Here is a 477005-nt window from a genome sequence, read left to right as displayed (position 1 = left end):
CGAGTGCAAGTTACAAATAAAAGAAATGGGAAATCGCCGCGCAGGTTTGGGTCATTCTAGACAATCATTGGCCTTTTCGAGGTAGGCCGCAGGACCTGCCATCAGTCAGTTCAGTTAGGCAGGGCCAGGTACTTAGGTACCTACCTAAGGTACAGTACATGTAGCCTGACGAATCAACGAACTAATGTAGTGTATAATATTAAACGTTATTAGTCCATGTAGGTACCCTATGGTTCGATGGCCTAGTTTTTGTCCTAAGAGCAAACTGCAACCTGACAGGACAGTTATCTTGGATACATCGTGTTGAATCCAATTATTCGGATTCGGACGGGATGATCTAATTTGAACTTCTTAGCTCAACGTCCCCATCACATTTATCATATTCGCGATAGCTTCACGGGAAAAAGAGAAAAAAAGAGAATAGGGCAGAATCAACTAATACCAAATACGAAATATATTTGTCAAAGAAAAACCCGTTGGTTGAGGCTTCGCACGCTCATCTTTCTTGTTGAGGGATGCTGGTGCATACAGACACACCTAGTCCCTCTCAACCTGCCAGGGTAGGTATTGAGCTGCTGTAAATATCTACCTACATACTGATGGGTAATATATTCATAGAAACAATTCCTCTAAGCTATGCTACGTATAGTTTTGAAGCAAATGGGACCATTTCTCATCAGGTAGCTATCTGCAGCCAGATTCTCAAATCATCATATACCACCTACCTACCTACCTAACCATTAGGCATTGGCCGGTTCCTTTCGATTTGCTAGTCGTATGAAAGAGGCAAATACGTTACTACGTAGAATGGATTCAATTATACGTCCCCCCCTTGCTCCCACTCCCCTGGGCGCGTGAGCGTGCAGCTAGCTAGCTTCTCTTTTCGAAGAGCTTGCTTTATCGTCAAGTCTAGACCCAACATCTAGCAAATGACGAATTAAAGAGAAAAGAAAAATTTAAGGTTCCTTCGCAACGTCCTATACGCACCAAAAGCTTGGGGGAGATGCTTATTTTTTTTTCCTTCGCTGGGGAAAAGTACACCCCTACAATTTATCTAGGGAGCTCCAGATATTGGTACCTACATAACTACATACGTACATGCATAGGTACCAAACTGAACATCATTCATCCATCCCATCCTTGGCAGACTTACACCAGAGCGTGTATGTATGCAAAGCCAGGGGTCATAAAATTGGGGCTTGCTCATGTGGTCTGTTCAGACTGAAAGACGGACAACTAGGGCGCTAAATAAGACTCGGCAACCAAAGTCAAGTCAAAGGGAAAGGGGGAAAAAAAGATGGGAAAAACAGAATATCGAATCTGCAAGGTCGAAGATGGGGACCGACCCCTTGAACCAGCTTCTCTCAACCAGCCAGCTGCTTCTTATTAATCATGGATAGGCCTTGAAATGAACACTGTACTGTACGAGGTACCGAATGTAGGCGCCGCGCCCCGAAAACACGGGCTATTGAGAGAGGGTCCGGCGATCTGGATATCCAGCGGTATTGTATTGTCACATGGTCTGCTTATGTACCTTGTGTACGTAGTACGATAGAAGTAATAATATCGGAGGCCCACCATGACTACCTAGGTATGTAGGTAAGTAAGTAGGTAAGTACATATATCCCTATCGAGAATGACGATGCATACGAACCACGACTTGAGTACATAACCTACTGCATGGCTTCTTCATAACCATACATTTCTTGCTCTTCGACGCCCGTGGATGGATTCGTGCGATGTATAGATTGTCAAGCTAACAGTCATACTGATCATTAAACAACCGCCGACGTAGCACATGATCCATCCATTGTGTAACTCGGGCGTAGAGCTTTTTTCTTTCTTTCTCTCTTCTTCTCTCATCATGTTAGACAAGATAGCTTCATAAGTCAGAGTCGGAAATATACTTGACCAAGCATTTCGACTTCTCCCGAATGTACGAAAGCAAGGTATAATATTGTTACCTTACCTACCAACAGTCAGGTATAGTCAGGTATACCGTATACATATACCTAAGGTGTTATATATATGTAGGTAGGCAATAGGCAGTAGACAGGTAGGTAGTAGTAGGTAAGGAGGGTAACGTGGGCTTTTTTTACTTTTCCAAAGAGATCCTCTCCTTCCCCCCCCCCCGCCTCACGTACCCCCGTCCCCTTTTTTTCCCTGGATCTCTCCCACAGATTCCTTGGTTTCCCAGCTTTTTGTATTTCCTAATGCCCCGCACTTGAACCATCTTGGGGTTGGCTCCCACGTAAAACCCCGTGCCCTACCCATCTTTTTTAGAATACACCCTGGAAGGATAGAAAATCCAAGTCGGGAAACATACACATAACTACATACATATTCTTCAATTCAATCCTTTCAAGAATACGTATGGCATTTGTCTGCCAATTCATATTTCTAGTTCCCTTCGGCTAGATTTCTATTTCAAATGAAAATCGAATTGACCTCGCTTGAACATGATGAAGCCCACGCTATCCTTGTCCTGTCTCGATTGTCTTGTATTATTTTGTCTTGCCTCGTCTTTGCCCTGCCATGCCCTGCCCTGCCCTGCAAGCAGTATCGACTTACATAGGTATTATCAAGCCCCCCCGTTGGACGAACAGGCGAATCCCTGCGCATAGCCCAATACATCATGAGACTCTTTGCTGCGAGACAACGTCAGAACCCAGAAGCTCTTTTCTGTTTTCATTAGTGCCGGCCAATTGATCCGTCCGCTCCACATGCATCGTTCCAACTGTTGGCATCCACGGACCATCGTTCACCATTAAAGCTTACCTACATACTTAGCCTGCTGGAGCCGGACTGTGCCGCGATCCAAGCTCCTCTTCCTGTCTCTCGCGCCGAATACAAAATGGTTGGTCACGATGCGATGAACAACTGGTCATAGCAGACGATAGGTTAATAGATGTGCGAGTCGGGTGAGCTGTATTTTTTCTTTTCTTTTCCTTTATCGAATTGAAGACCCCTTTTTTTTTTCCTTCGATGCCACCAGTTGATGGACGCCGCCAGGAACAAGACCAACCAAGTTCTTGAACTGGTCGAACGGGTCTGCAACGCACATGTCGCACTTACGAAGAAGCAGTAGTATGTGTACGTATTTATTTACATACATACAGTACATACGACTACTACCTACATACATTTCCCTACGTTCTATCTTAATGTCTTGGGTGGGGAAGGGGAAATATGAATAAAAGTAGACATGCAAGAAGACACACGACAAGAAGCGGATTCGATGAACTAGGGTGGAACTCTTGCTCTGGTTACCCTTGGATACCCTTACAAGAAGAAGGTCATGAGACCTTCAATTTACACACGCTAGCCCACAAACTTTTGAAAGTTGAATTGTGCGGAAGACGACTCCGTTTTCCTGGAGGTAGCCGACGAGTCAATTAACCACCGGCGTCATAGGGGGGGGTACCCTATTCTAACCTTAGCCACCTTAGACCCCGTCTAGTCTCCCCCTTGTCTTCTTGATCAATACATAAAATATGTACGTGTTTAAATTCAAATTCATCAATACATTATTCTTATTTTTATTCTTCCTCTTACTTACATACCACGCCTGATGCCTACGTACTTACGTACCTAGACACCTACACAACATCAATCGAATACCTAGTACATACCTATACATACATCCTACATGCTGCATAGTACATACGTAACATGGAAAGAGATTGAGATTCTCCAACATGTCTTATACGGATGTACATTTAAGGGTAGTACCCAATGTATGTAGTATGTATGTGCCTTGTCACACACCCCGTACCCAGCTGCAAATCACCCAGTTGTGTCCTTTTTTTTTTTTTCCTTCATGGCAAAAGAATTGCATTGTCTGCATGGGAAATTGTTCAGCAGGATTCCCCGATCAGTTCACGATTATTCGGTACAATTCTTACTACATACGAAGATGCTTAATGAACACTGCTAAGAGGTTATATCGTTTTTTCTTATATGGTTTCTAGTTTGTTTCTTTCAGTCGCAAGCCCCCCCAATACTGGTGTCAATTCGAGGCGAATTGGGCCGTGATAATCGGTGCCATCCAACCTCTGGCCCGAAGGCCAGACTCGTCTACCGGCGACATCGTCATAATGATGAGCTTAGCTCTAAAAGTGACGGTACTTATCCACTCGCGCTGCAGGTAGGAGCACTTGAGGTAGGCAGAGAGAGAATTTGTTACTCGAAAATTAACTACTTATATGTACCTACCTACCTAATCCATACGAACCCTCAAAAAGCAACTTGGTAAACCCCTAAGATCCATGTCTTCAAGTCCGCAGTCCGCAGAATGCGATGGGACCAGATTGAATAGGTACCCACCCTTGTACCGGCGGCTTCTACGCCACTGCTACCGCTATTTATAATTGATCACGGACATCTTGCAGAAATCCAATAGGAGTAAAAGGCTTCGAGCCTCCATCATAGGAAAATTTCGCCTATACATAAATAACATACCACGTGAACAAACTCACCGTCGTAAAGAAGCGGTGCCAAGGCCGAACACAACTCCCTTAGTATCTATTTTAGGACGATCTACCTCGTAGGAACTTGTAAGTTGGCGATGTCCGTAGGGAAACTTCAGCCTGAGTGGACACATGGCTTTGTATCCGGGTCGTCTCCCCTTGCCGCCGCATCGAGGCTCATTAAGAAGATCATGCAATTATTACCTACCTAGGTACCGTTTCGGTCTTGGGATCCGCTCTCTAAAGCGATCTAAGCCAACATGTGACCGACGGGTTAACTAACTACTTGTCCAAGCCTCCAAGGACCCTCCGAAGAACGGCACCGGAGCATGCGTCGTGTCTCGTGACACAAGAGACATAGTAATCCCACCGACATAATTCGGAACATATGACGCCCTGAGAAAGAGGAGAGCAATCAAAACTTTTCCGCCATTTCTAACTCCGTCATGCAATGCGATCCGCATACCTTGCCATCTTCAAGAGTCGTTTGGTTTCAAAGCTAGAAACGACACCACCCGATTAATTCACGATAAATGAAATAGGGATGTTGACAATCTTTTCCATGTGCTTTTCTTTCGGCGGGTGTGTTGCTAGCCGCCCGATCCATATCGATTACGCTGGACATCTCTTTAGGCGACCAGAGGTTGAGTTGAAACTCCCTGCCGCCGAGCATAGTTGGACAGGTTAGAGGTCGGTTTCTCGCGGGTGGCTGCAGCTATCGAGCCTCAAACTTGTGCCCTTGGCCGCTAAAGACCATTTGTACATTGACCGGCCGGTCTCCTTCTGGATTTCTCCGATAAGATATTCAGACAATGGAATTATCCTAAGCTATGGGGAATTCTACGGCACGGAAATATTTATTATCATAAGGGGGTATAACAGTGTAAGTCGAAGTTTCGAGAATAAAAATAAATCTCGCTCCTTATCGAACGAACGCCTCTGTTTCACACAAGGACGCTACGATTATCTATATCTTCCGGACAAGCCAAGCTAGGAGCTTAACGAATACCCGGTATGCTTGGAAGAACTATCGAATCGGAAGAGACTATTCCATCAAATTCGGGTATGACATCTCCGCTATCCAGGCTGGTAGGACGGAATTGTTGAGGCGGCAGTGCACACAGTGGTACGACACCCATATATTCGGGAGCAGCGCACGACTCTGTCTGAAATCTGCTTCGAGACAAGCCATGCCGTCCGAGCGTCTGGACCCTCGACAATGACACAATGTGGCCCCATGCCTGGGACTTTATCTACTAGAACGAGCACGGGTCATACCGATGAATCCAGATCAAGCGGCTACACCTAGATAACCTAATTGTTAGTTGTGAACGTTGCGATGTGATGGTGGTGGTGTGTGTAGTCTCTCTCTTGGCCCGACAAGCAAGTCGCATCCTGCATATTCCCTGAACATCCCACCGCCATAGCACCACTAATAGTGGCAAATAGGATTCTCCCAATTTCAGCCAACTACATACACATGCAGTACTATTCCAGCTCGTTTTTCTCCGTGCCCGGTGTTATTCATAGGCCACATACGATAAGTGGCGCATTTTTTTAAACGCCAGATACCTTTAAACGATCCGACTCCCAAGGGAAACCCATATTATGGCTTCAAGGAAATATACGATTGATCCTATCACGAATGAAATACCATTTTCTCAAACCAAGAAGATGAATGAGCATAACATTCCTGCAGCTAACCTACTCGGCTTTTTGGCGCATCCTAGGTATTAATTCGTTCCGCTCGTTTCGCACGGCTCGATTATCTTGTCCAGTTCGAAACGTAATGCATGTCTTAGGCACAGAATTCGCGAGATTTTGGTGGAAGGTTGCCTCGCATACGATACCTCACCCCCTACGTCGACGTATATGCGCGCTCTCAATCACGCCATGACAGAAGTCGTCGCAGGACAAGGAATTACGGGTCTACCGTATGTGTAATTATGATAATGTTAAAGATGCTACGGTTTCCAGGATAATCGTTTCATTAGGGTCATTTTTATTTCATTCCGTTCAGCTTCTCATCTGGTGTTGGATCCCCGACACCGGCCTTTGTCTCACGAGTGGACCAAAATGACCTTATACTTGCGTGTAGGAGACATATAATGATACTATTACTCACGGTGGGACGGAAATATATGGTCTTTCCGTCCTAGACAGCGTATGAGACACCAGTATCCCTTGCGGGAGCTGCCTCGAGCGGCTACAAGGAACTATCATGAATCGGAGGCGCACTTTGCAAAGACCGATGGGGAGCCAAGCATAACCTCGAATTCTTGGCTCACCCGATTATTTACAGACATCCCCGGAAGGACGGAGCCGACGATGCGCCCGCCGAAAAACAACATCGGCGCCGCAATGTAAGCCCCTAACCGGTCGTTCAAGAAATCCTTCAATGAGGTAAGCTATCGGCATAGCCAAGCATAACTATTTAGTATGTGTGCCCACTCGGGCTCAATGCGCAATGGCTTTCTACCAAACCCTTCGTTGCTTATGTGTGTAACTCAGACGGAAACGGAAGCGTACATCAATCTCCAATATTACTCTTTTCTATATTGTCGAGAAATCATGCCAAGCCATCATGTCCCTGTGAAATCTTGGCAGCCAGAATATTTCGTCAGCCTTGGGTCACAGAGGAATTCGTTTTCCATATTCACTCCCGGAGTTACTCGAGCTAACACGACTCATGTCATGGGTGGATCGGTCATCGAAATTTGAAATAGAATCTAGGCCCTGCGGATGTTGAAGATCGGATAAATCCGGTGAGGTGCATAACGAACTCTCCGATGTCAAAATTTAGAGCCTAGTCGGTGCCAACTATCTATCCGGACTGGCCGGATTGGCTTTGATCCCTGGGGGGAAAAAGCCCGTCACACCTTTAAACTAATGAAAACCTCTGGTGTCGACGTAGACAGAGCTATAGGACGTTACAAAAAGCCAAGCCTTCATCTATCCCAGCAACCCAGTAAAGCTGTTCTTGGGGAGTCGATGATATCCGGCTTAATGCCGCGCAACCCATAAAAAACGACTCGATGCTAAGAGAGCCAATCATCAATCCTGGGGAGTTGACGATCGCCAACCCGAGAGGTCTCTTGCTAACCGGAACACATTCGATAACATCTCAACAGACCAGCTGAGAAGCCTGGATCAGCCGCAAGACGGCTCGTCGAGGGTGTCGTATCCTACATATTGTTCTCTTTTAATACTCTCTGGTTCCGCATCCCCGTTTCGGGAATATTTCACTTTAGCCCACCCTGACTACGTGTGAAGACTAAAACATTAAGGTAAATAATTCATAATAATGCCCGAGGCGGGGTAGTTTTGACACCGACACACGGAAGACGGAGAACAGAGAGAGGACAGAATAAGAATGCAGCATTGACATACTATTCTGTCACAAATGACGATGATACCACCTCTTCGGAGCATGCAGGAAGCATCGTCATCTGACGGGAAGAAAAGGAAGACCAAATAAAGAAAAAAAAAAAAAAAGGAAAAATAATAATAATGGCAACAATAATAACAATTGATGAAAACAAGCCGGGACTCGCTACACCCTGCATGCAAGCTGCGATGAATTCATCTTGCTCACCTTTCGATGCGGCAAGATAACATGCTAACCCTGCTTCCTATGCTTTATCTGATGTTCTCGGCCGCGCCACATCATAGATACGTCGGCAATCCATGTCCCAGAGCGCAATTTATAGATGGCCCGCTACCGAGAGGAAAAGCCCTCGGGGGTGTGGTGAGCTGCTGGCTAACAGAACATGCAGGCTGCACTGCTTCCTGTCATGGGACCCGGCTCCAGGTTTTACGAGCTTCGATTCTTAGACAAGATCTGTCGTCACCCTAGCACGACGGGAGCGCCGATCTTAAATTACGTAGAGAGCTTGTATAGTATAGAAGTCAATGGACAATTCATCTGGTCGTGTTGTGCGAAGGGGAAGAAGCCGTAGACAAGTAGAGAGGGCGAAAGAGCCAGGGCCTTACTTCCGGATCGAGCGACATGCATCCTCCAACACAGTCTTATGGCTGCAAGCAGGTGGGCGAACCCGACAAGCCGACATCTTAATAATAACTAGGAGACAGGCCTGCTGGTCAATTACCAGGGTATACAGGTTCTTCCCACCAAGCATTTGGTTCCTGACAAGAGGGCTGCCAGAACAGAACGTCAGCGCTAGGAACAACGGAACGTTCCTCTTTGCTGCAACTACAGCCGGCCGAGACCCTACTACGCATACATATTGCTCATGAACTGCACGCGTTAGCCGACTAACTAGACTTAGCTGCAGATAGGTGAGCTTTGATACGCTTCTGGGCAACGTCACCACCCAATATGAGAGGCTGTTATCCACAACTACTTCTCCAGTGCCGTTACTGCACATGTGGTATACTTAGCGGTTGATCCTGCTCGTTCTGGTCTCATACATGCAATCTGAGGGCACAACAGGTGGACCGTCTCAGTTCCACAACGTCTACCACAGTGTATGGTCATGACATGCAGATGGGCTAGGGATTGCCGATTTTCTTTGGTTCCATTCATCTCCCTATCACCAACGTTAAGTGTTCTATGTGTTCTAGAGGAAGGGGATAAAAGGGAAGCCAATGTGTTGCTCCGATGGAGTACCTAGATCGCTCGAAGAACCTTCTATTTCCGTATTTTTTTAATTGGTAGTAGTCTCCAAGCGACCTTGGGGTCTCATTAAAACAGCTGCAGACAAACTTGCCTACCTGCCTGCCCGCCTACATACACGGGAAACAACAGCCCCACGGCGCCTCGTCCGGCCGCCATGCACTGCGGTTGTATCAACACCGGACCGATATGAACCACAGAGTTACGGCATCGTAGTCACGTTTGGCAGCTGTTTAGAATCGCGGACTCCGGCCGAATTTCGCCCTCGGAAGAATTGGCACGGATATTCCAACTATATAGTTCGACTTACGTATAGAAGTTGCGCGGCTCCTAGCAGCCGAATACTATACTACATTAAAGTGGTGTTATTCTTTACAGTTGAACTCCACTATACTCAATTTTCTGCGGCAGGTCGTTGCGATGCGACTTCGGGTCACTTTCCGGGTGTATTACTACGGCATGACTTGTATTTGTCATGGTCGGTATTAAAATAGACGGCCATGGATGCTACTAATATTACCAATGTTGACCAACTGAGCCGTCGAAGGATGATTCTCCAGGTAGCAATATTTTTCAATGCCGTTCGAGGGTTCGTTTCTGTCGAGGGACGTCACAAAGCAGATATGCAGCATCTAGCTAAACACCGTCCACCTAGGAGCAAGCTCCATGGTAGGCAGACGCCTGTGCGACGGTGAATGCATAATATTCCTGAAGGATTCACTAAGCTGTGTGAGGCTCTTTGACTAAACCCAGACCCATCAGAATGGAACATTTCAGTTTGTCCCGTTGGCACCACGTAGGGGGTAGTACAGAGATACACAATACTAAGCCCAACAAGGGTTCCAGGGGCCAATAGCGGACACGAGAAATATCTACAGGCGATGCTGCAAGATTATCACCACTTTCCGAGACATTATCGTTTGAAAACAGTTTGAAAAGGATTTAAGCCGCTATTCGATGATCGAATAAGAACATAGGTAGAAAGAAAGGCGCAGAAACACCCAGACCTCTGATCGGAGCCACAACATAAGGCCGTCACATTGTTTAGAGGGGAATCAAAAAGCCTTAGGTGTCTACCATGATATTCTATTGCGACCAATTAATTTACTAGATGCGCGTCTCACTAAGCGAGTGGTCTGGCAATCAGATCATCTGTAATCAATCTCCCGGGTCAGGCGAGTCGTACAGTACCAAGCTTCGATCCATATACGTATTATAGTAGATGTGCACACACACATCAAGGTTCTGACTCTCTCACGTAATAATTAAGAGCATGCATTTGGTGCTTAGCGTAGCCGCATATGGGACGGAATTGTCCTTACTACGTAGTAAAGACAAGGATGAAATGGTAGGTGAGATAATAGTTCGGAAATAGACATCAATATATGTAATTTAAGAATGCTTCTTGGAGTAAAAAGCTTCATTTACCCACCCTCCCGGTCGTCACCTAGGTGGAAAGCTTTCTTACGTGGTTCTCTTACCCCCCTTTTTTTTTTTCTTACTTACCCAACCCTATGATGATGTAGCAGCTTGTATGTAGAAATCGACCACGGTCCGAACGGCAATGCGTGGCGTTAAGAGGCCTCACCAGTACGCAGCAGTGTCCATTATTCGCCCTGGCAGACGCCCTTTTTTGACGCTCTCTAGTGGCGCCGAGGAACTAAACCCTGACGCCACGGGGATTTTTGGAGGCGGATCGATCGACTCGATAGCCGGTACCGGGACTGACTGACGCCCCAGTGCGCCCCTATGACACCCTAGAGCCTTTTGCAATTACGAGAAAAAGAGAGGGAAAAAAAGAAATGAAGAAGTGACGCTCGTGTGGACGCCGTCAGTGGATCCTCATCAGCGCCCAAGCTGATCAGGTGCCTGGGCGTAGCGCACGTGTTTCGGTCGGGCATACATATGTATGCTTGCTGCTCTGCACGACGGTAACGAAGGAGGTCAGGGTTAAGGGCGGCTATTCTGGATATTGAAAAGCTGGTAAGGAGGGCAGGGGTCCTCCGCCCTGGCGTCGTATCGTCATGAGGAGATAGTTTATGGGCTTGTGAAAGTAATTTTAGACTTATTAGGGGCTGCGAGTATAATACGTCAACCTGGGATTCAGATTGGACGTGTTACCTATATCAATTGATTACCCTTATATGACTGTTCTTGGAAATGAGATCTCATTTGTCTTCCTTTTCACCCTTACTTATATGGATGCCATTGAATACAAGACATACATAAATCTAATTTTAGAAAACCAACTCTGCTATCCATTTTGATATATAGAGTATAATATTCAACATGTGTAAGGTATTACCTAGTCACCTATGGTATGATCAGGAGCCTATTGTTGAAGAGCCTTATATCAACCAGATCCATCATATGATGAAGCCGGATAATTACAACGATAGGTATATATTATGAGGAAATGTGATAGGGGAACTAAGGGGTGTGAAGTGACATAGGAAAGATTACATATAGGTGTATTGGGTTAGGTTAGGTTAATGGAATAAATAAATGAATGGAATAAAATAAAACAGTGAGTGATGTGACGAGTCGCTCTAGGGGGTACATCATACATCCCTCCTTATGTAAGAACTCTATGGAGTACGTGTACCTAGGAAGGTACAACCTATAAAGTATCCACTTAAAATTCAACTGGCAAAAAAGTTAGTTGGCAGCTGCTATAGACTTCTCAATTCATTTTTTTTTTAGTTCCCATCCAATCACAACCCCGTCTTTTTTTTTTTTAAAAAAAGTTACATCCTAACTTGTACAATCCTTACCCACGAAATTACAACCACCCTCAACCCGACATGGATACCTACCAGGTTGGCGTAGAATATCTATCCGCAGGTGCAAATAGGCACACTGCCGTAGCGGACTGGAATGAGGATGGGATAGTAGCTTTCGGCGCTGACTCACATGTTGCTCTTTGGCGTCCACATGTAGGTGCGATTGACTAACTAAACTGCATAATATTATGCTAACGATGAATGGTCTCTACTAGAGCTCATCGCCAAGGGGTATAACAAACCTCCTTTCAGGACATGGAGATGTCGTCAAAGCTGTTCGATTCCTCCGTAAAGTTGAGGGTGAATCGAAGACATATTTAGTCACTAGTGCTGATGACCAGTGCTTAAAAATATGGGAGTTTTCAGCTGATTCTCCTGATGCTACCGCTGGTGCTTCATGTATCCAAACTGTCCAAGCCCATACGGCTGCGGTCAACTGCATCGCAATTCTTCATGAAAGAGCATCACCGAGCGTAACATCAAGGATATTTGCTACGGGCGCGGCAGATGCCTCAATAAAGGTCTGGATATTAGAAAGGAGTGAAATTCGCTTACTACAGACGGTCAAAACTACGCCTAAATTCTTCCCGCTTTCGATAGCCCTAAGCACGCTCGGCCAGGATGATGAGGCCTTGGTTCTAGCCGTGGCGGGGACGAGAGATATTGTCCAAATTTTTGTCGCGGATTCCAATGCCAATCCTGAATTTAGGCTTCAGGCCACCTTGTCGGGCCACGAAGGGTGGATTCGATCACTGGATTTCACATGGGAGGGAAATAGCCCCGATAGTGATTTGCTATTGGCATCCGCGAGCCAGGATAAGTATATCCGCCTATGGCGATTCCATCAAGGAAAGGAATTGCCCGCCGCAACTGTAAATGGGGCTGATCCATCTATGGGTGCTTTTATGCCTGGTAAATCGCCCTCGAATAAGGCTCATCGACTGAAGGCCACAGAGAATGACTTTTCCATAACATTTGAAGCACTGCTTCTGGGGCATGACGACTGGATATATAGCGCTAAATGGTATCCCGATTCTTCTACTGGGAAACTCCAACTCCTTTCGACTTCGGCGGACAATACACTAGCCATTTGGGAGGCGGACCCTTCCTCAGGTATCTGGGTCACGACTGTCCGACTCGGAGAGATAAGCAGAGAGAAGGGCGCCACGACAGCAACGGGGAGCACAGGAGGTTTCTGGACGGGACTATGGTCACCAAATGGGCATTCGGTGGTATGTCTAGGGAGGACTGGCAGTTGGAGGACGTGGGATTACAACACGGAGAGAGATCAGTGGATCCCTCACGTTGGTATCAGTGGCCATACTAGGGCCGTCACCGGCATAACATGGTCAACAAATGGCGACTACTTGCTTTCCACAAGCGCAGACCAGACAACACGGTTGCACGCGAGCTGGAATAGAGGGTCTGGTCAGAAGACGTGGCATGAGATGGCTCGGCCGCAGATCCACGGCTATGACCTCAACTGCATCGACTCGCTTGGGAATTCTAGGTTTGTGTCCGGCGCCGACGAAAAGTTGATGCGTGTATTTGATGAGCCGAAGGCGGTGGCAAAGTTACTGAGTAGGTTGTGTGACATCGGCAATGAGGATGTTGAGACTATGCCGGACGCTGCCAACATGCCGGTGCTCGGCCTTTCAAACAAGGCAATCGAAGCTGTTGACGATGATCTCGACATTCAAGTAGCCAATCCCGAGGCGGACCGAGACGCCCTGGACCCGGGTTCGACGGTCCGCAAATCCGCTCTGGAAATCGACCACCCGCCATTCGAGGACAGTCTGTCCCGGCACACCCTCTGGCCCGAAATGGAAAAGCTTTATGGGCACGGCTACGAAATTTCATGCCTAGCCGTAAGTCATGATGGAACCCTTATTGCTAGTGCTTGTAAGGCGAGCTCAATCAACCATGCCGTCATCCGCTTATTTGAGACGGAGAAGTGGACTGAAGTGAAGCCGCCACTAACAGCACATTCCTTAACCACGACACGGTTAAGATTTTCGCCTGACGACAGGTATTTGCTTAGTGTTGGACGAGACCGACAGTGGGTAGTATTCGAAAGAGATAACGAAAATAAGCAGAGCTACAAGCTCATGCAGTCCAACCCCAAGGGACATTCAAGAATGATCCTAGACGCGTCATGGGCACCATTGACTGGTTCAGTAGTATTCGCTACGGCTGGCCGAGATAAGCAAGTTAAGATATGGCGACAAGCGTCGACAGACCCTGCAGATTCTGACATCACTTGCGTTACTACGATACCGGAAACCCACCCAGTTACAGCCATCGACTTTTTACAGTGTAACACTGAGAGTGGCACTTTACTTCTGGCGGTTGGTACTGAGACTGGCAATATCTCGATATATTCGATCGACGCGATGTCCCTTGGTATTTCCTCAACACTAACCCTAAAGCCAGAGTATGTTTTGTTTTCTAATCCAGTTTCGAAGATGTCGCTGATGAATTTTTAGGCTATGTCTCGCAAAAGCCGTTCTACAACTCGCGTGGAGACCGCTGGCAACTGCGAATGAATTGGCGATAGCCGGAGAGGACGGCTCGCTCAGAGTATATTCATTTTCAAAAGGAAATCCATGAGGGATTTCCCCATCTATGGTACTGCCTAGTTAGACACGCCACCTGTCCAAATACGACTTTTCTCGTAGGCGCCTGCGTGACTTCGTTGCAAGCCCATCGACACGCAAGTCTATTGATCCGAACGCCAAACCGTATCTCGAGCATATTGACGCCAAATGTCACCTCCTCTTTGATTAGGTCGATACTAGACACGACCTCCCCTGATTAAATATTACGTTGTTCGCCACTTGCTTCGTAGGGCAGAATGGTATCATTGGGGCTTGGGCTCATGAGCGTTACAATTCTCGACTTATCGATTCGGCCGTTTCTGAGACAGCGGCTGCCATCGTTTTCGTCGCGTATGATGTTGCTAGTGATAAAGCATCCTTGTTTCCCGCGACAACGTTGGAAGCCACACCACTCTCGCCGCCATTAACGTAAAACCACGCGCGGTGAATGATGAAAAGAAGGTGTTGTGGAAGGTAGAGGACGGTAGCGATGTTCAATAAGCTGCATAGGAGGAACACGACGGACCCTGATACGTATTAGAATTGCAATTAGTACAGTCCTCTTATCTCAACTCAGCACCAACATATGACATATCCCGATTGTGATGTCGACAAGTTTCTACATCAATGGCAACCTCACTGGGAATTGACTTACAAAATAGAAACTTTTCAGTTGGCGTAAACATGTAGACTCCGAAAGTGACCTCGATCTGGTACTGCTTCAACCGAAGCCAGCGGCCAAACCGCTGGAAAGCGGAGAGGTTCTCGGGCTGTTTCGTCAGGTACTCCATTCTTTCTGTATTTTCTAATATTCTTTTCAATTCTATTTTCTTTCCTCGTCGTGACCAAAATCCTATAATATTTTCGTTTCGTTCGTCTAGATTGATGTAGTCGATTAGGGGTGAGGGGACAGGAGGCCTCCTAAGTTGCAATTGGTTCTGTTGAAAGTTGATAAAAAGTTGTGGAAACGGAAAGTTATGCTTGACCTAAGCAAATAGGTGAATAGGATTAGAGTTCTGGATCTGAAGGTCTTATCTTAATGAAGGAGGAGAAGAAAAGTTATGATAAGACGACGGGGATGTTTGAATTAATGATGGTCGAGACCCTTTTTCGAGCAAGCTGGGCGCCGAAGAAAACGGGACACGCAATTGGAGAATTCGTGAATTCTGGTTGGATTGAGACCCCTGTAAACTTTTGATGGTCAAGCTGCATTGTCAATTCGGGAACATAGAGAAAAATAAGATTGAGCCAATCACGTCGAATCTAATGAGCTAGGGGGATTCCCCTTTTATTCAAGTACACATGTACTGTCGCCGTAAAATCCTGATTGGATTAATTGAATTGAATTGCCTGCCGCGCTAATGAATTATGTAGCCTAAGGATTTAAACAGAAGAATTATGAAAGAAGAAAAAAAAGCAAGACACCAAGACAGTGACGTCGGTCGGCGGAAGCTTGCTTGCCAGCTGCCCACCAACATAATTGCAATCAGATCCTATCTTCTTCGTATTGCTTACGAGAAAAATAGATATTTCGCACTCGCTTTCCCTCACGGATAGCTCGGCGAGCTAGATACATTTCGAAAGCTTGCCTTGCTTACAAGGGACGTACGAATAATTGTCCCGAGTACGATGGCTTGATTACCAACTTAGGAAATCCATTGGACATCATTTTGAGTTGGTGATCCCCGCGTTTGGGCGGCGGTGATGACGACGATGATATTGCCGTCGCTACTGGTGCGGCCCTTTCGTATTCCCCTTGCATCTATTGGCCAACGGGTATCTTCCGCCCTTCCGTCGAGGCCGTTCATTTCCGTGTCCGCGCCCCTCCTTAAAAACACTAACATGCCGCCGCGGCCCAAACCCCCTCCCGATGAAGAAATCGAAGAGTCTTTCCTTAAGGGTAGCGGCCCAGGCGGGCAGAAGATTGTGCGCATTTACTCCCTCCCCACTGTTAAAAAGGAACATAATTAACAAGCAACCCTCACAGAACAAAACGAACTCGGCAGTCCAGCTGAAGCACCTCCCTACGGGTATCGTTGTTAAATCGCAAGCCACTCGTTCGCGAAGCCAGAACCGGACCATAGCTAGGCAGCTATTAGCCGACCGCCTTGACCAAATCGCACGAGGCGACCAGAGCCGCTCTGCCATTGTTGGTGAGTTTAAACGAAAAAAGAAAGCAAGCTCGGCCAAGAAGAGCCGAAGAAAGTACCGCAAGCTTGAAGAAGAGAAACAAGTAAAAGTTGTCCAGGGTGATGTCATAGACGAGGTGGAGGACGAAGGGCCTGAAGAACGTTTCATAGAGCAAGACAAAATAGAGAATCAAAAATAAAGATACGTCCTGTATCACTCTAGATATAAATATGCATCCCAGAAGTTTGCTCGAGTTGGAAACACTGCCAGATGTTTTACCTACCTAGGTATGTAGAATAGAAATCACATGTTATGCATCCTATGCTGTTATAAACAGATTTCGAATCTCTAGGAAGATTAGCAATTTGCTAAATTAGTATTTTAGTATGTTTCTACAAACTTATTGTGATTTACGAAAGTTCACGCCACACATGTTGGTATAACGAAGAAACAAAGTAGTATATGATCAACCTCGGCTGGAATTGTCTAATCCACCCTGTGCTTGAACAGCCTCCTAAAAGTAAAGCACATCTTGTAATCTTTTCTCCTGGAGTAATACAGCCGCAATCTCTCGACCACTATCAGAACCTTTTGTAGATACGAGTCTCGACTAGAATATCCTCGCAACGGTAAGAGCTCCGCGTAAGCAGTGCTCTGGTTGGGAACATCGCGGGCTCGTGGAAAGTCGTTGGGCATGTGGTGTGTAAGGAGCTAATTCACCGTCAGTTACCAAATCAACTTTACGTTTCGAAGGAATATATACCTTAGAAGCACTTGCGGTGCACGATCGAAGGACCACTCTCATCGTACTCCTGCTTCGAGATCCACATTTGCTGGAAGGTAGACAGAGAAGCCAAGATAGAACCACCGATCCAGACGGAGTACTTTCGCTCAGGGGGAGCAATGATCTTGACCTTCATCGAGGACGGGGCCAAGGCAGTAATCTCCTTCTGCATACGGTCGGAGAGACCAGGGTACATAGTAGTACCACCAGACTATAGATCTCAAATTAGTACTCAATCCACGTAAAATCTAGAGCATGATCGAAAACGTACCATGACGATGTTACCGTAGAGGTCCTTTCGGACATCGACATCACACTTCATGATGGAGTTGAAAGTGGTAACGTGGATACCACCGCTTTCAAGACCCAACACAGAAGGCTGGAACAGAGCCTCAGGAGCACGGAATCGTTCATTGCCAATAGTAATGACCTGACCGTCGGGAAGCTCGTAGGATTTCTCCAAGCTGGAGCTCTGGGCAGCAGTCTGGATCTCCTGCTCGAAGTCAAGAGCGACGTAGCACAGCTTCTCCTTGATGTCTCGGACGATTTCTCGCTCGGCGGTGGTGGAGAAGGTGTAACCACGCTCAGCCAAAATCTTCATGAGGTAGTCGGTCAAGTCACGACCAGCCATATCAACACGAGCAATGGCGTGAGGAAGGGCGAAACCTTCGTAGATAGGAACAACGTGGGTAACACCATCACCAGAGTCGAGCACGATACCGGTGGTACGACCAGAGGCGTACAGGGACAGAACGGCCTGGATAGAGACGTAGAAGGCGGGAGCGTTGAATGTCTCGAAGACGATTTGAGTCATCTTCTCACGGTTGGACTTGGGGTTGATGGGGGCCTCGGTGAGCAGGACGGGGTGCTCCTCGGGGGCCACACGCAACTCGTTGTAGAAGGTGTGGTGCCAAATCTTCTCCATGTCGTCCCAGTTGGTGACGACACCGTGCTCGATGGGGTATCGCAGGGTTAGGATACCACGCTTCGACTGTGCCTCATCACCGACATACGAGTCCTTCTGGCCCATACCAATCATGATACTATTATAGAATTAGATTTCGTTGCTCGCGCATTTTATTTGGCGATAAGATTAACTACTCACCCATGGTGACGGGGACGACCGACAATGGACGCTATATTTACATGTTAGAAGATATTTTAGGATTGAAGCCCGCTATCGAGAGGCTAAAGCGGGGATAGTAGTTGGGCGAGGATAGTACTTACGGAAAACAGCTCGGGGAGCATCATCACCGGCGAAACCGGCCTTGCACATACCCGAACTAGGCACGAGTCAGCTCAAATATCCTCAGATTATGCAGCTCGATATTGGAATCGGGGGATTTAGATGGTATTCGGTTCCGTATCCCCCAGGAACGGGGTGCGCTACAGGATGCGGTGAGACGAAATTTAGATCTTACCCATTGTCGATAACGAGGGCAGCGACCTCCTCTGCGAGTACAAAACATGTTAGCTATTGTATTCATCAAAGCATTGAATGAACAAGCTTGAGTTGAAAATATAGGATGGCGGGAAATGACATACCTTCCATTGTGATGGATTAATGTAGGTTACGTTAATAGGAATTAAAAGATAACGGAGAGGAATTTGCTAGCCCACGCGATACCCAGATTGTGAGAGCAAAGACGATGGTGTTCTGGTCGAGGTCTGCTAGTAAACAGAGGACGACGGAGGAAAGGAGGTGTTGGACGAGTGGAAGTTGATTTTAAGGTCGGAGAAGTTAGACAAGTTAATTGCTTTCTCTGGGGCGAGAGTGTGGGAGAAAAGGGAGGAACGAAGTTGGTTTGATGCACCGATCCCACAGGCGATGGGAAGAACTTGTGGGCCGAACAAAAAAGAGGCGGGGCACGGTCAAGTACAAAATACGCACGCCTATCAGCGAGCAGGGGACAAGGGACTAGGTACTCAAGTACCTTCCACTTTCTTACCTCTTCTTTTACAATGTGACAAAGTTACAAAGTTACAGGGGGATTATAGGAAGGAATTACCTTTACACATAATGGATCCATCTCAATTTGTACCTACATCCATCCATACCTAGGTACACGTGCAAACCCTCTAATGTGTACATGTATTAAAGAAAGGTAGGTACCTAAAACAAAATTAGCAACGGACAAGCCAGAAGACACACCTCACCGCCCTCGGAAAGCGGTAATATAAGATGAACACCAAGACCTCTTTCGTTGCGTAACTTGAATTAGGCAGTCGAATTCAAACTTCATTTATTCCTAGGTAACAAAATTATTAGGTGGCATCTGACGAAGCATCCCTAAAATTCACTAGTTCAGCATACCATCCATTCCAATCCATCCTATCTCGAATTCGAGGTGCTTAGAAGCACCCTAGTCGACATTTTGCCAAGACTACCGAATAACTCCTCTAATCCACCTCGCTGTACCATATGTTAAGCATCTTAGGTAGGTTATTCGGTATATTGGTATTTACGAACAAACATAGATAGGGAGTTAGGGGCCGCTCAAAATAAGAGTCCGATTCAGTGGGATTGTCTTTTTTCATCGTCTGTTAAAAGACCCCGAGAACCCGATGGATCTAGTTTTTCCAGATGCAATAATCCATGATGTATGTTTGTGTGGCTTAGCATAACAGAAAAAAATAGGTCGGGAACACAATTACGTAGGTTGGCAACTCCTTATTCCCTTCCGAGGCTTGGGATTTATTATTCAGTAACCCTCTTTATCTTCAAACTCTCCTCATCATTAGAAGAAAGCTCAACGCCAAGCAGGCATCGCCTATCCGGGTCAGACATGTCAATCTCATGGGGCAAGTGGGTTACGCATGCAGGGGCGAAGTAAACTCGTTGTATTGAATTTACCACTACAGCCTCGTCTCACTCAACAATTACAGTAAGATACTTGGGGTATCCGTTATTGATTCTATGTTGATAATGATACGAGTCTGGTACGACGTGTCGCAAAGGCAACGTCGCGGACTCGATTTAGAGGTAGACAATCACATACTTTTGAAATGAATAATTAATATTTTATAATAGGACGATAGTAACTGATCTATCCTGAGTATGGCATCATTTGTTTTGATATCGTGAAATTGTAGCTTCAACAATTTTTTTTTATTACTTACCATTTTTTATTGCCAGGGTTTGGGCGGTCAAGAAGCGAAGGCGGGGTGAGGGGCATTCATAGCGGGGCAGCTTCAGGCATGATTGGAAGTACCTAATACTTATATTGATATGTTCTCAGATATATTCTTCAGTGATTCAGCCATACATCTTCGGTAAGGTATCAATTGTTCTACCTAACAAACTCTAATCTTCTAATCCGAATTGATGTTATACCTGTAGGTATAGTCCAATTATGTAAACACAATCCGATTGAATAAGATTATTAGTTAAAAAGATCTTTTCTACTGGTAGCTTAATTTGATTGGTGACTATGTTCCTTCTATCCCCACTTTTCAGCTTATCAGCCCTGAAGCTTCGCGAATCTAAAAGATCTCTGGAGAAGATTGTACGACTAGGCTACTAAGCCGAAATTTAGGCATTTGGAATGAACAAAACCAGAAAGACGATCAGATGCGATCGCATATTCACTTGAAAGTATTTTCTAGCTAACTTATCGAAATATCTCAAATATCTTCTTCCGTACTAGATATCTCGCTATAATTTTATAAGGAAAATTGCTTGCTCGGTACTTGATACCCTGTCCCGAACGACGTAAAACGACGTAATCGACCAAATTTCAACATCTACCTTGCATATTCCCAACTTTAAACGATTTAGAAAAATCAACTACAAGAAACGCTACCTTCGTCGCAAATTAAAAAGACGAAAATGGCATCAGACAAGAACCTAAACGAGCTCCTAAAATGGAGCATCGAGAATTCAACACCGTCAGACCCCTCAGCGCCGGGGCCCCAAACGACATTGACCGCAGAAGCCCTAGCTGCGATTATGGGTGCGCCGTCGGACGCAGAGCTGATGCAAGCCTCAATGGCCAATATCACATCAACAGACCCGGAAATCACCCTCGAGTCTAAATTGACAGCCTTTGACAACCTGGAGCAATTAGTCGAGTCGCTCGACAATGCCAACCTACTTTCCAAGCTCGGGCTCTGGACACCCTTGCTCGAACTGCTGGGACATGAAGAGGCGCGACTACGTCTAATGGCAGCGTGGTGTGTCGGTACCGCCGTTCAGAACAATGCCCCTAGTCAAGAGCGTCTCGTCGCACTCGGTGGTGTCGAAAAGCTCGTCGGAATGGCCCTAGGCGAACGCATCGGAATGGAGAAGCGCGCCGGCACCGAGAATCTTACAACCGAGGAGGGTGTTACCGCCGACAAGGAGACAAAAGCCGTGCGCCGGAAAGCGGTCTATGCACTTAGTTCCGCCGTAAGAAACTACCAGCCGGCGTTAGATGTTGCTGCCAAAGAACTACGGAAAAGAGGTGAAGAAGTTCAAGAAGGTATTGATGCGACCGACATGGATGCGGTTGACGAAGTGATCAACGGCTTGAAGCAAAGGGCTATAAACGCATAAAAGCGTAGTTGTGATGGCGATGGGACATGAACGGACATCATTACGGCATTACCTCGGCGTTGGTGGGGTACATTTGGGTCTAAAAAAGAGTTCTACGTAGCCACGATATGTTCGGCACATGGCATGGTTTCATAAATGATCGAATAAAAATGACGCCTCATGATCGATTTAACTCTTATTTCATTTTATTTTGTATTGTACAACTGCGTTGATAGCAGCCTATGGCATCTTGACGTGATATGATGATATATGTACAAATGGTAGATTGATAGGTTCGGTATAATACCCTAATCTACTAACTTGCCGTAAAATGGGATTCCTAGACTCATGCAGAGAAGCCTAGCATGTCTATCTGATTTTGCTGTGGTTTCGAGGGTGACGCGGCAACCAGTGATCATCTTGGAAGGATACAACTAAAAGTGTGTGAGCAAATGATTAATTCCGTTGCCTGGAGGTATTACGTCAACTTACCGAATAGTTTGCTTCAACTTCCGGGAAATATAGCATATCCTGGGCTTCAAAACCCCAACTTATATTACCAGTGCTGTCACCGCTAGTGCCTAGAAATTCATCAATGCTGAGTTTTCTTCTAGGGGTGACCAGGTTACGAACCTTTGATACCCCTCCAATCCTTGATTTTTGGAAATACTAGGTGGATGACTTTGTCCATGAACTCGTATGCCTGATCACCATATATCGAGCATTTCACACCTGACCTATCACCCTTGACAATGCCCCACTGAGCAACGCTGGTCTTCGTGTTGGTGACTGTGGTACGGACACCTGTGATAGTTTGTAGTACTGCGCGACCAACAGTAATATGATCAGGATTCTTTTTCGCTTTGGGCATGTACATAGCTAAATGTACTGCCTTAATCTCGGGAATATTGCGCCATGTAATATCCTTCTCGAGCGGGAAAAGCACATCGTGACCTCGCGGTCCTCGCTTAGGTCGGTTCTTCATATAGGGTGACGAATCGTCCCATTCTCGCAATCTTATCCTTTCGGGTTTATCAGCCGTACCTGGTGGTGTGTGTTGGTACAATAGGGTCAAAAGATCGGAAGTGACTGCAGAGTGGTAGGTCTGCTTCAATCGTGGAAGATTAAAAGGTCCAGGGGAGAAGTCTCGAGCGATCGGGTCTGATGATGGAGGCGGTTGGACTGGATGTAAAGGTCCTCGATAGTACTTTGGAGCACGGAATCGATATCTAGACGCCAGAGGTTTTTAGCAACTCTTCCTATTTTGAAGATCCTGTCGCAGTTTAAGCTCACCTTTCATGCGGAAGCTCATAATTTCTACGACTCGCTCTTCTCCGCGGATCTGTGACTTTTATGTCCCCTCTCTTGACAATTGGAACTGCTAAACCAGAGTCTTGTTCGATATCGGGGATATTCGGCGCAGACGCAGTGGCTTCGGTAGATGCACATCTTTGAAGGCTCACAGGACTAGACTTCAAATGCGATGCGGTACTGAGAAGCTGACGGCCGACCCGAGGCATTTCTCTGAGGGCGGCCATTATTTTCAGAGGTGCCTACACCAAGTGTTAGGCTCAATGGCTTGTTACCGACACCTATCGAACCCTGTATGTATGGCCTCGGAGGTTTAGATGTATTGATGGTGGAAATTTCATATCTGGGAAACTTTCTCGGTAAAACTAATCACCGACCCCTGCTTTACAGTACCACGAGAAGATAACCCTTGTTGATTACGTAATTTGGCAAATTGATTTAGCCAATTGCTTACCCCATATTCGGCTTACACATCCAGATACCTTCCTAGGTTCGCATCGACACGCCCAATATTGAAATCCAGTGCATTGATGTTTGCACATACAACATTTATTATGACCCAGAAATATAGAGACAACAGATAAGAGAAGCAGTAGGTACTCGCATTAATAATTATACGTCGACTGACTCTAGGGGATCATCATGCCACGCGTTTCTAGGTGAATAATCCAGCAAAGCGAACCCTGTTAAGTGTTGTGACGATTTTGGTGTTTTATCCCCTCCAAATTTGCGTAATTGTACTAGATAGATCGGGTGTAATCTATGTCACTGACGTTCAGCAGGTCTCGATGTAAGATATCCAGATATATCGCCAAGGGGGTATACATCATACATATCGTCACCGAATACCAGCTACGTTTACGTAGTCAACGTAGGAACTGAGGGGATTCGGGGCACTAGTAATCCCCGGCGGCGATGGTGGTATGCCGATCATCTGATAAACCCTCCACCATAGGTGCCATGACTACGGATACTAGTTTGCCTGATCTTGGTAATCCATCACGATGAATCTGTTCGTACTGGTACGACTCCTCGCAGCACGAGACCACCTAGAATAGTTAGGTCTTCCGGGCTGCGAAATGTACCTATTACGTCGCATATGAATGTAGCACGAGGCACAAAGCTGACAACGGTGAGGCTGAAAATGTATTGTTGTTGCCTATGATGCACAATCACCTGCAGACTTCAACAATTTTCTAGTTTTCGCATTCCATCATGAAGGTCAAAGCCGTGTGAGTGTTCATTCAGCTGGCATCCGCGATATTCAACAATTCGTTTCTTTGCGTAGGTAGTCATTTGCTATTTCGCGTATATGCAATTGTATCTGTATCTCGCATCGATCGCTTTTTAGCATCATGCACAATGCGCAATTAACCAGATGGATTGTCGGCCGAAGAGTGCAAACTTGGTTAGTTAAAAAGTGAAGTCTCATTCGATCGCCCGCAGCTAGGTGATCGGTAGGGGATAAAGGTTCCAGGCATTCGCGCCCGCAGCGCCCAAGTTCTACCAATGGCATCAACGAACGGCCCTTCTAGACTTCTAGCTAGGGAAAGTAGGTTCTATGTTGTCGAGGTACGGAATAGATTAGCTTTCTTAGTTTCGCTCGTCCCGAGAAACTTGCTGGGTTGCTACTTAAAATTCAATACGATGCGATACGCACTTCCCTAAGAAACACGCTTTTAAAGTTACGAGTTGTCCTATGTACCTGGTTAAAGTTGCGCCAACCCTCCAAGGGTGCATCAATCGTACACATTTGATACAAGTAGGTAACCTCAGCAGGCGCGTTGGAGGTAGACAAGAAATAAATTAAGTCTGACCGACCAACCTTTTAGACTTTACACGCCGTATACCAGACCGTATCGTACCTACCCTATCTACCTTAGGTAGGTACCTATATGTAGGTACTTGAAGAAAGAGGGCTGTTCTCATTTCATCTTTTTTTTCTTTGGGTTTCCTGTTGTCTCGTCTTCTCGACTTACGACAATTACAACCTACCAAAAACTCCTAACTTTTTTAGTGCCTTGCCTATCAACCCGGACTAGATTTCCAGATTCGAGAAGCATCTTCCAACGAATGTTTGACCATAACTCGTGGTTGAAATCACTTTAGTTTGCATCACGCGAATCAGATTATATAATATAATCAAAAGAATCCACAAGAGGAACAAAAGCGACTTGGTACCCATCGTCGATCGCCCAGTGTTCCTGTTTTTGGAACCCCCCCTTGACGCGAAACAGCTCCCTCGCACGCCCTGTACCTGTACACTACGTACCTACGCTACAGCGCACAGCACCAGCACCAACGCAGTGCAGCGCAACATAGCGCCAGCCGTGCTGTCCTAGCTACCTCATAATATTATAAGCTATTTCAACTCTCTAGATCCTTGGCTACTGCAAGCTTCCGCTGCTGCCTCTCAACGTTTCTTGTCCCCATTCAACTGAATAGGTGTTCATATCGAGAAATAAATTAATCACTACCGTCGAACCATGCGAGATTTCCTTCTCTACCACCATCATCTCCAGCCTTAGCATATAGGACTCCAGGCCTTTCGACCCTTGGCGTCTCCGTTCTTTCGCGGTTGCAGATCAAAAGTGTCGAACTCTGGACTTGGGAAAAGAAGAAGAAAGGGGAATTAGGAAGCGAATACATCCATTCAGCCTTAAACACATCATCGTGGAATTTGAAAAATGAACGAAGGTTGGTTGTTTCCTTACGAATCGTAAAACATCGACGGGTTGCCGCCTACTATTATAATTATTCCACCCCTCGAACGTAGCCCCTCGGGCAATTTTCTAAGATGCGAGAGCGGGACCCCACCATGAAGACCACCAGCCTTCCTAGAAAGTTCCTCAGTCGCCGCGAGAAGAATGGTCACCGCCGTGGAAGGTCGTCTGATCCCGCCCATAAGGTAAGGTGACATCCGATCTGTCAACTCTGCATCTTAATACCATCCATACTAACTGCTACATTTCTTCCTCAGCACCGCCCTTTATCATCCGAAGCCTTTTTTTCTTTATTCAAACCAGAATCCGCCCGACAATCTACCAGCGCCGATTCGGAGCAAGAAAAAGAAGCGATTCAGGTGCGTTGGCTATAGCACGGTCGTGTTTTTTTTTTTTTTTTCAAGTATCCTAATTGTTAACTCGAACAGATTGACGACGTCCGACGACGCATTGCCGACAGAGACTTCCCTGCCCTAAGCGACGACCAAATCCGATATGTACTTAGTTCCAAATACTCATCTGGCGATGTTGGTAAAGCTATCGAGTTGCTGGTGCTGCAGCAAAAGTCACTCGCCGGCAAGATACTCAGCTACAACCCAGGTGTTCGCATGCTCGGCGCCGAAAATCGGGGAAACGTAACATGTTATCTTGATGCATTACTCTTCGCCATGTTTGCTAAGCTTGAGTCTTTCGAATGCATGCTTACGAACGACTCGATGGAAGAACCGCAAAGAAAGTTAGCAGCACTTTTACGACTATGGGTGAACATGCTGAGAAGTGGCAAATTAATCGAGACAGATATGGTAGGCACTCTTTTCCAGAGGTAACACTGCAGTCCGACTAACCTAGGCCAGACTGAGCACATCCAAGACGCATTAGCCGCATGTGGTTGGAGGGACGCGCAATTATTGGAACAGCAGGATACTTCTGAAGCATTTGCCTTTATTACGGAAACCCTTCAACTTCCTCTCCTTACCCTGCAAGTTGACTTGTTCCACCAAGGCCAAAACGACGATGCGGACCACAAAGTAGTCTATGAAAGGCTTCTGAATCTTGCTGTACCGCCGGATAATGACGGCAAAGGAATCCGATTGGAAGACTGCCTGGAAGAGTATTTTAACTCCCAAGTCGATGTTCTACGAGATAGTCTTGACGAGAAGAAAACAGCAGAAAGGTCTGATTCAGCAACAGCTACTCAGTCCCCCAACCCTTCGAACGAATTCAAAAGCACTATTCGGGTCGTTACCGAAGAAGATCAACAAGAATGTTCCACGCCCGAAACTGAGAGTGGTCCATCTTTGGAACGAAGATGGACGGTGGTCCCTGACTTCCGTTCTCCCGATCCACAAATAGATTCCGACGCAGAAGCTTCAGGGTCTCAGTCAATATTACGACCTCATCGAAGTCGAACAGAAAGTATAATTCAGCGAGTTGTTCTTGATGAACAAGGTAATCCGTCAGAGTCCGATGCGGCCAGTCTCTTCCAGAGAGCTAAGAAGACAGCGTCTGTCGTTAGAGCTGTGACCATACCTGCTTGGCAGTTTTTTAGATTAATACGTACGATCTCCTACTACTATTCCCTGAGCACTTTGAGGCTAACTTAGATGATAGCTTGGCATTCGCCAGCAAATAAGGAGCCCGAGAGTGATTTGGAGGTTGCTCGACATTTCAACCAACGGCCAGTTGTTGGTATATGCCTTAAACGATACATGATGGACGAAAAGGGCAACATGAAGCGGCAGAATACATACATTGACATTCCTGATAGTTTACGATTGCCTCACTTTATCGTTGACGAAAGGCACGTGGAAGAGAGTGGGCTTGCTTCTGATTACAAGCTTGTGCTCCAGTCTGTAGTCTGCCACAGAGGTGACTCTCTACATTCTGGGCATTATGTTTCGTTCTGTCGCGTGGCACCAAAACTTCTCACTGATAACCGCAGACACGACAATGATCCGCCTCCAGATTACGAGGAGGCACAATGGGTCAAATTCGATGATCTTGCTGTCGGGGATCGTGTAACTCTTGTTGACGATATTAAGCAATCTCTAAAAGAAGAGATGCCCTATCTCCTATTCTACCAGATTGTCCCCATAGTTGAAGTGGCTAGCTCGGCTGAGGATACAGACGTGGAACCTCCTGCGTATGACGACACAGCGCTTAATTTAACAAGCTCAGAGACGTCAGCAGCACATAGTCAAGACAGACTATCAGTTTCTCGCCAACCCAGTAGCTATTTCGATAGCCTAAGTGTTCAGCCGTCCGTCAATGGCAGTACAATCCGCTTCTCAGCCGAGCTAGAGCGACCGCGGCGCAGTTTTGCGGACGAGGATGGATTTCTCAGCGTGTCTCGTCGAGGTAGTATCTACAACGATTCAAGCGTCCCCAGCCCAGCAATAACTCCAGAAGCACCTTCGCCAGCCGTTACGCCCGGAGAAGAAACCACGGCGCAGAGGCTCAGTCGAGCCGCTGCACGGTTTAGAGGTGGTAATAAGAGCAGGTCCCAAAGCCAAGCTGGTGAAAATCGCAAAAGCCTGACAGTCACAAGATTTGGGGGGTTCATGAAATCAAGCAAGGAGCCGTTACGAGATACGACATCAACGGAAACCGAGGAAGATTATGAATTCATTGAGGATGTCAACAAAAACGGAGCGAAGGGGAACGATCAAGATGCAACCCCTACGCAAAAGCGGGGAAAGTCGAAAATACCATTCGACAAAGGCAAGGTGAAGGATAAAAAAATAAATATGCCAGACAGGGAATGCATTGGTGAGTATATCTCAGTATTACATTTCCCTAGTCTATCCTTCATTACGTCTCGGAACCTAAAGAAATTTACGGGATTGTTTTACCTCAGAAATTTTCTCAAATAGTATACACTAACTCGGGCGTTAATAGTGCAGTAATGGTACTATTTCATGTGGTTGGGCTGGTCTAATTGATTTTAAAAACAAGATACCCGGCAGGCGTTGGCGATACAGAACATTTGCCGCAAGGAACTTAAAAGAAGGCTGTCCGGTTGATAGGCATGCATATGCACATTATGAGTAAAATGAACGCTGTTAGAGTCTAACGCATCAATGTGGAACATTAGAAGGGATAGATAGGTAATTACCTAGGTACACTGGACAGCATTCAAACGGTGTTTTTGAAACTTGAATAAATGTACTTACGGTTCAAGGAGGTATCATCCTACCTAGGGTTGTGAAAGCATTAATCTCTAAAACTTAATAGCAAAAAGTCTTGCATTCCATGGACTATGGGCCGATGGCTGTAGGGGGTTGCTTCTACGTTTATTCTACGTTCACATTTAGCCGGGTTCAAGTTGTCGCGCCTTACACACCCCATAGCCAACCCAAAATATAGCAAAAAAATAACAAAATTTGTCCTGGTAGGTAAAAAATTTTCTATTGTCGAAGAAGAGCTGAAAGATCATTCAAAGAATTAAGAACACAAGAGATGATGGTGATAAGAAAGTCGGAAATGAAACGAAAGTTAAGAGAAGAGGTTAGAGGTTTCCTCCCGCCGTGGAAGGCGAGGCGGGGACGGAGCGACCCGGCGCAAGAACGGATTACTGAATGGCTCTTTCCCTTTTCACAGTCGGCGCGCGCCTTCCTTCGGCCGATACCCCGACGACGAGTCCGGAGTAGTTACGGAAATCCGGCGCCGGTCGGTCGCAGGCGGAGAGGACCGGAGGGATCCGCTGCGTTAGCGGAACGGGAGCGGATGAAGTTAAGAATTGCCGGGAGGGTGTTGGTTCGAGCGGGTTCGCATGTGTTGATGGTACGTGTGTCGTTTGTGGATATGGGGACTACATGATCGGGCTGTGTATCCACAGCGGTGTTGCCAGGCCGCCGACGGCGGAAATGTGTTTAATGATGTGAAGCGAAATGATTATTATCATGATAGGATGTGTGCGAAAGACCTAGGTGTATTGGGCTTAGTATGAACTATGCATCCAACTAGATTAAATACCCAAGGCCAAAATGGATGGGGAAAGGAACTGGATTGGTCTGATTAATATAAAATCTCCTAACAACTACCTAATTTACTTCAACATTCTTTCAGACCAAGGGCCAAGCATAAACTCATGTAGTGGATTCTAGTATCAGTTTAGAAGTGACAGCGAAGATTGAAAATATTTGGCTTGTAACCGAGTCTAAACATATCACGGCGTAGCAACTTGTGGAAAATCGGGAATGACTATGCCTCATCCAAAATCCGGTTTAAAATTTTAATATTTACGGCAGCTTACGGGTGCAATCTAGCCCCATAACTAGCGGGTGTAGTCAATACGTTGATACGTCGGGGTTTTTGTTTTATGGTGGTAATGTTAATGCATGATTACTAGAATATCTAGGTGCCAATGTAGGTTCATAAATCACTTGATCTGCTGCTAGATCAGAAGTGCTCTTATTGCCTAATGACGATGTATTCATAAGGTGGCCTATCCTAGCTCTAATCAGACCGTGTCTTCGTAGCATGGGGTGCTAATATGACGCTTTCCATGTTTATAAGCCACCGCATAAGACACGGACAAGATTTAATCTTCATCTGTAATCTTGTCTCTTACAGCTTCAGCTGCCGTATTAACTACCTTCTCAGGTGGCTTCTCAATAACGATGGGTGGTACTGCAGGTGCAGAAAGACCACCACCTGGGAGGGGTGTTGGGGTGTCGGAGGCACTGTCCGGAACGGGGATACGAATGTCCTCGGGAGATCCCGGAACCGTTCTGGGGTCGAGACCTGGAATATGGATACGCTTGGCCTCATTTTGATATGCACCTGGGATAACCTCGATAATCTCGTTCCGTGGAAACTTGAGATTCGGGATATCCATTGTGCTACAGTGCATAAGATATGCATAGAGCACACGTAACACACTCTCGTGGGCAATGATTAGCAGGTCATTCTGCTCACGCTCGAGTTCTAAGATGATTGGCTCAAGTCGTACAGCGAGATCGTGGTATGACTCAGCACGGGGGTAACGGTGATGATATGGGTCGAGTTCGTGCTTCGTGACTTCCTCAGTATATAAACGGCGAATAGCGCGCTCGCTCAATCTTTCGCATACCCCTGGATTGATTTCGGCCATCTGGCTGCGTTGGCGCACCTTGTATCCGAGCTCTTTAAAGACGTCTGCTGTTTGTAGAGTACGCATACGCGTTGAACACCATACTGCGAGCGGCCGTAGCGGTGCTGTTGGCCCACCATCTTTTGTCCGTGATGCTCGCTCCCGTTCGCGGTGTTCGATCACCGTCTCAGTCATTACCCTAGCATACTTGAGTCCTTCCCCAGATAATGGCGCATCTGCCTTATAACTATCCTCTTCAGTCGCAGCGCCAGGTCGGACGAAAAATGTGGCCCGAGATTTGACGTGAGTGTTGGTCAGATAGAAGACAATACGGTGCGAGAGGTAGTTGAAAGATACGTTGTTGTAGAAGAATTTCTGGCCAGCATTAATCATTTTAATATAATTAAGTTCCTTTTCGTCCATAGTCTCAAAAGTGGGAATCTTGGTTTCCATGCGTTCCAAGTAAAGCTTTGCGGCCTCATCAGGATCCATATTGGCAAACTACTGACGTCAGTTATCTACCATTTTATCAGGAAATATTCGAGGGCCATACATCAGGGGAACCAATCTTAACATTGCGGGCATTCTCCCGGAGGAGATTTTCGTCATCAACATAGGACTCGAGGAACAATGTCTGAAGAGTCGTTAGTAAAGATTTCGTCACTTCGGAAATTGACAGTGTAGCTCACCTGGACATCGTGCTTGGCAAATTCCTTAGCTAACGATCGACGACCACTCGCGGTCGGGTTCACCGCATCGTATATTGCGACTTGTCCATTTTCATGGTTAAGCCAACCATAGATGTCCTCGCGACACTTTTTAAGGATCTTCTGGCGTAAAACGACGGAGGCCGGGGAGGCGTTAGGATAGAAATAATCTTCAGGAACGTGTCCACCTTGACCAACAGTAGCTCGACGGTAATCTCCAAGGTGGAAAATTCGCGTTTTCACCCCTAACCTAGAGCAAATGAGACAATACTCAAATCAGCAGGGGAGTCATTCGCCTACCATCCCAAGTATCGTGCTAACGAAACGGCAATATGGCTGCAAATGAGTTAAGGCTGTTGAACATATAATAGGTGGCATGTCCAAGCTTACGTCTTGCCTCGCGCTGGAAGTCCCACCATAACAATTGCAATACGACCAGAATGGAAGAGTCTTCCTGACATGGTGCTATATAACTGGGCCGGGGCTCTATCGCCATCGTCGGGGACATCATGAATTCCATCGATGAAGGTGCTGCTTTTGCGCCGGTATCTTGGAGCATTTGCGGCGATATCCGCGGTGCTGGTAGAGTTAGTATCAGACTCTCCTTCGCAGCAAATATCGCCAAGATGAACCTGGCGCATGTTCGTCGAAAGGGGAAACGAAACTAAGTAGAGGTAGCAGTCGTAAGACAACGAATTGAGATGAATTACGAAGATGATAGTAGTTGAATTCTGTTCAACCAAAGGAAGTCTATGCCACAAGTGGTTATAACGGACCTAGAAGACCCAGATATAAACCAAACCAAGGATAGCAACGAACTAACCATTGGGATGCACCGGTTCTAAGATCGAGGAGATTGATGCGCTGCAGGTGCGCCCAGATAACAAGACAAGCATCAAGCAAGGATGTTGCACTTACAGTAGTGTATCCATGGTGGTAACGACCTGCCTTAGCAGCCCTTGTACATGGGATTATCTGGGTCGTCAAAGCAGTAGCAACAACCGGGCTAGCTCATAGATCCGGACGTAGCTAGGGTAAATAGGTGTACGTATATGACTATAGTTCACTTGCAATGAGTTGACTCAGAGGAGAGCCTCCGGGGTTCTTATAAGAATCGAGGCTTAATTGTGGCTGCTCTGAGCACTAATGTCTAGATTGAAGTTAGGAGTGCATGTTTTCTTTATAAAATATAGGATCATGGCCACGAAAGATGATGAACAGATAGAAGCGATAGGGCCCAAGATCTAGCCGCCGTAAAACCATTAATAGGTAGAGCTAAAGAGACGAAGATGATCACCTTTGACATAAGCATAGAATATCGAATCTCAAACGGAATATCGCAGTTAGGGATCTCAGCGAAGGCTCAGAGATGTGGTAATCGCGGTAGCTGAATTGTCCGTGTAAAATTTAGATGCTCGGTTAATGCGAAATAAATGCGTGGAATATATTTCCCGTGAGGTAAGACAGAAAGATCTAGGGTTCATTCGTTAAGAGGAAAGGAGAGAAAACATATATTTCGTTTGAGTGTAGTCCGTAAATGAATGCTGAAGTGGGCTACCAATCAAAATAAATGTAAATAATTGAGGGAGAGAAAAAGATGTAACTTTGTAGGTTACCGATCTTATGAGCGTTGAAGGTAAAGGCTAGAAAGTTAAAAAGAGGTACCTACGCACAGTTTCTACATGTGACATCAGTGGAGGTTTAAGTTTGATGTTCGCGGGAACTGACCAGGGATTATTAGAGCTAAGCAGCTAGGTATACGCTAGGGACGCGGCACAAGGATTATTCCGATATAGTAAAAGTGGAGCAAGCTCGCTAGGACAAGGATGTTGATCTCACTGACGCCTTGCCCCAAAAAGAAATCATTTTTTTCTCGACACTTCTGCAAGCTAATCAAAAAAAACGACGACACCTTGACCCAATTGTCGGGAGCTCGCAGGCTTGGGAAGCTAGGAAACATTTCGCCTTTACGTCTTGTTCATTAGGGTCCTATATTTTACTCTTCTAAGGCGAGAATAAATATTCAATTTCTTCCTTTGTAAATCCTCGCGTTGCGCCGAGTTTTTCTGTCGTCATTCCTTATCAAAGACGTCACTCCGATTGCTTGACAATAACCCCCCTCCGATCATGGCCTCCAACCTCGGGTCGCTGTCGGCCGGGTCCTCACCCTTGGGCTTCCTAACGACAAATCCTATAGCAAATGCAGTTTCCGATGCATATAAGTCCTTTTCCGAACGACGAGCCAAGCTTGGCTTGTCGAATCCCGGCTCCATTGAGACACTCGCGAAAGAAGTTCAGCGCGATGTTTCCCTTACCAATTATATGCACTCCGGAATAAGAGCAGACCTTACAAAGGCTATTAGCTTATCGCCTCTCTTCCAAGTGTCGCATCAATTTGCTATGGGCGAGCACCAGAATCCTTATGCATTTGCGGGACTCTTTGGTACCAATGATGTGGGTTTATTCATATCAAATGCCTCTATTTTCGTCACATAGATCTTAGGTTAACAAATATTCCCACTCATAACAGGTTTTCCTCCAAGGCAGCATGGATAACAGCGGCTTGTTGTCAACGCGATTCAACTATCGATGGACCTCTGCGCTCACCGCCAAGATGCAATTCCAAATAGGAGCTCAGGATATGGCCTCTATTGAGCACGAGTATGTCGGCAAGGACTTCACTTCTTCCTTAAAGATGTTGAACCCTTCCTATCTTGAAGGCGGGTTAACTGGTATCTATATCCTCAATCACTTGCAATCCGTTACTCGTAAGCTTGCTCTCGGTATCGAAGCGGTCTGGCAACGAGCCGCATTAAACCAACCGCCCGAGTCCGTCCTATCTTACTGCGCAAGATATAAGTCCGATGATTGGATCGCAACGGCGCAATTACATGCTCAAGGTGCTTTAAACGCGACATATTGGCGGAAGATCTCCGACAAGGTGCAAGCTGGCGTCGACATGACCCTCCAGGCCGCCCCCAGTCCTAATCTGATGGGAGGTGGTCTGCAGAAAGAGGGTCACACATCATTCGGTGTTAAATACGATTTCCGTATGTCAACGTTCCGCGCGCAGGTCGACACAAAGGGAAAACTGGGTTGCATATTAGAGAAGCGTGTTGCGCCACCTGTCATGATGTCGTTCTGCGCTGATGTTGACCACTTCAATGTAAGTTTATCTCGAGACTGCAAGTATGAAGTTCCAATTCTAACTCTATGGTTTACAGCAATCCGCCAAGGTTGGCCTTGGAATCAGCATCGAGTCTGGTGGTGAAGAATTGCAGGAGCAACAAGAAGCTCTCGGCGCTCAAGCTTCGCCCAATATCCCATTCTAAGCCACCGTCTCTGTCATATTTGGATGACTTCCTTCTCCGCAAAAAAATAGAACATCCCCTCTCCCACCATCGCACGCCTAATACACAATTTTAGCAATCCACCGCCAGGACCCCCATCATAGTCACGGGGCTGACTGGCGCGCTGGAGACCTCGTGCAGCATCAACCATTTTTTTTTTCAGCCCCTGGTCCTATCAAGCCTACTTTATGCCTTTAATGTGGTACACATGTCGCTGAGTTGGTTGGATTCTGCATCAAAAATTTACGACTATAGACTTTCTTTTCGCATCGGCTACGACTTGTTCATCGGAGTTCCAGTGTTGGGCTCATGAGGACAAGGTCGAGCTCTGCCCGCTTTGATTACTGGGTGGGGAACCGCGAAAACGTGTACAATTAGGATTATGTGACCACTAGGAAGGCACCAGGGCGGCGTGGTGATTTTTACGCGCGATGGAACGATGAGGGCCGTGGCATGGTCGTCGATGATATTTGAGGATTTACCTCGAAGAGACGCTTGTAATTTTACCGGAGTGCTATACATAGTCACCCAATCTGTGTATAAATCCACGACAATTTACAAAGGACCCTTCCTGCATCTACCTAGCGTTGAACACTCGCTAGAAAAATGGGGATAGGTCTAGTCCAACCCCTACAAAAGAGACTGAAACTTTATAGGAGGTATGTGATCATTGTTAATAGAAAATGACTAAACATAACATGAAATAATTAAGGAAAGTGGCTTTGGTGATGGATCATAATGAAGCATCGCATTGAACCACATATAATACATGTAGAAGGTTAAGTATACGCGATGCGACAGGTTATGACTATAACGGAAGTTAAGTTCCAAGTTAGGTATTTAAGGATTTCGTCAGGTTTCTTCCGAGTAGAAAACTTTTAATGTACGTTTGGTGTCCTGACTTTAGGTGTGACACAAGAGATCGTGGGTGCGGAGCCTTAATTCACGGCTTGATCATCGCCATCCACGAGGGTAACACTACCAGGCCTGCTGATTATTTATCCACTCGTAATCCATACACCGCTCTTATCTATCTAGTTAAGTCCATCCGTCCAGTGCCGCCGCTATAGACCCTATCTCTAATCGGGGCCAACCCAGGCTCTATGGACGACCGATCGGGAATAATGAACCATCGCAACCTACCTTGAGTCCATCTCGATGGCTTCACCACAGCCAATTCTGCCTTAGCCAGGCGCACAAAGAATCGGTGGTAGCGGTTACTGAATCGAGCCTCTCAACAGTTTTCCATCAATCATAACCCATCGCGAAGATCTAATAATCACCCGCTCCAGGAACAGCCAAACCCGTGGGATCATTCTAAGATGCTAGAGTTAAGTAGGGTGATGAATGGCGCTTAAATAAATACAAGTAATATAGTGATATTTAGAGGTTCTTGATGATTCCCTCTGAACAAGTATACCTAGGCAAATAATCGAGATTCACTCAAGTTTTATGATATATACTGTCAGTAGTCTGGCTGTACGGAGCAGTACATCATGAGAAGTATCGGGAAATCCCCTTATCGCCGTAAGAGACCCCTATTGCCGAACATAAAGACGAATGACCTCTCCGACTACTTGTTTATATATATAGTAGTTCCTGTAGCAGTTATTTGCGACCTTTTTGCGCCACAACAGAGTTGTTTACTCCTTTATATAGTTAGCTTTATAGCATATACCTCTTGAAGCCTCCTGTATCTCTGAAAGAGCCTGCCTCTTATTCCTAAGGCATTAAAATTCAGTGGAGCAATAAAATATCCATCATTATATCTCTCTTCTGGCTTCTGTGCCCATATCCTCTCTCCATTGCAGTCGATGAAGAGATCCTAACAGTCTGTTTGACTTTCTATAGGTCTTTCGATAGACACTGTCCAATATAAGTAAAGGCCTGCTTAAATTAGTACCTACCTGGTACGATGGCATTTCACGTAAAGAGGGGGGTTACCGTTTCCGACTTTGCTGGCTTTCTTGATGGCAATCTGAGCTTAAGGCAGTTGGGATACTAACACCCGGTTTTCTACTGCTAAACACCACATTCCATTCGCTACCATCCAGTTAAAGGGCCTCATAATGCATTTTAGGCTCGTATGCACGGTGGAAAGGGGAAAGGGGAAAAAGGAGATACTATCCCGAGATTGAATTATTGCCATTGAGACTGCGAAAGGACCCTTTACAAGAATTGCGCAAATACACATAGAAAGTACCCAGACCCTTTATGCCTCGTCTAGTATGCCTAAACCATGCGGTGTGGCTTAGTGTACCCAGTCGAGCTTCGATAGGACGATGCTAAATTTTCGATTTGCTTTTGCAAATGTGACTCCCAATGGTCTCCTATGCAAGTACAACAAAAACGCTTAAGATCCGCCTAGGCCCCATTATCCCTACGGCGTCACCGTTATAACTTCCAGTATTCTAAAGTTATACCCCTTTAAACTACCATCTCATCATCAGCTTTATAACATCTTCAGTTCCCAACAAGAGGATATATCGGCCTGATTGATATCGTATATATCCAATAGAACACAATGCCCAAGGCTGCTGGGCCGCAAGAGCTTCGTAATTCACGGCTAGAGGAAAATGTTATTATGTTTAGTCTGTTGAACCTATTTCGGCTTGCACATATTGTCACTAACTTAAGCCTTAAGATGGTTGGGGTGTTAGAGGCTATAGCGAGGGTATGGCTGGGAGAGAAAAAGGTATCCCAAAGCTAACCCACATAGGCAGCGGTATTTTATTTAGTTAGTCTTGGGATTGGTGGCTTTTGTTTCATCGTACGTATACGCCTCGCCTCTTCATTTTTATACCCCTCATCATCGTTCCAATTGTGTGGCGTGTGTATCTACAGAGGAGATGAACTGAAAGAAAAGGAAATTTACAGATTTTGAAGATTGTTTGAGGCCAAAGCAGAATCCCCTAGATGTACTACTCATTCATTACAATACGTGCTCTACCGGCTTACTCCGGTTGAGTCTTGGCTTAGTCAATTTTGGCGGAGTATCTAACAAGTCCGAGACATTATGGCAAGGCGTATACCCGGAGTTCTCTAGCCAAATCGAAGTTCATAGGACTCTAATAGTGAGGTATCGGGATTCCTATTTGAGGTTTGTAAACACGCGTCCCGTTCTCGGACGGCCCGTATAACGCAATGATCACCCCCAAGCCCCGGTATATCCGGTGGATTAGGATTTATCCCTCGATGATCTTCACTTTAACACTGCATTTTTCGGCGTTTCAACAAGCCCCCTCGGTCATTTCACATTTGGACTTGACTTTTGACTTGTTGAGTTAGGTAAGCCGAATTTTAAGTAATGTAGCACTCGACGCTCGTATGATAGTAATGAATACAATTGCATAGACGCTCTGAAAGCCCGATTCTGGATACTCGTTAGAATTCGTTGTCATTTAAGAACATCGGTCTGTCTGTAAGGTGGCTTAAAAAAGACCTACTATCTCCGAGTTCATATCGTTGGCCTGAATATTGCTTTTATCTACTCTTCAGCCCAAGAATCCCGGCTATAACGGCACGCTTGCCCCTGTATATAATCTCTTGTCAAGCAGAAAATGTGCTGCTTAAGTTAGATTTCCCTACGTAATGAAGTATCATGCCAATTCTCCATCATCCTAGTACTATTTATCCGTGGTGATCGTCGCTGCGCAAAATATCATTTTCAAAACTCATTGATCAGCATTACTCCTTGGCTCCGTTGTCTTCATCTGGGGAGACCTTATGTAGGACAAGGGTCATCGGTTAGGAGGTAACGGGTGGCTTTTTGGGACTATGTCTGCACACGATAAATAATGACTTCGATTGCTTTTTTGCATATAATTCCCTATCCCCGTAGCGTGGCGTTCGTACTTGGCCATGCTGTCATGGAGGTGTAGAAATTTGGTGTCACCTCTTGCTTCTTAGCTTTTGTGAGACACCTGAAAATTTTCAGAAGCGACTGCTATTACTCGACGCCACTTCTGATAGCCTGCATATCCCTGCCGTATCACCGATGACAGATTGAGAACATCCAGCAGTATGGTCCATAAAGCCCTATTAGCAACTGTCCTTCTAGCATCAGGGGTTCAGAGTGTGGTGCTTCCAGATGGCGGACTCCAATTAGCTCCATTAGATGCTCACGCTTCAGAATATGTAAGCGCTGATATCTGGCCTCCTAAATCAAGACACAAACATATCTAACAGTTAGTTAATAGGGACCGGATCTTGCCAGCGCTTACCGTCGTGATGAGCCCAAGCCTAAGCCCGAGCTCAAATCTGTAGAATCACTGGTAGCTGAGCACCAAGCTCGAGGTCGGGAGTAAGCGCACTCCGCGAAGATGATATTATTAGGTGGCGCACGACATATGCACCTTGCCGTCTCATTTTCAGTCCGAATCTTGGAGATGGATCCGATGGGGTACGACTAGTGATGGTAAAAGTAAAGATTAAAATGGAGATTATCTTATAGGGGTGCCAATAGGTGCTGCCAGGAGAATGTAATTATTTAGGGGAACGATAAAGAAAAATTCAAAATATCAACTTCTGCTTCTCAGTATTTCACTTAATAGAAATTAATGTGTAGAGACGGAAAAGGGGTAGATGGAGATAGAGGCAAGAATTGAACCCCGCACCTAAATTAACAGAAAAAGGGGTTGCCAAGAGGTGACACAAAGCTAGCTTTCTTGATAAGAAACCGATAAGGAATTATCGATAAGAGGATCCTCATAGAGCTTCAATACGTGGACGTGGCCTCACATATTACTTATCTCCTACACATTCACAACGTCGACATCGAATTTGGCGATTGGACTAATAAACAACAAAACATTAGTCCATGTATATGCGGGGGACCTATATCTGAAGAGAATTACCCAAATTCCTTCCAAGCCCCCTAAATTCTGGGCATTCGAACTAGTTAGCCCGCCATGTACAACTCCCTGACTCGAATACAAAATGTATTCGGCTTCTTCACTACCGTCGCATTCGTCGTCGCCGCCCTAATCGCCGCCTCCGACTTTACCACACCCCGAACCCCTAGCGCGACAATAAAAACGACAAATGTCCAAGTGTAAGAATTGGTCCTCGAATTTGGCAGGTAAATGAACAATTTAGCTAATACTAGGACTATGAATTAGAGTAAAGGGTCGGCCACATTATTACAGCACCAAGAAAGAGGAATATGCCATCATTAAGTTTTCGCTTGATGCCGACTTCTCGTCTTTATTCACCTGGAACACGAAACAACTCTTCGTATACGTAACAGCCGAATGGCCCGTCGCCCCCGCCGGCGCCAATAGCATGAACCAAACCAACAAAGCCGTAATTTGGGACACCATCATCACGAGCCCAAGCTCCGACCACCTGAGCAACATTGGCCCCGCAGCATTGAAGAAGTTACGCAAGAGCGCCGCCGGCAAGACTATAGATCCTAGCCGGTATGATTACCACCTCTTTTCTCACTCCCAGCATGGATGATTGGACTAACGAGGATCACAGAGGCAAACTCACCCTCAAGAACCAAAAGCCCAAATACCAAATCACGCACCCAACGGGCCGTATCGCCGAGACCGACGACGTCAAGCTACACGTCAACTACAACGTGCAGCCGTGGGTCGGTATTCTGACCTGGAACCAGAACTTCGATCTCGGGTTATGGAAGCGGATGAGCGACGGTATTAGCAAAGCCTTCGAGTTACCTGCGTTAAAAAAGAAGGATGGCGAGGATAAGAAGAGCACTAAGAAGCCGAGGTAGTATGCTAGATGGTTCGATGTAGAAGTGTCTTTGATTTGGGCGTTAGGGAATTATCTAGCGTATGTTAGGAAAATCGTAGCCTGTTCTTCGCAACACCGTTTTTTCATGATGTGACTTTGAGGTGATGCTAGGCCGCCTTGCATTCTGTGTATGTGTACCCGTGGAATGAGACACGGCGTATTATGATACGTTATGAAATTACCCTCACTATCAGTCACCGACGTGTAGAAGAAGCTAGAATCGAGGTACTTAGCCAGTCACAAAACCACTGCGCTCTAGGAAGTTGATCCCCAAGGCTTGGGGATCAATATCTCTACACACAATAAAGCACTTAGCTTGAGTTATAGTGCACGAATCTTACAAGTCTGAATCGAATACGTTTTTCGTAATTCACCGACTTATGTAACAACCGGCGAAAGAACCAGCCAGCTTTCTGCTAGGGTATATGAGCAATGCAACCTTTAAATACAACCGAACCGACCGTCTACGCCATTCCATGCTGATATGTACGAGGTGAAGATGATACCTCTCTCAATACATCCAAAGCGGGCCTCTCTCTTCTCTACTTTCTCAGCTTCGAATCTCGTAAATATGCGTGACTACGATATACTACGTAGATTTAGTCTGAAAGATCGACGACTTCGTGCGATTGATTCAGCTCATCGTGAAGTGTAGCCGAAGCCATTCGGTCGCCGCGCATTCGGCCATCAAAATAACGACTCGTTATCGGCGACTGTTCTTCATCTTGGACCTCAATCCTCGCTGGGCTGTATTTCTTGTAAGATTGCGGGGTATCTTCTACCTCCACCGGTGTGTTGCCTCTTTTGACATCGGCACGGCTCGGGGTAGACATGCGCTTTCGTTCCTGAGAGGGTTCCGAGTCGTCGACGACCACGGGGGTAGATGCCGAAGAGCCACAAGCGGATTCGGGGAGCGGTGAAACGAACTTATAGGCCTCCACTTGCTTCGCACTCTCATTATTACTAGCGATAGACCTCTCCCTTGCATTTCTGCCGTCTGCGGTAGGGGATTGAGGATACGAACCTGGCATATGATGGCCGTCTTCTGAATCAAATGTAGTTTTAGTATTTAAATCAATAAGCCTGGGGGTAGGTGACCTCGATTTTGTTGCGGCTGCAATTTCGCGCTCCTTGGGGCCCTTTCCCTCATCTAAGGGTTCAGGCACATATTGATCGACGAAGTCATTCTTTGCAGGCGGAGCACTTTGTTGGTATGCTTGCTGCTCATCCGCTGCCTTCCTTCTTCTTAAGAGGACAGCTTTGTTGCGCTTCTCTTCTCTATGGTCATCTTCTTGACTTTGCTGCTCCATTTGAAGTTTGAAAATCAAGCGCCTAATTTCATTTCGAAGTTGTGACGGGTCAAGGTCCCAAGAAATTTCACGATCGTCCAGAAGGAGGCTACGGACAAATCTGTCGGGGTCTTTTAGGAATTCCTGTATGTATCCCAGCAAAAATAATCCACAGTCGCAATGATTTGTCTGTTCGGGGACACCTCTCGCCTTCATGCCCAGCGCTCCAGGGTTTCCTATCTCGATACCTTTCTTGTCCTTAAGCTCTGCAACCAAATATTGCTTGAGGCTGCCACAAGCTGGAGAATGTTGTATTCCTAATGAATCAAGCGTGATAATCCTTGGCTGATCTGGATTATACTTTCGAGCACTCGGGAAATTCTTCTTCCCAGGCTTCTTTCGTTGGTAATTCTCGTTTAGTGGGGGGAGCTGTTCCACATCTGTTTTAGAGCTGTCCTGCTCTTGATCGACCACCTGCACGTCTGTTTCCTGCTTGTTCGAATCTGTGGCTATTCTCTGCTTAGTTTCGTTATCTGGGGAACCAGAACTATTGATTGACATACGACTCAGATGATTTGCCACGTCGTTTTGTGCTGTGGCGACTACGGCCTCTGCGTTTATGGACTCACCAGGTTTTCCACAATGGGGAGAAGCACTAGAAGCTCTCCTAGAGTCGCTAGCATCTTCCTCGACGGTGGTTGTGTCTCTGGACCGCGTGTTGGAAGCACCACCGTTGCCTGGGGACGGGAGAAGCTTCGGTGCGTTGTAGATGATGGCAACATACCAATGGGAAAGTTCATTGATTGGGACAATAATGTAGTCTTTCGTGAAGAGATCGACTTTGGAAGTCCATGCCTTGACACTATTGTAGTTGATAGCCTGGCCCGCCTTAGTAGACTTGAGTTTTTCGTAGAAAAAGGTATTCTGGAAATAAATCCTCTGGGCTAGATCTGGTCTCTCCTCTTCCAACGAACGTTGAAGGAATCGTAGATAGAAAATTATTAAATTATCATTCAAGAACTGGCCCTCGTCCAACCGAGGAATGTCTTCTTTGTCAACCGTAGCCCGGTTCTTTCCGTGAGGAGGAAAAACAAGAGAGTTACGCCAGGTCTTCTCCCAGCCAGGGTTTTTGATTGTCCACGCTTCGGGGTCAGGCAATTCCGGGGAATCAGATTCTGTAGAGGAATGTCTGAGTGCAAACGTAGAACGGGTCATCCGCGACGATCGTCGTACATCATGGCGCTGCAGATCATCGGATGTAATTGTTACTTTAGTGTTTGAAGGCATAGAGACGGGCGCTTTCATTAGATCCTTCGCCTTTCCCTGGCTAGGTGGAAATTGCAGCTGGTTCATGGACTTCGCTTGCCTTGCTGCGTTGTGCTCTATGAGTTTGATGTCATCTCCTTTCGACATATCATCTGTGATAACGGTATTTCTCTTTGCCTTTTCCATCATGGAGTCGAATGTCTTGTCCAGCTTGTCCCTATAAACCATATTAATGTTAAATCGCAGGAGAGAGTATTAAGGGACTTACTGGTCTATCGGGAGTTTGATAATTTTAGGTGGCCGTACGTCTTGTCTACGCAATTCTGCCCATTTTATGAAACGACGGAGGTCGTCGGGATATCCGAAGTTAATGACCAATTTTTGGTTGCCACTAATTGTAGCATCGATAGAACGATCAATCAAGGCTAGGTTGGAATTCAGCCCAAAAGAATACTCGATAACCTTGACCTTCGATAAGTTGACTGTGAGGTACGAGTATCGCTTCATGTGAACTCCATCTATATCTTCCGGTCGAAGAATGAAGCTAATGTCTCCCAACTTAAGGAAGCATTCGTCCCCAGAGCTCGCCTTCCGTGCATCGTATTTAAACTGTCCTGAAACAGCCTGTGCAATGCGAAGCCTTTCGTCAATGATACCCTTAGCGCACACCCAATCTGGGTTGTTATTTTGCACACTGGCACTCTGCGATCTGATAGGAGACGACCCCGAAAATATCGTTGACGGAATATTACCTCTATCAGATAAACTCCGAGAGTGAGTCGTAGACCGTTTCGCTGGTAACTTTGCTTTCATGTCTTGTGCTTCTGGTGCTAGTTCATCCGAGCTAGATTCCACGTTCCCTGGCATCTTTCTCTTCCTTCGATATCCTATGCTCTCTGTATCGTCGACAATGTTATCAACCACTATGGCGCCGCGTGTCTTTTTATTCTTTTGATACTGCGGGGCGAAGTCTCCAATAGGCCGCTCGTCAGTTTTCCTTGGTTGTTTTGGGAATTTCGTCGCAGTTCCGGCCCCCCCGACAAATTGAACCTCGCCGTCACTATCGTCTAGGTTCGTATCGGCTGTGTTGGCTCGGCGGCGCCTCTTTGATAGATGTACTTTGACGTTACGTTCCGAGCTTCGATATTCGGAGACATTCATCGGGACTGAATTGGTACTTTTTGGATTGGGCGACTGCGATTTTAATGTCTGTCCAGAGTCGTTATCGTCGATAGAGCGTTTGCGCTGGTTCCGCTGGTTCGGGGGACTATCATCCCTCAATTTGGGGACGAAGCAAAGCTGCGTGTGTGTATTATCCTCTTTCGTCTTATTATCCTCGGTTTTTTGACGCTTCGCAGGCGGTGGGCTTGAAAGGGGACGGGGAGGTGAGGATCGTGCAAGGCGCGAAGGGGTTTGGTCGGTGTTACCAAGTTTGTTTATAGGTCTAAACGGATTTAGAGAGCTAAGCTGCTGCAGGAGTTAGATACAAGTCAAGACTACGTATTGGTTATAGAACGTACAAAACCACTACCTGCCATGTTGCAAGAACCTCCCAAATAGTATTGACTGGCTAGTTCGATTAAAGGCGAATGGTCGCGGGTCCGACTGCTCGAACCTCCCCGGCGATCTCGGAAAGGATGTCAGGTGAGGTTGGTTGTATGAGGGATGTATCTCTTTAGTTTAAAAGTTAGTCGCCATCGTCGGTGGATAGAATTAGCCTCATAGAACCCACCAGTCGACATGCTTGTCCTAGGCCCTCGTTTTCAAAGCATGCAAGTCTGTTAAGAAGGTCCAGCCTATGCGAATAGGCATCTCTTTGTAGAGTGGGTATTATTGACAAAGGAACGTGCAGAGGTTTGCTGCATGGAGTCAGCAAAAAATAGATAGGTATGTAAACGTTGGTCTAGATCAGAAGCCTGCCTACACCCGGCAACTTACTCAACAACCGAAATTCGGCAAGGAAAAAAACAGGTGACTACCTATAAGCAGTCAGAGAAATTGTCTAAAGGTGCGATATCAATATCATTTGTAGACTTAAAGAAAAAAGAAAAGTAAAATGGTGGGGGTTTTATTTAGTACGTACTTCGCACGATCCGGAATCCAACTTCCCTACGTTTTTTTTATGAAGGAGGCATGTACCTAAAGATCCATTACCCAGATGGAGTTTTTGACGGAATCCACGGTTGGATGTCTGCAAGAGTCGCGGCTGCCACCCAACCTTTAGCACAATGTACGTACCTAGGTATCCACTAGATACCCGGGTACATACAGCCTCGCAGCTAATTTACGCGGGTGACGCGCTACAGCAACACCCTTGCCTAAGTAGACCCTCTACCGCTAAATTTAAGGGTCCTTCTAACCAGTACCCACCCTTCCAGGTGAAGTTAAGTCGCAGGTTTTGCCAACAGTAGGTAATGTTACAATGCGATTGTACTCTATTCATTCAAGGAAATCACGGATAAAGAAATACATCTCATTAAAGTATTCGCTCTACCAATATCGAAAATAAATTGACTAACATTTTCCACATTTATGTGATCGTTTGACTCCCAAGAGCCATTTGCGCGACATCGTCTATACCAAGTGTCTCCATCAACCCATCTCATTCTATATACCCAAGTATATACCATATAATCATATGAACAAAAAAAAAAAAGTATGGTCATAAACACATGATAGGTCAAAATTGCCTAGATCTATCTATTCGGGCTCGGCATGGGAGTTGCAAGAGGCGCCGAAGAGATAGTCACTAATTGATACAGATCAAGTCTGTTCGCAGCTCCACAGTACTCATATCGATTCCCGCCACAGACCATCGTCTGGCAATCAGCATCCGGAGTCAGCGTGCTGCGACTATCCAGTGTATTGCCGCAGTAACATTCGCGGCCGTATTCTGCCGCGAAATACGTGAAACCCTTACAGTCAGACGCGCACATCTCCAACGTCATAGCGTCATCTGCGTACGCCGCCCCAGTCAAAGCCCGACCTCCCGGGAGCTCGCTGTAGCATCCTACGCGGGTGTATGGTGATACTGTTGGTTTGGGGGCAAGTGTGGCAGTTGGGGCGGTTTGGCTAGCCGTAGTACTGTATAGCTCTAGTCTATTACTATCACCACAGTATTCTGTCGAATCTCCGCCACAGACCATGTTGCAGTCGGTCAGGTTTGCGCTTTCGCTTGTTGAGTCGAGTGAATTGCCACAAAAGCCTACGTAGGTTGTTAGCAGCATGCTTTACTCACGCTTTCTTGGGTTTTAGAACTCACATTCCCGGCCATATTCTGTCCCCCAATATACATAGTCAGTACAATTCTTCATACAGCTCTCCAACGTCATGTTATCATAAGCAAACGAGGCACCGCTGAGAGCCCGGATCCCAACCACAGTTGACTCTTTCTGGCATCCCACGAGCAAGTATTCACCAAGGTCCTGCCTATGATGCAAGGTCTCAACTGGTGGTGTGGGAGAAGTGCTGGTGCTAGTTGCCGTGGTAGGCGTAGAAGTAGATGATGAAGTTGTGGTAATCAACGTTGTCGAAGTAATTGTGCTTATAGATGTGCTTGTTGACGATACCGGGGGCGTTGATACCGTTCCGGTGGTGCACGTAGACGGCGGGTTTTGAAATGACTGACAAGTTGCCCCCAATTCACTTGCGGCGTTGAAATCATCGGTCAGAACTTCAGAGTCGCTTCCGCTAATGACATCGATCATAGACGCATACGCAAGCTCCCCAAGGTTAGTATGGTTGGCCGTATAGAAAGTATACGAGCCTACACACGCCCCTTTGGTCATGGCAACTGTGGCATTTTTCAATGTGGGTACCGGAAGGTTGGGATCTCCTGTAGGGGTTTTATATGAGAGGAACATGTCCACAGGGAGGGATGTGCGGTCGTTACGGACCTAGAGAAGGAGGTTAACAGTTGGTCCATAGCCAGTGGCATAGAGGGTTATTCACAGCCGCGGTCACGGTGAGAGTTCCAGAGAAGAGACAGCTCTGAGGCTTTTGGATTAATATCGCGTCTTGCATAGGATATGAATTCCCATTGTTATCGAACATTTGAGTCGTTCCGCTAGCCATACTCAGGGCAACTGTAAAAGAAGAAATGCCAGCAGAAGTCGAGACTTCGGCGTCGATAGGGAACCACTAGACCATATCAGTTTTTTTGACCAATAAACATAAACATGTGTTATTCAATGAACTCACCACGAATTGATCATCAAAGCCCTGTGTAGCTCCTAGGAGAGTCGCCGTGTAGTTACAACTTGTTCTGCCGCAATTGACGCCACCGCTCCGATCCTTATAATTCAACGTCAGACTAGATACAGAATCATCTCCCATATCGGTCGTCCGGACACGTATAAAGCCAGTCAACTGCATCGTATATCCTCCAGAGTTTAATGCCAATTGCATATTTACTGGTTTGATGGAGTACGGCTGTATAGGATCCGACAGTGTTACGCCATCAGGCACTGTGTCAATTAGTTTTTTAAGCACTATAGCGCAGATGCTATTGAAGTCATTGACGCCTGCTATAGCTTGGACTGTGACGTTCCCATCATAGTTAAAAACCTTGAAGTCGGCGTTCCTGGTAGCCTTAATCGAAGGACCAACTACCATGGGGTTGGTCGTATTGCCAGCGATGTACTCGGTGACGATCTTGTTATCGAAAGCTGCGACGGTGGAATCTAGAGGAGCCTCTCCGTTCGATGTAGATCCGACAGGCACGATCTCAGGGAATTCGTCTTCATGCACACCACCAATAGAATGACCGCAAGCGGTAACCTGGATCATCTCAGTCTTGTTAAATCCCATTCGTATAAATTGTTGCTCAAAAGTGAAAGCAGTGTTTTGCGGCAGTGGGACACCTATTGGGCCACCCTCTGTTGCGTCAACTCTGCCGCCGGAGATAGATACCACTGGGCCGCCACAAGATCTAACAGCGTAGTACACGCCAAGAGCAATTAGATCGGCCACGCCCGATCTGCTTGTGTAATAGTCAGCCATGAACTTTAGCGTTGTGTTGAAGCCCGGGCCGAGATTGTCTGAACTTTTCAACTCGTACTGCAAGGAGCCATCAAGCCCACCCGCTCGCACGCCGCTCAAGTCCGTTGTTGTGGCCATGTCGTGGAAAGCTGCCCGCAGCCACTCGGCCGCGTTTTGCCGTCCGGGCCCAGACGCCTCATTAGAACAAGGAATAACGGTTCCACCAAAATCTCTGGCTCTATAGCCCTTAACCTGATACATGATCTCCTCAAGCTCGTCGTAAGGGGAAGGCCATGTTGGATCCGTTTTTGCAAAACCACTAAAAGACAGTATGGTTGCGTAACATATGATTCTCCAATTCGTCATGGCGCAAGGAATTATTTGCAGACCGATATAAATTATTCAGACATGAACAACCCAAGCAACAGAACAAAATCACGGCTGCTCTAGCCGCAAGGGAGACTTTGAGATAGCGAAAGAAGGGGGATACATCACTTGACACAGGAAATGGGAGCCCGGGAAGCCATACTCAAAGCTTAGCGACGGGAGACAATAGAAGATATCTATGAACCTACATCGTGAGTCTACTACGATACCTAGGTACTTGAACATGTACCTTGTGCCTGACAATCTTTGGACAATTTCTGCGAGATAGGAAAGAGAAGAAAACGCCCAAGCTTGGTAGCTGAAAGCCCCTTGCAAAGATAAATACGAGACCTTGCAGCAATGCAATGCTACCTAGCGTAGCGCTTGGGATGGCATTGGTCAGTTGTTCGCCTCTTGCACGAACCTCAGCCCGCAGAGTTAGCAGATACAACGAAAGAGGGTTACCCATAAGCCCTAAGCACTTAACTGATGAGCTTATCTATTGGCATGTCTGTTCACGATGCGTCTCGGCCCCCCAAAACGAAGAATTTTCGCCGGTAATACTAGAAACGTCAGATGATAATGTATAGTTGATACCAGCTATGAGCCAACGGCGTCAAAGCTCCGATAAATGATGAAGCCTTTGGTATGTGCTTGCAAGTTATTGTTCTGGCCAGCTTGCATAGCAGCAGGTGATAGGTAAGGTCACCATTGTGTGTATTAGGTGGGCGGTGAGTGGTAGGTTAGTTTGACGCCGCGTTGGTCATGTAATCAAAAGCTGGACTTCGAGATAGCCACTCATATTATGGGCTTTTCGAATTGGTATGGTATGGGTAGCGACTTGTATGCGGCTGATGGGCTGACTCAAAAATGTTGTGTTTTTAGTTTTATATTGTTCCGCTCGATATTAGCACAAAACGAACAAAACTATATTCGAGGAATGACGGGACCATATTTATATTGGTGTTGCGTATCCTAGCGCCTTAAACCGTTGAAGGCAATAACGTGTCGATTTGTATTGTCTAAATTGTCGGGTGAACAGTTGTAGCTTCAACGTTGGTCTAACGGTCTTAACGGTTTGAGAGGAGTTGAACGTTATTCAAATTAAGATAAAGGTGTGGGGACATAAAACGACGAGATTTAAATTCTCATGGGGTTAGTTCCCGTGTGCACGGCCGAAAGCGTTGAACACTATCGAGTACCTACCTAAGGTACATTTTCCCCTTTTCTTTTTTAAGCTTGCTTTTCTTTTTATCGTTACATGTAACTTTCTTTTTTTCGTGTCCAATATAAGCTTCCGCATATAAAATTTAGGGTTCTAAGGTTATCTTCACACACTCTTTTAGCGGGCATGTTATGTGAATCTTATGTACCTAGGTAGGTATCTAGGTACTTAATGATTGACGAGGAGCAGGGGGTATTACGGAAGCCAAGCCTTCAGATTCTAGGGTTCTCTATCTAGATGCGTAAGTACAGTACATGTCCAGGGTACCATGTTGGAGATCTAGAATCTTACTAACAGCAAGCAGTTTGTGGTGAGCCTCCAATTCGGTGCGATTTAAACCTTTTAAGGTTACAGCTCCAGTTTTGTCTTAGTCTCTTAGTATTATTGCCTTCCTAACGACGTGGACAATTCAAGCGAACAAATACCATCGCAACTTTTACAAACCCCCAATATTCCACATACATACACGAAGATGCTGCTGTGACACCTAGGTATACGACGCAACTATTGTATTCCCCCCCTTCCTTATTCAATTCGATTCAATCGATAGTCTAAATATAAATTCATGATATCTTCGCCCACCGAAATTGCGCAGGCTTGATTTTTTTTATTAATAGGGGGATATTCTTATGTAACCTATTAAAAGTAGCACAGCATCTTGAAGTTGATTTCTTGATTTGCAATTAAAACTTACGGGGCTTCTTTGTTGGATCGCACCCCTACAACTAGTGAGCTATTCCAAGCCCGAGATTTTACCGAGACGATCGATGAAGCAGGCTTGGTGCTAAAGTTATATAGGAAACGGTTTGCTGATTCCTCAGCACAACACATATCCGAATTGGTGTAGTGGCTAACATTTGACGCTCTCATGATCTAAACAATCAAAGGAACCGTCAAGCCCGGGGTTCGATTCCCCGATTCGGAGACATTACCTTTTGCTATCTTGATAGTGGGGGTTGCTTTATTTACCCTTCACTCAGGTTTGTTTCTTCCTAGAAATTCGCACATCTAATGATTGGCATAATTTTTTTCTGTTGTAAATTATGCTGTGCATTCTTTGGATTGGCGACAACTTGTATAATAAATCTAGAACTAAAAACATATCGTAGTTTAAACTGATGTACCAAAGTTGTCATGATGTATAGGTGCATAAATACTCCGTTTGTGCATGTGGGAGGTACCAAATCAAAAAGTGGACCCCACTCCGAAAATTCGCTTAGCCCTCGCGCAAACCCACAAGAAAAATAATTTGGTGGTAGACTTTTCTATTTTTCAAAGTTCAACATCATTAATTCTATCCTTCGAGACCAACTAACCACCAGCAGCGAGGTACGTACGCGCAGATGCACATTGATACATTGACTCATATTATTGAACCTGTCAATCTTCAATTGTGCTTCCATACTTTATTTATTCTGTTAATTAATTAATTGACTGACTGACTGACTTCCCTCCCACTTTAGATCAACGACCTTCGCGATGGCCTCGAGACCGACTGTCACCATCATCGGCAAGGATGGTTCTCCCTCGGGAGCTACCCATACCATTCCTACCGTATTCGCCTCCCCCATCCGACCTGACATCGTCCAACAAGTCCACACTGGAATGGCCAAGAACAAGCGACAACCCTATGCCGTGAGCGAGAAGGCTGGTCACCAGACTTCTGCCGAATCTTGGGGAACTGGTCAGTAATTTCAATACTCTGCATTGGCGCGAGTAAGCTGGATTAGAAAGAAGAAATACAATCTGCTATATATGGCTGGAAATATTACTCGGTTGATCAAGGTTTTGCGATGGTTATAAATACTAACATTCACGTAGGTCGTGCTGTTGCCCGTATCCCCCGTGTCTCTGGTGGTGGTACCCACCGTGCCGGTCAGGCTGCCTTCGGTAACATGTGCCGTTCCGGTCGCATGTTCGCCCCTACCAAGATCTGGCGCAAGTGGCACATTAAGATCAACCAGGGCCAGAAGTAAGTTGGACAAAGTCTTCTTCGGTATCCAAACTAGCAAACTGACACTTTTAAAAAGGCGATTCGCTACTGCTTCTGCTCTTGCCGCTTCCGCTGTTCCTCCCCTACTACTCGCCCGTGGTCACCAGATCTCCTCCGTCCCTGAGGTTCCCCTCGTTGTCGACTCGGCCGTTTTCGAAGGTGGTGCCGCTGCTAAGACTGCCAGCGCTCTCGCTATTCTGAAGTCCGTCGGCGCCGCTGCCGATATCGAGAAGGCTAAGAACTCCAAGAAGCTCCGCGCCGGTAAGGGTAAGCTAAGAGGCCGCCGCCACCGCCAACGACGTGGACCTCTAGTCATCTACAACCCTGAGGTTGACGGCAAGGACCTTGTTACCGGAACTCGCAACCTTCCCGGTGTCGAGACCTGCTCCGTCTACGCTCTCAACCTCCTTCAGCTCGCCCCTGGTGGTCACCTTGGTCGTTTCATCGTCTGGACCTCGGCAGCTTTCAAGGCCCTTGACAGCATCTACGGCACCACCACGAAGCCTTCTGAGTTGAAGAAGGACTTCCTCCTACCTTCCAACTTGGTTTCCCAGGCCGACCTCAGCCGTCTAATCAACAGCTCCGAAATCCAGAGCGTCCTCAACGCTCCTGAGGGTGGTCCTCTAACCAAGCGTGCTGCTGTTCAAAAGAACCCTCTCCGCAACAAGCAAGTCATGCTACGCTTCAACCCGTACCACTCCACATTCGTCAAGAACAAGCTTGGCCAACAGAGTGCGTCGGAAGGCAAGCCGCCTAAGCCTCCTAAGGCTTTCCTAGAGATCTTGCGCGAGGATTAGACTAGCTTGGTGAGCAGCTTAGCCTGAAACGGTGGGAAAAGGGTGCATCAGTTAATTAAGTCATGGCGTAAAGGATCATAGGGTCTTATGAATCAATGGACATTTACATTCTGACCGCCACCCCGTTTAAGTGGTAATAACCTAAATCCTACTGTTGTTCCTTGTGAAAAGCTCAGCAGCATAAATTATAAATGAATCGTAAATAACCATATGTTGTCGTGACATGAATTTCGTAGATTAAGAGCAAGATGCCGATTAGAACAGTAATCGCATCAAACATCGTCTATTATGATGATGATAACTTCGTTCGTCTCAACGTCCTCTGTGAGTAACAGAAATTTGATCCATATTGAGTTTCCAACGGCCACTAGTGGACAAGTTATAATGTTTGTTGGATGTCCAATTATTTTTGGCTCGCGAAGCCTTTCCTGCCATTAACGCTAGATATCAGATTTGGATATATGTTCGACTCATCAAACCCAAATCAATGTTCTGCCTTTTCCCTCATCTTTTCCCGGCATATCTCACGAATTTCGACTTGCTTTCCATCAACAGAATTCAGCATCTAGTCATAAGATATCAGAGCTGACTAAATTTCGACGTTACTCATTTGATTCTAGATCGAGACTAACCCCGGGAAAAATACACAAAAAGTTGTCATGAATCTGGCACCCGCAAGCGCCAGCATATCTAAGTCTCACCAAGACTGGTCAACGTACACAGGGTGTGATAGTCTGACGTGTTCCAAATGTCAAAAAGACCTCATATACCCGATATCACCGTGACCTCTAACAACCCATCCAACTTCCCAGATTCACCACATTCGTTGTCATGGCTGTATGCAAAGTATTCGCTTCATCTAAGATCGACTCCAACTCTTTCACGTTCTTAATGCGCCAGAACTTCTGAATACCTTGCCCTAGCCTTTGGGAAGCGGAATCGATATTTTCTTCCGACTCAGCGGCGAAACATAATCGGAAGTAGGCCCATCCTCTCTCCTCACGGATTTGTGGTGTGGCGCTGAACATCATACCTGGGCTTATTAGCACAAGGTACGGCTTGTGGGTTAGGAAGATCATCATTGCTGTGGACAATGCGGTCCCGTTTATGATGTTTCCTGTGGATCCAACGGCTTTCCACAACGGATGTGTCTCAAAGCGCATGTGGAGCCAGAGAAACATACCACCTCTCGGCCACTGGAAATCGTACAACTGAGTCTTGGTGATGACACCCCACTCGGCCTCTGATTCACGCACTGGAGTTGACTGTTTCAGTTGGAATGCACTATCCTCGAGGATTGTACACATCCGGTTCATGCGACGCTCGTATTGACCACGCAACCCAGAAAGCCATCGTACCCAGCCGTCCATCTTCCATCCATTGAAGGATACTTGGTCCTTCGCAGATCGAGCTTTGAATGCCGCCGATTCTTCAGTCTGTGGTCCCATGATCGTCTCAGCGATGAAAACTTGGGCGAAACCTGAAGGCTGCTGGGTACCAGATTCATTGACACGGAGAATACGCTCGATAATTTCCGGCGTTGAAGTTACCCATCCCATTCGGCACCCAGGAGCCACGGTCTTGGAGAAAGTGTCCAATCTCACAACCCGACCATCCACATCGACACTCAGGAATGATGGCACAAGCGAATCTAAGTATTCATATCCTGACTTTTGTTCGAGGGTATTCGCCGGCTTCAGTTCAGGGGTGGGCAAATTCCTCGCTTTCGCCTCTCCGATCTCTGCAGAAGGATATTGAAGATACCAATATGGGTCGTCCTCGATTATAATCACGTCGTATTCGCTGCAGATGGCGTATAACTCCTTCCTCCTCTCCACCGACAAAACAACACTTGTTGGATTGTGGCCCATTCTAATTACCAATATTAGCAGGGCAGTCATAGGGGATATTCAAGCAAGGGGTAAACTCACGTGACGGTATACATCAAATGCGGTCGTTTTCCCTTATTATAATCCCAATTCGCAAGCACATCCTCCAAGCTTCCGGGACCATAGGGCTTCATACCGTCCTTATCCATCTCAATGGGTACAACTTGTACACCACGGGGTAGCGCCTGGCTGAGGATATTGCTATACATAAATATTTCAGTCAATAAGCCAGGCCGCTCCCGTATGTCATTCTTCCCTTCCACCCAGATGTTGGTGAAGACCTCTAAAGATTTGGACATGCCATCCGTGGAACCAACTGTCATAACAACTTCAGGTCCTCCACAATATGGTACATTTGGGTGTAAGCACTCGCGTGTGAATTGACGAATGAAAGAGAGCAATGGCGGATATCCGTCAGCCTGGCCATATTGTAAAGCGGAGGCAAGATCTATCTTCTTCTGTGGGTCTGGTGTGGGTGCATCGTGAGGTACTACGACATGCGACGCTGTAGCTTTTCCTCTTGATAAGGATGTCGCAGCTAGCTTAGAGGATAACTCGCGATCGTCGTCCGGATAGTTCGGCGACGGTGTCCATCGATCTGGTCTCGCGGTCTGGGCTTCTAAGGTATCGAAGGGAAAGAGTTGAGCATTGGGCAAACCTGAGGCTCGGAATTAGCTTTTCGGGTTCGGAGATATATCACTCTGTGGGATGCGAGGTATGCGACAGCTGATAAGAACTTAGATATTCCTACCTCCTGCGAATTGGGCAATATTGGGGATTTGAAAGAACTTATAGAATTCTTTCATTCGACTTGGTGCCCTCGCTTTGGTAACATCTGAGAAATGGTGCGACATATCTTTCGGTAAAGGTCTCACCGCGTTGGCGGCGATATCATTGGACGCCCCCATGATTGATTGATTCACCGATCCCGCCGTTCCCGATTGTGATACCTACTGCAGGATCTCGATGTTACAAAGGTCTAGGAGTACAAATAGAAGTACAAGCGCAATGGTCTAAAATATATAATAAATCAAGGGGAACATGGATGAAGTAATTATGTTTGATTTAGTGTTTGCCTACATGTGAGATATACATTTGTAATATATAATAACGGAGTAAGTTGCTCTCTTTATCATAGCCCTGTCCCTTCCGTACATGTATAACACATGAATCATATGTAGGACCCTAGTTGGTCTAGATTAGGTGAATTGGCAGCTAGATTACAAATTCGATAGGGATTGGAAGATACGTGGCTACGTATATGTAGGTATATGTAGATTTCTTATATTCTTACTACGTAGGTGTACATGCTAGGCAGTTAAAGTATGACGGAGTCTAGCGGAATTGGGTACAGTTCCGATAAACGGTCCAGGGGTCTAAAATCGAGCCAAACGGGATTGTGGATATCGCAAAAGTCTATCTAACTACCTAATCTACCCTAACTGCATTCTACCTTCCTATCTCTGCGTACCTGTGTTACTATGCTACTATATTAGGTAAGAAGAGTCCTTAAGGGTCGGGGGTTTGCTATACATCCATGTCCGTACCATGTACCTAGGTACCGTAAGGTGATGCGGGGTTGTATGCAGGTACCCCACATCGATGTCAGACCTTCATCGGCGACTTTTCCATTAAAATTTCCGCAAAGAATCTGAATCTCTTTTTTTTTTACTAGCCGTAGAGTCGAAGATTGCTTTACATAACGAGGGCAATCCGTTCTAAACAATCCATTGATTAGGTCTAACCCATAATATCTTCGGACGTAGATAGTATCGGCTTCGACTAATAATTCTATTAGACCTCCACCCCTTGTCATTCCCACCAGTCGGTTATCGTCACGCCGATCCTGCTGCTACCAATCATCCCGCCTTCGCCAAGGGGCGCGTGACAGCTACCTTTGGGGTTCGGGAGAATAAGAAGGAGGGCCACTGACTTATTAGACACGTTCATCTCTAACCTGGTGTGATTTTCTTCTCAAATACACTGAAACGTACTCGGGAGACTCTTCATCATGGAGAAGATCACCGACAAGATCGCCGCTTTGCCGGCCGATTCGAATTATTTCTCTCTCGAATTCTTCCCTCCCAAGACCGCAATGGGTTTTTCGAACCTACGCGACCGACTCGACCGAATGGCACGAGCCTTGCGGCCCTTATTCGTGAATGTAACATGGGGTGCCGGTGGATCTACCGCTACAAAATCACTCGAACTCGCCGAAATATGTCAAAGGGAACTGAACCTGACAACATGCCTACACTTAACGTGTACGAACATGAGCCGGAAAATGATTGATAGGGCATTAGAAGACGCGAAGGCGCTGGGTATTAGGAATATCCTGGCCCTAAGGGGTGATCCCCCGAGAGCTGCAGAATATCAAGATCCGAACGAGAACCCCGAAGATGCTATAGATGAGAATTTTACATGGGCGATTGATTTGGTGCGATATATCAAGAAGACACACGGAGATTACTTCTGCATTGGTGTTGCAACATACCCCGAAGGTCATGCAGATGAGAGCCACCCCTTAGGTCAAAGTCTAGAACATGACCTCCCTTACCTAGTCGAGAAGACACTTGCAGGGGCTGATTTCCTCATGACTCAGCTGTTCTTTGACACTGAAGCTTATGACAATTTCGAAAGGACTTTGAGAAACCACCCCAGTGGTGCTTTCAAGACAATCCCAATAATCCCAGGATTGATGCCCATCCAGAGTTACCAAATGATCAAGAGGACGACGAAGTTGAGTCATGCTAGGATACCCGATGCAGTTATGTCCCGACTAGATGCGGTGAAGATGGATGATGAGAAGGTGAAAAGCGTCGGTGTAGACATTTTATGTGAGATTGTCGAAAGTGTTAAGGAGATATCTGGTAGAACACCTGGCCCCAGGGGCTTCCACTTCTACACTTTGAACCTCGAAAAGGCCGTGTCGTTCATCGTCGAAAGGACAAACCTTATACGCCCTAGCACCCCCATAGAGGAAGAAGCTGTTGTGGAAGAGATTACATCTAAGATACCGACACTTCAAGTTAATGGATCAGAAGATCACGAAGTGCTGCTCCCCCAATCCAGAGAGCAGTCTCGAAGTCGAAGGCAGTCGAACGTTGGCTCAGAACCCCGTAATCGGGTTATTATTTCCGGGCGATCAGTATCGTATCCAGAATATGAAGCTACGTCGGCAGAAGCCAGTATACCGGCAGAGCCAATCAACAGCCGGGCGAATACCTTGGCGATATCGGAAGGGGAGGGTGTACTTGGTCGAGAAGCTACGTGGGACGACTTCCCCAACGGTAGATGGGGTGACGCTAGATCGCCAGCTTACGGTGAGATTGATGGGTACGGGCCTAGTCTGCACGTCTCCCACGCTCAAGCCGTCAGTCTCTGGGGTTATCCTACTAAGTTAGAGGATGTCAACGAATTATTTGTGCGACATCTTAAGGGGGAACTGTCGGCGATCCCATGGAGCGAGGAGGAATTTAATGAGGAGACGAGGATCATCACAGAAAAGCTCATACGACTCAACTCGAAGGGCTGGTGGACGGTAGCATCGCAGCCTACTGTGAACGGACTGCGTTCTTCGGATCCTATTTTTGGATGGGGACCGCAGCAAGGATTTGTGTTCCAAAAGGCGTTCGTCGAATTCTTTATCCCTTCATCAGCGTGGAAGATTCTCCTCGAGAAACTCCAGAGCTCAGAGGTACAGAATACAGTGTGCTTCTACGCAGCGAATGCTGCCGGGGATTTCCTCTCCTCGGATCTGACCGGTGGACTAGCCGGCGAAGCAGTGAAGGAATCAAGCACGAACGCAGTGACATGGGGTGTATTTCCAGGAAAGGAAATCATCACACCTACAATCATAGAGGAAGTGAGCTTCAGGGCTTGGAGCGAGGAGGCGTTTGGCATTTTTGCGGAGTGGGCACAGGTTTACGGAAAAGGCTCGGAAAGCGAAAAATTGCTGGAAAAGGCACGGGCGGACTCGTGGTTGGTTAATATCATTCATCATGATTATGTGGAGAAGGATGCACTGTGGGACTTGCTTCTAGAATGAAAAGGACTAGAAAAGAAAACGCGTGGTATTCATATTGAGATGAGGTAGACTATTGACCTAGAGAAATCAAGTATGGACTCCGTCAGATAGGTGGCCGAACTTGCTGTTGTCCATCTTCCTGGTTCATATCTGAGAGTTGAAATCCATCGTGAATAAGAAATAAATCATCGCGGGATATGTCCGCAAATGTCCGAAGTATGGAGATAGACGTAGATGTGTCTAACATAGCCATCAATTTTTTCTCCTTTTCCATCACCAATATATCCATCCGAACTCCCTTCATATTCGACGCCTCCTAGTTTTGTCCTATTGAAAAAGAACCGCCACCCCCCGATCTCATAAATTCGGCATCATTCAACACCTTTTTTCGTTATTTTTTTACTCTGGATAGGAAGTAGACAATAGCGTAATAAACGAAAAAGCATTCGCATCGTGGGGTGTTGTGTCGCCGTCGTGTAACCGTTGAGTCATCCGTCGCCACATTACGAAAACGCCGTAAAAAACAAGGGAGAGAAATCAGATGAGCAATAACCGGGGAAGTTCCGCGCAACATGCCATAAACCGTGGCATATCCTGTCCAGATCCGCAACGAGACCCTTGCTAAAATCCAGACATCGCCGACCCCCCACTTAGACCTCACCATCGTCGAGCCAATCGTCGTCATCGAACACACTAGCATGGCTGACGCGAATCTCATCCTCTGGCTCCGGCTCCTTCTTAACACGAGCCGGGCGACCAGGGCCCCTACGAGCGGGCGTCGGGGGTGGGATATCCTTGCTCATATCCAGGACCTTGATATCGTCATCCTCAGAATCATCGAGATTCGTGGTGTGAATGTCGTTGCCGAAGAGTGAGCGGGCGACCCTGTCGCCGTTAGCCTTCGGCTTGGCGTCAGAAGCGGCAGCACCACGTTTCTTGGTTTCGGCGGATGTGGTGGGTGAAGTAGCGGCTTTGCCTTTACCATTAGGCTGGGCCTTCGCAGGAAGACCGCGGCGCTTGGGGGTCGGAGTCGGGAGTTGTGATGCGTCGTCGTCGGAGTGGGCGTCTTTGGCGTCGTAGTCGGATTTGAAGCCCGTGTCGTTGGTGTCCTCCTCGGACATGGCGGCTTTCTTCTTCTTGTTGGCGCCGCCGGCAGGGGCAGCGGCGGCGCCACGCTTACGCTTGCCGTTGCCGTTGCCGGTGCTAGCGGGAGTGCCTGCAGCAGGTGCTTTGCCGCGAGCTGCGGGTGTGGCGGTAAGCGCGGCAGGGTCTTCACCTTGTTCTATTGCGGCTTCCTGGGCACGGCTAAGCGCTTTGATGCCGCGGAAATGATACTCTAGACCAGCTACCGTGGACTCGCCGTAGAATTTCTGGATTTCTGTGGTAGTTTGTTAGTTTGGTTGTCCAATTCCTACCCTCTAATACCAAAGTAGATTGTAGAGAATAGATACTATGTAAAGAATGGAAGAAAGAGAGAAGATGATGTGTATGTACCTCCTCGCTCAACAGGCAACTCGCCAGGATCCTTGCCATCCTCGCGCCACTGAGCTTGCAACTCAGCTAAGTGCTTGAGGGGACGCAGACGATGGTCCACGGCAGAAGCTGTGGTACCTCCACCCATCAAAGATGCAAGCTCTACTATTACATCAGCCGGGGAATTGTGTTTGTGGATGATGTATATGTGTGGGCATCGAGATAGGGATATGGTGCAATTGTTAAAATTTCCGATCTCGGATATATCCTTGTGGATATGGTCCTTAATGAAATCCCTGGGGATTCAAAACACGATGTAAGGTAGACAAGAGAGAGCGCAAACGGCGGGATCCACGTACCATGGAAGTCAAGTCGAGCCTTGCCTTTGATGGATCCTATAACGGCAGCTAAGAGTCGTGTGCTGGCATCGTAAGTCTTGAAATTGGTTTTATTCTGACTGGGCGGCATCTTTGCGGTTCTCGGGAGTTAGACTCTGGAAGTTATTAGTTAAAACTAAGAAAAGGCGAAGTATCACCTTAGATTTGTGGATGTAACACAAGTGGATATGAAATTTGGAGGATAGTAGTGTCTTGGGGATGGAGGAGTTGTGTTGATGTCGAAGATGATTTAGAAGTGCAATTGGTCAGTTTCCTAGAGGAGGTATAAATGCACGAAAGAACCTGTGCAATGGCAAGCTATGTTATGAGTAAGGAGGAAGGTGCTAGATGTTGAAGGAGAGGATTAGGGGAGGGGCGAATGATAGAAGTGGTGCTTCGGGTACAGTAGGGAGGATCGATTCATCCAAAGAAGGTAATCACAAGTCCACGCTTCCGTATCATCAATAGGAAAGCCATATTAGGGAACTCTATAGTTAGAAGGAACGAATATATCTTACCGTATTCGTGCTGAGAATTCTAGTTTGAGATCTTGGGATTGTCAAGGCTGATTGATGTCAAGTATGGTGAAATTGAGGACACGGACGTGCTAACTGATCAATCTTAGGAACGATATCTTACTTTGTAGGAAAGGTACAATAGTGGGGAGTAGGTAACAGTTTGCTACGCTGTAGGTATAGATAATGAAAGTGTTGATACGGGGTGGGTGCTGCGATGGATTTAGAATAGGGAAGGAAGCTACTTACCAGTATCGTGATAATCAATAGCTTGAATCGCAATTGCTTAGAAACGGCCTCAACTGTTAGGTATCCTAGCACAGACCATAAATATACTCCAAAGCAGAGCTTTTGAGAGGTACCTAGGTAGATACTCTATCTCCAGCTTCCTCTGGTGTGAATATCTTGGAGGTGATATCAATCCTCAACTCGTCCACCTAGTCTAGGTCGAACTGGTATTCAAGGGAGGCGTGGTACTTCTATACACAAATTAGTTTATTACGAGCTGATCTTAATTGTTATCTAGGGAAGGGTGACGATGAGTAATGAGTATATGTATGCTTGATTGTTTCTGTAGAGCATGTGTGTACCTCATTGGATTAACAAAATCTAGAAAACACGACCTCATATGAAGCAATACAGCGATAGACTGGCTGCCAAGATATAATATTATGTAGATATACTCACCCAGTTGGATTAAACTCCAGTTTGAGTCCCAGTAAGTTCAAGGCCGAATTTATTGGACGGCTTGGTTGCAAACTTGATTAAAACTTGATCTGAGTGTATAGTTAGTTTCATAATTTTACTGGAGTTGATGAATACAGGCGGCAACATACATGCTTAGGGTGCTCCTTCAGTTCCGAGGTGATCTCGAAGGCAATTAGTGACTTAGGCAGGCGAACAGGCGTACGAAATTAGCGATACCAACCAAGTGCGGATTATGGAGGAACTGCTATGCATATATTAGCAACTTCGTCGAATTTTCAAATGGAAGTCTTATCTCACGAGCCACTGAATATATAACAAGAGATTTGCTAATATTTAAATTTAAAAAAAATAGGTGTGAAATTGGAAGTTGGGATGGGGGGAAGAAATAGTAGGTACCTAGGTATGTAGGCAGGTCTTGCTCGTGGATTCAAGTGAACGGGCGTGTGTTCCAGTTAGTAGATGACTTCGCGGATCGAGTTTCAAGGCTTCTAATCAGCACAACTTTCCATAGAAATTGGCAAATTAAATTTGCAAAAGACTATTTACATATTTCTGATAATCCATTCAATTTTTTTTAGAAATAGGTAATTGTTTCTGCGACTAATTAGTAAGGGTATAAAATAAATACAGTAAGTACTCACTATCACTAATTCACATTCAACGCACCACCCCACGAGCGAATCGGCGCATGTGTCACACCAGCCACATACTTTTTATTTACATGGGTGCCTGGGATGTGACGACCTCACCGCAGGACACCTACATTTTTTTCTGCATTTTCTAGACGACATATCAGAAACTACTTTTTACGAGTCCTATGGGGGTTGAGTTCTTATACCTACATATTTAGATGTTGATAATGTCGTCATTATTCGTAACTGCAGCCAGCATTGCTCAGATGGAGTTTTGTGCATCTTCGTCTTTCTTGAAACTATTACTAAGTAAGGCAAACGTTCATATATGAGCAATTAAGTATTATCCAGACTGATCAGGTTTGCATAATTATTATTATTAGCATTACTCATTCAAATTGTCTTTTCTCCTAATGGTGTCCTTCTTCCAGTTGGTGTTTGCCGTCCAGAATTGTACTGTGGACTCAGATGCGGCTTAACGCCTGAATATGTCCACCCCTGTTGCGTTTTTATAACAGGTTGTTGGCTGCCATACATCCAGTATTGGATTCCAATAATCGAGTCGCAAACGGCCTGAAAGATACCACATAGCTTAAACGCCCATGGGATTTCGGTAGTACTCGTGAAAAACCAAAACATCTTCATAGCATCACCCACTAACCAACTTGCTATTACGGAGAAGCGAAATCCTTTGCAGGATCGTGAGCGCGCATTAGCGAGGAGCTGTGGAAGAGGCAAAGTTGCTTCGACTGATAGCCCAACATAACCTATTAGAGCTGAATACCTTGGGTAGATTGAATTGAAGGGCGCAAGTAACAGCTCAAGCATAGTCAAACCAATGAATAATGTCAACAAAAATTGCCAATACCTGACGCATGTAATTAGTATACTTCACTGAGATCCAATAAAAGGAACGTACGGCTTTGGTGAGCGCCACTGCCAGAAATTATACGGTCGTTGGAAACCTCCGAGTCCATCTTGTGCGCCCGCAAAAGGAATAGCAGCATCCCCTCCTTTCGATGATGGGGGCGGTCGGTGATCGAGGGCAATCTTTAGGAGAATGAGTTGGATAAAAATGTTGCAGAATGATTGAATCAGCAATGCCGTATCAAATCTCGCGCCGGGGTAGTAGAAGACCCTAATAATAGATTATTGTTAGTATTACAGCCAAGCCTCTGGGTGTTGGGTTAGGATGGTCGCTAACCTCATTATCGACGCGACAAGCATAATTAGAGGGATGTCAAGCGAAAAGCCGGCGCTGGACTTGGCCCTATGCATAGAAATTGCTTGGTCTGCGTATGACAAGATCGGAGACAATATTAAGAATATGGGCGCCGCATAGGCGGCCAAGGTGGTGAGGAAGTGCATCCTTGATAGTATAGTCGGTTGGGTTACGTACGGTCGGACAAGGCGGAAGACGGCGTAGATTGGTTATGTTAGTCCTATATGAGATTTTTGGCGCAAGGACACATCAATGGATATTGAGGCAGCATGGCAGAGAGAATTGAAGCATTAAACAGCACTTTAGGTAGTATGTTGAGTATAAAGAATTCAAATTTTCATATGTACAAAGTTATGTTCAGGAACGAAGCTAATGTACACGGGTAGTTAGGGGGAAATCGCGATTTTTTAGTGGATCTTCAAATTGTAACAGCTGGTCACAAATAGGACACTAACAAATTTCAGATATACAATTGCACCCAGGGGGGTTCATCCAATGATAGTTTCCAAGCTTTACCTAATATGACCTAGCACAATTTCTCATACTCGGCACGGCTAAATACCCAACCGATGACGCTGATTACCTTATCACGCATTGGGCAATGCAGAATTAGGTAAACGAACGGCCTATGATTGGTCAATTTATTGACCGCAAATGCAGGGTCTCACCTTTGACCCCTCCAAAAGAAAACTCGATCGGCCATTCACCCCACTTCGCCGTAAACATTTTCCTTCTTGCAGTGAGAGGCACGATAACACTTCAAGTACTCGACGGACGCGTTCCGGTTCGTTAGAGTCTCTAAACACGAGCTTTTTCCGTCATTTCTGTCATTACCTGACGAGATGGAATACATAACCCTCACCGGAGAGTCTTGTTTCACGCCCTCTGAGGCCAACAAATTAAAAGATCGTGTTAACCAGACGACTTCTACTAAAGTCGCCAATATCTTAGGCTCATGGATTTATTACGCGCATATCAAAGGAGACAAGAAGGCTGTTGAGCCCAAACTCCAGCAATTGCTCCCATTACCTAGTAGTAATCAACCACCACCTTTAACGCATATCGGTTATACTCGCACTTTTTACGTTATACCTAGGAACATTTCCCCATGGAGTTCCAAAGCTACCAAGGTCTGCGAAGTTTGCGGGCTCAAGACTCAGGTACACCGGGTGGAACGAGCTCGATCCGTCACCATTGAATTCGAACAACCCTTTAACGACGGCGAAATCTCATTCAAAGACTTACTGTTTGACCGGATGACTGAGATAATATCACCCAATCCACCAGATCTTGACTCTATGTTTGTAGAACGAGAGCCCTTACCACTAGAAGTCGTCAATATCTTCTCCGGCGAGCAAAGCCCGATTGACATGCTAAAGGCATATAACCTTGAGCATGGCCTAGCATTAGACGAGTCCGAAATGGAATACTTGGTTCAAGAATTCACTCAACTTGGACGACCACCAAACGACATTGAGCTTTTTATGTTTGCTCAGGTTAATTCTGAGCATTGTCGTCACAAGTAAGTCATAACATACCCCGAATGGACACTGTCTCTTTTATGAACACGATTCGGTTCAATTCTGTTCATTAAGTGTACTTGCAGTCGGTTCACTTGATATATTACCCTCATACGTTGGGGAATTCAAATTTGCAATCTCCTGCTTTTCTCTGAAACAAACTAACAAGATATGGTAGACAATTCAATGCGAGCTGGACTATAGACGGCATAACCAAGGATATGAGTCTATTTGACATGATCCGGAACACGCATAAAAAGACGCCCGACTATACTGTCTCTGCATATAGTGATAATGCTGCAGTGATGCAGGGTGAGATTGGACACTACTGGGCCCCTGACTATACGACTGGGTCCTGGAGACTCAACAAAGAGGTCGTGCACGTGCTAGCCAAAGTTGAGACTCATAATCATCCTACTGCTATTTCTCGTAGGTATCCAATGGGTGTGATATGATGATATAACGGTGCTAACTTATGGTCAGCTTTCCCTGGAGCCGCTACTGGATCAGGTGGTGAGATCCGTAAGTCAACTCCAACTCTCGCTTTAAGTTTTTTCAAGGTCAATTCATTGGAACTGCTTATTAATATTCACTGCCGTAGGTGATGAGGCTGCTGTTGGAAGAGGATCTGCCACCAAGGCCGGCCTATCTGGATTTTGGGTCTCCGATCTCCTCATCCCTGGTCATCAAGACTGGGAGGTTGACATTGGCCGCCCCGCCCACTATGCCAGCAGTTTGGACATCATGCTCGAAGCCCCCATTGGTTCCGCCCGCTTCAACAACGAATTTGGACGTCCTGCTCTTGCCGGATGTTTCCGTACACTCTTAACAAACGGTACTAACAAGAGTGATCCGAGCTCAACAACCGCAGCAGATTGGCGAGGGTACCACAAGCCTATCATGATTGCTGGTGGACTTGGTAGAGTCAGACCAGGACACGCAATCAAAGACCCCTCAGATGTGCACGAGGGCGCACATGTCATTGTACTCGGTGGCCCCGCGATGCTCATCGGCCTTGGAGGTGGTGCTGCTTCTAGTAATGCTTCAGGAGAAGGTACCGCAGATCTAGATTTCAATAGTGTGCAGAGAGGTAACCCCGAAATGCAACGTCGAGCCCAGATGGTTATCGACGCATGCGTCAGTCTAGGAGACACAAACCCTATTGTAGGTGTTTTATGTTTTAAATAATTTGCTCAATGTTTACTGACAAAAACTTAGGCAATGATACATGACGTCGGCGCTGGTGGTTTGTCCAATGCACTCCCAGAATTGGTCAAGGACGCCGGGTTTGGTGGTAAATTTGAACTTCGCCAAGTCGAAAGCACCGATGGTAGCATGAGTCCTCTTCAGATTTGTAAGTGGTCACTAGTTTTGGTTCTCGTCCTCTTGTACTAACTTCTTCGTTTCAAGGGTGCAATGAAGCTCAGGAGCGTTACGTCATATTGGTCAATAGTGAGGGAATGAATCGATTTGTGAGCATCTGCAGTAAGTTCCATTCGCACTTCATGGCATTATTCAAAATTAATTGGCGAACCTAGGACGTGAACGTTGCGGCTTCTCGGATGTTGGCACTGTCGTATCGAGAACTGAGACTGATTCCCCCAAACTCATCTTAACGGATAGAAATTCGAAGGATAAGACGTTTTCACGACCGATTGATCTTCCTATGTCGACCCTGTTCCCTCCAGGCCGACGGCTACAGCGTATAGTCACATCCCGTAAGCCAGCTTTGCCGAAGTTTGATCCGATTTCCAGCTTGAAAGCTACATATGGAGAAAAGCTGCCTGATGCCGAATTATTGAAGAAGGCTCTTCAACGAGTATTCCATATGCCAGCCGTAGGGTCTAAGTCTTTTCTAATCACAATCGGAGACCGATCGGTCGGTGGTCTGACCGCACGAGACCAAATGGTAGGACCGTGGCAAACACCAGTCGCAGATGTTGCCGTTACAGCTGCATCGTTTAACCTGGGTGTGAAAACCAGACATGGTGAAGCAATGGCAATGGGAGAGAAGCCGACGATTGCTTTGATATCCCCTGCCGCCTCCGCCCGCATGGCGGTTGCCGAGAGTTTAATGAACATAGGCGCTGCTGACATTTTGGGTGATCTCCGACGTATTAAGTTGTCTGCCAATTGGATGGCGGCCGTAAATCATCCCGGCGAAGGGGCTGCTCTCTACGAAGCGGTCGAGGCAATTGGACTTGATATGTGCCCTCGGTATGTATTAAACTGTTACTTTTAACATGCGGGAGTTACTAACGTAATTGTAGACTGGGAATCAGTATTCCGGTTGGCAAAGACTCGACTTCTATGAAGGCAGCCTGGAAGGACCGCGAGACCGAGAAAACCAAGAGCGTAACCGCGCCCGTCTCGGTTGTAATTTCTGCATTTACAGTTGTGGATGATATCAGGAAAACATGGACCCCCCAACTTCGACGATACGAAGAAGTAGGAGAGACAATCCTTATGTTCGTAGACCTGTCGAACGGCAGCAAAGCTCTGGGAGGTTCTGCTCTTGCTCAATCATTCGGCTGCGTGGGTCAAGATGCGCCAGATGTTCGAGATGTTGAATTGATAACAGACTACTTTGATGCATTGGCCCAGTTGCATCAGAGTGGTGTTGTCCTTGCTTACCACGACAGGTCTGATGGAGGACTGATCACAACAGTGGCCGAAATGATGTTCGCAGGAAGATGTGGAGTTGACCTAATGATGGACGGAATAGCTGACTCGAGCTCTATTAAAGATATGGTGAATGCACTGTTCAACGAGGAACTTGGTGCTGTATTCCAGGTACGAGCATCGGATGAAATAAATCTCAAGAGATGTTTCGCAACTTGTGGTCCGCCTCCCGGCTTGATAAGGAGGTTTGGTAGTGTCCAGTCTAAGTCCAAGCAAAGCTTGACGATTCGCTACGGCACAACACCTTTCGTCAGTCTGGACAGAAGAGAGATACAGCAATGGTGGGCGAAGACTTCATTCGAGATGCAGAAGCTTAGGGATAACCCATCCTGCGCCGAGTCCGAATACTCAACTATCTTAGACCAAAGCGATCCGGGTCTATCTTATAGACTTACATTCGATCCTTCGGACACCATTCTACCTCTCACAGCATCCATAACTGGTCTATTCGGCAAGAATCCTCGAGTTGCTATCCTAAGAGAACAAGGTGTCAACGGACATACTGAGATGGCCTTTGCATTCAAAGCGGCGGGATTTGACCCGATTGATGTGATGATGACAGACATTATCTCCGGCCGCTCATTAGCAGATTTCGTAGGTTTGGCCGCTTGTGGTGGCTTTTCCTATGGCGACGTGCTTGGGGCCGGACAAGGCTGGGCTAAGTCTATTCTAATGCACGAGAATGCTCGGAAGGAATTCGAGGTGTTCTTCAGGAGACCAGACACATTTACTCTTGGTGTCTGCAATGGGTGCCAGATGTTATCACGATTGAAGGAACTCATCCCTGGTGCAGAACATTGGCCGACATTCGTAGAAAACACTAGCCAACAGTTTGAGGCGCGTTTTAGTATGGTCAAGATCGAAGATAACAAAGCGAAGCCTTCGGTCTTCCTTCACGGCATGCACGGCTCGGCTTTGCCAATCGTTGTCTCACATGGAGAAGGACGGGCAGCGTTTTCTTCACCGAATTCGTTACACGCTCTAGAAGGAGCGGGTATGATTCCGATTCGTTACGTCGACAACTATCTCAACGTAACGGATAAGTATCCGCTCAACCCCAATGGTAGCCCTGGCGGGATTGCTGGTGTAACTAGCGAGGATGGCCGTGTATTGGCTATGATGCCTCATCCTGAACGGACAGTGGTGGCAGACACTGCATCATATGCGCCACCGGCCCTTCTCGAGCAATGGGGAGAGTTTGGGCCCTGGATTAGAATGTTCAGAAGCGCACGAAGATGGGTCGGCTAGAGACTATAGAATGGGATAATGCTCATCTACCGATATCCCATGACGCACCTGGCGCATTTTGCGCATACCGACCTACCCGACATATAAGGCTTCATTATGCCCAAATGAGGCCTGGTGCTAGGCCCTTAAGGTAGTGTAACTGTAACTGCCCGACTCTTCATGAGTGACGCGCATCTAATCAAAATAACATATCAATCCATCAGAAGCTACCTATTCTTCTAACTTCATCTCATTTAGAATATGCAGCAGGGCGACAACTTGAGATGAAATTTACCGATACCGAGGGTACAAAATAAGACTGCTACTGTTTCGCATTGATTTAGGCGGCTTCCCAATTGATGGGCAATTTAGTTGAGAAGATTTTCAGACCGCCACCAAACGTGATTCTATGAAAACGCCCCTATCAATGCCTACGATTGGCGATACACGGAACATCAATACCTATTATGAACGCCAGAAGCAAGCCAATTCGCTGCTAGCAACGGCTGCCTACATAAGGTGGAAATTTGTGCAGTAAATTGCGATCATAATTCGCATTGCACGAATACTGGAATAATTTGATCCTTCATTCCAGAACGAATCCATTCCCCAATTATCGAAGGCCTCCCACCAGAAATCCAGCTGGCCTGCCTCCACATAGATTCTAGCTTTAGCATATTATTAGAATATGATCGTCTTACTCTCTCCAGATCGCCTGGTCCCTAAGAATAGTACAGGAATTTTGCCATGTGGCCCTCGGTACTCGTTTGCGTGAGCGAGATTATGGACATGGAGATTGAGTGATGGGGAAGATTCCTAACCATACATCCAGAGACAGTAGGATGATGGGTTACTAACCTGACCCATAGCTAGGTAAATGAAATTGGTCGGCCTGAACGAACGAACGACAGGGCTACTGCCTACTTTGGTATACCTACCTAGGTAGGTAGACCAAGCAAGAAGTTTGGTTTGCTCCGGACCTCTCTCCTTGCTGAAGGATAATGTTGGTCATCCCCGTAGCTTGGTGCCTGTCAATATGCTCGCCTGGTCGAAGGTGGATGAAGGATGCTGATCAAATGCCGGGATTTCCGGGCTCCATGCAAGCCACGAGGGAAAGTGTGACGGAACGCTACAGCATGTAATGATCCTTCATCTTCATCGTTCATCATTCAAACTTATCATCGCTACCGCGGCATCGAACCTCTCCGGGCTGAGACCGCGCCGTAGACTGACCACTACGCTGATGGTGTTGGGGAGTTAGTTGAGCCAAGGGGACTTTAGTTTGGAATGATGTCGTCCTCGGGTAACTGGCTCGCCCACTAACGACGGATCTAGTGTAAGACGAAAAGAGGCTGAGAAGATAGAGATGGAGTTTAAAGATGCTCCGATTTCCGTGTTCCGTGTTCCCAATGCTCTGTATACGCTAATATAATCCAGACTCCATTCGGTTTACGGCGGTGATCTAGTTTGAGTTGCTGCCGTGCTGTGTCGTATGAGAAATATCCATTTCTCTACTAGTCTGCCCGTTAAGAGGCAGCTAAAGGGCAACTTGACACTAGACGAGAGAGCACGGAGCTTCGTCCCTCGGCAATGTTACCATGGACTTTTGTTACCCTGGTTTTTTTGCGGCACATAACGAAGCCAAGAACCCATTTCTATGCTTTGACCTGCAGCCGGGTATCTCGTCTCGTTTCTCCGAATGGCGCAACCACAAAGTCGCGCGATTCGGTTCAGATTTTAATTTTCAAGTGTTTTTTTTTTTCTTTCTTTCTTCGGTCCCTAGCGACAGTTTTTGTTAATTCTTTTTAGGTATATCCTTCGCGAAGGCTTCTAAGGAATTTCCGCTTGTAATTGCACATATACAAGGTATACCATGCGCAGTACTACACGGATAAGGCAGGGGATTCGCAGGTACATACACATGTGCCAAGGTACCCATACGCGTATAAATTAGGTGCAATGTACATTCCCCCATTCCCCATTCCGTCCTCCCATGGGTTGTTTATATTGGATGATAGGGCGGGGGGTGTTATAGCTGTCAGTCTAAATCGTTCAATATCCCCAATCCCCAATCCCGAGTCCAGACCCTACGTACCTAAGCTAGGCCCTTTATTTTTATACATAGTTAAGGTACATTTACCTACCGAACTTGGAAATGATTTCGCCCGTTCGTTAAAGACCTCGCTAAGATCTATCCAGATCGCTTACGGGTTTATTGGCGTGCGGCGCGAACATGCGAATGTCGCCTTTGACTCTTTTCGGTGTATACCTATGTAAGTAGACCAGTTCGGTAGTAGTAAGTAAAATAAGATACAATATACAATATGGATCAATGAATGTCCCTGGTCCTCCACTACAAACAACGTGTCAGACCGAGTGCCGTTCCCGCGCCTACGATCGACCGGGGCAACGTTCTTTTTTTTGACCTTCCTAGCAGGTACATTTGACGTGTTGATCAGGACTGTCTGATGACGCCACAGCTGTAACAGTAAAAGGTGAGGCGACAGGCGTCGAAGGGGGGGTGAGGGGGATATGGGGGTAGGTCTCATACTATGTAGGTACGTATGTACTAGGTAGGTTGTAAGGGTGTAGAGTAAAGCTGAAAAAGCGCATACGACAGACCGACGAATGATGTCTCAGGTGATCCTTCCTTGTGGCTTGCCTATGGGAGACAGAGCCGTTGGGCGAGATCGTCGCACGTGCTGATCGTCCCAACCTGGGTCTTATTAGCTGTCTATTATGCCGGGCCCTTCTTTTTGCAACTTGTCTCAGGTAATACTTCTCCTTCTGCATGGTTCGAGTCCCGAAACCCGGCAGTACTTTGTTGGTGACCAACCCCCGGGTGATTCAGACTTAATCACACACTACTGCTACCTATCACTGCTACTACTTGCACACGCTACGTACGTATACGTACGCCTCTAGGTACCTGTCTATCTCAGGCTTGTTACGAATACGACACAACTTTTGATATTTATTACCATACCTATTATTTCACTATTATTTAATGAATGCCGGACTGGTGACTAATGCCCCTATAGATCGCGCGGGAGATTCATCCAGGAGTCCCTGGTCCTTTCTTACATGGTATTTTTTCTTTTCTGTTCGTCATGCGAGGTTCTTTGAAAATCGTGGGGCACCCCTTGGAAACCCCAAAGTTCTCGGCCACCCGTTCTGGACTCGGCTGCAAGATGAAATTACGTCGGTATTGCTCCTGCAGCTCTACCTACTCTTGGGGGGGGGTGGTGTCTCACGAAAGTGGTGGTGAACCCCCTTTACTTTTTTCTCTTTGTTACAGGCGCTTACTCTTTATTGAAAACACGGTAGTTGTTCTTCAAGGATGAAGGGAGGCGTTTAATACATTGTGAGGCGTAGAATATGTAAAGATCAATATCGTGTAGACCTACCGGCAGTGAAGTACCGAACCTAACGAAACAAAAGTTCCAGGTAGGTAGTCAGGTAGTTTAGGAGGTTCCACGGTACCTTATCTGAAAAGCGTTCCCTCGACCGAGTTGAGTTACCTCGTCCTCTCCACTGTGGCTTATGTGTGGTGCGGAATAGGATAACAGCCTATTTGCCGCCAAATATTACCGGCGTCCAAGAGACCAAAAGAAGAACCGACCGAATATGAAAGGGGGAGTGCAGAACAAGCGGATTTTCTCCAGTTTCTGGTTATCTATGGGACCGGGCGAGGCCTCTTACATGCGTGGCCGGGGCGTCGGATAGTAATCATCATTTTATTACGTGCTTTGAGGAGGTCGGCATTCCACAAAGTGAACGCAACCCCCCTTGAAATTAAGAGCCCACCACAGTTACCACAGTTGTGTACCTAATATATGTAGGTTACTAACAATAACGGGGGCTTCAATATCTTTGATGCTAAATATGTATATGCGATTTCTAATCTTCTCCAACTGCCATTCGATATTGGAGAGTCTAGATCTGATATATTATTTTATTTTATTGTTATTTTTGTCGTTTCTCGTCTCTCTTTAGCTATCGTGTTAGTAGGTAACACCGGGGTTATGTAAAAAAGACGCAACACGAGGTGGAAAAACTTGTTAGTTCATAAGATTTGTTACCTAGCTGTTCGTATATATATGCACAACATTCTAGGTTAGTCAGTCCAGCATGTAGATCCAAGGGGGCCGGGCCGAAGATGCAGAAAATGGTTCTTGCGCCGCACCATTGCCCCATCCTCTTACTCCTGAAAGTAGATGAAGAAAAAAAAGCGGTGTCGGATTAATTTTTGTTTTTTTTTCTATCTTTCCTCTTTTGTCAACGAATCTTTTGGAGGGGTCCTGAAATCCGTGACACATGATCCTATACGGCTGCGCGACACGCGAAGATCTCGTGAGGCTCGATGGTCGTGTGAACCCTTTGCTGACGGCTGCGGATATATTTAATGTACCACGACATCTACTTAGCCCTGTAATGTTGGATGTAATACTGCCGGTATAAGAAGTAATATGCGTAGCCTACCGCCATATTACTCCTTACCAATTTATTTCGTATATTATCGTCATTACCGTTAATACATTGACACTCATTGGAAAGTGTTCCAAAATAAAAACAATAAAAATAAAACAGAATGAAAGATAAACGTCTGACTTAATCGGTAAGATGATGGTGATGGTGATGATGCTGTCTGTGTCTACCCGGTTTGGGGTTGCGGGCGAAAGACGAAAGCCGTTGCCATTCATCATAATACCCGTCTTATTATGTTACATACATACCACAATATGTATTATGTATGAGGTGTAAGGTATGGGTATGATAAGTATGAGGAGGTACTCAACTCACCTGGGCGACTTACACGATACTAAAAATAGATGTGAACCACCGCTGAACAACACCCCCCCGCCGCCTGGTCTCCCGCCTCCCACTTACACCATAGACACATGCAGAGCGGAAATGACCTGTTTTGCAATATCGCGGAATCCATCGCTATTTGGATGAATGCGACAACCGCCCAATACCACGCATCCTGAAGGCGCCACAAGAGCCCCGTGACCGGCACGAAAGGAACCTTAGGATTGTATTTCGATTGTGTTTCGTTAGGGGTTTTGTTCAATGTTGTTTTTCTGTAACGGATGTATTGGTACGGCGTAGCGCAGGTCGCCGTTCATTTAATGATGTTGCTGCTACATGTACATAGCATAGTAGACAGTCGCAGTGGTAATCGCTGTTGGTTGGGTAGTTGTCAGCGGGTACTTACAGATAAAAACGACTGCCGAGGCGGATCGTCAGCAGCAGCTAAGCAACCAGGCAACTAAGCAAATAGGTCCAAATATTTTGTAGGAAATAGATACGATATGCCATGTCATAATGGAACATGTTTTTCCTCCTCTTGTCGCTGGCCTCGGCTTCCGACGGATCATACAATAAACCTGGGGAGACACTTGAAAAATAACAACACAAGCAGTAGAAAGCGTAGAAAGCCAAAGCAAGCAAATCCGACTGATACGTTGCAGCGGCTCCTAACAACAACAACAATGAATATGTAAGGATGTGTAAGCAGGGAGGATTTTTTGGGTTTGGGACCCTGTTGATCCGGTTTATTGGGAAGGCTATTGGTAGAGTATCGGGGTTGGGTCCAGAACAGGCAAGTGAGAAAGGAACAAGGGTATATCCCTGTCTGCTTTCTCGGGTTCGGGTCTCCGGGGCTGCTCCGGTCCGTCGAACACTTCTAAGCTTCTAGAAGTTGACGAATCAAGCTTCTATTGGTCCGAGCTCTCCCTTTTCCCTTTTTTCTTCTTTCTCTTCTTTTTGCTGATTACCGATCTCACCCACTCTTATCTGATTACTTACAGTACTTTGTACAACGTTGGAGTCAAGGTACCCACTGCGTTGTATTGAAGATGGATTTTGTAGCTAGCCTCGCTTATTGCCGTGGTAAAAAAGCTACATCTACATCTTGTTCCTGCTGAGTTTTTTTCTTCGTATTTGTACGAAGCTCTTCGGATATTGCTCACATGCTCGGTGAATTCAAGTTTTCAACTATTGACTAAAGCAATCGATAGTAAGCACCTTGGGCTAAGCGCTTATTTTTTTTTTTTCTTTCTTTTACGTATGACTTTGTATCAGTAGTTACCGATTAAAAGGACATCGGAACGGAACACGGATGATTGACGTTACTTCGGAACCGAGTACCCTACTGCCGAGGTATTTGTCGATTTACTTCCGTAATAGTCGATTTCAGGTACCTGGTTATTTGCCCACTTATTTGTTTGTTTTAATAATATATGACGAAGCACCTGGACGTCTTTTCGTACGTACCCTTTGCTATCAGCTTAAATCGGTCATACCCGTGGGAATCTTGCAATCCATGTAGAAGGTTGTGTTTCCATGTCAATACATTCCCGTACCTACAAGATGTGATAAGAGGTACAGAATAGGTAGTGCCGAATCTAGTATCGGATACTTTGCAGATACCTGACATGCACGGGGCAGTATTGGTAACAAGCAAGGTGCCGCTCGGCAAGCGTCTGCAGCCGCGAAGGATGCTGGAGCTGAGTACGACCCAGCCACATGGCCCTGTCCAACAGCCGATCCTCAATTTTTAACAGGTGGGTTTTATTGCGAACGTCAGAAGATGGCGTCCGTGCAACAGATCCAGGGCACGGATCATAGGTAGGGGGTGGGGGGGAAACGTCTGTCGTAAATGCCGACGAGCGAGCCTTTACCAAGAACGTGCCCCTTTCGACGATTTGCAGTACGTAGCCCTAGCCTAGCCTGCTTTTCTCTTTCTACGCCAATGCGCGCCATTTTTCAGCCCGGCTTTGGGTACATCTCGCCTTTCGCTTACTTTACGTACATAACGTGCTAGCTAGGTACTGTACCTACTTAGGTATGCACCTGCGAGACCCTGTGGAAAGTGGAAGGATTGCCCAGCTGCTTCATCACTTTTTCTCCCGAATGACACTGGCCATTAGCCCCTGAAGGATCCCCAAGGGATACAAGATGTACTGTATCTGTTTGTTGGGAGACGAGAAGAAAGAGAGAAGGACCTCGTTCGGCACTATTTACACCGGACACACAATGGCGATCACAAGATCCGTGTTTGCTTCGGGTACACAAGGCTTGAGCCGCAATTACTGTACCATTGTGTTGTGAAAACACCCGATGGGAATACATGATACGTAACGGCGCCACGCGCTTTTCCCCGTGTAATGTTGGCGTCTATGAGAGGTAACAAATACTAGTTCGGGCTTGCTCAAGGGGTAAGTGGCTTTTCCTTGACAGTTCCGCGGCGGAACCTTGTCTTCACGAGTAGGAAGCAGTGGCCCTTACGTCCGGGGGCGTCGATCGTAGCGTTGTGTGCATTAGAGAAGTTCAAGGCTAGCGAATTCGGCATTGCGGATTACATACCTAGATGCCTAGGCACGCACTGAGCCACGAAACATCATTTCGCTAATCTGTAGGTGCCTTGTTCCACAGGGATGACGCAGTAAAGGAGCTGCACGGGATGATAAGACGTGGCTTGTTGATCTTCGACACTACGTAGATCATTAAGATGGCACTTAGTGCCCACGAAGAGTTTAGACCGTCTTGATCGAGCTGGCCGATTTGAAGAGTCGACGCTAGATGGATTCGTGGTTTGTCCGGTTTCTCAATCACAATGCTAACTTAGATTTGACCACATATCGGGGAAGGATAGTGTCCTGCGAGTATCCATTATCGGGCCATCAAAGGGAAGATCATTCGATTCCTCTCTCGCTTTGCATCCTCCAGTTTACCGAGCGCACGCAAATTGTTGGCATTGCGATAGGTCATATCACGAAATTTTCCCCGTGGGTCGGATTTATCACATGGTCATTGTCGCCGGAGAAGTAGGGCCGAGATGTTGATTGCTTCGACCATGCCGTCGGATCAAGTCGTGAGGATCGTCAGCCTGTAATCCGGCGGATATCTATGTAGGGAGAGGGCGGCATTAATTGTAATAGAACAACAAGCGGCTGTCTCGAGATTGTAAGAAATTGGTGTGCCAGTCAGTTCAGCTTGTGCCCCAGTCTTGCTCAGCCGAGAGCGCCCGTTGGTGGCGATCATGAAGGAAGTGGTCTGTTGACTATTTTACTCCGGCGTAGGCTCATGGGATGGGATCAAGCGAGGCGAAATTCCTAAATTGTTTATGGGGTTTTGATTTATGAGGCTCTCGGCGGGCTATGTGTAAGTACCTGTAGTGCAGCGCTTGCAAATGCGAATACGCCGTACCATAGGCTGACAGCACTGTCAACCCCATGTGCTCGACTGCCATAAAACTCTTAGGTCCAGTACGTAAGTCAGGTAGATAGTCAGATAGTATGGGTTCGGTGGATAGATACCCTTGCATGATAATTTTAGTTTGCGAGTTAGCTGCCGGTGATAGAAAACAATTGCCGGTCGCAGTTGGGTAGGCTCTTGTTCGAGGATACCTAGCCAAGCCTCTGTTATCCTTTTGTTATTGGAGGGGTACTGTCTCTCCACAAGTCATCGGCTTTTGTTTTCCTCCCTGACTGCCTGGCTGGTGGTCCCCGGACAACTTCGGCCGGACTCGCTACCGGCATGTTCAACGATCTGCTAATACCGCCGAACTAATACCCAGAGAAGAGCGAACCCCTTTCGTGCCGCGTCGTTGGGGAGTTTGATATCCGGATGATACGTTTGCAATACCGTTAGCAACCCCCAAGCGGTAGTGGTGTAAAGTAGTGACGCTATGAACCGGTGGCCAACGCCAAAGCAAGGGAAAAAAGCCACCCGTCCTTTCTACAGCGATCATTACATGTGTGGCGGGGCTGGAGTAAAAAAGTACAGCTTCTTTCCCTTTCTAGCTTCAGGCCATTCCCTAGAAGGTTAATATTAGCGAGTTGCGGGTTCGGGGGGTGTTGAAGGGTCAATGGTCGGAATGATGCGAAGGGTTTGAAGAGACGAAGTGGGATACTTTTGCCCAGAGGCCTGGGTCCTTGGGTTTTGGCTTTAGTCCCCTATGAGTAATAAGTCACTACCTAGGTAATATTTTCAAAGCCCGGGGGAAGGGGGAGGGGGGAAGAAGATTCGGACTAGTGCTAGGTGCTAGGTAGTTGTCGTTAAATTGTAGGTACCTTTGACTTTTGGTATGCTTTAGTCTTAGTTATACTTTAGGTATGCATAATAATATGCACGCCTCATAGTACATGGGCGGCTCCTCCCTCTCGGCCGGTAAGATTATTTTTAACACTAAAATAATCGTCGGGTCGCTCCTCCTCTCTTTCCTTCTCCGTCTCCTCTTCCACCCATCTCCACCGTCTCCTCCCTTCTCCTCCCCCTACTCTAAACGAAAGTGCAGCGCGGAAAGATTCGATGATGATGATGTGGAAACCAGTGGGGAATCCGCGCTAGGACGTATTATATCGCCTACTACGAGTTTCCAAAGATGGTCTAGTCGTTCAACTATCCAAGGTTTTTCTCGGTTGTTGATCGTATGAGTCTATCCAACTAACTGGGTAGATGCGAGCTAACATTTAGTCTCCAAGACCTTCAGAGATTCTCTTGGGATATGGGATAACTAGTGTTAATAAGAGCGAGTCTCGACTCTAGTCGTTAATAACGTATACATTAGGCTCTTTTGAGCTTTAGTGCGCGGCTGTAGGCGTCCCGCCTGCAAAAGGTCCATGCAGTCGCGAGGTTTAGCGATGATAGTTTATTCTATTTGCGGTAGATGAAGCCGATACCAGGCCTGCTGGGCACACTAAGTATAACCAAGCGGGCAGTACGGGAGGCTAAATCAGTGTTACTGGGTAGCAATTTAGTGCACCCAGAGCATTGGAATCATACTAAAGTGCTACGTGCCGGCGCATAAGTTTCCTTTCTGTCTTGTTACCAATTAGCCGACCTGGATAGTTAAGTCCAGAGTAGTATAGGGGTAGGCATACCTTAGATACCTTAGATACCCGGGTAGATAGATGTGTAGTATACTATGTTAAGAAGCCGCGTATGTATGTGGTTCCGGAAATTGCCCAGTCCCCTACTATGTAAGTAATGTATCAGCCGTATGTGCATACGCGGTCTGGAACCCGTTCTCCTCGACGTTTAATACCAGCGACTTACTATACGGGATCTTGGCTACTCTATCTTACTGCCGTACATACATTATGCACTCAGGGTATACTTTATTCAATGTAGACGAGATTCAACAATAGCCGATCCCTCCTGTTCTCCTCGCTCGGTATTGCCTAGGGGTTGAAAGAAGTTGTTGTAGGATTCAATTGTCTATCGATATAATTTATTTCTTTGTAACACAAGACAGGAAAGAAGATTTCTCTTGTTGTCCAAAGTACATGTGTACATACCAAATAGAGGTAAAATACATACGTAGACCAAGTAACAGGTAAAACCATAGGTTTACGAATGACGGTTCATTCTTTTGGGATTCCCATTTCAGTACCACTTCACCCCTCGCTTATGCTTCCTAATTACCCCATATACATATAGCACGTTTCACAAGCATGCAGCTTCTGATCATAGGTTGACAAACGCACACTTCGGTAAATCTAGCTAGGTACGAGGGTACATTACCACGGGTAACGGGTACGTACCTCCCTTCTACTTTTATGCTACAAGGGCGTCCCATGGATCTAAGGTACAACACGGCAGGTACCGCTTACACGGGCTACGCCACGGGGATAAGTACCTCCTACCCAGCTACCTTGTCTGCATTTGTCGATCAGCTCCGTCGACTAAAATGTGTACCGGCCCACATGGAATCGACATGGAATCGACATCATGTCTCTTCCCACGGCCAATCCACACAAAAATCCAAATCCAATCCACCACAACCCACGAACTACCAGACGCTACCCCTACATACACGTACATCGTACATACATACAGACGGACGGACATACCAGCATACCTGGCAGCCGTTACAAAACTAGCCTAGCTAGGCCTCCCGGTCTTTTTCTTTGTGCGTGTTACCTAGGTATTAGGTACCCTTTTCCGAATCCATTGCCATACTTGCATGGAATCTACAGGGCCTCGCCTTATGATCTATGATCTCCAAGCAATCCCCCCCTCCTAGGCTCTAGCTCTATCGGCGCAACCCCGTAATGACTTGGAAGTAGTCCCTGACCTCACTTCTTTCCCTTGCCGAGTACATGCTACATACTACTCCGTACATACTACGTAGTATGATGATGTATATGGTGTATGTACCTTCAATGTTGGATGCCTTGGGTACTCTACCCGAGCCGCCTTCCCTAAAGTGTACTCGTCTCTATACTACGATTAAGATTCGGAAGATGTATACTCGGCCTTTTCGCCCGTTGATGAGGTGTACGGGGTTTGACTGGGTTGACTAGGTTGGCTGGGTTAACTGGGTAAGGCACAAGGCACTTAGCATTTGGCACTTGCTGAGTAGTAGCACATAGCACATGGCACTTACCTACTTTACATAGTACTTACCTAGTCTAGGGACGTGCTTTCCGCGAACGCGAGCAAGAATAGGAAACCAACACTATGCCGTTACCATGCTATCATGCCGTTAGAGCCGATACATACCTGCCAATACCTGCCGTCAGGAGTGGGAAAGCATGGCTCTTTCTTGAAATTGTGACCAGGGTAACAAGTTACCGGTTATTCGTACTTGCAGTATGTACTTGCAACTTGCAACTTTCTTGTATTGGGCCATGAGGGTCTAGTCACTTCTTAACTTAATTATTATTATCATTTCATTATTCTTTCCATTATTGTTCTAACTTATTATTCTTTATTATTCCTACATGTACTACAAGTTGTTCCGGCGAGCTTGACCCCGGACTTTTGACCTGTTCAACTCAACTTACCACTTAGTAACAAGCCCACCCTATCTACATCTGCATCTACTTACATACCTATACCTATACCTATACCTATACCTATACCTACATAACCCACCTGCAGTGATCATCTCAAGTTACAAATTACAATACACTTCTTATCGTTTCCCTTCGATATTCCTTCTGGAGTGTCTTGCCTTACCTGACATTGTCTCGTCTCGTCTGTCCTTCTCGAATCATATTGCCCCATCGACACGTTCAATATTACTTACTGTACCTGTCTGTACATCCACTACACCCCATTACCTCACTTAAGCTGAGGTACTTATTTCGAGACGCCGCTCAAACTTACGGGAAACTCATCCATCGTACATTGGCTAAACTCGACCGTCACACGAACAGTGACCCTCTTTCTACCTCTTCGCCTGTCAGCGCTTAGATCTGACAATATTTTGCCTCTGTGGACTGGCTGTCAACACGTAGACTGCTTTTTTAACATTCTCCAGTAACTTAATAATCGGCTGGAAACCCAGCTGCATTGGACAGCAGCACGCGGAATCACAACAGCCAATTATCCGGTGATCTAGCCACTCGCACGATTCGGCTCGACGACTTACAGCTTGGAGGGTGTATGTGTGTGCGTACTTAGTTATTCGCTGCGCCGCCGAAGGACCTTTATCCGGCAGATACCCAAACCACAACAACTACTAACTCAACGCATATTCTTCTTGCCAACGCTGGTTCCCCTTCTGCATTGCACAGATCTTTCTTGAAAATCCCCAACTAGTTGCTCTGCACTAGATTGATATGTTATAAGGAATTTTTCGATCTTGCATTCAATCTCAATGGGGATACAAGCTAGATTAGAACTTCAACTTCCATCAGCTGTTTCTGATACGCCTCCTGGCCTGATGAGTCCGAGCTCGTCAACTCATACGCCCAGGATTTCCGAGGAACGAACCTGGGCTCCTGCTGTTGTGCCTATATCACCTCCTATGTCTAGTTATGACCCGAGTACTAGATCCGATATGTCAGCTACGAGGGACTTGGAAGACGGCCCAACACGAAGGGAAAATCTTAACGGTGCACCTCGACAGCAACTTCCGCCGTTGAGCAGTTTGTTTGGGCCGCCTCAGCATGTCCGTCCAGTACTGTCTCCTCTCCCAGATCGACCAAGTCCTCTCCATAGTGCGCACTCTCCGCTGGATAGACCGCACTCGAGAAGTTCATCCTACTTCCCGAATGTCTCTCCGCCGTTAAGTCAACCACGTAGTGTATACGAGCCGAGGGTAGAGCCTGAAAGGCCAATACTTCCCTCGGTTTCTTCCCGGTTTCCCGGACCACTTAGGTCTCCAACACACGAATTCGAACACGCACATCACGCAACGAGAGTCGAGACTACCCAGACTGGAAGGTGGCCTAGCCATCAGGACTCAAGGCGGGAGTATGTATTTGAGTCCCGACCACCAACTCCCCCTTTTAGGTCAGTCCCCGAGCGTGTCCCGCTACCTCCCTTAAACCAACGGCTGGGCTTTGAACCCAGCCCGACATTTAAGAGAGAAGCTCGGGTGCCGTCAAGCCACTCGCCAACTCTAACAAGCGCTGTTGCACCGGAAGGCGCACCAGTAAAAGACGGGTTAGGACCTAAGATTTGGACAGGAACGCACTTTTTGCCTCGCTTTGTAAAACAAGCAGAGGTTCCTGGAGAGGGGTTGTGTTATTTCTACGATGATGGAACTCATTGCAAGACGGTCATTGATGGAGAACCAGTTAATGCTCATTGGGGAGTTACAAAGGCGGGAAAACCGAGAAAGCGACTTGCGATAGCTTGTCTCACGTGCCGGGAGAAGAAAATTAAGTGTGACCCCGACTACCCTCGATGTGTTCAGTGCGAGAAATTTGGTAGGGTCTGCAAGTTTAAGAACGCGTAAGTGTCGCTGGTTAATGCCGTCAGAGGCGTTGTATTTATTCTATGCTAACCCCAAATCTAGTCCCCGTGGCGGCCACAATACTTCTCCAGTGGCTTCACCCGCCGAACACGAAATGTCCAGGCAACTGGGGCCACACCCTAGCGCAGTGGATTTTGGAAGACCAAGGAGTGCCTCGAGCACATCCGTGTCGCCACGAACAACTAAGATTAGTCATCCTTCCCCTGAACTGCTCCCAGGTCTGTCCTCCAAGCGAATGAAGCATTCATACGACGACTATCCAAGGCACGCGCCGCCGACAAGCCGCCCTGCTCAAATGATACCTATCCCCGAGTTCAAAAATGCGCCAAATAGTATGCCAGCCTGGCCGCGACATGACTTGCCTCGTGATATTTTATGTCGGCCTTGGCAAGCAGACCCTTATGTTTCTAATCCCTAAAGAATCGTCGACATCCAACCTATGGAGTATTACTACAAAATTGAATTCATACGGTTTGCGCTTTACCATGGTTGTTGTGGTCAGGTTGAAGGCCTCTATTTTACCGGGCGATCGGAGAGCTGGCTTGGGGGGTGTCTAAAATTCGGGTTAGGAGTTAATGGTGTTGACATTATACTTGTCAACTTTGGGGGGTGTTGAGAGATTTCGCAGCCGATTCTACCGTGCGAGTGATGCCGGAAGATCAAGACACTGGTCTTTTATGAATCGATTTACGATAACGGATTATGCGACCGACCGACTGTCACCGCCACCACGAAAAAAAAAAAGAAAACTTCTACAAGCATTACGGGCATTAACCGAATAATGAATTTTCTCGACCAAGTAGTTCACCCATATTTACATTTCGCTGGAATTTGGGCAGCATCTTGGCCGGCGTCTGGGTTTGCACATTGCATTATTTTATAAGCGGCTTCGAAGCATTTGCAAGGCGGAAAAGGGGGGTGGATTTTAGATATCCTGATTTTGCATTGGGTGGCTTATGTGTCTTTGATTTTTCGGCATTTTATACCTCTTCTTTTGCTTTCGGCTCGCGATCGGTTGCCAGTTTCATGTCTACTGTTTGTAAAATACCCTGTACTATACCCTCTATTCACCGCACTTTGAAACACATGTATCTATCCTAGCATTATCTACGGAGATGGACGAGAAAAAGCAAAGCGAAGCATCCTAAGCTAGGATATTTGGCGAAAAAGACAAATACAAGCATCAATTCAACTAAGAGAATATAACTACAGTAAAGGGCCCCCTAAACTAGCACTCATCGTTCTTTGCGCTATTTCGAGCCAACAAATTCAACAAAAATTTGTTCTCCTGCAGCATACATAGGCGGATACTATACATTGAAGTTCGTAGAATCCTTCGAACCTATTTGATCTGACGGCAGGCGGATTGTGTCATTCGCTATCGGAGAGCCAACGAGAACTCGTTGAGCCGAAGCCTAAAGTCCCTGTTGTGCTATTGCATGGTCCAATAGTGTCGGCAAGCGTAGCGGCATGTCTCCTTTGTACGACGGTTGGATGAAAAGGCCATGGGCAGGCTAGGACTATTGATTAGATCGCCGCCATCAGATCATAGCTCAGTATCTCTTGACCTCCGATGCCACGCGGGAAAGCCACGCCGAGGCCATTGTTCCCTGCCTTCCATTTTCCTTCTTTCGGGAGAGACAGCTGCGTGTGACCGTTATTATTTTTTATTCCATTCCGTCATTCCTTCCATTCCCCATTGTGATATTGATAAGCCTGCGGCAGAGAGTTCCCAAAGCAGACTCTTCCTCCGGATGTCTCGTTCCTCCCTCTCCGTGGTGGTGGTGGTGGTGGTGGTGGTGGCCCCCCGAGGGTAAACCATAGTAGGCAATAAGCAATAGAGGATAGGGGATAGACCGAAATGGGAAGCATATCCCACTCGGAGATACGAATGTTCCAGGACGGCCAGAACCTTGGGTACACCCTAGGGATTACGGCTGCGGAGCAATCTAGCCACCGACGAAATGGCTAGTTTCCAAGGCAGGCCGGGCCAGTCAATCCCCTGGGCCTGGGGGTCCTTGTTTCTTTTCGCCCTCTTTTTCCCACGTTCACCGTCATGTAAGGACGGGGTTCATGTACATAATATGTAGGCTGACCGCAGCTCGAAAACCACGTTGCACGATGCTGTCAGCTACTACGGGATATGTCTCGGAGGCCATGCATGGGCCTGTCACGACATCCTACGCTACGGTAGATGAGAGCGAAAGCGTAAGCAAGGTATGTTTTTTTCTCGTCTCTTTTTTTTCTTTCCCTTTAGCTACGCCTCCGCGGCACTTTATTCCGCTCCTTCGCTCACCTGTAGTATCACCTACAAATGAATGGTTGTCATTCGTTGCGTAAGGTGGATTAGATAGGACAGATAGGTAAGGTAGGCCCATCCGCCACCTTACGGAATCGTAGAATAAAATAAGACATGGCACGCATATGCCCGTACGTACATACATACATAAGAAAATAATATAAGTCTTGGGAATGTTCAACGCCGAAGAAATTCCACCGACTGGTGAACAGGGCAAGTCACGAGTTACAAGATGCTGCCATCCACCACGCACAAATACGGCCTTTGAAGGATACACACCATCTGGAATGCCTTAGCTCCGTACCCTGCTGGATCTTGGTTTCTCACCCGTTCCCAATCGCAGGGGTCCAGGTCGCGTGTGGGTGGGTTAATGATACCTAGTTACCTATCCCAGGTAGGGGTAGGTACTTGGATACTAAAGCAATGAATTGAATCCCTTCAATGCTAGGTACATAGCTAGAGGTAGTCAAAGGTCGTATTTAGTTATTAGCAACAACGACGAAAATCAAGAAATGCGTCAACAAACTTGGAAAAAGAACCGCCCCAAGCAAACAACAAATCCATCATTCAATATTCCTACCAAATGGCTTACGTAGATACGCCGTGGTTGGTGGAAACAAGAAATGTAAAGTAGAGCAAAAAAAGTAAGGCCGTCAACGTCGTATCTCGCCGAAAGAACCACATCAACTCATACATTATGACAAAATATGATATGTATTTTCGTAGACAGGTCCCCTTTTTTTCTCTCGACTTTTCCCCTCTCCCCCTCTTCGGATTTCCATCCTGCCACCCCACACACACCTATTGATATATACTAAACGAACCAACCTTTGGGGGAAAAGAATCCACTATAAATCCACTATACCCGTCCCCAGAATTAAAGAAGAAAAAAAGAAAAAAAGAGAAAAAAAATTAATAAACCGACCGGACAAATAATACGCTATAGAAATCAATAAAAAAGCAATAATCGCGCCGAATAAACAGAGGGGTGCGTGCGTATGTGTGTATGTCTTTGCATATGTACCTAGGCCTAGGTCTGGTAGTGTAATGTAGGTAGGTGAAGGTATACTGTAGGGTTGCACTGCGGAGACCCAGGGAACTGGTCGGGGCGTAGCTGGACTAAAGTTCGTTATTCGTGTAGTTGTTCGTGTAAGTGTTGTACCGTACTGTGGTGTAGTGTATTAGGTGGTGTAATAGTCGCACCCGTACTTAGTGATTACATCTTGATTACCTGAGATTACTTGATCCTAAGCGGGACTTCGAGCCGGCGGAGCGGGTGGGTTGCGTATATGTAGGTCGGTAGGTATGTAAGTATCTACGTGTCTAAGTAGCCATGTATGTACGTATGTATGTATGTATGTAGGTAGGTATCCGTATGTGTTAGTGAGTTGTTGAAGTATGGAATCAAAATATGGAGGTGGATGTGACGACGGCAAGGGTATGTATGTGTGTGTGCTCGTCGCGTGGGATAATGAAAATAAAAAAGAAAGGGTCCATCTATCTCCTTCCTACTACTACCTCTATACAACCCATACAGCAACTACTAACTACCGCTATCTACTTACAACTATCGTGTACCTTTTTAGCGCCCCTTGTCAGCCATCACAAAAAGTACCGAGTACTTAAACGTCTACATGTGGTATTCTCTGCGCCGTCGTCGTCATCACTCACAATCATCGTCATCCGCTAGCGTGCACCCATTCCCTAAGTATCCTAAGTATCTAAGTACAGGCACTTACTATAGAGAGTATATGCTCGCATTCTCTTTTACCTGGCCGCTCGGCATTTGATACTCAGCTCAGCATAGCATAACATAGTAGTATATTCCCTAAACACCTAGGTATGCATAACTTCGAACCACGGGGCTGGAACAACGAAACGGATCGTGAATAAGTTTTCTACATAATCTACTCGGATGGACAATGGCCGGTTCCGCCCGCAACGGAAAAATAATAATAAATTATTATGTGTGAGGCAAATAAAAATATTACATTTTATTATTTTTGTCTTAGATGTCAACTCACTAATTTTTCTTCATTTACTTCTTTTTTCCTTTTTTTCTCCGGCTGACGTTCCCGAAAATTCGTTTCTCGTGTCTCACCTTAATATCGTCCCCCCTCCCTACATCACATACATTACTTACTATTCCCTAAACACCGCCATGTAACATCAACGACGCCGGGCGTCTGGTTAGACTAAGATCCTATCCGGGCCTAGCTAAGCATCGCTAAGGCTAGGTAGCCACATGCCACAGCAAAAAATATGTACCTAAATAATAAGGATCGCAGCAGCTGAAGCTAACCGGACTCGTTCTCGTTTCCAATTCTTACACCAGATAGAGCAGCAGGCAGGTAACTAAACAAAAACCATCCTTAATAGGAAAAGCTTGCGAGTTTGTATAGTAATTCCTGTGGTTGTATATGCCCTCAAAACAGATCGTCAACCTCAACTTGGGGTCGATCATTCAGTTCAACTGTCTTGGAAGAAAAATCCCCAACGAATGAACGCCTATCACAATAAAGGGTACTTTCATGTAGGTAACAAGAGGCGGAACATGCAGGTGTCGAAATAAGCAGCTGTACAACCCGGATCTAATTCATTTCAAACCCGAAACAAAACAAAACATGAGATGCCGATTATGCCAGCGAGGCGAATACAAGGTGAGTAACAGAGCTGCGGCAACAGGTCCCGATTGAAATGCCGGAGATTTTGGAGCATCGATCCGTCGGAATAGACTCCAACGGTAGCGAGCGGCTCTTTTTCTCTAATGTCGAGTAACGTTAACCTGGTCACACCTTGTCCTGGTTCACTGCTTCTCCGTACGGACCGTGGAGTAAGATCATGCAAAAGCAATGCCGGATGTATCAACGTGTATGTGTATCTGTACGTGTGTACGTGTATGTTTTGATATGTGTATGCGTAATGCGTGTCGTTGGTTGATTTTTCAAATAAAAGGGGGTTGGGTTTGTCTCGCGACCTATCAATGATAAGAGGGTATAATTGTTGAACCGTCCGAGCCGGCCAACGAGAATCACGATCGCTCCCATTGTGACCTGACAAACGCCTACATCATCCCGTCCGCCCAGCCATACGATCCTACTATGCAATGCCATGGTATTATACATAACGCCCTACCCTCGCGACAGACCCGGATTTACTGTCACTTCGTTGTCACCACCATTTCAGACAGCACCTTCACTCCTCATCATCTCGACTGCTTGGTTTGCGTATTGCGTCGCATCTCCCCATGCTTTCTGTGCATCTAGAGCTTGACCTTGAACGTCGTAACTTTGTGCAAGCATCCCGTCCGCAACACTCATCCAGAGAGTATTGCCACTTCTCTTCGCTTGGTTTGAAGCTGCCTTTGCGCTCTTCAGTGCTTGATCACCAACGATACTTTGGAAGAGCTTGGCTCGCATGACATTGAGTGCAATAGATAGCGTTTGCACATTTCCAAGGGACTGCGCACTGTTCAATGCCGTCGAGATGTGCATCTTGACCGCCGTCATCGGAATTGGTGGGTTTGTCTGTACCGCCGCTAGAACCAAATTGTACGCTGTGCGAATCTCCAGATTAGGGTGATCGTGACAGTACGGGCGAAGCTGTTCTAGGAGATCTAGTGTCAATCGATCATCTCTGTAATCAGGATGCTGCATAATCCAGATTCGGTTGAAAGTCGCTAATAGTGACACGTCGATTTCCGTCGTTTTTCGATTTCCATTTCTTCCGTCATCCTCAAGGCTGAAGATTCTGTTGCAGAAAATTGAGCTAGCGGTATTCAAATCGCCGGTTCCCTGATGATATACTCCTGCAAGATATGTAGAGTATAGTACGACGATGCCTTCAAGTGGAGGCTTGACTAGGTCCTCCAATTGTGCTACACAATTCTTGACTTCGGACCACCGAGTGTAAGTTGCAAAATGTAAACCCTGAAGTATATAGAGATAGCAAATCCATTCCTTCTGCCAATCCGTCCTCTTAATAGCATCTGCCAGTGAGTTCGGCAGGCCTTGTAGTCTGATACCGGCTATATAAAAATGTCAGAAATAATTCAACTGTATCATATCGGATTGGCGTACCCTTTTGCAGTTGGGAAAGAGCCTCTTCCCAAAGCTTGAATATCCTCTTATCATTGCGAGGCGTTTGGTATAAAAGCGCGAGACCACTATACGTATATCTAAAATTGTTGTTAATGAAGGGTATAAACGAGGAAGAGGCATAAGGTCTCTTACGTTACGGCGAAAGCCTCGAGTTTGCTCCAGAACGACATGGCGAGATAGTCGTAAGCATCATCCTGTCCTCCAGGCCTCAGAACGGCCGACGTATCCTGGCTAATTACGTGCGTATTGCTTTTTCGGATAGGGAGTAGTAATTCCATCTCGGCATGATGCCATGATTTATCATTCATACATGAGTCCACATGATCCTGGAGATTCTTCAACTTCTGCATGATAACGTGAACCGCTTTCTGCTGTAAGCTGCAGGCAAGGTCGATCATAAGAGCTAAGGTGTCGAGTTGAGGGATGCGGACCGAATCCTCGAATTGGTACTTTAACGCTTGAGCAATACAGGCCTGTATGCGAACTATAGCATCGTCTTTCATAGTCCTAAGGAGACTTAGGGCTTCGAGTAGAGAGGCCGTCACAAAAACAGCACGATCGTTCTGTTGACTAGCGAGGGTGGCTATGGCTTTCAGGTTATCGAGCGCATGTGTATCCGACGGATTGGCGGACTGAAGATATATAGAAGTCTTCAAGAATCGAAAGGCGTACACCCAAGAATAGTGCTTCATTCTACTCTAGTGTTAGAACATATAGAGGCCGTAGGCTGCAATCAAGCACTTACACTTCAGCATCTCGTATCCGACCATCTACTGAGATCAATGCTGCCTTTACTTTCTGTTGCGAAAATAGTAATTTGATCTGAAGGAAATGCATGGCGTATTTTAGATCCGTAAATCGATTCTGAATCTAGTCAGCACATAGACGAACACACGAAGAACTCTTGAGAGTGGTATTACTCTTTCACACAGTGTGATGCCCTTGGTTAGGGCAGTCTCAGCTTCCATAATATTATTCGTTTCCTCACATAATATACTAGCATACCGAAACCGCGTCTTAGCTTCTAACCGTGGAGCTAGTTTTGGATTGTCTAGGACGGCCTCGAGACACCCCAATCCTGTAGCGACAAGCTTTTGATACTCGTATAGAGTCTGGGAATCCATATTATCTACTACAGCTACGGTCTCTTTCCGCGCCTTATCAAGGAGGTCTTCGGCGGCGCAGATCAAGATAGAAATGCTATCGACATGGGGTGGTAAAAGCCCTGGAGTAGGAGCAGGCGATCGTGCGGAACTGACGCTTGGGCTTCTCGTGATGGCATGAGTAGTTAATCGGGGACTCGCGGAGACGGAGTTGGCGTGATCCATTCGTGCACCTGCGCTAGTATGTCTATTATTGGGGGTCTGGACGAACTGGGTTGGCAACTGAGGCGACTGGACCATGGGTGAATTAGTATGCTGAGTAAAGGATCGTTGTTGCTGTTGCGGTGGTTGTTGTTGATATGGGTGTTGGTATTGGTGCTGTTGCTGGTACTGGTATTGCGCTTGCTGTTGAGGTAAAGCCTGAGGCATGGTTTGCGGCGTTACGGGTGGTGTGCTATGCGGCGCTTGGTAGGAGGGCGAAGGCATCGGCATCGGTGGGGGCATATGTTGCCAATCTGGTTGCTGAACATATTGATGATGCTGAGGTGCATGCAAAACATTTTGCTGCATAGGGTGCATCATATGGGTTGGCGTATTTACCCCGGTATGCGGCGATGGTTGAAGAGGCCGTTGATCGAAGGAGGGGTCGTAGGATTGGAATTGGTGGAAGTTCGCATCTTGCTGTGATGGGTGAATTTGCTGTTGTTGATGAACATTGTGGGATTGCGAGGGTTGCTGGGGGTATAGGGCTCGAGTGAATACGACGTTCTGATTTTGGTATTGTTGCTGCTGTGGTTGCTGTTGAAATTGCGGATTACCCCAGGCATCGTAACCATTCACGGCGTTGTTCTGGGGATAATGTGTTTGTTGGCCATTGAACCCCGACCCGTGGCCTTGGGGCATCGAGCCGCGATATGTCATAATTTCATTTCACTAAGCGCAGATTATATCATTCCCATCGATCATCATACAATTCCCTACGTTAGTATTGGGGTTGGTTGTTGATTTCGCACAGCTAATGTCTTAAGTGTTGTATGGAAAGTAAGGTCGGCTGCAGAGATCGGCCAAGGCGCGTGCCGCGACGTCGTAGCCTACAAAAGCACATCACGTGATGGTGCTAAGGGACAAGGAAAGCGCCGTGGTCCTTGCCCATGTGGATACCTGGAATCTGACTTCAAAGGACCCAACTTAGAAGGGATCGTACATACATATGTACATAAAAACGTAAGTGTATGATAAAATACCCCAATCCAATGAAATCAACACGTTCATGTCTTATCCAATATGCAGAATATATTCATCATGCAAAGATAAGGCGAGTTTTGCTTTTCATTGTAACACTGAACGGACTTTATGATCACTAGACATAGATATCCTATATCATTGTATGATTGGTTAAATTTGTATGGGTTGACATAGAGGAAATACAAAGACTTAATAGTCTAAACAGCCTTGAATAAGTTGTTAGTTGATTGAATTGCTAGTTACATATCAAAGTGGGATGTGCTTGCGGCTTAAAAGCTTAAAAGTTTCAAGGTTGCTCAATAGCACGAGATTGCCCGATCTTAAGATTGTCAGAGATGAAACTTCCTATCCTAATATACCATTTTAGCGACATATAGAATCATTCCCCACTTCCTTAGCCCCCTCTAGGACTCGCTGCTTCGATAGAATTTCCCCCCACCTTTTACTAAGTGCATATGTCGATACCGTCGTACCTGCCTAGGTAGGACCCTTTCAACTCCGGCACGCACCGAGGTACGAGTGGACCTACTAGGATTTGGCAAATTGTCCCCTGAAGACGAAGATGGGGCCCTAAATACTTCATTTCTGTTAACCGGAACTCAATCGCTTCAATTTTAAAACTAAACATTCAAACATACTAAAGTTTATTTCACTTAATTTAAACAATATTTCCAATATATTCTTTTAATTATAAAGACCTATATTCAGAGCTCGATCTTATTTTAGAACGAACCAATTTGATAGAAAACAACAGCAGCCAATATGGAATGGGTTGGAGAGTGGTTTGGAAGGGCGAGGATCAATTATCTTCACCCGCAAAAGTCGCTGAACATAAAAGAGAAAGACGGCAAATCAAGAACTTTGGCCGAGATATGTAAATCAACTGTTCCGCCATGCTATCTTAACCCATTATTATTCAATGGACACGCGCAGACAATGTGGACGGCTGCTAAAGCCCACGGGCCACCTCTTCACTACAAACGAAGGATTTTCGAAGCAGACCACGAGGAGTTTAATGGCAGCTATGTTGTGGACTTCGCTGTGACGGATCCCGTCTTGATTAAGGAACACGAAGCGGACGAAACTTTACCCCCACGGACAGCGTACTTCTCCGAGAAAGAGCTCGATAACATGGGTTCTGACGACGAACGACCTATGCTCGTTATCCTCCATGGACTTTCTGGTGGCTCTCATGAGATATACCTCCGGTACGCCCTCGCTCCGCTTATTGAGAGTGGGAAATGGGAGGCATGCGTGGTCATTTCAAGAGGCTGCGCCAACAGCAAGATCACCACGGGCCTGCTTTATAATGCCCGTGCTACATGGGATGTCAGACAGGTAAACCATTACTCCGATTCCATCTCGATGCCGTGGCTTTATTACTTACAGGGATGAATCAATAGACTGTGAAGTGGCTTAAGAAGACATACCCCAATCGGCCGCTATTCGGCCTAGGTTTCTCGCTGGGTGGCTGCATACTCACTAATGTAAGCATCCCCATTAGTCGGAAGAAAAAGAAAAACTCCCTAGGATGATGCGTTAACCCGCCACTCAGTATCTTGGTGAAGAAGGCTCCGCGACCCCACTGAAAGCGGCAGTCGTGGTTGGGAATCCCTGGGCCCTGAACATATCGGCCAAAATGTTGCAGAAGACATTCATTGGACATCACATTTACCTAAAGGTCCTTGGTGGTAAGTACAAAGGAAATCCAGGCGATTAAATCGTTGGCTAAATATGTGATTTTTGTGTCTAGATGCTATGAAAGCCTTGGCGTCGCGGCATAAGGATGAACTCGACAAGTACACAAATATAGATACAGATAACCTTCTAAATCTGAAGTACCTGTATGAATTCGACAGGGCCTACCAGTGCGCCACTTGGGGGTACCCCACCGAAGAAGCTTACTATAGAGACGCATCTAGTTCGGATTCGCTGTTAGCCGTGCGAATTCCGTTTCTCGCAATCAACGCTCTAGACGACCCCATCGCCTCTTCGATGGCTCTTCCTGAAGCTGAGGCGAGGCATAACCCTTGGGTTGTGCTTTGCACCACGTCTCTTGGCGGTCATCTGGGCTGGTTTGAGCCTAATGGGGGACGATGGCACGGAAAACCCGTAAGATCTTCCGCTTTACATACTTGACTTTTAAACATACCTAAATTACTAATAATTAGGCAGATTTCCAACTTTCTAAATCATATGGCGTTTGAGGTAGACCTCGATAGCATCGACAATGGCGTCAACGTAAAACGAACGTCAGGAGTTCCTGAGTCTGGAACCAACTTTGACCCTATGCGACGCAAGATGCATGTGAATCTAAATAAATGAATCGCATCTAGAACAAGTACATTTTTAGATATAATAAGCTAACCATATGTCGCATATAATCGATATGCATTATATACATAGAACTTATGGTAGGGTATCAATAGGAAGGAGCCCTGGTTTTGGATAGGGATTAGACATGCAGTATCTTGGTAATTCAACTCAGCGATTATTCGGGTTGGCTTTTCAAACCCAGTTTTATACGCCAATTGATGAACTCGTCAGTGAGAATCATGCCGTGACCAGCTTCTTCAACTTGGAATACTTCAATGGTCTGTGAATTAGGTCGCCGTCTTATTCTCCAGACACCCTCATCGCTGATGTTATTTCTTAACCCTATAATCAAATCAGTATACGAAAATGAGCATAGGGGTTAACATGCATACATTCTAGAAAGGCACTGGCGAAATTAATGCACATGTCGGCATTCCAACTCCTAACCCCACGTTTGGCGGCCGTTTCGGGGATCTTAGCTGTCTGGATTTCTTCGATCTTGGTGAGAATGCCCTGTTGCGAGCGAAAGCCGACGATGATCTTTGGTACACCAAGTAAAAAGGATTGGATCCAGAATTTCATGAGCTTGCGTTCAAAATTCTGCATGCTTCTATCATTTTGAATCTCGACGCTGGTTTTCAACTCAATCCAATTGATTGGTGCCCCTTTTTGCTCTGGTTTTGAATCCCAGACTAGTTGCCTAGATTAGTGTGCGGCCCCATGGGAGTAGTTGACAATTAGAGACTTACTCGCATCGACCTCCCCTCCTAGACATAACGTCGTTTTGCCGATTCCAGTACGGACAACAGAGCAATACTGTGCTTTATTGCTAACGATTTCCTTGTCTCTATTCTCAATGAAGTCTCTGCTGACCTCTCCCCAAGGACGTGGTAGGCAGCATAAAGTCTCGAACTTATAACCTAGGAATGGGTAAGTAACCGTAATCAATCGATTGGTCTTCTCATCCTCACCCCAATACGTCATGACGTCTGGAGGCATCTGGCCCCGCCGCTGTTGCTGTCGCTGACGTTGTTCTTGCTCTGCTTTCGCCGCCCGCGAATACTCAAAGTTCTCTTCGATGAAGCTAAGTCGTAGTTAGATAAGTAGATCAACAAATGACTCAGAGCTCAAAAGCATACACGCAGTCCTTTTTATAATCAGCCACATTCCCATCACGAAAGGGAGTTTGAATTGCGCACTTGGTATAGAGTAGCATTCATCTCAAAGCTAATAATCATAACGTTAGAACCTCATAAATCGCGTATATGAGCGGTATACGTCACATACCCATCTCGATCCTCGAACGGAGCCGACATAATCTATGTGAATTTAGTACATGTTTTAAGAATACCTAGCCGATTAAAATCATCTCTACCTTGGTCATCATACCGCGCCAAGTAACTACCTGGGCGTCGATCTTCTTCCCTTCTTCTTCCTCATGAGCCATGATTGTCTTGAGCAGACTATCAATATGCTCATCTTTGGAATTGTCATGTTTATCAAATTGGTCGAAACCTTTGGATAGATCGGCGCCAATCTCGGGAGGATAATACCACTGAAGTGATCGGTCGTCAAGATGGAATTCATGATTTTGGTCATATGAGAAATAGGCTATTTCCTATATGTAGATGTGTTAGTTTTGGATTTTCCAATCCAATATTATAATGATAATATTTGCACCTACCTTAGGTCTTTTCACAGGCTCACTCTCGCCGCCAAAACGTGCGACAGGTTGGATGTTGAAAGTGCTCCCCATGGTTTGAGTCTAGCACCAATACTTAATTTTAAAATCCGATTTTACGAATCGATAGTAGAAAAATGGTCTTAACATGAAAAGTTAATTCTTTACCAATATGAATCGAGGTATTCCGATGAATATAGCAGACCAAAAGTTGAATCTAATGAAGTTTAAGGTGAAAGACCCATGTCACACATACAGGGTTACCCCACACAATAAAAAAGAGAAGCAGCGTTCCCCAATGAGCTTCATCCCTGCGCCTTAGTTTACTATCCGATGTATCATTTCTCCAAACAAAAACATCAACTTTGAGAAATAACTAATCATTTCTTTGATTTTTCTACGGGAACATCACCTAACTAAATAAACATTTCGCCAATATTATTACGAAAGGACCTCCAATCTCAAAAAGATCAATCACCTATCACTCCACCAACTAACACAAACAACATGGCCGACCGTCCGCCCCCTCACGCCCGTCCAGGACCCAGCAAAACCACCCGCACAAACACAGCCGGAGTGCGGCGCAACCTATTCCAGAGCCAGCTAACCCGGCGTCCGACGCCGACAGCGTCTTCATCCAATAACTCGGTTGAGACGTTGCGGCTTGGAGATGTTGAGGTGCTGTCTGATACGTCCGAGATTGTGATTCGCGATAAGAATGGCGAATTCGACATGGGCGATCCACCGACGCCCACTTTAGACGAGCCGGATGACGGTGGCGTGTTAGATGAAGCGCAAGAGAGTGAGCGTATGCACATCACGGCTGTTAAATACGGCGCAAGTCCGTTGATTTTAACTATTCTATAGGGGAGAGGCAAAGATTAGCAGAGGCGGTTAAGCACCACCAAATCAACCACAACCGCACGCCTGCGCAACCCGAAGGTACGATTTATTTACTCAATTACTGCTTGATTTCTTGTATTAATGCCCTCGAAAGAAGTATTGGAGACGGTCCGAGCTAGTATGAGAGCACAAGTAGCGGCACTCTCCGAAGATAATTGGATGTACGAGCCGGAGGAACCACGACTTCATCATGAATAGTCATACCTAATTATTAATGTCATCAAGACATGCTCACGTGATGCTACTTCAAGAACAGGGCTTTTAGATGACCTAATCCAATCCCTCAGCAGCCGGCATCGACGCAGGAGCCTGAACGGCCGGTCTTCTTGCACCACTTCCCGGCGCACCACCACTACCAGTGTTACCGAAGAAGCCGCTCATCATGTCCATAAGCGGGTTGCTTTGCCGCGGCTTCTGGATACCGAAGTACATCTCTGCAATCATTTCTAGAGACTCATGCCACGCATCAACTTCTCCCAGTAGACTGGCATATTTGTTATGCAGTTGCTTGTATAGGTCCGCATTGGCTCGTTGGACGGCGAGTAGGAGAAGGCCTAGGAAATTGAGCAGCGGTATGCTGGGATAGATTCGTATGTCGACGCTATTGCTGCTGACATCTTGAATGCCGAGTTGGCTCGACTTGTCTTGGTTGAGGGAACTTGTGAAAAGGCGGTAACACGTATTGGCAGCGCGGATGTTACCCGTCAGAAGGTACGGCAGGATTCCTCGGGCGGCGTATAAGGCGGCTGTATGTGCATCATCCTCTTTAAACCACTCGTATTCGAGACGAGCCAAAACCTCGGCTGAGTCCTTCGTGCCTAGAAGCAAGTGCTTCTCCGCATCGTACGGCTCGTGCTCTTCCGCGTATAGGGAACCTGCGACGTGATGGAGTTCGGGATCGCCCGCGGGGTATTCGCCGAATTTAGAGGACCATCTAGGTAGACACAATAGTTAGCAGATAGTTCTATTCTACGCAGACCTAGCAGGCTAGTATAATATATGACATACGCTATCATCTCCCCAATGTATTTCTTGCGAGTCGGTTCCTCACTATCGAATAATCGTAGACAAGTAAGGAGCTTGCCCTTGGTAGCCGAGTCGGGCTTCAGCTCGGCCTGCTTGTAGGTGTCGACCAGCAGCACACAAAGATCCCCACCGCTACCACCTTGACCGGCTTTTAAAAGTGACTGCGCAACATTGTATAGGATATCGATAGCGGCACTCCAGTTCGACGCTTTTATATACCGCGCAGCGACAACTCGGGTTTGTTGCTGGGCTTCGTAGAACTGCCCCTCAGCAATCCGCTGCTGCAGTCGGGCTATGATCTTTTCGATCTTGTCGCCTTTGGCGCTCATTTTGCGGGATAGCAGATGTATCGGTGGTAGGTATTATATTCGTAAAGTAGTAGTTAGAGAGGTAAGGGAGGTGTGTAGAGGAAGGATTGAGAGACTACGTGCTGGTAGAATTCATTATGACGCTTGGGAATTTCAGTTGCCAAAATTAAATGTTTGAGTGACGACGCCTGGCGAAGCGCCCAGAGGCCTAAGCTCTTCAGATCTACCCCGCGGAAAAGTGGGGTGCTTAATTGTATTGGCTCTTCCTCCACCGTAGGAAGACAAATACGCTTCCAGCACTGAACCTCGTATTAACATTATAGACGTGAAGGTTTTCGACGCAAAATCGAGACTAACTACTCAGATATTTCAAACGCAGTCCCAAATACTTTTAAATATACTATACTATAATGAAATATGCTGAGAATAGAACGCTATACTTTAAGGATAAGTAGCAAAAAATGGCAAAATTGAAGTTTGCTTCAATGGGTTCTTAGCATGCACTAACCGTGAATCGAACACGGGGCCAGAGTAGTATCCTGATGGGAAACTCCGAGGTTACCACTACCCCATTAGTGCCTTGGTGAAAATTCCGAAGGTTATCTCGTCTTATATATTGCTCAACTCCGTCTCTTTCAACTAGGTATAGTGGGGGTTTCCCGCATGTTTGGGGGGTACATATGTACCTAATGCGTTAAAATGTCGAAACGCAAAGCTTAAGAGTCTTAATAAAATCAAGTTGACACTCTGATCGAGCAAGCGGAAATGGAATTTATTATAGTCCAATGCTACAATCGACTTAGATTTAATGGCGTTGGGTCTGATTCATGAACATTTTATATCGGGCAGGTTAGGAATATGTAATGAGCGAAATGGGGCTGTCGCATCGATGGATCGCAAATACGCCGTATTCGAGGTGCCAAGACTCACATTCTCAGTGTGTGAAGACTCATTGCGATGACTCTATCGTTGAGAATTTACTTTATATACTTCGTTTTCCTCTTTGTTTTCGATTAAATGGGTTATATTCTGTAGTTAAACCATTTAAATTCATTTGTATACATATTTTAATTCCGCTGTCATAATGTTAGCTACTCGTTTAGCGACGACGGTTCGCACCAGCGCTGGCGCTATCAGTCGGACCCGAGTCACCCCTCCATGCGTCAACTCGCCTATACCAAAACCATCAACTATTGCCACTTCTAAATTCTCAACTTCTCGTCACACACATTCAACCAAAAAGCCTAGCAATGGCCCTTCGAAGCCATCTGAAGAGGAAATCCAACCTACGCCGATTAGTTTCAAGGACCTTGGTATGACTAGGACCACCAAGATCGTAGTCCTCGTGCTCTTAAGTATATATGGCACGTTCGAAACCATTTTTTACATCAACTGGTTTATGCGATGGTGGTCGGGCTCTGAGGGCGACGAGTCTGAAACTAAAGCCTAAGCCTAGACTAGCTCGCCTAGTTGGCTCCCGGAGGTCAGCCTGATGAGGCTTTGCTTCTAAGAATGCAAGGGAGCGTCAACCTTAGTTTGCGAAGTACATTGTATAAATCGAAATCTCATATCTTGGAGGAAAATCGCCGCTCAATTCGACAGAGCTTAGGCTCACGACGCCATTTACCGGATGATAAATATCTTGAAATTGGAGGATTCAAATACCGGCCGATATCATGGCGCTCAACTAATTGAACTGGCTGTAAAATGCTTAGCTAGCATCAGTCAGTCTGACAACGCCGCATCGTTTCGGAACGGCTATCAGCATTTAGCTGCGTTGGTGGTAATAGAATAATGTTCAATCACAATACTATTGATATTCCCGTCAAAAGTGCGAATGGAGCGAAAGAAGTACGCAACCCAAAGATCTAATAACAGATCTTAGTAAATTACTATTGTTTGCCCGGTCAAATTTAGCTCAGCCGCGAAGTTGTTGTCAAGTTCAGCTGTTGCACCAATGTTCGCGCCATCTGGAGCCCTATTCAAGCCTTGGGCCTTAATAGGCCTACGAAATTGGTTATGGGGAAGCTTGAGATACTAGTGTGCTGCCTGACGACGAGGGTAATAATTATCCTTGCGAGGTGCTTGAATAACATTAGACCTGTATACCTAGTATTGATGGTAACCCGCGTATTAAAACAGGCCGCGAAATAGAAAAACCGGAAAATGATGGCAATATTGAATCCTTAAAAAGCAGAGTATTTCTTATTCCGATCGAGGCAAGCCATGTCTGTCTCCCGAAAAGAAGATCATTTCCGCTTCCCCACGAGGTATACGTGTGCACCGCCACTTGTTCCCCGAGGGTCTCGATCCTGGCATCCCGGTCAATCTGGATTCGGGGTCGACTTCGATCTCAATTGGTTGGTTGCTGGCATCATCCCTGTTGTTTCTGCCCTGTTTTCGGGCGTGCTACGATAGGTTTTAGCCACATGAGGTCAAGCCACCCAGGTCCCTTAAAACATAGTATAATTAAACAAGTCCTCCTCTCGGGCGGGACGGCGCTGCATGAAGATAATGCAAAAGAGGTAATTTTGTTTTTTCCGGTCTGTGACTTGTTTATGCGTCTCTCGCTACCTGTTATTTTTCGTTTTCTCGTTACCTTACTTGATGTTGTGTTGCCTCTTTTTGCTGTGATACCTACTCGTTTGTGCTGAATGGGAATTTGTTATACTTGAGAAATGGCTGCTGAGGGTGAAGAGGCGGTTCCCGCTGGTGGTCCTGATGAAATCAGGCCTTATAAAATCCATGTAAGCCACCTACTAAATTTCATACACAGCCAAGGATGTGGCTGACGCGATGCTTCTACCCGACAGGTTTCATCGAAATACCTGGACCTCACAAAGCAGAAACTTGAAGTAACCAGGTTACCTCATGAGCTCTCAGAACCGAAATCGAAAGACTGGTGGGAACCGAAGCCTCGGGTTGAGCCATTGATTGATTTCTGGTAAGTTTGCGAATCTTCAGGCCTTTTGATGTCGATCTTATACGGCATCTTTCGCCCTATAAGCAGCATCAGCAGAACTAAGCGTTAAATAGGCTTGAACAATACTCATGGCGAACACAACAGGATCAATTGAATGCCGAATTACCCCAATATCGCACTGGCTTTTCAATTCCTTCTTCCGAGTCAATTGTTAGAATTCACTTCATTCACGCTCGTTCATCTCATTCAAATGCGATACCCCTTCTTTTGATACCCCCTTTCCCTTTCTCAAATCTTTCTTTTGGGCATCTCATTAAGCTATTTGCGGAGCCTGAAGATGCCGCCAATACCCAGCCTTTTCACTTGATCATACCATCTCTTCCGGGTGTTGGATTTAGTGATGCACTTCCGAATAATACACCTGTTATCTCATCAACCGCAGATATTTTGAATTCGTTAATGGGCCGGCTTTCGTATCCATGCTACCTGGTGACGAACGCGGGCTCTGGTGCCGCTTCACCTGCGGAGATTGATTTTAAGCTCGCCAATTATTTGGCAACTAATTATTCAAGCTCTTGCTTAGGCGCCCACTTTATTTCACCTCCATTGGCGCAACCGAAGCTGCGGGAAGCACCTGTTGAATGGGTAAAATGGTCCATCGCGAGCTTATTCCACGCCCCTATCCTTGGATATCTCAAGGATGATTTCTCTGCTCTTGAACGGAGCGGTTATGTTCGCCCGTCGAAGAAGGCACCCACACCCGCTCAGTTTGGATTAAATCAATTGGGCCTTCGAGAACCCAACAGTTTGGCCTACGCACTTTGTGATTCCCCAACAGGTCTGTTGGTTTTTGTGTTGAAGAGTCTTCGCTTGCTTGGTCCTAAACAAGAGTTCACGCCGACGGAGGTGATCAATTTCACTCAACTCGCCTGGTTGCCTGGGCCAGAGTCAGCCATGAGGTTCTGGGCACATTGTGTGCGACACCCGGAAGAGGTGGAGAAGAAGGGGTCCTCAAGGCCGAGAATTGGCCTCACGGTGTTCCTCGGTGATGAGCCAAGTACGGGCAGCGGGACGGTTCCAGAGGCGGAGGCGGAGGCGGAAGCAGGAGCGGAAGCGAACGACCTGGGGCAAGAGGAGGCCAAGGATCGTTATACATGTCCCAGTTGGGCTAACGTTAGGTATAATGTGGTCTATACCAACCGAGTCACGGGAAAATCAGGACTTTTAGCTTGGGAGAGGCCCGACGTTGTCGCTGCGGGTATAAGAGGGGTTGTCACTTCAATCTTGAAATGGGATTCTCGACTTCGTTCGACACCGGAGCCGGCAACAGCACCCCTCGAGCAGGTGGTAGTCCAAAGCGAGTCTGCAGCTAGTGAGCAACCAGCACCTACACCAGCAGAGCCAGCCCCGGCACTTCTAGTGCCTCCAAGTACAGACGAGCCGGGCCATCCTCACCCTCATCGAGAAGTCAGCGATGAGACTGCAGTTGGGAGCAATGAAAATGTCGCTGGGAAATCGCCCTCCCCGTTACCAAAGACGCCAAGCCCAGCTCATCTCGCGCCGCCGACAGATGAACGAGCACATCCACGTCGAGAAGCAAGTGATGATACGGCTGTGGAAACAGCCGCATAACGAAAGAGCATAGAGACCCGGGTGTCTATGCTCTAGGATATGATTTCATGTTTTATTTTTGCATGTCGGGATGCATGTTATATGCTATATAAATTGGATATTGGGTGGATGGAGGGGATTTGATGGTTTATACTTTATATACCTCTTTGCTTCAGCTTCTTTTGTTTTGATGATACCTTGTCAATGGAAATGGTGAATGTTGGGGAGACATCTCGACCAATACGGGTCCGCTAGATGTAAATAGTTAGGGAAGGCGTCACGATAACACCAACTTAACTTCAGTCATGTATATGATAACTGACTTGTGAGATGAGAAAGAACACTCATATCAATATGTGTTTGTTTGGAAAGTGACACGAACTCTGAGTGGGGTGATTTCACTGATGAAATCTGTGGCTCGCGATCAGACCATGGATTGGTTGAAACAAATCAATACCTAGGTATGCCCCCTTGTTAAACTTAGCAGGCTTAGCGGCTTAGTAAGGGATTCCTCTATGAAAGTGGGACCTTCCTTACCAGTATAGGTATAAGATGTACGTACATAATGTCGATAAGAGGTAACCGATAAGCGACTTGACGGACAGGGCCAAGAATGGAAAGTACCTACGTAGCATGTTTGAAGTTAACAGAAATGCAAAGCAACCGCAACTCACTTTCTGCCCGCGCTGCGCTGATCCATAACGAGAGATTCTAGAACTTGAATCCAAGCGCAACTAGTACAAGCAGTACAACCAATACAACTAATACAACTAATACAACTAATTTGGTAGCACCACCGCAACTTGAATTTCTCGGCTATTTCCAAACATACTAAATTACATACCTTACCTCCTCTAATCCCACTCCCAAATACGAAATATCCATTCGACTGACTGCAACAATAATCGTCTCCTCGATTCGGTTCCATTTACCTCGCTTGCTCGATGTAGGCGTAGGCATAGCATGACTTCATCGCGATGGGTGCCAGCGACTCCAAGCTAGTCTTCAAGAAGGGCATCTTTAGACTATCAGAAGAACGTCACATTCCTGCTGACGACTCTTATTGGACCTCTGTTAGTAGTACTAGATCCCCTATTAGACCCTTTTATAGTCTAATTTGTCTATACCTAGTTTTGGGAGCTACCCGAATCCTCAGAGGACATATTCAGCCTCTTCGCGCCCGCCGATATTCGTCGAACCCGTGATAGAGCATTAGAAAACCTAGAAACCCTTGTACTCGCCGTAACATCTCGTCTCTTTATATTGCGACATCATCCCTCCTTTCCCGACCCCGAATTTGCGCCCGAGCGTGATGCGCTAAATTGCATTCGTATCCTTACCCGTGTCCTACCCTATCTATATGAAGTAGATCGTTTGCAAAGTTGGGAGAACAAGTTCTTCTGGGGATCTAGAAGGAAGCGAACAAGACGATCTGCCATTGCGAACGAAGTACTCTTCGATGAAGCACAGGAAGATGCAAAGCCACCTATTGACGAATTTGAGGAAGCCAAACCGTTGGCAGAGGAGCTTATAGACACTTTGATCGACTTGCTATTCTTCTCCGACCTTACCGTCCCGAAGCAGCCTCATGGCAAACCAAAGGTTACCTACGCCATCTGGCAGAGTGGTGTGGGTTGCAACACTGCCGTGCCTACAACGAAGGAGTATGAAAGTAATCGATGCGAGATACTACGCTTACTCTTGACCCTAACAAGTCAGGGCATGTATATGTCTCCAAACATGCTCCCGACTAAGGGGACCAAGGCTTTAACTTATATATGTACATGTCCGGATAAACAAGTTGTCTTGTCCATGCTGTGCTCTTTGCTAAATACTGTAAGTCCACTCGCAATCGAACAGTTTCGAAGTGCTTACCCTTCTAGACTCTCAAATACAACCCGGCCAGCTGGCGTGTGCCATACAACACCCTCGTGTTCAAGGACCCGAAAGAGATACTCGTCACCTATACCCTGCAGTTTCTGCTAGTCGTTCTTCTTTACCCAATACCCGAGCCTGCGACCGGTTCTGCGCCGAAGAACTACTATCGGCATTTCCTTGGGAGGTTACATCGTCCCCAGGATTTTCAATTCATCGTTGATGGCATGACACGGATACTAAACCAACCCATCCAAGCCAATATCTCTTATATTCCTGGAACCCAAACTAATACTAGATTCTCTCCTGAGATCATCATGCTCTTCTGGGAAATTACCCAATGCAACAAGCGATTTAGATCCTTCATGATTGACACACAACGAGCACATGATTTCGTGATTCTCATTCTCTTCTACGCTACCGAATATAAGGCAGATGCTTCGAAGCAAGGTGTCGTGCGGATGTGTGCTTTCTTGTTACAGACACTGAGTGTTGAGAAGAACTTTGGTGTCAATCTCAACAAGAACTTCGAAGGACAGGACACATTACCGGCTGTTATTAGGATCCCTGGATTTAAAGGGACCTATGCCGATTTCTTATTGCAGGTAAGTGTCTACGTAATTTATGTTCTGCTTGGGGGTTCCACGACTAACAGCTACAAAGTCGATATACAATCTCATCACAAGAAGCCAGGGCAAGCTCTCCGCTATCTACCCGGCATTACTTGCTGTCATCAACAATATTGCTGCCTACTTAGAGGGTATCAATGGAACTACAAGCTCAAAACTACTGCAGTTGTTCAATTCCATGTCCTCTCCTTCGTTCCTTCTCGCCAATGATAGCAACCATGATCTTCTCAGGTCGCTCCTAGAATCTATGAACGCCATCATTGAGCATCAGTATAAGAGTGAGTAATAAGTTAGCCCATGATCTTAGGGCATTCTAACAACGAAGCAGAGAACGCCCACTTCGTCTATCTAGTATTGAAGAATAAGAAACGATTTGAGGCCCTGCGAACGTTCACACTCGAGAGTGGCCAAGAGGAACTTGAACGAAGGAACCGTCAAAGAAAGGAAGCCGGACAATCATTAGACCCATTCGATGCAGGCTCTAGACGAAGTTCTCTTGATAGTCTGCGCAGCCCCATAACGACACAGCCAATGACACCAACGCTCAGTAACGTACCGGAGGAGGATACGACATTTGCTATAGGGGATGAAGATGAAAGTGATGACGATGACGAGCAGCCAACGCCGGCACAATCGAGTCCAAGCGAAAATCCTTCCAGAGCGTCTTCTGTTGCTGACGTAGAAGATGCGGTACCAACACAGTTACGAGGAATGTCGGAGAAGGCCAGAGGAAAAATGCCAGCTGGAGTACCTACATTCTCTAGACAAAATAGCACTACGAGTCTCGGTAGCTATTCTGCGGCAGGCCAATCTATTCCCGGTGCTTTCGAGCCTTCGGCGGATTGGATTGAGAGTTGGCTTCCCGAACTGCCACTACACACGATACTTACAGTCATCCAGCAATTGACAGCATTGATTCATCGCCAGGGGTTAACTGCGGACGTGCCTTCATCAGCAACCATTAAATCAATTCAAGAGGCTGATTTAATTGCTATTGAACCATCCCCCGTCCGAGTTCATTCTTTCGAATGGTCGCCATTGGCCCTAGGCTGGTACGAATCATTGATTTGGAGTTTCGTATTCGCGAGCGAAATGCAAGTTTCGAAGGGCACCGTGGGAGTTTGGAACGGAACAGCGATTAAGCTATTCAAGGTACAGGAAACAGCAGCCCAAGGTCCTACCCTGACGTCACCCCGAGGCGCAGTGGATGCCGTCGGCAGTAATATCGTGTCAAGGATTGGGTCTATTAACTTACGGGGCGCAAGTGCGGGCACGCCTACATCACCATCTTCCCCCGGACTACCGCCCCAACGTAGCACATCCAATAGTACTACTTTGTAAGGATAATAGGAATTGAGATAGCTTGGTAATGTACCTTCTACAAAACACATATTATATTAATCTATCGCGGCGATGTGAATTTAGGGGTTGGCTTCGGTCTTCGGTTCGTGTTACTTCTGGAAAGATATTCGATGTATAGCGTTTTTAGTCCCAAGTTGTCTAGAATTGACTATTAATTACTTTATATGACGACTGTTTTAGTCCGGCTAAGACAATAGCATCTCAATTGGGTTGAGGCGCCTAAGTGCCTGATGTTGTAATGATACCTACACAATTCTTCGCGGGAGCAAGTGTTTTTACTCGTTACGCTGCGGCACCTTCGGAACTAGCCCCCAACTAATCCCACCAGCAACGAAAAGCGCCAGCACAATAGGCTGCAAGACGGCCACACCCGCCTTCGCGGCTATGATACCAGTGATAGAAGGGAAGATGGCACCCCCTGCTTGTGCTATCACGAAGATAAAACCTAGTGTTTTTTTATTAGCCCTAATTCCAGAAATGCTTGGAGCATGTTGTCCTTACCTAGGGCTGCGGGCTGGGATTCTCGGGGGAATAATTTCGACGCGACGGACATGCCCTGCGTAGAGATATATCGGTTAGCAGACTATTCTCTTGATGGTGCAAGGTAACATCACCACCAAGAAATACTGACCGTAGCAAAAAAAGGGCCAGAGAAAAAACCAATAAAGCTCAGCGCAACTGCACTCCCCACGAGACTAGGTTGTAACCAGAACACGAGCTGCAACGCAGCACATAACGCGCTATACACCAATATCATACGGCGCTCACCTAGCCGAAACGTAGGCTCGGCCAGTAATAAACGGCCCGCGAGCATACCGCCGTAGAAACCCGTCGGTACGTATCCAGCCGACGCAAGCGACCCACCGCGCACCGTGGTCAGGAACTCGACGACCCAGCCACCGGCTGTGAAAGCCGCGCCTAGGACGAAGAAGTAGAAAGCGCTTAGGAGCCAGAGGGTTTTACTTGCTAGGACGCGGAACATAGTGTTTCGAGTGCTCTTTTTCTGCTGGTTATTGTTATCAGCGTTATTATCCCGTGCTTTAAAACCCGCGAAGAGCGTATCCCGGAACGCAACGGCCACGCCGACGACGTTGACCACGCATATCCCGATGAGTACCAAATACACCCTTTTCCACCCATCTATGGCCATGCTATTAGGACTTGTCGCGATGGCTGTGGCGATGAGTGGACCGATGAAACATCCTAGTGCGTAGCACGCGTGGATGAAGCTTAACCAGCGATGCGGTACGTTGCGTAGACCGCTGACGAATGTGTTTGAGTGTGAGTCTTGGTACGCCATTCCTAAAGATTGTAGGAAGAAGGTTATGCAGAATAGGGGTAGGGGACTCCACGGACGTAGACAGTGCGCTAGGAGTTGCAGGATGGCGCCAATGAAGAGGAGGTGGCCTAGGGTTAGGTGTGTGGTCATGGGCGGGTTGGTTAGGGCTGCGAGGAGCCAGCCGGCGAAGGTTGTGCCATAACTACGTTGTCTTAATATGTATTTGATTGTGAAGGGCGAGGGAACTGGGCTTACATGATGGCGATCTCGCCAGTGCCGACGCCGAAGCTGGAAATTATATACGGAATTAGAGGACCCAAGGTGCCGTCATTGACACCGGCGCAGAAGAACGAGTATCCCGCGACGACTAGCTTCGCTACGGGGGTATCGGTGGGTTCACTCCGGATTACATCCGTATCGGCCGGGGGCGCCTCTTCATCCGCTTCTACGGGTGAGGCTTCTGCATCTTTGGAGACGGGCCGGCGGAGTTCGGTCATGGGATAGGACTGAGTCTCCGTGAGGGTAGTTTGAGTTGTCGACATCGTGATTGCTTTAGAGGGTATATCCGCTTAATTCATTCATAGTTATTCATCTACGTCACTAAGTTATGTCTATATTCATAGTATTCTGAGTAGATAGAGCCGAGGTTTATATCGCCCAACCTCCTCATATTCTCAACAGGCGTCGGTAGAAGATCGGAGTCGTTCGAGTGTAACCAGTTGGAGATGATCCCGCCATCATTGTTCCTTCGGGCCGTGTTTCCGAGCAAAACATTCCTTTTTGCAATCTTCCGACAGACAAATAAGGAAGGCTTGTATGCAGTGCATAGGTGAATTTATAAGACTCGGAATACACAATTGTGTATAGAAATGGAGGGAAGTTTGTTAGGAGAGCCTAAGCCGCTAAGAGCACTATGCGCCCGAGATAACCAAGACAGCTGATTGGCGGCTGGCAGACCCACCTAGTCTCTTCGTTAAATTGCTTGAAAATTCTCTGTCCATTTCATTCCTTTCTTTCTACCACAACGTCTAATTCAGCAGAATCAATCACTAGTTCACCACGATGGCATCTGTCGGGACAGCAATTTTGGCATCGTCGCAAACAAGATAAGCTTATTGTGATTTGCCATACGTCCCTGGAAGAGTTATTTAAATGGTGCTCATACTAGGCAGGTAGGTGAAGAAGGAGAGGATCCGGTCAATTGTGACGAAACCCCAATAGCTTCAAATTATGCTAGAGCTTGCCGTCTCGATACACAGACAGCGCGCAAGTGTGGACAGTGAAGCAATATGAACAATTTGCGTCGGTCCTATTTAGGGACGGCGTTCCGTGGGTGCTCAACTATGGCGTCCAGTCCGTTCTTGTTTCAAGATGGGCTGGAGGCTTGGTGCTTGCTGGAGAAATTTCAATTTCATAGATCACATCTATATATTAATTTCTTGAATTCATGTCCTATATAGGTGATGACTAGATGAGCATGTACGATGGTAACAAACAGTTCTCTCGACTCATCCGATATACCATAGCTAGATCTTACTCTCACTAGGTGGTCTGCGAGTCGTTAGCATCAGACAGGTTTTGGATTTGACCCAGCAATTGCATCTACTTACTCACTTGAAGTTGTTCTTCATAGTTCGTAGCTGAGCCATGACTTCTACGGGGTCCGTCTTGCCCGTGGCTTTCCGGACCTCGGGATCCTACGAGTATTAAGTCAGCTCGAATTCTCTACTCCTAATATCAAGAACTCCGCTCCACGTACCTCTACTCTCATGAACACATTGTGCAGCTGCGTCGAATTTATTAGCATTGATATTTCAATAGTCGTCACAGCTGCTCCCTTACCTTCTCGTCGCCAATAGTGAACTTTCCTTGGGTTTCCTTGTTGTTCTCCGCAAAAGCTTCAAGCTTCTTAATAGCCTCGTTTTGCAGAACCGAGACGCCAAACTTGACATTGGACTTGGTGTATTCGTGACCGGGCTATTCGGGATTAGTCTAAGCTCGTAAGCTATTGCAGACAGCTGAACTTGTCCTTACATAAACCTTGGTGTCATCCGGGAGAGCAGCCAGTGTCTTGTTCAAAGCAGTGTGCATCTCCTCAGCAGTACCCTCGAAGAACCTTCCGCAACCTAGAATTCATCAGATTTTCACGTACCATACGCTGTAAAATAGCCAATACGCACCAGCATGGAATAGAGTGTCTCCGGTGAAAACAGCCTTATCATCGCCATCCTGAGCAAACCAGCAAATACTGTCTTGCGTGTGGCACGGCGTGTACAAGCTCTTCACCGTAATGCTACCAAGCTTAAACACATCCCCATTCGGAGGCGTTCGTGTAACGCTCTGGCAGTCCTTACCACCGACGATGGGCAGATCCGGAGTCCCCAAGTCGCTCCGCTATATCGACAGCCACATTAGAAACACGCATGCATAAGATTGCTTACGGCAAAACTCACAATTTGGTCATTTCCACCTGCATGGTCGTAGTGGCTGTGACGGCGATCAATATTAAGTAGATTGATGATGGCTTAGAAGCCACTTACTGGTGCGTGTTGACAATGGCTGTGAGATTGATCTTGCCGTTTTGGATAGCCTGCTTCAAGACTGGTGTAACCCTATATCTCGAGTTAGATAACTGCGAGGGAAATTGTGATGTCTCAGGTTACGTACTCTTCGGGATGAGCGGGATCGACGATGACGGCATCCTTGGATTTGTCGTCGACAACTAGGTAGGCGTAGTTGTCATGACTACCCGTCCCTGAATAACCTTAGTTTAGCAACCTATTTCCACGATATTAATTACGAATAAAGAGAATATGTCTTACCCATGGGAATCGATTGGATATGCATGGCGCGGGTGAGGGCAAGCTATGGCGGAGTTAGTAGCCGTTTGGAGAGTACCTTGATGGCAAACAATTGATTCAACCAAACGGGAACTTACAGCCGCTGTGAAAGTACCAATTCTGCGGGTAGCTAATAAAGGTCTTGCTCTTGCAAGGAAATTCATAAGGTAGGCAAGCGATGAGGTTTGTGATTCAAATCAATTCAGTTCAACCAAATCCTTTCATATCCCCTCGGCTTACAAACCTCTTTTGGCATTATCATCTCCAATTCGGTCGGAGTTTCTATGACGTTATTTTCGCATGCGGCCCGACAAACTCATGTACAGCTGGCAAGCATCGTCAAGCTCTCACGACGCAGCCTATCACATTGCTCGAATTTGTCATGATAGCATGAATTACAACGGAAGATGCAAAGAGCCAGATTCATTAGGTTTGATTGAATGGTCTATACGACACCAATGGGCTTTGGTTTCCAAGGTCCTTCATACCTCGCCCAACCTTTCACCTGACCATGACTCAACGATATCCAAGCCGACTCGACAACAGCTTCCCGCTTGGGAACGACGATTTCTATCGCCTCAAGCTCGTCCGTTGACGTTCTTACCTCACCTCTAATAGCATCCAATCTCTTAGACACAGACTCACCGTCTGCATTCCTCTTCGTAGGTACCAACGAAGCCGATACCTCCCCATCGAGTATCACCTGCGACAACTTAGCCGACCGAGCAATAACTGTAGGATCACCAGCCTCATCCACGATCTCCGCCAATGTCCTTAATAAAGTCACCTCGTCCCACTGTTTCAGCAGCTTCCGTAGTGTCTTTCCCTGCGCCTTCTCTTCTTCCTTCAAGCATCGCAACAACGCATTGCGACAAGCGCCTTCCTTCTCATCCCCCTCACCTTCACCATCAGGCGCCAGACCTTTCCAATAAAACTCCCAAATCCAATCCAACGCCTTCCGTGCCGCAGTGCGGAGCTTAGATAAAGACGGCAACTGCTCATGCGTCGATTGATGGCGGAGCTCGACAAAAGTCGCCGGTAACCCGATAGTCTTAGCGATCGAGTACATACTCATCTTGCGCTGTTTGTCCTGCTGACTATCTAGGAGACCCGTTACGAACCTAGAATCGTAATCATAATTAGACATGCATATTTGAAATTGCGCTTGTGAACTGCCGCTCATAGTCTGGTGGTCTAGCCTTTGGTGGGTATGTTGGTTTGACATAACTGTTGGGTTGGTCCCATCACCACGTTTCGCGGAGACCTAGTCGGCGACCACGAGGCCTACCAGCTAAGCCACCAACCCGTAGACACTACCAAAACCAGCATGAACCCAGCTCGCAACCACCATAGACTCCCGGCACTGCCGAACAAGCAGGTAGGTAGGTACCCGAAGTGCACCCCACCAACTCACAACGAGGCTGAAGGAGATAGCTCGGCATCAAGAACCAATAGTCTCCCAACCCCACCACAAATAATAATAATGAAAACAAGGCGCTATACATACCGACTAAAAGCAGCCGAATAAGCGGCTCGTATGGCGTACGACGACTTAACCGACCGATCCCTAGTCTCGCGGACATCGCTCAATATAGCGGCCATAAGAAGGGCCGTCGACTCGACCAAGTGGGGACAGCCGCCGCGCTGCATCCACATGGAGACGCGCGCCACGGCATGTTGTTTCTCTGCCTCTTCTTTATCCCTTGCTTCATTTTCGTCGTAGTTGGTCAATCCGTCATCATCAGCTACGCCGTTGTCTGAAGATGGTGAAGGATAAAACTGCTGCCGGACTTTCAGTAGCTCTGTGCGGTCCCGCCAGGGGGTATGCAGGTACTGAACCATGACTAACGATTTGAGAAGTATTGGTTTGGTAAGACCAGAGTAAATGTTCAGGGGACCTGCGGCGAGGTGGTAGGGCAATCCAGTTATAATTTAACATGGAATAGGTTAGGTAATGTAATGTAATTAATAGCGATGGATCGTCTGATGCTCTGAGTCGTGTATGAAGAATGAAAAGTGCAAGGCTTCGTTATGTAAATGCCCCACTGGAAAATATGTTATTTCTCCACCTCGATAACTGAAAATTACTAGTAGTCGCAAACGTTAGTACTAACGCTTCTCTAAATACCTTCATAAAATTACGTAGGATATTTATAGGTAATCCTTATGAATTTTTATTTGATTCATGGATATCTAACCCCTTTTGCGTCCATGTGAAGCCTTATTTTTCTCTACCTTTTAAAAGCATCGTAAATCATAGCCCTCCCTATGGGGCACCGAAATCCCCTTTTCGCCTTGCACTACCTAACCATAATCACCGTAAATTGGTTAGAAGACGTACGGTGGTCGACCAACCGTTTACAATATGGTCTTCTCCTTAAGGTAAATTCCGTATTTCTCCTTCAGCTCCTTCATCAAGGGGTCGTTGATCTTCGAGTTCATCGGAGCAAGGATACCTCTCTCCGAGATCGTACCATCAAGGACTTGCTTGACTGCCACACCGCACGGGACACCAACTAGCTTGGCCATAGCGGAGTAACCTTTGGGATCGCCGTACTCGACCAGGGTCGACGTCTTAACTTCCCGGCTGCCATCCTTATGCTCAATCTCGAACTTGTGTTGGAGCATAACCAAGTCTCGCTCACCCTCCTCATACTGCATCTTCCTCTCCAATGTGGCACAGAGGGTATCCAACGGGTTGCCTCGAGGGGTGATCTTCTCATCCGAGAAGAGGCCGATCCATCGTAAACCACTTAAAATTCGCGTCTTGTCCTCGGGGGACTCGAATGTGGTCTTAGACGTGATTGCGGACTCAAGATCGCTTTGGCTGGTTGAGGATGCACCAAGGACCTTCTGTGTCGCTTCCTTCCAAGAAACGGATTGCTTGAAGATGTCATGCTCAGCATCCTCCAAGAATCCGATGTCAACCAACACTCGGATGAATTGAGGGAAGCCTTGGTATCGGAGAGTACCGCGGACGATTGTCTGAGCTTCCGGGATGTTGTAACGCTCCTTGTAAGGAGTCGAGTCACGGTTCGGGTAAGCAACGAAGGCGTATCCGGGATAAATGAAGTACGGCTTTGCGGTACCCATGAGGTCCTTGGATGCAACGTCAACTACCTTACCGTCCCTCCAATACTTGGCCGCATTTCGCAAGGCCAAGAGGACTCCACGAGACGACCAGGAGAACTTGTAACCTAGAGGGTTGTCCGAGTCCTCCGGAGACGGCAAGCCACCGCAGTAGGATAAGAAAGTTAGAATCTTGCCTCCGGCCTTGTGAACTTCCTCGATCGTCTTGACGGCATATAGATGGTCGATACCCTGGAATATGGAGTTAGTTCATTACTCTTTTGGTAAGCCCACCAGCTTCGTATATCATTCTTAAACCCATAGCTCGAGCTATTCCATATATATGATTATAGTTTCGGAAAAGTGATAGAGTTGGAAATAGAGGTTCTAAAATACGTACAGGGTCTGTTCAAGCAACATGTTAGTTATATCTCCAAAAAAGGATAGAACTAGAGCAATACTAACCTAGACCGATTTCGTTCATGACCGTGATACCAGCATCCTTAGCCTGTTGATCCAACTCCAGCATAGCTGGCGAGACGTAGCTCGTGGTGACGACATGCCTCTTCTGGCGAATTGCAGACTTGATGACGGTAGCGTGGAAGGTGTAGGGGATCAAGCTAATGACCAAATCATGCTTGCCAACTTCGGCATCGAGAGCCTTGTCGTCGTTCACGTCGAGGGAAACGGGGTTGGAGTGCTTGACACCCTTGGCGAGGGATTGAGCCGATGCGAGGGTTCTGCAAGCTTGGAAATTGTCAATTGGGTGTATATAATCATTACAATTACGTTATTGCCATACCAACAGTGACCGCGATGCCAGCTTCGCTGAGGATGTGGAGAGTAGGGAGCGTGACGAAGCCAGCTCCGAGCATCAAAACCTTCCTACAAAGCTAGTTAGGAGATTTATATATAACAATGGTCACCTATGTTGCTTACTTGGACGCCATTTTGAATTGATATTGTAGATGGTACGAGTGTTGAAGAAGAGTTGAATGCGTTAAAGTCTAAGGCAAACCTTCGTCGTTTATTGAAGTTTAAAAATCACGAAGGTCGTGATACTTGATACTTAGAGCATAGAGGGGCACGCGGGGTTCCGATTACGGAATACAATACTATCGATAAACACCAAAAACATTAAACATTCTCAAGTGCATCTACGCCGTCGTGACTCACTCACCGATCTCAAAAGAAAAAAGAAGCAGGTGCAGTTGCATTGAATCTTATTAAGTTGCTATGGCTATGAAGTCGCATCTTGTTTATTTCTTGCATCGTTACTAACCTGACAGGAAGTCGTGATTTCCTTCTTGTAGGAAGCTTTAAAGTACAAAGTTTGCATTAGAGATTCAGGAACTACCAAATTCTCTAGTCGGCTTTTTCAACTACGCCCACAAGCTTCAACAATTTGTTCAGCAAAGCAAACTAATCATCGTGGCATAGAGAAGGATCAATTGGCAATAACTGTGTAACCTTGTACCCTTATTGTTGAGAATTTGCGATGGGGCTTTGGGTTTGACGGAACGGATGTGTTTTATTTCTTATTTCTTATACGTTATAACATGGTCAGTTGTATTACTATAATGCGGAGTGTCGAATAAACGAATGGCAGGGGTTCAGCTTTATTATTGTAATTAAGGCCTGTAAGAAGTCTAGAAAAAAAAAGGTGATATTAAATTTTACAATCCACTTAGGATGTTCTCGGTCATATCTCGTGATGAGCAAATTGAAGCGATGTATATACGTAGAGATTACTTGGTTCGTATACCTCTATGAGGTTAGTGTATTAGATGCTTTATAGCTAAATCCATGGATAAACGTGAGTGGCTACTTTGATCCAGCCCAATAGAAGAAAGAAAGAGGAAGAGGAAAAAAAAAAAAAAAAAGTCCACAGATACCAACGTGCATGGAAACTCCCTAAAGTGACATGTGACGCAAGCGTAGCTGCATGGTGCCAGATCCACAGCTTCTGCCCAGGGGACCCACATGGATCTCCTAACTTGGGGATCTCTATGGAAAGAGTGGGGTAAGCCCACATGGGACGTCTCGGGCCAAGGGTGTAGGTATGCGCTAGTAAAAATGCTAGCAAAGCGACCTACATGTATCCTCGTACCATTTGTATTTCGGTGTATTTTGATAGCGAGACCTAGGTACGTAGCTACGTATCCTGCATGCGCTCACGTCGGTTTTGACGCAGAGCCCCAAATAGAACGTTGGAGATCCCTGTTTAGCCTGCTGGTCCGAGCATAGTCCCCTGCATATCGACAAACGTATAAATTGGTCTAGCCTATCACAGCGAGCCCGACCACCTAGATCCTTTAAAGAAGGTACTTTGGTACAACACCTTTTTCAACATCGTGATTTGAACCCTGGGTAATTGGTGTAAGTTAGTTGAGTCAAGATGGATCAAACATGCAACTTTGGCGATAGCTGTTTTAGAGTTCACTCCGCCTAATTAAAGAAATCGTCATATGTGACATCTTACGATTTATTCACCACTTATGCTTGTCAAGGGACTTAAACATTATTTTCCGAAATGGTAAATTTTCTTGATTTTTTTTGAGGCGGATCGAGACTCAAGTACTTCATATGAAGTTAATATCTATCTACTTTTAATCCAATTATCAAGACTTTTTTTCTTTCTCTTCGTAATAGCTGCTTAGACAAAAGCATGCATATCCTCTTCCTAAGACTTAGATAGTACTCATGGGCCCCAAATGTCCTTCCCTATGCACTGTCTAGCAGAGTAATGGGTAATGTTTCCTGGAAGACATCACTGGATTTATATCCAATTCTCTTCGGCCGTGGTTGACTCGGATTTCTTATCCTTCTCTGCCTTCTCTTCCGTCTGGTCTTCTTCCTCTTCCTCGTCGTCTCCTTCGCCATCTTCTTCGTCATCTGATGCTGGTGGTTCCCAAGCTTCCTCTAATTTCCATCCTTGACCTCTTCCCCTGTAGGTCGTGTCTAAGAATTGCGAAGTAGTTGTTCGGTAGTTGTCCAGTTCCGGATCCGTATCCGTCTTGCTTGGTGGGTCATATAGACCCATGCCAACTAATATTTCTCCTTCCTCCTCTGGCTCTTCAAGCGGTTGATACGGTATCGACTCCTCAGGAGGAACCGCTGGTTCCTGTTGCTGGACGGGCTGGAATTCGTCCGGCGTCGGGGGTGCCGTGCAAACATTAAATCCATGAGCAGCCAAGCAATCCCAGTTGAGTGATGTTTGATCCGTAAATGCTGGGAAAGGCTCTGACTCCCCAGGGCTCCCATTTACCGCGTAAGATTCGGGGACGTACTGCTGCGTAGGGATCCACGTCTCCTGCGGTTGTGATATGTATGCTGGCGTAGGTTGATGTTGAGTAGTTGTTGAATATGGTAGGCACAATGGCGATACGGTGGCCATGGGTGAAGTCTGTCCAGAGTAAACTGCGGGAGTTGGAGGTAGGTTTTGATATCCAGAGTAAATATCTCCTTGGTTATATGGCATTGGTGCAGGTATGACATATTGTGAGAAGTCTGGCTGAGGCATAGGTATGTGCATATGTGGTTGTTGAAGATGTGAGGTCGGATGCCAGCTAACCGGACGGTTACTTCTTTTAACTGGATCTTCTGGAGTCGAATAAGATACTGGCTCTTGCATCTGTTGCAGAACGGCTTGGTCAAAAGCCTGTTGACGTCGTCGAGCAAGAGTGTTGTCGTTCATCATAGTCCTCCGGCGTGCCATCATAGCTTGTGGGCTGTTGTTGGCACTGGTGGGCTTCATAATACGCATACTCCCCGGCGTTCGTTGTGTGGTAGAACTGCGAGATATCCTTCGCATCGAATCGGACATAGCAAGTTGTTGTGAAAGCTCAGCAAAAGTAGGCTCTGATGGGAAAAGTTGAGGAAAAGCCTGGGGCATATTTGCCCCCATGAGTGTTGGCATCATGCTGAAAGATGTGTAGTAAGGCGTGTGTAGTGTATGTATGTTGACAGATTCAAGAAGGGTTGAGGGGCCAAGTCGAAGAGACAACTTGGAAAGGTGGGAGGACGGTTAGATAAAATATGAGTAGTATTGAAAGATCAACTTAGGCTACTCAGTCTAAGAATGTATTATGATGAGAAAGCCAAGGGTTCATTAAAAAGGGTAAATCAACTAAAAGCGTGGGGAGAGTTGCTATGTGAGATGGCATATGGAAGATTATATTGGGGCGATAGGGCCGAGAAAATAATACCTACTCAGAGATATGGTCTAGTTTGGCATGTGTATGTATGTATGTGTGGATGTATGCATGTATGCATGTAAGTGCGTGTCTGCGCGTGTCTGCTTCACTTGTATGACGGTTCCCGCCTAGCTGTTTTATTTTTTTCTTCCTGCGTCATATGGTTCTGGCAGGGATCTGATCGGTCTAAAAAAGAGATCCTTCATTGTGTTGATAACTGGGGATGGGCGGATGGTGATGGCAGCAGCGTTGGCGTAGTGGACTAGACTAGGTTGCAGTTCTTTGAATGTCCTATTGCTTGCTGCAAGGTATATTCCAAGTAGGTGGGCGGTCAAAGGAGCGGGTTTCGACCGTGAACGACATCTAAAAAGGACAAAGGGCACCAAGCGCCTGAAGCAGTAATCCTTGGCCCCCATCGCCTTGCCTTTTCCGTACCGTCCTCTGCGGCGTAAACGAAGGTGGAGTTGGGGCGATGGGAAAAGGGGGTGTGCTGATTTGTAGAACGTGAGCAAAAATTGACGGGTGTGTGCGTTGGGATGGGGAAAGGATGTGTGCTTATCCTAGCGCCGGTAACAGAGCCTTGCTTGATGATTGTTGTCGATAGGGTAATGACATTACATGGTTGTTCTAGGGAGGGGGAGTGGATGTTAGAAGGCAAAAGGGGGCGTGTCAATTCATTAATCGCTTTTACTACGAGGCGACTGACCTTACCAGGGATTGAAAGAGCCATGCCATGTAGTCCATATAGTACGTACATACGTACCTATAACAAGAACGAGTTAACTGTTCCGGTAAGATCCAGCAGATGCTTCTTCGAATCCAAAGCGGTTCCATCGGTAAGGTAACCCTGGGCAGCGAGAACATGACTGGTTCGATAATGGCATTACATACAAGTACTGTACTAGAGTACATGTAAACCCCTGTTGCCGACGGAGGGCACGAAAGACCAGCCAGCCCGCCGGGCCAATAGCGTGTTAGTCGAACCCGAGGGGGTCTTTAAATTGTCGCTACTACATGCTCCATAGCCGCTTTACTATGTACCATTAGGGTGCTATTAGCCTGCCCGGTAGGTACAAACCATGCAGATGGACCATGTGCATGGGCCGCGAAGCAGCCCAGGCTCCTCTCCAGGCCGCAAAATTGGCTACCGCGCCAAGACATGAAACGCTTTCCCTAGGAGGGTATGGGAGTAGAAAAGGGGTGAGATTTGGCGGAATGTGTGGGGAGTACGTGGAGGCGAACTCATGTTTGCACGTTGGTATGCTTGTTAACCACACACTCCAGTGTACACCAATTAATAAAGCTAGATCTTTTTTTTCTCTTTCTTTTCTTACCAACCTTACATCGTGTAAAGTTTTAAGGCATCATGGGGTTGAACCAAACAATGATTAATGTTGTCAAATTAGTCCATTTCCTCGTTCACAACCTGCCGGAGCATAAACGATCATAACCCGAAAGATACCTTGCTTCTCTTAGTGTGTTCCTTGCGATCTGTTGGCCGAAAACCGTCGTGGCCAATAAGTATACGTTGTATACGTTATGTAGGTAATATTGTATAGCACAAGGGTCCCTTTCGGTATGTAAGAGGAACGCGTACGTCTCGAAGAAATACATAGTATATGTTCCTAAGCTTCAAACAAGGGCTCTTTTCGGTTCTCGACGGTAGCATGCGCACATAGTGTACAGGGAACAAAAGAAGGGAATCCTTGTACCTAGGTAGTTCCGCAGCAGAAGTACCATCGTACTTCGTACTACTCTTATACTAAGGTAGGCGAAGCCATCATGCTATTGACTTGGCCGAGATCGTACCTGTGATGGTTGGATTAAGAACCCCATCTAAGCAAAGAAATCTTCGGAGAGGTTGATTGGATCAGAGCTTAAGCTGTCTTTCTTAGAGCCGGGGTCTATAATGTAGCAGCGTATGTATGTACTTTGTAATATCAGACGTAAGACCCGCCGCCCGCGCAGTAGGGCACTTTTCCGGTGACTTAACCATGCGTGTGTTCCTTTGCCTTCCCTAAGTAGCTCGCACCCCTAAAACCCCCCTGAGAAAAGAGGAAGATTACATGTAGGTACAGTAGGTATGGATTGAACCTAACTGTGGAATGAAGAGACAACCAGTTAGGTACTCCGGGCTGCCTCTTCCATTTCAAGAAGACCATTTGTTGCACCTTATTCTAATATTGCGCTTCCTACGAATACATAATACACATAATATCCGGGATATTTGTATCATATAGCCACTCGCTAAAGAAGGAGACTTTACGCCGCCTCGAGCATTGAAACTCCACCTCGACCACTTGTCAAGCAACTCTGTACTTATTAGGTATAACGTACTATGTATATGCGTTCCGCTTACGAACGCACGGGCACTACATAACGCCTTACATAGTACGTAGCAGCAGTGCGTAGTAGATTATTTTTAAGTTTGTTAAAAAATCGATATATCAAATGATGTGGATATGCCGTGTCGTCGAGTCCCTCTTTAAGGTAGCAGTCAATAGTAAAAACAGTAAAAATTGTGATAGCTTCGATGACGGCCTTTTCCTAGCGGCACCTAAAAGTTGCATATACTACCTGATATACATAGTACTTACGTAGATACGTACCTAGTATTGTATGCATAGAGCTTGAAATTCGACCATTCAGGGCGGGTTTTCCTATTTCCCTATTCTACATAATACTATTTCCAGTCAAGTGGCTAGAATCTTTGAGCGCCTAGGACTAAGACAAACTACATGCTTAGCATACCTAGCTTCCTTGTGTTATTATTAATGTGTTCGGTTACATCCAGTTTCATGGATCTTAGCTGTTTATCCATCCTTCCATCCCTCCACATTGTGGATATAGCATGGGCTAATAGGTGGCATTTTTCTATCTCAAACAACGACAACTCAGTGCACATAATCCGCTCACTCCGCACATGCTTTTCCACGGGGAATAATACATAGTCGTAGTAGTAAAATGCAGATCACAGGGCTCCCAGGACTTAAACATTCCACTCACTCGATAAGGTATCAATATCCATACCCTTCTTACACACTAATACACTACACTAATATACGCATACACATTTCGGTCATACGTACGGTCATACTCATACCCGACACAACAGCCGTGGCTGGCTGGAGCTGTTTTTGTTCCTACGCAGGTAGGGGAGGGGTGGAGGGGAAAGGAGAAGGAGAACGGGGAAGAGACCGACCTTCTCGCCGCCCGGTACAGATTTGGTCAATCCGAAGCATCGTAACAAATGCAGCTGTGTCAATCAAGGTCGTAATCAAAAAGTACAACCGTTGTTTTAGCTACCAAGTAGGTACTAAGTAGTATCTCGCACTCAGCCACCGATCATCACCATCCTCCTCCACGGCCCTATTAGCCTCTTGTCCGAAGTGTATATTTACGTACATGCGTACTACGATGTGTACTATGCGTAGTAGTGTGTATGTATGTATGTGTCTGCGCAAGTGCGTACATAGTGTGCAGAATGAAACCCTCCATGCTTGGTGCCGCTAACTCCAAAGCCCCAAGGCCCCAGGCAGGTGGAAGAATCCCGGTCTAGAAGAAACAAGCTGCCCAATTCAAAGGCCAATTTCCTTCATCAACGGAGCCGTCTGCCGGCTTGCTATGAGTTACAACGCGACACCCGTCCCGACCAACCAGATTTCTTTCAGGGGGTTCAATCCGGGATTGCTGATGCTGGGTCTTACCCTACGATTCACGACCACTGATCAACCAACATCTAGCCTACATAGCGTAGCACACCCACCCGGGATTGTCGAGGTATCGTCCAATATAGTAGTTGGATGTCGCACCGCCTATGGTAAGCGGCTTGTCGAGCAGACGATTCCTTAGCCCTGTCTGCCTAGATATTCATGGATATGGATATGGGTATGGGTATGGATATTCAAAGACAGTGGGACTCCGATAATATATCTCACATACATACACATATGTACATGTAAAGGTATGCATACATTATTATGCCTCGGTCAGCAACGCTATTTTTTCGACTGTATTGAAAAAGGGTCTCCTTGTCCAACTTTGCCGGGGATGGATGACGCTGATCCAAGACTGATGCAAGCATTCTGCGAGTCAGAGATCGTGATTTTACCATTCTTGCAGTCCCACACCAATAACTTAACATCAGTCAATCAATCGCCTTCTCCGACACAAAGCTAGCTAGCTAAGCTACCCATACAACCCATACATATATCCATAGCTTACCTGCATACGACTGTTTCGTTGCGGGATCGAAAAAAAAAGGCTTTGCATTTTAGGTCGCAAGTCACATTTGAGCAGAAACCCACCACAGGGTTAAAAATGAGCCTCGGTGAAACAAGACTCATATGTGGCCTTATGCATGTCGAACCGGGAAACCTTTTTATTATTATTTTTCTTTAAATTAAAATACACTAATACTTGCAAAAAGTACTGACACCCTTTTAAAGGCCGAAACGAGGTACCTATTTGAACGATCCCTGTGAACCCCGAATTGAGTGTTGAAAAAGTCACCATGTCAGCAAGCCCTGAGCAGTAGTGTCATATAGTGGTAGTAGGATTTGTGTGTTGAGCATCGTATTTGATGTGGCCAGCCAACTTTTTACAAGTGATGGGTCATGGCACGCCGTTAGGCCTTCAGGGTCTCGATAGGGATTCCACTTCATCGAACGTGGTTACGTTGCTAACTGAAGCGGTCCAAACCACCTAAGGTAAGCCCGGAGACGATCTGTGCGGCCGAATTACAGGCTCAAGCCTCGAACCGCCTAGTTTACTAGGTATCTAGGTACTGTAAGGTAATAACTAATACCACTAATACCACCTACCCATACACTACCTACATACGTAAGTCGTCAGCTGTGGATTCGACCAGGGCTGGCGCTAATCCAGTCTTTTTATTTTTTTCTTCCTCTCTTCATAACATGAAATTTAACTAAAATGTGTGGCGTTGCGATCAGGGGCCAAGAGGCGTCACTTACGATGTCGAAGTTATGCAGTACTTACATATGTAATGTACAAATGCAGTGTTTTATTTCCCTTTTACAGGTCCAAACTCCACTATCGTCATCGTCACGATTCAATAAAATGGTCGATATCAATGCTTAGAGCGCCCATCCCACCCGTCCCAGCACATACTATATGTACATACACAGCAAATACAATACCTACATGCTGATCCCTCGTGCCACGCCGTCCATACTGCCATGTAGGTCAGATGATTACATTGGCTCGTAGCCGTGGTATTATGTATTATTTGCAACCAGCAGGCAATGTCTGCAATGTCTGTCTGCGGCAAGTCGCGTTGCCGATGCCACAATATTGTATGGTGGCATTGGCATTTTACATAAAGTGTAAATACTCATCAGCCACGAGTGTGTACGTATGAATGGATGGAGGGGTGGATGCGTACACATAATACACGGCAACTTAGATCTTCATCAAGTGACGCGATGGGATTTTGGGGAGGGATTCCGGATTTCTTGTCAAAAACTACCAACCCAGCAGAATTCTCTGGAAGATTTCGATTTCTTTTTACAGTAAAGCTCTATCCGAGACCCCCTGGCTGGCTGGAAAGTTAGGAGACCACTTGATTTAGATCTTACAAGGTTTATCAGTCGATCCCTGCTGTGACCTGTCCGTCTCCCTGTGGGGGTTCGAGCAACAGGGCGCGGTAGAGAGATCGTCTGTGATTGCTAACGACTTTCCATCCACTAACAGGACACACATAGAGGGTTACATCCCTACCTACGGAGGCCATCCTTAGAGGGTACCCTGCAGGCTACAGCGTTATACTAGGTACCTAGCTACCTACTTTGAAAGGCCTCGGGTACAGCCATATTCCGATGTGATGATGAGGTTCCGATCCTAGATGCTACTAGGTAAATAAAGTACCTACATAAGAAATACATTAGTACATTGTATTCGACTTCCTTTCCTGCTCTAATTTCAGCCTGCCTTGCGCTCAGGAAGCGCAGCTCCGTTTCCACACCTTGTATGTAAGGTTTAGTTAATTAAGCGCATCCACCATCCACGGAGGCCTTAGATCCTATTGTATGGCCAATATGTATGGTTATGTGTGGTTACGGCATACATCCGGTGAGTGGATCCGACGACTTCGCCCATGCTGTCCACCGTAGATGGGTCCCCCGACCATGGCTGCCATGCCACCTACAGACAGGCTTTTTATTTTTCTCGTTGACGAAGTTTCCATACTTTAGCATCTTGGCACCCTTCATTAAAAGGAGGCTGACGAACCTCCGAGGTGAACTATTAGCTTGAAGCTAACCGGTCGTCACCCTTGGATCAAATGACCATCGGCAATGATTAGCAGCAGCATTTTTTGGTGACTCGGGTTCGCATTTAACCTCTCTTAAGATACCTTGTATTCGGTAGTATGCGATGTAATACCCACGTACCTAGCTCTCGACCACCCGAGCCACAGCTGAGCTTTCGGCGTAACACCCTTTAAGGGCTAAAAGGCACTTTTCTCCGCTAGACTCTTCATACCTAGGTAGCAACTAAACCGCCAATATGTTCTAGGCTTATCCCCCATACTTAGTGTTTTGAGTATCTTATGCGTCAGACCCGAATAAGGCACGATTACCGTTAATCCCAGAGGCGACTAAACAACTCATCGTCGACTAAATACCAAGCTCATATATCTTAGGCATGTCGACTTATTAGACAACGTTGCGCCAGGGAGGGATCGGGCACGAAGTCCGGATGCCTAGTAGTCTGCTACGGAAGCAAAACTTCGTTTCCAGGGCCAGCAATCAATAACAATCAAACAGGTTCCAATGCGTCCGTTCCTCCACAAGCCTGCCCAGCGCATCGCCCGTCAGCATATGCGAAGTACTTGTCTACGTAGGGGGTAATCTACATAAACCAATATTAGAACCTAAGTGGGTGAAGGAATCTAAAACTTCCCACCGACATATCATTCTTGTCGCATCCAACTCGAAACGGATATACACAAACGAGATGGTTTAATACCTACCTGACTAGGTAGCCATGCTGTTACACTCTCGCGTCCTTCGTGCACGTTTAATTGACGAGTGATGGGGAAAACAAAAAGGAAAGAAAAGTAAATTGTGGTTTTCGTGATCCAATCTAATAATACCTAAAAAGGAGGGTTTCTCCTTTCTCCCTCGCAGGAAGTTATTGTCGACACTAGCCGAGACGCCCCAAGCCTTTCAACAAACCTGAACCTGTCGCCCGGAAGAGTTCCTCTAAAGGTGATTGATCATCATTTCAACGGCATATCATTGAGCGCGCGTAGGATCACTTACCATTCGATATACCAGACATACATACATGTAGTCGTCGTACGTGCTGACATGGAACCCATCGAATGACTTGTGACCCCGGATATTATACTATACTTGTATACAGCAATATCAAACTACACTAGACAAAGTGGTTGCGTCATGACTATCGTTGTCCAAGGAGGCTAGCCAATACCCATGGCGGCTGCCTATCCTCCGGAGCACTCCCTACCTCTACCTCCATGCCTCCATGTAGGGTCCAGTGCTGCTTGTAGCTCGCTGTACATTGCAATATCATAGTTACGTATTAGGTAGGTAGTGTGGAAACAGGAGTGCAACCCATCCCACATTCATCCATCCAACTCATCGAAGAACTTCACATGGAGACGCCGGTTTTAGATGAGGCACGTAGATTTTAGGGAGGAATCTTCGGTACTAAACATGATAGGCTACTCAAACCCAACCGGGACAGCAACTGTTCGACTGACCACTCATTGCCCTAGCCTACCTTACATATGTACCTGTGCAATTTGTATCGATGCGGCTTCTCAACATCCGCAAGGAAATGCGCAATATGCAACTCTAGAAAAACAGCCACTGGCGGGCAGAGCCTATTCTAGCTTGATTTTCCATTAGGGGGTTGTTCATCAAGAAGGAAAGGATCTTGGTCGTGGACTTAGTGGCCCGTGAGCCGGTTATGAATGAGTTTGTTCGTGTCAGTGTCAGCTCTGCAACAAGCCAATCCCACGTCGGAAATTCGCTCGATACGACTCATCGTGCCATCATATTTGCCCAATTCATGAACGATTTACGGCGGTCCAGACTTTGGGAGTACGGGAAAGCGGCTCCGGCGTCCACAAGGGCATATTTTTCCTTCGCGCGCATGGATGCCGAAGAAGGGGTGAGGGTGGATGCGACAGATCTAACACTTATATGTATAACGCACAAACCTGAATAATCGTAATCGTGTGTGTAGGTGTGGGTACCTTTAGGTAGGTAGGAATACGTAAATGGATGTGCTACCGATATAGTAGCAAGGCGTTACAGTGGAAAAGGACCAATAATCGTCCCTGTCCCGTCTAATGTTACTATTATTTACACAGAACCCGCTCAACGGACTTAGACTGTTACTCGTTGCCAGGACCATCCTTTCCCCATTCTCCCCTTTTTTTTATTCCCCTACACTACCTGTTACCAATACCAGAGGAAGAAAAAACACAACCCCATCCAGCCCATCTCACACACCATTGATCCACAGTTTCACCGCTCATTGCACCTTATTACTTACTAGCATTTAATTCGAGGATTCCTTTGCAGAACGATCGTCTCCCCCAGTCTCGGCCGGTCTTTTCACCTTCCCTTCTCCACGTCTAAGCCGAACCGGACAGGAGGACAGGATAGGATAGTACAGGACATACATCGGCCTTCCTTTAACAATATAATATACAGTACGTACTATGGTAATGTAATAATAATAACGCCGCTCTTGTTCAATCCAAGGGATGGGGTCCCTTCCCACCATCTCCACCCCCCGGATATGGGATAATGGTCCATTACGAGTCATCGACCCATGCAAGCCCTTTAATGGATTGGTTTCTTGCTTTGCGTCCGAACTATGCAAACTTGCACACTTAAATGTTTCTAAAACCTATCGTGTTCGGTAGACCCATTCCCAGGATAGGACGCCCGAGGGTAATAAATCTCGTGTGTCTAAGTTGGCACAAGGCGAGTCCGGGGAGAAGGAATTAAAATAATATTTTATTAAAAAAAGGAAAATAAGAAAGAAAAAATAAAAAAATAGTACCTTGTCACACGACCACGGCTCGCTCCTCTCGCTCGTTTCTCTTCTCGCTAGTCACATCTCATAACCGATCATCCCGTCCGAGTTTCATCAAGACGCCGCCACTCCTAAGCGCTACGCTTTCAACACCTGGGTCCCAACACCGTCGAATCCATCCCGTTGCACCTTGCACGTAGCAAGCTGCACAGCAAACTGGACTTTTTCCTCGGTATTCCAATCGTCGCGGTGGCACAACAGCCCGAATAGAATCCCGGCGATGAAGGTGTCTACATTATCGAAGACATGTTTGTTAACCATCTAACACTATTATTCATAATTTCCAAGGTTCGCGCGAAGAAAAAAAAAAATGAAAAATTTACTTCATATTCGGAGTGAAATTGAAGATCATCGAAAAACTAGGGAGTAGAAATGAAAATATGACACGTACCACCTGCTCCCACGGTGCTAACCACAGGGATATATTTTCGTTAGCCTAACGAGTTCCTTGATTACTTACGTTCCAATAACATCAAGGAGGAAATCAATCGAAACTAGCGATGATGATACTTAGACAAAAGAAACCCGGTTCAGAGCTGCTGGTACTACTGCAGGAGACGACAGCAAAGTAGTATAGTAACAACGGCTCGGCCAGCGGTCTAACATACTCCACTACGGAAATGGTTTGTCCAGGCAAGGTAGCCGGGCAAGACACGGCCTTCTGGCTGGGAAGTGATAGACACGATGCACCGTCCGCACCCCACGTACACAAGAGGAGAGACCTGCAAGAGAGAAACATAAGAAAGATTATATCAGCGCACCGCTTTCCCTTTTGTGCTGCAGCAACTTATTTTTTTTTCTCGTTTAGCGACTCGACTGGGGGGGATCCAATGCAACTCACGCTTGCCGGGCCACGCCCGATTGGGCACTCAAGCATTTTCGAGCGTCCTCGTACCGCTTACTCTGGGGATCCGGGTTGTTAATCGTCAACTCATTTTACTCTCAAGAAAAAAAAACTTCCCAGGAAAACGAAACTAAGGTATGTACGTATGTGCACTCTACAGCCGGCCTCGCATGAGCAAGGGGGAGAAAGGGAAAGGAATAATAAAAAATGATTTGACTCACTTCAGCCCAGCTCCGCGAATAGAAAACAACGTCCGCTTCAGCCGCCAGATCTTCTAATCCCTCTCGGCCCGGTTTTTCGACCTCGACGCTGACTTTGGTGCTGGGGAAAGTTTGCCTCAGATACCGAATGCACTGCAACGTCGTCTCAGGAATCCGTCCCTGTGCATGTCATGTCTTGGGGTAAGTTAAAGTCTAGATCGGTGCATCTTCCTATAGTAGTAGTTCACGATGCCCCAAAATGGGGTGACTGGATAGATGGATGGATGGATGGGAGGGGTTGGTTGGATAGTAGACAAAGAAAGCTTGCGTACCTCAAAGTGGAACCACGCTTCGTCGCCGACCTCGTTGGCAGCGGCGATGAATTCGTCGATCGTCATCTCAGGTAGGGCGTTGTAGTTGACGAGGGTGCGACTCCCGGTGGCTTCGCTGCGTAGGATATAGCTACTCGCGGGATCCCTGTGATCCGCGCGGAAGATGCATCTTGCGAAGTCGACGAGGCTACCCGACCCAAACGAATCTATTATGGTTCTCGTCGCGGGTGCGTCGGCACTAGGTAAACAAGATATCAAGTAGGGTTTGACATCATGACCGTCCTGCTCCCTCAGGAGCTGCTGGAGCACCTCGAGTGTGTTAGGACAATTGCCACCACGACGAACTTGTAGATTGGTTGCACGTAATTTCGAATCCTCGCCCGGGTAGTGAGGTATACTACATACGGATGTTCGTGCGTGAGATGGGGATCTGAGTCAGGTCATGCTTATTATGCAACGAGGGGAAGACTCACTCGAGGATGGTATCAAGATAGCAAGCTCCGACACAAACGAGTTTCTTCATGTTCGTTGATGGTGATGCTGTGCCACGTTATCCAGGGCGCAATTCCAACACATACGATACGATATTGATTCAACACAATCATACAATACAAGCTCGATTAGGTGAAGTATCCGAAGATGGAATTTACCACCTACATACGGCACATACATGTAGCTTACCACCCACACTAATGCCGTCACCGCGGGCTTTAGAGACAAACTCAGAGCTCTATCATGCATGTATCTATCTACTTTTTATCTATAGGATGAGATAATAGATACTTCTAAGTAATACATGCCTGTTAGATGAGCCACAAAGAGGAAAAAAATCAACGCCACTTTCCACTCCTCCATCATCTCCTCTTCTTCCACCAGAACCACTCATTGTCATCTGATTATACTTGAGTGAAACCAATTTCCTTTTCCGCAAGGTCAGATCATCAATGAAATGCACCACCATAAGATGAAATAAAATAATAAAATAAAATAGCTCGGGGTATCGTTTGACCGCTACTTAACCACCTACCTCATGTACAACAAATAAACGAAACTTTGGTTCAATTCCTTCCACAAATCCCTCCAAGTTCCACGAAAGAAAAAATCTACCTCATCGCTTACGGCACAAATTGGGAATGCGACCTGTCTGTCTTCCCAAGGTCAGGCCAGGTCAGGTCAGGTCAACTTGAACCGGCGGTGACTCGGCCAGTGGCGTCCGCGTCTGCGTACTGGTTACAAGGTATCGTTACAGCCTCCGTCATATCATAAGCCGACCCAAAAACAAGGCCCGAACGTGGTCGCATTGAACTGGCATTATTCTTGCGTTTTATTCTACCTGCTCTGGTCCTTTAATGGAATCGTAAACGAACCTCTCTGGTCGCAGGATGAGAAACCCAGGAGACACATAAGGAGTACAGAAGATCAAGTCTTCGGTTTCTTTTTGACGAGAAATTATAACGCATAGCCAATGTACCTTTGCGATTGATCAACCGTCAGCATTGTCTTAATCCATATTTTGCAGCCGATATTACTAAAACGGTCAAACTCTTGTCAACGAGGTCATCTCCGAAGTTCGATACTCCGTAACGCCAGCCTTCGGATGGTTTTCTTTCACAAGAGGCCAGTGTGAATACGGCTTAGAAAAAATGCCGCATAGGTAACACCAACGCCAATGGATCTGATTCGAACGTTCACGTACGGGTTACGCTTATACCTATGGACCTCGTTTCTTAATGGCACGAATCAATTCAACTACTCTGGCTATATTCGCAGTATGAGCCTAGAGATATCAGCAGCACGTCAGTAATAGGAACCGGGAAGCCCGATTTGGCTCACCTGCACGAAATCAGTACGACCATATTCTATATTGGAACTCCCCAAATGATAACCAAGATTAGCAAATTTGGTCTCTTGTATTGGGCTTTGCAATCGCCTACTATACGAGCCCATGGTTCTATTGTCTGGAGTGTCTTCCTCCCTAGGCCGCGAAAGATACCATAATACGCACGCATTGGTAATACTACTCGGGTGGCTTCGTACGGTTAGTTCTATCTCAAGTTGACTGTTTAGCATGAAATGGTGAGAGCGCTGTTAAAGGTAGGAGCAACATGGGCCACATAGGAGGTAGACTCAAATCCAAGTTTTAGTTGAATTGTAAAGAGGCGGTAGGTCTGCTCGTGAGGTAAGATCAAACGGCCGGTTCGGTCAATGTATGCAAGAACGACGAAGACGAAGGAAGGACAGTCCCAGAGTCAAGAAAACCTATCTTCTTTCCAACTCCTCTTAAATCATTACGCCATGTATAATACACGAACAGCCTTAATTCACATAACATTCTCATCAAATTCCCTCTACTGCTAGTTGCCTAGGTACACATCATAATCTATCCGGTTTCCCCCACTGTCCTATAACAATATACCAAGCACTATCGGTAAATTAGATTCTTCACTTACTGGCTCCTGTCTACTCTCGTATATATCGATACATAATCTCGGGCTGGAAAGAGAAGAACGCAGCGATGGCAAACACAAACTTAGCACCCCATACTCACCAAAACGCACACCCACCAAACCAGGCATCGGAACATGAAACATGTCCTATCTGCTACCTTGAATTCCCTTCTTCGGAGATGGTAACTCTTCCTTGCAACCATAAGTTCAGCCAGGCGTGCATCATCAAATGGACCCAACGCTAGAAACCTTGGTGCGCCGGAGAAAAACACATGCAATGCCCCATGTGCCGTGGTTCGCTTCTGTATCTATGCGGCGACGTCATTTCAAAATATCACTTACAGCCCGGCGTCCGGATTCTACCGCAAGAGCTCACTCAGAAATGCCCGCGGTATCATATCAGTCAACGTGAACATTCCGTCGACTCTTTTAGTCGACCACTCCATCCGGCTGCCGTGGAGAGCATACGCGTACATAACCTGCCAAGGGTCATGGACAGTCTCCTAAGAGGCGAATTTTGGGATAACGCCTCGGATACTTCAGAAATCCGCGGTGCATACGACAATGGCACCCTCGACGACGTGGTTCACTTCGTTTCGACCATCATACAGTCTCAAGAGCCCATCCCAGGAGATAATCCCGATGGAGAGGACCACAATGATGATACTACACATGATCCCGAAGAAACGGACGTTGCTGCAGATACAGGCGAAGAAGTTGTCGACTCGGATGACGACGAGTCGTGGTTCGTCGAGCGTCCGAAGCATCATAACTTCACCTTCCTACAATCATACTTCCGGATCGATCCCGATTCTATGCCCCAGATAAACCCTTATCTGGACCCGAAACTTGCCTTGGCTATACTTCTCGACCAACGACGTTGGGATGATGTACTATACGAACTACAGAGTTTCGAGAGACATATTCGGAGGTTTTGCGCATCAAACCCCAATACCCAAATTGCGATCAATGATGATTATTGGGGTCAAACATATTATAGAGCGAAGGCACTAATAAGACGGCACAAGAGATTCTTACGCCAGAATGAAGGCTTCATCGAGCTCAGTCATACGGCTATCGCGCGCCAGAATGGATGGCCGGCAAAGTTAGGCAGGTCGCTGGAAGAATATTGGAGAGCTCTCAATCATGGTGCCGTGGAATTAGTCCATGCGGAATTTCGAGCACAGGTGGAAGGTTAAGGATTACAGTTCTGTGGAATGTTATACGGAAGAGGGTATTCTTAAAGATTCGATGCTGTTGGTGCTGTTGTTGAAATAGAACGCATCATTCCTCGAAGAGATGCTTCAAACGAGCATACATAGCGAAATAATCGCGTTGTACTTCACGTACTTCGCTATTAGCGTATATACTTTGCTTCTTTGGTAGTTAGGATAATATACTACCTTACAGAAGTGAGATATTCTCATGTATATGCCGAGTGTGTTGTCCATCAAGGTTGAAAGACAAGACATCACCCTCCCCTCCTCTCTTATCCACGTGCTCTTATGGTACCTTCATGTGAAGACAATTATTCAACCAAGTACACATATGTATCTATGGTAAGCGCTTTAGGATTTCGTACCTAGAATGGGTGCTCTGCATACACTCACATTGACCCTGGGTTTTTGTATGAGAATGTCACCTAACCTAATATTGTATGCATAGGGGTGTATACTCCCTATGAACAGGTGGACTATAAACTTAGATTCGCTGCCCTTGAAATATCCTTCCTCTAGTACTTCACCGTTGCCCATCGTTTACAACAACAAACCTTCGACGTTAAAGTATCAATGTATGCTCACTTCATACCCTAAGCTCCCTGTTAGATATAAGAGAAATGCCGTATTTATATTTCTCCCCTCGTTTTGAAGTATTTAGTAAAGATATGTACAGTGTCTTCACCCCTTAAAGATATATACAAAAAGGGACCAAAATGTATACGTGGCGCCGGTTCTCCTCCCTCCCCCGATCTTGTCTCGTCTAAGTTTTGTTTTCGTCTTTGCCCGCCAACATGAATCTAGCAGACGCCAACACCAAACACCGCCGATGATATGATCCAGACCGACCGTAATGTACACACCCTCAATAAAAAAGCGCCGTTCATTAAAATCTGTTCGTCGTGCCCATCTGCAGACTAACTTCCCACCGCAAACTCCCTCCTTTTCCATACCCCTCGCCAAGACGATTCTGCACAAGATTCTGTATACGTGCACGCAGTCGACATAACGTCGCATCGTCACAACCTCTAGCTACCGAGAGCTTGAGATTAGCCATGCAGAGGCCATAATGCACTTGCCAGAACTGTGCCTCCTCGACCCTCTCCACACTTGGTTCAGCCTCGATCTCGCGTACCACATCCGCGACTCCGATATCCTTATTCTTGCCCGGACTACCTGAGCCGGAACGACCGCCATAGCTCATGAGTAGCATGAGACCTTGGGCTATAGCCAGTCGGAGACCAAGCGCGAACATAGCAATAGCGACGAGTCCGCAGACCGCGCTGTCGAGGAGACCGTCGACCGGGATCGCGAGGAGCGGGAGGAGTACCATGAGCGCGGAGGTAGATAATGTGAGGAAGTGGAACGGGTTCGACAGGACACTGGGTAGACTAGCAAGATAACTGACGCGCATGACCTTACTAATCCTCGCATGATTCCTCAACCCATACGCACTCACCAACGTCGCCACAATAGCCGCCAGACTCGCCATATCCAGGCCTCCAGGCGACACTCTCGGACCCTCCTCCTCATGTGGATCGGGGTGATGCGGAGCATGTCCACCTTTACCCTCAAGCACATGTTTCAAGTTATGACTGACGAGGTCGAAACCGCCGAAGATTAAGAAAATGCTAAGCGCGAAACCGGCGAGGACTTCGGCGCGTTCGAGGCCGAAGGGATGGCGGATGCTGCTTCGTTTCCATACTTCGAAGTTCCCGAATACGTCGACGGCTACGCAGATTAGTGCGGACCCGACGTCGAAGAATACTAGGTGGGAGAGGGCTGTCATGGCTAGGGACCCGTGGGCGGAGAGGAATACGGATATGGCGATGAAGAGGTGGCATGTACACCAGTATAACCGTCGTCGTTGGTCTTTTGACATTGACTTCCATGCTTCCCTTACTGTGGGTATGGGCAGATCGCGAGGTAAGGCGAGGGGTGGTCGTGGAGGTGGTTCTTGGAATATCTGGTGCTGGGCGCTGATGCTCGAGTGTTTGTACTTGTGACCGCGACGTTGACCGACGTTGGGTTTGACGGGGGAGGTAGATATTATCTGAGTCTGGAAATTGAAGGGATTCGGGGCGGCGCCGCCATTGGACGAGCCAGGGATATCGATTGGTGATGCATTCTCGTTGAGACCGCCTGAGCTAGAGGCCATGTTGGGACTTAGAAAGAAGTCGTTGTTCTGGAAAGTTGGAGCTACAGGGGACAAGCGATTGGGATCGTAGAAAGCGTCGCGATTGGGTGTGAGTAGGCTATTACCCTCGTAGGATGAATAATTAGTATCGCTCCGACCGTCTTCGTCACCGTCGAAGTCGTAATCGTGATCGTCGGGTGTTTGGATAGTAGGAGCGACGATAGATATTGGAGGTGGTGGACGGCTGCTAGGAGCCATCCCCGACCAATTCGACGCTTATCCCGATTTAGAAGGATAAATAAAATAGAACGGGGACCAAATGCTTTGTTACTTTGTTACTTTGTTACCCACGTCGGCAATGTATTCCCGTATAATAATTGGACACGCTGGAGTGTCGACCTCATCTCGGTTCCATATGTAGGTACAGATTAGATAGATAGAGATGGGTCTGGGTCTGGAATTGTTTCGTTTCGTTTCTCCTGTCTCAAAAAGATCGGAGCTGATGTGTGTGTGTGTGTGTGTGCTTCTTCCCGTTTCGGGAGTCGTATGCAGTTAGTGGTTTAATATCCAAAATGGAAATCGGGAATGTGGAGGATAAATTGAGTTGGTTCAGTTGGTTCAATCGCTGTTGACGTCGCATGAATTGACTTTGCCTAGCGGATAAGATGCGCTAAAGTTTCTTAGCTATATACATTTACTCTACTTCCTTTACCCCTACGTATGCCCCAGACTATAGGTAGTTTCACGTACCGAAGAAAGTGCACAAACCACATCGCTATTTCATTGGCGTGTTTTGGAGTTGGCCAGCAAGCTTAATTCTCTGCGGAAGGCACCGAGGGGCTTGTCGGATACGCCAAAAAGAGCCGCTACACACGCTATCCTTCCATTGACAACTTCCAGGTACATTACCTACACCAAAATATCGAGAATCCACGACTTTCACTTTACGATTTTCCACCACCTTCGTTCAATTCCCAGCATATTACAAATCCGGAGGGAAACTTAACACATTGAAAGCGGGGGTTTCCCCTTCTTTTGCCTTTTAGCGAAGAAGACGTCAATTCGCATGTGTAATGAAAATCAACGGTCGCTTAATTTCAATGGATCTTCTTACTCGATAAGACACGATGGGAAACGTAACGACACTCCCCCGATTTGAAGGACAGCGAAGCCCGAAATCCGATAAACAATGGAGAACGTACCTCCAATCCAAACACAAAGCCAAGCAGCTAATACGCCATCACCGGATATAACGGCAGGGGGCCGCAAAAGAAGTGGTTCTGGAGGTAGCATATTGTCTAAGTTTCCTTTCTTGCGCACTTCCGATAGCAAAGCGAGCCTAAACGAATCGCGACATGCAGATGCAAATCAAGATCCTTCGAGTCGACCGCCTCGAGCACTCGCCGCTATTTCCCAACAACAGAAGACTAGGAAGCGAAAGGGGTCGTTGCGGAAAGTTGCCCTCCTGGGCCGGGGCGCGGCACGAGAGAGGCGGGAGATGAAGCCTCTAGCTATTGATACGTCCGTAGCTTTACAACCTGCCGTCGATCCGGTAACGACTCCTAAGCCGCAACCGATGGCGGCCGACGAGGGCTATGGCCTGGGGATCTCGGACGTAACCCCCCGACCCTCTATGGATGGTTATGCTAGGAGAGATGCTGCCCCGGTTTCGTCATTGCAGGCCTTCGAGAGCGAGTCGCAAATGACGAGTCCGACGATCTCATATACATCTACAACGGACGAGGAGGATGCTCTTTCATTACCTATCCGAGCTCCCTCTCCCCTTCGTCCCGAGCTCTCTTCATTATCCTCCGGCTCGGATTCTTACTTCCCGAATCGTGGATCAAATGGCTCTATACAGCGGCGACGTTCGGTCAAACATGCCAAGTCGCCGCTATCACTCCAGGGCTTGACAGCTAGCCCACTTCCCGCGGCGCACGAGGATCACGACTACAGCGAGACTGAGTGGTGGGGATGGGTTGTTCTAACAGTAACGTGGTTCGTGTTCGTAATAGGAATGGGATCCTGTCTAAATGTCTGGAGCTGGGCCTGGGATGTAGGAACGACGCCGTATGCACCCCCGGAGCTCGAGGATGACCCGACATTACCGATAATCGGGTATTACCCAGCATTGATTATATTGACCTGTATTATGGCCTGGGTCTGGGTTGTTGTGGCCTGGGTCGGTATGAAGTACTTTAAGCATGCGAAAATTAGCAGCGATTGAGCGACATAGCCGGGGTTTAGAAACCCTTTTGGCCTTTTGGTTAATAATATGAAGTGAATAACCAAATAAATAAACTGAGGACAGCTTCGGGCGTCCAGTATTACTTAAGCTTAGCATTGTTATGAGGAATGATAATCTAGCTTATGCCCTCGGTTTGATATTAATTATTAGCATCACCGGACTAATACAGCAAAGAGCGCTAATAATCTCAATGTAGTTAAAGCAACCAAGCTCTAGAGATTAGGGTTTCTACTATTCTTGGATGATTCCACTCTCGATCTACTCATGCCATAGAACACGCCTCTGCCTCAACGCACCAGTACTAAACTGAGTATGAAGAGAAGAAATGCAGTGGGTATGATATATCACAACATAATTTCAACTATACGCATGAGTATTTTGATACTGGGATATCAGGTGGGTTACTTTGCAATTACTGATCTATATGCAAACTGAGCCCGACATATGTCTCCTTGTTCAAAAGTTCTGCCCTAGGTACACTTAAGACATGACTTACCAATATCTGAGTTGCTATCTTCCCAACACGAAGCTGATAGTTTATCTATAAGATACTCAATATAACCTAGTTTAGAAGACGTCATGCTTTGATTAATCAACTGAAAGGCGCCAGCATGAAGACTTCAGCTAACTAATATCACAATCTCTTATGCGCCTCGTGGTCATCACTAGGGATGACGAAGGGCAGCCCTGCAACGGGATTACTACTAGGTGCAGTAGTCTACCTAGGTAGTTAAGGGGGGCTACTAGGTATTGAGCAACGCATTTATGTGTTACCATATTGAGACTATTGACTAGGAATATAGATGGTCGTCATCTTTCTATCATATTCCTAGACTTGGACTAGATACCGGAAATGGATGTTATTGCTTGATTCAAGCTTACGAGTGGAACCAGGGTGTTAACAGTATACCCTGGTCCTATTAAATAGTTTCGTCTGAACTGGATCTCGCTGCATAGCGAACATGAGTATAATGCAGAGTATTAACGATAAGGCTCCTGATCTGCTTGGTTAATGCGTAATAGCGACAAACAAGCCAGCCTGAGTCGTGATAATTCGTATGAGAAAGTTCATCTCATTGCTAGCATGACGAATACCGATCAGATGATCGAAAATCATCACACATTATGCCGAATATTTGGCATATCAGGACAGTAAAATTGCCTGTTTTAAATGCTCAAAGAGGACTGTAAGAGACGGTAGCTGAATTACGTGCGTTAGCTATAAATCTCTGGAGTCTTACTACTGCCGTCTCGAGCCCTCTGGAGGTTTATAATTCGATTTTAGGACCGACCAGGAAATTCTTTCTACTCTCATTCGTGCTATAGCTTCACAGACTTGGGTACCTAGATAGATCAATTTGCCCTTGTAATGCAAGAATGCCTAGGTACTTAATCGGAATTGGGTGCCGAGATGTCGGGACTCTGCTTGAAGTCGTTGCATTTCCCATGTAAGTAATAATCTCATCGAGACAAGCGACGTTTCATCCAACTCGCAGTAACCTAGGGCGCATAAAGCTTCAATAATCAGAGACAAGTCATTTAACCAGCGGTGAGTATTATGAGGCTAAATCAGGCGTGAGATCCCTTAATCAGGGGTGGTGTACGTTCGACCCTCAAACTCCGGATGGCGCAATTGGGGAAAAGGTTCAGATCCTATTAAGTTATTCATGATGGGGTTTTTGTAGATGTTGGATGGGCGCCTTTTTTGGTGGCGGATAAGAGGCTTGCTGAATGCGACCCTAGATCTAAGTACCTACGCCATTGCAACTTGAAACATCAACTCGCGAGGTCTTGGCTTCTTGTTACCCGGTCTAAGCCAACCCTGTTCTTCTTCGTGCTGGACCATCTCCAAAGAAAAAGACCCGTTAGGCCCGCGAAGCCGTCACTTTGGTACCGTGGCTGTCCACTACATTAGATCCAAACGCACAGAGCGCATGAAGATCCTCCTCGTAGGATCCATTGGTACGCGTTTAACCCAGCCTCGCGCACATGAAGAACTCCACCGACGTCAACGGTTGGAGCGTGGTGAGACAAAAGGAATTTGTTGTCTCGGATGGCTGGTGAAAATGTGATCATTCGTTACCTAGGTAGGTACCTAGCCAAGGCGCGGCTGATTCGGCCAGCATCGGGGCCATTTAGAACAGATGGATTGGTCTGCTTAAGCGCTGCTAAGGGGGCGGAAAGAGGCGCAAAGTCGTAAAGGATGATGCTTGTCAGAGCCAATCGTTTCATAGAACGGGAGGATCAAGCTAATCTGCAAGTCCGTGATGCAAATCTAACATATATGTGAGCTATCTTGTTAGCTAACTGGATGAGCGTTAAATGAGCCATTAGGAGAATTTTTAAGAAAATGTTGAATTGACTTCTTCCAACGCGCTACGCAGGTTGTAATTTGGCCGTTCGGTTATTTCCAAGGACACAGACATAGCAATTTAGCCGCGCGTACTAATGGCCAGCCTGCTTGACGGTCTCGTTATTCTATAGGTCACGGTCTTAGACCTACGATGGAGACCGGGTCATCAATGTAATGTTAGGCTCACTCGGAATATTGTTGGAACTGCGTCGTATGTCCGAGCAAGGTAGGCTTCGTGATAAGGCCGTGTATTGGTCTTAGTAAGAGACTTCTTGCTGAATTGATTATGATTACGATCGAAGGATCCAGAACGACGTGTGTTTTTACCTAAGAAAAGGAAGAGTTCGGGTTCCCGAGCGAGACCCGGTACGCCTTACGGGTACTCCGTCATATATACGAGAAATAATACATGTATATATCCATTTCTACCTATACACCTTACCCACAAGTCCTAGACTACCTTTCAGCATGCAGGTACCGAATTTAATATGAAGATGCATACATCGGACTTTTTTTTGCCATTGACGAGGCGTTCCTTGAATCATGAAGGTAAAAGAGAAACTAGCAAAGACAAGGACTTACATACACTAATCAAGGAGTAATGAAATGTGCGGCTCGCTATCCTTTAGTCTCCCAACGGAAACTCCGTTTCTTTTTGATCAATGGGCAAAATGGCTGGAACCGAACCACTATTCTGAAGTCCGTGCCAAGGGTCAATTCGTGACGCGATTCAACGTGCATACAGTAGTAGGTGTTGATAATGTAACCCTAGAGTGCTCTGGGATGGCTCTAGACTATCCTTTCTTCATCTTCCCAACTCGAAGATGCCGGGTCAGCCTCTGAGCTTTCTCTTATGTATGCAAGCAGTTGGTTGTGTCTCCGACCCCATCTCCGCTGTCTCAACTAGGGTGGTCGGTGACGATTGGCTTGACCTAGAGTGCATTAGTGCCCCCGATAGAGACAGCTAACTGCATGCCAACCCATCGTTCACTTCCAAGGCAATGGTACTTCGGTGGATGTGAGGTGTAGTATAACGCGAGAGATATGGGGGGAGACAAAAAGCGTTAGAAAGTTGAGATCTCAGTTCCTTGGTGCCATCTCTCATTACCCCATTAAGTTATAAGCATAATCGGTGATCATACAATAATTCTCCATGGGTTCGGGAGTGGTAAATCTTTCTGTTTGATGAGCAAGATGGGGGATGGGATTGGGGGGCGAGCGCCAAGACATGAGAGAGAGAGACCTTGGCCGGGAAATTCAAGCATGTCAGCCCAACGATACTAATAAGAAACTCCTAGCACGTTATATTTACACACGGACCGCGAGTTGTTCGAGGATCATTGATGGAAAAAAGCATGGTAAACCCGCTGGCACGGACACGGGATATATGGCGGAAGACACACAGACATTCCAGAATTTAGGAAAAAACCATACTATCGAGGAATTATTACTACCTAATATTAAACATGGGCGAGCTACGATGTGAAAAGATGTGAAGCCCAATGGAGAAATTACCAACCTCCTTTTTCGGCGGCATCTAATCCCCGGTCCTGGATCGTGAAAGGGATCGTCCGAAGCGGGGACGGCTCGGCGAGTCTTTCTATATCTACCTACGTGTGTAAGTACATACATACGTTATGTATGTAGCTATACAATTTGATGTATGCTTAACCTTGATTTCAGGTACCAATGAAATATTTAAGAAATTATACATGTATTCTTGACGTATGTATGTTTAAAGAGAGAATCGTCATCATACTTAATCTCTTAGCCAACATACATACATTTGTAACAACTTCCAAGTTAATAGTTTCGGTCAATCGAATGGAATACATAAATACGTAATTAGCAATTATAAATTCTGTAAGGGGCGAACAGGTACCTTAGCCAAGTCGCACAACGTGACATGTCGGGTGGTCTTAAAAATATCTGCACGTGTAAGATTTCGGAAGCCATCGCAACTAAAGAGATTTGAAAGTCTTGCCACCATAACATGTTGAAGGGAAGAAAAAAAAGAGACTTATGTATATGTCGCTTACTGCGGTATTTGAAAACTTTCTTTGCCTGTAAAGTTTAAAATAAACGTGCAATTATAAGCTATAGCTTACATGTATGGGCAGATGAGCTCATGTAGTGTAGTATAGCATTTTTCCTGATCGCAATGGCCACCCGCCAAAATATTTCCAGTACCTTGTACCCACCAATGAGAAATACTGATAAATTGAAAAATAATTTGCAGCCTTACGTGCTGTATTAAGACATGATGATCTAATTAGTTGAATATTTCTTCAGTTTGATCAATCATTCCTTTTTTACTTTTTACCTTCTAGAATTAATCAACCAATTAATTAATTTCTATATAAGTTCAAGCAAATACGTATTACACGTACGTAAATAGAACATTGGAAATTTCAATGGGTAACAAGTACCTTGTAGGCATACGAGTAGAGTTATTAGCGCTCCCGCTTCAGTGGACCTGGTAAGGGACATCAGGGTCTGACAGTGGCCTGGAAGAATTTCCATTATCGCAGAAAATTTATCCCCTACCTATACACGTATATCTAACGCAATGCGATACAAATTCAACAATGAAAACAAAAACCATCAATAACCGAAGGAATATACAAATTCTCGAATAGAAAAAAACCAAGGAATTAGAAAAAGAGCTTATTAAGTGCATAGAAATTTCCAAGGATGTTTCTACCCATAGCGGATACCTATTCTGATGTCATGTCGGATTCGCCGCAACTTCTTACTCGAGTCTCGACCCAGCTCGCCGGAAAAGATAGGTGGCTCCCACTGTAAAAAAGAGTGTGCGATTGTGGCAGGTCATACCTTCTGGAGCATGTATGTTAGGTACATACCTCCTCTCTGGAGTTATTACCAACCTTATGTAGAAGAATGCAAGTGCTAATATGTATGCTGATGTACTAATCTTAGCGGCTAGCCCAGCCCGGATCAGTGGACACCAGTGGAACAACCCACCTACAAGGTGACCAAGCAGGTTACTCTAATAGAACTTAAAGGCATTAGCGTGCCTGCAATTGCATTATTCCCAGCATTATGTCGACCCAAGAAGCAGAGAGTTCAAAGTAACAACAGTTAACTAAAGTAGGAAGAAGCACTTGACAATCCTGGCAGGTGTCCCCCCCAATATACCCCTTAGCCTAGGCCAAGCACAGTCGCCAGTCGCCTTTCGCCTCTTTTTTGCAACACAGACATGTACCCGGAAGGGAACCACTTTCCTTTCCTTACCACTCCTACCACTCTGAAATTCTCCCCCTAGTTCAGGTAGCGTAGTTCATCTTTTTCCTCCGATACACCAACCATCTCACCAACCCCGAAACGTATCTCTGCCTTCCTCATCCTCTCCTCACCATCCACACCCCTAGCAGTCCGAGTTTCGTCCTTCATCATCATCATCCTCTTCCGTCTCTACTCCTATCTTTCGATCTGGATGGGGACCTTCATCTTCGAATAGAGTCCGTCGCGCTGGAGATTCGGGCCTCCATATCTCGTTTTTCCAACCATCCATCGAACTAAGCCAAGACACCCTAGAGTAGAACGGGGGGCGGTCTGAGGCATTTGGGCAAATTCACCAGTCGAGTCACGATCGAACATTCGGATTTAGAAAACTCAATTAATCCTATTCTAATCAACCGTCGTCCTAAAACCGCTGCCGGGTATCACAGAGTCATCGACCGACATCCTACTCTATCGTTCAGAATCAATACGTCGCGAGTTTCTATAGGAGTGTAAAACTTGCGAGGTTGCAATTGCACTGAGAAGAGACTCGGTTTTCTTATTACGCATTCTTCAAAGGCATCAGTTTCCGACCACTGCTGCAATCGTACAATTCTTATCATACCTTTCGTACTCTACATCCAACTTCTGTATTAAGTTAAACGCGTTCAACTCATTACAAAATTTCGAGGAGTTGGCCTGCGTTTAGACAATAGGCAAGCTACGACCGCTAGAGCGAAACCGTTGTTCGGGGCTGTCATTACCACTCACAGACGCTTTTGTACCATCGAGCCACACCTAACAACCACGCCCAATTCTACAATCATCATCGGTGCTTTTTCGACTTTTCTTTATTGCGCAAGATGAGGGAAGTCAATTTCAGTATCCCCAACGTCAATAAGGCGTCGGTGGGCATCACCACTGCCCTGTATGATCGTCGAGCTCTTGACTGCACTTCGACACTGCCTCTCATTAACTCACTCAACCATCTTGCCTACCTGACTACTTCATCAGCACGCATTCGCGACATTCTAACGGTCGATGGAGGCATCGAGAGATTAGTATGTATTCTAAAGCAGGGGCGGAGCAAAGACATGATGGACATGTGGAAATGGAATCTCGCTTTCCAGTGTGTGGTTAACATAGGAGTTCGCGGAACTGAGAACGTAAGGACTCGGGTTGTCGAGGCTGACATGGTCCCCGTCATCGCGACTATACTTGACAACTACATCAAAGTCATCGAGAAGTGTCGCGAGAAGGCCGAAGAAGCCAAACAAAAGCAGATCGCCGATCATCACCAGCGCCACCGAAGTCATAGTCATCGGGACCCTCCATTTAAGTCAACTTTTACAAATCGAGCCACACGTATAGATATTGAGCAAAGAGCATTCCGTCGACAGGCTCCTCCGCCGTCTATCGACGTCACAGCCGCTTCCTTTGCAAGCACATCGGCTGCTGCCGCCGCCGCCGCCGCAGGTCAAGGAAGTACTGATGTTATACCAGCTATTCCATCGTTTCCTGTTACATCCCCTCCGGATCGGCCGAATCTCCCCAACCACCGTCATCATCATCATCACCACCACCATCACCACCATCATCACCATCACAGACATGAAAGCCGTCAGAACATTGCGTCTCCGTCGAGGCAGGTGATTCAGCCTTTAGCTAGTGCGGTTCCGACAATGGAGGCAGTTGATGGTTTTATTCGTCCCGTCCGAGACATCGACCGACTTCCGTCTATGGTGCCTGTTTTCCATCCGGGTTTACCATCACAGCCTACATCCCCAACCACTCCTTTACCTCCGCCACAAATCCATTCCCCAACCGTTCGTCCAACTTCAGCTTTAGCACCAAATTCACGACCCCGAAGGCGCCCTTCTATACGTCACCAAAATTCAACTACGGATACAGATGATTTAAATGCGACCGACAGTGTTCAATCGGACGAATCACAGGATGCAGAGATGTCGGGTACCGCCGATATCCCAGCCGCGGTTGGCTTCCAGGATATTGCCATGGAGGAAGGGGATAGTACTTTGGCTGGTGCGGCTCTTGACCTAGCGACACCAACCGTCTCCGAAATTCCCGATGCTGGGACGTTCAATATAACACACAGAGGTCCTATGGATGGTAGTCTTCCAAACAACCCACCGGCGCCTGGACCGACTATGGGTCTTTCTCCTAACCGCCCTCTTATGCCGACTCCCCAGCCTTCTCTTCCGAACCATGCAAGTGTACCTCGTTACCTTTTAGACCGACCAACACCACCAAACCCACAGATGTTAGCAGCAATGCCAAGAGACGAAGACGTATTGATGTCCCTTCAACTACTCGCCTATGTTTCGAAATATTGCAATTTAAGGTCATACTTTCAAAAGAGCCACTTAGTCCCAAGACTCCAAATAGGCAAGGAGTTACAATTACTTGATGGGGATAACGTGACAGTGGAGTCCTCGGGTCAACAGGAGTACGAGGAAGAATATCTATTGCCCAATGACTTCAACATATTTCCCCTGGTCGAGAAGTTTACGGTGCGATATCACAGCACTGACATGCAATACTGGGCGGGGGTTGTTATGCGGAATCTCTGCCGCAAGGACGATACTCGAGGCGGCATTCGACAGTGTGCCTATTACCAATGTGGTAAATGGGAAGAATTCACGCGACAATTTGCTAAGTGCCGTCGTTGCCGCCGAACCAAGTACTGCAGCAAAGAGTGCCAGAAGAGTGCTTGGGCTTTCCATCGTCATTGGTGTGTTGCCGCGTCGCAATGACCATGCCCTCCGGTATAACTTTTCACGTCATTTTTCATTTCGCATGGCGTTCTTAGCATAATGTCTACTTGGTCGACTTGATTCATGAGTTGAATTGCATCGCGAAAGCAAGCATAGCACGAACATTGGCGTCCTGCGCTCTGATACCACTGATTTTGCTCAGCATTACGGCTCTCTTTTGTTCCTTGTTACCGTTGAATGGATTGTTATGAGAAATGGCTATTGCCCTCCAAAATTTTATCGTATTTACATCCGGTCGAATACAGATCATGCCCATCAGGCTTGAACCAGCACGAACGATTTCGCCATACATCATGGCGATCGTGGGCGATCCAGACCAAGTTTATCCCATTTGGTCTGCTCTCGGCGGACCTAGATCTAACACCCGTTCACTTACCCATACCCTCGAGTACCATTCAACGATTTTGGATTGCTCGTACATTTCGTTTCTTTAGTTTTTGGGATTCCATCAGGGTTCATTAGGAAGGAAGGAAATGCCGCTCTAGGAGGTTGATGTTTAATCACCGGGATCGTTATTGATCTCGTCGGGGTTTTCGGTTCCATTGATTCTATATAAAGCAGCATTCGGTGGCCAGTGGAGGCGAGATGGAGGAGACGATTATTAGCCATTCTCTACGAATCCAAGGCATTCGGCAAGAGACTCGGTCGAGATGAGAAGAGTCATAACTATAGCCCACTCATAAAGAGCCGGCTGGAGGAGCAGACATACCCTGATAGGTGTCAACGAATAGTTGCCGTATAGCACGTCACTTTACCGAACCCCCGAACTTCTACGATTTGTATCTTTTATCATAACTACAAAAAAAGAACAATGAAACCCAATTCAAAAAAAAAAAAGTTTCAAATCTCGTGTGGTGAATAGAAGGCCTGCTATGTTGGTACCTTGTAGCGTTGTTCCCAGAACACCTTTGTATACATACCTATCGGACGTCGATGCCAAAGCTCGGCGTTCTCGCTATTTTGGTCGGTCTGGAATATGCTACTCCAGATGAGGTCAGCTTCATGCACATGGCCGAGTCATACACGGGCGGTTTCTCACGAAGCTGACGAAGATGAGACGGTTGGAAGCCGTGGCGGCGGATGTGACGTACATATATCATAAGAAAGCAGATCATGCTCTGCTTATAGCGGATACCACAGAACACGGCAATAACTATTAGAAAGTGTAATTATTAGTATCATCAATACAGCGTATACCATTGGTTCAAGGTTGATTGTTTTTTTTTTTTTTTTGTGGGTAGTGATGTAGAGGATGGGTTTGATCGTGATCGAGTTTATGTGTTTTCGTGTTTTTGCTGGTTGGCGCATGTCTTGAAGTGAAGTTTAGGATAGAACTCTTGACTTACCGTATGCCACGGCTTGTGAAGAGAAACGGGAACGAAAACGATAAAGTGCGTATAAGCCTAACCCCAGACCAAGAGACTATGTTCCTGCTGAAGTGCACATATGGTTCAAAAGATATGTGCTAATTCTAGTGATTGTGTAAGCTACCTCAAAGGATATGCTAGGCCTTTGAGCAAAACGATAATCCCATAGTTCTACGTATTTATATTGTCCGTTGACAATTATGTATTCTTCCTTTCACACGTTAGAAGAGACAGAACAAGTACCTAGGCATGTGATGATAGCTTATTCAACTGACCAAGAGGTACTTGGTAGGCACATATTTTGTTTTCCGATCGTACGATCGTATTTTGTAGACTTAGATCTTCATGATTTGGCTATCTGCATCGTACCTATCTCGTTGGAAGTCCTATATAAAAATAAGGGGCTGGGCAATACGAGGATAGTAAGCGTCTTGGATATCAGGGGTAAAGGATTGCATTGGCGGTATGAGATTTTGACTTTGGATTATCAGATCAATCGGAATCGATTGCAAAAGTGCAGATGGGACGAATTTGTGTAAAATATGGCTGCTGCATCTCGAATTGACTTTCTGGCGTGCTTTAGGGGTGTTCTATTTAATAGCTACCCGTGATGTCTAAGGCGCGAAGTGCGGCTGAGTCCCGCTGGAGAATAGGCCTAAATCTTTAGCTTTAGTACCTGTTAGCGATCTAATTCAGCTGTTGTCTTAACTGAAAGTCGCTACCTCTCTGGAACTTAAAATGGTCAAATAGCCTTCTGTATTGTACGAATTAAGATTCAATTGGCGTACTGTTGGTGCACTATTAGGTGGTACAGCATCTTCTAAGAATTAAAAGTGTTAGTAGAATTAGGCGTATTTACATTCTCATTCGTCCGCTAATAAGTTCCCCTATTTGATGTACCTAACATCACTGACAAGTGAGGTCAGACAGCGTGTTAGCGATCACACACATAGCGGTTCGTGAAACCCAGCCGTGCCTGTTTCAGAAGTACTTAGCAACCCCCCTGAATTATATTAGGTACCGTACATACTACAGCACCATATTATAGTACCCAGGTAGGTACCTATAGCGGCATCGATTTAATGATCTCCAGTGGGCGATCCAGTATAATTCTCAAGCTTGAGCTTCTTTCTTAAAGTATCACCTTCATCTTTCCTATTTTTCTTTTTACTTTTCTTGTCCTCATCCCTTATTTTTAACGGTCTTGGATTGTTCTGGGAGACAACGCATTGTCTTTGTCTTTTTTCTCTATCTCGATCTTACCTTTGCGACTTATGATAAGTGACCAGTCTCGCATTGTAAGCATTGTAAGCCTTTAGCCCCCTTTCCCCTGAGACTGGCAGGATGGGAACTACAAATACCCAACTAGACCTACAGGTTTTAGCACTTTTTAGCAACCAACGAGCTGTTACGTGCTGCTGTCAGGAACCAGAAAGTCTTGGCAATATTGAACCCCACCATCCCATCCTGTCCTGTCCTGTCTCATCAACCAACGTCCAACCCCTCCTTAGAGTACAATTAACTATAAGGGACGTTCACAGTTTAACTTGGTTCTGTAAGGCTAATAGAAAGTCAAACTGACAGTAAAAATGGCTGCACGACCGACGCTTTTCACGAGGGGGCTTTCGTCGCTTTCCCAGAGCACCGATGCCAACTCCCCGAATGTCAGCTCGCCCGCCGAACAACGAGACGATGCGAAGCGCAACTTATTCAAGACTATGCGCCCGCTGCCAACCCAACACTATTGGAATGTCTACTTTGACAGGTATTTTATACGAGAATACTCCATGCTACGAACATTTTCCTCTGATGCATTACTACTATACAGACAAGCAAAGGAGCAGAAGAAGGAAGACGAGAGCAATTACCAGGCGTCATTAGAACAGTTGGGAACACAGATCGAATCCGTCCAAGACTTCTGGCGATACAACAACAATACCCCGGTCGACCAGATCAAGATGCGCGAATCTATCTACCTATTCAAGAGCGGGTTCCGACCTATCTGGGAAGACCGTCGTAATGTATTGGGTGGTAGTTGGACATTCCGCGTACCCAAGAGCTCAGGGCCGGACTTTTGGACTCGAATCCAATTGATGGCGATCGGTGAGAAGCTACAAGAGGCGTTGGAAGAAGGCGACCAAATTTGTGGTGTCGGCCTATCTGTGCGATTCAACTCCCACCTCATCTCGATCTGGCACCGCGACGCGTCGAAGCAGAAGTCTATTGATGGCATGCTACAAGCTGTTCTCGATGACTTACCTCCCGAGCTAACCCCAAAGTCCGATAATTACTTTTACAAGAAGCACTCAGACCACCCAGGCTTTAACCCGCCACCTGAGCTACAGGCTGTCCTCGACTCTCGGAAGAGAGCTGAGGAAGCTGCTGCTGCTAACAAGAATGCTAACGTTACCGTTACGCCGGCTGAGTAGATGTGCTTATTCAAAATGGAAAATGAAATATTACGACGTATGGAAGCAGAAAGAATTGGATTATCAGCAAATAGCGGAACTATTCGGTTTATGACCACCTTTTAACGATTCGCAGAGTGTATTTACGCATACGCATTGGTTGTATGGATTTGCTGCTTCCACAGCGGAAGCCCTCTTCTATTTACTATGCGAGGCAAGGCTGCATTTTTACGGCGTTCATAATGGATAATGACCGCCTACCTACCTAGGTACCTAAGAACTCCTTGAAAAGAGATAGATGTCAAATATAAGAGAATTGAAGTCTTCTGGGTCAAAATAATAACTGGTAATGAAATTTCTTGGATTGTAGTATGTGATCTCATGTATATTTAAAAGATATTCAGCCCAAATGTATAATCGATTGTTTTCAGGTCGAATCATGGCCAACTACTGGCTCCTGGCCTCGACCGCGTCATAAGCCCCTAAGTTACTATATTGTAGCAAGCGTAGAGTTGATATGACTTAAATCTAAACGCGCCACTTGATTATCATCCTGCAACAACCCCAGTATCTCTGCTTTACAACGATTGATCATTCATTTGGTGACTGTTGTTAGTGAGAAACTGGGTTACAAGCTTAAAACCGCCTTTAGTCTCATTATGATAAGGTTATGACTCCAAGGGAGAAACCCTATTCGCCCCCTAAAAGACCGTTAGACAGATTCTTAGTATAAACTCCTCAATTACCTAAAGGATTAACTTACATAAACCGGTCTAATGGCAAGCCGATGAGTAGTGATATCCGTCTCATTCTTTGCCGCGTGAAGTGACGAATACGTACGTCCGGCTACCAAGACATAAGTACTCAGTTAAGCACCAGCCCGTAAACGCGTTTTATAAGATGAGAAGTCCACGAGGAAACAGCGTTCTACCCACTTCACTCTCATTTCCAAGCTCCAGCCCGCCTCATAACACCCTCAAACTCCGCCCTCGAGACACCCTTCCCGATCCCCGCGCCTCCATTTGCCTCAAGTATCATATCTTTCAGCAATTGCTCATCAACATCCTGTTTCAACGTCATAGCCACGCGCTTGAGATGCGCCAGCGTCAGAGTTCCCTGTCCACCTGTACTCCCCGTGAATAACCTAAACGCTTCATCTACTTCGTCGGACCCCGGGCCACCGCTATCGTCTTTGGCATGTAGTTTCAAAGCGCAGATAGCTACAAACGGCTCGTAGGACGTGTACCCCTCGTCGTCGGGGTCGAGAATCTCGAGGAATTCTGTGAGTTCGGGTTTCGTCGGAGGTATACCCAAGGCGCTATCAACCCCCCAAGTCAGCGTCCACTACTAGGAATTGGAACAGCGTGGGTAGGACAGGTATCTCACATCATGGCGCGTCGCACATCCTTAGTCGGTATAACACCATCTTTCTCGCCCTCCATAGGCTCCGCGAACAACGCGAACGCTTCCTTGATCTCGCGTTCTTCGCGCGCCGATATGTTGTGCTCTTTCGCTAGTTTGGATTGTTTCTCTTTCGGCGCGGAAGAGGATGCGGCGGCTTTGCGTTTGGGTGGCTACGTCATTTGGGGATTTGTTAGTTTTGTTTGGGGTTCTAGAAAGGTAGATCTAGTCTATTGTCATGGCATTGGTGACTTACCATATTTCGGTAATGTGAATGAGGCGAGCTGGGTGCGAAGTAAGGGAAGAGGAATAAAGTGGTGTAGTGAAGGAAGGTATTGTGAATGATTAAAGCCGATCTATCTAGAGCTGCAGCTGGAAACTCGGAAGTCGCTGTTTAAAATGCCGATATCAGATAACCCCACAATATCCGTGCGACCCACCCGTTCCCGTCCCATCGGATCGGGTACATCTAAGCTAGTAGTCTCTCAACTCTATTCTTCCTTTAGGCTTGTATATATTTTCCTTTTCTTCTTCCCCAATTTGATCCCTTGCAGCGACCAAGCTGCATTAGTACGCATTGTTAATCGAGTCATTATTCAAAGTACACAGTGTTGGTAAGCATTCGACAGGTCTCTTAGCATAACGGCGGCAATCCGACGAACACATAGCCAGGATTAGTAACTGATTTAACACGCCGGTGAGAGGTGCAAAGTGGAATCCCTATTTAGATAGCAATGCTCAATAATCATTGGGTGTAATAAGACAAGACCTGTTTTGAAGTAGTGTATTATGATAAAGGCAACACACTTGATGAGTTGGCAGATATATGTACCTAAAACCATTATGTCCAACGCCTAAGGGATATACAATATTCGACCAAAATTTCATTATAGCAAATCCGTTCCGTCCTATGATCATAATAACATTACCATTACTTACCTGCCTCTGGTTGTTTAAATCTTGCAAACAAGCCATCAAGCTTGTAACTCCACTCTAGAGGCAGCACTTTATAGATCCCCCTAATCTGCATCTCTCCCGCTCGACCGATCATCCAAACGTGGTCATAGTTCAGCCACAAAGCCATAAAATGCGCCAAAACCACCATAGCCCTCGGTCTTCTTTCTTCAACAAATCTAGTAAATTCGATCGGCACCCAGATCGCGAAACCACCAAACCTCCTCACAATAGCATAATCCGGTTCACCATTATCAATTGCTTCCTGCACGCTACAAGTAAACGACAAGGCCTTGTCGTATACCGACTTCACATTCTCCTCATCTAATTCCCGGTCTTCCTGCTCCGCGATTGATCCAGCACCAGCAGGATGCTCTAAAAGCCAGTCGAGCGCACTATGGTCGTGGTAGATAAGTTGGTCTGGATCGCTCATATCCGGCGGGCTTCTGGCGAACATGGCAATTTTGCGACCGCCCCCAGGTTGGACCAATTTCCGTGCCATGCCCAATATTTCGCCGGCGCCACGACCCATGTACAGCCATTGAACCGGTGGTTCCCATGGATCTACCGTCAAAGTCTGAACTAAGGCTATAGAATGAGCCAAGATTCGGATTGCTGTGAAGCATACGTAGTCGCCGTGCTGGGTCATATCCTGTGTCAGCTCGTCGATGTCGCGCCGTTGTTCTCGGCTGAACATGTACTGGTACGTTGATTGTAGTTTCGAAAGCTCGGCACGCTCTTGTTTATCGGTGCTCTGGGTATACATATACAGGGCCGAATTGGCCAGCATCACGTTAAGCAAAGTGCATCGGTTATGTTGCTGCGCCATTCGCATTGCAAGGTTTGGAATCTCGTGTATCCACAGGGCAACAATTTCCGGATTTTGTGGTACGGGAAAGGGTTGCGCCATGTTTTGGTGGTAGTTGTGTATCAAACGTAGTTCCCAATGTCGTCGCCAAGGCCCCTCGGGCATGCTGATGTCGCCGTCGGCGCCATCGTCGGGTGTTGGCTGGGATGAGCTTGGAGAGGGATAAAAAGCCGAGCTCTGTGGTGAGTATGCTGATTTACTTTCAGCGCTGATAGAACCTAGCCTGCCCGGAATGGAGCCTGAGTGTGAACCATCATCCGTTGGGGGTACCAACATCGAACCCGAAGGGGAAAGGGTCTGTTGAGTGGCTTGCGCCACTTTTCCAGCAGGTATTTGGCCCGAATTCGAATACACACACTCAACTGCATGTCTTGAGCACGAACCGCAGCTCGGGCGAAGTTCATCACACTGCAGCGGGAGATGTTAGGAACTTGTTCTACGGATTGTACCCATAAGGTAGCGCTTGAGTTTTTCAGGGGGCTGAAAGTTCAATGACAGACGAAAAATCCCCCATGGTTTTTTTCTGACTGACCTTGACTCGTCTCTGTTTACATCGTAAACAACCAGTACGAGATTTTTTATGATATAAGCGAGGACCGCGTGGGCGGTGGTCTTGCATGTTGCTATCGTTCATGCCGATAGTACAATGACGTCTGATAACGCTGAGGGGCTAATCCGAACGGCCTACGAATACTGCGATAACTCTCACAGTATCCAAACGGTGATAAATCCTAGTAAGTGAAGTCTTTTGCCTCGGGTTTGCGCATTCGCTTGTTCACTATGATGAGTTTGTCGTATGGGGTTCGGATTCAGTACCGGACTTTGAGGCTACTTTGACTAGGCAGGCATCACGATAAGATTATTGGAGACAGGAAGACCTGAAATCCCAATGGACTTCTGATTTGACGGGCCGACTCCATGCGGAGCGGCACGACAATGCCGTTTGCCACAAGTGTGGCTACCGTAGGATTCATCTTGGGGCTAGTGCCAGCTAAGCTCGTATACCTATGCGGATAACCAGGTACTTGGAAAACTGTGATAAAAAAAGTTAGGAAGAGCAAAGTGGATGGGATCAAGTCAGTCTTTTATATTTAATTGACAAGTTATAGGAACGGGGCTAGGACCTGAATCAAATCTGCGAGCCAAGGCGTCGGGTCTTCCCATTCCCAATGAATAACGGCAAGTTTGCCGATCATAAGGTTTAGGTACAGTCTCGGATGCGATAGCGAGAGCGATACCAGCACATGTATGTATCTGACAGAAGTTAGTTGTCATTGGAGGGATTTTGCGATCAAGGTGGGTGTGAGCAGTATTCAATGTTAGTTTAAGGCGCTGTCCATTTTCTTGTAGGAAGTAGAAGTACATAATTTATATCTAGTGGACATGTATTTATTAGATTCGTAGCTACAGATTCTATATTAAATACATGTAGATTGGAAGGCTGAATGAATCGTAAACTATTTCAGTTCATCCTAATAATGAGTTTGGCTACACGAAGCAGAAAGCGGATACTTCATGCACCTACCTAATGCAGCACGGCAGACGGGAAGTCCCTATTCTAATGTTAGGTACCTCTTTATTAGCTGTGGCTTACGCGTCTTGCACTGTGATAGGCGATTTTAAGTAGGTCCCTAGGTATCTAGGTACTTATGTGGGCATGTACAGTACGATGCCCGCCCCACCCCTGCAGCTTCCGTTCCACTGTTTCACCCTGCAGTTAGGTGCTATGTTCAGCTGTCAGGGCAGGAACAAATCGGCCATTAGGCCATTGGTGTTTCTGGATTATGAATTGTGAAACTCCAATCCTTCAACCTACAACCTGCAACTTTCTCGTCGTCTATTTTCTTCCCGATAAATGGTTGTTACTACTGACTACACGTACGGATCAAACACCTAATCTGTCTATCAAAATTACAATCTTAACAAACGATTATCCTACGCGACCGTCCCGTTACTCGAATACGACCGAACCTCACGAACAACCCGCATTTTTCGTGGTGGCGCTTAGTACGATCTATTTGAGCTGACAGATTTCTACTCGAATCTCGTGCCTACCAACTTGCTGCTCTTGGAACGCAATTCCACCTTCGTGATATGCCCGCGGGGGCTATGCTATCAGGATGCAGCTGAGTCCATTACAATCGCGGCTGGCTGCGTCCATGATAGCTTCCATTCTTTTACTTATCATCTATTTCTTTCTCTTCTCTCCACAGTTCGCTCTCGCCGCCGAGTTCGATCCTCCATCCCCCGAACATGTCGCGCGCGAATTGGCTTACGAAATACGGGAGGCCCTAGAGGCGCCAGAGGAATTGGATCTCAGAAGCTCGACATACGAACCGGAATTTGCGTTATTCGACAGAAGTATTATAGGCAGAGCCGCAGGCAATGCTGTTCCCATAACAAACAACAAAGTCGAAAAGTCGAACATTGCCCCCGGCACTACTATGACGTATGTGCTTCAGGCGTCGTCAGTGACTAGTCGGATAAGGCAATATTCAAGCGAGTCTGCTGAGCTTCGAAGAAGTCTGAACGAATCACAAGAACCGACTTCGATCGCCGATGACGCCGATAAGGAGGATATTGCGATAAACCCGGAACTTATGCGCCGACAGCAGTCGTCCAAGAAGGTGTGGATATCAGCGAATACTTGTGAACAACCTTGGCGTATTTCGTCAGATCCCACAAGTCCGGACCCGCCACAGCTCACTCTCTACGTCTCAACATCGCCCGATAATACATCTCCAGGACCGTCGCAAAGTACGGATACGCAGAAGGTCCTCGTCTTTAATGAAGGAGCTGTCATGTTCAATGTTTCTACGAGCCAAGATGTTTACATGAGCGTTTCTGCCCCTGACGTCTCAAGTGAGCTCTTCGACACATCAAAACAATATAATTTCGAACTTGTCGCTTCCACCGACCAATACTACTATTCATATCGCGAAGATAATGGGTCTGACCTGATATGGGTTGATAGCGACGGGTCGGCAGCTTTACTGCAAACGAACTATTTAACTAATTCTTCGGATCAGACCATCACCGAGATGCCATATGTTATCTTCGCTCATAACAATGACAACTTAGATATCAACGGAATGCGCAACTCGTACTGTGGCCTAAGCTTGCATGCTCAGATTAGAAATCTTGACAATGGCAGTAGTGGAATGGTGACAATGGGACTGAAACAAGGAGGGGATAAGAACCTCACTCGGCAGGAGTTCTATGTTAGTGGTCTTAATGCTTCTACTAACTATACCGGCATTCTCGCTCGTCCACCGGGGACAGGTACCCAGAAACGACAGGATGACTCCTCAAGTGTGGGTGGTGGCATTGTATTCCAGCCCACCAATTTCTCAACTAAAGCTAGTAAGTACGTTGTGGTTACTTAACGATAGAAGAGTTGCTAACGGGAACCAAGATGGCGCCTGTACATTTATCTTCAATCTAACCCTGTGTACCGACACACAGTATGCTGTACCGGGTAATTTGAAGAATTTTCCTAACGCCACAGCCCTCGCTTCCTTTTATGAAAACTATACGCAAACCATGTGGGATAATTTCGACAAAGCCCTACAGCAAGTTCCATGCGAGGCTGCTTCTACTGCTCAGTACTCTCTGGCTAGAAATTGCAATGATTGCAAGAACGCGTATAAAAACTGGCTTTGCTCGGTTGCCATACCACGATGCGAGGACTTTTCGTCCCCCGATCGACAGTACCTACAAATACGCAATGTTGCAGCGCCTTTCTCAGACGGGACGTTCGTGAACGAGACCATAAGGGAAAAGTACCAATACTACAAAGCTTATAATTCTTCTCGAAATCCCATCATCGATGAAGTCGTTCAACCAGGGCCCTACAAGGAAATACTGCCTTGCGACGATCTCTGCTACGAGTTAGTACGGAGTTGTCCGGCATCGCTCGATTTCAGTTGTCCTAATCCAGGCAGCAGATTTGGATACGACTCTACGTATGGGCGAAACACAGGACCTCTGTCGTGTAACTACCCTTGGTCGGCACATTTCCCCCAATCTAGCGCAAGTGTGTTATATCCTTCTTGGCTCGGAATTGGTCTTGCCATAAGCATACTGTCGATACTCCATTTATGATAGCCGACTATTAATGACGCTGGGTTGTTCATTGAGTTAGGGCGCAGCGACTCGGTTGGCTCGAGTTTGGGATGATTGGTCATGTCTTAATGAAGTGGGAAAGGGAACATTGAGGAATTGGCATCACATAGGCGTTTTTCGGTGTTTATACCATCTAGCATCTTGTTTCTTTGTATAAAGCGCTCTCGACTGATTATATAGTCAAAAAGTGAGGGGCGGTTTCGCGGTTGCGCGAATCATTTATCTACATTTACAGTGTTAGAAACTTTGATGATGCTTTTATTAAATATTACCTACTGTCGGGATATTTCAGATGTCGTACGTTGCCCTCAATCAATAGTGGCGAGACTCATGTCGTAGTCATCTTGTGCGGATGACTTGCTCTCATTGCGAGACTCCCCAATCACTCATGTTTACTCCCATTCGGTGAGTTTCATCCGTCATTGATTACCCCGCGCTTTTTCGAGCTGCTCTATCCTCGCTTCTAAATCGGATATAGTTGCTATAATCGAGTTAGTTATATAAGTCTGGGCATAGGGTAAGCGTGGTGTTGCGTACCTCGCATCTCACTTTTGATTTCATCGTGCTCTAGCCGTACCCAGAAATAGTATACTATTTGGTATGTGAAGATGGCGAGCAAGAATACCTTAGCTATGGGTCGACCGAAGTTTTTGAAAAATTGGGACTAAAATTAGGAAATGTTGTGAGTCACCAAACTTCCTAAATTATGCGGAGAGTTTTGCTAACATTTAGAGATTGCTCTTGAGTTTGGGATGATGAGAAGCGTGCCCACGTGCGTCTGAGCTGTTGAGATTGGGGAGAAATAGATCGTGGTGCGGAGACGGCGTGACGTGTTATGAAGTTGAGATTGCGCAGGGGCGCTATACGCCTGGATGTCCGGGACAGCATCGTGAACTAATTTCTTAGACTTCACTAATATTAAAGGAATAGATTGTCAATGAGCTTCTGTAGCTCGAGTGAATGCGATATATGAAGCTAGAAGTTTATAGTTCTATGTGGCTCACGTACCTATAGCCCCACTCGGGGAGTGGCTTAACAACCTTAGGACCCTGACCTCGGGAGTAGCAAGCTGAATATCCACCGAGAAATCTAAGTCTAAACCTATTTAAGTAAGTGTCACCGGGCGCTCGTATGTAGATCCCCTGTCGCTCTCGAGCTATTCCCATTATCGATAGGGGATGTATCTCTTAAAGTTGCAGACACATGTCCAGATGCGAAAGTGAATTACATCTCCAATTCCTCGACTTTTTTTCTGAACAATCTGTTCTTAGATGCCTAACTAGAATACGACATTGTCACTCTCTTTCCACAAGTTCTAGTCGATTCATATATAAAAGCGGCATTTCGGACGACATTCCAGTTGCGACTCGGTCTAGTTTTGTATTAATTAATTCATAGTACATACGCCTATTATTCAATCGAGTCGCCGATCCACTGCCGATTTCCTCCATTTCTACATACGAACATTCGACTTTTTCAATTACCTCCTTACGTCCTTTGGAAGTGCGATCACTTCCTATCTACATCCACATACATAATGGTATGTTTATGCGGAATTATGGGAATTAACAGGGGATTAAATTGTTGACCGCAACATCTAGGTCCAAACACTAGAACAGCGAAGGCGGAACGCCAAGTTCGTCAAGGAACAGGACGCTCGTCGTGGAAAGTCGGAAACTGAAATCAAGAAACGCACCAAAGACGTGGCGAAGTCGCCTATTTCTCCCTTTTGGCTTGGTAAGTTTATTCCCTTTCTCGATTGGCTATTCATTGTTGGCCGTCCGGGGGCGTCTATGCACTAGAAGCTAATATGTTTTTGTGTCCTGTGTGTAGGAATTCTCGGTTTTATTGTTTTCGGCGGTCTGATATTCGAGGTCATCTCCCGCATTTTCTTCCGATAGAGAACTACATTTGCTGTTGTGTACAAGCACTACCTACGTTGTTCGAGAAGTCAATGAGTCCCGGTCAAAAAGGGGAATTGCTGTGTAAGGAATACACAAGGGTTGACACGGCCGTGATTTTTTTTGAGACACGAAAACCTGGCTATGGGTTCAATTTGCGATGTTTTATAAGGGGCCACACAAAAGTCTACACATGTATAACCGTCTAGGAGAGCTATATGATACCTGAGCGCTAGCTCTACGAAAGCAATTCACGTTTTTGAGAACAAATATAGGCGTTTTCACACTGTACGGTTCTGTTTAGGCAAATCCCAAAGAATTGGCCTCGGGGAGAGCGATGCCACCAAAATCGGATTTCAGGCATCAAGTCCAACTCAATTAAGAAATCGGGAAGTAACTGGATACTAGTGAAAATTGTGGCCTCATTCCATGCTAGGAAGCAGTTAGAGGAGCCTAATGCATATTGCCGCAATTGCGAGCAGACAAAAATCATATGGTATACGTGACCCTTGACCTTTTAAACGCCTTTTCCATAAAGATACACACGGTTGTGGATTATCAAGCTCCAAGTCCTCGTTTCTGACCTTGTCCTTCGTGCTTCATCCGCATTCCCGTGTCAAACTGGCGTTCCAAGTCTTGCTGCATTTGGTTGATATACGCCTTGGATGTTGTGGAGGTATTATGACCTTCGGTAGTGGTGCCATTGGATTTTTTAGCTCCGAGGAGTCTAAGAAACTTATCTTTCCTCTTATCGCCGCCTTCTAGTGCTTGGGCGTTCCACTGCTCAGCCCCGTTAGCATTCGTCTCGTTTTCGGTCGTCGCGGTGGGAACGTATTCCTCGGCACTATGCTTCTCCTTTCGCTTCTTCTTGTCCTTCTTATCCTTCTTCTTAGAAGCCTCAACCTGGTTCGACTCCTCTTGAGAGTCAGCTTCCTCGGTGGCCTGCTCTAGCTTTCGCTTTTTCTTCTTCTCCTTGGGCGCCTCAACTTCGGCGATGGCCTCGGCCTTGATAGTAACATCCGGTTCGTCGTGCGAGTCATCTTCCTCTACCTTTCGCTTGCGCTTCTCGGCCTTCTTTGCGTCCTTTTTCTTTTGCTTCTTCTCAGACTCAACGGCGGACTCTGCTACCTCTCCGTTAGTAGCCTCAACTACTTCCTCCTGCTTAACAGCATCCTTGTTCTTCTTTTGCTTTTTGTCAGCCTTCTTCTCAGAAGCGTCCACGCCCTCGGTCTTGGTCGTAGCCGGCTTAGAGTCATCGAGGGGAATGAATTCATCGTTATCGGGGTCGGCCGCTAACTTCTCAATTTCACGAGACAACTTATTCTTCTCAGCCTCCTCCATCTAAATATGTACTTAGTAATTGAAGACGCTATAGTCAATCATAATTGGGTCTTACTTCGCGTTTCTCGTCCAGAAGATCAGCAAGAGCTCGAGCCTTCTGCGCATCCGCCATTAGCTTAATAGCTTGCGCCTCTAGCTTCTCGGCGCGAAGACGCATGCGCCGGCGTCGCTTCTCTTGCTTGTGGGGACGGTTGGCTAGCTTCTTAAGCTTGTCGACTGCCTTGCGCTCGGGGGTCCATTTCGCAGCTCGACCAACGTTTGCCTTTCGTGCTTGCTTAGCTTCGGATTTAGCATGACGCTTCTCTTTGCGGGCTTCGGCTCGTAGGAGGCGCTGTTCTTGCTGTCGCTTAAGTTTTGCCTCTGTGATTGTTTAGTAGTCTGTGCGATAATTAGGTACGTGTAGGAGAAATCTTACCCTTAGCCTCAGCTTCGCGACGAAGCTGGGCCGGATCTTGCTTCTTCCACGGACCGCCGTCGGAAGTGTCCATTGCGAAAATTAACGAGAGGAGACAATTGAAAAGAAGGTTAGATTAGGTATCTTAGGTTTTTTATGTAGAACGTGGTCAACTAGAGCCTAAGACGCTTTAGGTTTTAATCGGCGATTTTCAATCGGGAACGGAGAGCGTGAGAAAATTCACGGCGTCGAATCTCAAATGTTAACGAAAAAGAAAAAAACGACGGAGATTTCCATAGCTAGAGGGACCCAGAAAAAAAACCACATTGTAAGAATTCTGCCGCGGGGACTAACCTAAGATAAGAGGCGGTGTGGGCAGTATCGATACGGTCTTGGCGGCTGTCGGCGTGATTGTGTAACAAACAACAGCTAATCACAGCTGTCATTCGCTGTAGATCCCTGCAGCTGGGGGAAAGTGCGAACATACCTACCACTGTAAGATGTACCTACGCAAGAAAGGCGGTTATTACCCCGAGTGCTATAAAGGAGCATTTTCTCGATTGACCGCACATTAGAGAAACCTTAATGGCGATTAAACTTACGCCGTCTTTAAATTTACATCTTTAATACATTGATTTCATAATTACATGCATGCAGACACATGCATGTACTTTTGTTTCCCTCATGTAGCTGTAACCACCATAATTGATACCAGCTACAATGTCTACCTTTAGGCGAGCGCCTCAACACGGCGCGGCGCCTAAGCCGAGTATCTTAGGTACATTGCGAGCAACTTCAATGCTAGATACAAAGGCGGCATTACCAGCCGGTATGAATTAATTACTTTTTAGAAACCCGTCCTCCTTACTAGCGGAATGGCTACTCACCTTCATTTGTAGAAATTCTAGTATCGATCCTCGATTACTTATCGGTTCCGGACCTCCTCCGCTTCGCAAGAACCTCCTCACGCATGCGTGAGATGGTATATGATGACACAAGATGGGTAGCCAGACTTAAGAGCATGGGATGCTGGAACGAATTGGAAGCTAGGAAGAGGTTCGAGGATGCCATGAAGAGGAAACGAGATGCTGCAGGACGAACAAACGCCAATGGTGGACCGAATCCGACAGCAGAGAGGCAAGCTAGCACTACTATATTCGATGCTGCCCTGGAAGAGGAACGTAGGAAAGCACAGGCGGATAAAGCTCCGCAGCCCCAAGAATCGAGGCTCGACGGGTTCGAAACGCTGAGCCTAAACCCGACACAATCGAAGTCACCATACGAAGACCCGGCAGCTTTACTCGACGTTCTTAAGAATGTAAGAAGTATCCGAGGCCATGCAAGAGAGGAGTTTGGAAAAGTCTACGGTGCTCTGGCTCCATTCTATTTCGACTTGGCACGAGCAAAATCTCATACTGAACCTATCGTGTTCAAAGTATTTCGAGATCCAGAAAGGCAAGCCCGGATGCTATCCAACTTACTTACCTTCAGTAAAAGCGATTGGACCGAAGGGTTCTTTCAACGAGAAGCGAAACTCGTTAATATGATGACCATTTTCGAAAGTGCAGTCTTAAGAGAATTCGAGCAAGGATACGAGTTTTGGGATGTTGATGGTAGAATGCAAAGATATGCCCATGTTTTGCATACGTTAAACGGCGGCAACGCAGCCATGGAACTATTCATTCAAAAACACCCAATTCTCAATGACCGAGGGATACTAGGCAATCCAATGGATTGTCTCAACCAAGCCCCCCGCGACAGCATCACACTCGAGCCATCACGTGCATTCTTCCATTTACTCGTCAAGAAGATAAACGAACAGGGCGATATGATCGGTCGCATTTTCCCTCAACCAACACACGTGTTCTGGGCTTTTGTGGACAAAATTCGAGAAGAAATTATTATGGAATACGTTACCCCCTTGCTAGACGAATGCCATGATCGGCACATGCTTTCCTACCTAAAAGCAGTTTCAGGTCTATTCGAGCAGTGTATGGAATTCGTTCGATCACTGACTCCACCGAAGGGCTCTGATAAAAGCCTTGAAGATCATGCAAAATACATAGCCTTAAAGGTATTCGAGCCACACCTAGATCTTTACTTGCAAGAGGAGCTGGACGGCTTTACGAAGTATGGGGAACGAGAAGTGGACAACTGGGAGCAAAAGCTGTCAGCCCAAGACGCCACTGTCGAGTCGCTCTATATGGGAAACTTCAACCGACAGGCTGACAAAAATGATTTCTTGAGCTCCTTCAAAAAGGTCGTGATGATGCCAGTTACTGTCTTGCCTACTGCTATCTCGACATTTGGCGGTAGGCCGCTGTCAACATCAGCGGCTAATAGCTCCACGCTTCGGCCATCAGCAAATGGCACACCCTCATCATCTCGACCTCAAACGCCAGGACTTGGTGGCGCCACCGAGCGGACGGGGAGCCCCTTACCTGGCGAAGTACCCACTGATGAGCTTAAAGCAAAAGCTGCGCTCATGGCGAACCGGCTTGAAGGGATTAGAAGTCTCTTCAGCATTGAGATCGCTCTTGATCTAGTGCATGCTGCGAAGGAGAGTCTTGGACGAGCGGCGAAATTTGTCACCCTTGGAGGCCAAGCTGGCGAAGAGGCCCGGGAACAATGCGAAACGATGTTCGTCGAGCTAATTAGAATTCTTGGTCAAACACATGTAAAAAATGGGTTCGCAAAAGCAGTGGAACATCTTTCGCGTTATAACCCTCGTGAGATAAGCGATCATAGTCAGACTGGGGTGGCACCGCTCGTCATGTTCATCGAGTTGGTCAATGTGGGTGATATCATATCACAAATGATCGACGTTTTCTATGAACAGCAACTTGTGGCGCCAAAGATTGCCGATAAGAACGACTTTCTCGATCCTGCGGGTCTCGCTAAGAAAAAATTCGAGCAGATGTTAGACGAGAATGTTGCTGCGGGCCTAAATAAGGGTATCGATGTGCTTATGGACGAAGTCGAATATCTCTGTGCTACCACACAGCTACCATCCGACTTCAACCCGCCACCACCTTCTCAAGAGCACGGAATCTCCAAGGATGCCGACATCGGGCCAACCACAACAGCGAAACGCGTTACAGAGCTTGTAGCTTCTCACACGAAGATGTTGGTGGGAAGTACAGAAAAGACTATGCTAGATGTGTTCAATAGCGAAGTTGGACTCCGTTTATTCACGGCTGTGTGCAAGCACATCAAACGACAACGTATCAGTACCGATGGTGCCATCAAATTAATCGCCGATATGACCATGTATTTCGAGTACATTCGGACACTCAAGAACCAGGATCTCTTGCAATATTTCAAAGCTCTACGAGAGTTGAGTCAGATATACCTCATCGACGCCCGACATGCCAAAGAAATGGCCACCATCATCGCCGACGGAGATCGTTTTGGTGGTATTTTCCGTGCCGAGGAAGTGTATGAATTCGCAGAAAGGAGAGCAGACTGGTATCAAGTCAAGAGAGACGTGGAGAGGGCAATGTATGGGCTTGAATGTCAGGTCATGTAAAGCTGCACTACCTCATACCTCGAGTAGTACGCAAAGGTCATCGCCTTCACGGTCTATTAACCCAATTAGGTCAGTAACGCCAACGGCGGGCAAGCTTAAGCATTAGAGAAGCTGTATATTTCCAACAATAGGAGGAAATTCGAGGATCTAAATCAGGATCATCGGGGACGGCACGTCAGCAAGACCGAGCAACTTGCATCAGCAATATGTAGTCCAGAAATCCAAGCTAGGCGGTCCGAATTGCAAAGCCACGCCGCCGGAAGGATCGGTACGAGGAAAATCTCCCGCCCGCTACGAATCATGCCATCGGAATAGAATATGATGTATCAAATATGTGTTGAAGATCTTCCGTGTTACAGGTCTACACGGATATCCGATATCACGAGCCAGACGGCAGAATCGCCCTCGGTCAACTGCATATCGGGTTTCACTGCTCTGTCGGACTTGGCCACCTTCAATCTACGAAATAGATAGTTCTACAGCAAATGTCTAATATAACGAGCCGCATGTGACCGAACCTGCGCCCTAAGTGCCATCAATATTCATAAGGGGGCGGTGTGATGCCTACCTACGTAAATGATCGGTGAAAGGCGTAAGATGAAACGTACCTCAGTACATAAGCCAAGACAGACAAAGCATTGTTTCCCCACTACAGAAACACAAATTCTCAGATCGCATCACTGTTTAACAAGGAACGCCCCGTCATCGCTCGTGATAAGCCAATAGCATTACCTACCGTGCTAACAAAAGCTGACACATTTTACATATTTCCGTCAAGCAAAGGAAAGCTCCGTTTCCAGAGCTAAAATGCACTATTTACTATACCGAGACCAAATAGCTCCTGCCGCATTCCCGGGAAATGTCCACTTGGCCGTCTGACTCATTAACAGAGTAGGTAGGGCATACAAGCAGAATACATCTACCCAGGTAGGCAAATGCCAAGGTGCCTAGTGATACAGGTATGCCAGATCGACTTGGTACATGATTGGCTTTTTAGGATATACCCAGTTTATACCTAGTAGTGATTACGGCGCCTTTTTATATAATGTGTCGACTGATAATTGGCCGTGTTATGCTGTAGGACTTGAAGATACTGCAAAGGGTTGCAGAAATACAATTTCCAATAAGCTAAAAGTACCGTCAGTGGATGGTATTAATTCCCAATTATGCTTGATGGCGCAATGCTGCGTCTGCGGACACCATCATTTTTGTTACCTGCTCGATGTAACCCACTCCAGAGGAATATGATAATTTCGTATCAATACACAACACAACCTTATAACCCATCTTCCTCGGTAATCTTTTACTGAAAATATGGGCGATTCCGCGACAAATTTCCATACCAATGTCTAAGATGGAATTAATCAACTCGTCCTCGTTCTCGGTGTCGTTTGTGACAGACCCTACATGGATTTATGCACGCCTCTAGAAAGAGTAGATTATACTGCGTCAATGGTCACATAGGAGAGAGCTCAGTGGCAGAGACAGGGCGCCGAGAGTATTAGGGCTGGACCTTTGTACAGTAATTTATCAGCCCTCATCTTGCAGTAGTATGCAGTGTGACCACACAGCCCACAATCAGTCTCGTGGCCATTGGAGTGAAGAATGGAGTGGTATAATTAAGCGTAGTAGTACCGTACCCTACCATAGGTACCTATGTACCTCTGTAATAGGTCAAGAACCCCTGACCCTGCACGTTACGTGGGAATTGGACCCCCGCTCGCCTTAAACCTTCTGGAAACGGGAGCGGGAACGTAAACCTTAACTTTAACCTACACTAACTACCAGGTAGCCAGGTAGCCAGGTAGATGCACTTGACCTGAACTTGAACCTGGACCTAACTTAAACAGGTATGGAACAAAGTGGGACTTGGACCTACTCCCCTAGTCCTATCCTACCCTATCCAACCTTATCCTGCCCTATTCTGTACCTTTAAAAGAACAAAAGCTGCCGGTGTGCTAGGATGATACTCTACGCCGGGTACGATACCATTACTATTTGGGTCTTCGACGATACCCAAGACCAACGCCAATACCGACCAACGACCTGAATTTCTCAGCCGCACCAAGAAAAAAAAAATCCATCAAGCCACCGAAAGATAATTCGAAATACGGCCCTCGTACACGCCCGTTACTCGTAGGAATGAGATCAGTCACTATTCACGGTGGACTTTGACCCCGCTCCGAGACATAACCCAATATAAAATATATTCAAATCTCAGTGGCTGCGGCGGACACGTCCTCGTTAATGCCTCATTACAGATAAAAGAAGGGAAAAATTCACGCAAGATCCCAACGACTTACCGTCTTGTGTTATACATGAGATCCAGTGGTCAACAAAAAGAGACGGAATACTGGAGGTGTGGGGGTTCTATGAGATTTTCCAGAAGAGAATCTAATTAGTCAATTATAGGGACTTTTAGACCCAGGATCGTCGTAGGATCCATTCGACGGACAACGGCTATTTGATCCGTCAAGTCTCTTCTATTCGTACTATTTTCGATTGGCTAATCACTCTCACGGTTAGGTACTTTACCTGAAAAGACAATGGCACCTGAAACAAACTTCTAGAGCAACCGTACACACCATCTTATCTCTAATAGGTACTCTCTCGTATTCCTTCCTACAATATGCAGGGGGTGCTGTGCGGACTTATCTCATCTTCCAAGAACCAACAGCAAAGTGGTACTATTAGTCAACATCGCTGGAACTCACTCCATTCAGCCAGTGGAGTTAGATCCAAGGAATGGCTTATCAAAGCCACCCGTTGCGAAGAATGAGCCCAATACCCCTAAACACTACTTAGGTGCGCTACACCTTATATCATAAATTAATGCGCTACCAAAGCGCCAAGAACTTCTGGCCCATGACGAGTCGTTTCCCTTTGGGGACTAGAAAAGGATCGTATTTCGCGTTTCTATCCTTCCCCACGGGCCATGAGGTATGGGGTTGGCATTAACTGTGGCTCTGCCCTGACGATCAGTCATAACTCTAGCTTCGACGGCTTAGTTAACATTCCTTGGATTAAGATGAGACGGATATGGCTTAGAGTTCCAGGATTATCGACCTCCAGGGATTATTAGGTAAAGATGCGAGCAACACGATAGCTTCGCGCCATGACGAATAATGAACAATAACATTTCAAGTGCCGGGGATCAATCTTTAGCATTCACGTGTGCTTAGTCCGGCAGCCGCTAAGCCAACCAGTCTGATATCTGACCGTCCTTCCTCCTTTTCTCCTACCGTAAAAACCGGGTATGCACAGCATAGCGCTGTATAACCACAGCCGCCTGTATGTGCGTCACCATCGGGTCACAGCTGTGGCTTGAGTCTAGGTTGCTCTATCCTATCGTTACTTCACCGTACTTCCACTGTTACCCTTCTTTGCTGCATAAAACTAATCTATTATTCCTATATCCCAAGACACGGGTGGGCATAGCTAGATGCTGCGGGTCTTGGTAGTTGCAGCACGAACCCCGGCTCTGACAAAGGTACCAAGCACGGAGTATAAGTCATCTCATGTAGGCAATGTCCTGTGGGATCTACCCATGTCATCAGCCTTATATGTGGTGTCAAAGTTACATTCCGCCAACCGAATAGGTAAATCCGCCCCCAATCCGCTCTGCTCCCGATATATGTAGTACATCAAGTAGAGTTCACTTAGGAACTATTTGATTTGTCTCTTACGGTCCTTGCTTTTCTATATATTTAGGAATGTATAATTCACTGATGGATGCGCGGGTTCTAAGCTACTTTCAATTTTTCCCTCCTCAAACACTGCTTCCAATACCTCAGAATCTACCATACGAATATCCATCGTTCGTACTCGAAGGGTATATGTAATATTGCGATAAGACCCGCTAGTAAAGACATAAGCAGCCTTATTATTCTCATTTATCAGATCTATGAGCAAGATATTGCCCTCAAATCAGCTCTAGGCAGAAGCATTATAGCAGGAGAAGATGACGCATTCATCTAAGAAACACGAACCAGCTTCGAAGAAGCACACGAAACCTCGATCTAAACCCATGACAGACGACTGGGCTGACGTCACGGATGCGGAAGAGAGGAGACGTATCCAGAACAGACTTGCCCAACGGAAATTCCGTACGTAACTACAACATGCAATGTCTAGCACACGGAACTCACGACTAACCAATCTCCAATAGGAGAAAAGGCCAAAGAACAGAAAGAAAAGGCGAAGCGGGAATCATGCAACCTCGAGCTAGCAAACAGCAGCTACCGCTTACCATCGTCGGACGAGATCGCCGCAGACGACGGGACGGACCTCTCGGGGTTGCCGTGGGGAAGCCTAAGCATGAGGCATGTACTTGCGCGAGGGCACGAGACCGAGAGCAGGCGGAGCGGTGGTAGCGGAGGTGGAGGCGATAATAATACGCTGCAGGACGAAGCTTCGCCGCAGCAGCAGCAGCAGCATCCGTACTACGCGATGTCAAGCCCGTACCAGCAGCAACAATACCAGAATACCGCCGGCTACGGCAGCGCGACGAATAGCCCCCAGGCGGAGGATTTCGCCTTTCAGGATGTTTCCCCGTACTACTTCGACTATAACCAAGCGGGTGGGAGCGCATACAACCATCATCCGAGCCAAAGTTAGAAAGCTTAGAAGGGAATGGGGCTGAGGGTTGGAAGTAAGGGAGGGGAAAGCGCTGGACCACTTGCGATGAGGAATTGAAGACAGATTCGTTTCGCTTTGCTGGACTTGTTCTAGTCGGTGTCCCTTAGATCTCACAGCCAAGATCCTCCGGACCTCGGCACCCCTAGGGCTGACGGAAGGTTGTTTGCTGATGTCTGGTGGATATGGTTTTTTGTTGGTCGGGTTACGAATAGTAACGATTTGTTACGAAAGGGTTGATAGACGGCGTCATTGTGACCTTTTTTTTATTTTTGGGCTTTTTTTGTTCTACCTTTCTTTTCTTCTAGAAGCCCGAGTACTTCTTGTGCTACGGTTAATCGTTTGTTAGAAATACCCCAATTTTTTTTTTCTTTTATTGTCTTGTCAATGTCAATGTATCATCACCATGTAGTCATCATGCCAGGCAGCAAATACATACATACAGATCTAGTCTATTCTCGGAGTCATATTTGCTACCTACATATCTAGTTTGGCCCTAGGAGATGCTATAGGAAAGGGGAGGAGGCAAAGAGGAAGTAGAAGAAGCAAATCCCGAGATGCGATATCTCCGACGAGATTCGCTGTTTGAAAATCGCGGTGTATGTATAAAAGTCAGTCAGTCGGCGATGAGCGAACAGGTTATGTGCGTGATGTGCGCCACCTCCAGCTGCGTAACCCTACCCTACTAAACATTTTCTTCCCTGACTCCCTTACTCCTCACGAGCCTCATTCGTGCGACTTTGTCGTCGATGACAGTTATAATATCGCTAGGCTGCGTTAGAGCATATGCCGTCACGATAAACTCGGATCAGTCAGCTTTCAAAAGGTAGTCATCCACTCAGGTTGCCTCGTTGTATGGTTCGGCAAACGAAAGAACAGGCTGACCACGCGAGTCTGAGACCTGAAACTCATATCATCTGCCCCGGAATGATGAGAAGAATGGGGGATCCACTCTCCACTTCTCGGTCAGCCTGTTAGGTAACCTGAACCTCGGAGAATAAAAAATAAATAAAAAATAGAAAGTTGGTTATGAGTTGGTGTAGGACAATACCAATCGGCGGCCGCGTGTTCTGTCTCATACCTAGGTACTTCTAAAGGTGGGTTATTAAATAGTATGTATGCGGGTTGAACGAATAGGAAATGGAAAAAAGGGGGGGCTGGGGGATCTTTCTTAGAAGCCATCGAACGATTCTGGTAGGCTTCTAGAAGAAATAATTAGAAACGCCCTGTGAGACAAGAAACCGTCTTTAGAGACTCCTATAGGCTACCATTAAATCACGTAGAAAACAAATAGATTCTTAATCTGGGACATATTGATTCAACAAGGCTAGCTGACCTCGATCAAAGAATGTCAGGGGGGTCTAGCTGAAAAAAGGAATGCAGGGCTCGGCATAGGCATACATGCCAACAATTACTACTGCTACTACTCTACTTCTCTTTCCCTTCGTCGATCCTCATCATTATCATACCTAATCATTATGACCTACTACCTATCAGCTTACACTACATGTACATACATTTCGTACGAACCGAAATGTTGCATTTTTCCCTTCCATTTCCTTCATTCACTCGCGTTACATGGCATTACATACAAGTAAAAATAAACAATAATATCTAAAATCAAATAAATGAACAACCACACTCATCTCCTACGCCGTCGCATCTCCCGTTATTATATGATACATATAGTCCCTACAATGCAACACACACACCTCATACTAATCTTGCGCCGTATCTCGGATTCGGTGGCGTTTGCGGACCCAATCCCATCCATGTAGTCCACGTGTTCTATGATGTCTCATAATTTATCATCTCAGACATTCTAAAATAAAACCAGAAAAAAAGAAACTAAGACAGGGCAAAACGAAAAGGTCCATATCAACATGGATATTCCTCGCCTCTCGCGTGCGAAATTCCCGAGTAGTGCAGATCAACTAGGCATCTAGAACGACTCGAGTCATCTCATAATCCACTGCGTGCGCGTTGGTAGCACAACTTAAGCTTATGACATAGGTAGCATACGACAATACGACACGGGTACATACATAATCTATATACTATGCGTACACAATGATCTGATCAGACACCGACCTACCTAACCAGGCCGGGAAACCCGAGAGTTACGTGCAAGCAAACGGAATTTGCCTGTTAAATAGGTAACAAGAATAACCTCATTATTTTGGGGCCGCATTTACTATTTACTCACGATAACCAATCAATTACGCAAAGCAAAGATTAATCTTCACCGGGCGAGTCCTACTTGAAAGATTCTCACGTATAATCTCGGGGGTATATTCATTCATTTGGGCTTCTTTCTCAGGTGGCGGGCTCTAGCAACACGATTTTCAGGGGCAAAAGGCCGAGCCGTGCTTTAAGCCACCCACACGTATCGTATCGAGGTACCTCCTCCTATCACTATTGCTCAACGACTCCTAACTCCTCGACTGATGCAAATCCGGGCCGTCCGTCAATTCCAACACAATTCTAACAGGTAAGACACCTCGACGCCTCATCAATGCTCTAGGCTTTTCCTGATCAGCCATGCAGATAGGTAAAAAAAAATCACTTTGCCTCTCCTCATTGTCGTCAAGTCCTCGGTAATAAAGTCGTATCCACTTCATTATTCACTCCCCTGGTCCTCGTCCAGGCGCCTCGCCTCGGCCGCCTCACCAGCTAAGAATCCAATCACAGCCGGATCGTTCATTCTCTCGTCGGTAGCCGCCTGCTGCTTAGCAACGTGACCGAAGAGGCACTGCCAAAGATCGTTCTTATCGATGTTTTCGCCGAGACTTCGATCCTTGCTCATCAATTTCGACAGTTCGGCCTGTTCCAACTCCATAGAGTTGGCCGCCTCGAGGCTGAGGTCGGACAGCTCCGGCATCTGTTCGTCATCTCGCTCGCCTTCCCTTTGTTTTCCCTTCCCTTTGCCATTTTTGGTCTTCGTGTTATTACTAGCGTTCTTGCCTAGATGCTCGAGTCGACGCTTCACCGATAGGTTGTAAATAGATTCCTCGACTGTGCCATCGATCAGGTATAGCCACACGGTTGTCTCATGCTCTTGTCCGATACGGTCCACTCGCGCTATGGCTTGTAGTTCTAGAGCCGTGTTGAGAACAGGCTCGCATAGGAACACGTGGCTTGCATTCACAAGATTAAGACCACTAGCATGTGATCTAGCGTCCATAAGGAAGCATTCGATAGCTGGATCTTCCTTGAACTTCTGGATGCCGTCCTTCATTTTGAACGAAGTGTAACCTATGTTATAGTGATCAAAGGCACTTCGAAGAATGTCTAGGAAGCCCGCGAACTGGGAGAAGATAACAGATTTGGCGCCTGGGTCTTCCACGCGCAGCCATTTTAGGTGCTTCGTTAGGGTTTCAACCTTCGTGGCATACGACGGCCCGTTAAGATCAATGCTCTTAATAGCCTCTAGCTTCCCTTTACCGAACTCAGAATAGATGCCTTGGCTCTTCGATTTGGTAACCGAATCATCTTCATTTGCGACTTGGGATTGTCCTTGAGTGTGTTCTTGATGAACTCTCAGCTCCTGCTTCTTCAGGGTGATATCGTGAAGCATGGCTGTCGTGAGGTGTTTCTTGCAAACAGGACAGCTTCGGCTGGTCTTAAACCAAAACATGAGACACTCTTTGCAGAACATATGACCACATACGGTGAGAACTCCTAGCGCAAACGGGGATCGGCAGATCACGCAAATCTCTTCGGCTTTCTGACCGCCGCCATCTTTTAGATGGAGTACTGTATAACAAGTTAGCATTTCCTAGCCTAATGCGCAGGGGAAAAGATCGAATCGATGGAGGGGTTGGCTTACGGTAACGGTGCTTGGATACCGCCAGTGCAACCTTCTTACGTAGGAAATCATCGTTTTCTTGAATCCTGTCCAATGCCCGGATCCAGTCTCCAATCTTTACCATATCAAGCGGCACGACTGTATCAGACACGCCCTGAAGTTGCCTATAGTAATCCACACGGCAGTTCATTGCTGTAGTGAAAACATCAAGCTCACGTTCCAAAACCGTCGTAGCCTTATTTTGCGCGGCGATTTGTTCTTGCGCTGCGCGAAGTTGCTTCTCGACAATATCTAGCTCGACCTTGGCACGATGGCTTCCGTTACTAATGTCGTGGCGGACTTTTGTTGCCAATTCTCGGAGATCCGTGACGATACCTCGGAACGAAATTCCTTGAGACAACGACTTCACCTTTTTGCGTTCCTCGAGTAACTTGAGTACCAGCTTAGGGGCATGGCCTTTCCCTTCCTTAGCTTGGTCCTCGGCGAATTTAGTATCGTATTTTATACGTTCGTTTTCCAAGCCGGAAGTCGCATCTTGTCGGTCGGCAATGAGAGCTCTAAGTGCCAATGTATACACCATTAATTCGTCCTGGATCTTCGTCGAGTCCTCATATTCATTACCAGTCACCGGTTCATCTTCCTCGTCGACAAGTGGTCGAATTAACATCTGAACAGCACATTCTCGCCATTGATCCATCAAGTCAGCCTGTGCGTTAAGGGCGAAGCCAAGAATCTGGAAGTTATCCAAGACCCGTCTGCTCTCCAATCCGTGCAATGAAGGAACCGTGATTTCAGGGACATCGACAAATGCCTGCGACCTAGCTTTTCTACCGAGGCCCTCGATGTATATGAAGGCTTTTGAGCGTGCTTCGTGCAAGATCTCCTTTCGGATATTTTTCGCGGTTTCGTATCCGGAAGTTTCCTTTTCGTCCAGTAATTTGTATTGCTCAGAATCAGATTGTGTCTGCTCTAGGTTGTCTTTCATTTGGTAATAACCGCTAGCGATGAAGAAAACAGCCCTATGATGGATATCGAGCATGGATCGTAACTTACGTCGGCATTCACTGATTCGTCCGGCCGTTGCTTCATCCGGACCCTCGTCATTCTGAGAACTTGTGCTCTTAGTATCGTCGATATCTTCATCTTGACTCGTTCGTTTGAGCTTTTTTAATTCAATTTCTAGCTGTTGTCGACACTCATCTTCCAAGAATTTGACTTCCTCGACAACTTTCTCCCAGACACCAATAGCCTCACGGAACTTTGATCGGTTTTCTAGTATCTGACCTCGCTCTAACTGTCCAAGTAAGTAGCTTCGTTGGTCTGCTCGGATAGAAGATTCCGACGCGTCAATCATGGCGTCTAATACCTCTGCGACCGTCCGCAACGGCTTATTCTTTTGAATTTGGGCACGAAGTGAATGGGTCGAACCTAGCGAAGGATGTAAAATTGACTGTCTGAGTTGGTCGAGGGCACGTTTCATCATATCTATTGTAGAAGGGTCATCAGGGTCCCAACTATCTTCCAGCGGCGCGCCGTTTGTGTCGAGTCCGAGATTTGTTACAAGTTGTTTGAAATGTTCTCGGTAATGTTGCTCTTCAATAGCGGTGAAGGGCATAGTTATGACAAAACGTTTCTGAGGCGGTAGTGTTAATTCGCTACGAACGGCGCGCTTGGTATGTCGGAGGGCAATACGGTTGAACAGAGGCTTGAAAAATTCTTTATGAGTTGTTATCAATCCTTCCCATATAGCCGTTGAGGATGCGAAGGGCTCATAGCGGAGGAAGACTAATAAGCCCCATAGGTCCTTAATATTCTCCTTGACCGGTGTTCCGGTGATACCCCAAGAGTTAACACGGGGTATTAGTCTTGCGACCTTGGCGGAATTACTAACGCCGCTTTCGATCTGTTGCGCTTCGTCCAAGCAAACCCTCCACCAAGAGATTTTGGTTAAAGGGGTCGTCAAGCGATCATACTTCCTTTCGTGTCGCATAAACCGATCGGGAGGCTTCTCGGTGTGATGAATCTCAGCCTGGAGGACATTATAAGTCGTGATGACGACGTTCTGTTCAACTAAGCTGGAGACTAGCTCATCCTCATCCCCTTCAAACCCCTTCATCCCATGGTATACTGTTACACGTAGATGGGGTGCATGCTTCTTAAACTCGGCGATCCATTGTTTTTGAAGCGTAAGTGGGGTGATGATCAAGGTTGCGCCGGTAAGGCGCACATTATCAGCAGCAAAGTAGGTATGTATAGTTGCGGAGCCCTCGCGCGTGTGCATGCAGATAAGGGATATCGTCTCGACGGTCTTCCCTAGGCCCATTTCCTCGGCAAGGATACCACCTTTCACGTCACTCTCGTTCTGTCGGAACGGAGCAATGTCCCTAGTTACAACATGATAGAGATCGCTGACAAAAACTGATCGCCCATCTGCGTCCTTGGCTACACTGAATGAGAGGGGAAGGCCTGTGGGTGTGGGATGCAGCAACTCTAAGCCGGGTTTCCCATTGGAAGAACAACGGTCGCTCCACTTGACACCTTCCCTGTTCAAAAGCCATTGTAATGCCCTACGTTGGAAAGGGAATAATCTCGAAGTCAATCGAGGAGCTGTCAGGGACAAATAGTTTGTGTGGTCATTCTTTGGAACGAAAGCGGCGTTATAAAATGCCTGGGGTGACATCTTTTCCTCTGCAGCATCGGTTCGTCCTTGACAATGGCCGCTGAAGAATGTATCCAGAACCCGCCGACTAAGCGCTCGGTGATAGGTATTTCGGAAGAAATACGTAGTTGAGTTCCAGTTCAGTTCAAGGGAGAGTTGCAGGAGGTCCTTATCACTTTTCCTGTCCAACTCAACACCAACACTCACCCAGAGAGCACCTTCGTTAGAAGTGTCTCGACTGCGGCTTAGAACCTCTAGGATCACTAACATCCTCTTAGTGAATTGGGGATGACCTAGGTTGACTTCCGACTTGAAAGTGCCATAAGGGGATTGGGGAATTGATGAAAAATTGAGTATGTGTTCAGAATCATCATACTGGATTCTCATGTGAGATTGAACATTCGCATACGAAATTGGTTCGGCGTCTGGTTCATCGGAGTGAGCCGGGCGCTTAATCGCCAAAAACTCTCTTGCGATCGGGATAGACTCAACATGATCAATCCGGGCACGCTTCTTACGGGGCCCAGATTCGACGGCATCTTGCGAAATGGTATCAGATGCAAGCGTACGCAAGAAACCGAGCAAGTTAGTGGGGAAAGAATCTGTGACCATTTAGTTAGTATGGAGTGGTACCCGGAAAACAGGGGTCTATTCAATTAATCGCATACCCGTGGGTCCGGCGCGTTCAACTTGCGATGGACTATTCTTACGGTTCATCGAAGTTTTCGAGGCCGGTAAAAGACCTATGCTACCCATCGTAAAAAAAAAGAGAGAATTAATTCCGCAAGACAAGGCTCGGTGAAGGCTTCAAAAAAGAAGCAAGTAGGAGTAGGTAGGGGAAATATCGGCGATAACAGAAGTTGGCAAGATCGCCGACATAACATAAAAAGTAAACTACCCGATGCCGAAAAGTTACATAGCAGAAGAAATTGCAATGTTTGGATTGAAAATTGATAAATCAACACAGTAAAAAAGAAAGTTAGAGAAAGAATTACAGGCACACCACTCGTCACCAACAACCTTCCGCATAACATATAACTCTAGAACCTCCAGACGAATTATCATTCGCTGATTCTTTATCGAAACGCCCGATAAGAGCTATGATGCCCCACATTCGCAGCTGCCTACGTGCATTGACTCATAGCGGGTACGGGGCATGGAGTCATTAATCCTTATTGGGTTAGTACGTAGATCCCATACCAGGGGGTACACGTAGTGGGGGATACGTGTGCACGGTCCCATCGGAGGATACGAATTTCCATCGCCGATATCTCCATTGAATTTTCTACAGCTTGTCGAATTCGAGCTACTACGGCGCTGTGAGGATCGTGAAGTCGCTCCGTATTGCCATTCACCTGCCAATTTGATATGGTCAGCTAGTCATATCATTTAATACCTTAGTCTAAAGGGGACCGATCATATAACTCCAAAATGGTGCGCATAAAGGTAAGCCCACAAACCCAAACCCCTCGAATTCGCCATATCACTTACAATCTATAGCCATTTATACGACCGCAACAACTGCGCGCCGCCCTCACCTCCCTCCCACAGCGGACCAGCATCCAACCGTTCATACAACCAACCCTAACCACAACCTCACCACAAACCCGCCTATCCTCCTCCTCATCCACGCAAGCCACCCCCACAATCCCGTCCCCAACACCCTTCGTCCCCGACGTGCAAACCTTCCTAACGGTAATCGGCCGCGGGCTCAGCCAACACGCCTCCAAGATCCCAACCTGGGACGCCCTATTCTCGCTCACCACCGAGCAACTCCAAGAACTCGGTATCGAGCCACCGCGTTCCCGACGGTACCTACTCCGATGGCGACAGCGATTCCAAGCCGGCCAATACGGAATCGGAGGGGACCTTCAACACGTCTCCGACGGAAAAGCCGAACTACGGGTCCTCGAATCTACAAAGGACCCAGTAAACCCGCATAAATACGTAGTCAATGTACCTCTAGGAAAATCCGTAAAGGAGTGTGCGTTGGAAGAAATGTCGCGCGTAACCGGTTTCAAAGTCCAAGGTGCGAAGACGATAGTCGGGCCGTACGCGCGACCAATTAAAGGGGGTGAGGCCGTGCAGATCGCCATTACGGAGGGAATGTGGGAGGACAAGCGTGGTCGCAAGATCGATGGTGGTGAGAGGAGAAGAAACGAGGTCCGGTATAAGAAGCGCATCCAAGAGCGGCGCGAGATGAGAGAACGGGGAGAGTTGTAGATGATGCGATGTGAAGGCTATGCATAAATAAAAAAGGAAAATAAAATACATAGAAAGAAAGCACTGTACTTTATGTACCATAAATCGCAAAATCTGCATATACTGGTCAACTAACGAACTCATTTATCTCAAATATGCTAGAATTCATGGCCCTATCATGGATGTATGTCCCTTCCTCTATCCATTAAACTAACGCCGAGCTCCTTATGCATCGATTGTGCATTTTAACTCCTAAGCGCCGAACCTGTATAATGCCTAAATGCCTACATGAAATTTGTCTTTAACGCAGAAGTTCCTATTTCGCTGCGCCAAAATCCAATTTCCGAGCCACTTTGCTGCTTTTGTCCTCGTCTACTATGCCAGGTCTCCTTTTCAGATCCGCACCGACCTTCTCCTGTCCACCAGATTTCCTAGGAAGATCTTGCTTTCGCGTAGGCTTGGGGTCTCTATGCCACCACTCATGCTTCAGCATCTCCAGGGCAGTGATCCGCTTCTTAGGGTCTAGAATCAACGTCTTCCTAAGGAGATCGACACCCTCAGCGCCGACCGTACCGAATAGGGACATATAGTGGTCCTTTCCTCGTACTGGGTGAACTTCTCCCTCTGTGGTATACCCGGGTAACTTAGTGACACCGGGCCAATTCTCCTCTGTGGGTGTGCCAACGGCGTTACAGATGAGGCTAATCTGATGCATCTCCGTATTACCGGCGATATACGGCATTCGTATGATCAACTCAGCAAACACCAACCCGACAGACCAGACATCCACCGCACCCGAGTAATGCTTTGCGCCGTACAGTAGCTCAGGAGGTCTGTACCATCGAGTGATGACATTCGACGACATGGGCTTATATGGGTCTGAGAAAGTCCTGGCCAAACCGAAATCCGCCAGCTTCACCTCCCCATCGGCGGCAATTAGCAAGTTGTTAGGCTTGATATCTCGGTGTAGAACAAAGTTCTCATGACAGAACCACACAGCCCTCGTAAGCATGCCCATCCAAGCTTTTATATCGGCCGCACCATATCGGACTCGTTCCGTGTCGCGAATAAGCATCTCTAAGTCGCCTAATGGAAGGTATTCTAAGACAAGATTGAGATTCTGGTCTTTGGACGAGAAGACGGAATGTAGGCTGATGATGTTGGGATGAGAGAGTTCTTGCAAGTGCTTGATTTCGCGAACGGCATCGGGAGCCATTCCTTCTGTGTATTCTTTTTGTATCTTGATTTTCTTTATGGCTACGAATTGCGATGGGTCGCTCTTGAGGTGGCCAAGGTAAACATTGGCGTAGGTACCTTCACCGAGCTTCTTGCCTATGAGGGGTTCAATGTTAGCGCATTTTGGCCGAATATTGATAAATTGATAAGTCATCCAAACACTAACCTTTGACATATTTCCGCTTCTCTTCTTCGTTGAGTTGTTCGGCAAGATCTAATGAGGCGGGTAGAGATACGGGTGCGGATGGATTCGGTGCGGTGATAGGTGTTCCATTTGAGGATGCCTGCGCCGAGTTGATATTCTTGAGCGGTGACGATACCGGTCGGGAGTTTTGTAAGGCATCGGTAGGATGCATAACCAATGGAGACACCGCCATCTTGAATGGTTATTCACCTTACCCTCAAGATCTAATACGAGGGGACAGTTAGTCCTCCTCCTTCAGCCTCGGGAGGATAATAACAAGGCTAAGATTCTTTGTACCTCGATTAGCAGCGAATTATTAGTTTGATTGGTGGATGTCGCATCTAGAAGTGCAAGGGGGTTTTCGAGTGTTACGGAGCGTCCCCACACAATTAACTCCAATTTATTGTCACCTGGCCAATGCGCCGGGTCGCTTCAGCCCGGTGTGTACGTAAGCTCTTAGGTGCAAATCTCATGTATAGATTATATAATCCGATGCAGGTTCGATAATTTGCTCCATTCATCTCTCCCTTATGACATCATCCATTTCCGGATTCCGGTCGAAAACGGCAACAAACGCAGGACTTGCGGGACTTACATCAATTGAACGGACGCCAAGTGACATCAGTTCAACGAGTCGGCGTGTTGGCGTTTACCGGGGGGCCGAGTCGAGTCAGCAGATATATTAATACGTATTAATACGTAAATATACGCACTAACATGTATGTATTTATCGTTTGTATTGGTTGAGTTAAGGATTGATAGATTTTATTAGATTCAAATGGAACGGATGAACGGTTGGATGGCGGATGGATGCAGCACAAGCACAGCCAGCCTCAAAATGTAAAATGTTGTCTCGCGCCAATGACGAATTCATTCATTTCCACCGTCTAACTCCGACTTTTTGTAGTTTTGTAGTTTTGTAGTTTCTTGTCCCGTAGGTCCCGGACAATTGATAGCACCCTGTTACCCGAGATAAAAAGATCTTGTTTGGTGGATGAAGTCATTATAAGTCGATCCCCTTTTGAGGCTTGATTCACTCACAAGGCCTGCTTCATCACCATCACCCATTAAATAAAAACAACGTGATCTTTCTTCTTTCAACTTATACACTTACGCGTGCTACTACATTTTTCAACTAGCGATTCGTCATCCTTGTGGCTTTTGTGTCTCTATCTTTTTTTCTTTATAATATTGTACCCTCCATTCGTTTCTATTGTTTCACATAGGTTTTTATTTATTACCTCCGTCATTAGAGTAAAAGTACCTATTACACGCAAAAATACATCACCATGCGGTATCTATCGTATTGGGTAAGCAAATACAGCTTCAGTAATTTCCCAATTGCATTCGCGCATAGCTAACTGTCGTTGATCGCATAGATATTTCCCATAATTTCCGGCCTCATGTGGCTGGGCACATTACTGGGACTTCTAATACATTGGAACGTGGATACTCACCGAGTGAAATACGCCTCTATGCAAGGAAACCAGACGATCGCATACATATCAGATGTAGGCGCATCCGAACTCAAACCATTGTTCGTTGCAGGTTGCATCATAACCACAGTATTCCTCGATCTTTCCTTCGGATCCGACCGCTTATTACGGCACCGGGGCCGGTTGGTGCCCAATACCTCTACCGGCGAAAAAGTTCTGAGCGCGCTTTGCATATTCTTCGCCTTCGTAGGAACCATTGGTCTGGGCTGTTTGTCCGGATTCGATACTTTGCGATACCCTAGGTTGCACGACATCTTCCTCCTACTTTTCATTGCTGGTTACCTGTTATCTGCCATTTTCATATGTTGGGAGTACCAGCGTCTTGGCCACAGTAAGTGCTCTCCGTCTCGTCTCGGTGTGTTAAGAAACGACCCTAACAAACCCCCTCCGCAGAGAACCGTCAGCACCGCGTATTACGTATCTCCTTCTGGGTGAAATTGATCTTCGTAATTGTTGAGCTGCTCCTCGCCATCGGTTTCGCGGCCACCAACTTTAAGCAACTGTACAATGCTGCTGCGATTCTGGAATGGATCATCGCCTTCGTTTTCTCCTTTTACATCTTCTCCTTCGTGATCGATCTATACCCCGCCGTCGCGACCCGGGGAAACGTCTACTCCGCCCACCCGAATAATGCGCGTCAGATGGAGGAGACTTATTTCGCGACACACCCCGGTGTACTTCCCCAAGCGCGAGATACCGAAGAGAGTCAGCGAACATTAACGGACGGTCATAACGGTCGCAACGGTACGAATCAGAAGGTCAGAACCGACCAAAGAGATTTTTAAAGGATCAATAATTTAGAAATTAGCTCTTGGGGATGATTTAATGAATTATACCATATGGAAGGCGGCGGGTTCTTGGTGATAACGGCAAATACCGGAGGTGGTCATGATTCCCTGTATTAAAAATACCTTGGAACGGAGGGAGCAATATGCTCACGGAGTTCGGTTGTGATTGCTTTTTGGCATAAATAGGAATAGGAATAGACATTAGCTCGAACTAATTACCTAGGTAGGACCCATGAATTTGGATAGAGATACAACACAATTTTCAAAGGTTCATTTTATGTCGCTAATGGGAAAGTAAACTCTAAGATCAACATTAGATATGCTGTGCTGTGCCGCGCCATGCCGCAGTTAGGGCGTAGTAAGCTTAAATCTAATTCAATGCCACTTCGAGATATTTCGCACCGACGCAAGTCGCGATAACCATATTTTCGGAGACATGATATGCTAAGTATAAAGTATAGTCTACTTTGGGGCCGCAACTCAAACATCGATGGAAAAAAATTGAAAATCGAATCACTTTTGCCTCCTAGAAGAGAATAGGGTATTGACCGTACTATCGCATCCTCACTCACTCAAAACCCGCAACCCCAATAACCTCAAAACTTCCACCAGCACAAACGCCGGGCTAAGATCCGAGATCAATACAATGATCCAATTGAAAAGAAACCAATGCCCTCCCTATCCTTCCTTGCGGTCATATTTCTGTCTTATCCGCCTAACCAATAACCCTAACCCTAAACGCCTTCAGTGAGTATCAAGAAATTGGACCACGTCCAATTGTCCGCCAAAGTACGTTGAGAGGTAGTCCAGACGCAAATAATACCAACCGTCAACCACCATAACCGTAAAAAACATATGTGATCTTACACCATCTCGACGAACTTAGAATCCCGACTCGGGCTCTGACTGATCATAGACGAACGATCCCTAAATGGCCTCGGCGGCGTCAACGCCGTCCTCGGTTGATCCCTATCCCCGCCGTCGTCGTCATCACGATAGTATAGCTCATCATCGCTATCACTGCTACTCATTCTACGCACCACTCCATCATCATATGAACACTCTTCTGAGAGAATATGCGTAGGCCTATGAGTAGACGATCGCTCTTGCTCGTGTTCTCTGCCCGCCATGGCCACGGCACGCACACTCGCGCTACGATTATCAACACTAGCCGAGCTATCAGCCCCGGTTAGAGCCGCGCCGCCGATGAAGCTCCGCCCGACGGATTTATCCTTAGATTTCTCATCGTCGGACGGCTTGGTGCCTCGGGAGAAGCGGTTCTTGAACCAGGTCTTGACGCCACCTTTTGACACTCCTTCGCCCGATGATCCAGGCTCCCTATTCGCATTTCCATCATCGGCATCCTCGGTAGGAACTCTTTGAATTTCCGGTGCAGGAACATTTACCGGTTGTCCCGCCGTATTCAGAATGACAGTTGCACCAGTAGCTTCTAGCTCCTCTTGATTCTCCGGGAGTCGTTCATTCGTAGACCTTCTCTTCTCAGCTTTCGCAAGTCGCTTTTGTTCCGCTTTAGCAAACTTATCCTCCTCCTTTCTCGCTTTAGCTTCGTTCTTTTGCTCTTCCTTGGCTGCCCTGTCCTCTTCTTTTCTGAGTTTGGCTTCCTGCTTCTCTTCAGCTCTCCTTTCCCTCTGCTCCTGCTTATCTTGCTCTAGAAATATGTTAGAAAAAAAAATCGTATAAAAACCTGGAGGCAACAAACCCTTAAGCTTCCTATTTATCTCCTGGATCTCCCTTTGCCGGGCTTTCTCAACTTCCTCCTCTTCTTTCTTTTTTTCCATCTCAAGACGTAATTCCGTCTGCCTAGCATATTCTTCCTCCGCCTTTTCGTTGATTTCGTCCAGAACAGGTTTAACCCTAGCCGCCGCGATCGCATCGATATCGTCCTGATCCATGAATTTTCCAGCGCCAATATCAACTTTACTATGTCTTTGACCAGCGCGTTGCTCACTCCTAGATTGTGCCATAGTGTGTGCTTTCAATTCCCACTGTGTCAGAGTAGACGGTGGAACCATCCCAGTTTCAGCGGATATCTTCTCATCAATTCCCTTTAAACGCTCGTGCACATTTCTCTGCGCCGCGGCTAATAGTACTTCCTGGTCTATTTGTCGCTTTTTATCGTCAACTTCAGAGAGTTTGTTAGAAAATAGAGACATTTGCTGCCGAATCTGTTGTGATCGTCTGCGGTCTTCAATAACGTCACCGTCGCTGGAGGCTCGCTTCCTGAGCTTGCCTCTGATCGAAAAACGCCGCGACAGCGGACTAGCTCCGTAATATTCCTGGTATTCCCGGTTCTTGAAATGCTCTTCGTGCATCTTAGCCAAACGTGCTTGTGCTTGTTTGTAGGCTGCATCTTGTAGAGTAGTAAGTTGTATAGGTTGTGCATCGTCACTAACGCTACTTAAAGCATCTGCGTTATCTTGAGAAGCAAGTGCACTATCATGTGCCTTTTTCGCGTCGATCATCTTTTGCTGTTGATTATACATTTTCTTAGCCATAGCCAGAGCCGAGGCGTGTAGAACATCCGCTCTTTTCTGCTCGTCGACTTCGGGGTGAACTGGTGGCCGAGATGTATACATCTGCCTGTTCATATTTGTATACGGCAGAGACCCCGCCTTTTCACTCACGTCGCTGGAAGTCGGTGACCTCACAGCCGACGGCCTGTGAGCTCGAGTCGCGGCGCTTAAAGCATTGGCGGCTGCATTTGCTTCGTCCGGATACGATTCCTTTGGAACCGGGGACGATTTAGCTCGTTGCCGATTTGCCATAGCGCCCCTTGCAGCAAGTAACGATCTCTGGCGCTCCAGCGACCCCGTTTGCGCTGTACGGGGTATGTTGCGGTCTGATTTAAACGCCATATTGGCAGCTGAAAACACAGGATCCGACGTCGTCGATTTTTCAGCCCTAGTCGCATTCATAGCAGATTGCGACGCGAGAAGCGCTGCCTTGACCCCATTCTGACTAGGTACGGGTTCCCAGGCGGGCCCCAGTTTGTAGTCTTTGGCCATGACGGCGGCAGCGGAAGCGGGAGCAGATCTATCTGGCCTCCACAGCTCCGGCGCAGTATTGGATACCCAACCCAATGCTGCTGCTGCACTTGCTGCGGATCCTTTTTCGGAAAGGCCAATAGACGGAAAGCTCGGAAGGTCTTGAGGTTTGGCGTAGATAAGCCTACCTGAGTGCACTAGCAAAGGAATGTGTGTTAGTTATAAAAGAGGCAAATGCAACGGATATAATAATAAATTTAATTAATTAGGAAATAAAAAGAGAAGTTAAAGTTATGACATTGAGAATAAAAATAATAACTGCGCCTTCGCGGCATGGAGCTTACTCGTCGATTTATTTGTGTCGTCATCGGGTTGCCGTCGTCCCAAATTCGTCTGTGTCTGGGTCTCATTGGCTGTAGTGGCCATGGTTTGTGTGGCTGAGGATGGTGAGGAACTCAGCTGGAAATGCTGGAAATGCTGGAGATGTACGTGTATGCACCGTATTCAGCAGTCCCTGGTCTTCGTATGGAGGATCGGCATAGGATGCCACGCACGGTTGGGGATAAAATGCAACGAGAGGTCGAGATCTGATATTTAAAATGATTGATTGGGTAAGGTAAGGTGGGTTTCTTTCGAGGTGAGTTAAGGTGAAGAGAGACAACGGTAAAAACAGTAAGTTATAATTATAATAGTTATAATAGGTGGTGGTATCGTTGAGGGTGGGATGATGTAGCGATGATGAGTTAAGACGGTACGCAATTAACTATCTAGGAATAGTTCATCTTTTTTTACGACGGCGAATAAAGTAAGTCGATCCATCTAATTGTATGCACGTATGTAATGTAAGTGATATATGTAGATGTAGTAGTATAAGAGCGTATAAGTATAAGAATATATAAAAAGGTGGGTAAGTTAGAAAAGCAGTTTCTAGGTAGGGATGAAACAGGATAGAAGACGAATTGTTTTGCGGCAATAGAAGCTCATCTTTGTGTAGCCAAGGTAGCTCGATTTCATTGTTGATTCATCATTGTGTTCATCATCGTTCTGTGGCTTTGGAAGATGCTGCAAGGTAAGCAACAGACCATTACGTCATTGTTCGACAGTAAGTACCTTTCGTCAGGTACATCAATTGATGCTTGCTTGCTTTTTCTCACTTAGTGCGCATCTAAGTTGTGATATCTACCCGAAACAACTTAAATAACTTGAATTATCGATAAAACAAAGACTATCTAGTTTTGAAATGGTAATTAAGTAGGAACATTGCTTCCGTCCGATTTATATCCGATCTTTTACACTTCGGACTTCCGTACGTTAATCAGCTGCCCAGCACAGTGGAACGATATATCATTTTTCTTCTTCCTGCACAATGTAATCTCACCCTTCGATCTAGCCCGGCCTCAATTCTCCCCGCTAGGATTCGACTTCACGATCTTAAACGTTTTATGACCATGTCCATCATGCTCTGTTACATCTAGTCTTTCCGTATCATCAATAGGTTCGACTTTGACTTCCGGAGTTAAGCAAGGCGGCAATGGTCCGCCGTGATTATTACGAGGCTGGTAAGACTTATCATTACGCAACCTCCAAAGAAGCGACTCGTGCAGTACCGCATCAGGCGGGATGTCACGCGTGTTAGCCGCGTTGAGCGGGAATCGGACATGAAACCACTCATTGTGTTCGTGGTCCAATTCCCATCGAGTTATGAACGGGAAATATTCTATCCGAGTCAGCACCGACAGGATCTCCGATATGAACCCGGAGTATGCGGGTTGGTTGAAAAAAAGCAAAGTACTTACCCAGGAATTTCCAAAGCAGCACAGTAAAGAAACCTGTCCCGTATCCGAATCGGAGCGAGTCATGCATAAATCCCTTAAGCGCCTGACTCTTATTCTTCTGCTCATTGAATCGTTGTTTAAAGCCATGGACGCTTTGACACCATTTGACTGCCGCTGAGGGATCTTGCTGACCTACGAGTTCGACTTCTCGTATCATCCATGCTAGTGGGATATCACTCATCTGAAATGGATCGGTTCCCACGTTTTTGCTCGGCACCTTGGCCTTACGCGTCGTCCAGAAGTTCTTAATATGTTGCCAGATTGTCATGTGCTCCCTGTTATCAAGAGGGTTATCAACAGCAGCGGGCCAGCCACCACCCACATCGCCATGACAGCCCGGGAACCAAACTTCTTTGATGTCCTCGTGGACATGCGAAGATGCGCGAATGTCTTGAGCGAGGAGGGCAGCCTTGAACTTGACGCGACGTTCGTCAACGGCGACGGCGTGCCGGACAAAATGTGCAGTACCACGTACCGGTACTGGCACGGGCGTCTTTCGCTCTAAGACTGCGACCGAGTTTACACAATCCCAGATACCAAGAAAGTAGACCTTGATATTGGTCTCTTCGACCTTCCCACAATGGATGGTTTGTTCCTTTCGGCAGAATGTGTTGCTGAAAGCCGTGATTTCATCTCTCGCTACTTCATATCTATGCCTATGATGCATATGGTACATACCATCCTTGTGGTTCAGCAGCGGATCTGTTTCGTGTTCGTGTTCATCTGTGGCGGTCTTCGCGGTGCCTTTCTTGAAATTGTCGGTCTCGCCTGCGAGGTAACGTTGGTATAGGCGGTATGCGAAGAGAACCATTTCCTCGTTCCCTTTACAAAGTAGTCCCACAGTGTTAATCATACGTGCTAGGAACTTGGCCGTGAAAGCGCCACGACTAAATCCGAACATGTATATCTTGTCGCCCTTCGAGCAGTATTAATTAGCAGCAACATCCTTCGTGGCATTAAAGAGATTACTCACGGGATCATAGTATCGCATCAGAAACCGGTAACCGGCCATAACATGCGCATCAAATGTAGTTCCGATGCCTTGGTCGATTACCTGCGAGATGGTGCTCCGCATCTCACCGAACCATGTCTTATTTACGGACGTCTCGTTGATATCATACGTACCGATGCCGGCTAACGAACATGTAAGAGGGATAGGACCTGACGATAGGGAAGACACTTACTTTGGTAATAATGGTATTGGTTAGGGTCATTGCGATCGAGATTGTTCAAGATCTTGACCACATTGGTATCGGCATTGGACCCTGTGAACGTATTACCAGTACCATCGAAACAGAGGATGAGTTTCTTGGGTTCTGGAGCTTGTCTGGTTCCCCCAACGATTGTAGAGATGCTAGTCTCTGTCTCATGCATGCTATGGACGTACGGCATGCTTGCGATAAAGATGAATGGTATACACTGACGAAGAAAAGGTGCCTTGGTTATTACAAACTAAGCTATGGGTATGAGAAGCGCCCCTGAGAATTCGACATCTTAATTTATCAACATTTCGGCATACCACCGAGGTAACTACCACCACCTGTCCCCCGATTCTGCCAATGTCGGCATAACCGCGAGGAGCATGTCAATCGGACTCTATACTTTCATCCTTTCGCTTACCACCATATCTTACTATGTCAGAATGAAGCACAATTGCTCCGATTGTCTATATGGCGTTAATGTTGAAGATGATGGCCGCCCAACGACTTGGAGGGTCCATGCACAGCAATATTATATTGAGGCTGCATTTTCTCAGCACTCATATTCCCGTTTAGGACGTTCAGGTAGCCACAAATTATACAGCTCCAGTCAAAGCTCCGCATCCTTAACTAATTACCGGGCACAGGACAGACGCGGCAGTCATCATATGTGCCGGACAGAGCGATCTCCATAGCAGCCCCAGCTATAATAGGGCAAGCCACAATTACTCCGCTAAATAAGCAGTATATAGGACTTCATTTATAGGCTGCAGTGGAACGTGACAACATGTGCAGGAGAGCATCTCTACCATGGGGTATACATTATCAGCCAATGGTGGACTACGTGATGACCTCTTTCCTATCCCCTTTTGGCAGCCGGGCTGCGGGCGCGGGCCGTCTGCATCAATTAAACTCTTGGCGAATGGGACGTCAATCACTCACCGTATCAGCGCCATGCAAATTCTTTAGTCGCCGACGTGAGAGTAATTGCCGGATGGACCTATCGCGTTTGATCAACTGGCTATACTCAAAGGCATCTACCCTTTTCATCGAAACTTTTATATATTTTCAGCTTGACACTTATTGTGGCTGTATTATCACAGCAATGGCTGAGAGCTGAAATACACCGAGATTGCTTTAGCGACGACTGCAGATCTGAACCTATCATGGGGATCACCCGCGTGACTAATTCCGCCAGTCAGGGGGAAGCAAATGGGAGAGCAACAGTATGTCCCTCGATAGGTGGTTCGATAGGGACGGACAACAGAAGATGGCATCTCCCATATAAATGTAAGATTTGATTATACTACGGCTAGATTTCATATGTGTGCATGCCTTGTTTCGTCTCATTTCTAGGTAAGACGTTTTTTAATAGGATTGAATATGTCTTCCTTTTATGAGAAGTTTCAAGCCGGCGAATCGTACGGAGATGTCGAAAAGGAATCTACCAATTTCTTTTCCGATCCTGTAAAGATCGCGACAGACCTCTTGAAAGATTATACTGGCCTTCGAAGCGAAGCTTCTCCTACTGAAATCGCAGGTCTCGTTAAAGAATTATTGCAAAAGGGGCAACCCTTGGATGATAAGAAGGGGTGAGTGACAAGAACAGCCTGGGGTGGAGTATTTCTGACAGGTTATAGCACCACCGAACTTCTGATCGGCATCCTTACCTCCCTTCCGTCTACCTCGAATACACGGACTCAACTCACCAATAAACTCATCGATACCCTCTGGGATAACCTTCAGCATCCACCCCTGAGCTACGTCGGCGGCGACGTCAAGTACGAAATCGTCGATCCTCAAGGGTCTACCGCCCCACACAACCCCAACACCAAACACTACGATGTGATCGAGTTCAAGGCTCCTGACAGCGATGTCATTCTTCGCGAACACGTCCCACAGGCCCCTGATGGCTTACATCACTACCGAACACCCGATGGGAGTTTCAACAACCCCCTCGAGCCCAACTTAGGACGAGCTGGTGCTCCTTACGCTAAGACGGTTAGGAACACCAAACGCCTTCACGGCGTCAAGCCTGATCCAGGTCTGCTCTTTGATCTTTTGATGGCTCGCGATGATGGTTACTTCCAAGAGAACCCCGCCGGGATCTCATCTATGTTCTTCTACCATGCATCTATTATCATCCACGATATCTTCCGCACGAACCGTACAGACATGAACAAATCCGACACATCGTCATATCTCGACCTCGCACCGCTATACGGCTCTTCTCTCAAAGATCAGCTAGAGATCCGCACCATGAAGGAGGGTAAACTAAAGCCAGACACCTTCCACGAGAAGCGATTGCTCGGACAGCCTGCAGGTGTCAATGTCATGCTAGTCCTTTACAATCGCTTCCACGACTACGTCTGTGACATCTTATTGAAAATAAATGAGAACGGTCGCTTCACTCTGGTATGCTCACCTAATGCCAGCCCAGAGGATAGGGCTCGCGCTGTTGCTAAACAAGACCACGACCTCTTCAACACAGCCCGCCTCATCGTCGGCGGACTTTACGTTAATATTTGCTTACACGACTACCTCCGGGCTATCACCAACACACATCACTCGGATAGTGATTGGACACTGGACCCGCGAGTCGAGATTGACAAACAATTTGACGGCGAAGGGGTACCTCGTGGTGTTGGAAATCAAGTTAGCGTTGAATTCAACCTACTATACCGATTCCATTCTTGTATCTCCAAGAAAGACGAACGCTGGATCAACGATTTCTTCCTGAAGCTATTCCCAGGGCGCAAAGCCGAAGATTTAGAGAACGTCAGCTGGACAGAGCTCGGCCAGGCTTTGCTCACTTTCGAGCAAAACATTCCCAAGGACCCTAGCGTCCGCACCTTCGATGGCCTAGAGCGCCAGGCGAATGGTACATTCAAAGACGAGGATCTCGTACGTATCCTTAAGGATGCCATGGAAGATCCCGCTGGCACTTTCGGCGCCCGCACTATTCCGAAGGCTCTCAAGATCGTCGAGGTGCTAGGTATCAACCAAGCCCGAAAATGGCAAGTCGCATCGCTGAATGAATTCCGCGAGTTCTTCGGACTCAAAAGATACGACACATTCAACGACATCAACGCAGACCCAGATATCGCGAACATCCTTGAAAAGCTTTACACAGACCCTGATATGGTAGAGCTGTACCCAGGCCTGATGATTGAGAATATCAAACCCATTCGCAATACAGGTTGTGGTATAAGTCCGACTTACTCTGTTGGACGCGCCGTGCTGTCTGATGCCGTGACGCTCGTGCGTTCGGATAGGTTCAACACCCTCGACTACACAGTCTCCAACTTAACAAGTTGGGGCTACAATGAAGTGCAGCAAGATTACAAGACACTAGGCGGATCGATGATGTACAAGCTCATCCAACGCGGTCTTCCTGGGTGGTTCCCGTATAACTCCGTAGCCGTAATGCAACCTTTCTACACCAAAAAAGCAAACGAGGCCATCGCGCGAGAAATCGGCACCATCGACCAATACACCCTCGATGACCCACAACCACCCCGTAAAGCCGTCGTTGTGTTCACAAGCGAAGCCATCAAGCAAGCTCTCAGTCAACCGAAGCAATTCGTCGTTCCTTGGCTCCAACCCATTAATTCCTTGTTCCCGGGGAAGAAAGACCTGGGCTGGTTCATGCTTGCAGGGGATGAGGAGCGGAATTTTGAAGATCGCGCTAATATGTTGAAAGTCATACGCAAGATCCCGCATCTGCACGACGCAGTGCATGAGTTTGTGCAACGTGTGGGCTCGCAGTTGATTGAGAAAGAGACGTTTACGCTTAAGAAGGGGTTGAATCAGATTGATTTAATCCGTGATGTAGCTATTCCGCTGAACGCGCAGTTACTTGCGGATTTGTTTTACTTTGATCTGCGCACCGATGAGAATCCTAGTGGAACATTGGGTGCTGCGGAGTTGTATGCGCATTTGCTGGATATCCGAATTTGGGGCGTGAATAATAATGATCCCGCGCAGTCGTGGACCCGGCGCCGTCGTGCGCAGGAGGGCGCTAAGGCGATTATTGATTCGACGCGGAAGCTCGTTGATGAGGTTGCGATTAGCCGGGGCCTGGGATTTGGTATTGTTTCGTCGATTTCTAGTGTGCTCACCCGGAAGGGCGATATTAAGAAGAACTCGCTGCGTTCATGCGGATACAAACTTGTTGAGGAGCTGCTGGCGCAGGGTAACTCCGCGGAGAAAGTCGTTGATACATTGTGGCTTACGGCGTTTGGGGGCATCGGGGTGCCGGTTACTGCAGTAAGTCATTGCTCACTACAACTTTACACCGTGAACCTATTTTAGGTGGTCTTTTGCTAATGTGTTCTTAGTTCTATGAGGTTATGGAGTTCTTCCTCCGCCCCGAAAATGCATCTGTTTGGTCTGAAGTCCAAACGCTTGCGCAGAATGGAGACGATGCCGTACTTCATGCATATGTCGCCGAAGCTCAACGTCTGACGAGTTCTCAGCGTAATGTGCGTGTCGCGACACAACCGACTGAGCTTGAAGGCAAGCAAGTTGAGCCTGGGAACCTCGTAGTTATGATGCTGGTAAGTTCTTGAGATACTTCCTAGGTATGTCTCAGATTGCTAACCGAACCAAAGGGTGAGGCCGGTCGCAATCCATCCGAGGTCCCTCATGCCGATGAATTTGACCCGTACCGCCAGACGGACGCCGTGACATCTTTTAGCCATGGCCAACATGAGTGCATCGCTAGGGATGTGGCGCGCGCTTTTATGACTGGACTTGTGAAGCTCGTGGCAGATCTCAAGCAATTGCGCCCCGCACCGGGCCAAATGGGTGAGGTCAAAACGATCCAAGTCGGCTCTGAGAAGGCATATCTCAATGATAGTTGGTCTTACCTTGGGTTTGATGCCAGTAGTAAGTTTCACTTTCTTCGCCATCGTAGGCTTATCCTGTTTTGAGGTACTAATTGTTTTCTTAATAGCATGGAAACTTCATTTTGATGGTCGTGGACAGGGTAATTTCGAGGGTGAGAGACAACCTACGGCATCTATGGATTTGCAACAGTATTACCATCTGCTACAGAAACGCAAGGCCGAGTTATTCAATTAGATGGTTTTGTAAACCAAGTATAGGTTGTTCTAAGATGGTGTTGACTTGGGTTGAGATTAACGGAGGGAAGAGAGTAGAACCACAAATACAAATGTGAAAGTTTAAGTCAAGAACTAGATCGTATTATACGTTTCCATTTCAAATATCAAGTAAAATTACGTGCAAGCTTAATATCGTATCGATACTGAGGCTGAAGTAAGGTTTGTTATCTACCGAAAAAGGAAATTGATCGAGTTGTTGAGGAATCAAGGTAGGATTTTGCGGGGATTGATCGATTGAGGGGAGGCGCGACGGGCACGTAAAACGTAAAACATGCGCATTAAATGCCGGATATAAATTTAACTACGCGTTAATGGAAATAGCAAACAATTACAACTACCTAATCTAGTATGTGTATACATCTACTCATCCGCCAACTCCTCTACAACACCTACACTAACTTCGGTGGCGTAAGCACCAAAGGCCAACTTAGGGAATGCCGAGAAGAGGAAAAAGAAGAGAAACCCGTGAGAGCCGGAGCAATGGTGGTCAATATTCTCAGTCTGTCGGATGAAATTCTACTCGAGATAATTTCCTACCTACGACCAATACCACCGCCATTAAACGCTTCTATAAAAACAGGCCTCCCATTCTTTCTCTGGACTCGGATAATAGAGCAAGCTGACTGGATCGCGTCCGAACGATCTTTTACGCTCAATGCCTTAGCATCGACTTGCCGTCGGTTTTACAATGTCACACTCGGAACCCTATATCGCCATATTCCTCTTTTTAGCCTCTCTACATCCACTGATTTATTCTTAAAGTCCTTACAACAATACAATCATTTGTCGACTTACATAAGGTCTGTCAGTATTTACGCGGCGGAAGACCCACACGTTTCAAGGGGGATGTTGGATGTGTTTTGGCTACCTAACATCCACACGATATGCCTTCATGGTTGGGATCGCGACGACTTTTATAATCGGCATTATGATTATAAGGATCGCTTAGGCACATCCACGGTGCAGGTTCTGAGGCTTGTGGCATGCACGCCCGACGATGACGGTTTAAGCTATGTCCTGAGATATCCGAAAGCTTTGAAGGAATTTTGGTATGATTCGAGTACGTTCGGAAGTGTAAGCCAAGCAGTTACGAACCAAGCCGATTCTCTGGAAAAGATTGTTTATACCACGATTGAGTGCTCACCAGTCCAAATCTGGGACGGCCTAATCAATTTCCCCGAGTGCACCAAGTTGAAAAGTTTATCCATCAGCCACATATTACTATATACCCAACTCGCGTATAGTCCAATATCAGTATGGGAGAATTTCCCTATGAGTTTAGAGGAGCTGGAGGTGCATTACGATGGCCCGGAATTGAACGATTTCGTGGTTCCCGGGGCTAGGGAATCCCGGTGGTTATTCGAACTGCTAGGGATGATAGCAAGGGAGAAGAATGAAAATCCTAAAGGAGAACTCGCACCCAAGCTAGAAAGAATTAGGCTGGCGACAACGACACAGAGTCCGTTTGCACCTTATATCGAAGGAACTACGAGGGAAACTATTCCCAATTTTGACGAGAAAAGAGGTGTTGGTCATCCAGATTATCAATGGCGACCACCAGCTAAGCTGATGCGAGATTTCATAAAAGCTGGCGTCAGCTTTAGCATATACATAGATCCAGAGGCGCGATATCGATACATCGTGGAAGGCGGTAAAGGGTTCAAGGATGTGTGGGAGGACAAATGGAGACCGAGTGCCGACCGTTTTCCAGATTTAAGCCAATTAGTATGAAGGAACAAATGAATAAATAAATTAATGAGTAAACCAATTCATCTCTCAACTTACAAACATAAAAAATATCATAAAAGGGAAAATATGTCTGTCGCTTTTGACAATATCATTAACTTCCGTGATGTCGGCAAAACCGTGAATGATTATCTCGGCCGAAGGTAGGTAAATTCCTGCTATAACATATCGCAATGTTTTACGATCATCGCTGAATGAAGCTTCAACATTGGCATAGACTACTTCAAGAAAGCGTCTTATACCGTTCTGCGCGACCAGGTAAGTAAAAATACTTCAAACTTCTCTTACCAGAGCTAACCCCCATCACAGACGATGCATCCCCCGCCGACCGCAAGAAGCTCAAAGAAGAGCTCGGGGTCAAAACAATCGTAGATCTCCGGTCCAAGTACGCCACCTACCTCACCACCAACGCCAACCGGAGTGAACTAACTCCGCTGTAGGACAGAGCACATCAAGCAAGCGCAAAAGCGGCAAGCAGATCGATCCAAGACCCCTGCAGTACTGCAGACAAATGCAGCGTTCGCGGAGCCCGTCCAGATCCCCGGCTTGCGTTACCGCGAGGTACAGGTGACGGGGCGACGGTTTGAGAGGTTTTTGTTGAGTCAGTTGTCATGGTGGAATTACTTGTGAGTTCGTTCGCATACTAGGACAGACTGCGGGAATTGTTTCCAGAGGAAACTAATAGGATGGATGGTAACACAGCAAGTTAATCTTCCTCTTCATCCTCGGGTACCGCATGCAAGCCGTCAGCCTTCTCGGCCGTGAAGTCATGCAGCCATTAGGTCTCGTGGGTCTGAGTCTCAGTACAATGGACGCCTCTGGACCTGAAATTGTTGAGGTGAATCCCCATCCTGAAGCCTCATTGCCCTACACCAAATTAATAACATTCTAGGCCCTACGCACCCTAACAACCCCTTCCTCACCCCCAGTTCTTGTGCACTGCACGCAAGGCAAAGACCGCACGGGTCTAATCATCGCCTTGGCTCTTATGACTCTCGGCGTACCTACTGACGCCATCGCACACGACTACCTACTTTCCCAAGAAGGTCTCAAAGTCGAGCAAGAGTCACGGCTAGTAGAAATCCGGGAGATCGGACTTTCAGCCGAGTGGGCGAGCACGCCTCCGGACTTCGTAGAGCGGCTTGAGGACCATTTGAGGACTAAGTATGGAGGCATCAATGGCTTCTTGAGTAGTGTGGAGTTTGGGGATGATGAAAGGAAGCGACTCGTTGAAGTACTGGGTGCGTGAGCAAATATTTGTTTTACGGTTCATGGTCGTAGCACTAGAAAGCGAAGCATGGCATCACATTGCAGTAGCAATTAAATTCTGGAAACAGTGTCTATTTCTTTCTAAAACGACCTTGTATCCAGCAGCGGTACATCTTTAACCGCCGCGCTCTATTTACGAGCATTCGTCTATCAACTCCAAGCTCTTCAACATCAAATAAGGGTTGCTTCGCTTCTGACTCTGTAACCTCCTTCGTAGTATCTTCAGCCTCTACTTCATCTTCAGGAGCCGTAGAAGCTCCAGCCCATATCTGGGCAAGTTCATTCTTCTCAAAGAAATAGACTCGCGTACCGTCACCCCGAATGTAGAAGTTCTCTGCCAGGTACCGACCCCCCTTGAACCGAACCTGTGCTAGATCACCTCTGCCATAGTCGCGGAAGCATACTTCACCGCCTGGCTTGAGTACTCGATAGATGTTTCGTACAGCTTGTTCCCATTGTATTGGGGATAGGGCCGAGAATATGAAAATCATAAGGACAACATCTACACTGCCCTCCTCGAGACCCGGAGGGAGATCATTACTAGCGGCGTCCCATACATCGGCTTGCATGAAGTCGGTGTTATACTCTTCGTGACTACGCATCACTTCAACGGCCTTCTTGGAGAAGTCACAAGCATGCACTTTCAGCTTGGGGTTTTTGTTGCTGGCTAGTATAGGAAACGCAGTGTTGCCGGCACCGGCGCCTACTTCCAGCAATGTAACCGGGCCAGCATCTTCTGCGGTAACCTTATCGAGTATAGGGAATTCCTGTTGCAACCATTTACGGTTCTTGAAGAAATTGGCAGTGTTATTCTTGTAGAATAGATTCCACCACTTTGCGGGATCGGAATTGAACCTGCCTGTAAGCCATGCTTGTTAGCAAAGATATCTATTAAAGATAACAATATTTGTATTTAATAGAAAGGTGCGTCAGATGGGAGCGAAAGAATTGATGGTAAGTTGGTCATCAAGAAAATTCAGATGAACTATGCATAAATGGGGTATCATCATAACACTGTAAATAATAAAGGAATTCTGGGACTTACGTTTATCAAAGTCGGAGACTGGCGACTCTCGCTGCATGGCATATTGCTGCTCAGCGTACTCCTTGTACGTGTCGTCAGTCTCCACATGATCCCACGCGTTGAACTCGAAGACGTCGTCACTTTCTTGGAGATAACGCGAACCGAATTGGAAGGGATCCGTTCTCTTCATGTTGAACTGCGGATCATGGCTCCGGTGGGGAGGCAACTCGGCTGATGTTGCGGCTTCTTGAACAGTCAATGCCGGTGTCTTGGTTAACAGCTCCTCTTCCGGCGACGCGGCGGGATTAGGTGCGACAGAAGCCATTGTGAAATATTGCAGGACAATGCCTGTAAATCGAAGCCCTTCACTAGGCTATGTGTTTGTCACCGGGGTTGTTCGTTCGTTGGCATCCTAGGAATTGGGTGTTAATCCTGGAGCTCAAGAAAACCGAATTGACAAAGAATAGAAAATTGGGCAGGACGAAAAAATTAGTTGAAAATTTAAAGTGAGAACAAGCGTGGCTGGCCTAGATAGTGGGGTTATTCCTTATCGATAATCTGAATTAGGCTTGTGGCTGGACCTCGGAACCTAGACGTCATTTTTCAGCCCGTATACACAGTACATATGCGAATCATCGCAAGTTCTTGCCGTATAGCAGCTTCAATTTTCTTTTTTAATTGTACAGGGGCTTAGAAAAATAGATTGGTTGGGGGGTTAGAATGGGACTGTTATAGACATTCGCTAAACTCACAATCTCCTCTTCGTTACCTATTTCGCAACCTTCCTCGAACCGCCCGGACAACCAAGCCCATACCTCTCCGATGTCGACACCACGCACCTTCACCCAAACCGCACGCCTCATCTCAAGGTCCAAACCCCGACCAAACCATTTACACATCCACCAAACCCGCCGCACATTCCTAACCTCAACCCCGCAAACTCTAACCGCAGCCCGGCGTCTCCCCTACAACCACGAACGCCTCTACGACCTAATCGCCGACATCGACAGCTACAAGCGTTTCCTCCCCTACTGCAAGATCTCACGCATAACGCACTGGACCCCCCCAACCCCCTCACAATCAACCCATTTCCACAACCGCCGCTGGCCAACCCGCGCCGACTTAACCGCCGGCTGGGGCGGTTTCGAAGAAACCTACACCAGCCGGGTATTCTGCGTCCCTTCCAGCGGCATCGTAGAAGCCATAAGCGGAAACGCATATTCCGAGATCCCAGCAGCAGAACTACGCCAACATAGCTTAACCGACCCCGGACCACTATCCTCGTCACAGCCTAATAACGGAGTATTCGAGAGTCTGGTAACTCGATGGACGGTACTACCAGCCACAGAAGCGACGCGCGCCGATCGGTTCCAGCATGATTGGAGCGACGTCCGGCTTAGTATCAAGTACCAGTTCGCGAACCCGTTATATATGGCTGTGAGCGCCGCTGTGGCGGATAAGGTTGCGCCTGTTATGGTGGAGGCTTTTGTCGAGCAGGCGCGGCGTATATTAGGGGAGACAGGGAAGGATGTAGAGATATTACGGTGAGGCTTGGATGTTAATGAGATAGGATAAATAATAATGTACTATATGATGGGTACGGGATCCTAACTAGTCACTCCCCTCATGGGTGGATGCGGGTTGATATAGACGGGCAAGACATTGAGTAGACTCGCTAGTTAGCATGGACTCCATGTCTGTGTGTATTCATGGGTTGTAAAAAGGAAACATAAAAAACTAAGATTATAAGGTCACGATAAGACTCAATGTCAACGAAAAACAAAGTTATAGAATTTTTAATATCAATTCAAACACCTAACTAACTCCTAATGTAAAAATGTAATAGATCAGTCCAATGTAGTTTCATCTTCCCAATCTGTCTCACTTACAACGCCGTCCGACAATATGTTTAGTTAAATCTCAAACAAATGCCCGCTAATCTTGAAGGAATATCCATGTACCATGTCTTTCCTCCTCATACAGTTCGTCATTCTTTGAGTATAAAACATCGTCATCCGGGTTAAAACTATAGTTCCAAACCAATGCAAAAGAATCGGTAAGAGTAGAAATTATACAAATCTACCGCTTTGAAACCGTAGTTGTGAAAAAAGAAAAAAGGTTGCTCCCCGTGATAATTATTACTTCACCCGTGGTAGGTGCTCGAAGAAAAAAGCCCGCGAAAAATGCCGCTTTAAACAACAGGGTCTCGAGCCGGGGTATAATGCAGAATCAAGTAACGGAAGGCCATCGCGCAAAACTCCTCAAAAACGAAATTGGAGATGGGATGGAAATTAAATCGGGTGTAGGTAGAGAGGCGTTTGGTAGAAGTTAGCGTAAGTGAAGCATGCTGCCTTGGGCATCATGATTGCAGTCGGTAACATATGGTTTATCGCTTGGTCCTACTAACGCAAATAATTAATCTGTGAACTCAAGTGACGAGTTTTCAAAGGTTTAATCACTGACCTTTTCCCTTTAGCGGATTTCCCGCTACCTCCTATCCACCCGAGTACGCCGGTGTTGACCTTTTGTGGCTTTGGTTTCTTGCCAGAAGGCTTTTCGACTTGCATGACCTGTACACCCGGAGGGAGGTTAGCACCAGGCTGGCGGCCAGGGACCCCTTGCGGATGTCTCATGTGGGCGGGCATGCCGCCCATTCCCATCCCCATCCCAGGATGACCCGGAGGCGGAGGGGGGCCACCACCTGGCCGCGCCGCACCTGGTAACCTGACACCACCCGGAGGGTAACGACCTTGCAAATGAGCTAAGTTCGGCATACCTCGTCCCATTGGCCCTTGAGGGGCGGCTGGCCTATCCATTGGCCACATTTGCATGGTGATCGCCCAGTCAGGCTCGACTACTTTCTCCCATACCTGGGGTAGAATGATCTCGCCGTTAGGCCCAATGAGATCGTAGTGTCCAGCCTGTACATGAGGGCCAATAACGTCAACATGTAAGAAGGCTTGTTTGATCAGCTCTTCCATGCCCTAAATGAAGTAAATTAGCACGTGGCTCTCCGACGAAGACAATATTTCTTTTAGACATACCTGCCAGTTCCGACATAGGTGGAAGGGGAAGCTAAACTTCCTCCCAACAGCATCTTTAAATCGGATAGGAAGTTTGTCCTTGCCCATGTCCTTTTTCGCCGCCTCTTCCGCCTTTTGCTTAGCATCTTCTAAAGCCTTCTTCTTGAATGCTTCTTCCTCTTTCTTCCTCTCCTCTTCGGCGGCCTTAGCTGCTTCAGCTGCTGCCTTCTCGTCTTCGATCTTCTTACGTGCTTCGAGCTCAGCTTTGATCTTGGCCTCTTCTTCTATCCTCTTCTGCCTTGCTGCTTCGGCGGCAGCAGCGGCGGCAGCTGCCGCCTTGGCTGCCTCCTCGGCCTCAATCTTCTTTCGGGCTTCCATCTCGGCTTTAGCTTTAGCTTCTTCCTCGAATCTTTTCCTCTGCTCTGCTTCTTCCGCAGCCTTTTTAGCAGCTGCTTCCTTCGCCTCAGCTTCCGCCCTGATAGCGGCTTGCAGTTTTAGTTGCGCAGCAGCCTCAGCTCGAGCAGCAGCTTCTGCTTCTCTTCTTTGTCTTTCGGCTTCAGCTTTTCGCTCGGCTTCCAACTTATCTCGTGCGGACCGTTCAGCTTGAGCGATCGCTTCTGCTTCTTTACGGGCACGTTCCGCTTCGGCTTTCCTCTCCTGCTCAATGGCTTCTCGGGCCGCCTTCTCAGCTTCTTTTCTTGCGTCATCGATCTCCTTCTTCGCTCTCTCCAAGGCAAGCCTCCTTTCCTCGGCTCGAACTTCTTCATCCCTCTTCATCTGCTCCATCTTACGCTGGAAGGCCAGCTCCGCCTCCTTCCTAATCTGAGCTTCGAGCTCCTTCTGTTTGGCCTCCTCCTCTTTCCTCTTTGCTTCTGCTTCAATCTCGGCCAGCTTCTTTTTCATCGCTTCTTTCTCCGGGTCTTCCTTCGGTGGTTCAGGAGGAGCGGGTGTTCGGGAGGGACCAATATCAGTCGGCGGAGGTGGAGGAGGGGACCATTGATACTGCGCCATGCCATGTGGTACAGGGGGATACGGGCCCCCTCCGTAGAAACCTGGTGCGGGAGGGCCACCTCCGAAAGGCATCATCTCGTTTCCAGGTGGCCATCGATGCTCTTGGTTGAAATAATTGCCATTATTTCCGTTCGCCGGCGCAAATGGATTTTGATAATTACCGGGGGGGCCGTACGGCACTACCTGCCCGTTTCCACCATAGGGGGGACCCCCATAACCACCAACGTGACTTTGGGGATAGCCGCGGCCGGCGCCATAGAACTGGCTCCCAGGCGGAGGGGGGTAGCCGGGGCCGCCACGGCCGTAGTAATCGTAGTCTGAATCCAGGCTGTTGGTGTTTACCGGCGGCTGCCGATAATCGTAAGAGGGAGCTCTTTGTGCAACACTCCTTTGGTTAGGCCGCGACGAGGAACGCGCAGCACGGACCGCCGGATGATGTCCTCCAGGACCAGTTGATGCCGAGTCTTCTGGATCAACTTCGTCGTCGTACTCGTCTTCGGTGAGTTCTTCTTCGTCGTCGTCCGAATATTCGTCTGAATATGGTTCCCTCTGTCGACCGTGACCGTACGACCCTCCACTTCGTCCGTAGTCCTCCTCGTCTTCTGAGTAGCTAGGATTGTCCGAGATGGGACCGCTGTGCGGGTGATGTCTTCTGGGGTGCGGGGTCTGCCTTCGACTTGAATAGGCGTCAATCATCATATTTCTAAAGCGGAGCGCCATTGTTACTCACGACATTGGTGATGATGTGTTGTCCAGGCACCCTTCGCTCACGACGACCTACCAGGGAAAGTCGGAGCAAAGGGAAGTCAGTGATCAGGTAGTACCCGACGCGACCAACCTCACCGTATGCGGGCGAATTGATTCGTAGTTCAGCGGTCTGAACTAAGTGCTTGTTACAGGCGGATGAGCTCCTGGTCTCGGATGATAGGAGCAAATTATGCGAAAACACCAACGTGACTTTAACTGGAGGGGTTAGCAATGTTTATACGAGGTGGACTTTGTGTAAAGTGTATTGTAAGAGGCAATCAACATAAATTTATAAGGCATAAGTATATGCTGTGTGTAGATGTTGTATTGTTTATGTGTTGTCGTGCGGAGCAATTCGAAGTGGGATAACCAAGGAATTGAAGTAGGAATGCTCTATGTAGTAGAAGGTAGAAAAAAGAGAACGTTCGCCCGTAACAATTGAGTGGTACAGTCAGAGAAAAATGTATGGGGGTGATCCTGGTTTCTTCCAATGAGACACCAGTTGGGCGCGAAGGGATGTAGAATTGGGTGAATTGGGTTGTTCCTATCCACTGGGAAAAGAAGCGAACTACCAATCGAATTGAGAAGCGGGGTGATTTCGATGAACTCGCCGCTAAGGTGGGCAGGCAGGTACTGCGCTGCTGCTGCTGCTGCTGCTGCTGCCGCAGGTGGGTAGGGTAGATAGATACCTAGATACTTATATACCTAGGCAGGAACGTATGCAATAAACCAATTGTCTAGGTCCCGGTCAGGTAAAGTACCTAGGTAAGGTGGCACCGGCACCCTCTTCGTACCCTCTTTCCAACCCGAACCATTGATTATAGCGTAGCTAAGTAAGAGAAGGTGCGAGACAATTTGACTTACCCTTCCGTAGATGCCCCGTCTCAATGTCGCCGAACCGATGTAAGTGGGAATGTACCTAGGTATATCTCCCACCTATACCTATACCTAGGTAATATGCGATAGAAGGACTGATGCCGCCGATTCTCGTCGTTTCGCCTCGGAGGGCTAAAACGAAGGAGGGGAGTTTTGCGGTGTGCACTTTCGAATTCGAGGGAGCGAATCGAAGTGCGATCGACCACAATAATATTATTGTGTGTCGGAAAAGAACGAGGGATTCAAGAGAACAGGGAGGATGGCGGGACTTATAATAGTGGCACTAATAGCTAAAATCCACGATCCCGTCGTCAGCAAAGGGGGTACCCGGCTTGCAGTGGATGATGGGGGACGGGTGACACAGCCCAGAGAGAGGGGCCAAGCTAAAACAATAACTGCCTACTTCATACCGAAAGACATATACTACTGCTACCTTGGTATATGCTCATACATACATACATACACATACCCGTACTACGGGTGCACATAGTGTAGTGTGGTGTAGGTAGTGTATTATGTAGGCGTCAGGGCTCTAGAACCTTCATCCCGGACATTTTGTAGATCACTCCTCATAAGAGCGGTAGCACTAGCTTATGTAGGCATGTAGGTATTGGGAAAAAAAGATCATGATCATGTTTGGAAGTACATGGAACGAGAGATACACGAGATAGATAGTATATATGCGACTCATAGAACATCATGCAGAATATAGAGAGGGGACAACGTACACTAGTAAGGTAACTAACTAATGCATCGGAGTGAGTTGCGTTGGCGTACGACTTTTCCTTCCTTTTTCTTTTTTTCGTTCCTTATTTTTCTCTTCGTAAAGTTCTATCGTTGTATGTGTGTGTATGTATATGTATATGCGTACGTATCGATGGAAAAGAACAATACAAAAATAGGAATACAAAAAAACAACAACCTATGGTCGGAAAATATAAGAATAATAATGATGCGATGAAGGTATCCTAGACTTGTCAATGTTCCGGAGCCGATTTGGGTCTGGTAGCATTCAAATAGGTTCCGATGCTTATTATTGTTATGAAGTCCGTACTGTGTACAAAGTATTCCAAGAAGGGAAGGGCTAATAAGAGGAAGAATGAGGGAGGGTGGACGGGGGCCAGAGCAAAAAAAAGCAGGCTGAAATATGTAGGTATGTGTAGGAGGGCAGAAATACACGCAGGACCGCCTGGCCCAGTCCACTGTCCACACCGCTTGCGTATTGTTTTGGTAGATGCAGATTCGCTGGATACCACCAATGATCTCGATCTTCACTTACACCGAACACGACAGCATTATCTTCACTGGTACCTGTTGCCCCCAAAGTTTTCTTTTGGTCTGTATTTCATGTTATCCGGATTCTTGTAATCTCCAGTTGTCCCTCAGCCCTATCTTCTTTAAGTGGCTGTCGAGCCACTCGATCTCATCCGTAATAAGGCGTCATCCTTATATCGGGGTACCAGGGGGCTTTGCCGTAGCATTCTGTGGCAGATGTTGGCATTATAACCGGACATTATCCCCATAACTTCGGATGTCGACAACCCAATCCCTTATCTTTTCTGTGGCTAATACAGTAACGCATATCCGACATGGGCGTTTGCTTTCTCTGGGAACGAATCGCAGCAACATAGTCACCCGAGCAAACTGCGAAAAGATAGATGGGAGCCGTGGAAGTCAAGCCAGATCAAGTTTTTCTTCTATGAATGGGAACGATGCGATGGGGATCATTTTTCGTGTCATGAAACGAATTCGAGTCCTTGAGATGAGAATTAACGAGCGGTGGCCCGTGTCTACTAATAAGGCGTCTCACCCGCCCACCGACTTTTTGGTAGGTCTAGCATGCCTTTCAGACACCAAACACCAAAATACGTGGTCTCGTAGATGCCCTGGCTAGCAAATGCATTACATCGCTAGGGCCGTAACGAAATCGACGCATTGTTTGCTTGCTACGATTCTCTTCGGAAAGATGGTGTGCGTACGTTGCCAACAAGCTCGAGTCATCTTCGTCATGCTTCTGAACGACCAATCCGAAACGAGCAGTATCAGGAATCGCAACCCTACCGTATTATCAATTTGGAAACGGGGGGATGGGATGTAGAAACTCTTCTGCGGCTGGACCCGTCCTAGATGGTCCCTAACTGTGGAACCCCCGAATCATTTTTTGGCTAGACGCTGCCCGACGCTGTGACCTTTTGGTGCCCAAATATTCATTGATAATATGATAATATGGTATTTATGAATGCGGTTGCATTGAAACGCGTTGAGATCTAGACATATGCCGAGGAATCAGGCACTTGAATGTCAGCCACTCATTGAATAGGTACCAATCGTTCAATTGTAATGCCGCTGTTCTAATTCACGACAACCGGGTGGAGCCACGTGCTAATTCGTACTGTAGGAACAATCGTCCAGTACAGAAGTTGGCTAAACCAGCATTTACACATTGCATAACTAGCCAGTGGACACGTCTGCCTGCCCAAAGTCCTTTAGTCCCACCGCTTCTAAGATACGAATCCACTTAGGATACCAATTGGCGATTTTGCCCCTTTGCACATGCTAGATGCAGCTTATTTTCATTAGTTGCGTGCACTATGACTTGCAAAGAATACCTGCAGAAATACGATTATGCGGGTGGCATCATGGCGGAGTTATTTGAGAGTCCCGCGGTTCGTCCAGACAAAAAGCCGATAGCCCTTCACCTAATAAGATCACTTGAATCATTCTCCAGAAGTGCTCGGGCTGCTTTGATTTCGGCTTCGTCGTAACCCTGCCAGCCCTTCTCTCCTGCCGAACTGCGCCGTACGATTTCTGCCAACTTCTCAGTGGCTAATTCATCCAGTCTACTAAGCGTGGCCGAATCGGGTACAGCAAATCCATCGGAGTCACCCTGGCTTGGTGATGATTTCTGGGAACCACTTAAAAGTTGTTTCGTGGTCGTTAATCAAGTCAGCCCATTTCTTGCTCGATCGCCAAGGATTGGGGTTACTCACCAATTTGAGACCGTAGTAACCTCGTAAATATCCATCACACAGCTCAACACTACGGCTGAATCGCTTGAGAGCTGAGCTGAGCTGGCTTGCGTTATCTGATGACTTTCCTGCGACAAATAAAACCTCTCCTAAACGAGCATGTATCTATGGCGTTTTGATTAGCAATTTAAGTACCATGGGACGCACGAGGAAGACCAACATTCCAAGCATTTGGTTGTAAGATAAGAACTTCTTCAAGTGCAAAGACTGCTTGCGAATACAGCCCCTGAGAAAAATAGAGGTCGGCAAGCTCAGCCCAAGCTTCTGCATCCGTTGGGGAGATATCGAGAAATGATATGAGAGCACTGACGGAATCGGGAATCCGACCAATAGACCGTAGGAGAGCTACACGGCGCTTCAAAATGGGCTAAAAGGGTGGCGTTAATATTATTAATGCATCAGATTGTGAAAATCTATTCTTACTATATTGGTTGGGTTTTCCTCTAAAATCTGCTCATATTCCTTTAAGATTACACTTAAGGTAGCAGCATCATTAGCGTCAGCTTCCTTAAGAATACCCTTTAAAGCCATGATGCGTTCGTTATCTTGGCCGAATCTATTTACGAGCCGGGCTAGACATTGATGAGCTGACTCGTCATCACCGGTTCGAAGGCATGAAAGCAAAAGATTCTCGTAGGTAGTCCATAACTCGGATGTTTCGGGAGCGGCGAGTAGTGATTGAAAAACAGATGTTGATATGGCTCCTGTAGACCTTCCAAGGATACTCGGGGCTTGTTGTGAATGTTGCAAGGCCACCGCTGGAGGTAAGTGACTCGGCGGATGAAGAAGGGAAGATGACATTTTGGCGACAACCAATTGATTCCTAGTTAGATCGACCTCGATGTTGTTTCAGTTTATTTACGTAGTATGCCACAATATTATCGTAATTTGCTATGCGGCAAGAAAGGAGACGAGGCAGCGGGCATAAGACAATAAAGCAGGAGGTATGAGTGTGGAATGGTTTACATAAGATTATCGCTAACTTTTAGGGAGTTGAGATCTGACAGCACTGAATAATAGAATTGGTGAGGTACCTTGCCTAACGTACATCCAGCTAGTCCAAATTAGGTATGCTTAATTATGGGGAACACGGACCCGGAGGTCATGTTCTACCGCACCTTACACCAAGCACTTGAGCTTGCCCTGATTGCATGGGTAAGGGTACTTAGGTACAAGCTGTGACCCGCTGACGTGACTTGATGCTTCAAGGTTCTTGTGAGGTCGTGGGGCACTTTATTGATAGACTTTAACGTTAATTCCGTGCTGTAATTTCTTACCTTTATGCCAATAAACTTACATCTTTTTGTATTTGTTAGACGCGCGCCGACACAAAACTCCCACATGTGCGACACAGCTATGGCGTCCCCATATTGACAAGTTACCTTCAAGTTGTCAAGATGGTGAATAGCTCGCGGCACACACCGAGCCTACAACCATTTACTTATAGCTGATTATTCTTCTAAATCTGCCCCGAACCCCGGCCGGCACCGGCAAAGGTGCAAATTGGGCAATCATGTACGTGACCTATGCTGCCTCTGAACAATTACGTATAGTCATAGCCTGTTGACAATATGCTTTTCCAGGTTCGAGAAATCGCTATACGACCTCATTCGAGGAATGAGAAACCACAAAGGCAACGAGAAAGAGTATATCCAAAACTGCTTAAAAGAATGCCGGGCGGAAATAAGAAGCCAGGACCTTGGTTAGCTAACCCCCCTATCGCGAGTTCGTTACTGCTACCGAATTTACGGCTGATCGTATACCTACCTACTATAGACCTCAAGGCGACCGCACTGCTAAAATTGATATACTTGGAAATGTTCGGTCACGACATGTCATGGGCTGCCTTCAACGTACTCGAGGTGATGGCCTCCCCCAGGTACCACCAAAAGCGAGTGGGATACCTTGGAGCTATACAAAGCTTCCGACCCGATACCGAAGTCCTCATGCTGGCAACGAATCTCCTCAAGAAGGTATGAAGCTTGGATGTGTGATGGGCACATGGATAGAGCAAAAGAAAGATGCTAAAAATTATCTAGGATTTGACATCAGCAGCGACGACCACCATAGCCCTTCCGATCATAACCCTACCACACGTTATTACTCCGTCGCTTGCCCTATCTGTTCTGCCCGATCTCTTACCACGACTTAGCCACACTCACCCTGCGATTCGCAAAAAGACGATCGTTACACTATACAGACTAGCATTAGTTTATCCTGAAACACTACGCGCAGCCTGGCCTAAGATCAAAGAGAGGTTGATGGACAAGTCTGAGGATCCAAGTGTAACCGCAGCAGTCATAAACGTTATCTGTGAATTGGGATGGCGACGACCTCATGATTTTCTTCCACTGGCACCCCGGCTCTTTGAATTATTGGTTGATAGCGGTAATAACTGGATGGCAATCAAGTTGATCAAACTGGTGAGCGTTGCACGTCCCTTTAATGCTGTTATCCCTGGCTGACTTTTAATTAGTTTGCTACTTTGACACCTCTTGAGCCAAGACTCGTCCGAAAGCTACTACCACCTTTGACGGAGATCATTCAGACAACACCTGCTATGTCCCTGCTATACGAATGTATTAGTGGAATTATCCAAGGTGGTATCCTCGGAAGCGGCGAAGACGCAGATGGAAGAGAGGAAATCGCATCTCTTTGCGTCAACAAGCTTCGGGGGATGATTATGATAGATGGTGATCCGAACTGTGAGTCGATTTTCGACCATTGCCCTATCTTGGTTTGCTAACGTTGGAGGTGCCAGTGAAATATGTGGCACTGCTCGCTTTCAATAAGATCGTCGTGACCCATCCATGGCTGGTCGCTCAGCAGGAAGACGTTATCTTGGAGTGCATAGACAGTACTGATATATCTATCCGTATAAAAGCGTTAGATCTCGTGCAGGGCATGGTCAGCAATGACAATTTAGTGTCTATCGTCAGTCGCCTCATGAGACAACTCAAGCTATCGTCCTCAGCAGATCGAAGAGCCGCAAATCACTCAGGGTCAAGCCCAGGAGATTCTGATGAAGATTTGGAAAGAACAATCGATTCCAATCCAAAGGCGGCAAACCAAGCACCTCCACTCCCCGATGACTACAAAATCGATGTGATTAACAGGATACTCAACATGTGCTCTCAGAATAACTACGGTTTTCTAACAGATTTCGAGTGGTATATCGATATACTTACGCAACTCGTTCGGACTGCCCCATTACCGAGGCCTATTAACGATATGAACTCCCTTTCTCCATCTGGGAAGTCGAATGAAGGGGATATATCTGAGAAAATAGGCAGCGAGTTGCGAAATATTACCGTCAAGGTCCAGGTTCTTCGCCCTGCGTGCGTTCGAGCCGCCGAAATAATCATGACTCAGTTGAACAGTGACGTTCCGGTTGGACAACACGTCGTTTCTGGGTCGTTAAAGCCAGTCGCTTGGATCATCGGTGAATTTTCTTCGGAGTTATCATCTCCGGATGATGTCCTTTCAACTCTACTACAACTCATTCCAAAAACGTTATCTCCCGAGCCACTCGCGGCTTGTATACAGGCTGCCATGAAAATTTTCTCATTAGTCGCGGGAGACCAATTAATTCGTTGGACACGAGAGCGCAAATCGAAAATCTCACTTTTGATGGCTCGTATCATCCATTCTTTCGAGACCCTAATACTCCATCCAAACCTCGAAGTCCAAGAACGAGCGGTGGAATTCACCGAGCTACTGAAACTTACCGCAGAAGCAGCTTCTAGTCAAGAAGCCTCGACAGAAACCACACACCAAGACCCTCCCCTGCTACTTACGCAAGCAATTCCGTCGCTGTTTACTGGCTGGGAGTTAAATTCAGTTGCTGTGGCAGCTCAGAAGAACGTCCCATTCCCAGAAGGACTAGATCTCGACGAACCTATTAACCCTAATCTCAACTCACTCCTCGCGTCCGCTGAGTCGATATCCCTTCCAGTGGAAGAATCTGATGAGTTTGAGAGTTACTATTACCAACGGCCGACGGCCACAAGTATAGCGTCTGAGCCAGCCATCAATAAACTAGCGGATACTCACGAGGAAGTCACCAGTTCTTACCAACAACCTACGGAGGAAACCTATTTGGATGCGGATATCTTAGCAAAGAGGAAAGCAGAGCGATTAGAAAGGAATCGCGACGATCCGTTTTATATTCAAGAAAGCGGGTCTATCCAGAGATCATCAACTCCGATACATAATATCCTGCAAAATTCAAATGGACCCGATCTAGATGTTGACTCGATACCTATCATGGAACTCGACCTCGACAAACTCAGCGCCGGCGTTGATCACTCCCAGCCCCAAACATCAAAACCTGCCCGAAGAGCGCCAAGGCAAAAGATCGTCGTTGCAGCGGATGAGAATCTAGGTGGCAGTGGGCTTAGCACGCCGGGCAGCTATAACTCCGAAAATGGCTCGGACGCACTTGCGAAAGCCCGAGCCAATAGCCACGCTATCCAAAGCAAGAAACTCAAGCAATCACTATTAGGGGTGGATTCCACAAGCATCAGTGCCCTTAGCCTCGAGGGTGATGATAATACAAGTACGACTTTCGACCCTGAGGCTCGTCAACGCGAGGAAGCTGAGATGGCTCAAGCTGTCCGCGAAGTTGAGCGATTGCGGTTAGAAATGCAGCGCGCGAATGAAAGGATACAAGTTGCACAGGGCGTAGATGCAGCAGGCACTGTGGTCAAGAAGAAGAAAGTCAAGAAAGCGGCGAAGGGTCTAGAAGAAGGCAATGGCGAAGGTGTTAAAATCAAGAAGAAAAAGAAGAAGCCCGCCACTATAGATGATGGAGGGGCAGAGAATGGAAACGGTGAAGGGGAAGCCGTGGTGGCTAAGCCAAAACCCAAAACCAAGAAGAAAAAAGCAAGACCCGCGGAGATTCAGGACGCCGACGCGGGGTGATGAGGGGTTCGTGATACCCATTATGTGAATACAGTGAGTTGAGTTGAGTTGAGTTGAAGTAGTACGAGGAAGTCTAGCATCATAATAGCATTGTTACGATCTACGGCATATTTTGATTTCTATTTAGATTTATATCTAGGTACGAAATTTGAGCGAAAAGGAACGAGATTAGATATTTATACATATCACGAAATAAGTAAATACAAAATAAACCAAGAGTCAAAATAATATATCTTGAAGATTTCGATTCAACTATGTCATGTCAACGTACAAACGTATGCGCAAGCAACCGCGCCTCGCCCAGAAAAAACCATCAATCACCATTTTATAGCGCGCTACAAAGAGAAGAAAATAAGCGACATCGACAAAAACCAACAGAGAAAAAATAGGCATCCCCTCGAAGATAGAAAAACAAAATAAAAACTGATAATAACCCCTATCTAGTAAGGGATATATGTTCTCGTATCATGGAACAATCATGTACACGTAGTGAATATAAAAAAAAGCGAGTTGCATTTTTTACAACATTATGCATTACGCGTGCGCATACCAGAAGTAGGAAGATCAGATGAGGGTTGGTTAGTTGCTAGACTTGCTAGATTAGAAACTTCCCCTTCCTCTCCTCTATCCCCTGATGTGCTGGTTCATCGTTAAATGTTATCTTTCAACAAAACAAACAAACGCCGTCCGCATTGGATATTGGGTATGCGTGTCCGTGGTATAAAGCCCCCTTCGTTGCAATTTTACTCATATTATTTTCCTCCGGCTCTTGCTCGCAGGCCGACTACCCATGTGTTACTAGTCATCCATGGGTGCATCGACGAGCGTCACGCCGCGGTCATGTGTAGGAGTACCAGCGTCTGCCGCTTTGCTGACGGGTGTGGAGGGTGTGCTGTCGTTCTTCATGGCGGAGGACGCAGTGACTCTTCGTCCGCCAACAAACCGAGCGCCGCTCCGGCCTAGGCTGTCCCGCTTAGAAACGATAGACTCGCTATCTGTCTTAGGCGAATCCCCATTCGCACCTCCGTTCACCTCCGCTGGTGGCAGGCCGGATCCATCAGGTACCTCAAGACTCGACCTCTTCACCGGGCCGAGACCACCGAGACTGCTTCGGTGGCGTTCGGTAGCCGACGTAGGGCTTGCTATGGGGAATCGAGTCTCGGGTCCGCCAGTGCTCCTATCGCGTCGGTGGCGGGAGCCGGGTGCCGGACTAGTAGCTCGACCACGGGACCCTGCTTTCTCCAGTAAAGCTCGTTGCCTTTCTTCCATGTGAGCTCTCCTATTGCTCTCGTCGGTGCTAATAGCTCGAGGTCGGTTATTGCCGATCGAGCCTGTATGTGTAAGACTCGACATACGCTTTAGCTCACTGAAGATGGCATCTTTATGAGCAAGCAGGTCGCGGACCAATCGGTATGCATGTTTCTCTTCCATCGTCAGCGAAGTCTCAGTTCGCGGTCGTAAAATGCAGGGAGCTAGAGACGTCGCAAGTTCATGTATGTATTGTTCATCAGCTGATGTCAGATCTATCAGCCTTGTAAAGTGATTCATGCATGCATCTAACGTTGCAATGTTCGTAAGACGTAATTGTGAGAGGGTCTGCTGAAGAACAGCGACACGTGCGTCATCTGCGGTATCTCCCGTTGGAGGGGTTGCGTAGATCGTCCTGACGATCTCATACACATGAGAAGACACCAGCGAATCTAGGTATTATAATTAGTTACTAGCATATGAGGATTCGATTACAGACAAAACGTACCAGGTAGTTCCAGAAGATATAATTTTAGTAGATGCGCGACAGTAGGAACATCAAAATCTTGAAGCGCCTCGGGCGTGAAGGGTTTGCCGTTGTTGACCTTTGCTCGCAATTTATGAACTTGGGGAAGTTGAACTTCTGTCAGCCATACCCCCCGCCTCGCTTCGTCGCCTTCCAGGTCGGGATAGTGATTATCCAGGTATGTCAGGATCGTCGTGATGATGATAGGGACACGTTTCTTATCCGCTCTTGCCCTTGCCTCTAAATCCACACCAAACGTCTGCTCGTCGACCTTGTTGTAATAGTTCTCGTATGTAACGACCTTAGGTGCAAATCGTCCTGTCCTATAGTTTTCCAAGAGATATCGCAAATCTCCCGTAGGAAGGACTGTCTCCTGGTACAGAACCATGCGGTCTACTGCAGACTGCAAGCTTGGGATGACATTCCCAATAGTACCCGAAAAGTCGAGAATAACTGTCTTGATAGCTTTTAGCCTATCCAACTCGCAGCGCTCGAGGAATCTCAGGTGTACGAAGATGGCCTCTTCTAGCTCACAGCGCATCTCATCAAGCTTTCGAACGCTAGCCTTGTACTTCTCGTCAGTCTCCCTCGCCTCGCGTCGTAAGCGTTCTGGTGGTGTCTCGTTGGGGTACTGGCTACTGAGGATATTCCAACCAGACAAATACTCATTAACAGTGCCCACAACAGGAGAGTCGGTTCCGTTTTCTTGACCCGCAGGCAAGGAAAACGTCCTTGAGAATGCCGCCTTCTTCTCTGGCACACCTGCTAATTGAAAGGCCTTTGGTCGCCACTGGTAGAAGAGCTTGGAACTATTCGCAAAGTTGTTTCCGACATTACCAACCAGGCGAAGGAAACCGTTTTGTACCAGGTCTTGTCCGATTCGTTCGGCGTAGCTAATGCTAGTCGAACCCATATGTCGTTGAAGATACTCGACTATATCAGAACCGGACGAAGTGTTGAGATATGTACCTAAGATAGGCACCTTGGTTTCGCCTATTTTTATGGTGTTTAACATGTGAGATAATATCTTCTTAACCTGCTCCGTTTGGTATGTCTCATCGCCGATCTCGAATATTTCGTCATCTTCCTCCTCTTCTTTGTTGGTTGATACTTTGATCTCGGGTATGTTCTGGTTCTGCTTAGGACTCGTCTCTGGGTCTTGAAAGGCCAACTTGTTTTCCTCTTCAAGGTCTTCGACCAAACGGCATTTGTTGAAGTAGTTGCTTCGTAGCTTCTTGACCACCTCGGCTTGGCGATCATGGGCTTTGATCCGTGTCTGTAGCTCGTCTTGTGAATCTTGGATGCGAACTTCGTGGGCATCGCACCATCGCGCAAACGGGTTTACAACCAGATCCCTAATGCTCTGCGCGATCTTCTTGTGGTTTTTCGCAGCATCTTCCATCTCGGTTCGGACACCGTCGTAGGCCTAACGACAGAAAAATAAGTTAGCGAGCGTTCCTACGAAGATGTCGAAAACGATGTGGTTCATACTTTTCGCACGCTTGCGCCATCATCACGGTTAAACCCTCCAGTAATCTTGTCGGCGGCGGGCGCAATATCTCCAAGTCGTTGGCCATAGACCTCTTCGGCTTCGGCTCGCATCCGAGCGATCGTAAGGACTTGTCGGTTCTCCTGGACACCCTGCTGGAGTTTGGTGAATAGAACACCCAACCCTCCAATATTGTTAACATTGGCATTCAATATGTAAATTTGGGCAGCATTTAGCTTTGCGCTCACCCGCGGCGTAGTCCGTAGACCAGAAAGAATCTGCGAAGCCCGGCATGGCGATGACGCAGTCCCCTAGAAATATCAATCGGTTCGGAGTTTCTAATACTGGTTCAAATTTGGAGGCGTAGCTGTGTCAAAGTCGAAGGCGAAAATGGGATAAGGCGCGAAGGGCGAGCTGGTATTGTTATGCGATGTAGGGCCAATGACAATAAAGGAGTCAGCACAGGATAAATCAAGGGCGGCTGGTCGTAAAGAAGGTTAGCACCTGGAAATCGGTGGTGGGTATCACGAGACGGGAGGCCGTGCCACTATTACGGAACAGATAGAACAGCTGAAGAAGAATAAGAATCAGAAGAATCAGAAGAATGCTGATGACGAGAGAGAAGTTGGTTAGAACCTAGTCGTGCTACAAAGCAACCAGTACAAGTCTAGATATGCGACGGTACAAGAAAGAACATTGATGAAATGAACAATAAAATAGAAGTGTCTCCATCTGTTTCTGCGTCGCTCGCTTTTTACGAATTCCTTCGCCAATAACGTGCATAGTATGGCATAGTAGGTACATTACATGGAAGAAGCTTGGACGGCCGAAAAAAAAGAATACCTTAAGCTCGAAGATTCATTGGTCCACGGCTGGACCTGCAGCTTCCAGGGGGGCGCTTTTGGGGCAATTGAAGTTTCCTTTGCTTGCAGTTGCAGGTGCCCATAACTAAACTAACTGGTAACTAATGGACTTGGGACGTACTTGCCTGCTACGAAATTCCAAGGGCATGGGTGTTTTAGGTACTGCATAGGAATGTACCTTTTGCTTGAAACCATTACGTAGTGAAGGCTGAAAGTCACTGTGGGATGGGCTGAAGGGTTACTTGGCGTCAATGTACCGCATTAGGCTAGCTGACAACTACCTTTAGAACAACTAGAAAGAGCCCTGTAAAAAGATGTTTCATCCAAACTTTTTGGGTATCGTCCTTGCACGCGCCTTAGCAGGCACGTCAGCAGCCGGGGTCATAAGAGAGGCCTCTCGATTATCGATATTTAACAAGTTCGTACTCTGTAATTAGCTATACTTTGATACTTTGGTACATACGTATAAGCCACATTTAGCGGTCAAGGAGTATAGAATTTTCTATAGTCCGAATACAATTAAACTTGCAGAAACAAATTTCAATATGCACATTTCATATACTAATCAATGCACGTAAGTTGTTAGGTAGATGGGTATACCCTCAAGTTTAGTCCGTCTCAATTTGATGAGGATTATGTACCTATGTAGCTCCGACCGATGTTGCAGTTAGCGGCTTCCCCGAATTGATCTAGGAGTTAGGTGCTATCGCTGCAACTATGAGGAAGTTACAGTGAGGTAGCTTTGTAAGCCACCAACCACTCAGGTTGTTTATCAACGTCTCAACTCTCTCTGATCTCCTTTTCCCACAACTCACATTATACTATAAACTGAGACAAGAGGTCATTTCACAGCATGTCTGAAAAGTCACCTCTTAGTATTGAGAGCGTGACACCCGTCGTCCGCTCTCGGCCTTCATTTCCGAAGAGAGCCATTCTTATCGTACTATCATCCCTATTGGTCATAGGCACAGTGCTACACCCAACGTTGAAATGCCGTCATTCGTTCTCAAAAGCCTACTCCCAATTTCGCCCACAGTCTGTTGAGCAAAGAGTCCAGAAGATACTTTCGAAGGCCCCTTTAATAGGTAGATTTACTTCAACTCTGAATGTAATGATTAAGTATAAGTGACTAATCATAAGTAACTGATAAGATGGGCATGATGATTTTGCTATATTTATCCTTGCCAAGTATAGAAACCATATCTATAACGAGAATTTCACGAAACCCTTTGTAGAGGGTGGTTTGGAGCAGCATGTCGACTTACCTAGATTGAGAGAAGGGCAGAATGGGGGTGCTTTCTGGAGCGTCTTCGTGCCCTGTCCTGCACAAGGGAACAATTACTCCGATGCAAATTATGCCACTAGTTAGTATCTAAATATCGTGTATCAGGATCTCCAGCTAATGATAATGGAATAGGTGTTCAGCTCACCCTGCAGCAAATTGACCTGATGACCCGATTACAAGCTGCATATCCGAAAGAATTCTCCGGTATTCCAGTGGATAGCAAAGCCGCTGTGGCTGCCTTTAAGAAGGGCAAATTTATTTCGCCGCTTGGAATCGAGGGTCTTCATCAAATTGGTAATTCGGTTGCTAACCTGCGCCGCTTTTATGATTTGGGTGTCCGTTATGCCACTTTAACCCATAATTGCGGTAACATATTCGCCGATGCAGCTCTCTGGGAAAATCCTTTTGCTGTGGCGCCACCGGTGTGGGGTGGCGTTTCTCCCAAGGGAAAACAGCTTGTCAATGAGATGAACCGTATCGGTATGATTGTCGACTTGTCCCATGTTAGTGTAGACACTATGAGGGATGTCCTCGGTGGTAGTGAAGAATGGGAGGGCAGCAAAGCTCCCATCATGTTCAGTCATAGTTCGGCCCATGCGATCTGCCCGCATCCCCGTAACGTGCCGGACGATATACTGCAACTTGTGAAGGAGAGGAATTCAATCGTCATGGGTATGTCTACCAATAAGAAGCCCGCTTTTAAGAATTTTGCTAATCTTCATAGTGAACTTCTCGCCTGATTTCATTAGCTGTGTGGATAAGGGCGCTGAAAATGGCGTTCCTGAATTCTTTCCTGAAAACAACACCCTTTCCCAAGTGGTTGACCATATCACTTATATCGGTGACTTGATTGGATATGATCACGTTGGATTAGGAAGCGACTTTGATGGCATCTCATCCACCCCCGAAGGCCTGGGTGACGTGTCCAAGTACCCGGACTTGATTGCCGAGCTATTACGCCGAGGGATCTCAGACGAAGACGCCAGCAAGATCGCAGGTAGTAACATACTGCGTGTGTGGGGAGATGTTGAGAAGGTGGCTGCAAAGTTGCAGGCAGAAGGGGAGCCTATCTTGGAAGATGATCTTTCGAGCTTGTTTGAGTTAGACGCATACTATGCTAGTATGGCATCGTGAAAAGAGCGTGTGATTTGGATATAATTGTCGAGTTAGCGTTCGGGTTTGAAACAAATATCTAATAATTCATGGCTTCTCAAGGTGTCCTATGATCCAATCACGTTAATAAGGTAGTCGTTAATGGCAAGCGACTGGTTTACCACGTGCATTCATCTCTAAGAACCTATTTTAGGTTGGAAATATCTACCAAGGTAGATGTCATAACATACATGTAGTCTTCAATTTAGAGTCACAAGACCAAAAATGTATTTCACTCGAAAATAAGGGATATTTTAATGTTGGTTGATGTCTTTTTTTCTTCCTATGATGCAATTTTTACATCTATATATACAAAGGAATAGTGTCCCTAGTTTGGCGTATAGCGAAGGTGTCCGTCTTCCGGATACCCTCTAAGTGATGGCCTTTAGCTAATATGCTGCAAATCACATTTCTGCAGACGATTCCAATGAGATTATCAATGTAGATCGCGAGCTTCTCCGTTCCGCTACAATCCGTTCTTCTCCATTTTCTTAAATCTTAGAGTTATGTCCTCCTCTCTCCAACGTATTAAGCTTCTTCGCCGTCTCGATCTGCGTCCTCGTCCGTTGTCCACGTACGGGTAGACCCATAGCATGTCTCCTTCCTCTATACGTTCCCATATCTCGTAATCGTTTAATATTATCCTGTACTATTCGCCTGGCGTCGTTTTCTATCGTCATGGTTGATAGTTCGGCTGTGAGTGCTGTGACTGTTTTTGGTGGTACTGTGCCCATTCGGGCGAGGGGATGTATTGTGTATTTGGCCATGATACGCGAGGAGAGCTGAGGGCCGAGACCGTAGAAGCTTTCGAGGGCTTTCTGTAGAGGTGATGGTGGTTAGGAGGGCGGGTTTCTAGGTTTGGAAGCGTGGGCTGGTTTACCTTGACCAACTTCTTCTCGTGGAAGTTGACTCCCATTATGAACACCTAGATTGAGTTAGTAGTTGCAACGGTAGGCGAAAATGAATAGACTAAGCGAAACCTACCATCTTGGCCGATATAAGCACAGCCGTGCTACTGTAGGCGTAGTCGCGATATCTTCAAAAGGCTTGCGGGAGTAGAATATTAAGCATGTAATTCTTTGGATTGATTTTAGAGATCGTCGGCATCGGATCTAATTGGTTGACAAATTGAAGAACGCCAAGATCTAGTAGATAAACTGATAGGCTTGTAAGCGTTAGTACAGTGGACCCCGCATTCAACCGCCCGGCAGCCTGTAGTTGTAGTGGAAGCAGCACTGGAGCGAAAGGTTTAGGTGGGTTCAGGGGTCTAGGTACTTGCGACAAGCTCTAAACAGTGAAACGTCGCTTCAATTGAGCTTGTGTGTCCTTTTTTATTCGACCCTCTCCCTCCCCTTTTCTACATAATCTTGTTTCTTGTTTTATCTCTTTGTACAAATAAAGGGAACAACTTCTCCAGGTATTCGAGAAGTCATCCTATACCAATTCCCTTCCATACCTATTCCATTGGTGCTGATAGTACCGTCATTTCACAATGTTCAACCTCCGCCGACTCTTCGTCAGCGCTCTGCTGCTAGTGGGTGTAAGCGTCATCTGCTTCTCCCAGACGGCTGCCGCTGCCAAGGGCCCCAAGATCACCCACAAGGTTTATTTCGATATCACGCACGGCGATGAACCCCTCGGACGCATTGTCATGGGTCTTTACGGCAAGACCGTGCCCAAGACCGCCGAGAACTTCCGAGCTCTTGCTACTGGTGAGAAGGGTTTCGGTTACGAGGGTTCTACTTTCCACCGAGTCATCAAGTCGTTCATGATCCAGGGTGGTGACTTTACCAAGGGTGATGGTACTGGTGGCAAGTCGAGTAAGTACTCATGGTATTGAACTCAATGCTAGAAATGTGCTGATTAGGTACTTCAACAGTCTACGGCGAGAAGTTCCCCGATGAGAACTTCAAGCTAAAGCACTCCAAGGAGGGTCTTTTGTCCATGGCAAACGCTGGCAAGGACACCAATGGCTCTCAGTTCTTCATCACCACCGTCATCACCTCGTAAGACTCCCCAATTCGATCACCATAGTCGGAATATTTTAAGAGTTGTAGAACTGGGCTAATAGCAATTTAGGTGGCTCGACGGCAAGCACGTTGTCTTCGGTGAGGTTCTTGAGGGTATGGACATCGTAAAGAAGATTGAGGCCGTCAAGACCAAGCCAGGCGACAAACCAGAACAAACTGTCAAGATTGCTAAGAGCGGAGAGCTCGAGGTGCCCCCTGAAGGTATCCACGTTGAGCTATAAGCACCAACACCAACCCCCTTATGAAAAAAATTAACCGTCATCGCTTCGCCTTTCCTCCGTAGTTTTCTTACTGATATGTCTATCGCGCGGTTCCAGATAACACTCAAGGTCATCCCGAGTGGGCTGCAGGTTACTCGACCGAAGAAACTACGAACCCGTTTGCAGGGACTGCAGCTCCCTCGGCTGGGTACTCTGTCCTACAGAAGGCCCTGCTTTTCGTCGTCGTCATTGGCGCTGTTGCATTCTACGTCCGCTGGTCAACACGGAGGAGCGAGCGAGACGACGCTGCTTACGAGAAGACGATGGTTTAGATTCTTTGATATATAGTCATAAAAACCAAATACATGACGAATTTGGATTTTACGATGTTTAATATGTGTATCATATATGTGAAATGTATTTGTTCTTGGTGTTTTGTCCATCACGTGTGGTTTACTGAAACTGTAAATTGTAGAATTTGGCACCGGTCCAATTGGATAAGTACAATTTCTACGCCTTTAAGGAACTTACAAAATTTTCTTACCTTACAAACTCGTAAACCTCAACTGAACAAGTATCGAGATGAAAGTTCTAAGCCTCAACTTCTTGACCTGCGCGGTCAAGGCGTGCAAAAGTTCGTCGAATTCTTATCCTCTGCACCCTAAAGATGCAGAGCTGGTGCAGGATGATATCGAGGTGAACGCAAAACTTTTGATAAATTTGCTGCCCCGCATCGACTGGACGGCGCTATCTACTACTGCGACAGAGGTATGTAATTCATAGAACTTTGCAATATGCATCTTTATATCACATGCCTGTTTTTATTATACCTCAACTTCGAAATTTAAAGAATGAAGATGTCATAAAAATCAAATACTAAAATTTTCGTTAGCTCGGCTTCCCAGCCCTACCATCGCAACCACCAACAGAGGAGGAATTAGAAAGTGACGAGAAGACACTCAAGGATCTCCATAACTTACTCATGGAAACGCAGATTATGGAGGGAAAGCTTGTTTGCGCCAACTGTGGCCATGAATACGCTGTTCGGGAGGGCATCGCGAATTTCCTCCTCCCAAGTCACTTGGTCTGATCGCATTATCATTTTGGCCGAGGGGAAAGGCTCTGGACAGACAAAGGGAACTATTCATAACGATCTAGACGGAGGCGAGATATGGAAAAGGCGTTCAGGAGTTGAGCCAAGACGCGAGAAATGGGCATATTTGATGCTTTCTAAGTACATCGACAACCAGGAACTCTTTAGGGGAAAAGGAAACGCAAAAGTGTGATCGATTCTAGTTTGCATATATCTACAAAGAGTCTCCTTCCATTCGGTATTCGATAAATAATGCATGCCATAATGTGATAATGGTTGGAAGTTTCTCATTCAACTTCTATGCCTACCCGTTATCCGGACTCCAATGATCCCATATACTTAGTATACTTCGTACACATACACGCTGCTTGGATTATACAGCCTTGATACAAAATTGTCCAACTGAATGAACTGCCTATTTTGATGATTGCTTATAAATGGATGATCGGTGTTCCGCTTACTGCTGTTTCTTTTGCGCAGAGGGACCCATCTCCTTGTCGAAAGCACCGTAGGGAACTTCGAGACTCGCGACGGCGGAGATACCGGCGTATAGGATGGACATGAGGACGACAAAGGCGATTAGACCGGTGAAGATACCTGTGCATTTATTAGTTTTAAAGCTCCCTTGCGTTCCGCGAAGGGGTGTTGGAACTGACCTGGAGTAAAGTACTGGTACTTCTCGAATAGAGGGAGATTTCGGGACTGGTTAGCCCTCTGCTGGTTGCTGTGGAGCTGTCTCTTCAGTTCCGTGTGTACAGCTCCGGTGAATTCGGCCTTGTAGGCCTTGGGTGTCTCCTTTCGCTGACCGCCGGCGTAGATAACCGTATAGGAACCTTCTCTTTCGTATTGTTCGAGGGCCATTCCTAGCTCATCATCTGTATTTTATCAGCACCGTGTCTTCCTAAACATTTGGCGAGTACGTACCGTTTTCCTTGAGCGTCCGGACGCTATCACTTGATGGGAGAGGTGCAAGTTCGAGTTCATCAATGAAGGGTTCTGTCGTTCCTTCGCAAGCCTTCTGGATGTATCTCGTAATATCTTTCGTATCTAATTGTCCGGCGACTTCTGCGATAGTGTGGCTCACATGGGCCTTGTCTAATGATCGACGTAGGTTCGGTACAGCATCTTTCGCGCTTAGATCGCCCGCGTTGAGGTTTGGCTGGGAAACAACGAGGTATCGGTCGGTCGGACAGCTCCCCAGGAACTGTTGCATAGATAGTTGGACTTCAGGGATAGATTGTATTTGGTGTCGGCGGGATGGTGTTGGTACGCTGATAATTGGCATACATTGTTAGCTATTCTCCCTACGTATTCGCGAATAGGAACAAGAACGCATACCCAGCTGACGAGAACATAATAAAAGGGGAAGAATCCGAAAAAGCATGCGCAGAAGCGCTGCAAGCTGCGAGCGCCGCGGCAGCCTGGAAGAGACGCATCGTGATGGGTTGGATCTCGTCTCTTTGCGAAATGGTTAGTTAAGAATGATGAGAACGGAGAACGGAGTTTAAGCTTCGAAAGGCTGATTGAAGCTTCTTTGGAAGATTGACGTTTGGATCCGTGCCACAGGGAGGTACGCGGCATGTCCCGTCCAGTAAAAGCGGTACCTAGGCACCGTTACAGGCATTACTTGGGGCTCGTTTGCGCTGCACAGTCCCTGTAGACCTGCTGAAACTTTAGCAGGTTAGCCATTAATAGATAACCTTCAGCGGGGCCGTTGGATAACGTTTTGTTTAATTGCAACTGCACACTTTACTTAATAAAAATTTCCATACATCCAAGTTTCTAGCGATTAATCACCCTCAGGATTTCGACGTTTTAGTCTTCCAATTCCAAGGAACTGAATATAATTATTTTGATAAGTTCCATATCCATATTCCGACTCTCTAACGAGAATGTTCGCCCGTCCGCGACCCAAGAAGGGTCTACTCCAACCGCCGCCCAAGCGACGAAAAGTTCAACATTCACTCGAGGAGATCAAATTCGACAACGACGCTCGCTCCGAGTACCTTACTGGATTTCATAAGCGCAAGTTACAAAGGGCTAAGAATGCGCAGGAACAGGCGGTGAAGAGAGCTCGAGAGGAGAAGATCGAATTCAGAAAACAGGTATGTTGAAATTTTACGATAAGGATCTGGAATCTACTCCGCTAACGATGGGCATTCCTACAGATACGTGAAGATCGAAAGAGAGAAGTCGAAGAGCATATCCAGACTGTCAATGCGATCCTAAAACAAGCACAAGAAGCTGGCTACATAGGCGAAGAGAAAACATCAGGCGACGAAGTAGAAGAATGGGGTGGGTTCGGGGATACGCCTGCACTAGAACCCGTGGATCACGAGGAAGAATACATCGACGAAGAGCGGTATACCACAGTAACGGTGGAGTCAGTAAATGTGTCTAAGGATGGACTGTCAAGCTCTAAACCGGAGGAAGAAGACGCAAGTGAAGGGGATGAAGATACAGCAGCGAAGGAAGATCCTCAATCAGCAGGGGGCAATGAGAAATCTAGGCCTCCTAAGAAGAAGAAACCAAAATTTAGGTACGAGACGAAGACGGAACGGCAACTGAACCAGAGGAAACAGAAAGTCGCCAAAAGCAGAAAGAAACCACGTGGTTGATTAACGCATTCTCTATCCGTCTCGCAGGCTTTGCTGTTGCAAATACCACATATAACTTCCACCTTGCAATAAAAATGCCCTAAACTCAAGTATCTCTCTCCGTCCACTACTACCACAGCCTTTTTGCCTCTCTTAAATATGGGGAATGGGGGAAATTCGGTCGATCAAACTATGCCTTTCTCTGTCGTGTAGAGTGACATGGTAGGTGCCAAAGACTGGTAAAAAAAGAAATCCTATTCCTCCTCCAAGGCACAGCCTTTGTATCTTGCGATAGCGGTCTCGACGAAAGGAATATCGGTTTAGATGTTGCCGATTTCGTTCTGGAGTTCCTCCAACTCCTTCTGGAGGTCTCGGTGCTTCTTGGCCATCTCTTCGTACTTGCCCTCCCACTGGTCCCGCTCGTTCTCCAATGCCTGTACCTTGCGCTCGAAGTGACCGGCTTTCACGTCAGTCTGGCGAAGCCTGTAGTTTTATCCTTGTCAGCTCCTGCACGGTTTTCGCATTTGTAGATATAGGTGTAGAACTTACTTCTCGTTTGTCTCACGAAGGGTCTTGTCTGCTTCCTCGGCCTCTTCCTCGAGTAGCTGAAGTCTTCGTTGGAGGGTCTCGTTGTGCGTACCATGTTGTAGGCCCTCATCGGCAGTCTTCTTCAAATCCTTGATGGTCGTGTCCAACTTCTCGTTCTCGGATTCCAAAAGACCGTTCTTGTGGGAGAGGGAGGTGATTTCCTGCTCCTTGGCGAGGTTCTCCTGCTCGAGTGCCTTGACCTTAGCCTTGAGCTCTTCGACTTTAGCAGCGGACTCGTCAGCCTCCAGGCGGAGCTGGTTCAATTTCTAAAGTAGAAACCAAAAGTTAATATCATCCTGTACATTATGCTACAGATATCAATATAGATAGAAGCCGCAATATAGACCGCTACATCGGTGGACGCTAGGCATGTGTCGAGGTTCTAAAGATCGCGCTGCGCTGATGGTGGGGTAGGGGGGAAACGTGAGAAGAAGTTATCAACTCACCTCTCTGATACGGTCCGCCATTTTTGGGCTATTTGCTTGGATTAGAAGCTAGAGTAGGAGAATAGGAAAGTTGGTTAAATATCCGAAGAAGCAGGTGAGGTAAGTGCTAGGTTAAGCAGGTGACGAAAGTAGACTGGAGGTGTTGAAAGGGAAATAAAGGAAAAAGAGAACTGATTGAATGGTTGATGGGCTAACTGAATGGACTGTGGACTGGATGGATAGGCGTGGAATTTCACAAGGCCGGCGTGGGTTGGTACCCAGATTGCCCCGCCTTCCTTATTGCCCTGGGAATTTGACCGATAGGGGATAGAGGCCCCCGTCTCACAAATGGTTTTGGGCGCACAGTGCAACCGACATGGTTGTGTGTGGGTCTAACCTGCAATTTTTGGTAAGGTGCGTACCGTACAAACTAGATATTATGCGCACTATGAACCATTAATGAAGAACCCCTGACAAATGAGGGGCTCCTTACATACGTAGTACCAAGGAAGGAATAGTACAGGTATTGAGTTGCTTTGGCAACTGCCATCATACCAAACCAAGTAACAAAACACAACATTTATGTAAATTCATCCGAATATTCATGAAATCGGGAACCAAGAAATATTTGTCGGCAAACAACAATTCTAATGTTTTTCTAGTGACGAAAATTTGCATCACATCGTCAGTAATAGCACGATATGCTTCAGTAAATTTGATTTCAATCATCACGAAGTCAATCTACGAGGGCGTCACTAAATTAATTTTTTCTTCAATTAAAGTTGAACTCAAGTAAAACTTTGTTTGCGAAGTTAGTTCGGAATACCTACATTTATAGGTATTTAAGGACGACTTAGACCCTCACTTCGATTCCCTTTCTCTTCCCTGCCTTCCTTTGTTGGTCTTGCCTGCCATGCTAGCAGCTCGTGGTCAGGAAAATCTCACCTTCAATCGGCAAAATAATGCTGCCCTCAAGCAGCAGGGTCAAGCCAAACACGCAAAGACGCCATTAAAGGTCCCTCTAAACGATGAGAATGCGGCTGGTGGTGCTAAGAGCATCTTAGCCGGTAAAACACGAGGCAATGAGAATCAATTGACCTCTAAAGGAGCCGGGCTGGGAAAATCCAATCTAGCTACCCCTTCAGGTACGTACTGATTTATAACTTCAATACGAACTATGAAAAACTATTTCGAGAAGGGGTTTAAGGTTCGAAAATAGTCTGAGTGGTTATATCACGAGATCATCTTCAACTTTAAAGACTCGGCCCAGCGCGCTTATTCATGGAAGTTAAGTAATGGACGCGATAAGGCTAATCTATAGAAATAGGGCAACCCAGCAGAGCACCACTAGGAAACAAGACAACGAATGCTAAAGCCAAGGGACAACAGACCGTCAATGTCAAAAGTGCCATTCGCGAAATCGAGAAGTCCAACGCGAAGCAACCCACAACAACTCGACCCAAACCGAAGCATCCGCACTCCGAGTTACAGAAGTTAGGGGTCTTCCCCGAAGAGACAGAATTATCGAGTGAAGATGAATATTGTCCTCCGGTCCGCTATAGCGGCTCCCCTTACCGGTCCGAGACCCTACCCGATGGTACCATTAGGCATTCTCCTGTCAGAGAAGATAACTTCAAGAACAACCTCTGGGGCAACTATCTTCCTGTCGATGCCTTCGGCGTTCCTCCGCGCATGGGATATAGTAACTCGAAAGCAAAGAGAGAATGTAACAAGGAAATCATAGGAGAGATGAACAATATCAAATGGGGTCTTAAAGATGAAAGCGAAGCTAGCAAAAAGCAAGCGTCTGCTTCGGGCGACTTAATACCGGACGAAGAGGCCATCGCAGAGAGACGAAGAAAACAAAGGAATTTGAACACTCTACGACTGAAGAAGGCTGTCGATGCTCTACCCTTAGAAGATACAACTAAGTCAGCGCAACGACAAGCGCTAAAGTCGGCAAACTCAAACAGGGCCCCAAGCACAAGCAAGAAGACCACGGCTATCCCGATTCCCAGCTTCAAACGACAACCTAGCGTTCGTAGCCAGGCTCAACCCCAGGGAATTCCTAGGAAGACGTCTATGGAGATCGAAGCCAACTCGAGGACTACCATTGGTTATAATAAAGGTCGATCCATATCTGGTGCGGTTACGCTCGCCCAAAAGGCCAGAATGCCTTCCAATCCCGTGCCGAGAACTGGCTTTTCTCGTTCTAACACGACCATATCAAACAACTCTGATGAGACTATTACTCCTGCTCGATATGCTAACTCACAAGTCTCGGCTGCGGAGGAAGATGAGCAATGGAAGGAGAAAGTTCCCTTCCTGTCGATCTTCAACCCCGAACAAGAGATCAATTTTGATGAGGAGGACGACGACGATTTCGATCTTCTTGCCGGTAGCAAGGCTAATGTCGACGATGACGACTTCGCGTTCAAGCTTTCAGAATAGAAGACTTAATACCAAATTGTTATTGGCATCGGCGTTGGTGGTCAGATCGGTTACATGGAGTTTGCTTTGCGTTGGCATACATGAGTGTTGAATCTTTGCTTGCATGCAGAGGAGGTACACAATGATGTCATGGCCGAAGCTTGTATTCATAGGTCATTAACTCCATACTTCACACTTTATGAATTCAGTACTTTGTCTACTTAATGCTCAGTACACGCAGGTTAACCTGTATAGTACCTACCTGGCTTAGAGACGAAATACTGAAAGCTTATTCTGCAAATTACATATATTGCCGTGTTGTGGCAATCGTAAAATGTAAATGACTTCGGTAGACCTGCGAATAACATTTGTTAGGCTTTCGGTGTTGCCGGATCGGAGGCCTGGCAAGTTGCCGAGCCACACATCGTTTTATACTTTGACCATGACAAGCTCAATGACTATTAGAAACATTTGAAACGATGACTTAGTACTAATAAACCGAATACTATTCCTCATTTAACTTGATCACTCATAGCCCAGGTAATCAAACCTACTCGATTGAACAAAGCACACGTACTTAATGCGACGAATAATTATAAGATGTTCGGTTGGTCGTAGCTTGCGAGTAAGATTTAGACCGAATTCGTCAGCTATTTATGAGGGACAATGGATAAGATTCATCTCTCTCTAGATAATCTTACACTTGTTACTAAGTATAGGTCAAGTATGTTAGGTCATGATCATTATGCAGATTGCGCCCTTTTTTCGCTCATGCGCTCGCTCTAGGTATAGTGCTATGTAGGTACTCGCTAAAAAAAAACTTGCAGCCCCTGAATGCAAATAGACATGAATACAACGGCATTAGAAACAGAAGCAGGTGCCTGACTAGGTAAAAAGGAGTCGCACCGAGTTCTGGATCTGACGGGTAAAGCCGATTCGATTCGCTGCCGACTCACTATTCTTGACACCTACCGGTGGGAAATAGCGAATAACGAAAGCGGTGACGTTGTAGTGCATAAGAAGAAGTACAGATTATTTTGGATTGTGATAGGTCTCGTACAGCTACCAGCGCTTTGTGAACCATGAACCGTATGTAGTACATGTTCATCGTATGGAACTTGTACTGATATCTATCGTATACACGTAAAAGATACTTAAGAATGTGCAGAAAGTGCCCCACTATACGCCACAGTACGTACCATGCTCCGTGCGCCGGGGTTTGAAGATGGAACAAAACAAAATAGAATTTGGTGTGGCTCATAATGTGGCTCTACCGTACCCCCGGACTTGGCCCCATCCCTGAAATCAGAATCTGGCTTTGCTCATCGTCCGTCAATTCAACTTTTCGACATCAGCCTCTTCATTCTCCATCTCCCGGCCACCTCCCTCGATAATCCTACACTCCCGACCTTGCGGGCGCAAATATCGGCGGCATTACTTTCGCATCTATTTGCGACCGTACTGGGACGGTTTTTAGCCCTTTGGGGCATCTTTTGCGGCTACCATATCATCAAAATACATACCTAATTTACTTGTCTCTTTCTTAACAAGTCCCACACGTCAAGATCTCCGGTCCTGTCGCGTGGACGCAGGAGTTTCGCGTATCCCATTTTTCCTGCCACGTCCACTCCCCGAAACCACCACACATCAATCGCGCACACTTGTTTCGATACATGAATGGTGTTGTTGATTTTTGCCGATTCGAGTTATGATGGTCGGTGGATAGTCGAAGCCACCAACTTCGACTCTCCTGACCATGGCTCCTAGCGCTGGCTATAAGGAGTTCTTCCCTAACGCTCCTCGCGCTGCCAGAGATAAGGCTAATGAACGCGAACGCGAGAGGTCCTCCAGGGCATCAGAAACTGCCGACGCTGACTTCAAGACTACAACGCCTGCTCATCGCGATGGCGCTAAGTACGACTCGTCGTTATCTGATGCCGCACATCCCCCGACAGATGACACCGAGTCCCTGCAAGGAGATATACTCAATGGTGTGGGTTCCGCAAGCTCCCACGCCAGTACCGCCTCCTCTGTCTTCACCAATTTTAATTCCTCCGCTGCTTTAAACACCTCTTCACGCGCTTCCAACAGCAACCTCACCCCTCTTACCACCATGGGCTCGCCCGCAAATCCTTCACATATGCAGCCCGCAAAACAACGCACCTCCGCTGCTAGCAATAATCCTACCAAGTCTGATAATACGAATCCTACAATGGCTACGGCGTCCTTGTCAAGTTTCCCCGGTGTCGCTAAGCGCCCTCCGGTTCGAGACCCTAACCTCACTATAAGGGGGACTAAGTGTATACACGATCCTTCCACCGACAAAAGCCTGTCTTCGAGCGATAGGAAAACAATGAAACCTAAGTACAAGAATATCGGTTTGGTACGTATACAATATACAACATACAATATTATATGTTATGGGCAGTGGAGGGGGGAGCGTCATCTGACTTGTTATGAAATCTGTGGCTAATTTATTGAATAGGAAGATGACGCTCCCCCTCCAGACCCTCGCCTATCCAAAGGCAGCTGGCTCGATTACATAAATGTCGATTTCCACCTCCCCAAGGCGAGGTTACGACAAACCCCGTATAATCTCAAACCCTATGTATACGATTCAGCTACCTCTATCGGCCCTGGACCTCCCACCCAGATCGTCGTAAGCGGCTTTAACCCGTTAATCGCCTTCTCCAAAGTCGTGACCATTTTTACTTCCTTTGGGGATATCGCCGAAAGTAGTAACAAAATGCATCCCCATACTGGAAGTTATCTAGGCTTTGCAACTTTTCGATATCGAGACTCGAAGCAACAGCGAAGACCACCTGTTTCCGCCATTGATGCTGCGAGAAGAGCTGTCAGAGCGATGAACGGGAAACGGATCGAGGCGAATTCTATCAAGGTAGAGTTCGACCGAGATGGTAAGAAAAGTAGGCTCATGCTTGAGAACGTCCTCAAGAAGGGCAACCAAGAAGCTGCACGTGCAATTGCTGCAGCGCCAGTACCTACTGGCCCGAGAATAAAACCTCCCGAGGCTCTCCTAGGCCGAGCACCTCCTTCGGCACCACGAGGTCCCGCCGCCGACCGCCAAAAGTCCGTTGCCGCAACAGAGCCCAGCTGGGCACTCCCGACGCAGCCTAAAGCTCTGTCGGTGTTGTCAGACCCTCAGTCTCTTTCAACTACCCTCAACGGCGAACCGTACATATTCGTACCCGACACAAGCGTTCCGGTCATGCCAACAACAATACCCCATATGAAGAAGCGCCTTAAGTCATACCAGTTCGATGATATACGAGCGGATAGGACTGGTTACTTCATCGTCTTCCCTAATAATTCGTTTGGTCGTGATGAAGCCTACAGATGCTTCAAGTCAGCAGATGGCAGCGCATTCTTCAATTACGTAATGATAATGAAACTTCATGATTCCTCGTCGAGCTCTTCTACCTCCACCAGCCAGTTACGACGAAGCGAACCTGAGAGGAGATCGATGGCGGATGTCCGGCACAGAGAGGATTATCAGTACAGGCCTCGTGATGAACGACGCCGCGACGAAGAAGCAGTCTTGGAAGAGGAGAAGAAGCAACGTGCTAAGAACTTCGACCCCGTTAGAGAAGCTATTGAAGTTGTCCGACGTGAGATGAAAGAACATCTGATTAGGCATATCAGGACTAAGGTTGCTGTGCCTGCATTGTTCACATTTTTAGACCCGGCCAACCATGTAGCCAAGAGACGCAAACTAAATCTCGAGCCTCCTTCTGGACCTTCACGACCGACGATTAGCATCGAAGAACGAGAAGTAACGCCGATAAGCACTCCTAACTCACGAGCCGATCCGATTGAACGCCGTACGGCCCGTCTCGATGTTACTGCGCTACCTCGAATCAGAAAAGCCAAGGGACAAGGTGCTGCGCGTAACTATGGGTTTACGGACCCATTCGCACGCAAGCGAGCTTCGAACAATGCCTTCCGTTCGCTCCATCACCGACTACAACCTCCAGATAGTGACGACGAGGCCTCCGGAGACGAATTCGAGAACCGTGATTCTATCGCACGCGACGTTGAAGAAGCAGACTCACGTCCTCGCAGTCGTATGAGTACGGAAGATGGGTTCGAGGATGGCTTTGCCGATGAAGACTCTATGACGGATGCCAGTTTTCCTGTTAATGATGGTGTTGTCAAGACCAAGAAGCGGAAGCTCGATCTTCATGTCGAAGCCGCTATAAAACGGCAGAAGAAATCAGATGAAGAGCTGTTCGGCGTTACTATTGATACGCTCGAAAACGAATTCCCTAGTCCGACCGATGATGTCCCTATGCCTGACGCCGACCCCGATAACGACAAGAACTCCGAAGCTCCTTCTGAGCTGCCGACCCCGATTGAAAAGACGGTTAAGGGCCGAAAGAAAGCCGTTACACAGAAGACCAAGAAGAAGACTAAGAAGCAACTCTTCGAAGAACGTGAAGCGATGAAAAAGAAGCAGCAAGAAGTATATGTTGAGGAAGCTTTGGAACAGGCAGGGAAAGAAGAAGAGCTCGAGCCCGAGGAAAAGCTACCACAGCCCCCCACTGAAAAAGCCGTGGACGAGGAAGTGCCTACTCGAGATGAGCGCTTTTCCGATGCGGTAGTCCCAGCTATGGCCCTGCCGGAGTCATTCGGGCTTTCAGTGCAGTCCATAGCAGACCTTAACCTGCAGTCTAAAGACAGCCCCGATACTGGAAAGCTCAAGAAGAGGTTCAGGTCAGGCGAGGTTGGCGATCCTAGGCTCTGGGTATGGAAACATAATCGCATACGAGAACTTAATTCCGAGGAGGGATCGACTAAGGAGTCAATCGTTATCGAGGGCTATTATGTACCGAACCCTACTGGTTGCGCTCGTACCGAAGGTGTCAAGAAGATTCTTAACTCAGAGAAGTCTAAGTATCTTCCCCACCATATCAAGGTCCAGAAGGCGAGAGAAGAGCGCCAGCTCCGTGCCGCAAAGAAAGACGGTAAAGACACTGCAGCAGCGGCAGCTGAAGCAGCGAAACTTGCGGCACAAAATTTGCTTGCCAAAGGCAATTCGAGAGCCAATCGTGTCAACAATCGTCGCTACGTGGCAGATTTGAATGACCAGAAGAGAACCTTGGGTCAGGATTCGGAGGTTCTGCGATTCAACCAATTGAAGAAGAGGAAGAAGCCCGTTAAGTTCGCTCGCTCTGCTATTCACAATTGGGGTCTCTATGCCATGGAGAATATTAACAAGGACGACATGATTATCGAGTATGTCGGCGAAGAGGTTCGACAGTCCATCTCTGAGATTCGGGAGAACCGATATCTCAAGAGCGGCATCGGCAGTAGCTACTTATTTCGAATCGACGACAGTACAGTTATCGACGCCACAAAGAAGGGTGGCATTGCTCGCTTCATCAACCATAGCTGCATGCCGAACTGTACAGCAAAGATTATCAAGGTGGAGGGTAGCAAGAGAATTGTTATTTACGCTTTACGAGACATTGCTCAGAGTAAGTTGGTCGTCGACTCCCCAAAATATGGTGACAATACTAATGAATGTTCTTTACAGACGAGGAATTAACTTACGACTACAAGTTCGAGCGAGAAATCGGAAGTTTAGACCGTATTCCTTGCTTGTGTGGAACGGCGGCATGCAAAGGGTTCCTCAACTAATCTTATTAATGCCTTCTCTCGCTCGATATTGATATCCGAGCTCGCATTTTGTCGCTTTTCGGTCAGGAGTGGGCGGTTTACTTGCATCATGATTCTTCATTTCAGGGCACACACCTCTAGAACAGCCTCGCTATATATGCATGCTAAGGGTCAGCTCAGTTAGGGTCACCAAAAAAGGGGGGGGTTGTACAATTAATCCGCTTTCTTGCCAACAGGGGCGCACTTGAGGCTTTGGCGTTTTCTATTCGCGTGCGGTCTTTGAGAACTGTTTTGAGGGGTGGTGAAAAAAAGATATTTGCAAAGTTCCCGAAGATTTTTGATTGACGACGTGGTAGTGAAGTGGATTATAGAGCATAGGCAACTGACCAAACCGCTATCCGTCTATACCCGTGGTAATGGTTTGCCTTTTTTTTCCCTTTTACGATGTTTGTTGTTTGTTGGGTAAAGGAGAGGAAGAAAACCCTTCAACAGATGAGGCTATCAATCACATGTGTACATAGGAGAATCATTCCCAGTGCGTCTTTCAGTTCTATCTGGAATTTTCGCCAGGGAGGTCATAATTGCGATTGCCCATATTCATTCAACATTCAATCATCGAGTTTGCCTTAATACTGCATCAAATCTAAAGATTTCTTTTGTTGAATTCTCAAAAATGATCCTTTTATTTTGTCCGCCCAACGCCTATCGTAATTGATTGATATATGCCGTGAAGCCCAGAGACATCTCTGCCATAACGCCCATTATGCCCTTATTTATGCAACTTCCTTCCAGCTCCTGACCCATGGTTATGCCTATTGGGGAGCACCAGGTAATCTCTCGATGACGTATTTTCCACGAGCCACGTTCATGATAGGTACACCAGGGATCTTGCGTATCCGTCGGCAGAGGTCCTTATCGTTGGTCGCGACGATGTATATACGATGTTTCCTTTGAGTCAATCGTTAGCAAATACCGTGGCACGCATCACCACTGAGTCATATATAACGTATACATAGAAAAGAGGGAAGACTCACATAACACGATCCACAATACAATCATCAGCATACACACCCTTATGATCGCACTGCAACCTCTCCCAACGCTCATCCCGTGCCACGCGCAGCGCAATGCGGTACTTAGGACCTAACTTCTCCAACTCGGCCATGACGCAGGACGTTATAATGGGCGTGCACTTCGCGTACAAGCAATCCATCATACTCTCCAACAACGGCAACTTGCGCTGTACAGTGTGACTCAAGAAATTGGTATCAACTAGTACGCTATAGGGAGGCACGAGCGCTTCGTTGTGCTGGAAGAAGAGCTGGGAGGGTAGTTGTGGGACTTCGCGACGGATTATGTCGCCGGAGGCGGATGTGGTGGGTTTTTTGGAGGGGTTGGCTTCTTCGGCTTTCTTTTGGTTTTCTTTTAGACGGGAGTCGCGGCGCGAGATTATGCGCTTTACCTGTGAGGGAGAGAAGGTGGGTTAGTTGAAGCTATTCGCAGTGGTTTTTCTTATCGATAAGGTGGGTTTTTGACGGGAGAGAGGTGGGCGGACCTGTGCGAATTTGCGCGTTTTCTTTGCTACACCCATGATGGGCTATTTTCTGTCTCGGATCGCTATATAGGTGGCTGTCGGTATGAATGTTGGAATTCTAGAGGCGATCGCGAATGTGGTGGTGTATGTAATTGACTGCTATATCGAATTAAGTGGCTAGTGAAAGTAAATCGATCTGCCACTGTTGAAAATCTTGACCGCCCTGGAAAAGGGAATATCAGATTAGCCGCTCGCATGGATGTGACCTGTTATCAATTAATCTTAGCGTGTAACCTTCAAAAAGGGAACTTGGCTCGTGCGCAGATTCCTGGCATATGCCTGTAAAAATTGTAGGTACCAGATTTACGTAGCGACGTCAATGATTGCGTCCTTGCTGAACCTTCAATAAACCTTAGCCTTCCTTAAAAAGGATTGGTACGTTGCATCACGTATTTAGTGGATGCTCCAGAACCACAACGTGGAATTGAATTATTGTATTTTCTCCATTTACTATTTACTACAGCCTATCTGAAAAATGTCGGACTTAAAAATCTACATATGTACACCGAGACAACCCACCACTGTGCATGTAAGTAAGACAGAAAATGGCTAGGTAACTGTTGTGCGCTGTGTTACCAAGTCGCACAGCATGAATCGCAACATCGCTGCGGCCTGCCAAATTTACCGATGCCGTGCTAGTTATAGTGTATCTGTACTAGTGCTGGTACACGCGCAATTAATGCACTTGGACCCCTATGATAGAAATTTGTCAATCTTTGGCGGCGCTTTAGAGGCGCTAGCAACTTTCTTGGTAGGTACCAAGAAAGGTACTAGTACATCTAGCCTAAAGTGTTCAAGGCCTGCCTTCCTCGCTCTTGTTTCGTACTCAATTTGCTTTTTTTTTCTTGCCAGGCACGACCTTAGTATGGTCAGCTTATTTTAGCTTTTCTTCCTCCTTTTTCCTGTTGGTCATTTTAGTGACCCATCCCCATCCATCCCTCCCCCCTCCGTGACACTCCGTCTCACCAAACACCTGGGCACCATCTCAAGTAACAAGAGAAGTGTGGGTGGAATGGGAATTACTCGACAACAGTCAAAATCAACAACAACCATGCAACAATTGTGAATTACTTCTATCATTTTAATACCATAACATTTTATTAACTACTTCTCGTCCGTCATTCCGTCATTGGTGGCATTCTCTCGCTCAATATTATAGCCACTCAACTATCATCTTTGCCTCTTTCGTCTCCTTTTTTCCCTTGTCGCCCTTTTCGTAATCGAATCGAGTCGAGGTCGAATACGAAGTTCCAGGCCATCCATTCCGTTTTTCCCTCACAGCCACCAAACAACTACAGTACAACACGATACAGTACACTTCAATCAACTATTCGATCAAATTCAACGTCAACCTTCAATTTTCCATCCCAATCCATTTCAAGCGCTCGTCGTTGCGCATTGAAAAAACGACAATCGCGATCATCCACCTATTTAATTAATTCTTTCGTTATATCGCGTGCTCGCCCATCATGCGCCCCCAACCAATTCTATTCGCGGTAGCCGCCCTACTCGCTTCGACCGTCATCGCTCAAGACGCCAAAACTACTGCCACCGACGATGCAAGTCCGACAGATGCTGCGACAACGGCTCCTAAGACGGATACGGATTCCCCGACAAAAACAGACGCAAACACCGAAACCTCAGCAGCGACAGATAGCCCTACTACAGAAAAAACAACTGCAGCCAGCACGACCGACGACGCGTCCTCGACTGACACTCCACCACCTTTAACTACGTCTACCAGCTCTAGTTCCAGTTCCGCTACTGGTACCTCATCCGACGACCCGCTTCCTACTATACCGGGCCAATATAGTTATCCCGCTCCTACGGTCCCTCCTACGAACAATGCTCCGTTCATGCAACCATCTTCCGTACCCGAAGGTACCGTATTCATCGCCGTCGGGGCCATATTAGGTGCCTTTGGCGCGGCCGTATTAATATGGCGCGCCGTTGTCGCTTGTCTATTGCATCGCTCGGTTAAGAAGGCGGCATTGGCTCAACAAACTGCTAATGACAAAGCCACATTCCAACCGCCTCCGCCGCCTTTCTATAAGTATAGCGACCATACGTCATCCGCTTCGCTTGGTAACGCTGTAGCCGGCCGTGGTGTCCGAAGAACAACTCGAGGACCCGTTCCTTCAGCAACTCCAAGCCAATCCAACCTATTCTTTTCTCCTACCGCACCTACTACCGCTAACGGTAGTGCTAACCGTGAATCTCGTTTCTTGCCCTCTGGTTTTTACGCCGCCGGTGCAGGATCTCCACAGCAAGGTCATGGTCATTCTATCAGTTTGACGAACTTGCGGCCGGATTCGCGGGGTCTTGGGCGACCTCTTGGACATACTCCTCCCGAGTCCCCAAGCATGACACCTAACCTAGCACCTCGTACGGATCTCGCTCGACGGAATATGAGTGCCAGCTCACTAAACCTCAACCGACCACCAAGTGGACGAGCACCGAGTGCTTTCTTAGAAGATCTGTTGGATGACCCGTCAAATCCATTCCCACCGCCCGGCCCACCTAACCATAACACCTGGACTCCGTCGCGACACTGAATGTCCAGCTAGAGGGTTTTCTTTCTACTGCGGAGTCCAGGAAATGGGGTTGGCTATGGTGTTAAGGCATTTGCAAATTCTTCTATGCAGACTTTCATTCAAAGCATTACCGAAGCATGATCTCGAAGGTGTTGGACTAACCAATTCATGTAAAATGGTTGGAAGGGGGATGGATAGAGACCTGTATCCGGCGGTGAGGATGGGGATTCATAACCCATTCTATCCTGGAATATCGAGCAATTGCTCGTGTAAAAACAAAGTGTGTAATGGGCATTAGAGTTGGAGTTATAAGGCAATCTGGACTACTGCTAACCATACTTGATGGGCTTTTTGTAAACTTTTGCGAGCTTTTTGAAGAAAAAAGAAAAGCAAATCATAACATTACTACGTCACACATCTGTCACCAGAGAAAGTAGTACATAGTTCTATTATCCAATAATTTTTCATTCCCCCTAAGATCCCGATCCAGTCCCACGAGTCACCGCTTGTGTAGTGGAGTTTCCAACCCCCCTAATCTAGGTATCTATCGGCTATCTACCCATCCGTACGTGCATTACACACACAATATGTATGTATTACTTGAAAATCTTGGAATTGTACGCGGGCTATCTCGGATATCTGCCGTAAGTAATTTCTACAAGGCGGGTGGTTGCAGATTGATGAGCAAGATGCAGTAAGTAGCTAGGTAGTTAGTTACCGTATACGTAAGGGCGGATAGTGGAAGCTAAGGCGGTGTAAAGTCCACGAATAAATTTGGGGGGCAGATAGTAATGTAGCGTAGGATATATGAATGATATGTTAGCTTCCGAATTTTTATACTGTTCATTTATATGGATGTGTATGTGGACATATATATATATATATATATCGATAAATAGAAATGCAGGTATTCATAGCCTATTCTTATACTTATCCAACACTCCTCACTTCACGTCGATCTATCTATCGGCATCTATAATAACGGTTTAAGGGCCAACATCTTGGGTAGGTAGTAGGGCTGTGGTTGGCGTAAGATAGGACGCCCTTGCGTTGGCGATCTCTATTGTAGAATTATATAAAAATAGTATATGGAGCCATGGATCTTGCGTAAGCACACCTAACAAGTTCAGCTGTAAATAACTAAATAGCCCCCTATCCACCGCAACTTACGTATTCATCCACTTCTTCTTGTCTGTTCGGACTCTATTATTCCTCTTTTATGAGTAATTTTCCGCTAGATCCTAAGCACGTACGTTGATTGCGTGTAAGATATCCACCATAAATCAACCACTAAAGGAACGTGTATCAAAGTTAAAGCGCCGTCTAACCGAAGGTGTACCCAACGTCGCACAAGTCTCATTTCCGTCGACCTGTATATTCCCAACTGCACTTCGTGTAACATAACCAGATACTTATGTCGAAAGTTCGAACGCTTCATATATTCGTATATCATCCATGTAGGTGTGTACAAAAAATCTATCCAACCCATCCCACAAGTCCACTGGTATACCCAACACATATCACATATCACACATCTACACCACATCATCCTTCTCTCTCTTCCCCCTCGATGACGAGCCTCCCGCCTCTTCCAATTTTTCATCCAACTCCTCTTCTATCTCCCTATCCCCAAGCCCCTCGGCAACCCTCATCTCCGCCGCCGCAGCGATGATATCTTCTTCTCTTATACCGCTTCGCTCACACATACCCCTAAACACACCCCCTTCAATTCTCCACAGCTCAAGCGGTGGGCCTAGCTCTGCTATGCTACCCGCATCCATAACGCAAATACGATCGTAGCCCACAATCGTGCGTAATCGATGCGCGATACATAGTAACGTCCTGCCCTTAAACCCTTGTGCCATGGTTCGCTGGATCGCGTTATCGGTTTCCATATCCACCGACGACGTCGCTTCATCACAGACAATGATCCTAGACCCGCGAGCTAGTGCTCTCGCAAGTGCCATAAGTTGTCTCTGACCAAGCGAGAAGTTCAACCCTTCTTCTTCGACCACACTATCGAGATGTATTCTCGTGGGGTCCTTGTCATCGATATTGGCGTCCGCGGGCACTAAACCAGCCTTCCTTAACGCAGACCACAAGTCCGCATCAGAATGCTCGCCGAAGGGATCCAGGTTACTGCGCACGGTGCCACGGAACAGTGTGGGATCTTGCGGGATAATAGCCATACGAGAGCGCAGGTCATGTAACCCGACGGTTGAAATATCAAGCCCATCAATACGGATGTGGCCACCCGAGAGCTCAACCAGACGGAAAAGGGTCGACATAATCGAACTCTTACCCGCACCCGTTCGTCCCACAATACCTATCCGCTCGCCACCGCGAACATGCATACTCAAGCCCTTAAGCACAAGCGGTAAATTCTCACGGTACCGCATCTCCACATTATCAAACACAATCTCGCCCTTCTCAGGCCAAGACGGGCGAACTTCAATAGTGTGTTCCGGTGCTTCTTCCTCAAGTTGGTTCCCGTAATACTGCAGACGTTCCACAGCATTCATGCCGTTCTCTACCTCAGCCAGTTGTCTAACTGAGAACTGCAGCATCTGCACGATGGAGAGGATGTACGAGAGCACAAGACCACCGATCGATGGTGGAACGTTGAATCGGGATGTAACGACTAGGATACCTGTTGTGAACACAAGCGCGTTTCCGATTGTGTCTAAACGTAAAGACAACCACCGCTGGTTTGAGAACGTTAGGTAATACGCTGAATTCATTTCATCAATTGAATTTCGGATGTCGGCGATGAAGCGACCTTTTAAGCCATATGCGCGGATAGAAGCCACGCCACTGAGGCCTTCGCCAAATTTCGCAAATACTACGGAGCGGAGTACGGATTCGAAACGCTTGACTTCTCGTGCAGAAGCTCGGTAGTACGACGCCGCGAGCACGAAGAGAATAGCCAGTGGAACCAGCGCAATTGCGAAGTAATGGAAGAAAGCGATAATCAGCGCGAAAACCGACGTGATCATAGCCAACGTTAGGAAATACATCCTCAGCGCATCTGCTAAGTTATTGTCCATAACATCGACATCTCTCGAGAACCGATTCGTAATACGACCTAGCGGTGTCGTGTCGAAGAACGACATGGGTGCTCTGAGCGTTCTCGTTACAGCTTGCCTCAGAAGAGTTCTACTAGCGTTCGTGCTATAAACAGCCAGCAAGAGCGAAAAGACGAACATAAGCAAGGCTTGTAATGTTCCCAGACCGGCATATACACCGATGTACACCCCAGTACTGAGGCCAAATTTGTCTGATGTCCAATATGAAAGCCACAAGCTCGTCATAATATTAGCACCTTGAGAAAGTAACAGAATGAGGACCGTAAATAAGGCGTTAAAGATACTTCCCGAAGCCCGAATATAAACAGCGTATACGGACCAAGGAACACTCGCCACGGCTCGCTCCTCCGCCTGCATCAACCCTTGGCTCTTCTTCTTTTTCTTCTTGTCCTTTTCAACTTCGGCTGTCTTTTCTTCGACTGCTGCTGGCTCTTCCTTCTTTTCTTCTAGAGCTGTCGTCTCCATTAATTGCCTGAAACCAGAATGGTTCGCCATTAAGTTGTCAAACGTATCAACTGCTCGGATTTTTCCACCATCCATCCAGACGATTCTGTCACAGCGGTTCAGGACCCACAGTTGGTGTGTTGCCAGAATACGGCATTTGTCTTTGAGGAGACCCAGAATAGCGTTATCCATGATATGTCGACCGACATGAGCGTCAACCGCACTAAGAGGGTCGTCCATTAGCACTATATCAGCATCGAAGTAGATGGCTCGGGCGATGTTAAGTCGTTGTTTCTGTCCGCCTGATATCGTGATTCCCCTCTCCCCGATTTCAGTGGCATCCCCGTTGGGAAGCATGTCGAGATCGGTTTGCAGGGCACAGCTAGTTACACAAGTTAGTATCTGCTACTAGATCGTCATTCGCGGGTTCACTTACGCTCTTACAACCTCCTTATACCAATCGCGGTCCATCTCCTTTCCAAACAGGATATTATTCCGGACACTCGCATTCTGAATCCAAGCATATTGCGGACAAAATGCTCTAGAAGCACCCAGAATAACCTCACCCGAGGTCTTTCGCATATCGCCGGCAAGGGCGGCAAGCAAAGAACTCTTACCGCATCCAACAGTTCCGATGACAGCAATGAGCTCATTTCTACCAATGGCAAGGTTCAACTCCTGGAGTTTGAAAGGCTCGCGTTCTTCCACAAGTGTGCTTGCAGTATCTTCAGAACTCTCTTCTAAAGGACCACCGTTATTGCTTGTCTTAGAGGTGCGCTTTGCGGCCTTTTGCGTGGATCCGGCCTTATCTTCCTTTTTCCCGTTAGGACCCAGAGAGCCTTCGTTTTCTTGAGTCGGCGTCCTCTCCCAGGTGAAGCTTGCATCGTGCATTTCGACTGCATATTTTCCCTCGGGTTCCAAAACGACGTCTTCTTCCTGTTCTTCGGAGAGCATGAAGTCCTGGATACGCTTTAGGGACGACCAAGCATCGACCGTTTGACCGATAACTAGGGGAAGCAAGTTAAGGGGCATTCGCAATCCGTTAAAAAGCGCGAGCGAGGAGAAAACCTGAGCGGCCGGCAGACCATGGTCCGTGAGCGAATAAGTGATGAACGACAACATAGAGGCATAAATCGGAAGCGACATGCTGACAGCGTTGATAGCATTTCGAATTGCCAAGAGAATCTGAATGGCGTAGATTTCTCGAGCTCGAATGTCCTTTAGACGCTCTAGGAAAGCCCCTTCCCATCCAAAATACTTCACAAATCGAACCGACTGGAGAATTTCCTGAGTTAAGCTCACACGCTGATCCGTTATTTTGTTGATAGCAGCACGGCGTCTGAATAGCAGTCGAATTGCTCTAGTCAAGACGGGAACTCCGATGACTAGAAGTGCAAATCCAGCGAGAGCGCTATACGTCAGATTGATAAGGAGGACAACGAGAGTTATGAGACAAGAAATTGGCGCCGTCCAAATGATGTGGAATAGGGCATTTGCTTGATCAACACGATAAGTATCGACGCTCATCAAGTTCACGATTTTGCCGTTACTCCAGCCAGTGCCATCACCGGAAATTCCCTTTTTATTATCTCTCGCATCCTTGGCGGCCTTTTCTGGCTTCTCTGTCTTGGCATCTTTTGCGGCGTCTTTTCCTTTCTCTCCTTGGCCGTCACCCGCTGCGTCGTCGGCAGCTTCTTTACCACCGGCTTTTGCCCTACCGGAAAGGACCATGGACTTCTCAAAAATGAGACTGATGAGGACAGCACGCGATTGTCCTCCTACCATCATACCGCGGTAAATGAAATGGTTGACCCCCAAACTTTGGAGAATCTGCATGACGGTTACATCAATAACTAGGCCGATACCCGTGCCGATCTTGGGGAGAGGTTGTCCATTTTGGGAAGCATCCCAAGCCTCTTGCGCAAATTGAATGAGGTAGCGCAACGTGAAAGGAGACATAACCTGAAAGATGGACGAGACAAGTTGACTGAAACCACCTATCCAGAATTCCCAGAAGAAAGTTTCATGAATTGCCCAAAGTAAAGGGTACTTTTCGCCTTTCTTAACTCGTCTCTCAAATGACTCCCTCGTCTTGGTTGTCATCTTCTCGGCAGTTCGATCAGGGTTCACCAACCAGAGGTCATCCTGTTCTAAAGGTCGTTTATATCCTACCTACTCGTTCGTCAGTAAGGTCCAGTTTAAGGGAATATATCGGCGTGAGTGCCTACACTCATTAAAGGAGCCATCCATTGGAACGTGAGCTTGCTCAGGAAGCCAGCATTGTATTCCCTGGAGACCTCCCGCTCCTTGGGAACAGGTGGGATGGAACCCCATCGCAATGGATTCGGCGTCTTATACCACGGCTTCTTGCCTGCAGATAAGGACGGTCTTGTGGTGGTACGAGTGACCGCACTTGTATCGGTGGCATAGCTCTGGGTATGTTTCAACTCTTCGCGCTCAACTCGTTTCTCCTCAGGTTCCCCATGTCTACGGATTTCCTCCTCAGGGTCTATGAAGACCGAGATTGGAGTCGCCGGCTCAGAGTTGGCGGTGTTGTTGACATCTGCCTGGGGGTCGGCCGGTTTTGTCTCTTTGTCTTCAATTTCATGTGCCATAGTATGGCCCCAAAAGAAGCAAATCGGCACTTGGTCGCACACACAATGCGATAGTGACGTAGATTAAGTGTAAGTGGCTTGTTCTGTTTTATATTGAAACTCGGATGTGTGTGTATCTCAACAAAATGTCGAAGTAACTCAACTCGTTTGTTAAGTATCAAGCAAGGAGAGGTGATTGCAGAAAGAGCCTAGGTTAAAAGAGGTAGGTAATATATGCGGCAGAGGGCAGACGGCAGTTATCTCGCCGTTTATTACCTAGAAGGCTGGATCTATACCTACAGCTTTTTTAACTGTTTGGTATTTACATCACCGTATAAGCCAAAATTGGGTAGATATGTATAGGTATAAGTAGGATAATATTATAGAAATTAAAATAAGGCAATTGAAACAGAGTCGGACAAAAAAAAGAAATTTTGACCGTGTAAATAGGCAAAGATTAAGGAAAGCGCCTTCTACCTTTAGTATGATGCCTCGACTCATCGGCCCCGCTATCCGGACTTTGGTCTCCACTCTCAAAAAGTCCTTTCCACTACCTTAGGCCGCCTAGGTACATATGTAGCCTATAGAACGGGGTACATGTTTAAATACTACGACATGATATAATAGTCGAAGAAAATAAAATAAAATACGACTATACGGCGGGTTGAATCAAATTGACAGACTTCCTGGGATTCAGTTACGAGCTCGCTAAACGGGTTGGTGTCAATCCGTGGTGTTACACCAATCACATTCCTTATAGTACGAGTCGGCATGTAAAAAATGATGAGCCTATTTTTTTTTTCCTTCCCTGCCATCTTCTTTTCTTCTGTACCGAATGAGAGGATTATGCGGATGACGCATGACAGCGGGAAGAGAATGCAGTGGTCTACGTACTCAACTGTTAATAATCCAAATATCGGTGAAGAACAATATGCAGTTGTCCTACATAATTGTATGTACATAAGTTGTACGTACGTTGATAACATGGTCTCGCTCCATGTTGTAACCTGGAAAGTAGAAGTCGTCAGCTGTTGCTGGCCTATTTCCTATTTCCGTAACTCTCCTAACTCTCTATCTTACTTGCTTTCAATCCCGTACCCGTTTCACTCCGAATTCCGGAAAGGCATTCGGTATATTCAACATTGTATACTATTCCTTCCTCACTGAAACTGTTCATTGGTAGACACACATGCATTCTCCGTGTAATATTATTTGGCATAAGACATTACCAATTCGTTTGTTCTGAGTGGTGAAGTTAATCTGACTATAGATACACATATCTAGATCTAATACCTATATCTATTACTTACCTAGGTAGGTATCTAAGTACCTAAGAGATCTCTTTAATGTCCAGGGAAGAGTTAAGCTTTATCGGTCCCCCCACTTTCGGACCTTATAGCAATTGCCCGACACCGGTTCCGAGAAAATAGACCCACATCCCTGAAACTAGATGGGCCCCATTGGTTGCTTCTAGAGCTCCAACTAGAGTTGTTGATTTATAATACAGCTGTTGCTGTGCCTTGAGTATCCACGATTTCACACTGTGGTTCGACTAATCAACTAGAGAGTTTGTCATGAAGGATTTGATATACCTCTGTTGCGAGAATGTCTTCGAATGGCAACAAACTCTTTGTAACTGTAAGAGTACGGTTGGGTGAGCTCAAGAATTTAGATGGAGTGGTCATACTTCAAATATCACCACTTTTGCAAATAGTTGGTTTCCCTGTTGTTTACAAAATAATATCACCCAATATCTACCAAAATCCCACAATATAGACTTAAGACTATTTAGGATAGATCTCTTTTTTTTTTTCTTTTTCAAATAAATATTTTACAAGACTAGTGCCCTATAGGTCGAAGCATGATTGCACTACTAGAACATCGCGATTATAACATATTTAAAAATTTTTTATCACTTAGCAAGCTGCCATGTATTAAAATCCTCGTATGTATTAGCTAGCGTAACGCCTTGTTGCTCCCTTTCGGCTTTTGTCTAGTAAGCACTTCTTCCAGCCTATTGTTATACAATGCGTCTCTCCCTCGGCCATACTAGGCCTGCTGAAGACGCAAATGAACTGGCTAATAACGTGTTACCAACCATAATAACGCCAACGATCCTGTAATCCAGTGCCTGCCTACCATACCTAGGTAAGCACTTACGAACTATCCGAGCCCTCTGAACCATCAAGACCTAGTAACGCCTTTCCAACGTCATCAATACCCTCGGATTCATCTTTGCCCTCACCCTCACCATCACCCTCGCCATCACCCTCGCCATCACCCTCACCTTCACCTTCATCTTCTTCACCTCCGCTGTCAATGCCTAGTAGTTCCTTCTCCACTGGATCTAGGTCGTCTGCGTCTTCCATCGTAATATCTCCATTGGTGTTGCCATTCGATTTGGTCTTGACTATGCTCATCTTCTCGGGACTGTCGTTTCCGCCGTGCTCGCCCTGCGGATCTGGCGAAGCATAATCTGACCCCGCAATTCGTCTCTTCATTATTGACACGATCCCTAAGTCGGATCGACCTTCCCAACGTCTGAGTCGACGATCCGCCCTTCGAAGTGAGGCTGAATAAGACGCAAACTCCTCCCCGAAGTCGTCTTCTTCCTGATGCAATTGACAAAGACCACCAAAGCCTCGGTCGATGAAGGTCTGCTTCTGCTCTCGATGGGCCATCATGTAGTCATCCTCATCGCTGTCTATGAGTGGGTCATTCATTGCTGCTAGACGACGTTTCGCACGTATGATTGCACCTTCCTGTCGACGTATCTTTCGTGCGAAGTGATACTGTTTTCGCAGGCCACGGCCGAGAATGTGCTCAACTCGTTGGTTTCGGTTGCGTTCTACAGCGAGTTGATGCGCGGTAGGGGGGCGGGGCTTTCGTGGAAGTATACCCTCAATCACATGGGAGCTGGGTCCTGCAGGTGAGGATCCTTCAAATATCAAATGCTTCAAGGGCGCTCCACCCCGTCGTCCGGTACTGTTAGCACCAATGCGGGACAAAGCTCTCGGCGGCGGGGTGGATCGTGTACTATCCATATCCGATTCGTGCTTCGATGGGCGTATCCTAGGAAGGATGGCCGCCGTAGGTCCTTCATCAGGTATGATTCTTCCCCTGGAACCTCGCTTGTTCTGGTGATCTGCTAGGTAGGCTTGATCGGCTGCGATGATCTTCGCTCTGTGGCTCTGCTTCTCTCGTCCGAATTCGAGTTCCTCCGGAGGGTCAACGTTTTCGCGGTCCTCCTCTTCCTTCGTCATCTCTTCCATACGGGGAACACCTTGGTTGGCTACTTCGGTTTCATAGTCGACGCCCGGACCAAAGGGGTTCTCTTCACAGCCTTCTTCAGTAAAGTCTGACTCTAGGTAGAACCACATCAACCACAGGAAAGCTCTCGCTCGTGACTTGCTGGTATAGTTTGTCTTCATGATAAGATCGTGGAATTCGCCACCGGGGGGGAAATGTAAATCTGCGATGAAAGACGCTTGCTGACAAATGAGAAAGATGAGGTTGACTGGATTCGAACGAGGAGGATCCTTCCCTTTAAAATCACCCAACTCGTGCGGCTCCTCACGGTCCTCGGCAGCACCTTTGAGAATGGACTTTAATCTCGGTGCGTCTTGAAGTTGTTTGTAAGCAGATGCGTCTTGGTGTGCTTGTAGAGACGGGATAGCGTGGTACGTTCGGAGTTGAGCTCGCATCTCGGGAAAGACTGGTAGAAAGATGTTAGTAGGAGTCATACAAGTTAAATATTGAATTCAATCGATGCGATCTTACAATTCAGAGTTGTGTTCATTCGACCCACATTGACAAGCAGGCAAACCATGGCCATGCTTTTGGCGGCTTCTCGGTCGCTGAGCAGTTTATCTCTAAGAACCTTGCTCGTTTTGCTACTTCGAGCCATAGTGTCAATGTATAGGTCGGCGAAGCTCTGCTTCTCCTTGCCATCCCCGATGGGTTCATAGCTATTGGTGAAAACTTTGTTTTCATCGTCGAAGACGGCCTTCAGGAAATCGTACTGAATGTCCTTCCTCCATAGAGGATCTCCATCTTCTTTCTTCAGGTGCTTTATTTTTCCCATGGTAGGGAATGATGTGGCTGTAGCAGCGGCGGTAGACTGCTTCTTGGGTCGCTTACTTCCATGTCCAGATTCGGACTTGACAATGCTGGCCTCTAGGTTGTCGCCTGGCGTACTATCCCTCGGAGCAGCACTAGATGCGCGCGACCAGCGACTGTGCTCGGGGGTGCCTTCTCTAGAGGCCATCGCGTCTGTATAGGATGATGGGAAGTTGATAGAAACCAGGAATTAAATGGCGTGGGCGGTTGGAAGATCAATTGATTGGACCGTACGGATCCGGGTCGTGCGATGACGAACTTCGTGATGATAAATGAAAAAAATCACAGTATTAAAAGAAAGAAGAATTGCCTAGGAATTAAGGCCAGCGTTGCGATGCCGAAGTTAAGACATCGTTGTTGGAAGATCGGGCTGGAAATTGCAGGTTTGACCGCACAAAAATTGGAAAGTTTGGTCGATTTAAATTGCGAAGGAAAAGTTAACGGATTAATGTGTTTGTAGCTATCTGGTAGGTGCCTTCTCACGGCGCGTCACCTGGGCACCTAAGCTTTTGCACTGTCGCACATACCTAATTTAGAGGCCAACATTAGAAGGCGCGCCGCACGTAGCTGGAGAATTTATTGGATTTCAGCCACGAGTCTCCACTAATATACGACAACCAAAGGAAAGTACCTAGATACCTAGCCTGTATACCCCCCACCTGTAATTGAGAAACAGTACCCTAAAAAAACGCTAATAAAGTCACTATAATTTTTCATTATGCCGCTATTAATCACGGGCCAGGTTCACTAAATGCGCAATTGCACCCACCTAATTACCTGCTTACATTTGTAGGGAAGTACTGGCCGTCGTTGGTATCATACTTGGAATGAAAGCCGAGGTAAACAATATTGATCACTGTCAGCAGAAAACAATTTACTATGCATCACACATCGTAGTCTAGAGTAAACAGGGAACTTTTTTTTATTTGGGAAGTTCTCAGTCCGTCGTAGGTGGTTTCTCTTCTAAGTCCACCACAGCGCGAAGAACCTCAAAGGGCCTGAAAACGTCTCAGCCAATGTCCGCGAAAGCACTACCATTGGTGGCAAATGGGAAGCAAAACAATTCCCTATGCCCTGATCGTCAGAGCAGATTCCCAGACATGCTTCTCCTTGATTTTAGAGAGGTCTGGATTCCTAGCCTGCTCGCCGAGACGCCATATTTTGTTTTCTCAATCCACCGAAGATTACCATTCTATATTCATTGCCCTCTATGTGGTTCCCTCACCATGGTGAGCCTTCTTGTGTAAGAACTCAACCGGAGAACCGAGAAATCCACTTTTGTCTATGAATATGCCATCAACACAAATCCACGGCCATGCGATAGCGCATTACCCCATTCTATGGGAAAACGAGAAATAGTCTCGGCCGGCTTCCAAAAGGCAAATACGTGGTACATCGAATCGGAGATCATCATCGTCGTAAGAGCTGTATGATTTCATGTCGCACGTCTATGTGATGAATATCTCCGAAGTTTCTTGGTCAAGGTACATGTGTGACCTCCAAGCGTCTCGTGCGGCTGCTCGCAAATGCCCCCCTCGCAGTCTTCTATGGGTATCAAGTTGTGAGGGGTGCAGCCGAAATAAAGACAAATGCCGTCTATCGTATGCCAGAGTCCTATTTGGTAGAACTCGAATATGCCGATCCAGGTTGGAGGCTGGAAGTCGGGGTAGTGCCGTATGAAAGGGTAATTTGCTCCGGGGTGATCGAATAAATGCTAAAAAGAAAAAAGATAAAACCTTGCGTAAGTTAACTGAGAAAGTGCATAGCAGAAAATGAAAACGCGAAATCTATGTGCCGCATCGTAGATGCCTTTCCCTATCCATGCATGCGGGTTGCGAATGAGAAGGGAAGATCGAGGCGTTTCTGATGATATTGGAGATCACCACCACGAGGCCTGGCCACCCGGACCACCAGGGTTACCGTAGCTTCCACCTCCATATGGAGCGCCGCCTCCATAGCCACCGCCGTAGCCTTGGTTAGGGGGAGGACCGTTGAAGCCACCACCTCCACCACCGCCACCATAACCGCCAGATTGCTGAGGACCTCCGAAACCACCTCCGGAACCACCGCCAAAGCCAGTACCGCCTCCGCCTCCGCCGTACTTTCGGAAATCACGGTTGGCATTCTGACCACGGCCGCGACCGCCACCACGTCCACCTCGTCCGCCTCCATAGGAACTCTCGCGGGCAATAGTCTCAAGAAAGCTCGGTACCTCTTGATTAGCTTCCTTCAAGAGTTCAATGAGGTCTCTTACGACGCCACGGTTACCTCGGTTGAAGAATGCTGTAGAGTGACCCGTGTTTCCTGCACGACCGGTACGACCAATACGGTGGACATAGTCATCTATGTCAGTAGGAAGATCGTAGTTAACAACGTGCGTGACGTTGGGAATATCCAAACCACGAGCGGCAACAGCAGTTGCGACTAAGATGGGGCAACGTCCATTTCGGAACATTTCCAATGCTCGTTCTCGTTCACGTTGCGTGCGGTCACCGTGGATGGACGTGGCCGGGAAATTCTGATTGATCAAGAAATCAGACAACGAATCCGCCATGCGCTTCGTCTCAACGAAAATCAAAGTAAGACCACCGCCATGAGTGTGTAAAATATCCAGAAGGACAGAGCGTTTGTCGGTGTCCTCGACGTACTCGACCTTTTGGGTAATATTTTCGGAGGTGGAACCAACCCGACCAACTGAAAGAAAGACATAATCCTTCAAGAAGTCACGGGCAAGCATCTGAATATCTCGGGGGAAAGTAGCAGAAAACATGAGCGTCTGACGGTTCTGAACACCAGGCATATCTTCACCTTCCACAATACGGCGAATTTGAGGCTCGAAACCCATATCCAGCATACGGTCGGCCTCATCAAGGACCAGGTATTTGATGTTCTGGAGAGAAATGCGTCCTCGCTCTATGAGATCAACAAGACGTCCAGGGGTAGCAACAAGCAAGTCGCAGCCTCGCTCAATTTGGCGGAGCTGGGAACCTATATCAGCGCCACCGTAGACCACGCAGGGTCGAACCCAGGATCGGTAGGCAAACTTGCGTGCCTCGTCGTAAATCTGGGAGACCAATTCACGAGTTGGGGCTAGAATTAGAGAAGTGGGATAAGCCTTACGTTGGCGGCCATAACCACCGCCCTGTTGGCCGACGGGAACCGGGGACGGGCCAGTAAGGAAGGCTTGGGACAGGATGGGAAAGAGGAAACCACCAGTCTTTCCGGAACCAGTCTGGGCACAAGCCATAAGATCTCGTCCACCCATGACAATGGGGATCGAGTACTTTTGAACGGGAGTCGGGACTTTGTAGTGGGCCAACTCGATGTTGCGAATTAGGTGGTCATCTAAGGGAGGGTTGCTGAATGTGAGGACAGGCTCGGGAACGTCGTGTCCAGAAGCTTCGACGGGGATGTCGTCGTACTTCTCGAAGTTGATGCCTGTGTGTTGCTTGGAAGGATCGTCGGGAGTGCCGAAAAGTTCACGCTCCATACGAGGGTTGGGAGGGCCGGGAATGTGTTTGCCATCGCGCCACTGGCCGTCGCCGGAGCCTCTAGCATAACCGCCGCCGCCGCCGCTGTTGTTACCACCGCCAGCAGCAGGGTTGCCGTACGCGTTGCGATCGAACTGTCGATTGTTATTCCAACCTCCGGGGCCTGAGCGTTGTTGTTGTTGTTGAGGAGGAGGGGGGTAGTCAGGAGCACCCCATCCTGCGCCGGCAGGTCGAGCGTCAAAGTTGTTGTTCCTGTAGAAATCACCGTATTAGTATAACATATTAAATGAGTTTCTTCCGTTTGATGATCGGGATGGAACATTACGCAAGTGAATTTTTGCAATAATGAAAAAACCATAAGGATATCACTTACCCAGCCCAGGCGCTGCTATTGAGGCCATTCATGTTCGGAGGAGGACCACCGGCGCCCATAGGGGGAGGAGGGTTAGCAGCACCAACCTTGCCTCGCATGTGAGGAGGGATGTAAGAACGGGGTGCCGACTGTTGCTGGTCGCCCAAGCTCAAGCCGCCCATGTTAAGCTGATCAGCCATATTCGCGGTAGTGAGGTAGTTAAAAAGTTATGTGGAATGATTTCTCGAATTGTAAGGTAACGAGTAAATGTATGTATGCCGTAGGTGCTGAGGAAGAAAAAATTTTCTTGTACGGAACCCAGCCGATTAATTCTCTCGAAAGAACGAACGAGTTCGATGAAGAGAAATGAGAGTCACGGCAAGAACGTGGACAGGCAGGTCCAAATAATTAGGCGTTTAATACCGAAATTGTCGTAAGGAAAGAACCACACGACAAAATAAATATTAGGGTGTTGGTCGTTGTAGAAACGACTTAGATGCAGGGACGTTGCTAACGTGCTGTGTAAGTTCCGTAAATGATTACAGGACACAGCGTCTAAGATAGATTGCCTTCAAGCTCCCTTGAGAAAAGAAAGTAAAAAACCAGATCTTTTCAAAGGAAAGAGAAGACCCCAAACAGAAAAAAAAACGCAGAATGCCTCTTTTTTTTTTTTCAGGGGGAGGGATATGGAAGTGTTTGAGGTAGGTATGGCAAAGGGATTGTGGGGGAAAGGTTGAGAACGGATCAGATGAAAAAAATTCAGTAGTTTTGAAGTTGTGTCGAAAATCGAGAACGCGTTAGCGTTGGGTCCGTGACTAAGGTACCTCCTACCCAGGCTACCTGAACTGGGTAGTTACGCCCTGCCACTGCAGTGCTAGTTACCCAATTGCAATCGACCTGCATGGGGTGATGGGGGGCAATTATCGATATCGATAGGCCGAAATAGGGAAATTGTTAGCAACTCTACTCAATTACCGCATGATTCGTATCAAGGAAAGTGGGATGTCAACTAACGATATCAAGTAACTTCAAAGGTATACTAAGCATACTAAGTAGCTAAGGTAGGTACAAACCGAAGTCGTATTTGCCCCCATCCATAGGAGGAAGGGCCTATGGATTTCTAGCTGCCTCTTACCATAATGTACCGCATTTTACGTCTATCACAACGCACTATCCCTTCCTAGTTTGGGCAACTGCGACAATTTTTTTTCTCCTCTTGGTCTTTGTGACGAAAGTCCTTGGAGCAATCGAAACTTGGAAGTTACCAATAGCCAACCCAAATTAGCTAGACAGTCCCCTCCGACGAAGCACATTTAACTTAAATTTACATATTAGGGAAATTCTTTCGACTACATCTTACAGGCATAGGTCGATCAACGTATCAGCTCAGGTTAGCCGAATATCCGCCACCAAAAGATTCATCTCTAGCAGAGCTGTCTCGCATTTTCTAGAAATTATCCTAGGTTAGCTGCTATTAAATCGAAAACTCCTCGAGATGGTTCCAATATTACAATAGATATGGGGTACGTATATGTATATTCTAAGTAGTGGCAATATTGTATTATCTTATTATTATTATTTTTTGTCTGGGTTTATGTACTTCTGCATACACTACTTGCGTATTGGAGTGAACACCGTTTGTATCTATCCTGAGTCTCACTCGGTATAGTCCGATGGGGGAATACATGTATGTATTCATCCCACACTTTTTTTTTTTAGTTGTTCTACCCAACCTTCATTCTCAGCCTACCTAGGTACATATGCGTTTAGCTGATGAACGTGGAACGTGACAGATACACGTTGTCGTTTGTTAAGGGGGGCCAATGATGTATGTCTGATTGTATTGCTACGAGGGAAAAAAAAAGAAGATTTAGGTCTACAGTAGAACGGAATATGTCCGACAGTAAAAAATTCTAATTAAGTTTCCCGACGATAACTGTCATTGCCATGTCTACGCAAATACAGTTCGGCTCTATTTGTTGAATGACTAAATCATAAAAAAAAAAAATTACCCGCTAAAACGTTCGTGGGTCAGGTTCGAGGGAAAGCGTTTCCAAATTCTATTGATAAGGCTTGTACTGTAGCTTTTGCCTAGCCGCCTTAGCTGTTGGTTTAGCAAGGTTAGCAGGGAAAGGCGAATGTAACTCCGCTGCAACAAGGCTACAGCGTTCCAATAGGAAGCTTGCCTGCATGGTGAAAGGCGTAGCATCATGCAGAAGTAATCTCACCGCCCAAAGTAAAATACACCGCTTGACGGGGCCATCGTATAAATAAAATGACAGTTCAACTATTCAACCAGTACATACATGCAGTTGCTAATTGCCAAGTATGACCATGAGAGTCAAACTGGATACAGGACACGAAAGGAATAGCGATGTCTGGATTGAGCAAGCAGGACACAATTCAAGAATACCCGAAATAGGGTCTTATAAGTACGAGATATATGTTCTTTGTGTAGCCTTACCATTTGCCAATAATACTCGGATTGGGTAAATGGTGGGTTGGTGCGCTCTGTGGAAGAGCGAGATTACTTCTTGATAACCCCAACCCGAAATGTTACCTTAGCCTATAACAGTCCAACGAGCGAGACCTCTGATCACATATGCAACAGTTAAAAAGAAAAGGAAAAAAAAAAGGAATACCATGTTAGACAATCGCAGATGCAACAGGCTCTTAGGCCGGCCTGCGACTTGATTATTAGGCTGTCGTGTGGTATCTCACCTAGCCTAACGTCCTAATATTGTTGTTACACATACGTCCACCAGCCAGGAAAGGAAGACTAGCCCCTCTTATGCGCTTTTGACAACCTTATCATCATTGAACTCGATCTCCCTAATGCCATCCTTCGTAACCGCCTTCACTGTCATGCCCTTGAAATCAATAGGTAAACGTCGCTTGAGTTCGTCCGTGCACATCTCAAGTACCTTGATACCCTGGACCAGTGTCATATCGGGGTGGTGATGCTTGTCTAGAATCGATAGACAGTAGTATTGTGCATAACCGTGTGCGGCGTAGGGAACGGAAGCTAGAGCTGCTAGGTAATCCAGCCAGAATAGGCTGGGCTTGTGGGTGATGGGGTCAACACCTCCTAGTAGGAGGTTGACATTGTACGGCTTCTTCGATCTTAAGCTCGAGGCGAGTTCTCCACGTACATAATGTGCGAGCGCCGTAGGAGACAAGTCGGTTTCGTTCCGCATAGAGTAGAGCTGGGCATTTGCTTGGATGTACTCGGAGAATTGGACTACGAATCAGTTAGCTAAGTTTCGGTGCTAGAAACAACCGCCTTGAGAGCTTGCGCACCTGTGTCGCCAGCCTCTCCAGAAAAGGCAACAAGTGTATGCTTATTCAGTGATCGTGTCTTGTCATCGGAAGCCTTGAGGATGGTGGCTCCTCGCATCGCAGCTTTAGAAGCTGCGATTAATGTGAAGTCCTTGCCGGTGATTCCTAATAGTACCTCCCTATTCAGCCAATGTCAGTGCATTCAATTAAATAGAATTATACAGCCTTGGGAAGCTTACATTTTGAAGTACTTGCTTAGACGGTGATAGGTTTTGTATGATGTTGTCTGAGGTAGTTGAAGGAGGTATTGTTGTATGAACCGCCGCAAGTAATTGAGTATATGTATGTAGACGCGCAAGGTAGCTACAGCCTAGCAAGCTGCTTTGCGAAGCTCTAGAACTCTAAGATTCAGGTCGGAGGTCGGAGTTACAAGCCACAGGTCCCTCAGCCGCGCCCCACCTCGACCCATTGACCACCTATGAAAGCCAGTGGCTCGGGAGGCTAAGGTTTGCACCGACATGGATCCCTGTCACTGTCCCGCAGATACTGAACTTTTTTTTTTTTTTCTTAGCAATGGATAAGACCTTGTCTTTTTGAATATTGAAATTTTCCAAAGGCACGAGAAGACCAATACACGATTGTATAGGTCACTCGAGACCTCACATAACACCATTATGTCTTCTTTCTTTACCGTTCCCGGTGCGCAGAAAAAACGAAAACGAGCACCTGCTACCGATATTCCTAAAAAGCGATTCGCGACATCCAAAACTTCCAAGTCCGCGCCTAAACCTGCACCTGCACCAAAAAAACGAGTCGAACGAGATGAGTCTATATCGGGAAGCGACTCCGAAAGCTACGATGGGATCGATGAGCCTGAAGCCTCGGAATCTGGTTCAGATTCTGAAAAAGAAGGAGAGACCGCAGCAGAAAAGAGATTAAGACTCGCCGAACGGTATCTTGAGAACGTTCGACAAGAAGTCGACGAAGCAGGCTTTAATGCTGAAGATATCGACCGCGATATAATAGCGGCGCGTCTACAAGAAGATGTAGCCGAAGCCAAGGGAAAGGTCTATCGAGCAATTGCTTCAGAACTAGCAGTTGATCAGGCCTCACATACACTATTTCGGTGTAATACACTCGCGACGACGTCTGTAGCCATATGCGCTCCATACGTTTATACCGTTACAAAAGACCGATGTCTAGTCAAGTGGAAACTACAAGATCTACCCGCCAATCAATTCCCCCAAACCACCAGGAAAAAGCCAAAGAAGCCACCCGCTCCTCCGCGCCGACAACCCACAAAAGTCGCGGTGCGAAAAGGAAATCCAAAGAAGGAAAAGGACAAAAGTTATCAAGGACATATATCGGACATTTTATGTGTGGCAGCTTCTCAAGATAGCAAATTTGTAGTCACGGGTGGCGCGGATAAGCGCCTAATCGTCTACGAGGCCAAATCATTGAAGCCCCTGCGTGTCTTTACACATCATCGAGATGCAGTTACGGGTCTAGCATTTCGACGAGGCACAAACCAACTCTACTCAGCCTCCAAGGACCGTACCGTAAAGGTATGGAGCTTGGACGAGTTAGCGTATATCGAAACACTATTCGGTCACCAAGATGAAGTAGTCGATATAGATGCACTGGCACAAGAACGATGCATAAGTGTAGGTGCCCGAGATCGAACCGCCCGCTTATGGAAAGTCATTGAGGAAACTCAGTTGGTTTTCCGGGGCGGATCGATTGATAAGAAGCAAAAGCCAGATATTGATCCGCGGTCTCTAGCTCATGAGGGTAGCATGGATCGTGTTGCAATGATCGATGATGATCTTTTCGTCACAGGTAGCGACAACGGGTCGCTAGCTTTATGGAGCATACAGAAGAAGAAGCCGCTCTTCATCTTAGCACAAGCCCATGGGTTGGAGGAACCATTGAAGCCAACGGAAGCATCGGCGGAAGAGACCCCAGGTCCTAAAGTTGTACCACCTCCACAACCCCGGTGGATCACTGCCCTTCGAACACTACCTTACTCTGATCTAATCTTAAGTGGTAGCTGGGACGGACATGTCAGAGTCTGGAAACTAAGTGACGATAAGAGAAAGATTGAGCCAGCAGGTATCTTGGGACATCCATCATCCAGCCTAGACCTCGTGCCCAATGGAGTGCACGCGGATGACTCGGACGATGAGGGTGCCACCAACGGGATCAACAGAACCAAACCAGCTCCATGGGTTGTCAAGGGGATAGTCAACGACATCGCCTTGTTCGAAAGGGGAGATCGTGGTAAAGATGGCCTCTGTGTCGTAGTCGGAGTTGGCAAAGATCACAGACTTGGCCAGTGGAAGAAGATAAAGGGGGGAAAGAACGGTGCCGTTGTCTTCGAGGTGCCTCGAACGAAGAAAAGCCTCGAGAATGGGGTAGCGGATGAAGAAATGGAGAGTTGATGTTAAAATCATAAAATAGATGGCTAAAAGCATGGGAAGCTGAATCAGATCCCGCTCTGGAATAGATACCCTATTTTAATATTGTTACTTGAATTTGTGCTTGCTGATGAAAGTGATACCTTGACTCTGCCTTAAGTTTAATCACAATAAGACGGTGAGTTTATATCAGGAAAAAAAGAGCCTCCACAATTAACATCACGCCAAGTGTACTACTTAATCTACTTAGATAATTATTAACGATCAACCTAGTGATTGATATGTGATATATTTGTTCATGAGAATGTCACTGAGGGGAGATGATCCAAAAGTGCTTTCATGCAAAAATTTTGATATATATAAGTATATACAAGAGGTATAAATCTAGCTCACTCTTAAAATCCGCTATGTCGTCGCCAAATTCCCAATCCTCGCTCCTATATAATTGGGTTGAGTGATATTAAATCTAGGTCAAGCTTGCATCCGCTCCAAGATGACCTTATATTCCTTCCTCTTCTTGGTCTGTTTCGTAACAGCCAGTTTTGCTTGTGCGAACCCTCGCGCCAGTCTTTGGAACACGTAGTTCTCTCCGATCCAGGCAACGATGAGGTATAGCACACCAAGAGCTACAAGTGTGAGCTCGAAAGATGGGCTAATATTGGTTAATTTCATGAGTTTCTTGATGGAATGAGCCGGCGCGAAAATCATATAAAACGTGAGGACCAGGGCCGTGAAGATGGTGGTCATAAATGGCCCTATAAAATAAATTAGCAAGACCCTCAAAGTGATGTGCAAAATAGCGATAACTTACAGTTTTGGTTCATCGGCTGTCGAAACGGGCGTCCGGCATTTAGAACCACTCCGATGAAGGTATACTCGAAGCACGATACAAGGAACAAAGCTGTATTTTCCGAATTCTTGATATTGGATTTAATCGGATTGACGTGGGGCGGGATGTACCTAGAATGATTATTAGAATCATGAACGAGGTGGGTTTTAAATGTAAAGCTTACCAGCTCTGCTTTTGCACAATGATCCATGCAGCAGCTTGTATGAGTATACAAATGATCATCTGCCCTAGCAAGGGCGTAAGGACCTTCCTTGATACCAGATTTGCCGTCGGTCGCTTTTTGCTTAATACCGGAAATGGTCCTGACCAACCCACTACGAGACAAATTAGTAGCTTAGACTTGGTATTATGAGTTTCAGTGTAACTTACTGAAGATCGCAATCGGTAGAATAAGGAGGACATCGATGAAAAGAAACTGGGGATGCCCATTAGTCAAAGCGCAAGGTGCCACAAGGGTAGGCGTTCTCACCTGAAAGTCTCCCAAGTTCGAGGCCGAAGCATATAGAAAGCTAACGGAGGTGAACTGTATGGCAGAATAAATGCTCATGAACTTGAAGCAACTAAAACTAGTAACTAAAGCTGCTCGTCCCTCACTGAATATCGGTTAACTTTGTGGATATTTTTGCTGGTGCCAATAGATAAACGTACCGGATCACGTCAGGAACACATCGAATATCGAATACCCTAGATGTGAACGGAGCAGCAACAGAAGCTTCGGCCTCAGATAGCGAGATGCCGACATCTGCGGCCTTAAGAGCGCCGCAGTCGTTCGCACCATCTCCGCAGAAGCCACAACAGTAGTCGATACTCTGAAGTTTCTCCACGAGCTCGTGCTTCTCATCCGGGGACATGCGAGCGAATACTCTACCTCGGACCAGCATCTGATATTTCATTAGCTTTTTGATGTGGCATTGGGAGACAATGGTTACTTACTCTTTGCATAGCCTCATTCGGAGCAAAGTCAACTATCCATCGAAAGACATCACCGCTAATTGCGAGGGAATAGTTTCTGAGGTTCGCTATGTCGTATGGCAACGACGCATCACGATCCACAGGAGCAGGAAGTGGCTAAATAGTTACGCGATTAGCGAAATCATACTAATAGCCAGATTATATGATATCTTACTAGAAGGGTTCGGTAATCCAACTGATATGCCGAGTCATCGATGCTTTCCCATTGCAAACGCGCGTTAGGATCGCGAGAATTTCCTGCAATGTGAGCCTTATGTCAGCATATTTTCTAGAATTTTTCACATTCAAATGGGTTAATAATGACTTACCTTCAGCAAAATGAGGGACGAAACAATGTGCATCCTTATCAATGAGACTGCAATTCCTTGCCACACTGATGGCAGTCAATATATTGTCACCTGTTACCATTACTGAGTTAATATTCGATCGAGTGAGCTCTTTGAGTACTCCAGCAGTTGTAGGCTTTAACTTGTTCTCAAAAATTATAAAGCCGACGAAATCGAGATCCTTTTCAACTTCTTCACGCTTAATCTTCTGGGATTTAACCCATGACAACTTTTTCATATATCTGGTGGCACACGCAATGACTCGGTATCCTTTATGAGTATAATAGGATAGGAGTTCCTCGTAATCGTCCGGGACTATACAGGTTAGAATCGCCAAAGATAAATACTCGAGAGGACGGCTTACAACTCTCAGCCCGACAAATATCCCGCATGCATTCGGGCGCACCCTTAACAAAGATGCTTCCGCTCTGCTCGCCGAAGGCCCTCACGATTACGCTAGCCCTTCGAAGCTGCGAGACGAACTCAAAGGATCTCAATATCCCCAGTTCAATTGGCACCTAAACACATGTCAGGTGAATACGAAGATTGCTTAAACACTCGAACTTACGTTTCGCCCTTGAGCATTTCCATATCCATCTGTTCCATATAGGGCTAATGGGGGCGGTCGGGCAACCGAAGGAGATAGACCACCTTGTTCATCATCTTCTTGGTCGGTACCACCCTGATTGCCTTCTTCGAATGTCCAGTCAGTAAACTCGAACATCTTGACATCCAATGGATCTCCAACAAGCTCGCCATCAACAGAGCGAAGCGAGTGGCAGGTGGCCATGGTGAATAGGGCAGCACGGTTTACATCGTACTTATCCCCGGGAATACCGACCAAACTTGTTGAAGGGACTAAATCTGACGCTTTGGAGACGACATCGTCAAATCGGTTTGTCGATCGAGACACCAGCCGAACACCAAGAATATCCAAGCCATCTTCCGTAAGAGTACCCGTTTTATCGAAACACATGATATCAAGTTTTCCACCCACATTAACTCTCTGCGGGCTGATACAAAATATTTGCTTCTTCTTGAGCCGACTTAAGGCGAAATTTGTTCCAATCGTAAGCGTAGCTGGAAGAGCTGGTGGGACGACAATGGTAATCAGATCAAGAGCTCTCACAACTATCAAATGCCAAGCCAGCCCTAGGCGAATGAAATTGACGAAGGATACAATGAATCCAAGTATTGCGACACCGCCCATGACGGAGATGTATCGGAATGAGTCGCGATAAAATTTAAACCCAGATGGCTTGGGGAAGAGCATCGAGCGAACAAGCGAACCTTTAGTCGTGTTGAAGCCAGTTCTTACCACCATAGCGAGCGCCACGGCTTCATCATCTCGATTATCTTGTGGCCGCCTTGCTCTAATGATTTTCGTCCCGCAAAAGAGAAAGTGGCGGGCAGCATCGGGTGAGATTGTGGAAGCCCCAAGATTCATAATTTGGAGAGTTTCGTCCGTAGCTGGAATTTTAGAGACCGGTACAGATTCGCCAGTAAGCATACTCTCGTTGACAATGCAATCTCCACTCAACAGCAAGCTATCGGCAGGGAATTGTGTCAAGCTAGGGTCGCTAACTTCATACACATCTCCAGGTACTAAATCACTTGAAGAAACGTGGGCCCCTTAACACAATTAGCAAAATGTCACTGACTGGATTGGCGGCTGATTTTACTTACAGAAGCCATTTCGAAGGACTCGCACGTCGCATTCAAAGCGAGATATATCGCGAAGGCGACGCATTGTCTGGATTGTATAAGTAATGACACATCTTATGGGTTGTATTAAGAAATACTCACAGCGCGCGTTTCTACCAGAGTCGCTATAATGCTGCCGGCCGACATGACGAATATGCAAACAGCATAGTAATAGTATTCGTCTAAGGACCAAAGAATAAGGCTCGCTATTTGAAATACATAGAATGGATGGAAAACCTAGGACTTGTTAGTTTTGTAAAAATGTCTGGCGGTTGATAACGTACTTCATCCACAAGCAACTGTGGAATAGATTTCTGCTCAATATCGATGAGATTTGCCCCAAAGACACGTTCCCTGTGATCTTTCTCCTCACCATCGATGCCAGCGCGAAGTGATCGTACTCGAATCCACGTAGGATCCTTCCATCCGTTACATATAACGAATTTCCCTTTTAGTGGGTGAAAGAAGAAGCGAACATATCGGTAATTCAGAGTCCGGAGTTCGGGCAACAATGGGTCGGCATCGTCTTCTAGTAATTGCGCAAAAATCTTCTCCGGCGCTCCAAATACGGTAGAGATAGGACGGTTATAGGTTTGAGAATGTACGTTCAGAATGGCCATCTCACCCCATTGGTTCTATAATAGTCAATACACCGGTTCATATAGTTACACAAGTATCTCAAGCGACTAACCTCAAGTACTACCCATTCACAATCATGAAGTGGGCATGGCTCGCCGATTAATTTGACTTGCCATCGCGGAAGCCATCGCAGGAGGAGGTACGCCAGTCCCAACGTTAGGATGCAAATACTGATGTAGGTAGCATAGCCGGGCTTGCTCGTACGAAAGCCAGCTATTACAATGGTGAGGTCCTCATTAACCATGTGTAATTTCTGACTGACTCGACCGTGGCCACGAGTGCTCATATCCGTCACGCCACTATCCGACCTAATGAGTCGCGCATGAACGGATGTCCTAGATTGTGTTGAGGATCTTCTACGCAGGGCATAGTCATCGTACGCATCGCCGTTTTCGAGTTCAAGCTCCGAGCTCTCTTCTCCCTCTATCTCGTCCTCGTCGAGATCAAACGGAGTCTCCTCTATATCGAGTGACACAGCCCCGTCCTCTCTATATAGTAATATCGGCTCCTGCTCATTTTCCTCTTCATTATAGTATGCGAAGCTTGCCGTGGAGTCTGCGCGCTGACGTCGGTGGGAAAAGGCCGAAAGACTTGTCGGTAAGCTTTCTGCCATAGGACCAGAGAAGAGCTGTGAAGGAAGCAGAGTTTTAGAATCAACGAAGCTATCATTAAACAATATACATAACCTACCTCGTCTTGTGCCATCTCAACATCCTCGAAGATACTTGAGCTACTTCGGTTAGAGCTCAGTCCATACATAGGCACAGGGCCGGTGCGCTCGGGTTGCGCATCATTATCGTGCTCCTCCATGGTCAATGTACTATCGTAATAATTCACGTGCACCCCTCTATTCATCCGCTACCCGAGTAGGAGTATGTGTATACCATCGACACGATACCTCTATGTCGTTCGTTACATGCGACGGAGTAGGATCCGGAGCAGCAGTTGCACGCGACCTTGCAACTATGAACTACCGATCTGGTCGAGGGAGGACTGGAATGATAATGCACATCCTGGATGGTCGGTAGGAGGATTTGAAGCGCAACAGATTCTGCGAGCACCAATGTGATGTCGTGTTTCCAAAAGAGGAATTGACCTCTGCGTTTGATCGAGTATGTTAATCTTGCTTACTCGAGTTCGAGTCTTCAACTAGAGAGTGACGATGGAACTCTTGGACAATTTACTACAAGTTTAAATGATCCACTATGAGCTTGATCCATGAGACATGCCGTATCTTGAAAGCGCCGACGATAAGTGATAAGGATAAGACCTCGAACCCTTGGCCCAGGACTTGACCGACAATGATAACGATAGCGATAACGATAAGAATATGCTTTTGTCCCGCCAAGAGTGCATAGGCCATGACCTTTGAATGTTCGTATTGCCCGAATAGGCAAGGCGAATAGTGTCTAAAGTTTTTAAGTGTCAATACCTCCCTGAGGTACCACTACTTACATTACATGCAGCATACACCACGCTACGTGAGTTGACGTGGCTGGCTACCTACGGCGAGTTGTAGAAGCCGCTGAGGATGTCTAATGCATATCTTCATTAAACATTAATAGAAAACCCTATTACCCTAACCTTAAAATGGTGTATGAATATGTACAGATATGTATGGAAATGCAGGTATCGTGAAGTGTTTAGCTTGGTATGCAGATGTATGTCTATTATGGTGCATCTATATATGTACATATGTAGATGTAGGTCGACATATTGTACCTGGGTATCTGATTGTTTTTAGTCGATCGACTTGATTATCTACACCGCTTTCAATCAGGTTTGGTCAATGTACCTGAAGTGGATAAGTACATTCCTAAGCAAGTCTCTACTCGTATGGTACCTACATCTTGGACGAAGCATGGCACTTAATTCATACGTGTATGTACCTCAGTACCGTGCACGTACTTATATGTAAGTCTACAGGCCGTCCACGGTCTGGTCTGGTCGCTTGCGTGCCCCTCAGATCCATATAAATGACGGTGTCTTGGTACCTAGGTATTTTATGTAGGAAGCCACAGTTGTGCATCCATACATACATAGCGAATTACAGAAGGTAGGTACGAGTACAGTTAGTGGTCAGGGCGAGTTTGTTCGCGCAAGTGCCCTGAAGTTTAATGGCCTAAAAAATTTAAGGAAAATTTATTTGAGGGACGGCGGCACCCAACAACTTCTCTGCTTTACTATAGGCTTTGGAGGGGACACTGACAGGGTTGTGTCTTTCCCCCACTTCGCCTCTCCCACCAGACCAGTCCAGTCTTTGCCCTCCCTCATCAAATTCCCCATCACCATAAACTACCTGAACCATTTCACCACTACAACTACTGTCTTTTCGTTTTTTTTCCTTCCTCGCAGTTGACCTTGTTCTAGGTTCAACTAATTTCTCCCCTTTACATCAATCAAATTCATCAACCACACATCCCTAACCCGTACTCGTCCAAACACGGCGTACAAATTCAAAGAATTTGCCAACCTGTGATTGCGGCGTACATCTTCCCTACATTACACCACCTCAATAATTTGACTACTGCCTAGCTTTTTTTTTCCTCTTTGCAAAAACAGTTTTTATCTACCGCGGACTACTAAGTCCCCAATCAGATATCAACACCCTCGTTTGCGAATCAATCACACATCGCAATTCCTGCGGCAACATCAGCAAAAATGGCGGAACCGATTAAGAATCGACGTGCAGAGGTTCCTGCTCCGTAAGTAGAATCGCCTCTCAGCCGTATTTTTTTTTCTTCCCCAGAACACTGACGTTTGGTCTTCTCTCCACAGTACTCCGCAAAATACGCCTGCTAGCAATGCCCCGATCTCTTCCCATGCCCAACAACCGGGCGTCGCTAGTATCAAGGAAGGTAAGTAAATAGATAACTTCAATGTTAAATGTGCTGAAGAGCTAGCATTGCTAACTTAATCTGCGCAATAGAGGATCTGGATCGCGCTGCTGCCGCGTCTATCTTTGCCCAGAACCCCAAGCTGGTTCAGATGATTCAAGGCCGACTTGGCTCTCTAGTTGGTCGATCATCAGGTTACATCGAGTCCCTTCCCGCCGTCGTTCGTCGCCGTGTTGCTGGCCTAAAGGGTATCCAAAAAGACCACTCGAAGCTTGAGGCCGAGTTCCAGGAGGAGGTTCTCCAGCTAGAGAAGAAGTATTTCGCCAAGTTCACACCCCTCTACCAGCAGCGTGCCGCGATCGTCAACGGTAGCGAGGAACCTAGTGAGGAGCAGGTCAAGGCTGGTGAGGAAGAGAACGAGGAAGAGGATGAGACTAAGGCTGAGAAGGATGACAAGCCGGCTTCTGACAACGCCGAGCTCGTTAAGGGTATTCCTGAATTCTGGCTGTCTGCCATGAAGAACCAGATCTCACTCGCTGAGATGATCACTGACCGCGATGAGGCTGCTCTCCGCTACCTCACCGACATCCGAATGGAGTACCTGGACAAGCCTGGATTCCGCTTGATCTTCGAGTTCGCCGAGAACGACTTCTTCACCAATAAGACAGTCACCAAGACGTATTTCTACCAGAACGAAAGCGGCTATGGCGGTGATTTCATCTACGACCACGCTGAAGGTGATAAGATCAACTGGAAGGAAGGCAAGGATCTCACTGTTCGCATCGAGAGCAAGAAGCAGCGAAACAAGAGTAAGACACTTCTAGGTGAAATTTTCAGTCCCATTTACTAATTTTAATAGACACCAAGCAAACCCGCATTGTCAAGAAGACTGTCCCCACCGAGTCGTTTTTCAACTTCTTCTCGCCCCCCAAGGCACCCACCGATGACGACGATGATGCCGCTTCTGACATCGAGGAGCGCCTAGAGTTAGATTACCAACTCGGTGAAGACATCAAGGAGAAGTTGATTCCTCGAGCCATCGACTGGTTTACTGGTGAGGCCTTGGCCTTTGAGGAGCTTGACGACCTTGAGGAGGAGCAATTTGATGAAGACGATGACGATGAGGATGATGACCTAAGTGAGGATCGCGATGACGAAGAGGAGGAGTCCGATGACGATGTTTGTCAATCCCTTTCTTATGAATCCTTTAGAAACGAAGCTAACACCTTATACAGGACGATGGCGCGAAGCCGAAGCAAGAGGCGCAAGAATGCAAGCAAAGTTAAATCTTGTCCTTTTCCTGCTAACGATTTCTACTCCTACTTAATTCACGTCACTGGTCCTACTAAGAAGAGGAGGTAGGGATGAGTAATGACAGTCTCGTCCGTTGAAAACACCCCTCTATCGTTCTTATCGACGAGGACAAATTTAATCTTGCGAATTTGTCGACACTTTACGAGGTCATACAGATACCTACAGCAAAATGGTCTGTGAAATCGGGTGCAAAATAGACTGGCCACTTCCATCAGGTTCTTAAAGCTGCTTTCGGGATCTCGTTCTGTATTGATTGGTAGTTCTCTTCGTTTTTATTTTCTTCTCCAGCATGAGACTGGTCTGGAGTAGTTGGTTGGCTGGGAAGATGGCAGCATATCACGAACAGAGACGGATGCACTGAAGGTGGACCCCAATCCTGGAAAGGGAGCTGACCTTACGATGGCACGTGAAGAGGATGGTAAAGTTGCTAACTCGCCAATAATGCATTCGGACAGAATCACACAATGAAGTTGACGGAAGCTTGCGTCTTTGCATATAATGTACATCGTACGTTGCACATGGACCTGATTTGCTATACCATACGTAGGGATTGTTCTGGTGTTCTGTATTTTTGAATGAATATGTGAAGTGTAATAAAAGCCATTATTAGCTACCTAGGTATATCTTTGGTGTCTACCGAGCTGGAGGGGTATATCTTGCGATACGTCAGATTTGTGTTGTTTTGTTATAAGATATTTCAAGTCAATTTCTAATTCGGTAATAGGCTATGATTGGTCATATACAGGATTCAAACTTTGTAAATATCCCCTTTAATAAGATGATTATTCTATATTGTTATTATAGTATACTAGACAAGAAGGGAATAGTAGCCAAGTTTACGTGAATTGTTTCTATATAACCGTCTAATCCGTTGACTCATGGGTACTACTAATAAGGACAAAGTCCGATGACGGGGTCAAAATTCTGAAAGCTCCTTTTTTTTCCCTCCCCCCATTCCTTCCCACTTCCCACATTCCGTTCCTTTACGGAACTTAAAACAGCACAAAAAAAGTTGGGTCTTGCAGCTAAGATATTACATATTACGTGAAGTGATAGGTTGGGGCTGACAGGAAGTAGCGTAGCGAATCACAAGTGCACTAAGCCGTACTCCGTAAAAATTGAATATAAGTTAGTTAACAAGTAGTCACCACCTAGTCCACCTAGTCCACCTAGTCCGCCTTGCACCTAGTAAATAAAAATAATTAAAACTTTTCCCGGTCCCCCCAGCTCTGAGTCAATTCATATCCGCATTCTGGGGTATATCTCAGTAAGATCATTACTCTTTGAACTTCCTTTGTCTAGTATTTCCCAAGATCTCATATAATTTCCAATTGCAGTTGTAGCACAATGGCACAAGCACAAAACATCCTAGCGGCGCCCGAGTCCGAGCTCTCCCATCGGCTGGGAGTGTCGTCAACTTCGCCATCAGCAGCCACATTCCATTCCCCGCTATCTAGCTTTGGCGGGGCTGTCTCTCAACGAGGACAAGCCAAACAGCTCAAGCCATTCAACACTCAGGACATTAAAATCCTCCTATTGGAAAATGTCAATCAAAGTGGCAGAGACATTTTAACCGGTCAAGGTTACCAAGTTGAAGCTCTTAAGAGCTCATTGCCCGAAGACCAACTCATTGAGAAGATTCGGTGAGTCTGACCCCTCGTAAGCATTATTATTTAATTATACCAAATCCTAATTGAAACCAAAAAAAAAACATAGAGATGTTCACGTCATTGGTATTCGATCAAAGACAAAATTAAATGAAAAAGTTCTCCGCGAAGCTAAGAACCTTTTGGTAATTGGTTGCTTTTGCATTGGTACCAACCAAGTAGACTTGGAGTTTGCTGCCAAACATGGCATTGCTGTCTTCAACTCGCCTTTTGCGAATTCCCGTAGTGTCGCCGAGCTTGTCATCGCGGAGATCATCTCCTTAGCCCGTCAATTGGGCGACAGAAGCTTGGAGATGCACCGAGGTACCTGGAATAAAGTAAGCAACAAATGCTGGGAGATTCGTGGCAAGACCCTCGGTATGTATTGCGCCGTTTACACCCGTCCGTACACCCAAACAAGGGGCTAACATGGGACCGCACCGAAGGAATCATCGGATATGGACATATCGGCTCGCAGCTGTCCGTTCTTGCAGAAGCCATGGGCATGTCAGTTATATATTACGACGTCGTAAACTTGATGGCCCTTGGTACCTCCCGACAGGTACCGACGTTGGAGGATCTCCTGAGCGAAGCTGACTTTATTACCCTGCACGTTCCGGAGTTGCCCGAGACCAAGAACATGATCTCCGCCGCACAGCTGAGGTTGATGAAAGATGGCTCGTACCTTATCAATGCCAGCCGTGGAACCGTAGTTGACATTCCGGCCTTGATCAACGCTATGCGTAACGGTAAGATCGCCGGAGCTGCATTGGATGTATATCCCGGCGAACCGCGCGCCAACGGCGATTACTTCAATAACAGCTTGAACGGCTGGGAAGAAGATCTGCGCAGCCTGAACAACATTATTCTGACCCCCCACATTGGTGGTAGCACCGAAGAAGCCCAGAGAGCAATCGGTGTCGAAGGTATGGGAAAAGATTTGCACGTGATGCTTCTAGAATTTCGATGAATTCTATGCTAACACAAATGCGCACCGTAGTTGGTGAGGCCTTGGTTCGATATATCAACCTTGGCATCACTTTGGGCAGCGTCAACATGCCCGAGGTTAACATGCGCTCGCTAACGTTGGACGAGCCTAACCACGCACGAGTAAGAAGTTTTTCTTTTTTCTTTTTTTATCTGCGCAGATAATCATGGCAGCTTCTAATTCGTCACAGGTGATCTACATCCACAACAACATACCAGGTGTTCTTCGAAAGGGTTAGTAATGTAGCAATACATATGTTAACTTGCAGATACTTACATCGAAAACAGTTAACGAGATCCTCGGCGACCACAATGTTGATAAGCAGACTAGCGATAGTAGAGGTGATGTATGTGCTGCGATACCACGTTTTTTTTTCCGCATGTGTTCTATTGCTGCATTTAAACTAACATGTATATGCAGGTCGCGTATCTCATGGCCGATGTCAGCGATGTCCAGACAAGCGACCTTAAGGAGATTCAAGACTCGCTCGAAGCGTTAGGCTGTAAGTTGTCTGTTAGTATCCTCAAAATATACACGACTAACCAAACGCTTTATCACAGCTCGCATCATGACACGGATACTTTACTAGAGTCATCTTAATGAGGCGGTGGGTAGGTAGGCAGGTAGGCGGGTTGATAAAATTGTCTCAACAGCACCGGAGCGTACGTAGGTACCCAGGGAATGGCGTTCAACCAAGACAGGAAGGGGGGAAATTCTTGCATTGATGGGTATTATAAAAATTCAACTTCTGGCAAGATGGATACCCAGGAAAAACAACAATTGCATAAGAATGGCTCGACTTTTTTTACTAAAATTAACATTAGAAAAAAGGGGGCGTGAGGTTCAACATTAAAAGCCCAATACATGTACTGCGTAGGCGTAGTGGGCTATATTATCTCTTAATAGCTTAGCATGAAATTATAAGTCTGCGTGCATTATTATATCTAAGGGTTGAGTTGAGTTATCGTCCTTCTATCTATCTGATTAATATCTTAATAGGTCTATTATAAGTGCGATATTTATAGGTGTTTAAGACACTCCCTTAATGGGGGCCACCAACTGGTGATAGTCCGATTGTGTTATCAATGGATGTAATAGAGCAATATGTGTAAGTTACGCAAAGCCGAGACTCCGTCATTCGATTGGGATATTCGGCAACGAACTGGTATCTCGATCTTTATACATGCTTGCGCTGATCCGTGCTAAGGCAAAGGAAAGGCTCCGAATCACTAAGGGATGAAACGAACATTGACCAGGCTGAGCAGTACAACTATGGTTGATATGTTATTAGGTTCCCGGTTTTCACGTAAGATGATACCGAATTGTGTAAAATATATACATCTATGTATAGGCGTTGGAGATCTGGGGAGGGCTGGAGGGTTGGTTGGAAAGGTCGGGTTTCTATGCACTAGGTTCGGGCTGCTTTCCCCCCCTGCAGACCACCTGGTTTTGGTTTCTAGAACAGCTGAACAAATGATTTGATACTTGCCTCCAACAGTATCATATTTGTGTTGTACACATGTATGTATGTCAGTCAATAGTCAATATTTATTTTGGATGAGTAACAATGGTAATGCTAATGGTCTTAAGTACCTAGAAATAGAGGTAGATATAACAATATTGTTAAGCTTACAATAAATTGACAGGTGTGTCGGATAACAATTATGACATCCGCGGGACAAACCTTGAGTCTTTTTTTCTCGCTTCGCCTCGCCATTTCCATTTATTAGATTTATTAGACCATCCAGGATTCTTGGAGATTTGTACATGAGTACTTTCATATCCGACATGGAGAAGGAGGAGCCAGCAGGAAGCGTGTATGTATATACATAAGTACCTACATACATGTATGGAGGAGCGAGACTTCCGGGATCTGAACACTTGTAACGCTGGCAACTTCCCCGGCGTTTCTCTTTTCTTTTTCATCTCTTTTATGATCTGGAACACTGATGAGGTTTGAGAGGATGGAGATATCGGAATATCATGTAGTTCATATTCATGATTTTTCTTGTGGTGAAATTCCGGGTGTTGAGGTAGCATCCAAAGTTGCAACATAGAGTGAGGTACACATCTAGATATAGGAGGTACTTGGATACTTTTTGTACTCTTTAGCATGCAGGTACATAGTTTGGATACAATTCATGACACAAACTCACAGATGCTTACGGTCATCTCTGTGCTTTGATTGATTGAAATAAGCTACCACGACAGCCCATCTGTCCATCTACGAAAATGGACCTGCAGGACGGTACGCTTTGTCGTTGCTACACACGTTTCTGCAGGAAAAAGGGAGGACGGAATCGTGATCAAGAAAAAAGTCCACGTAGAATCCAAGTAGAGCATACTTATTCCCCACACCTAGGAATACACCGCTTTCTAAGTAGCGACTAAGTAGCGAGTACTTGATTAGTTTAGTTTCGAAGTCGAACAGGGTAAGCCCGGTCCGTCAAGAAAGTTGAAAGAATTTAAAAATGGCTGGAGGACCCTTTTTGAAACCCCCTGTTACTGGCGTGGTACTAGGCTGAAGTAGGTAACGCGCTTCCCCTTTATCCCCTATCTCCCCTAAATTTCCATCATTTCCATCATTCGTAGTCATTTTTGTAGCGCTTGGTTTGCTGGGTTTAGGGAAGCACAGTCGCCGTAATCACCTGTAATAATTCGATCCGATATTACAATGTACATACTGTACATACATACACACGCACACACATAATATCGTACGTACATACAACGGTACTTAGAATATCACAACGCCGCGAAACTCGCCGTCACACTTATTTTTTATTTTTTTTCTTACTCCTTCAGTTGTAAACGTCAACACCAAATTTCGTTGAAGGGAGATAGAGAGAGAGGCTTGCCATTTAGATCGTTTTTGTGATCTCCTCTTTTTTTATTATCCAAGTACCCAAAGATTCTAGTGTTCTAGTGTTCTAGTCTACTAAGTGGGCTTTTTATAGGCCTTTCCTTATCTAGTACATACCGCCTCCATTTCGTCGTTTTATCGTGTCTTCACTTGAACGAATTTCGACGAATCGACACGGATGCCTCGTGCTGTCGCTTCCCCCTAATAACTACCTATCCTTGACAACCTTCCGTCCTCTTGCGACGCGACCGAACCTAATTCCTTCTTTATTCCTCATACCGACGCACCACAGCCTCCCATGTCGCATAGCTACGATGTCGGTACGAGAGCTTGGCAGCCAGATGCCACCGAGGGCTGGGTGGCATCCGAGGTTGTCAAGAAGACTGTCGATGGTGACAAGGTGACCTTGGTATTCAAGCTGGAAAATGAAGAGGTATGCGAAAGAAAGAAAACATTCAGTCTTACAATATTCGATATTGTTACCCCAAGTTTTTCTAGTAGTTGAAGCTGACCGCCAATCTATTATACAGACCAAGGAAGTAAAGCTCTCTCTGGAGGCTCTGCAAAACTCTAACGACCCGTCGTTGCCACCGCTAATGAACCCTTCGATGCTCGAAGCCAGTGATGATTTAACGAATCTTTCCCATCTTAACGAACCGGCCGGTACGTACAATTCCACCAAGTACTATGGGTTTGGGTTCAGTTCCAAGTGCTGACCGTTTTTGCTATAGTGCTTCAGGCCATTCGTCTACGTTATGCGCAAAAAGAAATCTACACATATAGTGGTATAGTGCTTATAGCTACGAATCCTTTTGCTCGAGTCGACTCTCTATATGTCCCTGGTATGGTCCAGGTCTACGCTGGCAGGCAGAGGGAGACACAAGCGCCCCACCTGTTCGCCATCGCAGAAGAAGCTTTCATGTGAATATACCCCTCCATGGTGCTCAAGTTCATATGGAGCTAATATTATACTTCTAGGAAAATGGTAAAAGATGGCAAGAATCAAACTGTCGTAGTTTCAGGAGAGTCTGGTGCCGGAAAGACTGTTAGTGCCAAATATATCATGAGATATTTCGCAACGAGAGAATCCCCCGACAACCCAGGAAGCAAGTCTAAGAAGGGCGCCGAAGCGATGAGTGAGACGGAAGAGCAGATTTTGGCGACTAACCCTATCATGGAAGCTTTCGGTAACGCCAAAACCACACGAAACGACAACTCGTCGCGATTCGGAAAGTACATAGAGATTATGTTCGACAGTAAGACGAATATTATCGGTGCCAGGATCCGAACTTATCTACTTGAACGGTCAAGATTGGTCTTTCAGCCCCTGAAAGAAAGGAATTACCACATTTTCTATCAATTTTTGGCCGGCGCAACGGATAAAGAACGACAGGAACTTGGTCTTTTGCCGATAGAACAGTTCGACTATCTTAACCAGGGTAATTCGCCGACAATCGATGGAGTAGACGACAAGGCCGAATTTCTAGCAACTAAGAGCTCATTGAAGACGATTGGTGTAGACGAATCTCAACAATCGGGCATTTTTAACCTGCTTGCTGGTCTACTGCACCTGGGTAACGTTAAGATCGGTGCCTCCAGGAACGACAGTGTACTAGCTCCCACGGAACCCTCTTTAGAGCGAGCATGTGCTATCCTTGGAATCGACCCTACGAATTTCGCCAAGTGGATCGTAAAGAAGCAACTTATTACCCGCGGTGAGAAGATCGTATCGAACTTGACGCAACAGCAAGCTTTGGTCGTTCGAGATTCCGTCGCCAAGTACATTTACTCGAGTCTTTTCGATTGGTTGGTGGAAATTATTAACAGGAGTCTTGCCACCGACGAAGTTTTGAGCCGCGTCGGTTCCTTTATTGGTGTTCTTGATATTTACGGTTTCGAGCACTTTGCCAAGAACTCTTTCGAACAGTTCTGTATCAACTACGCCAACGAAAAGTTACAGCAACAATTCAATTCTCACGTGTTCAGGTTAGAACAGGAAGAATACGTCCGCGAACAGATTGACTGGAAATTCATCGAATTCTCCGATAACCAGCCATGTATCGATTTAATCGAAGGTAAATTGGGTATCCTATCCCTCCTCGACGAAGAATCTAGGTTACCTATGGGCGCGGATGAGCAGTTCGTTACCAAGCTCCACCACAACTTCTCCGGCGACAAGAACAAGTTCTACAAGAAGCCCCGTTTCGGAAAGTCCTCTTTCACTGTTTGCCATTATGCCGTTGACGTCACTTACGAATCCGAGGGTTTCATTGAGAAGAATAGGGATACAGTACCCGATGAGCACATGGAAATTCTTCGTGCAACGACGAACAAATTCCTCGCTAAGGTCATCGCCGCAGCCTCGGCTGTCCGTGAGAAGGATGTTGCCTCCTCCGGTTCCGCCGTTGCCCGACCCACGGCAGGAAGGAAGATAGGAGTCGCTGTTAACCGCAAGCCGACTCTTGGTGGCATCTTCCGTTCTTCCCTTATCGAACTAATGACCACAATTGGTAACACAAATGTCCATTACATCCGTTGTATCAAGCCCAACGAGGCCAAGGTTGCATGGAAATTCGAGGGCCCTATGGTTCTTAGTCAACTGAGAGCTTGTGGTGTACTCGAGACTATTCGCATTAGTTGTGCGGGTTATCCGGGTCGCTGGACCTACGAAGAATTTGCTTTGCGATACTATCTGCTGATCCCATCAAGCCGGTGGCAGACGGAAATCAGACAGCTAGTGAAGGAAATTCTCGCGCAGGCCCTTGGTTCGCTCACTGGTACCGGAACCGACAGTTATCAGCTCGGTTTGACCAAGATCTTCTTCCGTGCTGGTATGTTGGCGCACCTGGAGAATCTCCGTCAGAACCGTATGAGCGAAGCTGCGATCATGATCCAGAAGAACCTCAAGGCCAAGTTCTATCGTCGCAAGTACCTTCAAGCGCGCGAATCAATCATTACTTTCCAGTCACTTTTCAGGGCTTACTCCACTCGGGTCAAGGCTCAGGAGCTACGTACTGTCAAGGCTGCAACCACCATCCAGAGAGTATGGAAGGGACAAAAGCAAAGGAAGCAATTCCTACGTATCCGCAACAGCGTTATCCTTGTGCAGGCTGTTGCCAAGGGTTACCTGCGAAGAAGGGAGATCATGGAAACTCGCGTGGGCAATGCCGTTATACTAATCCAACGAGTGTGGCGATCAAGGAGACAACTCCGATCCTGGAGAAATTACCGAAAGAAGGTCGTCTTGATCCAGAGCTTGTGGCGTGGAAGGACAGCCCGAAAGGAGTACAAGACAATGCGCGAGGAAGCCCGAGATCTGAAGCAGATTTCCTACAAGCTGGAAAACAAGGTCGTCGAACTCACACAATCACTAGGTACCATAAAGAGCCAGAACAAGAACCTCCAGAACCAGGTGGAAAACTACGAAAGCCAGATCAAGTCGTGGAAGAACCGACACAATGCTCTCGAGACCAGAACAAAGGAACTTCAAGCGGAAGCCAACCAGGCCGGTATTGCTGTAGCCAAGCTACAGGCTATGGAGGAGGAGATGAAGAAGCTCCAGCACAACTTCGACGAGTCGACTTCAAGCGTCAAGAGAATGCAAGAGGAAGAACGGGAATTGAAGGAGTCTCTAAGGACCGCAAACGCCGAGCTGGAACGCATCAAGAGGGAGAGCACACTCCACGAGAACGAGAAGATGACGTTGCGCGAACAGCTAGCACAGATGGCCGAGGAGCTAGAATTGGCCAAACGATCAGCCCCGATCAATGGAGAACTTACCAATGGCAACGCCGCAGCTGCTCCTCCCAATGGTCTTATCAACTTGGTATCTTCCAAGAAGCCGAAGCGCCGAAGCGCAGGTGCGGAGCCGAGCGGTCCATTGGATCGCTTCAGTGCCGCATACAACCCTCGTCCTGTCTCCATGGCCATTGCTAGCGGGAACCGGCCCGGCGTGGGCTATCTTCCTGCAGCCGACACTATCGAAATGGAATTGGAGAACTTGCTTGCCGATGAAGATGGCTTGAATGAGGAGGTGACAATGGGTCTCATCAAAAACCTGAAGATTCCATCACCAAACACCACCCCACCACCATCAGACAAGGAAGTCCTCTTCCCCTCTTACCTCATCAACCTTGTTACATCCGAGATGTGGAACAACGGCTTCGTTAAGGAGTCTGAGAGGTTTCTGGCTAACGTTATGCAATCGATCCAACAAGAGGTCATGCATTACGACGGAGACGATGCCATCAACCCCGGTGCCTTCTGGCTATCCAACGTGCACGAAATGCTATCATTCGTATTCCTCGCTGAGGATTGGTACGAGGCGCAGAAGACGGACAACTATGAGTATGACCGACTTTTGGAGATTGTCAAGCACGATCTTGAGAGTCTAGAGTTCAATATCTATCACACTTGGATGAAGATTCTCAAGAAGAAGCTCCAGAAGATGATCATCCCGGCCATTATTGAATCCCAGTCTTTGCCCGGCTTCGTCACGAACGAAAGTAACAGATTCCTCGGCAAGCTGTTGGCGACGAACTCACAGCCTGCGTATAGCATGGATAACCTTTTAAGCTTATTGAACAATGTGTTCAGGGCGATGAAGGCTTATTACCTTGAGGATAGCATCATCACCCAAACCGTCACCGAACTTCTTAAGTTGGTGGGTGTGACCGCATTCAACGATCTGCTCATGCGAAGGAATTTCCTGTCGTGGAAGCGTGGCCTGCAAATTAACTACAATATTACTCGAATTGAGGAGTGGTGCAAGAGCCATGATATGCCCGAGGGTACCCTACAGCTCGAGCATCTTATGGTAAGTCTAATATGAATCACTATCGTCAGTTATGTACAACCACTAACTTTTTTCTCTTTTCAGCAAGCAACGAAACTTCTGCAACTTAAGAAGGCAACACTCAATGATATCGAGATCATCCAAGATATCTGCTGGATGTGAGTATAATATACAGGGACTTTTCAAGTTTCTTGTAGCTAATTACAATTCTTAGGCTTTCTCCCAACCAAATTCAAAAGCTACTTAACCAATACTTGGTAGCCGATTATGAACAGCCCATTAACGGAGAGATCATGAAGGCAGTGGCATCCAGGGTAACTGAGAAGAGCGATGTCCTGTTGTTGGCAGCAGTAGATATGGATGACAGCGGGCCGTACGAAATCGCGGAGCCCCGTGCCATCACCGCATTAGAAACATATACACCATCGTGTAAGTTGAATATACGATATTCTATTTAAACGAACCCATGTCTAACATTGAGATTACAGGGTTACAAACACCTCGACTGAAGAGATTGGCCGAGATAGTATCTGCTCAGGCTATCGCTCAACAGGAGAAGTTAGAGGCGGATGAATACGACGGCGATGGTGAACTCGCAGAGGTTGACGAGATTGAGGCGGATACTGCGTAGAACCGCACTATCAACTACTTCCGACCTTTCCAAAACGCACGTCTCCCCGCAGGGCTAAGGTTCAAATCACTGAGGGTTACGAGGCAGCCAAGTTCGTGTTGATATACGAAACGCTCGGCATGATAGAGTCCCGCGGACCGTAGCACGAAGCGATTTCGCACGAACCGAGGCAAGTAAGCCGGAAGGGTGCATACACACATTTAATGGATATATCAAGGCATGATTGAACTAGAAGGGCTCACGCGGACGACGGACTCGGGGCGTTTGATGCAACCTTTTTATTTCAATTAAAAGGGATATTTTTTGCTAGACTGGGTCCGCGTGGGCCGGGGAGGAGGGAAGAGTGTATGAAAAAAACTAAATACGAACCTACCGAAGAATATTTGTGTAGCATCTAGCTAGGTGTATGGGTTGCCGTTGCTGCTGCTATTGTTGATGTACATGCGAACGAATGAGAAATTTCGTTCCTCTAGGGAGGGTAGCGTTGTGTATCTCTGGCATTCGAAATTACGAGATGATTCTCACTCGATTTACATTTATACTGTCTTCATTCTTGATTGTCTATTGTGTGAAATTGTTAGATTGCTACCTAGGTACGTAGAGTGTTAAATGTTGGTTTGGTGGGTTTGATGGGTGGCACGTGACTATATGTAGTTTTTTTTTTTTTACGTACTAAATGAAGGTTTTGGTTAAGGGAGGTACAATCTGCGAAAACTTCATCGTCGCAACTAATATTTTCGTGTTGTTGCCCAAATCTGAAGACTTTATCTAACAAACAGATATTACAAGCAATTATATTTAATTCGCATTCAGAACTGAATTTTCTCGGTTACTTCTATTACTAGTGAAGGCGAAATACTCATTCCAATTGACGAACTTTTGCGCTTGAATCCGTATTAGGGTCCCTGGACTTGGCGCAACTCAACTCAGTTCGGCGCAAGTGAGAAACTACGAATCCCCCAAGAAAAAAAGGGAGAAACCCCAACGAAACCCTTTTCCCTGTAAAGAAGAGAAAAGTCGAAAGTAAACCAAGAGTCAGAAAGAGAAATAAGGAAAAATGCGTACAGACCCAAACATCATTATCACGGGTACGCCTGGAACAGGCAAGACGACACACTCAGAGGCACTAGCCGAGCGGACGGGTCTACGACATATTTCGGTGAACCAGGTTGTCAAGGACCGCGAGTGCCATGAGGGATGGGACGAGGAGTTTTCGAGTTGGATTGTGGATGATGACAAGGTGAGTTTACTTTTCTCCCAGCCTATCCTCATTTCATGGGAAAGGAGGATTTTTTTGCGACGGAAATGAAACGAGATACTAATGATGTGTGTGGCTATAGCTACTAGATGCGCTCGAGGAAGACAATGTCAAGGCTGGCGGATGCATCATCGATTGGCACGGCTGCGAGATCTTCCCCGAGAGCTGGATTGACTTGGTTGTGGTGTTAAGGGTGGACTCGAGTACGCTGTACGACCGCTTATCTGAGAGGTAAGAAGATTTTCTTTTGCTTGGCTGGTCTATGGGAGAGTGCATTGTTTTCCCTTGTTCTATGGACACCCCCTTTTTCTCATCTTTAATGAAATAAACAGGAAATACTCCGAGACCAAACTGCAAGAGAATCTAGATTCGGAAATCATGGAGGTGTTACTGCAGGAGGCGCGGGATTCGTACGACGAGCAGATTGTGGTGGAACTTACGAGTAATTCAGTCGATGATATGGAGAGCAACATTGATCGCATCGAGGCGTGGATTACGCAGTGGAAAAAGGATCACGCGGATGAAAGTGAGGCCTGATATCAGGGCAAGTAAAGAAATAAATAAATATGAAAAAAACACTCCTTTCCCTTCGGCGAAAAAGACGGGAGGTATGCATTGGGACAGGGACATATAAAATAGTGCATGCCATAAGATACCCATGAATAACGCCCGGTTGGTGCACTCGGCTGCTGTGATAGTGGCGTACATATGGTCTAAAAACCCAATCCATCAGCTACGAAATACCTGTGAACCAGCCCCTTATTTTCAGTGTACATGCTGCAATGAGGCATTATCAGTAATCTACAGTATGCAAGCCACCGCTAGATTGGGCTGAGATAAGTACTAGAAAGGTTTGCTTTTTTAGCTTCTTCTGTACCAATAAAAGACGTCGAAATAAGATGGCTAATGCAGGTGTCCGCTCCGAACTAAGCAAATAAGGTTACGTATCGCATCGCCGGCTGCGTCACACACCGGGACCCTTTTTTTTTTTTTTTCTATATGCATTTCTTATACAATTTCATATAAAATAGACTCCGAAGAGGCGCCCATTTTTTAATTAGTCAAATTATTTGTCTCACATTGTTAAAGAGATTTACACAATATGTCGCCACCCACGATTAATTTCATAACCGGCAACGCCAATAAACTACTAGAAGTCCGCGCCATCCTAGAGCCTGCTGGTATCGTTGTCACAAACAAGGCTCTAGACCTACCCGAGATTCAGGGTACACTTGAGGATGTTACACGCGAGAAATGCCGCGCTGCAGCTGCGTTAGTTGGCGGACCTGTACTTGTTGAGGATACTTGCTTGTGTTTTGATGCATTAAATGGGCTGCCGGGGCCGTATATGTACACTCCCCCTCCCCTTTTCACATTAATTTAGGGGCACAAGGGCTGATACACTCTGATCGAATAGAAAATGGTTTATGCAGTCTATTGGCCACGCAGGTCTGAACAACCTCCTCGCGGCCTATGATGACAAGTCAGCTCAGGCCGTTGCCACCTTTGGTTTCTCCAAGGGGCCAGGTGAAGAGGTGCTGCTTTTCCAGGGACGCACACATGTGAGTTGCCTATTTACTTAGTAATCAGCTGCGCTTGGCTGCTTCTCTCTGAAGCCAGAGAGTTTAGAGCATGGCTAACAGCCGTTGGACGACAGGGCAACATAGTACCTCCGAGAGGACCGACTACTTTTGGTATGTCACTTTTCCCTCCCTAAGATGTAATTGCCCCTTTCCTAGTAGTTGGCTAACCGGGCATATAGGCTGGGATCCGATATTCGAGTATGATGGCCAAACGTAAGTTTTAACTACCCGTTTCCTCTTGTTCATAACAAAATACCCTTACGAGGTAGATCAGAACGAATTAAAATTAACGAACCCTTTTTTCACACAGTTACGCGGAGATGGACAAGACCGAGAAGAACAAAATCTCGCATCGATTCAAGGCTCTCGAGAAACTCCGGGCATGGATCGAAGGCGGTAACTTAAAGCAATGAACTCGCTCATATTCCCATTACACACTTAGATCACAAATACACAGAAATAAATGAAAAAAAGTTATAGAGTAAGCAATAAGATCTAATATATATGCTTAAAATGCTACTAACTAGAATACACTGTAGAAACTACATATTCAATTAAATATTGCAAGCCATCCATAGTTCCGACTACTTCTTAGACTTCTTACCTCTGGGTGCTGGGGGTAGGTACCCGATAATCTCGTAACTCCTGCCAGATCTGGGCTTAAGGCGGTAAGATTTGAGTGCCTGGTCAGGATGATGCGCGGCCTCGTTTGTGCCGCGGGCACGCAGCACCCGTTTGCCGTCTGATTTAGACGGGTCGAAAACGAGTAAATTCCTCGCTCCACTGGCGGCTCTCTCAATACCGATGACGGTTACCGAGTGTCCTAGAAGGTTCCTCTTAGTAAGAGAATGAATTGTGATATAAATGTGGCTTTACTTACCTTCCCATTGGAAGTATAAGGGCGCTTTTTGCGTAGAGCGAACTTTGGCGGAATTGTTTACCCCAGGCGCTTGACTATAGTGCTCTTCAACAAAGTCCAATAGCCGAGCATGGACCTCACCTCCCGATTTGCTGCCCTTTTTCCCCTTCTCCGGCTCGAAGGATGAGTACGTAAAGCTGGAAAAAATATATTAGACTATTTATTTTGTAACGAGGTAAATTGTAACTTACTTTGACTGAAGCGAGTTTAAGATAGCTTGTGCCTGTTTAAAACATTAGCTTCCAAGGAGTTATCACCCTGGCAACCGGGTAATAAGTACTCACCTCTGCGGTACCGATCCATAAATTCGTATCTCTTATTCCATTTGGAAATTCCATTAGGGCTACTTCATTATTATGGCCCTGATCCCAAGCCAACTCAATCATGTTCTGGATTTCGAAAACGTCGGGGGGGTCGTTCCCGAAAAATTCGTGGCCTGGGCATTGACCGTTGATGATATGTGATATCAACATTTGTATATTTCTGTAGCCGCAGTACGGACCTAGCCAGATGTAGCTTGCGTTAGTGGAAAGAGATCCTCTATGGCTAGATAGGATGGTAAGTTATGCTCACCTGGGGCCCCCATTTGGTAATGATCGGTTCCTGGGTGACAGAGATACACATATACTGTTGACGGACATGCTGCGAAGGTCCGTGCTAGGATAGGTATAATACCTATAGATGTTGTAAGCTATGAGGCTAGCGAATGATGGAGCACGAGCATCTAAATCAAGGGGAAGGATGGACTAACCTTGCTCTCGTGGGTGCGGGCTACTTATCAAAGCTTGCCTTTGTGCCGCGTTCATCATTCCCTTGGGCAGAAGGCTCTAGGTATAATGTTAGCCTTTGCTCACATTGTCTTCTGGGTCTCATCCCGAGTTATCATATACGAGTGAAGATACTCATAGAACGAAGACTTACTCTATCAATAAATGGAATATATCGACCGTTCGGGTCAAACTGGCTGCTTCCAAGAGTAGGCGCCGGTGTAGGTGCAGGTGCGGGTGCAGGGGGAGCAGGTGCAGGGGCGTCGGGTAGAAATGTATTCTCATCTGAATCTGACTCGTCAGACAATACAATAACCTCCGATGCTGGCTCTCCCGCATCGCTAGGTGGTGGCTTTGGCTCATTTTTAGATGGTGATTTTTGCACATTACTGCCTTTGTCCTTGTCATCTGGTGGATCAACTGGCGGCTTGACGATGGTCTTTATAGCAACCTTCAACTTTGGATTAGGACCGAGACCACCGTCACTATCACCGTCCGAGCTATGGTCGGAGAGCGGTGCTTCTCCATCGCTATCCGGAATCTCAAGAACCTCCCCATGAAACCCCTCTATATCCTTAGGAGTAAGAAGCGGCGGCTTCTTGGTCGGGAGCTTGCCATGGGGGATCCGGTCAACGTGGAATCTCGTTAATGGGAGCTGACTCTGAGTAACGAGTTTTCCCAACCGCAAGAAGTGCTTCCAATGGTTTGCTATGACGGTATCCGGGGTCCCCAGACCAGAGATGTCCACACCTGATTCGTTGAGCCGTTTCTTAGCTCTGTGGCGGTCTATGTGCGCCTGGATCTCGCCGAGTGAAAAGTGCTTGTCGCATCTTTTAATTGGGCATTGGAAATACTCCTCGTATTGGTCGCCTGAACCTAACTTCAGGTTGTCTTCCTCTTGTTCAGTGAGCTGCGGATCCCGGTGTCGGTTCTCGACGTGCTAAAAAGAGGACAGTGTGAGCACCGTGAGCAGGATATGCGTCTATATGTGTGTGTGACTTACGATTTTGACACCCGCCTCATCAAACTCCCTGTAACCGCAAAACGGACATGTCGATCTTTCTTGATGAATCGCCGTCATTATAATGCCTCTTCTCCTTTATTTGATTAATATGATGTCTATTACAATCTAACTTGTTATTGGGGGCATGCGTGCATGCAAGGGAGCGTATCGTGCGCTGTACAAGTATATGCGTATAAGTCGTATAAGTGAGGCCACCGTGATGCGTAACGGTTTTAGACTATGTGTTGGTTTAGTTGTTTTGTAACCTCTCTCGTGTCTCGAATACCCATACAATATTAGATAAACGTGTGGACGATGAAATAAGCGAAACAAATAAAATAGGTAAATTCATTGATGACTGGGCAATGAGAGAATCACTTATAAAATTAAGCCATTCATAAGTGAGTTCAGATTTTATTCGTCTTATTAAAGTGAGAGAAAGGGGATGAGCGGGCGGTGTTGGCAAATAGGTACTTAGTGTGCCTACATGTAAGAAAAGGCCGGGTTCGGTTGATACATTTACCTGTTGTCGGCGACTTCTTTGAAATATAAGGTTGGAATGTAAATAAGGAAAAGAAAATAAAAAAAGGCCAGACCTATGGTTTCATTGTTAGCATTATGAGTTGAGCAACGAATATAATATACACATTGGAAATGTTTGTAAGGGAAAGAAGTTGTACCTTCGGCGGACAATACACTTGTATTCTGAGAGATTACAGCGCATTATTATAGTGGATCCCTTGTGTACCGAAACACCTATTCCTTGTAATTTTAGACGGAAACAGGAAACGACAGCGCCTGTTCAACTTTGTTCTTTGTAACTACTACCTTTAGAACAAAGAACCCGGGAAGGAAGTCCTGAAGTCTTAAAGTCTCCCCTAAACTAAACTTTAAAGACTTGCTTAGATTAGGTATATATCATTAGGTAATACACCTATGATAGTACCATCGCTGTCTGTTCCTACTCTGCTGCTACCTGAACATATAGCCATCACTGTTGATTGATCAGCAATAGGTATTGTCACCACCATCATGGCTCGGAAATGCAATCGAGTATATTCCATGGTTCTAACCCGTCCATCAAGAACCTGATAAAAGCAGCAGTTTCTTGAGCTCCGATTTCCCAACCTTTACTTTATTTCGTTATACCGCCAGATCCTTTAGCTTCTCCCCGGCTTGTGCTACGGCTGATCCTGCCGCAGCTACCTTTTGCTTAACACTCTTCTCTGCCTTAGCCTTAGCTTTCGCCGAGGTTGTATCCTTGGGTAGCTCCTTGGTGAAGGGAATGAAGTCGGGGGCACCTGGGAGGTACTTGCGCAGAGGCTCGGGAACTCGGAGACCCTAAAATTGATTGGCATTAGCGTTGGTTTGGAAAAGTCACAATACATAATACTCACATCTTCGGTCTGGTAGTTCTCTAAAATACAACACAGCGCTCTCTCAGTGGCACATAGTGTTGAATTAAGGCAGTGGACGTATTTCTTCTTAGCATCTGTCTGCGTCTTGGTACCGAATCGGATCTCCAAGGCGCGGGATTGGTAGTCTGTGCAGTTGGAGCAAGACACAAGCTCCTTGTACTCGCCCTGGAAGGGGAACCAGGCCTCCAAGTCGAACTTCTTCGCGGCTGCGTTGTTTAACGCTCCTGAAACGATTGCTACTACTTGGTATGGTAATCCGAGCGACTTGTAGAATTCCTCTGAAGTAGTGAACATCTCGTCGAATATCTCCCATGATTTCTCGGGATCTGACAGCACAAATTGCTCAACCTTCTCAAATTGATGAACACGGAAGATACCCCAAGCGTCTCGGCCGTGAGAGCCAGCCTCTCGTCTGTAGCACGTGCTGAAACCTGCGTACTTAATGGGTAACTCCTTGCCTATGATCCATTCGTCGGCGTGGAAGGCAGAAATGGGTTGTTCCGAGGTCGCGATGAGGTACTTGTCGTTCTGAGGTTCGCCATCGATGACTTTGTACAATTCTTCGTCGAACTGCTCTAGTTGGGCTGTTTTCCCCATGTAGTCCTTAAGCATGAATTGAGGAGTCTGTAGCGGAGTAAAGCCCTTGCTGTTGAGGTATTCCAGGCCATAGTTTATTAGGGCCTGGTTGAGGAACACACCCCATTGTCGTAGGAAATAACCTCTGTGGCCAACGACCTTGACTCCACGATCCGGGTCGTATCCATCCAATCGCATAAGAACCTCGTGATGTGAAAGGACGTCTTTCTTCTCTACCTTGACACCCTCCGGAGCCCACGTTCGCTGGACTGCATTGTTATCTTCGTTATCGCTGATAGGAACGGAGTCATGGACGATGTTGCCGATGGTTTTAACCTTAGCCTTAAGCGCAAGGTCCTTCTGGGCAGCAGAGTCAAGGAGACCCTTCTTTTCCTTGTCGAGATCGGCTTTTTGTTGGAGTAGTTCGTCGGCGTTCTCCTTGGCCTAGATATTTGCGAACAGTTAGTAGTTAGTCATGGTAGCACGGCTATATGGTATATTGTAGTTGTGACTCAGACATGATCTTACCTTCTTTTTGGCGCCGATTTGCTTGTTCACTTCATTGATCTTGCTGTTTATTTGGGTCGCGGCGTATTGAGCTATAATTATGACCGAATATAAGCTGCGACTCTTTTACGGTATATGAGGTGATGTTAACTGACTTCTGCGATGATCCTCGAACATCTCGATGATCTCGTCGACAACCTCGACATTGGCATATCTGCGGCGCTGAGACTCGCGAATCTTCTCAGGGTTGCCACCCCGCTCGGTGATGAAATCTAGAATGTCAAGCATTTTCGGGTAGGCGAAAGGATTTGTGTCGACAAATTTGGTATAGAATGATTTATCACCGTATACTTGGAAATAGGAAAAACGATTGAATTGTCGCCTTGTCTTGAGTGGTAAGTTATCCAGACCAAATTTTGGTGGGGTAATTTTTCATACCTAAGGTACATAGAGGGGCAGAAAGAGTAGTGGCGGGGCACTATCTGCGGCATGAAAGTACCCGTTTACCGATCAGTCATTTGTATGTACTTAGGTACTTAGGTACAAATATGTATCGGAAAGGTGGCAGGGATAGGATACATAGAGGAGGTACTGCTTGGTATCTTTAAGTTTCTCCTAGTAGATAATTCTGAGCGAATTGAGTGAGATTTAGGGAATTGTATCCATGTACCTGTAATCTACCAACACGAGGGGTTTCAGCTGCCTCGTTTGCGCACTATACTTATTGAGGGCGTATCAATTCTCGAAAGTATCACATGTGTTCGTGTCGTCGCAGTCTTGTCAGACAAGAGAACCAACAAGCTATACCGTAAATTATATCCAATTAACTCCGTACCTTGAGCAGGTAACCAGGTCCGAGTCTCTAACTAATATATACAAGCCACGGCGCGTAAATCGAGCATAAGCAAGAATAATCTGTGCGCGTGGCCGCAAGGTTTAACGTTGATCGTTGACGAAAACTAAGCCGACCGAACCCGTCCTAACAGTCCTTGCTTGACTATGGTGACCTGATGAGCCTCATCCTTCTAGCCTCCTAAACGTTCTATGTAGCTACGACTTTAGCCGTGGCTGCGGCTGTTGTAACCGCTACTGTCCATTTCGTGTCTAACGTATCTGTATTCGTATCTTATCCCTACACCATGCGAAGCAAGCCGCCCCTCACATAACATTGCATCTCCCACCGTCAGGCGCCTCGTTCGGGTTCTGCGATTTCTCCACCTGGGCGATCAGGAGTTCAAATGCCTTCGCTACGTTCTCGTTGTATCGGGCGCTCGCTTCCGTCCAGGCGCAATTGAACTCTTCCGAGAGCTGTTTGCCGTCGGCTTGGCTGACCTGTCGCTGTTCGGGACGCAAGTCACTCTTGTTGCCTACAATGACGATCGGAACCCAATCTGTACCCTGTAGTTGCTCAATTGGTTAGTTATACAAGCTACATTGTGCAATTGACACATTGCGGAGGTTTGGTAGAATTGGAGGGGTTGACAAACAAGGTGATTGAGTATCTTCTCGCGGATTACCCGCACCATCTCGAAGGATGGGAGCGAGGAAACCGAGTACACAAGCATATAGCCATGGATGCCGATAAAGTGCTTTGAATTCAGTATACTATACTCGTCCTATATTATACCAGCGTAGCTTTTGTCAGCATATGATAAGACCTAGTAAAACCCCGTAGGTTTTAAAGTGCTGGGGTAATGAATGTCATCCGTACCTGGCCAGCCGTATCGACAATCTCGGTGGCATAGTCTTGGCCCTTGAATCGGATAACTTTGCTGAATGTGTTCTCTATGGTAGGATAGTAGCTTTCGACGAAGTGGCCATCGACGAACTGAACCGCAAGGGAAGATTTGCCTATAATTTCAATAGCCTAGGATTAGCGTATGACCGTGAGATATGTTATACATACGTATATGCACAATCCATGGAAGCTCGCAAGGAATAGCAGGGTATGAAATGTGATGGTGATAGGTGCCAGGTGTAGTCTGTCAGTTAGATACGACATACCTACGGATCGGCTGCCGACAATGGCGACTTTCCGCTGCTTGGATGGCGACGGCATTTACGGAGAGCGTTACGAAAATGTACTTGTATGCTATAAGTGGAATTATTATATGTCAGATATGTACTTCATACAAGCTAGATAATAAATAATGTTGTATAACAATGTCGGTGCATTCGAACGTGGGGGTAAAATGTGTATTGTGTATGTGTCTGTGTAAGTGCAGACGTGCGTGTGTAAGAAATGTAGGATGTATTAATCAATTCATATGTGCGGTGTATATGTAATGATGTATGCGGTATATTGTGCGTGTGTGCAGTTTGTGTTAAGAATGCTAGAATGTGTTATATATAAGACCAGATAGGTAAGGTATTGATCAGGGTCGAAACGTGGGTTTCGACGTGACGGGTGTGGGATTTGCACACCTTTTTCAATCTCTCAAAGCTTCTGAAGTCAGGAACACGTTTGTGTGTTTATGACGTGCAGATGTTACCCCCAATATCACGCATTCATTTAAAGACTGACGAGAAACACTTGGGCTATGAGGTCAGATGGAATGAAGAAATAGAGGGGTTGAATTCTCTTGTTTTTTTTTGTATAATACACATAAGTGAGAGGAAGGATGAGCTTTTGGTTTGTTTTTTTTATTCTCTCCCTTTTTTTTTCAATGGGAGACAAGAAAAAGCTACGGATCAAGCAGAGCTTGGAATTGGTAGGCGGGGTACGGATATATAGCGATTGAGTTGCTGTAGATGTACCTAAGGTACCTACCCCTACCAAACTCTAAACTAGCTAGGTACATATGTAACGGCTAACCAAGGCATGCCATCTCTACACATCACGGCTAGCTATGGCAAGCACCTATAGAGTTTCTACTAATGCTATTAATAACATCCACCTGAACTTATTTCGACAATTGGGACAGTCAAACCGAAAAAGGGGGGGTCCAATGGGACCCGTTCCCGGTACCTGTTCGAAAAACCAACATCATTGATTTTGTGGATGAATGCGGGGCAGGTCCAGACCCAGTAAAATCAAATGCCTGCGCTAGGTACTCGCATTAGGGGCCTGTATGTACATATGTAGGTAGCTTATTACGATTTCCACATCTAAGCGTACGCATAAGTACGACGAGTATCATGAGTACCATGAGTATATGTAAGTGCATTATTCATGTGAGGTGCTGTCGAAGTAGCATGCTAAGTAACGTACTTGCAGCTCAAATTTGAGAATCATAAAACGAGGCCGTGCTCATTGCCGTTCAACTCGATCCTATGTCCCCGGGTATAGTTGCTCTCCCTACCTACCTACCGTATCCCACTAACCCTATCCGCCGTTGTCCTATGGTTATTTTTAAGGGGTATTCGACTTCGTCCAAGACCTTTTTCATCAAGGTATTGCTAATAAAACCACCGCAGGTGTCACCATCCTCCCTAAATGTGAAACGGCAGACGACCAAAAACGTTTGATCCATCATGTCCTTCGTGGCGTACATTTTTTTGTAGCTTTACTCTTTTTCTTTTTTTCTGGAAATTCATGCCGAGTTAAACATTTCCCAATCATAATAAATCGTGCATATAGCCCTCTAGAATGTACCTAGTCCCTGAGGGGGTTGTCTCTGAAGTTAATCACGCGCTGCTTGTTCCTCAAGCTGGCGTACTAGATCCTGAAGCCGCTCTGTGTACCCATGATGGTCCTGTGGGTCCTCGTCATCTTCTTCCCCGTTCTGGCTCTCCACTTTCTTATGGTGGGTAATGAACTCGCGTAACGAGTCGAGCAAAGGTCCTATACTCTTCGCCTTGTGGGCTGATCGTATTTTTTGACGTACCGGCGGATACAAAGCCAGGTAACCAAGCAAAACTGACAAGTATCCGAACGCAACGTTCAATTGACTAGTTTCCACTGAGTCGGCCTAGTTTTCTGTTAATAAAATGCAATTATAAATGGTATAATATCAACTTACCTCTGCTGTTCTCCGATAGTTTTCCAAGAATAATCGGATCAGCTCCTCAACTGGTCGTTGATCATCATGCTTACACTCGTCAATCACGTGTCTTACGAGAGAGCTGTGTTCGGAGAAGTTGATCATAATCCCCAACCGAAGGACCAAGCCGTCCAAAATTCCGTCGACCCAGGCGTCCTGAGATAGAGACGCCCAAACCTGAGCAAAGTTGCTCGTGATCGAACCAGCGAGAGCTGGTATAAGTCCTTTTGACACAAATATCTCTGGCGCCTCTAAGTTGTTATTCGTGATGTTGATAATGAGTCTTAAAACGGAGCCTTCGAGTAGTCTAGTCTCGGTTTCTTGGGCCTTAGTATCCGGCTCTACGGTCTGTAAGGTTTTGAAGACATCAGCCACAGTTGGGAGGTATTGAGCGGCCCAATCAGTGTTTCCGCGCCGTGATACAGCAATGTTCATAGCATAGAAGTTGAGAATCGATAGGGCGTGGACAAGGTCGATCGCTTCTGATGCCGCAGGATAATCCCAGCTCTTCGTACTCTCGGCGGCCTCCGAGAGTACTGCAAAGAGGCCTTTTATCACTGCTGGAGAGATAATTGAGGGGTCTCCGATTATGTTGACATCCTGTGTAACAAGTAGGTGCAAACATTTGAGGGCGAGACTCCTAGGCGAAATGCAGGATGGGCTAGCCTTATCCCAAACTGATAACCCGCATAGCATACTTTGAACAGCAATGAGCGATGTTTGGCTTCTTTTGGATAAGTTGCTCTTTCGGTCTCGCGCTATCAGCTTGATATCCCGCGATGTACCGAGAAGGTGAGCAAACATATTCGCCGGGGCACCGAGCCTGACGAGTTGCTGTGTATGCGTAGATGGCCATTTTGCAAGTATCGTCGCGAGGATTGCTGAAATAAGATATCCTGAAATAGTATCCGATTCTTTCCCCATATCTTTAAATAATGCCGCCTCGGCACCAAAATCGCGGCATTGTCGCATGAAGGTCTTATCCTTTATTTTCTCCGCCACTTGCAACAATGCTGCCCTTCGAGACGATGAAGGCTTCTCACTTGGGGAACCAATCTGGTCGGCTAAGTCCTGCATGGTATCAGCCACACGAGAATTCGCTCCAGCCTGTTTTAACTCATGGATGTCTCGAAGTTTCGAATTTGGCGAGCCAGTAATAGAAGGGTCATCTTCATCCAGAACGCCTCTGGTGCTGGTATTTTTCTTCGGAGTCCCAAGTTCCAAACGCCTACCCTTCAATGGAGCCGACAACTCAGGAAAAGTGAGGGACTCGAGTAGATCACCCTCCTCCTCGAGAACTTTCCTATTCTGGCCATATGTAAATTTTAGTGCGCTGGTGGAGCGTGCAAAGGTTCTCGTGGCGGTCAATTGAGCTGTCGAAACAATTCGGTTTGGGGTTTGGGGCAAGGGTTGCGAGTCAAGCATTGAAATGTCGCTGGAGACCTGGTGACTTAGAGTCGGCAGGCTCGGGTTTTCAAGGTCCTCAATTGCTTCATTACTCTCGTCAATTTCGTCGGCTTCTTCGTCTCTGCTCTGCTCCACCAATGCATCAATCAACCGCTTCCTACGCTTCTTAGAAGCGCCATCTGGAGCTGATTGGATGGCTGACCGGACCTCCTCATCCACGCCATTCGAAGACGGGACTAAGGGTTTTGGTTTCTTGAGACTTTCGCGGCCGAGGCGCAGAGGTATTTGTTGTTGTATACTTCCCTGCTTCTCCTTCCCCGCCGCGTTTGCACCTGGTGCTGATGACGTCGAGCCTTTGGCAGCCAGAGTCTTAGGTCGCCCCAAAGCCCTCGGCAAAGTCGGTGTTGGGGGTGGGCTTGATAGTCTAGCTTCAGTAGGTTCAGCAACCATTTGTTCCGATGAGGCCGAGAAGGTGCGCTGGCGCGCGATAGGGCGAACTGTTTGGTGGCTATTGGTAGAAGTAGATAAACGCGATCGGTGTGGTACATGGTTGGGGAGGATGGGAGCTTGATCAGGCTGGGGATGCTCCTGTGTCCGTCCCTTAGACGAATACACTTGGGATATCTTTCGCTTCCGATCTGAGCTTTGTCCATTCTCCAGTAGGCTAGCGGTATTTACTTTTGCATCGATCTTCCTATCGAGACTTGTAGAAGGCGATGAAGGCTTTCGCAATGGCGAGGTAAGAAGTGAAGGTCGACGATGCGCTACGGTAGCTTTGCGTTTCGAGGTAGAGTCATCGTCCTCGGGTATAGGGGGGAACGCGGGCGGAGTAAAAGTCGTCTTTGGTTGTCTTTTACGGGGGGCTTTCCCGTAGGTTGTCAGCGCTTTCTTGCGCGGAGCGCTGAAATCCTGCTTCATAACCATAGCGCCTCTTTTTCAAAACACCGCGGGAACGGCCGCGATCTTGAAAAGAATGGAATGGTCAATTAATCATAGCGACGAAGCAACGGCTTTGAGAGGTGTAATGGGTAGGGTAGAATTTATGTAAATATCTAGATAAGTATTAGACGCGCTTTTGTTGGTAAGCAGCCAATCAATCGTGAATGACACAATGGATGCACAGTGCAAGTGTACGCTTTAAAATGCATTAAGCACGCACAAGAACAATGTAAGCAAGTAATATTCGCTAGGTAATGTTAAGTGATGTGAAGTTAAGTTAAGGTGTAAGATGTAGGTGGGTAGAGAGCGAGGCGCAATGGGGAGGGAAGAAAAAAAAAGTAATAGTGATGGAGATAACCGTGATTCACGCTTGAAGCCAAGATGTTTATCCTGTGCATTGAATATTGCCGCGTCGGTCTTCAACTTCCATTGTTAGCTGTTAACTAATGACGGAAGCATCCACCCTACCAAACTTTACCAAACTTACAGTATGTACTAGCCCTCTCCTGCAGCTGCTTTGTTCGACAGTCAACTGGCTCGGGTGATCGGTGGTGACCGCCCGGGGTTCTGGGCTGAAGCCTGAAACAACTCTGGAAGGTGTACATGAGCAGGAACCTAGGTACTTAGGTACATAAATACACTTTCCAAATTTGGAAAAGATTGGAGGCGGGGGCTTGTTTATTGGAGCTTATCGTATCAGTACCTCGTTTTTTGCAAGTCGCCTTCACGAGTCTCGATTTGTGCTTAAAATTATCCTTCTATTAGGACACGGCCTATCATTGGAATATCCAATTATTAGTCTCTTCAATTACCATATAATAAGAATCTAGCGGTCTCATCAATTCTCCTCTCACGTTATACTAAATACCCAAAACCATTCCCTTAAGCTACTCTCAAGTAGTTGATTTAAGAGGTCTTCAACATCTTGGCCTCAAAACATTGACTTGATATCATCATTAATCAAGAAGATTCTAGGTTTCGACTGCTCACTCTACACATTCCTAGTCAAGTCTCATCTCAACATAGAGTTATCTGGCCAGGTCTTACTCGAACGTCGTGTTTCTAAGACGATATATCTCTTGCAGAATATCCATTATTCGGAGAGTACAGAATGGCTACCTCATCTGATGACCGCACTCAAACCGGCCCCGTGCAGTGCGTAGGACCCGACTATCGATCGCCTAGTCAAAAGCCCATCGCCACAGTTTCGACCGAAGTTGAATATGACAATGTCATCACATTACCCCAAACACCGCAGCTTATAGCGCTACTCACGTGAGTGATTTCCTTGTTAGGCTACTTAGACATGGCATAACTACCTAGGTAGTTATGCCTGTGTTGGAATCACTCATGTTTAATGCCTGTGATAGGAAAATACGAGATAGGAACACGGATCGAGCAGACTTCATCTTTTACTCGAACCGGATCATTCGATTGCTTGTCGAAGAGGGACTTAACCATTTACCCGTCGTCGAGCATACTGTAACTACACCTGTTGGCCGTACCTACGCGGGGCTCATGTTCCAAGGAAAGATCTGCGGCGTCTCTATTATGCGAGCCGGTGAAGCCATGGAACAGGGTCTCCGAGACTGCTGTAGGTCAGTAAGAATCGGTAAGATTTTAATCCAGAGAGACGAAGAGACAGCAAAGCCGAAACTATTTTACGATAAATTACCGGAGGACATTGCGCAAAGATGGGTTCTTTTACTCGATCCTATGTTTGCAACAGGTTAGAGTTCCCGGTGCCGTACTCCCTCTTACGAACTGGCTTGAGTTGACTATTTTAGGTGGCTCCGCTATCATGGCCGTCGATGTCCTAAAATCCCGTGGTGTTCCAGAGGAGAGGATCCTTTTTCTGAATCTTATTGCTAGCCCACAGGGAATCCAAAACTTTGCATCCAAGTTCCCTAAGCTCCGAGTGGTCACGGCATTCGTTGATCAGGTAAGAAGTCCATTCTCAACCGGTTAAAAGCTTGCCTTGGCAAATGCTAATTCATATAATTAGGGTCTCGACGAAAAGAAGTATGTTAGCATATATGTCATGACAGAGCCTTGCTAACATTAGTCTCAGCTATATCATCCCAGGTTTAGGTGATTTTGGAGATCGATTCTACACTATGTAGAATGTTAGCCCTGACCACAGGCAAGTTAAGAGGGAATTGAAGTGAGATTTAATATCTACTACCGCCTAGAATCTGTGTTAACTATTTCGCTGAAAATAGTATACCGGAGGCCATCTTAGTAGATGATATGACGAACAAAAAGCCGCGGATCTAATCATTGGATAGATTGCGGACTTCATCAGCGTAGGACCGTGACCATAATGATTGCATATCACGGCACATGTTGTCGTCGCGACCGATTTGTTTTTCCACACGGCTGAGCAGATAGACTTTAATTCATAAAAATAATACGCCCTCTAGTCATCATCGTCATCCGGCACTATGCCATCGCCCTCGTATCTGCGATCGTCTTCGTCATCATCATATCGGCCAGCCGCTGATTGTTTTGATCCTACGCGATACGTTGAAGCCGAACCGGAGCCACTTCCAACGTTATTTTCCTTTGCAACGGCATCTGTGATATAATTAGTATTGAATTATTCGTCCGTGGGATTGTTTGCGCGGTGTGTTGGTTGAGGTATACGTACCGGCCGCGTCGATCCATTCACTATAAACATCGACGGGTGCTGAGAGATCTAATACATTTTAGTAACTGGAAATACCAAATTGACATGGCCGCACTCACAGTTTATACCGCACTGGAATCTCTGCCCGCACACCTTGCATTCGAGTTCGCCAACACCGGATTTCTTGTTCATCTCTACTGTGACGGATTTTTCGTGGTTGCAAAATAGGCAGGTGAAGATAGTAGGAAGTGGATCATTCTAGGATTCTATGAGCTTTCGATCTTTCAAGGCGGCGCATCCTATTTCGAAATAGATATACCTTCTTCTTGCCCTGGGGCTTTCGCGAACTCTTCTTGCGCTTTCCCTACAATAACAAGCTATTAGCAAGCAATCCAAGGAATTTGATCGTTCAGCGGAGTGCTTGGTACACACCATCTTAAATTGGAGTAATAAAGGAGTAAAGAACAGGAAGCGCCCTGATGTTGCGACCTATCGCTTTTGATCTAATTGAAACCAAGGTCGAGTCGAGTAAGGCTGCGCCTATAAATCGCGGTCAATGATTTATTCGGATTTTAAAAGGGCCAGAATGACGTCGGCCGCGTATACTAAATTGAATAGATAATCTTCGACGATCCCTCAATAGCGCACGCGTAATTTGGCTCCCTTTTTGTTGGTGTAGGTGGGATAAATGGCAACCTTACTGGAGAACAATGAACTTTGATTTTTATGTTTTGGTCAAAGATTTCACCAGCAATTGCCTTGGTTGCGTGACGTCTGAAAGCTTCGCGTTGCTTAAACAGCATTGGTCGTTCAAAAGCCACACGCGATAAGGATATCTTATCATTTATCGATTTCCCTAGCGCATAGGGTGGGGCAGGGTGGATACCCAGGTGCTCAATAAGGCGGGGTTGCCTTACCGCATTCATGGATACCTGATATCCATATTCATAAATTGCGCATAACCTTTCTTATTCTTAGGCCCCTCGCTTTAAGTCGGGAATCCCAGCCATTGCCATATCTACCGTACACCATTTGGGCATTCCTTCAGAATTGATCAAATGATAATAAGTATGTGGATATACATGTACGTAAATATTTCAACCTAAATACTTATCAGTGCTACCGTATCTCTACCTATAGCTTAGGTATATTCCGTATTGTACGTTCAAGGTATTTCCTAGATTCGTCAGGCAGATAAGGTATAGTTCGGCGTGGAAGGCACGGATGTCAACAACAGCTTTACAGCGAATGCAGGTACGAACTAGTGGGGATTGTGTCTAGTATAGTGGGTTCCAAGGTTATCAGCCCGTTAAGATGGTCAGGTGCCTACTTCCTTGGGCACCTTATCTATACTTATGTAGGTAGGTACAAGAATAGCTGCGTACCCATCTACACGTGTACTGTGGTGTGTACTTCTCTGACCGGTGTGATTCCAATTCGTCCCACGGTAGTTGAACCCACGATACTTATACCGTCCAATTGTAGGCCTGAGTACTCAGTACATTCATTAAATGTTAGGCAATTGCTCCCTCATACCAGAGCCAAAAGACTACATACCTAACGTCCCAACCACCAATATCAATTGACCTTACACTTCACTATTGCGTACCACTTTTCTATATCTATATCTATATCATCACCTTCATATCGCTCACTGATCGACCGACCTTTCCTCAAGTGCTATCCTAATTCAATCGTGTCATTATTAGCAGAAAATACCTATTTCAGCATAAGCCGTATCTTTTTTACTTAGTGGCTTTATTTACAGATAGAACTTCATATCCCTTCCGTTTGCATCTTAGGTTATCTCTCTAATCCAGCTGTGATCATGGCAAGTCCAGGTTCGGGCGTAAATGGCGAAGTGAGCATGGCCGATGTTCTCGAAGTCGTAAAGGCCATTCAAGAAAGTCAAGTTAGATTAACGGCCGAAGTTGAAAATGCTTCCAATCGGATTGATCGAATTGCCTCATATGTTCGAGCCCCTAGTCCTGATCTCAGCAAGATACCTTCTTCTCCTCTTGTTGGAGCCTCGGGTTCCCCCATCCAGTCTCCTTTAAATCCCGCCGAGTCCGACGCCGATAAGGCTTCTCCTTCAACCAAAGAAGTGACCCAGGCGCAAAAGTCGGGGTTCACCTCTCGAATTATTCTTACGTGAGCTAGTCCCCTTGTGAAACTTCATCGTGTTTTCTCTATGCTAACTACCCCTAGCACGTATCCTAAACAGATTGGTATCAACCCACTTCCTCTTCATTGGGGTTCGCCAGACCCAGCCGATCGTGGCCCAGTGGTCGTCTCCCGATCGTCATCCACAATCCGAAGACGTAATGGTAAGTTTGCACCAATTCTCGCCTTCATTATACAACTCACTAACAGTGGTCCCAGCTATTGGAGGTAAGCTATGCTCCACCGCTCGTGCTTCAAGAGACATGTTATAACTCTGTGACGTAGCACATGGCGGTTCCTATTCCATCTACTTCGCTCTTGCTCTCGCTAGCAAACAACTCAATGCCAACCATAGGTAAGATAGTGTATGATCCTATTCGCACGAGGATTGACGCCTAATCAAAACCTGTGATACAGGCCGGATTTCACCAACACGGAGCCAGCAGCCAACATTGGTCCATTTCCCCAATGGGGCGACAAGAAGAAGATTGTCGCTATGGATCCTTGGGGTCATTTAGCTCCATGGCTTTTCGCTGACACCATAGAAAAAGAGAATGGTATTTGAATGCCTGCATATCTTATAATTTCGCGGTAGATATACTGACCAAACTATTATAGTCGATATTCGACCCACTATCGCCATAACCAAGGCTCATATGAAGGTAATTTCATCAACTCGGCAAAATGCATGATCCATACTCACTCAATATAGCTTCCGGAGCTCGAAGAGAGTGTCCGAAGTGGTAGGCTGTGTGTATCATCCAGATCCGCCCAACATATAGCTCACAAGCTAACAATACCCTAGTGTTCCCGATGGGAAAGTCTGTCTAAATGAGTTAGGAGAGCTTGCTGTCACCAAATTTGCAGTTGAACCGGTAGACATCTGTGTACCCCAAAATTTCTGGATTTGAGTAGTACTGACCATGATAGGTTTGGTATCTCCCTGGGGTGGCCGAAAGATTTGGAATAGGTAGGAATTGGAGTATAGAATCCACGGAACAATTTATGGCTAACATTAGTAGACGAGGGTGTCCTTAGACGTTCGCTGTTTGAGCACACTGGTGGTAGTTATCCAGAAGTAAGCTCCCACAACTCTGGCAAGAATTAGCGCGGATTTAAGTGCTTATACATTATAGCTCATCACGCGCGGTGATATCAAAGTCTTCTTGCCGCCCATTGGTAATCGGCTCCCCTTTCCGTAAGGAATGCCAACTGTTAAAAGCTGACATTTCGTAGGTGGTCTGACAGTTTATTGCTTCGGGGACCCGGCGAAGATGTCTGACGAAAAATGTAGACTAGCCTTACGTATTCATGATGAGGTAATTTTCACACCCACTTTATTGGCCAAAGTCTTTCGATATCCGGCTGACAGAAGATGCAGTGCAACGGTAGTGATGTGTTTGGTTCCGACATCTGTACATGCAGACCCTATCTTATTTTCGGCATCGAAGAGGCCGTCAGAGAAGCACAGAATGGCGGCAGCGGCGTGGTCATCTACTTCAGAAAGGAAGGACGGGCTTTGGGGGAGGTTACCAAGGTATTTGAAAAAAATAGGTCATCAGATGACAATTGTGCAATGCTAACATTGAGTAGTATCGTGAGTCCCTGCATCCTCCAACTCAGGACCCTTGACACAGGACCCTTGAACCGAAGATCTAACCATGGTTTGGCAGTTGTATACAACGCCAGGAAGCGAGGGGAAGACCGCGCGTCGGACTACTTCAAGCGAACCGAGAACATAGCTGGTGTGAAGGACATGCGTTTCCAGGCTCTAATGCCTGATATCCTGCATTGGCTTGGCATAAAGAAGATTGACAGGATGCTGAGTATGAGCAAGTGAGTTGATCGACCCTACAGACATGATGGATGGACCCTGGAAAATGCTAAGACGCCACAATGTAGCATGAAGTACGATGCCATCGTTGGCCAGGGGTAAGCTGAATCCTGTGCTGCACATCAAAACCGGCATGCCTAACCTAGCATAGTATCCCAATCCACGAACGGGTAGAACTCCCCGAGGACTTGATCCCCGCAGATTCGCGCGTCGAGATAGACGCCAAGATAACCGCAGGTAGGTTTGCCTCATGTAGTAGACCCTATTTAGTTCAAATTGGATGACCGTGGTGGCTTGCAGGATACTTTACGACCGGCCACAGGATGACTTCAGATGAATTGAAAGCTGTACAAGGCCGAATGTGGGAAGAGTAAGTGCCATCTACTCCAAAGATTGCAACTTCGTGTTAATAACAATGACAGCATTGACCACTAATAAAAAAAATACTCCAACTGAGGGAGGCTAGGCCTTGCCGATGGCCGATAGAGGAGAATGGAGGTCATCAATAGAAAGAAAGCTACGTATACGTACTGCTTGAAAACTTGATCTCGCCTGGAACCCCCGCTTCTGAGCAATCGCCACGCGTGAGACTAATGTATGTACGCCTTCCAAAAGCGCGTCTTGCTTGTACCCTCTTTGTGATTGTGCAGCTTCTGCTGCGGTGCCCTCTGTGCCCTCTTGTACATAGTATACATGCTGTACTTGCCTACCTATGTAATGTGTGACAAATGATCCAATTGTAGCATGTCCAAGCGGCAACGATCCAGTAAAGGTACGCTGTAGTACGTCAACTTAACCAGATTATCCGTATGATGGCATCTTGCAGCTTCAATCGAGAAGTTCGCCCACAATCAGCCTTAGAAGGCAGGATGAGATGCAGCGGCAGGGAGGAAAAGACCGGAGAAAAGGGCCAGTGGATTGATGAGATGCACGGAATCATACAGGGGGATGTGAATTATCACGGAATTCGCGTTGAGCTCCTCGATGGAGCATATGGAACATGGAGCTGACAGGTCCGCGGTCCCCAGCTATTTGAAACTACTTGTGACCTTCGTCGGAAAGATGGGGAATGCTACTGCGTGTTAAAGAGGGCAAAGAGGGGACTTTGGGGCTGCTGGAACATTAGCATGCAAGGATGGGTTGCAGATGTTAAGAGATAGTATGTACATGTAGACCCCAGCAACCCCCAGCAGCTTCATGAGTGGTTCAGGAGTCAGCAACGCTCCCCACTCCACCTCTGCTAACGACTGCTAACTGGCGCAGGACGGCCCAATACTTCTGCAGGCATCTACGCCCAAACCACCCAAGCCAACGGAGGCCATACAGCTGCCACCACATGCGAAATGTCCCCATTCGCGAGTGACATGTGGCATCGCCCGCACCGACCGTCTGGGGATGTCGTTCCACAACAGCCGGTAAGAGACTGGTCTTAGCGGCTTTTTTTGCCTTGCTGCGAGCTTGTCTTAAACAGCTGCGATATCCATCCATCGATGGGGAGCTTCCCCCAGCTTGCATTGTTATTCTTGTTCCTGATCCCGTTTTACGCTCTTGCTTCCATCGAATTCGCTACTGCGCCTATTTACAAGTCTACTATTATCCAACAAACCCTTCATCGCATAATAATATGGTATCTGGTCCCGCAATGGCTACTGCTAGATACTCACCCGACACCGTACCTCGACGAGAGTCGTCTCCGAGGCCCAAGAATACTGATAGACGCAGGCCCCGTCTACTCAGAGCTTGTGCTACGGAACCCTCTATTACCACCTCCAATGCTTGCAAGGGGGTGCTGACAACTCCAAATACGAGCCGGAGAGCGACGGATCTACTCAGCCGCGTAGCGGTCTCCAACGCTAACTCGTCCCCGTCATCAACACGAAGCTTTGGGTTAGAATCGGCAGAGGTCCGAGAGCCTCGTTTGACAGATGCCACCCATGATCCACGTGCGTACTACCTACCTACCTTACCTATTTCCGAACCATTGAACCGCGAATGTCCGTGCTGACTTATTCGAATAGATTCGGCGTGCTACTTTAGCTTCCCCAGCTTCGACGCCTGGGATGTGGGCGAGCATCCTGACGAGGAGAAAGCGGTAGAACGAACGGCCTGATGGAATTCGTAACATGAAATCAAACGTTTTCCGGGATGCAGATCTCTTAGGCATTGGCATTGGCGTTTGGGGGCGCGATTCGCGGATTCGCGGAGATCCCCGATTTGCCTAAGCCGACCACGAGACTCGTCTCACCTTTTTTTTTTCTTCTTTCCTGTTTGTCCAACAACGCAGTGGACTGAGGAGAGGCGAAAATGGGATAAAGCATGACACATAAGGTCAACAGGCGCTGGGGAGTTATTTTGTGTTTATGTTTGCGTGTTTTATGTGATACATCATCGGGATAATGTCGCGCCTGTCCCTTCGGGATTCAAAGGTTGCGCGCCCCCAGCGGGATTGAAATACAGAGAAGATGGATAATGGGATTGGTGGGATCTATTGCAAGGTGAACATACGAAGAGAAAGCAATGGGATACCTTGTCTTAATCATCAAGACACAGTAGAAGAATACAAGAAGAGGAAAGAGAAAGAACAAGAAGGAAGGGAAAAGTCGGCCGAGTACTAGCTCATGGCTCAGTATCTAATTCACCTTCGCCGATGTTAGACATTAGGTAGTACACCTATGTAATGACAAAAATAAAGTAAAATAAATCATTACAAATATTAATTGTTTGTTAAAATTGAAGTATGAATAGTGGCAATTAGACGCTAAGATGTCTTCGTGTTGGTAGCATTCTGTCGTGTCAATGCAATGAGACGGGAAAAGCCTCACGAGAGGCATTTACGAAAAAGGCTAGGTGTCTATTGTCTAGGGTTGCTACATAAAGTTATTCACCATGTTTAATGCGTTACTTTATGCATCGAACCCCGCCTGATCGGATTAGGCTAAGGCCAAACCCTTACAGCTTACCTAAGGTTGCACCTAGACTTTCGGACTTTGTGGCTCGTGCAAAAATCTGCTTTATCAAAAGATAGCAGCCGATACACGTGACCTATCCACACCTTTTTTCGATTTTCCGCGCACAAACAAGAAATTTTGGCCGCACTAGAATTCACAGTTAGATCCATCCAACACGCAACATCAGAAGCCCTTTTTTCCTTCAACACATCTTCAACATCGTCCTGAATTGCGAGCTATACTGACACCTCGCAAACATGGCGGTTGGAAAGTAAGTATTCTATCTCTTCAATTCTAATTCTAATATTCTCGATTCTACGATTTCGCGACTCTCGATTCCAGCGCTGCATCTGGCGCTTCGCATGCCCCTCGCGCCCAGCAAAACCACAACACAGAAAAAGAATTCAATACTAATCATTCGCTCGCAACAGGAACAAGAGATTGTCCAAGGGCAAGAAGGGATTGAAGAAGAAGGCCCAGGACCCCTTCGCCCGAAAGGATTGGTACTCCATCAAGGTAAGCGAGAGATCCTCTTCAACAACGAATTTCTATCTACACTCAAATGGACTTCGAGACTAACTAATTTTTTTCTATAGGCTCCTGCCCCCTTCAACATCCGAGAGTACGAATTTTCCTTCCGCTAATACGAAGACTCGTTTATATCTGACCACGTTATTTAGTGTTGGTAAGACCCTAGTCAACCGAACCACCGGTCTGAAGAACGCGAACGATGCCCTCAAGGGCCGAATCTTCGAGGTTTCCCTAGCCGATCTCCAGAAGGACGAGGACCACGCATTCCGCAAGGTCAAGCTACGTGTCGATGAAGTCCAAGGCAAGAACTGCTTAACCAACTTCCACGGACTCGACTTCACATCGGACAAGCTCCGATCTCTGGTGCGCAAGTGGCAAAGTCTCATCGAGGCCAATGTCACCGTCAAGACTACCGACGACTACCTCCTACGCCTCTTCGCTATCGCCTTCACCAAGCGACGACCCAACCAGATCAAGAAGACTACCTATGCCGCCTCATCCCAGATTCGTGCCATCCGAAAGAAGATGGTCGAGATCATCCAACGAGAAGCTGCCACTTGCACTCTCCAGCAACTCACCTCCAAGTTGATCCCCGAAGTCATCGGCCGTGAAATCGAGAAGGCCACACAAGGCATCTACCCCCTTCAGAACGTACGTACTCGCAAAATTCTCTCTCGGCATTACACCTAGATCTTCTACATGGCATTTATACTAATATAATCCTCGCTTTTAGGTCCACATCCGCAAGGTCAAGCTCCTCAAGTCGCCCAAGTTCGACCTCGGTGCTTTGATGAACCTACACGGAGAGTCCACAACGAACGAGGAGGGACAAAAGGTCGAGAGGGAGTTCAAGGAGCGCGTCCTTGAAGAGGTCTAATTATGAAGCACTCGGGTCATGGAACGGCGTGGGTTTTTGTGCTATGGCAATAGGTCTCACTTCTGATTGCATTCGGCGCGGCATGGTAGCCGCGGATACAGCAGGCCCCTCAGGACAGATAAAATGAGAAAGGTTAGCTAACGATTGTGCATGTTTTTCGCATACTACGTCGCCGTCTTCCGTGATTTAATTCTACTTTACGATGTCCTAGCGGCTATTGGCCTAATCCAAATCGGTCGAGAACACAATAATTTGGCGGGACATATGGGTTGTATTGATGCTGCTGCACGTACCTACCTAGGTGGTACTCGATCGAAATGTCTGGGTTCCGGGGAATTTTACGTTTATAGCCGCCCGACCACGCAGCGCTTACCCGATCCCAATAGGCCTTGTTTTTGATGCAAAATCCCTTAATTATGAGACCGCCCGGATGTCACCCTCATGAATGCCTCATAACTATATACAGGTACTTATCGCCCTTTATGAATTATTGCCAAGCCAAATGTCGATTTACAACTTTGATCAAATAATCCTAACTAAATTGGCATAAGTTGGGTTCCACCAATCATATATACCTACGTCACAGACCAAATGACGATAACCTGTAATTACATGTATCCTCTGACAGCAGGTATTACTTACTTGCATGCACTGGAGATTAAACTCTGAACTGTCACCCGCGAGGCAAGTGGAAACCGCCACTTAGAAAATAGTAGCGCGTAGACTTCTGCTCGCATGACCAAATCATTTGTTATTACATGTACCTATCGACCCGTCACTTACCTAAGGAAGGATAAGGCCAAGCTTTTGCATACTTTGGAAAAAGAACAATCAACTTACTTTCCCCCTGCCAACCTACCTAACTATCCGCCTATTCCTATTACATATGATAGCATCTCACACCGAGAATACCGCTATTTAATAATCTGGTTTATATACTCATTACCTTTGGATACGATTGTTCGAGTTCGGTGTTTTTGGGGTATAGGATTGACCGACATGGCAATGAGTAAGAGGATGGTATCCGAGGACACGCTCCCGGTGCTCAAGGTCTTGATCATCGGCCCTTCCGGCGCCGGCAAATCTGCATGTATGGAATTATCTAATTACTACACGAGAAAACCCCGAGCCCGCTAGATCGCCGTGCAGGCATACGGAAGCATGCGGCACGGCGGATGGATGGGTGAACGTATTCTTGGTAATTTGCTACGTCATTATAAGAATGAGGCTGATGGAATATATTTGCGTAATGAATAGTGCTGCTAAGATGTATGTATAAACCATCAAAACTAACCCTCTTGTCCTTACTATGAAGCATTTTGGTAGTTGGTGTTCCTTTAAATATGTTTTAACACTTCCATAGATTGCGATGACCAATTCGATCCGGAGTCGACGACAGCAACAATCGGTATCGATTTCAAGGCAAGCAGATGAGATGTAGCCCACAGATCACCTCATACTAACTGCGGCTCTGCATCTAGATGAAAAAGCTCGCCGTACGAGGTAAAGCTTATAGATTGAATTTATTCGATACCGTAAGCACTCATGCTTCTACACCCATTTTACCTCTGTAGCATATCTGACCCAACAATTCTTTTCTTATTTGAAGGCCGGTCAAGAAAGGTTCCGCACCTTATCAACTAGTTATTACCGTGGCGCACATGGCGTCGTTATAGTCTACGACATATCCAACCGGAAAAGCTTCCTTAGCATGGAAAAATGGATCGAAGAGGCGAGGTCGAATGCCTCCCCGGATGCCGTACTCTATTTGGTATCATATCTCTAACATAATCTCTTCTTTCCCCAACTTCATATTCGATCGTAACTAACCATATGTTGAAAGGTGGGAAGTAAGTTGGATAAAGTGGCTACAGACGGCCGCGCCGTTTCCTTCGAAGAAGGCAAAGCGTTCGCCGATTCCCAAGGAGCCGGTTTTTGCGAGGTTAGCTCCAAGACGAAAGAAAACATTAGGAAGCCCTTCGTCGAGGTCGTCGATCGAATCGTCCAAAAACCCCAACTTCTAGCCGCCGCGGCGCCCGCTTCTAATAGCACTGGTATAGACCTAGGTCTTTCGTCCGACTCATCTTCAGCCTGCGCTTGCTAAGAAGCCCAAGAACTCTGTCTTTTTCTATTCTCATTCGGCAAGCAAACTGGTAACCCAATAAACGCCTAGGTTTTTTGACGCTGAGCGGCGTCAGTGTATATAACTGTCCTCTATAGATGATATCCCCTTATGCAATGATACATGACCTTCTAAAACGGATATATATGCAAATGTCGTCTACTTTCGTTCGCTTCTCTTTTCTTCGGGTTTTTACTCCTTCGGCGTTAGGAATTCTATAACGGCTGCGCAACATTCTATGAGTTCACGGACTGGAAAACAAATATTACGGGGAACGTCGCATCTACTCACCTCGAAGGAATTCCTCCGGCTTCTCCGAAATAACCCAATGGCCGGCTTCAATATCCACCATCCTAAACCGCGGGAAGAACTGCCCGATCAACGGTATGACCTCATCAGGTACGTATTTACTTCGCGTACCACGCACAAACAATGCTGGTTTTTCAAATCGCACTTCTCCCGGGTTTTTAAACGGGAAATCACCGAGATTATCTAATGATTTTCCTAATGTACCCAAGGGAACGCGGAAACGTTTTATATTTTGCGAGGGGTCGGGTGTGTGCAGGTTTCCGAGAAGGAATTGTCGGATAGGCAATTCGGACTCGTATTCAGCGAGGATCTTGTCGGCGTCGGCTTGTTTTGTTACGTTGGCTTCGTCGATGCGTCGCATGCCTTGGACGTACCGCGCGAAGGGCCCGCCGAGGGCGGCGTCGATGGGGGCGTTGTCTACGGATATTAAGGAGGATATTAGGGAGGGTTGGGAGAGGGCGAGGGTCATTGCTGTTTTGGCGCCCCTGGGTTTGGTGTGAGTATTTTTTCCTGGCTTGCGAAAATAGGAAGGGTCGGGGGGTAAGTTCGCTTCAGATGGAGTAGAACTCACATGGAGTGGCCGATGAGCGTCGTGTCTTGTAGCCCGTGGTCATGGATGAAGCCTGCGACGTCGTCGGCCATAGCGAGGTAGTCATGTCGTGAGGAGTGGGGGGATTCGCCGTGGTTGCGTAGGTCCTGTAAAGGAGAGGGTGTCAGAGCAAAACCAGTGGAGGAAAAGCCGGGGATGAGAGCAACGGAGACTTACAACCGTATATACATGGCGCTTAAGGTCCCTAGCTAGAACTCTATAAACAGCCCCTGATTAGTTCTCTACTATCTTTATATGCCCGTACTGAAGCTCTTGCGCATGCTAGTAGAGGGGCTGTTTGATCCAATTCCAACTCACCTGCTCACGCTCCTGTTGTTCTTCTTCGACCCGAACAAACCGTGCATAAATATTATAGGCGCATCCTGCTTATGCCGTCCGTCTTTCGGGGGCTCGTGGTGGTCGTAAGCTAATTGGAGTCTAGAGTGGGCAGCGGCCGTTGAGGAATATGACCGTGATATGACGGCTCGGAGGGGCGAGACCATGCGCCGGGTTGCCATATTCGAAATTAGGTTCATCTGTCGGTATAAGAATCGCACTCGAGTATAGTAATCGACTTCAATTAGTAGATTGAGCCGTCAGTGTCTCGCACCTCGACGTTGTTGTTGCTAGTGAGAGATTTGGGAAAGTTGCAAATTATTAAGAATTAAAGAAGGTACTTTGGTACTTACAAATCGATATCGGAGGTCTTATCGGCTCTTGCCGGTTACATGCGCCGAGACGGCAGAGATACGTCATCTTCATAATGTTATCTTCATAATATGATTGATTTTCTACCTAGGTATCTTCTAAATTGATCATGAAAGTAAAGGTTATTATTCTCAACACTGGCCATCGCGCTCAAATTAGTAGCTGTACAAGTTGACTGGCTCCAAAGTCGACTCCCTGATTTTCTGGTTCTCCCGAATCAACAACGTTCGCATAATCCAAGCACAGCAGATGGAAAGCAGTGCAAAGCCAGCAGATGCGCCGAAACCAATGCCATATCGTGGTCCATCGCTATCCGGCCATAGATATGCGCCATATATAAAACCAATGTGGCCAAAGACATTGGTTATCGCGAGCACCACCTAAAACGCTACGTCAACACATCTCCTAGATCGCGCATAAGGCTTGTAATTCATTACTCACGGCTCTCTTTTCTATATTTTGGCTTAGAGTCGACGATGCCCAGCCGACGATTACCGAGTTGGCGGAAAATGCGCCGACCGGGAAAATAAAACAAGCGACGTAACGCGCTGCTGTGTTGAGAGTGCTAGCAGCTATTACGAACCCGATGATTGCGGAACCTAGCGTCGCAGTGATATGCCATGTTCTCTCGTTCAACTTACCAGAACTCCAACCAACTACGATACTACCAAGTCCGGCGAGTACAAACGGCGGACATGTCAATAGGAGAGTGACGGTGGTGTTGTAACCAAGTGTTTTAGCAACACTACCATTTGAGGCGGCATTAGTGAGGCTCCTTCATTCCTGGCCCAAGTCTCAACGTCCCTTGTAAAAGGGGGTGTAGGGGAAGGCTGGGTACTTACGTCGGGAAGAACGTATTGAATGAACAAGCCGACAAATGGAACATCTGCATAAAGCAGAAGAGCCATGTCCGTTCGTCTTTGAAAGCCTGCTTGAGGCCCTCCCATGCACTGACCTCGCTGAGGGCGTCACTGATCTTGTCGCGCTCTATGCGTGCCCGTACTAACTTACACTCTTCTGCACTCAACCAGTATGTGTCCTCGGGCAAGTTTGGTAGGAGCCAGAAGCCGAGTAACGCCACGAATGCTGTGAGGGCGCCTTCGATGATGAATAGCCACTGCCAGCCTGTCAATCCTCGCAGACCATCCATCCCAGCAAAAACGCCGGCCGAAATCAAACCGGTAAATCCCGTAGCCAGAAGCTGACCACAGTACATGAGGCCAACCCGCGTGGCCATCTCTGAGGGCTAATAGTTAATTTCGACCTCAAAAGCGCCATCTGGATTCAGAACTAACCACTATGGGTATAATAAATGGCCAGAATGTATGTGGCGCCCGGGTAGAACTTTGCCGTGTCAGCCACGTCTCCCTAAGGGGAAGGGATCAGTTCGGTTTCTCACGGGAGCTTCTGCGATCCCAAGGAAGAGCCTGCAAGCTATCAATCCCCCATACCCCTTAACGGAAGCGGTACACGCAGATACCACAGCCCAAAGGAACATGCACCCGGACATATAAATCCCCGGTTTGATACGTGTGATCAACACGTTGCTTGGTACTTGCATGAGTACATATCCGACGAAGAGGCTGTGGCGTTGTAATTAGATTGGGAGTACTGCTATTGTAAACCGGCGTTTACCTACATGCTAACCGCAACATTAAATTCGTTTCCCGACATGCCTAGATCATGTTCGAAATGATTAAGCCGGGCTTGCGAGATAACGTTACGATCGACATAATTGAGGAAATACATAATGCAAATAATCGGCTATCAGGAGTATAAGCACCTCTTCCTCACAATCAATCCGTGTGAGTGTCTACCATGATAAAATAGTCAAGCTTGCGCACAAGCGCGCTCTCTTTAGGGTCTATTTTGCCTTTCGTTAGGGATTGGGACTCGCCACCCTTTTCGGTAGTGACTATCATCTCATTCACTATTTTAGCAGCACTGGTCTTGTTGCTAGGCTCTTCGATATCGGGGACTAATGGGCCATATGCCTTGGGATCCATTATGTGAGTATCTCCTATAGTGTAGTGTTTAGAACACTGGATACATATATAATTAATGGAAAAACCTAAAGATGGAATACTAACGTATACTGAAAGATGCGTTCCTTCTTCAGACTCATGGATTCCAGCCGTTAGTCCTCTCCCATCGGTCTTAATAGAAACAATGAGTAGGTACCGCTAACTAATTAGTATATCCCGTCTGGCAATGTGTAGTACAGCAGCAGCCACGTAGGTAGCGGCATGGGAAAGAACAACGACTTTTAAGGGAGGGTAGGACAGTTTTATAGTCTAGGACGATTGGTTTAACCGGACCACGGGGACAGCACAGCGAAGAGTACCCGGATTGAATGTCACCTTAGCATGTATAATTCGGGCAATAGAATTACCTTCGGGGCTAAGTCCGGTATATATCTTAATTAACCCATGGAACTGCATTCGACTGCTACTGGAATCGTTTGTACCAGGAAACGGGAGTATGCATTAGCATCTCCAACCCCTAACACAGTTCGAATCCCCCGGGCGACGGAAACAATGGTCCGATCCGCATGTCACACAAGTTGGGTGGGGGCAAAGAAGAGGGAAAAAAGATAAGTGGAAATAAGAAACAGGGGATGGCAGCGGAAACAATTGGAGAGATAGTCCAAGGCTGTACTTCCTACAAGTTAAAACACAGACGTTGAATCGGAAATGCTACGTGAATGGCTCGATTAAGACCGGCCTCTCAGATTGAAAGGCAGAGGAGATATCGGGTATGAGATGGGATGATCTCGGTGTGCCCTAATAAGGATTCTTGCATAAGACACGGCTGGTTTTAGGCCCATGACAGGGTCTAGGGCTATCGGTCCAATACGTTGTCTCTTTTATTATAACATAGCCTTGCTGACCTAGAATTTCTAAGACATTCCCACCTCCATGCATGATGCTGATTATTAAATCAGGTAACTGGTTACGCTACCAAAAAGTACTCACACCACTAGTATAATTTCGGTGCGTCCCCCGAGTAGAACCAGATAGTATCCGCAGCTACGTAAGGTGCATACGATCATGGCTGTGGCTTGTCCTAAACTCCTTGCCCTATTCCTCGTCCGTACGATTTCTTCTATCACACCCGTCTGCGCCCAAGTTTAATTCCATGTGATGATCGTGTTTAACTGGGCCTAGTTCTTTGGGGTAAAGCTCGCTCGAGTTTGAAGGGTCAACTACAAGACTTCCTACTCACAGTTCCTTCAGCACCCATGAGTCATCATGTGGAGCCGGCATCCGGCGGGACTCCCGTCGCCCTGCTTCTGTGGCAGATTTGTGAGCCGGCGAGTTTTGTGTGATTGTAGCCTGCATACCCCTCGTGGCATAGGCAAGATCTAACCGGGGAGATGAGATGGTCCCATGCCTAACGTTACGGGCGAATCGATTTTAACTTGTTTTTTTTCCCTTCCCTTGATGGACTGGAAGTGTGTGTGGATTAGGAAGAGTGAAAGTAATTAGGTATATATCGCATCTCGTTTTCCCATTAATAACTGGTTACGGGAGGAAGCTAGTCTTATTGTTATGGGTTTTCTGGTTCCCAGTATTACACCTTGATACTTCCCCTAGTTATTTGTTTCTATAATATTAATAGCCCCCTTAATCTAATGTCTGATCCGTTATACTCATACAAAAAATGTTGCCCACTAAGCGACCCTTCTAAGGAGCTTCGTATCCTAGAGATACATGACAACCGACAGGACTTAATTGAATGCGAACTCAAGCGGTTCAAGCTCGACGATGTGGGAAAATATGCTGCTCTGTCATGGCGTTGGGGTGAAAAAGGAGGCATGAATATGATCCGAATTCTTCACGTAAGCCAGCAACAACTCCCTCGGGATAACATGGTCTTGACATGGCGTTGCCCCCTTTTTGGTCTTACCACAGGCGAAAGTGTTATTAACTCGATGTAGTCCAGTGGCTTTCATACGTTCTCGATACCAAATAATCTCAAACCTGCCATAGAAGAACTTCGGAATTCCGGGGTGCTCAGAGTCTGGATAGATTTCATTTGTATGAACCAAGACAATACCGATGAAAAGAACTACCAAGTGCCGATGATGTCAAGCATCTACGGGAGAGCACAATGCGTTTTTGTATGGCTTGGCGAAGAGGGCGATAATAGCACTCTAGCCATACAATTCATGAAAAATCGAGTTCTCAATCTCGGGGAATTTGATAGCTTGATTCGAGATAATGCTACTGTGAAAGAATGGAAGGCCCTGTCGACGCTAATGAATCGGTCATGGTTTTCTCGCCGGTGGATTGTACAAGAGATTGCTATCGCTAAAGAAGCGATACTCCTCTGTGGCGCAGAAAGGATTGGATGGAAGGATTTCGCGGATGCTATATCGCTCTTTAATGAAGTAGAGACAGGATCACGGGAGGTCTCTAAAGTCATGAAAAGTAACAAAGACCTAGGGCATATGCCTGATTTCTTCGGGAATGTATCGGAACTGAGCGCCACGAAGTTAGTCGAAGAGACTAATAACCTCTTTCGACGCCTTTCCGGAGGAGAGCGACAGGCTCAATTTAGCCTTGAGTATCTCGTCTCGAAACTCATAGCATTCGACTCAACGGAGCCCCGTGATACTATTTACGCCCTTCTGGCAATTGCAAGGGACACAGTCCCGGTCACCATGAACCTCGGGAAGGATGTAATCCAAGAATGGTCTTGGAAGGACGATATCAAGAAGAAACTTATCGAGGTACTGGAAACTAAAATTGTTTCTAAGCCCTACCCCGTTGACTACCAACTTCCATTATCAGAAGTTTACGTCCAGTTTGTAAAATGGGCGATAACTAAATCTGATAAGAGCCGCGCCCTTGACATTATCTGTCGGCCGTGGGCTCCGGTTCCAGAATTGCCGGATGGACTAGATTACGAGGATGAGGAGAGAGATACCCACTGGCGTGTCAAGACCGGTTCAAAACGACCGCGCGAAGAAGGGGAAGATACGTTACCATCATGGACGCCGACTTTAGCTCGAGCGGCGTTTGGTATGGACGGCACAGGTCGAAGGATGACGCGCAAGAATGCGGATAGTCTCGTTGCGCTTCCACCACAACATGTATACAGCGCAGCCGGGACCCGTCGACTCACGAAGAATTTCCGGATCGAAGACGGCGTGACCAAGTATAGTGTTAACGAGGAACTAAATGGGCTGCATTACCACAGCTTGTTTGTGGAGGGGTTTATCCTGGATGAGGTGAAAGAGTTGAAATCCTCATCGCAGCAAGGGAATATTCCAAATGATTGGATTGTGATGGCAAAACGCATAGCACGGGAATACGCGCAGCGAATGCCACCAGAAGATGCGGAACGCATGGACTTAGACACCGGCCTGCTTGACGAATTCTGGCGGACTCTTGTAGCGGATCGAAGTCCAACAGGTGAAAATGCAAGACGATACTATTCCCGCTTATTACGCCACGCCCTGAGGCAAGGCGTACAAGGAGACGTACTGAATACCAAGGACATACTCAATTGGGGAAATTGCAGCGTGGTGGGCGAGGTTCTACGAAGAGTTCAGTCTGTGATATGGAATCGAAAGTTGATGCGGACGAAGGATGGCCAGAGACTTGGGCTGGCGCCACAATATAGTAGGAAAGGTGATCTAATATGCATTCTGTATGGATGTAGTGTGCCTGTCATCCTCCGCGAACTCACAAAATCAAGCGACGAAGTGGCCGAAGAAACACGGCGCAGAGAGGAGAAGCAGAGAGAAATAGATAAGAAAGTGGCACAGAGGTTTTTCCACCTCTGGCGGATAAACCTAGCTCGAAGAAAATGTTCGTCGACAGCACAGGCTACGGGTTTAAGCCTCCAACAAGAGAATAGGAATCATGAAACGGAGACGAATGGCAACACTGCTAAAACACCAGGCAGAGTCAACTCGGTGCCTGTCATGACCAAGCGAGAACCGCGGGTGCGTTTGGAAAGCGAACCTCAGACCTTCTACCAGCTTATTGGCGAGTGTTATGTTGACGGTATGATGAACGGAGAAGCACTATCAAGTTCATCAGCATCGATGTTATTCGAAATAAGATGATGGATGTCGCTGAGCAGTCAAGTCGAATGGGCCGTTCCTGTCGCAACAGTTCATTCTCTGGGAGCTTTTCCCAACGATTTACCTTTGGAACATTGTCTTTTTATGAATGGGGGAAGTTTAGAAGCGTTTGAAACTACATCTCATTAATACTAATGGACATTCACACTTAATAAATAATCTTAAGGCAAGTCAGAACAATTGATTTTTAATTTTTATAGAAATTCATCGTATTAATAGCATATATGATGGCGTCATTAAAGACACCCTATCTGTAGTAAAACCGCCGCAACAAAGCAAGTCTTGAGTAAAGTACTCGTCCTCTCAAGTACTAGAATATTGTCCTAGGTCCTTATGCCGGCCATTTGACCCGATGAACGGATGAATAGAGCTGGGTTGCGAACCCTTTTTAACTCTTTACATGCACCTTTAGCACCTTTTCCCCGAACGCCTTGCTACAAAATAGCCTCGCCCTTTGTGAAACCGAATCGCAAATGAAGAGAAGTGAGCCGCCCAGCCACCACGCCTGATTGGCAATTTTCCATGAGTATATTTTTTTTCTTTTTGTTTTAGAGGTAGGGCATCCAAAGAGCATCGCATTGCGCCAGATTCATGGGGTTAACAGATCGGGCGATGAGATCAATGACTGTCTGGTTCGCCGGTAGGTTGCCCACTGGACTCTGTGCTAGGCTTACGGCGCGCTTGACGATCATGTCACAGTTCGTCTGAACTGTTTCGCGTAGTTGATTCTCGTTGAGATGGATTGTTCTATGACTGCTGGTAAACCAGAAAATCACTTCATCTCGGACAAATAGCGTCAGCGCATGCTCGAGTTCGAACTCGGGCTCAGTCAGGCATCGTGCAATTGCCATGATTGAGCAGCTGAATATACCCTCTGTGGCTAGAGGGCCCATTAAGGTTTGTAGGTTGGGAGTGAGACGAAATGGTACCGGCTCAGGATTGTGGAAGAAGGGTTTTCCGGGTGCCATGAAGGACATAACTTCGGAACCCCAGATTTTACCCGAGCCACGCGCGATGTGGATCTTGTGAGGATACCTGTTCGTGCTGTAAAGGATGTACGTCATAAACGTGAGTGCCGCAAGTTGGTAAGAGAAGCGTCGTTGGAATAACCAGAACTCGGAAAATTCCGGGAAGATGCTCTGGAAATACTCTAGGACAACTGTGCGTGGAACCCACTTCTCCTGGATAGCCGTGAATACTTCGAGACGTGCCATGCTCGTCTGTGTCTGCTCAGTGGGCCTCTGAATTAGATTGTCAGGGTTTGTGGAGACGTTTTCGGGATGGATAGAACTTACGCTGGCCTTAGCATCAATCAGACCCCTCAACTTGTCCATAGTAAACATGACCGGCTCGTCTTTAGACATCCCGTTGCGTCGGCAATGATCTTCGTAGATTCCTTGTAGTGTAATGTAAGACGTATCCTCTTGTACAATTCGTATATGTGGTGCAAGAGGAACAATCAAAGGCACAGTAAATTGAAGATCGCGACGTCGACTTTCCTTCTTCTTGGCAAGTGTCTGGTTTAGATGTCGGAACAGTTGTAGAATTCTCTCTTCTCGTCGACAGTGTCGTGCGGCGGGATGTTGGACGGCGAATGAATGAATACTACCGTCATGGCCGCGGATCTTGAGGCGTCGATGCGAACCGCCAACGCCTCGGACAAGATCCACATTAGGAAGGAAGCGATCGATTCGAATGAAATCTTGGTTCTTATCCTTATGCTGTAGATACTGACCGGGGACCTCGACATCGTCGAATTTCTGGTAGCGGAATTCGCTTAGGTGACGTGAGTACGTCTCCAAGTAAGCTTTCGGATTTCTTCGGTCAAGCTTCTCTTCAAACTTGTCGCGCCATTTTCGGAGTTTGTGGATGTATTCAAACATTGTCGGCTTCACTTGAACGAATTCTGCCTCAAATGACTTTTTGATGTGTGCGGGTAGAATGGTTTCAGCAAATCGAGTGATGTTAGTCTCAGTAGCAGCTGGTAGCTTCACGTCCTTAGCATAAGAGGCAGGCATGCGGCTGACATATGCTAGCCCATCATTCAGAAGTGCTATAATTAGTCGGTACGCGTCCTCGTCGGGCGGGCACTTGAAGTACTTTTGGATCTGATCAACCATTGTCTCCATGGAGAGCGCAAGGAGTGGGAAGGCGGTCTTCAGAACAGACATTATTTCTTCTGTGAGCTCCCAGGGTGGTCTCTTATGCGCTGGTGTCGAAGAAGCGCCATCCTTCCCAGCCGACTGCTGATCCGCATTGGGCGCGGGAGTGGTACCATTTCCTTGTGGTGCATTGGGTGTTCCGTTAGCCTCGGATGGTTCTGTTTTGGCCTGTGCACTACCTTCCCCGTTGGAGGTTGCGGGCCTAGAAGACGAGTCCGGTTTCACCTGAGGATTTTCCTGCTTGCTTAGGGACGGCGAGCTACTCGGCTTGTTACTACCTGCCGCTGACTGTGCTCGTTGTCGTGCCTTTTCCTTAGCTTCCTGGTTCTTCTTGATGGCGAGCATATCTTCACGGTTTGTCCTTAGTTGGAAGTATAACGATTGCGGATAAGCCTTCGCTATCTTCAACAAAATCGCATGAACTTTAGGGGCCTCCTTGTGGGCCATGCCTGTCAAGAGTTGCGGAATAAAAGTGATCCAATACCAGACAGGAGTCTCTCCTTTGTAATCATCAAAACCAGCGGCGATAGTGCCATTTGAGTCATCCAAACTCAAGAGCCAGAGTATACGCGCAATGAGCTTCCGAGCCTTGCCGCTCTTGTAACTACCAATAGCTTGCAAGTAGGAAGTCAGGGCTTGTCTAGCAGAATTGAGATCCGTAGGGTCCTCCTTAAATTTGCGGTCGTTGAAGTAACCCCATTCGGCCCATGCCTTGGCCTTGCCGATATCATAGTAAAGCGCAGTGCCATAGGCTGCGTCCGCTTCTTCTTTCTGGCTGAGTTTCTCCAAGAACATTCCCTTTAGAGTGAAGAATTCGGCCTTTTGCTGGTTGTTGAAATAATTGAGGTTAGTGTTATTAATGACGTCGAGTCCACTAGAGAGTTCCGCTGGGTTCTCATAATGGCATCGCGCCTGTTCCCTAAGCTTCAAGAACGCCTCTTGTATTTCGATGTTAGGGAGAGTATAAATTCGACTGAGTTGATTTATGCATACGTCGGGTAGGTTGTGCTTGCGGGCAACATGGGCAAATCGATTGATAATCCAGGCTGTCTCATGATAACCGCGGTATGCAAACGAAGCGCCATTAGCGCCTTGGCCTTGTTGAGGGAGAAGCTGGAGATATGTTTGGTTGATCAAACCAAAGATATGCTGTCTCCAAGTGACCAAGTCTTGCCAATCGGTTATGTCATCCCAGATATTTGGTAATCTGTCCCTCCAAGATCCAAGCAGAAGTTTCAGTTCACCTGATTTAACGTCCAAATTCGTCTGGTTTGTATTTGCTAGGCTTCCACAAATAACACTGGCATCGTGGAGTTCGACGAGTTGCTGGAAGTTGTGAAGAAGGGGAATATGGGCAGCAGTTAGGCGCTTTGGAAGTTGGTGCCATTTCCTGATCGACAATTGTATGGCCTCGTCACAGACGCGAGAGAGATCTTGGGCAGTCTCTTGCTTGTTGTGGAATTTGAGTAAAGACATAAAACTCTGGAAGAAGGCACGTCGGGCTGTTGGTGCATCCATGACCCCTTTCACAATCGAGTCTAAGCTCTCGCGCTGTTCTTGGCTCTGCCACATATCAATGCTTCGCCAAGCGCATTCGAGGAGAAGATCTTGAAGGTTCTCGTGCTTAGCGAAGTCTTGTAAGATATCCCACTGTTGTAGTTTCTGCGCGCAGAGAACCCAATGATCATCCCAGAGCATATATTCGCCTTGGGAGAATGGAATGACACCTGTTCGAGCCTTGATTTGGGCCGCTTCGTACATCTTTTGGGCCTTGTCCCACATCCCATTCTGTTCGTAGGAAAGGGCTGCATTGGTTTCAACAAATTGGCATCGGCGACGCCAAGTACCGTAAAATAGATCATCTTCTTTCAGACTCGAGTACAATTCGACTAATGCGTCAAGGTTACTCTCTCGCACCTTATGCGAGTCGATATCCGGCCTGATAGCCGCATTTTCTAGCTGAACTAGGGCGGTATACCAAGCGTCGTAAGTCTTGGCGCCGAATTTGAGGATGTGTGGGGGGATCTTGCACTCGGGCCACGCTTTAGCGGCTCCCGTTAATAGAGTCTGTACTACGTTGGGTCTCTTGTCAATTTGTCGAGAATGGAAATCCTTCGAAAGGAGCACTACTAGAGCCTTTTCGAGATCCGTCTTTTCCTCTTTGGCAGTAGCTGACCAGAACATCGGGAATAGTGTGACCCAAAGATTATGAGACAAATTGGAGTCAATATGTTGAAGTTGAGTCAAAGGCTCTATGATGTCTCGAACTTTAACATCTCCTAGTTCGGCAACAAAACGACGGTGATTGGCCATGAATGTCTCATATTTGTCATCAACCATTGAGGAGGGTTCTCTAGTGTCCCTAGAGTAAACACCAAACACGACAGATGCTGGAAGTGTTCGGAAGTCTTGATGATGTAGTTGAATGCTAGAATTCATTTCCACAGCTCCTAGGAGAAGTTGACCGGCTTGTGCTAACCAGAAGGAGTCTGCAAGTGTATCCCAGTTCTGCGAACTAATGACATACGATAGTCGTGCTGTTGCTGTCTTAGATAAACTCTTGTCGAATATTGTCAGGAATCGGTTCCGCATATCAACGTCCTGAGCTCGGGTTCCAATTAAAAAGGCATGTTCCATGCGAACGGTAAGTTCAGTTCGCGTGATTTTTGGATCCTCATAAATGCGGATTACCAGCTCGAGGAATTTTCCTAGCATTGTCGGGTCGCTTCGATGTTCAAAGGAAAGCATTTTATGTAAAACCGCGGTCTTCTCCTTAAGTGTCGGCCATGTGCCATCAGATCGGAACACCCAGCCCTCTACCATATCAAGGATCTTTTCACAGAGTGGGATGTGCTGTGACTTCTCAACCAGTGTTGCTAGAACGCTCAAGAAGGGTCGACGGTTGTCACCAAGGATTTCCATGCGCATTGCAATCACTTGAATGGCCTTGATCATCAGATCAGTCTGGATGTTGAGATCGTATTGTGACAACTCTCCAGGTTGTGGATTTTGGTCCTGAGGCCGCATGTTGCTCATGCTCATCTGCTGGTGTGCGGCTACGCTCGCATAGTGCTGGACGTGCTCTCTCGCGAGTTTGGTCTGTAATGCCTTCATCAAGGACACGATATGTTGGTCTATGACCGAAGGTTTCCGTTGTCCTAGAGACCATAGAACATTCACTCCAGATACATAGTTGGAAGCTGTTAGCGACTCCGTCGCAACGTTGGACAGGAACGTGATAATCTCCGAGGTAGGAGCTTCAGATTCTCCCTCGGCGTCTGCGTCTTCCATTGGAACATCCTCCGGCACAGCATCAAGAATTCGCTGAACGGTTGATTTCACATCGCGTCCATCGTCGTACTTTTTATCTGCTAGATGAAGAGAATCCTGTAGCTCTGGATTTTCTGACTTGAGGCACTTCTCAATAACTTTCTGGACTGACGACATATTCTTCTGAATCCACTCGTCAGATTTGAAGTTGAGGATAATCCTCACCACCTGTAAGGTGTTCAGGATGTTAGTTATAAACCTCTCATCATAGTTGTCTTTGTCGGATGGGTCAGCAGTTAGGATCTTCTGAGTTTTTTCGCTAGCTAGGACAGCTTCGGTGATATTCGGGAATAAGTCAACATCAAGATCGCCCCAGTATCGCGGTTGCAAGAGGTTATAAAGAAGTGACATTGCCTTCTTGCACAACTCAGTAGACTGACTTGGAAGGGCGGGTCCAGAGGTCAATGCGATATCCCTTGGCTTCGCAGAAGGTAGCGGATATCTCTCATTTAGTTGCGCAATGAATTCAATGAGATACTTAACCATCTTCTGTCGGAAGCCGCCGGGGATCTGAAATTCGGCTCTGTCGACCTGAGCAACCTGCCGCGCTGCTGGCGGGGAGGAAGTGATTAGTTCGCCGTCTAATCGTTGTTTCTTAGTATTTGGTGACTCGGACAATGACCTCTTGGCGTCGTTAAGCTTGCCGTCAACTCTTCTTTCCTCCCACTGCCAAATCAGCCACATCATGTTCAAAGCGAGTCTCTTGCTCTCGGTTGAGGATGACTGGAAAGGAGACACCTTTCGAAGAGATGTGATAATCAGAAGAGCAAATTTATCTCTAGATTCGTAGAAGAGATCTGGGTGTCGAACCAAGAAGTGGAAAATGCTCGTCATTTGCTGAACATTTTGTCCTTCCTCGGCCAAGATGCGGCGTGGTGCCATGGCCCAAACGGCGTTGCGATCTCCGGCACCACGGTCGCCTTGCATTGCTGTACAGCGTTGAGGTAGGACGGGTGCCATCAATTCGAGCGCTTGTGTAACCAGCGCACGCCCTTCATTCTGATTGGTCCTAAGCAATGAGTAATACACCTGGGTGACAATCTTTGGAGGCGTCTCATAATGCGCGATGAAATACCCTATCACAACGTATGCCGCATGCTTGTTGATCACGTCATCCAGCCTGATGTAGGTCCAACCAAACTTGATGATATCCTTCCTGGCATCTTGAAGAATGGAATGGTGATACTTCACTAGCATAGCAGAAAGTTGGAGAACTTCCATTCTTGTGTGATCAATGCCTGGTTGTGCCAGATCCTCTTGTGGATCGCCGGGATTGACTTTCCAAATCTTAACGTTGATGGACTCAATAACCGCGCGATCCACCAATCTTTGGGCTCTAGGCTGATTCCAATGACGCATGACATCCATGGCGACAATGGGATTGACGACGTTGCGCAGGAGGAAGCATTTCGTTTTCTGGGTAGAGTTCTTCCCAGCATAAATGTCGAGACAACGGAGTATCACGGATTTCCAGTAGTCGATAGATTCGCTACGGATGACATGATTATAGAGGAAGTCAAATAGAGATGGCGTAGCACGCAACTCTTCTGAAGTAACCGAGTCCACGAGGCTAAAGAGGGCATCTAGATCTCTAGGGTTTAGTGATAGGGCTTTGGTGAAGATGCCCATAAGTTGCTCAGCCGCTTGATCAGCGGGCAGTCGTAGGTTCGGCGGTAAACTATTAGTTCGTAAGTGGCGCTCAAGCTCCTTACCGACTTGCCTCAGCCATCCAATTATGTCTTTTCGTTCCAGCCAACCTTGCGTGTTAGCATTTTGGCTTAGTGAATCGAGGACATTGATTGTGTTAACGACAGCTACGAATCTTGTCTCTTTAGTGGCATTCACAACCTGGGTACAGAAACTGATCAACCCATCAATATTGGCGGCCGCATGTTCTCTTAGTGGCTTGCTTTCTGGATGCAAGAGGACCTGGGCGAGGAATCGACCGTATTTCAAATCTTCCAATTTGCTCAATAAGAAACCCCAGGATTCAGCTGGGTAACGGTTAAGATACTTATATAACGGAGCTCGGAAGGGGCTGTGGTGGGTACGGCGTAGTTTATCCTCAAGTTCCAAGCAGGTGTCGATAAGTCGTTCCTTGAATTGCTCTGCAGCGGGCGGTAGGAGATAGAAAATGTTGAACACTGCCGCAACTACTTTCATCTGACTATTCTGCTCGAAGAATGTGAACGAGATCTGCTGAAGAAGGTTTGGGTCTGCGAGGACCTTAATGTGATCTAGCAGCCTTGCGCCAATTTCTACTTTGAAATAAGTAGTAAGCAGACGAAGAAGCCTTGCAAGGTTATCCAACCCATGGGTACTCAATCGCTTAGGGTCCTGGAGGTTAGCCAAGACAGGCCTAAGTCCTTGCTGTAGTAAGTCCTTGGGTAATTTGTTGGTTTGAGAGAGCACAGCCTTCAGAGCGTCGTTTGCTGCCTCGATAGTAGGTTTGGATTCCGAATATAAGCACTTGAAAAACACAGAGACAATTTTGGTCCTCGTAGGATTGTTTTGGCCCTTCTGGAAATCGTCAAATCCCATTGCCTTGCTCAATATCTTGATGCAAGAAACACGAAGGTTCACAATGGATTCGTGAGTTCGAAATTCTGCATGTTTTCCAGCCAGAGATTCATCCGTAGCATCGGCTAGAGCCAGCGACTCCATAAGTAGCCGGTTCAGATGATCATCGAAAGAGACAAAGTCAGGCTTCAAACTCATATAATAGGCGATCGCATCGATGTATCCTATCTGAGTCGAAAACGGTAACGCCCGCAAAGGCTTGGCGTAGATAGGCTGTAATAATCGATCTTTGTGAGGTTGCAAAAGCTCCCATATTTCTGCGTTGGTTGCGTTGGCAATTATCTCGAGTGAGCGTCTCGCTGTTCCCCGAACGTGTCTGTTCATATGAGACAGTTCATCATTGAAAAGTACGCAGATCTGCGGTAAGCGCGAGGCTTTGGGATGAGGTGGGTTTGGCTGCGCGGGAGGCAATGCATCTTCTTTCTTCACATTCGCAGTGATCCTCCTTAAAAGAGATTCGAGAGTCGTTTGCGCCGAATTCCTGGTTTTCTCTGGTAAATCCTGTGGCATATCCTTGACCACATACATTAGAGCTCGTATAAAGTCCATCTGCTTGGATAAGACCCAAGCTTCTCCCAAATCGATTTCAACCAGGAGATACCTGATACCAAGACTGCCACCAGTTTTTGTGTACCACTCTTCCTCATTGCAAGCATGGCAGAATGTCTTACTAAGATGGCTGAAGAATCCTAACCGGCCTACATTAAGTTCAGAACCAAAAATAGTTGCAGTAGAGTCGTAAACCGCTCGGATCGCTCGAAAAGCGGCATCACGCACATCAGGCAGATCCGAAGCAAGCGACTCGACTATCGCATCCGCTAGAACCCGAGTGTCGATGTATAAGGGACCCTCTCCCGCCTGTACATCGAAAAGGCCCGTTTCTTTCTTAATATCCACAAGCCCACGCCCGATTTCGATGATGGTGAAATGCCGGCACAGATTCATGAGAAAAACATCCGCTTCTTCTCGGAACTCGGGAAGTGACTCTGCATACATAATAGCCTTAATGAGGCGTTTTGTAACCTCATCTTGTTCATCTTTCTTGGCAACAGATCGCTCGCGGTCCGACGTGTTGAATATTGCGAAATCGGCTGCCGGTTTCCTAGCGAGGAGATCCTGTACTTGAAGGCGAACCAATCGAGGCAGGTCCTCAGGCAGATGATCGATACCAACACGAAGTTTGAGCTGAGACTTGATCAACTGCAGGGCTTGCTTTTTATAATATCCATCAAATTGCCTGGCCGAGTTGGCTTTTGATGGTCTTGGGATTTCCATTAGTTTACGGATAGCGAAGTCAATACCAAGTTCGGCCGGGAATGCACGGTCCTTCTTCGATCCTATCAGACGAAGGTCGAAACTGGCAGGGTCATCAGCATACTTCTGATAGTTCACAGGTAAAGCTTCAGTCATAAATTTCCGGTTCCTGCCTCCCAATTTGCCGAGAATCCGCATTGTGGTGTGAGCATGGAAGTGACTATAGGGATGCGGCTTCAAATGCTCGAATAGTGCATTCATCAGATCTTCTATCACGGGCGCCATGATTGGGTCTAAGTAATCGGCCGTCAGGTTGTCGACGCAGAGCTCTAGAGTTCTAAGCCCCTGGCCAACGAGATCCGTACCGGCCCTCAGCGCAACGACCAACGGACGCATTAGGAAGCTTAGATGCGGCAACAGGTTGCTGAGTCGTGCTGGTACTGTAAGGCACAGTTCAACGTACAAATCTCTTTCTGCAGGCTTACGAGCAGCCATAAGCAGGTTATTCAGGACATCAAGCAACATTTCCAGAAGAGGTAAAATCTGCTTGTAGAGATGCTCAAATTTTCCACCTCCGATGCTCCTGAATAAAGAGCGGAGAAGCAGGAAATAGTTCATGGGCTCCTCTGCTTTAGTGGACAAGTCAATTGACTTGGTGACTATGTCCACTACATGAGGGAGGAGAACCTGCTCATTCTGGTTTGCGAATAAGGTAACTGCCATGAACGCAAGCTTGAATAGACGTAAGAGAATCGACGACCTTTTTACGTCGGCCGAACCCACATCGTCAATTCGCTCCATCAAAAACTTCAGAAGCATGCCACAGAAGCTTGGTGATGTAGCCTCACTTGCCAAGAAGAATTGGGGGATATGCAACAGAGCCGTATGCTCGAAGATCATCTCATAGAGTCGAGGGATTTCCTGTTGGAATACCTCGTGGAATGCGGCTGGGTCGATACAATGAAATACCGTAGCGAAAGTCTCAAGAAGGTCCTTTTCCTCCTTGCTACTAGACACCATGTAAAAGTTGGCCATATACTCCACAGGTGAAGCATACTGTGACTCCGCTGCCGGCTTCTCGATTTCATAGTAACGGAAGACGTAAGCACCTTCTCGGAAGAGCTTAATTATGACCTTAACCTCCTCGGCAGAAAATCCATAGGAAACCTCCTGCCAATGCTGTGGTGCGTTTTTCGGGTCAATCTGCAGCGATCCATTGCACGTTCTCAGCTGGTAGAAGGTATTCTTAAGACCATTCATAAGATTCTTGAAGAGAAACTTATTGTCTGCCACGGGGTCGGTCCCACGATCACGGGGGTTCGATGTCTTGATCGGCATGGCCGTGAAGATGTCAGTTTCATCCCACTCAGGATGATGCTCCTTATCTGCAAGATACGTGTCGGGGACCTGGTCGGCGGCTTGCTGCGCATAGAGCTTAGAAAGTTTCACAGCATTAGGGTACTGCCTGTTCATCGCCGCGAATTTATCACCAATCGCATTGAGAATCATGAGCAAATAGTGCCGTGCATCGACTTGTTTCTGCATCTTTGCTATGCATTCCGCCATGTTCAACAATAGTTTCGCGCTCATCGTCTGAAAACTAGTACCTGGGAAGTTATCCTGTAAGTTCCTAGTATAAACTTCGACCGTCTTTCGGATCTGTTCCGGATTGAGTGAATCGCGAACGTGATGGATCAAATCGGCCAGCATACTATATGCCAACGGTCTCAGTGTATCATAGACGGTTAAGCCATCACCAATCAGCGTCTTCTCTTCCAAGAGCTCGTCAATCTTGGGGAGGAATATTTTTCGGAAGTTGAAATTTATAATATGGCGAATTGCAACCAGCAACTCCTTACGAGCAGCAGACTTCTCTCTCGGGCAATCCCGAAGTAGGCGAACGACGATTTCCGGTAGTGTGGGCAAGAAATCGGCGAGCTGACTAGAATATTGGCGAAGCAGATATGCTAAAAAACTCATAGTCTTAACTTGGGCCGTGATGAATTCACCAAACGCTGCACGATTCTTGATATTCGGGCTGACTCCCGCGAAGACGGTACCTCTCGCTTTCGCTTCAGCATGAGCTTGCTCCTGTGCCTTGGCCTGAAGGCAGAGAACTGCCTTGATCAGGGGAACGAATGCCTTAACATTTTGTTGGATGATATTCCTGTACGTTTGAAATACGGATACAACAATAATCGGGCACTCTGAAAGGACCTTGAAAGACTGCATTCCTTTCAACAAGGGTCGGCTTTGCTGTTGAAGATCCTGGCCTAAGTCTGTGACAGATGCGACTGGTGATCCGGGCCTTGGGGACTGGAAGTTGGTCTGGGTACTGCCAGGTGTGGAAGGCGGACCGGACGCATTAAACGGTGTGGCTGTATTATCGAGTTGCTCTCTCACGACCTTCTCCATCTGCTCAAAAAGCTCTTGTATCAAATCCAAGAAAGGCTGGACCTTCCCGTGGAGAATCTTATGCTGGTGTCGCATAATATCCGAGATGATTTTGACGCATAGGGTGGCATTGTCTTCGTTATCGTTTCGAACCAGGCTCATTAGTATATCAACGACTTCTTCGGCATAGGGTTCGAAAGACTCCGGCAAAGTCTGTGTCTGGTGGGTCGGGAGTCGGTGGAGGATCTCGAGAACGCAGTTCCGGAGTTTCTAATAGCCAGGTTAACACAAGGCGATTATATATGGAAGCAGTCATTACCCACCTGCTCCGGCGATGTGCTTTGGAATAGGCATGGCCCTCGTAATATTATGATGAATAAGGGCATCACCCGCTTGAGGAAGACGGCATAATGCGGGCCGTTCGTGTAGACATCGAGGCTGTCTCGTAGCGACGTAGCGGCATCGAGTTTTGATTTGGGTTCTGCGAAATAAGAACTTAGCTCTGTATATAATATTGCGTGATGTGGATTGTTAAAAGATGCGACGGTGCTGTATTGAAGGTGGTCGGCAACCGTAAGTCTGACGAAGATGCATACCAGTTTCTTGAGTCGTTAACCTCTTGATGATATCCTCAAGCGCTTGCCCCGACATGGCTGCCGCCCCCGCACGCGCGATGTGTAACCTAGCTGTGTCATGTAAGGCTCATACGTAATTCATGAGTTCGATGCGACGCCGTTATTTCGGTGGAAAATGGGTGGTCGTCGGTAAATAGGTTAACGAACAAGTTCTCGCTAGGAACTCGACGGTATCGTTAGATGCGACGAACTTGAATGTCGCGTGGGGAGAAACGGAGGGAACGCGACGGTACTAAAAAACTTAAGCCTCAATTCGTACGCCCGTAGTACGTAAAAATCAAATGATTGGGGGTATCACGAAATAAAACTAGAAAGATCGTAAAGAAAAAAGTATGGGTGTTGGGCTGGGGTTGACGATTGGCGATTTACGAGTTAAGAGTTAAGAGTCAAGATTTTGGAGTACCTAGCTCAAAAACTCGAAATTTCGCGACAAGGAAGCTAGACAGACATTAAGGTAACTTCGAGAGGTGGGCGCGACGATTGACGGATGGTACATGTACAAAGCTAGGCGTAATAGATTTTCCGGTGGTCTTAGAACAAGCTATCGCTTTGATTGGCTATATTGAAGAGATGTCCATATATTTAAGGTACGTATCCGTGGTGCCCCACAAGGCCTTTGACGAATAGGATGGATCCGTGCCTGATAAGAGAGCTGGAGATTAGATTGCAGTAATGTCGGGTCGTGCTTGCCCCAGCGGCCGGATTGCTCTTTACCGTACCCATTTTGAACTTCCGGACTCCGGAGAACAATAATACTGATGTCACCGGCCAGAAATGTTAAATCCTCGCTTCTAGGCCCAGTAAAATAAACATCTCCGACCAAAACTTCCAGATATCATGCCTCTATAATTATTCTCAAACATTCTCATGAGGAAGTACCAGACACTTCACAAATGATTAAGCCAGTCTGATGCCTATGCTACAACAATAAGACCCCGCACCTTAAAGCCCAACTTTCTTATCTAGAGTCTTTAGGCAATCGATATTCCAATCAACTGGTGCTGATAACTAGCGAGTTCTTCTCAACCAAACTGAAAAACCTCAAGTTTATAAAGTATAGCTTTCTGCCCGCTTCTGTATTGATGTAGAACAGAAACAAAAGCATACTACCTAACCGTTCAAAATCATGTCCGACCGTACTCATACAGCGTTTTTCTACGGTAAGCGTAGGCTCTTGATTTGGCTTGTCTAGGACCTCACCATTAACAGCTGCCAGGCACACTAGTGAGTACTCAGTTTTATCCCCTCTTACAAGCAACTCAAACTCGTTTTGCTCACAAGTCGCAGATGGCCGCTGAGGTGTTCTTTACCGTCTGCTATAGGTCGTCCACTGAAAATGTCTCTTTGTTAAAGAGTCTTCATGATTTCAAACCAGCTATATTGCACGGGTTTTGTCGACGGTAAGCCGATAACCCAGGCTAGCGTTGTCTTAAACATTATCTTTTACACATGCTCAAAAATGGCGATAAGTCACTATACGGGATCAAATATTCAAACCCCTAGTTCACCATTCAGGTTCAATGGCTAAGACCCAGCTCTACAGCCGAGTCAAAAATGCGGACTATCCGGGAATTATACCTGATGAGAATCATGAGGTCAGGGGGATGTACGTGACAGGCTTGACAGACGCAAACCTGTACCACCTCGATGCATTCGAAGGTGACGAATATGAGCGTCGGACGGTGAAGGCTCGCCTACTCTCTAAGGTTGGGAATGACGCGGGACGAGGCAATGTTGAGGGCGAGGAGGTCGAATGCGAAGTATACGTCTTCCTACACCCCAACTCGCTAGAGGATCGAGAATGGGACTTCCACGAATTCCGGACGCAGAAAATGAAGAAATGGACGCGAGAGGATTACGGTTTCGAGGATACAGATCACTTTTCTCCCTAGGCCGTGGAGGGTGATGAGAAGTCAGCTGCTGTCTGTGAGTACACGAGCCAAAGCCTTGAAATACTTATCATGACATGTTTCCCTCAGCTAATCGCAGGCAGGATGAACAAAAAGTTGCACGTTAAGCAAGATAAATGTTGAGTCCTCTAGAGGCTGGTATGACCTTGCCCTCACAATATCGTGCTTAGTTGATGGCATTGCTATAGTCCAAATGCAACGTTACCAAGTCCCCATTTGCCCCTTTATAATCCAAGGAAATATCTAATTATGAGTACCTAGGTAGCTAGGGGTGAATATTAGCTTCGTCTAGGTCATACCGCCCCTGTGCTATTTGACGAACAAGCATCTACTATAGTGCATAGATATTCATCTCGGAGTCATAATATAGTCGGAAATGATGGCGAATATACCCATCATGGTCCAAATTAACGGCATGGTGCAGAGAAACCTCTAGAGTACTTTCGTGGGCTGATGCGTACTGAGAGATACCGAGGTACATCGATCGGAAAATCGCAACGTACGACCTCACACGAAGTTCAACTGAATTCGTACGTGGTGCTTGAAACATTCGGGTCAGCCTAACCTATGGCAATCCTTTCAGCTGCGATTAAGGCATCCAATTGTGATTCAATCAATCTGTAACCAACAAAGAGGCTCAAAAATCCGCCTTGCTCCCCATTTCAACACATGTCATTCGACCTTTGAGTCTAACAGTAAACATGAAACAATGTCGGCTTCCTAAAATTGACCCCCCACCACAGCTGACTACCTGACAATGTGAGACCCAAAACACGCAACTTGAATTCATATCCGTGGCATGTTTATTGCCCTACACTTAAGGTGCTTAGGTATATGGCGATACGATTACTTGCCTGTAAGGTTGTCGCCCACACCGAGGTTGCTCACGGTCTGGTTCTTGGTCTCCATAGTTATCCGAGAAACAAAGCAGGCTTCAGATAAACGCCAAGGTTAGAATTGCCACGATTACGAGGATGCCTAGGGTATTCTTCCCCGAGGCATTTTTTAACGACCGGTGGTTTCTAAAATAGGCAGCTAACAATGCTTAACTTCTCCCCTTCATTATCGTCAACTATCCACCATTTTCATAACGGCTCTAATTAATATACTAGGAACTAAGATTTCCATAGCCACAATCCTCGCATACTAATAGAGATTTAGATATCGCCACAGAGCGACAATACCTCGGGTGCGCATTCAAATGCGTATGTGAGGGCTTGTTTTAGTAAGTAATAATAGTAGCATAAACATACAGACGTATACCCTAGCATCATAGGAACCATTCTGCCTTACCCCTCAAGGACGGCATGCCATCTCGTACGTAAGTCTTTATGTGATTTCGGGGCTAGACCATCGGAAGAGGTCCGTAAATGCTAGTCTACTATTCTTATCAAAGCAATATGCGCTTGTTCGTAGAATTAGTATGAGTCTTAAAAGTTGGCAGATTTTAGGCGACGACCTCTATGATCTACCGCCCTAAAAAGCGCTAGATCGGCATTCAACAAGGTCGTGGTCGATATATACGTGCGACCAATTGCCGCTGGGTGGTTGGTAACTACTCAGGCTACAAGATACGGTTGAGCGATACGGCGGAATGGCTCCATTCAAATTCGTATATCAAGTCAGCACTGCTATGCTAGTATTAGTATGGTGGTATACATATGTAGGAACCATCCATTTGGGATGACGTTCTGCAAGGAGTAAGGAGGCGGGCGTATTTTTCCTAGGGGATCGTAAAAAATGGGTTGCTGGTGATGGTTGTGGGCTTGAATTCCTAGTACGGATGAACAGGGGCTCGCATTTAACATCTACCTATGTGTACTACGTATGTAGGCACTTTGACCCCCGGCGCTTCCTCTCGGTTGTTCGGCGGCCACCGATTCGTCATATGCGGAACAGATCACTCACCTTAAGGTGGGAAGATGAAGCGCGTGGCGTAGATGTGAGAAATCTCTATTCGTAGACTAAATGTAGTGGTTAGAAATAAACACAGAGGCTGTCTTTTGGAACATATTGTGTCATTATCCTTGCAAGATAGTTAAAACCAGACGATGATATCATTGGTCATCGCGATCTTTAAGCTTTTTTATTTTCCTATTAATCACTTTTTCATGTAGGGATATAAGACATTAATTAACCTTATTATACATGTTTAAGACGAAATATGCGGACGGGTAGACGCATGTGAGAATGTCTACCACAAGGAGGTTGCAAAAAGAATGTTTAAGGAAAAAAAGGAGGTAGGCGATTGGAGTCTTGCATCGCAGAAATCGGATTGAATAATCCCTGAAACTAGTGCTGTTTCATCTTTTTTGACCGGCTCGGCGGGGGTGGGGAAGGGGCTGCCTCTCGCTAAAATCCCCTGGACTATCATGGCCGTGAACGGTCGAAGCCACAGCTAGAACCCCCCATGTCAGGGGCTGGGGGTTGCATTGAAGGCTCAACAGGCTTCCAAGCTTTTTAGGCGATCGGCCTATATCCCCTGTAATCGTGCTGTGAGTGGCTGAATCTTGATCTCTCGGCGCGCTAGAATTGGGCCTAGCTGGAATGCTAGAGGCTGAGAAGCCTATCCATTCAGGTTGCATGCAGAAGGAGAGGGAAGGAAAAAAAAAATTCTATCCCCTATTCCCCTTGCCCATCAAGCGCAAACAGAGCGTAAGCGGGAAGCCCGTCGTATTTTCCCCTGTCTCTAGCCGTAAAAACCTCCTGACGATCTCATCCCTTTCCTCTTTTCGGTATTTACTTACCTAAATTTTCGTGTTAGTTCTTACCTCCCAGCATTTGCGATCAATGTGCAGCTCGTGTTGGACTCCATAGAAGCTTACTTCTCGATGCCTTCAGGGAAATGTGGGATGAGAGGATTAGAGTCCTAAGAACAAGATAGAGTTTTGCGACGAGGCGAGCCGATTGGAGGGGTGACCGAACCCATCCGAATCGGGAAAGTCAAATTAGTCATTGGCGATATGATTGGTTAGGCGACATATAGGCTAACGGTGCCCTAAAAACCTTCTAGAGTAGTGGAATTCTGAAACTGAATGACCGAATACTATGCCGTCACTAAATTCCTCCCCAAATCCCTAATTCATTTTATACCGTTTAGGAAGCTGTCATTCCGTACCTAGATAATTTTACTGGAACAGGTCGTCAGTATGCGAGCGCATACAATTCTATTTTGACAGGTCCACTGCCGCCCAATGCAGAGGCAATGTGGATAGCCGATCAGGTCGATCTGAGTCGTTTGAAGAATCAGACCTTACTGTTGTTGTCCTCCCTACAATATGGGCGAAGATAGTCTAGCTAGGTAACAGATAGGGACATCAGGTACCAAACAAAAAACGGACAAAGAAAAAATTAAACCAACGTTTACTCTTCAAACGACGGCCCGTTGTGCTGAAAATACTGTCTTTTAGCCACTTAGACCATCTTAGACAATTGTTTGGTCGTACATTAAGCCAAGACGAAACAAGCCAAAAAGGACGCCAACTGGTAGTTTAACCTATCGTTGCATTCGAATTGCCATCCCCGTTTGTACCCCTGCACCCCAGCCCTCCCTGTATCCCTGTATCCCTGTATCCCTGCTGGCTCCCCTGCCAGTACCTAGTAGGTAATCGTCAACACCATGCTTCGAAACCCACGAGAGCGATCTCGACGGCTGAGCTCTACTGGCCATGTTCCATCCTGGAAAAAGTGTGGGGTCTGCGATCTGCTCTGAATTCAGCGTTGTGAGTGGGTACCACACTTCTCAGTCAGTCATAGTGACCGACCTTAAGTTCTACTCCATTCCATCTACACCCAATCATTCTCTCTTTTCCTCCTGTACCTGCAGCTTACACTAGGCTAGTCACATTCATTCTTTTTTTTTTTTCGCGCCATCATCGTGCATCGTTCACAGTTGCCGCCTTCCATTCTTTCTAAATCCCACGAGATATAAGACGCTCGTTCAAGTCACCCAAGTCGGTCGTTTCGTTTCCTCCGCTCTTCACGCCAGCGGCAGTAGTCTTCACGACATCTTTTTGCAAACCATCTTTCCTTTACCACAACACGGGCTAGTCCTCGTTTGTGTGTCTTGTTTCTTCATTTTTTCCGTCGCCCGGAGCACCAACTTTCCTTTGAGCTAAGCTCACGAAGAAACATCTTGATCGATCTCACTCCCTCGTGGTCACTGATTACTCTGTTCTCTCCCGTTAGGACAAAGCCATATTCAGGTTGGTAGCACATTGCCCCCTCGCCTTCATGTTATTCACGAACAATACAATACCTTTATCAACCACATGATTGAGTTTGCACAATAGCTCTTATGTGAATGACAAAGATCTTTCGAGTTGTGTCTGTCTCACTCGAGGCTTTGTGTGTGTGTTCTTAATTGAAGGAAAACAAGGCAGTTGTGATATGGGCGATTTTACTAATTTAAAAATAGTCTTAAACCAAGCATTTGGACCATCTTCGATTTTTGATCCATATCGATCTTTTACTTCATTCCTGCACAGAAACTTGTTCTGAGATCTTATCGGCTGGACCTAGTAACCATCTCATACACGTACATACAAGCAAATTTTTTCACGATGTCTTTTGCAAAGATGATCAGCGTTGCCGGGCTTGTAGCCACGGTTAGCGCCCACATGAAGATGAAGAGCCCGGCTCCCTTCGACCCCTCGGCTCTCAATAACAGCCCTCTCGACGCGAGCGGAAGCGACTTCCCCTGCAAGTTCGGCAATGGATACTCCGCCACCGGTGGTACCACGAACACCTACGAGCTTGGATCCAAGCAGACGCTCTCTTTCGTCGGCCAAGCCACCCACGGAGGTGGTTCTTGCCAAGTTTCTATCACCTACGACCAGAACCCCACCAAGGACAGCAAGTTTAAGGTCATCCACTCGATCGAGGGTGGCTGCCCTGCTAAGGGTGTCAGTGGAAACATGGGAGACAGCGCCGATGCTGACGACCCATTCACCTACCCCTACACCATCCCCAGCGACATCCCAGCCGGTAAAGCAACCATTGCTTGGACCTGGTTCAACAAGGTCGGCAACCGCGAGATGTACATGAACTGTGGTGCTCTAGAATTGACAGGAACTGGAGGCGACCAAGCCAACTTCGACAAGCTTCCGGACATGGTCGTCTTGAACATTGGTGGACACCCTCAAACCCTTGAGTCGTCCGACTACGTTTTCGCCGACGCGGGTTCTTCGGTCGAGGACAACACCAGCGGTTCTCAAGTCGCTACCTGCTCGAACGATGGTTGCACACAAGGAAACACTGCAGGATCTGGTTCTTCGAACTCGGGATCTTCTGGATCTGATTCTGGATCGGGTTCTGGCTCTTCGGAGTCTAGCGCCGCTGCTCCCAGCCCTACCACCGCTCCCTCACCCACATCTGCCGCCGGCGGTGTATTCATCACTGAACCTGCTGGTGGCTCCGACTCTGGATCTGGATCTTCCGCGACAACACCCGCTGCTGCTCCTTCGTCCGCTAGCTCAGCAGCGCAAGCCGACCCCCCTGCCGCCACACCCAGCTCCAGCACCGGATCTGGATCCTCAACTGGATCTGGTTCTTCAGGTTCTGGATCATCCAGCGGCACTGGTCTTACAGGGGCCTGCTCACCTGAGGGAACATACAACTGCCTGGGAACCACTTACCAGCAGTGCGCATCAGGCCAATGGTCCGTCGTGATGCAGATGGCCGCAGGCACAAACTGCAAGGCAGGACAAGGCACCAACCTTAACATCGCTGCCGTTGCCGTCTCCGGCCGTAAGGCACGTGCCTTCCGTGCGTAAATCGCCTATTCATTAAAAGGGGAATTGGGATATCTGTTACGATAGTAGGATGATGAATAGCGAAGCGGCGTGGATTTTAAGCGAAACGGAAAGGATATCTGACATCACGGGGGCCATTGGTTTTTTATTTATTCTCTAGGTCAGCTTTAGACCCTTGTATCACCACAATTTTTATGTACATACCTTTTCTTTTATACCACATACCCCATGAGCAATGGAAAGCCCGTCATGAACCAAGAAAATGATATTTCAGTGCAAGTGATACGTATTGCCTATTAGTGAATCTTGAGAATTGTGAGAGTGCTCTAGTAAATTTGGTGATGCGTGAAGAAGAATGTCCAGAGGCCAGCGCGTAATTTGGTGGTTCAGGTACTTGGATTCCTTGGCTAGTGCATCGATTATATGTTCCTAGGTAAACTTCCCGGTGTACATCTAACGCAACAACCGGTGAGAAAGCTGGGAAGCGCCTCACCATGCATGTTTCAATATACTCGCATGCTGTACTATCTGGGCACATATCGGACCTCCTATTGCTACACTTTTACCGCCAAACAGGAGGTACAGGACAAATTCGAGGCCGACGGAGGTACACTACCTACCTAGGTAGGTACTTATCCGACACCGGCAAGGCAGCCACTGGGGTCGAGTATACACTTGCTTTTTCCACCAAGCAGGAGTGATGATTCTGTGGCTGCGGATTAATATATTAAATTCTGTTCTCGTACGGGCTTGCATGTAGTTCGATCATCTACCCCCACCTAGGCGGATAGGAATGATTCCAAGTGTTTTATGTACGCCTCCCGTTTATCTATATGAGAAAAGTGAGCAGCGCCATCCAGTGTAATCCATTTTACCTTTGGAATATGATCGAAGAATGGCTGCATCGCCACGTCTTGGGCTTCGTCTTCGGTCCCATTAATCAGCAAAGTCGGAGCTTGGATTTTCTTCAGCGAGGGTATACAAGTCCAATCCCGAAGCGACCCAGTTATGCAAAGCTCACTTGGGCCATACCTGTATTTCATCAGTAAGTTTCCAGCATAAGAGAGCCGTATCCTTACATAGTACCATATGTTGTGGCGTCCTTGGCAAACCAATTGAGTGCCGCTTCAACTTCAGGGGCGGGCCACGGCCTAGCAATACTAAGATGTCTCTTGTAGAAGACCTCTACAGCAGCTTTGTATTCTGGGCTTTCGAAATCTTTCTTCTCCTCGCATTTATCGAGTACTTTTTGGACGTCGTCGGGAAGTTTTACTCTTAAGGCGTTGACTGCGATTCTCCACACGTCCATACTCGCTAAACTGTTCGAGAGTACTAGACGCCGAAGGTTCTTTGAGCTTTGTGGCGTAGACGCCCACTCCGCCGCCAACATACCGCCCCAAGAGTGTCCGTACACGTCAATTGGTCGACCAACAAGATGCAGATGTGAGAGTAAGTTGTCGAGTTCTGATTTGAAAAGTTCTACAGTCCAAAAGGTTTCATCTCCCGCTTTTTCTGGGTAATGGCTTGAGAGCCCATTTCCGATTTGATCGTAGAAAACCACAGGCCTGCTGGCCGCAAGGTCACTCAATGGTAATAAGTAATCGTGGCATGCTCCAGGACCGCCGTGCACTACTATCAATGGGATCGAGTCGGGTTTAAGATCGCCGACAATCTTGTACCACGTTTTGGAAGGCTCCGAGAGGCCCGGGGCAACGAATGGTACCGTACCCTCTGCCATTTTTAGTGGAAGCAAGCTGCGTTGGAAAGTAATCTCATCTAAGATTTCCGTAACGTATATGTAAGATACCTAGGTACCTAGGTAGTTACTCAAACTCAACGATTTAAAATATTTAAGTGTCAATCAGAAACAAGTGATGGAATTGTTGTAAATGGAAGGTCCGCCCTGCCCAAGTATATTTATATAGGTACTTTACAGTCAGCATAGATGGGGAGATCTTTACCTTTGTACTCCTTGTAACCCCGCCTATACCAACCGGAACTTACCCCTTACATCATTTTACCCCCTTACAAATGAGGCACGGATGCGCTCACGGATATACTCTACAATATAGAATCTATTTCCGAGCAAAACTTTCCTCATAAGGCCCTGGCTTGACCTTGTACTTGTTCCTTTCCAAAAGCCTGTCTCTTGACCACTCCTCAATTGCTTTCCAATTCACGCACACCGTATCTGATTTGGAACGAAGTTCCTTGCTTGGATGAGCATACTGGTCTCCAATCCAATACGCAGTATAAACCGCAATATCAGCTTTGCACATTAGACGACGTCTAATTGTGTCGACACAATGAGCTGTTCCAATTTAGCATTCATAAATCAATCGAGACATAGGCTACTTACTCATGTGTACAATGTTGTATTCGGCTTCTTCGGCTGTGATATTGGAATAGTAATAGTCGCGAAATATGTTTCTCCGCAGTGCATTCTAGGGGTAGTGTCAGTATATGATCGGCGGCTACAAGACAGTGAAGTTCATGGTATACAGACAGCACAGACACATAGCCACCATCAGGCAATCGAACTATGTCCTCGCTCAAATCTGCACGAGCTTGTCGGAGTTCCTCTTCGGTAACTCTGATATTGATTGCTTTTCTGATTTAGCAGAGCTAACACTTTGGTTCGAATAGAAAGTCTACACTCACGCTCTAAAAGAGAATCCCATGCCTCATCCACATCCTCGGGAAGTCCGGTGTATTTCGCATCTTCGCCAAAGTAAAGGGGTTGTCGCTCGTGGGATATTATATGGCTAGCGGGTGCTAGAGTTCTGTTAGAATATGCGCATATCGCTATAAGACGCTATCACGCACAATACGGCTCTGGAACTTTACTGCGAACCATGATCGCGATTATCGTACTCGATATAATCACATACATAACCAACACTATCACTAAGAGGGAGCGTAGTAGTTTCGAAAACCATGGCTTATCCCTCTTCGCCGACACCTCACGCTGAAGCAGCGAGTCCCCTGGTTCTGTAGCTTCGAAGGAGAGCTTTGGCTCAAAGTAGTCCATGATGAAGATCGATGCTTGGTTTAGACAAGTGCGATGGGCGTATAGGGGGTTTGACTAGAGCAACTAAAATGGCATATGGTCCTCTCCTACTCTCAGGCTATGGCGCCTATGAAGAGACCCCGCCAGCACTTGAGGTAATACCGTCACCGCAACTTCGCATTATTCTGGCTTCATGATTCTGCCTGCCGCGAAAAACCCACATCCATCTACAAACTGTACCCGGTTTTTGAGATGGAAGAGCCAATGACTACTTCGCCGAGAGGTTCAAGTTAGTCGTTGTCTCATCGTGTGTAGCACCAGAGAAACTCCGACCGATTCGCTCACGGCTACTGTTGGCTGTTTTTCAAGCGTGTCAGAATATAGCCCTACCTGAGCCTGCATACCGTGTTACATAAACTGATCTATGTCGTATCATCAAGAAGGCTAGGCGGTGAGCCAATACGTTCGTGAATGTGAGACGCATGAGTGTCGATCGGGGATTATTTCATTATGATGCAGTAGGTAGACTATGAAACAACGATAGGTTACTTTGTAATAGATGATATAAATCTACAACGCCCTCTCTGTTGAAAGAGGAATATCTTCTCATCACCAATACACTCATAGCCACGGCTCATCCATGGAACACTCTAAATATGCAGCTTCTTAGCATACTTATAATATCATTCGCCTTTGGCGCCATGTCACTGCCATTAGGTTTGTTCCCCGAACCCCACGATCTCGCGTCATGAGTCTAACCTTTTCCTTTTCATAGAAAATAGAGGCAGTGTCTCCGAAGGCGCGAACCCTACTACACCACTATGGAAGAGAGAGCTCGACCTCGAGCCTCATAGTAAACCTATCAGCCTAAACTCACCCCTTGCTGATGGCGGAGTGGTTTCCGAATAGAGAGCGAGAGCCCCTACCCCACGCCAACACTGCCGTCCCCAGATCGACCGGAGAAGGAGTGAAGGACACCGCAAAACTCAGCTGTTCGCGTGAAGGGAATACGGTCGTTACTTAGGGGTAGAGTCTTCTAATACAATAACATCAATTCGTGAGAATTTGTCATTGTGATTCGAACCTCTCTTCCCCTTACGCTTGGTGGGGGCCAAAGCCTTTACTAGCCATGGTCCTTGCGTGAAATATAAGTCGCGAACGCACTATAACTAAGGTTGAAATATAAAGTACCAAATCATAAGGCTATGTAGTTCCCAAATTTTGAAACTCAGTCGATTGAGCTCCGCTCCGTTGGCTCCCAAGTTTGATGTATTTCGATGTCCACCTCGAAGAACTATCGCCCAAACCAACGCCAGTAGTATTAGTTCGTCGATTTATATCGTCGACGCGAAGGAAACCCGATTCTAAACTTGTCAAGAGAGGCTTCAAGAATGGAATACACGCAGTCATAATGCTTGCAGCCTAGACGATTTCGTTGCAGACTACAACTTGCCACACGCCGTTAAGGAAGTTCCCATCAAATACGAGACGTTGGACGTAGACGATTTGAATGATGGTTGCCACTATGACTTTAATAGAATCGGATCTTAGCATGAAGGCTCAAGGCGGCACATCTTGATCGAACTTACATCCCACGGAACAAGAATCCTCCCAAAAACTTCATTCGGTTCTCCCATGTTGTTTGAACTTGTAGAATGATTACCGACGGGATAATCATCAATGCTGCATCGGTCAATATGTTCATGATGGCGCTGTATATCATCGCCGCCCGCTAACCTAGGAGTCAGGAAATCATTGCTCGAAGATGCAAGGGGGCAAGAACTCACAATGTCAATACATTTTTCATTCAAAATATCCCACCTCCGAGGAGAGGGGCACTGAAAAGCAATGGTGAAGACCGCACTGATCCCCCATATCCCTACAACTATGCTTGTAGCGCAAATAATGACTCGATGAACCCTAATCGGCGTAATTAAGAGAAGCACGATCAACAGAGAGACTTTTGTAGCTACAAGGGCAAAGATGCCGAGCATGTCGCTGCTATATAGTGCCTACATCCTCAGTCCAACATCAACATATAGAGAGATAAAATTTCACCTTAAATGCTCCCCGAATCACCGCCTCAGAAAGCCCTGCCGGCGAATTTCCAATAACTTGTGCAGCAGGACACAGCAGAGTTGAAGTCTGTCCAATTGCTAGAGCCTACTCAAACGAGGTCAGTAGAGTTAATTATAAAGAGATTTAATAGGAGTGTACAAGCGCGACGAATAGTAATATGTCGGTGACTTCAAATGGTTTTGACATCGCGTGCTTAGTTATGAATTGCGCTGCCACCGAAATGATACAGAACGACAAAAAGAGCCATGCGAGAATTTGAATTAGCGGTGCGACTCTCTCGTCGCTGATAGTTTCCCCTTCGTCCATCACGACCAAACATCGACTTCGAGATCGTGAAGAAATATTTTATTTAGTTATGATCAGATGAAATAAATTTGAGGAACTACACCATTGTACTCCATCTTCAACCCTGCCGCTATCAATAAGTTTGCTCTTCATGGCCTCTGGTACAACACACCCTTCAGCCGATAACGCCGTGTGAAGCAAGCCCACGAAGAGATTTCGTGCCCATATTGTCTGATTCATATGTAGGTCTCATTTGTAATTTTCATTTTCATAGTATATTTGGTACGCGTGCGCTCGACCCCGCCCGATGTAGAAGGAGGATAATTTGCGAACGCCATCAAATAAATCTAGTGAAAGCCACGTCGTATGTTAACCCATCCCCTCAAGCGCCAAAAGCAATAAAATTTCACTCTTTTAGTACTGTTCATCGAATGTACGAGATTCTCGGCCTTAAATGGGGCGTGGTGATTGGTACAGTACAAAAAGAGTGGGAACTCATTGCTTATGGCGCCCACAAAGATAGATAAAGATTGCCGAAGCAAGGGGCGCGAGCATAATCATTTCCGCTGCACATCCCTTTCGGAGGTGGCGCACCTAGGGTGGGTAATACAATAATTTCCAAGCTTCTCACGAATCCTGCGAGAAGTTGTCTTTGGCATCTCTCACTGCTCAATATCGTGAGAAGAAGTTGAGATGCGACCGCCAGCTATGGATGTTGAACTGCGGGTTCGAGCAAAGGGTTCGTTCCCTAGCGATGGGGTCACCAACATGGACTATACTACAGACGAAAGGGATCTATTGAGGCTAGGCAAGAGACCTGTTTTGAAAGCAAGTATCCCTATTCTGTAAATCTGATAACTTTCTGACGTCTCACAGCGCAATTTTGGTTTCATGTCAATCCTTGGGTTTTCATGCACAGTTTTGATAACATGGGAAGGAATATTGATGTTTGTGTTTGAACCCGCCTCGATTTACGGTGGGTAGTGAAAGCTAACATACGATAGTGTTTCGACGCAGAGTCTATTAAAGTGCGTGGAATGCGCTGCGTGTCTCTAAGGTACTTCGCTAATATTAGCAATCAGTGGCGGGCCCGCGGGTGTTATATGGGGTTATCTCATAGTATGGGTTGGCACACTGTCTACCTTCACTGTCTTGTCGGAATTGGCCTCAATGTAAGGTTCCTTCACTTCATCATTAATCAGTACTAACCGCTACGTGACAGGGCACCCACTGCTGGTGGGCAATACCAGTGAGATACTCAAAGGAAAAATCTGGGCATGATGGGATGTGGCTAACAATGGGCTTAGCTGGGTGGCCATGCTAGCCCCTGACTCTTCTAGGCGCTTCTTAAGCTATATCACAGGTATGAACTCGAGTAACTATTGATATCGCAGGACCTAACTACTCCATAGGATGGATGACGTTTGCTGGTTGGCAAGCCGTCACAGCATCAGCGGCGTATCTGATAGGAACGCTTTTGCAGGGCGTCATAGTTATGGTAAAGTCCGACTATACACCTGAGCCATGGCAAGCTATGCTCTTCCTCTGGGCCGTGTTAGCATTCTCAGTCTTTATCAACACCGTCGCTAGTAAGACTCTTGCTCATTTCGAAGGGGTAAGTTTAATTTTGCACATCTTTGGCTTCTTTGGAGTCCTTATCCTTATGGTTTATCTCGCACCTCATGGGGATGGGTCCGTCTTCACAACATTCGTCAACACCGGTGGATGGTCCACTCCAGGCTTGTCATTTATGGTTGGCCTACCAGCTTCCGTGTTCTCTTTAATTGGTAAGTTACCATCCTAGAAGAATACATATTTTAAGTTCAGTATTCAATTAACATATATATATGGTGCCGATTCGGCTGTACATGTAAAGCACACCCATTTTCATTCGCTCTGCTTCCCTCCCAATCTTGATCATTATGATAACAAATTTAGATGGCTGAAGAGATTAAGGATGCCTCGATTGTGGTTCCCCGCGCAATCGTGATCAGCATCGTACTAAATGGCATTCTGGGATTTGCGATGCTACTTGCATACCTCTTCTGTTTAGGAAACCTCGATGCGGTTCTGGATTCCCAGGCTTATCTAGGATACCCATTCTTATTCGTATTCCTGTCCGGGACCAAGTCGAAGGCCGGAGCAGCCGTAATGGGTCTAGTTATTGTGGCACTCGGAATTTGCAGTACAGTCGGCGTTTTAGCATCATCGTCTAGAATGCTGCGGTCGTTCTCGCGAGATCGTGGTATACCTTTTTGGAGGCATTTCATGAAGGTAATTAATGCTCCTGGATACGTTGGACTTGCTTAGCTAATATCTATGTCCGACTAGCTGGCTTCGCGGACATCAATACCCATCTACACCATCGCTTTCACAGCCACCGTGTCCCTACTCCTTTCTCTCATCATTCTCGGTTCTAGCGTTGCATTCAATAACATCGTAAACCTTAGCGTGGTCGGCCTTTACTCTTCCTATCTGATAAGCTGCAGCCTACTACTCTGGCGCCGTCTACAACCTCAAAGTATTTCGCCCTACGACCCCGATATTGTGAGGGTTGGCCCGAACAATCTACATTGGGGCCCCTGGCGTATCCCAGGGGTACTAGGCATACTTAACAATGCATTTGCCTGCATCTACCTCTTCGTCTTATGGTTCTGGGCATTTTGGCCTCCAGCCACGCCGGTGGATGCCCAAGAAATGAACTTTAGCGTACTAACGTTTGGGTTTGTGGCTCTCTTCGCGGTTATCTGGCACTTCGTACAGGGGAAGAAAGAATATAAAGGTCCGATAGTAGAGATAGACTGTTGATTGTGCTTAGTGACTAGCATTGGCTAGAAGCAAGACGTGATAACGGGACCCTAATTCCGTTGTTAATGTTACACCCTCCAACCTCCAACCTTCGACTCTCAAAGCCCTTTCATAGTCATCCATCCAAGGTCATATCTCTCAACCCCATAGCACAATCGCATTCTTGGGTCCCACAGGTTTCGCAGATAGCAACGATGGAACCAGAAATTCGATCCTATGTAGATATATATGTTAATAACAAGAAAATGGGCATTCAAGATAGACACACCAATGAATCAGCAATCCGACCCAGGAGAGTGATGAGAGCTTGATAGAACTCGCGTTCCTCGCGTCTGGTCGTTGAGCTATTGATATGCCTAGTGGAATTGGCGCTATGGGATGAGGAAGGAGGAGTGAATAATGTAAACTCGGGATTTGGATTGTAGGCGCGAGGCATGATGGAGGACTGGGAAATAGTCTGTGATGATGTGAGGAAATAAAGGAGAGGAGAGAGTAGGAAGGACGAGGTGCTCCATATATAGTAGGGAGTGTATACTTAACTTTGAGAGGCGTGTAAAAAGGTATGTCAAAATGTGAAGATGATGCGAATCTGTATAATAGGGTAATGATGTTTGTGTTGTACACCAGTAATAGAATCACAAAACCTGCACCAATGTTCACGCTTCAATGTGTAAGGGTGTATATGCACACCTTTGTGATAAGTGATGGTCTATTTGCGTTATATCAGCCATAATATTGTCATTATAATGATTTGCTAATGTGAAGCTGGCAACTTTTGAGGCAACAAAGTGTTGAATGCGAGAGGTACATATGTAACCTATTGATTTTTATGCGACCAGATTTTTACTGATTATTAGATGTATGCGTCCCAGAGAACTTACTCACGCTAGGATTTGATGGAGCTAGATGGCCTAATAGAAATCACGGTATGACAATGGTCATATTGATCAACCTAGCCATGGAACTGAATTTGGCTCTTGAAAATGAAGGTTTCCGAAAAGAAGCTGGAAGAAATGGAGTGCACCTAGTAACTGAGTATTATGGGCATCTAAGGACTAAGGACTAAGGGTTGAATGCTATTGGCCAACCACTCTGCCGGATTCCGCTAATGCCCCTAGCACGAGAGCTAGTGTGGGCTACTTATGGGGGATATTCTTGGCCCCTCTAGGGCTACTATCGATAAGCCCAGCTGATTCAGACGCTAAAATGCCTGTAAGCTTAGACCCCGTTCTACTGTAATGTCATTCATCATCCGTCATCCTTACACTTAACATTTTCATCACCAAGTATCTTCTTTCCACAAGTCGACAGGGAACGCGCAACCATGGACCACAACACAAGCAACTCCTCAGCTCTTATTCGCAAGAGGGGCGATACAGAGTTGATGCCGCCGCCGCCACCGACGAAGCGAATCAAAAGACCAAAGAAAGTCCTCGACGAAGAGGGCTATACAGACGCGCTATCCCAAATCATCGCTCGCGATTTCTTCCCCGGGCTTCTCGAGAGCGAAACACAACAAGAATACCTAGACGCGGTCGATTCGAAAGACGAAGCATGGATATCGAGCGCGAGCCGACGTCTCCACCAGGTTATGACACCGGGACATCGAAGATCGAGGAAGGGGACGTCGTTAGCGCCGGGCGCGCAGACACCTAGAGGTTTCATTGGAGACACTCCAGTGTCTGTATCGGGCGAATCTACGATAACTACTTTAAAAGAAAAGGACGAGGTCGATATTAATATGAGCTTGGGCGCATTCCAATCCAAATACACAAGCGAAGACAACGAAAGCTTTTACAAGCTTCTGGATAAGCAGAACTCCAAAAAGGCCGAGAAATACGCTTGGCTATGGACCGGGAATAAGCTACCTTCCAAGATGCAATTAAAACAGAAGGAAATTGAAGCGAAATTATCGGAGACGCGCGGCTTGACTGACGATGGGTTCAAAAAGGACCGTTTAGCCATCAAAGATAAAGACGAGAGACCTGCTCAACCCGACACGTGGAAATCATTACCAAATAATTCCTTAATGTTCGTACCTGAAAGCGTAGAGGATTCGATGGAGACTAGGATACAAAAGTCGGAAGCAGAATCTCGAGCTGCCCCCAAGGGCGTCAACTATAACAACACTAGGCTGCCAGCGCCGAAGGTTAGCGATGAAGAATCCGTACCACCGTCGCCATCGTTATCTGCTGTGCGAGATGCTATCGCTGGGAAACGAAGAGAAAGTGATCTTAATTCGACCACTGCAGGAAACGAAACACCGAGGGTCAATGGATATGCATTTGTGGATGATGAAGAGCCGGAGTGGCAACAACCAGCGCCGAAAATCGATCTCGGCCCCGGGGATGCGACACCGAATCCATTTATCATTAAGGAACAGAGCAAGAGAGAAGCTCTCCACCATCGGATGGTTGATCGAATCTCACAATCCAAGAGAACGGCTTCTAAGGAGGGCTTGCTTGGGAAAGTTGAGAGGACGCCTGTTCCGAAATTTCCAAGTAGTCCTCGGGTGACGGGTGGGTTGACACCGGCAGCGCAACGATTATGGAGCCAAATCGGAGGGAGTGGTGGAAGCACTCCAAGAACACCATTCGGACAAAGCACGCCGATGAAAGGACGGTCCAAGTTAAAGCAGTCTTTGAAATAGCATGGAGTTGGTTATGAAATTATGATAGAACTATGATATCCCCAACAATAAAATTGTTTTTAGACATAATACAAATATTATGAAGTACTTCATTCACATCTTTCCGAGCTGTGATTAATATTTCATCCGAGTTCTGATAGTGTTGCACTGTACTGTACTTGATTAATTTATAGTGACTATAGGTGCTTTAAAGGAGCTGGAGGGCCTGGAATTGACATAGTGGGGCAGTGATCAAGTGCGGTAGGTACCTAGGTACGTACCAAACAAGGTGCTAAATTTGAGCTTCGATAGCTTCTAATCGCGACTTAAATATTTCAACTTATCAGCCTTACACTAAACCAAGCATAAATCATCACAGTTAGGTACCCAACACAGACACTAAAATTCCCCGCCGATATTACAATTTCCCACACAGAGGTCGCTTAAATCACGTCATGTCGAAGAGACAGGCTTCTGAAGCCTTGGAGGAGCTTCTGGATGCTGGCACACCCGTATCGAAGAGATCGCGACTTGACGATGGTACCGAATTCAACGGCAACGGCACTGCCCTCTCCGACGACCGACTCGACGATGCGCCTCCTAGCGACAATGAAGACGATGATTTCGAGGACGAGCCTACAAAGGCACCGATACGACAATCCGCTCCTACGGAAGGATACGACGACCTTTACCTAGATACGATCGATCGCAACGTGCTCGACTTCGACTTCGAGAAGCTATGTTCGATCAGCCTGTCCAACATAAACGTCTACGCCTGCCTAGTCTGTGGAAAGTATTTTCAAGGCCGAGGTCTTAAGTCGCATGCCTATTTTCACGCTCTCGAGGTTGGACACCACGTGTTCATCAACATGGAGACGCAGAAAGTCTACGTATTACCGGAGGGCTACGAAGTAAAAAGCAAATCATTGGATGACATAAAATATGTCTCCGACCCCAGATATACGAGGCAGGAGGTGATGGAACTAGACCGCAAAGCGCGAACCGCGTGGACGTTGGATGGGAAGGAATATACGCCTGGCTTTGTGGGAATGAACAATATCAAGGAGAACGATTACTTGAACGTTGTGGTCCAAGCGATGTCTCATGTCACGCCGCTTCGAAACTACTTCCTTTTAGAAGACCTATCATCACGCGCCGAGCTTGTTAAGCGATGCGGCATTCTATTCCGCAAGATTTGGAACCCTCGAGCATTCAAGAATCACGTATCACCACACGAGCTACTACAAGAGATCTCGTTGAAATCGAACAAAAGATTTACCTTGACGGTACAATCTGACCCCGTCGAGTTTCTATCGTGGTTTCTGAATAACTTGCATCTGGGGCTAGGTGGAAGCAAAACAAAACCAGGGAGCAGCATTATACAACGAATATTCCAGGGGAAGCTCAAAGTCGAGTCGCAAGCCATCACCGCAAAGGCGGATACAAACGACCGCTTACGGTTCGAGGAGGCGGCGGAGGTTAAGACCGATATCAATCGTTTCCTACTCCTAACGCTAGACCTGCCACCAGCACCCCTGTTCCAGGACGAACTGGAGCGCAACATCATTCCTCAAGTACCACTCACGAATATTTTATCTAAATATGACGGTGTGAAGAGTCAGGAACACCTTGCGCAGAGAAAGCGATACCGATTAATGCACCCCTTACCTCCATATCTCATGTTCCACATCAAGCGATTCTCTACGAATAAATTCGTATCCGAGCGCAACCCTACTATCGTTACCTTCGACGCGCGCGTTGGTCTTGACGTATCACCATATGTTGAACCCAGCCCTGCAGATCATCCTCCTGGGGAGCCGATCTGGTATGATCTAGTAGCGAACGTTACCCATGAAGCTGTCAGAGCGAAAGAAGATGTCGCAGATTCGGGAGAAGAACGAAAAACTTGGAAGGTCCAGTTGAAGGATAAGGGAAGAGATGAATGGGTAGTATGTCAGGACCTGTTCGTGGAGGAGACCCAGAAGGAATTGTTGTACCTAGGGGAGTCGTATCTGCAGGTTTGGGAACGGCGGCGGGATCCTAAGGGTAAACGAAAAACGTAAGAAAAGGATACCTAGGTAATTGGGAATTGGATTGAAATAATACTACCCCTTTCAGTGAAGTTTTTGAATCCATCCGGATTTCCAGTTACTGTAGAACTGAAACGATACTACAGGACGATCATATCACCAACTCCTAGAGGGTGGGGTTCAGGATAGCTCACCTATATTGCGTAGTCCATCCCACCATAAGTAATACTTATTGTTGAGCTGGCTTATTAACAAGCTGGGCCTTCCAAGTTAAACAAAAGAAAAACTAGGTTTTCAAGACACCCAAATTTCTTTTTTCTACGTGATAATACCTACATGTATGATGACAACTAGATTCTTCTCCGGCATTAGACCCACTTTTGAGTTCCGCATGGCGTTCTGTTTCACAAGGGGGGTGGTTCAGGCTCGCTCGGATGCCCATCATGCATTTCGCAACGAGACGGTGAGACATATCTTCCCTCAGTGACAACATATAATTCTCTGAGGTACTAAAACACACTGCTTAAATTATCTATCCGATGAATTCAGGTGTAGATTTGTATACACGAGGCCTCGAAATAGTCAATATGAATATTGGTAAGTTTTTATATAACCCTAGAAACTATGAATGATAAGTACTTATGTACATGCAGACTGGCTGTTGGATGGCGGGTATCTCCCGCACGCCGTGATCCGAATGGGGATTCGACGACAACTCGCGCAACGTCTTGAGGAAATCGGATCTACGACGAGAACTGCGGATTATGAGCGCAAAATGAAATATCTTGAGCTTTTGCGCACGAGGCCTATTGCTATTGAGACGGCTACTGCTAATAAGCAGCACTATGAAGTTGGTACGGGTGTGCTGCTTGGTATGTTGGGCCCGCGGATGAAGTATTCGTGTAGTTTGTATCCAAAGGGTAGTGAGACGCTTGCGCAGGCTGAGGTCGCTATGCTGGCGCTATATGTCGAGAGGGCGGAGCTTCGCGATGGAATGAGTATTCTGGATTTGGGGTGAGCCTACCTATCCCTATTTGACGAGTTATGATATTGATTCTCGGTATAGATGCGGCTGGGGTTCCGGCGCTTTGTACTTCGCGGAGGTGTACCCGAAGTCCAAGGTTACAGCGTTCTCAAACTCGAGGACACAGAAGGAATATATCGATTCTAAAGCAAAAGAAAAGGGATTGACGAACTTGACTGTCATCACGGGTAATGTGGTGGACTACGAGTTTAAGAAGCAAAGCTTCGATCGGGTGGTCTCGATAGAGGTAATTGGTCCCAAGTGGAAGTTTTGAATTCATGATGAAAAGTTGCTGACTTGAATAAATTCTAGCTTTTTGAGCACATGAAGAATTATGAACAACTTATGGCGAAAGTAGCCAGGGCCTTGAAACCTGGGGGCAAGTTATTTGTTCACATATTCGCTCATAAGACGACTCCTTATGATTATGAGGAAGGTTGGATGACTGAGCACTTTTTCACCGGAGGCACAAGTACGAATTCGAAGCCCAGTTTGACACCCCCGTTGCCGCTTGAAGAATAGGCTTACTGATGTCGGGTTTCTGGATAGTGCCGTCTGCGGATTTGTTGCTGTATTTTCAGAAGGACCTTCATATTACGAAGCAATGGTGGGTCAATGGAAACCACTATTCAAAAACATGTGAGGTGAGTTGTACTTTCAATCTTGGATTTATGTAAAGTGACTACTGTTCTTCCAATGCTGACATGACCCAAGCATTGGCTTTCGAATATGATAGCGAATAAGAATAAGATATGGCCACACTTGATTGAAACGTACGGGGAGCAGAACGCGAACATGTGGTACAATAGGTGGCAGATATTCTATATGGCTTGCTCGGAATTGTTCGCCTATGAAGGCGGGGACACCTGGGGAGTTTCCCACTATCTGTTCGAGAAGTTGAAATAGTCGTAATAGTAAGACCTTAGGTAGTATGTGGTAGACTGGTTGTCCAGTTCTTTTCTTCTATTGATCTGAGCCTTCTTCCCGGTGGTGGGTAATCGTCGTGGTATATATGTAATGCTAAGCTCCTCCCGAAGCCATGATATCTGCAGCTATTGCACTCCTTATGTTCAATCCTCCATCGTCCTCGATGGGTTGAGGATTTAGTGGTCCCACGGGTGCTTCCAACCTAGTAAGACGGGGCCTATGTTTCGGATGAGTAAGAGTTTCTTCTTCGTTCGAATATCGGGGTTAATTACCGTCTTTCCTTGCGCGCCACATTAACTATTCAAGATGTCAGCATGATTATATAGAATAGAATAGGTGAAAGAGGCCTTACGAAGAACCACATGCTTGCACCGAGAGCGGTAGCAGTGAATCTGTAGATACCGGGAACGTGCGGCTTAATTGGACCACCCGGACCAGCCATTGTTGCTCGAATCTAACGGCTGTTAGTGGTATTCTCGATACGGTACATCCGACGGGAATTGGTGCGTACGTAAGGTTTGATTGAGGAGAAATATCGGTATCGGGATGGGAGCAAGTTCGTCAATGGCAGGCAGAAGTCGTCTGGGTTGATGTCGTGATGATCAATTGGAAGCTCACTGAGCGATCGGGAAGTTTAGTGTAATAGGCCGAAGATCTGCCGATATGGCCTAGCCCATGCTAATCGTTATCGTGCACGAGCCACCGACTATCAAGATCTGAGGCTGAAATGTGGCGGGTGAAAGTCCATTGTTGTAGTGGGTCCCCTGTACGACGGTGCAAACAGTCGAATTCAACATTGAAAGCTTCCAAGGTTCCCTGAATTCAATCACGTACCCGGCCAAGGTACACTAATCTTTCTACACTGTCTTTTTTATTTATTTAAACAGATACCAATTCTCAGAATGCGACCATATTTTCCATAATTCATCTTCTTTCTTCGCAAGCTAGCGCGTTGCTGGTTTGCGATGTTAAAGATTGTTTACTATCTAGGTCTTTCTTCACCTACGTAGTCAACTCTTTCAACGGTCTCTTTCGCATCATCTACGATTATTTTCAACTCGTATTACTATCACCGCATCTCGCGAAAACAACAACCGAATTTACAACCTCAATTTCCACGATGGCGCTCAGCGTCGGAAATGGCGCCCCTTCACCGCGATCTTTCGCGATCCAGCATCAGCGACCGAGAGACAGTTATGGAGGATGCTCTAGAATCAGCGAATACGAGCTCCTAGGAAAACTTGGAGAGGGTACCTTTGGGTGAGCTTTTGCCGACCTCTCGATATTATACGAAAAAATACTTACTATCTCCCTAGTGAGGTCCACAAGGCGAAATCGCGAAAAACAGGCACTCTGGTTGCGCTCAAGAAGATTATTATGCACAACGAGAAAGATGGTTTCCCCATTACAGCACTCCGAGAAATCAAGCTTCTCAAGCTCTTGTCGCATAAGAACGTTCTACGTCTAGAGGATATGGCCGTCGAGCACCACAGCAAATCGAGTGAGCAGCACTTGACCTTGTGCGAGAATACCCATGAAACTAACCATACCAAGCGGACAAACGAAAGCGACCCATTATGTACATGGTGATGTTATATATGGACCACGATTTATCTGGTCTACTCGACAATCCTTCCGTCCATTTTACCATACCTCAGATTAAATGCTACCTTCTCCAACTCCTCGAAGGCCTCCGTTACCTACATGATAGCAAGATTCTGCATCGCGATATGAAAGCGGCGAACTTACTCATCAATAACCGAGGCATTCTTCAAATCGCAGATTTTGGTCTTGCGCGACATTACGATGGGCCCGTCCCCGAACGTGGAAAAGGTGGTGGCGAAGGTCGAAGAGAGTACACTAGTCTTGTAGTCACTCGATGGTACCGACCTCCTGAGCTCTTGCTTCATCTTAAGAGATACACAACTGCTATTGACATGTGGGGTGTTGGGTAAGATTTATGACACTCATTTATAAATGATCGGCTTGCTAATATTCATTCTCAGTTGTGTCTTTGGGGAGATGCTGGTTGGTAAGCCCATATTAGCGGGGGAGAGCGATGTACACCAGCTAGAGATTATCTTCGACTTAGTTGGCACCCCCACAGAACAAACGATGCCAGGGTGGAAAAAGCTGCCTGGTGGCGAAGCCCTCAACCCCCGACCACGGCCCGGAACATTATCGCAACGATTCCGCGAACACGGCTCAAGCGCTATCTCTCTACTAAAGGAACTTCTAACACTTGACTGGCGATCTCGTATTAATGCGATCGACGCTTTGGAGCATCCTTACTTCAAGACCGCTCCCTTTCCGGCAAGGCCAGAAGACCTCCCTACCTTCGAGGATAGCCACGAGCTGGATCGTAGAAAGTTCCACGACCGAAAGGCTGCTCTTCCACCCGCTCCTAAGGGCGGTACAGTTGGTGTAGGCGCATTTGAAGGTCCTAATGCAGGGTTTGGTAGTGGTGATGGCTACGGCAACAGGATGAACGGCAGGTACCCGCCCAAGCATCATGGTGCTAATTACCGAGGTGGTGAGGAAGGAGGACGTAGACCAGCCTGGGCCCGAGACCAACCTCATATGGATCATCGACTACCACCCCGTCCCCCTCCGCCTGAGTATCCTGGTAATGGATGGGATAATCCTGCGGAACACCACGACTCATACCGAGACCGAGCTCCCAGAAACCGCGGGGGAAATCGACCAGATGTTGATACATATATCCCCAGTTACCGTGCTGGTGGTCGAGACGAGCGCCCACCTAGGGAAGACCGACCGGCAAGAGATGACCGTCGAAGATGGGACGATCGGGATGATAGAAGACATGGTTGGGATCGACGCGACAGAGATTATGACGACCGCAGCCGAGCGAGCCAGACGCGAAGTCGAAGCCGCTCCCCAGTTCAGGATAGGGATCGAGATGTGTATCGTCGATAGAATCGCGATAACGATCGGGATTACCATCAGAGAAGGTCGAATTATCGCCCTCAGCAAGCTCCACCTCTGGGGCGAGAACGCCCTTCAAGAGATAAAAAACATTGAGTGAGCCTGAGGCATGTATTTTACCTACTTTTTATGCAAGTAGGGATGGTTTTTAGGGGCAGCAACGGCACGCGGCAAGGTAGCAAGCCGACGGCAGGAAGGGTTTGCCGCACATGATGCTGGCGTTTTTGGTGCCCTATTTTGAATGTGCTTTTAAGGGATTTAGGGCTCAGGCGCGTGCTTGAGAAGTATGCATTGCTGTATCTGGTGTGTAGCTAGCATGGACCTTTATTCGCGAATTGACTTGATTTTAATGATAATAATTTGCATGGTCTTGTATTGTGCGGATGAAGCGGCTCTTGAGAACTGTCTCGTGTGCTGTGAGGCCAAGGCTATGAGAAATGTAGTCATATAAAGCTTTAGACGTAAAGGTCTAGACCTCGATCCTTCCCCAGACCATTGGATGAGGCTGGGTGAACCTACATACAATCTTATATGGTAACGATGGTTACATCGCGTCTATTTTCCGCATACAAGGCAGCAACTAAATGTTATCTTAATGTTTTCCTCGGCTTTTAATAAATTTCGTAGAATCCGCTGTTGATAAAATAACGGCGTTGCCCATGTAAATAGTCCCACATAGATTCTCGGGATTCCTTCGCAGCATACTAGATACCTACCAAACACGATGCATAGAAATACGAATTTTATTGTGACGGCGTTGAGCTTGTTGTTTCCTTTACTTACCCATGGAATTCCCGACCCTATAATATGCGAAGATAGCCTCGACGGCACATCCTCGCATTTCAACTCTAACAACGTGCCCTGCCTCCTAGGCTGCGGCGCCCCGGAGCCCGTCGCTACCGGTTCGCTCCTCCCGGGCTCGGTAAATGTAACGGATATCCCGTACTGCCGCCTCAATTGCGTGCACCGTGATAGCGCGTCCCCGGCGCAATCCTCCGCGGCGCCGGATTGTAATTCAAGATGTGAGAATGGGAATGGGGCTACGCCGGAGAATTTGGGTTGGTGTATGTATTGGTGCGTTGATGGGTATAGTGACTTGGTGGGGAAGACGACTTGTATCCCGTCGCTTGTGTATGGGGATTTGGTTACGTCGACGATTGGCGGTGGGGATGTGGTTACTTTTAGACGTATGTATTTCCTTTTCGTTGCTTTTGAGGTTTGTGAGATTGTGTCTAATGCGCGAATAGCATTTTCAAATCCCTCGCAGTGGCAGAGTTGGTACCAGACGCAGACTGTGCTGCCGAAATCTAGTGGTAGCGCGTTTGTTGCGACGCCAACTCCTGGTCATACGGTGACGGGCCCGTCATCATCGTCGACTACGGAGTACTCAGCTCCGTTCAGAGCTAGCCCGGGTACGCAGGGAAGCCAGACTTCGGCTTTGACTACTGGGTCAGAATCTGTCCTGAGTACAGTGACAGGAGAGCAAGTTGTTGAGTCTTCCACGGTTGCATCAACCACCTCCGCAACTGGTGCGGTGAGCCGTTTGTCCTACGAAGGCTTCCTGGGTGCCGTCAGCATTTTAATAATGGCAGCGTTGTTATAGTAAAATAATATTCATAATGATGATTTATATCTTCCACGTCACGAGCATTACGCCTCGCAATTGACTATACCTTGTTATCAGCAGTCGAAATCGATGTACCACCTGTCCCTTTGGATCGTCATGATAGATAGGGGCTTATGAATAAGTGCGATATCAACAGTTTGTCAGTCTGACGCCACCACTGCATATGCTATCGGGTAAGCATGATATGGGGAAGTCTCGCATTGACCCTGAACCAACCTCGAAGCTACTGTCCTCCACGATCCGGGATTTCTGGGTCATTATTTGACGGATCACCGGAATACAGATAGGATTCCATCTGTCAGCCAATAATGGTTGTAATGAAGTTATATTAAGAAAGGTTCTAATTATAATACGGAGCACTGTCGATATTATATATATATATAAAGTTTAATTAATTATTTAATAATATTTATAAAAAAAGGATTTGTAATGTTTTTATTATTAAATTATATTTTTTATAAGATAATAAAAGGTTTATAATAATAAAAAAATAACTGGAATGTGATGAACCTATGCCTCAGAGAGGTATAGTCGTTGCTGAATTGATTAATCTGGGGTGTCTTAATTTGAAGGTAACAGTATTAATAGTAGGTCAAGTGATTAAGTATGTTCTGTTTGTTAGAGAGACTTGGAGTTCTTTTATTATATTTGAAAGAATAGTTTTAGATTGAGAATTAAAGAGTTATGGAAAGAGTGATTAGATATATAGGAAATATAGTTATTCCTTTTTTTTTCTTTTTATTCTGAGGTTATCATGATGTATTGTGATGTGTTGTAATGTATTGCAATGTGTTGCGATGTGTTATATCTCAACACATCAATCCGGAGTTTAGCCGTGATAGGTTGCCGATGCTCCGTTTTGTGGTTTCAACAAGGGTTCCTCGTGGGCTGGTTTGTGACACGGAAGTATTTTAATAATTATAAATTAATATATTATTTATAAATTAAAATGTTATATTTATAATGAAAATAAAACTACATTAATATTAATGTTAATTAATAATAATTATAATATAAAACATTGTCGATACTTTATATATATATATATATAAGGTTCAGTTAAGTCATCTGACACCATCATAATTACTCTATTTTATGGATGGCGCTTCGATAACGATTCGCTAGACTCGCATGCGACTCCAATGCTCGCCGATAATGTCCAAGCCATATTTTGGAGTATAGTGAAACAATGGCCTTGTAGCTAGTCGCTCATTAAACTACGAAAAATCGCTACTACTTTCCTCATGAATTGTCTGAGCGAGCAAGCCCCTTCGTCGCCGCCTAGGTCTCTCAGAGGAACTTAGTGACTTCCATTTCTTCTCGAACATACCGTATGCGTCTTCCTTTGGTTCCCGCTTTGTCTTCGTGCGTTTTGAACCATCCCTAGCGCCGGATAGTCGGCCGGAGCTATCTTCTGACCGGGTGCCTGACTCTGGTTCATCCAAATAATGTTCCTCGTCATCTAGAGGTGACAGCTCGGATCTTTGTTGATCTCGAGCCCGTTTCTGTGACGCGTCGACACCCAGCGAGACAAATATAAAGCTCGATGTCCCATGCAACAAAAAGCCCGCACAGATACCTATAATTGCTGCGTAGGCGAGCTGCATTTTGTGTCAATGTTAGTACGACAAAATCACTTTCGGACCTCGTATTAATCCAAATGAATATTCTTACATAGATGTAGAGGTACTATCTTACAATTAGTAACCAACTTTGTCTACGTGGACAATCTACAGGGGTTGTTCGCAGAAAGAGACTCTAAGAAGAAAATACCTTGAGCTTAATGGCCAAATTCACCGCGGCCAATGCCGCAGTTGAGATAGACCGGAGTATATACCAGAAAGGTGATAAGAGAAATACGACCAGCAAAAATAGGTAGTAAATGGGATAGTGTAGAGGTATCGTGATGATGTAGCACAACCTCAATATGAAATTGAGCGTGGGATACAGATATGACGTGCCAAACACCTGCAATCTCGTCAACCAATCCATGGCCTTGGATTGGCCTCGTGGTCCTCGTGATGATGGCCCAATGAGGCGGAAAGCGGATAGTGTTCGTTCCCTGTGTGTTTAGTTCGGAACCAGGCGACTTTCAAAATTTGGACCGGTGAAGAATGATGGTTGAACTTGTAGAATCCTTATTTGGAGGATTGGCATTTTAGGTTATCTCTCGATTGACCGAATCATATTACCGATGGCCGGGGGTATGACGAAGGTGACGCTCCACTCTTGGCACCAAACTTCAGATGATCATAGTTCAGGTACCACAGAAACGCGTATGTACATCACTCTATTCTTTCTATGGTACAATGTATGAGGGCTGCTACTGCCGGTTACCTAGATAGGTTACCAGTACTTTCCTAAATGCGGCTGCCCGACATTTCTGGGGAAGGAGTACGGAGAAAGGGTGAATTTGTTAGTCCGATCCGGCGGGGCACTGCCTAAGATGGAACACCAGACCTACCAGCCCTAGAGCCTACCTAAGCTCGAAAGCTCAGGTGCTTGGCTAAGTTTACTGCTGGGAATGTATTGGAACAAACTGGATCAAAGACTCAAGGCTGTTATGTAACTGAAAACAAACGTGCGGTAAAGCGGCTCGATCGGCTGAGGAATAAGTACTTTTTGCTTTTGGATACTTTATTTGCAAGGTCAATCTATACGTTATGATAGGTACAAATCTGCTTCAAATAGATGATGGACTCACCGCCGACTCTGAAGGAATACACCAATGTATCAACCTGATTCGATACATATGGACAGGGGTTAAAAGTGTTGTTAGCGTCTAGATTTTAGGAGTGATTAATTCATATGAAACGTTCGTTTTCCCAATATTAGTTTCTAAAATTATTATGTAAACTCTATAAAATAGTAAAGTCTAAATGAGATCATAAATAAGTTCATGTACCTTAGTCTGATAATGGTACTTGGACCCTTGCGGTGATATTTGGGTCCGGTGGTCAATGCGCTGACCATTGACCATTGACTGGGGAAGAGCAAGGCGGGCAGGGTGCAGGGGTAGGAATTGATTGGACTTAGCGTTATCATGGAACGACCAGCAGACTTAACCTGAACCTCGTCCTTCCTCGTTTAGATCTTCCCCCAACTGCCCAATAGCCCTTCATTGTCCATCCAGCTGTCTCATCGCCCGATTACGCCAAAAAAGGGTCTCATGACCATTTTTGCTTGCGATGATCCACGCTCAGTCTCGCTCAGCTTGATTCACCTTAAGCAAATTCCAAACAAATAATTCCCCTTCGGTCACACCGCCTTCCCTGCGAGGCCTGCGCAGCCTGGCAACCAGGCAATCTGCCCGCGGCACCCGCCCACGGCCCACGACGCACGACGCACCAAGGCACCACACCCGCCCGTCAGCTTCCGACTTCCCCGCGATTGATTGACCAATTTCCCCTTTCCAGACATTCGATAGGAACAAGCAAAAAAGCCCAACGACTAGAGGGGGGAAATCCTTTCCTCCCCTTCCCCCACGCCAAACCATGGGAAACAACCCTTCATCAACCTCGAAGCCGGCCACCCCCACCACTGCTTCCTCCCACGATTCTCCGCGAGCCTCTAAGAACCAGCCCAAGAACCTGGTGTCAATACACAACCAACATATCAGGTCACCAGCGTCTCCCGAGGCTTCGGCTGTCCAAGCAACCGGCACCTCCATTATTAACAAAAACGCCCAGTCGAGACCACTGTCCATACTCAATTCATCGTCACCCTCCACTAGCTCCAACCACTCCGCCGGTATCCCTAGACCACCCGAGCCTAAGCAGAAGCCTGCCGACTTCAAGGATGAACACTCCCAACCCGTAGCCGTTCCCTTCTCCTATTCCCACCAGGAACAGGACTCACCATACGCGCGCGATTCCCAGTACGAGGAGAGCCTTATATCAGGCCCTACCTCTAGTAGTATTCAGGACATGTCATATCACATCAGTCGTCCTCCGCGACTGCCATTGCCGATCGAGGAGGAAATTCACACTCCGGGCTCGCCCATTGTCCCTCCTAGTGATGCTGACGCCAAGGCTGTTGACGATGTTCCACCCCTTGACGATTCGGCTAGCATACCACGTAGAGCGTCAGGGCTAAGCAATGCGACTGATGAAGATGATGCTGAAGAACTCCGAGTCGATAAGACGCGACCGACCATACCAACCCGTATCGAGTGGTCGCGGGGTGGTCAAAAAGTTTATGTGACGGGAACGCCATTTCAATGGAGCCGAAAGCAGAGACTACTTCCTTCGTAAGTTGTCCCTTTCGCTACCGTAAATTCAATCCCGTATGTCTAAACGAGACGCTTGGGTTTCTGTACCGTATAAAATATATTGAAAGTGAAATGTTCGTTGGTTGCTGACGTATCCTGGCTTATAGCAAGGAAAGAGAGGGTGTGTTGGAGACAATAATACCTGTTTTCCCCGGGACGCATCACATAAAATTTCTAGTGGATGGTAATATGCAGACATCACCTGATCTGCCTACTACTGTCGATTTTGGAAATAATCTGGTTAACTATATCGAAGTGAGCGGCGACGATAGCGACTCAAGGAATGTGCCTCTAGATACCGGTGTTCCTAAGTCTAACGAAGCCGCCTTATCTCTTCCGTCAAGGCAACCTTCACACGACGGTTCAGTCAAAGGCCCACAATATAAGGTCATTGATCCGGTTGAGAAGTTCTCCGCAAAGATCCCCCAGTATCTGGACGACTTCGACCAAGCCGAGGACACCTCAACATACAGGCTTTCCGCTCTAGCCCTTGAACGACTTCCACCGCCACCAAGTTTACCCGGTTTCTTAAGCAAGCCGATCATGAACAACACCACATTGATCAAGGACGATAACAGCGTCCTCAACATGCCGAACCACACCGTACTCAACCATTTAGCTACGTGTAGTATAAAAAACAACGTTCTTGCTGTGTCGGCTACTACCCGATATCAGAGCAAGGTAGGTCATTCCCAGGAGATTTCTTCTAAAACCCCAATACTAACGGGGTCGAAGTATGTTACTACAATTATTTACAAGGCCACAAAAAACGAATAAGCATTGTCTGGTCCTGTGTAGTAAAAGCATTAGTGTGCTCCAGACACTTATATGAGATGGCATATTTCCTATTACTCCGAATTTCATCTCGATAGGGGTATGATACCCCACTGTATCTCACTTGGATCAAGGGAAAGTCAGCTACGCCTAGAGTTGTGTTGGGCTCTGAAATGTAGCACTGATATGTGCTGTGTATCTTGCGCTATTCCGAAAGCAGATCAGATTTGGTAATGAGTTGTTCATGAACAGGCGGAGGCACGCGCCGTAATTAAAAGGGGGTTTATGAGAATATCATGAAGCCACGACATAGAAGGATGTATATGAGGGAAATGTCAAAGCTGCGCAAGCATAGGTATAAAGTCAAGTTAGACAATGTCGATAATGAATTTGGAACACAGGTCCATGCAAACACAAAGAGACGTGTCAGGTTTGTGAGTTCAATCTCGCCATTTAACGTAAACTTCGTCGGTTCTAAATCGCTGTGTACATGTGCTATCCTCTAGCGGAGTACGGAATCCCGTCTCGTATGCTAGTAGACCAGCGTGGGCGATCATTATGCCATTGTCGATACAGAAGCGTTCGTCGGTGGCGTAAACGCTACCGCCTCTCTCCTTAGCCATTTGTCCCATCATCTCCTGTAGGCGCTCATTGCATCCCACGCCGCCTACGACAAGGACTTGGTTGCTGCCCACGTGTGCCATAGCGCGCTCGGTTATTTCCACCAGCATCGCGTACACTGTCTCCTGGAGACTAAAGCATAAGTCCTCTGGCGTGAACCTCTCTTCCTCACTAACCTCCTCACCCCGCGCGATCTTAGCCTCTTGTTCGCGCATCTGCGCAGCTAGTAAATCGGCCGCGCTTAAGATTCCACTAAAACTGCAATCCATACCCTTAACAGCATACGGTAGATACAGCAACTTCCCCCGGATCGCCCCCTTCCGCGCCAAGAGTTCGATATTATACCCCGGCGCGGGATCATTGCTAATCTCCAACGTTCGCGCGAAGCGATCTAAACAGTTGCCTACGGCGATATCCAACGTCTCGCCGAAAATCCGGTACCGGCGTTCTGCGTACGCGATGACTTGTGTGTTACCACCTGACACGTACAACACCACGGGATTATCAGCTCCTGTGATCTCGCGTCCCATTTCGATGTGGCCTACGCAGTGGTTTACGCCGACTAGAGGTAGACCCCAGAGAAGTGATATTGTGCGCGCGCCTACGGCGGCGGATTGGAGGGGTGCGCCCATGCCGGGACCGCGCGTGTAGCATACGCATGATATTTGCGTTGATGGGTCTGTGATGCCGGCGTCGGAGAGGGCTTTTCGCGCCAGACGTGTGAAGTGCGCGCGGTGGTGGCGGGCTGTGTCTTTGGGGAGGAAACCGGTGCCGGGTGGGGAGACGAAGGTGTCGCGGACGTTGGCGAGGATGCTGGATTTTTTGGTGAAAGGGTCGTGGGATATTATGCCGACGCCTAGTTTGTTGGCGCTGCCTTCGAAGCCGATAGCTATGAGGGGTTGATTGTTGGGTTTGGTCATTTTCGGTTCTTTACTTCTTTACTTTGATTTTTTTTGGTGGTTGTAACCCTCGTGGTGATCGGTGAAGGTGGGGTCGACGATGTGAAGGAAGTGCGTTTGCGAGCGCAACCTTTGGATAACTAACTCGATATAGAGTGGTTATTCCTTGCCCAAATTTGCGACTCTAGACTCAACAGTGTCAAATTTGGAGGCTGTATAATTTGAGTTTAGGTTAATAAGGGTTATGTCGTAGTTATGAGGCTATCTTCTTGTGGGGTTTAGATCTACTATCTGCTATGTAAGAGCGGGAAGTGCTTAGCTGCAGAGACGCGGGCGACCCCTCCAATGACGCCCCGATCCTTATCGATAGACACTCAAGTTCTCTTAAGTGGTTGGCGGAACCATTGGGAAATGTACGTCCCATACTTGCATTTGTGGGTCCCATCTCGGACGTGTTAAGGTTTAGGTACCAGCTGGCCGTCTGTCTGTCGAGTTGCGCTTGTAAGTGGGGCAAACCGCACTTATTCCACCCTCTTGACGGAACGGGGCAATAATAGCCTTCAGTCCTAAGCACCAGGAGAGAAATCCTATACTTATTATTACCAAATCGCCGCCCGGTACTTTTCTTCCAACTTCATATTTTCCCATTCTTCCCACAGGCCGACTACTTTTGTTTCTAGCTATTTTGTTTTCTCGCTATATCGTCAGTTTCTTATCTGACCCTCTTATTATACTGTGTCGAATTTCTTGTATCTGACAGCCCTGAATCAGAGAGCTGCAGATATTCGTCATTGTTGTCGGTAATCCGAGACTGGCCCGCCTTCCGACGACTTGCTGACTTGAGCCTCTTATAGATACATACTCCTAACCAACATTCTTCCAACTCCCTTCTATCCCTTACGAAAACTCTCCAATGCTCCCACAAGTTTCGACTACTCCCCGAGTTATGCTTCCCCTCATTATTAGGAATTTCGCGAGCTCCGACCACAGATGAGTCGGCCATGCTAGCGACCATGCGCCTACCCGAATACTGCAGACTCCTCACCTGATCCAAGCCAATATCGCGCACCGTCACCGACACTAGAACTACTAGTAGTCCAAATATATCGATATATTTGCTTCTATAGTATATATGAAGCTTAAAGCTTGAAATTCTTCTCCCGGTCCGAGCCATCGGCTAGGGTTGACTATGGTCGACTACACAAACCTAGTCGAGATGAATTTTCTCGAGATTGTGGTGAGTATTCTATATTTCGCAGTTTCGTGCAAAAACCTATCTTGCGATAGTCATCTCGACTTTTCTACAATTTGCTATACTTAACAGACATATCAATTTCTTATTTATCTCCAACTTCTCAATGGACCGATCCGTACGGCGGTCATTTCTTACTTTGGATGGCGATGCTACCTACTGTCCTCCAAGACTTTCTCCGCACGTTAAACCCGGCGTCATATGCCAGATTCAAGATACGTTTCCGTCATCTTCCAGTGCTTGTCTTTAATATCCAAGTCATATCACGAATTTTACTTTATTTCTTACTTATTCTAATCCCCTTGCTTGCAATGAAATAAAATCTAACAATTCCAAGAGCTTGTATAGCTTCTACAGATAGTAAAAGTCGCAATGGACGCAAAAACAATGTGGCTAGATTCCGCGCCCAAGCCTGGCGTTTTCCTAGCAAAATAGGAGGTCATGAACGGGCAACCGCATGTCATCCAATATTGATGACTTAGAGGGCAAAGCCCCTCGTGTCGCGAATTTCTCGGAAGGGAGCTATGACCTTCTAAGAACCAAGAAGGCGCCTACAACTAGTTACCCAGTCCTGGCAATACATGCATGGACCGTCTCAACTACGCAGCCTCCCCAGAGGTACAATAGCTAATGGAAGGAGCACAACACAAGCAACGAGCAGGGAAGTCACATCAAATCACCGAATCGAAAGACAAGGTACGAAGAGATTGAGAAGATATATTGATCTCCTTTACCCTTCCTCATCATTTGGAGCCACAAACGCCCTAACTGAATGCTATCAACTCCACCGGCTATGCATATGGCTCTCAAGACTATATAATTTTGCGGCAAAACGGCCACTAACTCCTCAACTTTACACTTTTGCCAAACCACGACGTCCGCGGGACTTATGTACAGGTTGTTGACGCGAACGTTTAAAGATTATGTGAGTGAGTGGGATGACATCGCAGCGGACCACCTCAAAAGAGAAGATCGCGAATCAGGCACTTATCGCCGAATTGTTATCGAATGGTATACGCCAAAGGGCAGCAACCATCCTTCATGTTCGATCTCTAAGTGAAGCTACACCTCAAGCACCAATGCGATTTTATCGCCCTACTTTGTACTGGGTAGTGATACTTAAGTATGGTCGGTTTGAGGCTGACTTCTACTTCATTCGGGTCTCTTCGACTAGGTTCGCTATTTCCCGAATATCATCCGCCTTTTCGACGACTATTCGGGTTCCTAATTCGGTTCCCGAACTCATCGGAGATCAATTAGAATTTTCCAGAAGACTCATCATGTTGAAGTCTGAGAAGGCTGTACTTGAGGTTGTGTCGGAGGCTGAATTGGAGGCGCTTGTGGTTGTGGTAGGGATGGACGATTTGTATTCCCTCCCTGATGGCCATTATCCATACCCTGTCTTCTAAAGAGGAAGGCCGACGGGGGTATCGTCGACCGGAACCTCATCTGCTGAGAGCTATTGGGGTCAACTTCATACACCGGTTGTTCATCGTCATCGTCATCATCTTGGTCATACTTCCAACGATCACTCTGGGTAAAATCTATTTCCCGCGGAGGACTTCGTTGCTCATGTACCTTGGGCGGTCGACGGTCAATGAACAATCGGTTTAATCGGCCTATGCGACGACGGAACGAAGGCATCTCCTCGTGCTCTGTAGAGCCTAGGTTAATGCCATTGAAGCCGGAATGCAAAAGAGACTCTTCCGCTTCTGCTGCAGATGGCTCATCTATCTCCATAGAATCTGATGCGGATGCCGGCGGAGTCATCAAATAAGCGGTCTTAGCGGGCCTGAAGCTGGGCTCCTTCTCCTCTCGAACGGGAGGCAGTGGGTCAGCAGTCAAGTCAACAAAGTTGTGATTCCATCTCCGGTGGTTCTGGATCTTCATCTCAACATCATTACGCAACTCATTCTCCTTCTCGGCGAGTTTATCAGATAAGATAGTAAGGTCGGCGGGTTCCACGGATCTCCCTCCATCCGGACGGACGACAAGCCGAAGTTGACCATGAGGACCAGCACGTGCCGGCTGTTGAACTTCTGTCCTTGGTCGTTTCTGTGGTCGGGCGTTGAATAAATCGTCGTCGTCGACTTTGATACCAAATCGTACTTTGGTGGTTTTGAGACTGGCCCGATGTTCGAATATTGACTTATCGCTACTCAACATCTCCCTCTTGAATATCTCTCGCTGATATGAGAAGACAACAAGCTGGCGTGCTTCTTCCAGCTCCCTACGTAATTTCTTCAGCTTATCGCTCACCTGCGCGTCACGAGCCCTCGTCTTCCTCGTCTGTCGAACTTCGCGACGGCGGAAGCAGACATAAGGATCCATGTCGTCATGCTCTTGATGGGTTTCGAACTTGAGCGAAGGATGCAAGGGCTTGTTGCCACTTGTCTGTCGCGAGGTTTTCCAGTACTCATAGACATGCTTGGCATGAGTTTGGATGAGCTTATCAGGGATTACGTGTCTCATGGCTTGGAGCATCGTCTCGAACGACACCACCGTGTTGTCAACTGCAGCATAGGGAGCTTGCTCTGCGGCAGTGTCCTCAAATATTTCCATGATCCGCTCGAAGTCATCCTCGGACATCGGAGTATTTCCCACCCACTTAGCATTGTAGGCCTTGAGATACTCTTCATCCTCTGTGGTCATATCATAGAGACTCCTCAAAGTCTCTTCCACGGTCTCGGAAAACTTGATGTAATTTCTGGGCTCTACATATGGAGTGGGATACAGCTCATCATAGTTCGTCTCACTCTTCTGGGGCGGCGGCACAGGAATTTCATTGTCTGTGCTTGCGCCGACGCCCTTGAGGGCAGCCTGCAGATGGTATTCCTATTTAGAGAATGTGTTAGCGAATGGTAAGTCGTAATAGGTAGGCAGTAAAAGCTTGATATCAAAAGCTGCATTCGAAGGCGTAGTGGAGTCACGTGTTGTATCACGTGACGCGCATATCAAAGGTAAGAAAGGTAATGAAAACTCACATTTTCTTCTGCTTGCTCGACACCGGTCGCGATTTGAGATTCAGTTGTAAGAGATTCGTATTCGTTGGGGTCGATTTGATCTTCGCGGAATATGGGCAGAGGCGTCTTTGTGTTAAGTTTCTTGTATCGCACTTTCCGGGTCGACATGGCGGTCAGCGGTGTAGGATGATGGGGCGGGAGAAGTCGACAAAGTGGTCGGAAAAAGCCCGAAAAAATTCGGGGACCTAAAAGTTTAGGTCATGCGACGATGAAAAATCGAATTTTTGAGAGGTAAAACGCGTGTTCAGGTGGTTGTTTTGATGGGCAAACTATCGTTGTTGGATGAGGTGACGTTGAATTGTTTGGGGCGCAAATTTTTTGCTTGGTCGGCCGCAGCAGGGCAGCCCAAGCAGTAGAGCAGTAGAGCGAACACAACAAAATGAGAATAGTGATTGTGCAGAAGGTTGTGCAGAGGGGAGGGGGGCCACCAGTTCGGGGGGTTCAGTGGAAGCGTGAAAGGCGTTAAAGGCGTTTTGCCCCACCAAAATGACTAAAATGGCTTTGCACCTTCCCTCTAGCCCTGTAACTATGCTGCAATCGCGAGCCGTGATTGGGTGCACCGGTGAACCGTGCAATCTTGGGCGACAGCTTTGGGGGAGGGGGAAAGGGGGTAGAAAGTTACCGGGGACCCTGATAACAATGCCGCTAAAAAAAACATAACAGAAGGGTAAGTACTGGTCATAGTACACGCCTCTTCACTTCCACATTCTTTCGCCGGATGTGTACTTTCAAGCTACCTTTTCGCTACATTTGCCCCTTTTCATTTTGAACCTTTTCCCTGATAAAGGGAAATGAGCAAAAGGGGCTTTTTCGCTGCCTGCACTAGGTAATTTAGACCAATGATATACAAGATATGATGACATTCTATTGAATTTTTTAGCTATCCTTTCTTGCATTGCGATGAGGCAATTTATTTGAATGTAACAATTGATTCCTTTGGATTGTACATTTTGCGACGCTGTATTCCCTAGAAAATTTGAGTTTTTACATTTTGGGTCGGAAGGAAAGCTGCAGCCTGGAAAATATTTTTCAGCCACAGCGTCAGCCATTATGCACTTTGATAAGATAAGACGGCATATCGGCATACAGTACCTCCGTACCTGATCATTACTTCGTAATATAAATCACTTTACGAAAGTTCATATGATGTGTCTGTTTACAGTATCAATAAGTACCAATTTAATCATATCATTTAAGCATGACCTTTTTGTTAGTTTGACCATCGCATATCCATGTTTCGTTCATCTTTACACTATATTCGGCAGGTACCTAGGTACCCTTAACTGGTGTGCACCAATGGAAAGCTGCATCGGTTCGTTCCAGAGTTATGCAAGTTCGCAGGTACACACGCACATGTACAGTGTGGCTTCGACGTAATAATTACTATAGTGCTTGTGGCTTCCGAGGAAGGTGTCTCCACATTAAAGGCAATTGAGATCTTGGTCGCCTTGTCACGGAAGGACCCCACCAACCCACATTCCCACCTAACTCTCCATCCACCATCAGCCTCATCATCGTCCTTCACCATTCTTTCTTCAACGTTGAACATTTAACGTGACGTATTTTCGATCCGGCGATTACATACGTATAAACAGTCTACTTATACCAATACGACCCCGAATATCTACCGAATCATTGCGTCGCAGCCCGAAGGTTTAATACGGTTACCCAACTTCGTTACTAGAGCTACTCCTTATGCTCACCTTCTTTCCGATCACATTTTAGCTATCTAAACGCAACTTCGCCAAGGAGTATTCAACATCATGGGTAATACAACCAGCTCCGTGCTGGAGACCATCGTCCAAGGGTCGAACTGTACGCACTCGACCTTCCCTCGAATGCGACCGAGCACAGTACTAATTACGAATCATAGTCGACCGAGAGGAGGTAGACAGACTTAGGAAGAGATTCATGAAACTCGACAAGGTACGAAGCTTTTTAGCAACATGTGACATCCATTTATAGCGCCTACGATAAGCTAACGATATATCTGACTCCAGGACAACTCAGGAACGATCGAGCGAGAAGAGTTTCTCAGTCTACCCCAAATATCGTCGAACCCACTTGCTACGAGGTACGCCCATTGAACCACCCCCCATGCCAAGCCGACAGCGACCAAGCTAACTCAAAAAACAGAATGATAGCGATATTCGACGAGGATGGTGGTGGTGACGTGGATTTCCAGGAATTCGTCTCGGGGCTGAGCGCGTTCAGTAGCAAGGGGAACAAGGAGCAGAAGCTCAGGTTCGCCTTCAAAGTCTACGACATTGACCGAGATGGATACATAAGCAATGGTGAACTATTTATTGTCCTCAAGATGATGGTGGGCAGCAACTTGAAGGACCAGCAGCTGCAGCAGATTGTGGACAAGACCATTATGGAGGCCGACCTTGATAAGGACGGCAAGATCAGCTTCGAGGAGTTTACGAAGATGGTTGAGAGCACTGACGTGAGCATGAGCATGACTTTAGGTGAGTTACTCTACCTCCTTCGAAATATTTCTGCGGTTGCTGGACTTGGATTGCTAACGGTATGGTACAGATCAGTTCTAGATACCACGATGCTTATCATAATAATGAATAATGAGGCTTGGGAACCATATATGATCCACCTGGGCAAATCCTGGACCACCTCGTTGAACGAGTACGGATGTGATACGTGTTATGTGAAGTTTTTGTCCTAAGGACATCTATGAAGCGACGGGGATCGCGATGTGTGCGAGTGAATCTATGTCGAAGATATGATTGTCAGGTTGAGGCAGGTGCTCGTTATGGTGGTGGCTTGAAGCGTTTTCCCAGTACGTCGCTCAGACATGTTGATTATATTGACTTTTGAGGACATACCGACATAGCCTAATTGCTCCCGCCCAAATATAGAACGTTGATGATAATGTCAATGACAATCAGCAGTCCCGCATCGATGTCTCTAACTTCTTTTCGTACGCTAGTAACCTAAGCACACACCCATAGAGGACGTTCCTATGGACAAGATTATATCGGAACCGGGTGCCAACTGGTTGCGCTGATAGACTCACGTCGACAAAATAATAAAACAAATATACGTCACCTCACGGTATAAGGGCTGTCCAGACCAATAGGAATCTAAGTTAGGTAGCAGTTTTCAAGAGCCCCTGCTTAGAAGCATTGCATTTCTATCCCGTATAGAAGATCCTATCTAGGTATCTATACGTGAGGATGACCACGACGGAGCGATACGGGACACCCCGAAACGCCTCGATATCACGTTCCACGCGTCGACAAAATCAGTCCATAGGCATATACCCAGCCGGCATTGGGTTCCCGCCTTCCATTAAGGGGGATGTCGCTCGTCTAAAGTACACGATGAGTTCTGGGGCTATCGACTGACCTAGGCTTACCTAGCTGGTAGGCCTAGCTCCTTAGCTCGTCTATACACCCGCCTCACCATCGGGGATAATTATACGAGACCCACAGCGTATAATTAAGCAGTATCAATAGCCCGAGTAAAGTAGACTATTGATTAGTATATCTAATAGTTCATAGGAAGCTTATACGAAACATTATAGAAGCAGTAGGGGACTCTACGGGCCAACTAAGGCGAACGGAAAGAGTATAGGATCATGAACCAGTAGAGCTAAGATATATTCCGTCCTAAATTTACAAGTAGAATATTAGACATTGACAATAATAGAAAGGTGATATACTGTGACTCCATCTGCCCTTCTATACCCTGTCTACGCTCGAAAACATCTTGTCTTCTCATCTCCTACCTGTAGGGAGGCTATCGTGAGAAATACAATGTGTATTCACCAAGGAGAGTCAGTGTATAAGAGAGAAATTTCCGCGACTAATTAGATGTTCATAGCCCTTAGCCTTACAAGACATCCAACTATTGCAAGGGAAGTTCAACTCTGTCGTATTCCCACGATATATAACAATAAAAGTCATCATTTTAAGCGTATGGGCAAGCTCAATGTACTTTTATATGCTAGATAGACCGGTTAGACATTTTAGAATGCATCTATTAATTCATTGTATTGGTATGGAACTACGACAACGAGGTTCGTAGGTGATATAATTCACAAATTATACCAAACAGTCATCAAATAACCACTGGGTCTGGCTTATATATGTCTATATACAATGTAAGCATAATACGTGACCAGATGCTTGTTGATACCGAGGTGAGATTAGGTTTTGGCAGTTATCATCGTAGATTGTATAAATCCAATCTTTCCAGACGTTGAGGATCAAACATCGCCGATGACTTAGTTGATAAAATGTCATGAGGGCACGAGGTTCCTATTCCACGGTAGATGGCTAAGTGCCTTTCGTAGAACAACTCGTTGTCAACTCCCTCCAGAGAAAGACTCGTCATAATCACACTACGCTCTTGGTTTTTCACATAGAGGGCTTAGAGAAAGCCAGAGCCATAAATCTGGGATGACGCCCAGTTCGGTTCTAGGTATACTAAGAAATATTGAAAAGATCTACGTTACCGTCCAGTGTCAGCAAAATCACGGCGGTACCATCTATGGTATGTATCCAGGGCGCGAATAAATTCAAAATATCACCTCTATTAGACTACAGTAATTCGCAACATAAGGCGATATTCGACATAGTCATATCTAACATGTAGGTAATAAGCGTATATTCGATGTATTAGCGGTGACGAGGTCTCCATAATCAGCTTCCTTTGTCTGCAAGCCTTGGGTGAAATATTTCGATGTCCACGTCTAATATAAGAACATACCAGATAGATTCCACGAATAAATACAACTACTACCATAGATAGTGCGCATGAATTTTCCATCTAGAGCACCGAGCTATTTAGGTGAAGAGTCCAAGTGACAAGAAGCTAGAATGGTTGCGATCTTGTCGATGGAAACAACCATATCACGAATTGGGGGGACTCTTTCGGTGTAAGACATGATCCTGCCGTGGCCTTGTAGAAGAGAGTTAATGCGATGCTCTTTGATAGGAAGGACACAATTGTTCTATTGGTGCTGCTATGCATTGACAAGGGTTGCACTCGGCCATAAGACCCCCACAGTCATCTGAATAGAAGACCAGGTTCTTTTCTTTCCATATTCATCTCCCTCTCACTCCCGCTTCCCAGACAATGACGTGATATCGTTCATTTCCAGAAAAGACATTACCGTCACACGGCCAAGATGGGATGCAAGATCCTGCACGCCATGACGTAAATGGAAAAGACTCGCGAATAGAATATAAATTAAGGATGTAAATGGAAAGCTCACCGATAACCACATTCCTTTTGAAGTATAGGCGATCAAATTTTGTTGGCTCTACGAACTGCGAAACGCCTCAAAGAGCCAGACCGGCTCCACACCTAGCAATGAAACAGTTGATCTCCTGCAAGTGCTCAGGACGGGAGCGTCCCGTCAGATGACGCCTGTGACGAACTATCTTAATTTAATGGCGTATGCGGGATAGAGATTACATGCATATTGCGCAACGATCTTGTCTTTGCCAAGAAGGATTTGTCGTTGACGGAACTTTGGTATGTCTCTATATGGTACCTTGGTATACCGAGCCGCCGCGCCTCAAACTAGCCTAATACCAAGCGACATAGAGGCGGGCCGCTTAAGAAGTTGGTTCATTTCAAACGAGCAATACCTAGGTAATCATTAGTGTAGCCACCAAATATACCGAGTTACCTATGTTGCATGTCACCGGTCAGCGACGTGACACAAAGCTAGTTGTGTTCATGCAATTCTCCTAGATCATGTAGGTAAAAACAGGGCCCTAGTTCCAGGCCGTTACGGCCTTTGCAATCTAGGATTAGAGGCGCGGGTAGTTGCGTTGACAGGGGGCTGTTTTCTTCTTTTCTTCCTTCCGTCCAGTGGGTACGGACGAGGGTCAGGCAAGCTGATGTGGTCAATTCTCAGATGTGAGCGATGAGCTGTTAGGATCGACGACGGGGAAGCTTCCGCGCTCCAGATCTGCTAGGCGGAGATTGCAGATCCAATGGTTCAGGTTCAGCTTCCTGCGGAACATTTGCTGATGCGACGTCAAGGAACTTCTTAGCCTCTTTCCAATAGCCTGGAATTGGGTAGCACTGGGCTTGTAGCAACCAGCCCTACACGAATGTCTTCGATTTGGATAGAGGTTCTGGCGGCCTCAGCGGCGTCGGACCCGATTATCTGGGTAGGGGTTCGAGGAACGACCTTGTCGACATCGGTTGATGAGACACGCCGGGATTCTTTTGAGTCGTACAAATATATCGAACCCTTAGGTCATAACCCCTTCAATGTCTTTCGAATGAGCAATAAACAAACCGCTTGTTTGCTGAGTTTGTTTCAGTGGTTCAGCTGCAAACACCACCAAGGCCCATTCGTACCTGTCTCTGTGCTACGTGACTGGTGGATGGACTAGAAGAAGAGGAGAAAGAAAGAAAAAATTAAAATAAAGGAGGATTTAGATAATCAGCCACTCCGTCCAACATTTGGTCCCTTGTCGCTTGACCTAAGATGGGATGCAGATCTTCGTCCTAAGTAGAGAGGGTGCGAGTCTAACAAAAATGACAGGTCATAAAATGAAGTGAAGCCTTTTTTTACAGCACCACACCTCTGTGCCTTTTCCCCATGTTTGCTTAAGCCCTAACCAAGGGACGGTTACATCGGGAGGGTAGCACGGATCAAAACTGCTCACCTATCAGGTAAAATGGACAAGGGGATTTCTGGCGAACGGAGTGCTAATGCCCACCCTCCCATGGTGTCGGGTCAATCCTATTACTGGCCGCGCGACCGTCTGACAAGAGTGCGCCCCAAGGAAGATCGCAGCTAGACGATCTTCGCCGAATGGCTATCAGAGACACACAAGTCCAGCTGAGTCGGAAAACTTCCGAGATTGACTTGCATCATCGCGGCTATCGCAACTAGCCAATCAGTATTGACATTCGACTACAGATTGAAATTCTTAGGGGTCCTTTTGGTTGGGGGACTTGTCCCTGTAAACATATAAGTCTTGGTTGACCCATGTACAGACCATGTAATAAAAAAACGTACGTAAAGCTTACGGGGTTGTGTCAAAGCTGAAATAGCCCGTAAGTAGGTTCGAAGGATTGTGGTGTATGGATTCGAAGATATTGAAATGCCACAATTGATGTACTTCGAGAACATAAATTCGCAAAAAGGAATGGGTGACGGTTAGATATAGTATATTGGCAATTAATCAATATAATCCACATATAGATAAATTGATTACTTATATGTAATGTTGAATTTACTAGAAGAAGAGTAGGTAGCGAGATTTAGACGATTTCAGAAGTCTGGGGCTTATTGCTAGAGGGGCACAGGAAGAAAAATGAAGGAGAGGAAAATGGCGAGTGGCGTACGACGAAGAGAGATCAAATACCTAGGTACGCACCAAAACATTAAACTTTAAGTTTCCTCCAATACTCATCTATCCGGTTGAACATTAGGCAGCTGCTGCAAATGCGGCGCCTCAAAATGGAAGCTGTTTTTATGTTTTAAAGTTAGATGCAGGTATAAGTACATGCGCGATTCAAAGCTACATGTACCATAACATTATCGACTAGCCTGGTACCTAAGAACAATCGATGTTTGAGGCATCCAATCCCATTTCGGATCGCGATCAAAAATCCATCTCCTATTTAATACATGCGCATTTAATCCTAACACAACGCCACGCCATTGAGCTCCATCCCTAGGATTGAGATTAGAAAGTATGGGCATAATTTGTATGTACAATCGAATAGCCTAAATCGGCGAAACCTAATAAACATGCCCGTGAGAGCAGTAAATCCCTTCTACTCTATAACTTCCTTTTTTTACCCGCCCCTTCGCGACCCGCCAGATTCTCTAAGGGTATCCCGTAAACAGCATCGTACATCCATACGCACCCGCTTGAGTGAAATTCATTCCATTGCTTTTTTTCCTTGTTTTGTACCCTGCATTACCATCCATCATCAGTCCATTTCTTGCCACTCATCTTAGTCGTAGTATTCGCCCCCCTTTTTTTCAGCTGGTCCCGGACTCGAAACCCAACTTCAGCTCGACAGGTAATGGTCCCAATATTATAGGAAAACGGTCCATAGCCAACCGAGGTAAACTTCGCGACTCCGTGCAACCATATCCAGCATGCGACCTGATACCATTTCGCGTACTGCCTAAACCCCCCATCCCCTATAATCTCCTTATATATTTGTATGAGAGATAGGTTGATAATGCTTCTGCGCCGTGCGCCGGATCGATGGGTATCACAACCTGCTATGCAAATAATCACCCTTATACGGAACGCCCCGTATATGTCTCAAATCACGACCAATCGATGCCTTCGGTGCTGTCCTACATCAGGACATTCGTTGCTCTTATCGGGAAGTGTGGTGGCCGCGGCGGCTCGTCCCAGCAGTAGAGGAACCACCGGCTTCGGCCTCCTCTCCGTTTTCGTAGAGGTCGAGACATTCCTCGATAACTGATATCACAAATTAGTAAACTGCAAATGTGCATCACCCAGCTGTCGTAGACTATTCCCCTTCAGTAGAACGTACCACCAATGATGTTCTCCTCCCAAACTCCATATTCGTAGTCGACTAGACCGTGTCGGTCGATTCCGTCGCAAAGTCTCACGATCTCTTTCCCCATCTTGCGCAATCCCTCTTCTCCAATCAATGTCTGGCCCCTCTGCAGCGCTTGGCCAGATTCCATCATATCCTTTTGTCTCTGGAATAAAGAGAGCCATGCATGGTTGAAGTCTTGCCACATCTTAATGCGATCTCTGTAGAGGTTTTCATCGTCTGCTGAGAGGCCTTCAACAGTTAAATCTCATGTATCTTTCCGGGGTATCAGATAGAGACTCACCTAGTTCCACAACTTTCGAAAGCAACCACTCGGAAATATTTAGTAGCGACTCGCTGGCAGCTTGCAACACCCCGCTTCGTATATTGGTGAAGACCTCCCTCAAAGCGGTCTGGTAATGCTCGTAGGCTTCGGCCATCTCTGTTGTCTGCGAATACTCCGGTTCCTCTATAACCTGCTCCGGCGTGTTCGCTTGCGCCATTCCACTCATCGGAGCCATCCCGCTTGGATAATTTTGGAGCATTGTGCGCTGGTTAGTCGGGCTCTGCTGATATACTGCTGACGCGCTCGAAGAGCCTGCATGTGATTGCAACGTAGACGCTGTGGCCGCGTTGGTCGGTTCGCTCGGGAAATAGGGGGTAGCTACATCCGTTTGCATCATCTGCAGTGCTGCAGGTTGCCGAGACGGGAATTGTTGACTCGTATCATAAACGGCACTTTGCGCGCTCGCTTGTGGTACGTTGTACATCATGGGTGTATTGTAAGTACCAAAACTCTGAGCCTGCCGAGTATCTTGGCCGTATTCAGATTGGTATGGCATTGCGTTCTGCTGCATGGCGGTGGAGAAAGCTGTGGCCGGCTCTTGATAATATCCACTGTAAGTAGCCGTGCCCCCAATGCCACGAGCTGCCGTAGGCGACGTGTTTAGAGGCGCGGGCCGATACCTATCGGACCCGCTCGCGCCGTACGACCTTCCTTGTGCATTAGGATCGTGGACGGAATATCTAGCATTGGACGGCGGGTTAACAGGCGGTTCGTTCGGCCTCCTCCTCCGCCCGTGGTCATCCATGCCACGGGAAACGGGTTACGAGACGCTCGAAAAGGCGATTCTAGCCGATGCGCCTCCGGCAGCGGAGCCAAAGAAACGCAGGGAGGACTACCTTAGGTTCTTTTAGACCGTGCTACAACCGGCCCGTTAAAGTCGTCCGTGAACCTCGCGGCGCGCGCAAGTGGTGCGTGCGGTAGGATTTGAATAATTATTATAAGCTCTAAGTCGGCCGTAATTAGTCTGTCCCTAGACTAGTAGCGTATGCGGAATTGAGTAGAATTGTTTTTCTTTTGGTGCCCTTAGGTTGGATACCAGGACTGGCCGCGACGAAAAAAAAGAAAGGATGCCCTGGGCTACCAGGCTTTCTCTTGATCTTCGGACGGAAATCCTAGTTAGGGGAACGAAATAGGTAGTGGTATCTGCAATTTAGGCATGAAACCCTGCGGTTTCCCTGGGAGGCGCGTCTCGAAACGGTTGCGTGTTATGATGGTAAGGGAAGTGACAAGGACGAAGGTCAGAAGCCTACCGGGGAGGGCTGACTATGCGACTATGTATCGGATGCAGAAAGTTTGAATTGCTGGCAAAGAAAAAAAAAGTCTTTTGATGCAAACACAAGCCCCGACTATATGTCGGATGTTCCCTAACTCAAGGCCCTTACTGTATGGGGAGTAGGGGTGACGATGCCTCCGAGGCCCCAGATTTTTGACTTCGTTCCTAAGATATCTACCATGTAGGAAATTAGGATGGATTTGTCCACAAAAATCCCGAGTAGGTTAGGAGGGGTATATTTGACTTGTCGACGGGCGTCACTACGCGTACCGGGAGGATCCCGGTATTTTCTTGCAACTAAACACCAAATTAACAGGTAGTGACCTTGCCCGGCTGGATTGAGTAGCAAGCCGCACCGGGACCAAAAACCGGAGGCCCCTAATTTCTCCAACGGTTTTTTAGGGAGGCAAGCTTTGCCTCGACGTAACTGAGCTTTCTTAGTTAGTTCGCGTCTTCGAAACGTCGATTTCCACGGCTTTTGAGTGATTCAGGGCTCGGGTGGATCGATAGGGCTGGACTTGATCTGGTCAAAGTTAAATATACGGGAGAAATGAATCGTAGTAATGGGATGATATCGCAATCGTAGATGTGGTTTTAATGACCGATGACCATAAAAATATTCTATAAGTCGGATGGTCGAGTCTGGGGGGATATATATGTAAGTGGGAGTGGTGAGTGTAGTAAGTGTGTGTAAGTGTAAGTGCGGATAAGGTTGTTGACATCGGAGGATTTCGTTCAGCTGGGTACCTCTCGCTACGTAATGGATAATATTTAAAATATTGAAGTAGGAGGTAGGAAAGTCAATAGTCGACCGGTCAGTAGGTACTTGCCTCATGATATATTATTAGGTGAATTCGAGGAGGAAGGTAAGAGAAGGACCGGCAGTAGGGCAGTAGGTAGGAGTGGAGACCCCAATTAGACTCTAGAGCAACAGGAGCAACAAAACAGAAATGGAGGTTGCGATGCACCCCATTAGACCATTAGACCATTAGACCTGTGGGCTGTGGGCTGTGGGTAATGTAATACACAAAAGATACAAGATCAGGCGATGTGCTTTCTAATGAAAACGAATAATGGACAACCTTGGAAAGAGTTTTAACCAAAAAAACCGCTCCCAAAACACATTAACGATCACCACCGCCTTAACTCGCGCGCGCCGTGCGGAAAGTAGCTACCTTGCCAAAGTAACCACCTGCAGTAGCCAAAGTAGCTGGGGCCCTGCTAGGCAGGGCTTGTCTGGCTGCGACAGGGTGAACAAGATCTGCGCAGTGCGCACAGGCAATCGAGAGCGGGTCCGAATCAAGCCCCCCTTACCTATACCCCGTGGGCGTGTTCCTACCGTACACAGAGTGATGGGTGATCTGTCCAGACCCTGAAAACCGACAACAGATGGATCCCCCAGATGGATACCTTGGTGAGAGGGTGAGGAGAGAGAGAGAAGGAGATAGTCAGAGCCCAGCCCAGAGACCGGAGAGTTGGGTAGATTTATTGGGTAGTACGGGGGTTAGGTATATTGGCCAGGGGCATATAAGACAAACCCTTTCCAGCCTCAAACAAAGAGACATCTTTATCTCGAGGGGTGTCACGGGTCACCACGCATGTTCCTGGCGCAGATCAACCTATCAGGTCAACTATTCCACCAGATCCTCACTCGTTTGTACGATTGTACCGGAACCTATATGGTGCCCGGTCTGGGTACCATTGTATAGATAGGCATATTCTAATACATTATTAGCACTTGCTATAAGCCGTGTGAGGGAAAATTCCTCAATAGTCAGAAGTGGATGAACGGCTCGTGATGAAAAGAAAGAAGTATATTGAAACTAATGAGAAGGGGGGAGAAAAAAGACAAGTTTTGATGTTCCTTGATTATCCTATTAGCTTAAAAAAATCTTGGTATGGTAGTACACATAATAGTATGAGGTTTTGCTTTTATTTGTGTGCCTGGGGTTTCCATCATGTGGCTGATGCTGATTGAGAAATATTTTTCATTTTGTACAGATCGGTCACTTTTTGGGACCTGCCCTGACTTGGGGGCAGGATGTTGCGCAGGGAATAGTTGAAAAATTATCAGCTGTCCCGTGAATAAGCTATGTATTGCTGATTTTTAGCTGCGGCTGCGCGTACCTACATATTTCACATTCTGTTTGAACTTCTTATGTTTGACAACCTTGAAATGACGATGTCTTTAATTAAGGATTATTACATAAGATAAGAGAAAAGAATACGTTGATGTATGTGAGGTAGGCCGGTACTTTATATTACTATAGTTGTATCTGTATGGAATTAAGTACTGTCATATTTTTTTGGTTACCTTCGGATACATGGCAGGTACTTAATAATATGCCTGCATGGTAAGCATCTGAGCAGATATACACGTACACATACATGTACAGGTAGATTACGATTGGCCCCCAACAAAGTTACATATGTAAAGGGGGTTAAATCAAGAAAGGTACAGTACAATAGGTGCTAATGCTTAGTTGACAAGATCTAAGGGGGGGTTGTCCGCTTCTTTTTTCTTTTTAACTTTCCATGCCTCAACTGTCTTTTTTTCTTACAATATTCTTACAATATTCTTAATTTATTTCTCATGATTACTATTTCCCCTAAATCAATTCTTAACTATGGAATTTTGTCTAGACCTTCGTATAGACTAAAAGATTAAATGTCCTCTTACCCATTATCTTAATATTCAACTACCAACGTATATGCTAGGTGGATTGACTATTTGATTTTGTCATTTACTTACCCAAACTAAGAATTTGATGGCATGTTCGTTGCATCGGTGCTATTATGTTCTGCGCGTCTAGCTCACGATCTAAAAGCCATTACCGAGAAATTCAATTGCCGCCAGCCGCCATGGATTCATAATGGAAGCTGATTCGATCCGGGGAAAAGAGCCCGTCGAGTTTTGGTCGGACCACACACCGAAATAGACCAAAGATTCCGACGAAGATTTTTTCCCTTTCTCTTTAGGTCGAGCTGTATTGCTGATGACCATTGGTCAATATGCAGACAAGTACGAGGCTAGGCGCACAGTTAGCTCTGGCAGATTCTTCGTTAAATAGCTGGGCGACCAGCATATGTAGTAGACATTAAGCCGAACTACCTCCAATGCAGCATTGTAGGAAATCGACAGACTGATTGATGCCCGACTAATTGCTCGAAAGTTCTCGGAATAACTCTCATAGCATGATCGGGGCGTCCTGCACGAAGTCGAGGCTCGCGAATAATAACCCAAACACAATTCACCGTTTGTGAGGTACATACTCCTGAAGTACTTCTGCTCCTGTCTGCCAAGCACGAGGACATCATTTTGGGGTATTTATTAGGCCGCAAGACGGGCCTCTAATAAAAGTTGGTGGGTGTTTGGTCGTTTAAATAAGATCCTTGAACCATGCAACAACGCATTTTGGAGACAAGGCGTTGAGATGTCGTCAAAGAATGACAAGGGTACGTCTCTGACATTGTCCCGGAGTCAACCGGGATCTCCTATCCATTTTGGTCAATTTCCAATATTTCTCGACTGAATACCTACCGAGCATACATCTTAGGAGCGGCAAGCCTATTATGGTGTAGCTTGTATGGGGCAACAATAGCATTAACACCATTACAAATATTACTAAGGATAAGTCATCAAGCTTCTGAGTAGCTACTCCTAGATAGTTCTGTGGGAGGTCTTGGTTTGTATCTCTTTAACCACAGATCATAGGTGCTGACTTGTATACCTTGGGTATATATGTACGGGGTAGGTATTCTCGCGCATGAGTATCACCCCGCATATAATATATACATATATGTCTATATGTAGGGCAGATAATAAGGCCTAGCTCGAGGTACGTAAGCAGTGGTTGTACGCTGTCTTCTAGGTGTGGGTTGGCGTTCTTCGTCACGAGAAATCACCCCATTTTTATGGGCTTTCGTAACTAGTGCAGGTCCCCGAGATTCGAGAAAATAGAAACCTGGCACTGAAAGGTCCACACCAGCTCGGACTTACTAGCTTTTCTATGTGAATCGTCATACCTGTCACGATTCACATGCCAAGTGGCCCCTTGCTGGATCTCGAGGAGCAGCAAGTATCAAAGTGGCTTTGCGGAAGTGGGTTTAGTTCCTTCGAACGTCGGTTACACCGAGCCTCCTATGCTAGTTCTTACACGTATATATTCTGCCAAAGCCTTCTTAGACTACCTAGGTACTCACCTAGACGATCTGCAAGACGCTGTGCTAGTTTTACCAAGCTTGGTATCGTGAAGGCTCGTTAGCTCGAGCTAGGTCCTCTTAGATTTGTACCAACTTTCCCATAATACCGACTACAGGAGATCGTCAGGGTAGAGCCTAAATTACGCGACACAGGCACATATATATGAATTATCGGAAAGGGAAAGATCAACAATATAAAGCAATCCACTAATGTTACAGTATTGGATGCTGTGTGGTTGGTCACCCTCAGCCTTATCTGGCTCGAATGAGGCTTGCAATGTTTCTTCTATAGCCGTAGGTGGAATGTGACTACTTTGGAGACACCATTTCTCGTATCGGCTCACGGCTAGAGTCAAGTTACTTTACCTTATAAGTCGCCCGGTTCATATTCATATATATGCGCTCCAATGGCGTAGGAATGTTACATTTATCATTGCAGGATCGACCGGATGGACTAAGTTGAAGTTCCGCGAAGACGACTAACACTATCCCAGTGTCTTTGGCGTCCGTACCCCTTCCGTTTACGATGATGATGACCACCAACTCTAGTTAATTATCGCCTCGTTATTGACAAGGCTGCGGGTAGAAAGACTCAGAATGCGAACACAATATACTATATCGTTCTCATATTGTAGGTCAGCTGAAGCAATAAATGGCTTATGGTTCCACAAGGGAAGTACGGTGTATAGCACTGATTTCCCGCGTCTAATCAGTAAGTTACCCTTCTCAAGCCTTTGTCTCTTTCGAGAACCACCATAAATTGTGAAATTTCTTCCAGAAGGATTCCATCTGAAGCTAGCCAGTGTCTAGCATATGTCCTCACATTTCTATTTCTAGACCTTCGGGTAGATAGCTGGTACGTATATGTATGTCTGAGCTTAGCTACATGTACTATCTGTGTATTTGTACCTAGCAGTAGGTAGTTGTCTAAACCAGCCTCGCCCCTTTACGCTTCTGGCAATGACGACAAAAACTTGTGTATTCGTCACTCTTTCGAATTTGTAACTATTAGGATTTCTGCACAACTTGTGTTTGTTGAATTTTAATTTATTTACTGAGAACTGTCGTCCTGATTGACTGCCCTTGGAATGTGGTAGGCGGTGGAGATGCTGCATTTGCCCGAGTTACGTCGCGTCGTGTTGTCCTACGGCCTGTTGGTCGTACGTGATACAAACACAACCCGATTTCCCGGTTGACCGATCTGCACCTAGGTAGTCTAATACATATTGTACCCCAGACTTAATTGGTGCACACAGTACATTAGGTAGGACTTGGCCTGAATTGGCACGATGTACTGGCGTACCAATGGAATCGGCCACAGACCATCCCATGGGAAGCACAGATTACTAGTTGATAATTTCGCTTTTTGGGCGTCACTTTTGACGTCTCATATGCATTCCATGATACGAAGTAGGTACATAATGATACATAGCCTTTATACATATGATTTTGCTGTATGAATAGTATGGGCTACAATGCGGTATACATCCTTCCCTTTGGAAATGGCGATACTCGCCCTCTGCAAAGCTGCACATAGCAATGACTCCATAAAGTAGTTGGATATTTCCATACATGGCTCGTTCTATCTCTTGACCCATGTGGGCATTTTTCTGGCCTTGACATGGCCAGGCTTCTTTCTTTCGACTCTTCTCGGATCACGGGTAATGCAGCCAGCTGGATACATCGAGTTAGAAATACCATATGTGGAATTTGGATTGTTACGGACTCACCTTTCCTAAGGGGCGTCTTCAGCGCTGGTTCGTGAACGACCAATGCCTTAGCAATCGCCATTGCGAGCGCTTCAGCCTGACCAGTAGTACCACCGCCCTCCACCAGAGCCCAGACATTGTATTTGTCTGTTCTGTTCATTGATTTCAATCCCCAGAGCGCGCTCTCGCGGTCGTGAACTCTTCCAAATACATCATTCAATGGTTTACCATTAATGAGCACTTCACCTGTCCCCTCCACGAGCCAGGCTCGCGCTGTTGAGGATTTCCGTCTACCAACACCGTGTGACCTGCCGAACTTGTCGATCGGGATAGGTTTTGGGGTATTGAGATATATGTTGATATCTCGCTTGAATGGCCGGATACCCTCTATAACCTCTTGGGGCATTAGGTCGGGGTGGATCTGATTTAACCTCTTGACCAGACCAATACACGCCGCATAGTCTCTTCCTTTCGCTGCTTCACCGATTGATAACCGATATTGTTCTTTTGTCTTCCACGCCACTCTTTCTACTTGGCTTTTAGGAACGGTGGGAAGTCGTCCATATTTCCGCGCAAGATCTTGAATGAGAACGTAACTGTCGTTGAATTGTGTAGTCCGCGAGAAGTAGGAAGGAGATATCGGCATAGGGCGCACATAAGGTACTTTCAGATCAGCTGTAGACTCGCTACTTTGAATAGCATTCCCAAGTTCGTCATCTTGGCGGGTTGTGGTTGTTGTGAATGTTCGACATGTTTTCGAATTCGTCGATATTTTTATCGAAGTCGAAGGCCGTGACAATCGAGTTGTGGTCGTTTGGAGATCTCTAAGACAGCGAATGCTGTATCTTAGAGTGGACATTTTGCTTATCGTATCCTCTTCATATCATATTCTTGACCTCACCGATCCGATTGATGACGGGGTCTAAATAATGATTTCGGTGATTGTGATAAGCCGATGAATTCGATCGAGTTGATTGAACGAAGCACTTTTTCAAAGTTTCGCAGGCATCCAATTGGAACGGGGCTCCACTCATGGAATTCAATTGGCCGGTAGATTAGATCTTCCGATCTCCGAGGTTCAAAACCTTGGAACCGTTCTTGTGTTGGAGGGGTAGGTTTCTATTAGACTCTACAGGTGGGGCAAGGGTCAGTGCCTGATTGAATTTTAAATTTGAATTGAGCCACAGCGCAGTTGCCCCGCCTCCCGGTTTTGTGAGGGTAGAAAAAAAATTCCGTGACTCAAAAGAATCATTCACTTCCCATCTCTCCCTTTCCCTTCATCTTTCAACTCGGCCAGCACCAGATTTTCAACCATGGCGCCTTTCGGAAAGATCTACACCAAGGAGGTAAGTCAATACTCTGCTTTTCAGCATTATTTTGATTATACTATTGTCTATTGTCATCTATTATTCTCTTCGAATCTCGTAGACTAACATGCATTTCTCGTCGCGTAGCTCAACCCCCGCACCACCGCAATCCTCGCGGTTGCGAAGGCCAACGGGCTGGACTTGGATGTCGTCGAGGTCGACACCACCAACCCGACTCCCGAGTTTCTTAAGGTGAACCCTCTTAGCAAGGTTCCCGCTTTCGTCGGTAACGATGGCTACGTCCTCACTGAGTGCATTGCCATCGCCATCTACAGTACGTGTCTTGTTCTCTCCCCCATTCGAATTTTTGCCATCAAATACCTCTAATAAGGCGTCTCTATGATGACCTAGACATTATTCTAACAGTTATCCCTATCTGAAACATCTCTGTTGATCATGGTTCTACTTTCTGATTATATCGCCCATCTTCAAAAACTTTGCACAATGAAAACTTAAGCGTGAGGATTTCGCTAACATTTGATCCTCAGTCACCTCCCAGAATGAGAAGACCACTCTGCTCGGCAAGACCAAGCAAGAGTAAGTTACAATCCAATATGTATAAACGAAAACTTTTCGTACTAACCACGCATAGCTATGCTTCCATCTTGAAGTGGCTATCCTACTTCAACTCCGAGGTTCTCCCCAAGCTCGGTGCTTGGTACCGACCCCTCTTGGGCTGGGACCAATACAACAAGAAGACCGTTGACGATGCCGCCAAGGGCGCTGCTAAGGCTGTCTCCGTCGTAGAGGAGCACCTTCTCCACCACACATACCTCGTCGGTGAGCGTATCACCCTCGCCGATCTGTTCGCCGCCGGCATCATCTCCCGCGGCTTCCAGTTCTTCTACGACAAGAAGTGGCGCTCTGAGCACCCCAACGTCTCTCGATGGTACGAGACCGTTTATAACCAGCCTATCTACAGCGACGTCGCCAAGCCTTTCGAGCTCCTAGATACCCCCAAGTTGACCAACGTCGCACCCAAGAAGGCTGAGCAGCCTAAAGCCGCTCCTAAGGCTGCCCCCAAGCCCGCTCCGGCTGCGGAGGAGGAACCTGCTCCCAAGCCCAAGCACCCCATCGACCTGCTACCACGATCAGAGTTCGCTCTAGATGAGTGGAAGCGATACTACTCCAACCATGATGAGGACGTCTCTCTAAAGTGGTTCTGGGAGAATGTTCCTTTCACGGACTACTCCATCTGGCGAGTCAAGTACAAGTACAACGATGAGTTGACTTTGACTTTCATGTCCAACAACTTGATTGGTGGATTCAACACCCGTCTTGAGGGCTCTCGCAAGTACCTCTTCGGCTGTGCCTCCGTGTACGGCGAGAACAACGACTCGGTTATCGAGGGTGCCTTTGTCATCCGTGGTGATAACTACGTCCCCGTCTTCGATGTCGCTCCCGACTACGAGAGCTACGAGTTCATCAAGCTCGACCCCACCAACGCCGATGACAAGGCTTTCGTCGAGTCCATGTGGACTTGGGACAAGCCCGTTGTCCACAACGACAAGGAGTACAAGCACGCTTCTGGAAAGGTCTTCAAATAAACTATTACGAATAGGGGTATGATACTGGATGGTTACGAGTTGACGAGATCATGCATACGGAGGATGGCATATGGACAAGGAATACCACACCCAATGAGGTTTTCATTTGTGCTCTGGTAGATAGCTGATAGGCATACTCCCTTTGTTGGACTTGACTTAATGCTATTTTGCCCAATGATTCCCATTGTCCTCTGAAGTGATACATTATCTGAATTAAATAAAGAAACAGGGGCAGCAAACCATTATCCCCTGCGACATAATAGTCGGCATAATCACGAGGAAAGGGAACTCTTTGAACTGAGTCGGTCTTTGACATATGCATAGCCATACATCTGGGAAGTAATATAAATACCTTAAACTCCTGTCTAGCCCATAACGATTTACATTGCTAATATCCACTAAAAATCACACGCAATTTCAATTTTATATCATTCGTTAAAATTACCTTTGACACCAATTTCAACAAAAATGAAGACTATGCAGAGCAAGAAGACTCAACACATCCGCAAGAGCGACGACGAGGTTGGGCTCACTATGATCAGGCCCGGCGAAACAACCTTGTGTTCCGTTATGTAAAATAGGGCGTCTATTCCCTAAAGAAGACGTCAAATGGACCTAACCTAATGGTTTGAGTGGAGTGGAGGAATGGCAGAGGATATATGCAGGAAGGTGTTCGATATCTGCTTCCTACGCAGATGGTATTATGTAGAGGTCATGAGATAGACGAATTTATGATTTATGTATTACGTATCACATGAATAATAATTCGTGTATTTAATTCTACCTCTATATGTCTCCGATCGTATTACCTTAACATCTTTGCTCAAATCGTCTAGCATTCACGTTTGCACCTCCGCTCATATTAGTAGGACCTACGAGAATGACTTCTAAACAATTCAAGATGTGAATATTCTATAACAGTAATAAATTCTAAGCTAACTATTCCTCGACTCCCTAGGCACATACGCCTTGGATAATCTCGTCTAACCATATCTTCTAAAGTATCCAAACTCCCTATAAGTCATAAACACTACCTAAGGCTTCGCAACATTACCCTCAGCATTAGGCTGCAATAGCAACTCCCTCAACTCCTCCACCGTCTTCCGAATCCCATCCGCCTTCTCCTCGCCCCAAGTCTTCAACGTGGCCTCGCCCAACTTCCCCGTTCCGACCGCGGCCATAACATCCGGTTGGTTAAACGACAGACTGGGACGGGTCTCGGCAACGCGAAGTCCCATACTGGATAGAGAGTTACGCACTTGCTCGGATGCGGTGGTACCGCCTCGCCCGCCGTAACTGACGATGGCGGCGGGCTTGCCTTTCCATTCGTGCATGAGGTAGTCGATGGCGTTTTTGGTGCCGCCCGCCATGCCGTGGTTGTACTCGGGGATTACTAGGATGTACCCGTCGTGCCGCGCGATTTCGGCGCTCCACGCTTTGGAGTGTGCGTATTGGAAGCTGGCTTTGTCGGGGACCACTGGGTCTGCTGTTAGTCATGATAACTATGGTTTGGGGGGATAGGGTGAAGGGAAGGGAGGGAGATACGTACTAGCTGGTGCTACAGCTTCGTTATAGACTGGTAAGTTGAACTTCACGACATCCACGCTGGCGACGGATATGTTGTCGGCGGCTAGAGGCGGCTCGATGATCTTCTTGACGAAGTCGGCGACGGTGGGGCCGACTCTGGCACCTCGGGTGCTCATCGTGATGAGAGCGATCGATTTGGCCGCCATTTTATAAAGTTTGATTTCTCGTAGTTTTTCCGTTATAGTCAAGTCGGGTTGGATTTCACTTAGACAGCTTTGGTCCGAGATACACTACCTAGGTAGGTGCTTGGTAAGATAAATGTTGTATTTGAAGTTGATATTGTAATCTTCATCTAATTCATTCAAATTTTCAAACCCATCCCTAGCCTTGGCTTTTATACCGCACCCATAGTCATTCTAGGGCAACCCGTACACCAGCCTAACTGTACGGCCTCGGAAAATCTGAGCATCTTCGCTGTCCGGCTTTAACAAATTCGATCGAGTAGGACTATAGGATTCGACTTGATTTATAAGTGCCTATTAAGTCCTCAACTTATCAAGTAAGCATAGAGCGAAAAGCATCCCGACTAGGTAGTGAATTAAAGCGAGTCGCACCAACATTTTTAAAATTGCGTGGCGGGAAAGACGGACGGAATGTCGGCGATAATTTCTATCGACTATCACAAAAAAAACACATCGTCTTCTATTATGGTGCAGGTTGATTACGATTCATGACGAGTGTGGGGGGTTTGATTGGTCAGATAAGCCTAGACTGGGCTGAATCGAGCAATTGTCCGGGACCGAATGGGTATCTAGGTACTTAGGTACTCCGATGGTGGGGCACGCCATTGATCGTGGGTGATACATCCGAGGACGACGCGGTCTTCCTTCCTTATTTTTGCCATATCAAGCTTCTACATGACTTTGGGGGAAGGGATATCTATATATATCACTACATACAAGTAGCAAAGTCTGCGATATAACGGAGCTTTCTGCGACTATGCTCCGAGTTCACTATTTCAAGTGCCGACCCCGTTTTACATCATTTTTCCCCATTCGGATCTACTTGTAAACTAATTCGTTGGGAATTATTCGCTCTTGTTATTATGACTTTGGAATAAACTCTTTGGTTAGTACGTGGTCGCCGGTCTAATCTTCAATGTTCCTAATTGAAGATTGGGGTCCAAATTACGAGTTACTTTAATGTAGCACATTTATGAAATACCATAGTACTAGAACTCGACGATCTGTGATTAACTACCTACATGTGGTATAGCAAAATCCATATGTCTGGCGCTACCTTTTTAATATCACTTGCCCTCTAATTCCCTAGGGTAGAGATGTGTCTCCTCGAACTAGATCGGTGGCGTACATAAGCAGGAACCCGTGGCATGGAAAAGGAACACGCAGTATAAATTGCTCCAAATCTTGCCCAAAGGGCCTTAAAATGCTTGCTCGTTTCTCATTCGTCCGTCGATAGATCGGGTTGTACCGTTATTTTTTTGGTCTACCTTGTTCTGGTCAACAAGCATCTAGCCTACGTAGAGCGCCAATGCTTGTTTTCCTTCGTCCGTGAGTCGATCCATGTAACTGGCAATGGCCCCATTGTGTCGAGTGTTGGCATCAGTCAAATATTGACGTAACCAAAGTTTGACGTCTTGGACCTCGGGGTAGAAATCCACGGTAGACTTTTTACAGGTGTTGAGAGCAGTGAAGCCGAGACCGAAACCAATATCATCGACGTCTGCCTCGTTAACTATATCGTCACCCACACCGCTTGCAACTTGAGGAGCGTTCGCCAGCAGCGTCAGCATCGTTTCGCATGTAAATCGCCATCCCTTCTGATAGCGTTGGGCGAAAGCAGCACTATCTCCCATCGACTTCGCAAAGGATATAACCGCAAGCTTGCGGTCGATTGGGCGAACAAGAGTTGGTGAAGTTGGGATGATAATATTCAGATAAATCTGAACAAAGAGGTTATTTTGGACTAGGTCTACTTGGCTGATGAAGAAATCAGCACCTAGACCATTCTCCACTCTAGATGAAACTAGGTGGTAGAATCGTACGAATCGCGACTTGTACGAGTCGGATGGGTTATTCTGGAGTTTGATGAAAAGGAGGCTTAATATTTGCTTGAAATATGGTTCGAGAGCAGCCCTGATAGGAGTTAGTTGCATGAAAAGATAGGCTCGATCGTCGGGTGATGACATACCTGTTGATCGATAAAACGATCGATTCTAGTAGATCGAATGCATTTTGCTCTGTTTTCTTGCCTGCAAGGAGCGTCTGGAAGATACCTAAAACTGACTGTAATTGGTTTTCTGCTACAATGGAGCCAGAGGCCCTGGGTAGGATAGCGGCCAAGAGTCTTGTGAGAGCTGGGACATTTCCTCTCGTTTCCCAAAGAGTCGGCATCATCAAGGGGGATACAAGGGCTTGGAAATGAGTAGGAAGTGCTCCAGACGGATTAAGCTCAAGCAATTTCGCCAGAAGTTGGAACACATATGGGATGAACTCTAGATAAGCCTTGTTAGTTTTGTGTCTTCCAATTTTGAAAAAATTGTTGATTTACCATTAACTTCTTCTGTGATGATCTTATCGAATGGGTCCCATAGAATAGTCTCCAATGTTGATGTTCCGGAAGATGAGCCGTGACTGATTTGTTTAGTTAGAATCTTTGGAAGGAGTAAAGAAATTAAAGTGGAACGTACCTCACAACAACACCCAAAGCTTCAAAGTGATAATAATAGAAACGCGGGTTGCTTGGGTTAGCCTTGATGGTGTTTGTGATTGTTACTAGATGACCGAGAATCATATCAACAAAACTGAGGATTCCGGTATTCATAACGATGAGCACACGCATGATACAACGCATGAGGAATTCGTTCTCTTGCATTTTCGCCGGAGAACTCTCCTTTTCTACGAGCTTGAAGAGATGATCAAGCAAATCTTTCGCAAAGGGTTGGATGTCGGCCCTGGTGAAAAAGCGAACACCAGAGTCGTCGGTCAAGTATAGAAGTCTCTCAACGCAGATAGCAGCATATGTGTAGACGACGTAGTTCGAAGACGCCATATTCTGAATCAAAGGGGGGAACGCAGCTTGCCATTGTTCTTTCGTCAACTGACTTCGGAACGTATACAGGTACTTGATAGCGTCAACTTTGGAAATCGGCTCAACGCCCGCGTCTGAGACCAGGTCATTTGCAATGTGTTGCTGGAAAAAGTCGACCACATTAACCAATTGATTGACTGTTCTAACGCCATGCGCTGCTGTCACAGCACCTTTAGCCGCAACGGAAAGGAAGAGCGAGATAGCCGTGTCCTTGTCCTTCCAATTGGATTTGCCTTGCTCTAGATAGTGATTGATATATCGTCCTGCAACGTTTGTGACCAATTCTTCGAACTTGGTTTGGAGTTGCCGGAGGAAGTCGGTGGCTGCTCTTCGTCTAGAATCGGTATCCGACCCCTCGAGATCACGCCGAATAAACTCAATAGGCTCATCTTCAAATAACTCGATATCAGACTCTCTTAGTGCGACATTAGGTAGGATCACTTTCTCTACAACTTGGCCCAAAACACCTTCGTTATTAAAGGAGGCCGAGTGTGGAGAGGCCGCAATCGCCGTTAAGAAGTGAAGTGCTTTACTAACGAGGTTGTCGTACTTGGTCTCGGGACCGATCGAGGAGAGCAAGTTCCACGCGCTTTCGACGAAAACTTGGGTAAATCTACCAAAATCATCGTCGAATTTGGTCACATATAGTTGCAAAGCTTCGCAGATGTCGGCCTTGACTACTTCTATCACACCGGCTTCTGAATCATCATCCGTCGCTAGTAGTGGGTTCTCGTAGGTCAAGTACTTATGGAGAAGGGTCGAGATGTGTTCTAGGGCCGATTCGAATTGGGGGGGCATATCCTGGCAGGATAGGTCATAGAATACCTTAATGAGCAAACTCATCGTATCAAAGTAACCTTTCAAGGCTTCTTTGTTGTTGGCGTTAGCAGTGATCTGTTGATCCGTAGCCTATGCCAATGTTAGTTTCGGGCAGCCGAGTTAAATGGTATTGGATTTTGCGTACGTTCAAGAGATTCAAGAAGGGAACGGCGAAGATGCCTAGTACATGGTTGATCTCGGCGTAAAGGTCATCAGAGCGATATAAGGGTCGCCACCTAACGAATATGGAATGTGCGACTTCCAATACTCCATTGTTGACTTTGAAGTTATCGGGCGTAAAGCGTGATACGAGGTCGGGGACGAGAGATTCCCATCTCAGCCAGAAGTCGGAGTCAGCAATGATGCTGATAGCTTCCCCAAGCTGTGTTTGGATGGTAGCGGGGCAAGCGATCATGAGCCCAATAAGCTCTTGCTTTATCGTATTAACTTCGGCGATAGGGAGTTTGTAGTTTCCTTCATCGTCCTATACGATGCTGATATCAGTATTATATTGTTCGTAGAGTTGCATCGTGGTATGTTGAGGGTAAAAGCGTACGACATAGTTGTGGCGGATGAAGTTCTTAAAGCAGAGTGCTCCAGAGAGTCGGATCTTGGGTTCGAGATTCTCGGTCGCGACGATCTTGAGAAGCGATAGGGCAAACTCTGGTTTCTTTTCTTCCTTCTTGAGCTCGGCCTCAGCTATAAACGAGTTAGTATTATAGCCTGAGATCATACATCATCCACAGTCACTGGAGTCAAAATTTGGGAATAGCGACAAACGCACGGCAAGGTGGGGCTGCAGAGGAGCTTTCACGTACCTTTCCTATGTTTAGCAGAGTCAAGGGTCGCATCCAACAACTGGGCTATCTGGCCCAAGTCTGAAGCCATGATGGCTGTTGGTATAAGTTGCGAAGAGAAGAAGCGAGTTGGCAAGTATCGCGGTTGAGAAAGAGTTAGTTGCACCAAGTTGTGAGTTGTAAGTGGGTAGGCTTCTGTAGATCCTGGTCAATTGTTAACTTTTTTTTTATTGACATTACCACGACGAGGCAACCGCAACCACTAACAAAGGATTGTCTAGGTACCTGTATAGTGGTCCGTGCATGGCGTGATGTACGTTGATTGGAGAATACACTAGCGTTAGAGGCGTACCGCCGGGAGGGGAATAGCGGGGTTCGATAAGACTTGATATACCTAAATCAGCTACCGTCTTCTCCGATAACCTTAGGTAGTTAACAGCAAGTTCGTACCTAGGTAGCGTTCTCCACTATTCCGCGCTAGGGGTGTATAATTAGAAGGTGAGAGGATTAGTACACCTTCAGCTTGCATAATCTTAGTAGGGAGCTAGGAATAACCAGGGGAATCCATTGGCTAAAACGGAGAAAGAGACGGTGCGGAAGCTGCAGGTGCACGAAAAGGGTCATTGTGGAGAAATCTTTTGCGAACATCCTCCATTCAAGTGCCCCAAGGTTCCTAAGGTTTCCCCCAATCTCTCTTCGTTACCAAAGATCTCTCCTCCTCTCCCCGTGCGTTGCTGTATAGTGGTTTTGTTCTACATGCTACATGCTACATGCTACATACCACGAATAATACGCATGCCGCACACATACCACACCTAATCCACACTTACCGATTACATCCTCACCCCCTGAAATTCCTCATCGAATGCTGCCGAGCCTGTGTCTCCCAATGTGCTACCACGACCCACGATTCAGATTATTAGCCCAAGACCGAGCCCACCGCAATCGTTCGTTCCCACCACCTCCCCCCATACCACCGCCGTCGTCCGCACTATTACTACCACTACTTACATGGTAGTGCTTGGGAATAACTAAGAAAAGAGAGGGTGTGTAAGGAATTAAGCCTGTAATACTTCGACCACCATTAGTCGGTCCCAATTCTGGAAGAGAACTGTCACGCGTCTATGTCGCCCAGTCTTTTGCGCTTGATGGATTCTTGAAATTGATCTTGGCCTTTTGTATCACCTTTTTTTCTATTCCCACCCTTATGCAAGACCCGGTTTGCTTGTAAGTCCACGTCTTTTGATTGCCTGCTTACCACATATCTATTATGTGGCATTGTCATCTTCCGCCATCGCTGCTCCATACTATTTGAGGAACCAATACAATTTCTTTTCGTTTCTTTTTTTATTGTCGAAGAAAAAAAGTACCGAAGAAGACATGTCTTAAACACTCGCAAATATGATCTGGAAACTGATATGTTTCGTCGTCTAGTTTTCCTAGGCCGGAAGGCCGGTGAAGAACGGCAGATAGAAGATATGTCACCATCACCTGGAGATGAGGCGTCGTCACCCCAGGATGCTAAGAACACTGGCGGTATCGCCAGTGTCTTCAAAGGTCTTACCGGTGTTGCCAAGTTAACAAAATCCCCTCCGGCTCCCGTACAGTCATCCGGTGCCTCTATCAATGCGCAAATCGCCGAACGCCTCAATACTACACAGAACGTCCTCCGTGGTTTACCGCCTCAGCATACCGAGTCATTCGAATTGCTAAAGAACGGATCGATGAACGAGCGAGTTCAAGCAGCTAATACTTTGCGCCGTACCGTCGTGGATTATCCTTTCAACCCCGTTCTGGATATTTGGTATGCTGCAAAAGACTTGGTCGATCCTACGAATCCCAGAGCGACTCGGTATTCCGGTTGGGAGCTTCTAAGGGAATGTGTAAAACATGCTTCTTCAACTGATTTGGAACGCAACGAATACTTCCAAACCATATCTGCTGGTGCCAACCCGGAAGATTTCCATCTACAGCTAGCTGCTCTGGTTGACTTGACGAAACGTGCCCGAAATCTATCCGGTTTCGATTACGATGTGTTTCCTCTCCTGTCACGATGGCTCCAAGAAGCATTTGATGCCGTGCGAGCTGCAAGGGGCACTGCTAAGAAACAAGGGCCTCGAGTGAAGGGGAAGGCATTAGCGACTGGGGAAGATCGGAATTTTGTGGATCTATTCAACTTTATTACTGATGTAATAAAGTTCAATTTCAATGTTGCTGATGATGCAGCCGCCGAAGTTTTGATAGACAGATTACTGGATATCTGCATGAACACCAGTGTTGAAGAGGACCTGCAAGCATGTATCGGCGTTCTGGATGCTATCGTGACCTTTGGAGCGATTCCTGGCGACAAGTTAAAGAGCTGTGTTCATGTTCTTTGCTCTATACATTGTCTCGTTCCTAGTCTTCAGAAAGATGCATGGCATACTATTGGCATTTTGTGTCGATCACACAACGGACATACTACTGTACGACTATTACTCGATGTTTTGACAAGTATCCCAGAAAATGCAGATAAGAAAAAGGAGGTTGTTCGGGAGGTCCGGGGCGCTTTATCAGTACTTACCAAGCTCGTGTCGAAGAGTTCCGAGAAGGGATATCCGACTGTCCCATATGCTCTCCTGGTCGACGGCCTATCAGCAGTGGTCAAGGCTACCACTGCTTGGAAAATACATCTCGATATAATACGGTTAACGAACTCGCTTTTGTGTGACAGCCGTGGCAAAATTAACACCATGTTGGTCGATGAAGACTGGACTCCCGTATTTGATGTTGTGGTCACGTGTGCCGAGACCGTCGTCACGTCGTTGTCTAAATCTGAGAACGTCGTCGAGTCGCTACTATCTCCTGCAGATAACGATTCCGCCGAAAGTATGCTTGCTCGGGAACTGATGAGGCTTATACACCGACTTGAAGTTATTCTCGTGGATGAACCCGGTGGTACCACGCAAAAGCAGGAAGGAGTACCTCCGGACCAGACTGACAGTAGTAGCCAGAAGTTGGAGGTATCGCAGGCGGAACAAACCAACACGCTCGTGCAAAGACAAGACTGTATCCTCTTCTTTACTAGGATCCACCGCGCTCTTCCTAATTCGGCAGCGACGTTGGTTCTTGAATATTTCAAGAAATTCCGATGCTGTTCTCCATCCGATCCTTGCTGGGAGACGAATCTGAATTTAGTGTTGGATGCGTTCTTGGCGGATAGAAAGCGATCAACTGACGTTCGCCTACGAGCCTTACAGGCATTCACAGAAGTTTATGACATGATTGAACTCATCAATGATCAATTTGAGCCGGACTTTATACCGGAATTGGTGAAGCGCCTGCTATCAGACGTGGCCGGAGAGACGGACATTGTGTTGTTGCAGGACGTCGTGTCGTTCTCTGCCTCTGTTGCTAGCACTGCGAACTTCGCTCTTTTCTCCTATATTGTCGACACGCTCCAAGGTATAACAAGTAAAGATCGGTTACGATCATCCCTATCTTCGCTCTCCATTAATTCAGATCCACCGTCTGCGTTCCAATCCACGAAACCTAATACTAGTCAAACGCCGTCTAACGTAGTTACGCGTGGCTACGTGCAGATATTCTTGCGTGTACTAAATTATGATGCTGCCAAGTCGACACGATTATTTCGGATTCTCGTATCAATAGCGGAATCTACCTCTAGTGAGACAGACGCTCGGATCGCCGCAATGCAGCTTCTGTTTCGATTGAGGGCAGATTGGGCAAACCGTATATTCGTCACATCATACACCGAAACGAGCAGTCTGGCCACTTCGTTATATAGGACTGAAGAATCGATAGCACGGAAGATTGCTGAAGAAGCGTCGTATATGGGGAGGGCCTCGAGGACTGATACCGCCGGATCTGCTCGTTCATCTCGTGGCATATCTCTTGGGCAGGGCCAACTTCAAGACCGTGGATACCCATTTAGGTCAGCAAGTGGTAGCAAACTAGCTGCCAATTCATACCAACAGCTATGGGTTGTTTCTGAAGCCAATCCTTTGCCTGAAGCTCCGCCTCAAGCCGCGAGCACGGTGCTTTATTGTGGCATTTCCAACGACACAAGTGAAGCAGGCGATTCGGCGCAAGTTACAGTCCTTGAAACCAAGTTATGGCTCAGGGTGGTTCTGAGCTTGTTGCAAAAAGGTTGCGACTGGGAGGTCTACAGTTTCATTCTTGTTCACTTGCCTTCGCAGTTGAGTAATCATGCTATCTTTCGGAATTCTGTGGAGCAGATACAGGAGTTGAGGCGAACGGTTTGCGAACAAATCAAAACGAATAATTTTCAGGAACCTCCAAGTGTCTATGGACTACGCCGAGCAGACGTCGCTATTTGCCTATTCCATACTTTGACTATGATCCTCAGCTATCACCAATACTTTCAGAAGGCAGAGGAAGACGAGATTGTTCGCGCGTTCGTACATGGCATAGCGACATGGGAAAGAAGTGCGAAATGCTGTATACACGCTCTTACGATATGCTGCCACGAGCTCCCATCATCAACCGGCAAGGCTCTCGTTACGATATTACAAAAGATGGCGCAAATCATCACCCAGCCATACGTCGCTATGCACATCCTAGAGTTCCTAGCTTGTCTTAGTAGACTGCCTTCTCTATATGCAAACTTCCGTGAGGACGAGTATCGCATCGTTTTTGGAATTTCCTTCCGATATTTACAATACGTACGAGGGAAGAAGCAAGCGTACAGAATGAGCACGAATAGCGATGTGTCGGCTCCCCAAGGCGATATACAGTTCAACCCGAACTCGTCAGATGATCTACCTCAATATGTGTATACATTAGCATACCATGTCATCGTATTTTGGTTCTTAGCTTTGAAACTCCCCGACCGCGCCAATCATGTTACTTGGATTGCAAAGAATTTGTTTACGGATGTGGACGGATCTCAAGTCACGGACGAACAAGCGCAACTCACCATGGATTTCATGCAAAGAGTTGCATACGCTGATGTCGATGAATCCGCAGCGGACCCATTGTTCACTGCCAACAGGTTCGGTGAGATACTCAAGAGGAGATGGTTGATTGGTAACAGCATCGTTACAATTGAACAAGCTACCGCCGCTGGCTGGGCGCAGATCACAAAACGGCAGCCGTCCGGAACATCATCTTATACTATTCGTGAGCTTTTCAGACCACCTCCTGCTCACCAACGTCCTATGAACGATAGTGCAAGAGATAGCCATGCATCGCCTGCGAATAGCGTTTTGCCAAACCATCTACTCGTACAACTCTTGTCTTCTATGCCACAAGGCAATGATCTTTCGCGTCCTATTCCACTTCCAGAAGACGAGGGGATCGATAGAGCTATTAGGATGTTCGACCACAATTCAACCGTGGATGGCCACAAAGTTGGTGTAGTATATATCGGAGAAAATCAATCGACAGAATCAGAAATTCTGGCGAATATTACAGGTAGTGGGGACTACATAGAATTCCTCAATGGCCTCGGTACATTAACTAAACTCAACGGAGCTTCCTTCAATACCCAAGGATTGGATCGGCAATACGACACCGATGGACAGTATACGTTTTGCTGGAGAGATAGAGTGACGGAAATCGTATTCCATGTCACTACACAAATGCCAACGAACCTGGAAAACGACCCGCAGTGCACTTTGAAGAAGCGTCATATCGGTAACGACTTCGTCAATATCATCTTCAATGATTCTGGTCTACCATTCAAATTTAACACGTTCCCATCGGAGTTCAATTTCGTCAACATTGTGATTAGCCCAGAATCGCGTGCTTCGTTCGTCGCTACTAGGCAGAGGACGCCGAAAGATGTTGAAGATTCCTTCTACAAAGTTCGCGTGATGAGCAAACCTGGCTTTCCTGAGATTTCACCAGCATCTGAAACCAAGATTATCAGCTTAAGAGCTCTGCCTGACTTTATCCGGCTCCTAGCGCTCAATGCATCAGTGTTCTCACTGGTCTGGGCTCATCGTGAAGGCGGTGAGCATATCTCAGCATGGCGCAACCGGCTGAGGGAGATCAGGAGGCTCCGTGATAAATACGGCCCCAAAATGGCTCCTCAAGCACCAACTCCCTCGCCGCCAGGGACTGCTCTAGGCCACATTAATACCCCCGCAATCAACACGGCTGCTCAGTTAGAAGCAGCTAGGTCGGGCAACACCGTCCGAGACAGCTTCAGCAGCCTCCGACGGTCCTCCGTCGCTACATTCTTCTCCGCCTCTAGTGAACAAAATTCGCACCGTTCATCGATGTTGTCGACTGCGACTACAGATAATACCGAAGTTATGACAGTCAACGGATTGGATTCACTTGTTGACAGCTTCGACTTCTCTAAATGGTCAGCTTAATTACCCTATTAGTTTGTTAAGCTTTTGTAACCCATATTCCTTCTCCTTCCAATGTTTTGAAACCTGAACTCCCCAATACTGTAAGAAGGGGGTTCTTAGAGAAGGAAGGCGAAAGGCCAAATGCATATACGATTTGTCTACGAACGGTTACGGTTTAGGGGCTCTCTGAGAACTACAAAAAAGCATGGCGTCTGGGCTTGGGAGGATACCACTGAAGTTTATTATTTTTTGTTGCGTTTTTTACTGTTTGTTGCTCTCCTTGTTTTTTTTTTTGTGCGGAACTTTCCTTTCGGATTGAACATATTGATGGATTGTACATGATGGTCGGGGGGGTTGTTTGTTTGTTTTTGCCTTGCCTGTTGTTAGTAAGCATAACAGGCTGTCCGCGGCCTCCGAGCCGACGGGCTACCTAAGGTACTTATGAAATATGAACTCTTGCCGGCTGGGCTGAAATTTACGAAACTTGGTGATGGGGTTACTCCGTGTGGAAAAGGAAAGGAAATTGGTAGATGGAAGTAGGGTCGGGTGGTTGGAATTAAAAAAAGTTGAGATCGTTGATTTTTTTTTGGGGAGCATGTTACTATTACTACTATAAAGAAGAATTTGGGCACGCTGCCGTTTTTTCCTCTCTGGTTTTTTCGATTGTCAGACGGCCATGGTTATCGGGCTGTTCAGGTACGCCGAGCTGGACACCCAAGATGGGTATATTGTTGTGTGGGAATAAGCGCTTATGTTTGTACGTTACACAAATGTGACTCAACTCAGTCTTTTTGCCTACCTACAGGTACCTACTTCGATGCTGATGTACCTCATTATTGATAGGTACCATATTGTGATGAAGTACCTAATAGATCGAGCCTTACAAGGAACATATACCCCTAACGCGGAGAGGTGGAGAAGTCGATAGGGCGCACATGTCATATTTTTCGATTTTGTGAGGTACCGATGTACGTCTCAAATGTAGGTAAGACAATGTTAATTAATGTAATGTACAGCGGGCGGACTAGAGCGGATTATCATTTTTTTTCTTTCTCTCGATCTTAGGTGAGAGCCACGAAAGCCGGTCGGAATCCGAGTCGAATTGGAATCAACGGATATTGCCCCTGTGTACTAAGTACAGGATGAAAGGTATCCATTTAACACACCCAGGTTCTTGTCCGCGCGATCTACCGCCGGGGACCCCGGTGAGAGATATGGGGATTCGAGTATGCTAACTACGTACCGTACCTGGGTAAGTGGATAAGTAGATTTTTCGGGAATCCGAGATGATGTATACATGGGTACATGGATATTTCCGATACTTTCGCCTTATATGTATACATGGACCTATCTAGGTAAATACACAGGTATGTACAGTGCCAAGTTGAGAGTTGTTGAGAGGGACTTTCTGTACATGGTACGGAGTTACACGGGTCCAGACGGGTGTGCGATGGTTGCTCAAATGTAGGTAGTATAAATTCAAGCTTGTACAATGGCTACCTAACGTCTCGGTAGGTACCTCGCACAATAAGAAAAGGCCCGTAGTTAAGGACAATGACATGTAACAATTGATAGAAATGTAGGACAGGCAGGGGTAGTACATGATATAGGCACCTAGGCACACTAGGTAGGTTGTTACTGTACCTAGTCAGGCATTTTGAAGAGGCTATATGTACGTAAGCCTTCCTTAGATCTAGTTTACTACCTACCCTGCTTCATCCCGCTCAAACCCGTTCATGCGCTCGCGGAAATTGCTGTAAACACTTACCGAGCACTGCATGTCATATCCGACCGGATGGGCGGAGGATCTACTACGAGAAAGGTAGGTTGACAGTAACGCGGGGGATGTCGTAGGGAGGTATATAGCGAAGTATGTAGGCCGGTAAGGTTGTTAGTAGACAGGCAGGTAGACTCCGAAGTAACGGGTGGGTAGGACGGAGAAGAAAAGTCGTACTGAAAAGCCTCCGTATGGAGTGTTACGAGTACGAAGGCGAAAAGGGGAAAAACAAAATACAATGTGGATGGTTACACAGAATGAGAGACAACACGGTTGGTAAGGCAGTATGTAATGTGTATGTAGAGGCGTAAAGATGTAGAGATGTATACGACACATACTTCCATCCATTCATACGTAGAAAATAGTGATCAACGGGAGGGGGGCAAGGAATAATAAACCGGTGTGATGTCGACGGAGGCGGCAAGCGGTAAATCCATCACATGGTTCCGTTCCGTCGTATCTCATTTGCGCGAGTGGCCTGATGCGAAAAGATTGGTACCGAGTGCATCGCATTTCTGGTTAGCATCGTAGGTCTTCCCGCCCTACGGAATTGTATAATACTGAAACCGCCATTTCTAGTTTCTTCTGTCCCACGTAGGACGGTCCGCCGCCATGGCTTCTTCCTTTTATCCTAAGAAAACAAGAGAATTCCTTTTGGAGCCAGTAGCAGACGGCCCAGCTTACTATGCGCCTCTCGGCCCGTGGCCAAGCAAGAAAAATTTTAACTTAGGGGCATAGTTCAACCAAGTACTGCATGAAGGATTGATGAAGGATGTCAACTTGTAGGTGTATCTCTCAACGTGGTAGGGTTAGGGCATGTAGACGCGGAGCTCATGCAAAAGCTCCATGTCCATGCGGGCAGTTACGTACGTCCAATCAGAAAGCCTCACCTCATATTTGGTACAGAGACATGGCTTGATGTACTGGTGGGATACGGGAATAGGGAGGGAAAAAAAAGCATTTTGTTCGAGGTATGGAAGATAAAATTTATATGCCGTGAGTCGTCCAGTTTTCCATACGAACTGGGAATATGAAGATTGATAATAGGAATTGTTTCATCCGAATTAAAAAAAATTAATATCGGCAAGTATTTCTTCATTCATTTCCGCATCTTAAAATCTGGTCGCTGTGATTTTCGTTTGTGCTGACCTCAGGCTCGCATGGGTGACTGGGGTCTACATCTGATCATGTAGCATCTATCAGCTCTTAGGGGGTGGTTGGTGCTAAGAGAGTAGGCGGCGCCTCATACCTCATCACTTTCGTAGACCAGATTTGATCTAACTTCAGAGCGCCACAGAGGTTTCAGGGTAAGCCCAGTGTATGCCATTATCAATAACGGCCCGGATCGTCCTGCTTACTATGTATGACAGGCCTAGAGGACTAGGTAGCTAGTGAGATCTAAGAGAGCGGTAACGTTAAGCATATACATGCCCGATCAAGGTCGTCGGTTTTAGCGAGAGCTAGGGCTCTGGTCGCTAAACCGTGAGATCCCAAGACGGCCAAATGATTACTCCTTGGGGGTTAGCTCCCACTCCGGCACTGGCACGCATGTCTCGCGTGGCGGCTCGGCTCTATGAAGGCCGGCGCAACTAGAATGGGAAAAGATCAGTGTTACTTGTGTAGAGTGTGCTGACGACATCTTGTCTCCGAGTGCATAGGAACTCGGAAGCGTAGGTTACGCGTTGTTTAAGTCAGGTGAACCCTTAGATTTGAGCTCCACGATGTTCTGGATTTGGTAGTTTAGTTCGTAATGCTCGTAGTATGTGTCAGATGGATAAATCGATTATTCGCAAGTTGTTAACTTATAAACACGAGTGAGATGATTGCATGCAATCCACCCAATGCATTGCAACGCCTAGTAGTGTCTGTGTTACCATCCGTAACTGCATAATTGGCGCGGGACGGGTCGCGGTAAACAATCTGGAATGTATCTAAGTAGTTGCCGTCCATATCTGGCCCTCCTGCAGGGCTTTCGTTGGTGGTGTTGTGACACCCATAGGCTCACCATAGCATGCTGATCTGAAGAAGTATAGTGGGTACGCAAAGTGCAGTTTGCAGAACAAGACTGCATAATGAGTTGGCCAAGCTTGAGGTGACACAGAAGACACATAATGTCGGGATGGATGTTGTAAGGTGGTATCATTGCCATGCGCATTTGTTCCTGATGCAAGAGTTCCGATCGTTGTTGGCGTGCAATATTCCTTCGGTGGGTTTTGTCTGGTTATCTTCCCCAGATGGAGGCTCAAAATGATAGTTGAATAAAAAGACCAACCCGCACGATGGTGTGGTGATCGTAAAGATTATCTTTTCGTGGACTTCCATAACAAGCACACGAGGCAAAAATCAATTTCCTTTACAGGTTGTATTTTGAATCCCATCTTACTCGCTTATGGTCCCCGCACCTTGGCCCCCCTCAATATTGTGCTTCCCACAAGAAGCTAGTGAATTTCAGTCATCCACGCTTGGAAGATTGAAGCCTGCGAGGCCATCCTTCGACCAATCTCTATTGAATTGGGCGGCGATCGTGAAGGATTCCGCCCCCACAAACCCCCGCTCGTACAAGAGCTGGAGATATCACAAGCACTAAAGAATATCATGAAGCACGGGTACGGGGATATTGTAGTTCCCTTTTCAGTCTGTTCAGGTCCGGTCGCTGATACCTAGACGACTAGAAGCTACAGCTCGATATTGTCACTTGTAATAGTCTTAGAAGGCTATTGAGCAGCCAGAACTACGTTGTGCAGTGATGGAAACCTCGTGTTGTTGATAGGTAGATAGGTAGATAGGTCTGTAATTCTGTTTTGCTTGAGTATTCCGAGTTCCGACCCGGACAAGGTGGATAATAGAGGTGCGAGTTCGGATACGAATCCATAGCAGCGAGCTTCGACTCGAAAATAAGCCGCTCGACCACTGATTCTCACGTGTCCAAGCCGTTATTCAATATCGGCTAGCCCCGATGGGTGTGCTGTCTATGAACGTCATCCACCACAAACCAAATTGCCAAAGCTTGATCATAAAGATACCTCGTTAACTGATCGAAATTCTTAGTTTCCCTGTTGTACAGTCGAATAATGATGTAGACCTATGCCGAGAGTAAGTTGACAAGTACCATGGTACTTATATCCAGATGATCAAAAACGACTGCAGTTGTCAGCAGGGTTGATCCAACATCGACTTCATGCGGCTCACCCCGAGCACATTCTGATCTATATCCGCTCTAAAGCCACATCTCATCGCACTCAAACACCAAGAGTGCCGCAGTGTCATTTCCTGCATAACTCGGCTAGGGGATCATAGAGATAGTCGAAACCTTTTCCGTTGACAAGTCGGCTTTGACTCAAAATATCCTAAGAAAATTAGAAGTTTTCGGGCTTCTATTCAGTCTTAACCTCAAAACCATTTTCGTCGATAAAGAGGGGCAGGGTCCACCTGGAACTTTGTTGAGGCAGTGCTACAGAACGACTGAATCAAGATGCAGTTGGGAGTATCCGTGAGGCGCGCAGACCTAGTGGCGCGCCTATCGTAGACGGTTTTTGCCGTGGAGTATTGGTCGGTCTTCCGGGCATCAACATCCGGGTCGTACTCATATTGACTGCCAAAGATCTCTATATATGGCCCACTTCTGGAACCCTGCGATGGTGGAATGTTAAGGTTAGTGCTATTCTTCGTAGTTTGTTGGAGATATTAAAATTACCCATTGATTGAAATCCTTCATAGCCACCTTTTACGGCATCGAGAAACACGCGGTCCATGCCTTGTTCTTTGAGAATGGTGACGCAGGTGTCAAGTAATCTGATCATAACCGTGTCCTTACTAGTAGTCATGGCCGGATTACCGTCTTAAGTCCAGGTTAGTCTATACTCTCCAAATGGCTTTCAATAACATAGGTTGGAACTAACCTGCAATGCAGATGCATGCTACACCCCCCACGTCAGATCCAATCGTCCGTGCCCAAGGCAGGTCTTGTGCCAATGAGCTAACTTCAATTGGGGTGTATATCAATGCAGAAGCGACAATTTCTGATCGCTCTAATCCGAGAACAATATCGCCGATGCGACCATCATTTGCGAGGTTCATATACTGGTCATACCAACCCGTATAATCTTTGCTAGTAGATTCTCTTTCCACAAAGTCCGCGATCGAGTTAAAATCGTCGAATGTAGCCTGTCGGAAAGCCAATCCGGCGGAAGCCGCTGACAACCCGCCGCTTGGCCAATCATTAATTCTTAAGATCCAATCGCAGATATCCTGGCCGCGACCTGGAACCTGACCATCCATTTGCCAGCCCCGCCTCCGAAACCACCCTTCGGACGCAGATGCCGCAGGTATTCCGCTCAGGAGGCGGGGGAACGTAGAACCCAATTGAATCCGATCGACTCCACGAATCCTCTTTAGCTGTTTAAGAGCGTGTTCGTACAGACTAAGCCCAATACCACGCCGCCGATAGGCCGGTTTAACAATAATCATAGCCAAAGACCCAATTAATCTCTCGCCTTCCCGATCCACAAATGTGGTATAAGTCGCACAAAACCCGACCACCTCGCGGTTCTCGGGTAGTCTTACGACGAAGTGCATCGCATAACCATCACGCTGGAGTAGAGATTGCAGAGGGAATTTTTCCAGGTGAAATTGATCAGGCAGACACTGATTCCAGAGCTCTTGCACCGGGGCCACATTGAGCCCGTCCCAGTTTTCTGGGGGCCAAAATTTCGGCTCTATCATCAAAGATTGCACATCTAATCCGGCAGTGCTCGTAGCTGTAACTTCGCCAAATAAAACGGCTGCTGCAGTTCGTAAATCAGAAGGTAGGTATCCAGGTATTTGAACTATAGTGGGAAAATTCGCTTCCATAAGGCCAAGGTCGTGCACATTTTGGCAAGCCACGATAATTTGAGGTCGTTGCTCCCCCACCATCCGCGCCATTAAGCCAATCTCAACTTGAGATGATTGGCCGGCACTCGGAAGCCCGGAGATGACGAAGACAACAATTTTAGCACGTTTAATGAAGCCGACATGTGTACTGGTCATTCCGTTCCGAGATGTGTACGGGACATGCCGGATCCACGGATGCTTTGAGGCCAAGGCTCGGCCAAGTGGCTCAAATGGATCGTTACTATCACCGGCATCAGGCTGAACAGGTTGAACAACGGGTGTGAGCAGAACCACTATATCGCCATCGTCGAGTACTTTAGTAAGGGGAATGCAAGCCTGTTTATCACACATTTGAGTTAGTGAAGTTTTCATCGACATGTTTGAGGGGAATCTCCGGAAGTTAGGATAACATTAGTGAGGCCGGTTTTCAGGACACGATTCGCCCCCCCCTAACTTGAGCCAAAGGCTGCGACGGTACTATATAACTAACCTGGTGATCTCTTATGAGGGTCACCTGAGACCGGCGTGAGCCTCCTAGGTGTCCGGACGTAGCGGCAGACTGACCAGGAAGCATTTCTTGAGAACTGCCAGAAATCAACGATGCACTTCATCCCCGTGAAATTCGGATTTGCCTAAGCTATATATTATAATAAGTTAGGAGATAGGAGTTAGGCCGACTTATGAAAGGCGTATCCGTCCCGGGTTGTAAGCACTGTGTTTCGAAATTACTCACCAGTCTTGTTGAGCGCCTAAATGCTTATGACATAAGCATCCTCAAGCCCCGGCGTTCCCTATACTAGGTTCTAGAAAAGAGCTTGAGGCTTGTGATCGATGGAACGTTCCACACTGGCACGATTAAAGGAAGGATGTGGCGCGGCTCTGCTGTGCCGGGGTTAAATTGTTAGAGGATTGTTCAGCTAGAGGTTCTTAACATTAAAAAAACGAACCAGGATAAGTTGTCGGGTGGTAGCCGTAGGGACAGAGAAAGTAACCTTGTTCGATATAAGTAAGAGCGGCAACTTAGGATAGGGTGCGCATCGACGGTGAATGCAGTTTTCTGCAGGATTAGATATGCGATATGTAAGCGACCTCCGCCACAGAGCAGATCTCCAGTCTTTGCCGCATCCAGGCGTTGCGTATTCTTCGACGTACATACCTATACAGGCGCCACCCGCGAACCCTAGAAATTAGCTACTCGGAATGATTTAACGAAAAATCAAAGGCCGACGCACAATTGCGATAGAAGGCGACCGGCGGTGAATGTCTCGAGTTCCACCAGAACCCGCTCTAAACCCCGAGAGGTGAAAGGAAGCTGACAGTATATGCACTATGTTTTGTTCGTACCTGGTGTAGGATTGTCTGTTGTACTTGGAGTTGGCTATTGAAGACTATCAGCGTCAGACAAATGCAAGCGTAGCGAGCGATATGAAAACGGTATAAGTGAGCAAAAGCGCTTACTGACCCGGGGGACGCTAGCTGGCCTTATTTATTCACACAATAGCAAGCGCAACAATAATAAAATAAATATTTGAATAGGGATGTCCTTCTGCGGCAGGTAGTTAATGGTAATAATGGCAATAAAGGTAATGGTAACGCAAAAGTGTAGCAGTTACTATACTTGAAGGGCGAGCCCAAGGATAGCACAACATATGCCGTTCAGGATTCTATAGAGTCGGAGCCCAATAGTAGGGCATTAGAGTCGCATGCGCGCGCAGATGTATTGTTTATGTTATGGGTGTGTCTCCGTCAATCTGGCAATCCCCGGCAGCTGAGGGAATCTCAGCGGACGCTTACAGAGAGCATCGGTGCTGTGTTGTGTGGGGGGTAGCATTGGGTAATATGGCCATGGCTATGGCCATGTACACCTCAACGTTAACATGCAGGGCACGTATAGTGTAAGTGTATATAGGTAGGTGTCTGTTGATTTTTGCGACATCATGACGACCCTGTTCAGGTTGCACAGGCGCTGGGTAGAATATGCCTAACATTTAGCGGACTCGCCTCGAGGATGAGAGTCTGACCGGGTAACACGTTTTCGGATGTTATGTCCAAGCTGCAAGTTGAAGCGTGACCTTTTGGCACGCACATACATTTAGGTATTTAGGTGAGCAATTGGAAAAGATTTCCATACAGGGCGATACTAATCGAACAGCATTGAAGAGATGAGAGACAATAGCTGCGAGTTGGGGGCGCATGCGATGTAACAAGCTGTGAGAAATGATGGGCGTTGGAGGTATTCCAGGGATTGAGGATTGGATCGAAGTTGCTGAAGAAATTCAAATTGAAACCAAAAGTTCCCGGTACCACCACGCACCTGCCTAGGTACCTACATAACCTCATTCCTCATTCCTCATTGGAAATGCGTCGGAGAAAGTTCCGCCCGTCTATTTAGTTCCCCCATCTACTGCAAGTAAGGTACCTGCCTGCGTTTGTAGGTACCTAGGTACGTTTAATGGGGGGTAGATACATTGACTTCGAGTGCCAAGAAATTACCTTCTGGCGTTGCATTTAATTGTGCCGGGTACAATACATTGAATGTAATAATCGTAGGTACATCAGTACAGATGTACAAACAACCTTGGAAAGTTTCATGGTTACTTGGACTTGCATGTAAGTGGGGTAGTTAATTGCCTATGCGATGTGCAAACGCAGACTAGGTAGAGGAAGTATATTCCATTTACAATTCGAGACTACATATGTCATAATACCTTCGTCGAATTCTCAAAGCGCTCTATTTGCCGCGAGTTACCTTTTCTTCGCTCCACCTGGAAATCATTTACCAGAAGAACGGTACATGTAAACGACGTCGTATTTATTGGTAGGTAGCCACCGGAGCTGCCGTCTCAGGGCATTAACGACCGAAATATGTTCTGATATTGATTTGCCTATAGTAATCTACTGCGGCTCCTGTGAGACCACCGAGAGCTTGAACGACACAGTGATCTGCAGGCGTAACAGTTAAACATAAACCCCACTTTTTAGGTTCTAACCGCGAGAAGAACCGCTTATTTTCCTGATTAGTGCCACCGTACTTTTCCTTGTGTAACGACTTAATCTTTCTTGCATAAATGTCTAATCTGGTATATTTCCAGTTTTTCTATATCTTGGGTGTCGGTCCCGATGACACCAGGGTCACGCGCCGGACCACGATTTTTGTCGTGTCACCCATACATTGCCTGATGGAGTCGAGGAGACTTTACCTGATAGGTAATCCGGTTTAATTGCGGAGAACCCTCCTAAGTATTCTTGGTTACACTGACAACATATTGCTCCTGAATCGACGATAATAACACATTTCCTCGGCATCTTCATTCTTACTTCGTATTCTATTATTACTCAACTCGGGTGGTTATTCTCTTGTCAACTAAGTACCTAATGCATTGCATCCTTTAGCTAGGTAGTTACGTGACCACCGTGACATCAGCACTTGCGCGGCCTTGAGCGAACTCTACACCATGAGCCGTTAATCCTTGAGACGAAAACCCATGTATAGAAAGGATAGTCTGTAAGGATCTGAACCATCTTTTTATCGTTGGTGTATTACTGATTTCGTGTTACACGATCCTTTCCTTCACGTTTGGGTATAGTAAGATCTAGACGAATGAACTGCTCCCCGATGCTGCTGTTTCTGGAACTAGTTTAGCGGAGCTGCTTGAGGCTCTTCGAAGAAGAAAAAAAAGCAAGTAGGTACCTAGTTGGAACTATCCCTATTCGCCATAGCTTCGGATCCACCGGTACAATCCCTTCCCCAGTTTCCTACTTGTTCCTTGTATGATTCAGCGATGTACACACCGATGCGTGGGGGTAGACAGAAGGAAAGGCGATGTTGGCAACGCCGTGTGTAACGTCAAGTAGTTGAGTGCCTAGGTAGCTGGGGGTCTGACATCAAGTTCGTGGAGTTTGCCGTCTAAGTGGATTAAGTGGTGATCATCCTTCTCTAGGTAGCCATGCGCCGAGGTAGGCTATTGAGACTGCATTGATCCGCTGATAAGATTACAAACCTCCTAACAACTTAAACCTCCGGAATTCCCTAAATTGGAATTGTAGCTGCTCTGTAACCCATGAAGCGTTCATCGTCAGCAATTATGAAGTTGGCCCATAACATCGCACTGTACGGACCATACCTATTTCTTGCAAGCATCTCAGACGGCCGGAGCCTAGCAGGAATCCGAGTAGTTGGTCCGGTGTTTCCGGATTGCAAGTTTTCTTATAAGTGGTAGATCCTTTAACAATACGTCAAGGTATTAACGTGGCGTAAGGTTAAAAGTTCCTTGCAACTACGAAGGGGACCACAGCGGGCTCAGTTGTGGATTGCATACAAGAGCCTCGATGTTGGTAAGATAATCTAACCAATCAAAGCTATTCAATCCTCCCGATTTAGAAAAACCCCGTATAGCAGCCTGTGACGATTACGACAAGCTCCGAAGCTTGTTGTTGGAGATGTGACGCGCTCTGGGATCTTTGTTGGCGCTAAAAAATAAGGCTGGAACTCTCCAAGTTTCCAAGGTTCGCGTGCGGGAGCTCCAGGGCTCCAGGCTAGGTACCTAGGTAGCCTGTGAACTAGTTAATTCTAGGCAGCATTAGCGCCTTTTCTAGCGGGTGCATCCCGATTTTCTAGAAGTGTAAATTGATTGTGACAGCCCCACACTAATGCGTGTCCAACAATTCATTCCCCTTTCCGCCGACACGCGCTTCAGCTTTACAACACGCGTCGAACGTGTCGCTCTCTAGATGAAGCGTCCAAGGCCGATACGCCTATACACTTGAACTGGCCTTTAAGATTTGATACGTACACTCTTACTAGTGACCCGCTTTTCAGATGACGAATCTCGTCACAATCCAAGCAATTGAACCACAATGTCTGCACTTCAGGAAGATGACGAATTCCAGAGCGCGCTAGATATCAAGGAACTCATATCAGATGTAGTTGAGGGTGAGTAGTTCATTCATTGACTATTGGCATCATGATAGATAGTATTAGCTAACTTTTGAAGCTTCTAAACTTACTGCGAAACAACGTGGCAGAGATGTGAAATCAGATGTGGAAAAACTGACTTCGCTATCGTATGAGAGAGGTCTCCTTCCTGACGACCTAGACCAACTCATAGACTTAGTCACGACGCCGAGCTTTCTTGACCAGGCGAGCCTTGGCAACATTGTCAGGAATCTCTACCCAGCATCTGCTGTGAACGTCGACCTAGTTGTCAAAGTGATCGGCTGTCTTGGGCATGGAAAGCTGAAGCCATCTCTCGCCATTCAGGGGGCACTTTTAAGATGGCTTATCCTGATTTACCACGTCATAGACAATCAATCAATTCTATCGCGTTCATATTCGGTCCTATTTAATCTGCTCGACACAGCCGCAATTAGGTTCGAACACTCGCACCTTTCCTTCAGGGGGTTTCGCTAACAACCGTAGAAAACAATTGTGTCATTTACTAGCCCTCATTACGCGACGTCGACATGTGCGACCCCACCGTATCCAAAGCCTGTAAGTTCAGCTGCTTAGAGCACAATGCCACTCTCCAGTGCTTACAATCTTCAAGTCTATCTCTATCACGGCAAACAGGGAATGATCCGGTAGTGACCGGGTTGTTACGAGTATTCAAAGATTACTATCCTGAGATCATCGTCGGAGAAGCAACTCGCGCCAAGGCGTCTGCTTTCAAGGTGCGCCTCCTATGATGATTGTAATTGGAGTTTAAAATAACTCATCCCTTTTACAGCACCCAGATCCACAATGGCGCGAAAGACTAGATGAAATCCGAGAGGCACATGCGGCTCGAAGCGCAAGCAGATCAGAGCGACCCCTCGATGCATTCAGAGTAGCCCGGAATAGAAGAAATGGCAAAGGGTCCACCCTACTCCCAGAGGTACATACCTCAAACGCCACAGAGGTTCGTCTGATCCATCACCCCTCTGAGGAATGAGTAATCGTGTTAAACAGTCATCAGAAATCCATAACACTAGAGGAAATCGAAAACGTTGATGGCTTCGTGAAGAATTTGGAGAGGATTGAATTGCCGAATCAGCTGATAGCAATTCTAGGCGATCCGTTATTACAGAAGTTATTCATCCTGAAGCCACAAGCCGAAGCTCATCAAAGGGCCACTAGTTGGTTAGCTTCATATGGACAAGACCTTGTAAGCGGGGAGCCTGGTGTTGATTCCGCCGGTGGCCTGGAGATGCTGAAAACTTACACATCAAGCACTAAGGTACGTCAAAAGACAGCTGTAAATGATTTTCGCTGACCGGCATTCATTCTAGACCTTCCCTCCCATATTCTTGGCCTTTTTCAGTGAATATCTCAAAACTTGGAACGGTCAAGACGATAGAGACTCAATCTTAACCTCACTATCATATGTTCCGTTAATATCCTTTTCAGGTTCGAAACGCTACCCCAAATATGGATGTTTCATACTAATACTCCCTAGATTTATTCGCTGTCATTTTCCAACCGCTTGAAGCCAAGATACTCGACAATACTACAGTTTCCCAGCTACAGTTACTTGAATTCTATACAACTCTGCTTCAACGATGGACCATCCTCCTAGCATCACTTGAAGAAAAGTCGGAGCAAGCATCGACCATTATCAGAGGTTTATCGGATCATGTCAGCGATCTATGCCTTACTCTTATTCAGACATCACCTACTGCTTCCACTCATTCAAAGATATTGGATTTCTACGAGCAGACTGCAATTCTAGCCTCGACTCCGAAGTTACTGCATCATACTCAGATAGTGATACCGCCTTCTCCGTTGGTATATACCTTACACTTTAGCTTCTCCCCGGATACCCTATCTCGACTTTGCGACATACTGTCGAAATACAAAGCAGGATTTCAGAAGGCCATGTCGGTGTCGCGCTCCCAATACGCTCCGGAATTCATCAACAAATTCAACGGGTTTCTAATGGATATCTGTAATTGTATTTGGCGATCGCGGGCATTCAATGATAGCGATACCAATTCCCACGGTTGCTTAATGCCTAGGCCGGTTGTTGATGATCTGACGTCCTACGTCAATAATCTCGGAACGGGTGCGCCCCTTTCCACGCTATTTTCTCTCTCTTATTCGCCTGTCTTGGGACTATCGGCGATCACATACTTCCGCGAGTTAGAAGACGAAGAGCTGCAACAAGGTACAGGTGGGCTCGGCACTAGACATGCTGGACCTGTGACTCGTGCAAGTCTTATTGCGCTTTCTAATAACCGTGGTCTCAAGGTGGGTTGGGATGATTACCGCCTTGGGGTGTTGAATTATCTAGAACAGAGGGGTATGGCTGGCGTCGGACAGCTGATGTACAACACGATGACGAACGTAATGAGAAGGCGGTCATTGTTGAATGATTCTAGATAAAATAGTTTAATGGGTTGCTGATAGAACAGCCATATCCAATAGCAGCTGATGACGAACCTACCAGCTCCCATCTATTCTCGCTTATCCCATGTACGCTAGCCACATTGTAACAATACCTAGTAAATAAGACGACGCGCTATGAAATTCTTTTGTTTTATTCAGCTCCGTCCGATAACTAGCAATATTCTAGGTTTATCCTGTTGAAAGGGTATCTCAAAATGCATCCGACCCCCGAGGCAGGCGTGAAGGCCAATGCCTCTAATGCTAATTCATTTATCTCATTTCGTTCCGAAACGCCTCTTGACCCCCATGAATACCCGTTGAGTGTTAATCATTTCCTCATCTCGATGTTGAAAAAGCGCCATACCATGCATGCATTCGTTTCCAGCCAGCCACACCGACATCCACGTATCCCCCCAACCTCCTGAAAATTTTCCTTGCGGGATATTCTACTTCCTCGAATCGCTATTCTCAAGCCCATACCCGCCAAGTCCACCTTGAGAGTAAGTCAACCCTTCCGTCCCCATCTTCTGCTGGTTCCTCGGCCCTCTATCCTTCAAATCCGTCCTAAGCCACCCCAGCACCAACTCCCCTAATCGACTATTCCCCGTACTCTCACTCGGCGTCTGCCCCAAGAACTGTTCCGCGGGTCCCCACTCTCTCACAGTACCAAGATGCATATGCACAAGATGCGTCGGCCATCCAGCAAGATTATCCAAGATATGCGTCGCATACACAATCGTACACTCGCGGATCTCAGTCTCATGTTTCAACCAACCCAAAAATTCCGCACGGCTTAAAACATCGAGATCGACTGTAATCTCATCAAGCAAGAGTACGGTCCATGGGCGAATGAGGCCCATGGCGAGTTGCACGCGTCGCCGTTCACCGTCGGAGACGGCGTGCATGCGCCACGCGATATCGATATCTAACACAGCGATTAACTCATCGCGACGCACTGGGTACGCGTCACCGCCGACCGAACGCAGGAGCTCGGCGACGCCGATGTCGGTGCGTACGATTGGGTTTAGGACCCATTCTAGACCGAGGTATGTTACACCCTCGAGGCCTTCTTTAAAGGGGTCCGCGCCTGAGACACGGATGCTGCCTCCTGGTGCTAGACGCTTGCCCGCGAGGAGACGTAGAAGGGTGGTTTTACCCGCGCCGTTGGCGCCAATTAAGAGGGTGCGGCTGCGTGGTGGCACGGCGAGGGATACGTTTCGGATGCCGGTGCGGTAGTCCGGGAATGTGTAGGTTAGGTCGTTGACGCTGATGTCTGGGGCGTTGGTGGGCGCCATGTTGTGGGAATTTGACGCCTCTTTCTTTGGATTCACTCACTGTCCTCGGATACGTAATTGAGATGTTCTAGGTAGGATAAACTCTCCAAGCACGTATAAGCTCGTAATAAAAGTAGTATCTTCAGTTTCTTTTAATGACCAGGAGATATGAATGCGGTGGTTAGTGACTCTTATGACTCTTTTCTAGTGCTGTAATTGTGGAGTCGAATTGATGATGTGACGGCGGTGAAATCTAGAACACAGTATATACAGTGTTGTATGACACGTTACTTGCCGCCGGAATACGTAGGACATAGACAGTATGAATACTCTTTTCCCCTGATAATTTACATGCCCAGACTATCTCAAACGACTAGTATAACCACCGTATAATTTCTAATAGAATTACAAAGATAGATACCAAATATAGCATCTAAGTATGGACTGGCTCAATATTCCTAGTAGTTTATTCCCAGCCTCTTTGCATGCCCAAGACAACAAATTCAGGGGAGAGTAGACCAAACAGGCAGGTGTACAATTAGTTCGAAAATTCAGAATCGGCACTTCTCTTACTATAGTATAGTTTAATAACCTATAAAACATAAGTCATCATATATATAATGTAGAAGTAGCTGTGTTAACTAGGACTTCGCCCCGCTAATGCTTAGACGCTCATGTACCCAATTGATATACCGAAATTACAGCTTAGGTACTTAAGACGGATAGCTTACAATATTTTTCCTCTCTTTACAAATACCATAACTCGACAATGACGTCTACTGAAGGAAAGATAACCCTTTCATTTCAACATAATAATCTGAGTATGAATAATCATGAAGATATACATATATATCTGCTAACTAAGTACCTAGGTACTGGAGTACGAATAGGCGAACTAGTGGGGCTTTATTTCCCCGCCTTAGAAATAAATCTCGGGGTACAGTCGGGATCAAGTCCTCTATTTCTTTCTATCCTTCAACATTCGACCCGTTTGCTTAGTAAATTCGCAATGGTCCCGATGATGCCATTTCGGCGTTTAACGGTTGCCACTCTGCCCTACGGATGGCATTTATAAAAGAGATACTCTAACATGACTGAAATGATGTGAATATAAATCCCAAGTTACACCCACTGTAAATATGGACATCTAGATAATTAAATCTTATGTTCAATATCTTGCTTCATATGAATATACCATAATTAAAGAGGAATATTTAGCTTATGACATTGCTATCAACCATTGCCCAAAGGACTTTTACACAAGCATTGACAAAATCATTGGCTAAGCCCATACTTCCACAAAAAGCCACCATGACCACTGCAGCATTCCGATACATCGACGCCGCCGCAATCCCACAAGGCACCAAACCGTGGGTCAAAGTCGACGCGGACGTGACCTCCTTCAAATTAGCCGAGAAAAAGCGTTCCGTGCACAATCTCCGGGGTCACGAGAACGAATTCTCAACGGACATCTCAGGTTTCGCAGTGTACAAAGAACCCGCCAACGAGAAGCTCTTCACCGACGACGCCGCAGTACGCGGGTCGTACTACCAAGAAGTCGAAGACTTGCTGAAGAAGCACATCCCTGGTATTAAGAGAGTAGTAGTCTTCGACCACACGATCCGCAGGAGAAACCCGGAAGCTGCTAGGGCTCCTGTGCAGCAGGTGCACGTGGACCAATCGCCTGCCGCAGCCGAAGCGCGTGTGCGCCGGCATCTACCCGCGGACGAGGCGGAGGAGTTACTAAAAGGCCGGTTTCAGATTATTAATGTGTGGCGGCCTATTGAGAACGCCGCGAGTGATTTCCCATTGGCTGTTATCGACTGGCGTACCACGAAGCCAGAGGACTTTGTACCGGTGGATCTGTTCTATCCTAAACGCGCGGACTTCGCGAAGGATAATGATGATAGGGGTAAGGAGGCACGCGCTGATGAGTCGACTTGGTATTCCACGGAGGGTTATGAGGTGAGGGGTGAAACAATGTCCGTTGCGCCCAGTGAGGGACACAAATTTTACTATCAGAAGGACATGACGCCGGAAGAGGTGTTGCTTTTGAAGTGTTACGACTCTTGGGGTGAGGGGCAACCTCAGGGGAAGGACGGGATTGCGGTACGGACGCCACATACCGCTTTCATTGACCCGCAGACGCCAAAGGAGGCGCCCTGGAGGCAGAGCATAGAGGTACGATGCTTGGTGTTTTATTAAACCCCACTGCATCCCGTGGGAGTACAGAAGGTGTTGAGTAATGTGGCTTGCATGGTTCTAGGGATTTGAATAAAATTTTCATTCACTAATAAATGTCTCCTACGATACCCGTAAAGAAAAACTTGCAATTTCATATGCACCAGCGCCAGGTGTCACACAGCATTGCGCCGGACTTCTCAATATCTTTTCTTGTCTCGAGCCTAAGACCCTAGGGAGTGAACAACTACTTCTTTGCCCCAGGTAGGTAGATGTATCTGAAAAGATGATAACACTGGCGCATGGGGCTTCTCATGTTATACATAGTAAACGAGTAAATGAGGTAGTTTCGTCTTCTTTGAAAGCGGCAGAGATGCATGCTTCTTCCCGGCCGCATATGGGTTCAATCCACGAAATCAACACACCGACGTGTAGTAGGACGTTACGGTTTTTACGCCTCTCACAGCGACTAATTTATTCCTTCAGGCATGCCACGTATTTCCAATATAAGTTTTGGCTGTAATTATAGCGCATTGGGGCTATGGTAGAGGTAATAGAATTGTAGTAGAACGGAATGACTGTGTTAGGAGGGTAACGAGATACACAACAGATGCAATTGATCTATCACGTCTCACACCCTTCCATACTCTTGCGTGTGGCGACCTTGAAGGAAGATGGCTTCAACACTCTGAATGATACTCTAAGATATCGCAAACTACCCACTAACTAATCCTGTCCTCACCAATGCCCTCACCTCAACAGACCTCTTTCAGAACTGCCGCCTAAGCAATCTAGACTCAACGTAGACTGCATTATAGAATTTCAATATCAAGGTATAAACCATCGTGCTAAGTGGTCAGTGGTATTGCACGAGAAATCCAAAGGCAGTAGAGCCAGCCACCGGGGTCAGACGATGGAACACCGATGAGGAGAAAACCGCGCGAAGATGGCATGCTTGGGTTGGGAATGCAAAAGTGCTATAGAAGGAATAGCTAGGCGATAGCGGAAAATTTGCTGTTAGCCGTCAGCTCCCTAATAGCCTTAAAACATGAGAGAAGATGAGAACTAGAAGCCCTTACGGCCTATTTTGAGGACTAATATACAGAACTCTTTGTACATTTCCAGGGTACAGGCATAGTAAGTTCCTTGTCAGCGTAGCCACACGGTGCGCCGCTATTAGTGGTTTTGCACAACCCCTTTCAATCACCGCTGCTCTATAACACTAGGAATCGTTCCTTCTCCTTCCCCTCGTGGTTACATCTAACCTGGCGTATGGTAAGGAATCCGCAGAAGACATGGAGAAAAGCTAGATATTTCGAGAACCCATCTAAAATAACCTACTTGATAAAGAGCTACTACCATGTATCATCATTTTATCTTTACTCTCGTCAGCATATTTGTTAGCGGCGGGAAAGAATGAACTTCAACTATGTCTACCCTTTCCTATTAAACGCTTGAACCTCGCAATTTCCAGGTAGTTATTGGAGTTTGATGTAGGTAGGTAAATCCTCCACCACTCGACGATGTACTTAGAAAGATAATCATCAAGAATAGAATCATAAATATCAACCTGATAATAATTATAGTCTCAAATATGCCATTTTAGTTATATCAACACATTAACTATATTTCCAGTTACTATTTAGCATTGATTATCTTTACTGCTGCATCGGCATGGGTAGGTATTTACGATAGGCAGGAACAAGAGTTGGAGGAAAGGGGCACTTGTAGCCCATTATCGCTTAGGTTAGAGCTACCGTGTGTTTTACGGCTTTGCGTGATGTTAGACGGGTATTCGGCTCCGCATTGATCGGAGAATTCATTCATGAGATCCCGGAAACGGAGGTAGAGGTAGACCGGTACTTCGGAGCGGTGACTCAGCAAACGTTTTAGTAAACTCAATATAAATTATTTGTTTCTTGGAGAGCATTGTATTATGGTAGCACTTAGGGAAAGCGTCTATAGTTCCTCTGAAGGCTTCCATAATTCCTAGAATGATGAGAGTAAGACTTCTCAGATGTCCATGTTATTTGACATCTCTTTCGACAAAAGAAACCAATATACTTTAGTACAGTGAATAATTACGTATAAGACGCGCCTCAAAGAAGAGTATAAAGAATTTAATCAGAGAGATCCAACGTCATGTGTTACTATCGAAGGGATGAATGCAGGTCATGGGCTAGTGAAGCATCATACCACCCAAATCTTGATTTATTTGTTTGGAAGTCGTACGACTATTAATACCGGACTACTGTCGGGCTGCCCGTCATTTGGTAAGTTCTTTTGATTCGATACCGTATATGCCACTTTATGTATAGTATACACACCCCCCAAATCCAAGCAGTTGCGCGATGTCAATAATGGACATCATTTGCCAATGCTACTCGAAGGGTCCGGGCTGAAATCGTATTAGGGTTACAAACAATAGCCACTAGCCATGCACAACCTCGGAAGAAATCCGAGAGACGTCATATGGATATTTGAGATGATGTAAGTTAGCAGCTTCACCCTGTTTAAAGGGAGAAATGACAATATCTGCTGAACGAGGCGTGCGGAATAGGGGATTTCGTATCATTCACTCCGCCAAAGTGTAATCCTATTTTATCCGTTGTCTTTTACTTTGGTTGTCATATGTGGTTAGTAATATTCTGCTAGGTAGGGGTTGCGTGTGGAAATGATATCTTGGGTATGATATCACCCATTGTGAGAGCTTGTTAGTTCATGTTGTGACGTACGGTTTCCATATTGGGCCACGACAACCAAAGGGATTATCAAGATCATCAATAGTTTGGCTTCTTAGTCCTATCATCTGCCAAAGTAATCCTCGGTCCATTAAAGCAGCAGTATCCGACAAGCTAGCGAAGAGAGTACGGATATCGACGAGTAACTTGCCTGTTGACAACAACCCCAAACTTAATAGTCTAATACGACCAACAAAGCGGTGCAGGTAAGCAATTTAGAACCTAGTCTGATGTCAGATCCATATGTCATGGGTGGTTGAGGTTAAACACAAGCGGAATTCTAGCAGTTCGCACATCATCGGATGAGGAGAAGGGTGTGTTGAAAAGAAAGGGTGTACGCCTGAATAATGACTGATTCTGAACCATGTAGGGAGTCATCGAGCATCGACGTTATGATTTGCCCGAGGTTTCGTCATCACGTGGGATCGCTAGAGATAAGTGAGGTCAGCTCCCATAGTGAAGGTTTGGGAAGGCTGATTCAGTGGCGAGCAACTCGAATCGAGACTCTTCTAAATCGGGCGTATGCAACCCTTTGATTCCTTCTTGCCTCTCGGAATTGACTTGGCTTGGGTAATTTGTGGGGATTGTTGTGTGGTAGGGCAGAGCCTCTCCAGCACAATGGCTAGCTGAGTTAGCTACATTATGTACGCAATGGAAGGCATGGGTATTTTCGTACGAATAGGAAGGATTTAGATAATACGTAGATACGTGGTCGAAGAAAAAGAGAGAAGTGAATGGGTAAGAAGTAAAGTTGAGTTTGTAGCTGACATCATTAGTCTTGTCGTCCACAGGGGATCTTTATGCACGGACCAACTCTGACCTCATATGCTTAACAAATTAGGGGAGGAATGAAGAATATGACTTCCTAAAACGACTTTAAGAAGAAAGTTTAACTCAATCTCAATAAATGATCTCTTAAGCTTATGACATAGGTGGATAACTTAAATTTATTCCCTGGATTATCAGATTAGCTTGTTGTTATCATATTATGTTTGCCATGTAGCATCTTCTGCACAACTTCTGCAAGTGTAGCAGCGTAGTAGGTAACACCACCTATTAATCTACATTCATACAACAGACGTAACCTATCACCATTCCCACGGCGTCTAGACACGTCTTTTCAAGGATCATTCGCTACCTTAATCAGTCTTGGTATCCGCAAGGCAGATCTACTGTACCCCTTGGACCCCTAATTTGCTTGTTCAATATCGGCAGACTCTTTTGTTTGGCTGTACTCGACTGACGTGCATTTCCCTTGACTCGGATCCAATCCTAGCGCTACAGTAATACAAGATGCAGATTTGCCGTTGCCATGCACAGTGCTACGCCTAGGCTCATCGGGTACTGGTACTTTTCGGACCCTTCGTTGCCTTGCATACCGCCTTGCCTGCACGCATCTCAACACAATGGAAACCTACCAACATCTTCTCAGGCCAAACGGGTGGCGTTTCTAGCAGAGCACAATGCGTGAAACATGCATAGCCAAGTCCTGTTTCGAAGAGGATGCTCAATGTAGCTCCAAGAATGGCAAAAGGTGAAAAATGCCATGGTACAAGTTGAATTGCCCTCTCATCTACCGACTCTCGATCCGCACTAATTGTGTGAAGTTCTGATATCGAGCCAACAGCAAGGCAGAGAGGGCCCAGAAAGTGTTACTGCGAAATTTCCCGGATTTTAGGGGTCCTCGAGATGACTTTGCTTTTGTTGTCTCTGCATATTTACGCCGAAGCCCACCGCTCAACACAATACAAGACACTGTGTACATGATACACCAACTTTTTCTGGAAACAAAGGTTACACATCTCTTTTGAATATGCAGAGTATTGGGAAGGCAAGCAACAGACCAAACAAACTTCAATTGTTTGTGGACTTTGATCATTACGATTCCCTCATCGATCATGAGGTACGTGGAGCACATGCAAATTAAGCAGGAATACGAAGTACCTTCGGTACATTGTGAGTTGTTCTTTTAAGACTCACAGACCACCGGTACGTACCCAAATACTCCGGTACCGCTACCCCTGCACGTGCTTATTACTCTCGCCGGAATCTTAATGCAGCGGTCTTATGACGTCAGATTTGATGGTGTTTTTCGATTTCACGAACGCTTAGCGATTTATTTGTTATCATCGTATTTACAACCTTTCAATTTGATTGAGTTGAAGAGATACAGATGCAGAGATCTGATGAATGAAGCCGATATCTGTCGTAAACGCCGCGAACATCGGCAAACTAGGATCATGACTACATACATATAACTCACAGTACGGTGCTAACGCAGGTCGTTTCCGCCGTGGCCTCCACCGTCTCGGTAGACCACCTAGGTGGTGGCCAATAGAATGACATATGCGATGACTTCAAAGGTCTCGACAAGATCGCCAGGGTCTTTCTCATTGGTCCCGAGTGGAGTCTTTCACGGGGGAGGACATGACCCGACCCTCTCCCCAGCTCTCCGCTCTCTTTGTGCGAGTGTACACCCTCTCGCCCGCTAGCGGTGACCGAATGCATAATGACATGCCAATTCTACACGCTACCCCCTTTCCGCCCTCCCAATTCGATGGTGTGGTAGCATGGCTAGCATGGTCAATTAACTACGTAGTAGCGATTCTCTGCAAGCCCAGAGAGCACAATGCATCATCAGCCTTGCTCGTGGCGAAAGTCTAATGGCCCTAGCCCGGTCATTGGTTCATCGCTTCTGACTTACGACATAGCCTGCAGGCTTGGTTTCCCATCCCGGCACTAAAACGGCGTCCCTACATGTCGATCAACGCATATCTCACTCCTTGAGCAACTCCCAGTGCGTTTGTATGCAGTAGTTGGTAGCAGTTTACAGCGGACTAACAGCAGACTACCTGCTGTACGGTAGCACTACTAGTACTTCTGGTACTACTAACCAGACCCTCTGTCTAGCTCTATCAAAGCCACCCCGACACCTTCTTTGAGGTCTAGCCGCGGCCCTGCAGTCCTCTGAAGTCAGAGCCCGCTTCTAGCTCCAATCTCCCGTCCCCTCTTTTCCCCATCGTCGTCTTCACATATAAAACCTTTCGGATCTCACATCCTCTTTCTCTTGTCACTCGCTTCACAACAAAGCATTTCCAAGATACCACAGAATTTGAACTGGATTCGGTTTTTATCTACCAATTATTCGCCATTTTACCTGGTGAGAATCAAGCCGGCTTTACAACCATATTCTTCTACCAGACTTCATTATCATTTACTATTCGCAATGTCGTCGAGAGGCTCTTACACTATTTCCATGCCGGCTTCACTTCCCCCGCCAGTAGATCTGGCAAGTTATTCGCGATCAATGCACCAACACACCAAGAGACAAATGGAAGCAGCCAACATGCCCACAAGTCGGCGAGGTGGTCGGTCGTCGCGTTCTCAGATCCCCAGTCTACCTAATGGCACATCAGCAACCTCGTCGAGTCCACCGGAAGTCGAATATCATGATTGAATAACCAAATCAAGAGGGGGGGATGATATATTTTACAACATTTAAGCAACAAAAACACTTATGCTGAGCCGTGTCGAGTTATCGGTGACGAAAAACACGAAACTATCACCGGCTCCGCACGCCGTGAGCTGCGAAAGCTACATTTACTACGCCAGGCGTTTTTCAGGAATTGCTGTGGAAAGCAAAGGATATACATGCACATGAATTGGGATCTTACAACATACCGGAGTCAACTGGTCAATTTCGTGACCAAGCATCCTCGTTTTAGCGAAAGGGGAGCAATAGGTCAACTGGCGTTACACACAACATTTACACGGAAAGCGATGACGAGGGAAGTTCGCAAGCAACATTATAGCGAGGGCGTTAAGTAACATGGCGACAGGAGCATAATTGGGGAGAGGTAACATAACGAGAAGTTAAGGCCTAGCAACCGGCTGATCAGCTACAGTCGTATGAGGAAATAAATCTACGACGATCCCACATTCGGGACGATCTAGACAATCATCTCAAAATTTTGTTATTGGCTACTTACGTGATATGTCAGTGCTTTTGTTTATTTTGACTTGTGACCACGAACACTGACCTTACTTATCTGCATTTTATAAATGGAACTTTTAGATTTGACCATCAATGTGACACTGGATTATTTACGCTTCAATTCATTGCCTAACTTACAACAAACAAGTGGAATTAAGTCCCCGACTTCTGGATACTGACCGACAATATGTCATAACACGCGTTCCAGCTGAACAACCATGGATCGAGAAATTATGTGGAGTTGGAAAAGTTTAAAAATAATATGTAAGCCGGATTTTGCCTTTTCAGCTGCCTGCGCGACGTCATCGGCAGGGTCTCGAATTTTACGTGTAACATTTATCTTTTTATTTGTTGTCTCAAAATTTCGATTTTTGTAATAACTTAATTATACTGCGACATCATGAAGGTATCATTCTCTTCACAATTTATAAAATGTGTCACTTTGCTACGCTATTAATCGATCGATGAGTCATTCCGTACGCCAACCTAAACCCATGCTATGCTATGACTCCTCGCGATGATGCTAAATTACTGGAGTGTTGGGTGGCTTATACAAGAGAAGGCTTTTTCTTGATGCCTAGCAGCGCCGCGTGATCTTTCTTTTTCTTGACCACCCTCTTAAACGACGGTGGCGGCATATCCGTCGATGCCGTACTGGGTGCTGGTGCTGGTGCTGGTGCTGGTGCCGGTGCCGGTGCCGGTGATGCAGTTGCAGATTGCGGCTTGGGCGGTGCAGTACCGCTGCCACTCCCACTCCCATTAGCCTGCGGCGTCAGCGCCGATACCGAACCCGACGTCGAAGCAGACGCCCCATCATCAAACCCATCATCTAGCACCTCCTCCGTCATCTTATCAACCTGCCGTGCGAACTCGAATGCCTTCCTCGCAGCCTCCGCATCTTCTCTCTCCTGTCGCTCGGCTTCGTTATCAGTCGGTAAAGCAACGCCTACCTCCACGCCTTCCTGATTTGCGCGTTCCATCCTCGCGTTTCGGGTCCGTATCTCATCGAGCGCATCTGCGACCGCCATTTCGCGCTTCGCATCCACGGTCTTGGCTTCGAGCTCCACCATCGCGTTGCGTTCTTCCTCCTCTTTCTCTAACCGGTCGAGACGTTCTTCGTCGGTCTCGTCGACGCCGACGCGCCAGGGCTCTGTGCTGCGTTTCGCGCCGCTTTCGCAGGTCTGTGGGGAAGTTAGTAAGAGGATGGGTCTGGAGAGTAAGGAAGGAAGCATACGTAGTCTTGGTTCTTAGGGTCGGTCTTGAATGTGATTTGGCCGCTACATCTTGTACATCGGATGTAGAATCCTGTTATGTGTTAGTCCTACATATAGATAGACATGATGCTGATGGAGCTGGTACATACTGATCAACAAGTTAGCTGTCATGGTCTATGGTAAGAGGCAGAGGGTAAGAAAAATCGGTACGTACCTGAATATCTGGATTCCCAAGTATTTCTCGTCTAGGGGGGTTTCTTTTCGTGCGTTGAACTGAATCCGGGTGTTAGTAGGTCGGGATGTAATAAAATTTGACGTATGTATCATACCCTTCTACCCTTGTAGATGTATTCTATATGAAATCAGGAGTTAGTATATGGTATAGTAATATGAGTACAGTATATGACCTACCTCCGCATGTTGTGCATTTCATCGAACTATTATATATTAACATCCAAATTATTCCATAAGGTTATAATTGTGAGATTCGACATACTGCGAATATGTTAGCCTCTGTAAATAGTGAAATATTTAGGGGGTAGGAGAGCATCAATGAGAGCCTCGACATGCTTCACATACCAATGGTGCCGCAAGACGGACAGTCTGAACTTTTGGACCGGCGTTTTTGGGGCCCTTCACCCTCTTGATCTGGCTCGGATCGAAGTCCGGCGGGTAGTACTTGGCTATGCGCAGTTAGTATCATGGGCTGATAAGGCAAGGCTCGGGTAGCTCAATCGGGGAAAACATACTGAGAACTTTTCGTTCAGACATGGCTCCTTATTTTTGAAGATGAATGGTACTATTGGCCTTATTGGAAATGTCGTTATTGGCGGTCGGGGTTCAATATGAAATGTCCTACGGCGATGGTGCTGAAATGTCGGAGATCACGATGCGATATGGTGTCTGAATAGGTATCTGCTAGGAGTGACCGCAGCGCTGTAACTCAGCGAAATGGATAGAAGTGGAGACGTAGCGTTAGTCACGTGTATGACTCAGCCTCAGTTTTTCACTTTTATTGTTTATTACTGAGGCTGAGGCCTACCTTGGCTGCGGCTGAAATTGGGACGCTTAGGTCAGGTACGTAACACCAGATTCAAAGTTCTTGGTTGCTCCACTTCCCCGTGGATGCGGGTATGATGCATGCCAAGAACCACTAAAGCGGGGCTAACTCCGTTCAATGAATTCCCAGGTGCTGGAGCCCTAATTCAATTCGGGTTTCCCTCTTTAAAGTTGCAAGCCACCGACGCTGCGTTAGACCAAAATTGGCTTTCGTTGAATGAGCTAACTGGGGATGACCTCGTCATATCAGTGTCATAATTTTCAAATGGAATCTGAAAAAATGCTGTTCCATCGAAGGAAGCAAATTCATTAATTCAATGCGGGATTATGTCGATTTCCCAGAGATTCAAAATGCGGATTTACTAGCTACTCGTTGGGAATCTCGGTCGACCCAAACATAATAATCCAGGGGAACGTCATTGGACATCCGGTCTACAAGGGTTTGAGATGGGATCTACGTAACTCTCTGATCGACTTCGGTGTGGCCTACGTTGCACATAAAGAAAAATCGTATGTGAATGATGTTATGAGCTTATTTATTATTTTTTCCTTGGGCTGTTGGTGAGGGTAAACTTGCCAATCTTGCGCCTACTGCTTTACCGACGTTCCTGGATTCCGACTTCGAGCATTTCTGCTAATAGGCCCCATTTTCCTGCGGCGGCGTCACTGCTAGCTCTCGCAACCCCCCCCAAGCCACTTGCAATGAATTTTAGGTGACGATCATAGTCTGCTCGGATTTCTCTAAGAACTTCAGGGAATGTCTTCTCTGTATCCTGCAGCATTAGAGTTCTGTCCTGATCGAGGAGGAATGTTTCGTCTTCCTCTTCACCTGTCTCGACGTATCTCCGGCTCTCATGTCTCACAGATGACGACATCACTGATAATCGTGATAATTCCTGTTCCTCTTCTTGCTCCCTTTCGGACTCTGATTGGCGTGCATCCTGAAGCCTAATCGCAAGATCGAACATGTCCAGAATACATTCTCGAATAGGATCAAGCTTTCTACCTAGGCACATTTCACTGACCATTTGTTTCGCAAACGCATTGTGCGTTGCGATCATTGCAGCTACGTCTTCTGCTTGTTGGATATTCTTTTGAAGTTCGGCTGTTAGTGGTCCTAGGACTATCGTGCCAAGATAGGAATGAAGTGTGTTACACAACCAAAGGAGTCTTGTCCGTAGCCCATAGTAAGTTGATTGACCCGATGACGTATTTGCCGTACCCGCAATGCCGTCAGACACTAGGCGATACTTGTGAAGGACGTAAGTGGCTCGTCGGAGTTGCAACAAAAATGTGAAGGCTGCTTGATACTGGGCAAGGCTTTCGTTCGATAAGACGATACGAATAGGCCAGGATAGACGGTAGACGATCCGAACCGATGACAGACCTTTCCGAACGGATTTTCGAACGTCCTTTACATTGTCTGTCAGGCCATCTGAGGATACACTAGCACCTATCCGATGAGCATTAGAAATGTTATTGAACGCTTCGTGGGACAATGCCGTTAGATTGAAGCGGTCGTGCCAATTTTCATTGATAATATCAATATTGTTGAATATCGCAAAAGCGAAGAGATCGGATCGTGACCCGTTAGACATGAGATATACTTGCTGGAGAGCATCTAAGATTGACCAGAGACCACAGGACTCAAATAGGGCCCGTTGAAGGATTGTGGAAGCAGCGTGATGTTTACTCTCCATCCACCTCTCGAAGACGTCATTAAAAACTTCAGAGAATGGGGTGAATATGCCATAAGAAGATGCAAAACCTTCATTAACACTCAGAGGTGGTTCTGGAATATGACTGTTGATTGGTCGATATTTCCCAAGGAGCTTAAGGACGACAACACTCTTGCCGGTAGTGAGTATCTTCGACGCTGCTGGCTGCAGAAACCGTGGTACATATAGCTTGCCATCAGCAGTCTTTCGTAAGTTGAATTGATCTGTCCAAACTTGGCTCATGGGTACCTGGCTGGACGAGCTCGAAATGAAGAAGGTTTTATCTCCTTCAATGAGTTCTCCAAATTCCATCCAAAGGCGGATTGATCGAAGATAGACCTGGAAACATTCGAAGAACAGCGTAGCAATAAATTCATATATCACTTCGCTTCCTTCTAACTGTGCGACTTCGGCGGTTTCAAAAAGGAGTTCTAGATAATGAAACGGATGGGAATATTTGGAATGTTGAAGCTGTTGAATAAGCTCCGAAAGGCATGCGAGAGGTTGTATATGCGGTCTTACGTTATCTAGAACTCTTGCTAGACTGATGACAACATCTCGTTGGATGTCTACATACCGGGCTTGTAGATCTGAGATTTTGTTGTTAAATGATCGTAAACGTTTCTCAACAGCTTCCTGGAATGCTTGCAACAGCGGTACTTGCTGAGATTGCTTTACGAACCCTCTAATAATAGATAGTTGCCGATTTGCTTCACTAAAGGAACCTAGCAACGCTTTGTAAACTTCCCAAGAGGAATGTTTCATCTGAAACTGCAGTGACGGAGTCCCTTGCGCGTCGAATAGGGTGTTTTCCAGACCATTCAACATCCAAAGCATTTCGCGTACTACGTGAAACTCCGATATAGTAATCTTCTGAGGTCTACCGGCCGCATCTTTTGGCGGAACAGCATTCCTCCAGACCTGAGTTTCTCGAATTTGGTTTAGTCCATTCTCATCATGGGAATCGACGAGCAAGTTTCCGGGAAACTCTTCATCTTGCGCATCGACTGTTGATGCTGAAGTGACCTCGGCCTCTGATATATCGGAAGTACCTTCAAAATATTCATCGTCAGAGCTATCTCCACCGAACTTAACGTTCTTCCATATATCGCGGTCTTGGTCCCAGCCTTCTTCTTTAGCAATTTCGTCCCATGTGAGAGATGATCCAGAAGTCCCATCGGGCTCTGTCAGCAACTTGAGGTCGGCAAGTTTTGACTTTTTGATGGGTTGATCGACGAGTTGTAGTAGAAGATGAAGAACTTCAGGGGTCCATTTATTGGAGATACGTGGCAGAGCATCTAAACGCTCCCTTAACGCATCGGCTAGACTGTCTTTATTTGCGACGCGAAAATGTTCTTCAAAGCCATTAAGATTCTCCTCAACGTCGAACTGATTCGTACGTAAGAAATTGTGCTGATTAAGCCTTCGCAAACTTGATTCTCTGAGAACGTTGAAACGTCCGGGATCTGACTGTTTGTATGTGTAAGTGTTATCCGGCTAAGCTGGAAAATGAAAGTGAGATGTTTACCTGACTTGAAGTTGAGGTGATAACTTCAACTAACTCTGCTGTCAATGCGCTTAGGGTAGCGGCATGCGCCATGATTATTTTCTTGTTTTACCATCACCAGATTGTTGTTCGTTGACAAGGCTCTGGCTTTGGTATATGAAATGGATGGGTATCACGAAATAAATGGGGAATCTATTGCTCTTTCACACATGCAAGTACCCGTAAGAATCTACCCAATTAAAATCTAGCTTAAAACTTGTATTTGATACGCGTTGACGCGTCCTTGTAAATTACAGGGATGACATTGTGGCTAATACAGTGCGAAAAGTCAATCTCTCCGTTATATCACGTGTCGTCCACACGGTGAAATCCCCCTTTCCACCTGCTTATCGACCCCTGTTTTTTACGCTAAGAATTAAGCGTTGGGGGGGGCCTGGAACAGGGCACAGCAACTGTAAGATTTTCCGATTTGCTTCTAACCTTTTCCCGATAATAATATTGCTTGCTGAGTTGGTTGTTGGTTATCAAATCAAATAAATCAAATAGGCACCATCGCTAAAGGACACTCCAGTCCAGATGAAAACTTCAATTCATCTGTACATTTCTGACGAATTTTAATTAATTTATTATTCCTTTTTTTATTCACTGTATCACGACTGCGTTCCTGACTCCGCTCACGACTAGTGTACGACGACGATCATCCATCCCTATTCCTCTTGACATCATCCCTCGATTTAGAAATAAATTTTTGATGTTTTAGATCCTCCAAGCAAAAAAAGTTGATGACCAGGCAACAATAACTACCACCATGGCCATCGCAAGGCCCGTCCGCGCTCTTGCGCTTGCTGTTTTTCTAGTTTGTTGTTTCTTCCTCTATACGATATGGCGTCCCGAGACAGGTTTTGAGCCTAATGCCGACTTTCGTGGTACCATTGAACGAGATCCCAATCTGGATCGTGAGTGCTGCCGTTCCTATACTCTAACTTGGTAGGATACGCCTAACTATTGAACAGTCACAGGAGAACCCGTTGGTACGCTCGTACGCGCTAACGAGGGCAGTTATGCCCCTGGAATCGCCGGTACCTCGAGAATAAATGCGACAATTTTGGCACTAGTGCGAAATGAAGAATTGGATGGGATGTTACAGTCAATGCAAGATTTGGAGCGAACATGGAATTCGAAGTTCAACTACCCCTGGACATTTTTCAACGATAAGCCTTTCTCCGAGGAGTTCAAGCGAAAGACGCGAGCGGCGACGAAAGCGGAAACACGATATGGTAGGTTCAAATGTGGATTTATTTTGAATCCCTATTGACTCGAAGCTATAGAACTCATCCCGAACGAGCACTGGGATGTCCCATCCTGGATCAACGACGACTTATACAAAGAATCCGTCAAGATTCTCGAGGATCACGACATTCAATATGCCGACAAGATTTCTTACCACCAAATGTGCCGATGGAACAGTGGTCTCTTCTACAAGCATCCCGCACTTGCCGAAATGCAATACTACTGGCGTGTCGAACCCAATGTCCACTTCTTCTGCGAGGTGGACTACGATGTATTCCGTTATATGTACGATAACAACAAAACCTACGGGTTTACTATTACACTCTATGATGCTCCCGCTTCGATTACCACTCTATGGCCCGAGACGAGCAAATTTATTGCCCAGCACCCCGAATACCTACACGATAACAGAGCTGAACAGTGGTTGACTGACAAGGAGCGTCGACCTGTGCACTGGGATCAGGCGAATGGATATTCCACATGCCACTTCTGGAGTAACTTCGAGGTTGCGAGCATGGACTTCTGGCGCAGCCAAGCGTATGAAGACTATTTCAACCATTTGGATCGTGCTGGTGGCTTCTTCTATGAAAGATGGGGTGATGCACCGGTGCACAGTATAGCACTTGGTCTATTTGAAGACAAGACCAAGATTCACTGGTTAGTTTGCCTTGTCAAATCTTCATGTCTTTGATTTAACATACTAACTATTTTTTAGGTTCCGTGATATCGGATATCAGCACATCCCCTTCTTCAACTGTCCCAACTCGCCGAAGTGCAAAGGCTGTGTTACCGGCCGTCTCACTGATGGTGAGGCTTGGTTAAATAAGGAGGACTGCCGACCCAACTGGTTCAAGTACGTAGGAATGGGTTAAACGCGATCTAGCTAGATAAAATCTAGAATAGATAACACGCGACGGCTGCACGATATCGTCTGATGCTGTACTAATGTCGGGAAAATCCCATAATGGATATGGATAGCATGGCGGCAATGCGGTGTTTTTGGCGTAGAACGGGGTCACTTGATAGAGGGGGGGGGGGGGGGGGGCTGTTTTTCTCAAGTCGACATGGTATAATTAGCCAGCAACTGTTGCGCAGATCCGATGTTGAGGATCACCTGTACTTTGGTGTCAAATTTGACATTTGGCATTCTCTGGATATTGCTTTGCAATGCCAGAATACCCCTATCTTAAGTATTAAAAAATTCTAAGGAGGGCTTGTTTATCAATGATATCCAAATACTGTGACAATGCCAGATGTGCCACTAACGCAATATTGATCTCCGAAGCCATTTTCCCTCCAGGCAAGACAGCTTAGAACATTGCTGCGTTCTTTCGGCTTCCCGTCTTTGCCGATAAGTTTCTTCGGTTCGTGACCGGTAGGTCCCCATGGGACAGTCACTTTAGCTTTTAACTCTCCGCTCAGGACATCCCAAGCCCATATCCTTCCCTCACCATTTCGACCCGGTGTGGCTGTCATTTCGTCTCCCACTAGAACATATTGTTCCTTTCCTCCTAATATAGACTGCACCCGTAAATCCTCGTTCTTCCACCCTGGATCCGCATACATCTTAAGACACCCTCCACTTTCACGATCCATCAACCGGACTTTATTATCCAGCCCACCGACCAGCATAGCTTTCCCATCCCTCGTAAGACACAAGCTAGTCACACTCGGGCCAATAACATCCGTCACACACCTCCCCATCCTAACATCATACGTCCTAACCCGTCCATCCACACTCCCCGCCACGATCTCCGAACCACGGACTACGATCGCGGTAACCGCGTCCCGGGCTTCGGAAAGTGTCTGTATGGGTTTAGTCGGGGATCCGCCTTTTGCGTCCCAGATGCGGATTGTGGTGTCCAAGCTCCCGCTTATGACTAACGCGTCGTCGTCGCCGCCGAAGGATACGCAGTTCACGCGTGCGCTGTGTCCGCTGAATCGGCGCAGGGTTTGCGCTGTTGCTACGTCCCAGAGGAAGACGGTGCGGTCCCCGCCTGAGGAGGCGAAGCGTGCGTTGTCGGATGACACGGTTAGGGATAGGACTTCGTATCCGTGTGCAGAGTACGTTTGTATTAGACGGCCCTCGGGAATTTGTGATTGAGGGGTGTTGTGTTGCTGGGTGATGTAGGATGATGAGGAGGAGGGGTGAATGGATGTGCTAGGCTGGGGGTTGTACAGCCGTATAGAGCGGTCCGCGGACCCAGCTAGGATGTAAGTCCCCGGGGATGCGGAATACGCGAGTGCATGAACGGGCCCTATGAGGAAATTAGAAATTGGGTTGGCTTGTGGTTGTGATTGGGAATGGACTCACCGTTAGACCCTAGAAGGTGGGCGATTGGCTTATTAGGGAAAGCCATTTTCTAGTATTACGTCGATAGCCATGACATGGGGATCTTATAACCAACATGTACCGTCACCTCGGCATCTCGGCATGGTGGTAAAAGTTAGTCAACGGTTAAGTAGATATTTATCTATAATATTCGGACCCCTTTCCTTCCTATTATGAAGACTTATATGAAAAGTTAAAGAATTGGTTTGTATTTATCAGAGATGGCAGAAATGGATTGACCAATGAAGCTGGTGAGAAGTTTAAGCTGCCATGTACCCGGCCTAGGTACATGTATGTACTCAGGGACTCCACTGAAGACTATCTTATCGTCGGCACTACTCTTATCGATAGGAGGGGTAGCTAAAATTGTAGAAAGTACGGCTCTCTAAGATCCAGAAATTTTTTTAAAGTGTCTTAAGAATTGAAGAATTGTAAACGTTACTACTACATACATAGTTCATACTTCAATTTATAAGAAGTTTAGAACATAAAGTTTGCAATGCTTCGACTGAGAAGTTGTAGCGCATATCGTATTGGTTCTTCTTATATATGCGCTTCATGTTATGCCGCCTCACACCCGGCAAGATTATCTGCGCTCCGCCATGCCTCAATCTCCAGTCATCATGTCCGATCTCTGTCAAGCACATCCCGCCGAGCTACACCAGCGACCGAATCAACGACCGAGCCAACTGTCGAACCAACCCTCAACCCGACGATACCCCCCACAGATGAATCCAATAATATAGACTCTCCCACTCAAAAAACATCCAAGAAGAAAAAGAAAAAGAAGAAGGTAGAAGCGAAAAATTCCCCTCCCGCCGCCAAACCTGGACATGAACGACAATTAAAGGTTCTGGAAGGCGCACTTGAAGCATTGAAAAATGTTCTTGCAGCCCAGAACATCAGTGTCGATCAAATAAGCAAACCAAGCACTAAGGACGACCATGAAGATACAACCAAGGCTAAGACTAAGCCCCAAGAAAAGGAAAGGGAGAAGGCGAAAGCTAAGCCTAAGCCTAAGGCGAAAACCGCAAAAGCCGAGCCTCCAAAGTCTCAAAAATCTAAAGATTCCCTAAAGAAGGAGAGCGTGGAGAAGGTCTCGGAGTCTACCGATACTAAACCTAGGGCTCGGCCTGGTAGAGTTGCGAAGAGAAGACAAGCGCAACTTGCAAAGTCGAAACAATCAACCTCGAAGAAGCAGTCAGCTACGGGAGGTTCAACCGAACAAAAAGCTACATTGTCCGTTAAGGAGTTTTTATCCAAAAATTACGGCTCCATTCAAGATCTTAGAGAATCAGTACAAGCTTTTGCCGACGGCCGCGGTATCAACGATATCAATTATGGCAATTTCGTACACCCGCCGCCTAAACCATTACCAGAACAAAAGCCACCGTCAACACAAACTCAAACAGAACCAACGCAACCAAATGATACCCCCATAACCATCAACAAATTAGATTCCAAAGGGATGCTGTTGAGTCCTATTCAAATTACCCAGCCTCAGGTATCTTCGTTGTCGTATGGCTTGGAAAGGGTTTTATTTAATCCTGGAGTGTATTTCCTTCAAGATCCCCGGTCACGCGTTTATAATTTCGACCCATATCTCTCAGAAATTATGCCAATCCAGGAATTCGACTTCAACGCCCTAAAACAGTATGTGACCTCTTCGAAAGATTCCACCTTAATTGGCATTGCGAAAGAGCACGGAAAAAAATACACAGGGTCAACATCGAGTATGACATCCATGCTTTCCCATTTCCACTACCTTTTATCATCGTGGAGAAATATCAACACAACTATGTTATCAAGGACGTTTATTCCCGACTCGCTTCAATTTACACGGATTATGCGAGGTCCAGCCGCGGTATTCTTGCATTGGAAGGATGGTACCTATGCCATTGATGCCGACAAGGAATATGACACGGCCAATATATTGAGCATGCTTGGGAAATCCATGGAAAAGCTTCTTACACTTTCTAAGGAGGAGTATGAGAGATATCGACATACCAATTCTGACCAGATCACCGAAGAAGAACGGAATGCCGAAGAAGCCTTTCACTATACCGGTTTCAAGGACTTCATGATGCGCTCTCAACTGGATGCCCACGATGATAGAGTGCCTGGAACTGGCATGTTTGACCTCAAGACACGCGCAGTTGTATCTATCCGAATGGATGCCAAAGGATTTCACAAAGGCCTCGGCTATGAGATTCGTAATCGGTTCGGCCAATGGGAGTCGTTCGAAAGGGAATACTACGACATGATCCGTTCCGCTTTCTTGAAATACTCTCTCCAAGTCCGCATGGGCCGAATGGATGGGATATTCGTTGCATTCCATAACACTCAACGCATATTTGGGTTTCAATATATCCCTCTGGAGGAGATGGACCTTGCATTGCATGGGACTTCTAACCTGACCCTTGGCGACCGCGAGTTCAAGCTTAGCCTTTCGCTACTCAATGATATCCTAAACCGGGTATCCGCGAAATTCCCCGAGCGGTCTCTACGACTACATTTTGAGACAAGGACATCAATAAACACGCCATTTATGTATATTTTTGCCAAGCCAGTAACTCCAGAAGATATTTCAGAGGTCCAAGATGCTAGCAAGGCTTCCGTTGAGGCCTTTGAAAGGGACATCCTTGGCATGGCGGGGGAAGAGGCTAAAGCCGCGTTGGAATCTACCAAAGAGAACAATGAAGTAGTTGACGAGGAAGATGAAGATGAAGAACTCCCTTCGACTCAAGAAATATCAAGCCTGACTGTTTGGAGGGATGTGCGCCAGATGGTTGAGGACGCGGTTGGTGATGACGAGGTTGGCGTCGGCGCCGTCCGGGAAGCCATTGAAGACGCGCTAGAGCAAAGCGGGCTGCTACATGCTAAGTCCTCTACCGAAGCACGAGGATATGTTGATGCTTTGCTTGTTGCTATCACTAGCAATAACCCTTCTATACCAACAGAATCATCACCAAGTTTGCACAAACAAGAAGCTGTCATCGCCAATGATAGTCCATTAGTATCAACCCAGGGAATTACGAAACAAGAATTGGAATCTCCCGGCGAAAGGCAGTCGGCTGTTGACGATGGCTCCCACCCCGATCAACCCCAAATCCGCGAAGAAATTGAAGGAGATCAAAGCACTAGCGCTCGGGATACAGAAAACCAGCCGGAAGAAGGAGACCAAATTTCTGGTGACCATCTAGATGTACAATCAGGATCCGTAGTTCGACAAGGCGGAGAGCTTCCAGTAAATATAGACTACCCAGACAACCAAATAGGAGAACCTGAAGGGTCAGGGAATGGCGCTGTATCGCAACGACCATTTGATACAGGGGTGGGGACAGAAGAACAAAATAATGAGTCCGTCAAATTAGGACCGGAGCAAACCGCAGAAGAACGTGATTCTAGTGAGGGGACGCAGGACGCCATAGAGTTATCTGACCAACCCAATGGGAACACGCAGGCTGCACCCGATGTGGAAGGGGGCAGTATTGGAACCGCGCCTGAAACATCGGTTCCTGCCGATGAAAACCCACAAGCCGGCACACTTAGAGAAGTAAGAGAAGTAGAAGAAGAGGAAGAAGAGGAAGACGAAGAGGAGGAAGACGACGACGAATCTGATGAAGTGGATGATGAAATAGAAATCAGAAAGGGACTGAGTAACACTTCAAACATGTCGCCTCTGAAGGAGCTTATTGTGAGGATGACTCAAACAATCAACGCTGGAACTATCTCAGATGAAGTTGAAGACTCTCTAGACGATGCGTCCAAACTTAAGGAATTCGAGCGAATACTAAGCGAGCTTATTGCCCGCTCTAGAGATGAGCGAAACCAAAGCCAGACGAACGATAGCAGTCTAACTGCGGATACTGGGGCCATACCAGAGCCCATAGAAAAAGAGACCATTGAGACCGACAACAAGGAAGCGACTGGTGCTCAAGATCCTACCCCATCGTCCCCGGAGCCGACTCCGGAAACACCAACCCTCCCCAGCGAGAATGACGAGTCCGAACTATTTGGCATGGTCCTATCTATCAAAAACATAGTTAACGGCAGTTACGTCACAAGGCCCGAGGAGCTGAAAAAAAGGGATCATTGGAATTTGGAGTACAACATCGAGGAGATTGAGGGCCAGCGCGCTCAGACGATCTACAGACAAATCAAGAGCAGGCGCCAGAAGGTGCATAAGGATACGGGCGATAAGGAGGCTGAATGGTATCAGATGTTCCGCGGTCAACTCGAGAAATACACACTGGCCGGCCGGAGATTTAGGGAAAAAGAGTCCGAGAACGAGAGAAAGAAGAACCAGGTCAATGTCGTCGGCCAGAAACCGCAAACGTGGAATGAAGTATTCGGGAGCGGACATAAGGTAAAAAAATCGTAAATGACATGGCTAATTCCGAGAAGCAAGGGTTAGTTGAACCTCGGATCGACCCTGAGCGTCCATTATAGCATTGCTCAACCCATTGCTCAACTGCTGGTCTTAGGCCACTCTCCTACCGTTTCCCTGGGTTGTATTCTACTCTTCAGGATACCACCAGGGTGATTGGATCTTCTCTGGCGATGATTCTCTTCTCCAGAATTACGCCTCCGAATCGTCTTCGTAGGACTTATGGTCGCCGATACTCGAACTTCCGATATCTCACGGGTCCTAGATGACCTAGTCGGAGGAGCCAGGACCCGACCCCTCAGCCCGTTCGAGTCCGAGCTTGAACGATATATTCAGAACTTTCTCATCTTTTGGGAAGTTTAATCATGTCGTCAACGAACGTTATGTACATTATAATCCACCTATAATGCTGGATTGTTTGGAGGGTGATCGGTGGTTATTGGTTGGTGGTCCGGATTTGGGTGGTGATGACGGAAAATCCCAAAAACCTAGGGTTTACATATTAGAGCGTACGGATTTCATCGCCGTGGCGATGGCGTGACGCATGTGGTATTACATAAAATTTGCGCTGGATATCTCGACTCTGTACCATTTAACACTGAATTAATTAAAAAAAGAAATTCTTGTGATAACTAATGTAGATATTGAAAGCAATGTGTTGGTGGTGATGTAAGATGCCGATTGGTTTTCGGGGAGCCATAGCAAAAGGAAACTCCGTCGGTTCAACTTAAATATGGTGGCGTCCACGGGCGTATTGGCGGCACACATGGTTGGAAGAGAGGAAACGGAAAAAGAAAAGGTACCCCCACCAAGTGGAATTCGGGCGAAAAGACGACTGCGAATCAAGACTAAAAACCTCAGAAAATCACGAAGAGTGGAAATGACCATTCAGGGTATCTACCTAAGTACGGCTAAACATCCATCTATATATCCTCCATGAACTTGACTCGAGCATGACTTCGCCCAACTTACTCAAATATGGACTATCAAGTAACTTAGGCGCCAAGGTCATAGTATATGCACTTCGTCGTTCTGAAATTGTAGACGAAAGCGTTACGACCACCGTCCTTATTCTCCCATGCTGTTCGCCATGCAAGTAGCATATCGTGGATTTCGCGAACATATCGTCTTTCGTTCTTTTCTACTGATTGCTCGGCTTTACGCCAACTATCCGGTTCCGAGAGTGCTGTGGTGTCTTGTATGAGTTCAAGAACAACATCCGATGTCTCGACGGCGGCGATTGGTCCGTCGAGGAAAGTCTGCAGAAGCCCCGCGGCATTGGCTTGGGCTTGTTCTATGACGACGAGGCGGTTGAATTTCTTGGACCTTGTACCTGCGACTAGGACGCGGACTTCTTGGTCGGGGTTCGGAGATATAACTCCGTTCTGAGCGAGTGGCGTCGCATTGCTGATCGCCTCAGATTGTCTCGCTGTTCCACGTTCACGTAATGCGGCGCGCAGCCAGGGAAGGAGCTGAGAGGTTGATATTTCTGCGTCGGGTATGTCTTTGCGATCCATTGTCCTGATTTTCAACACATTATCCTGTTTGATAATGACGATCCATGAATAGGTTTCGTCACGATTTCGGGATGTAAGTTCTTCTGGAGATCGAGAATCTCGTGCTAACTCGGCACTAATGTCGTGAGACCATAACATCGAAAGGATTTCAATACCGGCCGTGCGAAGAGTGTGCGCATCGAAGCTCGCCACGAGCACATCGCACTAGATGATAATTGGCCATAAGTACTTCAAGTAAATTGAGTGTCATGGACTTACTCGTTTGGTATTAAATATCCCAGGCATTTCATCCTCGGGTTTCTTTAAGAAAGCTTTTCCTCCAGACTTGGGTAGTCGTGCAAGTTTCTCCCATGCTAGACTGAAACCGACTGCGTGGGGGCCTTCGGCTACCCTCGGGCGATGCGCTTTAATAAGGCTGTCATAACGACCTCCTGCTGCAAAGACATCTTTGAATTTCTTGTCATAGAGGCATTGGAATAGCATTCCGCCCGAGAAAAAGTTCTCTTTGATACTACTGAGAGGATTGATGTAAATCTTTGCGTGAACACCGAGGCGTTTCGTATACTCGACTACATCTTTTAGATGAGCTAGAGTTGGCTGTAACTTCTCATACATCCGGCTTCCCTCAAAGATGCCTTTCAATTTCGCGAACGCTTTGGCAGGGGTATCTAGAATTTGTTTAATTACCTCCCTTATCGTCGTTTAATAATGTGGAATAAAATGCATACCTCGGAAATCAAATCGTTTGAGATCTTCAATACTCGTAGCGGATATTCCGATCAAGGGCGATCGGAGTTCGGCTCGTATTTTCTGGAAAGTATTGGAGTGAATATTTAACTTGCTGAGAGATTCAGCAGTTAGCTGTCGCGCACTCAAATCCACATTGCAAAACTCGAAAATAAGCTGTAAAAGATCCGAATGACCTAAATGGAAACACATAGGCGATGTTGAAGGGAAAGTGTTGATGATTTCATCTAGCACTTTGATGACTTCTGCTTCTTTCAAGGCTAGATCCAAGGTATCCGTAGAGACAATGTCAAAATCGACCTCACCAATCATTAGGGGTTGGCCGCCATTTCGCCTGTCGCGGTAAACGTTACCGAAAGTGAAAGACTTTCGAACCATTGAACAGTTAGTGTGTTTTGCTAGTGCTCTGGCATTACCTAGCATTAGGTCAAAAGGCAACTGAACCACTGTCCCATTCTGGTCCAATAACTGGACGATATCCTGATTCGGAGAGTAATGAGGCGAGCGAGGATAGAGTGAACTGCGAGGCGATTCCACTGCTCCATGTCGGCGGAAAACCGATATCAATTCTTCTTTGACTGCGCTCTGGAACATTAATTCTGTCGCAGTAGGATTGGGTGTTGACATGTCCCAAGCGTAATCCTTCGTTGGCTCTAAAGGAGCTGAGAATAATGCCGAAACGACTTTTGGGTAATACGGCGACGCGGAACTCGTGAGACTCGCGAGTGCTCTACGTGTCGTCTCATTTTCCATCTGGATGGGTAGCTTCCCACTTCGTAATAGTTCAATACTGCTTGGACGTTCTTTCACATCGTGTGTGACCAAAGATAGAACGATGTCGGATTTGACCTTATCACCGGGTTGAAAGTCATCGGGAAGAAGAGATGAATTGCCTAGTTTTCCTAGTTTATCTGCCCTTTCCATACCTATTATGGGATAGTAACACATCTCGAAGAATATGATCCCAAGGGAATACATCTAATATCAGGTTAGCTAAGAAAAAAAACTCAAAAGTTAAGATAAAAGAATAACATACATCGACTTTAGAGGTGTATGATCCCCCACCGGTCCTTCGGACTTCAGGGGCAACATAATAAGAAGTTCCAATGCTTCTTGTCAGGTCGCTCGTATCTAAGTTGGCAGTGACGGATTTGTCAACGGCGAAGTGGCCAGCAGTAGCTAGTCCAAAGTCGCCGATTTTTACGTTGTTGACTCCGTCGGGGCCGAGTCCGATGAAAACATTTTCCGGCTTGAGATCGCGATGGACTATATTCAATCCGTGGATGTGAACTAAACCTTCCAAGATTTGTCGGAATAAGCGCCAGATTTCCTCGCTTTCTTTCCAGAGACTCCTTTGAATAAGGTCTCGTAATGTCTCGCCAGTGGAGTTAGCAGCTTGGCCAGTAAATTCGCACTGAAGCAGTTACACGAGATACGTTGACTCACCCTCTTTTCGCAATATTCCATGGAAATATACATAACGGTTTTGAAATGTCTTTGATTACTCCTAACCTTTGTAGGTGATGGCACAGCATTGTGGACGACAGAATCGACATCCGACTCGTCGTCATCGTCGTTGTCATCATCTTCTTCATCATCTTCTAATTGTTCTTCCTCTTCAATATCTGATTCGTCATAACCAAATTCTATGTTAGGATGGCTTGAAGAAATGAAATCCAAGCCTCCAGTACTAGTGGCGAATTGGACATCAATTCCTCGAGAAGCAGTGCCTTTGGATCGAGAGTCAAAATCTTCGGTTGATGCATCCTCTTCTGAATCCGCTATATCGGGTATTTCTTCCAACCAAGTGTTATAATACCTGACAACTGCAGGGTGGCTTAGCTGAGAAAGAAGTCTTACTTCTTTCAATATTTCAGTAAGACTTGCTTGGGAGCGCTGTGTGATTTTCTTGATTGCATAGATCTGGCCATCAAGCTTCTTTCGCGCCTTAACAACTTCACCGAAACCGCCCTTACCTAGACGAGCCTCTTCAACGAAATCTTCCCTGTATCGGGACGAAGTGGGTCCCCTTACAGAAGAATCATGTCTTGGTCGCATGGGGATCGCTTGCGTCAAAGAAGTGAGAGATTGGGAAGGAGAGAAGACGACGGACGAATCATCGATGATGACAGGTGCATCAGTAGCTAGAAACTCACTGGAGCTCAATTCAAATGCCCGGGGGCGTTTCTTAGGGTCAAGTTTGAAAAACCTTGCCACCAATTCATGCAATGGCCTAGACAACGAGAGGGACTCCATTAGAGCGGCCGGAGATTGGTACCTCTGAAATACGTCTAGACCAAATATCATCTGTAAGAAAACAACTCCTAGATCCCAAATGTCCGTCTTTTGGGTGAATTGAGGTCGTGAGCTCCCAGCAATTTCTGGAGGTACCCAGTAAGCAGATCTCGCAGAATTGGCCGAAGAACTTTTCTGAGATCGACGGCAGAGATTATGCATTTCTCTCTCAAATGCCACATCCGAGAGCTTCGGAATAACATCGCCAGTTGATTCCCTGAAAAGTAGCACATTGCCAGGGTGGATATCTTGGTGAACGATGCCATAGCTATGCAGGTGACCTAAAGCATTGAGAAGGTCTGCTGTCCATGAACGAACCTTTCCAACGTCGAGTCGCCCGGCAAGATCTAGAAGTTCTTCAAGCGGACCTTTATCTGCCAGTGGGGTCAAGATTCGCGCGGTCCATACCATTGAGGCAGGATCAGTTTCTCCATGATCTCGATCAATGCGATAATTCAAGAGTTCAAGCACGTTGCGATGCGATAATTTCTTGACGGATTCTAGCTCTCCCTCTAGCACTTGTAATTGCTTTTTGAATTGTGCGGATTCCTTAGCAGTTGATCGCAGTCCAAATTCTTTAAGAGCAAGGGTCGGGCCATTTCGTCCGCCGGAGCTTTCCGGCCAAACGGAATATGTGGTTGCAACTTGTCCCTTACGAAACTCGGTTCTTCCAGTAACAACATTAAACACAAAGATGTTACCAGCCGTATCGGTTACTTCGCATTCTTGATCGAACTCGACCTTCCCTGCTTCTAAGATATGAGAGTCCTGGAATTGATTATTTGGAGTTGTTAGAGTTTTGTTCCTCTTTTTAGACTCTTTGACTCTTGTTCGTTGCCGATCGACTTCTTGCTGGATCATGTCTTGCATTACTCTCTCCTCTTCCTTTATTGCATCCTGTCTCTTACGCTCATCTTCCTCCTGTTGCTCTCGAGCTTGCCTAGCTAATTCAGCTTCGTGCGCTGCTCTCTCCTCTTCTAGAGAAGGCAATTCTAACCCCTGAGCCTTAGCTTGGGCAGCGTCTTCGAGAATATCTTGAAGACCTTGAGCTAGTTCATGGATCATAGGTTCGGATTGTTCTAGTGCGACTAAAGCTTTGGGCTTTGTCTCAATGAACTTCTGTAGTTTGAAAACGGTAGATTCCTTCAGGTGTCCTTCATCCTTGAGACTGAGTAGGGGTGCCGACTTCGGATAAGTTGCCGTGAGTACGACACTTAGGGTAACAGCCACCTCTTCATCTGATAACGCCTTCACACGGATATCGAAAGAGGGTTCGGACTTTTGCCATGCACTATTGGCAGCTTTATGTTCGATGTAATCGTCACCATAGATAGCTTGTAGGACCATAAGTTCTTCATTTTGGGCGTCGATATATTGTGTTTTGGGGCCAGTTTCCGGGCTGATAGGGTTCAACCCGGGATAGCTTGAGTCATTGTTTTTGGTGGTGAGCTGCTGAGGCCCTTTCAATTGTCGAGGTGGCTTCCAAGCCATTTTGATATTTCAGTATATCGTTCGAAGAAAGAAAACGAACGAATATGGACTCACACAGCCGAAGCCGTATGCAGTCTACTGAGCTTTGGCCATTTTGCAGCAAATATTTAGCATATAAATTTTTCTATATCAATGGTGGCAGCGGTGAAGTATGTCCAACGATCGGAACTTGTGATTCATTGATGAATGAATGCCCAGTCACACAGGTGGGGCCGTTTTTATATGCCCATCGGGTCTCGACTGCCCCACGTCCCTAGCTTACGTAATACCAATCATATACTGTAATTCAAGTACCTAGTACTTGAACACCTGTACCTAAATTTTAGTTTTACATTTACTGTTTTCTTTCAATGTATGTTAAAGTTATGTTTTTTTATTAAGATTTAGCTTCAATCATAGCTACATTATGAAGATTAGGTAAATGCTAAAATCCATAGATACACATAAAGTTGGAGATAGTGTAAAAATAAACTTGGACCTAGGCAGCTGTAGAAACATTAAAGTCCACTAAATTCTACGTGTACTGCATTAGTGCTAGTGTACAGCTGAGCTAGGTGCATCATTCAGGTGGTTCCAGCGGGGTATCTAACCATAATTATAGAGCTATCATTGGCGGCGTTGCCCCGAACAAAAGTAAACATACAACACACCTACTTCCAGGGCTATTTCTTTTTTTTCCTACTCGCCAATTCATTCCAATTCCTCTTCTCTCCCACCACAACACACATAGCAACTTTTTGGTGTTTCTAAGGCCACAAACTTGCTAGCTACGCTCAAATCGAGCACAATGCTCGGGTGGGCTATTAAGAGAAGTTTCCAAGGCGCGACCGGCGCAAACGACGCGTCTGGTGGTGGCGGTAAGTTCTGCTGCAACTATATTTACTACCTAGGTATGCTTGTATTTACTAATATTCAGCAGAGGACACTGCACAATTCGAGGGACCAGACACGCCAGCGCCTGTGTTTGCGGCTCGAGCGATCAAGAATGCCCTATTTGGAAATCGGAATTCATCCGAAGCTGCGAAGAAAATGGACGACCGCTCAACTTCGAAAGACGCGACTTCCCCGACTAAGCAATCCCCGAATAAACAGCCAACAAGTATTCTATTGACTCCAGGAGGGACTGGAACTGCACGCAGGAAACGCGTTTCGTTCAATCACGATGTCAAGGCTGGAAGTAGTACTCTTGACTCCAGTCCCTTGGCTTCGGCTCAGCATCGAAAAACATCAAACCTACGAAGGGCATTGGAGAATTCTCGTTCTACAAGGGTTAAGAGGTCCGCTAGGACAGTAGAGGAGGAGCCGTCTTCAAAACCTGCCGATAACGAATCCGACGATGAGTGGGAGGACGATGTCAATCATCATGATGCAACGGTTGATCTTAATGAGCCCCACTCCGAGTCGGGAAAATACTGGAAAGGGGAATTTAATAAATACCGCGAGGAGGCAATGGCTAACATTGAGCAACTTGTTAAGTACAAGGCAATGGCTAAGTCATATGCTAAGAAAAAGGATGCTGAGGCAATAGAGTTGGCTCAGAAACTGAAGGAAGAACAACTAAAGGTTGCTAAGATGGACGAGGATATGGCGGCTATGTCTGCTCAGATTGCGAAGAAAAAGCATGGGAGCAGCAATGAGCACAATTCTCTAGAAAAGGACCTAGCCAAGCAGACTCACTTAGCCCAGCGTTATCGAGATCAAGTGAAAGATCTTGAAGCTCTTCTCAAAGACCACGAAGCCGAGTCGAGACGCACCCGATCCGAACGCCGGCATATTGACACTTCGCCTAGAACCGAGCAGACTATTCTCGAAGTCAATCGAGAACTTCGACGAGCACGAGCCGAACTAAGACAAATGGACAAGCTCCGCGAAGAAAACAAGAAGCTTAGGTCTAGCTTGAGTGCAGCAGAGGAGCGAGCGAATAAGTATCATGACGACTCTGCCCACGGAGGAGCAGCGGATGTGGCCGTGGCTAAGAAGCTAGAGGCACAGCTACGTATTGCCAAAGAGACGTCTCAACAAAAAGATGAAGAAATACAGAAGATGAAGAGGGACTATGAGTCCCTAAAGAAGGGTGCTAAATCCCGAACCGCTGAGGCTCTACAGGTCTTACAGGAGAAGAATGAAAAGATTGCTGCGCTAGAGAAGACCGTTAGAGAGCTGGAGGCCGCGAATTCTTCGGGTAAAGCAACACGCGATTTAATGGCAAGCATCGAGTCCCTTGGCAAGCCCTCCAAATATGATGAATTCAAGTCCGCAGGCCGCGTCAAACGTTCGGTTTCCGTCGAAGATCTCTCACTCGACTTGACCCAGAAATCATTACTAGGAGGCAAAGAAGAGCCAAAGAAGAATCCCGTCTCCAACAGGGTCAAGTCCGAGAGCATGATACCGTCAGATTGGTCGAACGGCTTTAGGGACACTAAGAGCCAGATGAACAAAGCTAAAGACGAACAGGCGGCCACCAACAAGCGAGAGAAGGACCTGATTATGGAGGACCGTGAACCGCGTGGACTTCGATCTGTTACAAAAGCGGAACCCTCCCTACCCTCGTTTGACTGTGGACGAGCGATGTCTGAAGCGTTCTCAAGCAGACTCAATCGATCACCAACGAGAAATTCGGTTGCTCATCTTACTCCGAAGGAGTTACTTGACCAGAGGCTTACTGAATCTCGTGCAAGTCGCACAGAGAAGGATGTTGATGCACCTGTATCTCCCGTGAAAGCAACACCACGCTCTTCAAGACTTCGACCTCGTTCTACACGCCCTGTATCCTATGGCAACGATACACCCGAAGGACCCGGTTATGACTTGGTGCAAGATCGTTTCGCTCGCCTTGGTGGCCCGGAGCCCGAGCGTAGTGGTTCGGCGAATAGTTCTCGCTGTACATTACCCGTGGATCGACAGGCTGCAGCCCGAGCTCGCTTGGCGCAGAAGAAACTCGAGAGACTAAAGAATATTAGTGGCAACGGCCGCGACAAGGAGAATATTCATCCGTAAGGTTGGATCGTATCGAGAAATTGAGGCATGACTATGGTATGGTCGAAGGTGAAAATTGGCATGATAAGGAATTGCATGGTGTTGCATGGAATGGGAGTTTAATGCTTATTTCCTTTCCTTCTATTTGATACTGGTAAACTCTCCTGGCAAGTTGAGGGTTTAATGGTGAAAGGGATTTAGGTTTGAGGCGTTGGTGGGGATTTCGAGATACCGGCCATCGAGATAGCTCTTTTCGTGCATTAAAGGCTGCTTCTAAACTTTGCTACTAATGCGCGCTGAAATACAAAACTCTAGCTTATATTTTATACTTTTCATCTCTTTTGGTGATACCTCCTTTTGAATTAATGACATGACGGATTCAAATACAGATGAGGCCTACGAAGAGTCTTATGAGGCACTTCAAAATGAAATCTCGGACTTGGAACTCCGACTACAGAGGGCTAAAAAACGCCTAACGAAATCACAGCCAGCCACCAAACAGAATGGCACATCATCGTCATCAATACCATCTACACCCTCAGCTCAATCCGCACATCATTATCTCCTATTACTTTCTGACTCAGCTCTACCATTAGGTTCTTTCGCATTCAGCTCTGGGTTAGAATCGTATCTAGCGCATACCCGACGGCGGGGTCCCTCGCCTTCCGCATCATCATCGTCATTCTCATCCTTCCTCCCACTCTCCCTCTCATCTTACGCCAGCACAACCCTTCCTTTTGCCCTCGCCGCACACCGCAACCCCTCATCAGAAAATGCAGCCAATCTCGACGATGAACTAGATGCAGCCATTGTATGCAGGGTCGGCCGACGGGCTTCCGTCGCACAAGGTCGTGCGCTACTAGCGATATGGGAGAAAAGCATCGCATCTTCCCTATCATCGCAGACTCCATCCTCTACACTTAAAACCTACTCCGACCTCCTGCGCTCAACCTCATCTACTAGCAAAGGATCAGACACAAAAGGTCTTCCACCACCTGTTTCCGCTCATTTACCGCCTCTCTTCGGCGCGATATCAAGTCTCTGCGGACTTACGGCACACCAAGCGGCGTATATATTCATGTTAAACCACGCAAAAGCACTAGTCTCGGCCGCGGTGCGCGCTGGTTTATTCGGGCCGTACCAGGCGCAGCGCGTGCTTGCTGGACAGGAAGTACAGACTTATATCACGGCGGTTGTGGATCGGGAGTGGGACACGCGTGTGGAGGATGCTGGGCAGAATGTACCGGTGATGGATTTTTGGGTGGGAAGGCATGAGTTGCTTTATTCGAGGATATTTAATAGTTGAATCAATAGACACAAAAGGGCGGTTGGTTGCATTAGGGCAATTTGGATGACTATTCTCGTCATTTGTGATCTATTATGCCATGACACGCGCCGAGCAATGGTATCTATGTGGTTGCGCGTTGTTTTGTATATACAATTCCTCTTTTAACGCCTGAGATATGATACAATTTTGTGATGAAGTCCATTATTCGTCATCTTCACTATCGCTCCCGTACGCTACTAACGGTCCCGACGATGTTGCTTTTGCTTTAGGTGCTGTTGATATTTTCGCTGTCTTTAACGCAGCTAAAGTACTGCTCGAAAATATGCCACCTTGTTGTTCAAATTGTTGCGGTGCTTCCATCGCCAACGGAGCGGACGTACTTCCATCGCCACCACCCACTTCACCATTCTCAATCATCAACCGTTGTTCTTGCTCTAACTCGTATCCTTGCCTTCCCACGGGGTTCACTGCCTGTGCGCCACGCGCGAAGTAAATATCATCCGGAGCTTCATATCCCTCCAAACCAAAACTACTCTCAATCTTCCGCCGTTTCCTAGCCTCCGGATCCCTACCCTCGATCTCCGCCACAAACGCCTCGGGTAGTGCTCGTCGAATAGCCTCCGCAGCCTGCTCCTCAATCCGTCTCGCCTCCCTAGCCTGGGCCATAGGATTCGGATCCGCAGTAGCCCACCTAACATTCAGAATCTCCTCATGATCCAAAGACTGATGCGCCATAGCTTCCTTAGCGAACTGTGCGTTCGCCTCGTTCGTATACGTGATAAACGCCACCCCGCGAGTATTCAACACGCGGATCCGTTCCACTTGTCCCCATTCTGCGAAATGGCGCGCTACGATTTCTTCGATGTCGTCGGTGACGTGGATCCGTCCGACGTAGATTGTACGATTCTGCCGCATGAAACTCCCGACACCGCCCATATCGTCGCGGTAATCCGAGTGCTTGTCGCGCCCGAAACAATCGACGTTCGGGTTGAATAGGTCGTGGATTCCGGGCAGGCGGTGCAGGTACTCGCAGTCTTGACCTTTGGGGCATATGCCGCGCGCGAAGAAGAGGCAGAAGTAGGATCCGGGCACTTTGTCGGCTCGTGTGAAACCGCTATCTTTGGCGATGTTGCAGCGCCCCTTGGCGTGGGTTTTGGAGAGGTATTTGTCTTCCCGGTCACCGCCCGACCATTTGTTGTACCAGATGTTGAAGATGGTACCGGTTTGGGGGGGCGGCTCGGAGGTTATGAAGGAGGAATCGACTTGTGGTCTCGCGGGTCGCTTTTTGCGGATTATCTTTTTGACTTTTTTGGGTGCCGGCGCGGCGACCTCTGTGGATTGGGCTGGCTCGATTTCGCGTTCTTCGGACATGGTGGGCGATGGGATTTGGGTTGTTGATGGGAAGGGAGAACTATGATGGCAAGTTCAAAATAATTTCTGAATAAGGCACAAGGCTAAGCTCTCGTTAGTGTCGTTTTCGATAGGGAAAAATGTTGGTAGTAGCATTAGTGCACTAAATGGGATTAGCTTTGGGTCCCCATAATAATTTTAGCAACTACAGGGGGTTAGCTTAAGTACCCAGATAGCTATCCGCTCCCCGGTCGGGGTACTCAGCTCCCCCCAACTCGTATCGGCTTTAGGAGCTAATCCTCGCTGTAGTTACATGCACCCCGCTGAAGCTACCTCGGTTTATGTCGACGGGGAAGCCGATTTAGTGACATGCCTCGGAACTTTCCTAGAATGTAGCTATTACAAGGTCTCACTTAGAACTCAATTCATTTCAGTTTCTTCTTCCCCGGATATGTATTTCTCGAACTAAATTTTAAGAATTGCGTATAATCAATTCAATTCGATCAAATTAAGTTATACCAGATCAAAATGTCTTCTAAGATCCCGGATATTGTAAGATCCAATAACTTCGTACACTCAACATAGTACTCCCACTTACCAAACTCCTAGGTGAAACATCGCGTAAGCGAAAAGGCGAAGAAGACCTTAGACGTTGTAGCCAAATTCGTCGAGGAAGAATGCATACCGTGAGCAAATGAGTCCTCCTTATATCATGAGTATCACTGACACCAAAGCCAACTAGAGCAGACCCCGTGTTAGAAGCTCAGATTGGGGAGGGCTCTGCACGATGGGACCACCATCCTCCCATCATTGAGGATTTGAAAGACAAGGCGAAGAAGCTAGGACTATGGAACATGTTCTTGCCCAAAGGCCACTACAAGGAATCGCCGGGCTACACGAACTTGGAGTATGGATTAATGGCTGAATGGCTGGGCAAGTCGAGGACAGCTTCCGAGGCCACCAACTGTGCAGCACCCGACACGGGAAACATGGAGGTGTTGGCCAAATACGGAAATGAGGAGCAAAAGGCCGAGTGGCTGAAACCATTGATGGATGGCAAGATCCGATCTGCCTTTCTGATGACTGAGCCTGATGTTGCTTCATCCGATGCCACAAACATCCAGCTCAGCATAAAGAAGGAGGGAAATGAATATGTCCTGAACGGCTCCGTATGTCTTCATTATGCCCATAACACTTAAGGCGCCGTACTAATAACTCGCAGAAATGGTGGTCCAGCGGTGCCGGCGACCCGCGGTGTGCGATCTACGTCGTAATGGGCAAATCCGACGCCTCCAACCCTGATCCTTACAAACAGCAATCCGTAATCCTGGTCCCCGCGAATACCAAAGGCATCACCATCCACCGAATGCTTAACGTCTACGGATACGATGATGCGCCGCACGGTCACGGTCACATTTCCTTCTCCGACGTACGAGTCCCCGCGCGCAATCTAGTCCTAGGCGAAGGACGAGGCTTTGAAATCATCCAAGGCCGATTAGGTCCTGGGCGCATCCATCACGCTATGCGCAGCATCGGCGCCGCCGAGCGTGCCCTCGAGTGGATGCTTATGCGCATCAACGACCCTAAGAAGACACCCTTCGGAAAACAGCTGCGCGAGCACGGTGTCATCCTCGAATGGGTCGCTAAGTCACGTATTGAGATTGACTCCGCGCGTCTCATTGTCCTGAATGCTGCTATTAAGATGGATGATCTCGGTCCCAAAGCCACACTAAGGGAAATTGCACAAGCCAAGGTCCTTGTGCCTCAGACCGCGTTGACGGTCATCGATCGCGCCGTCCAGGCTTTCGGTGGTGCTGGTGTCAGTCAAGACACACCTCTCGCAAACATGTGGGCGCAGATCCGGACACTGAGGCTTGCTGACGGACCGGATGAGGTTCACTTGCAGCAGATGGGTCGCAACGAAAATAAGAGGGGTAAGGAGGTCACACAGAAGATCCAGTGGCAGAAGGAGAGGACAGAAAAATTATTGAAGCAGCACAATGTAAAGCTCTTCCAACCTGGATCAAATATCAAACCCAAGATATAGGAAGATTATTGGCACTACTAAGATACAATGTTTATTTCCATTTCTTGCTTGAATGACTACTACTTGGGTGTTGGGTAATTTGTATATTAACCACGCAGACTAGCCTAGTGAAGTGGGTTGATCCTAACACATTAGTTACTCGATATGTCGCTTCCTATGTCAATCCCCAATGCCCCCCCTTTCACCAATCTCTCCGGCCTTCGTCGTAAATATTGTTGAACGCAACACAACCACTGGGGCCAGAGGGACGCGGGGACAGCCACCGCTTCATATCCCATTTTACGTTCTCTCCACTTCCCGCATGTATTCACAGCCTAACCACTATTCCCATCACTTCATTTGAACCGGACGACCCATGCCCTTCGTATTTTACGATTAGGAGTAGCAGCTGCTGGCCTCTTCCTCTTCCCTAAGACCTTGGCGTCGACCGCAAGCTTAATAATGGTGTTTGGCCTAGATCTTTCTCATTGGAGTAGATCGTCGTGCTCATTTCAGATATCGCTTGTGGCCGTGCACCTAGTAAGCGCCGTAGTGCGAGTATGGGTGGGCTCTCGGAGCAAGCCTGTAGGTCCACGGTGGGCACTGGAAATCAAGTAGTAGCTTCGATTGGCACTTGACTCGCCAATTTCCGACTGTAGCCTGTCCATCTTGAGTTGCTGCGGCTCTTATTATCGGTGTGGTGGGTCCCATCGAGCGATTGGGGCATGAGGTTTGGCGCAAACTCGTATGAAGTTTGTGGTGATTGGGGATCAGCAGAGATCATGCAAAGGTATCCGCATCCTGGAATAGGTACGTGCCCTTCCGATGTGAGATGTCTCTGTGGCACATTTAATGCACCTAGAGCCTCAACCGCTTAGGTACCTAGGTAAGCAGGATATTAGAGGCCTGACATGTATGTGGTACGAAGAAACGAAACTATGAGGAGTTCTGGAAGTAAAGGATATAAAGACATTTGGATGTGCTTGGGATATATAGACTGGTGGATAGAGTATGGTGGTTGAGGTTGTAATAAAAGAGTCGGGATGATGAAGAATGTTCTGTGCAATATATATTCGTGGATTATGCGAGTTGGTTAGTCGACTCCTGCCAAATCGAAGCATCAAGTGTCATAATATCTCGTAATAAAACTATATATGGCTTTGGAGTAATGAAGCATCAACTCTGTCTGATGATCGACAAGATCATTTGACTTCTTTTGTGAGAACTGTAGAAGGAACCCTTCAACTTTATGACTATATAACATCGCAGTTGCGTAAGTCTTAGAAACCTTGTTTATGACTCACAGGGCTCTGTTTCCATAAAGCTCACATTAAGTTACTAAATGAGACAATTATCGCGTTGGGTGCTAACTTTATGATCGCAGGCTCTTGTGCATGTATCATCCCTTGAGACGTCTACCAGGAGTCTTCAGGGAAATAACGACTGCTTGAAACTGAATACTTTGTTCACTGAGGAAGGAATACAATGATAACCCAATTTGAGTTTCATGAGTGAGTGAAAGTAACGACTGTCATCTGAGTTTACTCAAGTTGGGTAGCTACCCGTAGAATTAAGAGAGGGAGGGCGGAATTAAATCCGCCTATCTCCGACCATCTCCCTACTTTACTGCGTCCCATTGTCATACGGATTACGAAAAGGGTAGGTTAAAGGAGGGTTAGCTATATTAATTTATATGGATCATTGTCAATCATTCGATCTAGCGGTGTAGCTCAGGAGTTTTAGATACTTGCTCCAGACTTTAAAGAATTAAAACGTATCGACCTGCCATCGTGACTCGGCGAAGTGCTGAAGAATTGATATGATACTTCGGGTATTGCGACGATTATTTTAAGCATAGTATATGTCATAGTATAATCAGTTCCAACAGCACGATGTGTCTTGGCCTGCCGCTATAATTCCGCGATCGATCTACTACGCCGCATTGTTAGGTCGTAAGCAGTTACTATAGTGGCTTTAGTATAGCCACTTACGTAGAGACTCGCGAATAGCGACAAAGTAACACAAACCCGATTAACCACTTTATTCTGTGGAGTCCATGCCTATTATAGCGAATTCTATAAGCCAGAGGATTTACTTCTGTGGTTCCAACCAACATCTATCCGCTCTGAGGGGCCAATCAGGAGTGTGGCTTGGACTTGGGCAAATCCCGAGAGTATGTAGTCTTGATGATAGTTACTGATTATTCTGTGGCGACGCTGCTTGTCGCTAGGTATTTAATCTCTTTGTGTCCCTCGTTGTTCAAGTCCATCGTTGAGACTTATTCTTGAAAAGTTAGAGAAAATTATAACCATGGCGCCGACTACTTCGACTAGTGAACCCCTTGCTTTCACGGCATTTTATAACATAATCGATGGGAGGCGTGAGGAGTCAAGAGCGACAAGACGTACCGTAAATCCTGCTACTTTGGGGGAAAACCCAGATGTTCCCGTCTCTACCCTCGAGGATGTGAATAAAGCCGTCGAGGCTGCTCAGAGAGCGGTGAAAGTATGGGCGGAAGTCCCTTGGTCTGAGCGACAGAAAGCTATTGAGGACTTCGCCGATGCACTCGAGTCACACACGGACGATTTCGCCCAAATGCTAGTGAAGGAGCAGGGTAAGCCTGTAAGTAAATCAAAAGCACTCAACGGTATTTGACTAATTAGAAATAGATCTTCTGGGCCAAAAATGAAATCGGTACTGGAGTACACTTTCTGCGGGGGGTTGCCAAATTGACTCTCTCCGGGGAGGTTATTGAAGATACGAAAGAGCGCAAGATCGTTACTCGATATTCGCCTCTTGGCGTCTCAGTGGGGATCGTGCCTTGGAATTACCCTGTCTTCATAGCTAGTGCGAAGATGGCGCCTGCATTGCTAACTGGAAATGCCTTCATACTGAAATCATCTCCTTTTACTCCTTACTGTAATTTGAAGATGGCCGAGCTGGGGCTTCGTTTCTTCCCTCCAGGAGTCTTTCAAGCATTGAGTGGTGACGACGACTTAGGTCCCTGGTTGACAACACATCCGGGGATCAACATGATCAACTTCACTGGTAAGATTTCCATCTCACTCCCATTTTGTCTGGTGGGTTGACTAACAACAAGCGATAGGCTCAGCTCCCAATGGGAAGAAAATTCTAAAAGCGTGTAGCGACACCCTGAAGCGTGTGACGCTCGAGCTAGGCGGCAACGATCCAGCAATCATTTGTGCTGACGTCGACCCTGCTGCTATTGTACCTAGAATTGCCCTGTTTTCTTTCTGCAATGCAGGCCAGATCTGCATGTCGATAAAACGGCTATACGTGCACGAATCTGTATATGATCAGGTATTGTCGAACTTAGTTGAGCATGTCAAAGCTCTCACCTTAGGGGTCGGCGAGACATCTTATGCGGGGCCCGTTACCAACGAAGCGCAATACGAACGCGTAAAGGGCTTCTTCGAGAGTGTCGAAAAGGATCAACTCACGGTAGCAACTGGTGGAACAAAACCGTTAACCGATAGGAAGGGCTTCTACCTCCCTCTTACGATTGTTGACAACCCACCTGATGAAGCGAAGGTGGTTCGTGAGGAGCAGTTCGGTCGGTATACCCCTTGCACTATTTATTGTTTATCAATAATCGAAACTAACCCAACTTAGGCCCCGTATTACCACTCATGAAATGGTCTGATGAATCGGATGTCATTCAGAGGGCCAATGACACGGAAACCGGACTAGGTGCTTCTGTATGGACGAGAGATGAAGCGCAAGCTACTCGTATTGCGAAGCAACTCCAGGCTGGTAATATATGGATTAATACGCACGCCGAGATCGAACCAATAGCCCCATTCGGAGGTTATAAGCAAAGTGGACTTCGTTCGGATTACGGCGTCGAGGGTTTGAAGACATTTTGCAACCTGCAGAGCGTGTATACAAGGCCGGGTTGAAGAGAATATTCTATTTTGGGTGGATTGAATAGCTTCAACACGAGGAAGAGAAGTTGTTTTCTGTGCGATTTTTGTGGATTATAGGTGCTACTGAGCAATCGGCGTGTTGGTCCCTCTCTTGCCGACACTACCTACGATACACAAAAATGGCAACTGGAAACACTATATGCATGAGTTACATAGGCGTGGGTTGACAGTAGTAGAATAGGATGGGGATAATATTCGACATACAACAGTCTCGTTTTACTCTACAATTTTCATTAATTAGACTGACTGCCTCCTTTATATGTAGGATGGCAGATCCCCCGCTCCTCTATTCAGCTCAAGCCGCCGACCGATAGTTGGCAGGCGGTCATGACGAATTTCTCTAAATACCCTATGATTGTTAGCGGGAAAACGAGTTAGTAATTAGAGGTTGGAACGCACTCGTTTTGAGGTTCGTCGGAAACTCCCTGGAGTCCTCCTGGACGTAAGATCCAGTTTGGCCCGAGCTTATGACCCGTCGGTCTTGCACTTGGTCACAAGAGTCATGAATCTGGAGCAACGTTGCTGCTCTTAACTGTAAGAGCTGGCGATGGAGCACCCCCGCTGCATACCTAGGTAGTGGCTGATCGGAGATTAACCCCGCCGTGAGGGCCTGTGGTCGTCATCGCGATGTGTGTTGAAATACCAAAGCAATTGACTTTTGTGTTAACATTGTTCTTTGGGTGGCAGGCCATTGCTTAGAGGATATGTAATGTTCCGATGCCGCGGAATTATTGGTTGTTGGTTTAAAGGGCTTCTTCTGTATTTTACTGGGTGTGTTATGCCACCTGTATGCCAGGCCAGTATCTGCTGGGTGCGTGTGGCGTGAACATTGACTGTCATGGTCCCGAGGCACTGTTCACCGTTGCTCGGGATCAACTAGCTAGAGAGCTCAGGCCATCATTGTTCGGATGGGGATATTTTTTCGAGTCGAAATTGATTGGATAGAAGTGCTGTGAAGACATGATGGAGCGTTAGAACATCCAATGCATGCAACTTTTGCTTCAAACGATGTTTGTTGTCATTTTTGGGGGTATGAGGCTAAGCGAATGAGTCATATAGAAAGTCCATCTCATCGTATGAGATGGATTGTTTTGTTGCTGGGATAATTCAGATGAAATGATTTGCCATGGGTAGTTGTTGATGGGACAATGTTTGACGTAGCCATGGAGGTGTGGAGGGATTGAAATGTTTACTTTTTTACCTTCTACAGCGTTGCATAAAGCTACGGGAAATTTCAGCGGTTTGGTGGGGCCATATACAGTTGCCGGGACCAGCTGATGCCCCCCTGTAGGTTTGAACTTAATGTACCTACGACGAAAGTTTCTTAGTGGGAATAGCGGACGTAACTGCCGCTAGCTGTTGTTAACGGGTACAACGGTCCAGGTCTACAGGGGCCCACTACGGTTCCTGTAGATATCCGTCTCCGGGTCAACCGTTTTCTTATTTTCTTTCCTATCTCCACAGCTCTACTTCCATATTCTTTTCTATGAGAAGTCCGACTCCACATAGAACACATTAGTCGATCTCTTCACATGCACACTTTTCTTGATAAAAAAGACCTTTGTCGCATTCATTGATTACACAAAAGTTTACATCTCCAGAGATCATTCTCAACACAACCCATCGCTTTCGCAACATAGCTGCTAGCTCGATCAACTTGCTTGCCAATCGTCTTACGACATCACAGTTCTACAACAAGTTATCCCTTGCTACTTATCAACTCGACACAATGGCACCTGTTCTTTCTGACAAGGACGTTAACGCTCCCGTCCAGAGCCAGGACGCTATCGCTGCCAACAACGGCAAGCCCGCTGGTGCTAAGACCCTGGAGTACCATCGCCTACTATTGCAGTCCAAGATGGCCGAAGAGAAGTACGGCGCCAATCCCACTGATACCAATGCCAATTCCACTACCACCAAGTCGGACACCAAGACGGCTCCCGTCGCTGGCAACGATGCGGCTCCTGATTCCCGCGTTAAGAACCCTCAGAACCGCTTCCTTGCTAACGTCGGTCCTACCAACAATAGACAGCAACAGTACATCTCTCCTTCGGATAACATTATGAGCCCTTGCACTGCCAAGTTGAACGCCCTCAAGGGCCGCGCCGCCGGACGGTAAGTTTATTCTCATATCATCACCTACCTTCTATGATCTTACTAACAATCTCACCTCTACACAGAATGAAGCCCAAGTCCCTCTTCGCCCAGACCTCTACCAAGAAGCTCGACGGAGAGAAGAAGCTTGACGGCGGAAACGTCTTCGGCGCCAAGAACACACCCTCCCCGCCCCCGGACACCAACGGACCCGACATGTAACTTAGGTAGCAAGTTCACCTGCTCTGCTACTTGGTACACGGCTTCCTTCGGCGTACATGGGACGGCGTTACGAATTCTTCTCTGATGACATGGGGGGTTCCTGTTTTGTAACAATATAGGGGTCAAGCACTCGGGCGTTGATGGGAAGGGACACTTACAGGGTAATGACTGGATGGAAATACCGTCCCTGGGAAATGGAGTGCATAACGATATGCATACATGCTTTGATGAACAGACATCATCCATCATCAATGATTCACGAGAAAAGAAATTGACCTTAATTTTCCTTATGCCTTTCCTATGCTTTGCAAATTGTTGCGTGACCATGTAACTTGATTGTTTTCATGCCTTGTACCCGCTAACTATGTAGACTACATCCTCATCTGCTACCGTATGTCCCAGACCAACTCTTTGTGGTATGTGTCTGGCACTTGCGCCCCATACTAACGCATACTTGTATGTATCCTTTAGGGTCCGGTGAATCCGGTCGCAGACATCTTCGATGGTAGCGTTATTCCGTACAATCAACGCCTCGCTGAAGTCCGGATCTGTGCCTTTTCGCTTTGTGTAGACTCTGATCAGTTGCAGCTCCTTCCAACACCGATCAACCACATCCTGAATACCCAAATCCAGCTCGCAACTCATGACGACAGTCTGTGGCTCGCGTGCCAACTTATCTAGAAAGTCGAGCGAAACGCTGTCGATCTTGTTGTAGACGTAGAGGCACTTGATGTATTTGCGGTGGTCCTTCATGATAACGTCGATCAGATCATCGACTGTCGCCTCGTCGTCTCGGACCAAGACCTCGCAGTTTAGCATTTTGTAATCGCGTAGAATGTTAAACACCATCTTCTCGTCTATATTCTTTGGTGGTGATTGGAATGTGATCTTCATGCCGCCGGCTTTCTTGGCTTTTAGATAGATATTCCTACCCCTCAATTAGTCCACAAAGTCGGGCGATGGAGTAGCGTAGTTTTCGATCTTACGGTGGCTCTCTGTTCAACCGGATGCCAACTGCTTCTAATTCAGCCTCCAGCAGCGCTCTTTGCTCTGCCCTTTTTGTCGCGTCGAGAACCATAAGAATAAGATCACTCGTCTTCGCAGCTGAGATAACTTGTCGTCCTCTCCCCTTTCCTTCCGCGGCGCCCTCGATGATACCAGGCAGATCGAGTAGTTGAATTTCGGCACCACCATACTCGAGCACTCCGGGAATTGCAGTTAGGGTTGTGAAGGCATATGAGGCGACTTCTGATCTCGTTTTTGTTACTTTCGATAGAAACGTCGACTTTCCCACTGACGGAAAGCCAACCAGTGCTATTCGTGCATCACCACTTTTGCTCACATCGAAACCAGCGCCACCCCCACCACCTGCTCCCGGGCCAGGCTCTAGTAGTTGTGCTCGTAGACGCGCAAGTTTTCTAAACAGGCACTTCATTAGGCATGTCTCTAAATTTCTCAAATATTATAAAGCATACCCTTTTAGAAGACCAAGATGATATTCTGTGTGTAGTGTTAGCGCTAATACCCTGCCGCAACAATAGTGGCTGCCTTACCAGTCGCCTTATTCTCTATCCAAAATCCACATGTTAGAAATCCAACTACTCAATAAATTCAATTGCGCATCCTTACTCTGCGTCCTCTTCATCTCATCCTCAATCCTATGCGTCGTTAGTATGCGCTATGCGACCGGTAGGAAAAACGGTTCAACTCACTCCTTGATCTTCTCTGTAATGTTTACCATCTTGGCGGTTTCGAAGCCCCCGGGCTTCCAGAATTAGTATCGTCTTAATTAACTTCCGAGGCCTCGAGGCCGTTTACCGTTAAAATGATGCTCAAGTCGCGGTTCACTCTTCCTCATCAAGTCTTATCCATCCCACTACTCCACTTTAAGCGGCAGAATGCCGATGTGGGGTTTATCGAAGATATTAAAGCCTCACCGCCTGCCCAACTGGCCGTATTATCTAAGAAAGAGTACTATGTATGTAAGCAATATGTTAGTCAGCAAAAATATGGCATTACATACATAAGAAGTCGTTCCCTCAATATCTCACTCCTCGTGTATTTTCTTCCTAGCATTTTATTTCATATCGACATGATTAAGAAACTGAACATAGATTTAAAGAAATCCTTCTATCCTAGCATATTAAAGACGCCTTGATCCTTTATTAAGTGAGGTGTGAGTCCTAATTTCAATTTTTATATGTATGACTCAGCAATCATAACCCCAGCCAAATACGATCTAGGGATAGGGTCAGGGTTAAGGCCAAGCCCAAGCCCAAGCCCAGGGTTGAGGTTGGGGTTAGGGGTTGTTAAGGTTAGGGTTCGGGCTGACAGAACGTTTTCTTAAGTAAGCAGCAATGATGACTGAAAATACAAGCTATGAACTTACATAAGCATCTAGATATCAGTTATGTAAGCCAGATTCGTATATTTTACCACGAACGTTTATTTCCGGCAAAGCGGTTCCAATAGACCTCTATAAATCCCGGTGGCCCGTTCGTACCTCTTTGCCAAAATCACGATCGGCTTCTGTAAACCATCCTTAAGGCGAACTCGGCCTTGTCTCGAGGCCCGAGTTTGACGACAGAAATCTTAATAGGGCTCAGCTATACATTTGTTCTACGTTAGATCAGCATTGCAGATCATCGTACCGACGTTGCAGCTACAATACAGCATCTCTGAACATTGGCTTCATCTGCAGAGATGCTGCAGACCACGCGCATTACTACCGTTTTTAGTTCTGCATACAACCCAACTGTGCCGCCTGACGGGACCCCAGATTTGACGTAAGGGGCGTTACATTGACATCCCATGGATTCCGAGATCCATCCCGTCTTATTCCCATTTAGATCCCTGTCAGAGTCTACCAAAGACTGTTTAATGAATTTATATAAAAGTAGCATCTTCTCTGAATACTAATCAAAAGATATGAATCAAATACTAATCGACCGACTGCCTCGGCCTTGTAAAACCATTTGTTTTCTCTATTTTATGGCTCCGTCTTTTGTTTTAGGTATAGTTTAGATTCAAGGTACAGAGTGAGAACGAGAACGATATCACAACTTCGACTCTGAATCTCAACAAATCCCACTATCAGCAGAAGCCATTATGGAGTCGCCGGATTTCGTCTTAGACGAGCGTGATCTCTCTTCTCAGCCCATAGCCGAAGACTTCCAACCCAACCAACAATTCGAAAAGCAACCAACTCCTCTATCATCCACTACTATCATCTACGATAAACCCAACCTCCTAACCCTACCCCCAGAAATCCGCCTCCAAATCCTGTCTCACCTGCTCATCCTCCCCCCATCTGCTCCACCACCTTCACAAAACGCATACTTCCACTCTGGCCTGCCCGCCTCATCACCAATTCCCTTATACACAGCCATTTTGCGCACAAACCGTAAACTGCATGCCGAAGCCCTACCCCTACTCTACCGGCACAATACCTTCCTCGCGCATCCCTCATTATTGGCTTCGTTACCGCGATTACGCCGTGCCTATGCGCCAGTGTTGTCGTGTAATATGGCGGACCTAATCGCGCGGTTACACGTATGCATAAGACTAGACGCGGAGCCTAGGTACGATAGTAAAATGGCGGCGACGCAGTTAAGTGGACGCGAGGAAATTGTGCTAGAGACATATCAGGTATCGTGGCGCGGGTCAGGACCAGATGCGTTGCGCTTATTTGAGGGCGTGAGGGGAGTAAGGCGGGCGCGTGTTGTGGGGAGTGTCGGGGGTTTTGAGGATTATGCGCGGTGGTTGGAAGGTGTGATGATGTGTGAACATGGGACGGAGGTCAAGCCATTTGTATGGGACGGCGCGCGGGATTTTGGGACGTGTTGGTAGGTCAGGTATGGAAAGGAAGGGAAATGACTAGATAAATATCATCTCAAATATGAGGTGGTATTTACACGAACTAATAAAATAATTTAACTCAAATCGGATTGAATAGACTACTCTGAGTGATGCATCCACTACTCGTGGCATGAAGACCTTTTCTGTGCAAGACTCGTCAATTCGGTCTATTGGGTATGAACAAAGTTCAAAACCCGAGAGTTCTATGGCTACTCTTCCATCTCTCTTTCGGATGGTCCTCCGGTGACCATCAAACCATGATCTTTCTGATCCTAGCTAGTTACACAAGATGCCATATCTTATGGCCACGACCGACCCTTGAACTTTTCGGTCGTTAATGAAAACAGGCAAAAACGCAAGCAAAAAGATTCCCCAGCCGTGGGTCGCGAACGCCATTTCATGCAAATGTGCCTTGAGAAAAACATTGAAATGGAACAAGGCGAGAACTGTGTAGTGTTCTCTCTAGTGTATCATTATGACTTACCACCGCCAAGGAACTTAGGCAGGGTCTTCCACGTCTCGTGGTCTGGGAGCTTGATGCGTCCGAAATTCTCGTCGAGATCTAGGATCATCTTGAGAGCATTTCGGCTGCGAGCATGAGGTGAGGCGACGTCCTTCTCTCGGATCGTATCAACGACATCAGCGACGCCGGTGTGAACCTGTTCTGGCTTTGCCTTGCCGGGGAATGGTAAGACGCTCTGTAGAACTTCGTATGCTGCAAGGGTAAAACCAAATTGAGGGGAAGATCGAAGAATACGGGCCGGGCCGCCCTTGAAAAATGCCTTAAAACCCTCTTCCTTCATAATCGTGGTTGCTGCGTGTCGTAGACCAGTGTAATTCGTATCGCCCTTGCGTGCCTCAACTTGTAATCGGGTCTTGATAACATCGCAAGGTGTTGTGAGATAAGCGGCAGGCATACCAGCAATGGCACCGGCCGTCAAGAGCTGAAGGATCCCAAGCTTCTTGGTGGGGGATTCTCCAAAAAGATCCTTCTTGAGATGGCTGTAGGTGGGGAAGTAGATTGCCGAGAATGGCACATCTCGAAGTAAGCAAGCTGAGGCACCCTTGTAGAGACCTGCGAGACCCAAGTTCTTAACAATCCACATCGCAGAACGTTTCTGGGCACCTTCAGTAGCTTTTGCGACTTCACCCTGAACTTGTAGTCGAATCTTGACAATCTCGAGGGGATTGGTGAACACCTAATTAAGTTAGTAAACCCGATGTCGCATATCTAGAGAGAAAAAAAAGACTTACGACTTGGCAAGCACCAGCACTACCACCGGCTAGGACCTCATGTTCCCATCGGATGTTGCCCGTCTTCTGGTCCGTAAAGAAACCTCGGACGAGATCGTTTACGGTTAGTTTGATGGCCTTTTCTGGAGCGACACCGACTAGCTGAGGCAAGACTCCAGAGTACAGGCCACGGAAACCCTCATTTGCGATGACCTTCTTAAAACAATCGACGGAGTTCTTGTAAAGTCTCTGTCCCGGGTCGGCACCTCGTTGGTTTTGCATTCGCGTCTTAACCAAGTCGATGGGATACACCATAAAGGCACCAAAGGCACCAGCCGCACTTCCAAGTAAGAAGTTATAGCCAGACTCGGCAGCCTGTAAAAGGAAAGACTGTGTAGCAGACTTGGCTTTGTGAAGTTGTTGACCTTGGGATTCTTCTGAGACACCACGGTGTCGCCATGATGGATCTAAGACCTTCGCAAAGTCGGTGAGGCTTAAGCGGCCAGATGGTTCATCTAAGCTGGCGAAGTGGAAGAGGATGTCTGCTTCCATTGGGGTGAAAAGAGAAAACCTGGTAACTTTGGCTGCCTCGTTTAAGAACTCAGTTCTCGTAATCTTCCCGTCGGCGCTCTTCTTGCAGGCCTGACGAATTATAAGCTCCACTAAGTCCATCTCCTTGATCATATTCTGGAAAGCTCGAACATTGGCGTAAGAAATCCTACTGCCAGTGGATATGTTGCAGAGCGAGGTCAGATTCTCCAAGAGGTGATCGGAGAGCTTGTGTTTGGATGTTTCGAGAATGATTCTTGCGAAATCCTCCGGCTCGATGTAGCCATCTCTGTCCTTGTCAAATATCTGAAAAGCTTGTCTGATCCTCTCACCCTGTAGACCGCGAAGCATCTGGGAGAACTCGGGGTATGTAAGGGTGTGCCGTTTAGACTTGTCGCCGATGTACAACTTTGCCCACTCACAGTCCCAATCGAAGGGGATGCTGTTGGATCCTTTGTTGCGCTCGTATAGCTGTCTGAAGTCGTCATACTTGACACTTCCGGTGCGACTTATGTCGAAGAGTCGGAATGCGATCTCGTATTCGGCGTCAGGTTTCATTAAGAGGTTCTCGAAGGCGGCCCAGTCGCCAAGTGTCACCTTCCCAGCACCTTTACGGTCGGCTACGCGGAATAAGAGACCGTATTGGTCACGACTAATCTTGTGCTATAGACGGAAGTAAATAGTTAGCGACCACAGATCAATTAACTATTAGCTCGAAATATCAGTAACTTACATAGTCTTCGGTAGGTGGCGCAATAGCTTCAATGAACTCATCCGGTCCCATAACCAACTCCCCCGTCTGCTCATCTTTCTTGGCATTGTTCAAAAATAGCGCGCGGTGGGTAGCAGAGAGGTTCGAAGGCTCCTCCGAGCCAAGGAGAGTCTCCTTGACCGCCTCCTTCACAGTTGTTGACGTTGACATTTCGGCGTGGTCGGTTTGCGGCGTTTAGGGAACAGATATCGGCAAGAGTGAGGCACCGACCAAGCGACCAGATGAATTACCTAGGTAAGTGGGAAAAGACGGCAGCTTATCGATTAGCGCGCCGAATTGACCAAGTTCAGAAGAATAATTCACGATCGTCGGTTGTGGAGCGCCGATGCAAGGGCCTCGGGAGTAAAATGTGCGTAAAATCGGAGGAGTTCGGGATTACGCCGACTGGGGTCCTAGAGAAAAATAGTGAGGGTGAAAGAAACGACTAAAGAAGACGATAACATCTATGAGAAGGAAAACGGTGGAAGGGTAATTATGGGGACGGGGACGAGTGATTTGCCATAAAAGCGTTGAAACTATTATGTTATGAGGCTGTTAAGAAGGTAAAAAAAAAAACCCTCGTAGAGAGATTTAAATTTTTCTAAACGGCGCCCAAATTTTTTTTTTTTTTGCTAGGCCACTAAAGGTGGTAGCATGACATTACTCGCATGTCACCAATCTCAATGTAGAGGGTTCCCGTGCAGCGGTCGTTCCTGAACCGGATCGGATTGCCACTGTAGGTAAATTTCTTTTGCTGCATTGTCGCTGCATTGTTCCGCCGACCGGCAACCACGCCTACCCACGCAGCACGTCTCGCGTATCTCTTATCGCAACATGGACGCCTAACCAATCTTGACTTAGCGCTATGCTAAGTCCTGTTAGGTCCTTCTTAGGGCGCGAAATAGACCTTCAGCGCTACAGCTTCAAGGGAAATCCCCAGCTTTTCTACCCCGTACAAACCGCCGTAGAGTTTTATCCCCTGACGATCATCCCTATTTCCCCAGAATCTTCATCCAATTTATCGATCCACCCGAACGTAAGGTTTGCGCATGCTAACGGCTTCGGTGCCATGGTTAAGCTTCGAGTATATCGTAAGGCTCGGATCGATATATCTAAGTACACAGGGATCTATCAAGTGTCAGAACCTAAAAGGTGAATCCTGAATCCTTAGACGATTAGTGTCGTCATAATGGTCATGGGAATCTCCATCACTTGATGAATAGCTAAAAAGCAAAGAAGTAAACGGAAAATGCCCTCTTAGCCTTGAAGATGATAATATGGAGTCCATCGCGGTCTATTAGATTCGTGTTGACAATATTAATATCGCAAATACCTAAATATTCAAGGTATTCCTGGAGTCAAAAGAACGTTGAGGCGACAGCAGAGTCTGAAATGTCTTTCCATCTACACTAAGATGGGAACGCAACCCATGAGGGTCTGGACCCAAACTAGTATTGACAACAGGGCGAAAAGACATATTTTCTCGTTGACACATTCGAAAATAATTGAAGAAAAGGATCACTTCGAATACCATGCGACCTTTTCAAGTATCACTGTCTTCAAGTTACCTATCACAACCATATCTTGGCGGACAATTCCGAACGTTCTCGGCAAAATACAATAATCTACACCTATTAGGCCCCGGCTCTTAGGAATACTATATGCACGTTGCGCATGATATTCATATGATCAGGGAGCCTTTAACGGCAGATCATTCGTATATTTCGGCACAAGACGTAAAGGCATACGCGTGACGGGACGTACCGGCACTACCCCTCGTCGAATATCCTTTGGAGGTGCTCGGTGGCATGGTGGTGCGATTAATAATGCCACTGCGAAGGACCTATCAAACTACCTGTCACATCGCAATACTACCTATTCAATAAACGCTCTTAAGGAACCTATCCGACACCAAGATTCCCCGGTGAACACCTACGATATCTCATAATGTAATAGATTATATACAGATTGGCGAGATCTAGTCGAACTTCTAGGAAGATGACGATCAGTATACTTTAAGAGTTACCTAACTACCTAGGTAGGGGATTAGGGTCGGTCGGTAGGGTACTCTCAGGCCATGTTGTGGCTGGATAGCAGGTAATGACAGGTAATTCTTACCGAGTACCAACAAAACTTCCCGCAATCATTCAACCCCACTCTTCTCCTTTTCCAACGCCTTCGTCTATTTAAACATGAGTTTTCAAGTTTACTATAAAAAATATACCTAGGTAGCCAAAAACGAATAGGTAAGCTATGGCGGTTAACGTGCAAATCTATAAGTTAGGCATCACGCCGTTGTTCAATCGTCTTCCGGAGCAAGAAAAGCGATATAGCCATTATCTATCCAGGTGGGTTATAACTAGAGCCCAGATTTGTCGAAAGTGTATATTGACACAATAGGAATTAGAGCTGCTTGGTCTGGCACAAGGATCATTCTTCGTCAAGTTTCTCCAGAATCCCTAGGGATTTTCGATTTTATACTAGAACTATACACATCTTGTAACGGTAACTGGAATTAACTACTAGGACCCGATGGAATCGCGGAAGAAGAGCTCAAGGCATTTCTCGAATTTGCAGCTACTTTCCTTTCTAATGTTGGGAACTATTATGTGAGTTTATTACCTATCGGTTTCTCGAGCGGGGGTTGACGCCTTGAAGGGATCGGGGGATCAAAAGTTCGTACCATAAACAAGTCTAGGAGCAATAGAAAAGCTCGCTAGTCGATCATCTAAGCTCCCGGGCCTTTATAAAGCAATTCAAGACCTCATCGTCGCCATTCCGCCCTTCACACTCGGGTACCCAAGCACCTTGGCCCAGAGTTCATATTATCCCGGAGATCCAATTGGAAAGGATGAAATCGAACTCGTTTCTCGGCATATGGACGCCTATTCCATATGGCCCGAAAATACTAGAGTTCGAAAGATTGAAGAAAATAAATTTGAGGTTCTTCAAGCCTCAGTAACCCTTACCGAGCCTACGGTGGCGTCCTTAACTATCCCCGATTCGCCCACTAAAGTCACCCTTCTCTGCGGTGATCATGCAGCGGAGTTGGAGAAAATATGTACCAATCTAGCTGAAGCTGCCAAATATGCCGCAAATGATTCTCAAAGGAAGTTTCTCGCGGAATATATTGAAAGCTTTGAAACCGGTAGCCTTGACGTGTATCGTGACTCTCAGCGAACATGGGTTGCCGATAAAGCACCAAAAGTGGAGAATATCTTCGGTTTTGTTGAACCATATAGAGACCCTGCTGGCATTCGTGCCGAGTTCGAAGGCTTAGTCGCGATCGCGGACGCCGAAGAAACGCAACTTTTGTCGAAGCTAGTTGAGAATTCTGACAAGTTTATACGGCGACTGCCCTGGGCGTCTTCTGAAAACAATGGTAAAGGAGTATTTGAGAAATCTCTCTTCGAGCCACCCGATTTCTCTAGTATACACGGTAGGTGCTCTAGTCATGTCGCTTGTAATCTCAGAGGCTAACTGGAATCTTAGCACTCGCTTACTGTTCTAGTATAATATTCCCAGGCATCAACCTCCCAAATGTAAGCATGTTTTGGATCGTTCACCCGGTGTTTCAAGTTCGTCCGTTAACACCACAGTGTAACTAGTACAATGACATTCGCCAAGATGTAGGGTTTAAAAACGTCATTATCGCAAATCGTATGACAGCCGAGAGTACCGCGATGCAATGGTCATTTATCGACGAATCCGAGATGGAAGTATTCCAGAAGCATAAGTATCCCGCATATTACTGGTGGGTTGTGCTACACGAACTGCTCGGTCATGGTACAGGTAAGATGATGATTGAGAAACCAGCCAACAACTTCAATTTCGACGCCACGAGTCCCCCACTTAACCCTCTTGATGGTAAACCCATAAATACTTGGTATAAACCAGGTCAGACATGGACCGGTCAATTTGGCAACTTGGCAACTTCACTAGATGAATGCAGAGCCGAGTTAGTAGGTGCCTACCTCATGGATGATCCGGAGCTGTTAGCTCTCTTCGGTTTCACAGAAGAATCAACTATTCGGGCTAGTGATTGTAAGGACCCTCATTCCCATTTCCCCATGCCAGGGGCTGACATTGAAAAGTGACATATAATCTGTACCAGCAACTTGGAGTTGATGGTCTCCGAGCTCTCTCTAACTACAACCTTGACAGCATGGTAAGGTACCGATACCAAAACGAAGTTCTTCGCTAACTTGCGCTTCTAGACATGGGGGCAGGCTCATAGCCGGGTATTATTTGCACTAAATTGTGAAACTAGAAGAATGCTAATCATTCGCAGGCTCATTTCTCGATGCTCAGATGTCTTCTAAGAGATAGCCAAGGATGTCTCAAAGTCCAGCACGACAGGGAAGCTAAGAAACTCACAGTTATCGTTGATCGACCCAAGATAATAAGCCACGGCAAGAAAGCTCTTGGCGGTATGCTATTACGTCTTCACATGTATAGATGCACCGCCGACGTTCAAGCGTGCCGGGACTATTATGAAGACCTCTCACATGTGGATGAAGAATGTCTGAAGTGGAGGCAGACAGTCATTGCGAATAAGCCGCCGCCCCTATTGAATGTACAAGCAAACACGTTCATCGATGGGGATACGGTCACGCTGAAGGAATACGAACCCACGATAGAGGGTATCATCAAGAGTTGGGTGGAACGCGACGTCTAATTGGTGGAAATAAACCAAGTGGTATCTAAACAAATCCTCAAATTTACGAACCGGGTTGTCGCACTGCCATTGCTACTTGTACAATTTGAAACACAAGTTGAAGAAACGAGAGAATGAGACCCATCCCACCAACAACGATAACCGCCCAAAACGTCAACCACGATGCTGAATCGCGATTATCTAGCCATAACTCCCTCCAAGATCTAGGCTTCCTGTCATCAAGATATGTGTTGAGACGGACGATTCGCGACCTCAAATGAGCAAAATCTCGCGCCAATTCGTAAGTGTCGCGTTCTATGATTCCTAATGATGAGTTGAATTGTTTTTTCCCACAAACATCCAAGAGAAAGTCGTCGTGACCATCTAATGGAACGTGTTTAAACGGGCGCAGTTTTCGGAGAAGCTCCCGCGACTTAACATGCTGGTTGAATAAGAGCCTATAAGAGAGGACTATCTCCTGGAGTAGCTCCGTAACGTCTTGTGACGCGGCCCAGTGAGTGTTACTGGGGAGGCTCGAAGCACAAGAATGTATCACGGACCAGCCGTTTCCGTCCGTTGATCTATTTCTGAGATTCGCGACACAGAAAGAGGGATATCGAAATAAATAAAGAGCTCGTTCATTTTTGTCCAGCTCGAGATGGCAGGCCAAGCAATCGGTCCAATTAACACTAATTCCACCGATTTTTACTAATAGATGCATGTTTAGAGTCGAAGAATCGACAGATTTAAGCCTGCTGAAATTCTTCATTTCCTCAACATCCTCGAATGTATGATGATTCCGGGGTGGGAGCATTAAACCGAATCCCAATAGAAAATCAGAAAGTCTTCGATTACTGCTTATACGAGATTGTTTGAGACAGATGTGGGCTTCGCCCCTATAGCCATCCATTTCATCCGCAATGCAGAGCTCGGACGGAGGACAAGAAAATACATCAGGGCGATACAGCATGGTTTGCCAGCCAGTTATCGAGAACACAAGGTCCATAGCCATTTCAATCCCCCGAACGTCCTTGGCGACAGTGATACGGCCATCGTCTAAGAGTTTCTGTACTATATCGCTAATACCCAGCTCCCCATCGTTGATAATTATAGTGGAAACTTTCGAGTAAACGGACTTAATCGCATCGAACGAGATTTCTTCGGATTCGTGGTCGAAATCTTGAATACAGGCGAATAATTCTTTAGGTTGCTGAGCGAGCTGTGATTGAATCCACCAATCGTACCATGGCAAGCTGGGGAACCCCTCGTATGTCGCCCCTTTTAGCGGATGCCTCATTCCCATAGTCGCATGTCAAGTGGCACCTGGCCGATACAGTGCGAGTGTTGATAATTGTTCGTGACTCTTGCGACCTCAGGTGACATTGTCAGGTAGTGATACTGACCAGAGTTTGGAGAACAAGTTTATCAGAAGAAACTACAATCGCGTCTACAAAGTTACCTCCTAGGTAGTCTACAATTTAATCCTTTGGACGAGGCTAACCAGGGCCTCTAGGTCTGTTAGGTGTGTTGGATCCTTACTATTTACCTGGGTCACCATATTCCAGAGAATTACCAGTTACTCCGGTTCGAATTTGAAATATTATTCGTTATTATCGTTGATTTGCTTTTGTTGGACAGCCACGGGCGCGTAGATCTAGAGGGTCAGTGACCGTAAACCTGCAATGGATACTATATATGGGTATGGCTTGGACAGGGCATTGCAGGTGTCTCGGAGAGTTCCTCTCTGAGATAAGCGCCGGAGGATCATAATAGGTCTGTTACGCAGCATGAATCACGGAGTGTTGGTGTAGGGGGCGTTCTCTTTTCTGCAATACAACGCCACTCAGCGGACCCCGCACGGTTCGATCAAGGCTGGCTGACTGCTGATAAGACCTATGTCTGTTGGTACACATACCTTTTGATAATTCGATCTATCATAACCCAGGCAAGGCACCCGTGCGTTGAAATAATTGAGGCCGTAGCTAAATTTACCTAGACGCTGATGAGATGACCACCTGGTTATGCTAAATACGTCGGAGAGAAGATGGAGAAGTAAGTGAAATAAAGCATAGTAAGTACTGGGGAACCCAAACAGGCACTGATCTCCCTTAGGTCTACCGGAAATACAAGCCCTCTATGGCATCGAGCATTAGAAAGGTACCAGGAGGAGCTTGGGATCAATGAAGACTACCAAGCGATAAATGAGGTTCACTCCCTCGATGACCTCTTAAATCATGTGAACACCTTGCAGACAACACCTTCGCGGGACAGGCAGAAATTGGCGTCATTGAATAGACTTGCGCCGAAATTCAAATTTGTTGATGATTTCTCAGCAATTATTGCTCTCGCAGTCGGGGCGGACGCAACGTTGACAGCAGTAGTATGGGGAAGTATTCGCCTAATATTGACGTTAGCCTCATCGGCCGGCGATACTCTTCAAGACATACTAGATATGCTAGAAGAGCTTAGTCTGACATTGCCGAGATTTCGTGTATATGAGGATACGTTACCGATGAGCCGTCAATTCGAGACCGCTTTGGTCGACGTCTACACTGAAGTCATCTGCTTTTACGCTAGAACCATACACTTCTTTCGGGACCATCCTCATGTCTTATTGCGACGAAATGCATGGAAGAAGTTCCGCACAGACTTCTCGAGGACGACTATGCGTATTAAGAGAATCTCATCTATGTCGAGAGTGAGGCCGATCTAGCTCGAATGAGATTGGATGAACACAAGTATAAAGAAGTGATTGAACTCATGGATAATCTCTCCACTAAACGGAGCGAGGACGATCGTCGAACTAAATATCACCACATTCCATTCCTACAAAATGGTAGATTCTCCGGTCGCGCGGAACTTTTATCCAAGATCCACGGCTCTCTCGACCCAGGACAATCATCATCGTCTACGAAATCGATCGCGCTATTCGGAATGGGTGGGGTTGGTAAGACACAATTGGCACTACAGTATGCCCACGAAAGTGTAGATAAATATGACATAATCCTCTGGGTCGCGGCCGACAATGTCATCACGATTGGCCAGAGTCTTCGGGGGATAGCCCAGGGTCTACAATTGTGCCAGAGCCCAGATGAGATTCAGGACTCGGCTGCCGCAATTTGGAAAGTCAAGAATTGGTTAAACAATACTTATAAGTTGCCGTTGCTTCTATATGCATCTTATGGATTAGAGGCTAACGGGGCTTTCTAGCGACGCCGTGGTTGGTAATATTCGACAATGCCGATGATCTACAAGCTATCAAGGTGGCATGGCCTGGGAATTCACACGGCTCGATACTGCTAACAACTAGAGACTTCGATGTTGCGAACAATCCTGCTGCTCGATGCCTTCAGGTGGGACCTTTTGATGACGCTGAGGGGTCCGTGATGTTATTGGAACAGATCGGACTTGATCCAAAAGTTACAGTTGACATGGAACACGCGACTGCAATCACCCAAACGTTGGGTGGGTTGCCCCTTGCTCTAAGCCAAATTGGTGGCGTCATAGCGCAAAGAAGATTGCCCCTGGAGGACTTCTTACCCCTTTATGAGCGCAATACAGCGAAGATTGATGCTAGGAAGACAGTTAAGGATGACTACGAGCATACTCTGAGTACTGTCTGGGATGTATCATTTCAGAAGCTCCCGAAGGATGCGACGAAGCTATTGAATATTTTGATTTTCCTGGACCCAGATGCAGTGGATGAGGCAATATTTCTAGAGGGCTCACAGACAGACCTTGGGATCGATCCGGACTTCGAATTCGTGGCTGACGAGATGGAGTAAGTCACGAATACCTTCCGAGGATTAGTACCATACTAACCACGGCTAGCCTCGGTGATGCGGAACAACCTCTCCTACAAGCAGCTCTAATCAACAAAACAATGGAGAAGCCGGTTATTACGGTACACCGGTTGATCCAATTCGCGGCCATCCGAAGACTACCCCTTACAGATCAACCAAGGTATCTCGATGTTGTCGTTCAATTACTATCGTGGGGTTTCCCAGACACTTGGAGCAAAGATGTAGGTCATCAGATTAATGCCTGGCAAAAGTGCGAAAAGTGTCTACCACATATTGGTCACCTCGCCAAGATATCCAAGAAGCACAATGTTAAACCAACGAACGTACAGCAATATGCCGAACTACTTCTCCGTTCCAGCTGGTTAGAGGTCCCTCATCACCCTAAGAACGCCTAAACTAATTAACTATTAGGTACCTTTATGAGCGCGAAACTTACGATGTGGCGCGGAGTCTAGTAGATTCCGCAGTTCAGACATTCCAGGACAAGTCAACCTTAGCATATGCAAGCGCCATTGATCTGGCTGGCCTGATCGACCTGGACTTGTGCCGACCAGAACTCGCCTTGAAGCCGTTTCAAGAAGCCCTAGAAATCCGCAAGAAACGGCTCGGCCCCGAGGATCCGTTTATTGCTTTCAGTTTAAATAACATAGCACTAGCCTACACCGAAATGGGAAAATTGGAAGAGGCATACTCTACACACCAACAGGCGATAGACATTCGACTTCGAAATAATAGCGATAGGAATGGTAACTCGTATAGTAACATGGCTAGCTTACTCTTACGCATGGGTAAACCGGATGGTGCTGAAGAAATGCTCGCAAGATGTCCATCTTTAAAGGACTTCACAGACGAAACATTCCTAAGTACAGGCAACCCGCGATTCTCTGGCGATATGGTACTCTTATCCCGCATTCGACTTAAGCAGGGCCGTGTAGACGACGCTCTGCGACTAGCATCAAAAGCGCTTGCGTTTCGGCAGAAGTTGCTAGGAAATCGACTGAAAACATGCGACTCACTATATGATGTGGCTAATATCTTAGACCTCCAAAGTCATTCAGCATCAGCCGTGTGAGTACTCCTTATTTTCCTGGATTGACACGATTATGAGCTAACACTCCCTCAGCGAGTTTCTGAAGCAACTAGTAGATATTTCGGAATCGTTGAGTGAGGGCGAGGGTCAACTTGCTCGTGCACTCTACAAATTGTCTGTACTATATGCCGCGAAAGAGGCTGTGGCAGAGAGCGATACTTGCAAAGCACGGGCTCTTGAAATCAGGGACCGACTAAGGCTGGAAGATAAGGAGGCGCCTTTTGAGGAGGAATATTTCTCAAAGCTAACATTATGGATGTTATGGTAGAGATAGGGTCTGATAACAGGTTCATAACTCCTAGTAAATACTACACAATTATGGAAATCGAGGATATAACTACCTAGGTATGGCATTTTCAAATTTGAAACCAAATACAGAATGATTATATCAATCACGTCCCAATCTCATAGGTTTTAGTAGATGATTCACCTCAATAACCTATAATTTACACTAGCTTCCAAGTACCATCGGCGATCTCGATCCTAATCTCTCTGTCTTCATCTATACTTCGTCGGCCGGCCTCGAGGATAGCAGTCGTCGCGATAGTGTTGTTTAGAGTTGGCAGACCCCTCGCATCTAGGTCAGCAGGTTTCAAGGTCCCGGCGTTCACCGCTCGGCACCCATCTACGAACTTCTCAAAAGAGATATATCCGTAGCCGGTCTGGCCGCCGAAATTCCCTTCATCATCTGGTGCGTATTTCATGTAGAATGGATTGTACCACACAAGCTGACCGGCGGTATCGTCGGCTACGTCGTATCCGCGCTTGGCCTGGTTGATGCGGACCTCGCCCGCCGACGCCATGTAGTGGAAGTATTGGTTTGAGTGTACGCCAGCTTTCTGCGGGGCTGTCCACGATGCTGTATACACACCTGTAGCGATTTTGCTAGGGTCGCCTTGTTTTTGCCATGTGACTAAAACTGTGATGGTATCCTCGGTTGCCTCATTACATCCAAGACTAGTAGCGATACCTTTTGCCGCCGAAGCCGAGACTTTCACGGGGACGAAACCTAGTTGCGACACCATTGAGTCGCAAATGTCTATGTGGTGGCTGTTTAGGTAGTATGAGATGTCGGAATCGACACCAGCCCACGCCTTGAAAGTCTCTAGTTGCGACTTCGGTTGGGACATGTAACTGTAGAAGTAGTTGAAGTCGCCTAATTTCTGCGCCTTGTACTTAGCGTCCGAATACGCGGGATCGAATCGCTTGTGATGTTCAATGTACACATATACATTGTGCTTCTTGGCGGCTGCAATTAGGGTCTGGTGATGCTCCAGAGTTTTCACGGCTGGCTTGGTGATCAGAACATGTATTCCACGCTCAATTGCGTATAGAGCGATTGGATAATGTGTGGTGTCTGGTGTGAAGATAGTGATAGCATCACCCGGCTTTAGCGCGTCAATGGCGGCCTTGTAAGCGTCTGGGTCTTTGACATCGTTGGATGGATATGAATCGAATGAGCAGTCTAAGCCATTATAAACCTTGGAGATATTGGTGTCGAGATGTTGTCCTGCTGATGTTAGTTTTCATTGACATTGAACAATCAGCGGCTCTCATTCTAAGCTCACTAATCGCTGGAAATTTCGTCCCATTCGTTCCAACCATTCCTAGCTTAGCGACCTTCCCTCTTCTCCGAAGATCAAAGAGAGTCAGCCCAACAACACCAACCTTTTTGTCTGAGCCCGAAGCGCCACCGCCGACAAAACCCGTCGTATATTCGCCTGTACCAACCTTAAAGCAATGTCAGTTTCTAGCGAGGACCATTTGGATACGTGTCATGGTGATACACACCATCAGCACATTCAGTGGCGAGGGTGAGTTCGTCAGGACGATAACTGACTTGATCGCCTCGGCTGCCATTGTGGTATGTTCTGCCTCGTGTCTCGTGGATGCGTAAATATCCGAAAGGGGTCTAGTTTTACGTAAAGATCCGCGATGAGGGATCGTGAAGCGGTTAACGAAGGAGAAAAATAAAAAAAATAGAGACGAAGTAGAAAGAACAATTCGTTGTATATTTTATCCAGTCGCTTTGAACTACATGTAGGTAGTTTCTCCTAAGTCAAGCTACCTATTTACCCCGACGTACCGTTCACTTACCTAGCTTGGGGAAGCTCATAGACGGAAAAATTGAGGGGCAATTGGAGAAAAGGAAAATCTCTAGCGAAACTTAGTACCCCTTCACATAGAAGGCAGCCACACCTTACGCTGTCGCGTACCAGCAGGATCGACTTGTTCTGATGACAATTATACCGAGAAAGTGCGTTCTCAGGGGTCTTGTACATATTTGGACCTTGTTAAGAAGGGGACAAGTAACACAAACTTCGGGATGGCGTATTGTCGGCATGTACTACTTAAGGAGGTAGGTACGCACATTTATAAGGGGGCTGGAAGCCAAATCCTCCTACATGTAGATATATAATCCATGAATAACAGCGAAATAATTGGCTGGCATTCAAAGATCTTCCGATTTGGCAAATTGTAACAGAAAAAAATATTTCGACGAAAAGGAGCAAAGGGTATAATAATTATCAATATTTGATTGCGAAGTGGAAGTAACCCGCCGATGCAACCCCGAAACCCCCTGTCCAATCTGATAAGCTTCGGTTTGTATTGGTCATCGTGGCTCTGGAGATGTCGGGTTTTGTTAGGAAACAAAAATATATCTAGAAGAAAGGAACGGCGAAGAAAACTATTCGCCCCCACTTACTTGGCATTACACGAACCCCGCCCCCCACTATTGCTTCTCTGACGAACGCACGAAATTTGATTGCCCCGCGTTTGGTGGGGAACTTCCAATTGTCTCCAGGGCTCCTTCACACCTTATAGGGCAAGCGAGACCCCGCCGGCATCGGTCTATCATTGGATTAATTTTGCGAGGTACCGTATCCGACCTATCGTCTTCCTAACAAATTCATCTTTCTTCCTCCCAACTGTCGAGATACAACTCCATCCCCCAGCACAATATATAAAATTTGAAAATTGAAGCCAGGTTTCATTAGAATAGGAAGGTCGAAAGCAAGAATAACACCGCAATACCGACCGGCTAAATACAAACGGAGCACACATTTTCTAAAAAACAAGAAAGCTCACCTTTGCTTTGCTGGACAGCAATTTGAGGCACGCAGCCCGTTAAGGTACGCGGAGTCGCATCCCACTAGGATCACCAACAGCGGCCAATGTGGATTATGCCCGAGCTCCCCACGAAAACGCAAGGAAGAGGGGACATAGAATAGAAGCCTTCTAGCGCCTATCTTTCGCTAACATCGAAGCCTGTTTACGCCCCTTGACTGGAGGAAAAACTGGTAATATGATTCCTCCGTCGATTATGCCACATCTGGACTGACCTGCAGCCCCGACGATGCGAAATCGACTGACTACTTACATACAATACCTACAATACATGTAGGTGTCTACCCAGAAGTCTAGGAAAAAACAGAAATCAGCAGTTTTATGTGCGTATTACGGTATTACAGTACTACTAGTTCGTCTAGAAGGTCTCACTACTGCTGCTGTCACCCACCAACACAAAAGCTACCACCTACCTCATACCACATGTTGGTAAAAGCCAATGGGCCCTTGGTCCGAGGGGGCATAATAGGAGATCACTGCCTTAATCCAATGGCAGTGCACCGTTTCCGTTTATACAAAAGTACTTATCTCAGGAACCTATCCAGACCCGTCTATGCCCTGGATCTGGAGAGAACCTCGTTTTTGCCCCACAATGCGGCAACCACCGTAACACCGCCATCAGACCCCGTTTGTTCTATCCTAGGGCAGATTGCACTCTTCATATGTCCTGCCCCGCCGGGGTCACCCTCCAACACCTTTTGGTGTACGACATACTTCGATTGTTTCCCACCCGCTGTCGTCTCCAAAATCTAACCAACCTCTCTCCGATGGTCCCCTTTGGAGGGTCACAAGACGACTTGGTCGATGCAAATGACGTCTTTACTAGATTCACCAGCATCCCAGCACATACACGATCGCCTCGACAACTCATCAACCACCATACGTCTTTTTTCAGCGCGCAAGGCACGGCTTCCTCGGATTTCTTAACTATCCCATGTAGCCTGGTGACGAAAGAGTGCCCTCATCAACCACCCTCAATTTCAGCCGAGTCTGATCGACCCCATGCAGATCCCTTGATTCTCATCAGCCTAGCCCACCCGGAGATGCTGTCCGGATCTGGCCAATCACAACGTTGTTGCAAATATCACTGTATCTGGCTCAACGTGAATCCTACCCGTATCCTCAACCTAGGTATTCTTTGCATGAGCAGCTGCCGAATAAGGCACCCTCTCTCTTCATGGAAGTATTCAACCGTTTTGGGGATCCTTGCTCTCGACTCGAATTCTTACTTGCATTTCGTTAGCCATCCAGCCAAAAAAACGCGTTGGGTATCTCTACACCAGCCCGACATTTTTTCATACCCGGTTCTTTTGTAGAATTCAGGATCGCGGTTGGTTGCGTGAATTTTTCTGATCTATTTACGATATATTGCTTGGATATATACCTGAAGCGCGAATGACCGGGCCCGCCCCTGGGGCTTGTTGAAGAATTCGGCTCATGGCTATCGGCTTTGTAACATTTCGATCCCGTAGAGCGTAAACCCCTTTTGCATCTCCGGGCCAGTCCGTTTTCCATTAGCTCCTGATCCTAGGGGCGTTTCGGGTTCAAAAGGTAACCAGTGTCGCCTTCTTCGGACCAATGTCGTTGCGAACAAAACACTAAAGACTACTAAGACTCATTATTGTACATGCTGACCCACACCCCACAAGGGCATTGCATACGACTTAGAGGACAGAAGCTATTAGGTTATGGGAAAAAAAACATTCTGCTGCTATCCATTGAATACTATGCTTCGAATCCTATAAGTATAGCTACGGATCCCTTTTTTTCCTCTTTGTTGCTGTTTTATTTTCTCGGCGCTCCTTTCCGTGCTTATCCCCCCGTCTAAGCTATTTACTTACACTTCGGTGTATATCGACCCGTTAATTCGACCCTGACATCCTCAACACTATCGATTTCGACTTTTTGCCACTTCAATCAAAAAGCATGACCGTCTCGAGCAGCAGCGCGGCCAATGGTCACACGACCACAAGACGGCCACTACCATGTGGTATCTATGCTCCCACCATGACCTTCTTCGAACCCGAGACCGAAGAGCTCGACATCCCCACCATCAAAAACCATGCCGAGCGTCTAGCTAAGGCCGGACTGGCTGGTCTAGTTACTATGGGCTCCAATGGAGAAGCCATTCACTGTACCCGCGAAGAGAAGGTGGCGGTGACCCGCGCTACCAGAGAAGCTCTAGATGCCGCGGGTTTCACCGAAACACCTATTATCGTTGGAGCTACGGAAGGGAGTGTCAAGGGAACCATTGAACTTAGCAAGCAATCCGCAGCGGTGGGCGGAGATTATGTGCTACTACTACCCCCAAGTTACTTCCGTGCCCAAATAGACGAAGAAGCTATAGTCGGTTATTTTACCGCAGTCGCAGACGAGAGTCCCTTACCAATCGTCCTATACAACTACCCTGGCGCTGTTGCCGGTATTGATATGGACTCGGACCTCCTTATCAAGCTTGCCGAACACCCAAACATTATTGGGACCAAATTCACGTGCGGTAACACCGGCAAACTTACCCGTGTAGCCCAAGCTACAAACGCGAAAACCCCCACCTCGGAAGGTAGTGGATATATGGCCTTCGGCGGCATATGCGACTTCACTGTCCAAACACTAGCATCGGGAGGCAGTGGAATCATTGCGGGCGGTGCCAATGTCATGCCTAAGGTATGCGTTAAAGTATGGGACCTATACGTCGAAGGAAAGATAGAGGAAGCGATCAAATTGCAGAAGGTCCTCTCACGAGCGGACTGGTTCTTGACTAAGGCGGCGATCGCGGGCACCAAACAAGCTATTCAAAGCTATTTTGGCTACGGCGGTTACCCTCGGCGCCCTCTGAAGCGTCTCGAGAAGGCCAAGGTCGAAGCAATCGCCGAAGGAATACGGGATGCGATGGAGATCGAGAAGTCATTGTGAGAGGATAGGAAAACGGGTTACCGGGAATTTGTCTATGAAACCCGCAGGGACTGGCTATATGCCGTCGATATTAGCCGCGTGGCTCGTTGATGATCCCCTTATTCTTGGAAAGTGCGGGGTTTGATTCCGGGGCGACGGATGAGGCTCTTGGAGGGTGGAAACACTCAGCTCGCAATTTTCTCGAATGGCCAGACTGCTTTAACGTGAGTGGTTGCACACAGACGAATACAGAACCAACACACGAATATTACAATACGTTTTACTAAATTGACGACTCTCTATGCTCCTTTTCAAAAAGTGAGCGAAACCTTTGGGAACGTTCGTTAGCCTCAAGCCTGAAGAGCCATTGGCTCTCGTTTTACTACTTAGCAACTGTGGTTTATCACGGATAGGGATAAGGGAACAAGCCGGCCGGACTGGCTGATCAATTTGTGCTTATGTCTTACTGTTACAGCCATTCAAATCTCGGCCTCTCTAAAGCTACGGCTACAGCAAGATATTTTCTTCTATGACTTCGTTAGCATAGCAAATTCATCAATATTGAAATTATCAGCTAAACCGTTACCTTCGTTTACATCCTCGGTTACAGCGAAGACAACATAGATCTAATGGCGCATGCCGAAAAGGCATCATTTGGCGCAACCGCATTTTTGAAATTGGGATAACTCACATGTCTCATTTTCTATTTTCCATAGGTCTTCCCCTCGTAGGCCAACAATCTCGACCGCCCAACCTCCCACATGATCATCCCCGGGAGGGCGCGATCTGCAGACCCTGCGCATTTCTCGCTAGGACATATAGCATGTGCTTGCGCACGCGGCATGTATGTATCGTATATATTACTATTATATGTCGGGCTATGTATATGTATGTTATGTATCTACAACCCGCAGCCCAGCCCAACGCACCCCAAAGATCTGCCAGCCTGTCAGCCCAAAGGGAAGATCACAAAAAAGGAAGAGGCAAAAAAAGAAAAGGGAGGAAGGAAAAGAAAATCATTGGAAAATCTTGGGCTCCATTCGCTCATGTGCCTAGGGTCCTAGGATCTTAGGGGTCCTAACCATCCCTCCTCCTTTCTTCCTCCCGAAGTTTATCTTTGGTGGCACGCTCACACGTTGCTATTGTAACTATACTCGCGACGATCCGTTGCACGGTTACGGCACTAATCCCTGGACACAACGCCACCCACGAGGACCCTTTTTTCGACAGATCCCATATTCCCATATCCCATTTTCCGTTTCCCCCTCCTTTTTTTCCATTCTTTTTTTTCTCTTCGCTCTATTTCCTCCCATTCCCATACCCACGCCCATACCTCCCCCCCCGCTTTGCCATGTTTTTTGTTGTTTCCCCTCCCCTCCTTCTTTTCTTTTTTCTTAATGGGGGACGGCTCGGTCCGTTCCATCGTGTGTCTAGATAAGGATCAGGTCGATGATCACCTGCCCCGCGGTTCAATGTTTTTTCTGTATATCTCTCACATCTCACTTCACTCTATCTACATACCTACATATCTCTCGTTACGTTGGCGGCCACGGCGGCAGAGCAAAAATCATATTTAACATTTCTCTCATTTCGGAAAAAGGAAAGGAAGAGAAAATGTACTAATCTTGCGGTCAAGCACATGCGCGAAGCTCTAATATTGTTGGATACCTTATTTTAGATAGGTCGGGAACCTATGCTTTCCCCCTCCTTTTCTTCTCTTCTCCCCCCCTCTTCCCTCCATACTTCTTCGTCTGTTGTTCTCTCCACACTCCACCCCACGTATGCAAGTATGATGTACGTCCCCGATCCGTTCAGCCTCTTCCCCCTAGGTACCTTGGGTATGTATGTAGATTTGACGTGTCATGCCGGCATGTACCGATGCTAGCCCTCCCATCACTTCCTTGCTTCCTGCTTGTCTTATCCCTACCTAGGGACTACATCCCCACACATCTGGTCCCTACACACATATACTGCCACGCACGAGCCAAGGCACGAGTGGGAGAGACGTGGAGAGACGTGGACCCCTAGACCCCTACTTCCCCTCCCCCCTGACCCTAACGTCGTCATCCCCGCGCTGTGTCGTCATAGTCATCCCACGCCCTCGTTTCAGCTGTTCTCTTTTTTTATTCGCTCCGTTTCCCTTTTTTCCCTCGGCCTATCTTAGTTTTTCTTCTATCCTGCATGTCCCTCCCTCCGTTGTTCGTGGTATGTATGTATGCCGCTCGTTCTAAAAGGTAATATGACTCACACCTTGAACTTTCTGGGATCTAACTCCGCGACGTCGGCGCTTTTAGCCTCGCCTTCGAATATGAACTCGCTCATGAGCTTGCCAGTCGCGGGGCCGTTTTGGATACCCCAACACGTGTGGCCTGATGCGATCCACAGACGTCCAACCGACGTGGGGCCAACTAGCGGTGCGCTCTCTCGACCCATACGCATGTGTCGCGGCAGATAGCATGCTTGTTTAGCTGCTACAGCAGCGGCACCCAAAACAGGACTCACGGTGCCGATATACGATACCAAGTCATCGCACTGTGCCTCATCGCATTCCACTAGGTCGGCCGTGTCCGGTAATGGTTTCCCAGAGTCCGGCTCGCCGCAAGCGTATACTTCGCCACCGGGTCGCGCGTAGATCTCTGGGTCCACGTTACCGCGGTGCCGGCGCCTCTTCTCGCCTCTCGCGGCCCGGTGCGCCGGCACCCAGTCGTACGGTAGCGAGATATCGGTGAACACAGCGTAGGGGCTAACGTCGGCGGCGAATACTACGCTATGAGCCCGCAGACCCTCGACTTTGGATTTCGGCCATACACGTCCCGACCACGGTCCCGCGGCCACTACAACGTCTGTCACGCCTTCTAACATGCATACCTCGCCTGTGGTTCGATCTAGGTACTCGACGTTTGATACGGCTGTCTCGGTCTTATTTAACCCGATGTTAGTCACTTTAGCGTTGACGCGAACCTCAGTGCCCGCCTCGCGCGCTAGGTCCGCTATCGTGGTCGTGAATTGGTAAGGGTGCACTTGTGCTGTCTCGGTATACCCCGGTAGGCCCATCTCCGCGTATTCTTGCACCAGGCTAGCGTTAATCCAGTCGAGATCCGCGGGCAGAACGGATTTTTGAAGTAAGGCTGTCGCTGCTTCGTCCTGTTTGGGTAGTTTTTGCCATTCTACTTGCTCTTCGGCTTCGGTCTCGGTTACACCGAGGCTGCTCTTTCGTCTCGACTTATCTTTTTTCTTACCTACTGTTGCTGTGAGTTGTACGCATTCGAGTTGTCTATATCCCCATTTCTCGGCGCCGTTGTGCTCGGCTGCTAGTTCGGCGTGGAGACGGTAGGATAGTGGGACTAGACAGGTTGGGTAGGCCCATAGGCCGAGAAGACCACCTGCTTTCCCGGATGCGCCTGCGGCTATAGATGCGGCTTCGAGAAGTGTGATGTGGTGAAGCTCGGTGTTATAAGAAGGGTGCCGTGTTAGATAGTATGCCGTCGTCGCGCCGATCACACCACCACCTAGGGATGCCGAATTAGTGGATCTATTCTATTCAATAGGCGTCACCATGTAACAGAAACAGTGTTTCATACTCGACCCTAGATTTATTAAGTCATGAATTCGAGTATGCATATGCATGTATGGGGTGGGTTAGAAACAAACGGTTGGAGACAGGTAAGGTATCAGGAAGGCATGCAAACGGGCTTGGATGTACTCACCTATGATCACGATATGTCGTGGTTGGAGTACGCGACTATCCATATTGATCTATTTGACATGACCAAACTTATACGTTTATCGACGATGCAAATAAAAATTAGTTGATACTAATCAAGATTCGAGATTGATGCTTTCTTTTCCTTTGCCGTAAATTAGAGTTTACACGTTGCTAGGATGGTACTGCCATGTGTGCCATGTGGGAGGTACGCATGCAAGCTTGAACTTTAGGGTGTCACCAAAACGGCGGATAAGACTTGGAGCTTTCCTTGTTCGGATCTATCCGTTGATTAGCACCAGCAAGAGTTGCTCACTTGGAATTCTACATTGAAACAAGTATCGGATAGCATGGTAATGGCTTTTATTAGAAGCTAGACTATATTTTAACAACAGACAAAGAGGGGCCTCCCGAAATGCAAGCATGTATGTACCGTAGTTAGCCTAATGCTCTTGCTCTAACAGACATGTGAAGGAAATGACAGTAGAATTAGGATGGTACGACATTAGAGCTTATCAGACGAGTAACAAATTGGGTAATCGGGTGAATCAGAGCTCCGACAAAGGAGGTCCAAGCTCCTTTTACATAAGCTGAATTTTGGTGGCGGAACCAATATTAGTCAATAGATCCACTTAAATCATACACACGTCATTGGGTAATTAGTCCCACAATTCCCGCATGCATTGAGCTTTAAGAAACACGGATCGGGACAATGCCGAGGCATCTAGACCTGATACATGAAGTGTGTGGTGGTTTTATTCATCGTTAGAAAAAAAGCCCACTTACGTATCGGACTCCGGACTTAGCTTACAATCCGTCATATTTAGCTATTTGGAATTTCTGCATTAAACAAAATCTACTAAAGTTAACTAAAAACCTTTCCGGTATTATTAATACAATATTCATGCTACAAAATATCATAAGGAGCTGGCATCCCACACCTTCCGTCTTGTCAAGCCTCAGAAATCCTATCTGCGGGGTGACTTTATTTACGTTCCGAACACGAGCTGCGTCATCCAATGGTCCGTTTCGGATTTCATACCCCACTAATAAGAATATCATCGCGAGTCGTACCATCTTAACTTCAGCTTCATCAACGAATACCCCGCCATCGCAAAGACGATTCATCTCCACTAATACCGACACAATGGCTTCAGCTACATCATTCCATGACTTTAAGGCCAAGGACAGTATGTGTCATATCTAATTTACTCTCTAACCCCTCCTTGTAACTAGTGACCATACTAACTACATCCACAGAGAAGGGCGTTGAGAAGCCCATGGCCGACTACAAGGGTAAGGTCGTGCTAGTCGTCAACACAGCATCAAAGTGCGGTTTTACACCGCAATACGCCGGCCTAGAGAAGCTATACAAGGACGTCACAGCGACGCATCCAGACGGCTTCCTCATCCTAGGTTTCCCCTGCAACCAATTCGGCGGACAGGAACCCGGTACCGACGACGACATCCAGAGCTTCTGCCAGGTGAACTACGGCGTCACCTTCCCGATCATGGGCAAGACCGACGTCAACGGCGACAATGCCGAGCCCCTCTTCGAGTGGATGAAGGCCGAGAAACCGGGTCTGCTAGGCATGAAGAGGGTTAAGTGGAACTTTGAGAAGTTCCTTATTGGAAGGGATGGTAAGGTTAAGGAGCGCTGGGCTAGCACAACGAAGCCGGAGAGTTTGGAGAAGCCGATTCTGGAGGAGTTGGCGAAGAAGGCTGCGTAAGTCCCCGCCGTCCATGCTTTCGAGGGGATGGCTTTCCTGAGTTGATGCGGTCTTGTATGGTACGCGTTAACGATATCTTAGGGTAGCTAAGATTTAATGCGAGACAAGATCTCTACTCTAGATCAATGAATTTAAGTAAGCCATTTACTTCATGATTTACCGCATCTTAAGAGTGTTTCATAGGCTATATATATCACGATCGTATCTCCCTAAGACATCCCATCATAACAATACTCGCTAGATGGAACGTCAAGACGGACCCTTATAAGAGTAGTCTTCGTTCAGAGACGTCAACCTAACACTAGTGTTCTTACGTATTCAATGGTTTCGCGCAGCTCACGAAGGAGGGAAGCGACGATTTGAATACTAAACCATACGGTAACACCGTAATTATGATGGAGCTGAAGTCAGCGGCCTCCTTTCGCGACGGCATCAAAGGTCTTCTCTCCCACCTCCAAGTTGTCTTCGGTTTACTTATGGATTTGGACCTCAACTCGGCTTGAGGCTACCACTCTGGTTCAACTAGCAATTCAATCTCGTCCAGCGAGCAGAAATACCTTATGAATCATCGGATGAGTCACAGGGATATCATTACGTCGCCTATCACACTACAGGGAGTCGAGAGAACATCTTCACTGTAGTACAGATCGATCGCGGATTGTGAGTTGGAACATACTCACAAGAACCACGATTAGCCAGAATTCAAACTGGAAACTACGACTTGAGCGAACTGATGCCGCCATATCTTCATCCATGGTATCTATTCGACCACCATGGAATTGACAAGCTTTGAAAGACTCTGAGTTGGTGGGTATCATACTGAGCGCATGGACTATAAACAAGCTACTGAAATTTAGCAATTTCTATGTTTGGGGAATCATTGACGGCCTAGTCGTAGCTACAGGTCTTTATCGTATCCAAAGCCGACCGAGGACACAACAGAGACTTAGCATAAGGAAGCTATTGGATATACTATCTACTGCTGGGTAGTTTCCTATCAAGAGAAATAAGGGAAGAGCTTAGTAGGTCGAACTATCGTGGCTCTACTTTTTCACACAAGCCAACTAAATGCGATCTAGATGGTGTACTCTGGCTTGAGGAGGCAAAGACCTAGGAGAGCTTCGGTACCCCTAACGGTCGCATACATCTCTACACAACACCACTACAGCGAAGTCGCTCACTGGGCATAATCCGTCTACGCAGGAAAATGATCCAGTTCTCTTCGCATCTACTATCCCCTCTAGGCTATCGCTATGCTGTCATCTATTTCGGTCCTGTTCCACTGTCCATATCGCCCTGAGTATTTACCACGCAAATGCTTCTGCCCTAATTTTGGACGTGAGATCCCCTATTTACGCGGAAATGAGCCCCCCTTGTATCGCACAAGTCTACTGAGGTAGATGCGATGGACCGGGTTAGGTACAGACATACCGACGACCCAA

The 477005-nt window shown here is 46.7% G+C and overlaps 149 protein-coding genes and 2 non-coding genes across 151 annotated transcripts; 79 read left to right on the top strand and 72 right to left on the bottom strand.

The window, feature by feature from the left end:
- Window positions 1–7474: 7474 nt before the first annotated feature.
- F4822DRAFT_396070 (uncharacterized protein) lies at window positions 7475–8537 on the top strand. Its single transcript, XM_051457483.1, has one exon. The coding sequence runs from the start codon at window positions 8071–8073 to the stop codon at window positions 8323–8325; it is 255 nt and encodes an 84-aa protein (XP_051317008.1). The 5' UTR covers window positions 7475–8070; the 3' UTR covers window positions 8326–8537.
- A 3245-nt stretch (window positions 8538–11782) lies between these two features.
- Window positions 11783–14620, top strand: F4822DRAFT_178807 (WD40 repeat-like protein). The gene is made up of 3 exons (XM_051453383.1): window positions 11783–12041; window positions 12104–14322; window positions 14375–14620. The coding sequence occupies exons 1-3, from the start codon at window positions 11910–11912 to the stop codon at window positions 14496–14498; spliced, it is 2475 nt and encodes an 824-aa protein (XP_051317007.1). The 5' UTR covers window positions 11783–11909; the 3' UTR covers window positions 14499–14620.
- Window positions 14574–15400, bottom strand: F4822DRAFT_178795 (uncharacterized protein). The gene is made up of 2 exons (XM_051453382.1): window positions 15141–15400; window positions 14574–15012 (listed from the first exon to the last, which is right to left on the bottom strand). The coding sequence occupies exons 1-2, from the start codon at window positions 15274–15276 to the stop codon at window positions 14774–14776; spliced, it is 375 nt and encodes a 124-aa protein (XP_051317006.1). The 5' UTR covers window positions 15277–15400; the 3' UTR covers window positions 14574–14773.
- Window positions 15401–16047: 647 nt separating this feature from the next.
- Window positions 16048–16951, top strand: F4822DRAFT_178772 (RF-1 domain-containing protein). Its single transcript, XM_051453381.1, has 2 exons — window positions 16048–16411; window positions 16473–16951. The coding sequence occupies exons 1-2, from the start codon at window positions 16190–16192 to the stop codon at window positions 16812–16814; spliced, it is 564 nt and encodes a 187-aa protein (XP_051317005.1). The 5' UTR covers window positions 16048–16189; the 3' UTR covers window positions 16815–16951.
- Window positions 16952–16962: 11 nt separating this feature from the next.
- F4822DRAFT_396061 (actin) lies at window positions 16963–19389 on the bottom strand. Its single transcript, XM_051457482.1, has 7 exons — window positions 18945–19389; window positions 18821–18851; window positions 18627–18682; window positions 18505–18535; window positions 17671–18442; window positions 17379–17610; window positions 16963–17326 (listed from the first exon to the last, which is right to left on the bottom strand). The coding sequence occupies exons 1-6, from the start codon at window positions 18949–18951 to the stop codon at window positions 17380–17382; spliced, it is 1128 nt and encodes a 375-aa protein (XP_051317004.1). The 5' UTR covers window positions 18952–19389; the 3' UTR covers window positions 16963–17326; window position 17379.
- A 1259-nt stretch (window positions 19390–20648) lies between these two features.
- Window positions 20649–22385, top strand: F4822DRAFT_178729 (Fes1-domain-containing protein). Its single transcript, XM_051453380.1, has 2 exons — window positions 20649–20672; window positions 20740–22385. The coding sequence occupies exon 2, from the start codon at window positions 21229–21231 to the stop codon at window positions 21931–21933; it is 705 nt and encodes a 234-aa protein (XP_051317003.1). The 5' UTR covers window positions 20649–20672; window positions 20740–21228; the 3' UTR covers window positions 21934–22385.
- Window positions 22077–23450, bottom strand: F4822DRAFT_442306 (54S ribosomal protein L7; the record flags this gene model as incomplete). Its single annotated transcript, XM_051462977.1, has 4 exons — window positions 22077–22346; window positions 22405–22493; window positions 22546–23141; window positions 23206–23450. The coding sequence occupies 4 exons, from the start codon at window positions 23448–23450 to the stop codon at window positions 22221–22223; spliced, it is 1056 nt and encodes a 351-aa protein (XP_051317002.1). The 3' UTR covers window positions 22077–22220.
- Window positions 23451–25431: 1981 nt separating this feature from the next.
- Window positions 25432–28775, top strand: F4822DRAFT_442304 (cysteine proteinase; the record flags this gene model as incomplete). Its single annotated transcript, XM_051462976.1, has 6 exons — window positions 25432–26131; window positions 26204–26305; window positions 26375–26749; window positions 26801–27503; window positions 27558–28715; window positions 28747–28775. Exons 1-6 carry the CDS (start codon window positions 26021–26023, stop codon window positions 28773–28775), a joined length of 2478 nt encoding a protein of 825 aa, XP_051317001.1. The 5' UTR covers window positions 25432–26020.
- A 1378-nt stretch (window positions 28776–30153) lies between these two features.
- F4822DRAFT_396047 (bifunctional 6-phosphofructo-2-kinase/fructose-2,6-bisphosphate 2-phosphatase) lies at window positions 30154–32872 on the bottom strand. The gene is made up of 6 exons (XM_051457481.1): window positions 32646–32872; window positions 32118–32391; window positions 32028–32063; window positions 31710–31977; window positions 31574–31654; window positions 30154–31521 (listed from the first exon to the last, which is right to left on the bottom strand). Exons 2-6 carry the CDS (start codon window positions 32366–32368, stop codon window positions 30490–30492), a joined length of 1668 nt encoding a protein of 555 aa, XP_051317000.1. The 5' UTR covers window positions 32369–32391; window positions 32646–32872; the 3' UTR covers window positions 30154–30489.
- Window positions 32873–33854: 982 nt separating this feature from the next.
- F4822DRAFT_427075 (eukaryotic porin-domain-containing protein) lies at window positions 33855–35059 on the top strand (the record flags this gene model as incomplete). The annotated part of the gene is made up of 3 exons (XM_051460673.1): window positions 33855–34181; window positions 34258–34893; window positions 34952–35059. The coding sequence occupies 3 exons, from the start codon at window positions 33855–33857 to the stop codon at window positions 35057–35059; spliced, it is 1071 nt and encodes a 356-aa protein (XP_051316999.1).
- A 3438-nt stretch (window positions 35060–38497) lies between these two features.
- Window positions 38498–39686, top strand: F4822DRAFT_178434 (uncharacterized protein). Its single transcript, XM_051453379.1, has 2 exons — window positions 38498–39214; window positions 39277–39686. Exons 1-2 carry the CDS (start codon window positions 39101–39103, stop codon window positions 39382–39384), a joined length of 222 nt encoding a protein of 73 aa, XP_051316998.1. The 5' UTR covers window positions 38498–39100; the 3' UTR covers window positions 39385–39686.
- F4822DRAFT_178416 (signal peptidase 22 kDa subunit) lies at window positions 39626–40972 on the top strand. The gene is made up of 3 exons (XM_051453378.1): window positions 39626–40130; window positions 40198–40497; window positions 40559–40972. Exons 1-3 carry the CDS (start codon window positions 39988–39990, stop codon window positions 40812–40814), a joined length of 699 nt encoding a protein of 232 aa, XP_051316997.1. The 5' UTR covers window positions 39626–39987; the 3' UTR covers window positions 40815–40972.
- Window positions 40973–41146: 174 nt separating this feature from the next.
- F4822DRAFT_396022 (cysteine proteinase) lies at window positions 41147–45391 on the bottom strand. The gene is made up of 5 exons (XM_051457480.1): window positions 45122–45391; window positions 44910–45062; window positions 43658–44856; window positions 42687–43606; window positions 41147–42632 (listed from the first exon to the last, which is right to left on the bottom strand). The coding sequence occupies exons 2-5, from the start codon at window positions 44925–44927 to the stop codon at window positions 41434–41436; spliced, it is 3336 nt and encodes a 1111-aa protein (XP_051316996.1). The 5' UTR covers window positions 44928–45062; window positions 45122–45391; the 3' UTR covers window positions 41147–41433.
- A 401-nt stretch (window positions 45392–45792) lies between these two features.
- On the bottom strand, window positions 45793–49952 carry F4822DRAFT_442288 (heme peroxidase; the record flags this gene model as incomplete). The annotated part of the gene is made up of 5 exons (XM_051462975.1): window positions 45793–46594; window positions 46652–47285; window positions 47341–47529; window positions 47590–48721; window positions 49942–49952. 5 exons carry the CDS (start codon window positions 49950–49952, stop codon window positions 46086–46088), a joined length of 2475 nt encoding a protein of 824 aa, XP_051316995.1. The 3' UTR covers window positions 45793–46085.
- Window positions 49953–50792: 840 nt separating this feature from the next.
- On the top strand, window positions 50793–50885 carry F4822DRAFT_t54. Its single transcript has one exon. It is a non-coding gene; the product is annotated as a tRNA-Glu (tRNA).
- A 554-nt stretch (window positions 50886–51439) lies between these two features.
- F4822DRAFT_427070 (60S ribosomal protein L4-A) lies at window positions 51440–52750 on the top strand (the record flags this gene model as incomplete). Its single annotated transcript, XM_051460672.1, has 3 exons — window positions 51440–51644; window positions 51782–51932; window positions 51991–52750. The coding sequence occupies 3 exons, from the start codon at window positions 51440–51442 to the stop codon at window positions 52748–52750; spliced, it is 1116 nt and encodes a 371-aa protein (XP_051316994.1).
- A 678-nt stretch (window positions 52751–53428) lies between these two features.
- F4822DRAFT_178270 (aromatic amino acid aminotransferase) lies at window positions 53429–55808 on the bottom strand. The gene is made up of 3 exons (XM_051453377.1): window positions 55391–55808; window positions 54682–55297; window positions 53429–54622 (listed from the first exon to the last, which is right to left on the bottom strand). The coding sequence occupies exons 1-3, from the start codon at window positions 55545–55547 to the stop codon at window positions 53539–53541; spliced, it is 1857 nt and encodes a 618-aa protein (XP_051316993.1). The 5' UTR covers window positions 55548–55808; the 3' UTR covers window positions 53429–53538.
- A 744-nt stretch (window positions 55809–56552) lies between these two features.
- F4822DRAFT_178057 (MTHFR-domain-containing protein) lies at window positions 56553–58728 on the top strand. The gene has a single exon (XM_051453375.1). It carries the CDS (start codon window positions 56651–56653, stop codon window positions 58685–58687), a length of 2037 nt encoding a protein of 678 aa, XP_051316992.1. The 5' UTR covers window positions 56553–56650; the 3' UTR covers window positions 58688–58728.
- Window positions 58729–59316: 588 nt separating this feature from the next.
- F4822DRAFT_427067 (uncharacterized protein) lies at window positions 59317–60607 on the bottom strand (the record flags this gene model as incomplete). The annotated part of the gene is made up of 3 exons (XM_051460671.1): window positions 59317–60044; window positions 60161–60301; window positions 60499–60607. 3 exons carry the CDS (start codon window positions 60605–60607, stop codon window positions 59317–59319), a joined length of 978 nt encoding a protein of 325 aa, XP_051316991.1.
- Window positions 60608–62647: 2040 nt separating this feature from the next.
- On the bottom strand, window positions 62648–63995 carry F4822DRAFT_178048 (uncharacterized protein). The gene is made up of 3 exons (XM_051453374.1): window positions 63576–63995; window positions 63291–63509; window positions 62648–63239 (listed from the first exon to the last, which is right to left on the bottom strand). The coding sequence occupies exons 1-3, from the start codon at window positions 63737–63739 to the stop codon at window positions 62765–62767; spliced, it is 858 nt and encodes a 285-aa protein (XP_051316990.1). The 5' UTR covers window positions 63740–63995; the 3' UTR covers window positions 62648–62764.
- Window positions 63996–64435: 440 nt separating this feature from the next.
- F4822DRAFT_436683 (phosphoribosylformylglycinamidin) lies at window positions 64436–69043 on the top strand (the record flags this gene model as incomplete). The annotated part of the gene is made up of 8 exons (XM_051462333.1): window positions 64436–65115; window positions 65292–65542; window positions 65597–65635; window positions 65715–66277; window positions 66332–66467; window positions 66524–66598; window positions 66652–67330; window positions 67384–69043. The coding sequence occupies 8 exons, from the start codon at window positions 64436–64438 to the stop codon at window positions 69041–69043; spliced, it is 4083 nt and encodes a 1360-aa protein (XP_051316989.1).
- A 9059-nt stretch (window positions 69044–78102) lies between these two features.
- Window positions 78103–78734, top strand: F4822DRAFT_177918 (uncharacterized protein). Its single transcript, XM_051453373.1, has 2 exons — window positions 78103–78459; window positions 78522–78734. The coding sequence occupies exons 1-2, from the start codon at window positions 78175–78177 to the stop codon at window positions 78543–78545; spliced, it is 309 nt and encodes a 102-aa protein (XP_051316988.1). The 5' UTR covers window positions 78103–78174; the 3' UTR covers window positions 78546–78734.
- Window positions 78735–81638: 2904 nt separating this feature from the next.
- F4822DRAFT_427063 (uncharacterized protein) lies at window positions 81639–83160 on the top strand (the record flags this gene model as incomplete). The annotated part of the gene is made up of 2 exons (XM_051460670.1): window positions 81639–82720; window positions 82785–83160. 2 exons carry the CDS (start codon window positions 81639–81641, stop codon window positions 83158–83160), a joined length of 1458 nt encoding a protein of 485 aa, XP_051316987.1.
- Window positions 83161–87715: 4555 nt separating this feature from the next.
- On the bottom strand, window positions 87716–91677 carry F4822DRAFT_177608 (cohesin loading factor-domain-containing protein). Its single transcript, XM_051453372.1, has 5 exons — window positions 90062–91677; window positions 89887–90005; window positions 89274–89834; window positions 89121–89218; window positions 87716–89068 (listed from the first exon to the last, which is right to left on the bottom strand). Exons 1-5 carry the CDS (start codon window positions 91163–91165, stop codon window positions 88224–88226), a joined length of 2727 nt encoding a protein of 908 aa, XP_051316986.1. The 5' UTR covers window positions 91166–91677; the 3' UTR covers window positions 87716–88223.
- Window positions 91678–91708: 31 nt separating this feature from the next.
- Window positions 91709–93958, top strand: F4822DRAFT_177590 (AB-hydrolase YheT). Its single transcript, XM_051453371.1, has 5 exons — window positions 91709–92827; window positions 92893–92976; window positions 93045–93180; window positions 93243–93601; window positions 93665–93958. The coding sequence occupies exons 1-5, from the start codon at window positions 92252–92254 to the stop codon at window positions 93812–93814; spliced, it is 1305 nt and encodes a 434-aa protein (XP_051316985.1). The 5' UTR covers window positions 91709–92251; the 3' UTR covers window positions 93815–93958.
- On the bottom strand, window positions 93805–95796 carry F4822DRAFT_177554 (RAI1-domain-containing protein). Its single transcript, XM_051453369.1, has 8 exons — window positions 95490–95796; window positions 95181–95423; window positions 95093–95124; window positions 95005–95032; window positions 94945–94952; window positions 94555–94889; window positions 94198–94497; window positions 93805–94147 (listed from the first exon to the last, which is right to left on the bottom strand). The coding sequence occupies exons 1-8, from the start codon at window positions 95559–95561 to the stop codon at window positions 93981–93983; spliced, it is 1185 nt and encodes a 394-aa protein (XP_051316984.1). The 5' UTR covers window positions 95562–95796; the 3' UTR covers window positions 93805–93980.
- Window position 95797: 1 nt separating this feature from the next.
- Window positions 95798–96623, top strand: F4822DRAFT_177572 (uncharacterized protein). The gene is made up of 3 exons (XM_051453370.1): window positions 95798–96294; window positions 96354–96428; window positions 96484–96623. The coding sequence occupies exons 1-3, from the start codon at window positions 95994–95996 to the stop codon at window positions 96585–96587; spliced, it is 480 nt and encodes a 159-aa protein (XP_051316983.1). The 5' UTR covers window positions 95798–95993; the 3' UTR covers window positions 96588–96623.
- Window positions 96507–98294, bottom strand: F4822DRAFT_177542 (DUF410-domain-containing protein). The gene is made up of 2 exons (XM_051453368.1): window positions 97398–98294; window positions 96507–97323 (listed from the first exon to the last, which is right to left on the bottom strand). The coding sequence occupies exons 1-2, from the start codon at window positions 97742–97744 to the stop codon at window positions 96660–96662; spliced, it is 1011 nt and encodes a 336-aa protein (XP_051316982.1). The 5' UTR covers window positions 97745–98294; the 3' UTR covers window positions 96507–96659.
- F4822DRAFT_t45 lies at window positions 98223–98302 on the bottom strand. The gene has a single exon. It is a non-coding gene; the product is annotated as a tRNA-Gly (tRNA).
- A 387-nt stretch (window positions 98303–98689) lies between these two features.
- On the top strand, window positions 98690–99263 carry F4822DRAFT_177484 (uncharacterized protein). Its single transcript, XM_051453366.1, has one exon. It carries the CDS (start codon window positions 98808–98810, stop codon window positions 99171–99173), a length of 366 nt encoding a protein of 121 aa, XP_051316981.1. The 5' UTR covers window positions 98690–98807; the 3' UTR covers window positions 99174–99263.
- A 1008-nt stretch (window positions 99264–100271) lies between these two features.
- F4822DRAFT_177494 (alpha/beta-hydrolase) lies at window positions 100272–102496 on the top strand. The gene is made up of 3 exons (XM_051453367.1): window positions 100272–100470; window positions 100537–100667; window positions 100760–102496. The coding sequence occupies exons 1-3, from the start codon at window positions 100402–100404 to the stop codon at window positions 102276–102278; spliced, it is 1719 nt and encodes a 572-aa protein (XP_051316980.1). The 5' UTR covers window positions 100272–100401; the 3' UTR covers window positions 102279–102496.
- Window positions 102497–102871: 375 nt separating this feature from the next.
- F4822DRAFT_395946 (high-temperature-induced dauer-formation protein-domain-containing protein) lies at window positions 102872–106289 on the top strand. The gene is made up of 5 exons (XM_051457479.1): window positions 102872–103330; window positions 103389–104093; window positions 104141–104737; window positions 104796–105039; window positions 105090–106289. The coding sequence occupies exons 1-5, from the start codon at window positions 103235–103237 to the stop codon at window positions 106100–106102; spliced, it is 2655 nt and encodes an 884-aa protein (XP_051316979.1). The 5' UTR covers window positions 102872–103234; the 3' UTR covers window positions 106103–106289.
- On the bottom strand, window positions 106290–108272 carry F4822DRAFT_395945 (MFS general substrate transporter). Its single transcript, XM_051457478.1, has 4 exons — window positions 107658–108272; window positions 106755–107604; window positions 106625–106679; window positions 106290–106568 (listed from the first exon to the last, which is right to left on the bottom strand). Exons 1-4 carry the CDS (start codon window positions 107942–107944, stop codon window positions 106399–106401), a joined length of 1362 nt encoding a protein of 453 aa, XP_051316978.1. The 5' UTR covers window positions 107945–108272; the 3' UTR covers window positions 106290–106398.
- Window positions 108273–108828: 556 nt separating this feature from the next.
- Window positions 108829–110503, bottom strand: F4822DRAFT_395943 (hydroxyacylglutathione hydrolase). Its single transcript, XM_051457477.1, has 11 exons — window positions 110341–110503; window positions 110225–110267; window positions 110070–110157; window positions 109943–110014; window positions 109856–109889; window positions 109583–109796; window positions 109437–109528; window positions 109245–109379; window positions 109162–109188; window positions 109013–109099; window positions 108829–108953 (listed from the first exon to the last, which is right to left on the bottom strand). The coding sequence occupies exons 1-10, from the start codon at window positions 110404–110406 to the stop codon at window positions 109013–109015; spliced, it is 858 nt and encodes a 285-aa protein (XP_051316977.1). The 5' UTR covers window positions 110407–110503; the 3' UTR covers window positions 108829–108953.
- Window positions 110504–112288, bottom strand: F4822DRAFT_395941 (Las1-domain-containing protein). Its single transcript, XM_051457476.1, has 2 exons — window positions 111750–112288; window positions 110504–111363 (listed from the first exon to the last, which is right to left on the bottom strand). Exons 1-2 carry the CDS (start codon window positions 112082–112084, stop codon window positions 110688–110690), a joined length of 1011 nt encoding a protein of 336 aa, XP_051316976.1. The 5' UTR covers window positions 112085–112288; the 3' UTR covers window positions 110504–110687.
- On the bottom strand, window positions 112283–114376 carry F4822DRAFT_395939 (Saccharopine dehydrogenase). The gene is made up of 5 exons (XM_051457475.1): window positions 114251–114376; window positions 114114–114196; window positions 113777–114058; window positions 113712–113716; window positions 112283–113563 (listed from the first exon to the last, which is right to left on the bottom strand). Exons 1-5 carry the CDS (start codon window positions 114259–114261, stop codon window positions 112601–112603), a joined length of 1344 nt encoding a protein of 447 aa, XP_051316975.1. The 5' UTR covers window positions 114262–114376; the 3' UTR covers window positions 112283–112600.
- A 1511-nt stretch (window positions 114377–115887) lies between these two features.
- F4822DRAFT_177373 (uncharacterized protein) lies at window positions 115888–117535 on the bottom strand. Its single transcript, XM_051453365.1, has one exon. The coding sequence runs from the start codon at window positions 117231–117233 to the stop codon at window positions 116091–116093; it is 1143 nt and encodes a 380-aa protein (XP_051316974.1). The 5' UTR covers window positions 117234–117535; the 3' UTR covers window positions 115888–116090.
- Window positions 117536–126978: 9443 nt separating this feature from the next.
- F4822DRAFT_177290 (Ribokinase-like protein) lies at window positions 126979–128623 on the bottom strand. Its single transcript, XM_051453364.1, has 5 exons — window positions 128456–128623; window positions 127983–128379; window positions 127672–127830; window positions 127448–127509; window positions 126979–127328 (listed from the first exon to the last, which is right to left on the bottom strand). The coding sequence occupies exons 1-5, from the start codon at window positions 128503–128505 to the stop codon at window positions 127091–127093; spliced, it is 906 nt and encodes a 301-aa protein (XP_051316973.1). The 5' UTR covers window positions 128506–128623; the 3' UTR covers window positions 126979–127090.
- Window positions 128624–130135: 1512 nt separating this feature from the next.
- On the top strand, window positions 130136–131057 carry F4822DRAFT_395912 (uncharacterized protein). Its single transcript, XM_051457474.1, has one exon. It carries the CDS (start codon window positions 130498–130500, stop codon window positions 130672–130674), a length of 177 nt encoding a protein of 58 aa, XP_051316972.1. The 5' UTR covers window positions 130136–130497; the 3' UTR covers window positions 130675–131057.
- On the top strand, window positions 130921–131628 carry F4822DRAFT_427048 (uncharacterized protein; the record flags this gene model as incomplete). Its single annotated transcript, XM_051460669.1, has 1 exon — window positions 130921–131628. The coding sequence occupies one exon, from the start codon at window positions 130921–130923 to the stop codon at window positions 131626–131628; it is 708 nt and encodes a 235-aa protein (XP_051316971.1).
- Window positions 131629–132106: 478 nt separating this feature from the next.
- F4822DRAFT_395910 (cation efflux family-domain-containing protein) lies at window positions 132107–134377 on the bottom strand. The gene has a single exon (XM_051457473.1). It carries the CDS (start codon window positions 134039–134041, stop codon window positions 132533–132535), a length of 1509 nt encoding a protein of 502 aa, XP_051316970.1. The 5' UTR covers window positions 134042–134377; the 3' UTR covers window positions 132107–132532.
- Window positions 134378–134670: 293 nt separating this feature from the next.
- Window positions 134671–136349, top strand: F4822DRAFT_395907 (uncharacterized protein). The gene has a single exon (XM_051457472.1). The coding sequence runs from the start codon at window positions 134973–134975 to the stop codon at window positions 136008–136010; it is 1038 nt and encodes a 345-aa protein (XP_051316969.1). The 5' UTR covers window positions 134671–134972; the 3' UTR covers window positions 136011–136349.
- Window positions 136350–142247: 5898 nt separating this feature from the next.
- On the top strand, window positions 142248–144500 carry F4822DRAFT_177176 (uncharacterized protein). The gene has a single exon (XM_051453363.1). The coding sequence runs from the start codon at window positions 142491–142493 to the stop codon at window positions 144399–144401; it is 1911 nt and encodes a 636-aa protein (XP_051316968.1). The 5' UTR covers window positions 142248–142490; the 3' UTR covers window positions 144402–144500.
- Window positions 144501–146933: 2433 nt separating this feature from the next.
- F4822DRAFT_177164 (translation initiation factor eIF4e) lies at window positions 146934–148344 on the top strand. Its single transcript, XM_051453362.1, has 3 exons — window positions 146934–147096; window positions 147374–147554; window positions 147618–148344. Exons 2-3 carry the CDS (start codon window positions 147379–147381, stop codon window positions 148216–148218), a joined length of 777 nt encoding a protein of 258 aa, XP_051316967.1. The 5' UTR covers window positions 146934–147096; window positions 147374–147378; the 3' UTR covers window positions 148219–148344.
- A 194-nt stretch (window positions 148345–148538) lies between these two features.
- On the bottom strand, window positions 148539–149931 carry F4822DRAFT_395894 (calmodulin). Its single transcript, XM_051457471.1, has 4 exons — window positions 149855–149931; window positions 149584–149771; window positions 148961–149515; window positions 148539–148898 (listed from the first exon to the last, which is right to left on the bottom strand). The coding sequence occupies exons 1-3, from the start codon at window positions 149855–149857 to the stop codon at window positions 149140–149142; spliced, it is 567 nt and encodes a 188-aa protein (XP_051316966.1). The 5' UTR covers window positions 149858–149931; the 3' UTR covers window positions 148539–148898; window positions 148961–149139.
- A 435-nt stretch (window positions 149932–150366) lies between these two features.
- Window positions 150367–152803, bottom strand: F4822DRAFT_395892 (uncharacterized protein). Its single transcript, XM_051457470.1, has 2 exons — window positions 151953–152803; window positions 150367–151828 (listed from the first exon to the last, which is right to left on the bottom strand). Exons 1-2 carry the CDS (start codon window positions 152052–152054, stop codon window positions 150530–150532), a joined length of 1401 nt encoding a protein of 466 aa, XP_051316965.1. The 5' UTR covers window positions 152055–152803; the 3' UTR covers window positions 150367–150529.
- A 737-nt stretch (window positions 152804–153540) lies between these two features.
- F4822DRAFT_427042 (stretch-activated Ca2+-permeable channel component-domain-containing protein) lies at window positions 153541–157446 on the top strand (the record flags this gene model as incomplete). The annotated part of the gene is made up of 4 exons (XM_051460668.1): window positions 153541–154783; window positions 154836–155314; window positions 157147–157282; window positions 157379–157446. The coding sequence occupies 4 exons, from the start codon at window positions 153541–153543 to the stop codon at window positions 157444–157446; spliced, it is 1926 nt and encodes a 641-aa protein (XP_051316964.1).
- Window positions 157447–157829: 383 nt separating this feature from the next.
- On the bottom strand, window positions 157830–159477 carry F4822DRAFT_177079 (small acidic protein family-domain-containing protein). The gene is made up of 3 exons (XM_051453361.1): window positions 159203–159477; window positions 158843–159147; window positions 157830–158787 (listed from the first exon to the last, which is right to left on the bottom strand). The coding sequence occupies exons 1-3, from the start codon at window positions 159273–159275 to the stop codon at window positions 158005–158007; spliced, it is 1161 nt and encodes a 386-aa protein (XP_051316963.1). The 5' UTR covers window positions 159276–159477; the 3' UTR covers window positions 157830–158004.
- A 222-nt stretch (window positions 159478–159699) lies between these two features.
- On the top strand, window positions 159700–162869 carry F4822DRAFT_177075 (exocyst complex component Sec10-like protein). The gene is made up of 2 exons (XM_051453360.1): window positions 159700–160010; window positions 160081–162869. The coding sequence occupies exons 1-2, from the start codon at window positions 159902–159904 to the stop codon at window positions 162708–162710; spliced, it is 2739 nt and encodes a 912-aa protein (XP_051316962.1). The 5' UTR covers window positions 159700–159901; the 3' UTR covers window positions 162711–162869.
- A 3642-nt stretch (window positions 162870–166511) lies between these two features.
- On the top strand, window positions 166512–167422 carry F4822DRAFT_177042 (uncharacterized protein). Its single transcript, XM_051453359.1, has 2 exons — window positions 166512–166816; window positions 166879–167422. Exons 1-2 carry the CDS (start codon window positions 166672–166674, stop codon window positions 167325–167327), a joined length of 594 nt encoding a protein of 197 aa, XP_051316961.1. The 5' UTR covers window positions 166512–166671; the 3' UTR covers window positions 167328–167422.
- A 2122-nt stretch (window positions 167423–169544) lies between these two features.
- On the bottom strand, window positions 169545–174785 carry F4822DRAFT_177031 (SNF2 family N-terminal domain-containing protein). The gene is made up of 3 exons (XM_051453358.1): window positions 174481–174785; window positions 171175–174414; window positions 169545–171101 (listed from the first exon to the last, which is right to left on the bottom strand). Exons 1-3 carry the CDS (start codon window positions 174566–174568, stop codon window positions 169966–169968), a joined length of 4464 nt encoding a protein of 1487 aa, XP_051316960.1. The 5' UTR covers window positions 174569–174785; the 3' UTR covers window positions 169545–169965.
- Window positions 174786–175082: 297 nt separating this feature from the next.
- On the top strand, window positions 175083–176155 carry F4822DRAFT_395880 (IGR protein motif-domain-containing protein). Its single transcript, XM_051457469.1, has 2 exons — window positions 175083–175258; window positions 175313–176155. The coding sequence occupies exons 1-2, from the start codon at window positions 175244–175246 to the stop codon at window positions 176033–176035; spliced, it is 738 nt and encodes a 245-aa protein (XP_051316959.1). The 5' UTR covers window positions 175083–175243; the 3' UTR covers window positions 176036–176155.
- Window positions 176156–176244: 89 nt separating this feature from the next.
- F4822DRAFT_177000 (serine/threonine-protein kinase) lies at window positions 176245–177782 on the bottom strand. Its single transcript, XM_051453357.1, has 2 exons — window positions 177417–177782; window positions 176245–177346 (listed from the first exon to the last, which is right to left on the bottom strand). Exons 1-2 carry the CDS (start codon window positions 177625–177627, stop codon window positions 176331–176333), a joined length of 1227 nt encoding a protein of 408 aa, XP_051316958.1. The 5' UTR covers window positions 177628–177782; the 3' UTR covers window positions 176245–176330.
- Window positions 177783–178422: 640 nt separating this feature from the next.
- Window positions 178423–179734, top strand: F4822DRAFT_176985 (Frag1/DRAM/Sfk1 family-domain-containing protein). The gene is made up of 3 exons (XM_051453356.1): window positions 178423–178744; window positions 178814–179261; window positions 179324–179734. Exons 1-3 carry the CDS (start codon window positions 178724–178726, stop codon window positions 179713–179715), a joined length of 861 nt encoding a protein of 286 aa, XP_051316957.1. The 5' UTR covers window positions 178423–178723; the 3' UTR covers window positions 179716–179734.
- Window positions 179735–180017: 283 nt separating this feature from the next.
- On the bottom strand, window positions 180018–183090 carry F4822DRAFT_395876 (uncharacterized protein). The gene is made up of 2 exons (XM_051457468.1): window positions 181439–183090; window positions 180018–181387 (listed from the first exon to the last, which is right to left on the bottom strand). Exons 1-2 carry the CDS (start codon window positions 182742–182744, stop codon window positions 180582–180584), a joined length of 2112 nt encoding a protein of 703 aa, XP_051316956.1. The 5' UTR covers window positions 182745–183090; the 3' UTR covers window positions 180018–180581.
- An 825-nt stretch (window positions 183091–183915) lies between these two features.
- On the bottom strand, window positions 183916–186247 carry F4822DRAFT_176966 (uncharacterized protein). The gene is made up of 4 exons (XM_051453355.1): window positions 185743–186247; window positions 185532–185692; window positions 184520–185474; window positions 183916–184440 (listed from the first exon to the last, which is right to left on the bottom strand). The coding sequence occupies exons 1-4, from the start codon at window positions 185948–185950 to the stop codon at window positions 184121–184123; spliced, it is 1644 nt and encodes a 547-aa protein (XP_051316955.1). The 5' UTR covers window positions 185951–186247; the 3' UTR covers window positions 183916–184120.
- A 762-nt stretch (window positions 186248–187009) lies between these two features.
- F4822DRAFT_176949 (heme peroxidase) lies at window positions 187010–191009 on the top strand. Its single transcript, XM_051453354.1, has 4 exons — window positions 187010–187349; window positions 187398–190026; window positions 190098–190316; window positions 190371–191009. The coding sequence occupies exons 1-4, from the start codon at window positions 187141–187143 to the stop codon at window positions 190689–190691; spliced, it is 3378 nt and encodes a 1125-aa protein (XP_051316954.1). The 5' UTR covers window positions 187010–187140; the 3' UTR covers window positions 190692–191009.
- A 98-nt stretch (window positions 191010–191107) lies between these two features.
- F4822DRAFT_176925 (uncharacterized protein) lies at window positions 191108–192938 on the top strand. The gene has a single exon (XM_051453353.1). The coding sequence runs from the start codon at window positions 191232–191234 to the stop codon at window positions 192612–192614; it is 1383 nt and encodes a 460-aa protein (XP_051316953.1). The 5' UTR covers window positions 191108–191231; the 3' UTR covers window positions 192615–192938.
- Window positions 192664–193878, top strand: F4822DRAFT_442270 (tyrosine/serine protein phosphatase; the record flags this gene model as incomplete). Its single annotated transcript, XM_051462974.1, has 6 exons — window positions 192664–192772; window positions 192847–192887; window positions 192939–193014; window positions 193070–193255; window positions 193332–193467; window positions 193522–193878. Exons 1-6 carry the CDS (start codon window positions 192699–192701, stop codon window positions 193876–193878), a joined length of 870 nt encoding a protein of 289 aa, XP_051316952.1. The 5' UTR covers window positions 192664–192698.
- On the bottom strand, window positions 193806–195385 carry F4822DRAFT_395858 (methyltransferase). Its single transcript, XM_051457467.1, has 2 exons — window positions 194944–195385; window positions 193806–194757 (listed from the first exon to the last, which is right to left on the bottom strand). Exons 1-2 carry the CDS (start codon window positions 195245–195247, stop codon window positions 193970–193972), a joined length of 1092 nt encoding a protein of 363 aa, XP_051316951.1. The 5' UTR covers window positions 195248–195385; the 3' UTR covers window positions 193806–193969.
- Window positions 195386–195546: 161 nt separating this feature from the next.
- Window positions 195547–196704, top strand: F4822DRAFT_395853 (uncharacterized protein). Its single transcript, XM_051457466.1, has one exon. The coding sequence runs from the start codon at window positions 195745–195747 to the stop codon at window positions 196468–196470; it is 726 nt and encodes a 241-aa protein (XP_051316950.1). The 5' UTR covers window positions 195547–195744; the 3' UTR covers window positions 196471–196704.
- A 185-nt stretch (window positions 196705–196889) lies between these two features.
- F4822DRAFT_176617 (uncharacterized protein) lies at window positions 196890–200120 on the bottom strand. Its single transcript, XM_051453350.1, has 4 exons — window positions 199687–200120; window positions 197967–199632; window positions 197386–197906; window positions 196890–197321 (listed from the first exon to the last, which is right to left on the bottom strand). Exons 1-4 carry the CDS (start codon window positions 199689–199691, stop codon window positions 197309–197311), a joined length of 2205 nt encoding a protein of 734 aa, XP_051316949.1. The 5' UTR covers window positions 199692–200120; the 3' UTR covers window positions 196890–197308.
- A 3154-nt stretch (window positions 200121–203274) lies between these two features.
- Window positions 203275–204409, bottom strand: F4822DRAFT_427026 (tetratricopeptide; the record flags this gene model as incomplete). The annotated part of the gene is made up of 4 exons (XM_051460667.1): window positions 203275–203484; window positions 203570–203713; window positions 203769–203975; window positions 204032–204409. The coding sequence occupies 4 exons, from the start codon at window positions 204407–204409 to the stop codon at window positions 203275–203277; spliced, it is 939 nt and encodes a 312-aa protein (XP_051316948.1).
- Window positions 204410–204823: 414 nt separating this feature from the next.
- Window positions 204824–208930, top strand: F4822DRAFT_176626 (Adaptor protein complex AP-3 delta subunit). The gene is made up of 6 exons (XM_051453351.1): window positions 204824–205123; window positions 205192–205310; window positions 205385–205581; window positions 205648–206031; window positions 206085–206313; window positions 206370–208930. Coding segments are annotated over exons 1-6 (3093 nt in total). The 5' UTR covers window positions 204824–205121; the 3' UTR covers window positions 208532–208930.
- A 10-nt stretch (window positions 208931–208940) lies between these two features.
- F4822DRAFT_176731 (uncharacterized protein) lies at window positions 208941–212013 on the bottom strand. Its single transcript, XM_051453352.1, has 3 exons — window positions 211797–212013; window positions 210288–211731; window positions 208941–210231 (listed from the first exon to the last, which is right to left on the bottom strand). The coding sequence occupies exons 1-3, from the start codon at window positions 211905–211907 to the stop codon at window positions 209330–209332; spliced, it is 2457 nt and encodes an 818-aa protein (XP_051316946.1). The 5' UTR covers window positions 211908–212013; the 3' UTR covers window positions 208941–209329.
- A 1369-nt stretch (window positions 212014–213382) lies between these two features.
- On the top strand, window positions 213383–215343 carry F4822DRAFT_395841 (putative dipeptidase). Its single transcript, XM_051457465.1, has 4 exons — window positions 213383–213742; window positions 213809–214021; window positions 214075–214614; window positions 214667–215343. The coding sequence occupies exons 1-4, from the start codon at window positions 213511–213513 to the stop codon at window positions 215074–215076; spliced, it is 1395 nt and encodes a 464-aa protein (XP_051316945.1). The 5' UTR covers window positions 213383–213510; the 3' UTR covers window positions 215077–215343.
- F4822DRAFT_395840 (ribosomal protein S13) lies at window positions 215344–216099 on the bottom strand. The gene is made up of 2 exons (XM_051457464.1): window positions 215975–216099; window positions 215344–215912 (listed from the first exon to the last, which is right to left on the bottom strand). Exons 1-2 carry the CDS (start codon window positions 216008–216010, stop codon window positions 215586–215588), a joined length of 363 nt encoding a protein of 120 aa, XP_051316944.1. The 5' UTR covers window positions 216011–216099; the 3' UTR covers window positions 215344–215585.
- A 265-nt stretch (window positions 216100–216364) lies between these two features.
- F4822DRAFT_176474 (peptidyl-prolyl cis-trans isomerase-like protein B) lies at window positions 216365–217830 on the top strand. The gene is made up of 4 exons (XM_051453347.1): window positions 216365–216914; window positions 216974–217100; window positions 217174–217325; window positions 217442–217830. Exons 1-4 carry the CDS (start codon window positions 216587–216589, stop codon window positions 217654–217656), a joined length of 822 nt encoding a protein of 273 aa, XP_051316943.1. The 5' UTR covers window positions 216365–216586; the 3' UTR covers window positions 217657–217830.
- Window positions 217811–218441, top strand: F4822DRAFT_176487 (trm112p-like protein). The gene is made up of 2 exons (XM_051453349.1): window positions 217811–218092; window positions 218217–218441. Exons 1-2 carry the CDS (start codon window positions 217907–217909, stop codon window positions 218412–218414), a joined length of 384 nt encoding a protein of 127 aa, XP_051316942.1. The 5' UTR covers window positions 217811–217906; the 3' UTR covers window positions 218415–218441.
- Window positions 218442–218742: 301 nt separating this feature from the next.
- F4822DRAFT_176480 (BIG1-domain-containing protein) lies at window positions 218743–219952 on the bottom strand. The gene is made up of 4 exons (XM_051453348.1): window positions 219756–219952; window positions 219342–219688; window positions 219074–219292; window positions 218743–219014 (listed from the first exon to the last, which is right to left on the bottom strand). The coding sequence occupies exons 1-4, from the start codon at window positions 219851–219853 to the stop codon at window positions 218875–218877; spliced, it is 804 nt and encodes a 267-aa protein (XP_051316941.1). The 5' UTR covers window positions 219854–219952; the 3' UTR covers window positions 218743–218874.
- Window positions 219953–220164: 212 nt separating this feature from the next.
- On the top strand, window positions 220165–221187 carry F4822DRAFT_176439 (nucleolar protein 12-domain-containing protein). The gene is made up of 2 exons (XM_051453346.1): window positions 220165–220522; window positions 220586–221187. The coding sequence occupies exons 1-2, from the start codon at window positions 220310–220312 to the stop codon at window positions 221033–221035; spliced, it is 663 nt and encodes a 220-aa protein (XP_051316940.1). The 5' UTR covers window positions 220165–220309; the 3' UTR covers window positions 221036–221187.
- On the bottom strand, window positions 221185–222174 carry F4822DRAFT_176421 (tropomyosin). The gene is made up of 3 exons (XM_051453345.1): window positions 222049–222174; window positions 221564–221868; window positions 221185–221497 (listed from the first exon to the last, which is right to left on the bottom strand). The coding sequence occupies exons 1-3, from the start codon at window positions 222067–222069 to the stop codon at window positions 221335–221337; spliced, it is 489 nt and encodes a 162-aa protein (XP_051316939.1). The 5' UTR covers window positions 222070–222174; the 3' UTR covers window positions 221185–221334.
- Window positions 222175–222580: 406 nt separating this feature from the next.
- Window positions 222581–225144, top strand: F4822DRAFT_395830 (uncharacterized protein). Its single transcript, XM_051457462.1, has 2 exons — window positions 222581–223172; window positions 223355–225144. Exons 1-2 carry the CDS (start codon window positions 222941–222943, stop codon window positions 224476–224478), a joined length of 1356 nt encoding a protein of 451 aa, XP_051316938.1. The 5' UTR covers window positions 222581–222940; the 3' UTR covers window positions 224479–225144.
- Window positions 225145–226213: 1069 nt separating this feature from the next.
- Window positions 226214–230118, top strand: F4822DRAFT_427015 (histone H3-K4 methyltransferase Set1; the record flags this gene model as incomplete). The annotated part of the gene is made up of 3 exons (XM_051460666.1): window positions 226214–226840; window positions 226943–229955; window positions 230015–230118. The coding sequence occupies 3 exons, from the start codon at window positions 226214–226216 to the stop codon at window positions 230116–230118; spliced, it is 3744 nt and encodes a 1247-aa protein (XP_051316937.1).
- A 700-nt stretch (window positions 230119–230818) lies between these two features.
- F4822DRAFT_176386 (Fcf1-domain-containing protein) lies at window positions 230819–232126 on the bottom strand. Its single transcript, XM_051453344.1, has 3 exons — window positions 231653–232126; window positions 231132–231559; window positions 230819–231045 (listed from the first exon to the last, which is right to left on the bottom strand). Exons 1-3 carry the CDS (start codon window positions 231686–231688, stop codon window positions 230910–230912), a joined length of 600 nt encoding a protein of 199 aa, XP_051316936.1. The 5' UTR covers window positions 231689–232126; the 3' UTR covers window positions 230819–230909.
- A 422-nt stretch (window positions 232127–232548) lies between these two features.
- On the top strand, window positions 232549–234702 carry F4822DRAFT_395822 (uncharacterized protein). Its single transcript, XM_051457461.1, has one exon. It carries the CDS (start codon window positions 233161–233163, stop codon window positions 234244–234246), a length of 1086 nt encoding a protein of 361 aa, XP_051316935.1. The 5' UTR covers window positions 232549–233160; the 3' UTR covers window positions 234247–234702.
- A 547-nt stretch (window positions 234703–235249) lies between these two features.
- On the bottom strand, window positions 235250–240787 carry F4822DRAFT_395821 (ATP-binding cassette transporter protein YOR1-like protein). Its single transcript, XM_051457460.1, has 3 exons — window positions 239980–240787; window positions 238192–239923; window positions 235250–238137 (listed from the first exon to the last, which is right to left on the bottom strand). The coding sequence occupies exons 1-3, from the start codon at window positions 240368–240370 to the stop codon at window positions 235761–235763; spliced, it is 4500 nt and encodes a 1499-aa protein (XP_051316934.1). The 5' UTR covers window positions 240371–240787; the 3' UTR covers window positions 235250–235760.
- A 1383-nt stretch (window positions 240788–242170) lies between these two features.
- Window positions 242171–245024, bottom strand: F4822DRAFT_176344 (uncharacterized protein). The gene is made up of 2 exons (XM_051453343.1): window positions 244130–245024; window positions 242171–244064 (listed from the first exon to the last, which is right to left on the bottom strand). Exons 1-2 carry the CDS (start codon window positions 244614–244616, stop codon window positions 242506–242508), a joined length of 2046 nt encoding a protein of 681 aa, XP_051316933.1. The 5' UTR covers window positions 244617–245024; the 3' UTR covers window positions 242171–242505.
- A 1223-nt stretch (window positions 245025–246247) lies between these two features.
- F4822DRAFT_176309 (DEAD-domain-containing protein) lies at window positions 246248–248680 on the bottom strand. Its single transcript, XM_051453342.1, has 2 exons — window positions 248333–248680; window positions 246248–248211 (listed from the first exon to the last, which is right to left on the bottom strand). Exons 1-2 carry the CDS (start codon window positions 248509–248511, stop codon window positions 246348–246350), a joined length of 2043 nt encoding a protein of 680 aa, XP_051316932.1. The 5' UTR covers window positions 248512–248680; the 3' UTR covers window positions 246248–246347.
- Window positions 248681–250426: 1746 nt separating this feature from the next.
- F4822DRAFT_395805 (nucleophile aminohydrolase) lies at window positions 250427–251965 on the bottom strand. The gene is made up of 3 exons (XM_051457459.1): window positions 251830–251965; window positions 251612–251769; window positions 250427–251552 (listed from the first exon to the last, which is right to left on the bottom strand). Coding segments are annotated over exons 1-3 (612 nt in total). The 5' UTR covers window positions 251832–251965; the 3' UTR covers window positions 250427–251100.
- Window positions 251966–252156: 191 nt separating this feature from the next.
- F4822DRAFT_395803 (WD40 repeat-like protein) lies at window positions 252157–254124 on the top strand. Its single transcript, XM_051457458.1, has one exon. It carries the CDS (start codon window positions 252265–252267, stop codon window positions 254029–254031), a length of 1767 nt encoding a protein of 588 aa, XP_051316930.1. The 5' UTR covers window positions 252157–252264; the 3' UTR covers window positions 254032–254124.
- Window positions 254125–254342: 218 nt separating this feature from the next.
- On the bottom strand, window positions 254343–259877 carry F4822DRAFT_395802 (uncharacterized protein). The gene is made up of 16 exons (XM_051457457.1): window positions 259189–259877; window positions 258551–259126; window positions 258144–258494; window positions 257962–258096; window positions 257842–257908; window positions 256724–257787; window positions 256520–256673; window positions 256138–256470; window positions 255984–256066; window positions 255791–255925; window positions 255506–255738; window positions 255327–255450; window positions 255227–255272; window positions 255021–255171; window positions 254819–254967; window positions 254343–254762 (listed from the first exon to the last, which is right to left on the bottom strand). The coding sequence occupies exons 1-16, from the start codon at window positions 259351–259353 to the stop codon at window positions 254479–254481; spliced, it is 4050 nt and encodes a 1349-aa protein (XP_051316929.1). The 5' UTR covers window positions 259354–259877; the 3' UTR covers window positions 254343–254478.
- A 972-nt stretch (window positions 259878–260849) lies between these two features.
- F4822DRAFT_176028 (nucleosome assembly protein) lies at window positions 260850–262771 on the top strand. Its single transcript, XM_051453341.1, has 5 exons — window positions 260850–261203; window positions 261277–261356; window positions 261428–262144; window positions 262195–262514; window positions 262571–262771. The coding sequence occupies exons 1-5, from the start codon at window positions 261160–261162 to the stop codon at window positions 262619–262621; spliced, it is 1212 nt and encodes a 403-aa protein (XP_051316928.1). The 5' UTR covers window positions 260850–261159; the 3' UTR covers window positions 262622–262771.
- Window positions 262772–263705: 934 nt separating this feature from the next.
- Window positions 263706–266281, top strand: F4822DRAFT_395761 (uncharacterized protein). Its single transcript, XM_051457456.1, has 8 exons — window positions 263706–264292; window positions 264366–264673; window positions 264742–265221; window positions 265296–265405; window positions 265474–265516; window positions 265571–265629; window positions 265704–265785; window positions 265844–266281. The coding sequence occupies exons 1-8, from the start codon at window positions 263997–263999 to the stop codon at window positions 265870–265872; spliced, it is 1407 nt and encodes a 468-aa protein (XP_051316927.1). The 5' UTR covers window positions 263706–263996; the 3' UTR covers window positions 265873–266281.
- On the bottom strand, window positions 266282–267417 carry F4822DRAFT_395758 (uncharacterized protein). Its single transcript, XM_051457455.1, has 2 exons — window positions 266491–267417; window positions 266282–266391 (listed from the first exon to the last, which is right to left on the bottom strand). The coding sequence occupies exon 1, from the start codon at window positions 267396–267398 to the stop codon at window positions 266946–266948; it is 453 nt and encodes a 150-aa protein (XP_051316926.1). The 5' UTR covers window positions 267399–267417; the 3' UTR covers window positions 266282–266391; window positions 266491–266945.
- Window positions 267418–268026: 609 nt separating this feature from the next.
- On the top strand, window positions 268027–274291 carry F4822DRAFT_395756 (putative myosin MYO2). Its single transcript, XM_051457454.1, has 7 exons — window positions 268027–268579; window positions 268677–268809; window positions 268878–269067; window positions 269125–272962; window positions 273026–273099; window positions 273156–273370; window positions 273430–274291. The coding sequence occupies exons 1-7, from the start codon at window positions 268445–268447 to the stop codon at window positions 273570–273572; spliced, it is 4728 nt and encodes a 1575-aa protein (XP_051316925.1). The 5' UTR covers window positions 268027–268444; the 3' UTR covers window positions 273573–274291.
- Window positions 274292–275568, top strand: F4822DRAFT_395753 (P-loop containing nucleoside triphosphate hydrolase protein). Its single transcript, XM_051457453.1, has 3 exons — window positions 274292–274812; window positions 274913–275061; window positions 275163–275568. Exons 1-3 carry the CDS (start codon window positions 274630–274632, stop codon window positions 275365–275367), a joined length of 537 nt encoding a protein of 178 aa, XP_051316924.1. The 5' UTR covers window positions 274292–274629; the 3' UTR covers window positions 275368–275568.
- Window positions 275569–275840: 272 nt separating this feature from the next.
- On the top strand, window positions 275841–276920 carry F4822DRAFT_395750 (inosine triphosphatase). The gene is made up of 5 exons (XM_051457452.1): window positions 275841–276180; window positions 276248–276392; window positions 276488–276524; window positions 276593–276626; window positions 276724–276920. Exons 1-5 carry the CDS (start codon window positions 275933–275935, stop codon window positions 276824–276826), a joined length of 567 nt encoding a protein of 188 aa, XP_051316923.1. The 5' UTR covers window positions 275841–275932; the 3' UTR covers window positions 276827–276920.
- Window positions 276814–279774, bottom strand: F4822DRAFT_175906 (peptidase family C78-domain-containing protein). The gene is made up of 8 exons (XM_051453340.1): window positions 279103–279774; window positions 278254–279039; window positions 278084–278159; window positions 277906–278007; window positions 277617–277834; window positions 277524–277555; window positions 277294–277469; window positions 276814–277236 (listed from the first exon to the last, which is right to left on the bottom strand). The coding sequence occupies exons 1-8, from the start codon at window positions 279178–279180 to the stop codon at window positions 276998–277000; spliced, it is 1707 nt and encodes a 568-aa protein (XP_051316922.1). The 5' UTR covers window positions 279181–279774; the 3' UTR covers window positions 276814–276997.
- Window position 279775: 1 nt separating this feature from the next.
- On the bottom strand, window positions 279776–282037 carry F4822DRAFT_175905 (seryl-tRNA synthetase). The gene is made up of 4 exons (XM_051453339.1): window positions 281759–282037; window positions 281625–281695; window positions 280500–281540; window positions 279776–280443 (listed from the first exon to the last, which is right to left on the bottom strand). The coding sequence occupies exons 1-4, from the start codon at window positions 281889–281891 to the stop codon at window positions 280246–280248; spliced, it is 1443 nt and encodes a 480-aa protein (XP_051316921.1). The 5' UTR covers window positions 281892–282037; the 3' UTR covers window positions 279776–280245.
- A 294-nt stretch (window positions 282038–282331) lies between these two features.
- On the bottom strand, window positions 282332–284348 carry F4822DRAFT_395742 (rheb small monomeric GTPase RhbA). The gene is made up of 5 exons (XM_051457451.1): window positions 284028–284348; window positions 283608–283936; window positions 283315–283454; window positions 283091–283219; window positions 282332–283001 (listed from the first exon to the last, which is right to left on the bottom strand). Exons 2-5 carry the CDS (start codon window positions 283660–283662, stop codon window positions 282762–282764), a joined length of 564 nt encoding a protein of 187 aa, XP_051316920.1. The 5' UTR covers window positions 283663–283936; window positions 284028–284348; the 3' UTR covers window positions 282332–282761.
- An 800-nt stretch (window positions 284349–285148) lies between these two features.
- Window positions 285149–288304, bottom strand: F4822DRAFT_175815 (uncharacterized protein). Its single transcript, XM_051453338.1, has 2 exons — window positions 285566–288304; window positions 285149–285514 (listed from the first exon to the last, which is right to left on the bottom strand). The coding sequence occupies exons 1-2, from the start codon at window positions 287915–287917 to the stop codon at window positions 285227–285229; spliced, it is 2640 nt and encodes an 879-aa protein (XP_051316919.1). The 5' UTR covers window positions 287918–288304; the 3' UTR covers window positions 285149–285226.
- Window positions 288305–289043: 739 nt separating this feature from the next.
- Window positions 289044–290055, top strand: F4822DRAFT_426997 (uracil phosphoribosyltransferase; the record flags this gene model as incomplete). Its single annotated transcript, XM_051460665.1, has 5 exons — window positions 289044–289207; window positions 289303–289661; window positions 289720–289874; window positions 289938–289954; window positions 290004–290055. 5 exons carry the CDS (start codon window positions 289044–289046, stop codon window positions 290053–290055), a joined length of 747 nt encoding a protein of 248 aa, XP_051316918.1.
- A 296-nt stretch (window positions 290056–290351) lies between these two features.
- Window positions 290352–291364, bottom strand: F4822DRAFT_426996 (Elf1-domain-containing protein; the record flags this gene model as incomplete). The annotated part of the gene is made up of 5 exons (XM_051460664.1): window positions 290352–290509; window positions 290583–290630; window positions 290681–290819; window positions 290881–290925; window positions 291263–291364. The coding sequence occupies 5 exons, from the start codon at window positions 291362–291364 to the stop codon at window positions 290352–290354; spliced, it is 492 nt and encodes a 163-aa protein (XP_051316917.1).
- A 597-nt stretch (window positions 291365–291961) lies between these two features.
- Window positions 291962–295180, top strand: F4822DRAFT_175476 (putative GTP cyclohydrolase II). The gene is made up of 19 exons (XM_051453336.1): window positions 291962–292712; window positions 292770–292888; window positions 292944–292952; window positions 293010–293079; window positions 293142–293281; window positions 293343–293386; window positions 293437–293474; window positions 293530–293599; window positions 293655–293694; window positions 293747–293802; window positions 293861–293903; window positions 293961–294043; window positions 294106–294261; window positions 294318–294321; window positions 294398–294560; window positions 294627–294656; window positions 294710–294795; window positions 294859–294928; window positions 294981–295180. Exons 1-19 carry the CDS (start codon window positions 292390–292392, stop codon window positions 294991–294993), a joined length of 1557 nt encoding a protein of 518 aa, XP_051316916.1. The 5' UTR covers window positions 291962–292389; the 3' UTR covers window positions 294994–295180.
- A 747-nt stretch (window positions 295181–295927) lies between these two features.
- On the top strand, window positions 295928–296639 carry F4822DRAFT_175611 (uncharacterized protein). Its single transcript, XM_051453337.1, has one exon. The coding sequence runs from the start codon at window positions 296183–296185 to the stop codon at window positions 296561–296563; it is 381 nt and encodes a 126-aa protein (XP_051316915.1). The 5' UTR covers window positions 295928–296182; the 3' UTR covers window positions 296564–296639.
- Window positions 296640–297763: 1124 nt separating this feature from the next.
- Window positions 297764–298914, top strand: F4822DRAFT_436649 (40S ribosomal protein S3aE; the record flags this gene model as incomplete). The annotated part of the gene is made up of 5 exons (XM_051462332.1): window positions 297764–297777; window positions 297938–298022; window positions 298103–298128; window positions 298187–298688; window positions 298771–298914. 5 exons carry the CDS (start codon window positions 297764–297766, stop codon window positions 298912–298914), a joined length of 771 nt encoding a protein of 256 aa, XP_051316914.1.
- A 368-nt stretch (window positions 298915–299282) lies between these two features.
- On the top strand, window positions 299283–301169 carry F4822DRAFT_175397 (P-loop containing nucleoside triphosphate hydrolase protein). The gene is made up of 6 exons (XM_051453335.1): window positions 299283–300004; window positions 300172–300183; window positions 300278–300336; window positions 300396–300449; window positions 300524–300685; window positions 300758–301169. The coding sequence occupies exons 1-6, from the start codon at window positions 299650–299652 to the stop codon at window positions 301016–301018; spliced, it is 903 nt and encodes a 300-aa protein (XP_051316913.1). The 5' UTR covers window positions 299283–299649; the 3' UTR covers window positions 301019–301169.
- Window positions 300757–302639, bottom strand: F4822DRAFT_395715 (alpha/beta-hydrolase). Its single transcript, XM_051457450.1, has 5 exons — window positions 302253–302639; window positions 302112–302151; window positions 301917–302041; window positions 301328–301830; window positions 300757–301260 (listed from the first exon to the last, which is right to left on the bottom strand). Exons 1-5 carry the CDS (start codon window positions 302468–302470, stop codon window positions 301229–301231), a joined length of 918 nt encoding a protein of 305 aa, XP_051316912.1. The 5' UTR covers window positions 302471–302639; the 3' UTR covers window positions 300757–301228.
- Window positions 302640–302797: 158 nt separating this feature from the next.
- On the bottom strand, window positions 302798–304648 carry F4822DRAFT_426991 (MFS transporter; the record flags this gene model as incomplete). Its single annotated transcript, XM_051460663.1, has 7 exons — window positions 302798–303022; window positions 303084–303387; window positions 303485–303881; window positions 303938–303986; window positions 304042–304225; window positions 304282–304406; window positions 304460–304648. The coding sequence occupies 7 exons, from the start codon at window positions 304646–304648 to the stop codon at window positions 302798–302800; spliced, it is 1473 nt and encodes a 490-aa protein (XP_051316911.1).
- A 966-nt stretch (window positions 304649–305614) lies between these two features.
- Window positions 305615–309004, top strand: F4822DRAFT_175300 (HET-domain-containing protein). Its single transcript, XM_051453334.1, has 3 exons — window positions 305615–305635; window positions 305825–306483; window positions 306583–309004. Exons 2-3 carry the CDS (start codon window positions 306277–306279, stop codon window positions 308719–308721), a joined length of 2346 nt encoding a protein of 781 aa, XP_051316910.1. The 5' UTR covers window positions 305615–305635; window positions 305825–306276; the 3' UTR covers window positions 308722–309004.
- On the bottom strand, window positions 309005–321513 carry F4822DRAFT_175206 (uncharacterized protein). Its single transcript, XM_051453333.1, has 4 exons — window positions 321056–321513; window positions 320783–320940; window positions 310035–320729; window positions 309005–309980 (listed from the first exon to the last, which is right to left on the bottom strand). The coding sequence occupies exons 1-4, from the start codon at window positions 321108–321110 to the stop codon at window positions 309288–309290; spliced, it is 11601 nt and encodes a 3866-aa protein (XP_051316909.1). The 5' UTR covers window positions 321111–321513; the 3' UTR covers window positions 309005–309287.
- A 293-nt stretch (window positions 321514–321806) lies between these two features.
- Window positions 321807–323283, top strand: F4822DRAFT_175064 (BtrG-like protein). Its single transcript, XM_051453332.1, has 5 exons — window positions 321807–322254; window positions 322311–322318; window positions 322382–322494; window positions 322638–323020; window positions 323266–323283. Exons 1-4 carry the CDS (start codon window positions 322221–322223, stop codon window positions 322984–322986), a joined length of 504 nt encoding a protein of 167 aa, XP_051316908.1. The 5' UTR covers window positions 321807–322220; the 3' UTR covers window positions 322987–323020; window positions 323266–323283.
- A 3903-nt stretch (window positions 323284–327186) lies between these two features.
- On the top strand, window positions 327187–329124 carry F4822DRAFT_395673 (lytic polysaccharide monooxygenase). Its single transcript, XM_051457449.1, has one exon. It carries the CDS (start codon window positions 327567–327569, stop codon window positions 328776–328778), a length of 1212 nt encoding a protein of 403 aa, XP_051316907.1. The 5' UTR covers window positions 327187–327566; the 3' UTR covers window positions 328779–329124.
- Window positions 329125–329415: 291 nt separating this feature from the next.
- On the bottom strand, window positions 329416–330803 carry F4822DRAFT_175047 (proline-specific peptidase). The gene is made up of 2 exons (XM_051453330.1): window positions 329837–330803; window positions 329416–329789 (listed from the first exon to the last, which is right to left on the bottom strand). The coding sequence occupies exons 1-2, from the start codon at window positions 330493–330495 to the stop codon at window positions 329537–329539; spliced, it is 912 nt and encodes a 303-aa protein (XP_051316906.1). The 5' UTR covers window positions 330496–330803; the 3' UTR covers window positions 329416–329536.
- Window positions 330664–332021, bottom strand: F4822DRAFT_175052 (uncharacterized protein). The gene is made up of 5 exons (XM_051453331.1): window positions 331584–332021; window positions 331419–331532; window positions 331260–331363; window positions 331117–331201; window positions 330664–331068 (listed from the first exon to the last, which is right to left on the bottom strand). The coding sequence occupies exons 1-5, from the start codon at window positions 331786–331788 to the stop codon at window positions 330833–330835; spliced, it is 744 nt and encodes a 247-aa protein (XP_051316905.1). The 5' UTR covers window positions 331789–332021; the 3' UTR covers window positions 330664–330832.
- A 1335-nt stretch (window positions 332022–333356) lies between these two features.
- On the bottom strand, window positions 333357–334702 carry F4822DRAFT_395663 (uncharacterized protein). The gene is made up of 3 exons (XM_051457448.1): window positions 333826–334702; window positions 333555–333779; window positions 333357–333499 (listed from the first exon to the last, which is right to left on the bottom strand). The coding sequence occupies exon 1, from the start codon at window positions 334150–334152 to the stop codon at window positions 333970–333972; it is 183 nt and encodes a 60-aa protein (XP_051316904.1). The 5' UTR covers window positions 334153–334702; the 3' UTR covers window positions 333357–333499; window positions 333555–333779; window positions 333826–333969.
- Window positions 334703–334839: 137 nt separating this feature from the next.
- F4822DRAFT_426983 (putative GABA permease) lies at window positions 334840–336939 on the top strand (the record flags this gene model as incomplete). Its single annotated transcript, XM_051460662.1, has 8 exons — window positions 334840–334976; window positions 335136–335159; window positions 335214–335303; window positions 335354–335380; window positions 335439–335494; window positions 335544–335746; window positions 336070–336405; window positions 336463–336939. 8 exons carry the CDS (start codon window positions 334840–334842, stop codon window positions 336937–336939), a joined length of 1350 nt encoding a protein of 449 aa, XP_051316903.1.
- A 1253-nt stretch (window positions 336940–338192) lies between these two features.
- F4822DRAFT_174588 (nuclear protein DGCR14) lies at window positions 338193–339728 on the top strand. Its single transcript, XM_051453329.1, has one exon. It carries the CDS (start codon window positions 338264–338266, stop codon window positions 339587–339589), a length of 1326 nt encoding a protein of 441 aa, XP_051316902.1. The 5' UTR covers window positions 338193–338263; the 3' UTR covers window positions 339590–339728.
- Window positions 339729–339840: 112 nt separating this feature from the next.
- On the top strand, window positions 339841–341900 carry F4822DRAFT_395635 (cysteine proteinase). Its single transcript, XM_051457447.1, has one exon. The coding sequence runs from the start codon at window positions 340024–340026 to the stop codon at window positions 341629–341631; it is 1608 nt and encodes a 535-aa protein (XP_051316901.1). The 5' UTR covers window positions 339841–340023; the 3' UTR covers window positions 341632–341900.
- Window positions 341901–344153, top strand: F4822DRAFT_395632 (S-adenosyl-L-methionine-dependent methyltransferase; the record flags this gene model as incomplete). Its single annotated transcript, XM_051457446.1, has 8 exons — window positions 341901–342195; window positions 342252–342612; window positions 342665–342869; window positions 342935–343094; window positions 343172–343266; window positions 343337–343765; window positions 343821–343846; window positions 343902–344153. Coding segments are annotated over exons 1-6 (1066 nt in total), but the record flags the coding sequence as incomplete, so codon positions are not given.
- On the bottom strand, window positions 343726–343991 carry F4822DRAFT_426979 (uncharacterized protein; the record flags this gene model as incomplete). Its single annotated transcript, XM_051460661.1, has 3 exons — window positions 343726–343766; window positions 343822–343846; window positions 343902–343991. The coding sequence occupies 3 exons, from the start codon at window positions 343989–343991 to the stop codon at window positions 343726–343728; spliced, it is 156 nt and encodes a 51-aa protein (XP_051316900.1).
- A 187-nt stretch (window positions 344154–344340) lies between the features above and the next one.
- F4822DRAFT_395625 (Pkinase-domain-containing protein) lies at window positions 344341–347073 on the top strand. Its single transcript, XM_051457445.1, has 4 exons — window positions 344341–344809; window positions 344866–345050; window positions 345104–345500; window positions 345556–347073. Exons 1-4 carry the CDS (start codon window positions 344670–344672, stop codon window positions 346484–346486), a joined length of 1653 nt encoding a protein of 550 aa, XP_051316898.1. The 5' UTR covers window positions 344341–344669; the 3' UTR covers window positions 346487–347073.
- A 59-nt stretch (window positions 347074–347132) lies between these two features.
- On the top strand, window positions 347133–348531 carry F4822DRAFT_395623 (uncharacterized protein). Its single transcript, XM_051457444.1, has 2 exons — window positions 347133–347682; window positions 347743–348531. Exons 1-2 carry the CDS (start codon window positions 347220–347222, stop codon window positions 348096–348098), a joined length of 819 nt encoding a protein of 272 aa, XP_051316897.1. The 5' UTR covers window positions 347133–347219; the 3' UTR covers window positions 348099–348531.
- Window positions 348532–349086: 555 nt separating this feature from the next.
- On the bottom strand, window positions 349087–350527 carry F4822DRAFT_395621 (uncharacterized protein). Its single transcript, XM_051457443.1, has 3 exons — window positions 349896–350527; window positions 349797–349811; window positions 349087–349723 (listed from the first exon to the last, which is right to left on the bottom strand). Exons 1-3 carry the CDS (start codon window positions 350112–350114, stop codon window positions 349340–349342), a joined length of 618 nt encoding a protein of 205 aa, XP_051316896.1. The 5' UTR covers window positions 350115–350527; the 3' UTR covers window positions 349087–349339.
- A 1089-nt stretch (window positions 350528–351616) lies between these two features.
- Window positions 351617–353503, top strand: F4822DRAFT_442244 (carbohydrate-binding module family 48 protein; the record flags this gene model as incomplete). Its single annotated transcript, XM_051462973.1, has 3 exons — window positions 351617–352371; window positions 352500–353073; window positions 353128–353503. The coding sequence occupies 3 exons, from the start codon at window positions 351617–351619 to the stop codon at window positions 353167–353169; spliced, it is 1371 nt and encodes a 456-aa protein (XP_051316895.1). The 3' UTR covers window positions 353170–353503.
- Window positions 353389–354823, bottom strand: F4822DRAFT_174464 (O-sialoglycoprotein endopeptidase). The gene has a single exon (XM_051453328.1). The coding sequence runs from the start codon at window positions 354705–354707 to the stop codon at window positions 353607–353609; it is 1101 nt and encodes a 366-aa protein (XP_051316894.1). The 5' UTR covers window positions 354708–354823; the 3' UTR covers window positions 353389–353606.
- Window positions 354824–357029: 2206 nt separating this feature from the next.
- F4822DRAFT_174426 (enhancer of polycomb-like-domain-containing protein) lies at window positions 357030–359570 on the bottom strand. Its single transcript, XM_051453327.1, has 2 exons — window positions 358923–359570; window positions 357030–358773 (listed from the first exon to the last, which is right to left on the bottom strand). Exons 1-2 carry the CDS (start codon window positions 359067–359069, stop codon window positions 357217–357219), a joined length of 1704 nt encoding a protein of 567 aa, XP_051316893.1. The 5' UTR covers window positions 359070–359570; the 3' UTR covers window positions 357030–357216.
- Window positions 359571–360126: 556 nt separating this feature from the next.
- F4822DRAFT_395613 (calcineurin subunit B) lies at window positions 360127–361901 on the top strand. Its single transcript, XM_051457442.1, has 5 exons — window positions 360127–360776; window positions 360835–360887; window positions 360962–361035; window positions 361098–361432; window positions 361503–361901. The coding sequence occupies exons 1-5, from the start codon at window positions 360725–360727 to the stop codon at window positions 361511–361513; spliced, it is 525 nt and encodes a 174-aa protein (XP_051316892.1). The 5' UTR covers window positions 360127–360724; the 3' UTR covers window positions 361514–361901.
- Window positions 361902–367295: 5394 nt separating this feature from the next.
- Window positions 367296–368572, bottom strand: F4822DRAFT_426971 (uncharacterized protein; the record flags this gene model as incomplete). Its single annotated transcript, XM_051460660.1, has 3 exons — window positions 367296–367399; window positions 367476–367733; window positions 367786–368572. The coding sequence occupies 3 exons, from the start codon at window positions 368570–368572 to the stop codon at window positions 367296–367298; spliced, it is 1149 nt and encodes a 382-aa protein (XP_051316891.1).
- A 5798-nt stretch (window positions 368573–374370) lies between these two features.
- On the bottom strand, window positions 374371–376001 carry F4822DRAFT_395603 (37S ribosomal protein S9). The gene is made up of 2 exons (XM_051457441.1): window positions 375034–376001; window positions 374371–374977 (listed from the first exon to the last, which is right to left on the bottom strand). Exons 1-2 carry the CDS (start codon window positions 375869–375871, stop codon window positions 374886–374888), a joined length of 930 nt encoding a protein of 309 aa, XP_051316890.1. The 5' UTR covers window positions 375872–376001; the 3' UTR covers window positions 374371–374885.
- Window positions 376002–376325: 324 nt separating this feature from the next.
- On the top strand, window positions 376326–377926 carry F4822DRAFT_426969 (eEF1-gamma domain-containing protein; the record flags this gene model as incomplete). The annotated part of the gene is made up of 4 exons (XM_051460658.1): window positions 376326–376358; window positions 376467–376653; window positions 376868–376916; window positions 376972–377926. The coding sequence occupies 4 exons, from the start codon at window positions 376326–376328 to the stop codon at window positions 377924–377926; spliced, it is 1224 nt and encodes a 407-aa protein (XP_051316889.1).
- An 873-nt stretch (window positions 377927–378799) lies between these two features.
- F4822DRAFT_395596 (NADPH-dependent FMN reductase family protein) lies at window positions 378800–380350 on the bottom strand. Its single transcript, XM_051457440.1, has 2 exons — window positions 379476–380350; window positions 378800–379403 (listed from the first exon to the last, which is right to left on the bottom strand). Exons 1-2 carry the CDS (start codon window positions 379657–379659, stop codon window positions 378961–378963), a joined length of 627 nt encoding a protein of 208 aa, XP_051316888.1. The 5' UTR covers window positions 379660–380350; the 3' UTR covers window positions 378800–378960.
- An 11-nt stretch (window positions 380351–380361) lies between these two features.
- F4822DRAFT_395593 (putative mportin-alpha export receptor) lies at window positions 380362–384528 on the bottom strand. Its single transcript, XM_051457439.1, has 7 exons — window positions 384202–384528; window positions 383940–384082; window positions 383529–383867; window positions 382164–383473; window positions 382025–382107; window positions 381665–381968; window positions 380362–381609 (listed from the first exon to the last, which is right to left on the bottom strand). The coding sequence occupies exons 1-7, from the start codon at window positions 384269–384271 to the stop codon at window positions 380985–380987; spliced, it is 2874 nt and encodes a 957-aa protein (XP_051316887.1). The 5' UTR covers window positions 384272–384528; the 3' UTR covers window positions 380362–380984.
- Window positions 384529–385277: 749 nt separating this feature from the next.
- On the top strand, window positions 385278–391146 carry F4822DRAFT_173851 (uncharacterized protein). The gene is made up of 2 exons (XM_051453326.1): window positions 385278–385407; window positions 385615–391146. Exon 2 carries the CDS (start codon window positions 385659–385661, stop codon window positions 390522–390524), a length of 4866 nt encoding a protein of 1621 aa, XP_051316886.1. The 5' UTR covers window positions 385278–385407; window positions 385615–385658; the 3' UTR covers window positions 390525–391146.
- A 4717-nt stretch (window positions 391147–395863) lies between these two features.
- F4822DRAFT_436637 (uncharacterized protein) lies at window positions 395864–397726 on the bottom strand (the record flags this gene model as incomplete). The annotated part of the gene is made up of 4 exons (XM_051462331.1): window positions 395864–395910; window positions 395975–396118; window positions 396180–397488; window positions 397643–397726. 4 exons carry the CDS (start codon window positions 397724–397726, stop codon window positions 395864–395866), a joined length of 1584 nt encoding a protein of 527 aa, XP_051316885.1.
- Window positions 397727–401815: 4089 nt separating this feature from the next.
- F4822DRAFT_173749 (Mis6-domain-containing protein) lies at window positions 401816–404621 on the top strand. The gene is made up of 8 exons (XM_051453324.1): window positions 401816–402085; window positions 402147–402522; window positions 402572–402643; window positions 402699–402822; window positions 402879–403049; window positions 403107–403367; window positions 403420–403537; window positions 403587–404621. Exons 1-8 carry the CDS (start codon window positions 402010–402012, stop codon window positions 404510–404512), a joined length of 2124 nt encoding a protein of 707 aa, XP_051316884.1. The 5' UTR covers window positions 401816–402009; the 3' UTR covers window positions 404513–404621.
- A 330-nt stretch (window positions 404622–404951) lies between these two features.
- F4822DRAFT_173751 (P-loop containing nucleoside triphosphate hydrolase protein) lies at window positions 404952–406002 on the bottom strand. Its single transcript, XM_051453325.1, has one exon. It carries the CDS (start codon window positions 405808–405810, stop codon window positions 404962–404964), a length of 849 nt encoding a protein of 282 aa, XP_051316883.1. The 5' UTR covers window positions 405811–406002; the 3' UTR covers window positions 404952–404961.
- A 370-nt stretch (window positions 406003–406372) lies between these two features.
- Window positions 406373–408115, top strand: F4822DRAFT_395546 (uncharacterized protein). Its single transcript, XM_051457438.1, has 2 exons — window positions 406373–406606; window positions 406658–408115. The coding sequence occupies exon 2, from the start codon at window positions 407011–407013 to the stop codon at window positions 407992–407994; it is 984 nt and encodes a 327-aa protein (XP_051316882.1). The 5' UTR covers window positions 406373–406606; window positions 406658–407010; the 3' UTR covers window positions 407995–408115.
- Window positions 408116–414994: 6879 nt separating this feature from the next.
- F4822DRAFT_395535 (DUF572-domain-containing protein) lies at window positions 414995–416831 on the bottom strand. The gene is made up of 7 exons (XM_051457437.1): window positions 416669–416831; window positions 416500–416602; window positions 416331–416356; window positions 416249–416271; window positions 416135–416192; window positions 415940–416010; window positions 414995–415886 (listed from the first exon to the last, which is right to left on the bottom strand). The coding sequence occupies exons 1-7, from the start codon at window positions 416688–416690 to the stop codon at window positions 415254–415256; spliced, it is 936 nt and encodes a 311-aa protein (XP_051316881.1). The 5' UTR covers window positions 416691–416831; the 3' UTR covers window positions 414995–415253.
- Window positions 416832–417501: 670 nt separating this feature from the next.
- On the bottom strand, window positions 417502–420384 carry F4822DRAFT_173666 (Spc98 family-domain-containing protein). The gene is made up of 2 exons (XM_051453323.1): window positions 420225–420384; window positions 417502–420166 (listed from the first exon to the last, which is right to left on the bottom strand). Exons 1-2 carry the CDS (start codon window positions 420294–420296, stop codon window positions 417575–417577), a joined length of 2664 nt encoding a protein of 887 aa, XP_051316880.1. The 5' UTR covers window positions 420297–420384; the 3' UTR covers window positions 417502–417574.
- A 251-nt stretch (window positions 420385–420635) lies between these two features.
- F4822DRAFT_173659 (glycosyltransferase family 15 protein) lies at window positions 420636–422526 on the top strand. The gene is made up of 4 exons (XM_051453322.1): window positions 420636–421159; window positions 421217–421480; window positions 421532–422150; window positions 422209–422526. Exons 1-4 carry the CDS (start codon window positions 421012–421014, stop codon window positions 422363–422365), a joined length of 1188 nt encoding a protein of 395 aa, XP_051316879.1. The 5' UTR covers window positions 420636–421011; the 3' UTR covers window positions 422366–422526.
- A 13-nt stretch (window positions 422527–422539) lies between these two features.
- F4822DRAFT_395529 (WD40 repeat-like protein) lies at window positions 422540–424074 on the bottom strand. The gene is made up of 2 exons (XM_051457436.1): window positions 423808–424074; window positions 422540–423751 (listed from the first exon to the last, which is right to left on the bottom strand). The coding sequence occupies exons 1-2, from the start codon at window positions 423851–423853 to the stop codon at window positions 422715–422717; spliced, it is 1083 nt and encodes a 360-aa protein (XP_051316878.1). The 5' UTR covers window positions 423854–424074; the 3' UTR covers window positions 422540–422714.
- A 168-nt stretch (window positions 424075–424242) lies between these two features.
- On the top strand, window positions 424243–428616 carry F4822DRAFT_173628 (Pet127-domain-containing protein). Its single transcript, XM_051453321.1, has 3 exons — window positions 424243–427168; window positions 427403–428237; window positions 428313–428616. The coding sequence occupies exons 1-2, from the start codon at window positions 424325–424327 to the stop codon at window positions 428207–428209; spliced, it is 3651 nt and encodes a 1216-aa protein (XP_051316877.1). The 5' UTR covers window positions 424243–424324; the 3' UTR covers window positions 428210–428237; window positions 428313–428616.
- F4822DRAFT_442238 (serine/threonine-protein kinase gcn2) lies at window positions 428514–434265 on the bottom strand (the record flags this gene model as incomplete). Its single annotated transcript, XM_051462972.1, has 5 exons — window positions 428514–429936; window positions 429991–430400; window positions 430461–431457; window positions 431516–431854; window positions 431926–434265. The coding sequence occupies 5 exons, from the start codon at window positions 434263–434265 to the stop codon at window positions 429211–429213; spliced, it is 4812 nt and encodes a 1603-aa protein (XP_051316876.1). The 3' UTR covers window positions 428514–429210.
- Window positions 434266–434958: 693 nt separating this feature from the next.
- Window positions 434959–437567, top strand: F4822DRAFT_395522 (spindle pole body formation-associated protein-domain-containing protein). Its single transcript, XM_051457435.1, has 2 exons — window positions 434959–435122; window positions 435185–437567. Exons 1-2 carry the CDS (start codon window positions 435053–435055, stop codon window positions 437260–437262), a joined length of 2148 nt encoding a protein of 715 aa, XP_051316875.1. The 5' UTR covers window positions 434959–435052; the 3' UTR covers window positions 437263–437567.
- Window positions 437568–437575: 8 nt separating this feature from the next.
- On the top strand, window positions 437576–438639 carry F4822DRAFT_173575 (uncharacterized protein). Its single transcript, XM_051453319.1, has one exon. It carries the CDS (start codon window positions 437612–437614, stop codon window positions 438545–438547), a length of 936 nt encoding a protein of 311 aa, XP_051316874.1. The 5' UTR covers window positions 437576–437611; the 3' UTR covers window positions 438548–438639.
- On the bottom strand, window positions 438640–440135 carry F4822DRAFT_173576 (uncharacterized protein). Its single transcript, XM_051453320.1, has one exon. The coding sequence runs from the start codon at window positions 439898–439900 to the stop codon at window positions 438731–438733; it is 1170 nt and encodes a 389-aa protein (XP_051316873.1). The 5' UTR covers window positions 439901–440135; the 3' UTR covers window positions 438640–438730.
- A 132-nt stretch (window positions 440136–440267) lies between these two features.
- Window positions 440268–442011, top strand: F4822DRAFT_173537 (acyl-CoA dehydrogenase NM domain-like protein). Its single transcript, XM_051453318.1, has 4 exons — window positions 440268–440431; window positions 440489–440565; window positions 440622–441048; window positions 441102–442011. The coding sequence occupies exons 1-4, from the start codon at window positions 440408–440410 to the stop codon at window positions 441924–441926; spliced, it is 1353 nt and encodes a 450-aa protein (XP_051316872.1). The 5' UTR covers window positions 440268–440407; the 3' UTR covers window positions 441927–442011.
- Window positions 442012–444215: 2204 nt separating this feature from the next.
- On the top strand, window positions 444216–445825 carry F4822DRAFT_426951 (aldehyde dehydrogenase; the record flags this gene model as incomplete). Its single annotated transcript, XM_051460657.1, has 4 exons — window positions 444216–444527; window positions 444575–444953; window positions 445012–445479; window positions 445539–445825. 4 exons carry the CDS (start codon window positions 444216–444218, stop codon window positions 445823–445825), a joined length of 1446 nt encoding a protein of 481 aa, XP_051316871.1.
- A 1756-nt stretch (window positions 445826–447581) lies between these two features.
- Window positions 447582–448168, top strand: F4822DRAFT_426950 (uncharacterized protein; the record flags this gene model as incomplete). The annotated part of the gene is made up of 2 exons (XM_051460656.1): window positions 447582–447967; window positions 448033–448168. The coding sequence occupies 2 exons, from the start codon at window positions 447582–447584 to the stop codon at window positions 448166–448168; spliced, it is 522 nt and encodes a 173-aa protein (XP_051316870.1).
- Window positions 448169–448504: 336 nt separating this feature from the next.
- Window positions 448505–450554, bottom strand: F4822DRAFT_172626 (P-loop containing nucleoside triphosphate hydrolase protein). Its single transcript, XM_051453310.1, has 7 exons — window positions 450192–450554; window positions 449881–450142; window positions 449798–449826; window positions 449722–449736; window positions 449644–449668; window positions 449155–449586; window positions 448505–449096 (listed from the first exon to the last, which is right to left on the bottom strand). The coding sequence occupies exons 2-7, from the start codon at window positions 449907–449909 to the stop codon at window positions 448511–448513; spliced, it is 1116 nt and encodes a 371-aa protein (XP_051316869.1). The 5' UTR covers window positions 449910–450142; window positions 450192–450554; the 3' UTR covers window positions 448505–448510.
- A 620-nt stretch (window positions 450555–451174) lies between these two features.
- Window positions 451175–452221, top strand: F4822DRAFT_172632 (uncharacterized protein). The gene has a single exon (XM_051453311.1). The coding sequence runs from the start codon at window positions 451277–451279 to the stop codon at window positions 452015–452017; it is 741 nt and encodes a 246-aa protein (XP_051316868.1). The 5' UTR covers window positions 451175–451276; the 3' UTR covers window positions 452018–452221.
- Window positions 452222–452431: 210 nt separating this feature from the next.
- On the bottom strand, window positions 452432–455077 carry F4822DRAFT_172622 (mitochondrial carrier). Its single transcript, XM_051453309.1, has 3 exons — window positions 454542–455077; window positions 453281–454471; window positions 452432–453225 (listed from the first exon to the last, which is right to left on the bottom strand). Exons 1-3 carry the CDS (start codon window positions 454728–454730, stop codon window positions 452500–452502), a joined length of 2106 nt encoding a protein of 701 aa, XP_051316867.1. The 5' UTR covers window positions 454731–455077; the 3' UTR covers window positions 452432–452499.
- A 2180-nt stretch (window positions 455078–457257) lies between these two features.
- Window positions 457258–459259, top strand: F4822DRAFT_173311 (peptidase family M49-domain-containing protein). The gene is made up of 6 exons (XM_051453317.1): window positions 457258–457998; window positions 458052–458101; window positions 458168–458603; window positions 458654–458727; window positions 458777–458800; window positions 458851–459259. Exons 1-6 carry the CDS (start codon window positions 457437–457439, stop codon window positions 459235–459237), a joined length of 1533 nt encoding a protein of 510 aa, XP_051316866.1. The 5' UTR covers window positions 457258–457436; the 3' UTR covers window positions 459238–459259.
- F4822DRAFT_172798 (uncharacterized protein) lies at window positions 459259–461140 on the bottom strand. The gene has a single exon (XM_051453314.1). The coding sequence runs from the start codon at window positions 460517–460519 to the stop codon at window positions 459281–459283; it is 1239 nt and encodes a 412-aa protein (XP_051316865.1). The 5' UTR covers window positions 460520–461140; the 3' UTR covers window positions 459259–459280.
- Window positions 461141–461822: 682 nt separating this feature from the next.
- Window positions 461823–464377, top strand: F4822DRAFT_436627 (TPR-like protein; the record flags this gene model as incomplete). Its single annotated transcript, XM_051462330.1, has 8 exons — window positions 461823–461853; window positions 461894–462064; window positions 462110–462342; window positions 462480–462711; window positions 462802–462997; window positions 463048–463380; window positions 463470–464087; window positions 464143–464377. The coding sequence occupies 8 exons, from the start codon at window positions 461823–461825 to the stop codon at window positions 464375–464377; spliced, it is 2049 nt and encodes a 682-aa protein (XP_051316864.1).
- F4822DRAFT_172817 (NAD(P)-binding protein) lies at window positions 464372–466245 on the bottom strand. Its single transcript, XM_051453315.1, has 4 exons — window positions 466207–466245; window positions 465901–466143; window positions 465678–465840; window positions 464372–465619 (listed from the first exon to the last, which is right to left on the bottom strand). Exons 2-4 carry the CDS (start codon window positions 465967–465969, stop codon window positions 464556–464558), a joined length of 1296 nt encoding a protein of 431 aa, XP_051316863.1. The 5' UTR covers window positions 465970–466143; window positions 466207–466245; the 3' UTR covers window positions 464372–464555.
- Window positions 466246–468859: 2614 nt separating this feature from the next.
- F4822DRAFT_172790 (aldolase) lies at window positions 468860–470431 on the top strand. The gene has a single exon (XM_051453313.1). The coding sequence runs from the start codon at window positions 469165–469167 to the stop codon at window positions 470149–470151; it is 987 nt and encodes a 328-aa protein (XP_051316862.1). The 5' UTR covers window positions 468860–469164; the 3' UTR covers window positions 470152–470431.
- Window positions 470432–472374: 1943 nt separating this feature from the next.
- F4822DRAFT_426941 (FAD dependent oxidoreductase) lies at window positions 472375–473880 on the bottom strand (the record flags this gene model as incomplete). The annotated part of the gene is made up of 2 exons (XM_051460655.1): window positions 472375–473639; window positions 473838–473880. 2 exons carry the CDS (start codon window positions 473878–473880, stop codon window positions 472375–472377), a joined length of 1308 nt encoding a protein of 435 aa, XP_051316861.1.
- A 1100-nt stretch (window positions 473881–474980) lies between these two features.
- Window positions 474981–475563, top strand: F4822DRAFT_436624 (glutathione peroxidase; the record flags this gene model as incomplete). The annotated part of the gene is made up of 2 exons (XM_051462329.1): window positions 474981–475023; window positions 475094–475563. The coding sequence occupies 2 exons, from the start codon at window positions 474981–474983 to the stop codon at window positions 475561–475563; spliced, it is 513 nt and encodes a 170-aa protein (XP_051316860.1).
- Between the last annotated feature and the right edge of the window lie 1442 nt (window positions 475564–477005).

This window comes from Hypoxylon trugodes (genome assembly GCF_022578975.1).
Source record: "Hypoxylon trugodes strain CBS 135444 unplaced genomic scaffold F4822scaffold_3, whole genome shotgun sequence".
NCBI classification, from domain to species: domain Eukaryota; kingdom Fungi; phylum Ascomycota; class Sordariomycetes; order Xylariales; family Hypoxylaceae; genus Hypoxylon; species Hypoxylon trugodes.
Note: the sequence above shows the minus strand (reverse complement) of the source record. Positions and strands in the feature narration are given on the sequence as shown.

Bases quoted from the DNA above. Each gene is read 5' to 3' on its own strand.
- F4822DRAFT_396070 (XM_051457483.1), top strand. From the start codon at position 8,071: ATGCGGCAAGATAACATGCTAACCCTGCTTCCTATGCTTTATCTGATG.
- F4822DRAFT_178807 (XM_051453383.1), top strand. From the start codon at position 11,910: ATGGATACCTACCAGGTTGGCGTAGAATATCTATCCGCAGGTGCAAAT. The intron at 12,042-12,103 runs GTAGGTGCGATT...GGTCTCTACTAG, and splicing joins TTGCTCTTTGGCGTCCACAT to AGCTCATCGCCAAGGGGTAT. The intron at 14,323-14,374 runs GTATGTTTTGTT...ATGAATTTTTAG, and splicing joins ACACTAACCCTAAAGCCAGA to GCTATGTCTCGCAAAAGCCG.
- F4822DRAFT_178795 (XM_051453382.1), bottom strand. From the start codon at position 15,276: ATGGAGTACCTGACGAAACAGCCCGAGAACCTCTCCGCTTTCCAGCGG. The intron at 15,013-15,140 runs GTAAGTCAATTC...AATACGTATCAG, and splicing joins AACTGAAAAGTTTCTATTTT to GGTCCGTCGTGTTCCTCCTA.
- F4822DRAFT_178772 (XM_051453381.1), top strand. From the start codon at position 16,190: ATGACGACGATGATATTGCCGTCGCTACTGGTGCGGCCCTTTCGTATT. The intron at 16,412-16,472 runs GTGCGCATTTAC...CAACCCTCACAG, and splicing joins GCCCAGGCGGGCAGAAGATT to AACAAAACGAACTCGGCAGT.
- F4822DRAFT_396061 (XM_051457482.1), bottom strand. The intron at 18,683-18,820 runs GTAAGATCTAAA...ACTCGTGCCTAG, and splicing joins GCCCTCGTTATCGACAATGG to TTCGGGTATGTGCAAGGCCG. The intron at 18,536-18,626 runs GTAAGTACTATC...ATGTAAATATAG, and splicing joins TGCTCCCCGAGCTGTTTTCC to CGTCCATTGTCGGTCGTCCC.
- F4822DRAFT_178729 (XM_051453380.1), top strand. From the start codon at position 21,229: ATGGCATCAGACAAGAACCTAAACGAGCTCCTAAAATGGAGCATCGAG.
- F4822DRAFT_396047 (XM_051457481.1), bottom strand. From the start codon at position 32,368: ATGCGCCAGGTTCATCTTGGCGATATTTGCTGCGAAGGAGAGTCTGAT. The intron at 32,064-32,117 runs GTAAGCTTGGAC...ACTCATTTGCAG, and splicing joins CTTCCAGCGCGAGGCAAGAC to CCATATTGCCGTTTCGTTAG. The intron at 31,978-32,027 runs GTAGGCGAATGA...CATTTGCTCTAG, and splicing joins TTAGCACGATACTTGGGATG to GTTAGGGGTGAAAACGCGAA.
- F4822DRAFT_178434 (XM_051453379.1), top strand. From the start codon at position 39,101: ATGGTCCATAAAGCCCTATTAGCAACTGTCCTTCTAGCATCAGGGGTT. The intron at 39,215-39,276 runs GTAAGCGCTGAT...GTTAGTTAATAG, and splicing joins ATGCTCACGCTTCAGAATAT to GGACCGGATCTTGCCAGCGC.
- F4822DRAFT_178416 (XM_051453378.1), top strand. From the start codon at position 39,988: ATGTACAACTCCCTGACTCGAATACAAAATGTATTCGGCTTCTTCACT. The intron at 40,131-40,197 runs GTAAGAATTGGT...ACTATGAATTAG, and splicing joins AAAACGACAAATGTCCAAGT to AGTAAAGGGTCGGCCACATT. The intron at 40,498-40,558 runs GTATGATTACCA...CGAGGATCACAG, and splicing joins AAGACTATAGATCCTAGCCG to AGGCAAACTCACCCTCAAGA.
- F4822DRAFT_396022 (XM_051457480.1), bottom strand. The intron at 43,607-43,657 runs GTAAGTCCCTTA...TATGGTTTATAG, and splicing joins ATCAAACTCCCGATAGACCA to GGACAAGCTGGACAAGACAT. The intron at 42,633-42,686 runs GTATGTCAATCA...AGCAGAGAATAG, and splicing joins CGTGGCAAATCATCTGAGTC to CCACAGATTCGAACAAGCAG.
- F4822DRAFT_178270 (XM_051453377.1), bottom strand. From the start codon at position 55,547: ATGGGGGCGTCCAATGATATCGCCGCCAACGCGGTGAGACCTTTACCG. The intron at 55,298-55,390 runs GTAGGAATATCT...TCCGAGCCTCAG, and splicing joins TATTGCCCAATTCGCAGGAG to GTTTGCCCAATGCTCAACTC. The intron at 54,623-54,681 runs GTGAGTTTACCC...ATTGGTAATTAG, and splicing joins CATTTGATGTATACCGTCAC to AATGGGCCACAATCCAACAA.
- F4822DRAFT_178057 (XM_051453375.1), top strand. From the start codon at position 56,651: ATGGAGAAGATCACCGACAAGATCGCCGCTTTGCCGGCCGATTCGAAT.
- F4822DRAFT_178048 (XM_051453374.1), bottom strand. From the start codon at position 63,739: ATGCACTTCCTCACCACCTTGGCCGCCTATGCGGCGCCCATATTCTTA. The intron at 63,510-63,575 runs GTTAGCGACCAT...ATCTATTATTAG, and splicing joins CTTGTCGCGTCGATAATGAG to GGTCTTCTACTACCCCGGCG. The intron at 63,240-63,290 runs GTACGTTCCTTT...TACATGCGTCAG, and splicing joins CAGTGGCGCTCACCAAAGCC to GTATTGGCAATTTTTGTTGA.
- F4822DRAFT_177918 (XM_051453373.1), top strand. From the start codon at position 78,175: ATGGGCGGCTCCTCCCTCTCGGCCGGTAAGATTATTTTTAACACTAAA. The intron at 78,460-78,521 runs GTATGAGTCTAT...CAAGACCTTCAG, and splicing joins GTTTTTCTCGGTTGTTGATC to AGATTCTCTTGGGATATGGG.
- F4822DRAFT_177608 (XM_051453372.1), bottom strand. From the start codon at position 91,165: ATGACATATCGCGGCTCGATGCCCCAAGGCCACGGGTCGGGGTTCAAT. The intron at 89,835-89,886 runs GTAAGTGCTTGA...ACACTAGAGTAG, and splicing joins CGGATACGAGATGCTGAAGT to AATGAAGCACTATTCTTGGG. The intron at 89,219-89,273 runs GTAAGAGACCTT...CAACAATTTTAG, and splicing joins CTCGAGGCTTTCGCCGTAAC to ATATACGTATAGTGGTCTCG.
- F4822DRAFT_177590 (XM_051453371.1), top strand. From the start codon at position 92,252: ATGGAATGGGTTGGAGAGTGGTTTGGAAGGGCGAGGATCAATTATCTT. The intron at 93,181-93,242 runs GTAAGTACAAAG...TTTTGTGTCTAG, and splicing joins TTACCTAAAGGTCCTTGGTG to ATGCTATGAAAGCCTTGGCG. The intron at 93,602-93,664 runs GTAAGATCTTCC...ATAATTAGGCAG, and splicing joins GACGATGGCACGGAAAACCC to ATTTCCAACTTTCTAAATCA.
- F4822DRAFT_177554 (XM_051453369.1), bottom strand. From the start codon at position 95,561: ATGGGGAGCACTTTCAACATCCAACCTGTCGCACGTTTTGGCGGCGAG. The intron at 95,033-95,092 runs GTATGTGACGTA...TATGATTATTAG, and splicing joins CCGTTCGAGGATCGAGATGG to CTTTGAGATGAATGCTACTC. The intron at 94,498-94,554 runs GTAAGTCTCTAA...CTAGGCAACTAG, and splicing joins AGGAGGGGAGGTCGATGCGA to TCTGGGATTCAAAACCAGAG.
- F4822DRAFT_177572 (XM_051453370.1), top strand. From the start codon at position 95,994: ATGGCCGACCGTCCGCCCCCTCACGCCCGTCCAGGACCCAGCAAAACC. The intron at 96,295-96,353 runs GTATGCACATCA...ACTATTCTATAG, and splicing joins TGAAGCGCAAGAGAGTGAGC to GGGAGAGGCAAAGATTAGCA. The intron at 96,429-96,483 runs GTACGATTTATT...TGCCCTCGAAAG, and splicing joins CACGCCTGCGCAACCCGAAG to AAGTATTGGAGACGGTCCGA.
- F4822DRAFT_177542 (XM_051453368.1), bottom strand. From the start codon at position 97,744: ATGAGCGCCAAAGGCGACAAGATCGAAAAGATCATAGCCCGACTGCAG. The intron at 97,324-97,397 runs GTATGTCATATA...GTGTCTACCTAG, and splicing joins TACATTGGGGAGATGATAGC to ATGGTCCTCTAAATTCGGCG.
- F4822DRAFT_177484 (XM_051453366.1), top strand. From the start codon at position 98,808: ATGTTAGCTACTCGTTTAGCGACGACGGTTCGCACCAGCGCTGGCGCT.
- F4822DRAFT_177494 (XM_051453367.1), top strand. From the start codon at position 100,402: ATGGCTGCTGAGGGTGAAGAGGCGGTTCCCGCTGGTGGTCCTGATGAA. The intron at 100,471-100,536 runs GTAAGCCACCTA...TCTACCCGACAG, and splicing joins TCAGGCCTTATAAAATCCAT to GTTTCATCGAAATACCTGGA. The intron at 100,668-100,759 runs GTAAGTTTGCGA...AGCGTTAAATAG, and splicing joins GAGCCATTGATTGATTTCTG to GCTTGAACAATACTCATGGC.
- F4822DRAFT_395946 (XM_051457479.1), top strand. From the start codon at position 103,235: ATGGGTGCCAGCGACTCCAAGCTAGTCTTCAAGAAGGGCATCTTTAGA. The intron at 104,094-104,140 runs GTAAGTCCACTC...TTACCCTTCTAG, and splicing joins TGTGCTCTTTGCTAAATACT to ACTCTCAAATACAACCCGGC. The intron at 105,040-105,089 runs GTGAGTAATAAG...ACAACGAAGCAG, and splicing joins CATTGAGCATCAGTATAAGA to AGAACGCCCACTTCGTCTAT.
- F4822DRAFT_395945 (XM_051457478.1), bottom strand. From the start codon at position 107,944: ATGTCGACAACTCAAACTACCCTCACGGAGACTCAGTCCTATCCCATG. The intron at 107,605-107,657 runs GTAAGCCCAGTT...AAGACAACGTAG, and splicing joins ACTGGCGAGATCGCCATCAT to TTATGGCACAACCTTCGCCG. The intron at 106,680-106,754 runs GTCAGTATTTCT...ATCTCTACGCAG, and splicing joins CTGGCCCTTTTTTTGCTACG to GGCATGTCCGTCGCGTCGAA.
- F4822DRAFT_395943 (XM_051457477.1), bottom strand. From the start codon at position 110,406: ATGAATTTCCTTGCAAGAGCAAGACCTTTATTAGCTACCCGCAGAATT. The intron at 109,797-109,855 runs GTGAGTTTTGCC...CTGTCGATATAG, and splicing joins CAGGTGGAAATGACCAAATT to CGGAGCGACTTGGGGACTCC. The intron at 109,100-109,161 runs GTACGTGGAGCG...TAATACTCGTAG, and splicing joins ATGTGTTCATGAGAGTAGAG to GATCCCGAGGTCCGGAAAGC.
- F4822DRAFT_395941 (XM_051457476.1), bottom strand. From the start codon at position 112,084: ATGGTTCAGTACCTGCATACCCCCTGGCGGGACCGCACAGAGCTACTG. The intron at 111,364-111,749 runs GTATGTATAGCG...TTACGATTCTAG, and splicing joins TATTCGGCTGCTTTTAGTCG to GTTCGTAACGGGTCTCCTAG.
- F4822DRAFT_395939 (XM_051457475.1), bottom strand. The intron at 114,059-114,113 runs GTATGGCAATAA...ACAATTTCCAAG, and splicing joins TGGCATCGCGGTCACTGTTG to CTTGCAGAACCCTCGCATCG.
- F4822DRAFT_177373 (XM_051453365.1), bottom strand. From the start codon at position 117,233: ATGATGCCAACACTCATGGGGGCAAATATGCCCCAGGCTTTTCCTCAA.
- F4822DRAFT_177290 (XM_051453364.1), bottom strand. From the start codon at position 128,505: ATGAAGAAACTCGTTTGTGTCGGAGCTTGCTATCTTGATACCATCCTC. The intron at 128,380-128,455 runs GTGAGTCTTCCC...ATCCGTATGTAG, and splicing joins TATCTTGATACCATCCTCGA to TATACCTCACTACCCGGGCG. The intron at 127,329-127,447 runs GTGAGTTGCATT...TCTCTCTTGCAG, and splicing joins TCGGGCGTGGCCCGGCAAGC to GTCTCTCCTCTTGTGTACGT.
- F4822DRAFT_395912 (XM_051457474.1), top strand. From the start codon at position 130,498: ATGGCAAACACAAACTTAGCACCCCATACTCACCAAAACGCACACCCA.
- F4822DRAFT_395910 (XM_051457473.1), bottom strand. From the start codon at position 134,041: ATGGCTCCTAGCAGCCGTCCACCACCTCCAATATCTATCGTCGCTCCT.
- F4822DRAFT_395907 (XM_051457472.1), top strand. From the start codon at position 134,973: ATGGAGAACGTACCTCCAATCCAAACACAAAGCCAAGCAGCTAATACG.
- F4822DRAFT_177176 (XM_051453363.1), top strand. From the start codon at position 142,491: ATGAGGGAAGTCAATTTCAGTATCCCCAACGTCAATAAGGCGTCGGTG.
- F4822DRAFT_177164 (XM_051453362.1), top strand. From the start codon at position 147,379: ATGGCTGCACGACCGACGCTTTTCACGAGGGGGCTTTCGTCGCTTTCC. The intron at 147,555-147,617 runs GTATTTTATACG...ACTACTATACAG, and splicing joins TGGAATGTCTACTTTGACAG to ACAAGCAAAGGAGCAGAAGA.
- F4822DRAFT_395894 (XM_051457471.1), bottom strand. The intron at 149,516-149,583 runs GTGAGATACCTG...GGGGGTTGATAG, and splicing joins GATGTGCGACGCGCCATGAT to CGCCTTGGGTATACCTCCGA.
- F4822DRAFT_395892 (XM_051457470.1), bottom strand. From the start codon at position 152,054: ATGAACGATAGCAACATGCAAGACCACCGCCCACGCGGTCCTCGCTTA. The intron at 151,829-151,952 runs GTCAGTCAGAAA...CTCCCGCTGCAG, and splicing joins GTAAACAGAGACGAGTCAAG to TGTGATGAACTTCGCCCGAG.
- F4822DRAFT_177079 (XM_051453361.1), bottom strand. From the start codon at position 159,275: ATGGACACTTCCGACGGCGGTCCGTGGAAGAAGCAAGATCCGGCCCAG. The intron at 159,148-159,202 runs GTAAGATTTCTC...AAACAATCACAG, and splicing joins TCGCGAAGCTGAGGCTAAGG to AGGCAAAACTTAAGCGACAG. The intron at 158,788-158,842 runs GTAAGACCCAAT...GTACATATTTAG, and splicing joins TTCTGGACGAGAAACGCGAA to ATGGAGGAGGCTGAGAAGAA.
- F4822DRAFT_177075 (XM_051453360.1), top strand. From the start codon at position 159,902: ATGTCTACCTTTAGGCGAGCGCCTCAACACGGCGCGGCGCCTAAGCCG. The intron at 160,011-160,080 runs GTATGAATTAAT...CTTCATTTGTAG, and splicing joins AAAGGCGGCATTACCAGCCG to AAATTCTAGTATCGATCCTC.
- F4822DRAFT_177042 (XM_051453359.1), top strand. From the start codon at position 166,672: ATGACGCATTCATCTAAGAAACACGAACCAGCTTCGAAGAAGCACACG. The intron at 166,817-166,878 runs GTACGTAACTAC...AATCTCCAATAG, and splicing joins ACTTGCCCAACGGAAATTCC to GAGAAAAGGCCAAAGAACAG.
- F4822DRAFT_177031 (XM_051453358.1), bottom strand. From the start codon at position 174,568: ATGGGTAGCATAGGTCTTTTACCGGCCTCGAAAACTTCGATGAACCGT. The intron at 174,415-174,480 runs GTATGCGATTAA...AAATGGTCACAG, and splicing joins TGAACGCGCCGGACCCACGG to ATTCTTTCCCCACTAACTTG. The intron at 171,102-171,174 runs GTAAGCCAACCC...CTTGTTATACAG, and splicing joins GGTATCCAAGCACCGTTACC to TACTCCATCTAAAAGATGGC.
- F4822DRAFT_177000 (XM_051453357.1), bottom strand. From the start codon at position 177,627: ATGGCGGTGTCTCCATTGGTTATGCATCCTACCGATGCCTTACAAAAC. The intron at 177,347-177,416 runs GTTAGTGTTTGG...AACCCCTCATAG, and splicing joins GAAGCGGAAATATGTCAAAG to GCAAGAAGCTCGGTGAAGGT.
- F4822DRAFT_176985 (XM_051453356.1), top strand. From the start codon at position 178,724: ATGCGGTATCTATCGTATTGG. The intron at 178,745-178,813 runs GTAAGCAAATAC...TTGATCGCATAG, and splicing joins TGCGGTATCTATCGTATTGG to ATATTTCCCATAATTTCCGG. The intron at 179,262-179,323 runs GTAAGTGCTCTC...CCCCCTCCGCAG, and splicing joins GTACCAGCGTCTTGGCCACA to AGAACCGTCAGCACCGCGTA.
- F4822DRAFT_395876 (XM_051457468.1), bottom strand. From the start codon at position 182,744: ATGGCCAAAGACTACAAACTGGGGCCCGCCTGGGAACCCGTACCTAGT. The intron at 181,388-181,438 runs GTTTGTTGCCTC...ACATATTTCTAG, and splicing joins GATAAATAGGAAGCTTAAGG to AGCAAGATAAGCAGGAGCAG.
- F4822DRAFT_176966 (XM_051453355.1), bottom strand. From the start codon at position 185,950: ATGCCGTACGTCCATAGCATGCATGAGACAGAGACTAGCATCTCTACA. The intron at 185,693-185,742 runs GTAAGTGTCTTC...CATGTTCGTTAG, and splicing joins CCAATACCATTATTACCAAA to CCGGCATCGGTACGTATGAT. The intron at 184,441-184,519 runs GTAAGTACTTTG...TGACTCGGATAG, and splicing joins GCTGCTTTGGAAATTCCTGG to AATATTTCCCGTTCATAACT.
- F4822DRAFT_176949 (XM_051453354.1), top strand. From the start codon at position 187,141: ATGTCTTCCTTTTATGAGAAGTTTCAAGCCGGCGAATCGTACGGAGAT. The intron at 190,027-190,097 runs GTAAGTCATTGC...ATGTGTTCTTAG, and splicing joins TCGGGGTGCCGGTTACTGCA to TTCTATGAGGTTATGGAGTT. The intron at 190,317-190,370 runs GTAAGTTCTTGA...ACCGAACCAAAG, and splicing joins ACCTCGTAGTTATGATGCTG to GGTGAGGCCGGTCGCAATCC.
- F4822DRAFT_176925 (XM_051453353.1), top strand. From the start codon at position 191,232: ATGTGTATACATCTACTCATCCGCCAACTCCTCTACAACACCTACACT.
- F4822DRAFT_395858 (XM_051457467.1), bottom strand. From the start codon at position 195,247: ATGGCTTCTGTCGCACCTAATCCCGCCGCGTCGCCGGAAGAGGAGCTG. The intron at 194,758-194,943 runs GTAAGTCCCAGA...CATGGCTTACAG, and splicing joins AGTCTCCGACTTTGATAAAC to GCAGGTTCAATTCCGATCCC.
- F4822DRAFT_395853 (XM_051457466.1), top strand. From the start codon at position 195,745: ATGTCGACACCACGCACCTTCACCCAAACCGCACGCCTCATCTCAAGG.
- F4822DRAFT_176617 (XM_051453350.1), bottom strand. The intron at 197,907-197,966 runs GTATGTCTAAAA...TACTTCATTTAG, and splicing joins ACCTATGTCGGAACTGGCAG to GGCATGGAAGAGCTGATCAA.
- F4822DRAFT_176626 (XM_051453351.1), top strand. The intron at 205,311-205,384 runs GTTAGCTAACCC...TACCTACTATAG, and splicing joins AATAAGAAGCCAGGACCTTG to ACCTCAAGGCGACCGCACTG. The intron at 206,314-206,369 runs GTGAGTCGATTT...TGGAGGTGCCAG, and splicing joins GATAGATGGTGATCCGAACT to TGAAATATGTGGCACTGCTC.
- F4822DRAFT_176731 (XM_051453352.1), bottom strand. From the start codon at position 211,907: ATGCGAGCCGAAGCCGAAGAGGTCTATGGCCAACGACTTGGAGATATT. The intron at 211,732-211,796 runs GTATGAACCACA...TTCTGTCGTTAG, and splicing joins ATGGCGCAAGCGTGCGAAAA to GCCTACGACGGTGTCCGAAC. The intron at 210,232-210,287 runs GTACGTTTTGTC...TATAATACCTAG, and splicing joins ATATCTTCTGGAACTACCTG to ATTCGCTGGTGTCTTCTCAT.
- F4822DRAFT_395841 (XM_051457465.1), top strand. From the start codon at position 213,511: ATGTCTGAAAAGTCACCTCTTAGTATTGAGAGCGTGACACCCGTCGTC. The intron at 213,743-213,808 runs GTAGATTTACTT...GTAACTGATAAG, and splicing joins TTCGAAGGCCCCTTTAATAG to ATGGGCATGATGATTTTGCT. The intron at 214,022-214,074 runs GTTAGTATCTAA...ATAATGGAATAG, and splicing joins CGATGCAAATTATGCCACTA to GTGTTCAGCTCACCCTGCAG.
- F4822DRAFT_395840 (XM_051457464.1), bottom strand. From the start codon at position 216,010: ATGGGAGTCAACTTCCACGAGAAGAAGTTGGTCAAG. The intron at 215,913-215,974 runs GTAAACCAGCCC...TCACCTCTACAG, and splicing joins ACGAGAAGAAGTTGGTCAAG to AAAGCCCTCGAAAGCTTCTA.
- F4822DRAFT_176474 (XM_051453347.1), top strand. From the start codon at position 216,587: ATGTTCAACCTCCGCCGACTCTTCGTCAGCGCTCTGCTGCTAGTGGGT. The intron at 216,915-216,973 runs GTAAGTACTCAT...GTACTTCAACAG, and splicing joins TGGTACTGGTGGCAAGTCGA to TCTACGGCGAGAAGTTCCCC. The intron at 217,101-217,173 runs GTAAGACTCCCC...ATAGCAATTTAG, and splicing joins ATCACCACCGTCATCACCTC to GTGGCTCGACGGCAAGCACG.
- F4822DRAFT_176487 (XM_051453349.1), top strand. From the start codon at position 217,907: ATGAAAGTTCTAAGCCTCAACTTCTTGACCTGCGCGGTCAAGGCGTGC. The intron at 218,093-218,216 runs GTATGTAATTCA...AATTTTCGTTAG, and splicing joins TATCTACTACTGCGACAGAG to CTCGGCTTCCCAGCCCTACC.
- F4822DRAFT_176480 (XM_051453348.1), bottom strand. From the start codon at position 219,853: ATGCGTCTCTTCCAGGCTGCCGCGGCGCTCGCAGCTTGCAGCGCTTCT. The intron at 219,689-219,755 runs GTATGCGTTCTT...GCCAATTATCAG, and splicing joins ATTATGTTCTCGTCAGCTGG to CGTACCAACACCATCCCGCC. The intron at 219,015-219,073 runs GTCAGTTCCAAC...ATAAATGCACAG, and splicing joins GTACCAGTACTTTACTCCAG to GTATCTTCACCGGTCTAATC.
- F4822DRAFT_176439 (XM_051453346.1), top strand. From the start codon at position 220,310: ATGTTCGCCCGTCCGCGACCCAAGAAGGGTCTACTCCAACCGCCGCCC. The intron at 220,523-220,585 runs GTATGTTGAAAT...GCATTCCTACAG, and splicing joins AGATCGAATTCAGAAAACAG to ATACGTGAAGATCGAAAGAG.
- F4822DRAFT_176421 (XM_051453345.1), bottom strand. From the start codon at position 222,069: ATGGCGGACCGTATCAGAGAG. The intron at 221,869-222,048 runs GTGAGTTGATAA...TTTCTACTTTAG, and splicing joins TGGCGGACCGTATCAGAGAG to AAATTGAACCAGCTCCGCCT. The intron at 221,498-221,563 runs GTAAGTTCTACA...ATAAAACTACAG, and splicing joins CTTCGTGAGACAAACGAGAA to GCTTCGCCAGACTGACGTGA.
- F4822DRAFT_395830 (XM_051457462.1), top strand. From the start codon at position 222,941: ATGCTAGCAGCTCGTGGTCAGGAAAATCTCACCTTCAATCGGCAAAAT. The intron at 223,173-223,354 runs GTACGTACTGAT...CTATAGAAATAG, and splicing joins CAATCTAGCTACCCCTTCAG to GGCAACCCAGCAGAGCACCA.
- F4822DRAFT_176386 (XM_051453344.1), bottom strand. From the start codon at position 231,688: ATGGGTGTAGCAAAGAAAACGCGCAAATTCGCACAG. The intron at 231,560-231,652 runs GTCCGCCCACCT...TCTCCCTCACAG, and splicing joins AAACGCGCAAATTCGCACAG to GTAAAGCGCATAATCTCGCG. The intron at 231,046-231,131 runs GTGAGTCTTCCC...ATTGACTCAAAG, and splicing joins TGTATTGTGGATCGTGTTAT to GAAACATCGTATATACATCG.
- F4822DRAFT_395822 (XM_051457461.1), top strand. From the start codon at position 233,161: ATGCGCCCCCAACCAATTCTATTCGCGGTAGCCGCCCTACTCGCTTCG.
- F4822DRAFT_395821 (XM_051457460.1), bottom strand. From the start codon at position 240,370: ATGGCACATGAAATTGAAGACAAAGAGACAAAACCGGCCGACCCCCAG. The intron at 239,924-239,979 runs GCACTCACGCCG...ACGAGTAGGTAG, and splicing joins GGCTCCTTTAATGAGTGTAG to GATATAAACGACCTTTAGAA. The intron at 238,138-238,191 runs GTAAGTGAACCC...TTGTGTAACTAG, and splicing joins TATAAGGAGGTTGTAAGAGC to CTGTGCCCTGCAAACCGATC.
- F4822DRAFT_176344 (XM_051453343.1), bottom strand. From the start codon at position 244,616: ATGGCCTCTAGAGAAGGCACCCCCGAGCACAGTCGCTGGTCGCGCGCA. The intron at 244,065-244,129 runs GTAAGATCGCAT...TCTTTCTACCAG, and splicing joins AATGAACACAACTCTGAATT to TCTTTCCCGAGATGCGAGCT.
- F4822DRAFT_176309 (XM_051453342.1), bottom strand. From the start codon at position 248,511: ATGGCTGATCAGCTTAACATGGGCGGCTTGAGCTTGGGCGACCAGCAA. The intron at 248,212-248,332 runs GTAAGTGATATC...TGATTTCTACAG, and splicing joins AATAGCAGCGCCTGGGCTGG to GAACAACAACTTTGACGCTC.
- F4822DRAFT_395805 (XM_051457459.1), bottom strand. The intron at 251,553-251,611 runs GTGCGCAAGCTC...ACTGATTCGTAG, and splicing joins TGGAGAGGCTGGCGACACAG to TCCAATTCTCCGAGTACATC.
- F4822DRAFT_395803 (XM_051457458.1), top strand. From the start codon at position 252,265: ATGTCTTCTTTCTTTACCGTTCCCGGTGCGCAGAAAAAACGAAAACGA.
- F4822DRAFT_395802 (XM_051457457.1), bottom strand. From the start codon at position 259,353: ATGAATAGAGGGGTGCACGTGAATTATTACGATAGTACATTGACCATG. The intron at 255,172-255,226 runs GTAAGTTACACT...TTTGTCTCGTAG, and splicing joins TCTACCGATTGCGATCTTCA to TGGGTTGGTCAGGACCATTT. The intron at 254,763-254,818 runs GTAAGTTATCGC...TTTATTTTATAG, and splicing joins ACAGCCGATGAACCAAAACT to GGCCATTTATGACCACCATC.
- F4822DRAFT_176028 (XM_051453341.1), top strand. From the start codon at position 261,160: ATGGCGGAACCGATTAAGAATCGACGTGCAGAGGTTCCTGCTCC. The intron at 261,204-261,276 runs GTAAGTAGAATC...TTCTCTCCACAG, and splicing joins CGTGCAGAGGTTCCTGCTCC to TACTCCGCAAAATACGCCTG. The intron at 262,515-262,570 runs GTTTGTCAATCC...CACCTTATACAG, and splicing joins AGGAGGAGTCCGATGACGAT to GACGATGGCGCGAAGCCGAA.
- F4822DRAFT_395761 (XM_051457456.1), top strand. From the start codon at position 263,997: ATGGCACAAGCACAAAACATCCTAGCGGCGCCCGAGTCCGAGCTCTCC. The intron at 264,293-264,365 runs GTGAGTCTGACC...AAAAAAACATAG, and splicing joins CAACTCATTGAGAAGATTCG to AGATGTTCACGTCATTGGTA. The intron at 265,222-265,295 runs GTATGGGAAAAG...TGCGCACCGTAG, and splicing joins GAGAGCAATCGGTGTCGAAG to TTGGTGAGGCCTTGGTTCGA.
- F4822DRAFT_395758 (XM_051457455.1), bottom strand. From the start codon at position 267,398: ATGCTAAAGAGTACAAAAAGTATCCAAGTACCTCCTATATCTAGATGT.
- F4822DRAFT_395756 (XM_051457454.1), top strand. From the start codon at position 268,445: ATGTCGCATAGCTACGATGTCGGTACGAGAGCTTGGCAGCCAGATGCC. The intron at 268,810-268,877 runs GTACGTACAATT...TTTTTGCTATAG, and splicing joins CCATCTTAACGAACCGGCCG to TGCTTCAGGCCATTCGTCTA. The intron at 273,100-273,155 runs GTGAGTATAATA...TACAATTCTTAG, and splicing joins ATCCAAGATATCTGCTGGAT to GCTTTCTCCCAACCAAATTC.
- F4822DRAFT_395753 (XM_051457453.1), top strand. From the start codon at position 274,630: ATGCGTACAGACCCAAACATCATTATCACGGGTACGCCTGGAACAGGC. The intron at 274,813-274,912 runs GTGAGTTTACTT...GTGTGGCTATAG, and splicing joins GGATTGTGGATGATGACAAG to CTACTAGATGCGCTCGAGGA. The intron at 275,062-275,162 runs GTAAGAAGATTT...TGAAATAAACAG, and splicing joins TACGACCGCTTATCTGAGAG to GAAATACTCCGAGACCAAAC.
- F4822DRAFT_395750 (XM_051457452.1), top strand. From the start codon at position 275,933: ATGTCGCCACCCACGATTAATTTCATAACCGGCAACGCCAATAAACTA. The intron at 276,525-276,592 runs GTATGTCACTTT...CCGGGCATATAG, and splicing joins GAGAGGACCGACTACTTTTG to GCTGGGATCCGATATTCGAG. The intron at 276,627-276,723 runs GTAAGTTTTAAC...TTTTTCACACAG, and splicing joins TTCGAGTATGATGGCCAAAC to TTACGCGGAGATGGACAAGA.
- F4822DRAFT_175906 (XM_051453340.1), bottom strand. From the start codon at position 279,180: ATGACGGCGATTCATCAAGAAAGATCGACATGTCCGTTTTGCGGTTAC. The intron at 278,008-278,083 runs GTTAGTCCATCC...CAACATCTATAG, and splicing joins CCCGCACCCACGAGAGCAAG to GTATTATACCTATCCTAGCA. The intron at 277,835-277,905 runs GTGAGCATAACT...ACATCTGGCTAG, and splicing joins TTACCAAATGGGGGCCCCAG to GTCCGTACTGCGGCTACAGA.
- F4822DRAFT_175905 (XM_051453339.1), bottom strand. From the start codon at position 281,891: ATGCTTGACATTCTAGATTTCATCACCGAGCGGGGTGGCAACCCTGAG. The intron at 281,696-281,758 runs GTCAGTTAACAT...TCATAATTATAG, and splicing joins GTTCGAGGATCATCGCAGAA to CTCAATACGCCGCGACCCAA. The intron at 281,541-281,624 runs GTAAGATCATGT...GCAAATATCTAG, and splicing joins AAATCGGCGCCAAAAAGAAG to GCCAAGGAGAACGCCGACGA.
- F4822DRAFT_395742 (XM_051457451.1), bottom strand. From the start codon at position 283,662: ATGCCGTCGCCATCCAAGCAGCGGAAAGTCGCCATTGTCGGCAGCCGA. The intron at 283,220-283,314 runs GTACGGATGACA...GGTATAATATAG, and splicing joins TTGTCGATACGGCTGGCCAG to GACGAGTATAGTATACTGAA. The intron at 283,002-283,090 runs GTTTGTCAACCC...GAGCAACTACAG, and splicing joins AGAAGATACTCAATCACCTT to GGTACAGATTGGGTTCCGAT.
- F4822DRAFT_175815 (XM_051453338.1), bottom strand. From the start codon at position 287,917: ATGGTTATGAAGCAGGATTTCAGCGCTCCGCGCAAGAAAGCGCTGACA. The intron at 285,515-285,565 runs GTAAGTTGATAT...ACAGAAAACTAG, and splicing joins ACTATCGGAGAACAGCAGAG to GCCGACTCAGTGGAAACTAG.
- F4822DRAFT_175476 (XM_051453336.1), top strand. From the start codon at position 292,390: ATGGCAAGTCCAGGTTCGGGCGTAAATGGCGAAGTGAGCATGGCCGAT. The intron at 293,904-293,960 runs GTAATCGGCTCC...GACATTTCGTAG, and splicing joins AGTCTTCTTGCCGCCCATTG to GTGGTCTGACAGTTTATTGC. The intron at 294,561-294,626 runs GTGAGTTGATCG...GCCACAATGTAG, and splicing joins AGGATGCTGAGTATGAGCAA to CATGAAGTACGATGCCATCG.
- F4822DRAFT_175611 (XM_051453337.1), top strand. From the start codon at position 296,183: ATGGTATCTGGTCCCGCAATGGCTACTGCTAGATACTCACCCGACACC.
- F4822DRAFT_175397 (XM_051453335.1), top strand. From the start codon at position 299,650: ATGACCAAATCATTTGTTATTACATGTACCTATCGACCCGTCACTTAC. The intron at 300,337-300,395 runs GCAAGCAGATGA...CTCTGCATCTAG, and splicing joins CAATCGGTATCGATTTCAAG to ATGAAAAAGCTCGCCGTACG. The intron at 300,686-300,757 runs GTATCATATCTC...ATATGTTGAAAG, and splicing joins CGGATGCCGTACTCTATTTG to GTGGGAAGTAAGTTGGATAA.
- F4822DRAFT_395715 (XM_051457450.1), bottom strand. From the start codon at position 302,470: ATGAACCTAATTTCGAATATGGCAACCCGGCGCATGGTCTCGCCCCTC. The intron at 302,042-302,111 runs GTAAGTCTCCGT...TCTCCTTTACAG, and splicing joins AGCGCCATGTATATACGGTT to GACCTACGCAACCACGGCGA. The intron at 301,831-301,916 runs GTGAGTTCTACT...CACCAAACCCAG, and splicing joins ACGCTCATCGGCCACTCCAT to GGGCGCCAAAACAGCAATGA.
- F4822DRAFT_175300 (XM_051453334.1), top strand. From the start codon at position 306,277: ATGTCTGATCCGTTATACTCATACAAAAAATGTTGCCCACTAAGCGAC. The intron at 306,484-306,582 runs GTAAGCCAGCAA...AACTCGATGTAG, and splicing joins ATATGATCCGAATTCTTCAC to TCCAGTGGCTTTCATACGTT.
- F4822DRAFT_175206 (XM_051453333.1), bottom strand. From the start codon at position 321,110: ATGTCGGGGCAAGCGCTTGAGGATATCATCAAGAGGTTAACGACTCAA. The intron at 320,730-320,782 runs GTGGGTAATGAC...CCTGGCTATTAG, and splicing joins AAAGCACATCGCCGGAGCAG to AAACTCCGGAACTGCGTTCT. The intron at 309,981-310,034 runs GTAAGTTCTATC...AATCTAATTCAG, and splicing joins TGATTGATGCTAAGGCCAGC to AGGCCCACTGAGCAGACACA.
- F4822DRAFT_175064 (XM_051453332.1), top strand. From the start codon at position 322,221: ATGTCCGACCGTACTCATACAGCGTTTTTCTACG. The intron at 322,495-322,637 runs GTAAGCCGATAA...CCAGCTCTACAG, and splicing joins TTGCACGGGTTTTGTCGACG to CCGAGTCAAAAATGCGGACT.
- F4822DRAFT_395673 (XM_051457449.1), top strand. From the start codon at position 327,567: ATGTCTTTTGCAAAGATGATCAGCGTTGCCGGGCTTGTAGCCACGGTT.
- F4822DRAFT_175047 (XM_051453330.1), bottom strand. From the start codon at position 330,495: ATGGCAGAGGGTACGGTACCATTCGTTGCCCCGGGCCTCTCGGAGCCT. The intron at 329,790-329,836 runs GTAAGGATACGG...GATGAAATACAG, and splicing joins GCCACAACATATGGTACTAT to GTATGGCCCAAGTGAGCTTT.
- F4822DRAFT_175052 (XM_051453331.1), bottom strand. From the start codon at position 331,788: ATGGACTACTTTGAGCCAAAGCTCTCCTTCGAAGCTACAGAACCAGGG. The intron at 331,364-331,418 runs GTGAGTGTAGAC...AAATCAGAAAAG, and splicing joins ATGGGATTCTCTTTTAGAGC to CAATCAATATCAGAGTTACC. The intron at 331,202-331,259 runs GTATACCATGAA...CACTACCCCTAG, and splicing joins GCTATGTGTCTGTGCTGTCT to AATGCACTGCGGAGAAACAT.
- F4822DRAFT_395663 (XM_051457448.1), bottom strand. From the start codon at position 334,152: ATGGACGAAGGGGAAACTATCAGCGACGAGAGAGTCGCACCGCTAATT.
- F4822DRAFT_174588 (XM_051453329.1), top strand. From the start codon at position 338,264: ATGGACCACAACACAAGCAACTCCTCAGCTCTTATTCGCAAGAGGGGC.
- F4822DRAFT_395635 (XM_051457447.1), top strand. From the start codon at position 340,024: ATGTCGAAGAGACAGGCTTCTGAAGCCTTGGAGGAGCTTCTGGATGCT.
- F4822DRAFT_395625 (XM_051457445.1), top strand. From the start codon at position 344,670: ATGGCGCTCAGCGTCGGAAATGGCGCCCCTTCACCGCGATCTTTCGCG. The intron at 344,810-344,865 runs GTGAGCTTTTGC...CTATCTCCCTAG, and splicing joins CTTGGAGAGGGTACCTTTGG to TGAGGTCCACAAGGCGAAAT. The intron at 345,501-345,555 runs GTAAGATTTATG...ATTCATTCTCAG, and splicing joins ATTGACATGTGGGGTGTTGG to TTGTGTCTTTGGGGAGATGC.
- F4822DRAFT_395623 (XM_051457444.1), top strand. From the start codon at position 347,220: ATGCATAGAAATACGAATTTTATTGTGACGGCGTTGAGCTTGTTGTTT. The intron at 347,683-347,742 runs GTATGTATTTCC...ATGCGCGAATAG, and splicing joins GGATGTGGTTACTTTTAGAC to CATTTTCAAATCCCTCGCAG.
- F4822DRAFT_395621 (XM_051457443.1), bottom strand. From the start codon at position 350,114: ATGGATTGGTTGACGAGATTGCAGGTGTTTGGCACGTCATATCTGTAT.
- F4822DRAFT_174464 (XM_051453328.1), bottom strand. From the start codon at position 354,707: ATGACCAAACCCAACAATCAACCCCTCATAGCTATCGGCTTCGAAGGC.
- F4822DRAFT_174426 (XM_051453327.1), bottom strand. From the start codon at position 359,069: ATGTCGACCCGGAAAGTGCGATACAAGAAACTTAACACAAAGACGCCT. The intron at 358,774-358,922 runs GTGAGTTTTCAT...TTCTCTAAATAG, and splicing joins TCGAGCAAGCAGAAGAAAAT to GAATACCATCTGCAGGCTGC.
- F4822DRAFT_395613 (XM_051457442.1), top strand. From the start codon at position 360,725: ATGGGTAATACAACCAGCTCCGTGCTGGAGACCATCGTCCAAGGGTCG. The intron at 360,888-360,961 runs GTACGAAGCTTT...ATCTGACTCCAG, and splicing joins GATTCATGAAACTCGACAAG to GACAACTCAGGAACGATCGA. The intron at 361,036-361,097 runs GTACGCCCATTG...CTCAAAAAACAG, and splicing joins TCGAACCCACTTGCTACGAG to AATGATAGCGATATTCGACG.
- F4822DRAFT_395603 (XM_051457441.1), bottom strand. From the start codon at position 375,871: ATGTCCACTCTAAGATACAGCATTCGCTGTCTTAGAGATCTCCAAACG. The intron at 374,978-375,033 runs GTGAGTCCGTAA...CGATGTATCCAG, and splicing joins GAAGACGCCCCTTAGGAAAG to CTGGCTGCATTACCCGTGAT.
- F4822DRAFT_395596 (XM_051457440.1), bottom strand. From the start codon at position 379,659: ATGGCGGCCAAATCGATCGCTCTCATCACGATGAGCACCCGAGGTGCC. The intron at 379,404-379,475 runs GTACGTATCTCC...CAGCAGACCCAG, and splicing joins CGAAGCTGTAGCACCAGCTA to TGGTCCCCGACAAAGCCAGC.
- F4822DRAFT_395593 (XM_051457439.1), bottom strand. From the start codon at position 384,271: ATGGCTTCAGACTTGGGCCAGATAGCCCAGTTGTTGGATGCGACCCTT. The intron at 383,868-383,939 runs GTACGCTTTTAC...AGCATCGTATAG, and splicing joins TCATCCGCCACAACTATGTC to GACGATGAAGGAAACTACAA. The intron at 381,969-382,024 runs GTAAATCAACAA...AGGCTTATCTAG, and splicing joins CATCACAGAAGAAGTTAATG to AGTTCATCCCATATGTGTTC.
- F4822DRAFT_173851 (XM_051453326.1), top strand. From the start codon at position 385,659: ATGTCACCATCACCTGGAGATGAGGCGTCGTCACCCCAGGATGCTAAG.
- F4822DRAFT_173749 (XM_051453324.1), top strand. From the start codon at position 402,010: ATGTCTGCACTTCAGGAAGATGACGAATTCCAGAGCGCGCTAGATATC. The intron at 402,086-402,146 runs GTGAGTAGTTCA...TAACTTTTGAAG, and splicing joins CATATCAGATGTAGTTGAGG to CTTCTAAACTTACTGCGAAA. The intron at 402,823-402,878 runs GTGCGCCTCCTA...TCCCTTTTACAG, and splicing joins CCAAGGCGTCTGCTTTCAAG to CACCCAGATCCACAATGGCG.
- F4822DRAFT_173751 (XM_051453325.1), bottom strand. From the start codon at position 405,810: ATGGCGCCCACCAACGCCCCAGACATCAGCGTCAACGACCTAACCTAC.
- F4822DRAFT_395546 (XM_051457438.1), top strand. From the start codon at position 407,011: ATGACATTGCTATCAACCATTGCCCAAAGGACTTTTACACAAGCATTG.
- F4822DRAFT_395535 (XM_051457437.1), bottom strand. From the start codon at position 416,690: ATGTCTGAACGAAAAGTTCTCA. The intron at 416,272-416,330 runs GTAGGTCATATA...GATTTCATATAG, and splicing joins GAAATGCACAACATGCGGAG to AATACATCTACAAGGGTAGA. The intron at 415,887-415,939 runs GTATGCTTCCTT...ACTTCCCCACAG, and splicing joins ACCCTAAGAACCAAGACTAC to ACCTGCGAAAGCGGCGCGAA.
- F4822DRAFT_173666 (XM_051453323.1), bottom strand. From the start codon at position 420,296: ATGGCGCATGCCGCTACCCTAAGCGCATTGACAGCAGAGTTAGTTGAA. The intron at 420,167-420,224 runs GTAAACATCTCA...ACATACAAACAG, and splicing joins TCACCTCAACTTCAAGTCAG to TCAGATCCCGGACGTTTCAA.
- F4822DRAFT_173659 (XM_051453322.1), top strand. From the start codon at position 421,012: ATGGCCATCGCAAGGCCCGTCCGCGCTCTTGCGCTTGCTGTTTTTCTA. The intron at 421,481-421,531 runs GTAGGTTCAAAT...TCGAAGCTATAG, and splicing joins GAAAGCGGAAACACGATATG to AACTCATCCCGAACGAGCAC. The intron at 422,151-422,208 runs GTTAGTTTGCCT...ACTATTTTTTAG, and splicing joins GACAAGACCAAGATTCACTG to GTTCCGTGATATCGGATATC.
- F4822DRAFT_395529 (XM_051457436.1), bottom strand. From the start codon at position 423,853: ATGGCTTTCCCTAATAAGCCAATCGCCCACCTTCTAGGGTCTAACG. The intron at 423,752-423,807 runs GTGAGTCCATTC...ATTTCCTCATAG, and splicing joins CCACCTTCTAGGGTCTAACG to GGCCCGTTCATGCACTCGCG.
- F4822DRAFT_173628 (XM_051453321.1), top strand. From the start codon at position 424,325: ATGCTTCGACTGAGAAGTTGTAGCGCATATCGTATTGGTTCTTCTTAT. The intron at 427,169-427,402 runs GAAGAACAAAAT...GTAGAAGAAGAG, and splicing joins TTGATACAGGGGTGGGGACA to GAAGAAGAGGAAGACGAAGA.
- F4822DRAFT_395522 (XM_051457435.1), top strand. From the start codon at position 435,053: ATGCTCGGGTGGGCTATTAAGAGAAGTTTCCAAGGCGCGACCGGCGCA. The intron at 435,123-435,184 runs GTAAGTTCTGCT...AATATTCAGCAG, and splicing joins CGACGCGTCTGGTGGTGGCG to AGGACACTGCACAATTCGAG.
- F4822DRAFT_173575 (XM_051453319.1), top strand. From the start codon at position 437,612: ATGACGGATTCAAATACAGATGAGGCCTACGAAGAGTCTTATGAGGCA.
- F4822DRAFT_173576 (XM_051453320.1), bottom strand. From the start codon at position 439,900: ATGTCCGAAGAACGCGAAATCGAGCCAGCCCAATCCACAGAGGTCGCC.
- F4822DRAFT_173537 (XM_051453318.1), top strand. From the start codon at position 440,408: ATGTCTTCTAAGATCCCGGATATT. The intron at 440,432-440,488 runs GTAAGATCCAAT...CCAAACTCCTAG, and splicing joins CTTCTAAGATCCCGGATATT to GTGAAACATCGCGTAAGCGA. The intron at 440,566-440,621 runs GTGAGCAAATGA...AAAGCCAACTAG, and splicing joins GTCGAGGAAGAATGCATACC to AGCAGACCCCGTGTTAGAAG.
- F4822DRAFT_172626 (XM_051453310.1), bottom strand. From the start codon at position 449,909: ATGGTAAACATTACAGAGAAGATCAAGGA. The intron at 449,827-449,880 runs GTGAGTTGAACC...AACGACGCATAG, and splicing joins ATTACAGAGAAGATCAAGGA to GATTGAGGATGAGATGAAGA. The intron at 449,097-449,154 runs GTAAGATCGAAA...ATTGAGGGGTAG, and splicing joins CGGTTGAACAGAGAGCCACC to GAATATCTATCTAAAAGCCA.
- F4822DRAFT_172632 (XM_051453311.1), top strand. From the start codon at position 451,277: ATGGAGTCGCCGGATTTCGTCTTAGACGAGCGTGATCTCTCTTCTCAG.
- F4822DRAFT_172622 (XM_051453309.1), bottom strand. From the start codon at position 454,730: ATGTCAACGTCAACAACTGTGAAGGAGGCGGTCAAGGAGACTCTCCTT. The intron at 454,472-454,541 runs GTAAGTTACTGA...TTCCGTCTATAG, and splicing joins CGCCACCTACCGAAGACTAT to CACAAGATTAGTCGTGACCA. The intron at 453,226-453,280 runs GTAAGTCTTTTT...TAACTTAATTAG, and splicing joins GTGCTGGTGCTTGCCAAGTC to GTGTTCACCAATCCCCTCGA.
- F4822DRAFT_173311 (XM_051453317.1), top strand. From the start codon at position 457,437: ATGGACGCCTATTCCATATGGCCCGAAAATACTAGAGTTCGAAAGATT. The intron at 457,999-458,051 runs GTAGGTGCTCTA...CTGGAATCTTAG, and splicing joins CGATTTCTCTAGTATACACG to CACTCGCTTACTGTTCTAGT. The intron at 458,801-458,850 runs GTATTATTTGCA...AATCATTCGCAG, and splicing joins GGGGGCAGGCTCATAGCCGG to GCTCATTTCTCGATGCTCAG.
- F4822DRAFT_172798 (XM_051453314.1), bottom strand. From the start codon at position 460,519: ATGGGAATGAGGCATCCGCTAAAAGGGGCGACATACGAGGGGTTCCCC.
- F4822DRAFT_172817 (XM_051453315.1), bottom strand. From the start codon at position 465,969: ATGGCAGCCGAGGCGATCAAGTCAGTTATCGTCCTGACGAACTCACCC. The intron at 465,841-465,900 runs GTGTGTATCACC...CATTGCTTTAAG, and splicing joins CGCCACTGAATGTGCTGATG to GTTGGTACAGGCGAATATAC. The intron at 465,620-465,677 runs GTGAGCTTAGAA...TAACATCAGCAG, and splicing joins GACGAAATTTCCAGCGATTA to GACAACATCTCGACACCAAT.
- F4822DRAFT_172790 (XM_051453313.1), top strand. From the start codon at position 469,165: ATGACCGTCTCGAGCAGCAGCGCGGCCAATGGTCACACGACCACAAGA.